Source organism: Lissotriton vulgaris, chromosome 9 (genome assembly GCF_964263255.1).
Source record: "Lissotriton vulgaris chromosome 9, aLisVul1.2, whole genome shotgun sequence".
Classification (NCBI taxonomy): domain Eukaryota; kingdom Metazoa; phylum Chordata; class Amphibia; order Caudata; family Salamandridae; genus Lissotriton; species Lissotriton vulgaris.
Window position 1 is genome coordinate 615,647,933 of NC_141697.1, and position 576,716 is coordinate 616,224,648.

Genomic DNA, 576,716 nt, shown 5'->3' on the forward strand with positions numbered 1-576,716 from the left:
TTGCGTCCCCCGATTGTTTGAGGTGTGGTAGTGAAACTGGCACGTTCCTACACACGGATTGGGCATGTGATGGTCAAAGGAGGTACTGGACGGGAGTGTGGGATTGCTTGTCAGAGGTGCTGGGCTGGGACCTCCCCCGCACACCACAAGTAGGTCTCCTGCATATCCTAGAACGAGTGGGAGGTAATGTTTATAAACGCCACTTGTTGTTGTTGGGTCTAATGGTGTCCAAAAGGGACGTGGCCCTTGCCTGGAAGGACGTGAGAGCCCCCCTATTGGGTGTATGGAAGAGGGGTCTGGATTTTTATTTGGGGCTGGAACGCCCGATCTTTGAGGCCAGAGGCTGCCCCCTGAAACACTATAACATTTGGAAGAGGTGGGCAGAATACAGAGGGTTGTGGCTGGAACCGCCGACTCATGTCGAACCTGAAGAACGATATTTGGACGTTGAGCCCGTGTGATGAGGTGTACACACTGATTATGTTTTGCTATGTTTTGATCTATGGACTGTTTAGTCGCTGTGCAGGGGGTGGGGAGGGTAGGGGGGCAAGGGGAGGGGGGACTTAGGGGTCCTTTCTAACATTTAAATGACTGTTTGAATTGTTTGCAATGCAATTACTGTCTTTATGCTCACAGCATATCCGGGTTTTCGGGATGCTATTTGTCCTATGTAACTTTTCAACAGCGCAATAAAATTTTGTTCTGAAAAAAAAAAAAGACTAAAGAAAGCATACAAACAGCCAAATGCATATATAATTACAGTACCCCAAGTAATTTTTAAAACATAGCAGTTTGGGGCAACATACATTTGCAATTTATTTACATCATATACAATTTTAAGGCTGTAAAGACTGGGGGGTAACTGCCAGGTGCAGTAAGAAGTGCAAAGGTAAATGCTCAAGTGAAAGGGAAAAGAATATGAAAAGGTTTAAAAAGAGAATCCAACCATTTTTAATTTGCTAAGCTTCAGATCTCTTAGCAAAAACGAAAGGCCTGCTCCCAAGGGTCTTTTTTTTTTTATTGTATTTTTTATGATTTACTGTAGTTATTCGTCACAGTGTCACAGCATCTGTGCAGATAGTCAATGGGAGGGCGCAACAGGGGTGCAGGCCCCAATTCGGGGGAGATCGTCGACGTTTCGACCCTGGCACTGTTGAGGGAGGATCAACACCTCAGCTACGGGTCTTCCTCAGGACGGGGTTGTAGGGAGAAAAAGGACCTGGGAGAAACCATATAAACGTCAAATTCCATCATGTTTAAACTGAATATCACCATAAAAACGCCCAACTAATGGGTAGGGTACATTACCTAGGTTGCAGTGAAGCAACACCCCCAGCAGTGAGATAGGCAACCTAAAGATAAAAGAGCATAAGGATTAGTGCCCACAACCTAATTATTGGCACACTGAAAGCAACACTCCTACATAAGTGTATCTCACAAAAGGCACTCACCAGTCAATGATGTGCCACAATATTCCATAGAAAACTGATCTCTATTCCAGGACTCAATGAAGAATTTCCCAACAGGAAATAAATTCCAAATGATATTAAAGGCAAACACACGTGGACATAATAAATATATCATCCCACATACGACACTTAACACCATCTGGAGTACAACAATATGTGTCGGAACACAGTTGAAAACGTTCACTCACCCGCTCACTAGGGCCTGAATGAGCAAAACGTGGGTGTAAAGAAAGTTTATTAATTGCACCGCCAGTCGATCAAATCAAGAGTGGTTCTAGGAAAAAAAAATGAACCAAAACGCACTAATTAGTTATGCACTAATACACAGAAAAAACGGTTGGAGCTCTAAACAGCCAAAGATCTATTCTACCGCTGCAAAAATTCCACAATTACCTGTCATTGAATGACCAAAACGTCCTCCTCAGGTTGAATCAAGCAGGCAACCCGACGGCAGGACCGGCACCCTCTAATATAGTGAACGCGCAACGTGCACGCTACAACGTGCACGCTGTAGGTGCTTGCTCCGATTGTGATGTACCATTCGCAGCTCCCGAGTGGGGAGAGAAGAGATACCATCGGCGAGTGTGCCGTGAAGGAAAAGTTGGAACAGAAAGAGGAGTAGGTTTCTGCAATAATACATACGATTCAGATCATGATTGATAGTCCAAATTAAACAAAGTGCTGATAAATTAAGAGCATTTCAGTACAATAACAATTAATCAAAAACAGCATTATTTTACATGCACAGGAAAATCACATGTATTCAAAGGTTCCGTGTTTCATCAATTTGAACAAAGTCAGGAAGCATATACATACAAGCACAGGTGAAATTGAGAAATGTATGCAATATAATCAATGTATCTGCACAGTATAGTTTAACATTGACATCAAGAAAAAGTCACTAGCTATTAACCATTATATAGAGAGGCCATTTGTCTGGTGACCTCCTCGTATTCATTAAGGCCCCTGTTCACTGTGTCGAACACATGCATCCATTTGCACTCATGTATGCTGAGGATGCTTGCAAAATTTCCACTACGTGGGTTCCTGGTGACTTTCTCGATCACCCACCATTTTAAGCTCTCTGGGGGGTGGTCAAACCTTACAAAATGATCAACCAAAGGTGCCCCCTGGACTTTACAACATATTCTGCTGCAATGCTGCAGGATACGGGTTTTTACTTTTTGGACTGTTTGGCCTATATACATGAAGCCACATGGGCAAAGGATTTGATGGATTACCCCCTCTCTATATAATGGTTAATAGCTAGTGACTTTTTCTTGATGTTAAACTATACTGTGCAGATACATTGATTATATTGCATACATTTCTCAATTTCACCTGTGCCTGTATGTATATGCTTCCTGACTTTGTCCAAATTGATCAAACACGGGACCTTTGAATACATGTGATTTTCCTGTGCATGTAAAATAATGCCCCAGTTACTTACCGGTAATCTTCATTACTCCGAGTATAGTCTTCCTCGCCACATGAGTTACATAGTGAGCTTCAGCTCCACAACAGAACCCTCCAAAGTAAAAAAAAGCCTCCTACCCCCTCCCAACATGGCCGACCAGTCACCCCTGACCTCTATAAGAGGCGGGCCGGCCCAACCAACAGCCTGAACCACCAAGCAAACAATGAAGCCGATAGCCAGACAGGGAGGGGGGGAGGGAACTCATGTGGCGAGGAAGACTATACTCTGAGTAATGAAGATTACCGGTAAGTAACCGGGGCATTACCTCCTCGTTAGTCTTCCTCGCCACATGACTTACATAGTGAGCAAATACCCAAGCCAAAAAGGCTTCATTGACCACCATAAGAACAACACCACACGGTGATGCAGATAAACCAACACAAGGTTTATTCAGTACAATGCAAAGAAAACAGGAATTACAGCAAACCTGATCCAAGTCACAAAGAAAAGGCCATCAAGGAGCCACAGCTCCCGCACTCAGAACGGCCCCAGCGAAGTCCCCAGGGACAGAACCACCCAAGACAACGCGATAGTGTTCCATGAACATGTGGGGGGGGACCACGTCGCCGCCCGACAAATCTCCTCAGTGGAGACACCCTGGAAGGAGGCCCAGGACACAGATACACTCCTAGTGGAACGGCCCTGGACCCCCGCCGGTACCACCGAACCCAGCGAAGCATATGAAAGGACGACAGCCTGTACAAGCCAGCGACCCAAGGCGGAAATAGAGGGCTTGTGGCCAGAATGAACGGGACCGAAAGACCCGAACAGGCTATCACACCGGGAAAGGGAAGGCGTGCGCTCAAGATAAACTAAAACAGCACGCCGGACATCCATCAAGGACAAGGAAGGATCCGTGTCGGAGGGAAAGAAGGCAAAGACACCTCCCGAGCCCGGTTCACCAGGGAAGGAACCATAGGAAGAAAACGGGGGACAAGACGGAGAAGCAACCTGTCCGGCAAAACCCGCAAGAAGGGAGGGGAGCGGAGGAACGAACCCAGCTCGCCCATCCGCCCGGCAGACACCACGGCCACCAGGAAAACCACCTTAAAGGTGAGAAACCACACAGCCACCGAGGCCAGGGGTTCAAAGGGAGGACCCTGAAGGGCTCGTAGAACGAGACGGAGAACCCAAGGGGGAGACAGGCAGAGCGTCCGAGGGTGACGGAGAAAACAACTCCGGAGCAAACGAGCCACCAGGGGACCCAGCCCGTCGAAAGCCGGACCGCGGAAGGCCCGCAAGGCCGCCCACCGGGCCCTCAGGGAGGAAGGGGCCAAGCCCAAGGAAAACCCCTCAGCAAAGAAATCCAAGACCCTCAAGGGATCCACGGAGGCGGGGTCAGCACCCAGCAGACCGCACCAACGCGAGAAAGAAGCCCAGTGCCGGGCATAGGAAGATAAGGTGGAAGACCTGCGGGAGCCTTGCAGCAAATCCACAACTCCAGAAGAACAACCCCGAGCAAGCAGCGACACCCGCTCAAGAGCCAGGCCTGCAGATGGAGCCGGCGCAACACCGACACCGGGAGCGGGGGACCCATCAACTGAAAGGGCAGAACCGGGAGCGGCCAGTAGGCCCGAACCGCCAGCTCGCAAAGGAGAGGGTACCAGGGGCGGCGGACCCAGCCGGGAACCACCAGAAGCACCCTGGCACTGTCCAAGCGAAACTTGCAGAGGACCCGGGGAATCAGGGGGAACGGGGGAAAAGCGTACAGCAGACCGGATGGCCAAGCGAATGACAGAGCATCCACACGCCAGACCCCCGGAACCGGGAGGAGAGAGCTGAACTCTGGTAGGAGGGCCGAGTCCCCGTCCGCAAACAGATCCACCAGAGGCAGACCGAAGTGAGACACCAGGCGTCGAAACACCACCGGGGTCAGGGAGAGACAATGCAATGAAGGAAAGATCCGACTCAGTCGATCCGCCTCCACATCGTCGGACCCCGGGAGAAAGACAGCCCGAAGAGACAGGACTGACGACTCCGCCCAAGACAACAACTCCTGAGTCAGAAATCAAAGGGAGCGAACCCTGCACCCCCCCAGATGGTTGACATAGCTCCTCACAACCTGGAAGTGTGTCCAGACCAAGACATGGTGACCCCGTAGAGAAGGAGCAAAAATGACGGCAGGCCAGGAGGACTGCCACAACTCCCGACAGATCGAGGAGCAGTGTGCTGGCAGGCGAACCCAATGACCCGGAATCGACCCAGCGCCCAAGGCCGCCCCCCCAGCCGAGGAGGCAACGGACGCGACCACCCAGGACGGGGAAACCAAGGAGGAAAGACCCCCGGGGAGGCGAGACCCCATGTAGGTATTAACCAGGCCCGACCCTGCATAACTTCCGAGAGCAGACGAGATCAGGTGCTAACAGGGAGGGACGGCCGTAGGCCTCACCAACCAGCCAACCCAACACCGAACGAAGCAGAGGGGAGGACCGGGCCCAGGCACACGACCCCCGAAGGAGGACAGGCCCGAGACGGGCACAGAAGGGACCACCGTACATAGAGCAGGGAGCCGAGGGAGGGGAGACACCGTCTGACGTGAAGCCTCATCCCTGAAAAAGAAGAGGCCGAGACGTATCACACGACCAGACAAGGAAAACCAAGACCCTCTCCCGGCGAAGAAGTCCCACCAGGCAGGCCAGGAGCACAGCCCACACCCACGGGCCAGAAGGCAAGCCCAACGGAAGCACCCGTAACTGAGAGTGGAAACCACCAAACGCAGAACCGGAAAAAACCATCCGGCCACTCAGACCAACCCATGGGACACGGAAGGAAGGAGACCAGAAAAAGCAGCAATGCCGCCGAGAGCCAAACCGAACACAAAAGCGTGGAATGGCGGGATACAATCACACAAAACCAAAAACTGGCCGAAAACATCCCAGAAAACCTTCCAGAGCAGACAAAGGAAGGAGTAGATGTCCGAACCCCCCGAGAAGGCGGGACCCCGAGGAAGGCCCGCATGACAAGCAAGACCGAACTCCGGCCAGCAAGTCCGAAAAGCCCAAGACCCGAGACAGACACGTCCCAAGCCGGGATGAAACGGCGGAGACAGCCTCCCACAGGGAGACAGCCGAAAGCCAGGATCTAGTGGCGGAAAGGGAGCGGCAGCACCAGGACGAGACCGGGAATAGCCGAAGACCGGGGAGCCCCGACCGCGACCCAACCCACGAAAGGGCGAGACGCCCTCACCCACAGGCGGACGAGGAGACACAAGGTTGGCCGAGCCCAGGGGAGCGGGCCCCAAACGAAAGGACAGGAGACAGCCAAAATTGGCCTCCCGCAGAAAACTCTGAATCCACCAGAGCAAAGCACCCCTGGCTGCCACCGTCGACTTGGACGCAGCCAGAGCAGACGCCTGAGCCAGCATCGTGGCACCACAGCGGCCGTAGCCGCATCCAGAGTGGAAAAGGCGACGCCCCGATCCAGGTGCACCCCCCGGGCCCGGAAGCCAATCATGAACGCACCTCGTGAAGACAGACACCCCACCAGAGAGTCCACCCTCGCTGCCAGAGGAAAAACACCAACCATACCCCCTCAACGCCCATCACGACGGACGCAAGCAGAGGAAGGGAGTCCGGAGACATGCGTCGAAAACGCACCAAGAGAACCCCGGGAACAACCACCGCCGCCTGAGGAGGAAAATGCAAGCCAACCTAGACAGGCGAGAAACACACTATCCACCCCCCCCCCCCCCCCCCCCCACCCCACCTCCGACGGAGCGGGGCCATCGAGAGGGAGGCGAGGCGAGGAGGGGGCAGGTCAACCCGCCATGCAAGGACATCCAGTAGGGACAGCGCAGTAAAAGGGAGACCCTGCAGACGGCGACAGAAGAGGGACCAGAACCCACGCCACCATGAGGAGACCAGAAGGCTCAGCATCACAGAAGAACAAACTCACTTGAGGCAGGCGCCATAGAACACTCGGCCATCCTGACGGCTCAGGGCATGCCTAGTTCCGACAACACAGCACACATCCCCACCGGAGGAAACACGGGCCCCCAGGACGCTGGAAAGGTAATTCAGAAGTGGGATCTGAACCCACGCCTTTCCGCTCATGAACTGATAGTGCCCCCGGAGCGCACATCAAAACTGTGACTGCAGTGATAAGGAATGAAACCAAACAGCAGCGCCAGCAGGGGAACCCAGCCGTGCATGGCCGACGAAGGCATTCACAGGCCGCACCTGGCGGAAACAAAACCCCGCCCACAAGAGGCGGGAGGCGCCCGGAGCCAACCCCAGCGCGGCAACCATCCGCGGGCCGTAGGGAAGCCAAAAAATCCCAATTGCAGGCGGCAGCGACCAGCGCCGCGTTACCGAGACCCAGGCCGGCAGGAGGGGAGCACCCGGACCCGGTCAGCAGAGCCCCCGAGGACCCGCAGACAAATGAGGTAGGACCGAGCCCACCCCCGCTGCCCCCAGACAGGGACGCGCCGCATTAATGAAGAAGCAAAGGCACCCTAGCAAGAGCCGTCTTTACTCCGAGGCTCACAACCTCGGCAAGGCTCAGTGCAAGCACCGCTGTAGAAGCGTCTCGCACTACTGAATGCGCCCCCGGAGCGCACATCAAGACCGAACCTGAAGTGAAATGGATAACGGACCCCGAGGACCCGCATCCAATCCGCAGCTCCATGCGAGGCACGAGTACGCGAGTGCATTAATACAGAGAACCGGGACACCCGGAGACGCCTGTACTTCAAGTGAAAACCGGGATAGAACCCGGGGCCACACACATGCGAAGCCTGCGCACACCGAGCTAAAGCCACAGTGCGAGTGCAAAGGAAACGCGCCAGTACCAACGCGGCAGGCAGGGGCGTGCAGTGCACAACAGCGCGAGTACCCAGGACCCACGCATAGGCGTTTGAAAGCAACCGGAGCCCCAGCATACACACAGGAGAACCCCCAGCGCCGGACCCAAAGCCCACAAACGGGCAAGGGCCCTTCAGTAACGACCGGGGGAGACACGGGAATGCACAAACACCCCACACCCCCGGCCGCCCCCCCCACCCCCCCCCCCCGTAAACCCCTGGCACGCTATAGCAGCACCTAACCGGCCCCACAGGACCGGGGGAAGGAAGAGGGGGGGGATTTAAGTTCCAGGTACCAGGGACCACTAAAGCAGGATCCTCAACCCCAAAACCCATGGGCCAGCTAACGCCGGCCCATCTTACCTGTACAGCGCCTCTGGAGAGAATCGCGCAGAACAAAAAAAACAGGCTGTTGGTTGGGCCGGCCCGCCTCTTATAGAGGTCAGGGGTGACTGGTCGGCCATTTTGGGAGGGGGTAGGAGGCTTTTTTTTACTTTGGAGGGTTCTGTTGTGGAGCTGAAGCTCACTATGTAACTCATGTGGCGAGGAAGACTAACGAGGAGGTAATGCTGTTTTTGATGAATTGTTATTGTACTGAAATGCTCTATGTTTATCAGCACTTTGTTTAATTCGGACTATCAATCAGGATCTGAATCGTATGTATTATTGCAGAAACCTACTCCTCTTTCTGTTCCAACTTTTCCTTCACGGCACACTCGCCGATAGCATCTCTTCTCTCCCCACTCGGGAGCTGCGAATGGTACGTCAGAATCGAAGCATGCATCTCCAGTGTGCACGTTGTAGCGTGCACGTTGCGCGTTCACTATATTAAAGGGTGCCGGTCCTGCCGTCAGGTTGTCTGCTCGATTCAACTCAAGGAGGACGTTTTGGTCATTCAATGACAGGTAATTGTGGAATTTTTGCAGCGGTAGAATAGATCTTTGGCTGTTTAGAGCTCCTACCGCTTTTTCTTTGTATTAGCGCATAACTAATTAGTGCGTTTTGGTTCTTTTTTTGTTTTCCTAGAACCACTCTTGATTTGATCGACTGGCGGTGCAATTAAAAAACTTTCTTTACGCCCACGTTTTGCTCATTCAGGCCCTAGTGAGCGGGTGAGTGAACGTTTTCAACTGTGTTCCGACACATATTGTTGTACTCCAGATGGTGTTAAGTGTCGTATGTGGGATGATATATTTATTATGTCCACGTGTGTTTGCCTTTAGAATCATTTGGAATTTATTTTCTGTCGGGAACTTCTTCATTGAGTCCTGGAATAGAGATCAGTTTTCTATGGAATATTGTGGCACATCATTGACTGGTGAGGACCTTTTGTGAGATACACTTATGTGGGTGTATTGCTTTCAGTGTGCCAATAATTAGGTTGTGGCCACTAATCCTTATGCTCTTTTATCTTTAGGTTGCCTACATCACTGCTGGGGGTGTTGTTTCACTGCAACCTAGGTAATGTACCCTACCCATTAGTTGGGCGTTTTATGGTGATATTCAGTTTAAACATGATGGAATTTGACGTTTATATGGTTTTTCCCAGGTCCTTTTTCCCCCTTCAACCCTGTCCTGAGGAAGACCCGTAGCTGAGGTGTTGATCCTCCCTCAACAGCGCCAGGGTTGAAATGTCAACGATCTCCCCTGAATTGGGGCCTGCACCCCTGTTGCGCCCTCCCATTGACTATCTGCACAGATGCTGTGACACTGTGACGAATAACTACAGTAAATCATAAAAAATAACATTTAAAAAAAAAGACCCTTGGGGGAGGCCTTTCGTTTTTGCTAAGAGACCTGAAGCTTAGCAAATTACAAATTGTTGGATTCTCTTTTTAAACCTTTTCATATTCTTTTCCCTTTCACTTGAGCACTTACCTTTGCATTTCTTACTGCACCTGTCGGTTACCCCCAAGTCTTTACTGTCTTAAAATTGTATATGATGTAAATAAATTGCAAGTTTATGTTGCCCCAAATTACTTTGTTTTCAAAATTACTTTGGGTATTGTAATTATATATGCATTTGGCTTTTTGTATGCTTTCTTTCGTCTTTTGTATTGCAGAATTAAGTCCCGTACCAAACCAAAAAGTGTCACATCAAGTGTTTTGACTAAATTATGTCTAGGACCATCTTGTTAACTATACCACATTCAGCAGGCAGTCGGAGGGAGTGTAACGATCTGGAGCATCCCAGGTCCGGCCAGCTTTCGACAAGTATTCAACTAGGATCTATCTACCTGTGAGTTTCAAATTCATGATCCATATCATAAAGCCCCAGTGTAAGTTTTTTCATTGCTGTCAAAGCCCACAATTTAATTGCCCATTCATGCATAGTAGGAACCCTGTGCGATTTCCATGCCTGTGCTATCAGTTCTTTTGCTATGAACAGCATATTAAAGATAATTCTTCCCTGTGACATGTGATCATAACCTTCAGGTCGAAGGCCGAGAATTATAGTTACCGGATCCAGCAGCAACGGATAGCCTACCACCCCCCTAATGTAGCTTGGACCTCTTTGCACTAGAGAGTCAGCTTGGGCTCTCCACCACACGTGGACCACATCCTCTTCATGGTAAAATTCTCTCAGCACAAGCCAACCTTCAGACTGATTGTACATGTGCTTTATCTGGCGCGGCGTGTTTTGCCACAGCATCATTTATCTTGTATTGGGATTCCCTCTGTTGTATTACTTTACACAGGGATGGGGTATCGTCCCATAGTTTATGCCATTGTTTCAATTGGATTGGGCGGTGTAAGTTTTGAGCCCAGTGCTTCATATAAGATCACACCTTGGTCTCATATCCATCCATTAGGAAATTATAGATACTGAATACAAGAACCTTCGGACCTGAATAAGTAGAGAACATTTCATTTTCTCCCACTTTGTCAGCTTCCGCTTGACCAACCTCTAGTTTATTATTGGGGACAAGGGTCCAATGTCACAGCTTGAAGTAATGCATTCGCTCGGTCTCGTGTAGATCAAAGTCTTTATTGCACATCATGAAGTCCTTGATTATGCCCCCTACGAGTAGATCCTGCAACATTCTGCAACCCCCTCCGACCACCGCACAAAATGTCTCTGCATCTCGGGGTAAAATCTATGTGCCTTGCAAAGGCGTGAATGGGGATGGAAATATAGTAAGTGTGGGGGTTCTGGTCAAGGAATCCGAAATCTCAAACGAAGTTTTGAGTATTTCAAAGACGTAGCAAACTATAGGACTCCCTTGCCTCGGGGGCCATGGCACAGCCTAAGGTGCATCAATATGGACCCAGTGACGTTATGTATCTTATAGGGTCCATTCAAAGAATATCCAAACCTGGGCTGCATGGGAATACTTTTTAATATCCAAAAGCGTTAGTCCCCCCATTTATTGGCGGCTCGCAGGACTACTCTCGACACGCAGACTCGCTCCTCCCCTTATTAAGTGATCAATGGCTTTCTGTAACAGTTTTAAAACACTCCACTGGATCTTGATGGGTAGCGACTGAAAAAGGTAAAGCAAATGCAGGAGGATATTTTGCTTGATAACTGCCAGTCTTCCCATCCAGGAAATATAAAAAGACCTACAGGGAGACAAGGGAGCTTTGATGGCAGTAAGAAGATGCTGGTAGTTTACCGTCTACAATTGGTGGTGGTCTGGGGTGATATTACACTCCCAGATATTTAAGTTTTATGCTTGCAGCCCACCGGAGTGAGAGCAAGTTGGTCAACTTTGTATACGTTTCTGGCAAAATACACATACTCCACATTTCTGATTTTTCTAGGTTTACTTTGAACCCAGATATCTTAGAATATGTATCTATGACCTCCATCAGCTGCGGAATTGAGTGTGGGGGTTTGTCAGTGTGAGGAGAATATCATTTGAAATAGATGCACAGTATGGCGCTTACTCCAAAAAGTCATCCTTTCCATCCCAGCGTTGTAGTAGCGGGGACAGAGGGCATCCCTGTCGTGTACCTTGATACAGGGGCATACCTCTACTTCTCACCATTCAACAGTACTCCAGCACAAGGGAATTTTAACTGGCAACTATCCAGGTCAGCATGTTAGGTCCAAGGACCACAGTCTTCAGAACCTGGAAGAGGTAGGTCCAATTGACTCTGTCAAATGCTTTTTATGCATCTAGCAACAGTATTGCCATGGGGATAGACCGGAAGCGGCCTTTTCCGCCAGATGTAGTACGCTCCTAATATTATCTGCCGGCCTTCAATGAGGGAAAATCCCCGACTGGTCTGGGTCGATCAGGTATGGCATGTGTGGTAGGAGCTTATTTGCTAGTATCTTGGTAAATATCTTTACATCCACATTCAGCAATGCTATAGGGCAGTAGGAGCAGCATTCGGATGCTGCTTTGCCCTGCTTCAGCACCAGAGTTACAGGTGCCTTTGCCATGATGGTGTCACAGAATGAGAGGATAGAAAGGAATTATAAAGGGCCAATAGATGTGGAATCAGGGTATCCCTGAAATTATTATAAAACCTGTTTGAGAGGCCATCAGACCCTGGGGCCCTATTAGGGTCGAGATCGTTATTAATTCCTCCAACTTGTCAACATTGGATTTGCCGAGGCGCAGAAGCTGAGCTTCTGCAATGAAAGCCTGTGCTAAGATGGGATCTATGGGTTCCTTGCGGTATAGTTCTGCACAGAAATCTTCAAACACATTCAACTTTTTCCGAGTACTATCGAATACTGTGGGCCCTTTCCCCGATGGGCAGGGATTTGCGTAGTAAGAGTCTAACTTCTAAGTCTCCGTGCCAACAATGTGCCCGTTTTCTTAGCCTGGTCATAATTGTTTTGTCAAAGTTACAACAGCATATTTTCATATTGTTCTGTGGTATGCAGATCTAGCTTTCTTTTTATGACATTGGCCTCCCACAAGTCCCTTTAGGAGCCCATTGCTCTGTGTTGATCCAAGGCAGCTTTGTGGTCTGCCACCAAGTAGGCTTTGTGGTCCCTGTAGATTTTGCGTTGCCTTGCTCTCTCCGCCAGACACTGCCCCTGACAGACTGCTTTAATCCCATCTTGTATTGGGTTGTGTCGCTCCCACTTCATTTCCCTCAAAGTATCTCTGTATCATGTGCCCAAGGGTTTGTTGATCCAGTCTGTCCCAGAGTAGGGATCTATCAAATCTCCAGGTCGATCATTTACGTACCTGATCTGATTCCCTTCCTTCCCACAGCAGCAGGGCGTGGTCAGATACTGCTATCCCATATTATGTGTGACAGTTTTAGTGCTCTCCACAGCATCTGGGGTTCACCAAATAAGGTCAGTCCAAAAGTATAATCTATGTATGTGCCAGAAAAATGTGTATTTTCGTACTGCAGGGTTATCCTGCCGCCACAGTCCTACCATACCGAAATCCGTCACATTTTGTAGTAGCATTGGTGACATGGCACCCTGGAAGTACCTATCATATGGATGTCTGAGTGGGGATCGGGCACTGTATTGACATCTCCAACCCATAGTAACGAAGTAGGGGCCCACTCTTCTAGCAGCTTAAACATGTGTGCCAAGTAAGGGTCCTGACCTTGTTTGGGGGCATAAACGTTGAGTATGTTACAAGGTTTCCCCCAGTATGAGCCTTGAAAGTAGATATAGCAGCCCTCAGTAGCGTGTTTGACTATGTGTGCTATTTCATGGGAAAAATCCTTGCATGTAGCAATCATTATTCCTTGTTCCTTCCCAGTAGTAGAGGCAAAAAGTTGTGTGGCAAGTGTTTGTGTCTCATTAGTTTGGTGTCCGAGGTCCTAAAATGTGTCCCCTGGAGGCACACTGTATGCTAGGCTGCCTCCCTAATTTCCCTCCACATTCTGGGACGCTTAATTGGGACATTTAATCCATTTACTTTCCATTATAGCACTCTCACCAATTAGTAAGTTGAGTGAACTCTGCTGTTGTTGTGGAGGCCTTCGTCTACCACTGCTGTCAAAGCACTGGTTTCGGATCATGGTGCGGTGGCTTTGGGAATCAGAATCCAGTATCGCTATACGCTGTGATATATGTATATAGGACAGAGTAACTTCCTCCCTCGCTTCCCCTTTGTCCCCCCAATACCCAACCCTCTCGGAATTCCCAAAAGTAACAAGTAATGGAACTCAAGTGTTCCCAGTGCAGCTATTGCACTCAGTGGCCACCGTCTAACTCCCAAACCTGCCCAAGTCCCCTAACCACACCTCTCACTTCACAGCTATGATCAGAGGTATACTCTGTGTCTAGCCCATCTTCGTGGCAATATCAAGAAATAGTGTGTTGAAACAGCTTAGTAGACATTCATGCAAACAAACAAAGAAGTAGCAAGCTCAGGCTACTTTCCAGAACACAATATTAACATTATTAGACCCTTAGTGTCTCAGATGTCCGCAGGCCCTGGCGGCTACAATGATCAGAAAGCATCATAAGGCTCCCAGCGGAGCGTACCTAAATATAACACTTATGGATAAGGCCTGGACTAAAATGTGGGTTATTTATGTGTAGTTCAGATCATTATTCTGCGTCAGGTTGGGTTGTTGGGACTCTTCCATGGCAGGCCCAGGACATCTTGCTCTTCCTCAGGTGTACAAACAGTGGATGTTTTAGAGTCAATTCGGAACCTCAAAGCAAAGGGGACCATCCAAAGGTAACGGAACTGCTGTTTGCACAATTCTGCTGTGACGGTGGCCAATGCGCTGCGTTTTTTTTACGTTGTTTGGGAGGGATCATAGTGCACTTTCACCAGAGGATCCAACATGGGAATCTGGTCTAGCTTTGGTCTAGCTTCCTGGACGCTGCAGTGATCCTATCTTTCAGTTGATATGAGCCAAGTTTTACAATGATGTCCCTCGGTCTCGAGTTTGCCACCGATCAGGGGTCCCCCACTTTGTGTGCCTGTATGATGGGAACATTTCCCTCTTGATCACCCTTAAGTGAGGCGCAAAACAGATCCGTACAAAAGCGTATAATATCCACTCCCCCCTTTGCTTCACTTATGTGATTAATTTGTAAGTTGTCCCTTCTCGATCTGTCTTCCAGGTCAGTGAACTTCTCCCAAAGTTGAGCAAGTCCCGTTTCAGTTTTGGACTCCACCTCTCATAGTTTTTCTATATCTTCGCTCTTAATGATGATATCATCCTCATTTTTTACAACCTGCTCACCCAGTGGGCGGGTCTCCTTTGAGAGCCCAGCCAAACCGAAGCCAGGTCAGACTTCAGGGCCTACATTTGGGTGGTTAGCATGTTGGATAGGTTGCTATGTAGCTCACTGAGTTGTTTATGCTGGTCCTCCTTTGTTAGATGAGGGGGGCCTCCCTTCGCTTTTTTAGATGACGTAATGGGTTCTGGCAGAAGAACCGAGTGGACTTCTCCAAACAGGTCAAAATCTCTTTCTGAAGCCTGTGTTGCTGTTTAATATGACAGGCTTCCCGTCGCCAGTCAGTAGTGCAGGCCTTTAGGACCGGATGCTCCCACTCCCAAGAGGTGGACAGTGGTTCTCCGGTTATCCTGTAGCCCTGCTCCCGCCAATTCGGAAAGCATCACAGTGTGCTCTGGAGAGGTACCCCAGGGGAAGTCTCTACCAGCAGGAGGCCAAAACCAGTGGGCAGGCCTATGGCAGTATAGGCTCACAGCAGAGGTCATCAAACTGTTTTCAGTTGAGCCCCCCCAGCTGAATTTATTTAGATGTCGGGCCCCCCTTCCCCCACCACCTGACTCTGGTACACTACATAATCGACCACCATTCGCATATCCGAAGCCATATCCGGCAAATAATGTTAAACACAGTTGGAGTGTTTAGTAAACTGCAGGTTTGTGAGTGGGTGTGTTTAAATGACAGGCTTATTACACAGTACAAATCAAAAAATTCCAAGATAAAATGTGTGCAAATTATTTTTACTAGGGTTTTACTGATGCAATTGTGTCATAATGTTAATCGTGTTGTCATTTGTGTCCATTGTCTTTATACTTCCGATTGTATTACTATATAACTGTATGCCACATAAGGTGCAGACATCATTCAGTCAGGCGATAAGTGGTGCTTTACAGGGGTCCTCAAGTAAGAAATAAATATAAAGGCATGAGTTGCGTACATTGCTAGTAAGCCTTCAGTTCGACACAGGCTTCTCCAAAAGAGCTAAGTGAAAATGTACCAAACCAAGAACTGAATGAAAATTGAATGGTCGAAAAGCTGCTATGCCATTAAAATATGATGGACTTTTAATTTACTGGTTTCGGAGCTATGCACTGCGAATCTTTCCTATGAAAAACCCCATGTTAATTTGAGGAAGTGTAAGGTTGTGCACCTCCACCCCATTATAATTTCTGAGCCATTTGAGATCTGCCCACTGAATGCTGTTTGCCAATGGCTTACACAATATGAATTACTGTGGAATAAGTTGCCAAACCAACCTGCCGAGGAAATGATGTATTAAACATGCATGAAAAATGGCTACATTACAGATGCACTTTTGTAATTTTTAAATAAAACGGTGAGTGTATGACATGCTCATATTTACTCAATTTAAAGAGAAACTTTGCCTCCTTTCTTTGAAAAACTTCCTCCCGGATGGTTATTTCCAAGAGCTGAAATGTTTCAGCTGCTGTGGGAGGCTGGGAGCCTCCTGTGATGTGAAACCGAAAGCAAATTCCTCCTGGTTTTCTTTCAAAATAGATAGAAAAGTATGTGCACGATTAGTACAGCTGGAAACAATCTAAAGTGAGATTTAAGGGTGGAGTGCGCCCCCCCCCCCCCCCGAGATGTTGTCGCGCCCCCCTAGGGGGGCGCCCCCACAGTTTGAAGAACTCTGGCTCACAGGAAAGTGTGCTGTGCTCTCCAGTGGGAGTAAAAGCGCCCCTCTCTGCTGTCTCCTCCAGGCCCCAGGGAACAACCTCCAGCACTCCGAGTACTTCTCATGTGCGGGGCATTGCACGTTCCTCCCAAGGGTCAGGCGTGCCACATCTCCTGACCGGCTCACTGCTCACGCCGGGACACCCAAAACTCGAGCGCTGCCTTAACTGGTTACACTCAGGGCACAAGTCCTAAAAAAAGAAGTGGGGGGACTCTCCAAAGTAGGCGTGGTCACAGGAAGTGACATCACGACAGGAAGTGACATCACGACAGGAAGTGACATCAGCATTCTAAAGAAACAAGCATTTGCAATGCAATAGGTCTTGCATTTGCGAGAGTTTAAGCTATTAGTATTGTAAATAACAATGCCTTTTATTTATGTTTTAAAACCCAAAACATAAATAAAAGGCATTGTCATTTATAATTCCAAAAGCTCAAACTTGCGTGAATGCGTGCCCTATTGCATTGCAAATGCTTGTTTCTTTAGAATGCTTTCTCCTGGACTTTTTTTTAATTCACCCCACCAAGATTGGCGTCTTCCATCTTAGAACAATAAATGAAATGTAAAAAGAAAAGAAAAAATAGCTGCCACATCTTTACACGTAAGTGCTCTTGTGTTTTTGTTGCTAGTGTTGCATATCAGCAAACAATCATATTTTTTCTTTTTGCCGATGCAGAAAAGCATTAGCAAAAAGTATTGCCAGTGCCAAAAGGCTGGGTGATGCAAAGTGTAACACTGAGAACTGAATCAGATATGTGATCTTGCAATCTTAAAAGAAATATCTGTGTTGTTCATAAAGCACGAGTTCGTGTTTCTAGGGGCTCCCAATATGTGAGATAGGGAAACTAATGCCAGAAATAAAGATTTATTTGCCAAAGGCCACAATAAGTTTGGACAAGCATGGAAGAGGGGTTTAAACCCCAGGTTTGCTGCTTCCAAAGTCAGCATTGTAACCATTGCATCACATTTCCCTTCCATAGTGGCTTGTTTGTCTGGGTGCTGCTGGTGGGCAGGATGACAAAAAGGTCTTTGTGTGGCAGAGTCCACACTGCTCGGAAACTGCTTGTAAAAGGTGCTAAGAGGCATGGTTCTTGAATGAGATCCTTTCGGATCTCTTTTTTCTTGGAAGCTCTTTGGAGATTGCCCCTTAGGGTGAGGTCACCATGTTATTGTGGGTTCTGCGAGTGAGGAGTCTTGTGTAGCACAGCACTGAAAACTACTCTGAAGCTGAACAGAATGGGACAGTTTCTAGTGATTTTACTTATATGCAGGTGGGTTCTAAGCACTCACAATGTTAGCAGTCATGGGGACTCAGACAATGGGATATAGAGTGATATGCTCAAGCTTACACAATAATTTGTTAAATTGGGAAGCTGGGTTGACATCCTAGGCCGTCGCCTTACAGTTGTCCTATTAGAGACTGGACCTCATTATGCGCAGAGGGATCCTACTGCACAAAAACATTTGTACAGCTATGTTAAACTTTGGTGAAAAAATTGGTATTTATGGTTGAAAATATAGATTTATATTCCCCAAAAAATGAACTTACATTCACAAAGCTATTTATTTGCTCATAATCTTACACTGTTACTGCAAATGAGCGTTGTGGAACATGGGGCTATAAAATACATTTCCTGCGCTTTTTCTGTGAAATCTTGAAGATGAGATTAGACTACAGACTGATGCAGACCTATAAGTGAGCACATCTGCATACAGACTGGTCACAGCGTAGCATTCTATGATAGGGAATGCTTTGGAAAGCAGGTGGAATGCCAACAAACTTTGTGAACACCCAGTTTTTTTGGATGTTCACAAACTTAGCAAGAGACATTCCCACTCTGGATATGGTTGGAGATTTACTCCTGGCAAGGACAGGAGTAAATCTTAATCCAGCATTGAGTGAATGCACACAAAACCAGCTGATGCTTAGAGGAATAAGTTTTGCAATTTCTTCCAAATGGAGAAAAAAAGTTTTGCAATGCAGTTTCACTATAGTGTTGTGGCTATGAATGGGTAAAGCTATGCCTGTTACATTTAAGCATGTTAAAACACCTTTGTAAAAAGATCCCCAAAACTACTTCTGGGAACCTGCGACTGCTGCAGCTTTCCAGGTCTACATATAAAATGCTAAGTGAATTTCGATAACAGAAAGAAATGCACTTCAAACGTAAATTTACAACTTCTGTGAGTGTGGTCAGAGATTCTGTGGGACATCTTCCCTGTGGCCTGTGTGGTGTCTTCATCACGGGGTGCTGCTGGGGCAGAGTATTTTTTGAGAGGAGGGCATTGCTCAATAAAGTTACCAGCATCCATTTACTCTGTAAATTATTAAATGCAGCAAATGGTTCGCAGTCATTGTTTTGAACCACATATTAGGCAGGATTTCAAATAGTCTTCGAGATGTAAGTGTTGAAAACATGTATTTACGACATTCCTTCTGAACGGGCATCAAGTAAGTCGTACGCAAAGTCCTTGTTTTGGACCACATAATGTGCAGAATTTCTAAAATGTTAGAGATATAATTCTGCGTAGGTTATATCTTACTGAATAGAATACTATTAAAAAAGACACCAGCGTTTTTTACTGCATTGGTTTTTGTCGCTAAATATTGCTCAGTTGGTATACACTCCATAAAAGACTTAAACTGCACGTACACCACGATAAATACACACAAAACTAAGTAAATAAATAATTGATGTGCAGTACAGATTAGAGTGCATAAGAGCAAGGAAAGCCAGATCATTAAGCTAAAATTAACTCAGCAGGCTGCTGCACTGGCCCAGGATAGGATATCAAAAGAGAAGTTTCCGAAAAGGCGCCGTTTTTCAAACTTCAGTGCACTAGCTCGGAAGTTGCTTCCCACAGCAGTAAATAAACAAAAGGGAGCCTCGGTCCTTCAGAGCAGTGCGGATTCAGTGTGGGTCATGGGGGTCACCGTGGCGTGATGGCTGTGTGAGGACAATCGCAGCAGAGTCAAGGGGGTCACTCGCTCCGAAAAAGCAAAGGAGCTAATTGCAGGAAAGCAAGAAAATGCTTCGTTTAATTTGTGCACGCCCGCTCCCATTTTGTAATGGTATGATGGACGCGGTTTTGATTTAGCAGGGTGGACGGCGTCCACCCTGAAAAACCCTGACAAATAAGTGGGGGGATGCCGTCCACCCGCGTGGTACCGACTCGTGCCCTGGTTACACTGGCATTAAGGTAGGCCCAGAATGACCACCAGAGCTCACTGTCACCCTGGGAAGTGTGGCCGCAATTTTCAGGCCCTAGGCATCCAGCTCAGCTGCCAAATGCGCATGGACGGGTTTCAACCACCTTCCCCTCATCTTCAGTGGCCTCCTCCGTGGTCTCGAGGGGCGTCGGGGAACCCAGATGGGGAGTTCGGTCCCGAAGCTGAGCAGACAAGCAATAGTTCGGCTGCACGCCACACACCCCCTTCTGATTTTTTTTTAACCATGTCAGCCGGACCACTCTAGGTGGTATTTGTGCTCTGGTATTAATGGCTTACCAGGCACCTATTATTCAGATAAACATTTAAAAGACTGTACTTGAAATCCATTTAATTGCTTATATAATATGTTTCTTCCTATTTTATAGTTTCAAAAATCGATCATACCTATGATATCAAATGTTAATATAGGAAAAAACTTTGTAATACTAATGTTACTCCATGTGCTTTTTTAATTCTCTCCCGATTCTGTCTTTTTCAACTTGTATGATAAACAAATATTATGGGGGAGACGCATCGCTGGGCAGGAGAGAGCGCCCATAGCTCCAAGGTTGCTGCGGGGGCCGCGCACGGACTGCCGCCCCTCCCACCCTCACCTGGAATCACTTGCTGCTGGGGGGTTTAAAAACTTCTTGCATCTCCCGCTCCGCGGGAGACGCATCGCTGGGCAGGAGAGAGCGCCCATAGCTCCAAGGTTGCTGCGGGGGCCGCGCACGGACTGCCGCCCCTCCCACCCTCACCTGGAATCACTTGCTGCTGGGGGGGTTTAAAAACTTCTTGCATCTCCCGCTCCGCGGGAGACGCATCGCTGGGCAGGAGAGAGCGCCCATAGCTCCAAGGTTGCTGCGGGGGCCGCGCACGGACTGCAGCCCCTCCCACCCTCACCTGGAATCACTTGCTGCTGGGGGGGTTTAAAAACTTCTCGCATCTCCCGCTCCGCGGGAGACGCATCGCTGGGCAGGAGAGAGCGCCCATAGCTCCAAGGTTGCTGCGGGGGCCGCGCACGGACTGCCGCCCCTCCCACCCTCACCTGGAATCACTTGCTGCTGGGGGGGTTTAAAAACTTCTTGCATCTCCCGCTCCGCGGGAGACGCATCGCTGGGCAGGAGAGAGCGCCCATAGCTCCAAGGTTGCTGCGGGGGCCGCGCGCGGACTGCCGCCCCTCCCACCCTCACCTGGAATCATTCACCAGGAGCAGACATAATTGACCAGCTCTTCCCGCCACGCGGGACGCGCCGGGCTAAGCCCGGGCAAGGGGCGGGCCCTCTTAGGCCCGAGGAGGACGGGACGGGGCCCTCCCCCCTGATTTCGTGACTATATGCTAGGATGAGGTAAAGAACACCTACGTGGCGTTTTATCTACTGATCTTGACTCTGACCCAGGCCTTAAAATTACTACAATGCCCTCTGAGACCTCACAATCAGTAGACGCTGACCAAGCATTCTCGTGGTTAGATGAGTTAAATTTTCTATGTAAAACCACACACGTTTTAGTGGATTCACCGCTTCCTGTTGTAAACTTCTGCGCATCACCCGACACTCCCAGCTCTCTGCAACCCCTCCCACCATCTAAACAAGATGATATCCAAAATACCCAAAGGCTCGCCAATCCTGATTCCTCAAACGTTATAAGGAAATGTAACGGGTTAACAACATAGGGAACCAACCTAAACCTCAAACACTGTGCCTAAGCCCTACACTTCCTGTCAGCAACCCCTCTACGATATCTGAGTCTGCTGACAAACAAGTTGTCCTACCATCCTCTACACAGGTGGAGCTATTATCTCTTATCGAACAACTGGTCAGCTCTATCATAACACCACTGCTAGATAAAATTACTTTACTCGGGGACAGGCTGAAGGGATTAGAAGAAACCATCAAGTCCACCAAGTCCACCTTGCCAGCTAGTTCAAACACTGTAGCACCCAAATGTTCCGATCCATCTTCTGTTTCGAAGTACCCAAAGCCAACTATTCAAGGCAAAAGGGTCTTAACCCAACCAATAGCCCCCAATGTACCAGTCCCAATACTTCGCAGAACCCCCCCTACACCTACCTTCTCGCACCCTGAAGCCCCTAGAGAACACTATAACAAAGTCACTCCCATCCAACTTCCCCCGGACGCAGCTCCTTTCGTGTGTGTCCTCGCGGGAGTACCAGCACTTCCTTTAGGGAAAACCGAGAGACAACATGACTTGTTGAACAATGTCAAATTCTGGTTGACCAACAATAGACCCCTGCCACCCAATCTTGTGGGTACAATAATGAGTGTAAGAAGGGTGAGTTGGCTGGGTTCCCTCCATAAAGATATCGCTGGCGACTTGGTGCTTGTAAGATTTAGGCAAAGATATATTGTCCCGTACCTGCGCACCTGCGCACCTCAAGTGGGAGACAGTCCAATCTCCGTTTGGGATTTGCATGACTTTTATCCTAGAATGTCTCGGTCCCCCACATCCAGTCTAAAGGCAGGGTGTAACACGTTGACGGACAGAAGTTTTTCTACTTATACCCGTCAAGATTTATTGCTCTACAGCTCTAAGTACTGGAACCCTTATTAAATTGCTGGTTGATCAAATTCTGACCTGTGCATGGTACATTATAACTAAGACACTTACTCGCATGGGCTGGCAAAAGTTTCTTCTTTTAATATGCAGATATTATGTATCATTGTATGTATGTTTAATTAACAACTGCTTTTTAAACTGTATGCTTTTATGATTTTTTGCACTAAAATCGAATAAAGCTATATAAAGTAAAGTAAATATTATGAAATTAAATTGGTGATTACTTCTTCCTTACTGTGTATTTAGGGAGTAAATAATTATCTTTTGCTGAGGGATCCCACTTTCCCTCCATAAAGATATCGCTGGCGACTTGGTGCTTGTAAGATTTAGGCAAAGATATATTGTCCCGTACCTGCGCACCTGCGCACCTCAAGTGGGAGACAGTCCAATCTCCGTTTGGGATTTGCATGACTTTTATCCTAGAATGTCTCGGTCCCCCACATCCAGTCTAAAGGCAGGGTGTAACACGTTGACGGACAGAAGTTTTTCTACTTATACCCGTCAAGATTTATTGCTCTACAGCTCTAAGTACTGGAACCCTTATTAAATTGCTGGTTGATCAAATTCTGACCTGTGCATGGTACATTATAACTAAGACACTTACTCGCATGGGCTGGCAAAAGTTTCTTCTTTTAATATGCAGATATTATGTATCATTGTATGTATGTTTAATTAACAACTGCTTTTTAAACTGTATGCTTTTATGATTTTTTGCACTAAAATCGAATAAAGCTATATAAAGTAAAGTAAATATTATGAAATTAAATTGGTGATTACTTCTTCCTTACTGTGTATTTAGGGAGTAAATAATTATCTTTTGCTGAGGGATCCCACTGTTTGAATTAGTAGGTTTCACAATCACAACAAAATACTAAAATGAACTTATCGCCTCTTTTTAGAAACACCAACTTCTACCATGAGGCAGATTACATATAACAATTACCTGTGTAATCTTGTAATAATCTCCTCATTAAATAGCTCAAAAACAAACAATTTACCTCACACTGTATTATCAGTCATTCAGTAACTGAAGTAGAGGTAAGATCCCATGATCACTGCAATATCTTATTGGCAATTAGTCCACTTTAGAAACGTGCTTTACCACTTGTTGGTCAAAATATGCCTTATAGTGTAAGATATGTCGATGTATTTGTATCAGTTCAAGCAAGGCACCACCTGAATTGTGCCTGTCAACTTGTGCTCATCTGCTAATTTTTATTCGGAAATCCTTCTGTTTCAATGTATTCTCTTCCTTTCTATGTTAATTGTATCATTGTTATTTCGGAATTCTTTGTTTGTTATTATTAACTTATTATGAGCGTTATTCCATCCATAAAATCTTTATTTCGGTAAAAGTACCATAAAAGCACAAGTTAAAACATATAAGAATTAGATGATTGTCACAGCTTATACATTGCAATTAATTATCACATATTACATTGAGTTTAACGCAATAAATAATGATACGATTAAAAAGAAAGCAAATTTCGATTAAAAAGAAAGCACATTTGTTAATTTGTTTACAACAGAAAAGGATTAAGCATTTGACTCATGTGCCCAACTTAACCCTGTATAATTACAACTCTACGGATACGCCACATAGCTGCCAAAAAATTAGAAACAGCAAAAACAATTGGTCCGGCAGTATCAGTTTTCAGTACTCTAAGCACGTGCGCACACTGCCGGAAACCAAGCTTTTTGCACAATGGGATAAGCCAGTGCTTCCTCGATTTGTGGTAAGCAGGGCAGAAAAAGAGGACATGTGGCTCCGATTCGCTATCACATTCACACAGAGGGCAATTTTTCGGGGCAGACAATGTCCAATTACATGTGAATGTTCGTAGCGGTAGAACTCCATGCCTCCATTGCACATACAATTTACCCTGTTGTAGCCAGAAAATTGTATCTAAAAAACGTTCATAGCAATATGAATCTTTAACCAAAAGAAAGGTAGCAGTTCTAGAGACAATTTTGGGATTGCACAAGGCCATATTCATGTTCTCAGCACGATATACCTTCGTGAGCATGATGGCAGAGATCTCTTTACAACCCTGCTCCGGATCCAACCATAGGCCAGGAAGTCCCAGCCTGGTGAATTCCTTCTTCTAGGGGATTTTGCATGCGTTCTTACAGTTAAGTATTTCTATGAGCTCCTGCCTGTAATTAATCAGCTCTGGCGTAACCCAAAGCCGGCGACAATACCTTAATGGTTTTAAGGCTAGCTCCTCATCAATTGGCATGATCCCCATATCAAGTTTTAATGGGAGGAGCAGGGTACTGGGAGGAAGAGCTAGCAAGTTCCTTAAGAAGTTATTCTCAACCCTGGTTATTTGGGTTTTGTTACAATGACCCCATAGCTCACCGCCATACATGCTTGCACCCCTGGCTTGTGATTTATATACCTCCAGTGGTGGGCCAAGAGGTTTAATCGTTGACACATTGGATAGTCTAAGAATCCCACCCGATAGTTGAGCAAGTTTTAATTGGGATTTGATTTGCTGGGGGTCCCACGACAAGCTCTCGTTTATCGTGACCCCAAGGTAAACAAAAGTGCTTACCCTTTCCAATCTTCTTTTGCCTAGGATGGGGTTAGGTCTTGAGGTTCTGGACGGGTTGAAGATCATGAATTTTGTTTTAAGTGAATTGATCTCCAATCCCCTAGCAGTACAAAATTCTACAAAACCATCCAATGTTCGCTGAATGCCCATTGGCGATTTGGAAAGGAAGAAGGTATCATCGGCGAACATTATCGCTGGTACCCTAGTTCCTGCTATTTTGGGTGCGTCATTGTTCTGCACTCCATTTAGATGCGCGATTACCCCGTTGACATAGAGACAAAACAGGGTCGGTGCGAGCACACAGCCCTGCCTTACCCCCGGTCAACGGGGAATCTAGATGTCAGTTCGCCACTCTTTCCACATCTAACTTGGGCAACATTGGCCTCATGTAGCCTCATCAGGACTGAAAGGAGATGGATGGGAATACCCAACTCAAGAAGAACACTCCAGAGTTTACCCCTGGGTACAAGATCAAAGGCTGAGCGAAGGTCAACGAACACCATATAAAGGCTGCCACCGTCTATACGCGCCGTTTTCCACTGTAGGAGCACTAGCCGAAAGATTTGGTCCACGGTGGAGGTGTTCTTCCTAAACCATGCCTGGTAGGGGCTGAGTATTGCAAACTCCTCTATCCAGTCCTGTAGCCGTTCCAAGATAAGTCTCGCGAAGATCTTCTGAGGGACGTCAATGAGACTTATAGGTCTATAGTTGGATGGGAGGAGATGTGAGCCCTTTTTAAAAATAGGAACTATCTCTGCTCCCAGCCAAGTACTGGGGAGAGCCATGCCTCTTAAGATTGCATTAAATACAATCCGGAGATAGGGACCCCAGACTTTCGGCTCGTGCCTAAAGGGATCGCCCGGAAGTTTATCCAGACCGGACGCTTTATTTGAGGCAAGTTTGTTAATGGCAGTACATACCTCAGTCACCGGTACTTCACACTCCTCTGACTGAGTGGTGTATGGGTCAAGGGAAAAAGAATTAACAGATTCATCTGGTGGGGGGTCCTCACTAGAATACAAAGCCCGGAAATGGCCTTCCCAGACGTCTGGCGCTAGGTTGGGTTCTACAGCTGTTTTCGAATGACCTGTGCCGGTGTTAATAATGCACCAAAACATTTTGTTATCTTTGGCATTTAAAGCAGAGGATAAACTAGTCCACTTTTCCTGGTCCCACTCTTCCTTCGTGCACTTGGTTAGCCTTTTGTAAATCGCCCTCCTTTCTTTTAATAGTGTTCTATTGTTGTCTTTAAGGGCCATCACTAGATCTGATTTAGCCCTCCTGCACGCCTTATTGTACCAGGAGGAGCAAGGGACCCTATTAACCTTCTTGGGCACCCTGGGATTCAGTACTTCTGCTAGACTAGTTACAAGATCCCCATGGAAAATCTCTAACTGTAATAGAGATTCCATGGAGGATGGTTGATCAGCTAGGACTGCAACCTCAGAGAGAAAGGGAATTGCTAGGTTGTACAATTTTGCTATCTGTTCTGGTTTTTCCTTAAAACTAGACCATCTAACTCTGCGCCTGTTACTGGTCAGGGTGAGATTATTATTATAATTATTATTATTATCACCATCACCCATCAAGGGAGCGCCGCTCCTAGCAAATTTGGGTAGGCCCATTTCTAAAATTAAGGCGTTGTGGTCGCTGTCCACTCTAGTCATGACAGTAAGATCAATTGCCATCGGCCATAGCCTAGTTTCCAGCAGGATATAATCAAGATGTGACGTTTGTCCCGGTTTGTTATATGTACATTTGACTGGGATGTCCGAGGGAGTACAGCCATTACATGCTCGTAGGGAGTGAGTGATGATTAGTGCCGTAATTTGTACGCCTGGTGAGACCATGCCCTGACAGACGGGGCCTGGGTCATGGGAATTGACCAGTGGTCATCCTCTGCCATTAGAGCACCTTCGTTGAGACCCTCTAGGGGCTCAAAATGGCAGTTCAAATCGCCCTCTACCACTATATGACAATCGCTCTGGATAGTTGAGATGAAAGTGGAGAGATCATTGATAGTGCAGGACTCTCTGCCTATGCTAACAGGACGTGAGTAGACATTCATCAATGCTAGCTTATAGGCATTTGGCCAGGCAAGAACTACACATTGGATATCTCTTGAGTGAGTAGTGAGTGCTGTAGCTTCGCACCCCAGGTGAGATCCTACCCAGATTTTGAGACCTCCAGAGGGACGGCCTCTCCCTCCCCACAATGCCAGGACATAAAAAGAGGCGAAGCCCACCCTAAATTGCTCTGTACGCGCCCAGGTCTCCTGGAACAGACAGCAAAACTAGATAGGGGTTCTGCCCAAATCACCCTCCCATACCTGGGTAAGGTACATCCAAGGAAGAAAAAGTAAAGAAAAAGGTACTGAGGGATCAATCAAGTTTTTAATTTCAAATAAGAAATAATTAATTATCCTGTTGATATTCGTGTTCAAGTACAATCCCATTCAAAAATCCATATAAGCATATATACGAGTCATCAAAAAAAGAACACACATAATTTTCATCCACAAAGGATCCCCATTCTTGACAGGAAAGTTTATTAGATAGTCCTGCCAAATTCCAGGTCAATAGTTGTATTGCCTCTACATTTGAGCCCCTATCTCTTCTCTTATTTTGCTCCACCTTTACCTCCTCAGGCAAGCCTGCTTCACCCATAGGACTAGACATATGCTGACCCTCCCGAATAGGGTCGGCTACAGGCACCCTAAGGGGTGGGCAGTTACTTTCAGCAACTAGAGTCGATATAGCCGCCTTACGGCTTCCGCCCTTCCTGACCACTATTTCTTCCTGTGTCCATCTACCCCAATCACCCCCCTCTCCCAACTCTGGGTCATAATTTGCCTCATTTGTGCCCCCAGTGCTATTGTCCGGTTGACTCGGGCTCAGTCAATCCACCATGTCTAGGCAACTAAATCGGTTGTGTAAACAAACAGCCTCGGTTGACTGGGATTCTCTAAACCTTCCCTGGCTAGTCCCTTTCCCGCTGAGGGGCCTACTAAGTTTCTTGCTGGATCTCTGCAAGAATTGGGGCGAGCTAGGGCTGGGGGGTAAAAATACGAGCGGGGGAGAGACTGAATAGGTGACGCAGGGATAGGCTGTGTCCATTGACATATATTTCCGTGCGTCCCTAAGTTAATTAGGACACAGTCTCCTGTGTAGTCCTTAGTTCTATGGCCCACCCATGCTACCCTTCGAACATGCAGAATTTCACTGGTTACGTTCGGCTGTAATGGTCTATTTTTATTAAGCCAATCAGTGACTTTATTCTTTAGTGAGGGGTATGTCTCCTCAATACCATTCGTCAACGGAGGTACCATGCTAGAACTACAAGAGGGCTGCATTCTGGGGGTAGATCAATTCCTATACTTGGTGTTTGGGTGGTACACTTGGGATTTGGGACAACATTCTGGTTATTTCTATGTTTATCCTTCATTTGGGAGTGCCTGTCTGTGGCATTCATAGCTGGCCCAGATTTAGCCAATTGTATACTCCCAGCCCTCTGATCCCACTTGGCCGGCCTATTCGTAAAAGGCCCAGGTGCAGCTGGTTGCATGCTCCCAGCCACCTAGACCCTTTGATCGTCTGGCAATGCCCTTGCTCCGCTTATGGGGTTGACACCAGGGGGGGGGGGGGGGGGGTTGGAGAGGAATGCTCAATATTGGCTTTGCTAAGGCTTGTTGGGGCACTAGCAATCTGGTCTAGGGCATTAGTGAGCGTTAGTAAGTTTGCTTCAATGGCTAACATTTTGTTCATTAAGGCCATTAAGCAATCAGCAATGATAGTCCCCACTTTCTCGCAAAAAGCACTGTTCAGGCATGGGCATCCGCAGAAATTTTTCCAGGGGGGGCAAACCTGGCAAATGAAGGTGCGTGGCTAATGTTAATCAAAAGGGGCGGGGCTAAAATGGCACACAATCAGGCCAAGCTGAGAAAAGAAAGTGGTGAATTCTGCATTTGAAACTGGACAGCAATTAGAGCACACATAAACCCTAAAATTACCCCCCTGGCCCCTTAAAACTCATACATTCCCTGATCCCTAAAATTAGCCCCATGGCTCCCCATAACAAATACCCGCCCTGACCCCTAAAATTGTCCCCCTGGCACCCCAAAACCCATACCTGCCCTGAACCGGAAAATGTTCCCCCTTGCACCCCAAACCCCATACCCACCCTGAACCCTAAAATTACCCCCCTGGTACCCCAAAACCCATACCCACCATGAGCCCTAAAATTATCCCCTGGCACCCAAAACCCGTACCCACCCTGAACCCTAAAATTACCCCTGCCCCCCAAAACCATATCCTCCCTGAACCCTAACATTATCCCCCTGGCCCCTTAAACCCCATACGTGCCCTGAACTCTAAAATTACCCCCTGGTACCCCAAAACCCATACCCTGCCTGAACCCTACAATTTCCCCCCTAGCACCAAAAACCCATACCCACACTGAACCCTAAAATTACCCCCTGGCACACTAACACCCGCCTAAAACCCTAAAATTACCCCTGGCAACCCAAAACCCATACCCACCTGGAACCCTAAAATTACCCCCTGGTACCCCAAAACCCAAACCCACCATGAACCCTATTATCATCCCCCTGGCATCCCAAAACCCATACCCACCCTGAACCCTAAAATTACCCCTGCCCCCCCCAAAAGTCATACCCACTCTAAACCCTAAAATTACACCCCTGGCCACTTAAAACCCATACCCGCACTGCACCCTAAAATTAGCCCCCTGGTACCCCAACACCCATACTGAACCCTAAAATTATCCCCCTGGCACTTCAAAACCCATACCCACACTGAACCCTAAAATTACCCCCTGGACCCCAAAACCCATACCCACACGGAACCCTAAAATTACCCCCTGGCACCCCAATCCACCCTGAACCCTAAAATTACTCCTTGGCACCCTAAAACACACACCCAACCTGAACCCTAAAGTTACCCCCTGGCACCCCAAAAGCTGAATATTAAGAGCTTACACTACATTTGCATATTCGGAATGGACTGTCCTCCTTGACGTTTCCATGCATGTAAGTCTAGAACACTGTTCACTTAGAGTAACCTAGATATGCACCCAGTAGGCAATGCTGATGCTGTAGAATGCATTAAAGTTACTTAAACACTGCTGCCTGCTCTTCTGAAACAAATCAGTGGAGTCGGGCTGATCAGGAGCACTGTCCTCCTGGCATCCAGCCCCTCCTGAAGGTCTTACTGTGTAGATAGATGTGGGTCAAATGTCTCCTGGTTTCTCCTTGCCAGGGCCTCCTGTACTTCTTCGTCGGTGTCCTTGGATGCAAAAATAGACAAATCCATGGCACTGTTCACCATTCATCTGGTGAGCAGCGCCGTGGATGTGTATTCCATACACGTGCACATACAGCAGGGGGAAAGGGATGACAGTGCAGGTGACGCTTTTCCTTTGAAAAGTAATTCCTGCTGGCATCATAGCCCAGGGTTTGATGTCTGTGCACCTGTACAGTTATACACATCTATACAAGTGCACAGACGCAAACCCTGGGCTATGACGCCAGCAGAAATTCCTATACAAAAGAAAAGCGTCACCTGCACTGGCCATCCCTTTCCCCCTGCTGTGCACATCTTCCAACTCCCACCCCATGCTCATATTCACAACACATCAAGTGCTTAGGTGTAATCCCTGCCTTCAGGCAAGGCTATCACCTCGGTGGCACCAGGCTAAAAGAAAACAAAGGGTGTGGGCAGGGAGGGTCGCTGAAACCGTTCATAGGCGGGCTGGATCGGGCTGGGTCTGGGCCTCTCAGAAGGGGTCATAAAAATCACATTCTCGGATGCTTAGCATTCAACCATGGCTCGTTCTTAGCACCTGGTGGTGGCTCAGATCAAAGTAGGCGCTTTACAAGCGTAATATGCTTCACGGAAAAAATACAGAAACACAACATCCGGGAAATCATTAACACTATAAGGGAATTAAATATTAAGTAAAACGTCAAACACAAACAGGAACTAAATTGCTGACATGGATTGCCTTTTTACATGTATTATTTAGAAATCGGTCAGTGTTTATGTCAGAATAAAGGGCATGACGTTAGAGCCCGATAAGGACCCATTGCAACGTCCTCTGCGACCCGGGGGACCCGGCCCATTTAAAGCCCTGGCTGAGGGGTCACTTCAATGTGAGATGAAGATCGGCAACAAAAGGGCCCCCACATGCAGAAGATTTCTTGAGAAATCCCTGTTCTAGAATGGGGGCTGAGCAGGACGTTTGTGGCGGGGAAGGAGGCTCATGGTTCCTGCGCGGCTTGTAGCGTATCTTTTCTCTGCTAGTGGAGGTGGGTGCTTCAGTTATGCTTCTGGGCTTAAGTCCTGTCCAGATCTGCGCATCCGAGCATTTCACATTGTAAGTACCATGGATGCGTTGGTGAATGCTTTGCAGACACGTTCGGGTGAACTCTGAAATTTTGGTGACGTCATGTGTGAACGCTGCGCCCCGAAGGGAACTCACCAGTTAATATACGGTGACCAACTGACATGGTCGCAAATTCAGGATGGTAAGAGTAAAAATTCAGGACAAAGGGTCAAAATTCAGGACGAAAATTCAGGACAAAAATTCAGGACAGAAGGTCAAAATTCAGGACAAATCTTCGGAACAAAAGGTACGTTTTACAGAGACATCAGAGGAAGTTGCGCAATAGTATAAAAGTAAGTAAATAGACAACCATTTAAGTACAAGTAAATAAGTTTACATTAGGTTGAGACAATCGTGCACTTCACGTTTTTTTGGTATGCGCACCGCTTCGAGCAACTGTGCAGCTCTTTTTGAGGTATTTCATATGATAATAATCTATTTATATGGTTACCTGCCTGGGTTAGCCAGTCTGATATTTTGTTTACAACTCATGGTCTTGAGCAGACATGTATGGTGAGAAAAGTGCTAAGGAAGGTCTGCTCGAATAGACTTTGTTACTAGCATCTCATATCTGAGTGCCATTGTGAGATGTAACGTGGCACGCAGAGGTGAACCAAAGGGAGGATTGCTGTGATGAACCCTCTACAGGGAAAGCATTATGGGTGTTTAAGCAAATGGAACTTAAAATATGGAAACTGACTTTGCTTATGGGGGCTTTGCAGAGAGTTGCACTAGCTGACGGAAGTCACAAAGGTGCTTTTCCCTGCAGCTTTCTTAAAGAACGCACTGTCAATAGACTATTACATAGTTTATTTTTGACACCTTGCCTATTGTTACAAACACAATATACATCTGAAGAACAGCTTATGGTACTCTGAGGCTCTCCCTAAAACCTTACACCTAAAACAAAGCAAACATTTACAATTACTAGTGTAACATTCAAGTAGCAGTTGGGTGTCACTCAAAATGTCGTATGCATGATGAATGGATCCCACACACAAGCACACAGCAAATACAGAATAGTAATACATAGGCAAGGGAGTAGCCAGAAAGGTGAAATACCTCCCACTTTGAACTAAAACTCTTTTGGCACCAAGAAAGCAAAGTAAGTCATCACAACCCTGCCCAGAAGAGCTCTCTTGCCTAGGGAACTAGCCATTCATCCTTCCATCAAACCCCTGACATCCACCATTTCAAATGTACTTTATGTTATCTACTAATGTTTCCATCCCCATTCAGTCTTTCACCATTCATTCTGTCCTTCCATCTGTGTTCCCATCCATATCCAAACCTTTTCAACCATTTGCAAACCTATCCAACGTCTATTCTTCCATCCATCATTTCACTTATCCATCCCTCCATCCACCCTTTCACCCAATCCATCCATCATCCATCCACCCTTCCACCGAATCCATCCATTCACTCTTCCATCCACTCCTTCATCCAACCACTTACCCTTTCACCCATCCAGCCACCCTTTCACTTAACCATCCATCAACCATCCACCCTTTCACCCAATCCATCCTTTCACTCATCCATCATCCATCCACCCTTTCACCCAATCCATCCTCTCTCATCCACCCACTCTTCCACTCATGAAATCCATTCACTCATCCATCCAACCATTTACCTTTTCACCCAAGCCACCCTTTCACTCATCCATCCACTCTTCCACCCATCCATCTATTCAGTCATCCATCCATCCATTCATTCATTCACCCTTTCACTTTTTAATTCATTAATCCATCAATCCTTTCTCTCATCCATCCACCCATTCACTCGCCCATTATCCACCCTTTCACTCATCAATCCATTCTTTTACTGATCTATCTTTCATAATTGGTGGTGTGAAGGGTGGGAACCCCCAGAACAGCACACACATGTGCACACTACTGTTCTTTCACATCCCCTACCTTTCCAATCCCAATCCAGGTGAACATGGCACAGAACAGAACATGAGGCGCTGCACAATACAGTGAAGACAGCTTGTGTTGCATCTCATAAAATCAAATGCTTCAGCTGTAATGAATGTACCACAAACACCCTCTGGGCACACACCACTCCCGGTACCTTGGAGATGAGATTGCAATGTTTCTCAGGGACTCTGGGGCTCGACTGCGGTATTGAAATGCAGCCTTACGAGGTTGCAGGACAGCAGTGGAGATCGCGCTGCTCCTCCTTTACAGTACCTTGAAAGTGAACCTAGTTGATCTCCTTCATGCCCCGAGTTTCGGCGCTCACACACCAGTATTGTGCATGCCTGCAAGAGTGCGAGCTCTTCAAAGGCTCGTCACGATCAGCTGGATTGGCCCACACACTTAGACATAAAGATCAGGTTGTTAGCAAGGTGCTTTCTCAGCTCAAACTGACCATTGTCATTCTGTACGGGATAATCAGCCACAGACAGAATGACAATGGGCGGGAGGGGTTGCGAGGAGGAGTGCAAGGCACCCCACCAGGAAGTTGAGGCCTCTGGCAGGGCACAGCTCTGCTCCCTGCCGGTCCTAGAATTGTAGACAAACGACGTCCGTAAAAGCATAAGCGTCTGCAGGGGTGGCAAGGAGGGGTGCTGGGGGGGGGGGGGGGGGGGCAGGGGGGCAAGCGCCCCTCCTTGCCCCCCCCTGCGGACGCAGGGACATTTTAAGGATTTGGGGGGCCCCGGGCCAAACATACTTTGGGGGCCCCTGTTCAGAATATTTTTTAATTTCATATCCAATTTCCGCCCCTCGCCATCAGCTTCGAACACGTTTATTATTGGTTTATTTTTCAACTTCTAAATGCCGCATCCTGGAAGTGGGCCATTGCAGGGGCAATCACAAGGGAGAGTAGCAGGCACTTCTATCAGTGCGCATTTGGGTTTGGCTGGCGATCTCCAGTCAGCCAAACCACATGCATAATGGGCCGTCTCCAGCCCGAGCTGCATTGCTGGGTTGGAGACAGCAGGCAGAGGATCCCATTATCCCTGGGAGCGCAATCGAGGGACTCAGGCCAATCCTGAATATGCCCGATTGTGCCTCTGCTTGTGCCCCAGTCTCGCCCAGTTTCGATTTCTATCAGTTGCAGCCATTTTGTTGTTTGTTGTGCTTCTTAGCCCGTAGCTCCACCCCGCTCCCGCCTCCCAGCTGACCCTGCCTCGCCCCTCCCCCCTCCACTTTCCACTTATGACAGATGCTTCTGCGTGCAGCGTTCACGCACAGTGGTCGCGCCCTATGCGCGCCGAAGGTGCGCCAAAGGTAAGCCCGTCTGCGCCCGTCCGCCCCTGGACTGTGCCCAGCGCCAGACCCCCTGGTCCACGCAAATCCCTTTCCGCCCGCATAACATACGACGCCTCAACGCTCTTAGCTCTTAACCCCAGCCCACTCCCAAACTGCTACCAAGCCGCTCCAGGACACACCCATGGACCCTTCACCTGCCACTCCTGCAAATTCGACTGCATCAGGAACCACACCAAATCCACAATCTCCAAACAGAGCTCTGACTCCAACCACCTAAAGTGCGTACTGCTCAACACCCGCTCAGTCCACAGACACTCCATCGAACTCTGGAACCTACTCGTTTCCACTTCGCCGGACGTCGCCTTCCTTACAGAAACATGGATGAACGCCTCATCAGCCCCCGACATCGCCATAGCCATCCCGGACACCTACAAGATCATCAGAAAGGACGCATCAACCAAACTGGAGGAGGCATCGCCATAAGAACATCCTTCGACTCCTCTCAATCAGGCTTCCGAGCCAAACACAGCACCGAAACCGCCCTCATCGCAGCTACAGACGACATCCAAACACTACTGGACAACGGAGAAACAGTTGCTCTCATCTTACTCGACCTCTCCGCAGCCTTCGACACAGTCTGTCATAGCACCCTCATACAACGCCTCAGCAACACCGGTGTACAAGGAAAGGCATTGGACTGGATCATATCGTTCCTCGCCGGAAGAACCCAGAGAGTCCGCCTCCCCCCATTCAAATCAGAGGCCACCAAAGTCATCTGCGGCGTACCACAAGGATCGTCTCTCAGTCCCACCCTCTTCAACGTATACATGAGTCCCCTCGCATCCATCGCACGCCAACACAACCTCAACATCATCTCCTACGCAGACGACACCCAGCTGATCCTCTCCCTCACCAAAAACCCAAACACCGCCAAAACCAACTTACACGAAGGAATGAAAGAAGTAGCCGAATGGATGAAGAACAGCCGTCTAAAACTAAACTCAGACAAAACAGAGGGCCTCATCTTAGGATCTTCCCCCTCCGCCTGGGACGACTCATGGTGGCCACCGGCCCTCGGAACCGCACCCACACCTACGGACCACGCACGCAACCTGGGCTTCATCCTGGACTCCTCCCTCTCGATGACAATACAAGTCAACTCCGTCTCATCATCCTGCTTCAACATCCTACGAATGCCCAAAAAAATCTTCTGTTGGATCCCCACCGAAACAAGAAAGACAGTCACCCACGCGCTGGTCACAAGCCGATTAGATTACGGCAACACCCTTTACGCCGGAACCACAGCCAAACTACAGAAAAAACTTCAACGCATCCAAAACGCCTCTGCCAGACTCATATTAGACATCCCTCGGCAAGCTCACATTTCCGACCACCTGAAAGACCTCCACTGGCTCCCTGTCAACAAGAGAATAACATCCCGCCTCCTCACCCATGCACACAAAGCCCTCTACGACCTGGGACCCGAATGCCTCAACACACGTCTATCCTTCTACACCCCCTCCCGCCAACTACGATCGCCCAATCAAGCCCTAACCGAAATTCCGCGCATCCACAGATCCACCATGGGGGGGAAGATCCTTCTCTTACTTAGCGGCTAAAACCTGGAACTCTCTCCCCTCCCACCTCCGCCTCACTCAGAACCACCTCTTTTCAGAAAGCAATTAAAAACCTGGATATTCGATAAGTAAATCTCCACCCACCTTCAAGCGCCTTGAGACCCTCTGGGTGAGTAGCGCGCTATACAAATATCAGAACTTGAACTTGAACTCTCATTCATGAGAGCAGCTTCAGGATTGGCCTGAGTCCCTAGGATTGGCCACAGGGCAGGCTGGGAGCCTCTGCCTGCAGTGGAGCCACGAGAGGAGCTGAAGACCAGCGATGAGTCAAGCTTCAGGCAGCAGGCAAGTTTTATGTAAACTACGTTACAGGTTGTGTGTCTGATATCTCACCCAGAAAGATTTCTTTAACATAGGGGTTACCTTTGCTCTCGGGGAGAACTGAGCCTGTACCCACAAGGTACAGGCTCAGTTCTCCCCGAGAGCAAAGGTAACCCCTATGTTAAAGAAATCTTTCTGGGTGAGATATCAGACACACAACCTGTAACGTAGTTTACATAAAACTTACCACTTAAGCCATCAAGCAGGAGTACCTCTTACCCAGTTCTCCCAGGCTCAGGCTTCTTACAGATAAAGTATACGTCAAAGTACAGATTTGTTACAGGTTAGAGTCTCAAAATGAGAGAGAAGACCTATCCTGCAGAGTGATTGCATGCTTATGTATCAGACAGGACATGTAAGCATTTATAAAGCTATATTTTAAGTATTAATGTGGGAACATATCTAGCCAAGGAGTAGATGAATGCTTTCACTTGTATACAGCACTCTGAAGACTAGATTATAGCAGACGATTATGAATGTCAAAATCGATAGCCAGTAGCAAATTTTCACATTACAATCAATCCATTTCAATATCCCAAAAATAAGCAAAAGAAATACAAAATAAGTGGCTAGCATGTTTTAAATAGCTTTAAGGGATATACACATCTGGCAGGTTTAAGCATAGGTGGAATGCTGAACACAAAACCTTTGCGCAAGGGACGCACTAACACAGCAACAGTGCAAGTCTGCCTGAGAAACAGAACAGTCACAGTAGAGACAACATCAGAGCTAACATCTTTTGGACACCCCAGACAGCAGTAGTGCAAAAGACACTCACAAAAATAACAGGCAACAACAATCTAAGCTTTCTTCAGGCACCAAACAGGCATCACCATTGAAAGACAGAACTGACCAAGCAAATAAAGGAGTACGCTTGTGGAGTCCCTCCACACGAGCAACAGACCAGGGAGAGGATGTGGCGCAGCAGCCAGGTCTGCCAACTCAGGAGCTGGGGATCCAGGTTCGAGTCTCTACATCGCCGCAATATCCTGTGATTTTGGGCAGATTACAAAATCTCCCCGTGCCCACCATGAACAGCGCCTAGATACCCTCACGGGTGACAAGATGTGCTATATAAATCTACAAACAAGCAAACAGACCAATAGGGGTAGCAGCACGAGCACATGTCCATGAAACAAAGAGTTCCCACATTCCCAACATAGAACAGGCAGAAGCAGGCCTCACTTTCACAAGTATGGTATGGGTAGCAGCACAGCAACTGTCTTCACACACACTCACACACACACTCACTCACTCACACACTCTCTCACTATCACTCTCACACTCTCACTCACACACTCTCTCACTCTCACACTCTCACTCTCACTCTCTCACTTACACTCTCACTCACACTCCTGGCTCCCCACATGGGCAGACACCAAGCAAGCTTCTCTCACACATGTCAGAGTCTCAGGAAACAGCAGAACAGGTGTACACTGCGCTTGTACGTGGAATGTGGGTGTGAACAGGACTGAATGTCTTTGTCTTTCCTTGTAGGAGTAGATTACTGAAAAGGTTTGCCTTGTAGAGAAAGGTGCTCTTGGAAATGACTCTTGTTTACACAGCTTTTGTGATAGTAGAGACCATATGCCTGCTTTTTTATTGTTAAAATGTGCTGAAAAATAAAGTAGCTGAGATGTAATATGCAATCGAATCAAATCAATATGTGCACCTCGAGTTTAAATGCAAGTTATACAAGCTTTCACATCTAAAATTCAGAATGCGTGCATCAGAAGGCAGTAGAGTGCTGTATGTTTTCAATACTGTGATGGAGCTGTAACTCACTAATGTTCTTAAAAATAATCTATGTGACCCCCTTCCATTTCTCATAAGGGAGGCACTGTTTCGATCTAAACAAAACTTTTTTATGGTTGTTCCGTGTTTTTAAAAAACCTAGGCACAACATTTCTCTATAAAACGTCTGTAAGGAACTCCCACACATCACCTTTACAAAAAATAAATGGAAAATCATGGGATTCAAACAATCAACCTTTAAGAACCATTCAAGGGCATCAGGGAAGGTTTGTCTGGAGAACACAGTTGGCTCAAGCAGACATTAAAGAAGGCTAACAGGGGCCCCCTAAAAGGCTGGGGCCCTGGGCCAGAGCCCACTTTGCCCCTGCCTTAAAACGTCTCTGTGCGGACGCCCATGTGTTCAGGGTAACCACAGGGACCACAAGAGTGTCAGGGTTAATCGGAGTCAATATAGATGTCACAGTCTCAGACTCCGCATTTTGTTCCACGGTTTTCTGGCCCTCTGCTGCCAGCCTTGTTGTCCTTGCTCCGATGGGACAGTTTTCCTTTTGTAGTCCCCCTGCCCTCTTTTTTGTTTTTAGGGCCTTGCTTATCCTTTAGTGGTTCCTTCCTGCATTTGTGGGGGGCAGTCTTAGACCTAGTCATAGCACAGGCTGATTGGTCGGGTGATTTATTTTCAAGCAGAGTCCCCCACCATAGTTGACATGGCGTTACCCAGCAGCAGTGGTTCATCAGTAATGGTGATGGTGAACTGGGAAGGTAGAGAATCTCCCACATGTCCGTCCTCCATTGGGCAATTCACTGGCCCCGGACCAAGTTATAGCCGTCGTTCTGTTACAGCAATCTCTTGGACAATCACATTAGAGGCTCTTGTGATAAAGTAGACCAATGTACCCATGCCCCCCCCTTAAACCCTTTCTTTTCCTTTACTAATTCACTTGCCATGGCTGAAAATGCAACCCTCTACACGGATTGACAGGTTTCAGAAATCTTTGTTCCAAACTTTTGGTCTTACCGTTAGATGTAAGGCGGCCCTGTGTCCCAGTGAAAATGTTAGAAGGTGAGCCCAGCCCAGCCTGCTCCGGCCTCAAACGGGCTCAAACGCGTAGCGAAAGATATAGGCTGACCATGTTAGGGGGAGGAGCGCGGTGATGTTTGGCTGCGGGGGCTCCTGAAAGGTGAAGTCCCGCTCTCCCGCTGATCCCAGGCACCAGTCAACAGCCGCTCAAAGTGAGAAAATGCAGAGAAAATATGGAATCTCCTCCTACTGTCACACTTTTCTTGAAATAGTCTTTAAACCAACAGCGCGCTTTAGACCTTGCTGCAAACAGTGTCTATCTCCCTGCTCTCGATTTTGGCTGCCCCACGCACGCACTCACCAGATGTGTTGCTTTCAATGCTTTAGAAAATATTGCAGTGCTGGCATAGTCGAGCAGAAAGCCGGGGGAGAGCAGATCAAAAAGCAGTCAAACCGCCGAGAGTGATTCCGCTCAGCGTATGTCTCCAGAGCCTGCAGCGAGCACTGCAGCGCGAGCGCCGCCCGCCGCAGATCCAGCTCAGGTGTGCCACGATTCAACACCGCTGCTCACTGCCGCTTGTTGCCGTTACATGCCGCTCGCCTCCGTACACCCCGCTCGATATTCTCAGGTGAGGTTTTTCACCAATGTCTATGGTCCTCCACAGTTTCACAGATGGCTTTATAAAGTTTAAAGAAGAAACTCGTTCTCGCTGCTGTCCCGTCGGCACAATTTCACCGGGAAAGGTGAGAGACCCAGGAGCGTTATTCACTTCGCTTACATTAAATTAATTCCTTGTTATTGACTTTCAGAAGACAGTTCCTGCTCATTATTTCACACAATAGTCAGTAGGCAGTACCAATTCTGTGACCTAATTATATCCCTATTGGCCTAGTGGACTTCATTTCATTCTCATATTGATTGTTTAATTTGACCAATATTTAAATATTTCTACATTTGTATATTGATGCTTTTATATCACCTTTATCTTTAAGCATCAAATAAAGTCTATGTGCTGATTTTTCACCTTTAGGGTTAATGATTCGAAAGCACTGATCCCCCAGGTTTATTTTTGAGTCAACATATTATGTCAATGTTCCTTCTTGCCAGATGTTTTATGTGAACGAATATTTGAAATCGTATTTGTGACACTGTTACTTTTTGCAGTGTCTTGCCACTGTTAAGATTTGTTATATTTGATCGATGATAATTCCACTTGAGTTAACCAGTCCACTAGTCTGTCTGACTTGATATATTCCATATTGGCAGCATATGGTGTTAATCACTGAATCCATCAAGCATTCTGCAAAGTGTTTAATATGCATTGCCTCCACCATGTTGAGGTGAAGATCCTTGTTTTTCTTAGATACAAAATTACAGCTAGCACTGTCCAGCCGTGGAAATATGCCTTTTTGTTGTCCTTGGTCTCTAGATCGCATATCTTCTAGTGATGTCTCGATAATGTGGTGATCCTTTATTCATCAGAAATTGCAATCTCACTATGCTATATTAGCAACCTTGGAATTATTTCTGTTTTTCAGAAACAAGCCCGAAATGTAGGTATTTGTTGTTGGTAAACAAAAAGTCTATATTTTAAATCGTAGGGCGCATTCTCCATGCTTCTCGGGGACAATTGACCATGTTTCCTGTTTGCGACAGTGCCAAACGTCATGCTTTAAATTCAGCAGGCTTGTAGACATGTAATAGCATGTGTTACAGCCGGGATGAAAAGTCCAGGGATTCCAGGTCGATATCTTTCTTCCTAGAGGATTCAGTCAGCGAGGGAACTCTGCTCAAAGCTCTGGACCATAAAAGCTTCAAAAAAGGAGTTGAGGAGGAGGAGCTACGCTAGCAAGCAAGATGGCCGCTTGAGCTCCCGGCTCCACCGACCTCCGCCAGCAGCTCGTATATCCTGCAAGGTAATCCTGATTCCACACCGGACTCCCGTATGTGTGAGGAGTAGCTGACTCTGAAGGCGCAATCCCGAACTTTTTTATCATACCGGGTGACAGAGATATGCCGTGTTTCATTCTTGGCCTACCCCGTAGCTGAAGCCGGGGCCTCGATTTCCGACCCATCCGGGCTGGAATTGAACAACATCCGCTGGAACCTTGGGCTTTGTCCGGTCTCCCGAACGGAGATATAATCTTCCTGGTTTTTGACGGCGACTTCGTATCCTGCCTGCAACACACACGCTACGGCGTGTCACATCGTTTGCTGGCCCCGTATCCGACGCCTGGAGATACAGTAAGCTTGCCGTGGGGGTGCGGACGGGAGCCCTGATCAGCGGCGAAGGAGCAACATCGTGAGGTGAGAGCGCCCGTTGTTGGTGTCCGCTCCAGATTTGCCTGCTACCCCGGAGAAGCCGGCCTCCGGGGGTCTGCATCCTGATCTGTTGCTTGCGAGAGGAGATGGAGGGGACAAAAGACACGCCACCACTGCACGCCGTAATGGCGGCCATTAGAGCGCTCCACTCACAGATCGTCAACTACCGGGCACTTTCGGTAAACGATGGACGATCTTTGCCGGAGACCGGACAGTGGGTTTTTGCCATCATCGCAGCCAGCGGTGCTACCAACGGAACATCGTATATCCGACTTCGAGGGCCCTGTGCTGGAGCCGGATTTCTTTGGCGCTGCGGATTCCTATAATACAGATCGCGCGCCCATGAACATTGTCAGCGTTCCCTGCTTGAGCCCTATCTCGCCGAACATCACTATGGACAACCTTGACTGCCTCAACAAGATCACCTGTGACTATTGGAGAGTTTTATCAGCCTGTCACGCTTTTCCTCGCTTGCTTTGTGGAGACTGTGAACTTTTATCCTTTCATTGGCTTGTTCGTACTGACTTGAATTTCCATGAAAGCTTTACCGCTCTCACTGCTGCTGTGGCCTGGGTTACAATTGCTCCAGTGAACACTCGTACTGGCCAGGGTTAACTTGTGGGGCTTTTCAGGACACGGGACAATAATGTAATCGGTTGCTGGGATTGTGACCTGTGTACTGCGGGAGTCGGGTGGTATGTTTGGTACTTCCCCGGATTGATTGTGTATTTCGCTGCCCTTTCTTTTGAATTTGATTCCGGGGGGTCGCATCTGGTGGGGGGGGGAGGGGAGTCCGGGAGTGTGTGTTTTTGTTTCTCCTCCTCCGCTGCTTCTTTCTTTTAGGGATGCTTCTGGCCGACAGGCACGCTGCTAGTGGGTTAGGCCGTAGCCATTGCAGGGGTGCAGGGTGGTGGGGGGGTTTGTTCTTTTGCCTTTGTTTTGTTCTATGGCCCCTCTTTTCTTCTCTTCTCTCTTTCGGGTATTCCTCTGGGTGACAGGCGCGCTGCTAGTGGGGTAGGCCGTAGCCATTGCGGGGCAGCAGGGTGGGGGGTGTGAGGTGGGTTTGTTATTTTGCCTTTGTTGTGTTCTATGGCCCCTTTTCTTTTTCTTTTTCTCGCAGGGTCCGGTCGCGATAACTTTCGGTTTCATCCTGATGTATATGAGTGGGCGGGGTATGGAGTGGGTGGTTGTGATGATAGATAGGTAGCTTAGTTCTTTACCCTTAGTGAACTTACTGGCGCTTGCGTTTTTACTGTTGGCCTATTTTGATCCACGACTGCTTTTACCACCTACCCGCATATTTTATACCTCCGAATGTGTAGCTCCGGCTATCCTGTGTTTTCTTCCTTATCTCGTTCTGGGGGGGTGGGGGTTAAATATAAAATGAAACCTTATTCATATCCTTGATTCGAAATGTTTCCGATACATCGTCCATCCTTTACCGCTGCCGGACCCATGGGTTGTCGGCTGAAGAGCTGTGTGATTGGCATTACTGATCCGTGTTACATGCATGTGGTACCGGCCCCTGCCGTTGCAGGGTTACTTTTGTATCTTGTGTTGAACGATATAATAAAGGTTTAAAAAAAAAAAAAGAGTTGAGGTTTAGGTGTGAGCATACATTCCTTGAAATGACTAGTGTTTTAGTATAATACGGGTAAATCCTTTATCTTTTCTATTTTAGTAGCAAATTCAGTTTTACCATATTATGTTCATTAAACTTCTTAAAGAATCCATTCTTATTGTAGATTTTCTTAACGTTATTGCACAAAGAGAGAGAACAGCCGACACGTGTTTCACCCTGTATGGCGAATAACGCCAGGGCTTTCTCGAGGCTGTAACATAAACATGGTACATGGTAAGCAAAGATGGACATTGTAACGGTGGACCCCAAAGAGTGAAGAAAAGGGTGCTCAAGAACGTGAGATAATAAAAAAATTCTTTTATTTTTATGTTTTTATAGAAAGTTCTTTAGAACAGTTAGTTCCAAAGTATTCGACTTAAAAAATTCATGAAGATAATAAAAAGTTTCTCAGATGTTATAGCTACGGGACACAGTACTCAACTGCATTACTCTAAAAAGTGAGAATAAATGGTAACAATGTCAGTGTGAAAGATGCCACTTCCCATAGTGTTCATAGATAGAAAAGTGAATAAAGTTCTCATCTTAAAAATTTTTATGCGATCGGGCACAGTAAAGCTTATCATTATTGTCTATTCGGCGTCATAGGTAAAAAGGAGACCTTTTATAAGAGGCAATGGAAGAATAGGGGTAAGATCTAAGAAGATGAAAGATTGTCCAAGAAGTAAAAGTAATCAATACCAAAACAATTATGTCACGTCATTTTCAGAATTTTCCAACATTCAAGACATCAGTATAGAAAATATACATAAAAGTCTGTAAAGAGAGTTCATGGTTGCAGTAAATGTCTAGCCATACATCACTACATCAAATTGTATCCTAACATTGCTTGCAGTTCATATTTATGCAAACATTAGCCATTGCTGTTTTAAAATGATCAAGGCAGGGCAATCGAGGTCAGTTGAGGATATTTGCACCAGTTAATTTATGTGTCAAGGTTAAGTATTTCCTCTAACATAAATGCGCATCACCTCTGATGTTTATCACCTTATTTCTAGGCTAGGACTATAGAAAGACGTCTGCCTTAACAGATCTATTTACAGTTAAAACGATAGCATGTTCACGGGTGTAGTTCTAAAGAAAGTCATTAATTTCAAGTTTAAGTTCCTTCGTTATTGCAGTGCGGCTTAGAATTACCAAACAACACTGTTTATGCCGCGCGTCTAGCTAAGGGGGAATATCTATAGTGGAGCTTGCACCGGGGACGCGGTACATAATTATTCATAGTTTTTGATAAAACAAGTCGCGGTGAGAAGAGATAGCTAATGCAAAGTCCTGATATTCCCAACCATGCTACGCGTTAGGATTGAAATAATGCGTACAGGACTTACTATTTCTAAATCAGAGATCTTATGGTGGCAAGGTCCTCCAGGTAATCCGTTATTGGGCAGTGGTCTCGTATTATGGCTATGGACCGCCGCCATATTTGAATGGTCTTACTCGATGGATATAACCCGGCAGTTAACAACAATTACTTCAGAGAAATCATAAATTGTGTATCGGAAATTCTTTAAACCTCATTTATGTATTAAACATGACTAGTTCGAGCGAGGTTTTTGTTTTTTTGGAGATAAAGCATCCCCCAACCGTATTTTTATACAGTCGTGTTGACAACAAAATACGGGCCTAAAACATAGATTATAGATATCAAAGAGAGACTAATATGATGGCCGGTAAAGCATAACGGCCATATTAGAGAGGCCATTTTTACAACAGGGTGTGTTGGTAAACGCAAATGCAAGCTACAGGGTTTTATTATTTAACAATTTTCGAAGACTATAGACATTAATCTAATTACTATTACCTTTTAGATTGTGGTTAGGTACAATAGTGAAGGCTATGATCACAATGTCTTTTAGTCAGAGGCTCGCTAGTCTCTAGATCAGTGGTTCCCAAACTTTTGACTCCTGAGGACCCCCATTGAGTCACCACTGGAAGCCGGGGACCCCCAAGCAATTTGTATGATTTAAATTTCAAATATTAAAACAGTATTTCGAAAAAAAACACACGTGTGCACACAAAACAAGTACTCAAATTACTAAGGATTTTGGGGCCAGATGTACGACCATTTCATTTAGCGCCTCGCAATTGGTGGCACATTGCGAGTCGCAAATTCCGAGTCACTAAATGAAATGTACAACAGTGTGTTTAACACTGTTTGCGATTCCCAATGGGGTCGCAAATTGCAAGGCTCATTCATATTAATGAGCCTCTCGCAATTTGCGAGCCCATTGGGAATGCCAGCCTTCCCAGGGATGGTGGCCTGCTGGGCTCAGCAGACCACCATGTCTGGGACTGCTTTTAAATAAAGCAGTGTTTTTTAATGCAGCCCGTTTTCCATGCATCTAAAAAAAAGAAAGAAAATGAAACGTTTTCACTTCATTTTGTAAGGGCTGGCAGTGGTCTCTGGATTCACTGCCTGCCCTTAAATAATAATTTTGCATGTATTTCCCTTGGGGACCCCTTCCCATTTGCGAATGCATTACCATCTACTTGAAGTAGGTGGTAATTGCGACCGCAATTGCGGTCGCAAACCATTTGTACATGGTTTTGAGACACGCTATTTGGAAGGGAATGCCCCTTCCAAATAGCGAGTCGCAAGACCTATTTAGCAAATCGTAAAAAAATTGCGACTCACGAAATAGGCTATGTACATGGCCCAATATGTATTTGCATGCACAAATGGGTTTGTGAACCCATTTGCGCATATAAAAACGGGTCGTACATCTGGCCCTTAGTATTTTATATTGAAGGAATTTTAAAAAAAGGAAAAAAAATAATGGGAAAGTTGGTGCTGCATCTCTGTGACTAACTTTTAAATTGTTGGTTTTATTTCGCAGTTCGAGGCTCCTGCTCCTGCCACGGCCAGACAGGAAACCCAAAGCAGCCCTGGCAAATATTTTCAGACCAGTCCCCACACGGTGCACCCAAGTGCGGGGAGGGTGCCTGACCAGTACAAAGGGGGCTTTGGGAGGCTCTCCCCCTCAAAATATTTAGGAAACAATGGTGCATTCTACAACACATTTTTAATTATATATTGAATTGTATTAGCTTTTAAAGAATAGTAAATGAAGACCTTACTATGCACCAGGATGCAACAATCTTTATTGGGGTTCTTCAATGATTCCCTTATTATCACACTCCAACAGTGCCTTCCATCGCTCCATAGCCCCTCCGTCACATGTATTTCATTTGTTTTATAGCATCTCTCATACCATTGTAGGATGTCAGTGCACTTTACATCACACACATATAGAGACAATTAATCATACATGAAAATCAGTGTATAGAAAATGTTACATAAGGTAAAGGGGACTACAAGGTGTAGTATTCACATGTCATTTATACTGGTAGGCATTTTTAAAGAGTGCTTGGACTGGAAAAGTACAAACTCAGGATTCAGAACATAACACAGTGGCTAGCACTGACTTTAACATAAAAAATATATTTCCATCCAACTAAATCTTTTTAGCAGCATCAGAATAATGAATGACTGGGAAAAAACATAAGTAACTAACTGGTCACCTTGCAGTTTGCAAGCAGCTCTTTGATGGCAGTTTATAGGTCCCTCTGCTAGATTAAGATTGTCACTTATGAAGTGCACAGTAACAAAAGAATCTCTATGATAAAAGCAGTAACCCACGGACCTATGCACATAAAATACTGCTTTTTAAAATGCATATTACATGTGCTTTGCAGTAGGAATATTAACCCTCTGTGGTACGTTAGTTAAGTCAAAGCTGTCACTGGACGTGGGGAAACATGGCGCCCGCTAGTTGAGCGGTAGCGCGCGTCCTAATCTAGCGCTCTCCTCCCCCCGCTGAGAATTGTCTGAGATGTGCTAAAAGACTGGAAAAGAAACCTTTTTACCTTCTTTTTCCCTAACGGGGAATCAGAGGCTCGTTGGATGTGTCCCGGAGCTGCGGAGCAATCCCTATGTCTCCCGGGTCCATCACTCCTGCCGCGCTGGGCCGGAGCAGCCCTGGAGTTGAGACGCGGTCGCAGAGCGGCGGCTCGCGGTCTCCTCCGGGGGAACTACGGCGGCGTCAGAACAAACAGCGAAGCTGGCATTGGAGCTTTCTTTCCACGGGGGGAAAGCAGGAAGACTGGTGACACCGAAGGACGAGAGGGAATTGAGGCTTGCAAATCGTTTAGAGGCAGGGGCAGAGGCAGTGAAGGCGGTAAGATCGAGTTCCCCTCTTTGCAGGAGGGACCTCATATAGCTGTTCCAGAACATTCAACAGAGGCTGAGCCCCCTCATTTAAATATCACCACGAACATCACGAGTAAGAGAGGGGGTAAGAGGAAAGGGAAACGGGCTAAGAGCACACAAGATAAACAAATAGCTGTTCTTGCAGGGTGTTTGGTGGAGGAAGAAGTAGATCAGGGTACCTCCAAAGACGTAACAGATGTAGCAATTAAGGGGCTCCAACAGCAGGAAAAGACTTGCGGGGCACGACACTGCCTTCCAGAGCTATCAAGTGAAGGGGAGAAGTATAAGGGGAGTCAGGAGTAAAGGTCCCATTAAAACTCTCTCGAAAAACAATTCTGTCAGGGTCACTCCCTCCCTACGCTCCTTTTTCAGGGTCCAACCCCAGATTTTGAATATTATATTTCAAGAGGCGTCCGTTGGGATGCATAGTACTTCCACCTCTGTTAAAAACCCTGTCTCCATGGAGTCTAAAGGTCTATCTGCTAATCCTTGTACTATGGCTAACCCCAGCAACATTCCTATCATCCCTATCACGCCTGAACCTATCACGCCTGAACCTCTTGCGCCACCCCTAGTATTATCCTCAGGGCCTATAAACAATACTATCAGTCCTGAAAAGTCTACACCACTCGTCCTTGTCACAGCACTACCCTCAGGGCTTGGCTCAGTGGAGGGTTTTGGAAGAGGTGGGGCAGACGGCTTAGTTGGAAGCTCGATAGAGGCTCTTTTTGTCTCTCTAAAAAACGATATAAAACAAGGATTCGCAGTGTCTGCAGATAATCAGTCTGAGATTAGAGCAGCATGTGATGTTTTGGAGAAAAAAGTGGATTTACTGAATACAAGGACTGAATCCTTGGAGGGTTCAGTTGAGGTCCTTAAGGCGAATCTAGGGTCTGCAGAGGTAAAAATCCAAGCTCTATGTAGAGATGGAGACGCCTTGCGCGAGAGAGTGGAGACACTGGAAAATAACTCACGTAGAAACAACCTGCGTCTCCTGAAGATCCCGGAGGGTAAGGAAGGGAGCGACATTAAGACCTTCGTAGTTGCACTGCTCAAGGATTCTCTGAATCTCGAGGAGTCGGTGGGGTTTTTGGAAAAGGATATTCAGAGGATCCACAGGGATCCTTTTTGATTAAATCGCAGTAGCACCAAACCTTGGAAGATCCTTATCAACTTCCTTACCTAAGCGGTGAAAGAGAAGATCCTGAACCTGGCCCTCAAGGCTAAATCTTTAAAGGGTCCGGATTTTTCATTTGAGGTTTGCTCGGATCTATCTAAAGTGACTTTAGAGCGTCAGTGGGAATTAGGCCAAATAATGGATAAGCTCAGGTCACTGGGTGCCACAGTGCAAATGAGATTCCCTGCTTTTCTCAAGATCATGTATAACAATAAAATGTATAACATCAGATCCCCATATGAGGCAGACGAATTACTAGAATCCATAAGCAGTGCATCCCGGGAGAAAGAATGAACCGGATCTAGAGCAGTGATATCTGTGTCCATTTCGGCCCTTGTCCCTCCCGTGACTCTTTCTGTTTATTCTCGTGCATTCAACATGTTTGCCTGTGTATGCATGGTGCTGATGCTATTGGAAGGAAGGGTTAGTGGAACGGTAAATAAGTTAAAAAAAACTTTCAATACAATGAAAAAAGGTTAAGTAAATAAGAAAACAAAAAAAAAACACAAAAAAACCACTATAATAAAAACGGGGGACTAAAAATTTAAAAAAAATGTTTTTAAAAAGAAAGGGGAAGGACTCAAGGAGAAGGAGGAGAGAGCTGGATAATCTTGGGATGGGATGGAATTCTATGTTTAGATTTATCACAGACTTAGTATTGATTTAGCACAATTTAGTACAATTTAGAGGAGGTAGGGAAGGGGGGAGTAGCAGTAGGACGTAAACCTGGCCATTCACCAGGCCAGAGCAATAAGGGATGGGTTTCCCAAAGGGTGAGGGGGGTGGCACAGGGGGTTTAAGGGCAAAAATTCCTCATTTGCTGATACCTTATCAGTACTGCATATCCCTAAAGTTTAGTGGCGACAAAAGTCAGGGAGTTCAGCTGCTCGCTAGGGATAAGAAAAGCTTAAAACTTGGCTGTGGTTGTGGGATGGCATTTACTGTAGTGAAGGAAGAGACATCATGCCCTTGCTGCAGTTTCTGTCCTGGAATGTTAATGGCCTGCGTACGAAGAGTAGAAGAGCTAGAATACTTCAATACTTAAGAGACTCTCCGGCGCAGGTCATTGCCATCCAGGAAACCCACCTTCTCAAATTAGAGACAATAGAAATGTTAAAAAATCAGAAATGGGTTGATGCCTTCGTTTGTACGGATCAATGGGCAAACATTAGAGGGGTGATGTTTCTATTTAAAAAAACAAGCCAAGGTGTAAATATTGGAATGTAGGGAGGATCATAGTGGCAGATGGCTCATTTTAAAGATTTAATTAGGGGATATGTTCTTGTCTTTGGTGGGACATTATGGTCCCAACCCAGACAACCCCTCGTGTTTAGACACCATTCACCGTCATCTCATCGGCTTCCATGATCCCGTAATTTGGGTAGGCGATTTTAACATCGTTTTAAATCCTAAGCTAGATAAATTGCCAAATTCCAGAGCTGCAACCCCTTCTAAATCCCGGCATCTGCTTCTGACTATTATGAGTCAGATCGGTCTCTCCGATATATGGAGGGAACGTGCAGGGGATCAACTGGGGGTGTCGTTTAACAATCTGAAATACCATCACAAATCTAGAATCGAATACGCCTTGTTCAGCTATAGCCTCAAAGACTCAGTCAAAGACATTGTATATCTGCCACCTCACCTTTCGGACCACTCTGCAATATCCTTCAATCTAACTTTCACACAGCAACAACAGAGTAGATCTTGGTCTTTTGATCGTACTATCTTATTAGAGGAAGATGAGATAAACTTCATCTCGCTTAAGACTAAACATTTTCTCGAGGCGAACCTAAACTCAACCAACATCTCTGTTGTCTGGGACACCTTGAAAGCTTATTGGAGAAGCTGCATTACCAACAGAGCTTCCTATAGAAAAAGGAAATTTAGGGATGGTATCATGGGTTTAGAAGAAGCTATGAATAAAATACAGCATAAACTAAGCACTCAATCAGGAATTGACCCGACGGTAGACCTGGATAAACTGGACTCGCTTAAAAAACAACTGGAGTCTACTCTCCAAGAGAGAATGGCTTGTAGATGGGAAGTAAGTAAAATTTCTCACTTTGAATTTGGTGAAAGCGCTGGTAAGTTACTTGCCTGGAAAGTGAAATCAGACCAGGTGCGAAACCATGATAAACAGATCAAGGTAGAAGGCGAGCCATTACCCCGGTCATCCAATCTAGACATAGGGAAGGCTTTCCGCGATTTTTCCCAAGCCATATATAATGAAGATATCATTGAAGATTCTGAAAAGAGGAAAAGGTGGCTGGATAAGATCTCCTTGCCCAGTATCACGATTGAGCAAAACTCGGTTTGGAACAGGAAATCACAGAAGAGGAAGTCAGAAAGGTTATTCACCACTCTAAAAGAGGGAAGGCGGCCGGTCCAGATGGTCTTCTAAGGGAGTTATATCGCTCACTTAAAGAGATTATTATCCCAGTATTGGTAAAACTTTTTAACAACATACTCTTGAAGAGAGAAGACCCCCCTGGTTCATGGGGTGAAGCCACAGTCGTACTGATATTAAAACCTGGCAAAGTTCCGACCGACTGTGGCTCCTACCGCCCAATTTCACTCCTCAACCACATTTATAAATTCCTCGCAGCCATCCTGTCAAATAGGCTGGGGGGAGTTGCTGATAACATCATTCATTCAGATCAAAAGGGCTTTATTAAAGGGCGCCCATTAGAGGACCTTACTACGATCTGGTGGGCGCTATAGATATTGCGTCTACATTTACTCTCCCATTGGCTGTTCTAACCCTGGATGCAACCAAAGCCTCTGACAGGTTTAACTGGGCATACCTGTCCGAGGTACTGCAGAAGTTTAATCTGGGAAGAGGATTCTGTTGCGCTATAGATATAGCTATAAGGCCTCGACAGCTGGACTACTCGTCAATGGGTCACTCACAGAGTCATTCAAGATCACTAGGGGCACGAGACAGGGCTGCCAGCTCTCCCCTCTCCTTTTTAACCTGTTTATAGAACCATTCGCACAGGTACTTAGAGAAGACCATAACATTGCTTCTTTTAAATTTGGAGAGTGGGAGAGGAGGGTGGCCCTGTACGAAGATGACATCCTCATATTAACAGCCGATCTTGACTCACCCTTCTCTACTGTCATCACACGTGCGGAAGAGTTTGGCAAAATATCGGGCTATTAAATAAATGCCAATAAGACCGAAGTAATGGCATGGAATATAGATAACACACAATTCCACACCGCCGCTACCATGCGTTACTTGGGGATTAGAATAACACAGTGTGACGGGGTGGCGGACACTGGGGATAATGATGATGTTGTGCCACCGACCTGGTGGTCTTCTCTGCCACTGACCCCCCTCTCTGTTGTCCCTGCACAGACTAATGCCTCCGCTGATGTGCATCACGACTGGTGGACTGCCCTGCCGCGGACTCCTCCACCCGTTGTACAGACTCTCGAGGTGAGACAGGAGGAATGGGATGCGACGGAACCCGACAGCATTTGGAACGTCACGCCGAGAAAGGACAGCGGTCCCTTTAACTCGGGACCTTGGATCAGCGAAGCCACGCCCCCTACGAGCGTGGAGGAGACAAAACCAGGAAGTGAGAGGGAGACGACGGACGGCGATTCCCTGGAGGCGGAAGGAGTTCACGAAACGAGAAGCAGAACTACGGAGGCGTGTAACCGAAGGAGAGAAGAGGACGGAGCGGGCCCAGCTGACCCCGTCAAGCCAGGAGGCCACCGATTTGGCGCATCGCCCTGCCACGGTCCCACGGGAGGAGCGTGGCTGGACAAGGTACGGGGTGCAGTGGCGGGCTGGGTGGGGAGGAGTGATCCGGCAAAACCTCGAGACCCTGTGTAAAGTTTGTACAGTCTGTTAGTCCCTCCCCTCACGAGCACTACGTACGGCTGTAGTATAACGAGCACTTGGTTTCCCTCACTCCCTGGCCCCTACGAGTCCATAACGGACGCCCCAGTGACAGTTCCTCTCTCTCTTTTCTTTTACCGGGATTTATCTGGACGAGGTCAAGAACCGGGACTTCAGAGAGACGACATCCCTTACCTCAACCCGGAGAGTGAACTGCTCGACCCGTCCAAGACCCTGCTTCATACTGGATCACTCAGTCTTCACAAGAGGTGTCAGGACGGAGACCTCTGAATTCGCAAGACTGAGAACGGCCACAAAAAGACGCAAAGCTTATTTAAAAATAAAACCTTCCCTCAGAGCACTATTCCCTGACTCTGTCTCTTTGGATCCGACCCCCATTGTAGTTGACGCCCCATCTCCTGATCTCCCCGACACTACCCCTTTACAACTGGTGTCAGAAGTGGGATCAACATCCCAGTCCATCAGCGAATCCGAGATGGACGCCCTGCTGCAGCATTTGATAAAGGGGCAGGAGAAGCTCGAGTGGGCGGTCGAGCGGCAGATGTCATCGGCTCAAGCCGACAGAGACTTGTTCAAAAACACGATTGCCGCCCAGATGGACAGTATGCAAAAGTCGATGTCTCCTGCCACGGGGGCGGTCGCCGTGGAGAACAGAGCCCATGTCCCTAGCCCATCTGGCATATCGTTGCAGAAATACGTCCCGGGAGAGGACCCGGACGGCTTTCTGATGAACTTTGAGAGGGCCGCGAGAGCGCTGGGGTGGCCGGAAGAGAAATGGCCTTTCTTCCTGGCCCCGTTGTTGACCGGAGAGGCACAGTTTGCCTACCAGGTGGCGAATCCTTCTGGGAATGCAGCATATTCACAGATTAAGAATGTGATTCTGGATCATTTGGGGCTCGACTCCGAAGCCTACCGCCTTAGGTTCCGCAAGGAGAAGGGGATTCCGGGTGAAAACCCAAAGACCCTCTTTTTTCGGTTAAAGATGATGGCGGATAAGTGGCTAAAATCCGGCACCAGTACCAAAGAGGAGATACTGGCGCAAATCTACCTGGAACAATTCATGGAAGCGCTCCCGTATGGCACACAGAGGTGGCTAAGACAGCACGCGGGTCTCACTGTGGAGCAGGCCATAGAGATGGCCTCCAACTATGCCCGAGCACAGCCACGGGGCACCGGGTGGGAACCAGAGAAGACAGCCAAAACACCAACCGTAGTACGAGGAGACAAGAAATCGAAACCCACCCCGGAACCATTTCGGCCTCGCCCCCTCAGGATGGAGCCTCCCCTACCCAGGGGACCGCAATGCTTCGAGTGCGGCGAGTGGGGGCACATTGCCCGCCTATGCCCCAGGAGAAGACCTCCCGAGGAACCTATGGAGGTGGGGTATCTACCCAAGGCTGTCCTATACTCCGCTGAACTGGGACCATCCTTCCATGTGAGTATAAAGGTAAACGGGTTTGGTATCAGGGCTCTCTTGGACTCCGGATGTAGACAGTCCGTGGTACAGGCTCGGTATGTATTACCCGATCAATACGACCAGGAAGCAATTGTACACATTCGATGTGTACATGGGGACATAAGGCCATATCCGGTGGCACAGGTATCGGTGTCCTCTGCCAACCACCCTGAATGTACTGTACGAGTAGGGGTATTGACGACCTTGCCAGAAGAGATGATCCTGGGGGTGGACAACCCGGACTTCCTGGATTTGTTCCGTAGAACGGTATACAACAAATCCCTGACCCTGCCCAAAACCCACTCGGCTCTGGTCACCTCCGACCCCTGGGTGCTGGATCGCAACTTTCGTTTCGCCCAGTCGGAAGATCGGACACTGTTTAACGCCTGGGAATCAGCCCATGCAGCACAGGACAAGGATCCCTGCTCATATCCCAGGTTTGTCATAAAAAAGGACCTCCTATACAGGGAATCGGCTGCAGGAACGGAGCCACAGCTGTTGGTCCCGACGTCGTTTCGTGAACAGGTGTTGTTTTTCTCACACGCACATCTAACGGCAGGACATGCTGGTAAGGAGAAGACGACAGAGAGTGTGATCCGTCATTTCTATTGGCCCGGGATATACAAAGACATTCAGGAGTATTGTCGCAAGTGCGAGATCTGTCAGAGGAAGAATACCCACCGACCCCCGGCTGCACCCTTGCAGCCTATGCCAATCATTGGGGTGCCCTTCGAGCGGGTGGGGATGGACCTGATAGGACCCCTCCCAAAGACTCCGCGAGGACATCTGTATGCGTTGGTGATAGTGGACTATGCCACACGTTTCATAGAGGCCTTTCCACTAAAAACCCCTACGACTGCCAACGTTGCAGAAAAGTTCGTAGAGTTGTTTTCCCGGGTGGGGTTCCCAAAGGAGGTTGTCACTGACCAGGGAACACCGTTTACCTCTCGCCTCATGAAGGAAATCTGCAAATCCCTGGACATACACCATCTGAAGACATCTGTGTACCACCCCCAGACGGACGGACTAGTGGAGAGATATAACCAGAGTCTCAAAAACATCCTGAAGAAAATGCTGACCACTGAGGGTCCGGCTTGGGACCGATTACTGCCATTAGCGCTATATGTGCTCAGGGCACAGAAACAGAGCAGCCTCGGTCATTCAGCTTTCGAGTTGTTATATGGGAGGATACCAAGAACTTTGTTGGAGATGACCAAAGATGCTTGGGAGTCGCAGGGTGAACAAGAAAAGGCTACCCCCCTGGAGTACACCGCGCAACTGAGGTCTAAGTTGGGGAAGTTACGGAGTCTGGCTTATACGAATCTGGAACAGCAGCAGACGAAACAAAAAAAAGCTTACGACCGAGGGACCCGATTGCGACGGATGGTCGTGGGAGATTGGGCTCTGGTGTTGTTGCCCTCCGTCACAAAGAAGAATGAATGGACCGGTCCGTATGAAGTGGTAGAGACCATAGGCGAGACCACATACCGCTTGCGTCTGTCTACCGCTAAAACACAGACATACCACATAAATCTTCTTAAGAAGTGGATTGGTCCTCCTCCCCGGAGTCTCCACTTAGCTGTACCGAGCAAAAAGACTGAGGGGCACACGCTACGTCATCTTGTGGTCAATCCAGAACTGTCAGACAGACAACAGCAAGACCTAATGGAAACCTTGACACCCTTTCAGTCTATCTTTTCCGACTTGCCAGGAAAAACATCTCTGGTGGAGCATTGTATTGAGACCATGCCAGGGAAGGTAGTAAGACAAAGGCCATACAGGATCCCTGCTGCCAGGAGGGAGGCCGTGCGGCAAGAAGTAAGGGACATGTTAGAACTGGGGGTGATCCAACCCTCCACCAGTAATTGGGCCTCTCCGATCGTGATGGTACCCAAGCCGGATGGCACTAAACGGTTCTGCATGGACTTTCGGGCCTTGAACATGATTTCCTCCTTCGACGCCTACCCCATTCCACGCGTCGATGAGCTGATAGAGAATCTGGGTGAGGCAGTGTACATCACCACCATCGATCTAACTAAGGGGTACTGGCAGGTACCCCTTAGGGAAGAGGACCGGAAAAAAACCGCATTCATCACCGACGAAGGCCTGTTCGAGTTCACCGTCCTACCCTTTGGGCTCCATGGCGCCCCTGCCACCTTCCAACGGCTTATGAACCACATACTGAAGCCCTTTCCGACCTTCTGCTCGGCCTACTTGGACGACATCGTTGTCCACAGCAAAACATGGGAAGAACATCTGAAACACCTCCAAATCATCCTCCGAGCGCTAAAAGAAGCAGGTCTGCACATTAACGCCAAGAAGTCCAGGGCCGCATTCACTCGCGTCAAGTACCTAGGGTACGTGCTAGGTGCAGGCACCATCGCCCCTCAGGACGAAAAAGTCAGGGCAATCAGGGAGACGCGCTTCCCCACAACGAAAAGGGAGCTTCGAGCCTTTCTTGGCCTCATCGGCTATTACCGGAGGTTCATACCCAGGTTCGCTGAAGTAGCCGCCCCCCTGACTGACCTCCTGCGCAAATACGTAAGGAGCAAGGAAATACAGAATCCCCCTCGGGAGGCTGTAGAGGCCTTCGACCTCTTGAAGAATGCCATCACCTCAGCGCCCGTATTGGTGTCCCCGGATTTCAACAAAGGCTTCATCCTGGCTACTGATGCTTCGGAGACGGGCATTGGAGCTGTTCTCTCGCAGCTGGACGACGGGGGCGTAGAACATCCAGTCCTGTTCGCCAGCAGGAAACTCTTTCCGAGGGAACAGAAATATTCCACTGTCGAGCGGGAGTGCCTCGCGATCAAGTGGGCAATCGATAAATTGCAGTACTATCTGGAGGGCCGGCCCTTCGTGCTGCAGACCGACCATGCCCCCCTCCGCTGGATGTACCGCAACAGGTCTCTCAATCCACGTGTACTCAGGTGGTTTCTGTCGCTGCAGCCCTATTCCTTCACGGTGTTGCATAAAAAGGGGTCCGACAACGGAAACGCGGACTTCCTGTCCAGGGTCCTGCCTCTCCCCGATCGGGAGAGTCCAGGGGGGGAGGTGTGTGACGGGGTGGCGGACACTGGGGATAATGATGATGTTGTGCCACCGACCTGGTGGTCTTCTCTGCCACTGACCCCCCTCTCTGTTGTCCCTGCACAGACTAATGCCTCCGCTGATGTGCATCACGACTGGTGGACTGCCCTGCCGCGGACTCCTCCACCCGTTGTACAGACTCTCGAGGTGAGACAGGAGGAATGGGATGCGACGGAACCCGACAGCATTTGGAACGTCACGCCGAGAAAGGACAGCGGTCCCTTTAACTCGGGACCTTGGATCAGCGAAGCCACGCCCCCTACGAGCGTGGAGGAGACAAAACCAGGAAGTGAGAGGGAGACGACGGACGGCGATTCCCTGGAGGCGGAAGGAGTTCACGAAACGAGAAGCAGAACTACGGAGGCGTGTAACCGAAGGAGAGAAGAGGACGGAGCGGGCCCAGCTGACCCCGTCAAGCCAGGAGGCCACCGATTTGGCGCATCGCCCTGCCACGGTCCCACGGGAGGAGCGTGGCTGGACAAGGTACGGGGTGCAGTGGCGGGCTGGGTGGGGAGGAGTGATCCGGCAAAACCTCGAGACCCTGTGTAAAGTTTGTACAGTCTGTTAGTCCCTCCCCTCACGAGCACTACGTACGGCTGTAGTATAACGAGCACTTGGTTTCCCTCACTCCCTGGCCCCTACGAGTCCATAACGGACGCCCCAGTGACAGTTCCTCTCTCTCTTTTCTTTTACCGGGATTTATCTGGACGAGGTCAAGAACCGGGACTTCAGAGAGACGACATCCCTTACCTCAACCCGGAGAGTGAACTGCTCGACCCGTCCAAGACCCTGCTTCATACTGGATCACTCAGTCTTCACAAGAGGTGTCAGGACGGAGACCTCTGAATTCGCAAGACTGAGAACGGCCACAAAAAGACGCAAAGCTTATTTAAAAATAAAACCTTCCCTCAGAGCACTATTCCCTGACTCTGTCTCTTTGGATCCGACCCCCATTGTAGTTGACGCCCCATCTCCTGATCTCCCCGACACTACCCCTTTACACACAGGAAGTCGGAAAAATCCCTGAATACAATCTTGACCGAGTCTTTAATGAATGTCAAAAGCAGTTGAAGTCATGGGCGCACCTCCCCTTATCCATCTTGGGGAGGATTAACCTAGTAAAAATGTCAATCCTGCCTAAGTTAACATTCCTTTTTAATTCCATCTCATTAGCGTTCGATATGAAGCAAATAGAGAAATTACAAAACACACAATAGAGCAGACCTGGTCTGCTCTATTGTGTGTTTTGTAACTTGATAATAGGGGAGCGAGCAGACAGGTCGTAAAATATTCCCCTGGACCCTCCACACACATTTTTGTTTTACTAGCAAATAGAGAAATGCCAATGAGAATTAAACTCTTTTATTTGGAAGTATAGAGCTACCAGGCTGGCATGGAAGAAGCTTAGGCGGAAGAGGGAAAAAGGTGGACTGGCGATGCCCGATCTGCAATACTATGCTTGGGCATTCCAGTTATCAAATTCAAGAATGTTGCTGAAAATGCCCACCAGCACACCTGCTGGAGAGATGTTTCGGGCCATGTTAAGGGGAGCAGGCCTGTCAGAAGTAGGTTTTATGTTCAAGTTTGGGGACCAAAAATTCTTTCAAAAAGTTACATTAAAAGTCCTTCAGTCGATAGCTAGAAGCTGGTCAGTAATAAGAAGAAAAGTGGGGTTTGGTTACTTTTCAAATTTGCACCATTGTGGGATTCCCCAGGCACACCTGCTTGCTTTCAGGACAGCCTGATTACACCGGTGAGAGATTCTGGGATTTTAACGTGGGGAGACCTGATGGAAGGGGCTTCTTTACTTTCCTGGGAAGATCTTCGGGAGAAAGTGGGGCCCGGTCTCTCTAAGTTTAAGTACATTCAGATGAACAGCTGGGCTTAGTCACAGGCTAGGCAGGATGTACTCTTGGGGAAGGACAGTAACCTGGAACAACAGCTGGTGGCAAGGCCGGTGGGTAGAAAGGAGGTCTCAGTGTGGTATTGGGCTATTGAGGAGGAAGCAGATGGCGAGTTTAAACTCACCGATGAATTGTGGGGAGAGCAGATGAATGTACAATGTGATCTGATTTGGATGGACTCATTTAACATTCTGCACAGAATAGTTAAACCTGCTTGGCTGAGGCGTAACCATCTCTTCACGGCCCATAGAGCGTATCTTTACCCGCTCAAGTTATCGAGATTTCAGCCTGGGAAAGCTTGCAACAAATGTGGTCTGCCAGAAGCGTCTGATGTACATATGTTTAAAGACTGTTCCTCCATACGCCCCTTCTGGGATAATGTTATAAAATCTTTTGAGTCTATCTTGAAGGTCTCATTGCCTATCAGTCTACCGTTAATCATCTTCGGCCTTAACGACAATATCTTGCGCCCTGCAAGATCTCTACTTTTCTATGCAATTCTTATGGCCAGAAGACAAATATGCAAGTACTGAGTAGACTCAGCTGCGCCAACCCATTCAGAATGGCTGACCTCGCTGTATGAAGTGTCTAAGGTGGACTTGTCTAGATCTTGTAATAAGAACAAGCGGCATTTTGGGATCTATTGATACTGTGGAAGTAGGATGCCCGGGTTTTTTTTTCCCCCGGGTCCTATGATTATGCCTTCCATGCTCCTCGGACTACCGAAAAGGGTCCCCCAGGTTTTACCAATATGGTCCGTCAGGTTTGCAACGACCTGGAGTAAATAACCTACCCTCTCCCCCTGATACTCCTTCCGCCTATTAAACATGCTCTGGTCGGAGCCATTAAAAATAATAAGATCCCTGAACCTATTCAGGCAGGATACGAAAAGGCGGTTGGAGTTTTTTCTTTTTCTAGAGGGTTTAAGGCAAATGAGGACACAAAAAAAAAAAAAAAAGCTGCCACTGGACAAAACGCTCATGTCTCTCCAGCAGGTACATTAATCACTGGCATAATCTTAACACTTGTATTTTTGCTGGAAAGCTGCTAATTATACAAGAAACTTTGCTGTGCTTTTAAAACTGCTGCCTACGGACCCCCTGGGAATGTCTTACGGAGCACTGGGGGGCCGCGGACCACCGTTTGGGAAACACTGCTCTAGATGGTTGGTAATTTAATTAGTATGTATGCAAGGAACCATTATACTGTGGTTTTCTAAGATTATGATAAATTATATTAATTCATTTAGCCGTGTACTTAGCTCTAATGATCTCAATAATAGCAAAAAAATAACCATTTACAGTACTAATTCTACATCCTAAGTGACTACTTTTGTTATTGCAGGGCAATTCATAGTTTTATACATTGGTGGTTGTATCATACATAGTGCCTCTTCTCAGATCTAAAAAGACTTAAAGCAAATGGTGCCACTCATATTCCTTGTTGAAGCCCTTGACTACAGTCTCCATGCCTATAATCAAGGCACTCTCCTCTTTTCGTAGACATAGCTCCAAATTCCCACCTCGTTTGTGCCGCTTTAGTTTTTTTAGACCAACAAAGGAAAACAGCAATTGATGGCAGTGATTTTGCAGAAAATGTTCTACCAAAGGTTGTCTTGTGTCAGTCTTGTGTATATTCCAGTAGTGTTCTTGGATGCAAATTTTTAGTGGCCGAGTCGTACTCCCAATATAGCTTTGTCCACACGGGCACGTGATCAGGTAAATCACGTTGGTACTTTTACAGTTGATGAAATCATTAATTTTGAAACTGTGGCCATTGACTGCAACTTCTTTCGTTTTTTATTTGCCCAGTTTACAGATCAAGCAGTTCGAGCAAGTATAGAAACCACTTGGTTGCTGCAAAAAAGTGGTCGGTTTTTGCGTAATGTTCAGAAAGGATGGGCACAGGATATCTCGCAAGTTTTTGCTTCTAGAGAAACTGAGTTGTGGGCTACCTTTTACAACATTAGATAAGGTGGGATTATCCTTCAAGAAATGCCAATGTTTGTTCAAAACTTTAAGGATATGGTGATGTCCGGTATTATACTGGATATTGAAACGGATTACTGCTTGCTGTTATTGGGCTTTATTGAGAGCATGTTCTTTATAACCCCGTTGTCTGAGTCTTTGAGTGATAAGATCAGAGTTGGTTTGGAACTCCTCTTTTGAGCTACAGTTCACTCTAGCACATCGATATTCGCCAGTTGGAATATTAGTTATAGTATGGCAAGGATTACTGCTGGTGGCATGAAGAATGGAATTGGCAGATGTAGGTTTTCTGTGTATTTTTGTGTGAAGTTGATTGTTCTCAATGTAAATGGACAAATCCAGGTATTCGATTTCAGTTTTTGAGGTACTGTATGTAATGTAAATTCCCCATTGGTTAGGTGTCAGAGACTTGATGAAGGATTTAAGATGTTTTTCCGATCCTTGCCATACTAACAGAATATCGTCAATATACCTGCCCCACATAATTATGTTGCTTGTGACATCCTCAGATCTGACTCTGCATAGCCATTCTCGTTCCACCTCTCCCATCAGAAAGCATGCATAGGGAGGCGCAAATTTTGCCCCAATTGTGGTGCCTTTAAGTTGCAGATAGTAGTTTCCATTAAAAAGAAAGTAATTGTTAAGAAGGCAGAATTCGAGCATGTCTAGGATCATTCTGTTACGTGCTGTAAGGTGGACAGATCTGGTCTGTAATAATTTCCTTGTGGCTTTAATCGAGGTGTACAGGCTAGTGATATCACTTGCAGTAAGAATATCGTCATCTTGCCAGATTATGTTTTCCAATTTTTGTAATACGTCCTTAGTGTCCCTAATGAACGATGGAAGGTCCTTCATTAGTGGTTGTAATTCTGCGTCAATAAAGGCCCCTACATTGGAGCAGATTGAATCTATGCCTGCAATGATTGGTCTTCCTTTTGGTATCCTTCCTGGTTTATGCACCTTCGGTAACAGGTATAGAGTTGGAATTATTGGACTGTCGATGTATAGAAGTTGCTTCTCTTCAATGGTCAGGTCTTTTTCATACCATTCATTGAGGAGTAAGAGCAGTTTATCCTGAATGTTTTTGGTGGGGTTGTGGTCCAATTTTTGATAACAGGTGGGATCTTCCAATTGTCGATAAGCTTCCATTAGGTAGTCTGATGTATCTAAGATGACAACGTTTCCACCTTTGTCTGCCTCTTTTATTATTAAAGTTGAGTCTTGTTTTAATTCTTTCAGGGCTTTTCTTTCTTTAACAGATGTATTTTTTGGAACATATTTTTGTTTCGACTGGTATTTTGAAAATTTCTTCTCTAAATCCAGAGTTACTTTTTTAACAAAAATGTCAATTGAATTACCAGATGGTAATGCCGGAGTGAACTTAGATTTTTTCTTCAAAGGGTTGGGTTTTGAATGAAAGATGTCTATTCCTAATTCTTCTGCAACAGTGGTCAGTGAGTCTAGACTCTAGATTGTCAGGTGCCGTATCTGTCGACAAATTTAACAGAAGATTGGTATTTTCCAAATCCCGTGCAGTCAAGTCACTGGTTTGTTATCCGCCATTGGCCCCAACTGGCCATCTTGGATTATCAGCAAAGAATGAATGTGACTTCAATTTCCTGGTGAATTTGAATAGGTCAACTTTAGTTTAGACAAGATCCCATTTCGCAGAAGGACAAAAGGATAAACCTTTATTTAAGATGTTGTTGTGGGCATCTGTAAGACTCTTAGAGGACAGATTAACCACCAAGTTGTTGTTTAAGTTTTTCATGATGTGTAATTCCTTCTTTCTTGCTCTGGTTTGCACCCCTATTCCACTTGGTTTTGGTGCTGTCAAATTCGGCGGTCTGGTGCGGTTGTCTTGGGCATTCCCTAGGCAATGTCGTTGGAATTCCTCCTGAAAATTTACTTTCGGACGGGAATTGCTCGTAGTTGGTATTTCTTCTACAGAATCAACTTCTGAGGAAGTAGGAGTTTCATTAGGCGTGGTAGTATTACTTATTGATGTAGTGGTATTGATGTTATCGTATTTTTGTGCAAATTGTAGACTCTACCAAGTTGGTAATCAGTCAGATCTCGTCTAAATTTGCGTTTTTTCCTTTGAATTATATCCTCTTCATATTCGTCAAGGATTTTATTTAAGATGTCCTAATCCATTGTAGTATTGTCACCCAAATTTGCTTCCTCAATCCGTTTAAAAAGAGTATCAACTTCTAATTTATTTTTTTCAAATTCTTCTTGAGCTATATCTATTAATTGTCTTAACATGTTGTTGTCCTCTGCACATTATTTCAATCCTAACGCGTAGCAAGGTTGGGAATATTAGGACTTTGCATTAGCTATCTCTTCTTTCCGCGACTTGTTTAAAAAAACGATGAATAATTATGTACCGCGTCCCCGGGTTGCAAGCTCCACTATAGATATTCCCCCTTAGCTAGACGCGCGGCATAAGCAGTGTTGTTTGGTAATTCTAAGCCGCACTGCAATAACGAAGGAACTTAAACTTGAAATTAATGACTTTCTTTAGAACGACACCCGTGAACATGCTATCGTTTTAACTGTAAATAGATCTGTTAAGCCACACATCTTTCTGAAGTCCTAGCCTAGAAATAAGGTGATAAACATCAGAGGTGATGCGCATTTATGTTAGAGGAAATACTTAACCTTGAGACATAAATTAACTGGTGCAAATATCCTCAACTGACCTCGATTGCCCTGCCTTGATAATTTTAAAACAGCAATGGCTAATGTTTGCATAAATATGAACTGCAAGCAATGTTAGGATAAAATTTGATGTAGTGATGTATGGCTAGACATTTACTGCAACCATGAACTCTCTTTTACAGACTTTTATGTATATTTTCTATACTGATGTCTTGAATGTTGGAAAATTCTGAAAATGACGTGAAATAATTGTTTAGGTATTGATTACTTTTAATTTTTGAACAATCTTTCATTTTCTTAGATCTTACCCCTATTCTTCCTTTGCCTCTTATAAAAGGTCTCCTACTTACCTATGATGCCGAATAGACAATAATGATCAGCTTTACTGTGCCCGGTTGCATAAAAATGTTTAAGATGAGAACTTTATTCACTTTTCTATCTATGAACATTATGGGAAGTGGCATCTTTCACACTGACACTGTCACCATTTATTCTCACTTTTTAGAGTAATGCAGTTGAGTACTGTGTCCCGTAGCTATAGCATCTGAGAAACTTTTTATTATCTTCATTAATTTTTTAAGTCAAATACTTTGGAACTAACTGTTTTAAAGAACGTTCTATAAAAACATAAAAGATAAAATAATTTTTTTATTATCTCACGTTCTTGAGCACCCTTTTCTTCACTCTTTGGGGTCCACCGTTACAATGTCCATCTTTGCTCACAATGTACCATGTTTATGTTACAGCCTTGAGAAAGCCCTGCCGTTATTCACCATACAGGGTGAAACACGTGTCGGCTGTTCTCTCTCTTTGTGCAATAAAGTTAAGAAAATCTACAATGAGAATGGATTCTTTAAGAAGTTGAATGAACATAATATGGAAAAAACTGAATTTGCTACTAAAATACAAAAGATAAAAAAGGTTTTACCCGTGTTATACTAAAACACTAGTCATTTCAAGGAACGTATGCTCACACCTAAACCTCAATGTAATAGCATGTGGCTCTGTAGTGGATTTGCTGCTGGCTTAGAGTTTCTGAAGGATGGGTAGGCTGAGGCTTTTCTATCCAAAACTCAGTGATTCTCCAAGTGTGAGATAGTGGAACTGTGAGAGTGACAGGACTAAAGAAGGTAAATAGGGCCCTAAATTAATAAAGGAGTGAGTGGGATTTCTGTGGGAGATAAAATTGTTAATATAATTATTTACATCTGACAAATACGTTTGTAGACCTTAACCATGACATGTGTAAAGCTTCCTTCTTCAATGAAATATGTTATACAATAAGCACTAATGTTTTCAGTATAGTTCAGTTTTTTTAATAGGCATGATGTTAAGCGTAGAAATATTATAACATGGATTGTTTTTCTTCCTTGTGGATTTAATATCCCCATGCAAAATATGATATTGCTTTGATCACCTTTTACTGTTCAACTGCACTGATGTGATTTTGCAGTCTAGGGATATTCATGGTATCCTGCTTCCCAAATAATAGTGTTGTAAATCAGGTTAATTACAGTCGACCCTTAATATAATTGATCATCAATATAGTTATTGTGAGCCATAATTTGTTATATTTTAGATTTAAATAGTGATTGCATCTGCAACTATTGAAAGATTGTGGTGCTATCAAGATGGGCTCAAAGATGAAAACATTTATTATCTTGTATTACCACATATGCAACTTCAGTAATTCTGTTTTAATATTTCCTTTCCGTTAAAATGGGGTACAGCCCTAAGGGAGAAATATCTTGCTGAGTGAGGCCAGTGTAGACCTTGCGTGTCAGATTAGGAGGTATGGAAGCATCAGCTTTGTGAGGAAATGGATTATGAATTTGCCTCTATGATTTGGCCGATAGCCAAAGAAGAGACTCTCTTGCTGGATTGTTCTGATTAGTTTCATTTAGTCCAAGGATTGAATCACATAGTGTTTGCCCTGAAGACATTTCCAATCATGCTATCTTGTAGGGCTGCATAGCTTCCACTATAATATTTAAACCTGCAGATGGGAACTGACAGGATGGGTTTAATGCAGTGATTTGTGTATCGTACAGGGAATTCTTGTTAAGGAGCTGAAAGTGAAAAAGCACATTCTTGGTCATGTAATTAATGGGCAAAGTTAATGCCAGCTTAAAGTTAAAGATGACGTCCAGGTTTCGGACATTGCTAGTAGCTTTGATGATGAGTTTAGGAGGAGGCCAATCAAGAGAAATTAAGTAACATGATCTTCCGTTCAGATCTTCTTAAGCAGAGCCATTTCATTAACATTCATTGTTGGATGTGCACTAGGAACTCCATGGCACCACATCATGTACCCAGATCCTTGGATATTCTGATGTGGATCACCAGAATAGACATCATAGCGGGCATTGCAAGTATGAAATACAGGTACTGCCCGAGTCATCATGTCCCTTTTTGGCCGATCACACAGCCAAACATGTTCCTATCAGCAAAGCTAGTACTTGCACAAGAAGCTGAATTGGCTCTGAAAATCTAAATAATCCAGAAAAAACCCACAGGATACCAAATATAGTCCTTTGGGTATCAATGCATTTATTTCACAGGTGTTAATGTACAATAAAGTGCTCTGAAGTTTCCATATGGTGACATTTTATGGGATTATAGAAAACATGACATACGAGTAAAACTGGAGAAGGGGCATGCACCCTCTTGTATTTTGATATTTAAAGTTATTGTTTGTAAAAATATTTTCAAAATAGGAAACAGGGATAAACTACATGTCTAGGGTCATAACATTAGTTAAGTACCCAACAAAACATTTCCAGTATAAGGACAATTTATTTTGTGTGCAGGTCCTGAACCAAACATCATCAACTAAAATGTGATCGCAAACTCGTAGTATATTGTATCAACAGGCACAAAATATGTTATTTTGGATTTTGGATTATGTCAATTATCTATACACATGTGCCTACCCACAATGCCAATATGATTTCCAAAATAGTAAGTATATTAGGCATAATTTAGCACGGAGGTTCCATATCAAAGATTCTTTAACTGGTTGTTCAGAGATTGAAAAACACATCCCTGCTACTATCCATGGGCAAACTCAACTGGTATTGTGAATAATCCACCAAGATGTCTGCCTTGACCGGTACTTGGTGACCCATTTTTATGACTGGGTGGCAGCTTTTTTCTGCTCATCCAGTCATTGTTTGAATGCTTCCAACATTCACTGTCTTCAGTGGAGACATGGTTGGAGATCATCCAGGAGAAGTGGAATTGTGTCTCAGAAGCCAAGCAATCTGGATGCCGGATCACATTTGTGGCACAGCGAAGAGTATTGCAGTACTGAGAAAGTTGTAAATGGCATATTCTGTGCCCATTTGTTCTCAATTCCAATTCACAAGGGTTTAAGGTTTCAGATAAAGGCCTCTCACTGTTCTACTTTTTAGGTCGAGTCTGTCAATGCGCTTGCGCATTGAGCTTGCGAGAGATATTGGGGCTTAACCATTGGGCGATTTGATGCTGTGCCCGTGAAAAGCAAGCTCAATGCGCAAGCGCATTGACCTAAAAAGCGCGTGCACATCAAAGCCACCAGCCTCCCTCCCACAGGCATCCCCCAGCGTGCGCTCTGCCGCAGGCATTTCTCCTCCCCTAATTTATTCACTGCCCACGGCCGGCCGGCCGTACTTTCACTTTGACGGCCGCCAGGCCGTCTCTCGCGTTTCTCCTCCCCCCTCCCAGTGTACTTTTATTTTTTTTACTTGTTTATTTATGGTTGCTTGCCGTTCATTTCCCGCCCTCCCACTCTTTCTTGCCTTTCATTTCCCATTTCTTGCCTTTTATCCCCTGCCCACCCTTTCTTGTTGTTAATGCGCCTCCGCCAGTCCCTCTATCCTCAGTCTACACCCCCTTGTGCTAATATTTTCTTTCCTTCGATCCTTTCTCATTCTTCCTCTCACTCCTTTTTGTACCATCGTCCATCTCTTTGTGTTCTCCTGCGCATATGCCCCTCCGAGCCTACGCGCCAAACCCCCTCTGCTTTCTCCCTTACATCTCCCAAGCTCTGTCTCTCTCGCCTCCATTTCCATTGTTGCCCAAAGTCCGAGGCTGTCTGACATCTTTACTGTGTGAAGATCAGGTGTGTGCAGCTAAATTCAAGGGTAAAATGATGAGTGGCAACAAGGTCATATCAGTAAATACGAGTTCTTGCTCTGTTGGTTCGAACAAGCAGTTGCACTGTACATCGATCTTCTATTGAATAGCCTTTCTTCTCCACGGTAGGGGAACAGTGCCTGGCTGGAACAACAACAGGAACTCACTTGTGTCTTCCAGGCGTATCTATTTGTGTCATTTAGAAATTAGATCGCAGAAAGCACCCCTCCTTTACTTGATTTATCTACAGCTGTTAGAAGCTTGCAGTTGGCAATTCCAGTGATCGCCCAGATCTCAGCTCTTGCTAGGGCTTTGTTGAAGATTCTAATTCAGACTGACATTTTTGGAGGGACTGCTTCTCTCTGGATCTTGCGGAAACGCCCCTTGTGTATTCTCGATCACCGCTGGCCTTTGACCCTTCTGTTTAAGTTGAATTGCTTGGATAAAATAATGCATAGAAGTGAGCTATAAAGAAATAAATACGTCTATTTTACTAAGAACATTTTCTCAGTCCCCAAAATGACTGCGACGATTTTTTTGTCTCTAGTAATGAAATCGGAGATCTTCCAAGACAATCTATGAGAAGATGAAAGATCAGCCCGATCTTCCACCTTCTCATAGAAAATGTAATCTTATTACAGAATTGTTTGAGGAAAGAATTTCCTCTATTAACACCACTTGTTTATATGTATTGTTTAAAGCCTAAACAGGCAATTAAACAAGCAGGGCGGGGTGGGGCGGGGTCTGTGTTGTGTATGCAGTACATGCGCTCACTGTGTGTGTGTTGCTTTCTTTGTGTGTACATCATTGTCTCTGTGTGCTTCACTGTCTCTGTGTGCGTATCACTCTTTTGTGTACGCATTTCTCTCTGTGTCTGCTTCTTTGCATCTGTGTATATGCGTCTGTGTATATGCGTCTCTATATGTGCATCTTTGTATGTGGGTCTCTGTATGTACGTCTCTGAATGTGCATGTCTCTTAGTGTGTCTCTGTCAGTGCGTCTATTTGGTGTGTGTCTGTCGGTGTGCCTCTCACTGCGTCTCTGTAGTGCGTCTGTCACCCTCACCCTCCCTCACACCCCCTCACCCTCACTTACCCTTTCACCCACCCTCACCCACCCTCCCTCTTACCCTCCCCCACACCCTCACACCCTCACACACCCTCACCCTCACCCCCCCTCACCCACCCGTTCACCCTCACACCCCCTCTCACTCACCCACCGCACCCTCACACACCCTCTCACCCTCACACACCCTCACCCTCACACACCCCTTCACCCTCACACACCCTCTCACACCCTCCCACCCTCACACTCACACCCCTCACCCTCACACACCCCTCACCCTCACACTCCCCCTCACACCCCCCTTCACCCTCACCCACCCTCTCACCCACCCTCTCACCCTCCCCCACACCCTCACACCCCCTCACCCTCACACTCACCTGCACCCGCACACACCCTCTCACCCTCACACACCCTCTCACACACCCTCACCCACCCCTTCACCCTCACACACCCTCTCACCCACCCGCACCCTCACACCCTCACACACCCTCTCACCCACCGTCACACTCACACCCCCTCACCCTCACACACCCCCTCACCCTCACACCCCCCCTCAGACCCCCCTCACCCTCACTGACTCTCTTCCACCCCCTCACCTCACACCCCCTCATCCACCTCTTCACCCTCACACAGCCTCTCACCCACCCTCACCCGCACCCTCACACACCCTCTCACCCTCACACACCCTCTCACCCTAACACACCCTCTCACCCTCACACACCCTCTCACCCACCCTCACACCCCCTCACCCTCACACACACCCTCACACACCCCCCTCACCCTCCTTCACCCTCTCACTCACCCTCTAACCCACCCGCACCCTCACACACCCTCTCACCCACCCTCACACCCCCTCATCCTCTCACCCTCACACCCTCACCCTCCCTCACACACCCTCACTCTCACACCCCCTCACCCTCACCCACTCACACCACCACACCCCCTCACCCACTCACACCACCACTCCCCCTCACCCTTACACCCCCTCACTCTCACCCTTACAACCCCTCACTCTCACACCCCCTCACTCTCACACCCCCTCCCTCTCACACCCCCTCACTCTCACACCCCCTCACTCTCACACCCTCTCACCCTCACACACCCTCACCCTCACACACCCTCACCCTCACACACCCTCACCCTCACACATCCTCACCCTCTCACACCTTCACCCTCTCACACCCTCACCCTCTCACACACCCTCACCCTCCCCACTCTACCACTCTACCGCCCTCACTCTACCACACTCACTCTACCACTCTACCGCCCTCACTCTACCGCCCTCACTCTACCACTCTACCGCCCTCACTCTATCGCCATCTCGCCCTCAGTCTACTGTCCTCAGTCTACCGCCCTCACTCTACAACTCTACCGCCCTCACGCTACTGCCCTCACTCTACCGCACTCACTCTACCACTCTACTGCCCTCATCCTACCGCCCTCACTCTACCACTCTACCGCCCTCACTCTACCACCCTCACTCTACCGCCATCTTGCCCTCACTCTACTGCCCTCACGCTACTGCCCTCACGCTACCGCCCGCACTCTACCACTATACCGCCCTCACACCACCTCCCTTACTCTACCACTCTACCGCCCTCACACCCTCACTCTACCGCCCTCACTCTACCACTCTACCGCCCTCACACCCTCACTCTACCGCCCTCACTCTACCACTCAACCACCCTCACTCTACCACTCTACCGCCCTCACTCCACCACTCAACCGCCCTCACTCTACCACTCTACAGCCCTCACTCTACCACTCTACCGCCCTCCCTCTACCACTCTACTGCCCTCACTCTACCACCCTCACTCTACCGCCCTCACTCTACCACTCAACCGCCCTCACTCTACCACTCTACCGCCCTCACTCCACCACTCAACCGCCCTCACTCTACCACTCTACAGCCCTCACTCTACCACTCTACCGCCCTAACTCTACCACCCTCACTCTACCTCCCTCACTCTACCACCCTCATTCTACTGCCCTCTCTACCACTCTACTGCCCTCACTCTACCGCCCTCACTCTACCACTCTACCGCCCTCACTCTACCACTCTACCGCCCTCACTCTACCACTCTACCGCCCTCACTCTACCACCCTCACTCTACAGCCATCTCGCCCTCACTCTACCGCCCTCACTCTACCGCCCTCACTCTACCGCCTCCACACTACCGCCCTCACGCTACCGCCCGCACTCTACCGCCCGCACTCTACCACTATACCGCCCTCACTCTACCGCCCTCAAACCCTCACTCTACCGCCCTCACTCTACCACTCAACCGCCCTCACTCTACCACTCTACAGCCTTCACTCTACCACTCTCACTCGACCGCCCTCCCTCTACCACTCTACTGCCCTCACTCTACCGCCCTTACTCTACCGCCCTCACTCTACCGCCCCTCCCTCTATCGCCCTCACTCTATCGCCCTCCCTCCCTCTATCGCCCTCCCTCTCTTCCACCCACCTCCTTCTCTAACTCCCTGTTCTCGTCTCCTGTGCTAATATGTTGTTTTCTTCCACCCGCTTCCTTCCTTAACTCCCTGTTCTCTTCCTATGTGCTGATATGCTGTTCTCTTCCACCCCACCTCCTCCTTTAACTCCATGTTTTCTTCACCTGTGCTGATCTGCTGCTTTCTTCCACCCCGCCTCCTTCTTTAACTCTGCTTTTTTCTCCTGTGCTGATCTGCTGTTCCCTTCCACCACCTCCTTCTCTAACTCCCTGTTCTCTTCTCACATGCTGATCTGCTGTTCTCTTCCTCCCGCCTCATTCTCGAACTCCCTGTTCTCTTCTCCTGTGCTGACTTGCTGCTCTCTTCCACCCGCCTCCTTCTTTAACTTCATGTACTCTTCTGCTGTGCTGTTATGCTGCTCTCTTCCACCCACCTCCTTCTATAACTCCCTGTTCACTTCTCTTCTCCAGAGCTGATCTGCTGCTCTCTTCAACCCACCTCCTTCTCTAACTCCCTGTTCACTTCTCTTCTCCTGTGCTGTTCTGCTGCTCTCTTCAACTCTGCCTCCTTCTTTAACTCTGCTTTTTTCTGCTGTGCTGATCTGCTGCTCTCTTCCACCCACCTCCTTCTCTAACTCCCTGTTATCATCTTTTCTCCCTCTGCTGATCTGCTGCTCTCTTCCACCCCACCTCCTTCTTTAACTCCCTGTTCTCTTCTGCTGATCTGCTGCTCTCTTCCACCTCGCCTCCTTCTGTAACTCCCTGTTCTCTTCTCCTGTGCTAATCTGCTGCTCTCATGCACCCCACCTCCTTCTTTAACTCCATGTTCTCTTCTCCTGTGCTGATCTGCTCCTCCCTTCCACCCACCTCCTTCTCTAACTCCCTGTTCTCTTCTCTTCTCCGGTGCTGATCTGCTGCTCTAGCCCACCCCAACTCCTTCCTTAACTCCCTGTTTGCTTCTCTTCTCCTGTGATGATCTGCTGTTCTCTCTCACCCGCCTCCTTCTCTAACTCCCTGTTCTCTTCTCCTGAGCTAATATGCTGTTCTTTTCCACCCCACCTTCTTCTTTAACTCTGTTCTTTTCTCCTGTGCCGATCTGCTGTTCTCTTCCACCGCCTCTTTCTTTAACTCCCTGTTCTCTTCTCCTGTGCTGATCTGCTTCTCTCTTCCACCCGCCTCCTTCTGTAACTCCATGTTCTGTTCTCCCGTGCTGATCTGCTGCTCTCTTCCACCCGCCTCTTTCTCTAACTCCCTGTTCTCTTCTCCTGTGTCGATCTGCTGTTCTCTTCCACCGCCTCCTTTTTAACTCCCTGTTCTCTTCTCCTGTGCTGATCTGCTGCTCTCTTCCACCCGCCTCCTTCTTTAACTCCCTGTTCTCTTCTCCTGTGCTGATCTGCTGCTCTCTTCCACCCGCCTCCTTCTATGACTCCATTTTCTCTTCTGCTGTGCTGTTATGCTGCTCTCTTCCACCCACCTCCTTCTCCAACTCCCTGTTCTCTTCTCCTGTGCTGATCTGCTCCTCCCTTCCACCCACCTCCTTCTCTAACTCCCTGTTCTCTTCTCTTCTCCCGTGCTGATCTGCTGATCTCGCCCACCCCAACTCCTTCTTTAACTCCCTGCTTGCTTCTCTTGTCCTGTGATGATCTGCTGTTCTCTTTCACCCGCCTCCTTCTCTAACTCCCTGTTCTCTTTTCCTGTGCTAATATGTTGTTCTCTTCCACCCGCTTCCTTCCTTAACTCCCTGTTCTCTTCTCCTGTGCTGATCTGCTGCTCTCTTCCACCCGCCTCCTTCTTTAACTCCCTGTTCTCTTCTCCTGTGCTGATCTGCTGCTCTCTTCCACCCGCCTCCTTCTATGACTCCATTTTCTCTTCTGCTGTGCTGTTATGCTGCTCTCTTCCACCCACCTCCTTCTCCAACTCCCTGTTCTCTTCTCCCGAGCTGATCTGCTGCGCTCTTCCAACCGCCTTCCTCTCTAGCTCCCTGTTCTCTTCTTTTCTCCTGTGCTGATCTGCTGCTCTCTTCTACCCGCCTCCTTCCTTAACTCCCTGTTCTCTTCTCCTGTGCTGATCTGCTGCTCTCTTCCACCCCACCTTCTTCTTTAACTCCCTGTTCTCTTCTCTTTTCCTGTGCTGATCTGCTGCTCTATTCTACCCGCCTCCTTCTTTAACTCCCTGGTCTCTTCTCCTGTGGTGGGTGATCTGCTGCTCTCATCCACCCCACCTCCTTCTTTAACTCCCTGGTCTTTTCTCTTCTGCTTTTCTGAACTGCTGTTCTCTTCCACCCGCCTCCTTCTTTAACTTCCTGTTCTCTTCTCATGTGCTGCTCTCTCCTACCCCACCTCCTCCTTTAACTCCATGTTCTCTTCACCTGTGCTGATCTGCTGCTCTGTTCCACCCCGCCTCCTTCTTTAACTCTGCTTTTTTTCTCCTGTGCTGATCTGCTGTTCCCTTCCACCACCTCCTTCTCTAACTCCCTGTTCTCTTCTCACATGCTGATCTGCTGCTCTCTGTCACCCCGCCTCCTTCTTTAACTGTTTTTTTTCTCCTGTGCTGATCTGCTGTTCCCTTCCACCACCTCCTTCTCTAACTCCCTGTTCTCTTCTCACATGCTGATCTGCTGTTCTCTTCCTCCCGCCTCATTCTCTAACTCCTTGTTCTCTTCTCCTGTGATGATCTTTCTGCTATCTTTCATTCGCCTCCTTCTCTAACTCCCTGTTCTCTTCTCCTGTGCTGATCTGCTGTTCTCTTTCACCCGCCTCCTTCTCTAACTCCCTTTTCTTTTCTCCTGTGCTGATCTGCTGTTCTCTTTCACCCGCCTCCTTCTCTAACTCCCTGTTCTCTTCTCACATGCTGATCTGCTGTTCTCTTCCTCCCGCCTCATTCTCTAACTCCCTGTTCTCTTCTCCTGTGCTGATCTGCTGCTCTCTTCCACCCGCCTCCTTCTTTAACTTCATATACTCTTCTGCTGTGCTGTTATGCTGCTCTCTTCCACCCACCTCCTTCTCTAACTCCCTGTTCACTTCTCTTCTCCCGTGCTGTTCTGCTGCTCTCTTCAACTCTGCCTCTTTCTTTAACTCTGCTTTTTTCTCCCTCTGCTGATCTGCTGCTCTCTTCCACCCCACCTCCTTCTTTAACTCCCTGTTCTCTTCTCCTGTGCTAATCTGCTGCTCTCATGCACCCCACCTCCTTCTTTAACTCCATGAATCTTCTCCTGTGCTGATCTGCTCCTCCCTTCCACCCACCTCCTTCTCTAACTCCCTGTTCTCTTCTCTTCTCCGGTGCTGATCTGCTGCTCTAGCCCACCCCAACTCCTTCCTTAACTCCCTGTTTGCTTCTCTTCTCCTGTGATGATCTGCGGTTCTCTCTAACCCGCCTCCTTCTCTAACTCCCTGTTCTCTTCTCCTGTGCTGATCTGCTGTTCTTTTCCACCCGCTTCCTTCCTTAACTCCCTGTACTCTTCTCCTGTGCTGATCTGCTGTTCTCTTCCACCCCACCTTCTTCTTTAACTCTGTTCTCTTCTCCTGTGCTAATCTGCTGCTCTCATGCACCCCACCTCCTTCTTTAACTCCATGTTCTCTTCTCCTGTGCTGATCTGCTCCTCCCTTCCACCCACCTCCTTCTCTAACTCCCTGTTCTCTTCTCCTGTGCTAATATGCTGTTCTTTTCCACACGCTTCCTTCCTTAACTCCCTGTACTCTTCTCCTGTGCCGATCTGCTGTTCTCTTCCACCCGCCTCTTTCTTTAACTCCTTGTTCTCTTCTCCTGTGCTGATCTGCTTCTCTCTTCCACCCGCCTCCTTCTGTAACTCCATGTTCTGTTCTCCCGTGCTGATCTGCTGCTCTCTTTCACCCGCCTCTTTCTCTAACTCCCTGTTCTCTTCTCCTGTGTCGATCTGCTGTTCTCTTCCACTGCCTCCTTTTTAACTCCCTGTTCTCTTCTCCTGTGCTGATCTGCTGCTCTCTTCCACCCACCTCCTTCTTTAACTCCCTGTTCTCTTCTCCTGTGCTGATCTGCTGCTCTCTTCCACCCGCCTCCTTCTATGACTCCATTTTCTCTTCTGCTGTGCTGTTATGCTGCTCTCTTCCACCCACCTCCTTCTCCAACTCCCTGTTCTCTTCTCTTCTCCCGTGCTGATCTGCTGATCTCGCCCACCCCAACTCCTTCTTTAACTCCCTGTTTGCTTCTCTTCTCCTGTGATGATCTGCTGTTCTCTTTCACCTGCCTCCTTCTCTAACTCCCTGTTCTCTTCTCCTGTGCTAATATGTTGTTCTCTTCCACCCGCTTCCTTCCTTAACTCCCTGTTCTCTTCTCCTGTGCTGATCTGCTGCTCTCTTCCACCCGCCTCCTTCTTTAACTCCCTGTTCTCTTCTCCTGTGCTGATCTGCTGCTCTCTTCCACCCGCCTCCTTCTATGACTCCATTTTCTCTTATGCTGTGCTGTTATGCTGCTCTCTTCCACCCACCTCCTTCTCCAACTCCCTGTTCTCTTCTCCCGAGCTGATCTGCTGCGCTCTTCCAACCGCCTTCCTCTCTAGCTCCCTGTTCTCTTCTTTTCTCCTGTGCTGATCTGCTGCTCTCTTCTACCCGCCTCCTTCCTTAACTCCCTGTTCTCTTCTCCTGTGCTGATCTGCTGCTCTCTTCTACCCGCCTCCTTCTTTAACTCCCTGGTCTCTTCTCCTGTGGTGGGTGATCTGCTGCTCTCATCCACCCCACCTCCTTCTTTAACTCCCTGGTCTTTTCTCTTCTGCTTTTCTGAACTGCTGTTCTCTTCCACCCGCCTCCTTCTTTAACTCCCTGTTCTCTTCTCATGTGCTGCTCTCTCCTACCCCACCTCCTCCTTTAACTCCATGTTCTCTTCACCTGTGCTGATCTGCTGCTCTGTTCCACCCCGCCTCCTTCTTTAACTCTGCTTTTTTTCTCCTGTGCTGATCTGCTGTTCCCTTCCACCACCTCCTTCTCTAACTCCCTGTTCTCTACTCACATGCTGATCTGCTGTTCTCTTCCTCCCACCTCATTCTCTAACTCCTTGTTCTCTTCTCCTGTGATGATCTTTCTGCTATCTTCCATTCGCCTGCTTCACTAACTCCCTGTTCTCTTCTCCTGTGCTGATCTGCTGTTCTCTTTCACCCGCCTCCTTCTCTAACTCCCTTTTCTTTTCTCCTGTGCTGATCTGCTGTTCTCTTTCACCCGCCTCCTTCTCTAACTCCCTGTTCTCTTCTCACATGCTGATCTGCTGTTCTCTTCCTCCCGCCTCATTCTCTAAGTCCCTGTTCTCTTCTCCTGTGATGATCTTTCTGCTATCTTCCATCCGCCTCCTTCTCTAACTCCCTGTTCTCTTCTCCTGTGCTGATCTGCTGTTCTCTTTCACCCGCCTCCTTCTCCAACTCCCTGTTCTCTTCTCCTGTGCTGATCTGCTGCTCTCTTCCACCCCACTTCCTTCTCTACCTCCCTGTTATCTTCTCCTGTGCTGTTCTGCTGCTCTCTTCCACCCCACCTCCTTCTTTAACTCCGTTCTCTTCTGCTGTGCTGAACTGCTGCTCTCTTCCATCCACCTCCTTCTCTAACTCCGTTCTCTTCTTTACTCCCTCTGCTGATCTGCTGCTCTCTTCCACCCCGCCTCCTTCTTTAACTCCCTGTTCTCTTCTGCTGATCTGCTGCTCTCTTCCACCTCGCCTCCTTCTCTAACTCCCTGTTCTCTTCTCCTGTGCTAATCTGCTGCTCTCTTCCACCCCACTTCCTTCTCTAACTCCCTGTTCTCTTCTGCTGTGCTGATCTGCTGCTGCTCTCTTCTACCCCACCTCCTTCTTTAACTCTCTGTTCTCTTCTGCTGTGCTGATCTGCTCCTCTCTTCCACCCACCTCCTTCTCTAACTCCCTGTTCTCTTCTCTTCCCCTGTGCTGATCTGTTGCTCTCTTCCACCCCACCTCTTTCTCTAACTCCCTGTTCTCTTCTCCTGTGCTAATCTGCTGCTGCTCTCTTCCACCCCACCTCCTTCTTTAACTCTCTGTTCTCTTCTGCTGTGCTGATCTGCTCCTCTCTTCCACCCACCCCCTTCTCTAACTCCCTGTTCTCTTCTCTTCCCCTGTGCTGATCTGTTGCTCTCTTCCACTCTGCTTCCTTCTCTAACTCCCTGTTCTCTTCTCTTCTCCTGTGCTGATCTGCTGCTCTCTTTCACCCCACCTCCTTCTTTGGCTCCGTTTTCTTCTCCTGTGTTAATGTGCTGTTCTCTTCCACCCGCCTCTTTCTCTAACTCCCTGTTCTCTTCTCCTGTGCCGATCTGCTGTTCTCTTCCACCCGCCTCCTTTTTAACTCCCTGTTCTCTTCTCCTGTGCTGATCTGCTGCTCTCTTCCACCCGCCTCCTTATTTAACTCTGCTTTTTTCTGCTGTGCTGATCTGCTGCTCTCTTCCACCCACCTCCTTCTCTAACTCCCTGTTATCATCTTTTCTCCCTCTGCTGATCTGCTGCTCTCTTCCACTCCACCTCCTTCTTTAACTCCCTGTTCTCTTCTGCTGATCTGCTGCTCTCTTCCACCTCGCCTCCTTCTGTAACTCCCTGTTCTCTTCTCCTGTGCTAATCTGCTGCTCTCATGCACCTCACCTCCTTCTTTAACTCCCTGTTCTCTTCTCCTGTGCTGATCTGCTCCTCCCTTCCACCCACCTCCTTCTCTAACTCCCTTTTCTCTTCTCTTCTCCAGTGCTGATCTCGCCCACCCCAACTCCTTCTTTAACTCCCTGTTTGCTTCTCTTCTCCTGTGATGATCTGCTGTTCTCTTTCACCCCGCCTCCTTCTCTAACTCCCTGTTCTCTTCTCCTGTGCTAATATGTTGTTCTCTTCCACCCGCTTCCTTCCTTAACGCCCTGTTCTCTTCCCATGTGCTGATATGCGGCTCTCTTCCACCCCACCTCCTCCTTTAACTCCATGTTTTCTTCACCTGTGCTGATCTGCTGCTCTTTTCCACCCCGCCTCCTTCTTTAAGTCTGCTTTTTTCTCCTGTGCTGATCTGCTGTTCCCTTCCACCACCTCCTTCTCTAACTCCCTGTTTTCTTCTCACATGCTGATCTGCTGTTCTCTTCCTCCCGCCTCATTCTCTAACACCCTGTTCTCTTCTCCTGTGCTGATCTGCTTCTCTCTTCCACCCGCCTCCTTCTTTAACTCCCTGTTCTGTTCTCCCGTGCTGATCTGCTGCTCTCTTCCACCCGCCTCTTTCTCTAACTTCCTGTTCTCTTCTCCTGTGTCGATCTGCTGTTCTCTTCCACCCGTCTCCTTTTTAACTCCCTCTTCTCTTCTCCTGTGCTGATCTGCTGCTCTCTTCCACCCGCCTCCTTCTTTAACTCCCTGTTCTCTTCTCCTGTGCTGATCTGCTGCTCTCTTCCACCGCCTCCTTCTATAACTCCATTTTCTCTTCTGCTGTGCTGTTATGCTGCTCTCTTCCACCAACCTCCTTCTCCAACTCCCTCTTCTCTTCTCCCGAGCTGATCTGCTGCTCTCTTCCACCCGCCTTCCTCTCTAGCTCCCTGTTCTCTTCTTTTCTCCTGTGCTGATGTGCTGCTCTCTTCTACCCGCCTCCTTCCTTAACTCCCTGTTCTCTTCTCCTGTGCTGATCTGCTGCTCTCTTCCACCCCACCTTCTTCTTTAACTCCCTGGTCTCGTCTCCTGTGGTGATCTGCTGCTCTCATCCACCCCACCTCCTTCTTTAACTCCCTGGTCTTTTCTCTTCTGCTTTTCGGAACTGCTGTTCTCTTCCACCCGCCTCCTTCTTTAACTCCCTGTTATCTTCTCCTGTGCTAATCTGCTGCTCTCTTCCACCCCACTTCCTTCTTTAACTCCCTGGTCTCTTCTTCTGTGCTGATCTGCTCCTCTCTTCCACCCCACCTCTTTTTCTAACTCCCTGTTCTCTTCTCCTGTGCTAATCTGCTGCTCTCTTCCACCCCACCTCCTTCTTTAACTCTCTGTTCTCTTCTGCTGTGCTGATCTGCTGCTGCTCTCTTCCACCCCACCTCCTTCTTTAACTCTCTGTTCTCTTCTGCTGTGCTGATCTGCTCCTCTCTTCCACCCACCTCCTTCTCTAACTCCCTGTTCTCTTCTCTTCCCCTGTGCTGATCTGTTGCTCTCTTCCACTCTGCTTCCTTCTCTAACTCCCTGTTCTCTTCTCTTCTCCTGTGCTGATCTGCTGCTCTCTTTCACCCCACCTCCTTCTTTGGCTCCGTTTTCTTCTCCTGTGTTAATGTGCTGTTCTCTTCCACCCGCCTCTTTCTCTAACTCCCTGTTCTCTTCTGTGCCGATCTGCTGTTCTCTTCCACCCGCCTCCTTTTTAACTCCCTGTTCTCTTCTCCTGTGCTAATCTGCTGCTCTCTTCCACCGCCTCCTTATTTAACTCTGCTTTTTTCTGCTGTGCTGATCTGCTGCTCTCTTCCACCCACCTCCTTCTCTAACTCCCTGTTATCATCTTTTCTCCCTCTGCTGATCTGCTGCCCTCTTCCACTCCACCTCCTTCTTTAACTCCCTGTTCTCTTCTGCTGATCTGCTGCTCTCTTCCACCTCGCCTCCTTCTGTAACTCCCTGTTCTCTTCTCCTGTGCTAATCTGCTGCTCTCATGCACCTCACCTCCTTCTTTAACTCCCTGTTCTCTTCTCCTGTGCTGATCTGCTCCTCCCTTCCACCCACCTCCTTCTCTAACTCCCTGTTCTCTTCTCTTCTTCAGTGCTGATCTCGCCCACCCCAACTCCTTCTTTAACTCCCTGTTTGCTTCTCTTCTCCTGTGATGATCTGCTGTTCTCTTTCACCCGGCCTCCTTCTCTAACTCCCTGTTCTCTTCTCCTGTGCTAATATGTTGTTCTCTTCCACCCGCTTCCTTCCTTAACGCCCTGTTCTCTTCCCATGTGCTGATATGCGGCTCTCTTCCACCCCACCTCCTCCTTTAACTCCATGTTTTCTTCACCTGTGCTTATCTGCTGCTCTTTTCCACCCCGCCTCCTTCTTTAAGTCTGCTTTTTTCTCCTGTGCTGATCTGCTGTTCCCTTCCACCACCTCCTTCTCTAACTCCCTGTTTTCTTCTCACATGCTGATCTGCTGTTCTCTTTGAGGAAAATTAAATTTTGGCCATGTTGTGTTCCCTAGCGCGTACCCCACCGACTCCATGTACCAGCTTAAAAGTGCATGTAACTTCCCTCCTGTACCAGTTATGAAGACGCAAATACATTTGCGTCCACCGTCAACTTGTCCTCTTTCAGACGCATCATGAATGGATTATATAGTCCGTTCCTAAGTATGCTGTGCCAACGTCTTTTTGTAGTACACTTTTCACTTTTTCCTGCTCTAGCCAGAGTAGGCCCTGAATTCCTGCCATCTGAACCTCTTTTGTGGCTTCTGGCTCTGCCCAGGCTACCTCTGTACTCATGAACTATGCCCTATATTCAGCGCGGCCCTTCGCGCTCAGCTCAAGCCTGCTTTCTGCCAAGACTGACTATAACCTTCGAGTTATCTGTTCCGCTCTCCGAGAACACATTCCTGCCTACTAGATCCTGTAAACATCCTCTCCAGCTGCAGAGCCAAGAGGCCGAATCTGTCTTAATGCAAGTAATTCATAGCCTCCGTTGCCATGCTGCCATGGAAGGCCCCGTGCCCCCACGCTTCACTTGTAGACACTCAGGCGCTTATGCACGCATCTACAGTTAGCATAGAATAGCTTCTACCCTAGAGACCTTTCCGCCCAGATAGTATAGTTCCTAAAACATCAGATATCAGATATGATAGAAGTACAAGTTGATCTGACATGCCAGACTTCTGTCTCTTTCCGTCAGTGTAAATGTCAAGACCCCTGCACCCCGTCAGTCACACGTCATGCAGCTGCGCGCGCATCCAAGCTTCCGATTTCTGCTGACATTGCAACATTCTGTTAGCACCACCCCTTGGTGCCACCCACTTGCGTCACCTATCAGTGACGTTTCTTGCACACACCTCTAGTTCACGCCTAGTTTACGCCTCTTGATGATGTATTGGTATCACGTGTACACTGTTATCTTGTCTTCTCTCAGCTGTTACGCCTCTCACATTGAAACTTATGATGTAAATCAAGTATATAAGCTATGTAATGTCAATAAACGAGAGCGCGCTCATCTATCCCTTCTGACACCCCTGTGGTGGTCAGAACATGATATCCTGATTCCTTTATGAGGAATAAAACCCTTAGAAACTCTAACACCACGGACTCTGTTTCCTTTCTTTTTATTGAGCTATCATTGATTAAGTACTTACCTGCATAGAAATTAAGAGAGTAAATTAATTATTTACGTCATTTTGGCGCCCGAATAGGGACCCCTCCCCCACCTCACGCGCCGGAAGGTGCGTTGCAATCCGTGTCCCCTGCCATCAGTTAGACGGACAACACGTGTACTGGCAGGATTTCCTGCATCCCCCTCTGACACACGGAGGTGACGAAGACTGCGATCAGTGCCCAGACGAGGCGGTGAGGAGTGCGGAGGATCCCGACCAGAGCCCAGCCGAAAGAAGCAAGGTCCGAGGTGTGAAGAGGCCCACCAGTTTTCCGAAGTTTTCCGAAGTTTTTCCGAAGTTTTCCGAAGTTTTCCGAAGTTCCGAGTCGAGTCCAGTCGAGTTTTCCGAGGCCTTCTGTTTCCGTGCTTCCCGGTGAGTACCATTGCTGGGTCGTATCTAGACGGGTTTGGGTACGCAAGTCCGGTCTGCACTGTTTTTAGGCAGTGTATCTGTACTGTTTAGCAGTATATAAAGTATTCCGAATTTCTGCACTGTTATACCAGTGTATCCGTACCGTTGAGCGGTACATTCAAGTGTAGGGGGTAGTTAGCTATGTCTTCAATGTTTTCATGTGATTAATGTTGTGGTATGAATGCGACTGTTTTACTGTGTATTATTGTATTTCTTGTATCAACTAGCAACTCGTATCAAGGAATAAAGATTTAGTGTTCAAGTAATAAGTAAACAAGATGCCGTTCCTCAGCAAGTTAAAACAGATAGGAACTAGGAAAGGGTTACTAGAGGAAGAAATTCCTATCCCCCCTAGGGACACTCCCGGTAATTTTATGTATCAAAAGCACGGCATAGATGCCATATTATATCTAGATTTATGGGCCGATTACACCAAACACCTAGACGAGAGACACAGATGGCCTGTTACCGGAACGTGGGATGCCGAGTGCATCATGAGGGTAGAAGAAGCATTATGGAAAAAGAAAGCTAGGCAATCTCAGAAGGACGCCATAGAATTCTGGCGTAAGGAATCACGTAAGCGTGCTGACAAAGCACTCCGTAGAGAAGACAGACTTAAAGAATCAGATAAAGAACGAGAAAACGAATTAGTTACTGAAGGGATTCGAGTAAAAACAGAACAAATAGACCGTGCCCGAAATAATCTTGTAAACGGTATGTACCTCGCAGCAGATGGCCCATCCGAAACTGAATCAGAAATACCGAAAAACTTACAGACACCATTAGTTCCAACTAAAGTAATGCATAAAACTACTAAAGACATATTCCTGAATTCCTATCTAGAGGATGTAGCACCAGCTTACACCAATCTGCCTGTTCGTGCCCTGCCTACTGACAGGGATGGAGATGGTACTGCGCCCCCAGATCCAGCTCCGCCGGTATCGCAACAGACCTCTCCCGCTCCCCCAGCTCCGCCACTCCCCGTTCTTAAAACGGATCTACCGAAACCAGTACTACCTGATCTTACTAAAAGACAGATTCAAGTTCAGATACAGACTCCGCGGAGAGATAATGCCCAAGCATCGGCCTCAGGAGGTGCGACGGCGGGTCTACAGACCCCTCCACCGACACACAGATTACATTTAAAGGACACACAGAATCCTTTCCAGTCTCCTTATTCAGCCCGGCTTGACGCACTCAAAGATAGGATGTCATTCTGCAGATATGATCCAGTACCCGGAACAGACGATCTGATGGTATTAGCATCACTACGCTTGAGATCTGCCACCGATAGCTTGCTATGCTGTGTAGGAATGCAGGAAGTTCTCGACAGGCTATACAAATTCATACAGACGGGGAAAGACCCCGACAGTGTCCAAGCTGCCATGTATAAACAGAAAGTTGACGTCCAAAAACAGATATTACGATTCTTCATTAATTGTGTGATAAGAGAACGAGACAGGCCCGGGACAGACCAGAGTGAATTAGACGCATTGAACAAGTGGGGCCAAAATATAGCAGAAGCAAAACATGACAAGGGGACTAGCATAGCCACCATGTCCCAGAAAATTAGAAAGGCAGTGTTAACTGCACATCAGGAAGAAACTGATAAAACTTCCTCCGGGGAGGAAGATGAAGATGAAACATCGCAAAAGTCTACAGACACTATAGCATATGTAGGTAGGGGAAACTACCTTAGGAAAGGTGTCTCTTCGGATTCAGTTTAAATGGACGAAGTTTCAAATTTTCCCGCGCACCTCAAGGATTTACAGAAAGCCCCAGCATCTATAGTCAAGCACTGAAAAGACAACTAGATTGTATTCAAATGCCAGTTAATACAGCTTTACTACAGTACGTCGATGATCTGCTGATCACCGCACGAAGTGAGCCCGAATGTGAACAAGCATCTCTGATAGTTTTGCATTTTCTGGCCGACAAGGGACACAAGGTGTCTCCTTCGAAGCTACAATTCTGTGTTCAGCAAGTTGTGTACTTGGGTCACTTGCTGTCCAAAGTGGGGAGACAGCTCACTCCCGATCGCATTCAGTTAATAGTAAACATGCCCCGACCCCAGTCACAAAAAGAAGTGCGGGCCTTCATAGGCCTCACCTCGTACTGCAGACAATGGATTCCTCAATATGCATTTCTAGCTAAACCACTCATCCAGTTAACGACACAGGAGGCAGCGACTTCGACTGTCCTTCCTTGGACTCAGGAACACACACAAGCCTTTGAGGAATTAAAGAAAGCTTTATGCCAAGCACCAGTTTTAGCGACACCATGTTACAGCAAACCGTTTACACTTTTTGTTACAGAACGTGATGGTACAGCATTGTCTGTCCTCACTCAAGATCAAGCAGGTTCACATAAGCCTTGTGCTTATTTTTCAAGTACATTGGATTCAGTAGCTCAGGCGCTCCCTGCATGCTTAAAGTCAGTAGCAGCAACAGCGTTAGCAATCAGACAAAGCGATTCAATTGTTTTAGGCCATCAGTTAACAGTACAAGTTCCACATTCTGTAGAGGTTCTGTTAAACAGAACCCAGACTCAACACTTGACTATAGCACGATTGACAGGTTATGAATTGACATTATTCCAGCCACACATAGAAATCAGACGCTGCAGTATCTTGAACCCAGCAACATTGTTACCTACAGTTATGACAGATCCAGATCCACATGATTGTATAGAGATTATCAATGCAGTAACAAAGCCTAGACGAGATTTAACAGATGTTCCATTGACAAATCCAGACCTAACACTTTATGTGGATGGTTCATGCATGAGAACAAGTACAGGAGAATTAGTGGCCGCATATGCCGTGACCACTGAAACTGAAGTTAAAGAAACACATCGTATTGATACACTGTCTGCTCAAGCGGCAGAGCTCATCGCTCTGACCCAAGCCTGTATTCTAGCAAAGAACAGAAATGTTAACATATACACAGATTCCCGTTATGCGTTCGGAGTCGTACACGACTTCGGCATGCTCTGGCAGGAACGAGGTTTCCTGACCTCTCATGGTACCAAGATTCAGCACGGTCCTCTCATTCAAGCACTATTAGAAGCAATACATCTGCCTTCAGCCATATCAGTCATGAAGTGTAAAGCACATACTAAAGCCACAGATTCTGTTTCCCAGGGTAACGACCTGGCAGATCAGACAGCAAAGCATACAGCACTGACTCACACTCAGACAACTAACACGATCAAGACAACAGATCCGACAAACTGTATGACAGTCAGAGATCCCACCCTAGATGTTATTGACATTCAGACACATGCTACTCCAGACGAAATAAAGAAATGGATCGAACTAGGAGGGATCCAGACAGATCAAGGTTGGATGACGAAGGGAAAATCTACATGGTTTCTCCCTGACTCTATGGTTCAAGTCATGATAAATACAGCACATAGTCCTGCCCACCTGGGAGAGAAAGCCATGCTAGACAGTTTGCAAAATCTCTGGAACAATAAACACTTACGAGCAGCCGCAAAACAGAAAGTGCGTACTTGCATGATCTGTTGTCAGTTCAATCCAGGTAAAAGCGTCCCTGTGGAGCAAGGTGGATTTCATCCTCCCGATCACCCTTTTGAAGTACTCCAGATGGATTATATCCAGATGGACCGTTGTCGAGGATTTAAATATGTTCTCGTAGTTGTCTGTGCTCTGTCCCGCTGGACCGAAGCATATCCTGTCCCAGATTATACTGCTCCGACCACTGCCAAACAGTTGGTTCGTGAATTTTTCCCACGGTACGGCTTGCCTCGTGTTGTGTACTCAGATAACGGTCAGCCATTCTCGTCTGCCCTAATGAAAGAAGTTTCCTTGTTATTAGGATACCAGTGGAAGTTCCATTGTGTCCGACATCCAGAAGCAGCAGGCCTTGTAGAAAGGCATAATCAGACATTAAAGATTCGCCTTGCCAAAATATGTCAGGAAAAAGGGGTCGACTGGATAGTCGCCCTGCCTGTGGCACTATTCTATATGAGAATGGTCGCCCATTCAAGATCAGGGCTATCTCCGTACGAAGTGGTCTTTGGCAGACCACCGAATATGTGGGGGACGCCCATTCCGAAAAAGATAACCGATGTTGATTCTAATATGTTGACAGATTACCTTGCCTCCTTGATGTCTGCACTCCAATCATGTCGTTCACAGGTTGCCGCTGCCTTCCCTGACAACACCGATGTGAAGGAGCATGATGTCCGCCCCGGTGACGTTGTTTTAGTCCGCAACTTCGACAGGAAAAGTCCGTTGGAGCCCCGCTGGAAGTCTCCGAAGACCGTCCTTTTAACAACAAAGACTGCAGTCAAGTTGGAAGGAAGAAAGGGGTGGGTCCACCTAAGCCATATCAAAACATTCCCAGGACTGAAACCGGATCAAGACACACCCACCCCCACCAAAGACTCTGATACCAAAGACTTTTCCGAATGCAAACGAGAAAAAACTCCTCAAGAACAATATCGTATGAAGTTACGATCTAGCAAGTCAGACAGTTTAATTGTTTAAGTCCTCCCCTAGGTGAATCGGTTAAATAGTTTCTGACATGTATCCCCTAGATCGAGTTAGAGAGAGAGAGGAAAAGAAAAGAACATATTGCAAATCACTGCGTAGTCACTGTATAGTGACATTGTTAATAATGTTTTTCCTAAGTCTTCTGATAATAGTTGCAAGTGTACTTCTCCCTATATATTATCCTATTTTCAAGCGTGAACAATCTGCTTACAATGTCTCTGCTGAACACACTTTTAGTGAGTTGCCTCCTCATGAGCTTTCCTACAGACTTGCGCTGCGCAACAATACATTCATTAGTATGTTACATCATTCTCATCAAACTAACAATGCTACAAATTGCTGGATATGTGGCCGACTCCCTCCCTACCAGAACTACAAGGGAGCCCTGCCTCTCTTCCCGTACCCGTTCACTCATAATGGCTCCTGCGGAGCATGGTTTAAGATAATTAATTCTTTAGATCCCGACATTGCTGTTTTCGATGGAGGTTGGGTTTGGGGAAACTTGAACCTGGTCCTACTAGACGTCTGTTACCCGGATAAGGAGGGACTCCCCATTAGAAAAGGAACTGATCTAGAAAATGAAGTATATGGATTAGGTAATTACACAATTAGCCTTATGATTCTTACTGTCGAATCCGAAGCCGCACCAGTTCTACCTATTATGTCAGTACTGCCAGTCACTGGTGAATTATGTATCAAGAAGAAAGGTTCAGTACACTTAGGTCATAGTAAATGCACTACTGTGGTCGAATTCAGTGATGATGGAAAGTCATCCTTCAAAGCTATTAGTCATTCTTACTTTGTGTGTGGTCATACCGCATACATTCGTTTACCTCCAGATTGGGATGGTACCTGTTACATTGCATTCCTTCTGCCACCCGTTTTTCTAGCTCCTTCTGATTACCACAGAAATAGCAATCTAGTAAAGAATAGACCCAGAAGAGATGCCCCCCTTGTCGACTACACAGAAACGGCATGGGAACAGTACACTGACTTTAATAAAGGATTCTTTTTCTTCTTAGGCCCTGTCCAGAATAGTAAATTAATACGCAGATTAACTAGAACACTTGAAGCTGTAGTAAATGAAACTACCTCCGCCTTAGGAAACTTAACAGAGGAGCAGTCCGCTATGCGGGTTGTTGTCCTTCAGAATCGTCTTGTAATTGACGTCATCTTGGCAGATAGAGGTGGAGCTTGTAAGGTCATCGGGTCAAGCTGCTGTGTTTTCATTCCACAGAATGCACCATCTGTATATCAGGCTATCACCCGTCTTCATAAAATTGCAAAACAGATACATCAGAATCCAGGCACCTGGACTTGGTCCGGTTGGTTCTGGACAACGTTAACAGCTTGGGGATGGAAGATCCTATCCTTCCTAGGCATTGGCCTAGTCCTAGTATTCAGTTGCTGCCTGTGCCTACAGTGTGGGCCAGCGATTTGTGGACTGTGTGCCACTTCTTGCATTAAACCTTCCAGTTTTCACTCAAAACGTAATAGAAAGAAAGAAGAACAAATGATGTTACAGGAACAGACTGATCGATTCATGAGGATCGATATTTCATGAAGGGTCCGTAGGGAACAAGGAGGGAATGAGGAAAATTAAATTTTGGCCATGTTGTGTTCCCTAGCGCGTACCCCACCGACTCCATGTACCAGCTTAAAAGTGCATGTAACTTCCCTCCTGTACCAGTTATGAAGACGCAAATACATTTGCGTCCACCGTCAACTTGTCCTCTTTCAGACGCATCATGAATGGATTATATAGTCCGTTCCTAAGTATGCTGTGCCAACGTCTTTTTGTAGTACACTTTTCACTTTTTCCTGCTCTAGCCAGAGTAGGCCCTGAATTCCTGCCATCTGAACCTCTTTTGTGGCTTCTGGCTCTGCCCAGGCTACCTCTGTACTCATGAACTATGCCCTATATTCAGCGCGGCCCTTCGCGCTCAGCTCAAGCCTGCTTTCTGCCAAGACTGACTATAACCTTCGAGTTATCTGTTCCGCTCTCCGAGAACACATTCCTGCCTACTAGATCCTGTAAACATCCTCTCCAGCTGCAGAGCCAAGAGGCCGAATCTGTCTTAATGCAAGTAATTCATAGCCTCCGTTGCCATGCTGCCATGGAAGGCCCCGTGCCCCCACGCTTCACTTGTAGACACTCAGGCGCTTATGCACGCATCTACAGTTAGCATAGAATAGCTTCTACCCTAGAGACCTTTCCGCCCAGATAGTATAGTTCCTAAAACATCAGATATCAGATATGATAGAAGTACAAGTTGATCTGACATGCCAGACTTCTGTCTCTTTCCGTCAGTGTAAATGTCAAGACCCCTGCACCCCGTCAGTCACACGTCATGCAGCTGCGCGCGCATCCAAGCTTCCGATTTCTGCTGACATTGCAACATTCTGTTAGCACCACCCCTTGGTGCCACCCACTTGCGTCACCTATCAGTGACGTTTCTTGCACACACCTCTAGTTCACGCCTAGTTTACGCCTCTTGATGATGTATTGGTATCACGTGTACACTGTTATCTTGTCTTCTCTCAGCTGTTACGCCTCTCACATTGAAACTTATGATGTAAATCAAGTATATAAGCTATGTAATGTCAATAAACGAGAGCGCGCTCATCTATCCCTTCTGACACCCCTGTGGTGGTCAGAACATGATATCCTGATTCCTTTATGAGGAATAAAACCCTTAGAAACTCTAACACCACGGACTCTGTTTCCTTTCTTTTTATTGAGCTATCATTGATTAAGTACTTACCTGCATAGAAATTAAGAGAGTAAATTAATTATTTACGTCATCTTCCTCCCGCCTCATTCTCTAACACCCTGTTCTCTTCTCCTGTGCTGATCTGCTTCTCTCTTCCACCCGCCTCCTTCTTTAACTCCCTGTTCTGTTCTCCCGTGCTGATCTGCTGCTCTCTTCCACCCGCCTCTTTCTCTAACTTCCTGTTCTCTTCTCCTGTGTCGATCTGCTGTTCTCTTCCACCCGTCTCCTTTTTAACTCCCTCTTCTCTTCTCCTGTGCTGATCTGCTGCTCTCTTCCACCCGCCTCCTTCTTTAACTCCCTGTTCTCTTCTCCTGTGCTGATCTGCTGCTCTCTTCCACCGCCTCCTTCTATAACTCCATTTTCTCTTCTGCTGTGCTGTTATGCTGCTCTCTTCCACCAACCTCCTTCTCCAACTCCCTCTTCTCTTCTCCCGAGCTGATCTGCTGCTCTCTTCCACCCGCCTTCCTCTCTAGCTCCCTGTTCTCTTCTTTTCTCCTGTGCTGATGTGCTGCTCTCTTCTACCCGCCTCCTTCCTTAACTCCCTGTTCTCTTCTCCTGTGCTGATCTGCTGCTCTCTTCCACCCCACCTTCTTCTTTAACTCCCTGGTCTCGTCTCCTGTGGTGATCTGCTGCTCTCATCCACCCCACCTCCTTCTTTAACTCCCTGGTCTTTTCTCTTCTGCTTTTCGGAACTGCTGTTCTCTTCCACCCGCCTCCTTCTTTAACTCCCTGTTATCTTCTCCTGTGCTGATCTGCTGCTCTCGTCCACCCCAACTCCTTCTTTAACTCCCTGGTCTCTTCTCTTCTCCTGTGCTGAACTGCTGTTCTCTTTCACCCCGCCTCCTTCTCTAACTCCCTGTTCTATTCTCACATGCTGATCTGCTGCTCTCTTCCACCCGCCTCCTTCTTTAACTCTGTTTTTTTTCTCCTGTGCTGATCTGCTGTTCCCTTCCACCACCTCCTTCTCTAACTCCCTGTTCTCTTCTCACATGCTGATCTGCTGCTCTCTCCTACCCCACCTCCTCCTTTAACTCCATGTTCTCTTCACCTGTGCTGATCTGCTGCTCTATTCCACCCGCCTACTTCTTTAACTCTGCTTTTTTCTCCTGTGCTGATCTGCTGTTCCCTTCCACCACCTCCTTCTCTAACTCCCTGTTCTCTTCTCACATGCTGATCTGCTGCTCTCTTCCACCCGCCTCCTTCTTTAACTCTGTTTTTTTTCTCCTGTGCTGATCTGCTGTTCCCTTCCACCACCTCCTTCTCTAACTCCATGCTCTTCTCACATGCTGATCTGCTGTTCTCTTCCTCCCGCCTCAGTCTCTAACTCCTTGTTCTCTTCTCCTGTGATGATCTTTCTGATATCTTCCATCCGCCTCCTTCTCTAACTCCCTGTTCTCTTCTCCTGTGCTGATCTGCTGTTCTCTTGCATCCGCCTCCTTCTCTAACTCCCTTTTCTCTTCTCCTGTGCTGATCTGCTGTTCTCTTTCACCCGCCTCCTTCTCTAACTCCCTGTTCTCTTCTCACATGCTGATCTGCTGTTCTCTTCCTCCCGCCTCATTCTCTAACTCCTTGTTCTCTTCTCCTGTGATGATCTTTCTGATATCTTCCATCCGCCTCCTTCTCTAACTCCCTGTTCTCTTCTCCTGTGCTGATCTGCCGTTCTCTTTCACCCGCCTCCTTCTCCAACTCCCTTTTCTCGTCTCCTGTGCTGATCTGCTGTTCTCTTTCACCCCGCCTCCTTCTCTAACTCCCTGTTCTCTTCTCCTGTGCTAATCTGCTGCTCTCTTCCACCCCACCTCCTTCTTTAACTCCCTGTTCTCTTCTGCTGTGCTGATCTGCTCCTCTCTTCCACCCACCTACTTCTCTAACTCCCTGTTCTCTTCTTTTCTCCCATGCTGATCTGCTACTCTCTTCCACTCTGCCTCCTTTTCTAACTCCCTGTCCTGTTCTCTTCTCTTCTCCTGTGCTAATCTGCTGCTGCTCTGTTCCACCCACCCTCCTTATTTAACTCTCTGTTCTCTTCTGCTGTGCTGATCTGCTCCTCTCTTCCACCCACCTCCTTCTCTAACTCCCTGTTCTCTTCTCTTCTGCCGTGCTGATCTGTTGCTCTCTTCCACTCTGCTTCCTTCTCTAACTCCCTGTTCTCTTCTCTTCTCTTCTCCTGTGCTGATCTGCTGCTCTCTTCCACCCCGCCTCCTTCTTTGGCTCAGTTTTCTTCTCCTGTGCTAATGTGCTGTTCTCTTCCACCCGCCTCTTTCTCTAACTCCCTGTTCTCTTCTCCTGTGCCAATCTGCTGTTCTCTTCCACCCGCCTCCTTTTTAACTCCCTGTTATCTTCTCCTGTGCTAATCTGCTGCTCTCTTCCACCCCACTTCCTTCTTTAACTCCCTGGTCTCTTCTTCTGTGCTGATCTGCTCCTCTCTTCCACCCCACCTCTTTCTCTAACTCCCTGTTCTCTTCTCCTGTGCTAATCTGCTGCTGCTCTCTTCCACCCCACCTCCTTCTTTAACTCTCTGTTCTCTTCTGCTGTGCTGATCTGCTGCTGCTCTCTTCCACCCCACCTCCTTCTTTAACTCTCTGTTCTCTTCTGCTGTGCTGATCTGCTCCTCTCTTCCACCCACCTCCTTCTCTAACTCCCTGTTCTCTTCTCTTCCCCTGTGCTGATCTGTTGCTCTCTTCCACCCCACCTCTTTCTCTAACTCCCTGTTCTCTTCTCCTGTGCTAATCTGCTGCTGCTCTGTTCCACTCACCCTCCTTATTTAACTCTCTGTTCTCTTCTGCTGTGCTGATCTGCTCCTCTCTTCCACCCACCTCCTTCTCTAACTCCCTGTTCTCTTTTCTTCCCCTGTGCTGATCTGTTGCTCTCTTCCACTCTGCTTCCTTCTCTAACTCCCTGTTCTCTTCTCTTCTCCCGTGCTGATCTGTTGCTCTCTTCCACTCTGCTTCCTTCTCTAACTCCCTGTTCTCTTCTCTTCTCCTGTGCTGATCTGCTGCTCTCTTTCACCCCACCTCCTTCTTTGGCTCCGTTTTCTTCTCCTGTGTTAATGTGCTGTTCTCTTCCACCCGCCTCTTTCTCTAACTCCCTGTTCTCTTCTCCTGTGCCGATCTGCTGTTCTCTTCCACCCGCCTCCTTTTTAACTCCCTGTTCTCTTCTCCTGTGCTGATCTGCTGCTCTCTTCCACCGCCTCCTTATTTAACTCTGCTTTTTTCTGCTGTGCTGATCTGCTGCTCTCTTCCACCCACCTCCTTCTCTAACTCCCTGTTATCATCTTTTCTCCCTCTGCTGATCTGCTGCTCTCTTCCACTCCACCTCCTTCTTTAACTCCCTGTTCTCTTCTCCTGTGCTAATCTGCTGCTCTCTTCCACCCCACCTTCTTCTTTAACTCCCTGGTCTCGTCTCCTGTGGTGATCTGCTGCTCTCTTCCACCTCGCCTCCTTCTGTAACTCCCTGTTCTCTTCTCCTGTGCTAATCTGCTGCTCTCATGCACCTCACCTCCTTCTTTAACTCCCTGTTCTCTTCTCCTGTGCTGATCTGCTCCTCCCTTCCACCCACCTCCTTCTCTAACTCCCTGTTCTCTTCTCTTCTTCAGTGCTGATCTCGCCCACCCCAACTCCTTCTTTAACTCCCTGTTTGCTTCTCTTCTCCTGTGATGATCTGCTGTTCTCTTTCACCCGGCCTCCTTCTCTAACTCCCTGTTCTCTTCTCCTGTGCTAATATGTTGTTCTCTTCCACCCGCTTCCTTCCTCAACGCCCTGTTCTCTTCCCATGTGCTGATATGCGGCTCTCTTCCACCCCACCTCCTCCTTTAACTCCATGTTTTCTTCACCTGTGCTTATCTGCTGCTCTTTTCCACCCCGCCTCCTTCTTTAAGTCTGCTTTTTTCTCCTGTGCTGATCTGCTGTTCCCTTCCACCACCTCCTTCTCTAACTCCCTGTTTTCTTCTCACATGCTGATCTGCTGTTCTCTTCCTCCCGCCTCATTCTCTAACACCCTGTTCTCTTCTCCTGTGCTGATCTGCTTCTCTCTTCCACCCGCCTCCTTCTTTAACTCCCTGTTCTGTTCTCCCGTGCTGATCTGCTGCTCTCTTCCACCCGCCTCTTTCTCTAACTCCCTGTTCTCTTCTCCTGTGCTGATCTGCTGCTCTCTTCCACCCGCCTCCTTCTTTAACTCCCTGTTCTCTTCTCCTGTGCTGATCTGCTGCTCTCTTCCACCGCCTCCTTCTATAACTCCATTTTCTCTTCTGCTGTGCTGTTATGCTGCTCTCTTCCACCAACCTCCTTCTCCAACTCCCTCTTCTCTTCTCCCGAGCTGATCTGCTGCTCTCTTCCACCCGCCTTCCTCTCTAGCTCCCTGTTCTCTTCTTTTCTCCTGTGCTGATGTGCTGCTCTCTTCTACCCGCCTCCTTCCTTAACTCCCTGTTCTCTTCTCCTGTGCTGATCTGCTGCTCTCTTCCACCCCACCTTCTTCTTTAACTCCCTGGTCTCGTCTCCTGTGGTGATCTGCTGCTCTCATCCACCCCACCTCCTTCTTTAACTCCCTGGTCTTTTCTCTTCTGCTTTTCGGAACTGCTGTTCTCTTCCACCCGCCTCCTTCTTTAACTCCCTGTTATCTTCTCCTGTGCTGATCTGCTGCTCTCGTCCACCCCAACTCCTTCTTTAACTCCCTGGTCTCTTCTCTTCTCCTGTGCTGAACTGCTGTTCTCTTTCACCCCGCCTCCTTCTCTAACTCCCTGTTCTATTCTCCTGTGCTAATATGTTGTTCTCTTCCACCCACTTCCTTCCTTAACTCCCTGTTCTCTTCTCATGTGCTGATCTGCTGCTCTCTCCTACCCCACCTCCTCCTTTAACTCCATGTTTTCTTCACCTGTGCTGATCTGCTGCTCTATTCCACCCGCCTACTTCTTTAACTCTGCTTTTTTCTCCTGTGCTGATCTGCTGTTCCCTTCCACCACCTCCTTCTCTAACTCCCTGTTCTCTTCTCACATGCTGATCTGCTGCTCTCTTCCACCCGCCTCCTTCTTTAACTCTGTTTTTTTTCTCCTGTGCTGATCTGCTGTTCCCTTCCACCACCTCCTTCTCTAACTCCATGCTCTTCTCACATGCTGATCTGCTGTTCTCTTCCTCCCGCCTCAGTCTCTAACTCCTTGTTCTCTTCTCCTGTGATGATCTTTCTGATATCTTCCATCCGCCTCCTTCTCTAACTCCCTGTTCTCTTCTCCTGTGCTGATCTGCTGTTCTCTTGCATCCGCCTCCTTCTCTAACTCCCTTTTCTCTTCTCCTGTGCTGATCTGCTGTTCTCTTTCACCCGCCTCCTTCTCTAACTCCCTGTTCTCTTCTCACATGCTGATCTGCTGTTCTCTTCCTCCCGCCTCATTCTCTAACTCCTTGTTCTCTTCTCCTGTGATGATCTTTCTGATATCTTCCATCCGCCTCCTTCTCTAACTCCCTGTTCTCTTCTCCTGTGCTGATCTGCCGTTCTCTTTCACCCGCCTCCTTCTCCAACTCCCTTTTCTCGTCTCCTGTGCTGATCTGCTGTTCTCTTTCACCCCGCCTCCTTCTCTAACTCCATGTTCTCTTCTCCTGTGCTAATCTGCTGCTCTCTTCCACCCCACCTCCTTCTCTAACTCCCTGTTCTCTTCTGCTGTGCTGATCTGCTCCTCTCTTCCACCCACCTACTTCTCTAACTCCCTGTTCTCTTCTTTTCTCCCATGCTGATCTGCTACTCTCTTCCACTCTGCCTCCTTTTCTAACTCCCTGTCCTGTTCTCTTCTCTTCTCCTGTGCTGATCTGCTGCTCTCTTCCACCCCACCTCCTTATTTAACTCTCTGTTCTCTTCTGCTGTGCTGATCTGCTCCTCTCTTCCACCCACCTCCTTCTCTAACTCCCTGTTCTCTTCTCTCCTCCCGTGCTGATCTGTTGCTCTCTTCCACTCTGCTTCCTTCTCTAACTCCCTGTTCTCTTCTCTTCTCCTGTGCTGATCTGCTGCTCTCTTCCACCCCGCCTCCTTCTTTGGCTCAGTTTTCTTCTCCTGTGCTAATGTGCTGTTCTCTTCCACCCGCCTCTTTCTCTAACTCCCTGTTCTCTTCTCCTGTGCCAATCTGCTGTTCTCTTCCACCCGCCTCCTTTTTAACTCCCTGTTCTCTTCTGTGCTGGTCTGCTGCTCTCTTCCACATACATCCTTCTCTAACCACACACACTCATACACATACATACAACCACGCACACACACACATACAACCACACACACACAACCACACACAACCACACACACAACCACACACACAACCACACACACACAACCACACACACACAAGCCACCACACAACTACCCACAACAAACACAACCACAACACACACAACCACACCCAACCACACACACAACCACAACCACACACACAGCCACACATACAACCACACACACACAACCATACACAGACAACCACACCCAACCACACACCCAACCACACTCACAACCACATACACAACCACATACACAACCGCACACACAACCACACACACACACATAACCACACACATCTATGGCCCTCACTCTATCTATGGCCCTCACTCTATCTATCGCCCTCACTCTATCTTTCTATCGACCTCACTCTATCTATCGCCCTCACTCTATCTATCTATCGCCTTCACTCTTTCTATCTATCGCCCTCACTCTATCTATCTATCGCCTTCACTCTATCTATCGCCCTCACTCTATCTATCTATCACCCTCACTCTATCTATCTTTCGCCCTCCCTCTATCTTTCTTTCGCCCTCCCTCTAGCTATCTATGGCCCTCCGTCTAGCTATCTATCGCACCACCACAGCATCACTCTGGGGCACCACAACATCACTATGCGCTACCACAGCATCATAGAACGCCACAGCATCACTCGTCGCCACCACAACATCACTCAACACCACCACAGTACCATTCAACAACAACTGGTTCAAGTATGTTCTCTAAATGTTTCAAACTTTATTACAAATGTCATAAAAAGATGTTAATATTTCACTTCTGTTCTTGGATTTTCGTTACAATAAAATACACTGAACATAATCTTCACAAAAGTTATTTACAAAGGTTTAAGCTATTGCCATTATAAATTACAATAACTTTTATTTAAGTATTAATTAATTAAAAAAATTAAAAGCCATTGTTATTTGTAATATCAATACATCTAAGTCACGTAAATACAAAACATGTTGCATTACAAATGCTATAGGTGTCACTTTTGCAAAAGATAAAAGTATTGGCATTGTAAATGACAAAGCTATTAATTTCGCTATTTTCAAAACCAACATAAATAAAACATGTGTCATCTACAAGACCAATAGCTCAAACTTTCCTAATGCGAGACCTATTGCATTGCAAATGCTTGTCTGACTTGTGTATATTTTTCCCCTCAGTAGACTCCATGGAAGTGCCTTGGGGATAGGGCTTACATTAGCACACTAAAGTGTTATCTGCTCCACAGTTTTAATCCCTTCTGCACAGGGTTGTTCAGCCACACTGAATGATGTGTGAATTGTTATATTTTAGGTCATGCACCCAAATGTCTCCGCTACCCATTGTCAAATGTGCCTACCCGGCCATACCTTTGGTGGGATTGACAATATATATATATTTTGTCCGCTGCCAAACAGTTCTGCCTAAGTACCAGTTTCACTTTCGTATTGTGCTGAGCATCGCCTTTGGTGACATCATCCAATTAACGGCAAAGTCAGTACACATTACCCTGACCACTTTACGCCATTTTACTTAACATTCTACCCTTAATAAAGCTCAGAAAGACGCAACCTGCACTGATTGGGAGGGAGTTAAAATTATGAAACAATTGTGTGCTTTTCTTGGTCTTCGTCTGCTGCCAATGCCCCAAGGGAGGAAATACTGTACATAGCAGTCAAACTCAGCCAAAATACGAAAATTGCCCATGTTCCCAAAGGAGATTGTGCACGAGCCAAGAGAGAAATCTTGCCAGTAAATTGACACTGCTGGTTGCTGTTGGGTTCAACATTATGAACAGGCCCAGGACTCGGAGAAACTCAACTGTTGTGACCTACCTTTGAGAATAAGGAAGCAGTACAGCCTGCTGGGTGGGGAGGAGCAAGCCCCTGACTAGAAAAAATGAAACCGAAGCTTAATCAACAAATTCTACCTAAGGCAGTAATACACTGACAATGTGGTAAAGATAAACAAAAGTAAAAGGCCTCGGAGAGGAAGTGGGTGGAGGGCTTCAAGGCTGAAGTTAAGCCTACATATATATGTTTGCTCCAGAGATTTAAAAAGATGATTTGCGCAACAATAGCAGACTTCTTTGGCAAATGGGGGTTGGAGTTCACAACTCCACAGAATACATTTTGGAAAAATATGTGGACATGTTATACCTTGATAGCCACATGTTAGTCCTCAAAACTTTCTCAGAAGCTTTGAGTGCCATCACTGTTCCCGTTAATCAGAAAAGTTTGTATATCTATAGGAAAATCCAGTTCAGAATGTCAGAAAGGACACATGATACTTTCATCACAACATTAATAGGTGTGAAGTAGTGTTTAGAGTCCCATGTACCGAGCATGATTCACGTTTTAAGGAGCAATTCAGGACCTTCACAACTGAGGGTTATGCTGCCAGTACCAAAGGCTGTGTTATGCCGTTAAATACATCTATTTAATTCACCTTCCTTCTGACATACCTGAAATGCACTTTATGTGGTATTTGTTTGAGTATACATTTGTGTCTGATGTTCAACTAGTTCAAATTCGCCCATATGCTCTAGATCTCAAATTATGAACAGCTAAATTTAGGCTTTCACTAAATAACTTAACTTTAAGTAAAAGTGAATTCACAGTGTACTTGTCGAGATTTAAAGGAAAGGCACGATGGCCATAGCCATGAAAAGGGAAGAAAGTGTTATAGGTAATATGTCCATGTTCAAGCTGCTAAAAGGGCATCCTACCATGGTGGCTGGAAGTGGGCTTGGTAAGCAAATTAGTGACCCTGGAAGATGGGAGAACGGTGTGCGTGACCTCAAAATGAATATCCAAGAGGGAGGGAAAGACTGAATACCTTCATCTGGCCCCAGATAGGAGCATAGCAGAAAATAGCACACTTTGCTTGGGGCCACTTGGTAGCAAGGCTGAGGCTAGATCAGCACTTTAGTAGAATACAGAGAGAAAAAAAAACCTAGCCTCATATCCATCATATCACCCGCATTTGGTGGCAGCCACCCTCTTATTCCCTTTAAAGGGCTCAGCCTCTTAAAATGTGCCTGGCGTCGTCAGCCTCTTAAAATGTGCCTGGCGTCCCCCGTGTTTTGAGTCCAGGAGTTAAAGTTATGTAGATTGAATGGCTTCCTGGGGCATGGCCCTGTGGCACTTGAGAGGCGTCAGACAGCGAGAGGTCCTGGGTTTAAAACATTTTTGCGCCGAAATAACATACGTGAAAACGTGCGTCTTCCGGCGTCGGAGTGAGTCTGACTGACGGCTGTATCGCGCTTCTAGCTGCGAGAGGGGAAGGGGTATGAGAGGCTGGCGCTGTGAGAGTGAGTAAGCCTTGAAGAGACGAGGACACTCAGGAGGAAGTGGATGTGCCTGAGGAGGAAGGAGTGGGCGCCGAGCGCTGCTGCAGGGAAGGGGTGGAGGGGGTGCGGGTCTTGAGGGGAAGGAGACAGGGCGGGAGGAGAGGCGGGTTGAGCTGCGTACGAGTAAATAATTGTTTATTAGCGCCAATTTGTGAGCGGTGTCCGGCTGGGTTAAACAAGAGAGAGGCGCGTGACTACCTTAAACGGAGGAATAGTAGAAACGAAATGGTTCCTGACAGTTTAAAACACTTGGAATTCAAACAGTCTTCCACACTGCTCGTTTCAGCCCTCGGTGACATTGATACTGTTGTTACAAAAATCGTCGAAGTGAAAACCAATGATTTTTTACTGTGCTTTTATCAAATTAAAGCCGTTTCATTAAATCCGCTACCCTTTACTTTGAAGTGGCAGTGCGCTACAAAAGCGCCGTAAATGAATAAGCCCCCTTAAACGTACAGACCTTTTTTTTTTCTTCATTTATTGGGCCTTTTATTATTTTTAACCCCTCCCCCATGCTCCCTTTGTTGCACTGCTGTCACCACCGCCCACATTTTCTCCCTCTTTTGACTTCACACCCCTTGTTCCCTTGGCCCTCCTGTTTTTTTTTAAGTTTAAAGTGTTCTTCTGATGATCTGACTGTTGGCCAACAATGTGCTTTCAGCCTTCTCTTTTTACAAAATGCACTTTTTGCACACTTCAAATAATTTTTTCTTTCTTTTTATTTACTGCATCAAGATAGCCGGCTGCCATCTTGGAAGTGTAAATAAAAATAACATACATTGACAAAGCCAATAGGTCTCACCTATAACAAGAGCTATTGGCTTTGGCAATGTGTTTCTGTATTGTATTCCAGTCTGGCTGCTGTTCAGCAAGGCTAAAAGCTACTAGCTTGGAGTGTCGTAGAGTATAGTGGAGTAGAGTGTCATAGAGTGGAGTGGGGTAATAGAGAGTCGTAGAGGATATGTGTTGGAGTAGTGTCATAGAATGGAGATGGGGAGTAGAGTGTTGTTGAGTAGAGGGGAATAGAGTTCAGTGGTTAAGTGGCATAGAGTGCAGTGATGTAGAGTGCCGTGGCTAGGGGTGGAATAGGGTGGAGTGGATTGAGAGGGGTGGATTGGACTGCTGTAAAGTGGGTGGATTGATTGAATTGGGTGGGGTAGATTGAAATAGAGTGTGGTGGATTGGAGCGAGATGGATTAGATTGGATTGGGGTGGGTCCAGTGGATTGAAGCAATAGGACTAGGGTGGATTTGGATTGTAGTGAGTGGTTTGGAGTAGGGTTATTTAGGGTGGGATGAGTGGAAAGGGTGGATTAGATTGGACTAGGGTGGGGTGGATTGGAGTGGCTTGGGCTGGATGGATTGGGGTGGGTGAGCTGAACTGGAGACGGGTGGACTGAAATGGGATGGGGTGGATTGGGGTAGAGTGGGGTGGATTGGATTGGAGTGGGGTGGATTGGAGTGAGGTTGTATAGATTGGGGTGGGATGTGGTAGGTTTAATTGTGGTGGGGTGGGTTAGATTGGGGTTAGGTGGGGTGAATTTGAGTGGTGTTTTTTGCTTTGAGGTAGGGTGCATTGAGTTGGGTGAATTGGAGTGAGTGGGGTGGATTGAGTTCGGTGTATTGGACTGAGGAGGATTGGAATGAGGTGGGGTGGATTTGAGTGGGATAGCTTTTTGGAGTGAGATGCAGTGGGGTAGATTAGATTGAAGTGGACTGGATTTTAGTGGGGTGGATTGGACTGTAGTCGGTGGATTGACTGGAGTGGGGAGGGTTGGAGGGGGGTGAATTGGATTGGTGAGGAGTGGGGTGGATTTGGTTGGAGTGGGGTGAGGTGGATTAAGTTGGTTTGCAGTGGGGTCGATAGAAGTAAGGTGGATTAAAATGGACTGATTGGGATGGATTGGCGTGGGATGTGTGGATTGGAGTGGGGTGGGCTGGATGGATTAGATTTGGATAGAGTGGGGTGGAATTGATTGGAGTAGAGTTGGGTGGGGTGGATTGGAATAGAGTGCAGTGTATTGGAGTATAGTGAGGTGGAGTGAGTTGGGGTGGAGTGGAGTCGTGTGGATTGGAGTGGGGTGGATTGGAGTGAGATAGATTGGGGTGGGGTGGACTGTATTGAGGAAGATTGGATTGGAGTGTGGTGAATTGAGTGGGTCAATTGGATTGAGTGGAGTGAGGTGGACTGAAGTGGAGTGAGATGGACTGGAGTGGAGTAAAGTGGATTGGAGTGAGATGAATTGGATTGAGTGGTGTAGATAGGATTTGGGTAGATTGGATTGGGGTGGATTAAAGTGGGGTGGATTTGAGTGACATGGGGTGGATTGGATTGCTGTGGCGTGGATTGGGGTGGCTTATGGTGGTTTGGGGTGAGGTGGGTTGGATTGGGGTGGATTTGCCTGGGGCGCATTAAAAAGGTTTAGATTGGAGTGGGATTGATTGGAGTGGCTCGGGTGGATTGGATTTGGGCAAGGTGGATTGGAGTGGGTGTAGGAGAGTAAGGTCTGCTATCCTATGGTCACCCCAAATTTTTGCTTTTTGCTTCACTGGTTTTCGACTTACTGAGGCTGTGGGCCTGCTAATCAGACCCCCAGCCTGCTGTTCTCTCTCTAAATTCATAATACATGTACTATAGGTGCATACCACAATTGGAAATGGACTCCTTGTCAGCCCCTGTACCATGCACTATAGGTGCTCAGGGCATAGGTGGCAACAAGGCCTACCAGGGGCTGCAGCATATCTTTTGCCACCCCTGGCTGGTTCTTACATTGACACAACTGGCTGATCCCTCAGCTGGGGCAAGTTGGTGTAAACACCCCTTGCTTAGATATAGTATACCTATATCTAAACCTATATCTGGACACATATAAACCTGTGAGCCACTCCTATGGCAGGCCTTAACAATCCTGGAGGCAGAGTGCTTGGTTTTATGTGAGATGGGACTCTAGCATGAGCTGAGCCTGTCTGCAGCTGTCGGGACCAATTCCCTTAGCTGTTCCGGGATAATGCCAAACCATATACTATTAAGTGCATTATAATCCTAGTGGTTATATGTGAACTTTGGCTTGGCTTTATCAAAACATGTCGTGTAAGGTGTCATACGATTTGGAATACTATCCCCTCGACAGTCCTGTCGACGGGGATAGCATTCCACCCCTCTAGAGGGTGAAGACATGTTACTTTACTAAAACGCAGTTGATTTTTAAAAGAGCCTCAGATCCACAAAATGGATGCTTCTGCCACAGACACGAGTCTGACCTCCTGCTGCTGACCGAAACTCAGCAGAGGAGGCCCGGACAAAGGCTTTCCTGTCGCAGGGAGGTGTTACACCACCCCAGACAGGAGATAGTAGATTGTAGCAGGGAGGTTTCAATGAAACCAGACAGTGCCTGGGGAGCACAAGGCTTCCCCTTGCATAATCCGGTCAAACCGGTTCTGGGGCACACCAGCCCTAGTCCCAGCGCAACCCTGGACAAAGGGAAAGGGGTGTAACCACCCCCTTCCTGGGTCCCACCCATAGGAGGGACCTAGCAGGTAATCCAGCCCACCAGATTCGAATAAGAGTGGGAGCAGTGCCAATGCAACTCAGATTATCCTGATGAAACATAAGAAACGAAACTCTGGACCCTTCGACATCCTACTCGACGTAGAAGACTGAAGAATCTCCCTTGTGGTCAAGGAGTGACCACCCTGTGCTAACAGGTACCATCCAGCACCTCGACGTCTGCTTTGTTGCAGTTCCCGCCGCAACTCGAGCAACAGAGATCGACGAGATCAAGCTTGCCTGCCTTCTTACAGCCCGATCCACAGTCCCTGCAGAGCTGAGACCCGTGGAGGCGACCGGAAGCGTGGGGCACGCCATCTTGAAAAGACCACGAGACGCTGACTGTGCAGCCCACGAGTGACCCTCGAAGCTGTACACCGGGGTATGAGAAGCCCCAGCCCTGAGCCACTTTTGCACCGAATCTCACCCCTCTACACTCGACGAGTGCTGCGTGGGGCCCTTCTGCTTTCTTTGGCTCAACGCGTTGGCCCGGTCACTTGCCAGCTGGCTTGTGGCCCCTGTGCCGGCGAAAACCTAAATACGACTTGTGATTCTGGTTGCTCCAGACTTGCACCCGCTCCTCTGAAAAGGAGCACCCGCTCTGACCCTCCTGGTCCGAGTGAGAAGCAATCTTCCAGTCCTGCGTGGATTGCTCTTGCCAAGTGTTGTTTGCTCCGATCTTGAAGCCGACAGCGCCGACGGTGAGAGCCTTCGTGGGACAGCTCGTGACCCGCTCCTGGATGTCGCAGATGCCCCAGAGCCCACGGGGCAGCGGAGAGAAGCTCCTCGACAACCACCTGATTGCGCCCGACATTGCCTGGTTCCGTCCTGGTTCCACCCTGGTCACTGCTGAGTGACCCAGACTCTGTCCCCTCTGCTTTCAGGTACTTTACAACTCCAATCCACCCTTGGATCACACCGGACACTTCTCCTTCACATCGCCTGCAGCATCTTCAGCTTCAAGCACCAACAACCTGCGTGACGAAACCCGACGCCACTTCGACCCTATGCACCCGCTTCCTGTGGGTGAGGTAACTCAGCAACGCCGGTGTTCCCACACTGGTACACACCTCTAGGGTCTGTGTCTAAAGTTTGGTCCTTCTAGGTTCAGCGGAAGTATCCTTAAACTCTATTTGTGTAACTTTTACGCACCATTGACATTGCATTGGTGCAAGCCGCGCTTTAAGCGCTGCACCCGATTCCCGCGGGCTTTTCCCGACTTCAGCATTGCTAGTCCCGACCAGTCCTAGTGATTCTCTAGGCCCTAGGCCTAACCACTGTTCGATTGGTATCTCTTATACCACTTTTTTAATATATGGTTTGAGTGGCCACCTGCCCTCATCCATAATTGTGCAACTTTCATGTGTTATACTGTGCTTTTGTTTAAACGCTTGTGCCCATTTGCTCATAAAGAGTACTGGGGATTATTCTAGTAATAAATACATATATTTTTATAATATATACTTGTGTGGTGTCCTTTCATTTGATATTACAGGATTGTGATTGGTAAAACAGCTCGCTTAACACGACCTCTTGAGTTAAGCCTTTAAGGCTGCTTAGTCCATGCTACCCCTAGGATAGCTTGTCTAATGAGGTTGACTTACAACTAGACACCATAAGGGTTGTTTGGACTGATACAAGGTGGTTCCAGAATTGGAAACATCATATATCAGGCCAACTTCTCACAGTGGGGTAGATTGGATTGGTGTGGATTGGATGGGAGTGGGCGGACTAGGATGGAGTGGGGTGGGTTGGAATGGATTGGGGTAAAGTGAGATTGAGTGGATTGAAGTAGGGCAGATTGGATTGGAGATGATTGTATTGGAGTGGTGTGGATTGGATGGGAGTGGGCGGATTGGAATGGAGTGGGGTGGTTTGGAATGGATTGGGGTGGATTGGATTGGGGTACGGTGAGATTGATTGGATTGGAGCGGGGCAGATTGGATTAGAGAGGGTGGATTATTTTTTATTGGACTGGGGCAGATTGTATTGTTTTGGATTGGATTGGGGTAGATCGTTTTGGATTGGAGTGGAAGAGTTTGTTTTGGGTTGGAGTGGTGCAGAATGTTTTGGATTGGAATGGGGCAGATTGTTTTGAATTGGGATGGGGCAGATTGTTTTGGATTGGAATGGGGCAGATTGTTTGGAATACAGTGGGACAGATTGTTTTGGATTTGAGGGGGCAGATTGGAGGGGATCAGATTGTTTTGAATTGGAGTGGGCCAGATTGTTTTGGATTCAGTGGGACAGATTATTTTGGAGTGGGACAGATTATTTTGGAGTGGGACAGATTATTTTGGAGTGGGACAGATTATTTTGGAGTGGGACAGATTATTTTGGAGTGGGACAGATTGTTTTGGAGTTGGGCATATTGGAGTGGGCAGGTTGTTTTGGAGTGGGACAGATTGTTTTGGATTGCTGGATTGGAGTGGGTCAGATTGTTTTGGATTGGAGTGAGTCAGTTTGTTTTGAATTGAAGTGGTCAGATTGTTTTGGAGTGGAGTGGGGCAGATTTATTTTGGATTGGAGTGGGGCAGATTTATTTTGGATTGGAGTGGGGCAGATTTATTTTGGATTGGAGTGGGGCAGATTTATTTTGGATTGGAGTGGGGCAGATATATTTTGGATTGGAGTGGGGCAGATATATTTTGGATTGGAGTGGGGCAGATATATTTTGGATTGGAGTGGGGCAGATTTATTTTGGATTGGAGTGGGGCAGATATATTTTGGATTGGAGTGGGGCAGATATATTTTGGATTGGAGTGGGGCAGATATATTTTGGATTGGAGTGGGGCAGATTTATTTTGGGTTGGAGTGGGGCAGTTTGTTTTGGATTGAGTGGGGCAGATTCTTTTGGATTGAGTGGGGCAGATTCTTTTGGATTGAGTGGGGCAGATTGATTTAGATTGGAGTGGGGCAGATAGTTTTAGATAGGAGTGAGACAGTTTGGAGTGGGCAGATTGTTTTGGATTGAAGTGGGACAGATTGTAGTGGGGCATATTGATGTGGGGTGGGTTGGGATGATTGGAGTGTGGTAGATTGGAGTATTTGGAATGGGGTGAGTGGTTTAAATTGAAGTGGGTGGATTTGATTGGTCTGTGATGTATTGGATTGAATGTGGTGATTGGTGTGGGGTGGGGTGGATTGGCATGGATTAGGGTGTACTGCACGATTATGAGTTAAAGCACAATTTCAGAAATTACACATAAGAAACAAATTCATTTTGCAATAAAATATTTGTAATTGAGAGGGGCCGATTCGTTTGCATTGGAATGGGGCAGATTTGAATTGGAGAGGTGCAGAACATTTTGGTCTGGAGTATAGCAGATTGTTTTGGACTGCCGTGGAGCATATTGTTTTCGATTGGAGTGGGGTCAATTGTTTTGGATTGGAGTGGGGCAAATTGGAGTGGTGCAGAATGTTTTGGATAGGAGTGCGACAGATTGTTTTGGATTGGTGTGGGCCAGATTGTTTTGGATTGGAGTGGTGCAGATTGTTTTGGACTGGAGTGGGGCAGATTAGATTTGAGCCGATGGGAATGGGGCAGATTGAAGTAAGGTGGATTGGATTGGAGGGGGTAGATTGGATTGGATTGGATTGGTGTGGGGTGGATTGGAGTGGAGGGGGTGAATTGGGATGGAGTGAGGTGGATTGGATTGGGGTGGAGTAGATTGGAGTGAGGCAGATTGATTTGGATTGGAGTGGGGCAGATTGGATTAGGGCAGTTTATTTTAGATTGGAGTGGGGCAGATTGTTTTGGATTGGCGTGGGTGGATTGGAGTAGGGGAGATTGTTTTGGGTTGGAGTAGGGCAGATTGTTTAGGATTGGAGTGGGGCAGATTGGAGTGGAGCAGATTGTTTGTATTGGAGTGGAGCAGATTGTTTGTATTGGAGTGGAGCAGATTGTTTTGTATTGGAGTGGAGCAGATTGTTTTGGATTGAGTGGGGCAGATTGTTTTGGATTGAGTGGGGCAGATTGTTTTGGATTGGAAGGGGGTGAATTGTTTTGGATTGGAGTGGGGCAGATTGTTTTGGACTGGAGTGGGGCAGATTGTTTTGGACTGGAGTGGGGCAGATTGTTTTGGACTGGAGTGGGGCAGATTGTTTTGGACTGGAGTGGGGCAGATTGTTTTGGACTGGAGTGGGGCGGATTGGAGTGGGTAGGTTGTGAGGATTGGAGTGTGTTGGATTGGAGTGGGGTGAGTTGGGGGTTACTGAACTGCATAATTTTGAAAATGACACATAAGAAAGAAAAAATGTGACGTGTCAATATGTAGGACAAGATAATTGGCACCCACAAGCACAAACAAAACATGAGTGCAAAGTGAGAAAAGAAGAATTGGCAAAAAAAGAAAGTTAACCATAGAAAATAAAACTTTGCAATTTTGTTTGCCCTGCGAGGCATGTTTTTGCCAGTCATACACCTTCTGTTTGCAGGGCACTGGAAGTTAAAAAGCACATAATAGTACCTTAATCACATCGGGAGAGGTGGATGGGCACTAATCAGGTTGAATCAATTGGTGCTTGGTCTGGTCCCTGCTCCACACAAAGGAACATAAATGATGTTAGGCCTGCAGTGACCAGTTACAAGGCAGTTAAGAAGAGTGCCATGTAGGCCAACAAATTATAACCAACAGGGTGCGATCCAAGTCCTTTTTGTTAACTAATGCGCCTTGCACGCAACACTCATGCGCTGGGGCATGCTATTGCAGGCTCGACCCGAAAAAAGGCAGCTGTATCGTACCATATCCATAGTAATGCTTGCGTGCACATGTCATTAGATTGGGCAGCCACAGCATCATGATGAGGATGCGGCGTAACAACTAGAGTTGCTGACTAGGAAACAAGGTTTGAATCTTGGTGTTGGTTCAACTTCCTATGATTCTTGGCAAATCATTTGTGCCTACAAAAAATAAGCATTGGCAAAGCCAATATGTCTCACTTATACAAGAGCTATTGTAATTGTATTTATATAGTGCTTACTAGCCCTGATGAGGCGTTGAAGCACTTTTCGGCAAATAGCTTGCTAATCCAGAACCCAAAAGGAATAGTGGTGGATTAGTACAGGGAAATATTAGTTCATTTAAGTGGTGTGTGTTAGACCTGTCGGCCCTTTGGGTGGGCCCTCCTGTCATTTATTTATTTTTGTCCCCTTTTTGCCCCTCATAACCTTTCGTTTTGATGTCCACTGGGAATTTTTGGCGTTGACCTGGGGGTTAGGTGCTCCTTGACCCCATGTTTCCTCACAGTCCCAGAAATCCTTCCTTTTCTGAGGAAAAGTTTAGTTACCTAAAATGGTGGCCAGTAACTGCCATAACGGACACTTAAGGAAAGGGACCCATAGATTAACAAAGAGAATCTAGAACCTTCTGGCCTATTCAAGACATTTAGGGCTAAGGGTATAAAAGGCCCACTGTGGGGCAGCCATTTTGTCATACTGTGAGAGAGTCAGCTGGAGTGCAGGCTGTGGCTTAAGGTGGGGGTAGGATATTCAGAGGGTTGACTTCCCACTTGAGGTTCCGTGACAATTGTAAGTGGTGTTTTCGACTCACACGAATATGGTCGAGTCTAGTATCTATGAACCGCAAATGACGAGTTTAGCAAGTGTGCGCAGTTTCGCTGTGCTAACTTAAACCGTTCGTTTGTTATGTGGGTTTGTCATCTGTACCCACGGGTTCCATCTTAGATACGGCATCCATTTTGTCTCTTGCCCTCAAGTAGCCAGCGAACGGACGCTGTCCGCTTCGCGACCCTGGGACTCCCAAGATATTTGCGGAAGACACATGTTCTTTGAAAGTGTCTTTATGACGAGGGGGATGCTACTGTAAGGCAGATGGCGCCGCTCGAGGCTCATCTTGCCGCACGGGCTTATTGTCTCAGCCGTGCATCTCATTAGGCACGTCCCTTTGATGCCTGTATCTCGTGCTTCTCGACACTCCCCTTTTACACCCTTTCCGATCTCCCCACTGTCCCCGTCTTCCTCTGCACCTGTCTTCGTTCCTGTTTCGATCTACTTTACTGCTGATTGGAATTTGCTAATGGTGGGAAGATGGGTTTTTACAGTTGGGAACCGCCAAATGTTTCCGCACTTATGTTCCGGATCTTGTGTGTTTCAAAGTGATCTAAGCGACCCCTCTGAGAGCGACTTGTGGGAACCAGGTTGTAAACTATTGTGTATCATGTTATCCTATGGGTAGAAACTGTATAAAAGGAGCGATCCACAAATACAATTTGAAGCAGTCTCCCCGAACTACACTCGATGTACTTCTTGTGACTTCTGTGTTCCCTGCAGTAAATAAACCTTGACTCTTTGACGCCGAAGGAAGTGTCCCGTGTCTCTGTGATTTGTACGCCGGAGCAGGTTACCCACGAAGGTTTCAGGTGTTGTGCCCTGGCACCGCTGGGTCCAAAGAACCCAGTCCTTCAGTTGGCGCCCAACGTGGGGCTGCATCAGTGGTACCGGTCCAAGCCTGACGATCGTGAGGAACTTCGTGTGAAATCTCCGAGGGAAGGTGCACCCCGCTTCATCGATCCTGTTGTCGAAATAAGTGGCCCGAAGACTTTTCCCGCGAAGATTCCCGCCTCCTAACGGCTGCGACGGACTGCTACCCTGACTGTAGACCTGTTTTGGCGCCTGGCGTAGACCTTGGTATAGCGAGACGATTGACGGGCCTTCCTGAGGACGCCATTGATCTTTGAGTTAAGTATTTGTGGGTCGCTCCCAGAGTTCTTTGTTGTAAACACTTTAGCGAGTGTTTTTGTTGTAGACACTTTAGCGGGTGTCTTTGTTGTACACGCTGTGTGAGTGTTTTTGTCGGTGACACTTTGCTAGCGTACTTTGTTGTTGTTGTATTTGTTTGACGACTGCAGCCGCCAAAGACCGAGGGTTTTGTTCTTGCTGGGACTTGGTAAATCCCGTAACCCTTGAAGTTTGTGAAACTCGGCTAGTGTGCAAGATGCCTGGTCGCAGTACTTTGTTCAGTTGCTTTAGACCTTGTGGTGCGGATTCCCTGCTGGAGGACTCGTGTCCGATACCTCCGGTTGGAACTCCTACTTATGACTTATATAGCAAACATGGGCTAGGCCCGATTGCTTTTAACGATTATTGGATCAAATATACAAAGAAAGACGGCGATCTTCGTTGGCCACCTCACGGTAGCTTCGAAGCGTCGATCTTAGATAATTTGGAAATAAAGTTGTTCGAACGTAAATCAAGGCCGGCCATGTTTGATGCCTTTCGGTTCTGGCGCAGAGAAGCCCGACAGAAAGAGATCAGACAAAATAAACGTAGTCAGCGAGATACTGTTGCTACTTTAGTGAAGAAAGCTGAGCAGTTTCAGCGTGATAAGGAGGATAAGGATAAGGAAGTGTTTGAGAGATTACAGCGTATGTCCATAGACAAATGCTATCCTGTTTTGTCTACGGAGTCGGATAAGAAGGAAGAGGCAGTTGAGGATTCTTTAATGTCCTATCTTATGAAGTCGCCACCTCCGTACGTACAGGGTACCGCAGTTCCTGTGGTCCCTGCCGTACCTGCTCTCCCACTTGTTATTCCTCCGCCTATTCCTCAACCTGCACCCGCTCTTCCGACTGTTCCTGCTCCTTTGCCTCTTTCTATTCCTACTGCTCCTCCGCTTCCACATACTCCTGTTCCCGCTACTGCTCACGCTACTGCTCCTGTGTTGTTAACCCCTGTTGCTGCTAACGTCTCTACTCCTTCTCTTGTTAGTCCTGTGTCTTACTCTTCTCCCTCTACTCGTAATCGTGATTCTCCCCTTGCGACAAACTTCTTTCAGTCGCTCGGACCTGTTTTTGGGTCTGCAGGTTCTGATGGTCCACAGAGACGTAGCCAGCTTCCTGGTAATAGAGAACGTGTTGCGCTATACAATATGGCGATGGGTTGGATGATAAACCCTGTTAGAAATCCACCTCGTGTTGTCCTCGAAACGTTTGATCAATTCAACATACCTACTCAGAGATATGTGTTTGATGAAATGTGCAAGTTCTTACATGATCAGATAGCGGCTGTTGCGCCTGACGAGGTGCTGACCGCCCTGTCTAATCTTCGGCTTCAGTTCGCAACTGGACTGATAGTCGATACTAATGTCCGACGTGCTATTGAACGGTTGCTATCTCTTCGTCCTGCTCCTATTCCTCATGCATTGTTCGTTGAGGACATTGAACAACGAGATGGGTCTGGCCAATATCCTATGCGAGAAGTTCCGCCAGTTTGGGTACCCGCTGATAATACTAATGCTAATGCTCCAATACCAGCACATTTCCAGAGAGTGTGGATACACCTCCCTTGGAAACGATCGGAAGTGCTTCAGGTGAAACAAACTTTGCCTGATCCTCGCAAAAATCCTGCGGGGTATTACAAAGAATTATCGCAGCTCGTAGACGCTACGATAATGAATCTGGCCGATATCGACATGTTGTTTGGCAATGTCGTACCGCAACCGGTATGGGCCAAGATTCGTCACCAAGATCACGCGAATGAATTAGGTGGTGATTGGGCTGCCATTACAGCGGCAGACGCTGGACAAGTGGCTGCTACTAAACCCGATCAGTTGATTGAACTTCTTCCCCAGCGAATCATTACGTTAATGAAAACGCTTATGCCAGCTATGAGGGTAAATTGGGACAAGTTGTCAGCCTGTAAGCAGAAGAAAGATGAGAGTGTTTCAGACTTCTTTACGAGGTTCGAGGAAACATTCGTCGATCATAGTGGGCAGGATATGGGTACTGAGGGTGGACAAAGGCTGTTTGTGGATAAATTTGTATCGAACTTATTGCCCGACTTGTGCAATAAATTGAAAAATTCAGAAAGTTCATGGGCCGTTTCTACCTCAGCTCAGATTCTGGCTACGGCACAATATTACGAAAATAGAGAAAAAGAGGAAAATGACCGTGCCGATAAAAAGACGAAAGAGCTGAAAACTAAAGTGTTGTTACAACAAGCATATCCGCCGCGTTCTAATCAGAATGCGCCTCAGCAGAATAGATCGCAGTTGCAATCAAATCGATCGCAGCCGCGTAATGATTCATCTTTTCAGAGATCTTCGTTGGGGTACAACCAATGTGCTTATTGTAGACAGGAGGGACACATTAAATTCAATTGTCCTGCTTTAAATGACCGTAGTGGTGGTAATTCGTCTAGAGGAGGTCGTGGTGGTTCACAGAACGCATCACGTGGTAGAGGTCGTGGTGCTCAGAACGACCGTTCTGATAACTCGTCAAATTCTAATAATTGTTTCGACCAACGTGGATCATCGCAAGGACGATCTGCGCAGTACAATGTAGACGATTATTACGTCGATCAGGGAACTGACGATAGTAATTACTAGGACAGCCAAAGACAAGGAGAGGGAGAGGTATCAGTTCCGGTTGATCAGAGAGGGCCTTACGTCGCAGTTGCTACATCGGGCGTCGTTGAGCCTTTTCTGTTGGACACTGGTGCAGCGAAAAGTTCTATCATGCATTCGAAACTCCCTGGCGCACCTTTGTCTGGCTTAACAAATGTATCTGTTGGATTCTCTGGCGCCCCCGTTAGCAATCCAGTTTCGCGCCCTTTGCCCCTTAAAATTGGGCCTCGTGAGCTCGAAGCTCCGTTGATTTTAACCACTGGTTGTGGTGAAAATCTTTTGGGTCTGGATTTGCTTAAACGCTTGTATGCGACTTTGTATTGTTCTCCTGCGGGTGTAAAGCTTACGTTCGGAGAGAAAGTAGTCTCTCCCATGTATTTGTCCCTCGATAAGCTTCCACCGGAATTGGATTCTCTTCCTGCATCTTTGTGGGCGACGGGTCCAAACGACGTGGGCCTACTTGATATCTCCCCTTATGTTGTTCAGTTGAAATCGAATGTGCGATTGCCACGTATTCCCCAATATCGTATCTCCCTGGATGGTGAACGAGCTTTGTTAGCGATCATCTATGATTTGATCGAGAAAGATGTCATTGAAGAAACTCGGGGAAACGTGTGCAATAGTCCTGTACTGCCCATTCTTAAACGTACTGATCCTACCAAACCGCCTGTTTATCGTTTTGTTATTGATTTACGGGAGGTGAATAAAATTGTGGTTCCTCAATTCCCTGTTGTGCCTGACATTACGGCGCTACTGACTCTGATTCCAGCTACGGCTTCATGGTTTTCGGTGATTGATTTGAAAAATGCGTTTTTCAGCATCCCGATTGCCGAAGAGAGCAGGGACCTTTTCGGTTTCTCTCTTGGTGGACGTAGCTTCCGGTTCAAACGCGCTCCTCAGGGCTACTGTGAAAGTCCATCGATTTACAGTCAAGCTTTGAAGGGTCAACTAGATGCGTTTAGGTTGCCGGTTGGTGCGGCTTTAATCCAATACGTCGACGACTTATTGGTGGCTGCTGATACTCAGGACATTTGCAAAATTGCTACAGTGTCGTTGCTGCAACATCTCTGTGAGTTAAATCACAAGGTGTCACCTTCTAAACTCCAATATTGTTGTCAAGAAGTAACCTATCTAGGTCACTTATTGTCAAAGGAGGGAAGGAGATTGACCCCAGAGAGAATTGCAGCGATTGCGCGCATGGCTGTGCCACAAACCCAAAGAGATGTGCGTGCCTTTCTAGGTATCACATCGTACTGCAGGCAGTGGATTCCTAATTTTTCATTGCTAGCGAAACCATTGGTGGCTCTTACGTGCAAGGATGTTTCGACTCCTTTACCATGGACGGAAGAATGTCAGAAACGTTTTTCTGAATTACGTGATTCATTGTGTTCGGCCCCTGTGTTAGGTACCCCTGATTACAGCAAGCCGTTCACGTTATATGTTCACGAGAGGGAAGGTTGTGCTTTAAGCGTCTTAACGCAACCTTTTGGTGGTAAGCAACGTCCATGTGCATATTTTTCCTCGACCTTAGACCCAGTAGCTAGAGCATTGCCGAGTTGTTTGAGAGCAACTGCGGCAGCTGCGGTCTCCATCCGACAATCAGCAGGATTGGTCATGGATAATATGCTTACGGTGATGGTTCCGCATGCAGTCGATACTCTTTTGAACCGTACGAAAACTCAGCACTTGACGAGTGCGAGGTTATCTGGGTACGAATTGACGCTCTTGGCAAGCCACATTCAGATAAAACGTTGTAATGTCCTAAATCCGGCAACTTTGTTACCAATTAGTGCAGAGTCAGATGCAGTAACAGAACATGACTGTTACTTGCGGACAGAGGAGGAAACAAAAGGTCGTGTGGACCTTAAAAACACCCCATTGGAAGACCCGGATGGCATCCTGTATGTGGATGGGTCATGTTTTAAATTGCCGAATGGTGATGTGACTACTGCTTATGCTGTGGTGACATTGAATACTGTTGTTGAGACTGCGAGATTGAATCAGAATTCTGCCCAAGCTGCAGAGCTGATCGCTCTTACTAGAGCATGTGTATTAGCAAAAGGTAAACGTGTGAATGTGTACACCGATAGTCAGTATGCTTTCGGTGTAGCGCATAGTTTCGGACGATTGTGGCGAGAACGTGGTTTCTTGACGTCACATGGCACGAAAATACAGCATGGCCAGCTTGTGAACGATCTTTTGGATGCATTGACTTTGCCTGCTCAAGTTGCAATTGTTAAATGTAGTGCGCATCGTAAGGTGACGGATGATGTTGGTCGTGGTAATGCGTTTGCAGATGAGATTGCTAAGGAGACTGCCCGGAACCTTAGCGCTCGAATGTATGTGACGAATTCGGTTAGGTGGCCTACAGAATCAAGTATGTGTGAGAATACTATAGAGAGTGTGAAAGCAATTCAGAATGAGGCCACCGACACTGAAAAGATGAAGTGGAAAGAAAGTACGAGAAGGTTGGATGTGAATGGTTGCTGGATTGATTTGTCAGATCAGAAAAGATGGATGTTGCCTGATGCGTATGTACTGGCCGTTGTGCAAATGGCACATGGGTTAGCACATATTAGCGCGAAAGGTATTTGCAAGTTGTTGGCTGATGTGTGGAAGAATGATGGAATTACTAAGTGTGCTGAACGTTGGTGAAGAATTGTATGGTGTGTATAATGTACAATCCTGGCAAAGGAACCCCAACTCCCCCTGGCAGTTTTGCTCCTCCTTCGTATCCCTTTGAGGTGATCCAATTGGACTTCATCCATATGGAGCGATGCAATAACCTGAAATACGTTTTGGTTGTGGTTTGCGCATTCTCCCGATGGATCGAGGCCTATCCCCTCAAAGATAATACTGCTTTGTCTACTGCGAAAATCCTACTGAAGGAATACTTTCCTCGGTATGGAATGCCTAGAGTCGTGTGGTCAGATAACGGAAGTGAGTTTGTTGGAAGTGTGATGAGGAGTGTGTGTAAGGGCCTTGGAATTAATCAGAAATTCCATAGCGCCAATCATCCCCAGTCAGCTGGATTGGTTGAAGGGTACAATGGCACCCTTAAACTAAAATTAGCGAAGATCCAGGCTACGACTGGACTTTCGTGGCCTGACGCTTTGCCTCTAGCATTACTGTCAACTAGGGCGACTGTACACTCCCGAATAGGGCTTAGTCCCTATGAAATAGTGTTCGGCCGTCCTGCGAATGTGTGGGGGGTTCCTAGGCCAGGTATATTCGTTGATCTTGAGTACCCGATGTTGATTGACTACTTACATGACTTGACTGCTAAACTGAGGTTAATTCATCAACAGGTTTACGACGCCTTGCCGACGCAGACGGAGGGTCCAGGCCACCAGCTCCAGCCTGGTGATTGGGTTGTCACCCGAAATTTTTCGCGCAAGAAGAATCTGGACCCCCGCTTTGTTGGACCTCACCAGGTGCTTTTGGCCACGAGGACTGCCGTTCGTCTTGAGGGACGGAAGAACTGGGTACATGCTACCCATTGTAAGCGAGTCCCTATTCCTTTGCCGGCAGACCCGTGGGTGAGGAAAGGCATTGCGTCAACAGAAGCAGCGACATTGCCGGCGTTTGTACCTTTCAGTGACGCACAACTTGTTGGTGAACACTCAGCGCAGCAGAAAGCCATTGTTGGAACATTGTCAGCAAGAGACTCAAGACCAGACCAACGAACTGATCAGCAGGACGCTGTCTCTTCGACAGATCCTTTGTTTGACGAGCAGACACGTCCTGGGAAACATCGATATTCTTTGCGTTCTCACACTAAGGACAAATAAATTTTTTTGCTTGCTTTGCTGAAATTGATAACTGCAATATCTTCGTTTCCCATGATCAACTTTGAACATTCGTATCATTGAAAATTGTTTTGTATATATATATATATCAAGCTTCTTCCTTGTATCTTTTTCCTTCCACAGCTGAATTATTGTGCTAAATAAATACATATTGTGTATTGAGGGCCGTAGGGCCGCGCGCGTACCTCCTTCTGGACAGTAGGTCTTGACGCTAGGTTAAAGGCCGTCGGTTCCTAGGAACTCCTGGGGATTGACTATTGCTGCACAGAACGAAGTGCGTCAAGAAACGTTGCGGACGGTCATAGGGAAATGGCATTTTCAAAGCTGAACGATTTGGAAGGAACGCAGGCGTATAGAGTCAAACTGCAGAAACTTAGTCGTACTAAATGTTTTGTATCCCAATTGTTTGTATTGTTTTTAACTGCTTCTGCATTTTTGGCGGGTGGGGTGTATTACACTATGTCTTACTTCTTACTTCCTACCCCTACTCCTACTCCTTACCCTAACATTACTTCTACTGCTTCTCCTCATTCCTTTCATATGTTACCAGAACACGAACAGGCTAGACGTGTAGAATTCCGCAACAATTCCTTTATCCAGCTCCTCCATCAGCATCAGTTAGTGGTTAACACTACTAATTGTTGGGTGTGTGGGTTGATGCCACATACTACGGGTAAGGGAATTCCATATCTGGTGTTACCGTATAGTTCCCAAGGGTCAGCTCGAGCATACCAAACAATGCTTCGAAGCGCACTAGGTTTCCACCCCTCTCCAGAACGTTCCCCCAAACCGGGTCCTACCTCATGGCAGTGGGTGGTATCGATGATAATACAGGATTTGGAAGATGAGATCTATGATGCTTATCTCATCCCTAAGGCAGAGGTACAAGCCTATAGGGCACCGAATAAAGGGGAATATAGTACGTTCACTAATGAAAAGCAGCTTAAAAGCTCGTCTCCAATATGGGTCGTACCCCACACTGGTAATCTTTGTCTTGTGGGTCGTGGCTCGCAAGCCTCACTTGGAGTAAGTGCTTGCACTGAAAGTTACGTTCTGTCAATGTCCCCGATCCCTGTGCTTCTGGCTGCCAAGGGTACGTACTTCATCTGTCATGATCGTGCATACACATGGTTGCCCGCAGACTTCATGGGCTCATGTTTTGTTGCAAATCTGTTGCCTCCGACGTTTACTGTAGATGCCGATTATCATAAGACTAGAGTTGTACGAGGCGTAATTAGTGAAGAGGATACTGCCGGTCAAGAGGCAGGAGACTTTTTCAAGGGTTTCCTCCCGTTTTGGGGACCTATGGTTAATAGTAGGAACCTGAGACATTTGACTCGAGTGGTAGAATCGACAGCTAACATTACTGCCAGTGCCCTTGGTAATATCACCACAGAACTTCAGGCGGAGAGACTTATGACATTACAAAACCGTATGGTTTTAGATGTTGTCTTAGCAGATCGCGGTGGGGTATGTAAAGTGATCCATTCGAGCTGTTGCATTTTCATTCCAGATAATGCTCCTACTGTCTATCAAGCCATCTCGAAGTTGCACAAGATCTCCGAATCCATACACGTGGATGTAGGGGATTGGACGCTACTTGGTTGGTTTTGGGGCCTGGTGTCGACTTGGGGTTGGAAGATTCTGACGATCATCGGGGTTGTGGTAGTGTTCCTGTTCACGTGTTGCCTTTGTGTGCAGTGTGGTCCTGCCTTATGTGGCCTCTGTGCTACAACGTGTATGAGACAACCATCTGTTACCAAGGGGACTCGGTTGGACAGAGCTATGCTACAACGACATCTTGATGGTCTGATGAATATCGAGTATGATTCCGACTAGTGCTTGCCTACATGAGGGCAAAAGGAGCGTCTGAGGTTCCGTGACAATTGTAAGTGGTGTTTTCGACTCACACGAATATGGTCGAGTCTAGTATCTATGAACCGCAAATGACGAGTTTAGCAAGTGTGCGCAGTTTCGCTGTGCTAACTTAAACCGTTCGTTTGTTATGTGGGTTTGTCATCTGTACCCACGGGTTCCATCTTAGATACGGCATCCATTTTGTCTCTTGCCCTCAAGTAGCCAGCGAACGGACGCTGTCCGCTTCGCGACCCTGGGACTCCCAAGATATTTGCGGAAGACACATGTTCTTTGAAAGTGTCTTTATGACGAGGGGGATGCTACTGTAAGGCAGATGGCGCCGCTCGAGGCTCATCTTGCCGCACGGGCTTATTGTCTCAGCCGTGCATCTCATTAGGCACGTCCCTTTGATGCCTGTATCTCGTGCTTCTCGACACTCCCCTTTTACACCCTTTCCGATCTCCCCACTGTCCCCGTCTTCCTCTGCACCTGTCTTCGTTCCTGTTTCGATCTACTTTACTGCTGATTGGAATTTGCTAATGGTGGGAAGATGGGTTTTTACAGTTGGGAACCGCCAAATGTTTCCGCACTTATGTTCCGGATCTTGTGTGTTTCAAAGTGATCTAAGCGACCCCTCTGAGAGCGACTTGTGGGAACCAGGTTGTAAACTATTGTGTATCATGTTATCCTATGGGTAGAAACTGTATAAAAGGAGCGATCCACAAATACAATTTGAAGCAGTCTCCCCGAACTACACTCGATGTACTTCTTGTGACTTCTGTGTTCCCTGCAGTAAATAAACCTTGACTCTTTGACGCCGAAGGAAGTGTCCCGTGTCTCTGTGATTTGTACGCCGGAGCAGGTTACCCACGAAGGTTTCAGGTGTTGTGCCCTGGCACCGCTGGGTCCAAAGAACCCAGTCCTTCACACTCTAGGGTTGCCTCCTTACTGCTTCACCACCCTCCTCCCTTGTAACTACAGACCTGACCTTGCCACGTTGTGTTCCTGATGACCCTGGACACCTGACCCTGCCAAAGCCTGGAGAAGGGAATGGGAGTGGTCGGGGAAGACTGAACTGAGCGGTAGTTCTGCCCTGTTGTCCAGTAGGAGAGCCCTATTAGAAAACTCTGAGGGCGTTTTTACCGAAAGGTGGAAGGACCGTAGCTGAGAATCCGAGCTCTTTTTCCCTTCCCCTTCTTTTATTCCCCTTTTGAATTAAGGCCCTACTTGCTCTACACGGTACCCCATTGACCCACTCTCACCTGAGGTAAAGACTGCCAAGTCGAGAACAGTTACACTCACGAGGGAGTGGGGTGCTCAGTCCAGGAGGCTGGGGCAGTGCCGGCGGGTAGCGTGGCCGTGAGATAGGAGCCGCCGCAATACTGCCTGGTGAGGGAAGCGTTAGACACTGCGAGGAGAAGGCGCCTGTGGGAGGTCACGTGCCATCTCGGAACTGCGCAGGCTCAGCGAAACGAACGCTAGTCCCGGGGAGGGGCGGAGCGGTGTCAGGAGGCCTGTTGTGACTGAGCAGGATCAGTCTAGGAGCCACTGGTCCTCGGCGCTTGGAGCCACTGATCCTCGGCGCTTGCCCAGAGGTGCCGCTTTTCCAGCAGACGGCGGAGGCAGCGAGCTGTGAGGTAACGAGTGTGGCGCGGTCGCCGATTCTCCTCAACCCGCGCAGCCTTCCCACAGCGCCAGCTCTGTGACCGAGTGGCTGGACCTGTGGGCGAGGCCTGGTTGAGAGCGGACCGAGGCCAACAAGAACTTCTGATTGCCCACTGCTGTCCGAGACATTGGCCACAGAGGCCCAACATCTAAAGTAAGGAGTGAGCTGGGGGTAGCGAGAGAACTGAGACCCACCAACCGAAGGTCCCGAAGGGTAGTTCCTTCCTTTCTTCCTGACTAGAGAATTGAGTAGCCAAACCGGGAAGCCCTTGAGACTCCTACAAGGGGGAAGAGCCCCTAAGCTTATGTGAAGGCTGTTCTTGACTGTGTGATGCTTAACCCTTCTATTACAGGGGTGGAGGAGGAAGCCTTCTGTAAGGTCATTTTGGCAAGTAACTGTTGATCTGTAGTGAAGCAGGTGAAATAACTATTAATCTTTCCTCTAGGAAGTTACCAGAGAATGCTTGTATCTTTGTAGTTGACAGACTCTGTTCTGTGATGTACCAAGATCTGATTTTCTAGGATGTCAACTGTGCTAAACCTGGAAAACTATTCTGCCTAATGAGTCCAAGATTCATTATGCATAACGTGCATCCTGGTTATTCCATTGGGAGCCCTTTTTCTTGCCCCTACCTAATATAAACTGTGAAGTGATTGATCAACTCTTTTCATTTGGGAAATAAGTATATCACCAATTAGAATGTATGATGGAGTTCTAACTGTTACAAAGAAATTGATACAGAAATATTTGATGTAAACTGTAACCAAACTGACAGATGAGATAAAGTAAAAGCAGAGCAAATTATTTTTATAAACCAGTACATATTTTCCTAGAAACTTGGTGTAGTGTCGTTTTTGAATGGAAGGATGCTGAGTTACTGTGAGGGTGTGACACAATCTTAACCTTGATGTCTTCGGATTAGTCCTTCCTACTCTGTGCCCGGCTACCCTAGGTGATCTGGAGCCTCCCAGATCCAACAGTGGGCATGTGAATCTGTTAGTTACATTAAATAGGATAACGGAGCAATGGAAGAGGGAAGAGTCTAGAAAGCGTTATTTGGGAGATCATAGTAGTAAGATGAGGTTTAAGTGGAGTAAAAAGAGAGATGGGGATGGAAGAGTCTCTAGAAAGGGTAGTAAAATGAGGTTTACGATTTTGGCTTTGCAATGTGTTTTGTCATGTTGTATACCACTGTGGCTACTGTTCAGCATGACTGAAAGTTAGTGGTGTGTACTGTCCTAGAGTGGAGTGGAGGGAGTAGATTGTCATGGACTGGATTTGTTGGAGTCCAGTGTCGTAGAGTGGAGTAGGGGGAGTAGACTGTTGTTGAGTAGCATTCAGTGTTTAATGGCAGAGAGTGTTGTAGAGTGGAGTGAGGTGGAATAGGGTGAAATGGGTTGAAGTGGATTGAGTTAGTGGGGTGGATTGGATTGAAGAAGGTTGGGGTGGATTGGATTGGGTTAGAGTGGGGTGGATTGGATTGAGGTAGGGTGGATTGGATTGAGGTAGGGTGGATTGGATTAAAGTAGGGAGGTTTGGAGTGGGGTGAAGTAGAATGGAGTGGAGGGGTGGATTGGACTGTAGGTGGTGGATTAGATTTGGAGTGGGAGAAGTGGATTGGAGTGAGTGGATTGGACTAAACTGGTATGGGGTGGATTGGAGTGTGGTGGGCTGGATTGAGTGGGGTGGACTGAACTGAGGTGGGGAGGATTGGATTGGGGTAGAGTGCGGTGGATAGGTCTGCAGTGGAGTGGATGAATTGGAGTGTGGTGGATTGGACGGGGTGGATTAGATTGGAGTGGGGTGGATTGGACTGAGGTTTGTGTGGACTGGAGTGGTGTGGATTGGGCTGGAGGGGGGTGGAATGGAGTAACATGAATTGGATTGGCATGGGGTGGATTGGAGTAGATTGGATTGCACTGGGGTGGATCGGATTGGGGTGGGTGAATTGGAGTGGGGAGGGGTGGACTTAAGTGGCGCAGATTGGATTTGGCTGGATTGGGGTGGATTCGATTGGGGTGAGGTGGATTGGATTGAATGGGGTGGACTGGAGCCAGGCGGATTGTTTTGTATTGGAGTGGGGCATATTGAAGTGGCGCAGATTGCTTTGGATTGAAGTGGGCAGATTGTTTAAGATTGGAGTGGGGCTGATTGGAGTAGAGCACATTGTTCTGGATTGGAGTGGGGCAGATTGTTTTGGATTGGAGCAGGGCAGATTGTTTTTGATTAGAGTGAGGCAGATTGTTTTGCATTGGAGTGGGGCAGATTGTTTTGGATTGGCGTGAAGCAGATTGTTTTGGATTGAGTGGGGCAGATTGTTTTGTATTGAGTGGGACAGAATGGTGTGGGGCAGTTTGATTTGGATTTGTGTGGGTTGGATTGGATTTGAGTGGGTGGATTAATTTGGAGTGGGGTGGATTGGGAAGGGAGTGGGGTGGATTGGATTCGGCTAGATTGTGGTGGATTGGAGTGGGGTGGACTTTTGTGGATAAATGAATGATTGAAACAGCATTTGTAGAGCGTACAGCTACTCCTTAGAGTGTCCCAGTGCTAGCAGGGCACCTCCACACCTAACCGCTAGGAACACTTTAGTTGCAGGATAGCCAGGTTCTTAATTGATTCCTGAAAGAGAACAATTCCACCTTGGCTCGAAGAGCCAGTGGGAGTTGATTCCAGGCTTGGGCACCCAGGTACTTGAAAGATCTACCTCCGGTCCTAACCCTGCAGACCTTGGGAATGGTAGCCAGATGGCTGGAGGATGACCGCAGAGTCCTGCAAGGGCTGTAGTGCGACATCCTCCTCCTGATGTAGATGAAGCCATTACCATGTAGGGCTTAATGTAACAGAACCAGTGCCTTGATTTAATCCTCTTTTTCACTGGTAGCCAATGCAAGGCCCTGAGATATGAGCACATGTGAGTTCGGGGAGCCAGAATAAGAATTAGTCTAGCTGCCGCATTTTGAACCACTTACAAGCGGTTCAAGAGATAGTCAGGCAGGACCAAGTATAGGACATTTCCATAATCAAGTCTGGAAATGATTAGTGCCTGGATCACTGTTTTCCTTGTATCAATTGACAGAAGGGGTAGACATTTTCTCAGGGCTCGTAGCAACCCGAAACAGTTGCCTATCAGAGCTTGAATTTGGGGTTTCATAGATAAAGCATTATCAATTTGAATATCTAGGGTTTTTTACCAAATTTTGGAGAGTTGCCGGCGGAGACGTGTCCTGAGGCCACCATGACCTCCAGACCTCAGAAGGTGGAGTTCGGAAGAACATAATCTACAATTTGTCAGAGAGAAGCTATGTCGTCCATGTAGGATATTACTTTGGCTCCGCATGATTTGGCTAAATCCTCGAACGTAGTCAGGTATACATTAAAGAGTGTAGAGCTCAATCTTCAGATTCGGAATGGGGGAAGTATTTGGAGGAATCCAGACTTCCTGACTCCTCTATTATCCAGGAAAGATGTCAGCCACTTTAGGGCCATGTCACCAATTGCGATACTCTGTAGCCTCTACATTAGTCTGTTGTGGGGAGCAGTATCGAAGGCCGCCAAGAGATCCAGCATAAACAAGATGGCCCTTGCCCCTCGATCCAACTTCTCTTTAATGTGCTCAGTGACCTGTAACAAGGCTGTTTCCATGCTGCAACTAGCTCTAAAACCAGATTTACTGGAGTACAGCAAATTGTTATTTATAAAGTGGCCTGAGATGATGGAATTAACATGTTTTTCCAGCACTTTAGAATAGGCTGGAGGTAGAGATATAGGTCGGTAGTTGGCTAGAACTTTATGATCGACTGATGGCTTCTTGAGTAGTTGATTGATTTTGGCATGCTTCCATGCAGAAGGCATTGTTCCAGTGGTTAGAGTGGCGTTTAGAACTTTATTGACCACTAAATGAAAGGCCAGAGCCACCTTGGCCAAAAGTTGAGCTGGACAAGGATCGACAGAGGAGCCAGACTTCAGAAGAAGCATTTGGGCTACGCCGTTAATCATTCTCGGGGCCAGGCAACACCATGGTGTAATTATCACCTTGGGACATAGTTGCCAGAGAGCTTTGCATAGTCGCTATTTTATCATGAAAGAACTCTGCCAACTGGGTGGCATATTCCGCCAAAGGTTGAAGATGTCTGTTGGTGGTGTCAGGGATCAGAAAAGATTTAACAATTTTAAAAATGTCCTTCGATTTATTCGCTGACTCCTCAATTTTTTTTTCTCAAAAAAGGCTTGTGGAGTAGGGATGCGGGCGGACTGGAATAACAGGCGGGGAGGCCGGATATAGTGGGCTATGATCAGCAAACTTATTAACAGTCCAGGACAAATGTCTTTCCGGATCGGAGTATGATGGTGAATCGCAGGTGGATGTGCAGGGCTGGGTAGCAGGGGTGATGGCCTGGCTCGGCGGGGTCGTCTGGTGGGGCTCTTCTGCTGGGCCGATGTCGTCTGTTCCGTAGCAGGGCACTGGTACTCCACGGAGGTATAAAGGGAGAGAAGAGTACATGGCAGTTAGTCCTGGGCAAACGGACCTCGGAGTACTTCCACCCACACCGGGAAGTGAGGGAATCGAAAACCGCCCGTGAGGAGGGGACGGTGGGGTAGGTTGGGAAAAGGCAAGCAAGCGGGAATGGGAAGAGGATGTTGCGTGAGTCGGGGCAACAGTGCTCGGGTCTTATCTACAGTGCAGGTGATAGACTATAAGATACAGTGGGGTTCGTGAGGCTATCTTTACAATATGTACAGTTACTACAGGGGAACACGGAGAAAGGATAAAGATCACGTGCCCCGCCGCTACTCTCATCCAAGTTGCGGCCGCTCTCCAGCCACCTCCTGAGGACGCAACCAGTCTTCAGCCCAGACGTCCTCCTCTTCGTCCTCGTCTTGGTTCTTCTGCTCCGCTCTGCTCGCCGTCAAAGGTTCCTCGCTTGCTGCTGCCTTCTGCCACGAGTCCGCTGCTTGGAACGCATTTCCTTCCTTGCTGACAGCTTTTCTGTGTTCCGGGCAGGTTTCCAGGAGAGCACTTCCGGGGTCGTCGGCGGTCGTTTCCGGTTCCTCAAGGGTCGCCTCACTTCCGGGGTCACGGGAGTTCGCTTCCGGTCTTCCGTGTTTGGCTGATGCTGCCGGGTCCTTTAGGGGGAGAGAGAGAGGAGGAGCCCTGGTTGTTAGGGACGCTGCATGACTGGTCCCGGAGGTCAGGGGCCCCATGCTCGGACGCCGCCCCGGGGAGGTAAGGGCCGCTTCGTCTTCACATCCCCTTTCCCTAGCAGTCTTTCTTGTAGGGGTTGAGGGAGGCGGATAACGGGAAAGGTAGTCTGCGTTACCCTGTTCCAGCCCCTTCCGGTGTAATGTTTTGAACCGAAATGGCTGCAGAGAGAGAAACCATCGGAGCACTCGGTCGTTGTGGCCCCTGTTGCGGGCCATCCATTCTAGTGGGGCGTGATCAGTGTATAGGAAAAACTCACGTCCCTCCAGGTAATACCGAAGGCTTTCTACTGCCCACTTGATAGCTAGTACCTCTTTTTCGACCACTTCATAGTTCATTTCCCGTGGGAAGAGTTTCCTACTGAGGTAGAGGATCGGCTTTTCTACCCCTTTCGGATCCTTCTGGGATAAGACAGCCCCCAATCCCTGATCGGATGCGTCGGTCTGTAAGATGAAGGGCTGGTTATAATCGGGACTGATTAGTACTGGTTCGGAAATCAGAGAATGCTTGAGCAGGTTGAAGGCGTGTAGCAGTAGGGGAGTGGGATGTTGTAACTCCTGTTCTGTTCTAGTGGTCTTTTTTAACAAGTCGGTCAAAGGGGCCGCGGTGTGGGAAAAATTGGGGATAAATCTCCTGTAATACCCCAGTAAACCAAGAAAGGCACAGGTTTGAGGGAAGGGTATGGTTTGGATGGCCTTGATTTTGTTGTCCTGCGGGCGGATGACCCCTTCACCCAACAGATATCCCAGGTATTTCACGCTCTGTGCCGCGAGCGTTGTCTTTGAGGGGTTGATGGTAAAGCTATGACTCCCAAGGGAGGTTATAACGGACTGTAGATGATGCAGGTGTTGTTCCCAACTGTCACTATATATGACGATATCGTCGAGGTATGCCCTGGCGTATTGTGAATGAGGACGTAGCACCATGTTCATAGCCCTCTGAAACGTAGCCGGTGCTCCGTGAAGCCCAAAGGGCATTACCCTGAACTGAAACAAGCCCTCTGGGGTGGAGAACGCAGTCTTTGGTTTGTCTTCTTCCTTTAGGGAGATCTGCCAATAACCCTTGCAGAGGTCAAGGGTGCTTATAAATTTTGCCTTTCCTATGTGCTCCACCATCTCATCTACGCGGGGTAGAGGGTAGGAGTCAAAGGCAGAGATCTTATTCACCTCTCTGAAATCGATACAGAACCTAGTAGAGCCATCGGGCTTAGGAACTAGGACGATGGGCGAGTTCCAGCAGCTGCTGGAGGGTTCTATGATGCCCATTCTCAGCATCTGGTTCGTCTCTTCTTTGATGATGGCTCTACAGGCTTCAGGGATTCGGTAGGGCCTTTGTCTCACCGTTTTTCCCTGGCTCCGTGTGGATGGCATGTTCCACTACGGTGGTATGTCCCGGTAGGGACGAAAACACCGTTTGCACAGAGGACAAGGACCGTCTAAGGTCCTGTTTGTTTCGTTCAGGCAGGTCTGGGTCAAGGCACCCTTCAAAAGGAAGGATTGGCATACTGGACAGGACAAGACGTGGCCCCTCCCACTTTTTCAGGAGGTTTATATGGTAAATTTGTGTGATCCCTCTGTTGGAGTCCGTTTCGACCTCGTAGGTGACAGGAGTTACTTGCCTTAGGACGGGGAACGGGCCCCGCCAGTGCCCTAGCAACTTATGGTCAGAAGATGGCAGGAGTAACAACACAAGGTCCCCAGGGATAAAAGAACGGGCCTTGGTTCCTTTATCGTACTGTTGTTTCTGTGTGAATCGGGCGGCCACCAGATTGTGCCTTACGATCTCCCTTATCTGTCCCAAGTGGGTCTTGAGGTTGTCCACATATTCGGGGAGAGGCCGGGTTCGGTCCGGTTCGGTTTCCCAGGCCTCCCGAGCCATGTCCAACAGAGTCCGGGGAACTCGCCCGTACAACAGCTCGTACGGTGAGTATCCGGTACTGCTTTGGACCTTACATCGGATGGCAAAAAGAGCACGGGGAAGCATTTCCTCCCACCTTTTGCTCTCCAGGCCTAACAGTTTTTTAAGGGTGGTCTTTAAAGTGGCGTTATAGCGTTCCACCAACCCGTCAGTTTGGGGGTGGTAGGCTGAGGTTCTTATTTGCTTGATCCCGAGATGGGAACATACTTGGCGCATGAGGGAGGAGACAAAAGGTGTCCCTTGATCAGTCAAGATCTCGTGGGGAAAACCCACTCTAGAGAATATGGAAATGAGGGCCTTGGCTATGTTTTGGGTGGTGGGTTGTCGTAAGGGTACAGCTTCCGGGAAACGGGTGGCATAGTCCACCAACACAAGCGCATACCTACACCCACTCCTAGAGGGCAGCAAGGGTCCTATAAGGTCCATCCCTACTCTAGTAAAAGGGACATCGATTAGAGGGAGGGGTTGGAGGGGAACTCTCGGGGGACGATACCGGCTGTTTCTCTGACAGACCGGGCATTCCCAGCAGTAACGTTTTATCTGCCCGTGTACACCGGCCCAATAAAATTTCTCCAGGATCGTTTGTCCCGTTTTCTCGTCACCGAAATGCCCTCCTAGTAAGTGGCTGTGGGCCAGAAACAGAACTTTGTCACAAAAGAGTCCAGGGATAACCAACTGGGGGGACTGCTGAGGCCCTCCCTTCCTGTACAGGAGTCCTTTCTTTCGGAAGAAGTAAGGACCTACTTGTAGTGGGTCCTCATTATCCAGGGCACCGCCCCAGGCTTCTTGTAGCACAGGGTCTTCCTGTTGGGCAGCGCGGAAGTCTCTATCTGTTTCCCATGGGTGGTTGTCCACCTGAGCGGGATATGCAATGGTAAAGTCCCTTTTTTCTTTCTTCTTTTGGTTTTTCGACTTGATTGGTTTGTCCGGAGAGTCCACAGAAGGAGAGACATGAGGAAAAGGGGCTTCTGCCCACCACTTCTTCAGGGAATCTGTAGTGTCCTGTAGGAGGTGGGGCAGACCACTGTAGTCGCTACCCAGGATTGCTTGTTCGGGGAGATTGGGTACCAGACCAACGGTTAGCAGGCTTCCTTTGTCTGTGGGGTGTTGCACATGCACTCTGGTTGTCGCATAACTCTTGATATCACCGTGGACACATTTGATGGCCACGGTACCTGTCACTGGACCGATAGGATGTGGCAGTTCCTGCGGTCGCAGAACGCTATGTCGACACCCCGTGTCTGCAAGGGCCATCATTCGGTGTCCATCGATCCGCACCGGGCATCGAAAAGGAGGAGGGGTGTCTTCTGCGGTGAGACAAACATAGTTCCTTGCCAGTCCTATGCCCATTGGTTCTTCCTTTTGTGGGCATATGCGAGCGATATGTCCGTATCCACCTCAATGGTAGCATTGAGGACCGGGTGGAGTAGGCCGAGGCATGACAGGGTAGGGCAGCAAGGGAACAGGATCTGGCTTCCTAGCCACGAGAGGGGGCCTTTGGGCCCGGGGATGGTTACCATGTGGTATGCGAGGAGGGGGATGTTCATCTTTGGTTCGTTGGTTCGCTGGAATTCCTGGGCTCTGCTGTAGGCGCTGGCGATTTCTACTGCGCTGTCGAGCGTCAGGCGATCGTGTTGGCGCACCCATTTCTGGGTGGCCGGATATAAGGATGCTAGGTCCTGCTCCAGGTATATTTTTGATAGGATGTCTTCCTTGGTGGCCGTGGCGGGCTTCAACCATCGGTTGGCTAAGTCCTGTATGCGGAACGACAAAGCCCGAGACGTTTCCTGGGGCCCTTCCCGTGCCTGGTGCAGACGAACCCTGTACGTCTTGTCGTCAATGCCCAGACGCTCTAGGATGCAGGTTTTGATGTCGTTATAGGGGGTTTGTCCCTGGATATTGGCTTGCTGGTAAGCTGCCTGTAGTTCGCCCGTCAGTAGAGGACCAAGGTAATGGCCCCATCGGTTGGCAGGCCAGGCAGCGGCGCTCGAAATTCGTGAAGAAGTAATCGGGGTCTTCACCCGACACGTATTTTTGTAGGACCACGGAGGGTAGGGAGGTAGCCGGTCTTTGTTGCCCCATGACGTTGGTCAGCTTCTCAAGGGCTTGGTCCTGTGCTGTGCCCTGTCCCTTCAGGACATCATGCAACTGTCCGCGATCGTCTTCGGCCGTCTTGAGGAACCGCTCCATCATTTTCCCTAGCTGCTCCTGACATTTATTTATTTATTTACTTATTTCTGACATTTATTGAGCGCGAACGAATACCCGTGGGCGTCTCGGCGCTTAGACTATTCAGCTATTTTTTTTTCCCAAGATGTTAGTGACTTCGGATGGCAACAAGTCAGTATCACTGATTAAAAAGCCAGGTCTTTAGTCTTTTGCAAAACTGCAGGAGTGAGGGGCTAGTTCTGATATGTTGTGGCAGGGTATTCCATACTTTAGGTGCCGCAAGTAGAAAGCGGCGGTCACCCCAGGAGACTGTTTTGGAACGTGGGACCACTAATTGGTTGAGGGTTGTGGATCGGAGCTGTCTGGCCGGTTTATAAGGTATCAGCTGGTCCTTGAGGGGGCGCGGTCCTTGGTCGTGGAGTGCTTTGTATACTAGGCAAAGTGATTTAAACTTGATCCGGTTTTGGATCGTCAACCAGTGATATGTCCTTATATTTCCTTATAGTATCAGAAATGGGTGCAAACTTGGGTGCTCTGGACAGCAGACGTGCTGCTGCGTTCTGTATCGTCTGAAGCTTTTTAGTTACCCTGGCCTGAGCGTTGAGAAAAAGTGCATTGCAATAGTCTAAGGATGATAAAACTAAGGAACTGACCAGTGTTTTAGCAGCTACATCTGGTAGAAACGGGATGATTTTCCTTATCATTCTTAGTTTATGATGGGCGGTGGCCGATATTTTGTTCGCATGTGCCATGAAGTTGAGACGCTCATCAAAAGTTACTCCTAGGTTCCTAACCTTAGGGACCGGGCTAGGAGGGGTACCAAAGGCTGGTGGCCACCAGGTTGCAGACCAACCCGGTGAAAGGGGTCCAAAAATGACCACCTCCGTTTTATCGGAGTTGAGCTTCAGGCAATTAGATGCCATCCACTCACCAATAGCCATCATTCCACTTTGGAAGCGCTCTGCCACCTCAAATCCGTCACCTTTAATGGCCAACACCAATTGCGTATCATCAGCATAGGAGGTTAGGCTCATCCCATATGCTTTGATCACACAAGCAAGGTCCGACACATAGATGTTAAATAGTGTCGGACTTAGGGATGAGCCTTGAGGAACCCCACACGATAGTGACAACTTGGCAGATTGGTATGGCCCCAGTATGACGGCCTGTGTTCTATCGGCCAGGAAGGAAGCAAGCAGATCTATCGCAGTGTGGAAAATGCCCATCCTTCCGACACGGTCCACCAAGATCTTATGGTTGACCGTGTCGAAAGCTGCCGAAAGATCTAGCAGTACAAGTACTGCTGTCCCTCCCTGGTCACGGATTGTTCTGATGTCGTCTGCTGCTTTGATCAGGGCGGTTTCCGTACCATGATACTTACGGAAACCATACTGTGTGTCATCCAGAAGATGGTATTTCTCTATATGCTCAGATAGCTGCTGGTTCATGGCTTTTTCAGCCACTTTGGCTAGGAAAGCAAGGCTTGCTATGGGCCTATAATTCTTTAGTTCTTCCTTATCTAAACTAGGTTTCTTTAGTAGAGGTTTCACCAGGGTATTTTTTAAAGAGTCTGGATATGTCCCCGAACTCAGTATTGAATTGCAGACTTGAGTAATGACTGGGACAATAGTGTCCACCACCGGTGAGAGGACTGAGGAAGGGCAAGGGTCCAATGTCGATCCTGTTTTAATCGACGAGACAATGATCTTTGTTTGATCGATCGTGAGAGCCTTGAAACTGGTCAGGGTGTTTCCTGAGGGCATATGAGAGGGAGGGGCTATAGTCATATTAGTTTTAAAAGTGAAAGCTTGGTATATGTCATTCACTTTAGTGAAAAAGAAGTCGGACAGTGCGTCACAGAATGATTGTGACGGGGGCGGATTAAGATCTGGAACATTACCAGATAAGGTTTTGGTGATATCATACAGTAGCCTGCTGGAATTTTTAGCTTTTTCGATTTGCTCCGAAAAAGATGTTTTTTTAGCTTCAATAATCATTACTTTATAGGCGGCCAATGATTCTTTATATTTAATCTTGCTCTCGGTGTCGTAAGTTTTACGCCAATGCCTTTCCCTATTCCTACTTAATTGTTTTTGGATTCTTAGTTCCTCTGTGTACCATGGGGCGGTCGGTGTGCTTCTATTCCTGGAATGGGATTTAGTGGGTACTAGGAGATTTGTGGCATCGCCTAGCCATTCCTGGAATTGTCGGGTTGCAGTGTTAGGTTCAGTAGATAAAGATGGGCATGCCCTGTCCAGCAGTTTTTTTAATTCAGTGTGGTTTATATTCTTCCATACTTTGAAAGAGCCTGGCTCAGGAGTTGCAACCTTCTTCCTCAATGATTCCTTAATTGTCAATCTACTGAATATGGCAAAGTGGTCTGTCCATGGCATGGGTAGGATGTTTAATATGTGCAAGCCCTCTACATTGGAGAAAATACCGTCTAGAGTATGTCCCGCCTGATGGGTGGGAGAGATGACCAGTTGTCTGAGGCCCATTATTTCTAGGTCTGAGATGAGGGCGGAGGTATCCCTATCGTTGTCTTGTTCTAGGTGAAAATTCATGTCACCCATAACTGTCATAGATTCTTCGGTGGCTATTGAGTCAGTTATCGTGCTTAAGCTAGTCAGAAAGCCTGCTCTTGTCCCTTGAGGACGGTATAAGAGTACTCCCTTAAAGTTGAAAAGGGCCGTGAGCTTTATGTTGAAATGCATGGCTTCGCATGATGTGACGGGAATAGATGATGTTCGGACCTCAAACCGTTCCCTTGCTATAATAGCCAGGCCACCTCCCTTTTTTCTAACCCTGTCCTGTCGGTAAGCTTTGTAGCCGGGAGGGACTGCAATTGCTAGGTCGGGGGCTGATGAATCATCAGTCCATGTTTCTGTGATATAAAGGACATCTAGGTTGTTATCAGTGATTAAGTCCGCTATTTCTTGACTGTGTTTGCACAGTGACCGCGCGTTGATGAGGGCCATAAGAGTGTCAACCTCCTTAACATTGGTTTGCAACTTAGAGTGGGTCTTAATGTTGTTCATGAATATCGCATTATTGTAATGAGGGCATGTTAAGTTGACGACCATAAGTTTTTGTGATAGGTCATATTTTATGCAGGGGGGAGAGGGGGCTGGTCGGAGCTCCATCAGAGCCAGCCACACGAGAGTAGGCTAGCCTGTGTTCTGAGGGAGCCCGACCAGAGGTCTTGGCCCTGGGCCCGGTCCAGGCGCGTACGGGCGCAGACGGGCTTGCCTTAGGCGCGCCCGCTGCGCCCGCCCCCTGCGCGGACGGGCCCGTCTGGTATTTTTATACATATTCGGAGGAGGGTGTGGAGGAGGGTGGGAGGCGTCCAACAACTAGACCGCAGCCCTTTCCTCCCAGCAAGATGGCGGCTGAGGAGGAGGGAGTCACGGTATGAGCAGCGCCTGAATCGGCTGCGCCGTGTCAAAAGGAGGTAATGTCCGCTTCGGTGCGACGCAAGTCTCGCACTGAAGTACCGGGAAGTGCAGGTTAAAAAAGAGCAATTATAATATTTACAGTTTTTAACTGTTTGACTGCGGCCTCCATGCTTCCGGAAGATCCCACTTCTGACACCAACTGTGGAGTAGGGGTGCGGGCGGACCGGAATAACAGGCGGGGAGGCCGGATATAGTGGGCTATGATCAGCAAATTTATTAACAGTCCAGGACAAATGTCTTTCCGGATCGGGGTATGATGGTGAATCGCAGGTGGATGTGCAGGGCTGGGTAGCAGGGGTGATGGCCTGGCTCGGCGGGGTCGTCTGGTGGGGCTCTTCTGCTGGGCCGATGTCGTCTGTTCCGTAGCAGGGCACTGGTACTCCACGGAGGTATAAAGGGAGAGAATAGTACAGGGCAGTTAGTCCTGGGCAAACGGACCTCGGAGTACTTCCACCCACACCGGGAAGTGAGGGAATCGAAAACCGCCCATGAGGAGGGGACGGTGGGGTAGGTTGGGAAAAGGCAAGCAAGCGGGAATGGGAAGAGGGTGTTGCGTGAGTCGGGGCAACAGTGCTCGGGTCTTATCTACAGTGCAGGTGATAGACTATAAGATACAGTGGGGTTCGTGCTCGTGAGGCTATCTTTACAATATGTACAGTTACTACAGGTGAACACGGAGAAAGAATAAAGAGTACTCGCGTGCCCCGCCGCAACTCTCATCCGAGTTGCGGCCGCTCTCCAGCCACCTCCTGAGGACGCCACCAGTCTTCAGTCCAGACGTCCTCCTCTTCGTCCTCGTCTCGGTTCTTCTGCTTCGCTCTGCTCGCCGTCAAAGGTTCCTCGCTTGCCGCTGCCTCCTGCCACGAGTCCGCTGCTTTGAACGCCTTTCCTTCCTTGCTGACGGCTTTTCTGTGTTCCGGGCAGGTTTCCAGGAGAGCACTTCTGGGGTCGGTTGCGGTCATTTCCGGTTCCTCAAGGGTCGCCTCACTTCCGGGGTCACGGGAGTTCGCTTCCGGTCTTCCGTGTTTGGCTGATGCTGCCGGGTCCTGTAGGGGGAGAGAGAGAGGAGGAGCCCTGGTTGTTAGGGACGCTGCATGACCGGTCCCGGAGGTCAGGGGCCCCATGCTCGGACGCCGCCCCGGGGAGGTAAGGGCCGCTTTGTCTTCACAAGGCTTTTTTTCACTATGCTGACTTTTTCGTCATGAGCCTTCAAAGCCATTTGATAATTGAGTTTGTCCCGAGCTATATTTTCTCTGCCATCTCCTTTCCTGGCGCTTACATGCTTTTTTACTTGTCTTTAGGGTCTCATTAAACCAGGGGGCGATTACTTCAATTTATGAGAGTGTCGTGCCACAGTGGGAGCTAGCTCATTGCACTCTGAGAGATTAAAGCATCTAACTGGGAGGGGCCTGCCTCTGGATTTTCCGAGAGTAAGGGAATAGAAGATTTAAAGTCTTCGCCCAAATCAGTTGGAGAAATTCTTTGGAAAGCTCTGGAGTCTATTCCAGGGTCTTTGGGATGCGTCTGTCTTGATTTTGAGGTTATGGGTGAATTAAAACTCACTAAATAGTGGTCCGACCAAGTTAGTGGTAGTGGGTCATCTACTTTAAGTGTGACATTGGAATAGATTTGGTCTAAAATATGTCCTGCCCTGTGAGTCAGTTTGAGCCTATAGGATGTTAGGCTAAGAGCAGACTAAGTGTCCTTAAGAGAAATCACTTTGGCCTCCAGAAGCTTGTCCATATGGTGGTTCAGGTCACCAAGAACTAGGATGTGAGAATATTTAAGAGACCAGGGTGCCCAAATGGGGTTTAAGGATTTCAAGAAGGCCCCCGTGGAGCCAGGCGGCCTGTAAATTTGGGCTCCTTTTAGAGACTGATGTGGCGATAAGGAGCAGCAAAAACCCAGATACTCTACTCCATCAAGCTCGCCCAGAGTGATGGGGACGCAGTCAAATACATTTTTAAAAATGACTGCCACCCCCCCCTTACCTATAGAAAGGTCTATTCTAAGTATTTTATACCCTTGAGGAATGGGCGTTGCTAAGGTGGTAATGGAGGATTCATTGAGCCATGTCTCCATTAAACACAGCTCTGGTTTGGTGTCCTGAAATAGGTCAAAGACTTGCAGGTCATGTTTCTGCAGGGAGCGAGTATTTACCAGCATCGCCGAGAATTCTCCTTACCTGGATCTGATTTTATGGGAGAGGGTATGCTTGGTGCTAATGTCATCTACGGCTTTGGGAGCCCCAATGGCAATGCGGACAGCATGGGTCATTATTCCCAGCCAAAGAGAGGGAAGACGACGGGCAGGATACCTATGGAACCAGCTTCTGTAGAGTAGCACCATCATATGCTAATCTGTATTTGCTCTCTGGAGGAAAACTACCATAGTGGCTGGCGCTGGCTGCTTCCAGGACGCTGATGGGGGCAAATGGGCTTGACTAGGTACGCCTTTTGGATTAGAGTGGGGCAGATTGGAGTGGGGCACACTGGAGTGGGAAAATTGTTTTGGATTGAAGTGAGGCAGAGTGGAGTGGGGCAGATTGTTTTTGATTGAAGTGGGGCAGATTGTTTTTGATTGAAGTGGGGCAGATTGTTTTTGATCGGAGTGGGGCAGATTGTTTTTGATTGGAGTGGGGCAGATTGTTTGGGATTGGAGTGGTACGATTAGAGTGGGACAGATTTGGGTTGGGACAGATTGTTTTGGATTGAGTGGGGCAGATTATTTTGTATTGAAGTGGGGCATTGGTCAGATTGTTTGGGATTGGAGCGTGGCAGATTGTTTTGAAGTGGGACACATTTTTTGTATTGAAATGGGGCAGATTGATGTGGGGTGGGTTGGGAGGATTGGAGTGTGGTATATTGGAGGATTTGGATTGGGGTGAGTGACTTGGATTGGAGTGGGGTGGATTGGATTGATCTGGTGTGGATTGGATTGAGTGGGGTGGATTGGTGTGGGGTGAGGTGGGGTGGATTTGCGTAAATTGGAGTGGGGTGGATTGGGATATACTGCCCTAATGTGTGTTAAAGCATCATTTAGTAAATTACACATAAGAAAGAAACAATGTTGTTTTGCAATAATATAATCCTCATCTTTTGAGAACAGCACCCATGAGGAACAAGCACTGCCGTTGCCAATAGGTCTCGCAGTAGGAAAGTTGGAGCTATTGGTTTTGTAAATGACAAAGCTCTTTAGGTTTTTAAAATGAAAAGAAAAATAAAAGGCATTGTTATTTGCAATTGTAATAGCTCCAACTTTCCTACTGCGAGACCTATTGGCAACACCAGTGCTTGATTTTTGTTGAGGAGGCTTAAACTGCTTTAATTCCGATTGGAACATTGAATATTATGTGGGATCTACACTTAGTGAGTTGAGTGAGCGGGCATCATTCTATTCTGTTCCTTTGTTTTATTGATTATTTCATCTTTGTGGTATACCAAAGAGCTGATACATTAGGTTTTCTCTCCGATCATTCCATGTTTCCTCTATGCTGCTACTGGCCAAGTCAGACACAAAAAATGACAAGTCCATAAAAGGCCAAAAGGTATATATATATGTTTTAGTTCTGCCTTAACAAACAACATTACTATATTAATACAACAGTATTCATTTTAAATCTGTTGTGCAGGAAGTTAAAGTTGGCTTCACGCTTCTGTAACTTAGCACTTCTATTATTGTTTATCACGCTGCTGTGGATTTTTGGGGTAGGCATTACATAGAGATTCTATTGAAAAATGTGAATCAACATTTCCCACCATCTGATTTGTTTTCTTTTTTCAGTCCCTCTGTCAGTTTTATTTCCCTGTGGGAGATAGGGAAATGGCGCATAGAGTTCAGTTGAGCTAACGATCAAAGTATTATAATGTTGAATTTGAAGGAATTAAAAAAAAGTATTTTTTCAAACTGTTACAGTAAAAAAGAAATTACCACAACTGGGACTAAGTAGGGTTAGCTTTCTAATCAGAAGTTAAGGTTGTATAATTTATGTCTAACCTATAGCCATTAAAATATATGGTGACTGTTAAATCGTCTGAAAAATTGTTAAAATGACTGGCCATTACAATTACGCTCCCTTGTTATAGGCCCACGTCTTGGGCCTGTAATACTGGAGCGGCCCTCAAATGCCCAGAATAGCCTGCTATAGGGGTCTGGAAAGCTGAAACATCGTCAAAACAGGATTTTTTAACTGAAGGGGACATAGCTGCAAAATAGGACTCTGGAACAGACACAGCAAAGCAGGAACTGGGAATCTTAAATCTGCAAAGCACAGTTGAAAGGAAGTATCAGCCTCTTATGATACCAAAACGAAAGGCTATGTTTGAGTGGAGTCCCATTCATATTTCAGATTAATAACCTCACTGCTTGAGAAACATTGCATTGTAGAAGGTCTTATTCCACCACAGGATTTAGAAACTGGAGATGTTTCTGTAGGAGGTTTGGTGTGCACATTACATTGTACATACTTAAAAGAATTAAAAAAACAACCTCTATAAATACTTGTAAATATCAGTTTAAAGCAGCTTCAACTTAACGTCGGCATCTGTTTGCGTATTGGTCATTACGCCTAAAAATAAGGCAGGGTGTCTATCACGGCACAGTATTACGCCCGGTGCCATATTGTACGTTGAGAGGCTTGTGGAGGTTATATTTACCTTCGACTCTTTAAAGGCCACTCGAATGCCTGGGGCTGGTTTACAAGCGTTTTACAGTAAGTGCTAGACCTACACCATACAGTGCCTTGTAAAGGCTTGCCGTAGCTTAGATTTCGGCATACACATCCCTGATAAGACAGCACCGCTCGTTTGTAAAGCAGGCAGAGCACCATTTATTTTGTTAATTTTGTTTCCTTAAACGCTTGCGTGCCATGTTACATTTTCTTGGCTCTTGCGATGTGGAGTATTGAATGCTAGAAAATGTTGTTTAGGAAGAAAGTAAATATATTTCAAAAGCCCCCCCTGAACAAAAAAATAGAATTTTGCTAAATTGACCTGTAACTATCTTTCTACGTCACTGACACATGCATGCTGCCTAATTTGACAAAGCAAAATGCTTTGTTTGTAACTAATTCAAAATTAAAAAACTCAGGGGCGTTGTTCTTGAATGTGTCGTTTGTCCATCGTGAAAAAATAAAAGTCTTTGCATGGGGTGATATACCTGCTGAGGAAATCTTGAAAAACCTGTACCTCACATGTTTAAATCTCGGGGAGGCTTTCGTGTCCTCTAATCCACAGAGACTAATATAGTAGCCGGCTTTCAGACGCGGTAGTCTGCATGGCAAATAGCATTCCAATTGTGTAGGGCTTGCACCTCCTCTCCTTTGCATTTGGCTGGAGGTGCAGCATGCTGATTGATCCCTTCCGATTTAAGTATTGTTTTCACCTTTTTGTCTGCACCTTTAGTGCTTTGTATTCTGATGCAGTGGCCATCGCCAGCAATAAGTTACGATATTATGGAATTGGTATAAAATGCTGAGCCCATTTTAAGAATGTTTGCAGGATAAGCCAGATGTAGCACTTGTTTTTAAGCGTAGTTTTATTTCATGAGCCATAATGACCACGTAAACCTTTTGGGCATATGAATTAGTTGGAGAGAATCAGCTTTTTATTTTTGACCTCTACGAAATCGTTTTAGGTCGTGTTACATATAGCTTTTGTTTTTAAACGCATTTTATTGTGCAGGTTTTAGATGTCAGCTCTTTGGAATATTTAAGAAGAGGATGTCTATACGACACTTACTTATTAATAAGTTCGTCCGAATAACTAAAACAAAAACAAGAACAGGGGGAGAAGATAAAGAATCATAAAACAAGCCATAGGGCCAGGAGTAAGGAGACAGGCAGGATACGTGGATAACAAGATAGTGTGTGTGGGGGTAGGGATGAAGCGAGAGACACTCGGAGAGAGAAAGACAGGCAAAGACAGAGACGGACCAAGAGGGGAGGGAAGAGGTAGACACAGAGAGATTGTACGGGCGAGAGACACTCGGAGAGAGAAAGACAGGCAAAGACAGAGACGGACCAAGAGGGGAGGGAAGAGGTAGACACAGAGAGATTGTACGGAGACAAAGTGAAAAACAACACAAGTGAAAAACAACACGTACCTGATAATGCAGAGCGGCCGGGAAACTGAAAGTACCTCCGGCCTGCGGCCGGCCATGAATAATTAGGGGAGGAGAAGCCCTTTGATGTGCTGTGCGGCCGGGAATGCAGAGCGGCCGGGAAACTGAAAGTACGGCCGGCCTGCGGCCGGCCATGAATAATTAGGGGAGGAGAAGCCCTTTGATGTGCTGTGCGGCCGGGAATGCGCGTGCTTGTTTGGTCACGTGATTCACGTGAACTTCAAGAAAACCGCAGGAACGAAGCCCTTGGTTTGACGAGGATTTTCGAGACATGAATTCTCGCTCCGCTCAATGCACTTGTGCGCATTGATAGGTCGCGAGACCTAAAAACAAAAGAAAACACTAGTGCAAAGTAAGAAAAGAAGACTTGGCTAAATAAAAGAAAGTTAACTATAGAAAATAAATCTTTGCAATTTTGTCTGACCTGCTGGGAACATTTTTGCCAGTCATTCACCTTCTGTTTGCAGGGCACTAAAAGTTAAACAGACCAAAATAGTACCTCGATCACTTCGGGAGCAGCGGACGGGCACTGATTAAGTTGAATCAATCTGTTCTTGGTTCCTGCTCCACAGAGAGGAACAGTAATTATGTTAGGCCTGCCTTGATGAATTACGAGGCTGTGATAAAGAGTGCCAGGCAAGCCATCAAATGATAAACAATGGTCGGGCTCCAAGCCCTTATTGTTAACAACAGTTCCTCACAAGCGACACGCATACGCTAGCGCATGCTCTCGCAGGCTCAATGCTAATGAATGTGTACTTGTGTAATTTAACTGGTGCTCATGCAAAGCACTCCAATACCTTCAGGTTGCGTTTGCGCTGTATAAAACTGGCGAAATTCTTTTTTACCCATAAGTAAACATTCAAGATTACAAATGTGCACATACACAGCATTGCACCTTTTTTCTTTCTTTCTATGTTTTGTCAATGGCGCTTACCATTGGCAAAAAAAAAAAAGATCTTTTGTTGCTGCTGAACACCATTAACAAAAAGCATTGTCAAAGCCAATAAGTCTGCATTAGCGGCTTAAAGAGGAGATCTATTCTGCTTTGACAACGTTTGGTTTATGATCCAGACTGAAGCCAAGTTCCTGCTCCAGACATTTGAAGTTCAGGGAGTGGGGTATTTTCAAGGGGCTTATTGTTGAAGGCTTCTGCTTTGGGAAGGGTCACATATGGAGACAAACTCTATTGTTAATGTGCTGTTTCAGAGCTATTCTTAAAGGAGTATAAACTCATATTTACTTATGACCTCTTGTTTATCAATGCGAGAAACAGGAAAGATTCTTATCACTTTAAAGGTGTTATTTTCCCCATGATGTACATATTGTATTAAGTTAGTGATATCGGTTATCCAAGTGATTATTTTGTTTCCATGTTAACTTCCTAATTCGGTTAATTGTTTGTTACATTGCAGTTTAACCCCTTCCATGTGTTCGTTGGCCAACGGCCGTCGCGAGTACTACCTCCGTAGTGCTGCGCACGTCCGTTGGCCGACGCAGCCGTGCCCACTCCTTTAAACCGCCGCAACACGGCGGAATTGCCGCCGCAGTTAAGCGGTTAAGGAAACAACCTTGTATATAATTTTTAACCAGAGAGCGTGTTGTCATAGAAAATGTAGTTACTTTATCAGTGAAAGAAGTGAGTTAATTTCATAACCATATGACCTTAGTTTCATAGAGATTATTTAGGTTTAGTTTTCAGGAACTACAGAGTTCCACCAGAACCTAGAGCGTCAGAAACTTAGAGTTATTATTACGTTATATCATTTTTAATAGAAAGTACCAGAGGCTGTATCACATTGATAAGATACTAAAGATCTTAATCTTGGCTTTAGATATCCAGTGTGAACCAGATGAACGTCTCTGTTTTGTCTCTTATACCATTCCCCTGTCCTTGGGTCCACTGCTTACTAACACTTTATCTTGTGTACAGTTGGCTGTGGATTCAGAGTGGTGCAGAAACATTCATCACTCCATTTGGATCCAGACTGCAAGGTTAGTGCTTTTTGACAAAAAAAAGAATGGCGAGACAGGGCCCGGCAACAGGTGGCATATGCTACAATGGACAGAATATCAGAAGTGGAGGCACCAGTAACTCAAAAAGAATCTACAGGAGGCCAGGTTGTGGAACAACCTTCCACTTGCTCTCCAAGCAGAAGAGAACAAACTTTCATTTCAGAAAAAAATGAAAGCATGGCTATTCCATTATGGCTCTCAGTCTATCCTTCTTTTATTCTGTGTGCCGAACTAGAAGCGCTGGGATGCCCATGGGTAGCTCTGCGCTTTATAAATTCTCATAGAATATAATAGAATAGAGGAGGCATCACCTCAGCCCAGTCACCAGGAACTGACAATAAGCTACCGAAAACATCGCACACATCTGCAGATGACATGCTATGATTCCTTTAAACCAGACGCATCTCAACAAACAGTTGGACAGTGGACCGTGGCTAGCTGTGGCTGAATCAGTATACTGGATGTTAGCTGGCAGGGAGCTTTATTATTATTATTTTTTTCTTTAAAAAAAAAAAAACCTTTATTGTACAGTTCAATAAAATTACAAGCACGGGCCAACAACCGCAGGGGCCGGCCCCGACACAGGAATAAGACCCACTATATTATCAAATGACACAGCTCTTCAGCCGACAACCCTGAGGTCCGGCAGCGAATCAGGATAAACATTGTATTGAACTCACAACAGGTTACCGGATATGACGAAGGTTTCATTTTATGTTTAACCCCCCCCCCCCCCCCCCCAATCTAAAAAGCGAGGAAAAAGAAACAGACATATCTGGTGCCATACATTCAAACACTATGATAAAGTGAGCGGGTACAAAAATAGAATAATCACAGATCAATTTAAAGGGAACGACTGAGACGCATGCACTAGTAAGCACAAAACAGGATTTACGACAAAGCAATCTATAACCTAACGCAGTCGCCCGCATACAGATCCCGCCCACCCATTGACGCCAGGATAGAAGAAGAAGTGCGGTTACCAGATACTGGAATACATACGACATCAGGATAATACCTCAACGTTATGAAAAGAGAGCGAAAGGAAAGCGTGAGAATAGAAACCATAAAAACTAAACTAACTAACAAAACTTTAGACCCATCCCCCCACCCTGCACTCCTGCATGTGGCTTTCGCCTAACCCCAACTAGCAGCGTGCCTGTCGCCCCGACTAACTAAAACTACAAAAAGTAAAAGAAGAAGAATGGAGGAGGAGAATGTCATACAAACTCCGGGTCCCCTTTCCCCCCCGCATGAAACGAACAACCCCTGTCCTAAGACCACAACGTACTCAAATTTTTTTTGGGCAGAGCCAGACGGGGGAGACGTTGAACACCACCCAACCTCCCGCAAGCATCACGTTAGCGAATCCCTTGTCTTCTAACGCCCCAAAATCAGATCTAGACCAACAGTCTCATCCTTGACCCCTCCGATCTTTCATGCGGACTCTGTCCGGTAGCACCACCACCGCCCCATGAGAGTCAAAGTTCGTAGGAGGTTCAATTAAAATTAATATGAGACCAGTAGAACACATTGAGTCTCTGCAAGCATCCGCCACCGGTGAAATCTCCCTCACCGACATACAGTCCCGATATCCTTTCCTCCGTAGATGTAAAAGAACCACTAGGGCGGGAAGGGACGGTAGTGACTTTTGATTTTTACTAGTCGTAGTCTCAAGGAGTGAAGAACCAGGTAGCTCCACAATAATCGGCTGCGGTGGTGAATTCAGCGATACCCCCAGAGAAACAATTCCGCAAGTATTCTGGAAACAGGTCAATGGCGTCGAAACTTTATCGCGCAAAGGGTCTCCGTCCTCCTTTACTACGGGCATCGTGAGAGACTCAGTTCTTTGAAAATCATGCAATAGAACAGAGCCCGGACTCGGTCGCCCAGTTTCGATGTCATCAGCGATCATTTTATGGACAATCGTCTCCAGATGCAATTGAAGTGCCCCGATGGCGGCCATTACGGTCTTCAAGGACGGCTCATAATTCGTCTGATCCGCCTCCACTCGCTCGAATCCAAGCATAGGCGGGTTCCTTGGAGAGCCGGGTCTCTCCGGGAGAAGAAGCAAGAGCGGAGCGGACGGCGATGGAGGGTGCATTATCTGTCAGCAGTATGCCACCGCGGGTGAGGGCCACGGCCCAGCAGACCCGGGATGTGGCGACCGGGTCACCGGGGACGGGAACTCCCCCCCCACACAGCCACAGACGAAGCCTATCACCACTCCTTCAGTATAGAACAGACCAGACGCTCGCCACCAAAAACAGGCCAGGATAACCTCCACTGCAAGAGACCGGACCCTGTCTGAGTCTCACGGCCGATGTTATTCAACTGCAGCCCGGCTGGGCAAGTACTCGAGGCCCCGGCTCAGAAGCTGGATTAGGCCGAGATCTGAAACACGACACAACTCCGTTAATCTGGGCGTAAAATTCTCGGGACCGCACCGTGAGAATCAGCAACAGATCATCCACACAGGGGTCTGGGGTAAAATACGGATATCTGGCAGGATAATCAAGCAGCAGACGGAGGTCGACGGAGCCGGGAGCCTATGCGGTCATCTTGGTTGCAGCGTAGCTCCTCCCGGCAGGGAGCTTTATTGAACTGATTTTGCTCCCCCCATTATATGCTCGTATACCAGTCGTATAGAGACTGGGTGTTTGAAAAATGTTTTGCATATAATTCTCGGGGGGCCTTTTTTCACTGACTTGGGAAGGGGTAATTGTAGAAACTTGTAGATGAGTTTGTGGATCCATCCTGCTGCAAATTCGTAGTGGAGTTCGGGGTTAGGTCCTCAGGGTTGAGGAGAGATGAAAAAGGCTATTTAGCACACTGACTGTAATACCAATATCACTTATGTATAGGCTCAAATATATCCAGATATCAGCAGTATGAATTCATAATTTAAAAAGTTTGTGGTATAAATAATGCCGCAAAACATAAAAAAACACTCACACCTAAAAAGAAGTAATGTTCAAATGGGTTTTCTGCACAAAACATAATTTACCCTTGGAGGAGAGCTTTATGTTACATAAAGAATGAGGGGGGTAACTTGTTTCTGTCTATATATGAGAAAATCTGTCTATAGAAACTGTTTAGTAAATCTCACACGCTGGGAAGTAGTATTTCAAACCTGTTTGTGTTAAGTTCCCTTCAATGAAGGAAAGACTGGCGGTCATTATGGGTTGTTGGTACTGTCTGGATGGGATTGTCTGTGTGGAGAATGAACTACATGGCAGCATGTTGGCAAATAACTCAATTTACAGCTGATTATGAACTCTCACAGATGCAGAAGAGGTGGCAGCTTGCTTCCATTTTTGGGTATAACTATACAGTGCACTGTAGCCAGGCTCACGCAACGCAGTACTCTGTTTTGACTTCCCAAGACCTGTTGCTTCCTAAAGATTTGTATTCATGGACATTGGGAATACAGAGAAGTATTCAGAAATGCTGTGTTGTTGATGAAAATGACCTCTGAGCTATTTCTTGTAGATTTATCAGAACTTTTCTACGACATGCCGTTGTCACATTATGGTAAGGGTTATCCTGTGATGGACCAGCATGATTCTGTATATATGACTGCTGTGCGCAAGGTATTAGAGTTCCAATATGCACACATATATTGCTAAGTATAGATAACAACAGAATTAACATTCTTGCTTGTTTTGCCTTTTTACCGAAGTCAAGTAGAAACTATACCTCTTCTTTTCAAACCACAAGAAGCAGTGCCAATGTCCGCAAAACAGATATTTTCGTTCTTTGTGTGATTCGTTTTCAGGAATTGCCAATTTTACATCAAAGTATAGAAAGTTGGTTACACAGATATATTGCTAAGGAATATCCATTTATGCTTTGATTGTCACGGTCTTTCGATTTTGATGTTTATTGTCCTGGATACCCTGCTCCACTCTGATGTGGGTTTGCTTCTGTCCGAGTGGGTCCTTAGTGCATTATGTTCTACATCTCCCCTGTACTCTGTGCTGTTGCTGCGTGCCCCTGGCAGTACTGAGAATAATCGCAAGCTCGGTTGTCCAGAGCTAGGGTTTTCTTCTTGGCACTTTGATTCGGCCAGTAAGGGATCAGGATACCTTAGTTTTGCAAGTGGCCGAAGTTTAATGTCCCATTTGTTGAATCTAGTTTGTTCCTTTAGGACTCTCTCTGCTAGGTCTGGTGTAGCACAGACTGTTTTCGTTAACTCTGTTCCTGGACAATCAGGTGATTCTTTAAACTCAACGGACTCCAGGTCGGTGTTTTTTTTGTTCTTTAAGGTGTTGATGGACCTTAGTAGACGCAAGATGTTGCCCCTGTTTAGTGTATCAACCCGTCCCTTTGATATATACTCTGGGTAAAACATGATTGTTGTTGTTGCGCCCGAGTGCCCTATTTGTTGGTCCAGGATGTTCTCTGTCACTGTTGAGACCTCTGTTAACGGTGATGGCCCCCGTGGTGGTATAGTCAGGCTGAGTAGCTGGCTGTTGCTTGCTGAAGCTTTCTCCGTACTTGATGCTGACGTTATAATTAGCTCCCCCTCCGTGCAAATGCTGCTCAGTGGGGCTGCTTTTTTACCTGCTGGCTCCGTCTGCCCTTTTGTTAATGATGTTGCTAGGCCTTGTATTACCTTATTGAGTGCCCAGTCCTTTATTTTTGTTATTGGTGGTACCCCTGTTGAGCTCCTACTTTTGTTCCCAGATTTATGCTCTAATCCTTCAATTGTTAATTTATTGGCAGTTGTTCGCTCAGTATTTTCTAGCACTTTTTCCTGGATTGGACTCTTTTTCTCTTCCCGACCCGGGACTGTGTCTTCATCCTCCCTACTAGAAGAGGCTTGTTGGTCATCCATTGGTGCATCCCAGGGACTATAAATTCCATCCGTGCGATGCGACAATGCCTGCGCGAGTTTTTGGTTTCGCCCCTTACTCCTTTCTTTTCTCCGCTGTTTGGAAAATAATTGTGCACCTTCAGTCGGTACCTGTTTTTCCAGGGGTTTGCTGGATTGCGAGGTGTTGCTTGTCAGGGGTGCTGTTGCTCCTTGGGTTAGTGCGCTGTTGATCTGAAAGAGACACGTTAGTGATAGATTCCTTACCTTAGAATATCCCCAGGCGTCAGACTGGATCCGGAAAATTTTGCGTAGCAGTACCCTTGCGCGTCGGTAGGCGTCGTCTGCGGCTCCGCGTCCGTCGTCGGTGTCGTGGGCGCCGTGATGACGTCGTCGGAGTACTTAGACGCCGCCTCCGCGTGCTGACGTCAGTTCTTCTTTTTTCCGCGCCAGCAAGCGCAGATCTGGAAAAAGCAGTTCCCTGGTCATTTTTTGACTAACTTTTTGGGTCTTTTTGATCTATTTCGAAGTCTTCACGACTCCGACGGTGCCATTAGGGATGCCCGGCTTCAAGCACTGCGATGAGTGCGAACGCCTCATGTCGATTACGGATCCGCACCGCCTGTGCCTGACGTGTTTGGGCGTCGACCATGACGACAAGGCCTGCACCGACTGTCGGGCTCTCTCGAGGAAGGCCAGGCGGGAGCGGTCCCGCAGGCGACTCGAGATCCCCCAGTCGGCCCCACGCCGTGTGAGGTCCCGGTCCCACGGGAGGTCGAGGGACAGGTCGCGGGGGCGGAGCCGTCACAGCTCCGGGAGTCGGCGCCACTCCTCCGGGTCCAAGTCGTCAGGTAAGAAGCATAAGAAGTCGAAGAGACATCATCGCTCTTCCGACTCCCCCCGACGCTCGCGCGATGCGGCCGGGGGTTTGGGTGACACCGCCCACGCGGCTCCTCGTGAGTCGCGGGCGCCGCGTTCGGCTCCATACCCCCCGGTCCCTGGGCTGAACGCGACGCCGGAGGAGATAGAGCGCTTCCTCATGGCCATGAGGTCCCTTTCTTCTCCGACGGGTTCCACGGCGCCTTCGGGCCCAGCGAACCCGTCTGGGGGCCCTAGTGGGTCGGGGGCTGCGACCCCGACGCCGTCGGGTGCTTCGGCCTCGACGCCGCCGGCGTCTTCGGCGCCGCAGGGCTCCACGATCTCGACGCCGCCGCTGCCCTTGGGCTCGGCGCCGCAGGGTTCTGCGGTCCCGGCGTCGTCGGTGCCTTCGGGCCCGACGCCGCAGGGTGCCGTTCGGCCCTCGTCGGGCGTTGGATCGTCCCGGGTGGACCTTACGACCCCCCCGGGGTCGGTCCGTGTGGTGTCCCCTCTGGCGTCGGCCTCGGCCGGCGCCGTCCCCATTGCCTCCTCTCTATGGGTTCCGGCGTCGGGACGGAGCCTGTCGGCGCCGATCTCGACGCCGGTCGGGGAGTTCCATCCCTATGACCCATCCTCATTCACTTACGACCCTGAGTCTCAGGAGATGGGGGAAGAGGAGGATTGGGAGGGGTCTGAGGACCCTCTGACACGAGAATGTCAGTCTAACATGGACTGGACAGGAGACCTTGGGGAGGCCAGTGGCCTGGACACCTCTCCAGACCCTGGATTCGTCTCTCCTCCTTCCGTGGCTTCGGAGGAGGGCGCGACATATAGTGTGGTGTTGATGAGGGCTGCTCAGGCGTTGGGCCTTGAGCTCCCCGTCGCGGCCGTGAGGACTAACCTCCTCACTGAGGTCCTTAAGCCGCAGTCATGCTCCATGGAGCCTAGGCTGCCGTTTAATGAGGCCTTGTCGGACGTTCTTTTGGGCACTTGGTCCAGGCCCGCTACAGGTTCGCCTGTAGATAGGAACGTGGCCAGACGCCACCGCCCGGCTCCGGGCGACCCATGTTTCCTGTCCACCCACCCCACCCCCGAGAGTCTGGTTATCCAGGCCTCTAACTCCCAGACTGCCTTCCCGACGGCTCCCCCTGACCGGGAATCCAAGAGGTACGAGGCCTTTGGCAAAAAGGTATTCTCGTCCCTTAGCTTAGGACTGCGGTCTTCCAACACCGCATGCCTCTTGGGCCGTTACACCCATTCTATATGGGAAACGGTGGCGGAGTTGCTGCCAGAGTGTCCGTTGGAGCTGCGGGCCAAACTCGGCCAAGCCCTAGTGGAGGGCCGGGACGCAGCGAAATATTCGATCAGGTGCGGACTGGATACGACTGACTCGCTGGGCAGAGCGATGGCTACGACGGTGGCGATTCGACGCCACGCCTGGCTCAGGTCCGCCAACTTCTCGGCTGATGTCCAGAATACACTCATGGACATGCCGTTCGATGGCCGTCGCCTCTTTGGCGACAAGGCAGACCACGCGCTTGAGCGCTTTAAGGACTCCAGGGCTAGGGCCAAGTCCTTGGGCCTCTCGGCCCCGCGCCAGCAACTGGGTGCCTTTCGCTCCTTTCGTGGCCACAGAAGGGGCGTCCCCACGCGTGCCGCCAGCCACTCGCCGCAAACTGTCGTCCAGCGCGGCGGCGGCCGTGGAAACCGCCGTGGAGGCGGTCGGGGAGGCAAGCGGAACCAGTCCACACCTGCCCCCGCAGCATCCGCCTCTAAACCCTCCTAGTCCGTGCTTTTCGGCCCATGTGACGCCAGTGGGGGGGCAGGGTTCGCCATCACCACTCTCACTGGCGCACAGTCACTTCGGACAGGTGGGTGCTGCAGATCGTCCGAAGGGGCTACTCTCTCCCCTTCGAGACGACCCCTCAAGCCATGCCACCGCAACACCACCGCGTATCGGGGGATCATTTGCGGCTCCTGCAGGAGGAAGTTTCGGCCCTCTTGGCCAAGGGGGCCATCGAGCGCGTTCCTGGGCCAGAAGTAGGTCGTGGTTGCTACTCCCACTACTTCCTGGTACCCAAGAAGGGCAAAGGGGGCCTACGCCCTATCTTGGATCTGAGGAACGTCAACGGCTTCCTCCGGAAGGAGAAGTTCAAAATGCTGACACTGGCTCAGGTCTTGGCTGCCCTAGACCCAGGAGACTGGATGGTAGCGTTGGACTTGCAGGATGCGTATTTCCACATCCCCGTCCTGCCGGCCCACCGGCGTTACCTGCGGTTCACGGTAGGCCTCGAGCACTTTCAGTTTACCGTGCTCCCCTTCGGCCTTACCAGCGCCCCACGGGTGTTCACGAAAGTGATGGCGGTGGTCGCAGCTCACCTGCGCAGGTTAGGGGTTTCAGTCTTCCCCTACCTAGACGACTGGTTGTTGAAGGCGGGCTCGCCCCAGGCAGTCATCAACCACCTCCAGACTACGGCGGATCTCCTGCACAGGCTGGGATTTTCCATCAATGTGCCGAAGTCACACCTGTGCCCCTCTCAGAAGCTCCTTTTCATCGGAGCGGTTCTCGACTCGGCGCAGTTTCGGGTTTACCCGCCCGAACAGCGAGTCCGGGATATTCAGGCCCTGATTCCGATCTTCAGGCCGTTATCCCGGGTTTCAGTCAGGCTGACGCTGCGGCTTCTGGGGCTGATGGCCTCCTGCATCCTTTGGTGCATCACGCGCGATGGCGGATACGGGCTCTGCAGTGGGACCTGAAGTTTCAGTGGGCCCAGCACCGGGGCAACCTTTCCGACCATGTCCTGATCTCGGAGGGCACTGCGAGACAGCTGCAGTGGTGGCTCACGGACCGCGATTGGGTCAACGGCAGATCCCTCTCCCTTCCCCAACCGGAGCACGTAGTTGTGACGGACGCGTCCCTCCAGGGCTGGGGAGGCCACTTGGGAGAGGCGGAGATCAGAGGACTCTGGTCTCCGGCGGAGTCCCGGCTCCATATCAACCTGTTGGAGCTGCGGGCGATTCGTCTAGCACTGAAAGCATTCCTCCTGTCTGTCCGAGGGAGTGCAGTGCAGGTGTTCACGGACAACACCACCGCCATGTGGTACTGCAACAAACAGGGCGGGGTGGGGTCGTGGACCCTATGCCAGGAGGCTCTGCGCCTCTGGCAATGGCTGGAACATCAGGGCGTGACTCTGGTGGTTCAACACCTGGCAGGTTCTCTGAACGCCAGGGCGGACGAACTCAGCCGTCGGTGCTCGATGGATCACGAATGGCGTCTGAACTCGGAGGTGGCGCAAGGCCTCTTTCTGCGATGGGGAGAGCCTTGGTTAGATCTATTTGCCACCGAAGAGAACGCGCAATGTCATCGGTTCTGCGCGTTGGGATTTCCAAGGCGGCACTCGCTCGGAGACGCTTTTCGTCGCGAGTGGAGCTGCGGTCTGTTGTACGCCTTTCCGCCTATACCTCTTCTGCCCAGAGTGCTGAAGAAGATCAAGCGCGACCGGGCACAAGTCATCCTTGTGGCTCCGGACTGGGCACAAAGGTACTGGTATCCCGAGCTACTCACTATGTCAGTCGATCCCCCGGTTCGTCTGCCTCTTCAGGAGGACCTTCTGTCGCAGCAGCAGGGGACGGTCCTCCACCCGAACCTGTCCAGTCTCCACCTCCATGCATGGAGATTGAGCGGCGACAGTTGAGGCCATTTGACTTGCCTCCTGAGGTTTGCAACATCATTATGGCAGCCAGGCGTCCCTCCACAAAGACAGTATACGCCTGCAGGTGGAACAGATTTGTGGCATGGTGCACAGCAAAGGCTGTGGATCCTCTCAATGCCCCTCTCTCTGAGATTCTTCTCTTCCTTCTTTCTCTTGCCCAGCAGGGCTCTGCTCTGGGCACTATCAAGGGCTACCTTTCGGCTCTTTCAGCCTTTCTGAGGCTGCCTGACCAACCTTCTTTGTTCAAGTCCCCTATAGTTAACAGATTTCTGAAAGGCATCACTCATACCTTTCCTCCTGTTCCTTTCGTGATGCCTCAATGGGACTTGAACCTGGTTCTAACATTTCTGATGTGCGCTCCCTTTGAGCCGCTTCATAACTGTCCACTTCGCCTTCTTTCTTTGAAGACTGCATTCCTGGTAGCCATCACCTCTGCCAGGAGAGTGAGTGAGCTCCAGGCCCTCTCTTGTAAGCCTCCTTTCCTTTCAGTCCATCCGGACAAGGTTGTTTTGAGGACTAGGCCCTCCTTCTTGCCTAAGGTGGTCACGGCCTTCCAGATGGGGCAGTCCATCACATTGCCCACCTTCTTTCCGCCTCCGCACCCCTCGAGAGAGGAGGAGAGGCTCCACCGTCTGGACCCAAAACGTGCGCTCTCGTTCTATCTGGATCGCACACGCCAGTTCCGGGTGGATGATCAACTCTTTGTTGGGTACGCGGGCGCTAAGAAAGGGAAAGCGGTGCACAAGAGGACCATCTCTCGATGGATTATCATGTGCATCCAGGCGTGTTACTCCTTGGCTAAGAAGGAACCACCTGTTGGGCTGCGGGCTCATTCCACTCGAGCCACGGCCACTACAACTGCCTTGGGCCGAGGTGTGCCCTTGCAGGACATTTGCCAGGCAGCTACGTGGGCCTTGTTGCACACGTTTGCTAGGCACTACTGCCTGGACAGTCAAGTCCGGAGGGACGGCTACTTTGGCCGCTCCGTTCTCCAGGACTTTCTGGTGTGAATATTGGTTCGCAGACCCACCACCACGGGGATGGTATTGCTGGGGTATCTATTCTAAGGTAAGGAATCTATCACTAACGTGTCTCTTTCAGATGCACAAGTTACTACTTGTGTAACGATATATCTGTAAGAGACATTAGTTAGTGATAGATTCCTTACCGACCCACCCATCCTCCCCGTTCTGCGAACCGATATCTAGGGTTAAGGTCATCCCCTTTCAGGGCCCTAGTTTCTTGGCACCAGTGTCGGTTTTTGTCATGGCTCTGCGCTTCTGGCGCGGAAAAGCTGTGGCTAAGAACTGACGTCAGCACGCGGAGGCGGCGTCTAAGTACTCCGACGACGTCATCACGGCGCCCACGACGCCGACGACGGACGCGGAGCCGCAGACGACGCCTACCGACGCGCAAGGGTACTGCTACGCAAAATTTTCCGGATCCAGTCTGACGCCTGGGGATATTCTAAGGTAAGGAATCTATCACTAACTAATGTCTGTTACAGATATATCGTTACACAAGTAGTAACTTGTGCTTGAGCCCTGATATGGGTAAGTCCCCACCCTTGCAAAGCTGCCTGCCATCTGATATCTGGGCCGCAATTGCAGTTTGCTTAACCTGTGCCTTGGGTCTTTGGACTTCACTTAGGTTTGTTGTTGGTTGCCCGCTGATGCTGGTGTGGGCCAAGCCCGACGCTGGTTGGGCTGGCACTGCTTTCCTTTTGTCGGCAAGGAGGTTATCCAATGCTGATGGTAATGTTGCTAGCTTGTCCATAATTGTTAAGCAGGTGCAGCTAGTCTGGGCAAATTGTGTCTCTGACTGTGCCTTCTTAATAAGATTGTTAAGGTCTGCCAGCTTATCGTCTATGCTTGCAACAAAAATGGAGAGTGAGTTGAGGACTGACAACTGAAGGTCCATCTTATCTGATTGATACTGCAATGCGTTCACAGACATTTGCATTGTGTGCAGCAGAGTGGACCAGATATGATCTTTGTCTTGTGATTTATCCTTTTCGATGTTTAGTTTCGGAGAGCTGTTATTTCTTCTTTCTGTCTCACCTCCGGTGGCAGTGGAATATGACGCAACTAATTCCTCCCATTCTTCAGGTGTCAAATATGATGACTCTGGTTCAATTTCTTGAGACATCAGTAATCATGTTGGCGCCCGTTGTGTATTACAGTTGGATTGAGCTGCGACAATGCCGAGACCAGTTGAGTTTTAGGTTTTCCCCGGGTTAGTTGAGCGTTCTCATCTTGTGCTGATTGTTATATTATAGGAGTCTTCGCTATCTACTTTGCTCATATTAGCCGTGCTCATGTTAGCAGTGCACGCCTCCTTGTGCTCACGTGTCCCAAGTCTCTCCGGTGAGTCCTGACCAAGAGTACCCGAAGAGAAAGGGTTATCATTGGGACTATCTTCCGTTTTGGCCTTTGGCGGCGTGTCTGGTCGCTGTAAGGATCCGTGAGGAGCTGTTCTGTGCTTTTGTTCTTCTGAAGCTTCCACCTCTTCTCCCAATTGATGTGGTGGAATTTTATCCAAGGATCCATCCTTGACGTGCTTGTAGGGAATGCAGTTGTTGGTGCTTCCCCTTTTTTTCCTTCATACCTTCTGTTCCACCCTCTGCGGTTATTGCTCTATGGCTCGCCGCCTGTCCAGGCGTGTTGTACCTGCGCCCATTATCTTTTGCGATGTTTATAGGGACTATCTCCATTTGATTCAGGTCGTCGTATCCTAGGTGATCGTTTGCCTCGATTTCTTGGGTCTTTGCCTCCTTAATTATGGCTGGTGCGTCTGTTCCCTCTTTAGGGCTTGCATCGCCACTACCATGGCTTTTGCTGGCGACTGATAAGCCTCTGCAGTCTGGCCCCTGCTGCTGCCATTGCTGCTGTTGTACCAACTGGTGTTCCATTTGGTGTACCTTGAAAGGTTGGAGTGGGTCGGGGAGGTTAGTTACTTTACTGCTATTTAAACACAGTACTGGCCTGGCATCCTTTGTAAATGAAAATTTTGTGTAAATTTTAGGTTGGTAACTTGACTTGGGCAAGTTAGGGTCACTGCTTGAACTACTTGCCATCCTGCTTGTTGAGGGTTCAGGGCTTGTAAAAAGCGGAGAGGTCAGATTGAACGCTTCATCTTTTGTCCTCGCATGTGCTTCAGCACTTCCCTTGTTTAGTGTCTTCTTGGGTGCCCTCCTCGTTCTTTTGGCAGGGTTTACTGGTGCCTGCTGCCTTGTCTTCCCGGACCGCATTATTGCGTGCAAGATGCTAAGGGCTGATTTGGTTGAAGTAGCTGTCTTGACTGACTGCTGTGACCGCTACTTTTCCTGATATTGCGTTTTTCCAAGGTTGATATCTAGCTCCCCGCTCCCCGCACTCTGTGAGCCTCTCTGGGCGCTCCTCCGAGGGCCAAAAGCAGTAGTTAGACAAATGCACCTCTCTGGTCGTAAAGCCTGCGGTTCAGGGCCCTGCACCTGCCCTAACACTGCCCTAACACTGCCCCAACAGTGCAAGCGCTAGCCGGATGGGAAATATGTGCTGGTAGATCGTGTGCTAGATTGTGAAAACATATTATTGGCTAGCATACAAGAGCAACAGCGGTTCTGCCGCAATGGCGGAGGAGCGTCGCCCCACTGACAATGAAAAATAAAACTATAACAATTTGTTTAATTATGTTTTATTCTTCACTGGCAGCCGTGCTGTAGCGTCTGGGGTGGGGCCATGCAATCCTCTCAACACTAGCCAGGGACTGGAAGGAGTAGTGGAGAGCACTTGTAAATGCGCATGCCAGTTTGACTGGCCATTTCAGGCCGGCCAAACTGACATGAGTACTTAAAATTTCTGCACCCAGCTGTACTGTACAGCTGGGTGTAGAAATGGCGTTGGCTCCCAGTCCCTTTGCGAGCGCCTAACCGGGCCACTCAGACCAATCCTGGAGCTACTCTCACGTCATGAGAGCAGCATCTGGATTAGGTGGGGAGTCTGTGCTGGTCCAAGGACTTCCAGAAGAAAGATGCACAGAGGCTCCCAGCAGATGGAGCGGCAGTGGGATAAGCAGGTACATTGTTTTTAAATTATTTGCCCCACTATTTTACTTTGGCAGCAGCCGCTGTTGTATAGGAGCTGAATACCAACAAGGCCCAATTGTATGCAATTTTATTTACTTTTATTGCTAGGCTTCCAGTTTCAGCAGATGATACTAATACTAATAGGTCCCTTTAATGGTGTATTTGACAACCAGAAGCAAGGTCAAACTATACTATAACTGTTCCCTCTAGGGTGTGCTGGTACGCACCATGACTTCCCCTGAGTGCGCAATTGTGGTTGTTAAGCATGCACACTTCATGCATCACTCGAGAGACTGTTTGCAGCTGCTGCTTTGTAGTGGTGGCAAGCATCGATTAGGGTGGTGGGATGCGGGGTGGGGTAAAGGAGAGTCATAATAATAAAAAAATGAATTTAAAAAAACGTACAGTACCGCTGTGTCTCTTCTCTGTCTCTCCTACTAGTCCCTCCGCACCGCCGGAACTGATCTGAAAGCACACCGAGGCTTCCCAAGCCAGTCACAACGTTGCAATGCAGCGTTATGATTGGTTAGCACCCAGGCTCCCCTAAGCCAATTGTAGTGTAGTACCTATATTCCCAATAGGCTCTGTGCATTGGAATAACATATACTATAGTTTAGACGTAGGACTGAGGTCAACTAGGTCACTATCGAATATATTAGACTTAATTGTGAGTGCCAGCTAGCTCAGCGGTCACTAGTAACTTTCTCGAATTCACAAGAAGGGATTCGTTTCTGACAACCGCATAAACATGACAACTTTGTTTCCCCAGGATAAGAAACGTATCTCTAGAGTCGCGGAAACAATAGACAACTATTTCACTCAGTCAATCGTGCATGCTTCGTTTCACCAGAGGTGCAGAGAAATAAAGAGACAGGCGTTTTCAATAAAAAGTATTTATTCTTCTTTCTCAGGCAGAGGAAATTAACTCCTACAATCGTAATACTGGTTGCAAAGTACAATGCATACAGTACGAAGAGTATTAGTAAATAATACTGTAAAAGCATGGTATGGTTTCTAAGCCATATAAAATAACATAGAATACATACAAATGACTAAAAGTACTCAACTGGTGCTTCTATAGTACGCCTACCCCGGTGTACCTAACCTAGATTTAGTACGAGGGAAGAAGTAAGTGAGGTGTAGCTTAAGTTTAGTATTCTTTTGCCAAGAATCTATTCCAAGAATTCTCTAAGGGTCTAATCAACTCCGTACCTTGGTTTAGAATAAAGGAGGTCTCGTACCTCTCTCTCAGGACTCGATTTCCCAGCAAACCGCAAGGGTAGCCTGGAAACACTGGAGCTGGATTTCTCGGCAGGAGAAAAGACAGCGTCTCTCTCAGTGCGTCAGCTAGAGGGTCGGCTTCCTTCGGCACTTGCTGCAGCAGGGCATCAGGCAAGTAGATAGTCGAACTGCTCCAAACCACCGTGTGTTTGCCTGTTCAAATGTAGGCATATTTATACCTTGAAGGTGCCGAGTTTGACGTAAGGTTGGACCTAATAACGTCATCAAAGACTCAGTTCTTTGAAAACTCCTTGAGTTCTTGGATAAATCAATATTCAAGCAAGGGGAAGTCCCTGACTGCTGAAGGCGGGGTTTTCCAAGAAATCATTGTGGATTCTCGGAACTAGTGGAAGTAGCCATGCCGTATTTGGGCTGCATAGGCTAAGTCTAAATATGGTTATGATTTCTATGCCTATATAAGGATAGGGTGATTTATACATATATATGGGCATGAATCGGGAAAATTACACTAGGGTCCTAAATTCATACACAACACAATCACAATGCTGCAATGCAGCGTTGTGATTGGTCTGAGCGCAGTGAGTCGGCGCTTAGCTAGGGAATGTGAGCCTGGTCCTGTTTTGTACCCAGGCTGTAATGCAGCCTGGGTGGAGAACATGCTAAGTGCGCATGAATGTTTGCCCGGTCCGAGACGGCCTGCCAAACATTCATGCGTACTTTCAAAGTGTGCTCACCACTCCCCCGTCTCCTATGTCAGAGCAGCCCCGCCCTGCAAAGCTGCCACAGCAGAACAAATTAGAATGATAATAACCTTGTTATAATTTTATTTTTCCTTTATTTCAGTGCCGCACACTAGTGGGGCGACGCTCCTTCGCCATAGCGGAAGAGCCACCACTTTTGAAAATGCAAACTGTGTGAAAAAATTGTAATTTCCTTGTTGTACAAGCACAGGGAGCAGTGGCAGTGATCTTATATGGAGAAGCAGACCACCGTGGAGGAGGAAAACAGCAGTTTAGCATTCCTCTTCCAAAGCACTGGGGCTGCAGAGGGCCGCAACGTGTTGCATTCGTTTTGGAGCTAGCGCCGGCAGACACACGGTTTCAGCAGCAGTGATGTTTCCTTTAAAGTCTGTTCTAGGCGATTGTTCGTATTTAGGAGCAGGTATTTGATACTGCAGGGACGCTTCTGATGTTCTTGGCTCACACATTCCGCTCCTGGGTGTGCAAATTAAAAAGATAAGGATCACCAGTCTTCCTGCGTCAGTGCACAGGCCCAGCTGTTCTGGTAGTTTTAGCCGAGCAAAGCCCTGAAATGTTAACTAGCTCAATAAATCACGCCACAAACATCAGGTAAAATATGATGAGGTTTCTTCAAAATTAAAAAAGCACCTACCATTAAATATGCGGAAGTTTTGACATGAATATGTCACATTATTTCACTGCACTGAGAGGTACTTATTCAAAGAGAGAGTTTTAAACATAAGTTTAGAACCATTCTTGTCCAGCCCTGGCAATATGTTTGTGAACTAGGTAGCAAGTAGGTTGTATGTGGCCCACATTATTATAGATAGAGCAACATTATAGTCAGGGTCACTGGAATTATGTGTTTGTGTGGCAGCTGCCTATAGATTTTTAGCATTTCCACATAATCCATCATCTTCGGCATAATTTTGCAGATTTTGACTAAAAATGTTTTTGTTTCTAGCTCAAACAGTTCATATTAAAAAGGCCCTTTGCAAAGGTTGACTGGTCACTTAGTGTAGTAATGACAAAATAAAGAATTAATACTATTATGAAACGTGCTGCATAACGCCACATAATTAACCTTTTCTTGGGGTATAATTTACTCAACACTGCTGCATAATTTGGTCCTCCCATTCTGCATAATTCTAGTGGCTATGATTATAGTTTATTAAATCAAGCACAATACATTTGGTGACTTGTATTGTGAACTCACCTATTTGAAGGAGATGGGATAATGAAAAAAATGGAGGAGTGCTGAAATAAAATATTTGTCTAAGGTCACACAGTTTGGTTGAGCGGGGAAGCCGGGATAAATTCAATTTTTTGGGGGTCTCATTTGATATAAATCAGCCACTAAATGCCTGTTTGTCTCTCCTTTTTACCCTGAATGTTAATGATGTGTTTTTAACTTGAATAGCAGGCCAGGCTTACTCTCCTTTATGAGGTATTTTGGGTCCTGCCTGGCCCTAGTTGGACCAAACCCCCCTTCCCACTAAATGATTTTAACTCTTTGCATAATTTTCACTTCGCTTATGAAGCACTTGCGTAACAAAGGGCGCTGTCTCCTTCCATCATGCTACCTCATTCGTCCCAGCCTGTATTGAAAGGTAACATTTAACTACCCCACATTTTCAGCATTATTGCTAATGTTGTTGCTACCATTATCTTAGAATACCCGAGGAATTTACTGTGATATACAGCACCAGTGGCGTAGTCAGTGAGGCATGGGCCCAGTGCAAGGAAGAAATTGGGCACCCTGGCTTCTGTTTGAACTATGAAATACAGCACTGTTCAGCCTTCAGTAGGCCCTTCTGGGCCCCAGTGCAACTGCACGTGCTCCACCAATTGAAGCTATCTAACAGCACACTAATAGCAGCATTTTCTTTTAAAGGCACAAACTGCTTTCCTGTACTGTGCATGAGCTGATGCTGTTACTAGGAGTGTTGCTACTATTGATGCAGCAGGTGCAGTGGCACCATGCCTCCTTGAACCATGTAAATAGGTGTCTTTTATTACCCCAACAGCAGTCAAATGGGTCATTTCCCCTACTTTCAAGTATTATTTGTTCATGCCTTACCTGAGAAGATTAGTTGTAGTTTTTAATGCAATATATGACTCTTGTACAGTGCATGTTGTGAGCTGAGTCCATCCAGGTGTCTTATTGAGTAGAAACTGTTGATTTGTGTTTATGATGAGATGTGATTGAGAACTCTGGAGTCAATGCAGAATGCAGTTCCTATTTATTACAGTGCCTGTCAGTGGGTCCTAAAAGTGTTCGGATTACATGAACCTCAAATTTATTTATTTTTAATTCTTTTTTTATTAGCATTTGTCTATAAACATTTTACAATGAAACAACATTGTCAGCACAACAAGGAGCATAGGAAGGCAGTGTAGAGAGGGAAAATGGGAAGACACAGGGACTAGTACAGAAGGGGATGTCACGAAAGTCTCCAGAACATACTCAGAAAATATTGTGCATAGTACATTCCACAGCATTTACTGGCGATAGCCACAAATATAAAAGCATATATAGCAGTGATAACTGATTCAAAAGCTTTTTCGAGGATTTATCTCATAAAAGCACAAATAGACATTTAAAATACGTCATTAAACACATGTTCTTCGTTAAATGCAATAGTTTTAAAAGAAAAACATACACAATTAGTTAAAAACAAAGGATATAGAATATGATACATATTTACATGGGGGCCGGTATGGATACTCAATTCGGTGTGCTTTTGGGAACAGCCCTCCTTCTAATGGACCATGCCCAACCCAAATACTTGGCTGTTGCTAAAACTATAGGCAAATGGGTGGAGGTACAGATGATTCGTAAGGCCTCTACACCCCTAGATGTTCCTAAATTTTTGCAAACAGGAACTAACCAGACTTTCCTCAGGATCTCGTAGGCCTTACAGGAGAATAAGAAGTGACCTATGCTTTCTTTTGGAGCTCCACAAGCTGGACAATGTAGAGTGGAGGAGCTCCTCCACCTACCTGTCAAAGATCTCACTGGAAGGGCACCTGATCTTAACTGAAAGAAAAGCTTTCTGTCCCCAGGATTGGTTATGCTATCCCAATAGGCTTCCAAAACTGGATACAGTTTAGCTTCCACAAAGCGCCCCGTCATGGAGTCAGCTTTGGTATTGCTCCAAACCTTTACCGCTACATGATCCCAGTACAGATCTTTAATCACCTTTTTGCTCGGAAAGAGCTCCCCGGTTGGATTATCCCATAAATTTGAGAGACCAAGATCACATAGGGAAGATCTAAGATTTTTCAGCCATTCTATCCTGTGAAAGATATCAGCATTTATTATGGCTGAAAACCCCTCTGCGTAATGTCGGATCTCCGGGGTAGTCCAGAGCCGTCTCCAATAGAGGATCGGGCGCAGCCTTGCTAGATCACTAACTGCTCTCCTCCCCATATCAAGACCAAGGGGAATCAGTGGGGTATGCTGTGGGAGTCCTGTTATTCCCCTAAGAAACCTATTCTCAGAGGACTGTAAGGGGAGTAGTTTCCCAAAGCCCCACAACTCTGCCCCATATAGAGCAGACCCAAGAGCCTTGGCCTCATACACTGCCAAGGCAGGTTTTATCGGTTTCTACCTGGATTTTTTGTGCTCCACCCGAAGTGCCCCCGAGATTTGTTGATGCCTCAAGGCCGCCATTTCTATATGCTTGGACCATCTAGAGTCGTTTGTAATCTGTATCCCAAGATAGGTGAATACAGTAACCACCTCTAACAAGCTATTATTCAAGAATATTTTCGGCCTAGATCTACATTTAGGTGCAAAGGCCATCAGCTTGGTTTTGCCTACATTGACTTCCAGGCCATGTTCCCCGCAAAAGGAATCAAAGATGTTCAAAGCTCGCTGCAGACCGCCTGGTGTTTTGGATAGAATTAGCGTATCGTCGGCGAACATCAGGATCGGGACCCTGGTGCCCGCCAGCGACGGCGCATCTATACTGGCGTCCAGCATTCGAGCCACAATCCCATTTATAAATAGTGAAAATAGCAGGGGAGCCATTGCGCACCCCTGTCGTACTCCACGTTCAACCGGGAAGTCATCAGAGGATTCACCATTTGATATTTGATATTTGTTAATTTTTATATAGCGCGACTATCGCTCCGGAAGGAGCATCTTGGCGCTGAGCGATTAGAAAAAAAACAATTTGGTGGAGATGGGAATCATATGGCTGCGAGGACCAAGGAGTCAGGTCGAAGGAAGATCCAGGTCTTCAGAAGTTTTCTGAAGAGGGTTTCTGAAGGGGCGTGCCTGAGGCTGGAGGGAAGGCCGTTCCAAGCCTTAGCCGCCAGGAGTGAAAAGGTTTTTCCACCTTTCGTTTTGAGCTTGAACCTGGGTATGGTAACTAGATTGGCTCCTGATGACCTCAGGCAGCGCGATGGAGTGTACTGAGGGAAGCGCTTGACAAGATAGGAGGGACCTATGTTCTTAGTGGCCTTGAAGACAGTAACAAGGAGTTTAAAAAGGATCCTTTTGTGGAGGGGCAGCCAATGGAGAGTGTTGAGGGCTGCCGAGGCCGAGGACCTTCTTGGAAGACCGAGAACGAGCCTGGCCGCCGCGTGCTGGACGCTCTGTAGCTTCTTAAGGGTGGACTTTTTTATCCCCGCCAGGAGACCATTGCAATAATCGAGTCTGGACAGGATCAGAGCCACAGCCACTGATTTCCTGGCGGAAATAGGGAGAAAGTCGAAAAATTTCTTTAGTTGTCTAATAAGGTTAAAACAGCATCCTGCAGTAATGCGCGCATGGTCGTCAAAGCTGAGGGATGAGTCAAATTGGACACCCAGATTGCGGGCCGATGAGACTGCACTGGGAGGTGCCTCAGAGTGCTGGGGCCACCAATCTTTTGGAGAAAAGAGGGTGTCTTTGCCTAAGGGTATAATCTCAGTTTTGGCGCTGTTGCACTTGAGGTGATTATTATTGAGCCATGCAAAGACTTGGGAAAGGCAGTTCTGGAATCTGCGGGCGGCATCGGGAAGTTTTTTGTCGAGGGTGACGACAAGTTGGGTGTCGTCAGCATAGGATGTTACAAGGATGCCATGGGATTCAATCAGGGTAAGCAGGGGGGCCATGTAAATATTGAAGAAAAGTGGGCTCAGAATGGACCCCTGGGGCACACCTGATGGAATGGTTCTTTCGCTGGAGAGAAAGGGGCCGAGTGAGACTGTTTGCGATCTGTTAGACAGAAATGAAGATATCCATTTCAGAGCAGTGTCCGACACACCAATTTCGCGCATTCTGTGGATGAGGATTGCATGAGAGATGGTATCAAATGCTGCGGTTAAGTCGAGCAGGATGAGAACTGCGTGTTTCCCCTCATCCTGCAGGAACTTGATGGTGTCGGATAACTCGATCAGAGCAGTTTCAGTTGAATGGCCGGAGCGGAAACCAGACTGCTGGGGATGGAGGATATGGTTATTTTCCACAAAGGCTTTTAGCTCAGCATGTACTATTTGTACCATGCATACCCCATTGAATTTTAGCGAAGTTGCATTCATGCAACCTCATGATCAGGGTAAGTAACTCAGCCAGGAGACCCAATTCACTCAAAACTGCCCAGAGCTTCCGCCTTGGAACTAGGTCGAAGGCAGCCCGCAGGTCGACAAAAGCGACATACAGACTGCCCTCGCCTAGCACCACCATAGCAATATGATAAACATCTTTGCAATAACAAAGCAACATATGAATGTAAGCAGTAGCCATCTATTTCCCAAACTTTTCAGGGGGTGATAGGATGTGGACCCAATCTGTGTGGACAATGATGCAGTCGGGTTGAGGTCTGGGGTATCCGAGTTTCTATGATGGAGCCAGTTAAGGAATGGTTCCCATATAACTACAGGTCTGGAGCAAATGGCGATAAGTTCCCAAAAGGTGACAATTGATCTTGACAATACGTGATATTATATAGCCATGCCTTAACTGTAGAGACCAGTTCCCTGCCCCAATAGCTGGCCGCTCTTCTTTTTGCCAATACCAGCAGCATGACAATAAGGTAACAAGGTGAGTTAGGCAAATCCTTAACATAACCCAATAAACCGAACAATGGGAACCTTGGGGCTATGTAGCCACTAATCATCTGTATGTGTATAAACACCTCCTCTCAAAGGGATGCCACCCTCGGACACAGCCAAGCTGATAGCAAAAAGAACGCTTGTGGTGCTCTGCAGTGCACTCAAGATGAATTAGCTGCCAGTCCTATTCGAAATAGTTGTTGGGGGGGTGCAATAAACCTGATGTAAAACTTTTAAATGAATAAGCCTTGATTGATAATACAGGGACAAAAATTTCAATTGTCCACAACAATAAACCAATTGAGCTTCTGTTATTGGCGGATGGATATCTGGCTCCCACATTGCCCACGTGTAGGAAGCTGGCTCTGTATACTATACCAAAGTAAGGTGTAGTGTGCATAAAGTCCAGTGGCTCCCCACAGGCTAAAGTCGATAATACTAAAAACAATATTTGTGGTAGTGTGGTTGAGCAGTTGGGCTTATCAGAGGGCTGTGTTAAGCATTTGTTGTACATACTCAGGCAAGAAATTATTGCAAACACTCAAAGACTGAATTTGTAGTGAAAGTTATTACTTTGTTATTTCATTCTTAGAACCAAGAGATACTCAGTTGCAGGTACGTAACAGTTTAAAAGTAGCAATACTTTTCAAATGCAGTAGGAATTGTTTTGTAAGGGAGTAAACACATCTTTACAGTGATAGAAATACTTCAGTGATATCAGTTTAGAACAGTAGAACTTTGCAATAGAATTACATAGACTTTTGTATGCAGTAGAGAGAAGGATGCAATGCAATCCAATGGAACGTAAACAATGTTATGCATTAGCAGGTAAGTACTCGACTTACAATTCCAGTTTTCGGGGAGTTTGGACTAACACTAGGCAAGGGTCAGTTTAAGATAGGTACTGCACCACCAGCGGCACTGGGGCAGCTGCGTTCAGAGGTCACTGGGCTCAATGTCACTCAATGGAGACTGGGGATACCTCCTAAGAAGCACGGTTTGTAGGTAGGTACTTGTGGTTTCAGGGCACAGGCCACAGGGGTTAAGATCAGCACAGGGGGGTCCACTAGGCAGCACCAAAGCTACACCACCAGTGGCACAGGGGCCACCGGGTGTAAAATCAACGTTGGGCGCTCAGTCCGTTTCAATGGGAAATATCAGTCGCACAAAGAGGCTGCAGGCTCGGACCAGCCAGAAGGCTGGATGACGATGACCATCGGCTGGACAGGTAAGTTGGAAAGTTGAGGGACGAGGGCTATGAGCGTCGAGTGCAGGGTTGGCAGGGCTCGCACATCCTCCTGGATCCGGAATACTTGAAGATAGAGTTTTTCTGGACAGGACCGCTGTCCTCTGGAGATCTGATCTTGGCTGAAGAGTGCAGTCTTTCGGGGGGTCTTGGAAGTCGCTGGCCACAGGTCAGGCGTTGTCGTCTTCGTAGGGTATTTGAGCAGGAGACAGTCCGGTTGGGCTGGGGCCAAATCAGGAGTCGCCTTCCAGGCTCGGCTGCACAGCTTATTCTTTGTCCTCTTCTTCTTGGGTTGCTGGAAACTGAGAATCAATGTACTAGGGTGCGCCTAAATACTGAATTTAGGGGTGTTACAGACGGTAGCCAATGGGCTACTTGCCTTTATGATAACTATACCCTTAGAATGTCCCCTACCTTTGGGGAGAGGACATCCCCTACCCTGATTGGGTCTAATCCTTCCATTCAAGGTGGAGGATTTCCCAAGGAGGGGGTCACCTCAGTCCAGGGCAGCTTAGCGGTGGTCCTGGCAGAGAGGTGACATACCTCTCCTGACTACTAATTATCCCGCCGACCTTGCAGCCAAAAGTGGGACTTGGTCAAGGAGGGGGTATTTCCACTAGCTGAAGAGGTCCAGCATATCAAATGTCAGAAAGCCTTTGAAGCTCATCGCCCTGAAAGCTGTCCCTGCTTGGGGGTAGGTGTGAAGCACTGCCAACCAAGCAGACTTTGTTCCTGAGCCACAAGGGCTCCCACCTCAGGGGGTCAAAACATGTCTCTGTGTGGCAGGCTGGTGCAGACCAGTCAGCTGAACACGAGGGAGTTGGTAATTTTTCAGGGGCATCTCTAAAATGCCCTCTGATTGCATTTTGGAATAAATATATCACAGGCATCAGTGCGGGTTTATTATGCTGAGAAGTTTGATACCAAACTCCTTAGCATTTAGTAAAGCTGTCATGGAGCGGTGGAGTTCATAATGACAAACTCCCAGCCCATGTACTCAGTATGGCTCCACTTCACTTCCAATGTCTGTGAATGGCAGAGACACTGTAGGGGCATATTGCTCATGTGGCTGTGCCCTCACTTGTAATATAGTGCACCCTGCCTTAGGGCTGTGAGGCCAGTTAGAGGGGTGCAGGCAGTGGTTGGTGGGCACGGCACACACAATATTGTACACAGGGATGTGTGCCATGTCAACTCTGAAGATCTCATGAAACCCTAGGTGGTTTACCTTCCCATATTAATGTCACCATGTTTGATTTCAGTCGACCAAGGAATCTGGTTGTGAGCGAGAGTGGAATATTGGCAACTAGATAAAAGAATTTAGGGAGAACTATCATTTTTGCCAACAAGATACGACGCATGACGGATAGAGGGAGTTTGGTCCAGATGGCCACCCTGTCTTTCAACCTGGACATGGCACAGCCATAATTCACCCCCCAAAGTTCTTCTGTGTCGTGACTTCACCATATTCCAAGATGGCGAACTAGGTCGGTGGCCCATTTTAAGGGATAATCTATAGCAAATTGATATGTGTTGTCAGTGAGAGGGTATATATATATTATTAGATTTTGCCCAGTTTATGTGTATCCTTGAATAACCTCCAAATCTCACCAATTCACAGGTCATGGAAGCAAGGTTCTCTGCTGGTTAATGGATATAGAGAGCGAGGTCTTCAGCGTACAATGAAATCACTAGTCCCCTGGTGATAATGCCGATTCCCCTGCTTACATTACTTTGACGCAGCTGCGCTGCCAATAGCTCCATCGCTATAGCAAATAGGGGCGGGATAATGAGCATCCCAGCCTTGTGCATTGACCAATTGGGATGGAGTACAGATATTAGTCTGTTAAAGGGCACTCCTACCGTTGGAAAGGAATAGAGAAGTTGCACCTTTTTGATCAAGTTAGCGCTTAGACCCAGACGACCCAGAATGCAACACCCTCTATTATTCTTTGTATTATAATCCTTCTTCCCTACTGCTGCAGATGACACTCCATCACCTTTACACAAAGTATTAGTTTCACTTCTATCTCCACTTAATTGATCACAGTATTTCACTTCATCATCACTTCCTTTTGTTATACCTACTCTGAAATCACAGCTCTTCGTATTTCTCAGGCTACAACTGCAAGAATCATCATAAACATCCAATTTTTTTTTCAAATCCAGTAGCTAATACATAATTTCCATTTCTATCTTCACTTTCTAAAACATTTTAATTCTCTAGAACTACATCTTTATTACATAATGTAAGTCAATTTAAAAGCCATACTTTTCCATCATTTAGGTTGACAGTTACAGAAATCTTCATTTTCTCAGGCTTATACAATCCAGACTCCCTCGTTGCCACCATAAACCTTTTATTAATTCTTATCCATTGTTTAATCTGTAATTCCTTCAGTTTTGCTCCCGTTCTCCTATCATCATACAATTTGTATTTATTCTAAGCATTATTTTCTCCTGCACTCATCTTGGTGTCCACTTGACCAACTTTGCTTGAGACATCCAACTAAGTATTACCTTTGAAATGGCTTCCCAACCCCACCGCTCATAAGCTTAAATGGGCTGAAGCTTGCTGCATCATTTGTTATCACCCAGTAAGACCATAACATGTTTACACTTTATTTTGCCAATTCACTCCTGCTGATAAGAAAAGTTGAACAGTACCTTTACTCACCCGCTTGACCTTGTCATTAAGTCCATTACTACTAGCGTGATATAATGCTGTTAATTTATGCTCAATACCTAATTTATACAAATATGTCTTTATTTTTCATAGTCTCAGTCTCCAACACTATATCAATATCTACTTTTTTATTTTTCCTGTCCCTCCCACTTTGAAACCATACCACCCATAACAAGAATAGATTTGCTAACTCCATACTTTGTTTGGATTGGACCCTCTATATTTAAGTGCTTTTATTTCCCCCTGCTGCTTGGGAACATGCATTGTTTACAATAGAGGACCTGGTTCTGTTTGTTCCATCAGCAGTGTCAGATTTAGCACACTTCTGCCCAATGATTTCTACTTCCAGATTCATACCTTGTCATCAATACCTCTTTCTCACACTGTTTTTGTATGTGTAATCCGCATGAGAGAGTCTTGACATGTATTAAAGATTTTCTTTACATTCCCTGGGACAGAAGAATTTCACCACTCCCCAAAATGAATTCTTTCATTCTTAAGCTGCCGAAATGGAATGGCCATTCTTCAGCACTTAATGTAAACTTCATTGCTCATCCTTCTCTAAAGTATTCCTAGATTTTCTCTAGGACCATTCGCTTACTGTAGCAATCCTTCCAATCCATTCTTAATTTCTTATTATAGCATCACCCTTCTTATCACATACCAAAGCTACTTTACAGCATCTCATGGATCCTCTTTAACTTCTTCATGAGGAGCAGGTCAACTCAAAAATTGCCATAGAAAAGAAGGTCAATTAATTGGATGACTTTTTTCAACTGCTTTGTTTATTCTGCCCCCACATTCCTAATATTTTAAAAGGAACATTCCTCATTTCATGATTCTTCGATAGTGCGTTTCCCTTTACTCTTATTTTAGGTAAAACCCTACCATTTTCCTATCTTCCCAATTAACACTTTAGGTACGTTCTTCAACAAAGCTTTTCCAGTGTGTTTGCAATCTTTGACTGTTCTAACCTGTGCTACACTATTTAGATAAAGTGCTATGTGAAAGTTCCTCAGGTCTTTCCACCCTAACACAGATGGACCCTTTTCTTCTACAAATAATGTTCCACCCTATCGTTTGAATCCCCTCTATAACTTCTTGGAAGTAGCTGTCTACCACCCGATGATAATATCCGATCCAACTGCAGGGTCTCCTTGATTCTCCTGGGTGTATAAGCATATTAAAAAAGCTAGTTAATGTAACATAACAAATACCCCTTTAGGAGGAGGACAAGGAGATGTCTAATCCCCCTTCAAGAATTTTGCTAATTACTGGTTCTTGCTACCACCTGACACACGTCTTTAGAAACCTTAATGGAGTGACAACAATAACCCCAGTGCAGGACATTCTGCTTAGAGCCACTCACCACTGAATTTGGTTTGCTAGTGTAGTGGAGTGAGTAGCAGAAAGACAAGGTCAGGAAGAGGCAGAGTTAAACTTGCTTCGGTTGTGCAGTGAAGGCATAATGTATTCATGGACAACATCTGACCAAATGTAGAAGAGTTGAAATTAGATAAAGAAAATAAAGTCTTGGATGTTCAGAAATCTCATTCGAGAATTAATTGCCCCTGGTGCCTTGGAGAGGTGGCACTTTTTTTTACCTCTTAGCCTCGACAGTGCAGCTGTCAAACAGAACAATTGCTTACTATATACATAGCGTGGGTTTTGGGTCCACCCCTTCCTACTATTGGCATTCTTTGATTAGCCATTTCAGCCACTGGGTTGAGTCCTTGTAAGTCACATCTTGGTTTAGTCCATTTGAGCAATCATCTCTTACCTAATCCTATTGATATTGGCTGTTTGGGAGGGGAAACATCCTTTACAACGCAACTTTTACCATGCAGTGCCTTTACATCGCAACTTTTACAACGCAAACCATTACAACGCATTGCGCTGGGGGCGCTCTAGGATAGGGAATAGATTTGATTTACTATCCAACACCTTCCCTCCTATCCACGGGGACTGAAGTTGGAATAGTAAATTAAACTATTCACTATCCAGCACCCCTCAACACTATGCGTTGTAAAGGCATGCGTTGTAAAACTTGCGATGTAAAAGCATGCGTGGTAAAAGCATGCGTTGTAATGTCATACATCCGTTTGGGAGAATCATTCACTTCACTCAAGTGCTTGCAGTGAACCTCTTGAGGGCTACTTTGTAACTATTGCCCTCTTTGTCAACTCCTGCTGGGTCCCACTCATGTATCTCACTCTAATTTTGCATGTTAACACATTTAACCCAGACATACTGGCTTGCGAAATTCTCTATTTTAATTTGTTGCTAACTTTGCAATTTCTTCGTTTTCCTTCACACAAGCAAAATGTTTCCTTTGCACTTGGCACTTCAGTTAGATTCTTTTTCATGCTAGTGGAAGCCAATCAAGTTAAATGTGACTTGCGGAGTGTCATTCATGCTACCTGTATATTAGTATCATAATTCTAGGCTGCAAAATGTGTGCAGAAAGTGTCCTACACAAGTTTATATTTCGGTGAGCTTATCTTTGTGCAGTGACTTTGAGGACGAGAAGAACATTAACTTCTGCAGAAGCGTGTTTATTGCTAAATATGGCACTGCACAATAAAAAGACCCTGCATCACTCCACTACACCTTGCTAATCATCACTGCCACTCCCTATTTTTATTTAAAAGTTATAAGAGGAGAAAAACAGAGAAATTATGTCTAGTGCCAGTGAACCAGGTTTCTGGACGTGTACTTGTTGTGTATTTATTGACATTTCTACAGTTGTTCATAACACTCTCTGGGACATATATAAAAGATAGTGGTGGAGGGTGGGTTAGCTCCAAAATTGTTAACACTTTGCTACGTCACTTTAAAAACACAGGGATGCGTTGTATTTAGAATAATACTGCACTTTCCTGCGTTTCTCCCTGCACTGGTGCTAAATTCAGCTGCCTAGTGCAAGCGCAGGCGCCCTGGTACCACACTGCAAGGGTGCCTGCGTTAAGGGGTTGATAGTTAAAGTGCAGGAAAGTGTCCCATCCTGCACATAAACAATCCAGAATGGCGATTTCCAACTCCTATGTGTGCTGCATTGTGCAGCACACTTAGAAACAGCAAAAACTAGGAGAAATAAACCATTTCTCATCGTTTCGCCATGTTAAGACCAGGTTTTCCCTTGTCTTAATTTTGGCGCTGCCTCCTATTTATGCCACACTGTAAATAGGGGGCAGCATCAAAATCATTGGATGTTCCGGAACACCCATTGCCCACCCGTTTCTTGCTAAGTGTAGTGTGAAGGGGGCCTTAATTACACTTAACATGGCTTAATGCGCCTTGTAAATAAGGGGAAGCCCCTATCGCCACAGAAATGTCATTAAAAGTGACGTACCTGTGGCGATAGAGGCTTGTAAATATGGCCCTCTGTGTCTTCGGGATCGATGCCCCACAACATTGCCAAAGTCACATTTCCACTATGTGACTATTCATTCCTTTTCTCTCTAACCATTTCTTGGGAGTCATTGATGCCACATTTTCCCCTTCAGCAGGATAAGGTGAAGATGACCAATCACTTTGGTGCCTGTTTCAATCGTCCCACGCCATAGTTCCAACCTAAACCATCTTTCAGTAGTACTGCATACTGCATGTATCATCTGTGCTTCTAGTTGTCGGTGCTGGCCTATGAGGTTCTATGGCAACTATTTGGCACTATGGAATGCTTGCTGTGTGTTCCTTGCTTGCAACCTCTTTTCTATGCAGTAGTAAACCACACACAAGGAATAGAGTGTTGGAGTATCAATGTGTGGTTTGCCTTGAGAGTATCTGAGATCCACACATTTTTAGTTTTTTGGCTTTCTCTAACACTATCCCAACCTGGAAAGGGTCAGAGAGTTGCTCCCTCAAAGTGAGGGGAACCCCTTCAGGGGTGGAACACGGAATGAAACGCCCTCAACACTTCATGAGGGTGCAGTGGAAATGAAGGTGTTTTTCCACAGGAAAAATAGTTTTAAGCATTGGGGAAAATGGGGAAAGAACTGTAAATGCATTTGCACAGCTGAGTGTGCATGCCCCTAGTGCAGAGTTGGACTGTGCAGGCAATGCTGCCTGGGGAAATACCACTGTAAGTTGACGTTTCCAGTAGTGCCCCTTGAAAACAGTGACTGGTTTAGCAGCTTTCCTAACATACCACAGATAATGTTTTTTGTGAATTCCTAAACTCTTAACTCTCAAAGTTTGTGGACCCACAAACTCGTATTTCGGATTATGTGGACGGGTTAAGATTCTTGACTGGCATCTGGGTTGCATTTTAGCTTGTGGGTGCTAGAGCTTGAGGCTGCACCATAGAGTAGCAGGAATAGAGGAGCTCGTCTGTCTCGACGGTAGAAGTTGCTGTGTCTAGAAAGTCTCGTCGTGATTTGAACAAAGAAGCTTGCAGAGCCTAGGGTGACACCTGGTGGCTAACAGGAGAAATGATCCCATACGCAGATCAAGTGCCTATACGATTCATATAATAGCACCACTGGATCTAACCGCTGTGACTTGTTTTGCGAAGCATAATAAGTTTGTTAATCGCAGAAGCAGTTGTGATGCTTCTGTGCAAGTGACTCCTGGGTCACTGTATCCCTTATGTGTGTCTTTATGGAACCAGTGCTGTAGAATAAACACATAACTTGCAGACTGTCTAAGATAACAAGAGAAAAAGACCTGGCTGTTTAGGTCTCGCCTACGCAGCACGCATGCACTGCTTCGGAGACCTTTAGCCTTCGTGCAGCTCTTTTTCAAAGCACATACTCGTGCTTGTGGCGGCATACGCCTTGCGGGAGTGCGCAGCGGTGCGCCACAAGCACGAGTATGTGCTTTGAAAAAGTGCAGACTGCTTTCCACAGCGCACACGCACCACTCGCGGGTGCATCCCTCCGCCTCTCTCTCCCGCTGCATCCTGCACGCCTGTTTTAAAAAAACAACTTTCAGCGTGAGGTGCGCGCTTGTTTATCCTTCTGATGATACTGAAATTACTACAATCAGGGTCAAGAATAGGAAGACTTCCTACTTAAAATGCCAGTGACCTGCAACAGCTCAGTATCATGGACTTTAAAAGTTCAAGTTCTTTCTTTTGAAATAGCGGATGTTCGAGATGCATGTGAGTTTTAACCATGACAGTGGATATTTCTGAGTGGTAGCTTTGCTGGATCCAGAGGAGTCATTCCCTTCTCTGCAATCTTCAAACACACAACACATTTTGTTCATTGATACCAAGTACACATAGTATTGTGGAAGTCGAGGCGCTGTCCTTTTTGAGTATTAAACTTACACCTGGCTTCCTGACCCCTGCTTCGTTTGGCTCTCAGGCACATGCCCTCGGATAACAAGCATTTGCAATGCAACAGGTTTCGCTTTTACATGAGTTTGAGCTATTGGCATTGTAAATGACAATGCCTTTTATTTATGTTTTGGTTTTTGAAACTTAAATAAAACGCATTGTCATTTACAATGTCAATAGCTAAAACTCGCGTAAATGCGAGACCTATTGCTTTGCAAATGCTTGTTTTAGCATTGTGATCATATCAGTCCATCGTTATTTTGCACACCCAATGCTGTAAAGCAACTTGATGGGGGCCCCCTGCAAAGTTTATGGAGGGGACCCCTCACAACTCACTCATAAGCTCTCAGGTCAGGGTACTGTGCTGAGGGGGCCCCTGCACCTTGGTAGCCTTTGTTACGATACTGTGCACACCATACCACCTGAGTTTGGGCCCAGCTATATGCATCTCAGTCTTGACGCTGTCTGGACAGGTCCTACTTGAACCAGAACACAAGCAACCTAAGCAGAACACAAGCAACCTAAGCCCGGTTTTACCCTCATTGGGGCTGGTCAGTTGGGTGCAGTTTGCTTCCAGAGGCTCTGTGACCACAGGATCCTCCTCTGAGAGTACCCGTTGCACTTAGGGTGTTACACTAAAGTATACAAAAAAGTAATGGATGGAATGCTTGAATGAATCTCAGTAAGTGGTGATCATACGGGCCGCATCCCAGTCTAGTCCACTCTTCTCAGCACTGATTGTCATATTTTGTGACTTCATCCTGGCCGCATAGGTTCCATTAGCTTTTACCAGGCAAAGTGTGTCCTGTGGAGGTAGGGTGAAATGGAGATGGGCGATGTTAGAGGGGAGAGAACTGGAAGGTGCAATCTCAATGCATAGTAATTTTTGTTACTTTCTGAATCGGGATTTACATTACATTTGGAATGAGCACCTAAGCAGGGACCTTCTGTTTGCCTTCACCCTCATTTTCTCATCATGAAATGAAACGCTCACTGTGGCCTTTCCTTTAAATTACTCCATGCAGAATACCAAATTCTGTCCGTCCCAAATGCTTCTAGTGCCCCTTCGGTTCTACAACAGCAAAGTCCAATAGAATAGATTGTTAGCACATTCCTTACAACCAGCTGGACAGTATAAATGTGCATCAGTGCATACATTCTAGTAGGACAGTGCACAAGGGCAGGTAGAGAACAGCTCAAGAAACATAGGGGTGTCCTTAGACAGGAGGAGGGTAACACTCTATACGTTAGTGAGATCTCTGAACTGGCTCTACATTACGCAACTGTCTTGTTAACTTTAACATGATTAAATTGTTCAAAAAGAAGTGGTACAGAATGACTGTATATTATATGGTCTAAATATCAGCCACAAAATTACTTAATCTGCAATATCAACGACCACTTTATCGGGGGGGCGTGGCTTAGCAAGCCACGATGGCGGCTGTGTCCTGCTGAGGCTCCGCGATCGGGCTAGCATCTTGCCCTGTTCCGGGATCGCAAGGAGCCTCAACATACCCGTTTCCACACTCGGGATCCCCCTGCACGCTGGGGCACCCCTCGAGCGACCGGCAACCACTGTGGAGGATCTGCGCGAGCCAGGCTGCCTTCCGACGAGACCGGGGGACGCCTGCCCTGAGAAATGGCGGGCGCTACTGAGCCCCGCGGACCCGGGAATCGCCGACATCCGGCTTGCTAGTGGACGACCCCAGAAGCCATAGCCAGCAACACCGGCGGTGAACCTGCGGGACAGCCGACGGCAGCCCGACGAGATACTCTGTGCACAGCATCTCTCTGCGCTCCGGAGCCCCGACGCACAAGATGGCGGCCGCCGCCCCGGGGCTCCGATCCACCGAGGCTACATTCCTACCAACAGCCTGATCGGCTCCCGGATTCGATCTCCCTGCCACCACGCACCACGGGGACCAGCGAGCAATCCATTGGCACGGAGTCGACCACCCTGAACACCCGGCACCATCGGTGGGAGCGGTGAGTGGAACTCTCCCCGTCCCCTCCCCCCCCCTCCCGGGGGTCTTGACTGTGGCGCCCCGACCTCGGCCTCGCAGGCCACCATTCCACAGAAACTGCGCTGCCACACGGCGCCCTCCTCCACCCCGGAGCTCCGGCCCGCGGGGGGGCAGCGACCACCCCGGCGCCTTGACATCGGCTTCCTATTAGGGGCCTGACCGAGCCATCGCGGACTACTAGCAGCGCGCCGCTTACACGGCGCTGGACACTGCAGAACCCCACCTCACGGTCAAGGACGGGGAGTGCCGTCCTGGCTCTCCCCCCCCCGAGGACCCCCTGCCGGGGCCCCGAAGTCCACCACTGTAGGGAGCCACTGGCCACACCGCCACCTGACCAGGGTCTCTGGAACGCGACCACCTCCACCAGCGGTGCCTGACCCTAACATGGCGCCCATAGAATCCTGACGCCAAGAACGGCCGTTCTGTGGATAGGAGCGCCCTACCTACACTCCAGTCGACGCCAGCCCGGGCCTCCTGACCCTGCACCGCCTGTCAACGCGGGCCCCTCCACGCAGAGAGGAGAGGACCCCCACGCGGACGGACTCGCTGACCCCGGCAACTGCGCACCGCCTCTGGCACCCCTGGCAGCGACCCCCCGAGGTAGAACGGACCTCGCCTTACGCCCGACAGGGACCGGAGGACTTGACCGGCACCCCACTACTGCTCATCCGGGGTCACTGGGTGTCCTACCGCCCTCGAGCCACACGACGACCACAGAGGGAACCCCCTCTCCCGTCGAGCAGCACCCATGGGGAAACCGAGGGCCACCCAAACAGTCCCGGAAACGGCTGCCGAGAAGATGCCACAGACGAGGGCATGGACGCAGACTAATGCGTCGCAACCCGATCCTACGCTGTCAGCAAAGCTAGATCAAGTGCTGGCGGCGATAGAAATGTCCCGCCTCTCGATGGAAGAGAGATTGGGCACCCTGACAACAGACATTAGCCTGATTCGAGATGACCACCGAAAACTAGCAGACAGGGTGAAGGAAGGCGAGCGGAGCATGACTGAAATGCAACCAGTGGTGAAATCACAGGAAGCAGATATGCAGGAGATCCTGCGCCGCGTGGCAACCCTGGAAGAACGCACGGTGGATTTGGAGGGACGCTCGAGGCGCTGTAACATTCGCGTGCTGGGCCTGCCGGAGGGGATTGAAAACTCGGACCCCCTGGCCTACATGGAATCCTGGACTAAATCGTTTACCCCTGACGGCGACCGGTCGCCGTATTTCTCCATCGAAAGGGCTCACAGGGTCCCAGCCCGAGCTCCCAAGCCTGGTCTCCCCCCACGGCCCATGCTAGCCAAGTTCCTGCACTTCCGAGACCGGGATGCGGTCCTCCGCGCGGCCCGGACGTCGGGTCCCCTACAGGTTGAGGACCAACATGTTATGGTGTTCCCAGACTATGCCCGAGAGGTCCAACAGCGACGTTCCACGTTCCTGGCAGTCAAAAGGCGCCTCCGCGCGAATGATCTTCAATATTCCCTGCTGTTCCCTGCCCGCCTTAAAGTGATCCACAAAGGGAAAGCTCTCTTCTTCGACACGGCAGCGGACGCACAGGACTGGACCGAATTTCACTGCCCGCTAATCCCTAAACCGGGACCCCAGAAGAAACGCAACAATGACTCCGGACGATCTAGAAGACGGGGTGCAAGCCGCTCGCGAGCAAGTCACTCCAAGAGTCGGGCGTCTTCCCAGGCGGGCTCGCCCGATCTCACACAAATCATGCAGGAACGACGAGACGCTATACGAGCGGTCTCTGGACTACATTCGTCACCCCCAGCATCGGACTTGGAGGGCCCACCGCACCTGTTCACCCCAGAGAAAGACCGGGACAGTGATGGAACTATGTCAGGATTTGGCCCAATCTCTTTCCCCCTTGTTGTGACACACACGTTGGACGCTGCCTTAGCCAGTCAGCCTACTACCTCGTCGTGAACGCCTGAACTGTCAACTGACATATCCTCTTCATGATTGCCTGTTTCAATGCGCGATGTCTAGAAGCCTAGACTGCTTTGCCAGATAACTGCGAGCTCCGGCGAGCGATCCACACTTCTCCTACTAGAGCCCGACCCGCGCACAGGCCCAGCAGCGACACATGCTGCCACCCCCGCGATTCTCCGTTAGTTTTCTCCCCTAGTGGGACACTAGTTTGGATATGCCACCCCCAGTGACGTATCCTCAGAATTGGGACAGTTGCCCACCCACAGTTCTAGTTGTTGTTCACTCCCCCAGTCCCCCCCCCACGTTTAAGGAAGCTTGGCGCGCAGGAACATACATGACACGCACACATGGGCGGCACACGGGAACTGTAGAGGTGCCCCTCCCCCAACCACGTCACCCTAGGAATGGCTGTCCCCCACTCTGACGTTAGCATCCTTACACTAAATGTACGGGGCCTACACACACCCAGCAAGCGCTACTCTGTGTACTCCTACGTACGGCGCATGGCGGCCAACATAGCGTTCTTGCAAGAGACGCACATTAACGCCACTGAACTCACTCGCCTACAGGCCAAATGGCGGGGGACCATTTGCGCCACACAATACTCAGCGTTTGCACGCGGCGCATTAATCTGGGTGAGACCTGGCACTCCCTTCCGAGCGCTCCGGCGAGTAGTTGATAGAGAGGGCAGATACGCGCTACTGGAGGGAATTCTTGATGGGCAAGGGGTACTTTTGGGCAGCATATACGCCCCCAATACAGATCAGGACCAGTTCTGGGAACACCTTACGGGCGTCCTGGCCCAGTTCACCACAGTCCCATGGGTGCTGGGAGGTGACTTTAACTGCACACTAGACCCCTCACTAGACCGCTCGCACCCCCCCCCGCGCACTCCCCAGCCCCCCGGCAGGCGGCCCTCTTCAGGGCATGGACCACACACTGGGCGCTCACTGATGCATGGCGACACCTACACCCACAGGAAGGCATCTACTCCTTCCACTCGATACCACACAACCTTCGGGTCCGCCTAGACCGCTTCCTCTGCTCTGCTCCGATCCTCCCTAAGGTTACATCTACAGATTACCTGGGACGGATCCTCTCAGATCATGATGCCCACATAATACGGCTTACTTGGCGCCCCCCGCATCCGCCAGTCCCCACCTGGCGCCTCCCCAGAGACTGCCTAACGGACCCGGTCTTCACAGACGCGCATAAAACCAGCATACGCGACTACTTTACGCATAACGAGAACACAGCGTCATCGGTGCTAGTGGAGTGGGACGCGTATAAAGTGGTGGCAAGAGGAGAATGCATCAAACAGATAGTGGGGGTCCGCCGCACCTTAGAACAGTCGCTCTTAACGTCGGAACAGGCTCTAGCTGCCCTCACCAAACGGCCTGACAACTCGGAGGAACACGCCGTACTCACGGCAGAGGCCAAAACGGATTATCAAATGGCCTGTGCTGACCTCCGTAAGTATAATTTCAGGGCATACGCCTCGCGGGTACACAAAGACAGAGACAAAACCGGGGCGCTCCTGGCCTGGATGGCGAAGCAGGACACCGAAATCAAGCCGATCACGGACATTCTCAACCCGGAGGGTGTACTGGTGCAATCACAAGCGGAGATTCTCCTAGCATTCCACCGCCACTATGCACGAGTGTACGAAGCCCCGGCATGTTGTACCCTGTTTACCGCAGATCAGTTTTTAGACCCTCTGACACTGCCCACGATATCGGATTCCGACAAACGCACGCTAGACGCCAAGATAATCCCCTCTGACATCACCCGAGCGATACGCGCCATGTCCCGAAATAAGGCACCGGGGCTGGACGGCTTTCCACTGGAATACTACGCTACGTTCTCTCCCCTGGTGGTTCCCCGTCTGTCTCGGATGTTTGGGGCGTCACTCCACCTGGGGAAACTACCCCAGTCGCTACGGGAATCCGTGATTGTCACCTTTCTTAAGCCCCACAGGGATCCGCTTCACATGGGGTCATACCGACCTATCACTCTCCTGTCGGCTGACTGCAAGATACTGGGGAAGATCCTAGCTGATCGTTATGCGCAGATCATACGCCCGCTGGTCCACCCCGACCAATGCGGCTTCGTCCCCGGGAGGAACACCTCCCAGAACCTTCGCCGAATCTTCCATATCCAAGATCAGGTACGCGACGGATTTCCCCGCGCTGCCTGCCTCATTATGGACCTAGAGAAGGCGTTTGACACCCTCACCTGGCCCTACCTGTTTTCGGTCCTGCGACGCCTTAATCTCGGCCCGACGCTCATGGCATATACCCGCCTCCTATACACCGACCTCACTACTCGAGTTCGTATTGGGAAGCGTATCTCGCCGGCGTTTGCAGTCCGACGCGGCACGAGACAAGGTTGCCCCTTGTCGCCCCTCTTGTTTGCGCTAGCGGTCGAGCCGCTGGCGGTTCGACTGCGTCGGGAGGGCGTGGCCTGGGGAATACCGCTTGCAGACGGGACCCATTGCGTGTCCATGTACGCGGATGATCTCCTCCTATATGTCCGAGACATTGAAATGGACCTGACCCCCATAGGGGCCGCATTGGCGGACTTTGCCACTGCCTCGGGTCTACAGGTCAACTGGGACAAGTCCGTGGTTTACCCCCTACACCCGGACCTGCCCCCCCGAAACATCGACCTCGGACCGCATAGCCTTTCATGGTCCACGGAAGCTCCCCGGTACCTTGGCGTCCGCTTATACCATTCTCCGGCGGCCATCCTTGAAGGCAATCACCGCACGGTACTCGAGAGTCTGCGCCCGACGGTCGCCTTCTGGAGCACACTACCACTGGCCCCGATTGGACGGATAGCCCTTGCTAAGATGGTGATGCTCCCCCGGCTCCTCTACCATTTCACAAACCTACCGGTGATACCACCCAGGTCCTTCTTCCGCGACGTTGATTCCCTCTTAGGAACTCTCATTTGGGGAGCGGGCCGCCACAGAGTCGCCCTGAAAACTCTTCAACTCCCTACAACACAGGGGGGACTCGGAGCACCGTCCTTCGAGGCATATTTCCTCGCAGCACAGCTCCAGTGGCTGTCCTACTGGACAGCGGACCGTTACCCTCAGGAAACGGTTACCCCTACGGGCAGAATCACAACTCCGGAGCTCACCCGTCTGCTCCTCCCGGGCACCAAGCCACGGCGCACTTACCCCCTCCAAGTGACGGTTGCGCGCCGATGTATGCTACGGATACACCGGCTGTCCCCCGCTAGACCCCCATACTCCCCGTTGCTGCCGTTAATAGGCGGCCCCAGGCAGGATTCCTACTTTACGGCCCCACTACTCGCCGACTGGTCCCGCTGTGGTATCGCAGAACTGGAGTCACTCCTCGAGGAGGGCCAACTGAAACCGTTGGACCGCCTGATCGCAGAATACGGGCTCTCCCCAGGCCAATTCCTCAGGTATAGGCAACTACTCGACGGATACCGACCCCATTTCAATCTCCAAAATGGCGAGCCGGACACGCATCCAGTAATACATACCATTCTACATATGGGGGTGGGTCGCCACCTGGTCACGTGGCTATACAAATCCATCCGGGAACTCTCATACACCCCCCTGACGACCCTTCGAGCCACCTGGGAAGAGGACATAGGCCGGGTTTTGCATGACTCGGAGTGGACTAAAGCTCTCGAGGCCCCTAAACGCGTCTCTAGGAACGCCCGCTTCAAAAATATTCAATATTATATATTACACAGGGCATATCTCACTCCAGCGCGGTTGCAGAAGTTCTACCCCTCCACGCCATTCCTGTGCCCCAGATGCTGTTCCCCAACTGCGAACTTCCGTCACATGTTCTGGGACTGTCCCAATCTTCAACCCTTCTGGCAGGACGTACATAACACACTGCGGGAACTCACGGGTCTCACCACACTAGACACCTGGGAGTCCAGTGCATTAGGCATCCTCCACATATCTAAACGTGAACCGGTGCATAGGCGCTTCGTGTCCTTAGCGCTCCTACTAGCCAATAGATGTATAACCATGCACTGGCGATCCCCAGAGGGTCCCCCCATAGCACAGTGGAAGGGGGCGGTTAGCAAATGGGCGGCAGCGGAGGAAGACGCTTTAAGGGAAGAAGAAGCCAAGGGCGCGCGCAAACTTCCCATCTCCATGGAATGGGCCATGGTCCTTCACAGCTTCCGCCAGTCCACGCAGGCTGGAGACCCACCTGACCCGTCCCCTCCCCCCACCCAAGAAAGCCGGTAGCCTTCACCTGAAGTGAGCCACCCCAGAGGCGGGCCCCGATGACCCCTTACGCCCTAGGCAATTCCTCGCATGCCCGGCCATCCATGGGCTTCTTCCCCCCCCCCCCCCCCCCCCCCCCCCCCTCGACACCCGCCGCCATCATCCCCCTACTTAGACCCTGCTCGCGCCCACATGCTTCCCTCCCACAGTTCTGTTACCCCCCTGTTCACTGGTAACACTGTTATGCGCACAGTGCTGATCTGGATCCGGCACGGCCACGGCATGAGAGTGCCCATCTGATCTTATTCATTGCCCCTGTGGCGATACCGCCCCATCACCTCTCAGCCTGCAGGAGCCTTTACATGATCATACTGCACTGATTCACCGAAATCATGTTTACGTGTACCAGTTCTATATAGCTAGAAAATGTTGCACACATAAGCTGTTCGTGGCTGAATGTTGAGGCCACGTCAGCGGACTGTTTACGCTGTACTAAAATTTTTTACTGCAACAATAAAAACAAATTTAAATAAAAAAAATCAACGACCACTTTATCAGCACAATAAGCAGATATTGACCTAAGAATAGTAAGCCTATACTTCTCTGTATATTCTTATCTTAACGAGATAGTGGCAGTCGATATTGTCGAAGTAATGTTTTTGTATATCGATAGCTCAATCCTCAAGACATTGTGACATGCAATCAGAGGCATAGTTTCAGGGGGGATGTTTGGGATGTTACCCCACCCCCCCAAATAAATGTTTTTTTTCTGATAAATAGTTGGGGGTACAGGTGCTTTCATTTGGGTATTGTGAGATGTCAGTCGTATTTCACCCAGAATGTTTACATACACTCAGATTGTTATTGGTTATTGGTTATTTTACAAAGTATTGTGTTTTCTCTCTTAGTACTCCTACCAATCAGCATTCCTCCCCCTTTCCACTTCCCCTTAGGTCCCTCACATGCACCCTGCTTGTCGTATAATGTATTTAAACATTATATGACAGTCTGAAAATCTGAATCTCAACCCCCCCCCCCCCCCCCCCCCCCCCCAATCTTGCTAACCAAGTTACGCCACTGCATAGTCTCACAAAGCACATTTTAGTCGTCCATTTCATAAACTTGTTTCTGGAACCACCAGCCAATGTCAAATCAACTTACATTTTTTGATAGCATCTCTTCTCCCTCATATTAGTAACTTTCCTTGCACTTTGGTGGCTATTATCCTTTATCAAAGCGTTTGCAGATTTTACCTTCTTTGAATTTAGCAATTTTAAGTGGTGGTGGTCATATGTAGGGCGTCATGCAGGTGTGGTCGGCACAGGTTACATCGGTGGGGCGAGAAGGGTGGGAGAGAAGTGGACAGAATGCTTGATAGGGAAAATAAAATAAAGTAAATAAAGCCACTTACCACACGGCGATGCAGCGAGTGCAAGGTAAGTGGCTTTATTATTTTTTTTATCTTACTTTCCCTATCCTGTCGTCTGTCCAACCCCCCTGCCCGGGCTGCGCCTGGCGTCATGTTTTCCTTCACGAAACAGAAAGATTAGTAACAGTGCATCTCAGATCCGAAGAAATATTCTAATCCTCTGTAATTAACAATTACTTCCAAGCACTGTAACCAAGGTATGGGAGTTTCACTAAGCTTGATTAAAGAAACTGTGGTGGAAAAATACTAAGCATTCTAGAACCCTTTTCAGACAACGTGTTAGATCCCATGCCATCCATGTCACTATATTATGAAATGACCCACCAGGCTGTACGCATGCATCACCATCACTTATTATTTTCAGGTGAAGCCCTATTTGTGTCAGTGCTAGGATTCTTGTTACTGTTTTTGTCAATAATTGCCTGCATTCTGAATTGGTCTAGTACTAAAGGACAATGTGTTACCATTTAATTCATTATAACCACCTCAATTAATAGGCAGTTCGAGGTTGAGGACCAGATAGTAAAATAACTTGAGTGGTAGAACCCCTTTCAGAGGGCCACATGGCATGCAGGGGCTACTAGGCACAGCCATGGCAGTTGAGGCTTTTTACTAATGATATCCCCGGGCCCGACCTCCTATGGATCCTGAGCAACTGGGCAAAGTAACCCTTCTGCACTTGACTCTCAGTGATATCTGTGGACTCCCCCGGGAGAGGAGGTGTAGGTACAGGTGAGTGAACATGACTCATAACACAAAGTATAAACAGTACGAACAATAAATCAATGTCCAGTCAAATACTTGCTTCTATATGAAAAATAAGTATTTTATTTCTAACTCTGCACATCAAACGGAATAACAATATGCAATAGCAATAACACAGTCCCCTTGAGGTCGGGCATCTGGTAGTTGTTAGGCAAATCCCTGTCCCATCCTCTTTCTTGTATTGTGCTTGGGGTTATTCCCCATTCACTGGTGGCTGCATCCAGGGAGAGCTACCTAACAGCCCTACTCAAGGGCTCCTCTTTGACTCTTAAGTGATTAGTCAAAAGTGTCTATGGTGTCATAGCACCCTTAGCAGCATGTTTCTGGGGGCCCAAAAGGCAAAGTTCACATCTTACCCGCCCCTGCAGCACAGCAACATTCAGCGATGCAGAGGGAGGCCTCAGTGTGGGCACCTGCAAGTTTTGGTTCAGCTAAAAAATAGTCTGGCTGCTGCTGGCCCACACTGCAGGCTTTCTCTCTTGAGCGGTGCTGTCAGCTCCTCTAATTATCAGAGTCGTTCCACGGTTGTGAAGATGCAGTAAGTCAGCCTTCCCTGATATGGAGGTGGAGGGAAATCCTTTCATCAGCTCCCAAATGGAGCCCAGTGAGGGAGAGGCATCATCCGCTGCATCCTCTGCACTCCTCAGGCGTCAGTCAACGTTGGTACGGGTATCCCTCCTGGCATGCAGAGTATTTTGAGTTACCTTGTAAATCGGGAGCAGACTCTTCCAGTGTAAACGCCTCCACCCAGGCGGTTACGTGTCTCAGCCCTCCTTCCATAGCAACTTTAGCGATGGCCCCTCTTGGTATATGGGGTCACTGAAGCGCAGTGATACGGTCTTAGAAAAACCCACACAACTCTTAACACCCAGTTCGGTCCACAGCGACCCTCTCCTGGCATATGGGAGTTGACAGAAATTACACAGGGCAACAGCTTGATTGGTACACAGCTGTTCCCTCACACCTCGCTCAGGGAGTCCTCCGCTCAACAGGGCTCCCCACTGGACTTCGCTCCCTCCTTTTCCTCACAGAGCACACTGGTCTTGGCAAGCAGGCAGGTGCTAGTCCTCCAGACTCCAGGGTAGGTGGTCTTGGTTTTCCTGGGTGATGTCCCCTCATCCAGCAGAGAGACTAGGAGGTCTTTGCCCCTAGTCCTGGTCACAGGAATCGCCTTTCTCACACAGTCCTTCTGGCTGCTCAATCGTCCCTTCTTATAGTCTTTTTCCAGACACCAAATGTGATTTAGGGTCTCAGACTTTGAAGTTTTATATTGGGGTTCTGCTTCTTTTGAAGTGTATATTTCTCTTTCTCTTCTTCTGAAATGATTCCTGTCACAGCAGGCAAACCTCTGAAGCTGATTGATTCACAACATTCATGGGAGTGACCAGAGTTCACACCTAGATGTCAGCCACTCTACAAGTACACATACATTCAGTACACACACACAGTATGCATGCACTGTTCAGCACTGAAGATTTTCTTTACTGTACCAGAGTGTGCTATTTGCAAACAGACACACTGTCAGCACATACACTGATCATGTTTGCTGTGCACATTACTTCACCCTTCATGTATTGTACTTCACACAAGCACACACACACCCAGGACATGCTTTCATTCTACTTATTGTAGTGACCGGATATTTCGTCCTATTTCTGAGTGATGGTGACTTTGGTCTACTACCATCCTAGTATAGTGGTTAGATCCCTATTTTTAGCCTATTTTTAGGGCTTACCAATTGGCTTTAACATGATTCTATGTCTCTTTTGCCTCTTTTCGGGCCTAAAGGCCTAAACTAGAGGGTAGCCATCTTTTCTTTGCCTCTGCTGACTGAGGCGCCTGCAGGCCAAAGGTAATGTTTTAGTTATGAGCTGTTTTCGCTCTCTGCAAACCGGTTAAGACTAACCCTTATCAAGGAATGTGCTTAGTGCTCAAGTCTCCAGACGAAACAGCAGGTGGCCACTGTGGGAGCGTCTGGAGTAGGGAGCCTGGTACAGGAATTTGATAGGAGGTAGCTTGCTGGCTGGAAATTTCCAAAAGCATAGAGCCTCCCATATTATCAGAGAACAGAAGAGCAGACAGGTCAGATGGTTTTTGAAATTGAAGAAGTCGGTTGGATCAGTTTGGTCAGATGGTTTTTGGAATTGAAGAAGTCGGTTGGATCAGTTTGGTCAGTTGATTTTTGGAATTGAATAAGTCGGTAGGATCAGTTTGGTCAGATGGAGTCAGTTGGTTTGCAGAGCTGGAGCTGTGAGCTGGAGCTGTGAGTTGGACAGCTGATCTGTGGAGCAGTTACCAGACAGATGGAAGAGTTGGAATTGTTAGCAGACGATGAAGTTACATTTGGAGTGCAGTTGGAGTGAAGCTAGTACGTTGGTAATGGTGGAGAGAGAGTCCTGATTCCACCAGAGAGAGGAACAGACAGTTTGACCCTTCTTAACAGGGTGAGGTATTCCTAGCTAGTTTGCACTATATGTAATCATTCGTCCCCCTTTTGTCTTCTAGGTTATATTTAGGTTCCTGTTTGCATCAATAATTCCCTACTGTATTATTGCAATGTTTTCTTTGTCTTGTCATTCTAATAAAGAGACCCCAATGTGCATTAGTATCTTTTGTATGTTTTCCTTTGGGAGGGAGTAAGTGGGCTTTTCATAGCCAGGTGCTGACGTACAGAAGGCTGGTGATCCCCTTCTTACAGGTAACTGAAGACAGTGAAGTGTACTGCTTCTGATCAGAGAATAACTGTAAATGCATTAGTCAGATATGTGTATCTTTTAGGTGTGTATGTGTGCATTCTCATGATTAATTATTTTCCCTTTCATATATATTGCTATTCCTCCTTGTCATCCTATTAGTGTGTAAAGAGGCCCCAATACGTAGTAATTGCACTTGAGAGTTGTTTACTAAGACATAATTAACCTTTCTTTTTAACCAGGTGCTGTCGTATAGAAGGATGGGCAATTCCCTTCTTACAGGTAACTGAGAAATGGAAGACAGGGTAGTTTTGATAGGAAATAACTTCCAGTGAATATTAGGTACTTAGGAACTTCCCAATGGAGAGAGAGAGAGAGCAGAAGGTATTAATAGGACAGTGAGATCGCTCAAGATAGGACGTTAATGAGAACACCAATTGTGATTGGTGTGTAATGAGATTGCTCAAGATAGGGCATTAGTGAGAACACCAATTGTGGATGGTGTGTAGTGAGATCGCTCAAGATAGGGCGTTAATGAGAACACCAATTGTGGTTGGTGTGGTAGAGTGAGCTGCTCTCCAATATGAGGAGGGTAGAATAGCCCGGGCCAGATTGTCGCGGGGCTATGAGGTGAGATCATAGGATGAGACATGGAATTCCGTAGTTATTAGTGACTATTCTTAGTAATCCCTTAGATCTAGCATTGTTTTTGATGGTATAAGCTTGTATATTGCGAATTCCCCATACCCGGGCAAGTACTCAGGTACTGTTGTAAATAGGATCCGGGAAGGGATGGTGTTACGTTTTGGCCAGGTTGGTTGCATCTAGGTGAATGGATAGTTTTTGGTCCGAGAATCCGGTCATTACACATGTGCTGCGCTGCACAGCACTATATCTCTCATGTAATGTATTCTTCAAAGGCATACATACACCCAGTACATACACTATCCATACATGCACAATACTGTTCTGTCCCTTTACTGTACTCTTCCCAGCCACACCTACATCTAGTGTAGGGTCAACTCTCCTGCGCTGCACAGCACTCCACATCTATCAAGGGTAGGCCAAGGGTGAGTTAAGCACACAGAAGCTGAACTTTTAAAAGGTGAGTGAGCCTGTACGCCTCACTCCACTGATACAGGGTAAAAAGGTCCTGTTCACTGCTACTGATCACTACACGGTATGCTTCCACCACCACGCTTGTGCTGCTTAACCCCTGGTGAAGGCGGTAGTCGTTCACCATTTTTAGTGTAGTGCTTTGGGCACCTGTCCTGGTCCAACAAGAGCAAATCCGTGAGACAAGACTAAGTCATGGTGTACAACTATTGGTTGATCCGTGTTTACCTATGATAAAAAAATCTGCATTAGCGATCCAGACAAAAGTACAGTTGGGCACTCAGGGTATGATTTTGTTTTGTTTTTACACAACATATTTTATTGACTTTTCAACCACACAGCCTGGAAGGATCTGGACAAAGTGAAACAAACATAACCATTTTGAGGTACAGCAATAATTCCTAATTGTCTATTGGCTAAGGTTACAGTGGGTACGGAGAAACATAAGCATACATGAGAACGTAAAGTAACAAAAACTATAGAAAACATTGTGCATCCATGTTCTATATTCTATATTCTGTTCCCTCCTGTCATCCCCATTAATTCGAGGCTTAGACCTGTGCTGTATTATTCTGATCTTGCCCGTAAGATATTATTTCATTTTCCAGTTGTTGGCCCATTATAGTATAGGTTTCTAATGATAGGCCTCTGAACACAGACCATCTTCGCCATATTTTGGTGTGTTTCTGAGGGCATCTGCGAGCTGTGAAAACTGGGAGTTCCAGTCCTATATTGAAATCCACGCCCTTTTTTCATGTCCGAATGCGAGGTGGGGTGTTTGCTTTCCATTGTCTAGCGATATCTCATTTGGCTAGTAAGGCAGAGAAATATAAGATGCTGTTTATATCCATTTTCCTCTATTCCCTCTGTGCAATGTAATAATGAGAGTTTGGGGGATCTGGGAAGATTCCATGCTAGTACCTCTTCTAGGCAAATCAGCACACCACGTCAAAAGTGATCTAGTGTTGTGCAAGACCAAATCCTGTGTAGGACTCTCCTTTCATCTTGTTGGACGTCATCATAGGGCTATACGATCTGATATCTCTGGCATCCACTGAAAGCCTCGCACAAGTGCATCACGTCTGACCCATGTGGCCAGGGGTTCTTTGGTGAGAGAAAATTAGAGGGGGGGGGGAGAGAGAGCAACCTTGTCTGCTACAGCAGCCAATGGGGAATTGGCCGGATACCTAGTCTGCCACCCAAACAGAAGCTGTGAGGGCTGTATATAACAATCGTGTATGTACTAAGAATTTGGGGCCTATTTTCAGATGTTCCAACACAGTGGCGTAGCTAGCCCTATGGGCGCCTGTGCCGGTCTCTGCGTTTGCCACCCAGTAGCGGCCTCAGTGAAGAGCAGGAGAGGTGTGCTGACGAGTATTTTCTTTGTTTGCCGCCCCCACGCACTGAACGCAGGTGATAGCATGGCGAAGCCGCGCCTGGGGTGGACGGCACCCCCCCCGCTACACCACTGCGCCAACAGTATGAAGATGTATGTCTAGCTGACTATATCAAATGCCTTATCTTTGTCTGGAAGGAGTAAGGCCGATGGTCGGCCTAAGCGATCTACCGCTCCTATTGCATTGGGAGCCCGATGTATGTTGTGTCGCGCCGCTCTATGTGACATCAAACCGGCCTGATCCGGATGAACTAGATCTGGCCTTTGTGGTAACAATCTATTTGCTACTACTTTTGCCAGTATTTTGGCTTCAAGATTTTGAAGCGAGATCGGTTGGTATGATGAACAGAGTTTGGGCGGATGCCCTGGCTTCGGGAAAACTATTTTCTCCGTGCCTCCAATAGAGTGGCATACATTTATCTTTCATGGCGCTGCGGACTGTGGTCAGATAAGATTCTAGTATAGACATTTATGCTTTAAAAAATTTGCATGGAATACATTGGTTATTGGTGCTTTTCCAGGCTTCCTTTCTGTTATGGCTTTGGTTAATTCCTCTAGGGTAATGGGGGTTTATAGGGAGTGTCTTTGGCGGTATATCCCAAAAGAAATCTTCGACCTGGGAATGTGTTAGGACACAGTGTTCTGTATATAGGGTTGAGAGAATTCGGCTAAGCAGTGGTCTGGGTCTGTGAGGATCGTATTGTCTTGTGATTTAATCACGGTATCTGAATTGGTTTCAGAGTGTGTTGACGCAGTCTGTGTAGGAGTTTACCTGATTTGTCCCCCCATTTGTATATCCTGCTTTGAGTGGCTTTCCATGCAAGTTTGGCCTCATGTAGCAGTACCCCCTGGTATTGTTGTTGTAGTATGACTAATTGTCTACGAGTGTTGCCCCAGATTCTCTCCCTGCCACGTCACCCTACATCCAAAATTTGTACCTCTATTTGTAACAGGGGGCCCGATTCACAGAATGAACTTAAGACTAAATCCTAAACTTACTACTGTTTTGGTATTCACAGATTGCACTTACTACTTTTGGTATTCACAGAATGAACTTACTACTTTTGGCATTCACAGAATGCACTTACTACTTTTGGTATTCACAGAATGAACTTACTCATTTCGGTATTCACAGAAGTTAGGACTCCTAACTTTAGGACTACTAAATGCCTTCTGTGAATACCGAAAGTCTTAAAATTAGGATTTTTCTCAATTTAGTAGTAGTAAAGTTAGGACTACTAACTTTAGGACTCCTAAATGCCTTCTGTGAATACTGAAAGTCTTAAAATTAGTTTTTTTCTCAATTTAGTAGTAGTAAAGTTAGGACTCCTAACTTTAGAACTCCTAAATGCCTTCTGTGAATACCGAAAGTCCTAAAATTACGATTTTTCTCAATCTAGTAGTAGTAAAGTTAGGAGTCCTAACTTGACTACTACTAAATTGAGAAAAATCCTAATTTTAAGAGTTTCGATATTTACAGAAGGCATTTAGGAGTCCTAAAGTTAGGAGTCCTAACTTTACTACTACTACTAAATTGAGAAAAAAACTAATTTTAAGACTTTCGGGATTCACAGAAGGCATTTAGGAGTCCTAAAGTTAGGAGTCCTAACTTCTGTGAATACCGAAATTAGTAAATTCATTCTGTGAATACCAAAAGTAGTAAGTGCATTCTGTGAATTCCAACAGTAGTAAGTTCATTCTGTGAATACCAAAAGTAGTAAGTGCAATCTGTGAATACCAAAACAGAAGTAAGGTTAGGATTGAGTCTTAAGTTCATTCTGTGAATCGGGCCCAGTGTCTTTTTTTCCGGCTTCCCTCTACTGTGCAATAACTAAAATCGAATCCCCATATAGTTGGCATCATTGCTTCTCATAGGGTTATAGCGGACAAAGTTGTCCCCTCATTAAAGGAGAAGTAATCTAGTATAGCTTTATGTATACTTGTTTTATATAGTGGATTATGCATGTGCCAGAGAGAAAGGCGCCAATGGAAGGGAGGTTGTTTAGGGTCAATTAACAGTTGTCATTTCACAGGAGAGTGGTCTGACAGACCTCTAGGCAAGACCTCTGCTATAGTTATTCTATGCTATGAGGGACATAGGTCCTTAGCTTATCGAAATCAAGAGAAACAATGTAATATAGGCCATAATAGGAAACTACATTTTTGTCCTCTGTCCAGCCGGACAGGGTATTTATTTGAAAAAGATGAAGAAGAAGAATAAATGGTTACGAGGCACAGTCCTGTACCATACTCAAGAAGGACAAACAAAATATAAGGGAGAAATTTACAGGCAAAAAAGGGGGGAGCAATACTGGCCACTTTTAACTCAGTGTTTGGATAGAAGTATTGCCAGAAAGTGTTAGACACCACAGAATGAGACACAATGGTACGGTTGTGAAAACACTATGTGGAGTCAACGTTTCGATCCCTCTTGCTCAATTACATGGGACCATCATCAGGACTAAAATTGACAACATTTGCCTGCCTGTAATAATACACACGTCTGTTTAGGAGGAAATGGGGAGAGAATAGGAAGAGAAATAGCCAATGGCTGAATTACTGACTAGTCCTTCAATTTAACATGCAGGAACAATTATATACATTTTTGCAGGTATTCGGATTAGGCTTAGCGTGCTCTAGGTGGTGTCTCGTATTTGTGCATAACCCGGGCATACAGGAACTTGTGCTTGCGTGACTGGTGTTTATCACATTGTTTACTGTTCCATGGTGAGCATGACAATCGAGTCTTAGAGCTTACACGGTGTGTAAAAATACAACTGCATAGCATGTTCAGGATTTCATTAGCTCGCATTGCTAATCACCTTAAAATATTAAAATTGTCTAGGAGTGTCCATACATACGTGCATACATACGTACATTCTGGTGGTTGTGCGGGTGAAAGATTTGCTTACCCTGGAGCGGCGCTTGGGTGTTTTGAGCTTGTTTAGATTAAATTAACCACCCACATGAGCGATAGGGTATCGGTTGGGAAAGGAAGGGGCGAAGAGGATTGAGACAGTGATCTAATGCCACAAAGGGTTGCGCTTATGGCATGCTCGGGTTTGAGATTTACCTGGGTGGCAGGTTACTAGGCGTCCTGGTTACTATCCTAGTTACGACACCTTGAGTTTCTGTGGAAAACCAGGTTTAGAATTGGTATTTGGGAGGTTTTCCGGAAAGACCGTGAGGTGGGTGGGTAATCGGGCCGGTGCTGATGCGCGACGGCATACCTGTTTAAATTGGTACGAGCAATCTCGTGGAGCTGCGAGGTCTGTTGCGCCTCAGCTGGTGTCTCTGTAAAGATTACACGGAAGGGTATGGTCAATTCTGCGCACTCGGTTACGAGTGGGGAACGCAAGGGTAGATCGGGTAGTAAGGGGTGCTCTTACCAGGGGAGTACTTTGCCTCCGTAGGAGTGGTGTCCTGGGATCGGGGGAACGATGTCCTGTCCGTCCGCTGCTTGTATTGCAGTACGGCCGGGATCGGGCTTAATGGGCTTAAGGCGGCATGATAGTAAAGATAAAAATAGGACTGGTTGCATGTTGCGTCGGCCATCATAGGTATTCTGTGGGCATGTTTGCATGTAATGAACATATAGTCTAGTCTAGAGAATGAGACGTGGACTGCTGAGAAGTATGTATACCCTGCAGTCGTGGGGTGTAGGGCTCTGTATATGCCCGTCCACCACAGCATCTCTGTCTTGGGGCCCAACTTAGATTCCCTTGGTTTCCCATGTGGGGCTGTGTGTCTCCACCGGTCATGTTCTGAATGAATCACATCCTTCCAGTCTCCCCCGACTATTGTGAGGCATTTTGGTATGGTCCTCCATATATCTAATATGCGTTCGATGAATGTTTGGTTTAGGGGTGGTGGGGCATAAACACTGGCAAGCACTATAAATCCTTCTCCCACTTTGCCTTGAACAAAGATATACCTGCCCTGTGTATCTGCCCATGTAGGAATGTGAACAAAGGTTTTCTGTTAACTCAAATATAGCAGTCCCACTGGATCCTCTTACGAATCCTGAGTGGAATATTTGCATAGAGCCATAGCGGGTCATCCATGGGTCCTTGGTCTCCATGAGGTGAGCCTCTTGTAGGAGCAGAATATCAGCTCCCATCAGCTCCCAGGGGTTTCACTTGTTTAAGAATAGTGCCATGCTTTATCTTATTGATTAAGCCTTGGACATTCCATGATATCATATTGAGCTTGCCGACTGGAGTTTGTCCGCTCAGTGCTGTCATTGGAATGGGCAGTGTATGCCATCGGGATCTATCCTATTAGGGAACAACTATGTTGATATGGTGGATGCTGCTTGTTAACAAATGTATTAAACAAAATCTGGATCTGAAATTTCTCACCCCACCTGCTCCCACCCCAATACCTCAGTAAACTTTGAAGCATCTGTCACAGATGGAATACCATGCCCACCCCAACAGGTGGTGAGCCCAGGACCCATCCAATGGTTTTCTCAAATGTTCCATCAGAACAGACGGCCCGAGAAGTTCTAGATTGTTCGCTCGGGTGTTATAGGCCTCGAATCATGCCAGCATATTTAGAATTGTCTCTGATAAGCTTAACATTGGTGTGTTTAGTAGTTCTAAAATTATGTTACATGTGGCACAGACTATGTTCAATATCCAAGTATCAGGAAATATCATTATACGATTGGATTCATAGTTGAGGGATTCTTGTTACTTGGCCTGTCGAAGAAAAGTATCTCTATCGTGAAAGTTGAATATCCGGGTGATGACTGGCTGTGGTCTGGCACCTGGGAGAGGGCATGAGTCTTTAACCATGCAGAGGACTTTTCCGTTCCCACACTGAGGGTCACAGAATTTCCAGCACTTATTTTTGGAGACCAGCACGTATTTTTCCGTATTAGATATTTACTGAGTGCAAAAGACAGAAAAGTACAGAGATCATTACCAGTCTTGGTATTTAGCACACCATTGTTTAATTGCTCCAGTCACAGGCTTCTGATCAGAGATTCGGGCACCAGCGCTCTTTCTTTCACAAATTAAGAACCTGTTGTGGCTAAGAAAGAGCAGATCTCCAAACTTCTGGCCTGTAGGAGGTTCTGTGTTCATCAGACTATTATTCTTATTTCTACCTTCAATTTGAGCATCACCAGCATGACAGTCAGACGATTTTTCTGGGCTAGGGTCAACAAATTGAAGAGGGACCTGTTTCTAGGATAACACTACACATTCTTTGGTGAAAGGAGAAACAATTTAATTCCTAGGGCTAGAACAGGAAGTATTGCCTTTACTGGTGGGAAAATAAGTTTTCAAGAGGATACGAAACCTATGGCACTTTAAGCACAGTTAAAATAGGCACAAGCAAAGAATTCCAGTGCTTGCCCCTAAATGGGAAAAAGAATAGCCACTATATCTAGACTTGAATATCCTAGTGATCTTTAAAGAGGGAGAGGTGTGGCGCAGCGGCCAGGGCAGCTCACCCCAGAGGGCAGAGCTCATGGCTCGATCCCAGCTGGCAGCAGCTCACTTAATCTCCCTGATGGCCCCAGCACCTTAAGAACATTAGGGGTGAGTAGTTTGCACTTTACAAATACCTTATTTAGATTTAAAAGATAGACCTTTCAGAGTCAAACAAGAGTCTAGGGGCCAGATGTAGGAGCCAAAATACCGGTCGGTAACGGCCCAAAGACCGGTATTAAGTATTTGGCATGTAGGGGCCCTATTTTACCAATTCGGTAAATTTACTGATTCGGTAAATTTACCGAATCGGTATATTTACAGAATCGGTAAAATACCGAATCGTTTTTTTTACCGAATCGGTAATTTTGAGATGTAGGTGTAACTCTTCTGAGTCCCACAGGCCTTACCAAATCGGTATTTTACCACCCAATCCAATTGGGTGGTAAAATACCGATTCCATGTGTGCATGCACATGTGTGCATGCACACCTATGCCATGTGACAGACAGACATGCCCTTAGGGCATGTCTGTGTGCCACATGTCACACGTGCCTGAATCAGGGGTGCTAGAGGGTGTCAAAGTGACACCCCCTGCACCCTTGCAACATTCGGTATTTACCGAATCGGTAAATACCGATTCGGTAATGCCCATTGATTCCTATGGGCTTCAATGCCCATAGGAATCAATGGGCATTACCGAATCAGTATTTACCGATTCGGTAAATACCGATTCTTACAGAATCGGTAATTCAATTACCGATTCTACCTACATCTCCCCCCTTCTATTTTACCGATTCATAAATACCGAATCGGTAAAATTCGGTATTTATGAATCGGTAAAATATACTTACCTACATCTGGCCCTAGGTCTCTAGAGGGACACTAAGACTCGAGTATTTGTTGAGAACTCTATTTGAATGGCAGATGAAGACATTAAACCTGTAGGCCACCTGACACCTGTGAAGAGCAGCCAAATGGGGGGAAACTGAAGAAAACAAAGAACGTTAAGAGTAAACAAGCAGATGAGGCCTAGCGCCTGCCCATTACTTATCACTTGGCTTCATTGTCACTCTCATTTACTTGCTTATTGGTCACTGCATACCAGTTTCACTTTCTTGTGTGTTTGTCTCATTGATGGAACATGGAGAAGGAACAGGTTTATTGCTTAGTTATTGTCATGTGGATAATAGCAATAGGATTCAAGTACATTTTTAGGTCGAAGACTACCAGACAGCGCACTCATCTGATTTGCTAAAGACATCATGGGGACATTCAGGAATCTGACCTAGGAATACCTTCCGCTCGTTGCTTGTCATTGGCTTTGTGGTTTGTAAATCCCATTTTCTGACTTTCTTTTTGCCAGTTTTCTTTGCTTTAGGCTGTCCAGTTTAAGTTCATGCCTTCCATTGCCCAAACCTTGCTTACTGTATTCGTCCACACACTTGCTTTCTGTAAACAGGCCTTTAAATCTTGTTTTAATCTTGTCATATTAGCTGTGCATTCAAAGACAGATGGCAAAAGTCAAGCTCTGTCTTCCGAGGGAGCTTGGTGTTTACTTTTCTTTCTGTGACTTCAATGTGAGAGAATTTATGGACAATCCTGCTGAGTACTCATGTAAGAAGGGTGAAGGATGTTTTTTCTTGCACACCAAAAAATTAACTGTGCGGATGTTATAGAATATATCAAAATGAGCACAAATTAAGCTAATTTTTTTTTTATTCTAAAGTGTGGTGGAAACCAATATTTGAATATGATCAAAACACATCAATACACTAGGTGATGACATTTCCACACATTATTTGTTTGGGTGCAGTAAAACCCTATTTTGGTGCAAATGTAATGTCCATTTCAATTGAAAATGTGTTGTCTGTAATGGCAATGCACTGTTACACCATGCCTACTCCACACTATGCCACTCCACTCCACTTTATGCCCTTCAACTCTATGCCATGCCACTTCATTCTACAACACCTCACTCCACTCTACGAAATGCCAATCCACTCTATGCCTTTCCACTTTATGACACGCTGCGCCAATTGAATCCACACCATACCAATCTACACCACTCACTCACTCACTCCACGACTCTCCACTCTACACCACATATCCCACTCCAATCTACCCCACTCCACTGCAATCTATTAAATTCCACTCCAATGTACCCCAAGCTACCTGACCCCACTCCACTCCACTACAATCAACCCCACTCCACTCCACCCAATCTAAGGCACTCCACTCCAATCTACCCCACTCCACTCTACCTCAATCCATTACACTATGATCCAATCTACAGAATTCTGGTACAATCTACTCCAGCCTGCTCCACTCTACCCCACTCCACTCCAATCTACCCCAATCCAACCCACTCCATTCCAATCTACCACACTCCACTTCAATCCATCCGTCTGATTTACCCCACTCCATTCCAAATTACACTGCAATCTAGCTTCTCCACTCTAATCTACCTCACTCCACCACAATCTACTCCACTCCAATCTACCCCAATCCACCCCACTCCAATGTACCCCAATTAAACCCACTGCACTCCAACCTATCCCACTTCACTTCAATGTACTCCAGTCCGTTTTGCTCCACTCCATTCCAATTTACCCCACTCCACTCCAAATTCCATTGCAATCTATCCAACTCATCTCCACTCTAATCTACCCCACACCAATCTACTCCACTCCACCCTTCCACCCTGCACCCAAATCTACCACACTCCTCTTCAACCTAAACAACTCCACTCAAATCTACCCCATACCACTCCTGTCTAACCCACTCCACCCCACACTACCACAATCCAATTTACCCCATCCACCCCAATCTAACCCACTCCAATCTACCCCTAGCTACTCCACTCCATTCCACTCCAATCTTCACCAACCTACCCACTCGATCCCACTCCATATGACCCTACTGCGATCTATCCCACTCCACTCCACCTCCATCCATTCCAATCTACATCCATCCATTCCAATCTACCCCACCCCAATCTACCCCAATTCACTCCACTCCATTCTACCCCACCCTAACCCAATCTACCCTACTCCACTCTACCCCACCCCAATCTTTCCTACACCACTCTATCCAACTTCACTCCAATCTACCCCGCTTCACTCGTTTTCCCTAACATAATCCACCCAATCTATCCTAATTCAATCTACCCCATACCAGCCTGATCTACCCCACTCCACTCCCATCTTCCCAACTCCACTACATCTAGTCCAATCCACTGCACTCCACTCTTCCTCAATCTAACCAGCTCCACTCCAATTTATCCCACTATATCCCACTCTACTCTATCCCAAATCTACTCCACCTCAACCCAATCTACACATATTCAGTCTACCCCACTCCAATATACCCCCATCTAATCCACCCCACTCCCACCCTCTTCAATCTACCCCACCCCTCCCCAATCTATCCCACATCACTCCAATCTTCCTCCCAATCTACCCCACTCCATTCAAGTCCATTGTACACCATTCCACTCCAATCTACCCCAAGCCACTTTTCCCCAATCTACCCCCACTCCAATTTACCGCAATCCAGTCTACCTCAATCTACCCCTCTCAAATCAACCCCAATCGATCCCATTCCACCCCACTCTATTCTTCACACTCTACCCCACTCCACTCTACGGCAATCTACCCCACGTCATTCTACCCCAGCCCACTCAATGCCTATAACGTTTAGCCATGTTGAACAGCAGCTACACTGGCATATAACATGGCTAAAACACATTTCCAAAGCCAATAGCTCTCTCATAGGCGAAACCTATTGACTTTGCCAATGCCTGTTTCTTCCTGCTGCCCCTGTAGTCTTGCTTCCTTGGTGTCATTGCTCTCCCATTGTTCCTTGCAACCCCAGCACCTCCTCATTGTGGGTTGCTCCTCTCTCACGAGCCGAGTGGTCGCTCCCAGTGTCCCTGCTGACACCTGGTATCGTAGCGCTGCATTGCCTTGAAAGCTGCATTTCATCTTGCCTGCCAGTGCCTAGTTACCGCTTAGACTCATTTACGCTGTGATTTATCTGATTGTGCTGTGTATAACGTTATTTGCGCGTTTGCCTCTAGCGCTCCGCTCATTGCCTTGAAAGCTACATTTCATCTTTCCTGCTTGTGCCTAGTTACCGCTTAGACTCATTTACGCTGTGATTTATTTGATTGTGCTGTTTAAACGTAATTTGCGCGTTTGCCTCCAGCGCTCCGCTCTGCTCCCCCCTCCGCCTCCATTTTGTTTGTTGTTGTCGTCCTCGTGTGCCCGCCCCGCCTCCCAGCTGAGACGCCCTTCCACTGACCAGAAGTAGCGCTCCTCACCCTGTACACATCGTGACTCGCTCCTCTCTCACGAGCCGAGTGGTCGCTCCCAGTGTCCCTGCTGACACCTGGTATCGTAGCGCTGCATTGCCTTGAAAGCTGCATTTCATCTTGCCTGCCTGTGCCTAGTTACCGCTTAGACTCATTTACGCTGTGATTTATCTGATTGTGCTGTGTATAACGTTATTTGCGCGTTTGCCTCCAGCGCTCCGCTCATTGCCTTGAAAGCTACATTTCATCTTGCCTGCTTGTGCCTAGTTACCGCTTAGACTCATTTACGCTGTGATTTATTAGATTGTGCTGTTTAAACGTAATTTGCGCGTTTGCCTCCAGCGCTCCGCTCTGCTCCCCCCTCCGCCTCCATTTTGTTTGTTGTTGTCGTCCTCGTGTGCCCGCCCCGCCTCCCAGCTGAGACGCCCTCCCACTGACCAGAAGTAGCGCTCCTCACCCTGTACACATCGTGACTCGCTCCTCTCTCACGAGCCGAGTGGTCGCTCCCAGTGTCCCTGCTGACACCTGGTATCGTAGCGCTGCATTGCCTTGAAAGCTGCATTTCATCTTGCCTGCCTGTGCCTAGTTACCGCTTAGACTCATTTACGCTGTGATTTATCTGATTGTGCTGTGTATAACGTTATTTGCGCGTTTGCCTCCAGCGCTCCGCTCTGCTCCCCCCTCCGCCTCCATTTTGTTTGTTGTTGTCGTCCTCGTGTGCCGGCCCCGCCTCCCAGCTGAGACGCCCTCGCCCCTCCCCCTCCACTATCCATATATGACAGTTCTTCCCGCGCGCAGCGTTCACGCGCAGCGACCGCGCCGAATCCGCGCCGAAGGTGCGCCAAAGGTAAGCCCGTCTACGCCCGTCCGCGCCTGGACCGTGCCCAGCACCAGACCCCCTGCCCCTCGAGCTGCCCAGCCCTCCCGCATTACCTACGATGCCTCCACCCTCCTAGCCCTTAACCCCGGCCGTTCCCCCAACTGCGTCCAAGCCGCTCCTGGACACACCCATGGACCTTTCTCTTGCTACTCCTGCAAATTCAGCGGCACCGACAACATCTCCGCTACGACCACACCACAGATTCCCGACCCCAACCACCTACAATGCATCCTTCTCAACACCCGATCGGTCCACAGACACGCCATTGACCTCTGGAATCTACTAGACACCATCTCTCCAGACGTCCCCTTCCTAACAGAAACATGGATGAACGCTTCCTCCGCCCCAGACATCACCATTGCCATCCCTGAAGATTATAAGATCACACGCAAGGACCGTACCGGCCACACAGGAGGAGGAATCGCTATCGTCCATAAGAAATCCATCCACATCTCAACCAGCTCAGACGTCAATCTCGCCAACTCTGAACACCTTCACTTCCAGATCCACATCGACCCCAAGACCACACTCAGAGGCACCCTCCTCTACAGACCACCTAGACCCCGCGCAAAATTCAGTGAAGACATCACGGACTTCATCACTCCACACGCGCTCCCCTCCAAAGATTACATCCTTCTGGGAGACCTCAACTTTCACCTTGAAAAGAACAACAACCGCAACACCACCACCCTCTTGGACAACCTCGCCAACCTCGGACTTAAACAACTGGTCACTTCCCCCACCCACATCGCAGGTCACACACTCGACCCCAACTTCACCTCCAGCAATCATGTCTCCTTCAGCCACACTACGGATCTCCTCTGGACTGACCACAGCTGTGTTCACTTCACCTACAACAAGCCGAAACCCATCAACCACCTCCAACCAACTCTGCAAAGAAACTGGAACAAAATCACCATCGACCAGATCTCCTCATCGCTCCTTCTAAACACCCCAGCCCACTCTTCTAACCCAGACCAAGCCGCCGCCAACTTCACCCTATGGTTATCCAACACCGCCGACATCCTAGCACCACTGAAAAAACGTCAAAGCAAACCTGGCAGCAAGAAGGCCTCATGGTTCAACGATGATCTTAAGAAGTCCAAGAAACTCTGCCGCTCCCTTGAAAAGGCCTGGAAAAAAGACCCAACCACTAGCACCAAGGACGCCTTCAAAAACGCCACCCGCACACACCACCAACTAATCCGGAAGGCCAAGAAAACAGCATTCAAGGATCGACTAGACAACAACGCCCACAACAGCAAGGAACTTTTCAACATCGTCAAGGAATTTACCAATCCCTCGGCCAACTCCAACGACATCACCCCCTCTCAAGCCCTCTGCGACTCCCTGGCTTTATTCTTCCACAACAAAATTGCAGACATCCACAACAGCTTCGACAACCAACCCGGAGACCAACCCACCCAACCATATGCTGAACATTCTCCCCCCTTAAACACCCTTAACGACTGGAACCCAATCTCCACTGAGGACACCATCCGCCTGATGAATTCCATCCACTCAGGATCCCCCACAGACCCATGTCCTCACCACATCTTCAACAAAGCAGACTCCGTCATAGCACCGCACCTCCGAGACGTCATCAACTGCTCCTTCAACTCCGCCACCTTCCCGGAAAGCTGGAAACACGCTGAACTCACCGCCCTTCTGAAAAAACCCACAGCGGACCCCACCGAACTCAAAAATTACCGCCCCATATCGCTCCTTCCTTTCCCGGCCAAAGTCATCGAGAAAGCTGTCAACAACCAGCTCGCCGCCTTCCTCGAAGCCAACAAATCCCTCGACTCCTCACAATCTGACTTCCGAGCAAAACACAGCACTGAGACCGCCCTCATCGCAGCAACAGACGACATTCGAACTCTACTGGACAATGGAGACACAGTCGCCCTCATCCTCCTCGACCTCTCTGCAGCCTTCGACACAGTCTGCCACAGCACCCTCTTACAACGCCTCAGAAACATCGGAATACAAGGAAAAGCTCTTGAATGGATCACCTCGTTCCTCACCGGAAGAACCCAGAGAGTCCGCCTTCCACCATTCAAGTCCGAGGCCACTGAAGTCATCTGCGGCGTACCACAAGGATCCTCACTCAGTCCCACCCTCTTCAACGTATACATGAGCCCCCTCGCGGCCATCGCTCGCCAACACAACCTCAACATCATCTCTTACGCGGATGACACTCAACTGATCCTTTCTCTCACCAATGACCCCAGCACCGCCAAAACTAACCTACATGAAGGAATGAAAGAAGTTGCCGAATGGATGAAACACAGCCGTCTGAAACTGAACTCAGATAAAACAGAAGTCCTCATCTTAGGTACATCCCCCTCTGCATGGGACGACTCTTGGTGGCCGGAAGCCCTTGGAAAAGCACCCATCCCGACAGACCACGCACGGAACCTAGGCGTTATCCTGGATTCTTCACTTTCAATGAACAGACAAGTCAGCGCCGTATCCTCATCCTGCTTCAACATTCTTCGCATGCTCAAAAAAACATTTCGCTGGATCCCCACCGAAACCAGAAAAACAGTCACCCATGCTCTGGTCACGAGCCGACTGGACTACGGAAACACCCTCTACACAGGTACTACCGCTAAACTCCAGAAGAAACTCCAACGAATCCAAAACGCCTCAGCCAGGAACATATTAGACATCCCGCGTAACGAACACATCTCTGGTCACCTGAAAGACCTCAACTGGCGACCCGTCAATAAGAGGATCACTTTCCGACTGCTAACCCACGCACACAAATCACTCTACGACATCGGACCAGAATGCCTCAACTCACGTCTGTCCTTCTACACCCCCTCCCGCCAACTACGTTCTTCCAGCCAAACCCTCGCCACCGTACCTCGCATCAACAAGACCACCATGGGAGGCAGATCCTTCTCATACCTGGCAGCTAAAACATGGAACTCACTCCCCACTTACCTTCGCCTTACCCAGAACCACCTAGCATGCAGAAAGCAACTTAAAACGTGGATATTTGACAAGTAATCCTCCTCCCCTCCCTTAGCGCCTTGAGACCCTCTGGGTATGTAGTGCGCTATATAAATTCTTTGACTTGACTTGACTTGACTGTTTAACCCCACCCCTAATCCCGTTGTTGTTGCTTGCCCCCATCCCTCCTGGTATCTTTTCCTCCCCGCTTTCGTTGTTGCTTGTAAATATTGTTGGCTCCCAGTTCACTAGTCCTCAATGTTTCTGCGTGACCTCCAGAAATATTGCAGTGTGGCGGCATTACTTTTATTTTTGTTTCACACCACCCGCCCGCCACCCCCCAGAAAAAAATCCCCCTATTGCTGTGCATATTAAGTGATGGAGCCTAAAATAAACAATACACCTTAAAGTTTTATGTTTTTGAGCTGAACCAAATTGGAGAGAGCATCTGGTTTGCTTATGCCCATCATTCATGGTTTTGTTGTTTCCAGCACCCCTTTTTCTCGCCCGCCTCCACCATCACTCCAGCCGTTGTTGGTGTTGCTTGCCCTTCCTTCGGTTGCCCAGTCCACCAAGCCATAACAAAAAAGTGCTATGACGAGGACACTGCAGGCTGTGTCATAGCGTCCCCCCCCCCTCCACCCTCCTTGTTGCCTTACCAAAGTTATTGACCATGTTACTTGCACCCACCTACCCATGTTTCCAGGATTATAGAGCTTGTTTTTTGCATTGAGCCACGCTGCTGTACAACATGGCTAAAATACTGACAAAGCCAATACAAAGCCAGTAGGTCTCGCACAGGTAAGACCTTTTGGCTTTGCCAGTGCTTGCTTTATATGTACTTTTTATTTTTTGGGAGTGCCTCGCAGACACACTCATTCCTGGATAATGCACTTTCACACACTCTATATTTTTTTTAGTTAACCAGTCCAAAATGGGCATCTGTCAGCCTGGAATGGTAAAATAAAGTTTTAAAAAATGGCTGCTGCAGCGTCGTGATGCATACTTACACCTGCACATTGATATATGTGCTCACTGAAGTCATCAGGCTAGGGGCAGTGATTTTGGCTTTTTTGCCACTAATGTTCAGCATCAGGCAACAAGCCGTTTTTTGGCAGAAGCCTACCAGCAGCACAGCTGTCTGGTTTGTAAAGTCGTCTTGGGAACATTCGGAAAGTTTCCCTGGGAATTAATTCCCCTCATTGCTTACCATTGACTTTGTGGTTTGTGGCTCACATTTGCTTGCTTTCCATTTGCTGGTTTTCATTTGTTTTAGGCTGTCCTGTATGTCTTTGTCCCTCCCGTGGAGCAAAGCATGTTTACTGTATTCTTCCACAGGTGCTCACTTTCTGTAAATAGGCCTTTAAATTTTGTTCTTATCTTACCACATTTGCTGTGCATTCAAATGACGGGCTCTGTCTTCCGAGGGAGCTTGGTGTTCACTTTTCTGAGGATTTATGTGACAATCATGCTTGCTACTGGGGTATGATGAAGGGAGGCTACATGATGTTATTTTTTCCTAGCACACAACAAAATGTCAATGTCTGTAAATAAACTGTACAAATATTTCAGAATATATCAGAATTAAGTAAGCACTAATGAAGCACATTTTTTGTAATTCTGAAGTGTAGTGAAACAAATATTTTAATACAAACAAAACAAATGAATGCACTAGACGATGCCATTTCCACACATTATTGTTAGTGCGCTGTATAGGTTTATCAGTAAAACTGCATATCTTTGCAAATGTAATGGTTATTTCAATTGAAAATGTGTTATCTGTAATGGCAGTGCCCTACCACACCATGCATACTGCACTCTACTCCCATCTACGCCATATCACTCCGCTCTATGCCACTCCATGCCACTCAACTCCACAGCACTCTACGTCACTCCAGGACACTCCACGCCACACCAGGACACTCCACAACACTTTATACTATTCCACTCTACTCTACGGCACTCTGCTCCACTCCATTCTATGTTATTCTAAGCCCCTTCACCCTAGTCAACCCTACTCCACAACACTCCACTTCAAGCCACTCTATGAAACGCACTCTCTGATACTCTACTCTACTCCATTTCATTCTACTCCACCATACGAAACTACTCCACTTCACTCTACAAATCTCTAGGCCACTCTACGCCACTCTATGCCACTCCATCCTACGACACTCCCCTCTATGACACTCCACGATCCTCTACACCACCTCCACCCTACGCTATGCCACTTCACTGTACAACATTCCATTCTGTGCCACTCCACCCCACCCTATGGCACACCACTCTATTCTACTCCACTCCACTCTAATCCAATCTACTCTACTCCACTCTACAACACTTTACTCCACTTCCCTCCATTCTACAAAATTCTACTCCACTGCATGCTCCTCCACTCTACCACACTCTACTCCACTCTATGTCTCTCCCCTCTATGCCTCTCCACTCTACACCAGTCTACATCATTCCACTCTACTCCATTTTACTCATCTCTACTGCACGACCCTTGGTGTCACTCTGCTACACTATAAGCCACTCCACAATACTCTACACAACTCTATGCCACTCCACACCACTCTTCCTTACGCCATTAACTTTTAGCCATGCTGAACATCAGCCACGCTGATGTACAACATGGCTAAAACACATTGGCAAAGACAATAGCTCTTGCATAGGCGAGACCTATTGGTTTTGCCAACGCTTGTTTTTCTTTTGTTGATGCTGTTCTGCATCAATAACAACTATAGGCAAAGTCAAAAGATGGGCTAATACCTTTCAAAGGCAATACCTATTGCTTTGCTAATGCTTATTTCTGCTCATTCAAGGAAGTGCCCTGATGTGATTTAGTACACAGACATGCACCATTCCAATTTATACATTCAGAGCATATAGATGAGCACAACAGGAAATAAATTATTGTGATAAAAACTGACCTTCCGAAAAACAGTGTATATAGCGCCCCTATTTCTGTAACCCATAAATACTACCTTGTAAGAAATAAAGTAACATTTTGGATCAAGTAGTGAAGAGCCATACGTACACTTAACATAAACCAAAAGAAAAAACAAACATACTGCACGTGGTGGGAAACCTTTCTATGAGGGCCACAACGAACATAGAACCTGATGAAAAAAATGTTTGTCACTACGAGTTTCCAGTTTGGGATTTTTATTGTCTGGTACAGTGTATCACCACTCCTCAGTTAGGGAGAAAACATGTTACGATTACAAAATAAACAAAGGGAACGAGTTTCCCATATAAGTGAATTTATTTATGAAATTATTGTCCTGGAACATTTTTTGCCTGTTCTTTATTAATAAAAAATATGATTTTCGGCTTTGGTTTCCTCAAAATATGGTGGCACGTTTTCATCATTTTAAAGTTGTGACACGATGATGACATCCTATTTGCATTAAGGGCTGACAACTAGAAACCGCAGATGTATTTTTTTTCTTGGCTTCACTCAAAACGGTGATATTGTTTTTTATGAAAAACAAGTATAAAAAGATGTGTTCTGCAAATGCGTGCAAGGGGTCTAACACAGTTTGGATGGTGAATTTCTCTTCACCCTTGCAACATATTTACCATCCCTGGTAAGGCATATTTGGATGTTCTACCAAGGTTTCTCAGCCAGAGCAGCCAAATCAGTAGTTGGGAGAGTTCAGTCCAACTGGAGGAGAAAATTCTGTCAAAATATTTACGAATGCCAATCACTGCTGGAGGATCGTCTGCCAGCGAAATGTGACCACTGGGATTATAATCCCTATTTAGAGATGTTTTGTCAGTATCCACACACTGATGTCTCCAACATGGTTGCTTGGGTGCGAAGGGGGTCTTAGAATTTTAAGGACACTGTGCTTCCCATCAAATAAAAGTCCACCCACCCTGCATGACAGAATTTGGCGAGGTGAGTGAGCCGGACATGGTGGTAGGTCGGGAACTTTATTTGCAAGTCGATCAGCCAACATGTTGACTGATTTCTTCATGCATATTTCAAAACAGACATCAGAGTCCCCATTTGCCAAACTCAAAATCGAAAAAATATGTTCTGTTTATTAAATCGGTTATTTTTGGGGAGCATTTCCCTTATTAACCCCCCTGAGGCAGTCCAATATGTTTTTTCAAAACCTTAGTTTACACCACTCAAGCTAAATTTAAATTAGCTTTAAATCAGCACTTTTCAGAAGGAATGTCAAAATGATGTCCTAAACATCCAGCAGAGGTGGTTTGTTGATTCCCTTTGTGGGTGGGCGAGCCGTGGAAGACTCTAGCCTGGCTCTAGGCCACAATATAATAAAAGGGGACAGAGGCGAGCCAGGCTGCTATCTTCTCTCACCCTCATTTGTGCAGTTTTGCAACACAAAATTAAACAAGGATCATCCGATAATTTGGAGGACAGCTGCTGCAACACAGTATAAAGATGGATATAATACAAAAAATGCATATTTCTCCTACCACTGAGCTTGTAGTTTTGTTTTTAAGTCTTCTATTAAGTGATTTATATGGCGTGTCTTCAATTGCTTTACTAGTGCTCTGGTTCTTCAGACCAAGCCAGAAATCTGTTTTTTTTTTTTTTCCGAACTCTCTGAGTCTGGTGGCTCGCCCCTCTATAATTATCTCCTTACGCACCTAACATGGAGGGTCAGTATTTTTAGTAAGGCATGCACATTAAAATGACCCTTTATGGACTGGATCCAAAAGGAAAAATACAATCCTTCCCAACACTCGCTGTCAAACTCAGGACTTGTCTTTAGAGTGCCTTGGTACAGATTAGAAGAAAAACACTGTGAAGTCTGCTATGTCTGCCAGGCATAAGCTTGTTCCACCCTGTCAAATGTCAACCCACTTGTAATGTATGAGGGTGACTGCAAGGGCCTAATGTGGTGGGGCAGGGAATAGAAGTGAGACTAGTATTCATTTTTCCCGCTGTGCTTAATGTTGCTGTAACTAAACCTAGTAAATCACCCCAATATTTAAGAATGAGGCAGCAGGGCACTCTGATCCTTTAACTCTAACACGCCAATAGGGAATTCATTTGTGTTCCCACAGTAATACTCCAAGCCTGTATTATCGATTTCACTGATATTGGATATACTAAGTATGTCATTCCTGCACCAGCAATTCTGGGAGCATTGAGTTGCCCCCCTTGCATTCCATTCTATTCAGCTGTAAGTCCATCTTAGTTTTCTGGGACATATTCGTGCAATAACTAAGTACAGATGTGTTCACCTTTTTCCCAATACTTCAAGATAAGGCTTTTTAAGAAGGTAGGTGACCTGTCAGCTCCCTTCCCTTTTAATTCTAGTACCCTGGCACATCATTCCACTGGTCAGATTAAAACCAACAATGATTGGAGTCTTAAGTGAACTATTTCCATATAAATACTAGGGACAGGATCGTTGTACGATGGCCCACAAGAAGAGTGAAGAGCCTATGAAGAGCTCCTTCCTCTTTGTCTGACACATTGGAAAATTAGCTCTAAGAAGAGAATTGTGTCATTCATAATCGGGGGAGGGGGGTGGGGGGGTCTGAGAAGCAGTCATCCCACCTTTATCTACTGGGAGAGAAGGAGGTCAGTGAACTCAACTTGCAAACTGTCAAATAAATTGAATACCATGAGTCTAAAATGTGGGGACATCTGTCAACCCTGATCTAGAGGGCCAGATAGCAGGTCAGTGTCTGTCTACATTCAGAACGTGGATCCTGTGTTCAGAAAGCAGGGTTATTAAATGTACACATTTTTACACAAAGATCAGTATACTGCGATGTAATCCATTGCCATCAGATCCTTTTGTGCAATTTAAAGGTTCAGCTGCTGTACAGTAATTGTGATTGTGTACAAGCCTGGAAAAGATTTGCACCCACTGCATTAAGTTGCCGTAATATTTGACCATAAGCTACACGAATTCAAGATAGCGCCTGAAGCAGACTTAAACCCCCAAACAGTGCTGTTACCACACTGAATGCCAACACAAGTAAATTATGGGGCCCTTCAGGGTAAGGATATTTAAACTAGGGGGGGCCTTCCGAAAGTTCTGCACCTGTCCATTAGCATAGTTGAGGTGCCATCGGCCCTAATGCAAGCCAGAGAAATTGCCCCACATCCCTGGCGTAGGAGTAAAAACAAATTAACTATATTGGAGGTCCAGTGGGCCCTTTGTACCTCTTGGGCCCTGATGTCAACTAGGCTTCATGGACGTTTGGCAGTAGTGACTGCTATGATTTGATTTCAATTTGTAAAGCGCAACAATTACCCAAATACATCAGGGCACTGTAAATGACAGTCCGGAGAAACCCTGCTTTGCCTATAGACGTTCAGGGGGAATAGTCCATAGTGAATACAGCCAGGTCTTGAGTGCTTTCCTGAAAGGCATTAGCCAAGGGATAGCCCTTAGGCTTTGCGGGAGGGAGTTCCAGATTCTACTTGCCGCAGTTGAGAATGGGGTAAGTAGACTTTGACCGTCCAAGGTGACCTGATCTTTGACCCTGTAGGCCTCAATCTGTGGGTTCAAACTGCCAAAGCAGGATAGCCAGTATTTATTTCAGAATATTTTTCCATGCACCACCTCAATTTGGGAAGCGACTCAAACTTAAACAGCAGCAGCATTGTAACGGACCAGCACTTTACAGTCCAAGCCACTGTGACACCATCATTCTCTTTACAACGGTTTTTGTAATTAAAAAACAAGTGACAGCAGTAAGGAGGGTAAGAAAAGGTCTGCCTGTTTGTCAGACTATGTGGATACACCTTCCTCTCTAGCCACAACTCCTGCCTGCCCACTAAGGCTTTATTTGCCAGTAAATGCGAACAGGGAGGCATTATTGCTTGGTCCACCGCTGTCTGGGAATCCTATTTTACGGCATAAAAAACGGTTTTGTATCTGAAGAATCACTTTTCTCAGTTATAATTTATTTTAGAAAATATACTTTCTGCCAAAAAAATTAACTGTTCGAGTAGCAAGTTATAACCAAAGTAAACTAGATCGCTCTGGTATTTCGCTTCTCTCGCTTTCTCGCTCCGCATAAGTTAGACTAGTAGACTTCGGTTAAAGTCGTACGCCATCTTCAGTTTCTTCTTGCCGCTGGACTGCATCCAGTGCTGGAAGAAGGTCTGCAGGTGATGGGACGGGCTGAATCCGTTCACTGGGATCGAGGTATCTGTCACCTGAAGACGAAGAACACAAGTGGCTGTTAGCTGTTGGGCATCAAAAGTTTTGATGATAACAATTATGCAGTAAAAGTTTGGCCGAGGTGGAATCCACTGGACCAGGATTAGATGATCAAGACACCTGGGAGCATATTTATCATTATATTATGCAACGCAGCAGGCCACCTTGCTGTGCTGCGTGATAGGGAAAGGGCAGGAATGCGCTGTACTTGTTGTAAGGCGCATAGCTGCCTTTTCCCATCACTGGTGCACAATGTGTTCCCTGGCGCCAATGCAGCCACTCTTGCACCATGGTGCAAGGGTGCTTGCGTTGTTAGAAGACTCGTTTTTGTGCAGGAGCGAGCACCTTCCTGCACAAAACCAATCACCTGAGGCATTTTCCTCGTTCTATGTGTGGTGCAGAACGCAGCATACATGGAAAGAGGAAAAAACAAGGAGGACAGCGTAGCTGTTTTGACACATTGCCAGGTCTACCACTTATAGTAAATCTAGGAATGCGTCAAAATCCATAGGTTTTGTGTGGAAACACCCACAGACCACCCATGGAAAGCATCCCTGGTACAAGGTAAAGAAACACAGTGATTTGTGCTGCGTTACTCTGGATTTATCAGCCACTCAGGGCCACACAAAGTAGCCTTGGGTGGCTTGATAAATCGCACCTCAAGGGTTGTGTTGCTTTTGTACCCCGCTGTGTGGTGAAAAAGCGAGACGACCCTTGATGAATATGGCTGCTGACTCATAGGAAAACTGGAAGATTCCATCACTTTTTTGAAGAATGAATTGGTGAGTTAGCAAGTTTGGTGCAGCAGCTTTCTGTGCACAAATCACTCTCTAAAGAAGCTGAAATACAACATATATTGAGAGGACGCAACCAGTAACTGTGGTACTGTGTAATAATGTAATAATCCTATTGTTATGCATGGCTCTCATAGAGAGCCTCTATCGTTTATTTCAGTTTCTGCAGTCATAACTCTATGCTATGACAACCAGTTTTGTTATCAACTGTTGTGATGTCATAGCAAGGAGTTATGATTTTCAGAAACTGAAATAAATGATAGAGACTCTCTATGAGAGCCATACATAACAAAACTAGTTACCAACTGATGTGATATCATAAAGACCTTCCATGCCAAGTGACAGGGTTCTCTGAGAGCCTGTCAGTGCAGCTCCACTTGTCTGCTTTAATTGAAAGCAGAAAGCACAACTGAAGGAGGGGGAAGGAAGGCAGCGAGGAGACAGCATGTTATGTATAGCTCTGCCGTTATCCTCTGACAGTACTTGAAGGCGTGACAGATGATTTTGGGGGCCATCCATAACATAAAATTATAGATGGGTTAAAATGTAATTACCGGGATTTTTTTTAACTCTGGATTTCTGAGTGACATCATAGACAACTCGAGCTTCACTCTCGTTATCCATTTGAGGCCACTCAGAATCCCCATAATTCACTGTTACCTATCTATAAATCGTTATGTTATGCATGGCTTCCATTGGAAACCTCTATCATGCACACCAGATTCAAACTCTGGTAATTCACTGCTATGGCGTAGCAACAGAGGAGAGGTGTGGTACAGCGGCCAGGGCATCTGACTTTGAAGCACAGCCCTCACGGTTCAAACCGTGGCTCCGACGGCAGATCAGCCCAGCACCATATGACTCTGGGCAATAGCTCACTTAATTTCCATGTTGGCCCCAGTGCCTTGAGACCCGTAAGGGTGAGTAGTTTGTGCTTTACAAATACCGGATTTACGATTTTAGGAGTTAATAACAAAACTCATTACTACATTCCAGGACAGGCTTTCAGGGCTTCTAGTCTGCTTTGACTGAAAGCATATGGACAGCTGCAGGAGTTGGAAGTAACATCACAAACTGACAGTGGAGGGAGGGCCATGCCTGGTTCGAATCCCCAGCTACACTATATGTACAACACAAAACCACACAGGGGGTCTAGATGCCAGATAGTCTGACAGGACTGTCAAAATGGACTAACACGGTCACGGGGGTACATAAGTCACCCAAGGACAGCTTCTAGGATAAGGGTGAACCACCACCTGCGGTGAAAAACAACACACACTATAAAGACACCAAAACCTTATCAGAAAGTGGTTAACAAAATCCACGCCATCAGGTAGAGGGTTAACATCAAACAGTCTCGATGATCAGTCATATCATCTGGCCCACCCAGGTTTTATTCCATTGCCGAACAACATCCCCTAATTAAAAACCAGAACAGTGCAAAGAGAGAACAGAGGCCCTGATGAAAGCCATGGGACAGGTTGCCCACTAGGCAGAAACATGTCGGCCCCTCTTTAGACAGATATTTGTTGCTGTCTCTCTTTGCACTGTTCTGGTTTTTAATCAGGGGATGTTGTTCGGCAAAGGAATAAAATTGATGTATTGAGGACACGTCATCCTATTTTAACTCACCAATTTTTGTTTGTTGCACTGTAATTTCACTACACACCATCAAAGATCAGCTATAAGACAGTTTCCCATATGGATTGGTGGACCAAATCCAAGACCAACTAATACCGGTGTGGCGTCTGTATCCCAATGATCAGGGGATGAGCCAACTCACACCTGGGTGGGCCAGATGATATGACTGATCATCGAGTCTGTTTGATGGTAACCCTCTACCTGATAGCGTGGATTTTGTTAACCACTTTCTGATAAGGTTTTGGTGTTTTTATAGTGTGTGTTGTTTTTCACCGCAGGTGGTGGTTCACCCTTATCCTAGAGGCTGTCCTTGGGTGACTTATGTACCCCCGTGACCCTGTTAGTCCATTTTGACAGTCCGGAGTTGGAAGTAAGGCAGGGATGGTGGTGGGGGGTTTGTTAAGGATGGCAGGTAAGTCGGATTTGAGGAGGGGAGAACAAATTGGTGTGACTCTGGGATTGATGATCACTAAAAGTAATACATGCCGCGATTGGGGACCTGAGGCAACGACATCTCTAAAAGACTGGGAAAGAGATATGGACTGGTGTATGGTAGCCGAAAAGACTATCTACGAAAACAGAGGCTGTCTCCAAAAGTGGGAAAGGGTATGGAATAAATGGAATGAATACAGAGGCTTCCTCTGTAGTCCCCCGGTGGCCCAAGTGAGAAACTCTATATCTGATGATGAAGAGGAGTAGAGGAGAGTACAAGAGGGAGGGTAATGAACAGACAGTGTACAAAATGGAATATGAAATGATCATGCCTTGTTGTAAGATGGCCTTGATACATAATGGTGTAATACAACTTATTGTGTAATGTACTATATTACATGTCCTTGCTCAATAAAAAGAAGTTAAAAAAAAAAAGGATGGCAAGTAAGGTGTTTTTTCACAGGGGGGAGAGGTTAATCTACGTATGGCTCTCCCATTACTCCTTCACCTCAGCCTAGCAGTTATAAGCAGGGGCAGAGTTTTTTAGGGATCATACATAACATTAAATTATAGGTGGGTAACTGTGAGTTACAGGATGTTTTTTAACCCCAGGGTTCTGAGTGAAATCACAAACAACTCAAGCTTCCCTCTCATTGTCTATTTGATGTTATTTAGAAACCCCTCGGTGAAAAACATCCCAGTAACTCACAGTTACCCACCTATAATTCTAGCTGTTAAGGGAAACAATTGGCATGAATACTAGATAAAAAATTTGGTTACTCACTACTTTGAGATCCAGCAATGAAAAATCAAAGTTTTACGCTACTGTGATGTCACTCTGGGAAGATTTATCAGAGACCCGAGTGAAGCAGTGGATTGGCAGTCGGCCCCTCTCTCTGGTTTCTGCATACACAAGAAAGGCCAGAGAATATTGGTGGTACTCTTGTTTTGTCAACCACAGTTTTCCCTGTCAACTATATGGCAAACCATAGCAAGTCAATGGGAGAATTCAATCAGTGCTTACTGTGCATTGGGACTCAATGATGAGACTCAAGAAGGCTAATAATGGCCTGGGTTGCTTGTGTACCCATCTACAGGGGACATGACCAAGCAGTTGAGGTTACACTTTTCCTATTGGATCAGGACAACTTCTGCTTTGTTTATGACTGGTGTCTCTATAGTTTGGTATAATGGGCACAAAAATTATGAACTGAATAATTAACTGTGGCTGAAATTAAAGCAAATATTCCATGAATATCTTTTTTTTGCTTTTTTACGTGAGACAATCCTAGTGCAACAGGTATGTGGATATGTTGGTTCTGTGCTCACTGCCCATAGGCCTCTTTCTGCACTTCACTGAGAAGTGGCAAAACCAAGTCCAATATGCTTATTGCTGTTTCTCTGGAGTGGCACAGTGGGCAAAAAATGATGGACTGGAATGTGGCCCAAGTAAATATCAGTGTGTGAGGTTAATTCAAGCATAACATCCTTTTTAGGTCTCGCCTAGCCCAGCGCGCATGCGCTGCTATAGGAGAGGGCCGCTTGGAATCAATTTAGAATTCCAAGAGACTTCTCCGTGTGGGTCGGCCTCCTATCATACATCCCATTGGCCTTTGTGTGTGGCTTTCAATAATGAAAGCACTGCAAATGGCCAAAGACGGGTGCATGTCCCGCCTTTTCTCGAAACTTTCCCTCCCATGGCCTAGGGGTCTCGGGAGCGAGCAGCGGCGCTCATTGTGCCATCTGCATTCCTCCCTGATCGTTATCTTGGCTTCCTCCCGCGCCCATTTGCAGAGCAGACAATTAGCGCCTCGTCACTCGAAGGCTCCTCTGGTGTTGCTATCTTTTGATCTTCGGGTATGCAACCTGATCCTTTCTGCTCCTTCCATGCTATTTTGGTATTTACTGTTGACCTAAAGATGGCTTGTTTTGGTTAGATCCTGTGTTTGTGTAGCTGTGCTTCCGAGCCCTCGAGGCGCTGTGAATAGACGGGATCCCAAGCCTATAGGAGAATGCAAAAAATGTGCTAGGTCTCAGTAATGGTGGTGTCGGCTAGGCCCGGAGCTCCTGTACCCTATTCACCCCAGCTTTAAAAGACTGATGGAATGCAGTAAAGAGAAAAACATTTTCTATTTGTGATTAGCCAGCACGGGGTGCCTGGCTTCAGAGCTGTGGGGCTGGGAAGTCTGTTGACAGAATCTAAAGTCCCTTTCCCTGCTTCATATGGGATGTCTGCCCCCACCCAGCTACCCCCCATCGTTCAGCTGTGCCTTGGCAGGTGTGAAGTAAATCCGGCTTAGCACCCCTTGCGATGACTGACAGCCTTTGAAAGCAAAGCTAGGGGTGTTATTCAGGCACCGATGCTTGCATCTCAGCTTAGCGCCTATCACACTCATAACTGATTCTAGACGCTACATAAGTCTGGGACCCTCCAATAATTGACTGTTTCTGCAGAGAAGCTGCAGACCCTGCTCAGAGCTCTGTATTACCAGAAGGGTCGGTGCTGCAGCTGACGCGCGCTCCATGTGCCGGGTGTACACGTTCACGAGTCCCGTCGGAGGCCCAGGGGTGAAGTGATGCTGTAACTGGCCCTGTTCGCACTCACTTCTCGCCGCAATAAACTGGCCGCACTTGTGAGCCGTCCCTGTGCGAGGATTTATGTCCTGGCAGCTGCACGTGGCCTCACTCGTGAGGCTCACACTGAGCATGTGTGAGCAAATACTTCACAGCGCACTAAAGGCCAACTGTTGGGTTTGCCGTACTTCAGTTTACGTTTCTGTGTTCATTTTAGCTTTACACCGCCATTAATGCTGGACTAAGCCTGTTTCTAAGCGCTCCCACGATAAGAAGATGTTCGAAGAGAAGCACAAAGAGTTAAACTGAGGTGCTCATGTTCACACAATTTGCAGATGTGGGGTTGGATAGATTACAACTCTGGTTTTTGAGCTGATAGACCTTGTCTACCCTTCACTTGTGCAGTGGTGCACCTGTGTAGCCTGATTACACCAATGAGTCAGAGTGCAGGCAGTAAACGGTAAAACTGTGTAAAAAACGAACGGATATGGTTAAGAGTGCACCAGACACCGACTCGACGAACCCATTCTACCAAGCTTCGGTCTGCGCCACAAAATTATGTTATTTGAGGCCTCAGCCTGATTTTTAGTCTGCTTGACAAGGGGCGGCCAGGGAACTTACTGGAAATGCATTTGTTTGCCCCCTATCTTGCCGTGTGATTGACTGGGATAACAGGATCCCACTTTGGGCAGTAATTCCTCCCCTCACCCCCCGGAAGCAGCAGTGTATTTCCAGTGCAGGCTCTCTCGCAGCAAACTTTCTAACAGACATGCAGCTGTCTCACACTTATCTACAAAGGAGGTGGTTTGACCATTTAACTGGCCCCTGAAGACATTGACCTGCTCATTAGGCAGTGACAGAAGAAATGACATTTTCATTGCTGGCTATCAAGCAAACAAAAGGATGTTATAATTCTTAGCTGTTATGGTTTCCAGTTCTGATAAAAAAAAATCTCATTGGGGTCTTTTGCACGTGTGGCTCGTGCGTTTTCTGCTGAACCCCTCATTTCCAGATCATCACGTAGTTGTCTCTCATTCCCCCAAAGTAAAACACCGAGGCCTAGACATCGATATCGAAGCCAGACAACAAAAGAAAAGAATATCCAGTTGGTTCCACATAGCCATCATCACTACTTACGGGAACACGTTCTAAGATGACGGTTCACCAATGATAGGTCAGTATCCATCACCTGCAGCATAGACTCGCGTCCAGGTACATCTTCGTGCCACCAAAATAGAAGGCAGACCTGGAAAGCTCGGGACAGGGGACACGTAGCTTCACATTTTCTCAAATGAACGAATGACAATAGCTACCCCAAACAAGCATTGGCATAGCCAACAGGTCTCGCCTTTGGGACCTTATAAGTGTTTAGCCATGCAACAGTTGATTTTGTTGCACTAAGGATATTGTGATGCATAACTAAGTACTTATAAGGTCCCAAAAGTGAGACCTATTGGCTATGCCAATGATTGTTTTATATGGTGCCCACAACTAAATGAACTGTTGCTCAATACAGGAATAACACATGAATAATAGTAGAATTATTTCCAGTTTAACCTTACCTATTTCAACAACTTTAGAAAATTAAAGGCTGAGTCCGCCTTGCCCAGTTCTTGCCCAAACTCAAAACTTTCATGGACTCGAAGCCATTGGCTATATGATTTGTGTACATTATGCAAGTGAGGTAAACTAAAGGCCTTCCCCTCTTCTTTTAAAACCCCACCCATCCACGATCAGTATCTTCAAGGCAAGATAATGCAGTAGTCTTAAAGTGCCACCTAAAAAGGGTCAAAATTACAACAAAATAACCGAAAACGTCCTTTATATCAGTGTAATGACACCACTTCGGGCGGTAAAATGCTGTTTTGCCTTAAGAGCTGAAAATCCTTGCACCGTTCCTTACTCCACTCATCATCTGCAACACATAAAGGTGAGATGTCCCTCGATAACGGTGGGTTGGAGGGCAGCAGCAGTCATTGTTTGTTAGATGCACCATGAACTGCATAGCCAGAGGCAGTCTGTAGCTTTGTGTGGCAAATCATATGTCCGTCTTCCATTCTGACAACGGTAAGTTAGTACCTTAGATCTGGACACAGTAACACTTGTTATTTACAGCACGTCGAAACAGCAGAACAGTGCACTATATAATAAAGAATTTGTTACTTTATTTGCTTTCGATTGGCTCCCATAAATATCCTGCTAAGAGCTGTCAATTTCCGTATTATCTGAATAAACCTCTTCTGTATGAATCTCATAAACTTGTTTCTATGAGCAGCATTCCATTTGTGTGGATGAATAGCTTCTGAGAGGACCGCATAAATATATTCCTAGGAATGGTCTAGTTCCCTATTTTCTATTAAATCCCATCTGGTCCGGGGAGTGGCCAAGATGGTGGCGGAGTAGGAGCTCCCCTCCTCTGCTCCACGCCCGGTCGCCTCAAAACACCTGTGTCTTCCTCATATCTAGGCAGCAAGCAGGAATCAGTCGTAGGCCCTCGAGGCCCTTACAAACATATCCAGAAGGTCTAATATACGCATCAGAGGGGTGTCTTGTGGGGCAGAGAAGGGGAACATCCAGGACTATTTGAAAAGACTGTTTCATCATGTACTCCCTAGCCTGGCTGTAGAGGGAAACCAACTGGGCCGGAGGCCAGACATATTGACCTGTGTGCATCACTTCTGCCAGAAGCTCCTCAGGACTTGTCGCCTGTCACGCTTCAAAGATGAAGGCAACTCAAACCAGTCACCACCTTCCTGCAGGGCAAAGAAGTGAAATACTGGCGAGCCCACTATTTCCACTAGCTCTTCAATCGAAATAGGGAGGCATTCACCACCCGCACCCTCTTGGAGGTAGCATCGATATAGGAACTACTGGACATGGCAGAAACAGCATCCCCGTGGGGTCTTGCCTGGGGAGGTAGGGGGCGACCGATCCCTGTGGCGGCCTGGTAGGTGGTCATTGTTACCTTCACAAGGCCCTCGTCAAAGCCCTCCATGGAGGAAATCTTGTGCAAGAGGAAGTGAGTTTTTGACAAACTGCAGATGAGGATCCTGAGACTATAGGCTGATAGGCCCAACTCTGTCAGTGGCTGCGGGGACGCCATCCTTACTGGCTGCCTTGGACTTCTACAGAGATTGTGAGAAACCACAGTTAGGGGGCCGGTGACACACATCCATACAGGTAGTGGGGCGGCCGGGATGGAAAGAGGGGCATGGCTAATGTTGATATTGGTAAGACTGTTAATGGACACAATGGGCTGGTACTTTGGTGCAGTTTTCCATTCGGAAACTCCAGTTGAGGGGGAGGTGTCAAAGTTGCTGTTATTTTTGTTACAGGTTTGGTGGGAGCGGAGGGAACCTTCTGGCACATAGTACAATCCTTAACAACCTCCATGTACTATAAACAGTAGGACCCGAGGGAAGACGAACAGCCCCACACATATGTCCGCAACCTTAAAGTGAGTTTGAGATTGCCGGATAGTGAAGTTCCTTAGTTTCAATGTCTAGGATTCAACGCCCCTGCCAAATGCATTTCAGTGCTCTCTATGCTTAGAGAAATGGATTGCAACATGTGTTGGTTGCATGAGGCCCATCTCGTGAAGGACTGGCAATGCATACAATACAACTGGTTTACCAAGCAGTTCTTATCATGGGGCCCCAACATCAGAGGTGGAGGAGCTGTATTATTAGCCAATAAATCCAAGGGTAAAGTCCTCTGCATCTTTGCTGAAATGCAAGGCAGAATGTTGGCTGTGTGGATTGAGCTACAGACACACATCTTCACAGTAGGCAACATATACGCCCTTAACGATAATGAGGAGAGGTTCCTCCAGGATATATCCTTACAAATCATGGAATTCCTTCACGCAGAGATTCTGATTGGAGAGAACTTTAATACGGCAATGGATTTGAACTTGTACTGCTCAGCCCTGGGGTATCTGACGGGACTTGACACTCTGCTAGTAGAAAATACACATTCTATTTGGCCTCCAACCAGACATATGCCAGATCAGACTCATTTCTGGACATGTCACATACCTTAGCGAAAATACTTCATAGAGATATCTCAGCCTCTACCCTCTCTGCCACTTGCTTGTGGTGCTCTCGCTCCTGGAACTTCACGAGTTTCCCTGACTGAGAATCTGGAGATTAAATGTCAATCTTTTGAAGCATGCGGGAAAAATCTAGTCTGTCTGCTGAAGGATTGCTACACTCCTGCAAGATAATGAGGGAACGGTCGCTCAGATAGCTACTTTGTGGGATGCCCTTAAAAAGTTTTAAGGGAGAATTTATCTCTAGAGTGACCCAGTGTAATGCAGACCGGAGGAGCAACAGGAACTGAAGGACAGAGTGCATGATTTGGAGTGACAACACAAAACTGAGGGGTTGAGAAAAATCTGGTGCCAACTCACACTGGCCTGACAGGAACTTACAGCACTGACATGGATTGAGCCAAGTATGCACTACTGCTAATTCGGCAACAATACCCTAAAGAGGGAAATAATGCGGGTAAATTACTTACTTGCAAACTCCAAGCAAAGCAACAGAGTGTATTGCGCACATTGCCAATGACCGGGGGAGATAGTACAATTGCTGATACCTTTCGCCAATTTTACTCCCACTTACAATCTTCGTACTTTCTCTCAGATTCTGCCATAACTATCTATCTCAATGCAGTAAGGTACTGAAACGCACCACAGAATAGGCTGATAGACTGGACAAAGCCATTACAGTGGAGGAGGTGATAATCTGGCATCGCCAAACTACACAACAGTTATGCCACTGGGCTTCACAGCTACACTGCAGCCTTTTATAAACTGTTTTGTCCTCAGTTGGCCCCTTCATTGGCAAAGCTGTATAACTCATTCACGGATATGGGATACTCACCCTCAGGATGCAAAAGCTAATTTCTGGGTCATCCATAAACCAGAGAATGATCCCACTAAATGTGCCTCATGCCGCCCTATATCCCTCCTTGATACAGATGCAAACATTTTCACTGGCATGTTGGCTAGAAGACTGGCCTGCCTCATGCAGGGCTTGGTAGAGTCCTATCACAACCAACACAAAATGCAATCTACATTACCCGGGCCCAGACTTTCTTACTGCCAACAGGCACCAAGAAAGCTTTTGATAGGGTGCACTGGCCCTTTCCCTGTGAGATTTTGTGCATATCAAGAATAGGCCCCAAGTTATGATGAAGGGGGCTGTGTGGTACTCCAACCCGGTATCGAGTGTAAGGGCCAATGCCATATTTATGATACATTTGGGATACGTAGGGGGATGCATCAGGGTTGTCCCTTGTTTCCACTGCCTTTTCTCTGTATATAGAGCTACTCGCCTATGCCTTAAGAACAAACCCACAGATCAAGGGGCAATGCGGCATAGGCAGGCGGAAAACAAAATAGCCCTTTATGATGATGATGTCCTCCTAATGCTCACAAAACCAGCCTACCTTAGAAACTCTAGCGCACAGAAGTGCTGATTTTGCGTGTGCTTGGCGGTGGCGAAGAGATGTAACCACGGTTCTCTTTATGGAGGCGCCATTCATGATCTGCAAGGCATCGAAGGCTGAATTCATCGGCTCTGGCATTTAGAGAACCCACCAGATGCTGAACCACCAGGAAAATGCGGATGTCCACGACCTGACCCTTTCTACTTGTTGCAATACCACCTTGCGGTACTGTTGTCTGTGAACACCTGAACTAGCCTTCACTTCATTGAAGAAAGAAAGGCTTTTAATGCCAGGCGAGTTGCTCTAAACTCCAACAAACTGACGCAAAGTTGAGACTCCACCAGAGACCAGAGTCCTCTGATCTCCACTTCTCCTAGATGGTCGCCCCAACCCAGAAGTGACGCATTGGTCACAAACTGTGAGCTCTGCGTGGGAAAGGAGCAGGGTCTGTCACTGACGCAATCCTGGTCTGTGAGCCACCACTACAGAGTTTTTACAGTCCCCCTCAATATCTGGACTAGGTTGAGATTCCCCTGTTGCTCTGCCCACTGACTCTTCAAATCCCACAGCAGAGCCGGCATATGCTAATGGGAATGTTTTACCAACAGGATGCAGGTGATAAAGTACAGCAGCCTCACAGTCAGTTTCACAAAAATCCTGGATAAAAGCTAAAATATCGGAATCATTGCCCAAATATCCTGGACTTGCTCTTCCCGGAGGATAAACAGAAACTGCATTGTAACCAGAACAGGTACGATAAAAGGTAGCATCTGAGACTGAGGCAAGTCTGACTTCAGCACATTTATAGTGAACCCCAGTGAATGCAGGAGGTTCATAATAGGCTGGAGGAGGAAAATGACTACCTGGGCCAATCCCACTGTCTGTGGACAGGCAGAACGGAGATATGTAAGTAAGCATCCTGCATTTCCAATGGTATCATCCAGTCTCCAGAGTCAAGGGAAGATAAGACCTGAACCAAGGTGAGCAGCTTGAATTTTTCCTTCTTCAGGAGATAGTTGAGAAGGCATAGTTCTAATATGGGATGGACCCTCTATCCTTCTTCAGCACCATAAAGTTGCAGGAATAACAACCATGACCTATTTCTGATGCGAGTACCCTCGATGGCTACCTCCCTGAGGTTGAGCTCAAACAAACTATTGTTCCGTAAGTCACTCAAAATGTGGTTATTCCAGAATAGCCCCCTCTGATTCCTTGTAGAGTTGCCTAACACTATCAGCGCTGGGATGCCTGAGGGTAGCTATGCACCATATACGTGCGAATAGAATAGAATAGAATAGAGTAGGATAGAGTGGCCTTTAGCCATGGCTTAATTTCCATGCCCTCCCTGATGACTACTATGATCCGCAACCCCAAATTATTCCCAGCAAACAGGGGTAACAAGTACATGACTTGGCAGCTAGCGCATTGTAAGCAAAGTGCCAATTGTTATGACCAGGATGGGGTACAGTCTTTCAACCAATTAAAAGAGAACTATGGTATAGCATAAACGGAAGGAGTGTACTATCTGCAAATATGACACTGGGTGACGCATCCATTTGTCAAACTACACGCCTACTGCCCCTTGAGACCCTTTGAAACGTAGCTTATTAAATCGAATGACACACACCTAGTCTTGAATATTTATAAAATTCTCTAGAAAGCCATTGCCTTACCATGGATTTCAGCACAAAAGAAGTGGGAGGCAGAGTTGGAACGCACAGTACACTCCTGGTCATCTAATAATTCCTCTGCATGCTGGAGGTGTGGGTTGACAGGTACTTACATACCTTCTGTGGCACTGCCCCAACCTACAACGCTACTACAAAGACTTTCCACACAACATCAATGAGATATTCATCACTAACATCCCTCTATCACTAGCCTACACCCTCATAGGCCTTTCCAACGCACTCACATACCCTCCGGACTCTCCACGGCGGAAGGCCATCACACAAGCCTTATGCGCACCCAAAAAGATAATAATAGCACTGCAGGGAAAGGACACAGGCCCATGCACCATACTCCGATCAGAGTGAGATGCATGGCTCCATAGGCTGTGGGACCTCCTAGGAATGGAGAGAATCTCTGCTAGCTTAGAGGAGAGGTAAGTGCAATTTGAGAGGACATTGGGGCCATGTATTACTTTTCAGTTACAGAAATGGAGGCAACTCACCTGCCACAATTGCTATAACTCACACAATCAGCCACTACAGTCCTACAGTCCATCCAGCCGCACACCCAATATATATAAACTTCTTATGGGGTAACCCAGTATCCCTCAGAACCTGGGCAATACAATATTGATATCAACAATGGTTCTGTCGGGTATGAAACTGATTGCTTCAAAGCCTGCACATATCTTTCAACATGTATTGAGACATAATTATATTATTTATTATTATTATTATTATTATTTTTTTTTTTGTAAGACGTTTATTAGTATTCAATAGAGCAGTACATATAGCGAAGCCTACAACCCTGTGGGCCGGCTGCAACATTACGATGTATCGTGAGGGTAAGGGAGCATAGAGAAAGGTGCACCGTTCCATTGATTGTACCCTCAGTGAGTGAGACTTTAATTACATTTTTCGTATCACGTGTGCTCATTATTCAGTTATGTCTGCAAGTGACGTCTTATTTTTTAATTTTTTTTATAAGTAAACAGTTTAACTCTGCAAACAATACAGATCAGTTCTCATCGGTGTGTCCCAATCTTTAGCTGTGCTATCGCGTATCTTTCCGGCATCCACGACACTGAAACCCACAGAACGGAGCGTCAGTCCTTGGGGGCGCGGCAATGGAGTAGGGGTTAGCAGTGCATGTGCGCACTCTGCCTTTGTCGTGGTGTACGACAGCCATTGAGAGCGGTAGGGCCCCACGGGCTGTCGACGGAGTGTGTGATGCGCCTGACGGATGAATGGTATAGCCATGCTGTGTTTTTGGGAGACGCCACCCGCGTCCGGTCCCGTGGCCGGACATGTGTCCAGGTACATCTTCCGGGTGTGGCGTGTAAGGAAGTCATGGCTATATTTGGGAAACAAGAGTCCGAAACAATAAACATGGGGATATGTGTGGGATGGGGAGCGGGAGGGGAGAGTGTACCTGCGGGGGCGATGCCACAGAGAGGAGCCGGAAGTATGTTTCAGTCCGTCGTGGATTAGTGAGTCTTCGTGTGGGTGGCCGTCCGTGCCCACAGCCAGCATGTCGGACGTATGGTGCAGCCGCTGCTCAGGGCTTCCGGGGGGGGAGGCGGGCTTCCTACAGGCCGCAGGCGCCACATCTCCATCGCTCCCGGCGGGCGGGTGTCGTGAGGGGGGGATACAACCTGCGTCCTTGTCTTCGCCACTGTTACCCCAGCAGTGCTATCTCATTTGTAGCGGTCTCTATGTGAGCCCTCTGGCCGCGCCCTCCCCCTGGAAGGACCTCAGGATGTCGTCCCAGAGTTGTGCTATCGGGAACTGCCTTAAGCCCGCCATCTTCTCCCGGTGTAGTGCCGTGCTTTCTGCTCTAGCCCAGTTGGTGAAGGATGCATACCAGTATTTGGGGATTGGCGGTTCTCTCCGTTTCCAGTGTTTGGTGAGCAGCCATTTGGCTGTGATGAGGCCTAGATCCCAGAACCTAGCTTGTGTCTTATTGAGTTTGGTTCTTTTGTACAGCCCAAGTATACAAGCCTCCCACATGTGCGGCAACACATCTGGGACAGGCGGCAGTGTTGGTCATGAAGTATCTTTTGATTCTGTCTGGTGATAAATATGCCTGGTGCAGTATGTATAGCTGAATGGTCCGGAAGCGGGAGTTACGTGGGATATTCACGGGGCTGGCCAGAACCAAGTTCCATTCCTTATCCGTCTAATCCCTCCCTCGGTGGGCCGCCCATTTGTCTCTAATCGATTGTGTGGGTCTTTGTGTGTGCATGAGGAGGGCCTGCACCAGCCAGCGAATGATGTGGGAGCCATTGCCCATGACATGCAGGTACTGCATTAGGTGGTGAATCGGTGGCTCATCCTGGATATCTCCCCAGGACTCCGTGTATGCCCACAGTATAGACGCGTGGAGCAGGAATTGCCCCGCCGGCAGACCCGTGCTCTCCGACAGTTCCGCAAATGGGAGCATGGCCCCATCCGCATAGAGGTCGCCCATGGTCTCCACCGCAGCCGCAGTCCAGCTCTCCAGAATAGGTGGTGTCACCGTTCCACCCCTCCGGGGGGTGCCCATCAGGGGGAGTGCAGGGGCATATGGCTGACCGCCTGGGTCAGTTTTAGGCTACGGATGAAGCATTTACGGGCCATAGCCACGTGCAGGGGTAGAGGGCGGGGTCCCTTGGTCAGGGGATGAAACAAGGCGCAGACCTGCGTGTGGGTCCATTGGTAGTCAGCAGTAGCCGTGTCGTCAAGATGCGAGCCACTAAGCCAGTGTGTCACTCATTGCAGCTGCGCGGCCAGGTAGTACAGCTCCATATTAGGGACTGCCAGCCCTCCCTCAGCAGTCGGGGAGTACAGTTTCGCCAGGGCCACGCGGGGGCGCCCGGCGTTCCAGATCAGGCTGCGGAGCATTGATTCCAGGTCCCGGAATATCTTAGTGGGGACATACAGTGGGATGTTTGCAAAGTGATATAGAAGCCTGGGCAGAGCTATCATTTTAGATAGTGCGATCCTGCTGGGCACATTCAGTGGCAGAGTCTTCCAGAAGGCCATCTGGGCCCGCAACGAGGAGATAGCGCGCACCAGGTTGCCCTCCAGTATGTTTTGCGTGTCCCTGTATATATACATTCCGAGGTACTTAAAAGTGGTGGGATACCATGTGAGTCGAGCGCCTCCGAAGTGCACATCACATTCCCCAGGTCCGGATTGAACGAATACACTCCGGACTTAGTCCAATTGACCTTAAGACCCGATACTTCTTCGAATGTCTGGGAAAATGTCTGACAGTGCGCCCGGTACTGCGGTAAGGTCCCGCACATACAGCAGCAGGTCGTCCGCGTAAAGTGAAACTGTGTGTATCCCGTCAGCCAGCGGGATCCCCCATCCTGCTCCCCTGTCCCGCAACAGTGCCGCCAGGGGCTCAATGGCCAGGGAGAAGAGAAGGGGTGACAGGGGGCAGCCCTGACGGGTGCCTCTGCGTACCCGCACCGCCTCTGAGAGCAGCCTGCCCGTCCTCACTCGGACACTGGGCCGCTGGTAAAGTAGTCCGACCATGTCCCCGAAAGCATCGCCCACGCCAAATCTGTCCAGCACCGCCCCCAGATAGGGCCACTCCACGGAGTCAAAAGCCTTCTCAAGGTCTAAAACTAGACACCCCGATCTTGGCCAATGCAACGTGGCGGCTTCCTGAACTTGGAAGAGGCGGCGTATGTTACGGGAAGTGCTCCTTGCTGGCATAAAACCATTCTGGTCATCATGTACTAATTTTGGGACCTCTAAGCCTAAGCGTTGGGCCAGCAAGGAGGTGAAAATGTTATAGTCAGTGTTCAACATGGCTAATAGGACCCCATGCATGTTTCATCCCTGCCGGGCTTCAAAAGCGAGACCAGACTGGCTTCATGAAGCGTGTCCGGGAGCGCCGAGTCCTCGATCGCGGCGTTATAAACCTTGAGCAACTCCGGGATCAGTGTGTCTGAACATGCTTTAAAAAATTCGGCAGGTAAGCCATCCGGGCCAGGGGATTTGCCATTGGATAGGGCAAAAATAGCCTCTTGCATTTCCTCCTGGGTGAATGGTGTTCCCAGGTCCCCCTGTTGCGCGCTCGTAAGGGAAGGCAGTTGTATATCTGCAAGGTAATCTGCAATGGACGCCGAGGAGACCCTCAACTGGGACTTATACAGGGCCTGGTAGTGTCTCACAAAGGCTTGGTGTATCTTACTCTGTGTGTACACTATCTCTCCTTTGACTGTTCGGATGGCGGACACCGGCTCCGTGCGGTTCTCTTGCCTGACTAGCCAGGCCAGCAACCTCCCGGGCTTGTCGCTGTGTTGGTGTACGCGCGCAGAGTGGGCCGCATAATTGATGTGTCTCAGTCGTTCCAGTAATGCCGCATGTTCCGCTCGGGCCTCGTTTAATTGGTCACCCGTCCCAGCCACCACTTCCTGCTCCCGGCGGAGCAGGTCCGCCTCCACCCTGCGTAGATCAGCTTCTAGTGTTTTCTGCATACACCCCTGCGTGCCCAGACAGTGTCCCCCTATCACCACCTTGAAGGCGTCCCATTCGACCCGTGGGGAGGACGCTGTGCCCGAATTGTCTGTGAAGTATTGTGCTACGCAAGCCTGCAGGGAGTCTAGAAGGGGGGCATCCAGCAGTAGGGCAGGTTGTAAACGCCATGTGGGGATGGGCAGATGTGGGCGTTCCCAAGCCATTCGCAGCGTGTGTGGATTATGATTCGAGTGCGTTCGGCCAAGGTATTGAGAGTCTGTGATGTGTGGCAGTAGTTCTGATGACACCATGTACCTGTCGAGGCGGACGTGTAGCGCGTGCGCCGCTGAGTAATAAGAGTATATTTTGGTGTTATGGTTGTGTGCGCGCCATGCATCTTTTAAATCCCACTGTGCCGCCCACTGTGTGAGTGCTCTCATGGCTCCTAGAGATGTTGCATCCGGCCTGGGTGGGGCCGAGCGGTCCAACATGGGATCCAGCACCGTGTTGTAATCCCCGCCCAGTATCCAGGGGACACCGTGCCAGGGCGCCAGCTTCTCCGAAATGCGCGCCAAAAAGCCCCCCGGTCCGTGTTCGGAGAGTAAACGGACGCCAGAACTACTGGTTGCCCATCCATGCGGCCCTTCACCAACACGTACCTCCCCTCTGGGTCTGTGAGGACTTCTAACATTGTGAAGCGGGTGCCCGGTTTCACCCACAGTAGCGCTCCACGGGAAAACGAGGAGCACTCTGTGGCATACAGTTGTCCCCTCCATCTACGACGCAGCGCAGCCACCTCCGCCCCACACAAATGTGTTTCCTGCAGGAGTGCAATGTGCACCTGCTGCCTTTTCAAGTAGGAATATATTTGATAACGGCGTGCTGGTGTGTGCATACCTCTGATATTCCAGGTGCATATCGTTATCGCAGACATTCTAACAGTGTGAACTCCCCCCCACCATATTCACGAACAGCAGCCCCACGAAGGTCCATTGCATCCCTTTTTCCAGCTCTCCCACAACCACCCCCCTCAGTACACTCAGGAATGTTCAGGAAGACATTAGGGAGGGGAAAAACAAAGAACAACAATAACCAGCTGTGGGTGAACCCCACTAAAATACCAAAAAGGCAGTGGCGAAACGGGCCACCGTCCATACTCTCGATCGAGAGGGACAACCTTTCAAGTCTAGGGGGTAACGTGTGCTAAGCACAGTCTCGGCAGTGCAGATGTTCAGTCGAGAAAGGGGATCAAGATCCTTCCCTGAGCAATATGAGATAGGCAACTGGCAGCCAATATCAGTGTTCCGGAACGTGGCGCCATTCGGCCCATGGGGGGCCCCGCTCAAGCCGGCCCCGACAGAGGAAGGGTAGAATGAGGTATGGTGGGTTTTCCGGGCCCCCGGCAGGGATGGCTCCCCATTGACCGTGGCCTGCGGTCAGAGGTGGTATAGGATGAGTACGGGCCAAAAGACAACCCCACCGCCACCACACCTTGTGTCCATCAGTACCATTGGGGCAGTACTCACTGTTCCAGCTGTCCACTGTCCAATCGGCAGGCAGGGGGGGGAGAAGATGTCCCCAGCAGCATCGGGCACCAGCCGCGCCTCAGCGTCCAGTCAGCTCCTGCCGCCATCCCCCCCGCAATGGCAGATACTTCACAGATGACTCTTACGGAGTCAATGAAACAGGTCAGCAGTTTGCGGTGTGACGTCCGGCAGGTCCACCGAGATCTGAGAGTTCGGAATCCCATATACAGCTTCATCGTCATCGCTAGGGACTGTCTGTTGGCCTTCATCTAGGGCCGCTTCCTGGGATGGCGAAGTACTCAACTGGGAGAGTCTCCGGAGCGCATCCTGTTGTTCCTGGAGCATTTGGTCCATCAGAGGAGAGTGTCGTGACCCCTCCTCCGGGCGTTGAGACTGCTGTGCTTTGTTCCTGCGGCGGCGCCGTGGCCCGCGTGACCTTGGCCTCGCCTTACCGCCACGTGTCTGTCTGGGTGCCGTGTCCATGCCCTCGTCCAGCCACTCACTGACCTCCTCAGGGTGTTGAAGAAGTAGGTCTTGTCCCCTGCTACCACTCTCAGTTTTGCTGGGAAGAGCAGGGAATATTTAAGGCCTGCGGTGCGGAGTCGCCGCTTCACCTCCATGAAGTTGTGCCTTTGACGTTGCACTTGGACAGTGTAGTCGGGGAAGAACATTATCGTGGCATTGTCTATTCGGATTTCGCCGAGGCGTCTGGTTTCCCGCAGCACCGTGTCCCGGTCCCTATAGTTCAGTATCCTGAAGAGCAGCGGCCTCGGGTTAGCGCCGGTGGTGTGGGGCCTCGTCGGCACTCGGTGTGCCCGCTCCACTACAAAATAGGGTGATAGCGTGCCTTCGGGTAACAGGGTCCTGAGCCAATCTTCAACATGCTGGGCAGGGTGGTTCCCTTCCCATTTTTCCGGGACCCCCACAAGCCTGATGTTGTTGCGTCTCGCCCTCCCTTCTGCGTCCTTGGCCCGGTCCTCCAGGAACTCCACTCTGTTCAGGAGGTCTTGCACTTGCCTGTCCGTCTGGGCGACCTTGGGTTCAATCTCCTTCACCGTGCCCTCCAGAGTCTTGGTCCGGTCGGACAGTTTCCTGTGGTCATCCCTTAGGTGGGTCAGGTCCACGGCGACACCGTCTATTTTGGACTCTAAGGAAGTTCTGGTCAGTTGGAGCGACTGTTCCATACGCTCCATAGCTGCTAGCACGCTGTCCAGCCTCGCAGTCAGTTGGTCGGCGGCCATTTTATTTAGCAACTTGTCTGTTTTACCCTTCGGCGGGGCACCTCCAGTCCCGGTGCGGGTCCTCACCCCTCCGGACATGGGCAGGATCGCCCAGCCAGCAGCTCGCTCCTCCACCTGGGTCACTCCAGCAGCACCTCCGGGGTCACGCCACCGCCAGGTGGGGGGTCCGTCGGCCAGCAGTCGCCTCTCCGGCCGGGGCCGTCGTCGTTATGGCTGGGGAAGGGTCCGTCAGGCAGGTCTTCGCCTTCTCCCAATGTGGTTTCACCGCACCGCCCCAGGTGTAGCGGGGGGCCAGGGCGGAGCGTGGGTCCACAGGGTCCAGGTGCTGTGGGCAGATCCGGCCGTCAGGTCTAGGCCCAGGTCATGGCCCCTCGTGTGCCTCCCGTCCCCCAGGCAGCCGCTATCCCCGCGGGGGGCCCGCAGGCTAATCCGGCACGGAGCGCGCTGTTGTGGGCCTCCGTCACAGGGGGCCGGCCAGGCTGTCGCTGATTGTGGTGTGGCGGTCAAGTGGGGGGGCCGGGCAGCTTCTCTACAGGCAGCGGGCACGCAACGCAAGTCCTAGGTGGCTGCTCCGCGCGGGTTCCGCCACGCCGGCAGGCGCGAGAGGCACTCACCGGGTGGCTCCGGTCTCAGCTCAGCATCCCGGAGAGGAGCCCCCGTCAGCCGGGTCCGCCATCTCACCAGCGCTTCGCCAGTAGTGTCCTCCGTGTTTTGCCTGCCCCGGGCGCGTCGTCAGGAAACCAAGCGAGTCCGCGCCACTCACGGGGCATCGGGTGTGTGGCGGCCGCGATGCGAGGGCCGGGCGTCCACTCCTCCCTCAGTCCGGGCCCCCCGCAGGCGTCCAGCAACGAGGTGAGGTGGTTCCGGAGTTGCCGGAGGGTGTTTGCAGCTTGGCGGCAGTCGGCCAGGGGGCTGCAGTCAGCGTGGTGGGGATCTCCGGCCGGGGCCTGTGTGCTGGGCCCGAGCCGCCTCCTCTCTTGAGTGCCCTGCCGGCCGGGAGGCAGCAGGTCCCGCAGGAGGGCCGTAGGATAGGCCGGAGTCGGCCTCGTCGGAGCTCCAAGTTGAAAGTCGGCCAGAATGCTGAGAAGTGTCCCAGGGGGAGGGGGGGGTCTGCCTGCAGTTTCAGGCGGCTGCGGTGTAGTTTGGCAGAGAATCGGCTCAGGGAAGGGGAGCTTAGCACGGAGCTCTACCCTAGTGCGACCTCCGCCATTGCGTGCTTAGCCACGCCCCCTAATTATATTATTTATTATGACATCTAGATTAAATCATTAAGTGCAAATCCAAACAAAAAGAAGGGTCAGTAAATGTTTTTAATCATTGAATTATTTTTTCATTCATGATTTGTTTTTTTCGCTGAGACCCTGTGGTAATGCATAGAAATTAATTACAATAAACAGCGCATCAATTCAAGTAGGTGAAGTGTGACATATTGTGAAATATTGTGACTGGGTGACATAACAATTGGTGATTTATATACACGTGAGTGAAGGATGTTGGGGGGGAAAGGGAAATCAGGGAATTTTGAGGCCAGTCTCTGGTTTAGTTGTTATTGAATCCAACGTGCCATATTAGTTGGCTGTGATATGATGGATTCGGTTAGCTGGTCCTTGTGGTATTTTTTGTCGACGTTTCGACCCTATTGACGCCTTAGTTGTGGGTCTCTGGCGGGTCTTCTTCAGGACGGGGGAGGGGGTAGTGCTATTGCACCTCTGGTCCCTTCAAAAGTCGGACACCATGGAGCTAGGTTGGTTGTAGTCTCATCTTCTGGGATGATTAATCAAGAACAATGAATGTGGGCAGAATCGTGTCTCCGATAGTTTGCTCGATTCAATAATTCCCATTCAATGCGTTTCCATCGTTGTACCTAGACCGTCTATCAATTACTTTCGGCGATCATTGGGTAAGGTCTCTATATCTCCTCCGGGGGGGGGGGGTCAAATACGCTCACAGTCCGTCGTGCTCTCTCAATTCTGTGCCGGTTCTAATATCGAGTCGCTGTGATGACGCAGAGACAGAGTTGCACAATACACTCTTTTACAGAATACTCACTCGACTATCTGGGAGGAACGTTATTGTTTCTTATGGTGGAGTGGGGCAGCGGGGTTTTGTTGTTTGGATTTTTCTCTGGTTTGTGCCTTTGATTTACGTCTTTTATAAGAGTACTGAAGAATTGTCCACCGGTCATTGGATGTAGGTTGAGTAAACTGTATGTAATATCAATAAACAGTTTTAAATTGCTTCTGGTAGGAGCTCACAATATTCCTACAGGGACTGAGGATCCCAGGCTCTTCTCAACTTCTCAACTTCATGTGAAAGAGCTGGTGATGAAATATCAGTACGGGCTAACACAACTAAATATTAAGCTCTCTTGTGAATGCAATGTAAACCGCAGTGTTGTCACAAAGCTTAACGGCATACGTTATACAGTTCCAGCTGAATCATGATTAAAAATTGTATGGTAACACTGCACAATCAGCTGTTTTCCCCCGACACATATCACCGAGAAAACTACGCTGGTAGACATGCCTGAAATGAGGGGAAAATATGGTGTGCGCATGAGCGCATCACAACCATCTTGTATTGCCTGCAAAAGTACAGAGTGAAGGTCTTCCAGTACACCAGGAAGGACTTTTGCCACTGAGTCCCGGAGAGCATGAGTGAAACATCCGAACACACAGGAGGCATTGATCGATCACAGAGCCAAAATTGCTGGTAAGAAGAAGCGCTTCCCAAATGTCTCCACTCGATTTGATTCCCTATCAGGGAGAGTGGTAGGGAAATTGGCGGATTGAGGCCTGCATCACAAGGCTCTCTGGAGAAAAGTGCTGCAAAAAAAGGCCAGTTCGTCTTGAACAGGGAGTTGGCGCTTGGTAATTTAGCTGTTAACTCGGGGCCTAGTGCAAGGTTTGGCCCAAGCCCCTCAGAGGGTATCAGTCAGAGCCTTACTGAAAGGGAGGAGGGGCTCAAAAGCAGTCTGGCCCTTTTGCAGGACCTCAGGCAATACGTTTGTTTTTACCTCAATGGTGGGGAGCTGGAGGTCAAGAACTTCAGCCGCACTACACATAGTCATAGCATAGGAAGCAGATTTTTCCATGGCTGGCCGGGAGTGGAGAAATTGCCTGTGTCTGGGAGGTATCCAGCCCACTAGCCTCCTGTAAGTTCTCGTACAAATTCTCCTCGGTATAGGGATGAGCAAACTCCTAACCCTGGTCATAGTCATTGTGGGAGTCGGTCCCAAAAAGATAATACAAAGAATAATAATCACATTTATAAAGCGCCTGGTTACACTAGGCTAGTGTGTCCCCGCCCTACGGTCCAATCTGCACTTGGCAGCTAAAACCCTATCCTAAATGGGGAGACTATGCAGAGGGGACAAGATAAGTTTTCATTTTTTTCCGGAAAGTAATCTCCGAGCCTTCCTGCCGGAGGCTCTGGGGGAGTTTGTTCCACTGCTGTGCTGCCCACATAACGAAAGGAGCGGCCACCCATCCTTGCTCTCTTGATGGTCCGAACACACACCTGACCCGCCCCGCTCGATCTAAGTTGCCGGGTCGGTGAGTAGAGAGTAAGTAAATCAAACAAGTAGGAGGGGCCAGTCCTTTGTATAATCCGGAGGCAAACGCACAGGGCTTTGAACAGAACTCTCTCCCTAATTGGCAACAAGTGGAGGAACGCAGCGCCTTCTCGGAAGAGGCTCTCCTCGGAAGCATAAGAAACAAACAAACTGCTGCGTTCCGGATACCTTGAAATCTCTGCAAGCATTTAGCGGTAGCACCCAGGTACAGTATGTTCCCATAATCCAGGCGCGATGTCACCAGGGAATGCACAATGGTTTTCCTGGCTGCAGAAGGTTTCCGTAGGCCCTGCAGGACTCCAAAACAGGCGCCTACCACCCGCCTGGTATGGTGCTCAAAAGAGAGCTTGGTATCCAGCCATACCACAAGGTTCTTAGCCTGTTCACAGGGCGTGGGTCCTGGAGTCTGGGGCCACCCTGCCGATGACCACACTGATGGAGCTTTCACTATCACAAGAACCTCGGTCTTGTTACCATTCAATTCCAGACAGTTATTTGCCATCCAAGATGCCAGTTATTGCAGGCACAACATAAAATTGAAGGCTGCCGTATCCTGTGCCTGTGTAAGGGAAACCACCAGTTGAGTGTCATCGGCATAGGACACAACCGTGATTCCACATTTTTCTGCAATCTCAGCTAAAGCATGACGTAAAGATTGAACAGGGTCGGGCTCAGGGTAGACCCCTGAGGCACCCCCGTTTCAGTTTGATGACTTTGGAATAGTGGGATCCCTGTGTCACCTGAAAGCTGCGCTCAGACAAGCAGGATTCCATCCAACTCAGGGCACTACCTGACACACCTCCTTTCCTCAAACACGCTAGCAGGGCTTTGATGGGCAACCGTATTGAAAGCTGCACTTAAATCTAATAGAATTAAGGCCGCTGTCTGTACCACATCCACATATTTTCTACTGGTCTTTATTGAAAATAGCAGAGCTGCTTCGGTAGAATAGAGTGCCCGAAAACCGGACTGGGTGGGGTGAAGGAGATTGTGTTTACAGATATGCGCTGTAAGTTTAATATTTACTACCTTCTCCGCAACTTTTGCGAAGTAAAGAAGCAAGGAAATAGGAAGCAGATTATCTAGTTGGTCTAGACTAATGTGAGGTTTCTTAGGTAATGGAAGAACAACTGCTTTCTTCCATCTTTTTGGTACCGTTCCCGACATAAAGAACAGGTCCAAGAGATGTCTGATGCAAGGCTCAAGAGTCTCAATACTCCCTCTAAGCACCTTAGGGGAGGCGGGATCTCTGAAGGAGCCTGACTTAACACTGATAATTATTTTGGTTAGAGTCTCTGGGGGGGCAGTGAATTTATCAATACATTCTGTCTCTAGAATGTAAACTGCTTCCACTGAGGTCGCGTGGCCTAATCGAGCAGAGACAGGGAAGGTGGAGTAGATTTTCTCTGCGAAAAAATCAGCCACACGATTGCATGACTCTGAGCCAACCACTGGTGCTACAGTTTTCACTAGGGAGGATATTTCTTTATAGACCCTGAGCAACCCTTTGTACCTATATTTACTACACATGCAAAGTATAAACACCAACAAGACGTCATATAAGAGCTTGGTATGAAACAAATAACTCTTACATGAATGTCAGGCAAAAGAAAACCAAATAACAAAATTTGAGATAGCAGACTGATGATACTCGCTGGCGAGCAAGCACCACGTGCAGAAATATATTGGAACACAAATTGAAAGATTTTGCACAACAATCATCTGAAACCCGTGAACTAACTGCTACAGATTGCTGTACCCGAGCCAGATTGGGACAACAAATTGGCTGGCCACCAAAATAAAGGTGGGCCCCAATAGCGAAGCAAATCGCTAAGAATGTGGCAATAGCAGGGAATCAACAGTAAAAACCGACCCACCTGTCTATAAAACAGGCCCACAACTCCTAAAAACAGCCCACACCCTGATCTATCAGACTTGCCTAATTGGCACTGCCTGATTGCCCTAAAGACCAGTATGACCCTGCAGGCTGTCCCAAAAGAAACCAACACACCAAGATGACCAAGTAACGCCATTATTTTGCTCAAACCCTGCAAATGCCACAACAAGACGCCAAGCCTTATGTCTACAGACATCAATAAACCACACTCACCAGTACTATTAGAGACTAAGGCCTCTGTTATCCCAGATGAGGATGTCCTTGCACCCTGACACTGTAGGGTGAGATATTTAGCAGGTGTAGTAATCACCTTCTATTCCAAGTTTCCTCACACAAAATGGAGCACAGATTAACTAATGCACCGAATTGTACTTGTGTCTGCCTTAATTGGCATTTTCTGCCTTTAAATTTTGGCAGGGTTCACCTGCGGAAACGTACCTTTGGAAAATTGCGTAGGACATGGTAATGACCGCAGAAATCAGAATTCCGATATGCGCAGTAACAAGAGCTATCACACATATTGGATTTTAACAGCACACTTTTAATAGGGGAATACATGAGGCTTCGTATTCAAAACTCGAAAAGTAACCAAGCTACATTTCATATCGCTACTGAACTCAGAAGGGCTACCCTCAGTTAGATTGTCAACTTCGGCCACGGGTAGGGAATTGAAAAATTCTTCTGTTTGCACACATCGTAGATTTTTCAGCTATATTAATGCAGCCAAGGTTTCATCTTCTGCATAACTACCTCATGGTACCGCGTAAATCTTTCAAAATTATTCTACAGGAGTATACCTTTGTTGGATTTTGGCAGTCACATCCAAAATGTATACTTGGAAGGACTAAAACTAACTTTCGTATTAGAAATGGTGGTCTCCTACTTGTCAAGTTCCGAGATGTGATGAATTGACCAGTAAATTGGTGTATAGGTGACAGCATAGTTGTGATCTTAACGTTTTTCTTCTGTCTGCCTAATTGGCTTCAATTGCTATCTCTACCTAACAGGGTAGTCAATTTTAACTATCTGTACTGTTTCTTTCCTCTTTTGGCTCTATTTCGTGTAAATAATTTGTCAATTTTTAATAGTAAGGAGCCTAACAATCTATCTGTCTATTAATATACAAACTGAAAACTTTCTTGCCATTATGGAAAGAAATAGCTGTTGTTAAATCAGAAATCTTTATGATACAATTTCTCACATATAATGATGAATTAATCTTACTGGCGGATAAATGATATATGTTTTATGACGACACCAATGATATGTTATTGTTACAGGCACATGGATTGTCTTTTTGGCATCTTCATGCCTCGAAGGTTCACTCTGCTATTGTATTTATAAAAACCCCATAGTGAAAATACCCAATAGATTTAATGGGATATGTGACTGAAGACTCTAACCAACATGTGTTTTCCAATTCTGCTTCTGTAGCAATCTTAAAATATTATTTTGTTCAGGGAATTGAAATTGAAAATTAAAGAGTGACCTGCATTTCATTGAGCAATCACCCTCATCCGAACTATGAAAAATTGCCATCGATAACCAGCTAATAAACTCACTACTTAACAGTGTCAATGTTCTTTTTCTACTTTGATTTACAGATTTTAATCTACTACGATAACGAGATGCAGTTCCTCGTTCACCGGTTACCGCCATATGAAAGACTAGCAGCCCGTCCCGACGTTGTCCGGGGATGGCCGATGTTCAGTGTTGCCTTTACTTTTTGTTTGCGTAGTAATGTCTGTTTAATTCATCCGCAGGTTTTCATTGAGCCACACCTAATTTTGTTTTGCTGTCCTTGTTGAGAGTGTTCCCATTGTGTGCAAATGTTGTTGTTTCCCAAATGTTGTAATTTGGGCCGCAAGTGCAGCAAGTGTCACAGTGGTCGCTCAGATGTTTTGGCCTGAAATTGCTTGTTTGTGAAAGGGGCTTTCTTTGTTTACGTTTTCGATCCCTTTACTAATGTTTTTTTTTTTGTTTTTATCGGCGCAAGTACTGGCAGTGTTCCACTGATAACGCAGAGTGTTTGAAATTCGAAAGTGTTTGTGTGAGTTTTAAATTTTGTCCGCAGCATACGTAATTATTCGAAGCCTTGTGAGTAAAGTCTTGTTCATGTTCCGTCGATTGGCTTTCTTGTCTAAGAAATGGGCGCCTATTTGTTTACGTCCCCCCCCCTGTGACAACGTTGTCGTTTGTCAAAAGGTTAAACATTTGTTATATTTTTGTATCGCAACTCGTGTGGGTGTTAATCATTGTGTGTCGTGATTGGTGGGCTGTGCAAAGCTACGAGAATGATAGGCAGCCCTTTTTGTAAGCCTGCCCCCTGTGGCACTGTATTATTATAGAAGGCGTGCCCCTTTTTGGATGTCATCCCACGAAGGCGTTAATGTTTGAAGGGTAACGCCGACGAATGCGCGAATGTCGAGGCGAGTGATAGGCGGCCCTTTGCAAATGCGCAGGAGGCACAGTTAAGTGTGTGCCTTGCACAGTGTAATCATTGAAATCGCATTTGCACTATGCACATTGAAGTGTGTGGTGAAGTGTGTGCCTTGCACAGTGAAATCAGTGAAATCGTTTGGCATATGTTTATTGTTTGTACTTTGGGCCAAACCTTTTGTTTGACACACCCCTCTAAACGCCCACATCTTTTCTTTGACACGCTAACGCCCACAAGGGACTACTTTCCCACTTTTGGCGTTTTTGCTTTTTTAATGTATATGGTGTCCACATCTATAGCCTATGTCCTTCTGCTACATCTCCCCTTTCAAATGGTGTATTGGGTGTAGTGATTGGTGCAGTACTTTTTGAGTTTACCTGGCTCAAAGGTTTGTGTTCTCTCTTTATAATAGTAGTATAGATGAGGGTCATGGGGTGGGCGGTGGATTTTCTATCCCTATAAGCAGGGCTGGAGGTGGTACACCCGGAGATATATATGAATTATACGGGTGTGGCATGTTTTTTCGTAATTGCCAAGGTCTTTGCGCAGGTGATTATCATCATGTTTATTTTAATGCTGAATGGAACATATTTTGGGGTAGCAAACAATACCTACTACAATTGATACCAGGATCCAACCTATCCATTGTGATGATTTGGGCAGCCATTTGTTCCAAGCAGCTAGTGTCTTAAATCTACAGGAAAATGGCAGCTACAGCACAAGATCTCATATTTCATGTGCATCCGATCATATTCTCTGTTTCTTTTCCTTTACTGAAGAGTGAGATGTAGGTTCATCACATCTTACCTTTGTTAGTTTTAATTCTTTATCATATCCAGTGCTAGCCACCAACAGCTTGCGGCCCTCGATTTTTTTTGCATTTTTCGGCGAGTCCACAAATGGTTTAGGTTTTGCTGGATGTATCTGTCGAGAAGAAAGAAGCTTTGTATAATAACTACGTTATATATCAAGGTACCTTGTACGTCTGCAAATCAATGCTAATGTCCAAATAAACAGAGATACAAGTTCCAGACATCAACTGCCATATAAAGTGTCTGTGCAGGTAAGAGCGGTGGCGCCGGGTGGGGGGGGCGACAATATGTCAGACGACAATGAGGGAAAATGAAATAAATAATTAATTTCCCCTCGTGGTCGTATGTGGAAATCTTCCCACACACTCGGCCCCTCTGCTCTTACCTGCACGGGCGGCGGCTGTTCCAAACACTATGAACCTAACGTACGTTTACTTTGGCAATAAAGCCCTCTAATAGACTGCCCTTATCTCAGGGACCTGTGGCAGTTATTGGGTGCTGGGCAGTTTATAAGTGTGTAACTAGCATTTACCGAGGTCCCCTACTCCCACTGCAATGCTCAAAAGTGCAAAAGGCTCCTATTTGGATCTTACTTACCTCTCTTGCAATGTGAGGTCAAGACGTCAAGGCCTAATCTAAAAGTTGGTTATGGGCTGGGAATTTGGATACAGTAAAACACGATCAAATAATCAAGTAAGGTTAATGTTGAACCAAACGTAACGTAGGTCATTATTAAGAGTGTTACCGACGAACCTCATAGCTCGCAAGCTCTAGGGAAATACTGATGTAAGCAATATTCTTTCTGCAATGCCGTAAGCGGACGGGCAGAGCTTGGGTTTATGAAACAGGGAACACCTGCCAGCATCTAAATAGCTCCCATATTCTCTAATTGTCAGCCAGGCACCAGATCCGTACAGTTCACTTATAACAAAGAGATACGCTTTCATAGCAACCTTGTCTTCTCCGGAGAATCGCTACAACAATGTTTTGTGAGCTCCTAGTCAGGTTGTATACAAGCAGTACAACAGTCAGGGTCAATGCTGCGAATCTTGATGTTAGCACACCCCGAATCTTATGAAAGCAACCCGAACACTGAACCAATGGTTCCACCTTTATGTTCGATAATGAGCGTTAAGAATTTTGACAAAAGGAATGATTCCTACTCAAAGGTCATGGAAACATTTGTGAGTTCCTTTTTTTAAACAAAAACATGAAAAATATTTCTATTAAAGGGTGAACTTACTCGTTCAAACTCCAAATCACCTGAACCTTTCTTAAGTTAGTGGCCTGAGTTTATCTGGTATTTAAAAAAAAATCTCCAAGCGTTCTTTGAAAGAGAACAAGAACCAGCAGCTCGTCAAGCTCAAGCCCATTTTCCCTGCCATCAGCAAGCTTCAGCTTCTCGCTGGACTGGAAACATAATGAGAATCTATCAACTGTGCTGCAGAACACGTTCCTTCTATCATGCTGACAGTACTAGTGACATAACTGAAGGGCTATGGTCAGTCAGTCAGTCATTAAAACTTTATTTGAGTTATTACAACCATAAAAGTATACAATATACATTTATAAAACTTTATAAAAACACAAATTAACATTTATAAAATTGCCATTCAGTCTTTTCCCGGAGGATAACCCAGACACATTATTTCTAACAGTATCCTCCTGAGATGTTAAAAACACAAGAGAAAACATACCTGACTAGGCCTTCCAAACACAATACATACATTAGAGTACAGTCTCGATAACATACGCCTATAACTCTGTATTCTGGAGGAACTCCCTAACTCGAATCATGTATTTCCCCAAGGCGCAGGCTATATCCAGGTTTCCCATCCCCACCAGGATCTCTGCAGATTGCTTCCTATTCGTAATCCTGTAATTTTTTAATAACGGGCCTAAAATCTCCATACGTATATCAAGGGTCCTCCTACAGTCTAATAAAACATGAGTAATGTCACAGGTGGAGCCTAACGTACATGTGCAATTGCCATTACTATTAATCATTAGGTTTTAAACCCTGGTATTTACATAACTGAAGGGCTATGGGCTTGATTTAAGTTTTGGCAGGAGTATTCTTCATCCGCCTGGCGGAGGACTTAAGGTCCGCCAGGCTGAGGGTATTCTGTGCTCCATATTTAAAAAAGACCAACATGCTGGCGGTCATTTCGAAAGCATTAGCAGAACCACGTTGACGTTGGTTCCGGTCAATGCTTATTTACGTTTGATGGATGTCTCCATGAACAAGAAGGAGCCGCCTGTCAACCTTATATTTTGTTTACTTTCAAATAGAAAATCACAAAGCAGGATTTTCTTCTTGAAAATAAAAAATATGCCCACCTCACTATGGGATCCCTCATGGCGAGGGGGGCATTAGATAGTTTTCGCTGTTCCTTACCTCCAAGGTTTTCCTGGCAGTGATGGACAGTAAAAATTGACTTGTATGTCCGCCCATCTAAATTAGGTGGGCGAAAATAGAGATCAGAGATAGAGATTGTAATGAACAGAAAATGAGCTTTCAGAAGTACTTTGGAGATATGGACATTATCTCCGCACATGCGGATCCCCCGAGTACAGCATTTGATTAACCATAAGTTGTGTGCCTCGACAGAAAAAGAATGATTGCATTACACTTTTTGCATTATGAGAATGGTTATGCTCAGTGCAGCAGGAATCTGTTGTTTAATTGCAGCAAGCCAATGATAAAGACTATGTTTGATATGTTTAGTATGAAACGTTACAGTAAAGGTAGCCATGCGATACGGCACTCAAGGCGGGGGAGCTAACCTCCTCCATGGTTAGTCCCTCTGGGTTTTAATCTGCTGGAAATTACCTCCTATAGAGACCACTGGCTATTCTTGGTAGCGACCATAAAACACTGAGCAAGGTCCTACAACTACGATTAATGGATGTTAATGCCTGAGTTCGTCCACCCGGACCAAAACGGTTTATAACGGGCAGGCCCACAACCCTCTTCGGCAGACTCATAGAAGAGGCCCCGCCTCGATGGCCCCACTCAGCTTGCCTAGTGCTGGACCTAGAGAAAGCTTTTGATATGCCTTACCAGGACTGCATGTTTGCTGCCCTTTGCAAGCTGAGGTTGGGCCGCAGGAGGTTGTGATTAATCAAATGTCTGTACACAAAGCCAACAGCGAGGGTTAGATTCGGCAAGCTAATCTCCGAACCCCTTCTCATTGGAAGGGGCACCCAGCACTCTAACCTGCCCCTTTTCGCTGTGAAAATCGAGCTCCTGGCTGCCATCCTGCACCAAAGGGGATGGGAATAAGGCATATACCACTTGGCGGCGGTGAACATGTTGTGTCCCGTTACACTGATATGTATTAATTTACTTTAAGAACATCTTTGCAGGAGTGGACATGGACGAGCAAGTCCTGCACATGTTCAAACTGGTGTGGGTATTGGGAGTGAACTGGATGAAATTGAGCCTGTTCTCCCTACACCCCGGGAGCCCCATACAAAACATAATTGTGGAAGACCGTTTGGTGACATGGAGTGCTGCCACCTTCCGTTATCTTGGTATCAACTTCTACCATACCATCAGGGACTTACTCGATGAAAAACTAATGAGGACTGTACGTGCTCTTCAGGCGCAGTTTACATTCTGGCGCTGTCTACTACTGACAGTGCAGGGCTGCGTCGCATTAGCTAAAATGGTCATTTTGCAAAGATTTACTTTATCACTTCCAAACTTTCTTATCTCTGTGCCAAAGAGGCCCTTTGCACCATAGACGCCATGCTAAGAGATCTAATCTGGAAAAATAGACAGCTCAGTCACATTATTCACTTTGCAACTCCCCACAGAGAAAGAAGGCAGAGGGCTCCAAACTTCGAACATCCTTATTTAGTGACACACCTCCAGTGGCCTGCACACTGGCTGTCCAGACGCAGTCTCCTAGAAGTTGGACATGCTGGTCGGCGGATCACTTGAGACGCTGTTGAAAAACTCGACATCCCCAATCCGTCCTTCTAATAAATTGGTGCACACTGCCTATAGCATCTTCCTGAAGGTTGCTCCTAACTTGATACCGCTCCAGAAATCCATCTGACAAGTATAGGCAGTTTCTGACTGGCCTTAGAGGTGATGCAGTACTTAACATCAGGGGCGGCTCCTCCGCTAGGATGCGAGAAGCAGAAACATAAAATGGTAATAACTTCCCATAATTACCATTTTATGCTTAGTTGCAGGGTGGGTGGGGCTGCTATGCGAGCAGGGGAGGAGTGGTGTGCCCACACCTGAGGGCGCAATGACTGTTTGGTGCCGCCCAAACCAGTCATGTGCAGTCTGCACTTTCTTAATGCAGCCTGCATGGACAACATGGCCTCCCCGTAAGCCCCTGGCTGGGCGGCGGCCCCACCAATCACAATGCTGCCATTGCAGCATTGTGATTGGCTTAGGGGAGTGGAGGGAGGCTGCCTGCTTCCTGTAGCGGCAGGAGAGCAGGAGCCGAGAAAACACGGGACCCGGCTGGCGGATAGGTATGTTTTCTATTTATTATTAACCACTTGGCTGCTAGGCGTTTTCCCGTCCTGCGCTAAAAAAACATAAATCCTATACACCATGACGAGCTGGCCTTGTCATCCGCGCACGGCAGGTAAGCGCCATGACGAGCCCAGCTCGTCATTAGCCTCGAAGGGGTTAAATGAAACAACCCCTCCCCGAGTGACACCCACGATTAATGCTGTCCCCCAACTTATTAACACAGGATAATGCTGGGATCACTTGCACAGGGAACCTGTTCCACGAAGGAGCTTTGATACCCTGAGATTCATGGATGAAAAAAATTGACCTCCCAGAGTGACAATTTGTGACCCACAGACACCTCACTGCGAAAGCTATAACTCATTTGGGGCATTAAAAACCTCCGCCCTGTCTGACCCGAACAATGTGCACAGTTTGAGCAGGCAGAAGACTGATCACCTGGCTTGTCAAGGCCATCCCATATCAAACGAAGCCACCCCTGTCTACATTCCGTGTTACCTGAAAGGAGGATATTGGATGCCTCCTCACACTGGAGTGGGAGCACTCTGCCTACCTCATACACAAAAGTTTCTGGAATGCCCAGCTCCAATACATCCAACATAACATACTCCATCTGGCTCACCTAACATTAGAGCGAATACAAAGAATCAAGCCTTGGCCTCCACAACATGTTTCCACTTGCCCTCTTTAACCCGTTCCATGCGTCCTCACAGTGGGTGTGTGCGCCCACTGATTAATTTGCCTGCACCGCGGCGGAATTTGCGCCGCGGTCAACGGGTTAAACAATAGGACCCGGCCTGACATATTTCTCTCTTTCTGGTATATCACACCTTGTAGACTAAACGCATCACTACATACTTTCATCCATCACTAGGCTAATGTGCATCACTAGCTAATGTTATACAGTACCCACCATGTACTGCCATAAATATTCTAATTATTGTGCACAGAGATAACTCCCAATATTGTTTATGATGACTAATTTACTGCATATTTATATGAGCTTGTAAAACTCAATAAAACGTGTTTAAAAAAAATACACTGTGAAAAGCAAATGTTTAAGTCAATAGGCATTTAAAGGTGGATTATTATTTATTAAAGACTGCTGAGCGGTATTTTGTCACATGAAATATGTCAGATTACCATAGTAGACATGGGTTTTGTTGCTGGTTACTCCCTCTGGCAAACCGTGGAATAGAGGATTTTCAAGGTGATAATCCTTCTCGTAGGAGATATACCCCCAGATTCATCAAAGTCCTGTTTTGCGAGTCCTTAATAGCGATTTTTAAGGAATCGCTATTAAAGACTCGCAAAACGGGATGCTTGTAGAAATCGCAATATTTTTTGCGATTTCTACAGCTTCCTTATTTGCGATTCACTATTTGCTAATCGCAAATAAGGAATGGCTTTCCGATTCATTCCTATGGGCCAAAAGGCCCATAGGAATGAATGGGGAGTCATTCCTTATTTGCGATTAGCAAATAGCGATTCACAAATAAGGAAGCGATTTCAAGGGTGCCAGGGTGTCCAATGGACACCCTGTAGCACCCCTGAAATGGTAATGTACAGTGGTGTTGCGCACACACATGTCCAAAGGACATGTGTGTGTGTGTAACATACAAATTTTCGCTATTTACCACGTCGTTAGACTTCGCGGTAAATAGCGGCCCCAGATTGCGAATTCGCAATTTTAAAATTGTTCATGAATTGCATTTAAGGAATCTCAAATAGAGATTCCTTAAATGCAATTATTCACAATTTAGCGATTTTTAGAATTGCGATTTTTGCATTTGGGATGATGAATCCCAAATGCAAAAATAGTGCTTGCAAAGGGCCAGATTCTCAGAATCTGGCCCTTTGCGAACCAATTTCAGCTTCATGAATCTGGCTGATAGTATGTTGATTTGCCATTTGTAATTTTGCATATATTTTAAATTTTATGACTCTGCCTGATGGTTGTCTTTTGCAAAATCGTGTGCTAAATGTCTTTACAAGAAATTTTCTATGTAAACCACTGGTATCCCGCAAGACTTTTTGAGGCAAGATGCTCACTGGTGTAAAACAAAAATATTGCAAAATTGCATGATGCGTAACTCTGATGGATTTCATACATTTCGCATTACATGAAATTTGGAAATTGTATGAGTTTCTTCGGTGTAATTAAAATTTCACTCAGGTCTACAAGTGAGTGATGGCATTTGTCTGAGCACATGTACACATCTGCCTATAAATGTGAGTGATTCATTGTCAGGACCGCGGGAACAGTCCTTTAGTTTTCCATTTTCTCCTTTTATATGTCCCCTTTTATTTCTTTCCTTCTCCTCTTTCTATTTTCATTTTTTTAGAGCACACTGCAGCTTCTCCGACACCGCAAACAGGCTGCCTACTACTTTCCGCTTATTTCATCTTCAATGTGGTGCATTCCAGACAGCCACTGCCTCCAAAGCAGATGGGCGTCACAGAAATTAAGGGAATTATCCATATTGTACTGTTTCACTATTTCAAGACAGCACACGTGTTGGTTCTAAATGTGGCAGACATATTTTAAAACAACAATCCACTACAAGATGGCCAACCTTTGCTATGCTAAATTTTATGTGTTAGTGGAAGCATATGGGTGCCACATTTAGGCAGCAACATGTTTCTCTTTTCTATTTTTATCCTGCATGTGTAGTTGAATGTTTTGTTGTTGTGGATGAGTAAGAAGATAAAAGCAAGAATAAGCCAGTGGGTGAATGAATGGATGAACTGATACATGCATGAGTGAGAGTCCAAGTAGGATGACTTATTGAGTCCCTAAACCCATCAATAACTAACAAGGCCCTTTCATTTATTGCCTGTATTTCTTTGTAGTATATATTTCTTTGTAGTATGGTACTTTTAGTTTTGTTTCTCCTGTTCTCAAGCTATAGCTCAGTAGACCAGAATGCAAATAAAAGAACAAGACTGGCTGTGCAGTTCACACTGGACATGGACACGAATTTCTCTATCCAGTCACCAACAAGCTACTCACCTTACTGGTTTGGTCTATATGAAGGACTTCCATGTAAGCCTTCTGGGAATAGGACTCTGCCCATTTTGTCCTCACGTTGAAAGTGTGTTTTCGATCCATCAAGGATTTAAAAAGGCATGCAGCTTGTCTGAGATATAAATAAAACAGATACACACACAAATTAATAGTATGATATGTTTCCATCAGACGCAGGTGCAGGTTACGCCCTTCATTTCACCCAGAGATTGAGTTTAATGTAAAAAGAACAGCATTCACCTGCAGTGTAATTGGCCAGTATATAGCCTGCACATTCAATTTTTTTCTGACCTTACCTCCTATGGTAATATTGATAATACAAATAACAATACCACTGATAATAGTAATAAAAATGCTACTGCAACAACAACTACTACAGCTAATAATAATAATGCATGCGATCACAGTTTGCCATTTTGTAGCAATGTACATCACATGGGTTACTACTAACCAATTCAATGATACTCAGATTATCAGCCTTGGAAACATAAAATGCTGAGTAAGTCTGATGATAGTTTAACATGTGATTTGCAGGTTGTACAAACATTTTAGCACCAGTCAACTAATTGACTGAAATATCTTGCCAGCTAGAATAACCACTATTTCCCAAGGCGAAAAACATAACGCCAAAAGACAAGAAATAACAAGTGACTTACCTGTATACTGTGGTTCTCCAGTATTGATATCTTTCATAGATTCAATCACATGCTTCTATTTTCCCTGTTGTTGGGGTGAGAGTCCCATGGTAGTACTAACAAGCAGTGCAAGGAAAGCAGTATACAGCAGAGTTCAAATAAGTGACACTGTTAACCAATTCACATCGTTTTAATGAGAACCAAACTTCAACAAATCACAAAGCATTCCTTGAAGCACTCTTCCCCTCAAGGGCCACGATCCCTCAGATTTCTCAGCACTGGTGCAAAGGTAATATAGATGAGGTAGTGATGTAGTGAGCTCCTATCGGGAAGGAAGGAGGGTCACGTGTAAATCTATGAAAGATATGAAAAATGGAGAACCACGATGTACAGGTAAGTAACTTGTTTTTTCACCACTATTGAATCTTTCATAAATTCACATGCTTGAATCTGAAAAGCAAGTAGTTTTAACATATTATAATGTGGAGGTGGAAAGTGCAAATCGCAGGTAATAAAACTTACCATCATTATTTTTTTTATTATTCTTATATAAAGGAAAGCTCACCTCACTTTAACAGATGGTGAAGGACTGCTTGGCCCACTGCTGCATCACCTCTTGTTGTTGAGTTTAGGCTGTTGTGCCTGGTAAACGTATGCCTGTTAGTCCATATAGCTCTCTGCATATATCTGGTAGGAACACTCCAGCAGACAGAGTCGTAGATGTAGCTACACTTCTTGTGGCATAGACTCTAACCTTTCCTCTCAATGGACGTCCAGCCTTTTCCTGACAGAAGACAGTAGCCGTGAATACCCAATGGGGTATACTGCTACTTGATTGAGCTTAACCTTTCTTGGGAGGTGCAAAGGCTATGAGGAGTTGTCTGATTCCTAAATGTTTAAATCCTCTCTATATAGTACTTCAGGTGTGTTCTGACGTCCAAGATATGAAGGGCTCCTTCCGCTGCATTGGCTGGATTTCTGAAGAAAGTCTTTAGGATTACCGGCTCATTGAGATGAAAGGTAGATGGAATTTTAGGGATGAAATGAGAAGTACTCCTCCAAATAACCCTGTCATCTTTGAATTGTAGTCAGGGCTCATTTATTGTAAAAGCACAATATTCACTGACCCTTCTGGCAGAAGTGAGGGATAGCAGCAAAGTCTACTTCCAGGATATATGTTTCATGTCTGCCTTGCGAATAGGTTCAAATGGACATCTGATTAATTTGTGGTAGCACCGTATTCAACGGCCGAGCATTGGAGGCTTCGTATTCGGAGGGGAAGATCTAAAGAGCCCCCTAAGAAAGAATTTAATTATCCTCTTAGATCACAACCACTTTCGATGTAATGATTTACAAAATGGTAAAATTGCCGTTAGGTGTACCTGGGAAAGGCCTGAATGTGCCACGTGTAGCAAGTATGGCAGAACCTATTCGGGTGTAAATTTGAAATGGGAGCATCATATGCAGAAAAAGTCCACTTCGCTCTGTAAGTCTTATTTTTCGTTTCACCTCTGGCTTTGGCAAGAATTTCTCTACAATTCTGAAAGATGTCGAAGAGACGGTATTCGTTGTAGTGTGGAGCCAGGCCCATAAATTGAGATTCCGGTATTGGATGAACAACTTGGCCCTTGTCATCGTTAAGCATCCTGGCGCTGGCCTGAGGGGAATATGATGGTGCTTTGATAGGAGAAGCAGGTCTGTGTACCTGAATTGCCATGGCCAGGTTGAAGCGATGAAAATTAAATGAGATTGCTCGCTCTTCATTTTGTGCAAACACAAAGTGATGATGGACGGATGAATGAATGAATGAATGAATGAATGAATGAAAAATGAATGAAAAAATATTTGTAGAGCGCACGATGGCCAAACGGCTTCCTGGCGCTGGGAGCTCTGAAGAACCGAACAGACAGGGCCAGGAGGTTTAGCAGGGGTAGGCCAGGGCAAACAGAAAAGTTTTCAGCGCTTTACGGAAATGAGAAAAAATAGGGATCGAACGCATAGAAAGAGGAAGGGAGTTCCAGAACCGGGGAGCAAGAACAGAGAAACGGGTTCCACCAGTGCGAGATTTGTGAAAGCGGGGAACAGTGAGAAGGGCAGAAGATGATGAACGGAGAGTGCGGGCAGGGGAGTGACGGAGCATTGAAACTTTTCAGACACTCACCCGCAGTCACAGATATGGGTTAAATCCATCATCGTTCTTTAGGTCACTTCGCCACCCCAGTTCAGACCCAGCCATATGCAAATCAAGTCTTGGCCCTGTTGCTAATGGGAACAGTCCTGCCTGAACTGCCATGCCAGGTCTTCCCTGGACCGGAAACAAGCATCCTGATACCGGTTTTGGGGTAATATCCCTCATCTGCCAGGATCGCTTTAATCCAGTGGTAAAGTGATCAAGAAACCCACGTCTGGGCATACCTTGCCAACTAAGGGTGAACAGCGCAAACACAAAAGGATGATGGACGGAGCACTGAAACGTTTCCAGTTCAGACCCAGCTATATGCAAATGAGTATTGACCCTGTTGATGGGAATGCCCAGACTTGGGTCCCGTGCTCTCCATGCCACTGGAGTCAGGGTAGCCTGGCTGATGAGGGGTGATGCCTTGAAACTGGTCCCAGGATGCTTGTTTACTGTCCGGGGAGAACCTGGCCTGGCAGTTCTTGCTAGACTGTTCCCATGGGGTACAGGGTCAAGACTGATTTGCATATGGCTGGCTTTAAACTGGAATGGTATTGGGAACAAAAAAATGAATTTAGGCTCAGATCGCTGTACTGGGGTGAATGTTTGACATTGTGCAGCATTCTGTCCATTAACTGTACTTTTTGCATCTCTCTTCATTTTGTTCAAGTGTCTGGGTTTCAGCATATGCAAATATCCCGGTCAATGTTATGTGAAATGTTTCCCTGCAATCCTTTTTGTGGGTATCTGCTGCCGTAGAATCAACATTTGGGGGCTGTTATAAATAAGTCCAGGCTTGGACTCCCCATTTGTGGAAAATCTTCAATATTTGTTGTTGGTCCATTTCCCACTCATGACACTCTCTTGATGTTCTACGTAGAGAGACCTCCCTCTGGTTGTTTATTCTGGAAACATGTTTCAACTTTAGTGAAATTTGATGGAGAAGTATCCTTCTCCAGACATTCAGAGCTCCTCTGGATAGCAGACGTGATTTTGTTCTACCCTGTTTATTCAGATAAAACGCTGTAGTAGTATTGTCGGTCGGTACAGGCCTGCACTACTGAATTTTGGGCAGGGCCGCACTGGCCGTAGCAGGCACCGGCCGTTTTCCCTGTGGGCCGCCAGGGTGGGTGTCAGCTTTGGACCTCTGGGGCCGTTTTTGTTACCGGGGCCGGCAATATCAGCCTCCAGTAACAAAATCGGCCGAAACCAGCCCTGGAAAACAGCGCAGCCGCACTCCACCTTTCCCCCATGGGGGGCCGGCCGATCAGTTTTCCAGGGCCGGTTTTGGTTCCCAATCGGGCCCTGATTTTGGGAAAAAGGACTGAAGACCTAAAGCTTTAGCTCTCAGTTCTAAAAGGTTCAAGTTTATCTTTGCTTTCTGAAGTGACAATTTGCCGCAGGCTTCAAGGTTTTGCAAGTGTGCTCCCAATCCTTCCAGGGATTCCTCCGTGGTCATTATGAACTGAGGTTGTGAGAAATGAATCTCATGCCTTGTGAGACATTGTCTGTGTGCCTTCACCATGCCATAGCCGATGTCATTTGGGCGGTGATCGATGTTAATTCTTTGAAAGTTCTTTGAATCTGCCCCGCTGTTTGTCCAACTCTTTCTGTAACGGTCTCATTTGATGTCAACAGTTTGCTATTAAAGGGATGCAAAAGGACATCACCTCCAAAAGCGATTTATATAGCTGTACTGAAGGGGACTTTTTTATAGAGAAAATGCCAAATATTTAGCCACTGGAATCTTTCATTTGTGGGAAAGGCCTTGCATGAGACAGTAGCCAGGATTGTTCATAGAAATGTTATCATCTTGCGAGGTTGAAGACAAGATTTGTCTTTGTTCAATTTTAGGCCCACATCTTTAATGATTTGAAGGCATTCTCTCATGGATCTTTATGCTGATTGCAGGCAAGGACTTTTTATGAGACAATAGTTCAGATATTGAAAGATCTGATGACCTCTTCTTTGCAACACAGCTGCTAGTGGGGCATTTGGTGAATATTCTTGGGGCCTACTTGAGCCCAAAATGAAGGATGTTAAACTGATAATGTCATCCGGCCACCTCAAGCCTTTCAATACTTTTGACATTCTATATGCATAGGTATGTAGAAATAAGCATCCAAGTGGTCTAAGGGTGTCATGAAATCCCCCAGGTTTAACAAGTGGAGTATCTTGTATGAAAGAATGTTCTGAAGGAATTTGTTTAAATGATTAATTTTCCTGATTTTTTCTTGAAAAGGAAAAAAGTTGGATAGAAACCTGTATTGGTGAGCATAGGGTACCTCCTCTATAGCTCCTTTCTGTAGTAGTGATAGAATTTCCTTTTTAACAGGCAAAGATGTTGATGTGACCTCCTGCAAAGTGGATTTCAAGGAGGTTTATGAACAAATTCCGGGGTGTGACCATTTTGAATTATGTCCACACCCAACCATCTGAAGAAAAAGAATTCCAGCTGTTGCATTAACTGGAAAGACCCATGCTCCGAAGGTAAAGTGTTATAGGGACCGCAACCAGTGCTTGAGAGATGTCACTGGTACCTAAATGTTTCCTCCCATTTCCAACAGCTTATGGCCTCTTTCGGAGAGCTTGTCTAGAGTAAGCTGGTGCAGGTGGCTTTCAGTATTGTTGTAGGAATGGCTTGCAGTTACCCTGCTGCCATTGAGAATAGGCCTGAAATCGAAAAAAATGGTCATTTCTTCTATATAACAACAGCCCCCTTGCTTGAATGCCATAAAAAAGGTTGGAATTTATGCTTTTGTAGTGCTCCCATAGACCTTGCACAGTCTGTTTCAGTTTTTGTAGCCTGGAGATCATAGTCAACATACGTGTCAAAGATATTCTCGCTGTAGTATTGCGTTTCGAATATCTTCGCCTGAACTTCAGGCTGAAAGGAAGTTGCCTTAAGTTTACCTTGTTGTCTTAAGACAGATGACCCAAACAATTTGATGAACTTAAGCAGAGGCAATGCGCATGGTTGTATGAATAATTTTGCCTAATGTACTTTTTCCATCCTGCACCATTACCCTAGCTTCCTTTTGTTTATCTTCAGGTAAACAATCTAGGTTGGCTTCCAAGTCTGATCACATTTGTCTGTTGTGCCTTTCAAGAATCGCAGATGCAAACGATGACCTGAAGGTCGTAGCAGCCATAGAGAGAATCTTTTCCTCATACTATCTAAATGTCTTTCCTCCTTATCATGTGGTACACAGAAAGGAGTAGAAGGATTTCTTGATCGCGTTTGATCCGCCTGAATGACTACAGAGTCAGGGTGCTGATGTTCAATTAGAAATGCTACAATAGACTCTGGGAATTTATATATTTTTATCTAGACAATACATCACTGCCACTGTAGTAGCCTGGTTTATCGTCATTTTAAGCCTCCTACCCATATATCATCAATCTACTAAGGTAATAGACTTGACTGATTTTCTTGCTAAGTCTTTAAAATCATATAAAAACATTTAATCTGTTTTGCAGGCACTGGGAGATCAAACCTTTGTGACGCTCTCTCCAGAAAAGCATGGACGCCCCTGATATTGTCGACAGAGAACTAGCTGGTGGGAGTGTAGCAGGGACTGAAAGTGGTGTGAAATAGTCATCCCATTCTTCCCCTGTGCTAGGTGAATTATCATAGATAATTTCAGCTTCCTCAGGTTCATCACCATCATCACAATCCACATATTTGTTGTTAATTGGAATGGTTGCCAAAGTTCTAGGAGGCATCATTTGTTTCTTTTAAGCAGATGGGCTCCTCCATAGATATTGCAAATGAGGAGTGTGGGGGAGACACAGTATGCTGAGGAGCAGGAATCGTTTGTGGGTGTGGTATAGGGCTACCTGATTCCAAAAACCTTTTCTAATAATCTGCCATCACCTGGCGAATGTTGTTTACTAACAGGGTCATTACCAGAAAGTTATGATGGAGGCTCCCTCCATCATAACTTTCTGGTAATGACCCTGGTCGTCATAAGTATCATAAGTATCATCATATGAGTATTGCTCTTCCAAAGACTCTCTCTCCTTTGCCTGAGGCTTTTGTTGGATTTAGAAGTTACCCTCCAGGTACTTACTGTTGTCATCTTCTAGGCACTTCACTGGGTTGGGCTGTATGCATGGCCAAAAGGGCCTTCCTCATCCAATTACTCCACTTCTAGTAGATGTGCTGGTGGTAGAGGAAAGACTTTGCTTGATGAAGTCTGAGCGGTACGAACAGTAATTGTGATTCCTGCTTCTGTGATATTGGTAATGTTTGTGTGTGCTGTCACTGGGCCCGTCGAATTAATATTCTTGACAATGAGCCCTGTACTTTAAGTAGGTGGTTGAGTCTGATGAAACTTCCGTCACGGATATTGCCATCGATGGCCATATTCTACTGATTGACGGGATAGTCATCAACGGTCTCATAGGCACTGACGTTGTCATCCTTGTGGATCTCGGCGAAGATGAAGATGTTGTAGTCGTTGAAGTTGTGGTTGTCATAGACGTGTACTTTGTTGACAGCTTCATCAATGCTTTTTTTATCAACGTGTGCTTGGTTGACGATGGATCCATTGAGGTCTTTTTTTGCTCTGAAGAAGAGAATTTCTTCAATGAAGGTGCAGGCCAGATCTTGCTTGATTTTGCATCAAAAGGTGATGAAAGATCCTTCTTTTTCTGAGATTCAATTTCCGGGGTCTTTTCTCTTTGGTTAGTCTTATAGATTTTCTTAAGAGGCTCTTAAGACAAGTTATTTTCCTCATGTCTTGCCCTTTTCTTTACAGGAGATGATGTTTACTCTCCTTCATCCTTAGATGGAGGGTTGTCCTTGGCCTTCTTTTTCTGAGACTATAGGAAAAAGTCTGGCTTCTCTATCCTTCATTGTTTTATCCATAAAGTGCAACAGTGTTTGCAGCCTTTAGGCCTATTTAGATTATGATGGCAATTTAATCATTCTTTGTGAGGATCCTCAGTATATAATCTGAGTTTTCCTCAAGATCTACATGGTTTAAATGGCATTTCTTAGACCCCCCTCCCCCCCTCCCTCTGACTTAATACACTTCTTATCAGAATCAAGCAGCCAAGATGTTATCTCAGGCTTGCTGACAAATGAAATTCAATTAGAGGTCAAAAGTTGAAGGATATCAACTGGAACACTGAAGAACTCTGCAGAGCTGAGGTAGGCTCCCCTTCACATGACATGTGGTACGAAATCTGAGGTATGGTGGAACTGGTTAAAAATGTCTCTTGTTTAAACTTTGCTGAGTAATGCTTTATTTGCACCACTTGTTATAACTACAGTGGGACTCCCATCGTGATGATGGGGAAGATTCAAGAATGTGAATCTATGAAAGCTTCAACACTAGAGAAATACACAATTATTTCTAGAAAAAAGGCAGCAGGCGGTCTTCTATAGATGAGCTTATGGAAATTTAGTCAATTAAAATACTGCTTTCACTGTTGGTACCTAAACTACAGGAAAGGAGGGCCGGTGCAGCTGGGATTCCCAGATGGCGAGGTTTTTCGGATGGAGAAGTGCTCTGATTCAGAGTTGAAACAGTGACTGTAATGGTAAACAGGGCTACATCTTGTAAGACATCAGTGGCCTGTGCTGAGATGGGGACACTGGGAGGCATGCTACGTACGACGCCAAGGCATAATCGGAGTTGCTGCACGAAGTAACAGCTACAGGGGAGGAGCCTATGGGTGCAGAATTAAGCAGGGAAGGCAAGACATTACCCCTTCAGCTGCTGGTTAGAGCCCACACATCATTTGTGATGGGTATTCAGCCCACCAGAGTGCATTGAGTAGATCCACACTGCTAGTAGCCCACTGGTGTGATATACTTCTGGGCTTTTTGTTACCTGCTTTACCTATACTATAGATCGAGGAGGAGGCTGTTCTGCTCAAAGACAACTGAGCTCCTTGATCACTGTGCCTTGATCACTGATACTGACAACCTACACTAAACATGTTGGAAAGACAAAATGGCAACATGAATAGTTTCACATCATAGGGAGCTAGGGAGTAGATGTTGTCAAATGCCAGGAAAGAGGACAAGCCCTCCCATCTCCTTTCGGAGGTCGCAATGACAAAGCGAGAAAGGACCCTGTTACCATTCCATCCATATCCTACATACAGACTCAAGACAAGAAACAGCTTCACATTAAAACTGTACTGAGAGATGTATGAATTTTGTTTTAGGGATTGCAGAGAGCTAGCAGTGGAACAGACAATGGACAGACTGAGAAAAGGGTCTATGCTCTGGAGGGGCATGTGACAAAGGTAGATGTGGGGCTGTAAGCTGCAAAGTCTTTTGAGTCCAGATCTGTGGAGGCTTTGACTAATAGAGGAAAAACTGAAACCTTGGCTAACCTGTGCAGGGGTTCTCATGTTTGAATACTGTGATTTGCTACATAATGTGCGGCTCTACCTGAGTGGGATCACTGAGTTACTGGCAAAGTTACTGGGTTTGACACCGGATGTAAACTGGGAAGTGATAGTAAATGTTTTCAGACTCTGCCAGAATTAGAGCCAACCTAAAGGTGGTGGTCGTGCCACAGTGATGGCGATATTTAAGAAAGCTTAAATGAGTGATCATACTGCGAGGCAGCAGTAAAGAAGAAAGTTGTAAAATTAGGTGAGGCTATGCTGTTGATGTAGGGTTAGAGATGTCTTTATATTTACAGACTATAAATTATTTGGGCACTTTTCATAAAAGTATGGTAAATGTAGCTGTACCAACGACACCTTCAGATGATCATACCTCCTACATATTTCTCTTCAATACTGCTGCTACTTTGGATTGAATCCACAAACTACCCAGGAAGTGGCTATTCACAGTATGCACTTTCAATAACCACATTGCAGACATGTGGATGAAGCCTACTTCTAGGCCTGCTATCTCAAAAACCGTTTTATGTTTTGAAATCCTGAATGCATTGTTTATAGAAATCTGTATAGTGGATGAGACAACAAGGTTTCAAGAGGAGGCAGAAGCCATGGTCTCGTCCAAGCATGCTATTTACATTAGCCTGGTGTTAGTTGATTTTACAATGAGGGAATGTTTATCTCTTCTGTCATGAGGTATCCCACCAGGCTTGGGCTAGCTGATGTCCAGTCCATACTTTCAGACATGCTCTGAGTTGATGAAAGTTATTTGCTAACAAATTGAGTTAAACAGTGGAGAAGAATAAACAGCCTAGGCAGTCAGACTGCCAGATATTTGGGCTATTAGCAACAACACAGTCATTTCAAAGTGCCAATCAATATATGATTTGCATGTGCCCAGTTCTGGTAGTGGTAAATCTATATTTGGGCTGCCCTAATACTGGAAACTATATCTGGGATAGAGAACATGCCAAGCGAGCAACATGAACTCAGGTTTTGTCATGAGAAGCCCCTCAGAGCAGGTTCTGCCAGAGGAAAGCAGGCAGAATGATTTTTGTATGCAATGAGAGCAGCTAACATCAAATTGACTGACCTTGCAGATAGTGTCAAAACAGTACAGTTTCACATTCAAGAGATTTCCATCAACGTGTCCTCCACAGACAGAAAAAAGAACAGCCATGCACACGGAGTTACATTTTTAAAGGCAGTTTTGCAGATGTTCCTGAAGCAAGCTACGGAACAGGTGCACGGAGAAGATGGAATGTAGAAACTTCATATATTTTCTCTTCCCCCCTAAAAAACCTCGATGGATAAGCATGAAGAACAAGTTACTTACCTTCGGTAACACTTTTTCTGGCAGATACAGTATCTGCCTGTGGATTCCTCACCTTGTGAATATCCCCTGTGCAGCAGCCAATCGGAAACTTTTGTAGCTCTCCACGCCGGCGAGGTCATGGACGACGTCACAGAGGGTACGACTCCGCTCGAGACCCCGCTGACGTCACTGGATCCATTATAGGGCCTCGTTGGTGTGATGACGTCAGTTCCGCCCTTTTGTCCGTGCCCCGTTAGGCACACAGACGGACCGACATAACAGTAATAGTATACATAGTACACAGTATTTAAAATAGCACACACAGTGTGAAACCGATGCAATATGCATGAACATATAAATACATCTATTAAAATTTTTAAAACAAATATACACTTAGCAGGTGTCCAAGACTGGACAACGGGGAGGCGGGTGGGTCAGTGAGGAATCCACAGGCAGATACTGTATCTTCCAGAAAAAGCGTTACAGAAGGTAAGTAACTTGTTCTTCTGATAGATAAATCTGCCAGTGGATTCCTCACCTTGTGAATAGAGTCCCACAGCAGTCCCCACTCCCGGAGGAGGGTGTCCACTCTGCTATACAACCCTGTTCCCCAAACCTCAGTGCTCCAAATAGGTCCTCTCTTAACAATCAGAATCAAATGCTAATGGAAACAACAGCAGCAACTAGCGCGGGACATACCTGCTGGTGTAACCAAGCGCTTTATAAAATATATAATAAATAAATAATAAATATTCCAAGAAATCTTGGAGGACAGAGCGCGCAAAATGGCCATCCCTCCTCACCTCCGCATCCAAGCAGTAATGCTTCGCGAAAGTGTGGAGGGAGGCCCAAGTTGCGCCTCTGCAAATATCCTCAACAGGTACACCCCAAGATAAATCAGACGTTGATGACTTTGCTCTAGTAGAGTGAGCCTCTATACCCTCAGGAGGTTCCTTAACAGCAAGGGCGTAGCAGATCTTTATACACCGGATTATCCATCTCGACAGAGTGCGCTCTGCACCGCTTTTCCTCTCCTACAGCCAGCAAATCCAACAAAAAGCTGGTCGTCAACACGATAGTCTTTAGTCCTATCGAGGTAGAAACTCACCGCCCTCTTAGGGTCTAGACGGTGAAGCTGCTCCTCCTCCTTGGAAGGGTGAGGGGGAGGATAAAAGGTAGGGAGGGTAATGGACTGCCCCAGATGGAAGGAAGTTACCACCTTAGGCAGAAAAGCAGCCCTGGTCCTAAGTACCACTCTCTCAGCATGAATGGTCAGGAATGGGGGTTTCGAACTTAGAGCTTGAAGCTCACTTAGCCTCCTTGCCGAGGTAATTGCTACAAGAAAAACAGTCTTGAAAGACAAAAGTCTCATGGGACACTTGTGTAAAGGTTCAAAGGGTGAACCCATGAAGTAAGTCAAGACAAGATTCAAGTCCCATTGAGGCACAATAAATGGAGTTGGAGGGAATTTGTTGGTAAGACCTTTGATAAAACGTAAAACAATAGGTGACTTAAATAAAGATGGCTGGTCTGGCAACCAGAGGAATGCCGACAAATAGCCTTTTAGAGTCGTCACAGCAAAACCCTGTTGGGCTAAAGAAAGAGCAAATTGAAAAATGTTGGATAAACGAGCCCTCAAGGGGTCAATAGACTTCTCTCCACACCAGGAAACAAATTTGGACCATCTATAGGAATAGATCGACTTGGTGGAGTCACGCCTGGCTGATAATATGACATCCTCCACATCATGTGGGAGATAAAAAGAATTCAGGTTGCCCCGTTCAATCTTCAGGCATGAAGGTGTAAGGTCTGGAGGTGGGGGTGTAGAACCTGCCCCTCCATCTGAGAGAGGAGATCTGCCCTGAGAGGTAGACAGAGCGGAGGGCACGAGGAGAGGTGGAGAAGATCTGTGTAGCACACCCTTCTTGGCCAATCCGGGGCGATCAATATGACTTAGGCCCGGTCTTGGCGAATCTTCCTCAGAACCCGAGGAATCAAGGGTATGGGAGGAAACGCGTAAAGGAGTTGTGAGTCCCAACTCAACTGAAACGCGTCCCCCAAGGCTCCCTGCATCGGATACTGGAGGCTGCAGAACAATAGGCAGTGGGCGTTCTCGTGAGTGGCGAACAGGTCCACCCGAGGAGTTCCCCACATCCGAAAGACATGACGAACCACCTCCGGATGGAGCCTCCACTCGTGGTCGGCTGAGAACTGCCGACTGAGACTGTCTATACGCACGTTCAGAACTCCGGCCAGATGATTTGCCGTCAGACAAATCTGGTGGTCCTGAACCCAGGACCAGAGACGCAGAGTGTCTCTGCAGAGAAGATGCGACCCCACTCCTCCCTGCTTGTTGATATACCACATCGCGGTCGTGTTGTCCATCAGGGCTTGAACTGACAGACCGCGAAGGGAAGGGAGGAAGGCCTCGAGTGCCAGACGAATCGCTCTTAGCTCCAGAAGGTTGATGTGAAGCAACCTTTCCTCCGGAGACCAAAGACCCTTGATCTCCAGATCCCCCAGATGAGCACCCCACCCTAGAGTGGATGCATCAGTTATCACTGTGGCAACCGATGGAGACAGATGAAAGGGCTTTCCTTGAGACAGATTGCACTCCACGCTCCACCAAGACAGATCCGCTGCAGTTTCTCTGGAGATCCTCACAGACTCCCTGAGATCCCCGTTGTGTTAATACCACTGCCTGCGGCGGCACCACTGGAGTGCCCGCATGTGCCAGCGTGCATGGTTGACCAGGAGAATACAGGAAGCAAACAGACCAAGCAAGCGAAGGACATTCAGGGCTGGAACAACCGCTCCATTGTAAAATAAGGGAATAATTTCCTGTATGTCGTGAATCCTTTCAGGAGGAGGGAATGCACGACATACAGTTGTGTCCAGTACTGCACCTATCAACAGGTTGCGCTGGGAGGGCACCAGGTGAGACTTGGGTACATTTATCGAAAAACCCAATCTGTACAACAACTGAGTTGTCTCCTGCAGATGATGTAGCACCTTCTCTGGAGACTCTGCTTTGATCAGCCAGTCGTCCAGGTAGGGGAAAACCGGAATCCCCGACCTTCTGAGATGTACTGCCACCACTGGCATCACCTTGGTAAAGACTCGAGGTGCAGTAGTAATTCCAAACGGAAGGACCGCAAACTGGTAGTGCTGCGAACCCACCGTGAAGCGGAGATACTTCTTGTGCGACTCCAGGATCGGAATATGAAAATACGCGTCCTGCAAGTCGAGCAACACCATCCAGTCTTCTTCCAACAGCGCTTGAAGAACCTGCGCAAGGGTGAGCATCTTGAACTTTTCTTGTTTCAGATAAAGGTTCAAGATCCTGAGATCCAGGATTAGACGCAACCTGTCATCCTTCTTGGGAATCAGGAAATACCGGGTGTAGCATCCATGACCCCTCTCTTGCTCTGGAACCACCTCTATCGCACCTTTCTTTAACAAGATCTGAACTTCCTCCTGTAGGAGACGGAGATGTTCTTCTGAGTAAGTCCCTTGGCAAGGAGGGTAATTTGGATGAAATTCCCAAAAGGGAAGAGCATACCCATTTGCCACAAGATTGAGAACCCATTGGTCTGTAGTCACTGATTCCGAATCCTGCAGAAAATGGGTAAGCCGACCCCCCACAGGACCAATATGATTGAGAATGGGGAATCTAGGGCTGCTTTGCTGTGGTGGAAGAAGAGGAGGAGGAGGGTTGACGACCTCGTGGACGACCTCTGCCTTTTCTCCTATAGGACTTGTACAGCGTGTTCTGTTGTTGCTGTTGCTGCTGTCGAGGCTGTCCTTGCGGACGAAAGGACGACTTTCCAAATCCTCTATACCTGCTGAAAGATCCTCTAGATTGAGTTTGTAAGCCAAGTGATCTTGTTGTGGCCTTACAATCTTTGAATCTCTCAAGAGTGGCATCCGCCTTCTTACCAAAGAGTCCTGTGCCATCGAATGATAAGTCTAACAGAGTAGCTTGCACATCAGAAGAAAAGTCTGAAGACTTTAACCAAGCCCCCCTTCTCGTAGCTACTGCAGAGCCCATAATCCTTGCCACTGAGTCAGCCGTATATAGGCCGCTCTGGATAACTTGACGAGCAGCAGCCTGGGTGTCATCCAAAACTTCATGAAGATTTTTTCTATCTTCATCAGACAGTTTTGGCAGCAACTGCTTAGAAGAATCCATCAAGGCATGGATATATCTTCCCATCAAGCAGGTAGCATTTGTGGATTTTAGCGCCATGCTTGCAGATGAGAATACCTTTTTGGCAGCCCGGTCAATGCGCTTTGAATCCCTGTCAGTCGGAACCTGAGGAAAAGCCCCTGAAGATTTCTTTGAACAAGCCGCCTGCACTACTAGGCTCTCAGGCGAAGGATGAGCCGACAAAAACTCTGGATCTTCAGGTGCCACCCTATACCTCCGTGCCACAGTCCTGGAGACCGCAGGAGCAGACAAAGGCTTCTTCCAAACCTCCAACACTGGTTCCAAAATTGCCTCATTAAATGGTAATAGAGGTTCAGACACAGATGAGGGAGAATGCAACACTTCAGTCAGAAGATTGGATTTAAATTCCGTAGAAGGCAGAGTAATGTCAAATAACTCCGCAGCTTTTCTCACCACCATATGATAGGGAGCTGCATCCTTAGAGGGAGCATCCGGGCCAGGAGAAAAATCCCACTCAGGTGAGACATTAAGGCCACTTGCGTCCTTTAACTCTGCAAAATAGTCCTCTGATTCAGGAAGTTCACCTTCCTCCATCTCTTGCCGATAGCGTTCCTCCTCTACATCCCTCTGGGCTTCCCTCCTGGAGCGGATCCTGGGGGCTGGAGTCAATGGTTCCACTACCGACCCCGTCGGCCTCAGGATCGTCGTCGAACGCGGATCCGACGGAGCCACAGACTCCAAACGAGGACGACCAGACAGCGCCGGAAAATCTCGATACAGCGCCGGAGATTCTTGATACAGCGTCGGGGCTCTCGGCGCTGGAAAGTTCCAGGACGGCGTCGCTGGTATAAAGGGCATAAATGGAGCCTGGGCATAGGTTTGGGGAACACCCAAATTAAATGCAAAAGGACCCATGGGACTCGCAGGTGCACCAGATGGGTACATTGCCCTCGCAAAGACGCCATACATTGCGTTAAGGTAATGTGATGGGTCCTGACCTGGAGCCGGGAATGGAGGATAATTACACGACGTCGTCCCTGAAGCCGGTGCTCCTGGAGGCGGGCCAGCCGGCGCCGATGATGGAACCTCCTCAGGCTGCTCCTGATCCTCTTGCTCTGGCTCAACCTCACCAAGATCCGGAGAGTGAACCGAATCCGAGGGAGCCGGCGCGGAGATCGAGAGACCTCGACTTCGGGAGTCACAATCTTCACTGGTGAAGCTGGATTCGAAGGCAATGGATCGACGACATCTCTGCGACGCAGAGGAGAAGATGACTTTGGCGCAGAATCTTTATCAGAGTGGCACCTTGAAGAATGCTTCTTCTTCTTATGCCTCTTCGACTTCGAATGCCCCGAAGCAGACTTCGAACACGACCTGGATTCGGATTGAGACCTCGACCTCGATCTTGATCTTGATTTTCTTTTACTCGCCTTCTTCTCTTATTTCTTCATTTTGGCCATAAACAATTTTGCCTCCCTTTCCTTCAATGCCTTCGGGTTCATCTTCCTACAGCACGCACATTCTTCGACGTCGTGATCGGAAGATAAGCACCAAACACAGTCCTGATGCGGGCCAGTAATAGACATTTGTTTCCCGCACTCTCTACAGGGCTTAAAACCAGACTTTCTTCCCGACATTTAGAAAGGAAACAAGAAGAACAGACAAGAACACTAGAAATTACAATGTAGCTACGGAGAATCCTAAAAAAACGTTGGCACCGACGGCGCGGAAAAAAGGGAACTGACGTCATCACGCCAACGAGGCCCTATTATGGATCCAGTGACGTCAGCAGGGGTCGCGAGCGGAGTCGTACCCTCTGTGACGTCGTCCATGACCCCGCCGGCGTGGAGAGCTACAAAAGTTTCCGATTGGCTGCTGCGCAGGGGATATTCACAAGGTGAGGAATCCACTAGCAGATGTATCTATCAGAATTAAGTGTTATCTGCTGTCCAGATTCTCACTCCATTAATACGTTCAAAATCTGTTTGGAAATGCCCTACCAGAGCCTTAAACATGGGAGGAGGTCAACCTCAAGGCTCACAGGCGTTCTGAACACTAGGCCTCCTCATCTATTAACTTTGACAGGGCAAACAAGTTACCACTCCTCCTCTGTCCTGTGCATGACTGGGTTAGCCATCCACACTTGTCAGGCTTCCAGACAATTCTTTGGTCACTGACGCTCCCTCACCCGGTCCATGTCGAGGTGCTCAACATTCAAGCACTCCAGATCTCGGAACTCAAGATCGCTACATTTGATGTTGAGGATTTTCAAGAACTTTAAGTGGTGCAGAGGAACTAAAATGTACAAAGCAGGGATCATTAACCAATCAATTTCTGGAACATAAACCAACCAGGAAGTTAGAGTCATTCTTGGATTACATCCAAATTCCTAGAGACAGATCACTCTTTTTAAAAATGAGATATGGTACACTACAGTTGAAAAACTTTATAGCGGGGTGGAAAGGAGTGAGAGACTATGATGCTACCTGTCCAGGATGTCCATGCAAGAAGAAGTCTCTACCTCACTTTTTGTTTGCTTTATAGGGCTTATAAGCTACCTCGAGCTAGGTGGTTAAAACCTGTGTGCAGAGAGATGGGTGTTAGAGATTTTAGGATTGCATTACGTATTCTTCTAACTGATACATCCTCTATGTTCATTGTCTGTGGGATTGCAAAGTATCTCTCTAGCCCTTGGTTCATACGGACTAGGCTGCTAGACGCCATAAAATAGAAATGCTAATCTCATCTTGATTGATGTTTCTTACGGAAAATGCATTTTAGGCTCTTATAATTATCTTTTATTGTAAAAAGTGTTTTTAAATCTTCTTTTAAGATGAAATTGTATTATGTATGTGATACTGTTTGTAAATTTGGTTTTATGATTAATGAATGTCTGCACTTTTATGATATGGAAATATCGAATAAAGTATTACTAGGCCTTCTCCTCTATTAACTTTGACATGGCAAACAAGTTGCCACTCCTCTTCTGTCCTGTGCATGACTGGGTTAGCCATCCAAACTTGTCAGGCTTCCAGACAATTCTTTGGTCACTGACGCTCCCTCACCCGGTCTATGTCGAGGTGCTCAACATTCAAGCACTCCAGATCTCGGAACTAAAGATTGCTACATTTGATGTTGAGGATTTTCAAGAATTTAAGTGGTGCTGCGGATGTATCATCAATGTTCCTTCATCCCCTGGTCCCCATTTCAGTACAGATTTATACTAGTGGCAAATAACTCTGCATCTTTTTTCTATTACACATACCCAAGCTAAGACAAAGGCATGGTAGGTTTGGACTACCTTAACTGGAATAACTTGAATGTTGTTCCTTTGGACTTTGCTTAAATGTATACTATTCGCATATGAGTTACCAGTTTGTTCAAGGCTTAATAGTTAAGGATTTAGGAATAAGCCTAATGGATAAGTTAAAAGTGAAGGTTAGGTGTTTAGTTATTATAATATGATTTTAAGATTCCCCTTACAGGTTTAGGCATATGCAGAGAGGTTTAGGTATAGGCCAACGCACAAAAGGTTCAGGATCAGGATTAGGGAATGGATAGTTAGGCTTTGGTTCTGGAGTTAGGCTAAATTCAAAGGGTTTGCTTGAGGAGTGTCTCTATGGGCACGCCAACTTAAATTAATTGTGTCCTAACTGATGCCCCAAATGAGGGTGGTCCACCTTAAATTAGACCGAAACACCTTGTTGAGAAACCAAAAAAACAAAAGACTGCACATAACGTATTCTGTTGCTGAATGGACATTTTGTATTTACTATGTACATTTCTTTTAGTCACATATGATTCAAGAACAAAAGAAACCACACCAAAATGCTAGATGTATAAGAAAATGCAAACCTCATTGCCAACATATTTTTGGTCTATGGAAAAAAGATATTACTACTTCTAATCCCATTACTACTACTATTACTACTAGTACTACTACTGCTACTAAAAATAATAATCATCTTTACTGGCCCATGCAAGTCGCACCGCAATGTTCTCTTCATGGGCCCTACATTTCTCTATTTTCTGGGTAAACCAAGATTCTGATACATGAGGCTTTTTCCAACATCATACACCAGAATATGTTTTTACACCGATTATTATATGACGGGACCAATCTATTGCCCGACAGTCGTACAATATCTCTCTTGGCAACCATCAATGCCATGCTACTAAAGATCTTGCTGTATTTTGAAACAGTGTCATATTCCTACATGCCCAGCAAGATTAAATTAGTGGAGCAGTCAAAGGAAGCGCCCAGGACATCTGACATGCCTGTCTTCATCCATTCCCAAAACACTTGCATGCGGGGGCATTCCCACATGGCGTGGGCATACTCTGTCTTTGTGTCAGGGGGTCCCTACCTGCCACGAGTCCGAAGCTGACCACTGTCCCTCTTCCTTTCCGCCTCGGCGAGTGCAGGACAACCACGCCCCCTCAGCGGCCGCTTGGAGTTACCGGGAAGCGAGAGCACCGTCTACGACGTCATCCCCGGCTGGCCTATCCGTGACCTCGACGGCGCTGATAGCGCGAGAGTTGGAGCGGAACAGCGCGAACGCCGGAGCAGAGGAGGAAGCACCTGCAGAGTTCGCCGTTGCACGGGTGGACGCCAGAGCTGGATTGCCGTTACCCGAGCCTGAAGCAGGACCAGCCAACAGACCATCGCAGGACAAGCCAGGAGGCCAACAGAACCACGCTCCGCCCAGCCCACTTCACCTGGAGAAGTGTGGCTTCGCAAGGTACGAGCACGCATACGGGGAGTGTTTGTCACAGAGGGAGGGAGCGGGTAGAGGGCGGCTGGGTTCTCACAAGACGGGAGTGTCTCCGAAAGCACTGTCACTTTCACGGATATAAACGAGCACCGAACGGTGGTGGTCCCTGGTGGTCCCCTTCACGCCCTTTTCCCCCCTCCTGTATCTGAATGGTATTAGTCACGCCAGTAACCAGGTGTTTCTTTCTTTCTTTCTGTTTTGGGGAAAACGGCTCCGGAAGGAAGAAGACATTCCACCAGACCAAACCCGGGTAGTCCTATACAGGAAGAAGAAAGGAGCCACTGATATTGTTAACCCTTTGAGACTTTCGGTTCTTGTCAGCCCTGTGAGACTGTACCAATAAACCCCCAACTATTGCACTGGATATTTGTTTTGACCTTGCCTCATTCCTACAACATATCCACCCATCCCCCCCCCCCCGACAATCGTCACAAGTGGTGCTGTGACTCGGATTCCCCCCCCCGAACCATCCTCTGATACAAGATGGAAGCCCTAATACAGCAAATGAAAGAGGGCCAGGACAAACTCGAGTGGGCCATTGGCCAAACTTCTACCCAGGCCGAAGCGGACCGCACAGCATTTACTAGTGCCATACAGACTCAGGCAGATAGCCTATTGAAACTAGCTGAGGGTCAGAACCAACTTATGACTGTATTGGGACAAGGCAGGACAAGCGCCCCACCCCCAGGAACTGTAGTCCCTCTACAAAAGTTCACGCCAGGAGATGACCCTTTGGCTTTCTTTTTGAATTTTGAGAGGGCTGCTAGGGCCAGTGCTTGGCCTGGAGATCGATGGCCTTTTTACCTTGCCCCTCTGTTAACGGGAGAAGCCCAATCCGCATATCAGATGATCAATAAAGACGGCACCTCTGTTTATGCCGTAGTGAAACAATACATCTTGGACCGTTTGGGTGTGGACGAAGAGACACACAAGCTCAAATTTTGACAGGAACGTGGAACACCTGGGGACCTTCCTAAGACTCTGTTCTATAAACTGAAAGCAGCCGCTGACCTTTGGCTAAAGCCCCAGGAAGGTAACATAGACGATGTGATGAACAAAATATACCTCAAACAATTTCTCGAGGCACTGCCCTATGGTACACAGCGTTGGTTGAAGCAACACGCAGGGCTGACTCTCGAACACGCCATTGAAATGGCCACTTCTTACGCCCGCGCCCAAGGGCGTCCCCCTATGAGAGAGCCAGAGAAACCTCTGAAACCTACGCCAGGAAAAACTGAAAAGAAGTACCCAAAACCCCCGTTTGAACCCCCACGGCCACGTTTTCCCAAACCTGACCTGCAACCCAATCCTGGTCCCCAATGCTATGACTGTGGTGAGTGGGGTCATATAGCGAGATTAGGCAGAAAAAAACCAAAGGAGAGAGACGAAGAACCCATGGACGTCAGTTACGCTCCGTATTCCCTTCTCTTCTCTTCGCGCAGGAGACAGGACCAGTCTTCTATGTGAGTGTGACCATACACGGGAAAGTGGTTAGGGCCTTACTAGATTCTGACTGTAGACATTCGGTAGTCCGACAGGAACTCGTCCCTCCCTCATGTCTACTGCCAGGGAGGACTGTGCACATACGCTGCGTTCATGGGGACGTTAAGGAATACCCGTTAGCTATCATTAGCCTCTGTACTGCTGCAGGTACCAGAACAGAAGTAGTGGTTGGTGTCATGGCCTCCCTCCCTGAACCTGTGATCATAGGAACAGACAATCCTAGTTTTAACACCCTTCTGTCCGACACCTTACAAACCGTCCCACGCAACGCTCTGCTTATTCCTGAACCCTGGGCTAGGGATACCCACTTTAGAACAGCACAGTTGAACGACGCCACGCTAACCAACGCTTGGCAGATCGCTCGTGCAGGTCAGGATCCTCTACAGAGGACGTATCCCACCTTCATTGAGAAAAATGGGTTATTGTATAGAGTGGCTAAACCGGATGACGTTCCACAGCTCTTTTTTGCACACGCTCATTTACTGGCGGGGCATTCAGGGGCAGAAAAGACAGGGCAGGCCATTCTAAAGCATTTCTTTTGGCCCGGAGTATTGCACAGATACAACGCTATTGTCAGGAGTGTCAGATATGTCAGCGACGGAACCCCTATGTTCCCCCGCCGGTTCCTCTGAATCCATTACCCATCATAGGGAAACCGTTTGATAGGATTGGGATGGACCTCATAGGCCCATTACCTAAATCTGCAAGGGGACATCTGTATGCCTTGGTCTTAGTGGACTATGCCACTTGTTATCCGGAGGCATTCCCACTCAGGGCAGCTACTTCTACAGCCATCGCTCAAAAACTGGTGGAGGTCTTTTCTAGAATGGGCTTTCCTTGTGAAATCATCACAGACCAAGGTACACCGTTCGTTTCACGCTTGATGGCCCAAGTGTGTAAACAACTACGAATCAAACACATTAAAACCTCTGTTTACCATCCCCAGACGGATGGTCTCGTTGAGAGGTATAACGGTAGTCTAAAGCTCACCCTGAAGAAGCTTTTGTCTGGGGATGGCAAGCATTGGGATCAGTTATTACCCCTGGCCCTTTTTGTCCTCCGGAGCCAAAAACAAGCCAGTCTAGGCACCTCTCCTTTTGAGTTACTTTTTGGCCGTGCTCCAAGAACACTTCTGGAGATCACAAAAGACAGCTGGGAAAAGGAGGGAGCCCACGAGGCGGAGGCCTTGTTGGACTATACACGACAACTCCAGACTAGGCTACATAAACTGAGGACATTGGCCCATGACCATCTCGCCATAGCGCAGAAAAAACAAAAGACGTTCTATGACAAGGGAAAAACGTGGAGGGAGTTGGACGTGGGTGACTGGGCCTTGGTATTGTTGCCTTCCTCTTTTCACAAACTAAGAAAAGAATGGCAAGGTCCTTTTGAGGTTATCCGTAAAATCGGAAAAACCACCTACATCCTACGTCAAAAGGGGAATAAGACACAAATGTATCACATTAACCTGTTAAAGAAGTGGTTGGGGAAACCCCCACAAGTCGTACAAACCATCACGACTGTCCCTCATACAGTGCTTGACACTCCTATCAACCCAGACATAACAGATGCCCAACGAGAGGAGGTCTTATCCCTTTTTCTCCGTTATATCGATGTTTTCTCTGACCAACCCGGAAGAACAAACATAGCGGTACATTCCATTCCCACTCCTCCCGGGACTGAGGTGAAACAAAAACCCTATAGGGTCCCTGAAGCCAGAAGACGCGCATTTCAAGAGGAGATCAACCAGATGTTGCGTTCAGGAGTGATTGTACCATCACACAGTAACTGGTGTTCTCCGGTAGTACTTGTTCCCAAACCAGACGGGAGTACCGGGTTTTGCATTGATTTCAGAGCCGTCAATAAGGTCTCGAAACAGGATGCGTATCCACTGCCTCGTGTGGATGAACTGCTGGAACGTCTTGGTGAAGCCCAATACATCACGACTATTGACCTCACCAAGGGGTATTGGCAGATTCCGCTAAACCCAGCAGACCAAGAAAAAACAGCCTTCTCTACCCCCTCAGGGCACTATCAGTTTACCGTTCTTCCCTTTGGTCTGCATGAGGCCCCGGCCACCTTCCAAAGGGCAATGGACACAGACTTGTCTTCCCATCAACAATACTCTTCCGCTTACTTGGACGACATTGTCGTCTATAGTAAAAACTGGGAAGACCACAAAACACACCTTGAGAGAATCCTCCTTAGCCTACGAACCACAGGCTTTCACATCAATGCTAAGAAAACCAGTCGCCTTCAGAAAGGTGAAATACCTAGGTTACGTTTTAGGAAACGGACTGATAGAACCACAAACAGAGAAAGTGAAGGCTATCCTAGACCTCCCATATCCCAAAACCAAAAGAGAGATGAGAGCGTTTTTGGGCCTGGTCGGATACTATAAGAGGTTTATCCCACAGTTTGCGGACCTGGCCGGTCCTCTCACAGACTTGTTAAAAAAAATCCCTGTCCTCTCCTAGGCTACCAGCCCCTACTCCCAAGGAAACCAAGGCTTTTCGGGCACTACAGACAGTCCTTACCACCTCGCCCATCTTGGTTTCACCGGACTACAAGAAACCCTTCATTCTTCAGACAGATGCCTCCGGGGTGGGTATCGGGGCGGTTCTTTCCCAGGCAGACTCAGAAGGGTTGGAAAGACCAGTGCTCTATATCAGCCGCAAATTGTTCCCCAGAGAACAGGCGTACTCCACCATAGAAAAGGAATGTTTGGCTGTCCGCTGGAGTGTGGAGAAACTCCGGTATTATCTGGAGGGACGACCTTTTGTCCTGTATACGGACCATGCTCCTCTGACATGGCTGCAAAGGAATCGTGGGCACAATGACCGTATCCTTAGGTGGTTTCTGGCTCTACAACCCTTTCAAATCGAGGTCCGTCATCGCAAGGGTCTCGAGCAGGGGAACGCTGACTTTCTATCCCGGTTTCCTCTTTCCCCCAATCGGGGAAATCCTGGGGGAGGGATGTGTCAGGGAGTCCCTACCTGCCACGAGTCCGAAGCTGACCACTGTCCCTCTTCCTTTCCGCCTCGGAGGGCAAAAGGACAATCACGCCCCCTCAGCGGCCGCTTGGAGTTACCCGGAAGCGAGAGCACCATCTACGACGTCATCCACGGCTGGCCTATCCGTGACCTCCACGGCGCTGATAGCGCGAGAGTTGGAGCGGAACAGCGCGAACGCCAGAGCAGAGGAGAAAGCGCCTGCAGAGTTCGCCGTTGCAAGGGAGGACGCCGGAGCTGGATTGCCGTTACCCGAGCCTGAAGCAGGACCAGCCACCAGATCTTCGTAGGACAAGCCAGGAGGCCAACAGAACCACGCTCCGCCCAGCCACACTTCACCTGGAGAAGTGTGGCTTCGCAAGGTACGAGCACGCATACGGGGAGTGTTTGTCACAGAGGGAGGGAGCGGGTAGAGGGCGGCTGGGTGCTCACAAGACGGGAGTGTCTCCGAAAGCACTGTCACTTTCACGGATACAAACGAGCACCGAACTGTGGTGGTCCCTGGTGGTCCCCTTCACGCCCTTTTCCCCCCCTCCTGTATCTGAATGGCATTAGTCACGCCAGTAACCCGGCGTTTCTTTCTTTCTTTCTTTCTCTTTTGGGGAAAACGGCTCCGGAGGAAGAAGACATTCCACCAGACCAAACCAAACCCGGGGAGTCCTATACAGGAAGAAGAAAGGAGCCACTGATATTGTTAACCCTTTGAGACTTTCGGTTCTTGTCAGCCCTGTGAGACTGTACCAATAAACCCCCAACTATTGTACTGGATATTTGTTTTGACCTTGCCTCATTCCTACAACATATCCACCCATTCCCCCCCGACAATCGTCACACCTACGTAACCACATCCTTTCAAACAACTCTTGTCAGTGAGTAAGCCAAGCCTTGCGTAATGTCTCAATGTATTAGCTTTGCCAGAGTGAGTCTAAACCTGGACCTGATAAGCACTTTTCCTGGAACATATGGGCCTCTGTCGATTCATCATCTTCCATTGGACCCACATCTCTCATCCACCTTTACCTGAGTGAATGTAAATTATTTTGGGTTTTGTTGACCAACATTGTATATATCAGAGATGACCGAGCTTTTAAAGGAAGGTGAGAGAGCTCTAAATGCTAATAGGAATTACTCCTGAACATTCTACCCCTAGTGTTTATATTTGTGGAAGGCATGTTTGATCTGCACGTATCTAAACAAAATTGTATACAGGCAGGATCAAATTCTTCACTCATATCCACATATGACCCCCATATATTTTCGATATGCCTATCATATCCTATTGCATGAACCACTGAAGCATGTGCAAGTCACGTGCAAACACAGAGTCACATAATGCCATTTCTACAGTTGGGACATCATACAACCCTATAAACTTAGGGGCCAAGGTACCAGGTCTTCACTACCACCCTGCTAATCTCTGGCATAGCTTTCAGGACGTTTCCATTATAAATAACACTAAAGATCCCTTTCGAGCTTATGGCATGTCGGATTGCCATCAAGTAAGTTTTATGTTGGGATTTTTAGACCTACTCATTGATAATCACCAGTTGTGAGTCCCAGTTGTCACTTTGCTTATGGGGCAGCACAATACCCCTCCTATACCCCAAGCTGAGGGTGGCTACTGAAATCCTTGCAGCCTCCTCCTTCCTTGGCAAAGTCGAACCAAGCTAGCTTGACAAGGTATTTCCTGGATATCCAGAAATACATGTTTTGGACTATGTATACAATTCTAGGAAGACTGATCATTTTGTACAGGGTCACCCTACCCATGAGAGTGGGAGTGGGAGCTTCCTGCTGTAAGATCCATCCTCTCCAAATCGTGTGGGGTCTTCAGAGTATTTTCCAGAAACATTTCCATATCTTTAGTTATAAAAAATGCCCAGGTATGGAAAGTCTTTGTTGGGGGGCGGGGGAGGGGGTGGGAGACATCTTTCCAGTGGGACCATTCACTGAGAGGAAAAAGTGTTGATTTGGTCCAATTTATATGTAGGCTTTGAGAAGTGGCCATATATAGTAGTAACAGTGTCAAGGATTTTGTTGATGGACGCTACTGGGCTCGCCAGGTATAGGGGCACATCATCAACATACAGAGAGATGACGTCCTCCCAGTTATGATTTCATTACAGTCCTCTCAGCAAGGTATTGTGACTGACACCACACACCAAGAGTGCGATTGCAAGAGCGAAGAGGGATGGGGCCATAAGGCATCCCTTTCTCCTGCCACAGCCCTGCAGAAATGACTCTGACATCACCTCATTGACCCTCTCTTGTGTTCTGAGGTGTGTGTATAACCCAGTGAGACCCAGGATAGAATTGAAGGCCCGTAGCCCATTTACACAATTTTGAAAAAAGGGGACCCCTACTACTAATGCATTCACTACTTGTAGGGAAAATATGAACTCTCTTTTGTAAAGCAACTAGTAGTGAACTTAATTAATAAGCCAGAAACCTCAAGGAAACCTTACAAATAATCAATTAAATATTGTGACATGTACAAAAATAAACAAATTGTTTGTGAATAAATTGATTTTTTGGATTTTATTTCAGTTATTTTCTTCATTTTTGTTAAACATTTCTTATATCGGGGGTGACCTAGTTTAGGACACCCCCGCGCCGCACGGCCACCAGCTGCTGCGTGTGCCTCCCCGCCTGACTGCCTCGCTGCACCGGCTGCCGCCGCGTGACCACGCCCCCTGCCTCCGAGCGGCGTGGTCCGTGCTCGCCTGACCTGCAGGCTCCTGGGCGCCGCTTCTTGCCCTGTGCCCCTGTTTTTACTGTCTTGTATTATTTTGCATTGTGTTTATTTTACATTTTTGTAGTGCCTGTTTGCCTGTGTTGTTGCCCATCGTCTCTTCCCTCCCCGCTTCCCGCCACCGCCGCTAACCCCGCCCCTTTTTTCCTTCTGTACCCTCCCCGCTCCCGCCTCCCAGCTGCTCCGCCCCCCCTCGCACTTGGCCATATATGGCGACCGTGCGAACGCGCAGCGGTCACGCGCAGTGGGCGCGGCGATTGTGCGCCGAAGGCGCGCCAAATGTAAGCCCGTCTGCGACTGGACCGCGCCCAGCGCCAGGTCCCCTGGCCCTCGAGGACCCCTGCCCACCCGCCTGACGTACACCGCCGCCACCCTCAACGCACTCAACACCGGCCGAATCCCGGGATGCTACCGAGCCACCCCGAGACGTACCCACGGACCCTTCAGCTGCCACGCCTGCAAGTTCACCTGCATCCGGACCTGCCCCGCACCAGCACCCGCCAAGCCGAACACCAGCAGCAACCACCTCAAGTGCATCCTGCTCAACACCCGCTCCGTCCACAGACACGCCATCGAACTCTGGAACCTCCTCGACACCACAGCCCCTGACGTTGCCTTCCTCACGGAAACCTGGATGAATGACTCTTCAGCGCCCGACATCGCCATCGCCATCCCAGAGGGCTACAAGATCACCTGGAGGGACCGCACTGCCAACCAGATGGGAGGAGGCATTGCCATCATCCACAGGGACACCATCCGCATCACGACCAACACCGACGACACCCTGACCACCGCCGAACACCTGCACTTCCAGATCCACACCGACCCGAAGACCACCCTCAGAGGCACCCTGATCTACCGACCCCCGGGACCACGCACACAATTCAGCGAGGACATCGCCGACTTCGTCAGCCCGCATGCCCTCCCCTCCGCTGACTACATCCTCCTGGGGAACCTCAACTTCCACCTGGAGAACAACAGCGACCGCAACACCATCACCCTGCTCGACAACCTCGCCAACCTCGGACTCAAGCAGCTGGTGTCCACCCCCACCCACCTCGCCGGACACACACGCGACACCGTCTTCTCATCCAGCAAAGACATCGCCTTCAGCCACGCCACAGGACTCCACTGGACGGACCACAGCTGCGTGCACTTCACCTTCAGAAGAACGACGATCCACCACCACCAGCAACAGGTTGCCAGAAGAAGCTGGAACAAGATCACAGCCGACCAGCTCGCCGCTTCCCTGAGCCAGCACCCTCCTGCCAGCTCAGCGAACCCCAGCCAGGCCGCCGACAACCTCACGAAGTGGATCAGCAACTGCGCGGACGAACTCGCCCCTCTGAGGACCCCGCCCAGCAGACCCGACAGCAAGAAAGCCCCATGGTTCACCAACGAACTCAAGAGCTCCAAGAAGAACTGCCGAGCCCTCGAGAAAGTCTGGAGAAGGGAACCAACACCGGACAACATGACCACCCTCAAGCTTGCCACCCGGAAGCACCACCAACTGATCCGCGCCACCAAGAAAACTGCATTCAAGGACCGGCTGGACAACAACGCACACAACTGCAAGGAACTCTTCAACATCGTGAAAGAGCTCTCCAACCCCAACGCCGGAAACAACGACATCACCCCATCGCAAGACCTCTGCAACTCCCTCGCCTCCTACTTCCACAACAAGATCGCGGACATACACAACAGCTTCAGCATTCAACCGACGCACGCCACGACCGCAGCAACGCCGCCCACCACCACCCTCCGCGCCTGGACTCCGATCAGCACCGAAGACACCGTCCGCATGATGAACTCCATCCACTCCGGATCTCCGACCGAGCCCTGCCCTCACCACGTCTTCAACAAGGCCGACGCTGTCATCGCACCCCACCTGCGGGACATTATCAACACCTCCTTCGACACCGCCACCTTCCCGGAGAGCTGGAAACACGCCGAACTCAGCGCTCTACTCAAGAAACCTACTGCGGACCCCACCGAACTCAAGAATTACCGCCCCATCTCGCTCCTCCCGTTTCCAGCCAAAGTCATCGAGAAGACCGTCAACAAACAGCTGGCCGCCTTCCTCGAGACGAATGGATCCCTCGACCCCTCACAGTCTGGCTTCCGAGCCAACCACAGCACCGAGACCGCCCTCATCGCTGCCACCGACGACATCCGAGCCCTGATGGACAACGGAGAAACAGCGGCCCTCATCCTCCTATACCTCTCCGCGGCATTCGACACTGTCTGCCACCGCACCCTTGTGCAGGGCCTCAGCAACGTCGGAATCCAGGAGAAGGCACTGGAATGGATCATCTCCTTCCTCGACGGAAGAACACAGAGAGTCCGCCTACCACGTACAAGTCAGAGGCCACCGAAGTCATCTGCGGCGTCCCTCAAGGATCCTCGCTGAGCCCCACCCTCTTCAATGTCTACATGAGCCCCCTCGCGGCCATCGCACGCCAACACAACCTCAACATAATCTCCTACGCCGACGACACCCAGCTGATCCTCTCCCTGACCAACGACCCCGCCGCCGCCAGAGCCAACCTGCAGGAAGGGATGAAAGATGTAGCCGAGTGGATGACGACCAGCCGCCTGAAACTGAACTCAGACAAGACGGAGGTCCTCATCCTGGGCTCCTCGCCCTCCGCCTGGGACGACTCCTGGTGGCCCCCCGTCCTGGGCACCGCACCCAAGACGATGGACCACGCACGCAACCTGGGCTTCATCCTGGACTCCTCCCTCTCCATGACCAGACAAGTCAACGCCGTCTCCTCGTCGTGCTTCAACATCCAGCGCATGCTACGGAAGATCTTCTGGTGGATCCCCACCGAGACCAGGAAGACTGTCACCCAGGCCCTCGTCACCAGCCGACTGGACTACGGCAACGCCCTCTACGCCGGAACCACCGCCAAGCTCCAGAAGAGACTCCAGCGGATCCAGAACGCCTCAGCCAGACTCATCCTCGACATCCCACGAAACAGCCACATCTCCGGACATCTGAGAGACATGCATTGGCTCCCCGTCAACAAAAGAATCACCTTCCGTCTCCTCACCCACGCACACAAAGCCCTACACGATCAAGGCCCGAGCTACCTCAACAACCGAATCAACTTCTACGCTCCCAAGCGCCACCTCCGTTCAGCCAGCCACGCCCTCGCCGCCGTCCCCCGCATCCGAAGAGCGACAACAGGAGGAAGGTCCTTCTCCTACCTGGCCGCCAAGACCTGGAACTCCCTCCAGACCGACCTGCGCCTGACCCAAGACCACCTCTCCTTCAGGAAGAAGCTCAAGACCTGGCTGTTCGAGCAGTAACGGCACCCCCCCAAGCGCCTTGAGACCCTACGGGTAAGTAGTGCGCTCTATAAATGTCTTTGATTGATTGATTGATTGATATAAAAGTACATATTTTGCATTAAAAAGTCAATCACGTGCATACTATATTTAAAGAGATATATGAAAACATACTAAACCACAACACAAAAGAAAAAAGGGGGTTAAACAAATGACAATGAGCTTAACTAGGGCTAGTGGAGTAAGCAAAGCGGTGGATGGAAACTCTACGCGCGTTTCGGCATTTGCCTTCTTCAGGAGTCCGTCATTTGCAATTGGACATTACAGACAACACTGCCGTAGCCCATTTACTCCAGAACAGCCATCAATAATGGCCATTCTATTGAATCAAAGACCTTTCCAGCATTTAACAGCAGGAGTACTGCCATTCGAGTAAAGCTTTGGCACCATCAGGAAGCCATTGCAACATTGCAGGCAGTGTCTTGTTTCCCTGCTCGTCCTAAACCCCTTCTGAACCTTTGGATCAAGAAAATTACCGCTGGCTACAGATGGTCGGGACAGAACCTTTGTAAGTCTTTTGTATCCCGCTGAGTAAGGATATGAGCTATAAGATGTACACTCTTCAATCAACTTACCCAGTTTATGTAGCAGAAATATACCAGCGGTGCACAGATCAAGTGAGAGAGATCACCCTCCTTCCTAGCCTCCAGTAGCATATCATGGATATGAATACGCCTTTAGCATATTGCTGCTGGTGTCCACGTGACGCCCCCCGCAAGCTTTTATTTAGTTTATTCAGAACTCCATATCACAGTGTTTGGTTTTTCAATGTGCTGCTGTAAATCACAGCAAGCACTATTGCCTAATTTAGTAGTGATCATTTTTTTTACTTTTTTTATTTATTTACTTGACTTTTATATAGCGCTGGCTAGACCCGGAGGTATCAGAGCGCTTTACATGAGGAGAGTTACATAGATTACATGTTACACATTGTTACAGAAGAGACGTCATTTACAAGTTACATCCGTTGGTTCAAGGCGTGTAGAGGCTAAGGGGGTAATGTAAAAGGGCGACGGGATGTATCAATCCTGAAAAGATGGAAAGCTTTGTTACCCGTGCCGAGGTTAAAACTCCAATGATAAATCCACACACTGATTCAAACGAAATTTTGAATGTTCTCATTACCAGCATGTGGCTTGCTTCTGCGGTTAAGTCTTGCTAGAGGTATACATTGGCATTTTTGATCTCTCAGAAGCATTAAACACTTTTTACCACGGCCACTGATCCATACTATCTCAGTGAAAGGAGGATTGTGAAGTACTTGAGATCCAATATTTGCTCTTGTGTGCCTGGATTGCCTCAGAGGTTGGTATAGCTATTAGTACTATTTAACTTCGGTCTGGAGATACTAGGAGATTATGACATCACCGCACACCAGGATGTAATTTATATGCACCTATCTAATATGGTATCATTGACCAAGAAGTCTCACCATGAAACTCTGCCTTTTTAAAATGGAAGCCTTGACAGAGAACCAGCATACCAAAGTCCTGGTAAAAACATGTACAATTGGTATTACTAAAACAGGGGCCAGATTAAGATCAATATTTTCTATACGCTGATGTCCCATACAGTGCCGCTGAATGTTCAATAGTAAAACCTGAGCAAAATGAGTTAAAGCCATGCAGTTAGATTAAAAAACGTCCAGCGAAAATGTCCCTGACAGCATGTTCGAAGAAGCCGTTACTAAAATTATGTGACCCAGCACTAACGTTGTCCATTAAATTGACTGAAAACAGAGTGTGAAACTGTGGGTCTTTAAGCACTCTCTGGCTTTTGCTTTTTTTCTCTTACAAAGGGATTCAGGAGCATCTCAAGATAGCCATATCACCATTACTGAAAAAGCCAGGATTGGATGAGTCCTTGTTTGACAATTTTCATCCAATTATGAGCTTTCTGCTTCCTGTCAAGGTTATTGTAACAGCTGTTGCTGTACAGATTCAGGTGCAAATTGATCGCTGAGATCTTTTGCTTACACATAAAAATAGTTTTCAGACTCAAATGAGTACCAAGATGATCACTATGAAGTCAGTGGGTGACATACTTCAGGTTGTGAATGGTGTGGAATGAATGGAAACCTGTCTGATTGTGCTCTTGAATCTCTGGCCTGTTTGTGACACTGGATGGTGGGTCACTCCACTCTAATCTGTCTTTGTGCCTATACCTGAGGGGGTATTTTTTATTTATTTATAAAGTTTTATATAGCGCAAACTTGATCCCGAAGGATATCAGAGCGCTTTACAATTTGAGGCAAAGGTAACAAAGAAGTGCAAAAACAACAGTTGATGGACAGAATGCAGAACAATGTCATACATTCACCCCAGTACAGAGATCTGGGCCCAAATCCATCATTCTTTTACTCGCCATGCCATTCCATTTTGAACCCTGCCATATGCAAATCAGTCTCGACCATGTACCGCATGGGAACAGTCTAGCCCGAACCGCCAACCCAGGTCCCCCCCGGACCGGAAACTGATTTTGGATATTCTTGGGCACAGTGGGAGCTGATGGGTGTCAGAAGTGAAGGGGAGAGAATGTTTCATTGTGCGCGTACTATGACTAGGCGCCCCCCTCGCCTAGAGGAGGGGCGCCGTTAGTCGCGCCATGAATCCGAGCTCCAGATGGAGGGGCTGGTTGCAATGTCTTATTTCATGAGGACGTCTGGGTACACGTATGGAAACCGAAACTTATGGCATTTAGGTTCATAAGGCGGCGTCCCTCACGTCTCCTCCTCTTTGTCTCCTTGGACGACCCAGGAAAGCCGCAAGAGCATCGGAAACCACCCGGCAGAAGAGCAAGGCAAAGGGCAGAGTGCTGAAAGTTAACACAAAAGGGGGCATGCGCAGCAATGGATTTTCAGCAACTGGATGCACCCCAAGAGGGGGTACGATGGAGCTGTGCAGTGGATAGTCGGGGAGGGGACTGACCTGCTGGTGGTCCTGGACTCTACTGCCGAGGAAAGGCGCAGTGAGGGGACTGACCTGCCAGTGGTCCTATCTTCACTGCCCTATCCCGCAAAGTATAGTTTGTGTGGACTCTTTGGGAGGCGGCCTGTGTTCAGGTTGATGGGTGGCCTGATGCGCTATGCAGTGGCCAGTATTTTAAGCAATGCAATGTTTGCTGTAGTGCGTTGGGGCCTGCAGGCACAATGTGCGCAGCTGGATCGGCCGAGTCGGACAACAAATTTAAATACATGTTTACGGCGAAGCCGAGATCAAATGATATTGTTATGCCTAATTTCCTTACTGCCTTTTGTCATGGGGATGTGGCCGAGTCGACCTACAAATGTAAATACATGTGGAGGGCGAAGCTGAAATCAATTATAAGGTTATGCCCAATTTCCTTAATGCCTTTGTCATGTGTATGTCGCTAAAGGTCTGTTCAGGAGAATAATGATATATATATCCAAGTAGTACTTGGCTCTTGTTGTGGTTGTGTAGATTTACATGAGTTAACGTGAATAAAAGTCTACGCCTTGGACGTTCTTGAAGTCTCTTCTGATAGCTATTCTGTAGGATATATTTAGCCTTTTCAGGTGGGATTTTGTCCCCGATTTGAGGGGTGCCCCAGGGTTTGATACTGTTCGCAAAACGCTACATTATTAGAGAGTGGCTTCTGAGGCAGACCACTGTCAGTCTTGCTTCTGAATTATGAAGCCTTGGATGGCCACTACCTCCTTAAGACTGAATTCTAGCAAGACAAGATATTCCTCTCTTTTTGAATCTGGAAGTAGGTATTGACATGCACTATATTGGTTACCCGGTATAGCAATGGATGGGATGGTTTCCTGCTCTTGTTCCCAGTGCACAATGTATCAGAAAAAAGCTATGTTTAACAAGTCTATCTGTAAAGTGTACATTCACCCTGAGAGTATCTTAGTGCTGAAATAGCAGATGTGTATCGTTACCAAACTCAATGGTACTCATTTTATAGACTTCGGAAGGATGAAAGGCTGAGTTGACCTGCTGAGATTCGAATCTGTGACCTGGCGGCCAAACAAAGATTCCTGCAGTGGATGCATTAGTCCACATTGAGCCACCAGACCTGGCCTACTGAGCCATCAGACCTATATCATTACAGGCTCATGTGCTAAAAAGCATTTCAAGGCTCAAGTTCAACTTCCCTATCTCCATCAAAGCAAATTCAACCTGTTTTGTCTGCGGATATACTGTTAAGCTATGTGCAGACATCACACTAATGAGGGTCGTGCCTCGTTCGTTGGTGTCTCAAAAATCATATGTAGGTCTTTAGAGTCAACATTCCACTGAGCCACACAAAGGTGTTAGGAAATTAGATTGTTTCACCAATTCTTGACTTTTTCCATTGACTTCTGTTTGAAGAACAGCTGCTCAGTAAATTGTGTTTCTTGGATTCTAAGGCATCAGTCTATTAGTCATACAGTTGCGTTACATCTGCCTTGAAGCTCCTCTTGCCCTGCTGCGCCAGGAGAAGGAGAACTTCTTTAGAACTGAGCTGAAGACTTGGCTTCTTGACATGGATTAATATGCCTGGCGGACTGTTGATTCCTATCTTGTGTATGAGCGCTGAGACGGAGACCTTTTGTCAGCTGTGCCCTTTACAAATCTGCAGATTGATTGATTTATTTTGTCACCATATGCTAAATCTTTACAATTTATCTCAGATTTGCCCCTCGCCCTGGACGACCAAATGCAGGTCTCTGCTAAAAGGCATTGGTGCAGATTTTCATGCTTCAGAGGCCAGTCCTAGGGCTGCTGATCAATGGTTCAGCCACACTACTGACCAGGGTGGATCAGAGAAAGACAGCTATTGCACAATGTTTCTCATAATTTTTTATGTTGATTTTATAGGCACATTAGCCCCCCAAAACAGACCTACAAGCTGAGCTGTCTGACCAGCCCTTCTGGCATTTATAGATTGCCTTATAGGCCAGTCCGACTCTGCGTACAAAGCGGTATTCCACAGGGATACTGCTGGGCCCGACTTGCAACAAGGGCCTAAGTAGGTTATGATGAACCCTCCTGGGGTAACGTGGACCATAGAGGGTCCATCATTGATTTACAGTAGGATATCGACCCATACATTTGAGAAACCACTTTAAAGCATCCTGCAGCACACATAGAAAGAGGAAAAAAACGTAAGGGATTGTTTTTGTGCAGGAAGGTGCCTCTTCATGCACAAATATATCCTCCTTACAACGCAGGCATCCTTCCACCATGGTGCAAGGGTGCTTGCGTTGGGGCTACGCAGCCAAAAGGGCACCAGCACATAGGAAAAGGCAGAAATGCACTGTATTGACTTAAATACAGCACATTCCTGTCTTTTCCCTATTACACAGTGCAGCCCAACAAGGTGACGTGCTGTGCTGCACTGGGTGACTTGGCCATAAATATGGCCATTAGTGACTAGGCGTGCGTCCTATGGAGGAAGTAGGGAGGAGCAAGGGGAAGCAATTAAGGGGAAGAGTTTGAGAACCACTGTTATTGGATTATAGGTGACCTTCTGAAAAATACTACCCTGAATCGTGCCTTTGTTGTCCAAACCCCTAAACTCTGGAATATCAGTTATTGTTCAAACGTGCACTGAAAACAAAGATTTCACCAATATAGTTGACTTTATGGTGCTTTAGGACCTTTATTTAAATCGCTGTGTTATTGTTAAGTTACTTTTGATTGTATGAATATTGATTTAAGCTAGACATATATATATTCTTTCAAATTTGTAGTGTCCTAATGATATGTGAGCTTTCCACCTGTTCATCAATTAAACTGTAGACATAGATAAAATGGTCATTTAGGAATGTTTCTTCTCTTACCTGAGTTATTTCACTGTTTTTATACCGTGACATGAAATGTTCGCATAAATGCATATCTGGGTTGGGGCAGTAAATAAACTGCCACAAAAAATGTTTTACAACTACCTGACCTACATATCCACTAGAGGGCGCACGATCCCACCACATAATGTACCTTATCGGAAGAAAAACTTTACATATGTTTGTCACAGAGAAAAGCGCCAGTTAACAGAATACATTGTTAAATTTTTTGGACTGGCGTTAGCCAAGACCTTTTGATTTTTACTCAATGTATTTACAAAATATAGTTATAGTGTTTTCTTTATCCATTGTCTGCCATTGTGCCATTCAGATTTTCATTCCGCCCTACAAAACATGGGGCAATGGGTCATTCCACTTCAACGACTTGCTAAATTAATTGGAGTGACGGCTTTTATCTTTCACAAGGAGCACATCCATGTAGAAAGTAGTTACCTTCAGTGCCACATGGACTACTATGGCAATGCATGGTTTTTTTTGTAGACCAAAAACATTTTTGCTTTGCACTAATGATTTTCTTTTAATTGGCAAGGGCTGAACAGCTTCCTAAACAATAAAGTTTTATAATAACGATAACAAAAATAAACAAATGTTAACTTAGCCAACAAGCTGGCAATCAACACCAGACCCACTGGCTGTGCAAGTGCTGTTTTATAAGTATGGACAAGCCACAAACATAATTAGGAGAACAAATAAAAGATTATGCCACCTATAGCTGATGACCACATACTGGCAATCACATTTTAAATTGAAAATAATAATAACCAACACATCTAAATTAAATAGAACATTACGATGGTTCCAGGAAGGCATGTGGAATGGGGAAAAAATGTAGAACCATTTTTAGGTCTCTACCTCTGCCAATGCGCTTGCGCATTGCAGATGTCGAGACTTATAGAGTTGGATCCACGAAAGCTAAACCAGGCGGATTGCACAGCTTGCATGTGCCCATGCACGCGCTTCCCTTTTTCTCCCGCATCATCGTATCAGACCCGCCACAGCATCTGAAGCTTCCCCAGCGCGCGCTCGGCCTCTGGCATTTAAGCGTGAAGCTTCCCCAGCGCGCGTGGGCCTCACTTCTCCTCACACACCATATGCTCATTCCCTCCCACGACTTCAAAGGAACGCCGCTCCCCTGCTCCCCGCCCCCCCTAATTCCCCCTGCCGTTGCTGCCCACGGCTGTGCTTTCCCTTTCACGTCCGCGAAGCCATGTCTCTTTCATGGCCAATGCTTTTTTTTTTGTAATGTCCTGTTTCACCTGTGATTGTAGTGGACGTTTTGTTTCAGTCTGGCATCTCCAAATAATCCTGTAACGTGTTCCGGTAGAGATTCTAACACCAAGCTTGCACTTTAGCACACAAATCTCATTGCAGGCGAAAATGCCACCCCCAAGTGTGAAACACTGTTTTTAACAGACAAATTATTTTTGATCTTTGCCATACATCCACCGTTTAGATGCTTGCACTACTTTACATTTAGTACTTATCTGCTGTGGTTCTTGTTAAACTCCTTAAAGTGGTGCTGGAAAGCATTCACAGGCATGCATTGTGAATCTGATGACATATGACATGGCAACATAATGACAAGACAGGTACGCCCTGCCTCGCTCAGCCAGCGCTTCCTTGGCAGTTGCTCATCGTGTTTCCTCAGACCGGTGGCCTTGTGTGTTTAAATGAGTTTTGAGCTGGTACCATTAAATCACACGAATCGTCGCAGAGCAACTTGACAAGGGCGCAGAATTAGCCTTGAGCGCTGTCCGCTCGTGTACTATCTTGCTTGGAATATGAGGAAGAAGACCAGAGCCATCAACAAGCATGCAGTCGGCACACAGGTTCAGATCTAGCTTCTATCAGGCTCTCAAATAACAGTTCAGATTAGTAGCATACCGTTAAAGAGCGATTCCTTAGCGGTGGTTATTTGTTTAAAGCTAGTAGGTTTAACATCTCGGCAGCCTCGCAAACTGCATTTGTTTATTGAAAAATAGTTCATTACTCCAAGCCTTGTGCTGTCACTTCGTTAACTATTTTCTGTTGCAGAATCATCCCAGGTTTAGATTTTCATACCATACGACAATACGAGTGACAAATACAAACATGTCATAACAAATTGTTTTTCGCATAGCATCCTCCTACCCCTCTCTGGTCATTTTCCACACCCTACTACATGTTTGTGGTACATATCCTTCAAATAAAGGTATTTTCAGGGGTGTAGCCAGAGATCGTAGTTAATCTTAATTTGAATGTCTGCTGAAGGGATATATAACATCCTGGTGACACTTTCGAATGCTAATAAGATAGATTCAGCTCAGCAGGCTGCCAGTCTCTTCTTTTGTGCTTAACCCCATGGTTATTTTTTGTTGTTTGAGGCCAGCGATCTTAAATCAAAGGTTCAGAAAATCGCTGATGGCTGACATTTGCCAGGTGGTGCATCGCAACTTTAAAGTTCGGCTTCTGCATCTATATTGTGTGTTTGGAGTCTGTTTTAAAACTAGATTACAAGAAACAGAATAATTAATCTGTGGAGAGTAGCATATTTATGTTGTGGCCAAGCAGTACAATTTTTAGGGGTTTTTTCCATTCCACATTTCATTAATCATTTATGGCATGTGAAAAATCCAAAATGTTTCTGTAGGCAAACAGTTTCTAGTCCTTTGTCGGAAGTGGGATTAGAAAACCTTCCAGGAAGTTTACTAGATCAAAGCTATTACGTTTGTGAATGGCAATAATATACTCTGTTTCTGAAGTTAGAAGGAAGGACGGCAGTGGCTTCCCCAGAGCGAGCTCGGCCTCAGGCATTCAAGCGTGAAGCTTCCCCAGCGCGCGCTGGGGCTCACTTCTCCTCACACCGAGCTGGCTGTTACTTATTTGTGATTACAAATAAATAATTTGTTGAGTCCCTTCATGCTTCTGTGCGCTTCGGGCGATCTTCCTGTTGTGCACTGTTTGATCACTCGACGCTCTGTATCATAACTAAACGTTAAATGCAAACGCAGATTGGTGCACAAATTAAGCCAATGAAAAATTTGTCTGAACAGACTCGGAAGTTATTTCATTCCCAAGGACTGACGGTTCTGTAGAATTGAGCAGTTTGTGCCTTCTTCGAGTTTCATTTTTTTGTTGTTAAAATAGCTTGTTTTTATTATCATTCCCTGTCCCCAATGCCCAGCCGGATTTCTTATTTCTCCATCTACCCCTATTCCGCAGTCAATAGAGAGACTCCACAACAAACCTATTGACTTTTCTTTTGTGGGTACAATACATATTCCCTCCTTTAACTATCCCCTTGCGAGTCTTTTCCTGGAGTTTCTTTTGGGAGTTCCAGTTGGGTGTCAAATTTACAAAGCGAGTGGCCTCAACCCCTGGCGATATCACCCCCCCACATTGGCTGTGTTCCTGTTCCCTTTGTTCCCACCCCCCTCCTGCTGTCTCGCAGCTTGTGGCAGTCATGGAGGCGCGCGCTTGCTTTCTTTACTGGCACAAAGACGTGCTTCGCTTACAATCAGCACGCCATGCCCACTTCCACTTTCGAAGTGCAGGCGGGACAATGGCGGCCGTTTGTACAAGTGGTCAGTAAGCGCCTTCAACATTTGCTCCAAAACCTGACGCAAGGAAGTCTTAACGATCATGCTAAGAAAGCCCTTGCATTTATTTTGTGGACTATTGAAGCCAGTTGAAGCCCTTGCATTTATTTTGTGGACGATTGCAGCCAGTTGTACAGCACAACTGATACACTCTCTCTCCCTCTTCATGAGAGATGACGGGCCCTGGCTTCCTCTTATTTGTCAAGTGTGTTTTGGTTTGGACTTGTTACGCAGTTAGCGGGCTTCACCTACTCGTTTTGTGGCAGGATAGTAGGAACACCAGAAGTGCGAGCTTCCTTTATTACAACCGAAAGCTGTCAATTGTATTGGATGGTCCAGCAATTAATGTAAGGCAACATGTTTTCCTAAAAGCTGCACTATGTCACCCATATTGTTTGCTGCAGTGCAAATATATATGAATTAAAAGCACGCTATTCCCCCACTGAGTTCTAATTGCTATATTTCCCAGCGTTTCTACTCTTTAAATATGAGAAAGGATGTGGTGTGATGAGTTAAAACCTGGCAAGCTAAGTTCTAGTCTCGGCGTCTGCTTGACATCATATGATTCTCCTCGTACCCAAAAAATTAATTTGCCTTTGTGTAATGTAACTGCTACTCATGTAAAAAGGCCCAATACCGTCAGGTCGAGTTCGCTCTGTAAAACACTGTGGTGTTTATTATTTTTAATCAGATCATTGATAAAAAAGTATAATATAAAATGCTTTTTGCAGACAAACAGATCAGGAACTATGCACTGCAGTGTCACTTTCAGCCCCACACACTTCCTGCAGCAGCTGAGCCAAGAAGTAAGGGGAGGCAGAGCCTCGCAGCACCCCTCCCTGCTCCAGGCACCAGGGCCCCCTCCTGGAAATGGAGCCTCCCATATCCTCTGCTGCGTCAGCCCCCAGGGACGCTAAACCCCCATTGCTGCACCCCCCACATCCATACTCCTTCTTTCACCTCTGCTGAGATTTCATACAGGGGTTATAACTCCTGCTATAGGATCCTGCTATTGCTTTGCCCACAAGTATGTATTTACTCTACACCTCCCCTGTGAAGTCATGACTCTCTTGCCCCTTCCATTGCAAAATGCTGATTTTAGCCCCAATTACAATTTGTCCCATATGCTTTCCTTTAAACTGTTGTATTTCCAGATCGTGCTGCTACATTTAACTACACTTAACCGCACAACAGTTCATGTAACTTTAATATTTTTATAACTTTATAAACTTGTGTTTTGAGTGACATCGCACTGGAAATGTCCAATGTCAACCTTGCGCTTGTCTTTCTTTTTTGCGATGTCACTCAAAGTTCATATTAAGATAGAAAAGTTTGAGTGACATTGCACTGAAAATGTCAAATTTCAACGGGACATCGCAATGAAAATGTCAAATTTCAACCTCACGCTTGTTGAGAAAGCACTTTTCAAAAGTCAGTCATGAACTTCCTTCCACTTTCATTCACCCATCATTCATCCACCCATCCACCCACTCTCCATACTTCCACACTTTCATCCATCCATTCATCCATCCACCCTTTCAACCGTCCATCCATACAGCCTTCTACACTTTCATCCACCCATCATTCATCCATCCATCCACCCACTCTCCATTCATACACCCATTAATCCATCCATTCACATACTCACCATTTCACCCGTCCATCCATTCAGCCTTCCTCACTTTCATCCACCCATCCTTCATCCAGCCACCCATTCTTCATTCATCCACCCTTTCATCCATCCATTCACCCACCCACCGTTTCACCCGCCCATCCATTCAGCCTTCCACCCTTTCGAATATAAACGTTTGAGTGACATCGCACTCAAATGTAACATCACACTCAAATGTAACATCACACTCAAATGTAACAGCGGCCTTGTTCATTTTGATAGAACCCTTTGAGTGACATCGCACTGAAAATGTACAATGTCAACCTTGCGCTTGTCTTTCTTTTTTTGAGTGACATTGCACTGAAAATGTCCAATGTCAACGTTGCACTTGTCTTTCTTTTTTTGAGTGACATCGCACTGAAAATGTCCAATGTCAACCTTGCGCTTGTCTTTCTTTTTTTGAGTGACATTGCACTGAAAATGTCCAATGTCAACCTTGCGCTTGTCTTTCTTTTTTGCGATGTCACTCAAAGTTCATGTTAAGATAGAAAAGTTTGAGTGACATTGCACTGAAAATGTGAAATTTCAACTGACATCGAACTGAAAATGTCAATTTTCAACCTCGCGCTTGTTGAGAAAGCACTTTTCAAAAGTCAGTCATGCGCTTCCTTCCACTTTCATTCACCCATCATTCATCCACCCACTCTCCATACTTCCACACTTTCATCCATCTATTCATCCACCCACCATTTCAACCGTCCATTCATACAGCCTTCCACACTTTCATCCACCCATCATTCATTCATCCATCCACTCTCCATTCATCCACCCTTTAATCCATCCATTCACATACTCACCATTTCACCCGTCCATCCATTCAGCCTTCCACACTTTCATCCACCCATCCTTCATCCAGCCACCCATTCTTCATTCATCCACCCTTTCATCCATTCATTCACCCACCCACCGTTTCACCCGCCCATCCATTTAGCCTTCCACCCTTTCGAATATAAACGTTTGAGTGACATCCCACTCAAATGTAACATCACACTCAAATGTAACATCCCACTCAAATGTAACAGCGGGCTTGTTCATTTTGATAGAACCCTTTGAGTGACATCGCACTGAAAATGTACAATGTCAACCTTGCGCTTGTCTTTCTTTTTTTGAGTGACATTGCACTGAAAATGTCCAATGTCAACCTTGCGCTTGTCTTTCTTTTTTTGAGTGACATCACACTGAAAATGTCCAATGTCAACCATGCGCTTGTCTTTCTTTTTTTGAGTGATATCGCACTGAAAATGTCCAATGTCAACCTTGTGCTTGTCTTTCTTTTTTGTGATGTCACTCAAGTTCATGTTAAGATAGAAAAGTTTGAGTGACATTGCACTGAAAATGTCAATTTTTAATCTCGCACTTGTTGAGAAAGCACTTTTCAAAAGTCAGTCATGCGCTTCCTTCCACTTTCATTCACCCATCATCCATCCATTCATCCACCCACCATTTCAACCGTCCATACATACAGCCTTCCACACTTTCATCCACCCATCATTCATCCATCCACTCTCCATTCTTCCATCCATTCACCCACTCACCATTTCACCCGTCCACCCTCCGACTACACCCTCTAACTCCACCATCCAACTACACCCTTGAACTCCACCATCCAACTCCACCATTCAACTACACCATCAAACTAAACCATCCAAATCAAAATCCTACATCCAAATCCACCCTCCACCCTCCAACTACACCCTCCAACTCCACCCTCCAACTCAAACTCCACCCTCCAAATCATCCCTCCAACTCCACCCTCCAACACAACCCCTCAACGCCACAGCGCCACTCAATGCCACAGCACCACTCAATGCCACAACACCACTCAGCGCACAGCATCCCTCAAAGCCACAGCATCCCGCAATGCCACAGCATTACTCAATGCCACATCATCACTCAATGCCACAGCATCACTCAACGCAACAGCATCACTCAGTGCCACTGAATGCCACAGCACCATTGAATGCCACAGCACCACTCATCGCCACAGCATTACTCAATGCCACAGCATCACTCAATGCCACAGCATCACTCAATTCCACAGCATCACTCAACACCACAGCACCACTCAACACCACAGCACCACTCAACGCCACAGCAACACTCAGCACCACTGAATCACTCAGCACCACTGAATGCCAAAGCACCCCACAATGCCACAGCACAACTCAATGCCACAGCACCACTCAACGCCACAGCACCACTCAGCGCACAGCATCCCTCAATGCCACAGCATCACTCAACGCCACAGCACCACTAAATGCCACAGCATCACTCAGCACCACTGAAGGCCACAGCATCACTCAGCACCACTGAACGCCACAGCATCACTCTGTGCAACCATTCAACAACTGGTTCTAATATGTTCTCTCAATGTTTCAAGCTTTATTACAAATGTCACAAAAAGATGTTAATATTTCACTTCTGTTCTTGGATTTTCATCAAAATAAAATACACTGAACATAATCTTCCCAAAAGTTATTTACAAAAGTTTAAGCTATTGCCATTATACATTACAATAACTTTTATTTAAGTATTCATTATTAAAAAAAAATAAGAGCCATTGTTATTTGTAATATTAATACATCTAAGTCATGTAAATACAACACATATTGCATTACAAATGCTATAGGTGTCACGTTTGAGAAAGTTAAAACTATTGGCATTGTAAATGACAAAGCTATTATTTTCGCTATTTTCAAAACCAACACATAAATAAAAAATGTGTAATTTACAATACCAATACCTCAAACGTTCCTAATGCTAGACCTATAGTATTGCAAATGCTTGTTTTTTGTTTTCATGCATACACAGGACAGGATTAGAACAAAGTAAATTGAATTACTGTAACCTGGAGACAGTTTAAGGATTGCGAGGAAAATAAAAAATGATGAAAAAAATAGTATAAAAAGATTGGCATAGAGTATTGGGATTGAGTTAAATAGTGATAGTGTAGTTAAAGTTTCAAACAACCTTTGTTTTTTCCGAATTTCCAACGTCATAAACACCGTCCCTGTCATAGCAAGCACACTGGTTTACGTGACTTTATTTTCAACATGGTTCTATAATATTCCACGTAGCAGTCACGTGATCTAATAACATTTTCCTAAGAGTTCCCAAGATTTGTGTTCCGTTTTACGATTTAAGGTCCCTGCTTGCAGTGTGAGCTGGTTTAGTTGTGTGAACATGTGGTCATGCACTTGGGTGAATGCTAAGCTTTGGTGACGTTGGGTACCAACTGTTCAGTTGGTGTCTTAGTTTTGAAGAGACCGCTGCAGTATACGCCTTCACTATTCATACAGTGTGGGACATATGGCTGAAAACACACGTAGTTGCATGATACCTGTCCATCAAAAGTGTCCCAGTGCCTAATTAGGGATATGAAGCACTATACAAATACAACTGCAAAATACACAATGCAAACACTATTTGGAAAGCTGCTGGAGGCGTGGACAACTACAATCTTCATGTGACTCTTCTTCAAAATGTGTGTCCCACTGTGGGAATTTTTTCAGGAGCTCCTGGGCAGTCATGACTAATGGGCTCAGACTGAATCACTTAGAGCCTTTTACCATTGCCTCCTCAAGCCCGAACACAGACCCAGCCTGTGCACATCGCCATCAGTAGGGATGTTTGTCCCTGCATCAGTGGTGTGGGCCTGCCACAACCTAACAAGCAAGGACGCTTTGTTCATGACCTTGCCCGGCCGATGGAGGTCCTGCTTCACTTTGGTGTTATGCTTTTAACCTAAGGTAAGACACAACAGAGCCAGCACAAGCTAGTCAGAGATACATGGATGGTTGCAGAGATCAGTGTCACATTGATCTTGTTGCATGTGTCATCCATCACAACCACTTCCCCCACCAAAGCAAGCAAGTGCCCACCCCAGGTCACAGCGGTGACACTCTTCAGATGTCCTTGTGCTTCTCTTTGGCATTTGTGGTTTTCTTTACAGTCCGACTGCTTTGAGGCACTACAGTGGTACTTCTTCGCATTGGACCACAGTTGTGAGTTCACTTTGGACTGATTTCCAGGACATTCTCAGCAACAAGTGTCAATCCTGCCTCTACTAGAGGAACAAATCTGGGCCTCTAGACCACGCTCGCAGAATCCTGTTGATGTCGATGTTGTAGCGTCTCACCTGAACTCCTCACAGTCACTGCTCCTTCTTAGCTTATCCTTCTCTGTGCAAGGACATCTCCTCCAGAGCAGTCAGCTCTCTCACTTGACTCAGCATACAGGTAGCCACTCTTGGAAAATTCAGCAAGTTTTCCCAAGGTTACTGGACCCAAACGTGGCGTGGTGAGATGGTGGTCAATACCCCAGCTCAAGAGCTTAAAGAAATTTGCTGGTCACTGATAGTTACCAGGCTTCTGGTCAGGAAATGTTGACACAATGAATGGAAGCTCCTGGCTCATCTTTATAGCCAACTGGCAGACCGTCCTTGTGTATTCCAGCAGAACTGGTTTATGACTGGTTCTGGGCAGTTCTGCATTTTAAGCACCCTGGTCAATCTATAGTCTTTGTGACAAGTGTTAGATGTAAAGCAGGGGAAGTTGAAACTCTCATCTCAGGAGCAACCCAAAACAAGAGTGTGAAGTCAAGGGGGGCTTAATTATCTGTTATTCAATCCTTCATCTTGATAACCTTACAGAGTTTACAAAAAACAAAAAAGGTGATGGAGCAATGCTTTCAAATAATTTAAACCACAGGCAATTGCGCTGGGTAGCTTTCCAACCTATTATTTTTGCGTTTCCTGCTAAGCCGGTTTTTCATAATTAAATGTTTGCACCTATATCAACATTAACATGTTCACATGAAAATATATTTACCATTTGTTATTAACATTTAGATTGACTCTAGCTAATGTAGGTCTGTATTTAATAATGGGTAATGTCTAATAACCTTCTTGCTTAATGGCACGTCTTTTTAGGTCTCGCCTATGCGGCGAGCATGCGCTGGATAGGAGGGCCTTTAGCCGTCACTCAGGTCATTTTCAAGCACACACTTGTGCTTGTGGCGCCATCCACCTTGCGGGAGCGAGCAGGGGCGCACCACAAGCACAAGTGCAGTGCTTGAAAATAAGCAGACTGCACATGCACGCACGCACCACTCCTGGGCTCACCTCCTGCTCCCCCTTTCTCTCGCGCACGCACCACTTCCTGGCATGTTTTTGTTGTGTTCACACAGCCGCCGAAGCAGAAAAGGAAACATATCTCTCCCTGCACGCACTTGAAGCATGCTTGTAGTCCGTTCCTGCCAGCACGCATTTAAAGCGAGCTGGTCATCTACATGTTTTTTGTTTGTCCAGTCTTTGATTTATTCTTTTTACGCCAGCACTCATTTCAAGTGCGTGAGGTGCATTATTTTTGTACTCGCCTTTTCGGTTCCCTATTTCTCACAGTTCTATTTTACTCTCACACCTCCTTCCGCCGACCCCTCCCTTTGTTACTCTGTGAAACTCTGATCCGGTGGATGGCGGCATCTTCCCATGTTCAGACTGTCTCAGAAACATCTGTCGGAGCTTCCTGGTGCGCCGTTACTTCCCTAATATTTGCAGCAGACTCCAATAGAGTTATATATCTAAAATGAAATCATGAGCTAATGCGATAATAAATATAACATCACTAACCACAATTCTAAGATGGCACTGCAACAGGCTCAAACCATGGTTGGTACATGATGAATCTTGGGCTAGTGGTTGTCTGTGCGACCCAATTCATCTTATCTGCCACAGACATAAAACCTTCCCCATCCGAGATTTATTATGGAAATAAATACAAGAGGCTCATGAGCCAGTGTTGTAAACAGTCTTGTGCCAAAATATAATTTCTCCTAAAGGCATTAACACCCCCCTCTTGCAGAAAGCTGGAGTCCGGCTGCAGATCAGACGGACATACCTGCCTTGTTCACACACCACATGTAGGAGTGAACATTTAACCAACACTACTCAGTGAGTTAACAGCATGCTGTTCATGTTTTCATGCGGCCTGTAGATGACGCAGTCGACTGTTGGCGCTGCTCCCTCACATCCATCTATGACCTCGATAAAAAAAGAGAACCTTTAGGATTTGCACGCTATTCACGTATTCAAATCTATTAATGTTGACCGTGAACTCTCATTTCTTGAGTGCTAATCTAATGTTGACCTTGAAATCTCATTTCTTGAGTGCTAATCTAATGTTTAGCTCTTCGTCAGAAATCTCGTTATTGTGGCAAATCCCTTCACCTCCCTGTGCCGCAAATTGTTAGTAATTTAATCAGCAGCAAATCGGTAAACTAAAAACTAAGTGTCCAGTGTACTCCTACCAACCACCACCAGGTAATCACATTCTTTTTTTTGCAATCTTATTTCAGCTGGAACAATGTACTACGGGCAGCAACTTATCTCGCCTTTTCAAGTCTGGGAGCAGCAGCGAGTGTGGAGACCGGGAAATGTCAGCTTCCCCCTTTCCCACATCTCACAAAGATAAGACCTCCTCCTTCTCCCTTCTACCCCCGTCTCCTGCTGCCCGGCTGGCAGCAGGCCCTGCTTCCTATCAGCTCAGCGGCCTTCTCCCGATTACGGATCATTCTCAATTCCTTTCTATGGGCAGAAAAACAAGCATTGGCGTAGCGAATAGGTCTGGCCTTTGAGGCCTTATAAGTATTTAGTTATGCAGCACAATATCCTTCCTGCAACAACATCAACTGTTGCATATATAAACACTTATAATGTCCCAAAGGCGAGACCTATTGGCTATGCCAATACTTGTTTAATCGAGGAGAAGCTGAATCACATTTACAACATGAATGTGACCTTCCTGTGAAAAGTTTTTCTTGTACATGATAACTTCAGAATGTCCTTATGAGTTGCGAGCGTGTATCTGTAGAGTACAGCTTGGTACAATGTATTTTGTTATGTTGCCGATAACTATATATTTGGAGGATGTTTCGAGTAGCCTCATTCTATACAAGCTTGAGAAAATAATGAGCTTAGTTATCTACCTGTGCTTTAATCTGGTTGGTTCGTTAATTGGGAACCATGTGTAGATGTATCACATTTTAGAATTGTGTGATTTAAACTAGGGCAATGTAGATGAGAATCACAATCTTTTTCCTAACTGACTAGCAGATGCCTTCCAGAACTTTTCAGAACTTGTTAATCCTTTAATAAACCTTTATAGCTTGAACTTAAGCACTCTGTCTTCCTTGTGAAGCCTAATGTGCTTCACGTAATGGAAAAGTATTGATGTTGATGCCTGGCCTCAGTTTGAAATTAAGATTCAGCACAGAGTACTTCATGGGCCACGAATTTGCCCGAAGCAAAGCACTCCAGCACCTGGGAGAGACTGTTTTTTATGAAGTGCAGGGCCAGTATTAATTTGCATAAGGATGGCCTCTGGAGTCCCTTTGAATGCTACCCAGAGCAATTGCAAGTGGTTTAGACTATTTTCAAGCATTCCTCCGATCACCTTTGTGTATTTGATTATACAGAGTATGCCTGATACAAAATGGACCCCACTGTGCCTGTAGCTACATGCATTATCTCGCTCTGCACATGCATTCTACTGACAGAAGCAATGCACACACTCATCTACACATCTGTAATACATGCACACACAACAGCCATTTATCTTATCGCTGGGCAAAGGACATGGCTATGAAACCTGGCAGAACGATGTCAAATGTGGAAAAGGCAGAGATGCTTCTCTGTAATGCAGGCAAGCGGGTAAAATGCCTGCCCTGCACTAGAGTCATTTCGCTGCCACCACTGTCACTCCTCTACAGCCTGAGGAGAGGACAGGAGTCATTCAACTAATAATCGAGGTGCACTTAGTGTGCCTCCCAACCACAGAGCCTCGCTCTGGGTCTCATTCCACTTCACAGAAAGGCCTCAGTGCACAGGCACAATTTTCATATGTGCTGAGTTAGGGTGTCAAAAAATACTATAGTTTGCCGTAGGCACTGCTTAATTTGAGCCGGTAGGGGCCATGGCACTCATTTCTGGGGACCAGCACTTATTTTTCCTCATAACATTTCCCAAGAGCAAAAGTAGGAAACTACAATAAAGGGGAAGAAAGTGGAAGAAAAAGACGGAAACCCCTTCGCAAAAACAGAAAGCCGGAACCTGCAAGAGTGAGATAAAGTGTCTGGAAGTGGATTACAGAAATATTAAGTTGAATGAAGATTGCGCAGCCTTGGTAATGAGCGCACTGACATTTAATGCGCCGGCCGCGGACTACTGAGCAAAGCGTGGGGCAGTGACACTCATTCTTTTACAAACTAAGCACTAGCTATGGGGAATTCAAGGCAGGGGCATGCACTCTCCAGAGCCAAGCAGAGGACCTTTCTCCAGCCCAACACCCATATATTCTCCACAAAGAGCCTTCTTTATTACTGTGTCATATAGTATTTGTGTTTTTGCAACTCTACCTGCAGCCACGATGGCTTAATTGTCACAGAACATTAGCAGCTTGAGAGATACAGAAAACACTGACCTTAAGTGTGGGTCACTCCCACGGGTCTTTGCTTGGGAAGACAGGAGAACTTCTAGTGGCTGAACATCCTCTTGCAACATTGTCAAAGGCTCAGGTGGAAAACAGTTTTCAAGAATAGTCCTCAATGAGCTCTGCGAGTCCTGAAATCAAAAATGGAAGCTGTTGGTGGCTTTAAAAATAAATACAGTAAAGCATATGAAAAACAACGGGAATACTTCCTAATCCCTGACGAATATGGCGACATGGGTTTTAAAATATGCACCAGGAAAACCAAAATGTTGAGGCAAACATTTGACCCAAGTGCATACGAAACCCACTTTGCTCTCACAACAAGTTCTTAAATTCTTACATCGTGATAAAACAAACACATAAGCATAAGCGTTAGGCATCCTGGATTTGTGGTGATAAGATACCCAAAATTGTCCGTGGCTTGCCCTCCAGAGAAACCAACCTGATATAAAAATGGTCAAATTGTCTATAATCTGATTTTTTCATATTTTAAGTATCACTCTGAAACTGTAGAACAACTGACAATGTAATCGATGTCAGTTTTGGCTGAAAAGGAAAGCTCAATGCAGGAAATATGCAGGGGGAACCGTGGCTGTCACTTAATATATTATTTTATGTAGCACTTTATACCGCATTTCTGCAGTTTCTAAACAATGGAATTAAGAGATGTTACTATGCCGTCTTTGAAGGTACTTAATTTACTGAACTCGATGGAAGGCTGTGTCTTCTTTGACAATATTGAATCTTGAGCCCTTCAATCACTGATCCTTTACAGTGGACACTAATCACATTCCTCAAATAAAGGAATATCATATCTCAGTTATGCCAGTTCACACCTATCACAGAGGTGGACGTGCATTCCATTCTGACTAAAATCAAATCAAGATCTCCAACTGACCCCTGTCCCCCCCACCGTACTGAAATTGGTATCAGAAACAGTTATATCTACCCAGACAAAGATCATTAATAGGATTCTCTCTGAGGGCTACTTTCCTAAAGCCTGGAAAACTGCACCCCACAGATATCAATAATTTTAGGTCAATCTCCAGACTACCACTTCCCCCAAAATTATTGAAAAATTTATTAATACCCAACGTAGTCAATTTCTGGAGGAGGGTCATAAACTGGACCCCGCGCAGTACGGCTTTAGAGGGAGTCACAGTACTGAATCGGCTCTCATTAAATCTACGGAGGAAATAAGAGCCACTCCCGATCAGGGAGGCAATGAAGCCCTGATCATGTTGGACCTCTCTGTGGTGTTTGACACGGTCCATCATAATTTATTGATGGACCGGCTCTAGCAGATTGGTGTTACAAGCACGGCTTGGAAGCTGATCAAATCTTTCTTAACAGAGAGAGAGCAGACAGTTTCGCTTGGCAACTTTATTGCTAAGCCATTCTCCCTTCCCTGTGGAGTTCCGCAGGGGTCATCGATGAGCCCCACTTTTTTTAACGTTTATGTTTCCCAGCTCGCTCCCCTTATTGACTCCTTTGGACTCAAGCTGACCTCATATGCTGACGATACTCAGATAGTGGTCTCCATGCTTCCGAAGGATACTCGGGAGCCAGGAAGGCGCTTTCATGACTGTATGACAACTGTTGGTGGCTGGATGGCCCAAAACTGCTTAAAACTTAACTCAGCCAAAACGGAGGTGATCCTTTTCGGAAATAATCCTCAATTTTGGACACCAGCCTGGTGGCCAGACTCTCTTGGCCTTCTCCCAACACCAGTTAGGAAAGTGAGAAACTTAGGGTTCACTATTGACAACAAATTAACCTACAAAGACCAAGTCAACTCAGTTGTCACAACAACCTATTACATCTTAAAATCATGCAAAAAAATACTGGACTATCTCCCCGTAGCAAGTCAAAAAACGGTTGTCACTGCTTTAGCAATGTCCAGGTTGGACTATTGCAATGGCCTATATGTCAACGGACAGGAAGATCTCCTAAGGGAACTGCAACTCCAACAAAACGCAGCGGCCAGACTGCTGTCAGGCATTCCAAAACATAAATCCATCTTGGCTGAAATGAAAAAATTGCAAAGGCTGCCTGTTAAGAAACGAGTCTTGTTTAAGGCTTTGCGTATAACTCACAAAGCACTACATTCCACGGGTCCAGAACACCCAATCCAAAATATCAAGTGGTATGCGCCGTCCAGGTCTTTGCGATCCTCAGAGGCTAAACTGATCCGCATTCCATTGGCAAAAAAAGCCAATTGGGGTGGCAGAAGCTTCTTTCTAGGTGCGGCCAAGGCATGGAATGACCTTCCACTCTCTCTTAGAGGCACAACGGAGCTGCTCGTCTCAGGAAAATCCCTAAAAACCTGGCTGTTTAAAGCATAAAGTTCTAGGCATTTCTATCTTCATCTTTAGGGGACCATCACTTATAGCGCCAGGACGCACTTGGGCAACAGTGCGCTTTATAAATATCACTAACATTAACATTAACATTCATGACATATATTTGTTATTTGTAGACGTTAACAGACATTGGGGAATACAAACATGTTTGTGTACCAGTAATTAAAAGTTGACTGTTTATTCATTAATTAAAAAAATTACTGATTTGCCCGCCTTGCACTTTAGTCCAGAAGTTCTGGAGTTAAGTGTTAATCAACCTTGGTGTTGCCCCAACCTAAGGTGGACGTGGAAACCCATCATATAAGAAGCAAGCAGATGAGAGTGACAATACAAGCAACCAGTAAGCAACGGGAGGGCTGTAAGCCCACTGTAAGCTCGAGGTAAGACCACAAAAAGTATTTTCCAACAAGGTGGTGTGACCTAAATATGACACTCCTACCTGAGGTTGCTAGATCTGTGGACTGGCAAGGAAAAAAAAGTCAAGGTGAAATAAGTAGAACAAACCACAAAAAAATGACAAGCTGCGATTTTGAGAATGAAAGCAAAGGACCATCCGAGTCACACAAGAAAACACTAGAGAATATTGAAAACATTCATATTTTAAAAGAACAAAAAAATCACAACGATCTTCTAAGGAGAACATTATTAGGTCTGTGAGCATCTCCGCTTTTAACCGGCATTCCCACAGACTCCCACTTTGCATCTTTAGTATGTACTTGCAAAAACCTTTGTTAATTTCACTTGCGTGCAAGGAACTTAAGTCAATGACTAATCTGCACCGTTGGAAAACTTTGTGATTACAGTAAAAATGACTTGTGTAAATCTGTTATCTGCACTGGAAATATTTATGAGTGCATTTTTTGTCTGATATGTGCATATTTTGTGGGTACCAGTGATATCCCTACAATTACGGGAACTGAGAGTAGAAAAAATGACCTTCATGGTGATTCTGATACTCTTACTTCTTGCTGGTCTTGTCTTGCATAGGAATGATTGGAAAAAGCTTCACTGGTTAGATCAGTGGTTCTTAACCTGGGGTCCGCAGACCACTGGGAGCCGCAACACTTACCAAAGGGGTACCATACTGTGCCGAAAATTAAATATTAGCAGATCATTAAAGCATATATACATACCCTCATGATCTGCATGTCCCCACTACTCTGTCCTTTTGCTCTTTATCTCTCTCTTTCTTTTTTTCCTCCTTTCCACTTGTTTCTTTTTAATTTTCTTAGCAATATCAGTCTGAATAACCAGTGACACTATCGAGTCTAGCTCTCGAGCTATGCTACGTGTCTTCACATTGACTAATTAGGATTGTTAAGACTATGTTAATATTCCATGTAAACCTTGGACATAGTATAGTTTTAAACCTTTCATATACTGTTCGTGTACTGTTTATTGATGTTACTCCTTTCTCTCTTAAAATAATAAATAACTTTTTAAAACAAAAACATTTGGCCTAGGTTTACAGGTAGGGACTATAAAACCTGGTAGTGGTCTGGGTCTCTCTGGTCATCTAAGCTTGACAATTACTGCAGGCCCTAACCCCTTTGCTCCTCTCTTCGGTCAAACGAACTGCAGAGGGTACCATCATGGGGAATCTGCGCGAGTAGGAGACCCTTCTGTAAAATCAGCATAACATAATATATTTGACCAGTGATAAACTAGGGAATTGTACATCGAAGAAAGATGGTTCAAATGGTCCTCATTTGTGTTAAACAAGGACTACGCACAGGAGGTTGAGGAGGAAGAGGGACTACTACAGTTCTTGGGCTTGGAAACAATACATGAAAGTCCTTCAGAAATTAAAGAGATATTCTTTTAAGGCCGAGGGTAGTGGCTTGATGCAGTTGAGGGGAGTATCATGTCTTTCATGATATGTGCTCTTAGCACACCGGTGGTGTTAGAAATGGGGTTACCAATTCTACACAGGGTAGCATGGAGCAGAGCGTGCAGCCCAAACTTAAGAGGACATGTGTGAAGCATTCACGCAGTACCCACAGACAACACACCAGGCACACCACAAAGAGACACGACACCGCTTCTGGTTGGAAAAAGAATACGTTTTGTATTATCTCCAACCTGCAAAGGTAAAACACAACAATAGCAGTAATCACAAGGGGGTGCCAACTGGCGTAAGAGCAAAATATAACAGGGGGATTATTTACAAGGAAAAATGGGAGAAGTAAGAAAAAGGGTTAAGGAAGTCCATTAGTGTCCAGCTGAAATAAAAAGAATGTTATCATTGGCATGAAACCTTAGCAGAATAATTGACGGAAAGAAATACTAATGTTGAAACCCAAGGTCAATATCGCAGGGCCAACACAGGTATTAATCCCTAGCATCACCTGGGTAGAAGGCTGTGGCGTAAAATAATTCATTAGGCGTGAAGACCCCTCATGCATGGCATCAGCATACAAACAATCAATAGGCGCAAAATATTAACCTCATTGGTAACATCAGTCTACAGATAACAGCCCTCTGCATAAAGATAAAAATTAGTCATGGAAGCCCCTTGTGGATAAACTCTTTAGGCCAGCAACACTGTGCAAATATGAATGGCATCAACAGTGTTAACAACAGGAGGTAAATCTGAAACCTGTCAGGCCTAAAACACCTTTAACAAGGGACCTCAGCATCAGCACCTGGGGCGTATATCTCCCTATACCTCAGGGGTGTACTGAAGATGAACCTGGGGGCATACAAACACTAGGCTTAACTCAGGGCATAGGGCATCCTCCTCGATGCGAGTACACCATTGAGTACATCAACCCTATGCATCTGTTCTATTGATGCCCAGCTCAGGAGCCTCAGTTCCTTTCGGGGCTGCTTCAGTTTACCAGGGGCCAACGGGGCCCAACTACAGTCTCCAGGGGGCAGGACGGCCTCTGTGGCAGCCAAACACTAGTCTCGGGGGCAATGAGGGGTAGGCTCCCTCCTTGAACAACTCTGCATACAGGCGCCACAGCTCCTTTAGGGCACAATCCTCCCAACACGGCGCTCAGCAGCAGGCAGTACAGTTCAGGCTGTTTAAGACCACCCAGGGCTTCTGCAGCACAGCGCTTCCATGATTATAGCGCTTAGCAGGCACTCAAGCAATTCAGTTCTTTAACAGGCCAGCGCTTCCCAGATTATAGCGCTTCCCAGATTATAGCGCTTGGCAGGCAATCAGCAGGGCAGTCTTGGTCACAGCGCTCTTGGGACACAAGCAGTCTTCTGCAGGCCAGCACTTCCAAAGGCACAGCAGGCTGAAACAGTCCAGGGCAAGGTTAGCGCTTTGCAGGCACACATCGCTTCTTCTAGGCACAGCGCTTTAGGATTGTGGTGCTTAGGCAGGTACACATCAGGCAGCACTCATCCAGGGCCAGGCAATCAGTTCCTTAACAGCACAGCGCTTCCCAGATCATAGCGCTTTAGCACACAGCGCTTCCTCTAGGCCCAACACTTCCAGGCGCACAGCGAAAGGGGGGCGGACAGTCCCAGCAGCCAGCCCTACTAGGCGTTTCTTTGCGCAGCGCTTGCGTGGCACAAGGTCCCGGGAGCTTCAGGGACCTAGGGGGGGGCCCTCCTTCTTCAGGGGCCCGGGGGACAGAGCAGTAGGCACTACTGGGCAAGGTCAGCAGGTAGTGGGGGCATCATCAAAACAGGGTGGTAGGCTTTCAACATCCCCACTGCAGCGTGGCCCTCCTCCTACACAGCAGCCTGAACTCCTGAAGTGGGGCTTCCACTAGCCCTGGGGACATTAGAGGGGTTCTAGATGGGTGCAGGGTCCAGCACACAGGCCCAAGTGGCGGTATCCCCTGGCAGCAGGTCCCCTCACATTCCTGTCCCAGCTCTGTCACAGCACATGACAACTCTACTGCTCTACCTATACCAGAAAGGCTGGAAGCCTCTAGAATTCTATTACTGGACCGGAGGCTTCAGATTATGCTTCTCTTATCTTTACTGCAAAACACAGCAGCCAATGAAAATGCATATTTTCTTGTATAAACAGTATAAACAACTACATTGCCCATGATGCACACATATTAGCCACGCCTCCATAGTCCATAAGAACCCTCTGCGTGGTCATATCATCCTCTTTCTTTGCTGCTCACAGCAAGAGTTAAGTGCACATTCTATGTTCCTCACTCTGCTTTGCATGGGGATTTTTCTATGTTATTGCTGATATTTCATACTGTATAAAGTTACTTTCATACAACATTGGTATCATTGTACCTTTCGAGGGATGTTCTGTTTCAGGCTTTGATTTGGTTCGGAGCGTCGCTACGATTCTTGCGCATTATATATTCCTTTTTTCCCAGTGTATCACCCATTGTGTTACTAGAGCGGAGCTTCACTCCGCCTCTCGCTGAATGCAACGTCTATGTCGCGTCTCTACTCACGGTCCTTGACCGGCAGCCGTTGTTTTCACCGGAGCCTTTGTTCCCGGCATTGCGCACTAGGCCGGCGTTAGGCCCTCTAATAGCCCTCCTCCGCCACACCCGCGGGTGGCTCGCACCCGCCGTGCGCGCGCCTAAACGCTACCAATTTGGGCTATATTAAACGCTACCAATTTGGGCTGGTTTTTGGTAGCGTTTGGGCGGCGCGCATCGGCGCGAATCCCTGACAGTTGTTTAAACGCATTGCGAAGCGTTTCTTTGATCGGTTGCCACTCTGTTTGGATCGCATTGCGCAATGGTTGTAAAATACAGGCCACAGAGTGGGCACACGCTCTGGGTATAAATATTTGGCCTAGGTCACTGACCTTTTGGACTACAGCTTTGCTGAGGGGGTTATAGGAGTCATTTGGTTATACTGTGTGCTTGTGGGCTGACCCCCCCCCCTCATTACCCCTCCTGGTGGCTGCATTAAGAATGCATTTGTCTTATACCTATATCACTCCACCTTTAATATGGAAGATTGGGTTAGATACCCTAATGAAGATGAAGATGAGGAGGACGTGTATGAAGGACAGCAGGAGGCTATCCTCGAGGATAACCTCGTAGAAGCTTTGGACGCCTTAGTTCAGTCCTCTGTTAACAGAGCAATGGAACACACGGTTCCTCAGACCGTTCAGCAAGCCCTAGCGGTGACCCTGCGACCTATCAGGAAGCAGTTAGAGGGTTTCGGCAGAAGACATGGCTATGACAAGCGGCCACAGAAAAGGAAGTCGGAAGCTTCTACTTCTGGTGTAGGCTCGGTTGCCCCTATGCAATTGCCACATGCCCAGGCTCTATCAACGCTGCCCACCAGTGGGGCAGGAGACCATTCCTATGCGGGGGCTAAGGCCAAGGCTAAGCTAAAGGCCCATACTGACACGGATACCTCCACGACCAACACCGACACCAACACTGACACCTCGGAGGAGCCTCCTCCCCCCAAAGAAGGTGAGGACCACGCTACCCTCAGCGGCGGAACCTCCTAACACCCCGTTCACATTCAACCCTTCCGAGATCATGCACCCCCGATAATCTGACTGGATACCGCCTCCCGCGGTTTCTGACTACCTACACGAGAATCTGAGGAAAGGGTTTTCCAGAGATGTGCGCAATCGTCTGAAGTCAGAATGCCCACACCTGGACCTGCCGGACAAAGTGGCGGAGACGCCCGAAATTGATGCTAGTCTCCTAACATTCTTAAAGTTCTCCAAAGATCCCAAACGTGGCATTGACCGCGCCTGGCGCGGCTGACAGGATAAAATGCTGGACGTTGTGGGCCCTTTGGCCAAAATATTGGAGATGGCCTTGGCGGCCAAGGAGAGCGTGACTACGATAGACCCGGATATCCTTGCAGGCTGGACCCAACGGGCCATATGTCTCAATGGCAACGCGAACTGTGCGATCTCGTCGGAGAGACGTAAGTCTCTGCTAATTAGGATGGACAGCAACCTCACGAAGCTGGCAGAGGCTGAGCCGGGACCCTTAGCAGGTGGACAGCTCTTCGGAGAGCGCTTTGTCAAAGACGTTTCGAAGTACGTCGGTACTTTTGCATCTCTTTTGCATCTCTTTTGCACCTCTTCCAGCAGGGTGTTTTTAATCGGCCCGGAGGAGGCGGGAGCCGCTTGTCAGGTCGATGATTTCAGCAAGGTTCCCAGAGAGGCGACTTTGGTCGCGGGAGAGGCGACTGGGATTCCACACGTGGGGGTACCTTTTACCCTTCCCGTAGAAGATTTAATAGAGGGCGTTTCCAGACTGGCAACAACAGGGTGAACTTCAAGGCCCAACAATCCGCAGGTGAGTGTGGTAGACCATTCCCTTCTTCCGTTGGGGGGTCGTACTCGGCACTGTCTACGGTAGTGGCAGGATCTAACTCAGGACACTTGGGTGTTGCAAACCATTCAGGGTTTTCAGTTAGAGATTTACTCTCCTCCCTTTCAGTCAAATCTCCCCGCAGATCTCCATTTTTCCCTACAAGATCGAAATTTTATAAACGAGGAGATTGCAGGATTGCTGCAGAAGCACGCGATAGCGTCGTGCAACGAGGGGCCTCGTGGCTTCTGCAGCAACATTTTTATTGTACAGAAGAAAGGGGGTGGGAACAGGCTTGTTCTGAACCTCAAGGAATTCAATCAGTTTCTCACATACAATCATTTCAAGATGGAGGGGATCCATCTTCTAGTGGACTTGTTGCAGGAAGGAGATGGGTTAGTCAGGCTGGACCTCAAGGACGCCTACCTCTCCATCCCAATCTTCCCGCCACATCGCAGATTCCTCCAGTTCAGGTGGAACGGCCAGTGGTATGAATATTTGGCTCTTCCTTTCAGGCTCTCCTCAGCACCTTGGTGTTTCACCAAGGTGATGTAACCAGTGGTCGCCCATCTCAGGGAGCGAGGGATACGACTCAATATATTTAGACAACATCCTGATCATGGCACAAAGTCAGGTTTCACTCCTGCAGCATCTTGGTCTCACGACAACGCTGCTTCAGAGCTTAGGGTTCGTAAACAACCTGCAGAAGTCGGTGGTTACTTCGACTCAGTTGATAGATTTCCTCGGGTTCACGATCGATTCACGGTCGGCTCAGCTTTCCCTTCCCAAGACGAAGTTGAGAGATCTCAAGAAAGAGATCCTGGCGCTGTTGAACAGGCAGACGGTCACGCTCAGGCCCATTGCAAGAGTAGTAGGAATTCTTCCCGGGTCTTCTCTTTACTAGAGGGCTCTTCAGCGCCTCAAGATCAGACACATTCAGAAAGTCAGGACCGAATTACAGTGGTGGCTAGGTCATGTAGACGCCTGGAACGGCAGAGCAATCTTCGGTTCCCAACCCGAAATGGTTATCGAGTCCGACGCCAGCCGTTGGGGCTGGGGCGCAGGCTGCGGAGACATCTCCACAGGCGGCAGATGGTCTCCGCAAGAGTTGCTTGGAACTGCTCGCAGGGTCCTTCGCAATTTGGACACTGTCCCCGAAGCAGATCTCTTGTTGCATCTTCCTCCGCATGGACAATGTGTCCGCAGTGAGGTATATCAACATGTTGGGCGGCACAAGATCGTCTCTACTTGTGGAGATAGCCAAAGACTTTTGGCATTATTGCCTCACTCATCAGATTTCAGTGATGGCGGAGTACATCCGAGCCAGTCCAATCAGGTGGCGGATTGGAATTCCAGACACCTCAGGGACTACAGGGACTGGAAGTTGCTTCCCAAGGTCTTTCAGTGGCTTCAGACACTTTGGGGTCCCTCCCAGACGGACCTCTTTGCTTCCACACTCACGTGCCAGATTCCGCAGTTTTTCAGCTGGAGGCCGGATCCAATGGCACAGGTGACCAATGCTTTTCTACAGGATTGGTCAGCCGCGACCTAGTATGCATTTCCCCATTCTTGCTGAACCCCAGGTTGATGACTCAGGTGATTAGGCAACGAGCAGAGATAGTCCTGGGGACGCCATGGTGGACGTCTCAGCGTGGTTTCCAAAGTTGTTACAGTGGAGTTGCGACCTCCCCAGGTTGCTCCCGGAGTCGAATTCTTTGTTGCTGGGCCCTCTTCAGGAGCGGCATCCCATCATTCTGGACGGGCGGCTCAAGCTGATGGCTTGGAGGCTTTCAGGGAACAGTGGCATTTGCCAGGAGTTTCGGACAAGGCTTCTGAGTTTATCAAACAGGCCTGGGCACCTTCCACCAGGAAGCGATATTCCTCAGCCTGGAAGAGCTGAGTGGATTGGTGCTTGGAACGACATTTGGAACCCGTGGGGGCAGAATTACCCCACGTGTTAAATTTCTTGTCAGACAAAGCAGCGGAAGGTCTGGCTTACCGATTGGTCAATAACTTTCGATCAGCCATTTCAGCGGGGCATACACTGGTGGAGGCATCGCCATCGCCCACAGAAACACTATCCGCATCACGACCAACACCAACGTCACCCTCGCCACCGCAGAGCACCTGCACTTCCAGATTCACACCAACCCCAAGACCACCCTCAGAGGAACCCTCATCTACAGACCCCCGGGACCACGCTCACACTTCAGCGAGGCCATCGCAGACTTCATCAGCCCACTCGCCCTCGCCTCCCCCGACCACATCCTCCTAGGAGACCTCAATTTCCACCTGGAGAACGACCAGGACAACAACACCACCACCCTACTAGACAACCTCGCCAACCTTGGATTCAAGCAACTGGTCAACACCACCACCCATTACGCCGGCCACACGCTTGACCCTGTCTACTCCTCCAGCAACCACATCACCTTTAGCCACACCACCGACCACAGCTGCGTACACTTCAACTTCAGGAAAACAACGACCCACCACCGACCTCAACAAACCCCCCGAAGATGCTGGAGCAAGATCACCACCGACCAACTCACCACCTCCTTGCGCCTAAACCCTCCCACCAACACCACGGATCCCAAGGAAGGAGCCCGCAACCTCACACAGTGGATCACCGACTGCGCCGACACCCTTGCTCCACTGAAAAACCCTCCCAGCAACCTCAACAGCAAGAAAGCCGCGTGGTTCACCAACGATCTCAAAGACTCCAAGAAATCCTGCGTGACCTCGAGAAAGCCTGGCGCCACAACCAGTCAACGGACAACATGACAGCCCTCAAGAACGCCACCCGCAAACACCACCAGCTGATCCGCACCACCAAAAGGTCATCCTTCAGAGAACGACTGGACAACAACACCCACAACAGCAAGGAACTCTTCAACGTCGTGAAAGAGCTCTCCAACCCCAACGCCAGCAACAACAACATCACGCCTTCTCAAGACCTCTGCAACTCTCTGGCCACCTTTATTCACCGTAGATCGTCGACATACACGACAGCTTCAGCGCTCAGAACACGTACCCCACCACCGAATCTACACCCCCCCGCCACCACCATGTGCGCCTGGACTCAGGTTAGCACGGAAGATACCACCCACACGATGAACACCATCCACTCGGGCTCCCCAGCTGATCCCTGCCCACACCACATCTTCAACAAAGCCGACTTCATCATCGCACCCAAACTTCGGGACATCATCAACAACTCCTTCATATCCGCCACCTTCCCGGAGAGCTTAAAGCACGCAGAGATCAGCGCCCTCCTGAAGAAACCCACCGCAGACCCCTCAGACCTCAAGAACTTCCGCCCCATCTCGTTCCTCCCCTTCCCTGCAAAAGTCATCAAGAAAACCGTCAACAAACAGCTGACAGCCTTCCTGGAGACGAACGGCTCCCTCGACCCATCGCAGTCCGGATTCCGAGCGAACCACAGCACCAAGACCTCCCTCATCGCGGCCACCGACGACATCCGGTCCCTGCTGGACAACGGAGAAACCGCCGTCCTCATCCTGCTCGACCTTTCGGCTGCGTTCGACACAGTCTGCCACTGGACCCTGACAACCCTCCTCCGCCACGCCGGGATCCAAGGAAAGGCCCCGGAATGGATCACCTCCTTCCTCTCCGACAAAACCCAAAGAGTCCGTCTCCCGCCCTTCCTCGCAGAAGCCACCAAGATCATCTGCGGCGTACCTCAAGGCTCCTCGCTCAGCCCCACCCTCTTCAACGTCTACATGAGCCCCCTCGCAGCCATCACACGCAAGCACAACCTCAACATCATCTCCTACGCCGACGATACCCAACTGATCCTCTCCCTCACCAACGACCCCCACCTCCGCCAGAGCCAGCTTCCAGGACGGAATGAAAGACATTGCAGACTGGATGAAGCTCAGCCGCCTGAAACTGAACTCAGACAAGACGGAAGTCCTCATCCTCAGCCCATCCATCTCCGCCTGGGACGACTCCCGGTGGCCCCCTGCTCTGGGCCCATCACCCAAGCCCACGGACCACGCACGCAACCTGGGCTTCATCCTTGACTTCTCCCTCACGATGGCCAAGCAAGTTAACGCCGTTACCTCCTCCTGCTTCAACACTCTCCGCATGCTCCGTAAGAACTTCCGCTGGATCCCCACTGGAACCAGGAAAACGGTCACCAAGGCCCTCGTCACCAGCCGTCTACGCCCTCTACGCTGGGACCATCGCTAAACTACAGAAAAGACTCCAGTGCATCCAGAACGCCTCAGCACGACTCGTCTTGGACATCCCCCGACACAGCCACATCTCCGCCCACCTGAGGGACCTGCACTGGCTCCTGGTCAGCAAATGGATCACGTTCAGACTCCTCACCCACGCACACAAGGCTCTCCACGACTTGGGCCCCGAATACCTCAACAACCGCCTCACATTCTACACACCAACCCGCCAGCCCCGCCAGCTCCTATCCGCCAGCCTCGCCCTCGCCACCGTCCCACGGATCCGCAGAACCACCACCAGAGGAAGATCCTTCACCTACCTGGCGGCCAAGACCTGGAATACCTTCCCCACCCACCTACGACTCACCCAGGACCATCTCTCCTTCAGGAAGCAACTCAAGACCTGGCTTTTCGAGCAGTAGCAGCCCCCCCCTTTAGCGCCTTGAGACCCTAGCGGGTGAGTAGCGCGCTTTACAAATACTCTTGATTGATTGATTGATGGCAAACGGGTGGGCATGCACCTGGTTGTATGCAAACTCCTGAAAGGAATTAGGGTTACAAACCCACCTAAACCCAAATATTCGGGTCTGTGGGGCGTTTCCTTAGTTATATCCTTGTTTAACCGTTGGCCTGTTAATGCCCTCCTTTCTAGGAAACAGCTTTCGGCCAAGTTCGCCATGTTGCTAGGCCTGTCGTCGTGCAGACGTTCATCGGATGTGAGAGCACTCAACGTTACAGGTAGAGTATTTACCCCTGAAGGGGTTTCTTTCACTATTACTGGATGTACCAAAACATTCTCTCGTCATATTGATTACAATGCTTTCCCAGAGAATGAAAAATTATGTGTGGTACAATGTTTAAAAACGTATGAAGACTGTACAAAGGTCTTGAGACCTCAAGGCTGTTCTCAGCTGTTGATTGCACTGCAGAAACCATTTAAACCAGTAACAGCTGCCACCATTGCCAGATGGGTTCGATTTGTAATGCAAGAAGCTGGTATTGACATCCAGATGTTTGGTGCTCATTCTGTAAGAGGGGCTATGGTGTCAAAATCATATATGTTGGGTTCTAACATTCAGGATATCTTGCGTTGTGCAGATTGGTCTTCTGAGTAAACTTTTAAAACGTTTTATTATAAGCTGGTGGGTAATATTACTTCTGTGGTTTTTAATGAGCGTTAAACTAGCATAATCTGAAGCCTCCGGTCCTGTAATAGAATAAGAAATTTGCTAGCATTCGCGACCAAGATTTATTATTTTTTTTTTTTTGGAAGAACTTTATTGATAGAAATTCGCATATACAGTCCAGCAAGGAGCCCGAGGGCTCGCAGATACAGTACATTGCAACATAGAAAGGCGCAAAGGATATGGTACAGAGATACTGAGGTCTAATTTTAAAAGTTTTTTCTGAAGGATAGACAGGAACAGGATATCGCAGAACAACGAGTTGGTTCCGGCCTCATAGGAACAGGATAGACAAATACACAACGTAATAAAATGCCAGAATCGCTGCTTACCACACATGCAGAAACGTCTAAACCCAGAAAAGAAAGAAAAAGAAAAAGAATAGAAGGCCCATAGAACCAAAAAGAACAAAACCAAAAACCCCCCCGTCCGCCCCCCACCCTGCACCCCTGCAGTGGGCTACGGCCTACCCCCCCCTAGCAGTGTGCCTGTCGTCCAGTAAAAGGAGTCCCGAAATATAGAGAGTAAGAAAAGAGCCCTAATCTATAACTCTCAGTAAATAAAGGAAGGCGGGAAGGAGCCCACCACCCGTCCCCCGGCTACACCATCCCGCAAGTTCAATAACGGCACAAAGTAGAAAGTCCGGTGATGTTAAGTATTACAATCAGAGTAAATTGGAGGCACAGAATCGACACACAGCGCAGTCAAAGGCAGCAACACACCACCCACATTCCCAGGTCAGCAACGGGAAACCACCAAACCACAAGCATAAGTGTTCACCCCTGGCCCGTTCTCTCTTTTCTACCACCGCGAACCATGGAAACCCAGATAGCCCAGGAAGACTTGCACGATAGTCCAAACGAGGAAAATTGACGTAGGTACTCAACCATGTCTTGTATACACAGGACCAATGGTATCATGCTGGGCCAAAAGTACACCACCCTCGAGGCACAGAGTGAAACCGATCCAGGGAAGAAAGGCTCGATGTCCAGCCCCTTCTGGAGCGATCTTCGGGTAGAGGGAGCCACGGTGCGGGGAGAGAACTCCCGTCGTGATTGCAGTCCATGGACTACACTCCGGCCCGGGCAATAATCATCAGCAGCAAGAGTTACCTCGGGGCCTGGGGTCTCTGAGCCATCACCGCTGCGCAAAGCCGCCATCTTGTCATAGTCAGACGTGGAACAAAGAGTGCAGCTACAGTCCGGCGAGGAAGCCATTTTAAAGCATCCCTGAGCACTTAGTATAACGTCCACCTTGCTGATCAGGGTCTGTGCAGAGTGCAACACATCGTGATGAAGGGAGTCAATAGCCGCCATTAGGTCGCCATAGCCCCGAATAGCTTCACGCTCCCTTCCGATCGAGCCCCCTTGCACCGAACGTCCACGAACACTCCATGGCACAGGCTCCCCAAGGCTGCCCTCCATTATGCGCTTCGCGATCACCAATGGAAACACCTCGAGTAATGTAGGGCTGCTGCCAATGGGCCTCAGGTTTACACATCAAGAAAAAGCGTTAAACAGGTCTGAAGAGTGGCCGTAGGCATTGTTCCCTGAATAGGCCGCCCCGCTCGATATTAAAAGGGTAGAAAATTCGGGAGCCTCCCGTCGCTAGCGGGGCTGTGTTCAGGCATTCCTCAGCAGTCGCAGTGTGGGTTTCTGCACTCGTGCAATCCCCCCGGATAGCTCTCCAGGCACATCCAACTCAGTACCTGCAGTCCAGTGGGGCGCGCGTTCCAAATTCGGCCGCGTCTAGTGGGAGTGGTCCGACTGGTTCCAAACAGCCGCCGACGCCCGGTGTTGTTCACCCGGCAGCCGGCCCCAGCGTCCACTCGAGGCCCCGGTCTCGGGTCCGCTGCGGGCCGCAAACTTCAGTCGGACATCAGAGCCGCTTGCAAGGAACCGCAAGCCTCAGAATTTCCCCACGGGCCGCCGCAGCACATCGGCTTCCGCAACGTGCCTTCTAAAAACAGGATCGCCGGCAGGATAGACACAAAGAAGGAGACGGTCCCCGGAGCCGAGGGACTACACGTCCGACCAGGTCGCCATCTTGGCTCCTCCCCGCGACCAAGAATTTTCAATTCTATTAAGGACACGGAGGCGAGGATTATCCCACCCGGTTTTGTTAACTGTAAAAAGCTTACATGTTCACTGTTATGACGAATTGGTTTATACAGTGGTTGCGTTTGTTTCATTTCCTTTATTTCAGGATCAGACAAGAAGTCTGAATGAAAGACGATGGATGGCACGAGTTTCTGCTTGAAGACTGGTTTATTCTTCCACGTTGGAGGAGATTGGGGATTTATTCATGTTAATGTTTGGACTTGTGTTCTCTGCAAATAAAGAGGATAATGGGACCACGCAGAGGGTTCTTATGGACTATGGAGGCGTGGCTAATATGTGTGCATCATGGGCAATGTAGTTGTTCATACAAGAAAATATGCATTTTCATTGGCTGCTGTGTTTTGCAGTAAAGATAAGAGAAGCATAATCCTCGCCTCCGTGTCCTTAATAGAATTGAAAATTCTTGGCACGAATGCTAGCAACTTTTTGATTCTCAGGCGTACTAGTTCTAACTGGCTCAGGGGAAGGAGTAGAGCACCCTGGGTGCCAGACTTTCCCTCCAAATGCTGGGGTGGCTGGGTACCTAACAACTAGACTGCTAACCTCCTGCAGCCAGGTGGCACAATGCACAGCCATGGCAGCCATTTCAAATGCAAAACACAAATGCAGCATTTCACCAGGGTACATGTTTACAATGGGGGGAAATAAATGTACACACCATTGCATTGCATTTAACATTACACAGGGCTTCTCATACCTCACATGGCCTATTCAGTAACCTTTACCATGGGGGATACATCCTACATTAGGGGTGCGAAAAGCGAAACTTTTTGGGAAAAGGTGCCAAGTCTAACAGGTGGTCACTGGGCAAACGCTCTCTACAATGTTAGGTATGCAATGTGGTGAGGATCTATGTGATGGAAACAGATGGATAACCCACAAGGCAGCCAATGTTCAAGCTCTCCATATGATCTATGGTCCTTGTCTGCATCCCTTTCAGCAGAGTTGAATGTCCTAGGGGCTTCTGGTCTGGCTCTTCCTTGAGTTGGTTCACCACAAAAGTAGCAGTTTCTACTTGGCCTTGACTGTGTTCCCTCGTCCCAGTAGTCCATGTCCAAGGCCGCAGCAGCTTCCGGATGTTTCTGAGGTCCCCCAAGGCTTAGACTTTAACTCGGGTCAAATGGTGCCCAGCCAAAGCAGTAATTCGACCATCTGGCGATCACTGTATTTATTCTTGGTGATTTTGAAACAAGTGTATTATGGAAGCTGGAGGAACAATTAAATCTGGTGACATGTGTGTTGGGTATCCTAATGCAAAGTATTCAAAACAACTCGGGGGCTTCCTTTTGATGCTCCCACTGATTGGTCCCGGGCAAATTTCCAGCTTAATGTAGGCTTCAACCAAACCTCAGTCTGGCAGATGACAATAAGGGGAGAACAGGGTGTACTTGTGGTCATCTCCACAGTTAGGGCAGTGGGGAACCCTCAATTTGTGTTTCAGACTTATACGCATGTCAATCAAAATTCAATCACTTAATATGAGCCACTGCCACTAGTTACTCTTTTCAGTATTCTCCAATTCAAATCCTAGTGTTCATCTTCTGCTTAGTTTTTTTTATCTCAACTAGAACCAAACTTAAAACGTGGACTTTAACTGGAGTTCAGTCACTTTCATCATGTTTCACACTATTTACCTTCTTCTAGAATATGTATCGTCTCACTGTACTTTTGTTCGAAAGCAGTAATCTCATCTCAGAAGAGGATAGGTCAAAGGTCTGTCTACTCCTCAGGTACCAGTCTAATAAATTCCATATGTTTGAGGCAGATGAATCCCTTTCCTATGCTAGAAACTATAATATGGAGGCCTGTGTCCTTTTAAACGCTTTTATTTCCTTTGTTGACTATGGCAAATAAATGCAAGATATGGCACAGCTAATGTCCTCTTTCCATTTTGGTATTAAAACTGTGACGGAAGTTCCATCTGCCAGATTCCTGATAGTTCTTTTTCGCTTCATCACCTACTCATTAGGTTGCTTGTATATGTCTGGTAAGAAGTGTTAACCAGTTTAGGGAACTAGTAAAAAGGATTTTGCTGTAGAGGGTGTACTCTGTCTAAACAAGCCCAGGCCGTAGACCATACATGAGTGGAAATAAATTGAAGTCAGGGAGAGGAAGTGTGAGTGTATGAATGTGGAAAATATAGATATATGTGTATGTGTGTGCACTTGTATGTGTTTGTAGCAAGTAGTGTGACTCTGCAAGACAGTGCTGGCAAAGAAGATGGAAAGGGTGGACACAAAATATAAGGTGGGAAGTTTGAGATTGAGCTTGACAAATAACGCTGGTGGTGAAATAGGTTGTTTTGCTCCTGGCAGTAAAAAGAGGAATGACAGAACAACATGAAGTTGAGTTTCACCTGAACAAATGTCTGACGCACATTTTGATTTCAGAATGAAATCGTGACAAAATAATGTTCTTAGTAGTCTACACCCCACAAGACTAAAGCTTCTTGGGGGGGCTGACAGTGCTTGATTTGTAAAAGAATAAGTACCAGGCCAAAAGATTTTCTCAGAAGCCCACCAGTGGTGCTGACCAATCAGGGCTCTGAATACCAAGGCAATCTATTATTTATTCCACCCCATGCCTCTTTCATTCACCACAATGCGCATCCCGTTATCTAACTCTTGGATGTTCTTTTTCATCCCTGCTTTCTCTCTTTTTTTCTGCCTTTCTTTTCCTCCTTCTTTCACGCTGCCTTTCCCTCGCTTGTTCTAGGTCAAAGTCTGTTAATGAAAAATACAGAAGCAGCTGCTACCAGACGGTGGTGGTGAGGCGGGGGAAGGCGGGTAGGAGGTGGGAGAAATTAAAAGGATAATAAAAAAAACAGTTATCTGGCTACGGCCGGCCAGCCGCTGCCTCTCCTCTGTCCTCCTTATCTTCTTGTTTTCTTCCTGTGTCGACTCTGGAGTCCTGGCAGCAGGAAGCACCTGGGATCCCAGGTTCCCCATAGCCAATCACAACGCTTCAATGCAGTGTTATGATTGGTCTGAGCGCTGTGGTTCTGCGCTCAGGCAGGGACTGGGAGCGTGGGCATTTTCTCCAAGCCTGGGTGGAAAACATGGCAAGTGCGCAGGACTATTTGGCCGGCCCAAGACGGACGACCAAACTGTCATGTGCACTTGGAGAGTGCCACCACTCCACCCCCTGCAGTGCGCTGGCGTCATGGAGCCCAGCCCTTCCCGCAGGAAACAAATGAGCCACTGCAGTAGGAAAAATAAAATGATAACGTTGCGTTATCATTTTTCTTTTCTTTTTACTGCTCAGAGAGCAGTGCAGTGATGCTCCTCCGCGAAGGCGCCCCTGGAAAAATAAATTACAGTCCCCAAACATGAGTGCTGTGTGCCTCACCTGAAACCATTGGCTCAAATTACGCACTGGATGTGCACATTCTGATGGCAGATATTAAGAGGCAGATCTTCAATCAGGAAGTACTGCTCCAAAGGTGTGAGCTTTTGTTCTGCCAATGAGGACATTCTTCATTGAAAATGGTTCGCTCAGCGGGAATCAGGTGACATCACAGAGTACAGCAAAGACTGTTAGCTAAGAAATGTGCAAAAGTGATATGCGAGCATGACAATGTCTGTTTGATGTACCCCACAAGCAGGGATGGCTACAGCAAGATATTGGTGATGATGATGCGGGTACCTTTCTGTGGTCTGAAGAGCTGCAGATTTTCCTTGTGTGTTGCTGGATGTAAATGGGAGATAGATCAACAACTCAAGTTTGTAAAGAACATTCGAGATCAAATTGTAATTTCTACTTTAGAGTAGGCATTTTCAAGGAGAGGGGAGGCTGGATGCCTACTGTCAACTTTTGGTTCCACACAATTATTTTTGTTTATGAGGAATTTTCCGAGAAGTGCTATAGAGTACAAAAGCAGTGAAAGGTATGTGCAGTGTTTTTTGCTGCCCTACATGAACGCGTGGCTTTGGCTAATTTCTTTCAGTCAGAAATAACCACTTCAAGTCTGGATTCCCACCTCTGTACCTGGTAAATTCAAGTTTTCAGGCTCAAATGGTAAATTACATGGAAGGGTTAGATGGAATATACAAGTGGGATCTGAAGGGTTTTTTCCAGTGTTAAATATTGCTTGTACATTTCTGAGGAGGTGAGTGTTTCTTGGAAATCTAAAAAAAACAAGATTGACTCATTCAACTTGCTTACTAGATAGAAGGCCCAAAGAATGATTAACGCCTAGCATCCTTATCCATGTCAAATGATGAAACACACACAGAGTGAAGCAAACTAAGCAAGAAAGATTAAATAAGGGAAAACTGCAGCAAGCAAAAATTAAGAATATGCTGTGTTTACGCCACAAAGTGCTTTTCTTCAAGTGAATGCACATGGGCAGAGAATGTAGCCTAACAGCTAGGGGTTGTCGATTTAAAATCTGGGGAACCGGGTTCCAGTCTCGGCAATGGCGCTCAATATCCTGTGATTCTGGGTAAATCACTTAATCTCCCCGTGCCCAACAAAAATGAATGTGTCCTTGTGTAACGCAACTGGTGCTCGTGTAAAGCGCTCTGATACCTGAAACCTTCAAGTCAAGTTCGCGCCATATAAAACTACGAAAAAAATACCCCTCACAAGACCTTCTTGCCTCAGTCATACCCTTAGTGAGGATAGCCTCGTCCCAAGACAGGCACATGACTCAGAGTGTTTCTTTAGTGTCAATGATGATACTTTGTAAAGATCTTCCCTCCTAAGCTCTTGTTTTTTCCTGTCACAGACAGGCTAGATGCACATATTAATTTGTAAAAATATTATCGATTAATCACATTGCTTATGCTTAAAACGTACTGCGATGCTTTTAGAGATGGTAGGCGGTGTGCTACGAGAACCGCACTTCCCACTCATGTACGAGGATGGGGCAGGGCACTGCACACATCGGCTCAGGTGCGTCAATACGGGAACCGTGGTTTCTAGCGGTTATCTGGCCGTGGCAGAAAGCACAGTAGCACACATGTCGCTAAAGAGGCAGCAGTAGCGGCTACTCCGCTATGGCGGAGGACCGTCGCCTCACTGAACAAAAGGAAAACTAAAGTGATAATAACTTTTGTTATTTTCATTTTAGTTTTCTTTTGCAGTCAGTGGCTCTCGGCTGGGGCTGGGCACAGCAGGGGAGTGGAGTGCTTGCATTCATCGTGTACGAGAAAGGAGTATGAGTGGGCCCCACGTTTAGCGCTTTCATGTTGTCCGTCCGGATCAACACGACCTTGTTGCACAGATGTACTTTGAACGCCTTCAAGGCTATGAAGATTGCCATCAGTTCCAACACATTGATGTGCATCTTCCTTTGCTGTAGTGTCCATAGTCCCTGCACTGTGTAGTGGAGTACATGAGCTCCCCATTCCTGGAGAGAAGCGTCCGTTGTCAGGATAATCTGTGGCACAGGCTCCTGGAACGGTCGGCCCTTGCAAAGGTTTTGTGGATTCCACCAATGCAGAGTTGTACGCCCGACCGCTCACCAACACTAGGTCTGTTAGCTGCCCATGAGCCTGAGTCCACTGACGTGCCAGGCACTCCTGAAGCGGACGCATATGTAGTCTCGCGTGCGGGACAATGGAGATGCAGGAGGCCATCATGCCTATCAACTGCATGAACACTTTCGCTGGAAGCGAGTGCTGGGGCCTGAATCGTTGGATCAGCGTTTGGATACTGGCGATTCTCACTGAATTTGGCTGCGCAGTGGCCGCCAGAGTGTTTATCGTCGCGCCCAGATACTGCCGTACATGGGCGGGCTGGAGATGGGATTTTGGGTAGTTCAGAGAGAATCCCAGATCGTGCAGGAGATGAATGGTGCGGGACACGTGTTCGGCGCACTGCTGTTCTGTTTTTGCCTGAATGAGCCAGTCGTCCAGATAAGGATAGACGTGGACGTTTTGGTGTCGTAGATGCGCCGCCACAGTCGCCAGGCACTTCGTAAAGACCCTTGGCGCTGTGGTGACCCCGAACGGCAGAACCCTGAACTGGTAATGCTGGTCTTGAATCGTAAATCTGAGATACTTTCTGTGGGAAGGATGCAGGGGGATATGAAAGTATGCATCTTTTAGATCCAGCGTAGCCAGGAAGTCCCCCTGCTGAAGCAGAGGGAGTACCTGCTGTAACGTGAGCATATGGAAGTGCTCCGAGAGAATGTACCAGTTGAGGGGCCTGAGGTCCAGGATGGGCCTGAGGGATCCGTCCTTTTTGGGGATTAGAAAATACAGGGAGTAAACCCCTGTTCCCCTTTCCTGCAGAGGGACGAGCTCTATTGCCCCTTTTTGCAGCATGACTTGAACTTCCTGCTGCAACAAGTGCAAGTGCTCGCCGGACATAGGACGGCTTCTTGGAGGTATGTTTGGTGGAGTGGAAGTAAGTTCCAGACAGTAACCGTACTGGATAAGAGACTTGACCCACCTGTCCGTGGTGATGGATTTCCACGCGGGCAGGAACTGCTGGAGTCTCCCCCCGACCGGTGTTGTGTGGTCGGGGGGCAGTGACAAGACGTCACTGCTTGTTGGCGGTGGTGGACCTGGAGCTGTTGTTTCCACGTCCCCTGCCCTTGATGTTGTTGCCTCTGTAGCCACCTCTACCCTTGTTGGTGTATGAGGTTTGGGTATTACTTTTATAATACTGCGTGGACTGCGATGCCTGACCCCTTGAGGTGCCTCTGGTATTGGAGCGGCGAAAGGAACCACCCCGAAACTGCTGATACTGGAGGGCCCCCATAGACTTGGCAGTGTCTGTATCTCTTTTCATCTTTTCCAGGGTGGCATCCACCTCTGGGCCGAACAGGTGGTCAGGATTAACTGTTTGGTTCAGGATGGTTGTTTGTATATCTGGTTTGAAACCCGATATCGTAAGCCATGCGTGTCTTCTTAGCAACACGCTAGTGTTGATGGCCCTGGAGGCTGTATCAGCCACGTCCAGCGCACACTTGATGGAAGCGTTTGTGATGAGCTTTCCCTCCTGAATTAACATTTCTCCTGCCTCCTTGTACTGGTCAGGCAAGTGTTGCAGTAGTGATTCTAAGGTGTCATAATGAGCCCTATCGTAGCGTGCAAGTAGGGCCTGTGTGTTTGAGATTCGCCAAATATTAGCTGCCTGTGCAGCAATCCGTTTCCCTGAGGCCTCAAATATTTTCGACCCTTTGTCTGGGGGAGGAGCGTCACCAGTGGTCTGCGAGTTCGCCCTCTTTCGTGCGTTGGATACAACCAACGCGTCCAGTGGCAAGTGTCCCTTGATGTATGTTGGATCCGAGGGCGCTGCCTTATATTTCTTATCAATGCGAGGATTGATGACACGCGCCCGAGTGGGCTCCTTGAAGACCTCCGTCGCGTGCTTCAGCACTCCCTTGAGCATTGGCAGTGTCTTGACTGACTTTTCAGCCACTGAGAAAGTGTCAAACAAAAAGTCCACATCCACAGGGTCTGAGTGCAGCTCGACATCATGGTTAGCTGCAGCCCTTTCAATTAAAGCGTTGAAGGCTGCCGAGTCCTCCGTCGGTGAATTCTTTGCCGCAAAAAGCTGCGGTTCCTGACCTGACTGCGGGTCCTCTGGGTCGCCTCCGGCAGACCAAGGTTCATGTTCCTCCTCCGGATCCGAGTACGCCGGATAGTTGTACTCGACCTCCTCATCGTCAGCATCCCCTGCATTGGAACGCGTTGGCGAGTGTTCTAAGGCTTGTGGAGACATAGGCTCTATCGGGGCCGAAGTACCCGCAGAATCCTTCTTATTTTTGAGAGGAATCCGAAAATGTTCCAACACCGGCTCCGTGGTGATCTTTCGTTTGAGGAGAGACAGTTTCCCAGTATTGGCGTCGATGATGACCTCTCGACGCTCTTCCTCTGCAAGTGGCTGGAGCCGAGGCCTCGACACCACTAATGCCGCTTTGGGCGTTGATACCTCCTTCGAGGGCACGCCTGCCCCAAGCTTCGGAGCGAAAGCCTTCGGCGTCGACTTCGGCGGCAGGGTAAAGCGGATAGGCGTCTGCGCCTTCGCGGGCTTAGGTGTGTGCTTCGGCGCCACATCTCCTGGTTCGGGAACCACAGTGTCCTTCCGAAGCCGTTGCAGGGATTCCGCGACCTTTTTGGTTAAGGCTGGAAAGGGCTTGACCGGTTCGAGCGATCTCCCCGAGTCGGGAGTCGGTTCGGTGAAAGGCACCTTCTTCGGAGCCGACACATCATGTTTCTTGTCCCCGAGGGCAGGCGCCGGCGAAGCCTGGGCCGCGGCATCGCCTTGACGCTTCTTCTGAGCCTTCTTCGGGTCATCGACCACGACCATCTTCGGCGCCGACGCAGCCGCGTCGGTCGACTTCGCCTTCGGCGTCGACCCTGAGGGCTTCGGGTCGGCCATTTTGGCGTGGCTCTTCAAGTCGGCCATCTTGAATTGTTTGGAAGTTGACGCCTCCAGAGCCGTCTTCACCAGTGCAGCTTTCACTTTCGGTTTCGAAACCGGGGGAGTGGATCCCGATGGCTTCACTTTCGTTTTTGTTAACGGGAGTGGCGCCTCAGAAATGTCCGTGACCGGGCCCGGAGGCGGGGCTGTTGGACTAGTAACGAGGTCTTGGGTAAGGCCCGAAGGCGATCCCTCGACCTGGGCTGCATGAAGGGGGTTGACCCCTGAGTCAGTTCGGGGATGCTCTTCCTCCGAGCTATCCCCCACGGTGGCAATGGCCCTATCGTCGTCCCCTACCTCGTCGACGGCTTCGTCAAAGTCCTCATCACCCGCGTCGTAGGCATCCCCCTCGGACGCGGGACTAGAGTCCGAAACCTGTATGGCGTCGTCGTCTTCAACAAATTCCTCGAAGATGTTGTCTGGCGGGGGCGCCGGGGTAGCCGATAACTGGGCCTGGAGTCTAGCGGCCCGACGAATCTTGAGAGTCTTCTTACACCGGAACTTCGAGCAGGCCATACATCTGGCCTCGTCATGGTCCGGTGACAAACATTTGTTGCACACAGGGTGCACATCGAGGTGTGAATACTTGGAGGTGCACACCGGGCACCTCCTGAACGGAGTTCGTTCCATGGCTGGAGCGTAGAGTAGGCCCGTCCGCGCCGAGAGCACGCGGATGGGTAGCAAGAGTTCGGAGCTGAGAAACAGACAAGAAACCCGAACGAAACGATACCGACGCTCAGCCTAAAGACCTTTTGGTCTCGAGTTAGAAAGTTTAACAACTATCGATTCCGACAGAGGGAACCGAAACACATCCGAACCCAATGGCGGAAAAAAACAATCTGGGGATGGAGGCGATGCCCATGCGCACTGTAGTCCAGGGGAGGAGCCACCTATCTCGTGATACTTTGAAGACTCTTCCAGGACAACAATGTGCAATCATCCGGACCCAACACTAGGCGGCGATCTATGCACAGATATGAATTCAGCAGCCCACATGCCTCGAACATAATGATATTGGTGTGCTCAGGTGTTTTGTGTGTATGGGCATGACTGCTTGACCGTCCCTCTCGGGCCGGCCAAACATTCCCTGCGCAATTTGCATCTTCCCCACCAGGCTGCATTCGGATGCCCAGTGAGGAACATGCAAAGCCTCTCATTTCCCCTCTGAACGTCGATCCACGGCGCTCAGACCAATCACAACGTGGTTCCGGGGAACCTGGGAGCCGGGTGCTTCCTGTTGCTGACCGGGACTGCAGGAAGGAAGAAGACAGAGAAAGGAGGAGAGGCGGCAGCCGGCCAGCCACTTCAGGTAAGTGTTTACTTTATTTTGTCTTTGTCAAAGTCCTTCGTCCCCCATCTCGTCTATCCCCCGCACACCACCCGAATCCGGTCACAGCCACTACTGAGAGGCAGCACCTTCTAATTTCATTTGAATGCCTGAACTCTTGTGATCTATGAGATTTTGTTGCTATGCAACTGTATAAATAAAGAGGGGTGCCTTTAGCACTGTTACTTCATATTTTGTCCTGTTCATTGTGTTATGCATAGTGCTCAGATCAGCATTGACACCGATAGTTCGGGAGGGAAGCCTTCACAAAAGACTAAGAATGGGGGACTCTTTAAGAGGAGGATATGCTACAGATTTCCAGACTAGACCCCCAACTCACAATTAATCAAGCTGTGAATACAGCTCTTACGAATTCGCAAATAAACGACAAAGGTTGGATGATGATGATGACTAGGGCACTTGCCCCATTGGGAAATATGTTCATGTTAAGGTTTTTCATTACATGATTGCCCACATATTTTGGGATTTGAATCTAAATCTCAGGATGACGAAGTGTTTTATGCACAATACAGTGGCCCTGTGGCAGGTAGCTTGGCGTTCCACAGTGTGATCAGAGAAATTAACCTTAGAGAGTGGATGAATATAGATAAACAGATTGTGCCACGGTTTCTGAATAAAAGAAACTTGATTGAACAATTTGAAGACAAATTTCCCCAGATCCCAAAAGGTGACTACATTCTAGACTCAATGGCCTTTTCATTGTCGTCGTTCTCTGAGAATTCAACTTTATTGGATGCTGTTGAGAAGAAGATTTAATTTGCCATAACAAAAATACTATGCGTCTTCCAAATTTGGAATGAGAGATAGCACATGTGCGGGTTATGTCACTCATATGCTATTGAAAGAATTTTAAAAATGCTATGACTGTATGCAAGAGGATGGCAATCCAAAAGCGATCTAGCACACATGGAGATTAACACTTCTTATCAAATGCAACAGTTGATAATTTATGGGCGTTGGCTGTCGCTGGACCTGCAGGTAAGTGCGATGGGGTGCGTCGGGAGCAGGGCAGGGTGCGGGGCAGTTGACGGAATAGAATTTATTTTATATTCCCATTCCGTAGTCTGTCGTCTTCCTACCGCCCTGCCCCACCGCACTAACCTGCTGGAGCCGCAACTGGGCGTTGGCAGGTTCAGCAGTTGCTGGAGAAACCCCAGGACAATGGAGGCTAATCAGATATCCCTTGTACAGAAGACGTACAGAAGCTTCCGTTCTTAGGTCCAAAACTTGTTGGGGAGGCTTTAATTAGGTGACCAAAAGATCGGCTGATAAAGAAAAATTCTGTAACTCTCAAGTTATTCCATGGAAATACATCTTTTTTTCAGAAAATAGTTTCCTGCCATTCACTTCAGGACAACAAACGTTGTTACCAAATCCCGATCACAATGACAATCCTGCCAGACAATCACTATTTCGAGATAGGGGCAAGACTTTGGTTCTTTGTTTCGCAATCGACTTGAAGTGTCGGACCAGTGGGTACTTTCAATCATATAGGATGGTTATTGGGTCCCATTAACACATATCCCACTGAGGACCTTGCTTTGACTTACACCATTATTAAAAGAAGGGCCAAAAAGAATAGTGATGCTAGCAGGGATTGGGAAGCTAATAATAAAAAAGGGGTGTTTTCAGTTCCTCTCCATAGAGAAAGAGAGGGTTTCAATTTAACCCTCTCCTCTGTTATGAAAGCAGACAGATCCTTCCAACCAGTATTGAACTTGAAAGTCCTGAACAAATATATCAAATTGCAATCTTTTGGGATGATTACACTCTAATAGATAATTACATTAATCAAGGATGGCAACTTATCTTCGTTGTACCCAAAAGATGTCTACTTTCATAAGCCGCTTCATCTCGAAAGCCAGCAATTTATAAGATTCTCAGTAGATGGGCAGCCTTATCAGTTTCAAGCACTGCCATTCAACCTATCCACATGACCAAGAACTTTCACCAAATTATTGGTGTCACTTGTAGCTTTTTTGCAGCTTAAAGTTTTTTTTCCATTTTTCCATATTTGAATGATAGAAATGGCGTAAATTAACAAGAGCACGATCCAAATGTCCATGAGAACATGGGTGTCAAGTATATAACTTGAAACAAGCGTTCAAATGGAACTCATTTTCTAAAAACAAAATATGATAGTGTAGGAAATCCTGGATAGATTTAATCTTATGAAAAACAATAATATTTTTACAGAAAAGAAATTCTGTACTGGTTTGATCTGAAAGAAACACCAACCAGTATTCAAAATAAATTCGATTCAGCTGAATCGAAGTTTATTCTTTCATAAATAACAAATCCTGAGTCACAAAGTCAACAGTTAGATGAGTGGTGAAGAGATATTAAGCACAAACCCCAAGGGTTAATAACCAAAACCATAAAAAAAAGAGAAAAGGCAACAATGTGAATAAATATACATGGTATATTAGTTATTACTTTGAAAGACAGACAAATTACATTTACATATATTTCAAACACAGCGGGTAAAATCCCTGTGTTAGTTCACACAGGAATAAGGGCCGTCTTTTTTGGGTTTCGACTGCGTTTCGACCCTTTCTCAGATATCAGGGTCTCATCAGGACAAGAATGAACCTGGGGAATGGTAGTGAAGTTGAGGTGGTGTGGTCTTAAGCTTCCTTTAAGATCACTGGATGACCGATGCTGAATTAAGGCAGGGGCATGGATGTCAAACTGTCGCACTAAACCCCATTCATGTGAGGTTGATAGTGGTCATGTTGGGCAGACTTCCAGTGAGAGAGCATGTGCAGGAAGGTAGTATTAGGCGTGCATGCTGATCCCTGTAATGAGGGATATATATAGGCCTGTAAAGGCAAACTCCGGATCAGAGAACCCCTGCAGACGCTCCCTCAAACCAGAATAGATACCCTTCAGTCAAACATACACAATCTCTTAATTCTTAAATCAGCGACAGACAGATTTTGGTTAAAAAATTAAAGGACTAATGAGTGGTATGCCTTCAGGATGCTGAACAATGTGTGGAGGTCATCTCAGTACAACACCAGGACCAAGGTGAGGCATTACCATAGCTACATTCTGTCCACAATATTGGTTTGATAAGAATGCCGATGGAGGACTGAAGCGACATCACAGCACTGTTAGTCTTCCACACCAGTAACCTGAGATGAATGTTGTGGTTTTTTGGCCATGACCTATCTCCAAACAGGGACTGCTTACCAAATGCAAGCAAGAGAGCGAGTACACCATCATTATGAGAATAAGATGGAGAAGGATAGGACACATCATCAGAAGAGAAGGAAACTCCATCACAAGAACAGCTCTCCTCTAATCCCCAAAAGGCACAAAGAAGAGAGGCAGGTCAAAGACTCTGAATCACAGCTGCGACACCGTACAGAAATGTGCCCAAGACAGACAGAAGTGGAGGTCCTTTGTTGCTGTCCCACATGCCAGTTGGAATAATGAGCAGTAAGTAAATAAGAAATGTGTGCAACGACAGAGGTGTTCCCTTGGGCAAATTTTTCACCTGAAATCAGTAGTGAACCATACATTACATCAATGCAGCCCGTCTTCGAGCGAGTACGAGTTCCAGATACCATTGTCACCTTTGATAATTCAAAGTCTGAATTTGAGGCTGTCAGGAGACACAGTATTGCCGTGACCTTTTGTTCCGCAAGGCACAACAGAGCGCGAGTGACAGTGAAACCCAGTATTGTAAACATTTGGCATTACTGTAAACAGTAATACCTCCTTCCCAAGATGGCCGCCGTTTGGGACAGTGTTCAGGATTAAGAAACGCACCAGCACTGTCTAGTGTTCGTGTGAAGTGCGCGAGATTCTATCTGCGCACTTCAACAAACCTTTTGAAGAGAAAGCAGCTTTGCGCCGTATCTCCGCGCTTATATCCATAGCGGGAGATTACGGCAGTCAAGGAGACTCACAAACTCGTCAGTGGCTATATTCAGGCCGGGAAGAGACTTTAAGCAGCTTCGCGCCGTATCTACGCGCTTATATCCATAGCGGGAGATTACGGCAGTCAAGGAGACTCTCAAACTCGTCCGCGGCTACATTCAGGCCGGGAAGAGACTTTGTTGATTGGAAGAAGTTCTGGAATAGGACCGTATAGTGTGAGGGCCAGAGTTGGCAGTTCCCTCAGTGTAAGTACTTTGGTTTCTGGCAGTGTGGAGATACGGAGACAGAAGTACAGAGGCAAGAGCCTTAACTCGTCTCTTCAAGCATTGGACATTTGCGCTTGGGAATAGAATCAGAGCTTCAGACTGGAAAACGGAGAGCAGCGGACAACTGTGTACAGTAAGACATATGCCTGCTGCGCTTGGAGACAAACTAATCCAGAGCTAGCAAGGGCATTCAGTGAAAACATTGTAAAGATCCATGGAATTCCTAAGGTGGTGGTTTCAGATAGGGGTTCACAGTTTGTTTCGCATTTCTGGAAGGCTTTTTTGAAGGGGTTAGGTGTGGAGAGTAGATTAACTACTAGTTATCATCCTGAATCAGATGGTCAGACTGAGAGGATCAATCAGGAATTGGAGCAATACTTGCGCTTGTTCCTTACTGATCGTGGAGGAGATTGGTCAGACATGTTATGGATGGCTGAATTTGCATGTAACAATGCCAAGAGTGTGTCCACTGGCTACTCCCCGTTTTATTTGAACTATGGTCGCCATCCTAACTCTTTTCAGATTAATGAAGACCTTGAAGTTTCAGCAGTGGGAACTTTAATGGCAGATATCGTCGCCCTTCATAAGTCTGCAGAGACCAATCTGATTAAAGCAAAGAGTTCTTACAAAAGATGTGCAGATAGACACAGAAAACCAGCTCCACAGTATAGGGTGGGAGATCAGGTTTGGTTATCCTCAAAGAATTTGCATCTGAAAGGGAATAGGAAGTTCCAACCAAGGTTTGTAGGACCCTATTTCATTGAAAAGATTCTGGGACCAGTTACAGTGAGGTTGAAATTACCAGCTAAGGTAGGAATTCACCCAGTCTTTCACGTCTCACTGTTAAAAAAGACAGCTCCTCAGATGAGACTAGTCAAACTGCCTGACCCCCTTGATGTCTTAGGTCACCCAGAGTATGAAGTAAAGGAGATACTGGATTCTAAAATTCGAAAAGGTAAACTTCACTATTTAGTGGACTGGAAGGGTTATGGTCCGGAAGATAGATCCTGGGAACCTGTAGGTAATATTCATGCCCCACGTTTGTTAAAGAGATTTCATGCACAAAAACCATTCAAGCCAGGACCGATAAATCGGTCGTTGAGAGGGGGTACTGTCAGGAGACACAGTATTGCCACGACCTTTTGTTCCGCAAGGCACAACAGAGCACGAGTGACAGTGAAACCCAGTATTGTAAACATTTGGCATTACTGTAAACAGTAATGCCTCCTTCCCAAGATGGCCGCCGTTTGGGACAGTGTTCAGGATTAAGAAATGCACCAGCACTGTCTAGTGTTCGTGTGAAGTGCGCGAGATTCTATCTGCGCACTTCAACGAACCTTTTGAAGAGAAAGCAGCTTTGCGCCGTATCTCCGCGCTTATATCCATAGCGGGAGATTACGGCAGTCAAGGAGACTCACAAACTCGTCAGTGGCTATATTCAGGCCGGGAAGAGACTTTAAGCAGCTTCGCGCCGTATCTACGCGCTTATATCCATAGCGGGAGATTACGGCAGTCAAGGAGACTCTCAAACTCGTCCGCGGCTACATTCAGGCCGGGAAGAGACTTTGTTGATTGGAAGAAGTTCTGGAATAGGGCCGTATAGTGTGAGGGCCAGAGTTGGCAGTTCCCTCAGTGTAAGTACTTTGGTTTCTGGCAGTGTGGAGATACGGAGACAGAAGTACGGAGGCAAGAGCCTTAACTCGTCTCTTCAAGCATTGGACATTTGCGCTTGGGAATAGAATCAGAGCTTCAGACTGGAAAACGGAGAGCAGCGGACAACTGTGTACAGTAAGACATATGCCTGCTGCGCTTGGAGACAAACTAATCCAGAGCTAGCAAGGGCATTCAGTGAAAACATTGTAAAGATCCATGGAATTCCTAAGGTGGTGGTTTCAGATAGGGGTTCACAGTTTGTTTCGCATTTCTGGAAGGCTTTTTTGAAGGGGTTAGGTGTGGAGAGTAGATTAACTACTAGTTATCATCCTGAATAAGATGGTCAGACTGAGAGGATCAATCAGGAATTGGAGCAATACTTGCGCTTGTTCCTTACTGATCGTGGAGGAGATTGGTCAGACATGTTATGGATGGCTGAATTTGCATGTAACAATGCCAAGAGTGTGTCCACTGGCTACTCCCCGTTTTATTTGAACTATGGTCGCCATCCTAACTCTTTTCAGATTAATGAAGACCTTGAAGTTTCAGCAGTGGGAACTTTAATGGCAGATATCGCCGCCCTTCATAAGTCTGCAGAGACCAATCTGATTAAAGCAAAGAGTTCTTACAAAAGATGTGCAGATAGACACAGAAAACCAGCTCCACAGTATAGGGTGGGAGATCAGGTTTGGTTATCCTCAAAGAATTTGCATCTGAAAGGGAATAGGAAGTTCCAACCAAGGTTTGTAGGACCCTATTTCATTGAAAAGATTCTGGGACCAGTTACAGTGAGGTTGAAATTACCAGCTAAGGTAGGAATTCACCCAGTCTTTCACGTCTCACTGTTAAAAAAGACAGCTCCTCAGATGAGACTAGTCAAACTGCCTGACCCCCTTGATGTCTTAGGTCACCCAGAGTATGAAGTAAAGGAGATACTGGATTCTAAAATTCGAAAAGGTAAACTTCACTATTTAGTGGACTGGAAGGGTTATGGTCCGGAAGATAGATCCTGGGAACCTGTAGGTAATATTCATGCCCCACGTTTGTTAAAGAGATTTCATGCACAAAAACCATTCAAGCCAGGACCGATAAATCGGTCGTTGAGAGGGGGTACTGTCAGGAGACACAGTATTGCCACGACCTTTTGTTCCGCAAGGCACAACAGAGCACGAGTGACAGTGAAACCCAGTATTGTAAACATTTGGCATTACTGTAAACAGTAATGCCTCCTTCCCAAGATGGCCGCCGTTTGGGACAGTGTTCAGGATTAAGAAATGCACCAGCACTGTCTAGTGTTCGTGTGAAGTGCGCGAGATTCTATCTGCGCACTTCAACGAACCTTTTGAAGAGAAAGCAGCTTTGCGCCGTATCTCCGCGCTTATATCCATAGCGGGAGATTACGGCAGTCAAGGAGACTCACAAACTCGTCAGTGGCTATATTCAGGCCGGGAAGAGACTTTAAGCAGCTTCGCGCCGTATCTACGCGCTTATATCCATTGCGGGAGATTACGGCAGTCAAGGAGACTCTCAAACTCGTCCGCGGCTACATTCAGGCCGGGAAGAGACTTTGTTGATTGGAAGAAGTTCTGGAATAGGACCGTATAGTGTGAGGGCCAGAGTTGGCAGTTCCCTCAGTGTAAGTACTTTGGTTTCTGGCAGTGTGGAGATACGGAGACAGAAGTACGGAGGCAAGAGCCTTAACTCGTCTCTTCAAGCATTGGACATTTGCGCTTGGGAATAGAATCAGAGCTTCAGACTGGAAAACGGAGAGCAGCGGACAACTGTGTACAGTAAGACATATGCCTGCTGCGCTGGGAGACAAACTAATCCAGAGCTAGCAAGGGCATTCAGTGAAAACATTGTAAAGATCCATGGAATTCCTAAGGTGGTGGTTTCAGATAGGGGTTCACAGTTTGTTTCGCATTTCTGGAAGGCTTTTTTGAAGGGGTTAGGTGTGGAGAGTAGATTAACTACTAGTTATCATCCTGAATCAGATGGTCAGACTGAGAGGATCAATCAGGAATTGGAGCAATACTTGCGCTTGTTCCTTACTGATCGTGGAGGAGATTGGTCAGACATGTTATGGATGGCTGAATTTGCATGTAACAATGCCAAGAGTGTGTCCACTGGCTACTCCCCGTTTTATTTGAACTATGGTCGCCATCCTAACTCTTTTCAGATTAATGAAGACCTTGAAGTTTCAGCAGTGGGAACTTTAATGGCAGATATCGCCGCCCTTCATAAGTCTGCAGAGACCAATCTGATTAAAGCAAAGAGTTCTTACAAAAGATGTGCAGATAGACACAGAAAACCAGCTCCACAGTATAGGGTGGGAGATCAGGTTTGGTTATCCTCAAAGAATTTGCATCTGAAAGGGAATAGGAAGTTCCAACCAAGGTTTGTAGGACCCTATTTCATTGAAAAGATTCTGGGACCAGTTACAGTGAGGTTGAAATTACCAGCTAAGGTAGGAATTCACCCAGTCTTTCACGTCTCACTGTTAAAAAAGACAGCTCCTCAGATGAGACTAGTCAAACTGCCTGACCCCCTTGATGTCTTAGGTCACCCAGAGTATGAAGTAAAGGAGATACTGGATTCTAAAATTCGAAAAGGTAAACTTCACTATTTAGTGGACTGGAAGGGTTATGGTCCGGAAGATAGATCATGGGAACCTGTAGGTAATATTCATGCCCCACGTTTGTTAAAGAGATTTCATGCACAAAAACCATTCAAGCCAGGACCGATAAATCGGTCGTTGAGAGGGGGTACTGTCAGGAGACACAGTATTGCCACGACCTTTTGTTCCGCAAGGCACAACAGAGCACGAGTGACAGTGAAACCCAGTATTGTAAACATTTGGCATTACTGTAAACAGTAATGCCTCCTTCCCAAGATGGCCGCCGTTTGGGACAGTGTTCAGGATTAAGAAATGCACCAGCACTGTCTAGTGTTCGTGTGAAGTGCGCGAGATTCTATCTGCGCACTTCAACTAACCTTTTGAAGAGAAAGCAGCTTTGCGCCGTATCTCCGCGCTTATATCCATAGCGGGCGATTACGGCAGTCAAGGAGACTCACAAACTCGTCCGTGGCTATATTCAGGCCGGGAAGAGACTTTAAGCAGCTTCACGCCATATCTCCTCGCTTATATCCATAGCAGGAGATTACGGCAGTCAAGGAGACTCTCAAACTCGTCCGCAGCTACATTCAGGCCGGGAAGAGACTTTGCTGATTGGAAGAAGTTCTGGAATAGGACCGTGTAGTGTGAGGGCCAGAGTTGGCAGTTCCCTCAGTGTAAGTACTTTGGTTTCTGGCAGTGTGGAGCTACGGAGACAGAAGTGCGGAGGCAGGAGCCTTCACTCGTCTCTTCAAGCATTGGACATTTGCGCTTGGGAATAGAATCAGAGCTTCAGACTGGAAAACGGAGAACAGCGGACAACTGTGTACAGTAAGACATATGCCTGCTGCGCTTGGAGACAAACTAATTGTGGCTTTAATAATCCTCCCTTCACTTGCGCTTTACCTGTTCCTTCCTTCCCGCTTTTCCTACCTTTTCCCCTTTTGCGCGCAACTGAGGAATCAGCAAGGGCCGGTATTACCAGCTGTAAATAGTTCGAGAAAACTACTGACTGACCTGGTATAAGAGTATTATTTGAGTCATCACCAGGAGGTACTCCAGGTACTGTGTCACAGTCTGTAGTATCAGTATAGAGTCATAGTTAAGAAGTATAGAGAAATTACATAGTTATTTTTTCTTCCTAGATAGCGTACTTCCTCAATCATCACATTAAATATAGAAGAGAGGCGAAAGCTCAGAAGAAAGCTTTTAGGATAGATACTTTAGTGTATAGAGTATAAGAAGAGGAGAATTCTGGTTGTGGTATGTTCTTATTCCCCTCCCCATCTTCTGTGTATTAGGCACCTTGAACTACGCAGTCAGAAGAATCCTTTAGAAGATTCCAGAACCTGACGTGGGTGTCCAGCAGTCGGAGTGTCTCTTCTCTTAATCCACTTCCCCTTTTCCCCCCTTTTGGTTACGTGGCTTTCAGTAGCAGCGGCACCGATCGGTGGGTGATTGGGATCAGCATCAGATCTGCCTCTGCAAAGAATCTGGGAGCCTTGACAGAGGCTACACAGGCCAAATCAGGGAAACTGGGTCTTATTTCAACTTCCCTGCCTTCTACTCTACTTCTAACGACAGATGCCAGTCTTTGGGGATGAGGAGCAACACTGGAAGATTTAAAAGGCAAGAGGCAGTGGTTTCAGGTAGAAAGTGGTCATTCCTCTAGTGGTGAAATGGTATGCTCTCCAGTGTTTCCAACCTCACCCACAGGGCAGGAACATGATAATTTGGAAGGACAATCAGGTGGTGAGGAGTTACCTGAATCGCGATGGGGGAACAAAGAGTTCTCCGTTTAATCTGTTAGTGGTGCAGATACGTGTGTGGGTGGAAACTAACCTATTATACTTGCAGGCAGTGCACATACAGGGGGACCACAACTACTGAGTGGACAGCTTAATCCGCAACCCCCCCCCCCAGCCAGTACTTTACCATTTAGCCCATCCCATATGCAATCAGATCTGTTAAGAGATTTGAACCTCATGGATCAACATATTTGCTTCTCAACAGAATGCAATGGTTCAAATCTTTTTCTCACAACTGAACTTTCAGGAAACTTGGGTAGTCAATGCCCTATCAATTCTGTGGCCTCACTGTCTACTGTAAGCACTTCCCCCGATTACATTCCTCCTGAGGGTGCTTCAGAAGATTGCAGAAGAGTGTGTCAGTAATCCTGATAGACCCTTTCTGGTCACAACGTCCTTGGTTTTGCCTGTTGATGAATCTATCCAGGGGAAACTTCTTCAATCTACCTCTAATTCCTCCCCCCTCCAGCCTCCAATGTTACTGTTCGACCAACTCCAGACTATACTCCTAACGATGTGAAACGTGCGAGGTCAGCCTTACAACACCTAGGCTGCTCAAGTTAAGTTGCTACAAATATTCAGTTATCGTGGAAAAAGTTGACTTTGTCCTCTTGTAAAGAGAAATCTGTTTCTAATTGGTGTTCACTCAAGGGTTTAAATCCAGTGACATGGGATCCATTTTAAAATCTGGAGTTTCTTAGAGAAGGTTTCTTAAAAACTCTAGGCCCTTTCGATTGGCCAGTCGTGATTTAACTAACCTATCAGCTTTAGTAAGCACATTGTTAAGCAATTTTCATTTGAGAAAGCTGGTAGCCCAAGTAAACTTACCAATTTGAGACTTGCCTACGGCATTAAGGGGCCTATAAGAACACCATTTTGAACCTCTATAAAAGGCGAAGAAGAGTAGGTTATCAGACAAAACAGCCTTTTTAATAGCAAACACACCTGCTTGACGGTTGGGTGCATTAACGTCACTAGTTATTTCATATCCTTATTTAAAGGTTCTACCTAATGAACAAGTTGCTTACCTTCGGTAACGCTTTTTCTGGTGGATACAGTATCTGCCTGTGGATTCCTCACCTTGTGGCTATCCCCTGCGGCAGCAACATTCAGAAATTCTTTCGTAGCTCCTCACACAGACGTGGACGACGTCACAGAAGCACGGCATCACGCGGGCTCCGCTGACATCACTGAATCCATAATAGGACCCTGTCGGCATGATGACATCAGTTCCGCCCTTTTTTCCGTGCCCTCGAGGCACACGGACGGACCGACAACAGTATATATACACAGTGTACAAAGTACAAAGTAATCAAGGTAACACACACAGTGTGAAGACAATGTATTAGAGCAAAAAGAAACTAAATATTGCCTTAAAAACAACATGCACAAAAGCAATAACAACTATTATAGGTATACAAGTGTGGACAACGGGGAGGCGGGTGGGTCAGTGAGGAATCCACAGGCAGATACTGTATCCACCAGAAAAAGCGTTACCGAAGGTAAGTGACTTGTTCTTCTGATGGATACATCTGCCAGTGGATTCCTCACCTTGTGAATATATTCCCACAGCAGTCCAACTCCAGCAGGAGGGTGTCCACCCTTCTATACCAAGAAGTCCTGAAGGACGGAACGTGCAAAGTGACCGTCCCTCCTCACCTCTGCATCTAAACAATAATGCATTGCGAAAGTGTGAAGGGAGGCCCAAGTTGCTGCCCTACAAATGTCCTCCACAGGAACACCCCTAGACAAGGCAGACGTAGATGACTTTGCCCTAGTAGAATGAGCTCTCAAACCTTCTGGAGGTTCCTTACCGGCCAGGGAGCAGCATATCTTGATACACAAGACAATCCATCTAGACAGCGTGCGCTTGTGCACCGCTCTGCCTTTCCTGCAGCCAACGAAACCCACGAATTGTTGGTCATCAATTCAGAACTCCCTGGTTCTGCCAAGGTAGAAGCTCACCGCCCTCTTAGGGTCCAGACGGTGAAGTCTCTACTCCTCCTTGGAAGGGTGGGGGGAGGATAGAAGGTAGGAAGGGTAATGGACTGCCCCAGGTGGAAGGGAGTTACCACCTTAGGCAGAAAAGTAGCCCTGGTCCTGAGTACCATTCTTTCAGCATGAATAGTCAAGAACGGGGGCTTTGAACTTAGAGATTGAAGCTCACTTACCCTCCTTAACGAGGTAATCACAATCAGAAAGACCGTTTTAAATTATAAAAACCTCAAGGGACACCTGTGCAAGGGCTCGAAGGGTGAACCCATTAAGAAAGTAAGGACACGATTCAAGTCCCATTGAGGCACAATAAAAGGAGTGGGAGGAAATTTAAAACAATAGGTGACTTGAATAAGGACGGCTGGTCCGGCAGGCAAAGGAATGCCGACAAAGTCGAAAGATAACCTTTCACTGTCGCTACAGCAAACCCTTGCTGAGCCAATGAGAGTGCAAACTGAATAATGTCGGGCAAGCGAGCCTTCAATGGGTCAATGGGCTTCTCTCCACACCATGAGACAAACGTGGACCACCTATAAGAATAGATAGACTTGGTGGAGTGCCGCCTGGCTTATAAAATAACAACCACCACGTCAGATGGGAGAGAAAAAGAATTCAGGCTGCCCCGTTCAATCTCCAGGCATGAAGGTGTAAGTTCTGGAGGTGGGGGTGCAGAACCTGCCCCTACGACTGCGAGAGGAGGTCTGCCCTGAGAGGGAGATGGAGCAGAGGGTATGAGGAGAGGTGGGGAAGATCTGTATACCACACCCTTCTCGGACAATCCGGGGCGAACAATATGTCTTGGGCCCGGTCTTGGCGAATCTTCCTCAGAACCCGAGGAATCAAGGGTATGGGAGGAAACTTGTAAAGGAGTTGAGAGTCCCAACTCAACTGAAACGCGTCCCCCAAAGCTCCCTGAATCGGAAACTGGAGACAGCAGAATTACGAGCAGTGAGCGTTCTCGTGAGTGGCAAACCGGAAGACGTGACGAACTACCTCCAGATGAAGCCTCCACTCGTGATCGGCTGAGAACTGCAGACTGAGACTGTCCGCACTATGTTCAGAACTCCAGCTAGATGATTTGCCATCAGACAAATCTGATGGTCCTGAACCCACGACCAGAGACGCAGAGCCTCTCTGCAAAGGCAATGCGACCCCACTCCTCCCTGCTTGTTGACATACCACATCGCGGTAGTGTTGTCTGTCAGGACTGACTGCGAAGAGAAGGGAGGAAGGCCTTGAGTGCCAAACATATCGCCCGCAATTCTAGAAGATTGATGTGAAGCAACCTTTCCTCTGGAGACCAAAGACCCTTGATCTCCAGGTCCCCCAGATGAGCACCCCACCCTAGAGTGGATGCATCCGTTATCACTGTGGCCACCGATGGAGGAAGAGAGAAGGGCTTTCCTTGAGACAGATTGCCCTCCACGCTCCACCAAGACAGATCCGCTGCAGCTTCTCTGGAGATCCTGATTGATTTCCCTGAGATCTCCGTTGTGCTGATACCACTGCCTGCGGAGACACCACTGGAGTGCCCTCATGTGCCAGCGTGCATGGTTGACTAACAGAATACAGGAAGCCATCAGTCCGAGCAGACGAAGGACCTTCAGGACTGGAACAACCGCTCTATTGTAAAATAAAGGAATCATTTCTTGTATGTCGAGAATCCTTTGTGGAGGAGGGAATGCCCGACACACAGTGGTATCTAGTACCGCACCAATGAACAGGTTGCGCTGGGCACCAGGTGAGATTTGGGCACGTTTATCAAGAAACCCAACCTGTACAACAACTGAGTTGTAATTCACAGATAATGGAGCACCTTCTCTGACGATTCTGCTTTGATCAGCCGGTCGTCCAGATAAGGGAATACTTGTATCCCGACCTTCTGAGATGGGCTGCCACCACCGCCTTCACCTTGGTGAAGGCTCGAGGTGCAGTAGTAAGACCAAACGGAAGAACCGCAAACTGGTAATGTTGCGATCCTACCATAAAACGGAGATACTTCCTGTGCGACTTCAGGATTGGAATGTGGAAATACGCATCCTGTAAGTCGATCAACACCATCCAGTCCTCTTGCAGCCGCTCTTGAAGAACCTGCGCAAGGGTGAGCATCTTGAATTTCTCTTGCTTCCAAAAGAGGTTCAAGATCCTGAGGTCCAGGATTGGAAGAAGCCTGCCATCCTTCTTGGGTATCAAGAAATACAGGGAGTAGCATCCCTGACCTCTTTCTTGCTCCGGAACCACCTCTATCGCACCTTTTCCCAGTAACGCCAGAAGTTCTTCCTGCAGGAAAAGTAGGTGGTCCTCCATGCAAAATCCTTGACAAGGAGGGTAATTTGGGGGAAATTCCGAAAAGGGAAGAGCATACCCATTCTCTACAAGATGGAGAACCCAAAGGTCTGATGTGACTGGTTCCCAATCTTGTAGAAAATGAGTAAGCCGACCCCCCCACAGGACCAACATGATCCAGAATGGTGGATCTAGGGCTACTTTGCTGTGGCAGGAGGGTGGTGGTAAGAGGAAGAGGAGGAGGAGGAGGAGGAGGAGGAAGAGGAGACTTGACAACCTCGAGCACAGGCCCTGATTCTGCCCCTGTAGGCTTTGTACAGGGAATTCTGCTGCTGCTGCTGTGGCTGTTTGGATGAGCGAAAGGAAGACCTTCCAAATCCTCTGAACCTCTTATTCGAAGAACCTCTGGTTTGCAGACCTAGCCGTCGCCTTACTGTCCTCGAACCTTTTCAAGGCTGCGTCTGCCTTCTTGCCAAACAGACCTGAACAATCAAAAGGAAGATCTATCAAAGTCGCCTGCACATCAAGAGAAAACTTAGAAGTCTTCAGCCAAGCAGCCCTCCTGGTGGCAACAGATGATCCCATGACCCTTGCCACGGAGTCAGCTGTATCCAAACCTCTCTGAATTACCTGGCGAGCGGCAGCCTAGATATCCGCTAGAACCTCACTGAAGTTCTGCCTGTCCTCTTCAGGTATCTTTGGTACCAACAGCTTCGCGGAGTCCATAAGTGGGTGAATATAACGCCCCAGAAGGCAGGTCGCATTCATAGATTTTAGGGCCATGCTGGCCGATGAGAAAACCTTTTTTGCCGATTGGTCCAATCTCTTTGACTCCCTATCACTTGGTACTTGAGGGAAGGCTCTGGTAGACTTCTTGGAGCAGGCTGCCTGAACTACCAGACTCTCAGGAAATGGATGAGATGACAAAAAGTCCGGATCTCCAGGAGCAACCCTATACCTTCTTGCTACAGCCTTTGATACTGCAGGAGACGAAAAGGGCTTACGCCACACCTCCATTACCGGCTCTGTAATAGCTTCATTAAATGGCAGCATTGGTTCCACAACTGAAGAGGGAGAATGAAGCACCTCCGTTAATATATTAGATTTAAACTCTGCAGTAGGCAAACTCAAATCCAAGAGCTCAGCCGCCTTTTTAATGACTATGTGATACAGTGCGACATCCTTTGATGGGACATCAGGAGTCGAAGAAAGCTCCCACTCCCGAAATAACTCCAGGCCACTTGCCTCTTTAAGCTTTTCAAACAAGTCCTCAGACTCCAGCAGTTCTCCCTCCTCCATCTCCTCTGCTCGATACCTTTGCTCCTCCAGTAGCCTTTGAGTCTCCTGCCTAGACCTCATCCTCGGGATCGGCGTCGATGGAGCCACAACCGACTCCAACAGAGCCGGCATCGTGCTCGGATCTGGAGGTACAGCCTGGAAAGTACAAGGTTGAGTCGGAATCGGAGCCGGTGAAGATGGTATCGGCGTCGAAGACCTCGGAGCCGGGAAATGCCAGGACAGCGTCACCAGTAAAAAAGGCATGAACGGTGCCTGTGCATAAGTCTGCGGAACACCCAGATTATAGGCCATTGGACCCATGGGACCAGTTGGTGCTCCAGAGGGGAACATGGGTCTCGAAAAGACCCCGTACATTGCATTTAAATAATTCGTCTGGTCTTGACCCGGGCCTGGAAAGGGTGGGTATGGTCCCAGACACTGCTCCTGTTGTGGCACAATCGGAGTCGGGCCAACCGGACCCGAGGGAGGATCCATCGGAGTCGAAGACCCTTCAGGCAGTGGAGCCTCCTCCTCCTTCCGAGATGGAGAGTGTGTTGGCGCCGGGGAAGGATTCGAAGCCGGAGCCGGGGAATGCTCCGGAGAAGCCACAGGAGAAGGCTCACCTTGCGACTCCGGATTTGATGCAACAGGCGAAGGAGAGACATAGTCCTTCTGATGTCGATGTTTTGGAGACTTCGACTTCGGATCCGACTATCTTCCAGAGTGACGCCGCGACCCATGCTTATTCTTCTTGTGCCTCTTCTTAGATCGAGAAGCATGACCCGAAGACGACCTCGAAACCGACCTCGACTTCGAGCGGGACCTCGAACGCCTCCTTCCGCTCTTCTCCTTCAATTTCGCAACGAGCAGCTTCGCCTCTCTCTCTCGCAGCGTCTTCGGGTTCATCTTATTACAGCTGGAGCAACCTTGGACATCGTGGTCAGATGACAGGCACCAAACGCAGTCCTCGTGCTGATCCGTTATCGATAGGGCTTGAACACATATTTCCTCGATGACATATCGACAGGAAACAAGATTTTACACGAAACAAGTATCAGTAACAAAGTAACCAACGAGCTACTGAGGATCTCAAGAAAAAACGTTAGCGACGACGATGCGGAAAAAAGGGAATTGATGTCATCACGCCGACGGGGTTCTATTATGGATTCAGTGACATCAGTGAAGCCACGCGCGATGCCATGCTTCTGTGATGTCGTCCAGGTCGGCGTAAGGAGCTACAAAAGAATTTCCGAATGTTGCTGACGCATGGGGATATTCACAAGGTGAGGAATCTACTGGCAGATGTATCCATCAGAAATACTAAATGGTGGGTTGCAAAGCACACTGGGCTTATTTACAACAAAGTGACTTATCGCAGTGTCACAAGCCATTTTGCTGTGCCGCACTGAGCCACTTACAAAGCAACAATATATGCTCCCCCATGCGCTAGCGCACTATTGGCTGCCATGCACCGATGCAGGCACCTTGCACCAGGTTGCAAGAGTGCCTGCGTTCCAGGGAGATTGTTTTTTGTTTTTATGTAGGAAGGGATACCTTTCTGCACAAAAACAATCACAAGAGTGGAGTTCCTCTTTCTATGCATGCTGCATTCTGCAGCACACATAGAAAGAGGAAAAACAAGAAGAAATTAAAAAATTTCTCCTTGTTGTACCTCCCAACGCCTACGCTGGGGAGGCGTAGCATTCTGACGCAATTCCAGGTTTACAATTTCTTGTAAATCTGGAAATGCTGTAGAAGCCATGGGTATTGCGTGGAAACAGCCACAGCAACACCCATGGCACGCCCCTTTCACGCAAAGTGCTGCATATAAGGGCCGTATTTACAAGGACACGAAAAGTCTTTGTAAATATGGGGCAGCAAGAAAGGCTGCCGGTGACGCACCAGCAGTTCAAGGGGCTTGTAAATAAGCCTCTCTTTGTTTTAGGGGTTGCAACCTGCAAGGTATAAGATCTGAATCCCAGAATTCACAAATGCAAAAAAAAATATGGTTTGCTTCAGGGGCCCACTCTCTGCTCCCATTGATGCCCACAGCTGTCATTCTCAAAACGACTGACTGCGCCCACTTTGGGATTCCATACCTCTTTCTTTGACAGGTCGCTAATCTAATCAATTCTTTACTAATGCTCTTGCGATGGCAGACAATTGATACATTTCTTTGCAATTCACAAGGAGTCGTTTATAACTCACAAAATATCTTTTGTACATCCTGACTTTGGATTTTGCATTCGCAGTACGTGTGGTGTTGGAATGGCAGGCTTTGCAACTGAAAAATTCTTCAGTACATTTGTTCTCTTAGTATTGAGAATGTGAGGTTAGGCGTCACATCGAGGGCAGAGTCCTAACTTCCGGTTTAGGTTTTCAAGGAAGAACCAGACAAAAGCCATCCCTCGACTCTCAGGTTGGGATTTGGATTTTACCTCAGTACAACTTCCCTCTGCGCCCAAATCGCACGGTCACACGTTAGCAAATGCACTGTGAAAAACACCCGTGCTTAGTTAAGCAAACAGCGTTGCCACACTCCTGCCAGAAATACAACTGCCTAGCAAACTCTTAGACAACACTCACAGTTTATCCGAGGTGGTGAAACATACACTTGGTGCCCCAGATATTGCAAGCATGACAGAAAAGATATCACCTTTTGATTGTTCCTTATTATGCATTGCTCTACCGCTTACAATTCTTTGTCATCAATACTAATGTTGAAGGCAATTTATGGAAAGTACCTGAGAATCAGGAACTGTTTTCCAGCACGCCTGCAACGTACAAAAATTGAGAAAAGCCGCAGATATTAAAAATGAAAACGACATTGTTTTACATATTATTCTGGTGGGAAGTCGTAAAATGGCAGCTTCTCCTCGTTTTCACATTATTAATTATTAAATATGTCTGTCTGTAATGCAACTGGTGCTCATGTAAAGCGCTCTGAAACCTTCGAGTCAAGTTCGCGCTATATAAAACTCCGGATTTTTTTATTTATTTGATCTATAACGTGCATACGAAGAGTAAGGTGCAACAGCCAATTTCCCTTAGTCGCCAAAGGTAAACTAAATGATCAGAATTCAAAGGGGTTCTCACCCTCCAGATAATATCAACTTGTAATTTCGATAGTGCTTCGTGCACCATATGTGTAGTTTCTAAACTTTGTTAAATAGCATGTGTTACCGTATGACACACAACACACCAACATCAGAAGAATGGTACACTACGTTGCAGGCCCGGCTCCAGGAATTTTTATTTGGGTGGGCTCAGGATGCATTTGAGTGGACCACTGCGGTCCCGATTTGTCACTTATATGTTTAGCCAGGCCTGCTTCAGGGCCCTCCTTTATCTCTCCTTAGTCTTACAAGGCAGGGCCCAGTAAAACACATTCTTTTCTTTCCAAATCTAAATGTTTTCACTCTCATAAAAGTGTATTTTTCTCAATGCAATGTCCCTTTGATGTGAAGAGGAGGTTTCTGTGGTGGGAGTATCAGGCAAGTGACACTTCTCATGACCCATGTTTGGGTGGGCCATGCTCATGCTTGGGTGGGCCTGGCCCACCCTCTAGAACCGGGCCTGCTACGTTGCTTTTGTCGGGATACAGGCTTGTGGACTGCAGATCACAGCTGATAATAGCAGGGAGCGTTTAATTCACTGAGCCCACTTGCCTCATCTCAACACTGATGTTAACTGGCATAAGACTGGAGCAGCCAGTCAGTAACGGTTCTCTAGTCCTTGTGATCTAGGTGGGCAACAAAATCACCTCCACCAAAACCTGGGCTCAAGGGCCCCACACAGGCATCTGCAAGAGTTAGAGGCAAGGCACTTTAATGCAGGGGCCAGCTAGAATCTGACAAAGGACAACCCGATGCGGAAGGTAGGTCCCTCGAACAGTTACACAGATGGTATGTCCTGTGGCAAGCTAACTCTCAGAGGGCATATTTTATGGCACAGTACCTCTAAATGAATAATTCAATGAGCCTGTACCATATTAGCCGCACCTTATATTTAGAGTGAATTTTATTAGAGGAAAAGAGCCAGGAGTACATGTTTTGAGTAGGCAGAAGTTGTGTGTCCATTCACATAAAAGTGTGTGCCCTCCACACCGCAGTGATCGTTTTGTTTATTCATACAGCTGCCTGAGCTTTACCTTTCAGGGCCACACACATGATATTGTAAAACTATTTCACTATCTTAACACCTTGGCTGCTAGGGAGATTTTTCTCCTGTGCTGCAGATCATTGATCCCCATTGTTCATGACGAGCTCAGCTCGTCATAAGCACACAACACCCGTGGGTGATGACGAGCTGAGCTCGTCATCAGCATCGAAGGGGTTAAGTAACGATATAATTTATGTTGTTGTTCTCTTGCAACAGTACAGAAGGGAGGAGGGCAGTCCTTGAACTACCTGGATTTTTAGGCCTGACTTGACTGTGCAACTGTCACCTGACCTTTTAACCTACACCAAAATTATTCGACAGTTTTATCACACAAATACATATTCAGCCCCATGCTATCTACTTGTAAGGCTTCACATTACCATACAGCATTCCTTTAAAGCCAGCCCTGTTAGCATTGCCAGTGCTTGTTAAGAAGTGTGTACAAGAATTAGGTTCTGGTACAATTTGTCTCTGTTATCCAATTCAACTAAATAAAAAAATTAGCAAACATTTAGTTGTGGCTGCCTGATAAAATCTCACTGCAGCTTTCATCGTTTTCTCATTACACATCTAATTGAGTCTCAAACCACCTTACAGATTGCATCTTGTTACAACTCATATCTTATCTATCTATATCTATACTAATATAATAAAGAGAGAGCCCAAACCTTTGAGGCAGGTAATCTCAGGAACCACAGCACCAATCACAACACCCAGTACAGCGTTGGAAAGGGCAGTTGCAGCAGAAGGACATAGGTTATGCAGACGCCCACCATATGCATTTAAAAGGTAAAAGAACCGTGCCAGCAAAGTAGTCCCTTGCGGGTGTGTCTGCGTTGTTGTGTGGGCGTGTGCTGGGGGGCGTGGCAAACACTGGGGGCGTGTGGTACGTTCCGCCTTTCATGCCGTCTCATATCGTGTGCTAATCCCACCCTGCTCCCTTCAAATACCCCTGCACCCCATAATCATAACCCACCCTGACTCCTTAAAATACCCCAACACCCTTACACACTAACCCATCTTAACCCTATAAATATACCCTGTACCCCAAAACCCAAACCTATCCCTAAACCCTAAAAATACCCCTGTACCCCAAAACCCAAACCTAGCCCTGAACCCTAAAAATACCCCTGTACCTCAAAACCCAAACCTACCCCTGAACCCTAAAAATACCCCTGTACCCCAAAACCCAAACCTAGCCCTGAACCCTAAAAATACCACTGTACCCCAAAACCCAAACCTACCCCTGAACCCCAAAATACCCCTGTACCCCAAAACCCAAACCTAGCCCTGAACCCTTAAAATACCCCTGTACCCCAAAACCCACACCTACCCTGAACCCTAAAAATACCCCTGTACCCCAAAACCTACCCCTGAACCCTAAAATACCCCTGTACCCCAAAACCCAAACCTAGCCCTGAACCCTTAAAATACCCCTGTACCCCAAAAGAAAACAAGTTACTTACCTGTAACTACGGTTATCCAGTATTGGTATATTTCATAGATTCACGTGCCTGAATCATTCCCCGTCGTCGATGCGGGAGTCCCACGGTAAAAATATACAATAGCAGTGCCTAAAAATTTCTTGTAGTAGGCTGGAAAGCCTAAAGGCCTAGCTAGGCCCAAAACTTAGCAGCCTATCTACCTCATTATGTAAAAAGACCTGAAATAGTAGCCTCAGCCAATCAGCTGTCCTCACCCTCTAGAACCTTCCTAGCTCAGGCAGTTCTCCTCAGATTTTCCCAGCACAAGTGAGAATAAGTATCCATAAAACAGAACTGCCCTGCCGGGGAGGAAGGTGGGTGCATGTGAATCTATGAAAGATACCAATACTGGATAACCGTAGTTACAGGTAAGTAACTTGTTTTCTTATCCAGTATTGGGGTATCTTTCATAGATTCACATGCCTGAATCAGAGTAGCAAGCAGTGACATCATGTCTGTCGTTAGAGGAAGGTGGGAGACAAAATAAATTGTATACACCCCCACACAACCTGGAAGGTTATAGAGCACAAACTTGTTTACATAACATATGCATCAAAAACCTTCATAAAGTACATTACAGATTAGGACAGCGTTTGAAAAGATTAAAACATCATAATGAAATACATATGCTTAAAACAGTCAAATGAAGAATAAAAGACTATAAGGAATCTAACCTTAGTGAAGAAGATGCTGCAGTACCGCTTCCCCAACAGCTGTATCATCATGAGTTGCCGACTGCAGACAGTAGTGCTTCGTAAAAGTGTGCACACTTTTCCACGTAGCAGCTCGGCAAATGTTCTCCAGCGTCACTCCAGAAAAAAGGGCCGTCGACGCTGACATTGTTCTGGTGGAATGCGCTTTAACCTTTCTTGTTAAAGGTTTGTTAGCTTTGTCATGACAGAAGAGAATCGTAGATGACAACCATCTAGCTATAGTTGCCTTTGTTACAGCCTGACCCAAGGTGGCTTGACCATAAGCAACAAAAATCTGATTAGATTTGCGTATGTCCTTTGTTTTTTGAAGATAAATCTTAAGGCACCGTTTCACATCTAGGGAATGTAAAACCTTCTCTGCCGGAGTTTTAGGATCCGGGAAAAAAGTCTTGAGCTTGACAGGTTGATTGATGTGGAATTGGGTCGGCACCTTTGGGATGAATCTTGGGTTGGTTCTAAGCGTCACAAAGTCTCTAGAGAATTGTAAGAAAGGCTGTGAAATCGTGAAGGCCTGTATCTCACTGACTCTGCGGGCTGAAGTGAGAGCCAGTAAGATAGCCACTTTCCAAGTTAGAAACTTTAGGTCCGCCTTGTGAATAGGTTCAAAAGGCCTTTTTAGAAGTTGGGACAGAACAATATTGAGATCCCACTCAGGAGGAGGAGGCCGAACTGGAGGAAGAGCTCGGAATAGCCCTTTAAGGAATTGTTTGATCAACATGATGAACATAATGATGGCTTGTTGGAACTCTTTCTGAATCTGGATATTGCCGCCAGATGTACGTTAATGTTCGAGAAAACCAGTCCTGACCTAGCTAAGGACAGTAGATAAGGAAGGATGTCTTCAGGTGGAGCTTGAATTGGATGAACATTATTTTCTCCACACCAGGAATAGAATCGCTACCACTTAAAACGATATGTTTTGATGGTACTTTGTGTACGGGCCTGTGATAAAATCGCCCTGCAGTCTGAGGAGATGTTAAGATCCTTGAACTCTAAGAAGTCAGGAGCCAGGCGTGCAAGTGCAGTGATTGAGGATCCGGGTGTCGGATCTGGCCCCCCTCTCTTGTTAACATTGACACTGTCGGCTTGAGACGAAGTGGAGGCTGCTGAGAGAGTAGAAGGAGTTCCTGAAACCAATACTGTCTTGGCCAACGGGGAGCAATGAGGATGAGAGTGCAATGTTCCCTCTTCATCTTTTGCAATACTTTCGGAATGAGCGGGATCGGAGGATAAGCGTATGCAAATATTCCGGACCATCTCATCAAAAGGGCATTTCCCCTTGACCCCTGTTGAGGAAACCTGCTGACATAAAATAGGCATTTGCCGTTCTGCTGCGCGGCAAACAGATCCAGTGTTGGTGTTCCCCATGTTTGAAAGATCCTCTCCACTTGATGTTGCTCGAGTTCCCATTCGTGACAGCCTGTGAAAGCCCTGCTGAGGTTGTCGGCTAGAGAGTTCTGGACACCTTGCACATGTTCTGCTCTGAGGGATATGCCATGGTGTATGACCCATTCCCACATTTCTTGAGCTTCCAGCGACAGAGTGAGAGATTTCCTTCCTCCTTGTTTGTTTATATAATACATGCTGGTGGGATTGTCCGTGCGTACCAGCACTGACGAATTCGCAATCCTTGGAAGGAAGGCTTGCAGGGACAGAAAAATGGCTCTCAGCTCAAGGCTGTTGATGTGCTTCTGCCGGTACTGATGAGACCACCGCCCTTGAATCTGAAGGTCCTGGAGGTGACCTCCCCAACCTTCCATGGAAGCGTTCGTTGTCAGGGTGAACTCTGGTATGTTGTGGAGAAATGTGAGGCCCGGTGACAAATTGTGCGCCTTCGACCACCAAAGAAGGGCTTGCTTCATCTTGGATGTTACTCTGATGCGGTCGTCGAACGATCCGGCGACTTTCCTCCACTTTCGGAGTAATTCCTCCTGCAGCGGCCTCATTCTGAGTCTCGCCATAGGGATGAGGCTGATTGCAGACGAGCACATCCCTAGAAGGGAAGCAAATGTTCGAACCAAAAGTGACCTTCTTGCATATATTTGTTTTGCCAGCTTTAGCAGTTTGTTTGCCGCTCTTGAGTCAACAACGCTTTGCACTGGCATGTGTCCAACACCGCTTCCAGAAAGGTCAACTCCTGGCGAGGTTGAAGCTAAGATTTGTTCGAATTGAGGGTCAGTCCCAGATTTGAGAATAGGGAGAGGGAACTCTTGACCGCTTCCATCGTAGAGTTTCTTGATGGTCCTTTTAATAGCCAGTCGTCGGGGTATTGGAAAGCTTGTATTCCCTGTGACCTCAGCATGGCAGCCACCAGGGCTAAACATTTGGTAAATATTCTTGGCGCAGATTTCAGGCCGAATGGAAGCACTTTGAATTGAAAGTGGATGCCAGCCACTGCAAATCTTAGGTATTTGCAGTGTTTTGGGTGAATAGGGATGTGGAAGTAGGCGTCTTCCAGATCCAGAGAAGGAATAAATGCCCTTTGTTGAGACATTTCAGAATGTTATATGTTATGTAACGTCTCTTTTATAGCGCACGGCTACCCCAAGGGGTGTCCCGGCGCTTTGGCAAAGAGACCTGAGACAGAAGAACACAGCACAGCTACTCGCAGGGGTCAAGAAGAATCAAACAGAATAGAGCCAAGTCTTCAGCTCCTTTCTGAAAGAAAGGAGACTGTTGGCTTTCCTAAGGGCAACAGGGAGCTCATTCCAACAGCGTGCAGCATATAACGGAAGGATCCACCTCCGATTCGGGCAAATCTAATAGGAGGAACCTCAGCTTTGGCCAGCAAGGCCGATCGCAGGGTCCTCCTTGGCGCATAAAAAGCCATGCGCTTCCTGATGTAAATCGGGCCAATAGAGTGAAGGGCCTTAAATGCCAGGGTCAAGATCTTAAATGTGATTCTTTTAGAGATAGGCAACCAGTGCAATCTCTTGAGCAATTCAGAAGCTTTTGCTCTGCGTGGAAGGCCAAAGATGGCTCTTGCCGCTGAGTTCTGCACAATTTGCAGGCGAGCCAGCAAATATTTAGGTAGCCCTAAGTAAAGGGCATTGGCGTAATCCAGTCGCGATCCTATTAGCGCCTGAACGACAATTTTTGTGTGTTGCATGGACAGCAGCGGAAGAAACTTTCGGAGCATCTTCAAAATGCCGAAACATTTCCCAGCCAGCCCGATGATCTGGGGTCTGAAAGAGAGGCCGTCATCACACAGCACCCCAAGGTTTTTAGCTTGGGTGGAGACCGTATCAGGAGGAAACATGTCCTGAGGCCACCAAGTTTTCCAGCTAGGATCAGGTGGACATCCGAAAAAAAGCAGCTCCGACTTATCGGAGTTGCATTTCAGGCTATGCCGCTGAAACCAGACGAAGACCGCACTCAGGCAGTCTTTGATCCTGTCACCATCAAAAGCCTCTCCCTTCCTGCATGTAAACAGGAGCTGGGTGTCATCAGCGTATGATATGATCTGGGCACCAAAAGCCTCCGCCACCGCCGCCAGAGGGGCCATGTAGATATTAAAGAGGGTGGGGCTCAATATAGACCCTTGAGGCACCCCCACCTCTAGCGACGGCATTTCAGCGGAGAAAGGAGGTGCCCAGATCACCTGTCGACGGCCGGACAAAAAAGATTTAAACCAGTCCAACACCGTCCCACGAATCCCGATCTCCCAGAGTCTTAAAAGGAGACCGTCATGGGGGACGGTGTCGAAGGCCGCCGTCAAGTCAAGCATCACTAAGATGGCGTTTTCCCCGCGATCAAGAGTTTCTCTGATGGCATCGGTGATCTCAAGAAGGGCTGTCTCCGTGCTATAATTAGCCCGGAAGCCCGATTGAGAATCATGGAGAATGTTATTGGTCTCTATAAAGTTGGTAATCGAGTGCTGCACATGTTTCTCAATCACCTTCGCCAGAGCAGGAAGAAGGGAGATCGGCCTGTAGTTAGCGTGCACAAGGGGATCTAAAGTGGGCTTTTTGAGTAGTGGCAAGATCAAAGCATGTTTCCACGCCAAAGGAACCACTCCCGTACTCCTGGAGAGATTGAGCATAGGATTAAGCAAGATGTTAACTGCCGTTGCTACTTTACCCAGGCATTTCGCTGGACAAGGATCCAGTGGTGATCCAGAATGAAGTCGGGACAAAAGATCGAGAGAGGTGGCACAAGACAAAGGCGGAAAAAACGATAATACGGAGCACTTCTCTTCCGATAGTGTGGGGAAAGAAATCGGTTTACCGACCGATGGAATGTGGTCCACATCCGGGAAAGAGTCCTGGATAGCCTTGATTTTATGTACAAAGAAATCCCCAAGTTGGCTAATCCAAACTTCGGAATGAGAGTGAGATGGCGAACAAGAGGCAGGGGAAGCAAACTCCTTTACTATTCTAAAGAGTTCCTTACTGATGTTTTCTGCTTCATCAATTCTGCGTTTTAGATACACTTTTTTCCCCTCACAAATGTGCTTGTGGTAAAGCCTGATTGCATCCCGATATTTTAGTAGATCATCTGGCTCATATTTGCGCCGCCAAACTCTTTCGGCCTTTTTGCAGTCTTGATGCATTTTCCTTAAAAAAGGAGTAAACCAGGGGGCAGAGACATGACTAGTCACAGATTTAGCTGGCTTAGCTGGGGCTAGCTCATCAAATCTGGCTGTCAGCCACTTTTGAACCAAGTCTAGATTTTCTTCCAAGTCATCCGTAAGCAGACAAGGGTGTTGGTGGAGGGCATCAGCTAGCATTTGCGAATGTCTCTTAGCGTTACCATGCGAAAACTCTGTTTCTTCAAATATTTGTTGAGCTTGCGCAGATCTAATATTGGACGCCACTCTCCTGAATTTTTCTCTACCAGGAAGAAGCGAGAATAAAATCCTTTCCCTTTCTGAGAGGCAGGAACTCGTTCTATTGCATTCTTGTGTAGCATCTTTAAGGCCTCTTTGAATAGTAAGTGAAGACGATGGGGAGGGGGACCCCTGGGCGGCGCTGTTGCTAGTTTCTGCAGAAACGCGTTAAAAACCAAATTCATGATTCTCAACCCCCCCGTTCAACACGCCCCAATCCCACTATAGGTTCAACAAGATTAGAGAGGGTTTTTACCTTTGAATACCTGGGTGTAACCATTAACCAGGACATGACGTGGGAAAGGCTCACATAAAATTGGTCCAATTAACGGGAGGTATTTCCAGGATGACAAACAGGTCGACCTACAAACCTTTTAGCGCTGCCCTTGAAATTTACAAAATGCAGGCTAGAGGGGCAGTTTTATATGGAGGGGAATTGTGGGGTCACTGTCCCACTCAAAACCTACAGACCATTGAAAAACAATTTTATTAGGCAGTTGGCAGCACTACCCGCAAGTACCCCGCTCCTGAGACTAGACCTAGGTCTGAGACCTATTGTGGAGGAACTGGGATTAAGACCAATCACCTTCTGGCACCGCATCTGGAGCACGCCAAAACTTTTGAGCTATAGGAGTGAGCTCCAGGAGATTCTCTGTCTACCCAAATCAAGACAAATCCCATGGCTAAGTTACATCAAACATACATGCGAGAAATTAGGTAGACCAGAATTATGGCTAGACCCAGCTAACACATGCACTAGGATTCCACGTAAACTCCTAGTGAGAGACTTCCGCGAGATGAAGCTCAAAGCCACAATGGGGAATTTTTGGGAGGGGTCTTTGACAGAATTGTTTTTCAAGTTTAAAGAAGTGTACTCACTTGAACGTGTGCTAGACATTTCCCCGGTCCTCACAAGAATTTTTTTTTTTGCAGTGGCGATATGGCACACTTCCCATAAGGGCTTTTACCAAACATTGGGCCCAGTCCTCATTAAGAGAGCATTGCCCGTCATGCCTACACCATCTGGAAGATGATCTACATATCATATTTTTCTGCAAGGCCTACCAAAGACCGAGGAAATATTGGCTTGTCCCCTCCTTAAAACACTGGGCTTTCCCCGATACCTCCCAGCTTACAGGATTCTAAGAACGGACCTTTCACCTATCATTGTATTTGGGGTAGCAACATTTTTAACTGCGATGTGGCACATCCGTAACCTTTTTTTAAAACTTGAGCAAGACTCGGTATAAATGAAATGCTTTGATGATATGTAACTGTAATATACTGAAAATGCTTGTTATACTATCTTAAATGTTTTTTAACGATGTTGGGTGGATACCTTTGCTATTTTAAATCGAACATGTTTTTGTACATCTTTTATGATCTAAAATTGATCGAAATAAAGATTGGAAATGAAATGAAAATGGTTTCTGCAGAAACTCCAGAGTGTGTCCATTCCTGACAAGATCCAGGACCCACTGATCCAAAGTTATTTTCCGCCACTGTTGGTAAAAGGCGGAAATTTTGGCGCCCACGGGAAGGGGTGGATGAATGACTGACGTCCGGCAAAGCTCATTGGCGCTTGTTGGAATCACGCCCTTGATTGTTTGAGCGCCGTTTCCCTCCCTGACGAGAGAAACTACCAGAGGCAGGCTGTCTGTAGGATGATTGATAGTACGGTTGTTTGTACGGAGACTGGTACTGTCGATTTTGCTGGTTGGAATAATTTCCTCTGGAGGAGTAACCACGGCCTCTTGCTCCTCTAAAGGACCCTCTCTTGTATTTTAGTGTACCTAGTGATTTTGCAGTGTCCCTATCCATTTTTATTGCCAGCAAAGCGTCATCGATGTGTTTTCCAAAAAGGGAATCCCCATCGTACGCCATGTCCAAGATCTTCGTTTGGACCTCAGGTCTGAAGGTGGTAGCCCTGAGCCAACCTTGACGCCTGAGGACTGCTGCTCCCGCCAATTCCCTAAAGTTGTTGTTTGAATTATCAAGGGTGCAATCAATGATTTCCGATGCAGCCCTTTCTCCCACAAGCACGATCCTGCGTATCTCCTGTTGACAATCCTCATGGATCAGATCAAGGAACTCAGACAGATCTGACCACATCTGTCTATCATAACGGGCCAAAGTTGCTAACGAATTAGCTGCCTTAATGGAGGCTGCTGCATTTGCAGAGAACTTCTTCCCTATTGCATCTAGTCTCCTGCCTTCCTTGTCAGGTGGCGTTGAAATAGGAGCTGAAGGGTTCTTGGACCTCTGTTGTGCTGCCTGAGATATGACCGAGTCCGGTCGAGAGTGTCCAATTAAGCAAGATGGAGTATCATGTGGCGCTCGATACTTCTTCTCAATTCTTGGAAGGACTGTCGGAATGGGCGTTTTCATGATGTTGAGGCCTTCTTTCCATATGTAATCAGTAATAGGAATAGCTCTGGTAATTCTGCGATACCCCTCCTTAAAGTGATGCAAAAAGCAATCAGACTGCTCAACTGTGACATACAATTCAAATCTATTAGCCGCACGTTGCATAATATTATGAAATCCGCCAATATCCTCAGGCGGAGAATCTGACGGGCGTGGCGCAGGCGGTGAAGGCATGGGAATGACATAATCATCCCACGGATCTGTAGGTGTATGATCTGGCAACTCGCCCTCTTCCCTGCCATCATCCTCATCATGAGAAGAGGTATCCATGTCACCTTGGGGTGTAGGGCCAGTATCCTGCCTTGGTGACAATGAAGCTCGCGGCGAAGGCGGCCTTGGCATGTCAACTGAGACAGGTGGCACAAAAGGTGCAACTGGAGTTGGAGGAAATCTCTGGCGATAATCTGCCAACATAGCTTGTAAGTCTTGAATTAAAGTAGATGGTAGATGACTTGTGTCCTCTGGACGAGGAGGTCTGGTATGGGGCGAATGATATGGCGTTGACAAGTCTTCATTCGCATAATGCTCTTGGTCATTGTCCTCATCTTCCTCCTGATACTTGATGTTCAATTGTGAAGGGTGACGGGCAACCCCAAAAGGTCCCTCATTCTCTTCGTCGTCATCTGAATCATCCTCTACATATGTCTCCAAAAGGTGTGATGGTAAGAGTGGAGAAATGTGAGAGCAGTCTTGCCTCTGATAAGTTTTCATTTGGAAACGGGTATATTGCACCCTCCTCGGAGGTGTGCTGTGCAGCAGATGAGCTGATGCCATTTCTTTAGTCGAAGTCGATGACGACGAACCTGTTGCCATTGGAATTGTTGTCGACGGGACTGTCAATGGCATTTCCGTCGACGGAGTGGTCGTCGACGGTATTGATGTTGCCGTCGACGAGACAGTCGATGGTGTCTTTGTCGAAGAGTCCTTTGTCGACGAGGCTGTTGATGATGTCTTCGTCGACGGAACTGTCATCGACGGGCCTGTTGTTTTCGTCGACATGGCTGAAGGGATCTTCGCAGACGAAGCCGTCGTCGACGGGACAGTCGACGGTGATTTCGACGGCAACTGGCCCTTCGCCGAGCAAGGCTTCACAGGCGCCGACAAAATTTTAGCAGACACCAGAGGAGAAGTAATAGCCGAAGTGGTGACCGTAGCAGAAGAAGTTGAAGAGGTAGAAGTCAAAGTAGCAGTATGAATAGACACCAGAGAAACAGTCTTAGTCTGGGCTGTACTCACAGTGGACGGTCTTGAAGGAGACGATGCACTCTTTGAGGGTTCTGAGATTCTTTGAGAGGGTTTAAGTTTTTTCTTTCTCTCAGGAGAAGAGCTCTCTCTGGATATGGCTCTCTTGCTGTAGGTAGAGGCCTTGTCCTCATTATATGTGGAAGATGATTTTAACCACAAAAGAACCCTTGCCTTTCGATCCCTGATAGTTTTTGAAGGGACGGTACGGAAAATTCTGCAATCCTTCACTACATGTGAGGGGTGCAGACAATAGATACAGTCAGAGTGCTGGTCGTCCACATGGACCCTCTTCTTATGGCAGGTTCCACAAGCCTTGAAAAGAGCCTTCTTTTCAGACATTTTGTAGAAAAAGAGACAAAAACTGAGTAGGCACTCAGGGAGACTCCCTTACACAGTGCGGTGAAAATCTAAGGAGAACTACTTGAGCTAGGAAGGTTCTAGAGGGTGAGGACAGCTGATTGGCTGAGGCTACTATTTCAGGTCTTTTTACATAATGAGGTAGATAGGCTGCTAATTTTTGGGCCTAGCTAGGCCTTTAGGCTTTTCCAGCCTACTACAAGAAATTTTTAGGCACTGCTATTGTATATATTTTTACCGTGGGACTCCCGCCTCGACGATGGGGAATGATTCAGGCATGTGAATCTATGAAAGATACCCCAATACTGGATAACCCAAACCTACCCCTGAACCCTAAAAATACCCCTGTACCCCAAAACCCAAACCTAGCCCTGAACCCTTAAAATACCCCTGTACCCCAAAACCCAAACCTACCCCTGAACCCTAAAAATACCCCTGTACCCCAAAACCCAAACCTACCCCTGAACCCTAAAATACCCCTGTACCCCAAAACCCAAACCTAACCCTGAAACCTAAAAATACCCCTATACCCCAAAACCCAAACCTACCCCTGAACCCTAAATTACCCCTATACCCCAAAACCCAAACCTAGCCCTGAACCCTAAAAATACCCCTCTACCCCAAAACCCATACCTATCCCTAAACCCTAAAACTACCCCTGTACCCCATAACCAAAAACTATATCTGAAGCCTTAAAATACCCAAACACCCCAAAACATATACCTCAGTACCCCAAAACATATACCCCTATACCCATACTTACCTTATCCAAACATTACAAAAAAACATGCTTTTAACATTCAAGCATTTACAACGAATTTCGTTGTAAATGTATGCATGGTAAAAGAATATAAAATGTAATGCCAAGTATGTGGAGTGATGGTATGCGGAAAGAAAGTTGCGGAATAATGGGGGTTTACCCTCCCCCGGTAAGTACACTGGTGGCACGGCAGCCCACATCTCCAGCAACATACTCATATTTTTTCACCACCCATTTGAAAAATGCACAGGTTCTCATTGATGGCCAGCACCAGCATACATTTTTAGACACACCTCCCGCCACAAGTTCTAGAATCGTGAACTTTAGAGCTAGGGAGCTACGTTCGAATCTCGGCATCAGCTCAACATCCTGTGATTCCAGGCAAATCGCTTTGTCTCCCCGTGCCTACCACAAATGAATGTGTTCTTCTGTAATGTAAATTGTGCTCATGCCATGTTGTCGAGTTCGCACTATATAATATTGCAAGGAAAAATAAAGTAGGGAAACTCGAGTTCACACACTACTGAACGAGCACTCTTAAGTGTATCAGCAGTGCACTGCGAATCAGAGCGTTTCACAGGCATGTCACAGATAAGAAATGCTATCAAAACGAAATCCTACAAAACAATATACTACTCGCCGGCAGCAATTCATAACCGGACATCGTCGGGACGGGCTGCTAGTTACAAATTGCTTTCTAACATCCCTATAATGCTCACAAAAGTGGGTCTTGTATATTATTTTTTTATCTTCAATTACTTAATTATGATTTGAAATAAAATAAATATTTCCAGACAGTCTATTTATACAGTGTTCGACATCAACACTACACAAAATATAGATTACATAATCATTTTTGTTCTACCTAAATTGGAGTCTGCCCATTGAGTCGCCACTTATCAGACATGAAAGGGACCACCCCCATGGTACATTGTCACCTCTCAAAAACGGGAGGCGCTTGAATAAGACTTTTGCTGGGTACTCAAAAGCAGTCTCACTCGATTTGCAGGGAATAACCTAGATCTGCAGGAGGAAACGGTGGCTGGGCGGATAAGTGAAGTAGAGAGGATACACCTAGGAAGATAGGAAAGTGAGTGGGCAAAAGGAGTGGGAAGTGACTTATCAGCATAATAAGTGGGCAGTCCTTCAGAGCTCTTGTCGGACTTGTCCCGCATGTTAGTTTTGCTTTCACATCAAGGAGCCTGCCCCCGCCCTTAATATCGAGAATGAGAGTAGAATTCGAGCAGCACTCATTAATTCACGCTCCATGGTTAAACACGCCCCTGATATACGCGAGCTTCTTTTAGACAATCACTTAGACGTGCTTTTTATAACAGAAACGTGGCTCCACGAATCCTGCGCCCCAATGGTCGAGCTTGCTATCCCTATGGGATTTAAAATTGTAAGATTGGATCGTAAGACAGGGAAAGGGGGTGGGATAGCAGTGGTGCTCAGGAAGACGCGGGTCATATCTTGCAAGGCATCAGTAGGGCTTGTGGGGGGAGGCACTTGATTTTTCCATCACTATATCACCACATTACACGCTGGGCGGTACATTGATCTATCGGCCTCCGGGAGCTTTCCTGAGTGCCTTGGATGATGTTATCATTTTTTGAGCCTTACGCTTTTCAAATTTCCTCCTTTTGGGCGACTTTAATATCCATTTAGACTGTCCTGAGTCAGTGGGCTCTAGTGAGCTAAGGGATATGTTGGATCTGGCACACAACTTACTCAGTGGATAAAAGTGCCCTCACATCAAGGGGGACATATAATAGACCTCGTATGTTCTAATTTCGACCTGTTTGTATCTGACCCTCTACAGATCACCTGGTCAGATCATTATCTGGTACATTTTTCTTGGACTATAGGGAAATATCCTTCCCCTTCAGTTCCGGCACATAAGAATCCAGCTCGGAAGATTGACATTCCGGCTCTCTCTCTGGCTCTTTCGGCAACCTGCCCAGTGCCCACTGTTGATCTTGAGGGAATGGTTGATAGCTTTTCCTCCTGGATCTGCCAATGAGTTGGCAAAGTATTAAAACCCCCTCCTCTAGGCAACCGAGACCAACTCCATCTAAACCTTAGTATTCAGCCACTCTTAGAGATCTTAAAGTGGGCTGTAAAACATTGGAACGGTGCTGGCGTCGGAACTACTGTCTATTGGCCAAAAATGCTCTCCGCAAAGCTCAGAGAGACTACTATGCAGCTATTAGGGAGGCAAGAAGTGGCTTCTTTGCAGAACGGATAGCAAAAGCTAACAACAATAGCAAGGAGATTTTCTTTCTTGTCACCTGCTGCCGAAAAAACGGTCCTTCCTGCATCATCTCAATGGTGCTAGGATCTGTCTTCTTGATTTGCTGAGAAAGTATTGAATATCCAAGATAGCCTTGGGCCGGGTGCTCTGGCACCGGCGGGACCTTTACATCTACCCTTGCCAGTGTCTATTTCATTAGTTCCATCGTTTATGAACTTTTTATCCATTGCCGGCCCAGATGTCTTGGCCATTCTCAAATCCCTTAAATCTGGGTCTCCGACTGATCCCTGTCCTGCTAGAGTGCTGGCTGGAGTCGTGGAGGTGGTATATCCAGAGGTCAGTAGGATTATTAATCTATCCCTCACGACGGCTGTTGTACCTTTGAGCTGGAAACAGGCTAAGTTACTCCCTTTGTTGAAAAAGCCCTTAATAGACCCGTCTACACTGGTCAGCTATCGCCCTATATCCCTTTCACCAGCACTGGCTTAGGTCTGTGAGAAGGTGGTTTTTCGGCAACTGGAAGCCTATGTGGAAACCTCAGGCCTCTCTTTTCGGTGCAGTCCGGTTTTAGGGCTACTTATAGTACTGAGACGGCGTTAGTGGAGATGGCTAAGGCCATCCGGGAGTGCCTGAACGCGTGCGGCAGAGCGGCCTTGATTTTACTTGACCTCTCTGCCGCCTTCGATACAGTGCCTCATCAACTTCTCCTTGCACGCCTGTCTAATATAGGTATTGCCAGTGCTGTGTGGGACTGGATCCAATCCTTTTTAGAAGATCATTCCCAGAAGGTCTGGATGCCTCCATTTTCAGTGACCCCAAGAAATTGCTCACTGGCGTCCCTCAGGGCTCCACCTTAAGCACTTTGCTTTTCAATATTTATTTGACTCCTCTGATTTTTTTGGCTGAGGAACTGGGTGCAAAAATAATTGTATATGACGACGACACCCAGCTCTTTTTTACGTGGAAGGACTCCAACTTGTCAACCGTAATGGCCTGGAACTTTCTCTCTGCTGTGTTTAGGTGGGTGGCTCATGCCCAACTGAAATGCAACAAAGACAAGTCTGAGGTTCTTTTATACGGCAAGTTCCCGCCCACCTTTAGAGAGTCTCTATGCCTTCAGACTCTCCACATCCTAACTCTGAGGGAGCACCAGCTAAAAACCTCGGGTCTGGTTTGAATAGGACCTGCGGTTTGCGGTGCAAATTAAGAGACTTACTGGTGTCTGTTTTAGCACTCTTAAGTCACTTAGAACGTTCTTCCCTCTGCTCCAAAGGTCGGCCAAGGAAATGGTCGTGCGGGCTCTTATTCTCTCCCACATTGATTATGCCAATGCTTTGTATGTGGGTATTCCTGGATATCTACAAAATAAATTGCAGATCATACAGAATGCCGGGGTTCGACTTCTGTTTAACATCTCAGGAGAGAGCTTCATTGGCTGCCGGTGGCCCAGAGTGTGCAATTTAAGGTTCTTACTTTGGCACACAGAGCTCTGCACAATCACGGACCATTGTACATTAGGAAGCGTTTTGCCTTCTATGTCCCTAAAAGATCACTGCACTCAGCCACCCTTCGACGGATGGCGATTCCTCGTTTCCGCAGAATGCGGCTGGGGGGTCAGTCTCCATCCGTCAAAGCAGCCATCACATGGAACGCCTTGCCCATCGAACTACTGTACATTCAGGATTTCAGACTTTTTTAAAAACAATTGAAAACCCTTCTTTTTAAGCAGGCATACTAATGTTTTCTATTCCATATGGTCACTGTTATTTTATGCGCCAGGACACTTGTGAGTATTTGTGCGCGATATACATTTATTATAACATAACATAACCTCGATGCATTTATGGGTGTGTGAGAGGAGGAGATTGGACATAGCAATAATATTGCACCAGTCGTTTAAGATAAATATATCAGCTCATTCCACATAACTTGCTATGCAACTCATGTTAAGGGGATTGTGAGCTGGTGCAGATACAACTCTATAGTTTCTCAGACAGGGATTTTGGGACGGTCCTAATGATTTAGAGTCCTGGTCCACAGGTAGTCTTCAGTTGTCTGTGGGTGAATCTAGTGTTACTGCAGGGATGTTTGGATTCTTCATGACTGTTTCCTTTTTAGTGTCCCTATCGTTTTGAGCCCTTATGGCCCAAGGACTGATGTACAGCTCTTCTACAAGGAGCCTGTATGTGATAGGATGCTGGTGTGGCACCCTGTATGGTTGCGAATAACCGTGGCAGTATATCTGCAGAAACGGCAGGCAAGGTTGACAACTATATGGTTTGAAATCTCTCTGTAAGAGTATTGGACTCTTCCAGTGGCTCCACAAAAGGGCTGAGCTTGCTTTATTGTAAGGATTCCTAGAGAACTTCTATGTCCATGTCTGATTTGATAGATTGGAGAGCTTCATCAACATTTCGTTCGAACAAGGACTCTCTGTCGTGAGGCAATTTCTAGGATACTGCTCTGCACCTGTTGTCAAAATAAGATGGAACATACACAATCCTGAATGCACAATACTGCTGAACCCAGCCTGGGACCTCGGGTCAGGAAAGGGCAAGAACAAGAAGAGTAGGAAGAAGCGGTTCAGTCTGCAGAAAACCAGGATCCTGATAACAGAGGTGGTAGAACACCATTAACTACTGTTTGTCACCTCCTCTGTGTCATTGGCAACAAAAAATTGAACATGGCAGTCCATAGCGGACAAGGTGAATGCAGTCGGAGTGCTGAAGAGAACAATGGAAGAGGTCAAGAGGCGCTGGAATGATGTGAAGCACAAACCCAAGCTGAAACTCGTCAACAACCGGAAGGCAGGAATTTAGACTGGAGGTGGGAGTCCAGCGCCACAGGAGGAGCTGGATGTGATGGAGGAAATGGTGTCCACAGTCATCAGTGGGGAGACAGTGGCAGGAGTTGGGGGACCGGACACTGCTCAACATGACCGGACACAACAGCACCAGGGTGAGTAAGGACCAGGGAATGGGGGGAGGGGGGAAATGGGCACAATGGCATACATACACAATTGAGTAGAGCACATCTGCAGATAAACCATACCCTAGACCCCCAACTCCCACCAAGAGATCAATGTACCCAAGTATGCAACATTTCAGCACTGCATAAGCACAGAAGTCAAAGGCACACCGCATGAAAGGGAGAAGGACCAGCAAAATCAGAGCTACAATTAGTAGAGAACAAGTTTCTAAGAAGCGTGCTCTCAGTTCCCCAATCAACCCCTACTTTTTCAACCCATACAGAACTGGGACTTGGGTATATTTCAGATCGGATCAAAATTGCACCCTTGATTTATTGGCTAAAAATATGGGTGAATGATGAGATTCCCCTAAATCATTCAATAATCAAGGATTGTCAGACATTGGACAATGCACATAAAATTCCCTGGTTGGCATATATAAGAACTGGATTCCAGAGAATAGGGCGTATTGGTTTATTTACATCCCAGAAACCATAACTAAAAAAGATATTAGCTTAACGAAGCAAGCCCTCTTGGATCTTTTTTCTTTAGAGCGGGAGGGGATAGAGATGGGAAAACCCAGGGTAAGAGAAAGTTATGTACTGGTCACCTGTATAGGGCCGGAACCGTATCTGGTCACAGTAAACAAACCCGATCATCGGTTTCTTTTCACCAGATTTCGGCTCAACCTAATTCATTATACGTTGGGTGTATATCATAAATGGTGCTCCCCTGAACAAGCAGCCCCTTGCTCTTGTGACAATTTCTCATCTCAAAATACCCTACATTTCCTGATGTTTTGTGAAAATTTTAATGAGTGCAGGAGGAAATACCTGTTGCCAATCCTCCGAGAGGCAGGATTTTTACAAGTTAGACCGGCATTAGTGTACCTAAAACAACTTGGTTCACCAAAAATAATGTTTCATGTTGCCAGTTTTTTAATTGCGGCAAATCGAATAAGGAGGAGAAATGTCACACTTCCACCGCTCTTGAATATTTGTGATAAATAGACCTCATGATTATGTATACTTCCTTTTTTTATATATATGATATGAAATGAGTTTTAAGAAAAACATTGCTCTATTTTTATGAAATTTTTAATTCTATCGAAATTTATTGTAATTGACTGTACATTTTTTTAATCTAATTTCGTTGTAGTTGTTTGTATGTTCATATGACTGTGCTTTTTGTCTTTATATGATATTAATTTATCGAGAAAAAAGAAATTGACTGACTGACTGAAAATCAGAGCTGCAGGTGCGACTCCCCCCAAATGCCGCCCACACACATTACATGCAGAGCACATCAACATTGACAACAATGTGGTAGAAACCACAACACGTCCACAACAGAACAGAGGACACAACTGGTACCACTTGTGTGTGGAACTGGCAAATCACATTTGGCATTGTAGGGAAATGTGAGTTGCCTTGTCAAAATGTCCACTGTCCCGCATCAAATAGGCAGCTCCTGCCAAACAGTCACAATGTACACTGTCATGCAGTCTGCATGTAAACATATACAATGCGTCAACAAACATGTGAACACAATGTTAAAATGCATCTCGCCTTCACATTGCAGAGGGAAATCCAACACCTCCTCCAGAGCAGCCCGAACCTCTTTTCTCTGATGACGAAAAGGACCACCACACCTTGGACCCCTACGCCCTCCAACAGCTCGTGGACAGCATCCGCACCCCACCTCCAGGAGCAGGGCAGCCCAGCTGCTACGAGGAGACCACACCCCCTGCACAGACCACAAATCAGGCAGCACCCACCACCACGGCTGCCTCCCAGGACCCCCACGAAGAACACATGGCCTATAAACGCCGTGTGTTGGGGTGCCAGGAGCAGCTAGCTGAACAGGTGCGAGTGGAGTTCAACCGCATGGCAGGCAAACTAGATGCCATACATGGTGGTCTAAGTCCCATCCGGGACCACTCACAGTCCCTAACAGACAACCAAAGTCCGCTTCATGCTCTTCAATGAACCATGGCTGACATCGCTGGAGTCCTGTCTCAGAGACAAGAACAACTGTCTTGTCAGAGTGGCTCTAGCGATGTCACCTGGGAGTTGGGACACATGCAGAGGATCATGGAGAACATGGAGCGGACGCAGGCGGAAAGAGGGGCTGCCATGGCTGCACACCAGCGAGAGGTAGCTGGTTTCCTCAACACCCTAAAGACCCTCCTCATGGCATTGCTGCCACAAGGCCTGGCGCTCATACATGCTGCTGCTACCACTACATCCACATCTCCGCCCCCTGTAGTGTCAGTGCCACACAGTGCAGTAGACATTCTACCTCCGGCCCCTGAGGTATCACTGCTACACAGTGCTGAAGACAGAACACCACCATCCACACATGAGGCACATGAAACAGCAGAAGACGAAGATGCGGATGAATCTGCCTTCATGGTGAAAAGGAAGCAGTAGCATTCATCTCAGCTATATGGTCAGTTTCTGCTTGGTTCTGCCCTCTGCACCATAACCTTCCACTGTCCCCCGAGAGACTCTCTGGTACACTCACCTTGGACCTCGACATGGACTGCCATATTGGTCAACAATGACACTGCAATCAAACTGCGAACTGAGCTCATCCCCTTCCGTTGAACTTGTCCTTCCCTCCACAGGCCAACAATGTAAAGTGGGGTTTGAATGGCCTTGTACTGCTCCAGCTACAACACTCCACTGAATGTGCATTAAACATTCATATTCACAAAGATGTGTCATGTCTATGATCTTTAAAGTGCGGAAGTATGGATCAGTGATTCCCCCTTACGACCATGTTGCTCATGTTGTGGGACTTGGGTCACAGGGTGAGACATTGCCCATTGCGGTCTGGGTGGAGCCAGCACTACAACAGGGACACGCACATTAGTTACTTCCTTGTCCAGCCCAGGACGGAACCAAGCCCAGAGCCCAGGGGTCATTGTTCACACCTTTATGCTAGACTGGTATACGCCAGGCCAGCCCGGTATACAGACATAATATAGAAACAAAAATATAGAATAGACATACTATCGAAGTCAAAATATAAAATGGACAAAATATCGAATGGGCACAATATAGTGGTGAAAAATATCGAATTGAAGGTAAGTAATGTAATATCGATTTTTAAAATAGAGAAAGTCAAAATATCGAAGTATATAATATAGGTATTAAAATATATAGAATTTTTAATAATATCGATTTTTTAAAATGTTTTTCTATGTTATTTAATTTTGCGTAATTCAATTCTGTAGCTGGTTGTGGGTTTATAGGGGAACAGGGTGGGAAGTAATTTAATTGTAATTAATTAAATATGTTAATTTATTTATTGGTATTCATTTTGAATTAATTGGTAATTAATTTTTAATTGGTAATTCATTTTTAATTGGTAATTATTTTTTATTAATTGATTATTATGTTTATTTTATTATTTTATTTTCCATAGCAGGTTGTGGGTTTATAGGGGAATAGGGTGGGAAGTAATTTAATTGTAATGAATTAAATATGTTAATTTTTTATTGCTATTTATTTTAAATGAATTGTTAATTAATTTGTAATTGGTAATTAATTAATTTTTAATTGGTAATTAATTTTTATTAATTGATAATTATGTTAATTGTATTAATTTATTTTCCATAGCTGGTTGTGGGTTTATAGGGGAATAGGGTGGGAAGTAATTTAATTGTAATTAATTAAATATGTTAATGTATTTATTGGTATTTATTTTGAATTAATTGTAATTAATTATTAATTGGTAATTAATTAATTTTTAATTGGTAATTAATTTGTATTAATTGATTAATTGATAATTATGTTAATTGTATCAATTTATTTTCTGTAGTGGGTTGTGGGTTTATAGGGGAATAGGGTGGGAAGTAATTTAATTGTAATTAAGTAAATCATTTTTATTTATTTATTGGTATTGATTTTTAATTTATTGTTTGTTAATTGGTAATTAATTTGTATTAATAGGTAATTAATTTCAGTAACTAATATTTTTCTTGGTATTGATATTTAATTAATTTTTATTAATATATTAAATCTTTACTTTCCCTACTGTTGCACTCTCTGGAGTGGGAACAGTAATTTTTACCCCTACGCTATCCAACGCTTTCCCTACTGTTGCAATCTCTGGAGTGGGAATAGTAATTTTTACCCCTACGCTACCCAACGCTTTCCCTACTGTTGCACTCTCTGAAGTGGGAATAATAATTTTTAACCCAACGCTATTGAAAGCTTTCCCTACTGTTGCACTCTTCAGAGTGGGAATAGTAATTTTGACTCCTACGATATCCAACGCTTTCCCTACTGTTGCACTCTCTGGAGTGGGAATAGTAATTTTTACCCCTACGCTATCCAATGCTTTCCCTACTGTTGCACTCTCTGGAGTGGGAATAGTAATTTTTACCCTCCCGCTATCCAACGCTTTCCCTACTGTTGCACTCTCTGGAGTGGGAATAGTAATTTTTACCTTCCCACTATCCAATGCTTTCCCTATTGTTGCACTCACTGGAGTGGGAATAGTAATCTTTACCCTCCCGCTATCCAACGCTTTCTCTACTGCTGCACTCACTGGAGTGGAAATAGTCATTTTTACCCCTACACTATTCAACTCTATCCCTACTGTCACACTTACTGGAGTAGTAATAATAATTTTTACCCCTACGCTATCAAACGCTTTCCCTACTGTTGCACTCACTGCAGTGAGAATAGTAATTTTTACCCCTACGCTATCCAACGTTTACCCTATAGTTGTACTCACTGGAGTGGTAATAGTAAATGTTACCCTCCCGCTATCCTGCGGTAAAAATATTGTATATTTTTTATTAATATTATGTTAATATATATTTATATATATATATATATATATATATACATATATATATATGAAAGAGCAATGCGCCACGCGCTTCAGGAGGGCTGCCCACAGCGCATCCAACCATCCAGTCTTTCTTTGCCCCATCAGCTGCACAGCTCTCCTCCAGAAGTTTAGCAAGGAAGTCCGGCGCGTTTCGGGGCAGACACGCCCCTTCCTCATGGACTGCTGCAATAAGCACACTCCACTCACCATGTTGATTTAAATGCGGTTTATTTAAATCAGGCCGCCCTAAGTGGGCGTTGCTCTTCACTTTATGCTACACAGCATGCTGGTAGCTGTAGTCTGTATGGCGAGTGTTGTAGTTTAACCTTAAGTAGGCTGTGCATTATTGTCCTCATAAGTCATCTTGATTCACTACCCTGTGGTTTCTGGGTCGGAGGTGGGTTGTGAAGCTGACGATCATTAAAATCGATGTGCTGTGCTGAATGAGCAAGGAAGTGTTTCCTCGTTCCAGTCCCCGACTTCAGAGGCTTGAGCATCTGACGAGGTGGAGCCCCTCCCACGGTCATGGCAGACCGGAGAAAAATGAAAGAGCAATGCGCCACGCGCTTCAGGAGGGCTGCCCACAGCGCATCCAACCATCCAGTCTTTCTTTGCCCCATCAGCTGCACAGCTCTCCTCCAGAAGTTTAGCAAGGAAGTACGACGCGTTTCGGGGCAGACACGCCCCTTCCTCATGGACTGCTGCAATAAGCACACTCCACCCACCATGTTGATTTAAATGCGGTTTATTTAAATCAGGCCGCCCTAAGTGGGCGTTGCTCTTCACTTTATGCTACACAGCATGCTGGTAGCTGTAGTCTGTATGGCGAGTGTTGTAGTTTAACCTTAAGTAGGCTGTGCATTATTGTCCTCATAAGTCATCTTGATTCACTACCCTGTGGTTTCTGGGTCGGAGGTGGGTTGTGAAGCTGACGATCATTAAAATCGATGTGCTGTGCTGAATGAGCAAGGAAGTGTTTCCTCGTTCCAGTCCCCAACTTCAGAGGCTTGAGCATCTGACGAGGTGGAGCCCCTCCCACGGTCATGGCAGACCGGAGAAAAATGAAAGAGCAATGCGCCACGCGCTTCAGAAGGGCTGCCCACAGCGCATCCAACCATCCAGTCTTTCTTTGCCCCATCAGCTGCACAGCTCTCCTCCAGAAGTTTAACAAGGAAGTACGACGCGTTTCGGGGCAGACACGCCCCTTCCTCATGGACTGCTGCAATAAGCACACTCCACCCACCATGTTGATTTAAATGCGGTTTATTTAAATCAGGCCGCCCTAAGTGGGAGTTGCTCTTCACTTTATGCTACACAGCATGCTGGTAGCTGTAGTCTGTATGGCGAGTGTTGTAGTTTAACCTTAAGTAGGCTGTGCATTATTGTCCTCATAAGTCATCTTGATTCACTACCCTGTGGTTTCTGGGTCGGAGGTGGGTTGTGAAGCTGACGATCATTAAAATCGATGTGCTGTGCTGAATGAGCAAGGAAGTGTTTCCTCGTTCCAGTCCCCGACTTCAGAGGCTTGAGCATCTGATGAGGTGGAGCCCCTCCCACGGTCATGGCAGACCGGAGAAAAATGAAAGAGCAATGCGCCACGCGCTTCAGGAGGGCTGCCCACAGCGCATCCAACCATCCAGTCTTTCTTTGCCCCATCAGCTGCACAGCTCTCCTCCAGAAGTTTAGCAAGGAAGTCCGATTTAAATAAACCGCATTTAAATCAACATGGTGGGTGGAGTGTGCTTATTGCAGCAGTCCATGAGGAAGGGGCGTGTCTGCTGGTCTGGATGGTTGGATGCGCTGGATGGTTGGATGCGCTGTGGGCAGCCCTCCTGAAGCGCGTGGCGCATTGCTCTTACATATATATATATGTGTGTGTGTTAAAAAATAAAATTGAATGTTTATTTTTTTAACTTAAATAATTATTTAATCATTTTAAGGTTATTTAAGTATTTTAAGTATGTTTTAGTTAATTATATTTATTATTTTAATAATTTCAAATTACTTTTAAGATATTTAAAACAATTCGATATTTTGACTAACTATATTTTTTTAACGATATTTTTGATTCGATATTTTTGTACTTACCTGTTTGTAGATAGGACTTCGATATTTTTGCATTCGATATTTTGTCATCGATATTTTAGGTATTCTATATTTTTGAATTCGATATTTTGTCAGTGATCCGCCAGCCCACTCCGCTTATGCTCAAGTGGGGGGGGGGGGCAACGCTACATGTCCCGGGTCTTCCCTGTGGTGATCTGCTGATCACAGGTCTAGTTGTCAGCATGCCACAGCCAATCCCTCACGGCTGGTTTACATCCACACCACACCCATCCAGCACACGCGTCACAGGACATGTGACCCTGCCAATAAAAAGGGCCGGGCGCACGTGCTGGACGCCATTTCCAATCTATCTGGGTGTATCCGTGTGGTTATTATTTATGCATGAGGCCTAGGGCCTTGCCACGTCATATTCCCCAGAGCCGGAGGTGACATGATGGTATCCGCACCAAGAGATTCAATCATAAAGGGTCCATGATTTGCGGGGCACAGACTTGGTGGCACAGGATACACTGCGGCCGGCACAGGCACACCGCTACGTGACGGTGACTTTCGGTGCACTAAGGTAGGGGCACCTTAAGTGCTGACCAGGTGTGCATTTCTGGGGGTCCGGACTGGTGAGGATTTGTGTGAGCCCTGCTGGACCGCAATGTAGGCCTGAGGCAGCGGGCAGTGCTGGCGTCCCGCCACGTGACGTTGTCTCACACGTCACAGAGTTAGTTCCACCTAAAGGCCTGAGAGGGTGTGCAGCCTGCAATAATGCTGTGTGCACTGATATGATCTCTGCAACAGCGAAATCAAGACCCAGAATCAAGTGTGTGACCTGGTGGCCCGCGGAGTGGGACTGCATGATGCGGAGGGTGCCATGTTTGAGGGCCCCGGGCTTGGGGCTTGCACTGGTATGTGGTGGGCCCTCTTGGAGACACACCAGTGGCGGAAGGTGAGCAGTGAGGCCTGGGTGCGCTGGGGCGGGTAATCACTGCTGGGTGGCGGGTAGGGCTGGGGTGCAGCAGCCTGTGTGTGCTGGTTTGGGCAAGGGATGATTGCATGTGCAATTGTAGGGACTCTTCCATTCATAAATCTGGACTCTGTTTCAGATAAGGGACCTGGTGAACTGCAGTACATACCGGCACGTGGTTAGAGACACACCGGTGGCAGCAGGAGAGCAGTGAGGCCTGGGTCCGCAGTGTCGGCAGTCTCTCTCCCACTCCCTCTCTTCTTTTCAATATCTCTCTCTCTCCCTCTCTTTCTCTCTCTATCTATCTCTCTCTTTCGCTCACTCTGTCTGTTCTTTGATGAGCGCAGGACACATACTCTTATCTAGAATTTTATCTTGCAGGCTGTGACCTACAGATTGTCCTGAGAAGAAGACCTGCCATGACTCTTCAAAATAGTTGTTTTGAGTTTTATTGAATAAAATGTTTTGTTTGGTAATTCAAAGATGAATGAGTGATTCTCCTTTTTCTGAACACACATGCATTTTTATTGTTGTAATTATGCGACGTCAGGCAAATTGTTTTGTGTATGATTTCATAAAGTTGATGTAACCTATCTTTGTTGGTGGGGGGGGCTGGGGGTGGTGGCGGTGGGTGTTGTGGGCCTCTTGGGGCTCCGGGCAACATGTTCAGTAGCCCCATGGCATCTGTTGTTCTTCAGGTGTGGCTCTGGGCTGGTATCCCTTTTCTGGTGCAGGTTGTCATCCAACTTTACACCAGGTCAGAGCAGGTGTTAAATTCCTGCTGCTAATGCACCTTATTGACTGTTTTGGGATATTATCGCCAAACTGGCTGGTCGTTGAGAATGTTGAGGAGAGGTGTTGTCGCGGCTTTTTGCACGAGAATGCCTACTCAGCGATAGTTGCCGGGGTCATCCGTGGCAATGTTTTTTGCGGCTGCTATTGCAGGTAAACTGGTGATATCGGCTGTTAGCACCAGCTTGTGAATGGGGCGGTACATTTATCGCAACTTTGGCTGCGATAAAGTGCTGATTACTCAGTGATAAATCCTTGAGAATATGCCGCTGAATTGCTAAGGAAGCACAGGGGTCTTGGGACCTTGAATTAAAAGAACACACACAGGAATGCAGAGGTTTGTTGGAAATGTATGAGGCCCTGATTGAGATGGAGTCCCTGATAGTTTTTTGTTGGTTCATTTTTCACCGATTCAGGGAAGAGCTTATAATATTCTTCAAGCAGAAGTTGAGCCCTTACCAGAGTTATAGGAACCTGGATCATAGACTCTTGTGTTGTTTGGGTAGCCTGATAAGGATTGTATGCATACTGCCAAGCATTGATGTCATCATCACAATGCTCTTTGAAGGGTTGACATGCTACATTGGAATTAGGGTGTTTTACCTGATCAGAATCAGGCTGGAAACCACCTTTCATTTCCTTGCACCTGGTCTCCTATTGGTCATATTATTTTACTTTTAATTGGTTTTCCCTATATGCATGTCTGAACAGTCCATCATCATTATCATCATCATCATCTTCGTCATCATATGATTCCTGTGTATCCAGCAGTGGCTGTGGTAGGAATGGTGATACTTTGCTTGGAGAGGTATGCTCAGGCATAGGTGACATTGGAATGCCCTATTCTGCTATCAAGGTGATTCTTGATTATTCTGGTGTTTTCTCTAAGATTGGTTTCATCAACAGTGTTCTTGTGGTCGGTGTTGGTGTTATTGTTGACTGTGTTGATGGGGTTGCCCATGACGTAGTCATTAAAGCTGTCACTGACGGTGTTGCCATCAATGGTCTAATCATTGATGGGGCCAAATTCAATATGGTCATCAGGGTTGTTGTTGACGATGTTTCACCTGAAGTCGCAGTTGATGACTGGACTTCAGTCAGGTTTGACAATGATGCAGTCTTCGCTGACTGAGTCGCTGACAGCCGTCCGGTCAATGGCAATGATGTCCACATTCTTTCTTTTGAGCCTGATTCCTGAGATATTCCCTTCTTTGGGGTAAGTGCTCAGAGGACCACTTGTGGGCTGTTTCGAAAAGGCGTTTTATTTCAGTCAGTTTGATTATTTGATGAGTTACTTCAGATTCTCTCATAGATCCTTCTGACGTAGATTTTACAGAGCACTCATTGTTAATGGACCCTTTATTACTCTTTACCTGAGGTCTCTGTAGTGTCGTCATATTACTCCTCAGAAACGTAAGGTTCTCCTGATTTTGATTTTTGGAACCATAATAACAGTTGACCCTCTCAGTCTTTCTAAGTTTTTGTAGAAAAGGTGCAACACATTTTGCAATCCTTTGCTTTGAGGTCAGGATATGACCTCAAGGGTCTTCAGATGATGAGGGTCTTAACAATGAAGCCTTTTCCTGGCATAGGTTTTACATGGTCTACAAACATATTTTTTCGCGGATTCAGCCATGATCAAGTCTTGTCAGGTTAAGAAAGTCAAAGTATTGGTGGGTTTTCTCTCAGAAAAAAAAAATAAGCAAAAAGAGTCAACTTATCTCTCACTTAAAGAGCAGAGTTCAGGGGACTCCCTTCACAGACAATGTGTAGAAGAAATCTGAGGTATGATCACCTGGGTGAGAAGTGTGAAGACTTTGCTGTCTGCGGTTTGTATATTTTTTTAAATTAGAGGAGTAGGTTACTGTGGGAGGGATGGGCAAAAAAAGAAGCAAGGAGGCAATTAAATCAGATCTTCCTGAAGAACAATATAATTAAATACCACAGATCTCCTGATACAGCTGACACATTTGTGATAAGCAGTGTCTTACTGGTTAACCAATAGTTAACCAAAATCTACAAAACAACTACCGGCCTCGTGAACATATATGTGTACAATGTCAGCCAATAACAAGGCTACACCTTAGATTTAATTCCCCAAATGTTTACTTATTCACAACAGAAGGAAACAGTGAAACCCTTGAAAAGTAAAGATCAAAATAACCTTATGTTGGGACGAGCTCCTCTGTACAGTGCACGATGCCTTCAATCGTAGTTGTTCTGCACCGTCTCCAAACCACCACTGACCTTTGTCAAGTGATGCAGGTAGTCCTGGGTCATGTGAATGTGTTTCACTGCATCTTTTCCGCATTGAGTGGCACTGGAGTGTATCCTCATCTTCATCTGTGAAGGCTCTCCAACCAGCTTTTAAAAAAATAAAGAGTTAGATATATGGTAATTTTATGAAGAAAGTATAAACAAGCAGAGTATTCATGACTAACAGTTGTGTTTTTGGTCTACGTGTTATTCATTTTTCTAGTTCCCTCCCTCCATTTTAAACATGCAGTAAGATTGAAGAATGTACTAATACCCTCAGGATCTCTTAGCACCTGTGTCTTGAACGGTCAGCCAAAGATCTAACTCACAATATAAGTGTTATGGCTTTGAGATACTACCACACCAGCCTCAGTAACATTTTCCTATAAATTAGTACATTTGAAGGGACAGCAACCTGGAACTATCACCATTTAAATGGTTCACTTATTACCACTATAAGGTGTAGGTCAAGATATTGATAACATAAAATATCAATCTGAAATAAATATCATGACCTAAACAGTGTTAGCAAAAATGCCGCTCCACTCGTGTAGATTTTCTGATAGTAAATCCAATATGGAGAAATTCTTGTAAACGATTTTTAGGACCCAATATTTTTGTCACACGACATTTAAACCTGGCATTCTCATACTACCTCTACAAATAACAAATGTACTTGGCTTGAGATACTTTACTAAATAAAGTTCTTACTCCTTTATATGTTAGGGCCTCGAAACAAGGGCCACAGTATTACCATTCCTGATATATATTCCACACCAGCACAGACATTTATAGAGTATTGGTCTCTCCAGAGAAAAGGACAACAAACATGTACCTCCAGCCCTCTCCTTTTAGCTTTACCGATAGGAATATGGAAGATGTTAAGAATATAACAGACCTGCCAGACAGTCTTTATGATGAAGAACAACAGACTTTAAACCTAAAACATTATTTATCAAATGTCCCTAACGCATTAGTCGAATCGCTCTACTTGCCATTTGGCATTATATCAGTATCCTGCTTGGTTGCTGGACTATGCAATTCCTTCTGCATAGCTGCTGCAGGCCCCATGGTCTTCAATGTGGTGTCCTTTAAAGCAGCAAGTTTCCTAGCATCTTATTTCTCTCTCCCTGTTTACTAACTGTATGCGCCCCATAATCCCAATTGAGCTGGTAGGAGCACGTTCCACTCAGAACCATGTACTGGACAAATTATGAATAGCAACATTTTCTGGGCACCATGCTTTTTCATCTAAAGCATCTGAAGCTGTAGTCACCATTGCAAACAAGGCCGGTAGAACAGAAACTAGAGACCTAACAAGAACGTTGCAAGAATAATGTTTTTTTCTCCAAGCTGTGGTTAATAACAAGCAATAAACTAGTGGACATGTGCATCGTCAAGCTGCAGGTAATAAGTAGTAAGGTAGAGCTGAAAGCATGGAGCAAGGTGCACATAAAATAAAACTGTAATACTGTGCAGAAACACAGCACAACTTGTGTTCAGTGAATGTGCATATTACTATAAACTTAATATATGTTGTAAAGGCTACACATCACACCAGTGCCAGTATCATTAAGCCCACCCCTGAGTCACCCATACGGGGAGCATTGGTAAGGGACATTGCAAGTAGGACCCTGAGGGCCCCCTTAATAACGAGGATTTTTTTAGTGCAATCGTAATTCACATCCAGATACCCAGGGGTGGCTCCTCCACTATGGCGGAGGAGCACCGCCCCACTGCTTTTAAGCAGTGGGAAGCAGAAACATAAAATGATAATAACTTTGCATTATTATCCTTTAGAGTCCTGGCAGCTGGATTATGGAACTCCCTCCCTGTCCATATTTGTGCCCTAAACAGCCTGACTCTCTTCAGACGCGCTATAAAAACCCATCTGTTCGCTTCTGCTGACTGAGCCCCTCTCTTTTCAGCACCTATTTGTTGTGTTGTGGTACTTGATCAGGCGCCAGGACGCCCCTTCGCTGGGGCAGCTGTGCGCCGAATAAATGTTATTAACATAACATAACATAACATAACATAACATTTTAGGATGCTTCCTGCTACTTTGCGGGCGGATGAGTGGGCAATGCTGCCCTGCTCTTGGAGCAAGGCAGGGTAGAAGTGATTTGCCCACTCCTGAGTGTGCAATGTCTGTTTAGTCTGCCCTCTCTGGCACCTAAACCAATCATGCGCACTTTCCCCTTCTACATGCAGGCTGCATTACATTCTGCATGGATAACAGGCCCACCCCTACACCCCCTGGCTGAGAGCCGTGTTACAACGCTCAGAACAATCACAATGCTGCATTGCAGCATTGGCTTAGGGGAGGAAGCCTGGTTGCCTGCTTCCTGTTCCGGTCAGAGACGGAGGCAGGAGAGCAGGAGCAGAGAAGATGCTGGACCAGGCATCAAGGTACGTTCTATTTTATATTTTCAATTCCGATCGCTAAACAAGACACTCACCGTGTGACAACACGCCCCCCCCCCCCCCCCCCCTCCCAAACCACTGCCGCACCACCCACAAACAATGCCGCCCGCCACTGCATATACCTCTGGTCATTCCTCATTACATCCTCGTATTTCACTCATAGATTTCGCCTTCTTCTGTGTTATTAGCCATTTCAGGATTGTGGCACTTGCAATAGAAATCCTACTAAGAAAGACCAGCAATGCCACTGCTACTGCATATTTGAGTTGGCTCAAAATGTGGAAGAACTGTAAATCTCCCCGCTAGCGTTAAAACATACCGTTCACAAATACAATGTTACCTCAACTAATCTGCATTGTTTCTCAAACTCCCTTGCAATCAAATAGTTTCTGGAAAATCGGCCAAAGACTTTAGGCCAAGACACCGTCTGATAAAGAGCGTACAAATTGAAACTTGTAGTTTAAAAAAAAATCAACATTAGTGTATAAAGTGGAAGTAGTATCACCAAGAAAGAAGGTGTGAACAATGAGAAATGAGTTGATTTGCCCCCTGTAACCGACGCATTGCACAAGTACTGATGCAACGCTGTGCACCACGCAAGGCAATACATGTGTGCGCCGGCATAGGGAATGACAGAAATAGCGGGCCAATCTAAGTAGAAATCGCTCTGCACTGTGTTTTCACGCAGCGCAGCAAATTCTGATGCAGCACTACGTTACATGAAATGTTAGTAAGCCTGGGCCCCCATCTCTGGATACGTTCTATAAAGGTGTTCTACAGGGAAGACATTTGATACATTCCATTTCTGTAGGTTTTTCAGAAATAGTCCCAGAGTCATCATTTTCTATGTAAAAGAAGGAAGTACTGTTTCACATGAAGAGGTAGGATGGTTCTGAAGAGCACTCATTTTCAGTGAAACAGTGCAAGAGCTTCCATTAAAGAAACTCCCTGATCAATAGAAATGGGGTGAATAGCAATATCTGGGGAGTCTGTGTAGATAGGTAAGGGATGAAAGCATACATTATATTTAATGTTGTACTTTTTAGACTATGGGAAATCATTAATTGCAAACTTTCTAAGTCGTGCGAGGACTGTGGATGGACAGGATAGATTTTTCATCAAGCTCCAAACACTCTGAGTTTCTGCAATTACTCCTTGAAGGCATTAACGTGCCAATAAGAGAATGACAAGATGGTATGTTTCACTAATGGTGAAGCTGATAATTAAGTTGTCTAAATACGGAACAAAACTGCCGACTATATAATTTCCCAAGGGGAGCGAGCCACATGGACACATTCACACTCACTCACACCCATGCATTCACATGCGTGCACATATTCGCTACCCTTGCACAAGCACATACACACACACTCTCACAAATATACATACATTCATTAAGGTACAGCACGTGGAGATGAAAACAGACTCCGAGATTTCATATGTTCGGATGGATGCAGTATAAAGAACGGGGTCATTTACTCGGCCAAAGAAAGGAATACCCTCAATTCCCGTCCGAAGAACGGCGTTATAACCCTGACTAAAGAAAGGAATGCTTTCCTTTTCTGTGCCAGTAATAAGATACCGCAGTTGTTGAGACCGCCTTTTATCGATCCGTATTGCACCGCTGAGGGCATCATCAGTCATTAAAAGTTTTATTTGACTCCCTGGAGAACAGATAACTATCTCTGAACAGGTTGGAGTAATTGCACCCTGTCTTGCAACGAAAACTGGTGCCTCTTAACAAGTATCCGGTCCTAAAATCTAGCAACTGAATACCAAAGGAACATAAATCTGCCTGTCTTTTACCGTCCCCTGATATCTTTGATCCACAAGAGAAACAAGCATTTACAATGCAATGGTTTCGCCTTTGGAAAAGTTAGAGTTATTGGCATTGCTCATGACATTTCTTTTTTTTTTACTTATAAATAAATGGCATTGTTATTTATATTGCCAACAGCTCTCACAGCCCACACAGCTCTCTCAGCCCACACAGCCCACAGCCGACACAGCCCACACAGCTCTCAGCCCAACACAGCCCACACAGCTCTCAGCCCAACACAGCCCACACAGCTCTCAGCCCAACACAGCTCTCAGCTCTCTCAGCCCTCACAGCCCACACAGCCCACACAGCCCTCACAGCTCTCAGCCCAACACAGCTCTCAGCCCAACACAGCTCTCAGCGCTCTCAGCCCACACAGCCCTCACAGCTCTCAGCCCAACACAGCTCTCAGCCCAACACAGCTCTCAGCGCTCTCAGCCCACACAGCCCTCACAGCTCTCACAGCCCACACAGCCCTCACAGCCCTCACAGCCCTCACAGCCCACACAGCTCTCACAGCCCACACAGCTCTCACAGCCCACACAGCCCTCACAGCCCTCACAGCCCACACAGCCCACACAGCTCTCACAGCCCACACAGCTCTCACAGCCCACACAGCTCTCACAGCCCACACAGCTCTCACAGTCCACACAGCTCTCACAGTCCACACAGCTCTCACAGCCCACACAGCTCTCACAGCCCTCACAGCCCACACAGCTCTCACAGCCCACACAGCTCTCACAGCCCACACAGCTCTCACAGCCATCCGCCCACACAGCTGTCACAGCACAGCAGTTGCTCTCAGTGCAAGTGTGCACTGAAGCAGGTACTGTAGTAGAATTGGCCTATACCATGTACTGCACTGTGACATTTACACAGCACTTCATCCCCGGGCTGTGGAGCGCTCTGGTTTGCACGGAGATCCTAGGTGCAAAGGTTTAAGATGGCGCGGGTTCGAGCGTGACCAGTGCCTGTGATGCTGGGTGACGCGTGTGAGGTCTGGAGATGGGGACTCTGCGCAAGCGCAGATCGGCCCTCTTACGTGGCTGGTTATAATATACTACTTTGCACAAGCGCAGACATGCCCTGCCTCTTACATGGCTGCGCAGCCAAGTTTTAATGTGCTCCATTTTTTTTTTGCTGTTTGCAAAGTCCTCTTATTCCTGCTGGCACGGAGTGGTGCATCTTCGGCGTTTCACCCTGTGCGAGATTTGTTGAAGGAAGGAACAGATAGGAGAGGGGCTGCTCCATGACACTGTGGTTTCCTTGACAGTGGTTGCTCACTTTTTTTTGCTGGGGGAACGAACAGACAGGCTGACATTGCAGCACGCACACAGAAAGACGGACCTTAGACACTGCAGGCACACAGACAGACAGAGACTGCAGGCACACAGATAGACGGACACTGGAGGCACACAGACAGACAGACGGACCTCGGACACTGCAGACACACAGACAGGCTGACATTGCACGCACACAGACAGACGGACACTGCAGGCACACACACAGACAGACGGACCACAGACACTGCAGGCAGGCAGACAGCCGATCACCGCAGGCACACAGATAGACGGACATTGCAATCAGACAGATGGACACTGCAGGCGCACAGACAGCGGGACACTACAGGCACACAGACAGACGGACACTACAGGCACACAGACAGACGGACACTACAGGCACACAGACAGGCGGACACGACAGGCACACAGACAGACGGACACTTCAGGCACACAGACAGACGGACACTACAGGCACACAGACAGATGGACACTACAGGCACACAGACAGGCACCGTATCCTGGCCGGTTGACATTGTAAACCTAGACACAAGGGTTGTTTCTTATTCCTGCTGGCACGGAGTGGCGCATCTTCGGCGTTTCACCCGGTGCGAGATTTGTTGAAGGAAGGAACAGATAGGAGAGGGGCTGCTCCATGACACTGTGGTTGCCTTGACAGTAGGTGCTCACTTTTTTTTTGCTGGGGGAACGAACAGACAGGCTGACATTGCAGCACACACATAGAAAGACGGACGTTAGACACTGCAGGCACACAGACAGACAGAGACTGCAGGCACACAGACAGACGGACCTCGGACACTGCACGCACACAGACAGACGGACAGTGCAGGCACACACACAGACAGACAGACGGACACTGCAGGCACTATCAATTTAATATTTTCACCAGAGGTAAAATATAAATACACTAGAGCCAGGATACAGGACATGAATGGCAATCACGATCCAGGGTCTTATGAAAAACGAAACCCCCAAAGTCTACATCCTTGAAGGTTTTTGTCACGAGCCCTTGTGGGCAAGTTAGAGCTCACTTATTTAACTGGAATGAAGGATTGCTGTTAGGAAACTGCCACAATGAAAACAGGACTGCCAAGCTTTTACAGACTGACAGTGTAGGGAGATCTGTAGTTGTAGCAGACGAACTCCAGAAATAGAATGGATAATTCACGTTTGCCAATCTAGAAAAGTTCAAGAAATAACCGTCAATGCTAGACCCTGCAACTGGTAGTTGGCATCCCACAACAGAAAGCGACAACTGGAGATAGTTGTTGGTTGCAGCCAGACAGTAGCACAGGTTTGTGACCAGCCAGAATGCAGGACTCAGAATTGACAGATTGAGAAATAGTGATGTGTTACATGCTACTGATCCATAAAGAGCCCTCTCTGTTACATGTCACCAACCTACAAATAGCATTGTCTGTTACATGCTACTGATCCATAAAGAGCCCTCTCTGTTACACGTCACCAGCCTACAAATAGCATTGTCTGTTACATGCTACCAATTTAGAAATAGTGATGTCTGTTACATGCTACTGATCCATAAAGAGCCCTCTCTGTTACATGTCACCAACCTACAAATAGCATTGTCTGTTACATGCTACTGATCCACAAATAGGACTATCTGTTACATGCTACTCGTCCACAAATAGCCATCTCTGTTACGTCACCAACCTACAAATAGCACTATTACATGCTACTGATCCACAAATAGCCATTTCTGTTACACGGTAACAATTTACAAATAGCAAGGTCTGTTACATGCTACTGATCCACAACTCTCAGTTACACGCTACCAATTTACAAATAGCACTGTATTTTATATGCTAATAATCCACAAATAGCCCTCTCCGTTACACGCTACCAATTTACAAACAACCCTCTCTGTGACACGCTACCAAACTACAAATAGCACTGTCTGTTACATGCTACTGATCCAAAAATAGCCCTCTCTGTTACACGCTGCCAATGTACTAATACACTGTCTGTTACAAGCTACCAATTTACAAATAGCCCTCTCTGTTACACGCTACCAGTTTACAAATAGCACGGTCTGTTACATGCTACTGATCCACAACTCTCAGTTACACGCTACCAATTTACAAATAGCACTGTATTTTATATGCTAATAATCCACAAATAGCCCTCTCCGTTACACGCTACCACACACAGACAGACACACACTGCAGGGGGGTGCTCTCATTCCAGCTGACAACCATGCATTCACTGAGCCGCATTTGCTGCTCATGCACGGTTGTATGAATCTTTTACAACAATCTTTGTATTATTTATTCACGGTTCGGCATCTCTGCTTCTTACCGGCCAGCCCGCCGCCGCCGCCCTCGCCGTGGCCCTTCCTCCGCTGCAGGATGAAGTACGGGTTGGCCCTCTCCGTGAACCACAGGGCGTTCGCCAGCAGCACCTCCTCGGGATTCACCCACATTTTTCCGGGGTGCAGTAACGACCAACAAATGGAGCGGCTGCTGGTGTCAGAGGGACACCCGCATCAGTACCGCGATCCACCTGGAACAGACAGAATCAGCACCGCGGGCGCCGCGCATCCTCCGGGTGACCCCAAACACCACAGCACGGATCTCGCTGGCGGAGCAGGGACGCTGTGTGCACCAAGGAAGCGGCCGGGAGCGCAGGCAGCAGAGGGGGCGGGCCCGGCCGCAAACACAGTGACATCAGCTCGGCACAGGGAGGAGGAGGAGGCGGGCAGGGCTAGGTGCTCCGGTGTTGTGCTCCTCGTCCTCGCAAGGAGCCCCGCCTCCGTGGCCCCCTTGCTTGGGTTGGGTTTCACCTGCCACAGGGAATTCTTCAACCAGGGAAGCGGATAACGCTGCAGGGCTCTCCCGCTTCTGATGCCGCCGGGCACCCTCAGCTCACGGGAGCCCGGCAGAGCGCCCGCCATAGTTGTTCTCCTGTCTCCCGGGCTGTGGGGGCGGGACTTCCGGCCGGCCGCGCAGGGATTGGCCGGCCGTAAGAAACAGACAGCACGGCCGGACCAGCCTACCCCGCCATCAGCGCGTGAACCAGGGAAGCGGATAACGCTGCATGGCTCTCCCGCTTCTGATGCCGCCGGGCTCCCTCAGCTCACGGGAGCCCGGCAGAGCGCCCGCCATAGTTGTTCTCCTGTCTCCCGGGCTGTGGGGGCGGGACTTCCGGCTGGCTGCACGCTGCAGGACTCTCCCGCTTCTGATGCCGCCGGGCTCCCTCAGCTCACGGGAGCCCGGCAGAGCGCCCGCCATAGTTGTTCTCCTGTCTCCCGGGCTGTGGGGGCGGGACTTCCGGCCGGCTGCACAGGGATTGGCCGGCTGTAAGAAACAGACAGCACGGCCGGACCAGACTCGGGGGCAAAAGCCAAAGAATCTCGGGAACGCCCCCGTGTCTGGTCCGGCATTGACGGACGCCTCTCTGTTCCAATGGCTAGCCTCCATTTATGGAGCTAGCCAATGAAGCAGAGGGGCGTGTTCAAGTCACCCATACTAGAAACTACAGATTTCTCTGGAGGAGGAGCCTAACGGCTCCGCCCCCCAGCGAAACCTAAAAAGGTCCTGAGGAAGGTGGTTCACCCACCGAAACGCGCGTCGACCGATCATGTGCGGGGGTCTCGAATTCTTCTGAGACCCTAGAATTTGACAACTTGTGAATCAATACTTAGTTTCTCCCTTTTTCCCCTTTTGGTAGTGTGGTTGTGGTATGCATGTGTGTATGTTAGTGAATTGAGTTGAGTATCCAATATCAGGTGGCTTTCTTAAAAATTAATTGTGTACTATAATCTTGTAATAATTTTTCTATCACTGGTGCGTTAATAATTATGTGTGTTCTTAAAAGCAAAAAATATGAGTCTGAAAAATGTATTTATGATGAATCATGTCTTTTTTATATAAAAAAGTGAAATGAAAAACTGCATTAAATGAAAATAAAAACTATGATAAAGTAAACACTGTTATATAATTCTGTCACCTTTCTTAATTATTTGATGTATATTGTTTATTGATATTTATGACCATTGAAGGAACAATTTTCTAGAACAAATTTCTTTTTTCCCCTCTGTTCCTTGGTCGCAACTTATTTCTTTGAGGGGGTCCCATCTTTCATGCTGCAGTACCTTGGTCTGTACCTCAGTCCGGAACGATGTGGCTTTAACCCCTTCCATGCTCATGACGGAACGGTTCCGTCATGAGCGTAAGTTGGCCTGTGCTTATGACGGAACCGTTCCGTCATGGTTCCATAGACCCAATGGAACGTTCAGCACTGCAGCAAAATTTGTGCAGCACAGAAGGGGTTAAGCCATCCCTGGCGCCTTAGGACTGCTGCCCCTGCCATCTGTCTAAATCCTGTAGAGGCGATATTCATTGCCACATCTATAATTTCCGAGGCGGATCATTCGCCCTCAAGGAGTATCTTCTTTGCCTCTTCTTTTTGTTCTTCTGGTATTGCTCCTAAATATGGGGCAATATCCGCCCAAATCTGGCGATTGTATAGTCCTAAGAGGGCCAGTGAGTTTGCCACCCGGATAGAAAGGGCCGACATGGACAAAAATATTTGACCAATATTATCAAGTTTACGGCCTTCCTTATCTGGTGGTGCAGTCAGCGCGGCCGACTGATTACTAGATTTACGCTGTGCACCCTGCGTAATAACAGAGTCCGGTTTCGTTTGGCCTATAAGGCATGCCGGAGCCGTGTGTGGGGCCTTATATTTCTTGTCGAGTCTGGGCGGAACTGGAAGCAGAGATGAGGGGTTATTCATTATCTTTACTCCCTGATTCCAGATGTAATCAATAATAAGGATGGATCGCACAGCCTTCTTAAATGGCTCTTTAAAGTCATACAGGAAGCAATCCTGGGTTTGAGTGGTCATTTGGATTTTAAATCCCTTTCCACAATATTATGAAACCCCCCAATATCCTCTGGGGGTGAATCCGCCTGTGCCTGGTCAGGGGATGCCGGATCCTGAATGACATAGTTATTCCATTCATCGTCCTGTATTTCTCCTTCCTCTTGCTGTCCCTCCTCTTCTTCTACTACTTCCTCTTCTTCATCAGAAGAAGGTAGTGGTGGTAAAGTGATAGGATCTTGACGAATGGCCAGTGGAGGTGGTCTAGGGCGAGGAAGATGGTGAGGTATCACAGGTGTAGGTTGCTTTACTGGAGGAGGCGGAGTGGGCGGAAACCGTTGCTTGTAGTCCGCTATGAGAAATTGCAGGTCCGTCACTATTGATGCTGGGAGGCACACCATAGGTTGTGAAGAAGGAGGCGGAGTAATTTGACATTCCTCCTGATATCGCCCTTCATCCTGACCCAGGTCTTCACAGTCTGAGCTTTCATGGACCTTAACGTGGAGTTCTGATGGACTTGTCGCAGTTTGGAACATTGAACCGTCATCAGAATCCTCCGCGTCCAGCAGATGGGCCGGTGGCAGTGGCTGGACTCTGCTAGGCGACGTCAATTCCGGCGTTTAAGTACTCGTTGTCAGTCTGTAGTGTGTGTAAGAGTACTTCAACGGGGTAGTCGTCGACGGTGGAGCGTCTACGGCCATAGCAGATGTCTCTGTTGTCTTCATCGACGACGATGCTGTTGACGGCAGCGTCGACGGTTGTTTCTTCGTCAACGGCAGTGTCGGCGCTGGACCTGTCGTCGATGGCTTTGTCGATGATCGCGTCGACGTCGGCTTCGTCGACGTCGATGGCTTCGTCGACGCTGGTGTCGACGTCGATGACTTCGTTGATGCTGGTGTCGACGTCGATGGCTTCGTCGACGATGGAGCCGTCGACGGTGCCTTAGATGCCGTCGAAGAGGATGTCGTCGACGCTGATGTAACTCTCGTCGACGACGATGACTTTGCTTTCGTCAACGTGTTAGAGGTCGTCGACGGCGGCTTCGTCGACAATTTTTTTATAGCAATGACAGATATAATAGACCTACCCGTCGACGATGATGCCATGGTAGTAGTCATTGCAAACACAACAAGTGATGGACAGAATGTGGATCAATGTCACACACTCACCCCAGTCCAAGGATCTGGGCCTAAATCCATCGTTATTTTGCACTCCACACCACTCTGGGTTAGACAATGGCGATATGCAAATCAGCTCTGACCCTGAGCCTCATGGGAACAGTCCAGTCCGAACTACAAAAGCCATGTCCTTCCCAGAACGGAATCAAGCATCCGAGGACCGGACCGGTTTCGAGGTAACACCTCTCATCAGCCCGGCTAGCTTGACTCGAGTGATGTGGAGTGCCTGGAACCTACGTCTGGGCATCCCCAGCGCACTTATGGCGGAAATTGCAAACACAACAAGTGATGGACAGAATGTGGATCAATGTCACACACTCACCCCAGTCCAAGGATCTGGGCCTAAATCCATTGTTATTTTGCACTCCACACCACCCTGGGTTAGACAATGGCGATATGCAAATCAGCTCTGACCCTGAGCCTCATGGGAACAGTCCAGTCCAAACTACAAAAGCCATGTCCTTCCCAGAACGGAATCAAGCATCCGAGGACCGGACCGGTTTCGAGGTAACACCTCTCATCAGCCCGGCTAGCTTGACTCCAGTGGTGTGGAGTGCCTGGGACCCATGTCTGGGCATCCCCAGCGCACTTATGGCGGAAATTGCAAACACAACAAGTGATGGACAGAATGTGGATCAATGTCACACACTCACCCCAGTCCAAGGATCTGGGCCTAAATCCATCGTTATTTTGCACTCCACACCACCCTGGGTTAGACAATGGCGATATGCAAATCAGCTCTGACCCTGAGCCTCATGGGAACAGTCCAGTCCGAACTACAAAAGCCATGTCCTTCCCAGAACGGAATCAAGCATCCGAGGATCGGACCGGTTTCGAGGTAACACCTCTCATCAGCCCGGCTAGCTTGACTCCAGTGGTGTGGAGGCTCTGGGACCCACGGCTGAGCTACCCCAGTACACTCAGGGAGTCAAGCCCCGCAGCCGTAAATTCACCGGCTGCGGGGCTGTGACACGCTTTTAGGCGCCAATGGTCAGGAAAATCATGGGACTCATAGTCTTCAGCGGTTCAACAGTTAAAGCTCTCTTCCCCCTGGCAGCAGGCAAACAGACTTCCTAGCGATAATCCACAAAATTCGTACGACCCAGCATTCCCACACTTTTCCTCAATAAAAATAGTGCCACACTTGTTTGGCTAGGCCAATTACCTGTGGCAAGAACGGACTAACCCCGGAACCATGCAAAGACCACTGTAATTTTATCTGGTCACAGGTTTCATCCATTCCTGTGGCAGTTGATTGGCTCAACCACAGAAATGGGTAGAGTTTTATCAGAAGAAGTGTGGGCAGGCTAGGTGGTAGGAATTTTTGGGATCCTTGCAGATGCCCCTGCATGTTTAATTTTCAGAAATGTTTGGGTTTAGCAGGTTTCCCAGGGCGGCAGTCGAGCCTCTGCCCAAATACTGCACATATCAATATTACCAAAATTGGTCAATTTTCATAGTAAAAATGTGTCATCTGCATGTATTTTGGGATCTATCATATTGTGGTTGATAAGCCCAGCCACACAAGTGGGTACTGTTTTTTACTGGAAAAAGTATGTGCATACAGTATAACAGGACATTTGTTATAGGCAATTGATTTTCTCTCAATTTGTTGGCTTCCAAATGTAAACAACTGTGCAGGAAAGAACACATTTTGCAAAATGCCTTCGAATCACATAATAGTATGGATAACCCCAAATTCAGAGTTGTAGAAATGACCACTATGGGCACAATTGAAAAATGCACAGGTTTCTTTCCTACACATTTTTCATTGATTAGCGGTTACTATATGAATTGATACAAGATTGGTACACAATGAAAAACTATTATGAGCTGCAGTTCAATTGTTGGCTCTGGATATCTTGTTTTTTGACAACAAACACAAAGCTTTATATTCACTGACACCAGGAAGGCCTGCAGGGTGTAAAGGCAAAGTACGTTTGTAAATTGGCTAATGGCATAAAAAAATTACAGATTAACATGTTGTCACCTATCTCTATTTTTTCATATTATTTACATTATTTAGCATTTCAAAGATCCGTTTCTTTGGGAAAACGATGAGCGAGCTACACAAATGAGCACTTGCTGAATTACAAATGTTGTCTACTTTTCAGAAATGTATAGCTTTCTGTGTTCACCCATGTGTTTCAAACCAAGCAGGAAGCCAGAAAACAAGGGATTGCAACTTGGAAAAAATGCAAAAATGGTGGTAAACAAATTGAGATTGTTTTTTTACTACTCTGCTTGTTCTGGCAAGCTGGGAAGATTGTACTTTTAGCACAGCAAACATTTTGTTGTTGTCAATTTAAGGGCAAAAAACCTACACTTTCTTGTGCAGAACTTCTTTCCTATTTTTCAGAAGATAGAAAAAAACAAAATGTTGCTATGTTGTTGACTATTCTTAAATTCCCTCCTCAGAAAATCACAATCCCTGGGTACTTTTAGAAGAGCCAACATGTGGAGAAAAAAGGACATAAATGTATCCTGTACACCTTTATAAAAAAGTTATGAAGGGGGGAGTGGCTTAGGCGCGAATGTAAACGGACGCGCCTTCAGAGAGCTCCGGTGCCCCGCTGCTTTCATAAGCATTTATAGCGGAGTTTCGGGGGCTGTGACGGGACCCCCTGCCTGCCGAGGGGTCACAGACACTGGTGTGACCACTGGTGGGCCAGCGACGGACCTGGGTGCCGGATTGAGGACCCTGCGGGGCATCGGGCGCGACCTTCCGCGGCCCGCCATCTTGTCCCCTCCTGCTCGGGCAAAAGCGCAGCCCTTGGCGAAATCTACACGGAGGTGCCCTGTGGATCGGTAGTGTCATCGGGCTGCAGTGCGGGGGCCCGGAGGACAGCGCCTGCAGGCTGGTGAGCCCTGCGTCGCCCGAGCGGCTGGGAGGCACCCCGCAGTCCCCAGGCGGGAAGAGCAGCCGAACCGGAAGTTGCTGCGGATCGGCCAGGCGCACGGGGCCAGACCGTGGCTCCCCATGAGGCGCTAGGCCGCACTGGACGCGGCAAGCAGACGGAGGAGCCGGCAGCCACACGGGGGGCGGACCCGACGCGGGGGACCGGGAGGCGGACTAAAGGATTGCACTGCTGCGCTCCGGGCGCTTCCCGGCTCGGAGCCCGCGGCTATCTGCCTGCGGTGTGCCGGTCCCCCAGCCTTGCCCGGGACCTGAAATGGCGCCTCCGCCTTGACGTGCCCTGGCCTGAGGCTGCGTACAGCGCCCGGGCTCTTCCATCGGCGGACTCCCCCTCCACAACAGCGAGAAAGAGGTAGCCGCTCACCCGATGCCCCAACTGCCCTGGAGGGCGAGATTCCCTGCGGGGGTTCCCTACTGCGGCCTGGGATCGGCCCGACTTGCCTGACCTCAAGATGGCGGCGGCTCCTGGGGGACGCGGCGATCCCCGATGTCCATGCTGACAGCCTCAACGCCTCACTCCTGTCATCCCCCACTTCACCCAGCGCCTTGAAGGGATCTCCTTGATCGGCTGCAGTGGGTGAGCCCACCCCCCTCTCTGGGGTCACGTAGGAGGGAGCGAGTGGCGAGCGTGACGAGCAGTGACTGCGGCCTGCGGCCGGGGCGAGACTGGACACCTGGGAAACCTGCTGGGAGTGTTGACGGAGAGTGCCTGCCTCCACTCCACGAATTGGGGGCCCGGATCTTGGCGCGCCCGCCCGGGTGCATGCAAGTGAGGCACCGCCTTGCAGCCTCGGACCTGTAGACTGACCGCGCTGCCCTGGTGAGTGTAGGGGGGTGCGAGAAGGGCTGAGACCTCCACATTGGCTGCTGGCGGACCCCGGGAGGAGACAAATTGGGGTGGCTCGGGACGGCCCCGTGCCTGGCTTGGCGACACTGGTGGCTGGGAACTAGACACCCCGTCCTGGACCGGAGATGACTCGAGGAAGAGGGGGTAAGACGGACCAGGCGGTGGCGCCGAAGGGTACCTCGGTGGTCGCAATGTGGGGCAAGGCGGGAGCGACTGCTCTGGTCGAGGAGCAGCCACACCCTGAGAACGACTCCCCGCCGGTGACACAGGCCTTTATGTCCTCCTTCATGGCAGACCTCAAGTCCGAAATTGGATCCCTACGCACGGAAGTGCACTCGTGCGTGAAAGAGATGCGCAAAGAGGTAACAGAGCTGGGGGACAGAGTCGACAGTCTCGAAAAAGTTATGGACACCCGCACAGAGGACCTCGAGCAATTGTGGCAGAAAGTGGCAGCCTTGGAGGAACAAAACATAGAGCTCCAGGTTAAGCAGGAGGACCTCGAAAATAGGGGTCGGCGCAATAATCTCCGCATCCGGGGCGTGCCACTCGATGAGGAAGGGACGGACATCATGGCTTACGTCTCGCAGCTCCTGCACGAGGTGCGGGGCGATGAGGAGGCCTCCCCACCGCTGCTGGACCGCGCCCACCGAGTCTACGGAGCCGGAGCTAGACCGGGGCTCCTCCCGGACATCCTGACCCGTGTCCACTACTTCACGGAGAAAGAAGCCATCTTAAAGGCATCGAGGGAGAAGCCGGATCTCCGTTACGGGGGACACAGAATCCAGATCTTTCAAGACCTTGCCCCCAACACCCTTCATAGGAGGAAGGTCTTCCGCCCAGTGACAGAGAGGCTGCGTTCGCTCAACATCCCCTACCAGTGGGGGCACCCATTCGCCCTCATATTCCGATGGGAAGACAAGCGGCGAGTTAACCGATCCTACCATGAAGGGGCACAGCTCCTTAAGCTTTCGAAGTCCCCGGCACATAGCCCCTCCCGCCCCAAGCAGCAAGAAAGGACCCCGGCTCGCCCGGAGTGGACCAAGGTGCCCGGGCGGCGCCGAGCGTCACCAATGGATGAGCACTCCGCTTCACAGGCCAAGCAGGACATCATCGAGCACATCCGCTCTCTGGAAGATGATCGCGACAGCCAGGCGTCGCGGCCTCGCACCCCGTGAGTTGAGCCGACAAGTCTCTTGAACACCACTGTCAAACTCATCCGGATTGACCCTACGGAGTGCCTCCATGAGAAGCAGTGGAACGATGCTGGTCCCCTTGGGGCGAACGTGAGGACACGTCCGGGCGGCCCTTGCCGCAGAGCTCTGACCCCCGTCAGTGGACCCAGGTAGCCATATGGTTTTTATTTTGCTCTCCCCCTCTTTGTACTGCACCAGATTCGCTTCCCCCGAAACTGTCCTGGGCAGCGGAGCAGGCGGGCTCCGAGGCTACAGGGACCTCTACCCTCAACACAACCCCCCCCCACTTTGTCCCATAGGAAGTGACATTCCTGCGACCATCCAAACCCTCGGGCAGAGGATGTCCGGAACGTGGGACACTACGCTAGGGCCCTGTTGGCCCGCTATGGTTCTTTACTCTCGTGGTTCTTTCTGTTCTTCCTTCCTGACTACTCTTCCTACTTTTCTCCTGAGCTGTCCCTACGCTGTCCCCTCTTCTGCCTTTGGATGGGGTGGTGGCCCAGAGGCTTCTGTGGGTGCGCAAGCGGTTTGTCAGCAGTGGTTATGGGGGAAGGAGACAGTCTCCAACCATGCGGGGTGGAGGACATCGGGTGGTAAGGCGACAACACCCCCCCTAGTGCAAGGATGACGAATGTCCCCAGGCCCCTCAAGATCATGTCGCTTAATGTCAAGGGGCTGAATTCTCCCAACAAACGGAATCTGGTATGGCGCTACCTTCTCCACCACTCCCCTGACATCATATTCCTACAGGAGACGCATCTCCTGTGGGGAGACACTAGGCGCATGACACATCCTAGATACCCCACACAATTTTGGGCATCGGCTGACACTAAAACGGCAGGGGTGGAATCCTGTGTAGAACGGGCTGCAGGCAGGGACCCACCAAACCATATAGGAGCAGTGATGGGCGCTTCATCCGGGCTACGGTGCAAATGGGGGGGGGGTACAGTTCACCCTGGGTAACGTATATGCACCCAACCAGTCGCAGGACAAATATCTCCAGTCGCTCCTGAGAGACCACTTCAAATCCGACGAGCCGCGTACAATCTTGGGAGGAGATTTTAATCTAGTATGGGACCCGGATGTAGATCGTGGGGCAAACGCGCACAGCGGTGCGGGCGCAATGTCCTCTACGCTCAAGACACAAATCACGGACCTGGGACTGGTCGACGTGTGGCGTTATCACAACCCGGGGGTCCGAGACTATACCTTTTATTCCCACTCCCATCGAACTTATTTGCGCATCGATCACATCTTCACCTCCCTAGATCTTGTCCGGGACACATTGCAAGCTGCCATCTCAGATATCTCGCTGTCGGATCACGCGCACGTGGAACTCACGCTGCAAGACCCCCGGGCGTGCGGCCCTCGGGAGCGACGCTGGACCCTTCTGCCGGGTATCCTTCGAGACCCCGAGGACGTGAACAGCATCCGTGAAGCCATAGACTCGTATTTCGCCGTTAACGATCGGCCGGAGACGCCCCTCTCAGTAGTGTGGGACGCCTTCAAGGCCACTATATGGGGTCACATCATGTCCCTAGCGATTGCAAGGCGACGAGAGGCCCACAAGCTGAAAACTAAGCTTACGGGCGAAATTAAACAGGCGGAGACGCGCAATAAGACTCTACCCTCCCTAGCGTCTAGAAGGGAGTTAGCCAACCTCAGGGGGCAATTGCACCTGTTACGCACTAACAAGGCGGAACACTCCCTGCTAACGCTGAAACAGAAATACTATGAGGGTGGAGATAAAGTGGGGTGCATACTGGCAAGACGGCTAAAAGCGAGAACGGCTAGAGCTCATATCCACTGTCAGGATGGCTCCACGGCTATCTCGGAGAGAGCAAATCAGGACGCCTTTGTGACTTATTACACCTCCTTGTACGCGGGGGCACCCACGTCGCGGGAGACACGAGCGGCTGTCCTCGACACCTACGAGGGGCCTCTGTTGCCACCGGCATGTGCAGTGGAACTAGAGGAGCCCATACTGGACGAGGAGATCTCGGCGGCCATCAAAGAACTCCCCACCGGGAAAACCCCAGGGCCAGATGGCCTCCGCTGATCTTCTACCAAATGTTTCAAACCCAGCTCCGCCCCTACCTGCTTCGGCTTTATCATTCTTTCTCTGCCGAGTCGGGTCCATCCGCTGACATGGGAATGGCCTATTGCCCTCTTAAACACCGACTTGAAGATATACACCAAGATACTGGCCAGGCGACTGGACCTCTACATGCCGGAGCTCATAGACCCGGACCAGGTGGGCTTCATCAGGGACCGACAGGGAGCTGACAACGTCCGCCGACTGGCACACCTGGTAGGCAAGGTGCGACATTGGAATATCCCGGCCTGCCTTCTCTCGCTTGATGCGGAAAAGGCCTTTGACCGGGTGGACTGGACCTTCTTGAGGGACGTGCTCCAGAAGCTTGGTCTAGGTCCTAGAATGATAACTAGCATTATGGCTCCGTACCTTGGGCCACAGGCCAGGGTCAGAGTAAACGGCCAATTGACACCGCCGTTGCGGATACATAGAGGCACGAGGCAGGGATGTCCGCTTTCACCACTCTTGTTCGCCCTTGCGGTGGAACCACTGGCAGCAATGATACGACGCGACCAGAGAATACACGGCATAACCCACGGGGGGCGAGTGAACAAGGTGGCGCTATTTGCGGATGATTTGATCCTCACTCTCACACGCCCCTGCGAATCCCTGCCGGCGCTTCACGAGGTTCTGTGTCTGTATGAGCAGGCGTCAGGCCTCAAAATAAACCACACCAAGTCCTGGGCGCTCAACCTCACTATTCCTGGGGATGAGGTCCCATCCCTGAAGGAGGCGGTACCATATCAGTGGGCGGAGGACCGAATCAAATACCTGGGCCTCACGCTAACCCCCCACCTGGAATCCTGGTCCTCGGTCAACTGGACGGAGTGTCGAAAAGCGGTGCTGGAGGATCTCCGGAGGTGGAGACCTCTGATGATCTCCTGGCTGGGGCGCCTCAACGCGGTCAAAATGTCGATATTGCCAAAAATACTATACCTCTTTCAGTGCCTGCCCACTCCGATACCGCTCCATTCCATCCGGGGCCTCCAGCGGGAGATCACCTCCTTCATTTGGGGCGGGAAGCGCCCCCGGTTCTCGCATAAAATCCTCATGGACCCGAGGGACAGGGGCGGTCTAGCATGCCCCAACTTGGTTCATTATTACTGGGCGGCGCACCTACGCTTCGTAGTGGAATGGGACCTGCCATGGCTCCCGCGGGCAGCGCGCTCCAGGAGTGCATATATAGCGATCCCCACAAAAACGGTCCTGGACATCTGGGATACTATTGCTGTGTCTAGGGGCCTCACAACGTTCCCGTCCCCGCACACGCCGATAGCGGGACACTCACACTTCCCACCAGCACACCGAACTCGGGCGTTTGATAAGTGGACACAGGGAGACTGCAGAGTCATTGGGGACCTCTTCCTCGGGGGCTCACACAAGACCTGGGAGGAATGCAAAGAGGAATTCCGGCTCCCACCGTCGGCTGATTTTCAGCACTCCCAACTACGTCACTGGACCGCGAGCGACGAGGTACACCAGGCGGCCACCAGGGCCTTCACGCCCTTTGAGAAACTGGCACGCTCCCTCGGGGGGCTGAAGAGACTCATCTCGCAAATATATCGCATCCTACAACACCCTACGTCACCCCCCGCACACCCATACCAGGAACAATGGCAACGGGCGACGGGTGTAGACATCGAGCCCCCGCAGTGGAGCAGGCTATAGCGCGATATACCTAACCTCTACCACAGTGTCCCGCAACAGGAAAATGCCTATAAATTACTCACCCAATGGTACTACACCCCGTTGCGACTTAGTAAAATGTTCCCTAGGGCCTCGCCGCTGTGCTGGAGATGTGGCTCTGCGACTGGTGATTTTGTGCATATATGGTGGGCGTGCCCAACTTTGACGACCTTTTGGAAGGAGGTACTTAGTCACATTAAAGGGGTGCTAGGTTTCCCCATACCTGAAGAAGTGCCCACAATCCTACTAGGCATACACCCTAGCACACTCAAGGCGCTTACTCGCAGCGATTGGATACTCACATTACACATGCTAGGCGCGGCTGAGCAACTTATAGCCCTGTACTGGAAACGACCCGTAGCACCGCCCATAGCCTCTTGGTTTGTACGCCTATGGCAGGTGCTAGCGCTAGAGCTGCTCACGGCAAGACTGCAGGCAAGAGACACACGCTTTACCGCAGTTTGGAAACCCCTAGTGCGATACATTTGCTCTATACAGTACGCGCGATACATGCCCCCTAGATATCGTACGCTACGCCTTATAGAGGACGCCATTGTCCCTGCGGATCCTGCTAGAATGCGTCCTTGAACGTCATACACACTACAGTCTCCAGCACTGCCGCGCATGCCCCTCCGCCCTACCCCTTGGCGCGCCATCCACAACCACCGTTCACTCTCCTTTCTCTCCTCCCTGTCCTCAGATTTCCGTATTCCAACTATTTCTTCTCTTCCTCCTTGCCGCTCTGACCTTCGTCTCGTTCTGAGACGGTTGTGCCCCCTTGGGCTGTTTCTTGCAGTTGGGCTAGTTGCCTGCTACCTACTTCCCATGCATAGCGGGCGCGTGCTTGCGTGCGAGGCGCTTCTGGATTGCTTCCCCATAAGCCACGTGGCCGGCTCTATCAAGAGAGTTGTAGGCATGGCGCTGTGTTAACCTCTTCGATGCTAATGAAAAGGGTAACTCGTCATGAACTTTCCATTCATTTCAATGGAAAATGAATGTAAAATATTAATGGTGCCTTAGCAGCGAAGCGGTTAAGGCTCCGAGCCGGCTCCAGTTGATACGCAAACACAGGACTCATTATACACGCAGCCGGCCTCACTGAGAGGTTGTAGGCTTAACGCTGTGTTCCTGAAAATAAATAAATATGGCCTGCTTGGGCCTGAAACAAAAAGTTATGAAGAGCCTCAATCATAAAACAAGCATTAGTCTAGCTTTAAACAGATGTTGTATGGTAATGTGAGGGATCACAAATAAATGACATGGGAATGAATATGTATTTGTGTGGAAACAATGAACTGTAGAATAATATTGGTGTAGGTTAAAAGGTCAGGCGACTACTCCACTGTCAAGCCAGCCTTAAACATCCATGTGGGTTAATGACAGCCCACTTCCCACCTGTGCTGCTGTCAGAGAAAGGCAAACACCATAAATGTTGTCCTTATTTTTAGGCACTTTCATAACTTTGCAATACCAAGTGTGTGTCCCTGAAAGTTCAACCTCAAGCAGCTGGATAAATAAACAAAATGATCACATTTGTGAAGAGGGCAAGCACTTTTTTTGTTCAAGAACACAGCTTCTGCCCAATGAAAATATGTAGTCCTGACTCCCAACATGTGGGCAGAGCCAAAGCCTCTCTATAGTGATGCTCACATAATTGTTTGGAGACAGCTGTGCAGTCAGGCTAGACCATAAAAAGGGCTAAACACTGGTGCGGTAATAGCTTCTGCAGCTAAGGGGTTAAGGCCCAGTTTTTGGTATTACACCAGAGACAGGCATGGCCTATCAACAATGTGGATACTTGAGAAGCTTTTTCTTTAAAAAAAAAAAATCACTATGAGCCGTTTTGATGGCACTAAAGCAGGCACTTATTGACCCATATGCTATATTTTTAGGGCGAGCCTAGAGCAGCGCACATGCACTGCTTTAGGAAGGCCTCTTGGAATCACTACAGACTTCTCAGTAAACTCATGCGTGTGGCTTTACATTTTCCTCACATTTTATTAGCCTTTGCGTGTGGCTTTCACAAATGAAAGCACACAATTGGCCAAAGGCGGGTGCGTGGCCCGCCTTTTCTCTAAACGTTCACTCAGGTTAATGCGGCCGCTTGTGTTATTCCAGCTGTCTTCGTTGTGCAGGTCCCGGCCCCCTCAACCGTGTTTCGTGCCTTTAAAGCGCGGTCGCTTTTGCGGCCACGCTTGTTTGTCTTGTTCATTTAATTAATGCACTCGGGAGCTGCTCTTCCTACCACAGCGCCCAGTTTCATTGTATTTTCTAAATTAACGCATTCTGCGCCGTTCTCCCTAACACGGCCCCCGTTTCAGACACGTCGTGATCTGGGCCAAAATTAATATTTTAATACTGTTAAAGCCACTTGTGTAGTCGCTAGGGCTTTGGTTTATTACAAAGGCTAATGTACAGTGAGGCATTTAGTCAATCAGGGGATTATAAGCGTGCTACTCACCCGTTAGGGTCTCAAGGCACTGGGGGGCGGTGGTCCGCAGGTCCGTTTAGCCGAAGCGCCAGGTCTTGAGGGTCTTCCTGAAGGTTTTCAGGGAGGGAGGGTGTCTGATGTCTGCCGGTAGCTCGTTCCAGGTCTTGGCTTCCATGTGAGAGAAGGAAAACCCACCTGCTCTGTCTCTGTGGATGCGAGGGGTTTCGACCAATGCAGTTAGTGGGTAAAAGTACACAGTTCTAGCTGCACTTCCGTGGTTGTTCCTGAACTATTGCTGTTATTGGGTCTGGCGGAAGTTCACTTTAATGTCTCAATCTCTTTCTTTTGATTTCTGAAAGTTGGATTTACCTGATTATAAGATGACAGCCGAACAGGACGTGCCGACCCACATTCGCTGGAGTAGGTGCGCACTGTAGCACAGCCATCAGTCCACGCTACTTCCACTTTCACAGCCGATTCTCTCAGTCCGGCTGCGTAGTTCTCAGCTGTAGAGTGGTTTTTAGACTGTACTCTTTTTGTCATGTGCCTCCTGCGGTTGGGTGCCTCCCGGGCGCTACAGCCCTTCTGTTCCTGGAGAATCTGTGGAAGCCTCTGGTTTGCTGTAGCCACCTCCCGATGCTTGCCCGTCCGACCCCCAGTGTCTTCCGGCAGGGGTCGCTGGACTGCGGACGGGGCCCAGAAGCGGCGGTGCTGGACACGGTAGAGGTTGCTGGGTCCTGACAGGGGCAGCCTTTTTGCACACGGCGGGCCAAATTCACCGTGCACCGCTGGCAACGGGAAGAAGGTAAGCAGGCAATTTAGTTATCTACTGCATGCACTTTTCGTTAGCTCGTCCCTCTGTCCCCCAGGTATCTCAGAAACATCCCCACACTCTAATTCTAACACGCATGATTCTACAGAGAACTACTGTGTAAAGCATTATCACCGGGTGAATATTCACGATCCCTACACACCTACATTCCTCCCCTTGGCCAGTTTTATTCTAAATGCAACAGTGTGCAAAGCTCCTATCCTAGACTATTACCTAACAGAGCTTGGAATGTAAAATACCATGCACAAGCAGGTATCTGCAGTATCCCAGTGTGTAAAGCATAATGATGCATTTCAGCCTCCGTTTCTCGGCCTCATCAGGACGAAGTCTACATAGGATCATGTGAAAAATATCCAAAGCCATAATTAATTAAGCGGGTAAATGCTGCATTCTTTAATATCTAGTCCTGGCACTTCCTGTGTGGAAGGGTACTGATGATCTCTCGTGTGTGTAACTGGAGGAAAAGTAACTTTGCATCGCAGGCTGAAACACTTCAACACTTTCTAAGCATGATTCCACAGCCTGTAGTATTTCTTGGTCTGGCGTAGGACATTCACAATTCCAAACTGTACATTTTCCAGAAAAGTTCATAGGGTGTTACACCCCCTAGTTCCAGCACGTGAAGTTAATGGATTTCATTTCACATGCCTTACTGGTTTACATTCATAGCATGTGCCCTGTTATAAAATTCATTGACTTGTATATATATGTTTTTACTAAGGCTACTGCTCCCGCTCTGGTGCTTACGAGGAACACTGCTGCTCCTCATGGCCAGTCCACCGACAAACATCATGCAATAACATTTACAAAAATGAAAAATTGTCAGTTATTCCAGTACAAACCATTGCCAATATCTCTGGCTAAAAAAGTATAAGGTCCCAAAGGCGAGACCTATTGGCGATGCCAATCCTTGTTTCACTCATGACTGATATGATGACGAAAAGTGGATTAATACCTACCAAAAGATGCGCTAAATAGGTTCGAGCTTGGGCACAAAAAATTAAAACAATATTTCCAACTGTGACTGAATTATGATTTCAAACTAAATTGTGACTTATTTGCAGACCGACAAGAACATCAGAAGGCGGATGTGTACACGTCCAGTCTGTTATAGTAACAGTGGTCCAGGGATAATAACTGATTTGCCTAGAATCAAACAATGTGGTCAGTCGGGAAAGCTAAGTCTAGAACCCAGGTCTGTTGGCACCAGGGCGGATTATTGTTTCTTTCTAAATTTAAAGGAAGAGAAAATGATGTTACTGCAAGAGCTGCTGACTTCAGAAAGAAGAAACCAGGTTTGAATCCTGGTGTCGGCTCAACATTCTGATAGTCCAGGTAAAAAATGTAGGGCCCGATTACAGCTTTGGCGTTCTTGCACATTTGCTCCGCCAGCAGGACAGCTCCAAAGCTGCGCAAAGAACGCCCGCTTGTTTATGAGTTAAACTCAGCCATTTTCACAGCAGTGCCTGAAAAAGGGCATCGCAATGGGAATGGCAAACATTTTCCAGCACGGTATGGACTGTGAAGTCCAGGCCATGCTGGAACTAGGGGTGCAAGCAGACTGGGGGCACATGTGCACCCCTGAATACATCCCCATGGCGGGGGTTTGGGGGCCCGGTCGGGTCCCTTTTGTTTCCCCCACTGCCAGCTTTTTCGTGGCGGGCTCACTGCCATGAAAAGGCTGGAGGTGGGGGAACTTGAAATATTCTCGGCAGGACTGTGCCAGTCCGGCTCAGCATATTGTATTGCCCTTCTGCCACGCCACCTTCAAGGAACGGCCGTCCCCTTGCGCAGCCGGTGGTCAGCCATCGAAATGATGGAGAAACTCATAATCTGGGAGTCGGGCCCCGCAAATCTGGAAGTCCGTGGACAGCCAGACTCGTAATCAGCCCCTTAATTTCCCCTTGTATAAAAAGCATGACTCTGACCTTGTGAAATGTGTCTGATTCTTACCTAAAGTGCTCCAAAACCCCATTAGCAGAGTTTTCTCTCTATAAAACTGCAAAAAAAAAAAAATGCTCTTCCAGACAAATAGGCAATGCAACATCGTCTCATGGGAATGAGACCTTAACACAGGATATTGGGCCCGATGTAGGTGGCCATTTACCGGCCGGTAACGGCCGATTTCGGCCGTTACCGACCGGTAAATGGGTTTTTGGGATGTAGGTGGCCAATTTTACCGAATCGGTAAATTTACCGAATCGGTAAAATACAGAATCGGTATTTTTACCGATTCGGTAACTTCCAGATGTAGGTGGGACTCCCAAAGGCCTTTCAGATTCGGTATTTTACCACCCAATCCAATTGGGTGGTAAAATACCGAATCCAGGTGTGCATGCACATGTGTGCATGCACACCTATGCCATGTGACAGACAGACATGCCCTTAGGGCATGTCTGTGTGCCACATGGCACACATGCCTGTATTTGGGGTGCTAGAGGGTGTCAAAGTGACACCCCCTGCACCCTTGCTGGAATCGGTATTTACCGAATCGGTAAATACCGATTCCGTAATGCCCATTGATTCCTATGGGCTTCAATGCCCATAGGAATCAATGGGCATTACCGAATCGGTATTTACAGAATCTGTAAATACCGAATCTTAACGATTCGGTATTTACCGATTCTGTAATACCTACATCCCCCCCCTCTATTTTACCACTTCTTAAATACCGAATCGGTAAAATTCGGTATTTAAAAAGTGGTAAAATAAAATTACCTACATCTAGCCCCTAGTTGTTACTTTCGCTCTCTGGTACTCAAGGGCCAGATGTAGGTAAAATAGATTTTCCGAATCTCAATTACCGAAAATTACTGAATTTTACCGATTCGGTAATTGAGAATCGGTGAATCTGAGGGGTGGATATGTAGGTATTCCAGATGTGCTGGAATACCGAATTGGAAAAATCCGGTATTTACCGATTCGGAAAATACCGAATCGGTAATGCCCATTCATTCCTATGGGCTTTGAAGCCCATAGGAATGAATGGGCATTACCGATTCGGTATTTACCGAATCGGTAAATACCGATTTTCACAAGGGTGCAGGGGGTGTGACTTTGACACCCTCGAACACCCCCAAAACAGGCTCGGCTGCCATGTGGCAGGCATACATGCCCTAAGGGCAGGTCTGCCTGTAACATGGCATAGGTGTGCATGCACACATGTGCATGCACACCGGAATCGGTATTTTACCATCAAATTGGATTTGATGGTAAAATACCGATTCGGTAAGGCCTCTGGGATTCAGAAGAGTCCCACCTACATCTGGGTGCCTCAGATTCGGTAAATTTACCGAATTTTTATTTTACCGATTCAGTAAAATTACCGATTTGGTAATTTTACCGAATCAGTATGCCCCCTACATACCTGTCACCCATTTACCGATCGGTAACGGCCAAAATCGGCCGTTACCGATCGGTAAATGGCCTGAAACGGCCACCTACATCTGGCCCCAAGTCTCTTATCTACCAATGTTGAGAATGCCGGGAAGCAGACTAACCACTAATATAAACATTTATATATATAAACACGTATTTACGTTTAGATTCAAGGTTGTAAACGCCATCAAAATGCACGTTTATGGCTAAAGCAAAGGCATGGATCAGGCATGGATCCAGTGCACAAAGGGGAACAAATTACACCGGGATTCCGAAAATTGGGGGGCGTCAAAAAGGTGTAGCAAAAAGGGGGTAGGGTTGACAGTCAACTTCTACACACAAAATAAAACTCTGATCCAAAGAAATTGGCCAAAAAAGGCAGGTTGACAGTAGTTTTGTTCTGGCTTACTGCCCCAAAGAAAGTGTCAGCACGGACAAATGCAACAGTAAATCTGTCTTGACTTTGCTTAACTGGTCACAATCAGGCTGCGTTTTAAACAAGCATTTACAATGCAATGGTTTCGCCTTTGGAAAAGTTAGAGCTATTGGCATTGTAAATGACAAAATTTGTATTTGTGTTGGTTTTGAAAACAGATAAATAAATGGCATTGTCATTTACATTGCCATTAGCTTAATCTCTGCAGTAACTCTGCAGTCCCTAGCACTCCATAGCACTCCCTAGTCACTAAATAAAGAAATACGGCTGCTTTCTTCCTCTATCAGTGGCTTTCGGCTGATGAATCATTTTGCTATTTCCTAGTTTTCCATCTTTCGTTTAGGGGATGCACGGCCGGACCCAGTAACATGTCTGCAATAGTTATAAGAACCCGCCCGGAGTGGTAGGCGGAGCTATTGTATAAGTTGTTTACTGAGATTTTGGAAACGGGGAATATCCTGGAAAACTGGAGAGGCGCAATTATCAGGCCTATCCACAAAAAGGGAGATATAAAAACTCCCAAAAAATTATAGGCTGATTAACCTTTTAGAAGTGGCAGAAAAAAATATTTGCAAAAATAATCTTGGGAATGTTAAAGGAGTGGGCTGACTCAAATCATATAGTGCCCCCAGAACATGGGGGTTTCAATGAACTCCATTCTACAATTGACCGTTGCTTTGCGCTCTGGTCCATTGCGCGTACGTCTGTCGGGCAGAGGGGGAAGTTATTCTGCTGTTACGTAGACTTCCGCGCAGCTTTTGATCTGGTAAAAACATGACATTTCAAAAGACCTTCTAAGGCTAATTCAGGAGCGACACAGGAGTACCTGGGCCCAGGTCATTATAGACACAAAGGGGACCTTAACACAAAAATTACAACTTAACAATGAACTTAGGTAGGGGTGCGTACTAGCTTCCTTACTCTTCTGTCTATTTGTTATTGATCTGCCTGCGGTCCTCGCGTCTGCCAAAGGATTTAGCCCCAGAATAAATGGTAAACATGTGGCATTCTTCCTGTTTGCAGAAGACCTGGTGATATTAGATCAAACAGAAATAGGTCTACAAAGGAAACTAGACATGTTTAGAGAATACTGTAGGTGTACAAAATGAGTGGTACATATGGATAAATCCAGGAAGCTTTGTTTTGGGAAGAAAAAGGGTAAATTTAGATGCCATCGAGGCCGTGAGAAGCTTGGCTTCGTTAGCGAATATTAGTATCTTGGGGTCTGGTTTGAGAGGTCCCAGAAATGAAAAAAAAACATTTTGAGGTGCAGAAGATCAGGGCAGTGGCCTTGTGAGCGGCCTGATAAAATTCAATAGGGACTTTAGAAAAATGTCATATAGACCTGTTTTGAAAGACTGTGTAGCAGTGCTCCCCCAGCAATTGCAATAAGGAGCCGAGCTGTTATATATTAGTGGCAAAAGTAGGTGGGATGCTGAGGAGGGGAAATGCTGAAAGAGATTATCGTCCCTCCCCGGCTCTGCCATGACCCAAGCAATAAGAATAGAAACTGGCATGACATTGTGGAATATATTGGCTACGGTGGTGCTAATAAGATTCTGGAAAAGATTGCTTGGGGGGGGAGAACAGAAAGTTTATCAGTGGTGCAAAAAATTAAATCCTGCAACGTGAACTACAATGGGCAAAAATTGTTGGGAAAAATTAAATTTAGGGGCTCTCTGTAGGGATATGAAAGTAAAACTGAGCCAGCAGAACCTAAAAACTGAAATCTGAAAGAGTGCATTAATGTTGCTAGGTAAAGAACTGTCCTATAAACTTGACTATCATTATTTAAGTGGGAAAAAATTGGTACAATTTATGTTAAAATCTTGGTGGAATAAAGAGAGATCTATGTATGTTTACATCACAAAATCAGTTGTTAAGAAGTGAATTATTGAGAAGAGTTTGACTCAACCCCCGTCAGATAAATTATGTGTCAAAATGTTAAATGGTCCAATCAGGAGGCAACTGCACTGGTGGTCTAAATACTAAGGGGCAGATTTACAAGCCCCTTGCGCCACTTTTGCGTCACTATACCCATGTTAAAAGTGACGCAAAAGTGGCGCAAGGGGCTTGTAAATCTGCCCCTAAATGCGGTGTGTTGCACATTTTTCTGGACTGTTTAAAGGTTATACAGCAGCAGAGAGTTTTTACATCCAATATTTTAGCTGGTCGAATAGGAGGAATCCTAAATTCTAATCCCGGCTTCCCTATTTCCGATGTGTGATTGTGGGCGAATCACATTCTCTTCTTTGCCTCAGCTTGCTTGTCCTTAAGAAAATGTGTAAATTCCGGCCAAAGCTTTACATAAAAACTGAACTGGGAATAAAGTAAGCTCCGCCGAAGAATCCGAAAGAGCCCTGAGGATGTTAACCCCTGTGGGGTAAGAGTGAGAAGCAATGTCCTGGTCCGAACACATGAGGGGGGGGAGTGGGGGGGGGGGGGCTGACCACTGAGGACTCTCAGTGGGTAAATGCACACGCAGCCGAGAGCTGTGTGCATCATGCACGCCACTGGTCTCCAACCCCTCTGACGACACTCCATTTAGGTCCATTGGTAAGTCCTGGTCTGTGGGCATGATTGAACCGCTCGTGGGGTTAATGCACCTGCCGCGGTCGTTTCTCGGCATACCGCAGTCCAAGGGTTTCGAACACGGCTAGAGTAATCGGTATTATAACTCATCGGGCTAATGCACTGCCTGCTGCAGGGTCTTGTGTGCAACTTGACAATGGCTGGTCTAACCGCAAGGACATAGTCCTGCAGGTAATTGCGCCTGCTGCAGAGAGCGTACATGCTACAGGTTGTGTGCTCCAGACACAGCAAGAGAGCTGGACGCGTTAACATACCACTCCCTGCACAACTCTAAGCATGTCCTGCAAGTTACGGGGTGCTGTCACATCAAGGTGGCTCAGCGGGTGAATGCACAACCTGCTCAGGTGCTCTGTACCCTGATGAACACTGTGAACATGTCATTCACCAGCTGCGATATCAGCGAGCACTCCATGTCACATACCCTAATGCCAGTGAAATAGATCGCGGGGTTCAAGCTCCTGCTGCGCACATCTGTGCATACCCCGTAGAACACAGCATGAGTTACCAGGGGAGGCGACTCAGCCTTTCATCCATTCGAGGTTGATAATAGGAGTACCGATCAGCTGAATAGTGCTACCTAAAATCCTACATACATTACTTACAGCGCCCAGACGCAGGTCCGCATGGGTTTGTGCTGTACTGATGACGGACGTAAGCGTGCTCTTTTGATTTGAAAATGTGATGTTTCCAGCATGGAAGAAAGATTTTGTCATAAAAAAACAGTACGTTTTCTCGAATTTCTTTTCTACTCCGCAGTCCCTGACTCTAGCATGTCTTCTTAATACAGAAAACAGACCCTCCCGGAATATGACAGGTTTTCACATCACGCTTTTTGGGAGAATTTGAGATTTAAATCCCATGCCCGGAGGAGGTGGAAGGGGGAGCAGGTGTCTTTTAGAGGCAAGGGGGAGGGGTTCACGAAATGGCCGACACAATTGTGTTAAAAAATAATGATCTCACATTTTTTCACAGAAATTGCACCTTCTTAGAAACTTTTTCATTGATAAAGTAACTTACCCTGAAGCTCCGTGATGCGCCGAGGACCCCTGCCCGCCCCATGAGCCGCCCCCATCCACAGATAGAACAGCGGCCGGCAGTTGCTCGGGTTTTGAGAGGGTCACAATTAATGTGTATTTTTTTATTCTGGTGTGAAAGAACAAAAACTTCTAGACCTTGCACGCTCCACCTGTGTTCTTATCTGTCAATTTCCAGGAGGAGGGGCTAACAAAAAAAGTGAATTATTTCAGCTGAAGGAGGAAGAAAGAGGGGGGCTGGGAGGGAATTAATTGTTTACGGTGACATCACCAAGGCTGGCTTATCAAATGAATGGCTGGGGCGCTCTCTCCGGCAGAAGTCTTGAACCAGCAGGGAGAGAGGAAAAGGCGTGGAGGCCAGGAAGAAGGGAAGGCTCGTGCAAGAGCAGGGTTTCGGCTTCAAGTTTCGTGTCTCTCCCGCTGTGGTCCGGCGGATCCGCTTTATTTATTTATTTTTGCACACTTTATTCTGGTGCCTCTTTTTTTTTTTATCCGTGTTCTATTTTTTTGGTGTCGCTGCCCGCCTGCTGCTTCCCAGCACTGCCTAGCAGCTGCAGACCCAGGATGCACGCTTCACACTTTGCGGCTTGGGGACTCTTGCTGACGGCGCTGCTGTGCTTGGAGTCCGAGGGGAAGCCACTGTCCCAGTCCCAGCAGAGGGTAAGCCCGTGTGCTGCTGTGTGTCATCGTGTGCACATGCTTGCCTCATGCAACGCGGGGGTCATGATGATTCAGGCTGGTAGCGGGAGACCTCACCTGAGTTCAAATCTCGGCGTCCCCGCTCAGCCAGAACAGTGTGATCTTGGGCGAGGCAGGACATTTGAAAAGTTTGAATTGATTTAGGGAGGGTTTATATTGTGAACCCTGCACGTTTCTAGATTGCACCGGGGACTGAACTCTTTATTACGCTCCAGCCCGGCCGGTCTCAGGACGCTCCTCCGCCCGCTCTCTGTTCTCCAGGGAGCAGCGGGGGGGCAGAGACGGCAGGCCGGGGGCTGGAGCACTCTTTCAGGTCCCTCGGCGAGGTCAGGTCAGTCTTCCCCGGGCCCGGCGGTGATCGCGGTGAATTCTCGGCTCCTCCAGTCGAGCGGGCCAATCCAGACACGGCAGAACGGGCGAGCCTCCAAAGCACCCGGGAGTCAGCCTATGGCAGTGCGGCTCCCGGGTCAAGCCTGCGATGACGCTCCTCGCCCTAGCCAATCACCACACGGCAACAGTGGTGACGCTGCGCCGCACGGGCCAATCCCGTCGCGGCGTTTGGTGAGGGGGCTCGGCTCTCCCGTCCAATCCGAGAGCAGCGGGCTCGTTTTCGGTCGCGCTGGTACCAGCAAGGTACGGGGCCCTTCGTCGGGGGTTTACTGATCCCGGGTCGCGGTGGTGAAGCTGCACACAGGTTATTTTAGTGCGCTCTGCTCGGGGAAGGCTCACAAACCTTCAGTCTGCACCAAACACGTGTGTCGATGGATTCGGGGGCGTTCCCGGCGTCGCGTGACGTCGGCAAAAGCCAAAGAATCTCGGGAACGCCCCCGTGTCTCCTCCGGCCATGACGGACGCCTCTCTGTTCCAATGGCTAGCCTCCATTTATGGAGCTAGCCAATGAAGCAGAGGGGCGTGTTCAAGTCACCCATACTAGAAACTACAGATTTCTCTGGAGGCGGAGCCTAACGGCTCCGTCCCCCAGCGAAACCTAAAAATCTTACAGATATTACAGCACCTGCTGCAGAGATGTGTGTTCAACAATTTCCAGGGTCTATTAATGGTAAAATGACCCTGGTGATTATTGTACTTTCTGGAGAGATCTGTGATCAGCCTAGTCATAACTTTAACTCCTCATAAAATAGTTTAGCATTTAGAGAGCCTGCTGTGAAGCACAACATGCAATATGCATATCACTGATTTGAAATATGTGAAGTTAAATCAGTGGGTTTCTGATTTTGACGCTTACATCCTTATGTTGCCTTCAGGTCTTTGGTTACAATCTTGTGCTACAGCAAAGGGAATTATGTGCTGCAACAAGGACCTGCGTGCAAACTGCAAGAACCTTATAGGTCCTTTCTCAATTTTCAGTTATTCTTCTTTTGATAAAATGGGTTCCTATAGATGGTGATAACGACTTATTAGTTCAGACATTCACCCCTGCTTTCTGTAGATCCCATATCCCTTTTAATACCTGACTTTGTATTTCTCCAGAGCAAACGCTCTTAACAGGTAATGCCTACCAGTATGAACGATATGTGACACCTACACCTTGTAACCCTTATTGTTTGCTGTAGCATTCCTATATATTGACCTGCACACTAGTATGATACATTGGCTTGGCATAATATCTGTGTGATGTGAAGGGTTTTGACACTCTATACACTGAGGGAGTAGTACTATTAACTAAATTAAAGAAAGAAAAATAAATTATTACGGTCTATTTGATTATTAATGTACTTCCTCAGACAGATACATTTGCGATTCTTACAGTGAATGTATATCTCTTTTATAAAGGGGTTAGGAAAGTGAAAAATGCGTCTACAAATTATAGTTTGCTTCTTAACCACTTGGGAAGTGGCAAGCTGAGTGGCTTGACTCTCCTCCGTGGCAGTGTCATCAAGGCTTTCGTCTCTAGCTAGCTCTTAGCCAGGATGATATTCAAACAAAAGGAGTACTTACAGCCTTTTAAGTGAGGCATGCGGATATGTGACGTTACAACACATGCCATTACATCGCATGCTGTTGCAACACCAAACTTTACCCTGACTTTCTGTTATGATAGAGCTGGAAGTTGGACTAGATTAATTTTCTATTCCAACTCCAGTGTGTGCAACAGTAGGGAAGGTGTTGGAGTGAAATCCAACACCTTCTACCCCCTGCTGCACACCTTTTTAATTGCAACGGCATGCGGTGTAACTGCATGCGTTGTAACAGTTGCGTTGTAAAGGCTGTTTCCCGAGGCATGCATGCGGGACCCAGCTGGAAGTTAACCCTTTCGATGCTGATGACGAGCTCAGCTCGTCATCAGCCACGGGTGGCGTGTGCTGATGACGAGCTGAGCTCGTCATGTATCGCGGTAATTACGAAAATGCAGCACAGCGCAAAAATCGCAGCAGCAGCGATGCGGTTAAAATAAGAAACCTCTTTCGCCCCCTGTTGGTTGCTGCTATGAAAGCAAGCCATTCGTTCTTCTGCTGGCAAATTGAAATAGGATAAATTCAGCATATTTCACTGGAGTTTTGTCAGATCCCAGATCCGGCTCAATAACTGCCCCAGAACCGGAATTTGCCTGGATCCCCCTTTGCTCAGTTGAGGTCAGAGGGCCCATTTTATTTGCATCCATAGGGACCCTAACAATCTTGCTGACACTGAAACGTATCAGGGCATAAAGGGAATACAGAGAAAACTTATCTTCGCCTAAGTGCACAAGGCTGTTCACAATTGCGTAACAAAACTTGAGGCCCCCTTTCAAAGTACTGGAGGGGGGCCCCCCACTCTCTGGACCCAGTCAGGACCTTTCAAGCAATGGACAGCTCCTCCGCTATGGCAGAGGATCTTCGCCCCACTGCTTTCTCACAGTGCGACAAGCAGAAACATAAAATGATAATAACTAACAGTTATTACCATTTAATGTTTGCGTTGCAGGCGGGTCGGAAGGGCCGATCTGCTCTCCGAGCAGGGCACTCAGGAGTGGTGTGTCCACTCCTGAGTGCGCAAAGACTGTTTGGTCGGCACTCTCGGGCTGCCCAAACCAGTCATGCGCACTCTGCCTTTCTCCACATGCCCACCCCATAAACCCCTGGCTGGGTGCCGCCCCGACCAATCATAACGCTGCTTGCATCGTTGTGATTGGCTTAGGGGAGGGAGCATGGCTGCCTACTTCCTGTCCCTGTCGGAGGCAGGAGAACAGAAGAGCAGGAGCTGAGAAGATGCGGGACCCGGCCTCAAGGTAAGTTTAAATTATTATTATTTTATTTAACCCCTCCATCCCCCGCGCGACCTCCCCCGTGACCCCCTCCCCGCGCTCCCTCCCCCTCGAGCCATGCCAGCAGCTACTGTCTCAGGCCAGGGGCCCGCTGCCAGTACACAATGTCGTATGGGGCCCCCTGGAGCTCGGGGTACACATGCACCATAGCGCTGTGGGGTCTATCGTTATCCCCACTGGCTGTTCAGTAGAATACGGGCTGGCTTTAGTGAGGGTGGCGCCTGGTGTGACAATCTATTTTAGTTCTCCCCAATGACCTCCATCTCCACGGATTCCCTCACTACCACCCTCCAACAGTGCCCCTCATCTCACCATAGCCCCTGCCTCACATATATTTGTTTTATAGCGCTACTCATACCAGTGTAGGGTGTTCGAGCACAATAAATCACACACATACAAAGACAATGAATAATACTTTGTGGAATGTGAATAATAAATGTGAAAGGTGCTAAAAACACTGCTGTTCAGAAGAATCATGAGTGCTATATAGGCCAGTGGATGCCTTTTATTCTGTGACTGCCAAGTTATTGTTCTTACCACCGATTTCCGAGCGCCTAGAGACCTGCAGGTGATTGGGCGCGATACAAATCAAAAATAATAATAACAATAACAATAACAATACATATGTAAATAAGTCTATAAGAACTGCTACATAAGACAATGAGAATTACAAGGTGTAGGAATCACATTATAATATAAGCCATGCAGTTTACATGCAGCTCTTTGTTGACAGTTCATATGTCAATGCACAAAATTAGCACTGTACCTTTTGAGCTGCAAGTAACTCAAGGATCTTTGTGACAAAAGCAGTAACCAACTGAGCCAACCGCATAATATACAGTTTTTTGTTTTTTTTAAGAGGTTTTATATAGGGCTGGCCAGAACCGAAGGTATCGGAGCGCTTTACAGCAGAAAGGATAGAATCATATAAAGGAGATAAAAATAAACAAATGTTCATAATAGTTCAAAAGTTCCATTGTGCTGTGCGTCTGAGGTGCGCTATTGATGTAGAGAGGTCCAGAGGTAGTCTCGATGCAAGGACAAAGTCTTAAGCTAAGTCTTCCTCCGAGCGGCGGTGAACAAGGAGGGGGTTAGGGAGAGGGGATGAGATAGGGAGTGGAGGAGCATTGCCAGGTGACTGCAGAGTGGAGGCTAGTGAGTTACGGATTTCAGTTCGAGAAGGCACGGTTGAGATAGATGTCTTTTAGGAGTCTTTTGAATTTTGCAAAGGAGGGGGTAGTTTTGATAACAACAGAGATGGAGTTCCAGTTTTGGGTGCGTTTCCTGCGAAGGAACGTGCCGCAGTTTTTTGTTTGTGTGTTTTCAGGGGGATGAGTAAGAGGGAATTGGAGTTCCAGAGGTTTCTAGACTGGCCGGCTTTTTAAAGTTTTGAGGCCATGTATTCTGGTTTCCCTGTGTGCAGGGCTTTGTGCGTGAGGCAGGCAGTTCTGAAGCTAGCACATATTTCCACTGGGAGCCATTTTAATTCTCTGAGTGCCGGAGATATGTGATCATATTTTCTGACTTCGGAGACCATTCTGGCAGCAGCATTGAGAGTTGTTTTGAGTGGCGCAAAGTGGGAGAGAGCTATACTGGAGAGGACTGCGTTCCCATAGTCCAGTCTAGACAACACCAGTGATTGGGTGGCTTGTTTGAGGTCCATGGGAGGTATGTAGGGTTTGATTTTATTGAGAAGCTTCAGATTGAGGAAGGCACTCTTTGCGGAGTTCTTAATGTGGTTGGTCATGGTTAGTTTTTGGTCAAGGGTGATTCCAAGTGATTTTATCGAGTTTGCCAGGGTGAGATTACCATTGAGAGCATCAATTGCTTTCAGCCACTCTACGATTTGCGGGTTTTCTTCTTTATTGGAGATTAGGAGGATTTCCTTTTTTTCCTGATTGAGTTTAAGGTGGTTAGTTGATAACCATTGTTGAACTTCTCTGAGAGTATTGTTGAGTCTTAGAATGTCATTAATGGAGGAGGTTTCCAAATAGATCTGAGTGTCATCTGCATATAGGTGGAAGGGGATGTTGGCTTTTTTCAGAATGGTGGTGAGGGGTTCCATGTATATATTGAACAGTTGAGGGGAGAGCACTAATCCTTGGGGAACACCTCTGTTGACGGGGAGTAGGTCGGATGTAAAGGATTTGAGTTTTATCCTTTGGGAGCGATTGCAGCAGGTGCTTTAACCCTCTGGGCTAATTTATGATGAGTCAAAACTGTCACTAGACAAAACTCCAATCTTTCTCCAGCAGGAACATTAATCAACATAGTTATCTTTACATTTTTACTAGCAGCCCGCCCGACGTTGTCCGGGGGCAACGAGGCTTCAGTTCCAACCGCCCACCCAGGCCCCCGCCCGCCCCGACATTGTCCGTGCATACCCATGCACGGACATGGACCAGATGGACTTGTACGCACATATGCGCATCTACGTCATTGCATTATTTCTTATTGCTTTTTTTCTGCTGCTGCACAGCATCGGGAAAAAGCATTTCTCTTTGCCCACGCTGCACAGAATACAAATTCATATGGCATCTCACACTAACGTAGCACGCAATACAGTTGGTTAGTCTCCTATTAACTGTACACCATTTATAATCACATATATATTTCATTTGTGTGTCTCAATAATTGTGCTCACATGCTGGTTTGTTGTTGTATTCAGGGACGGACACGGACCAGATGGAAGCAGGACCAACCGCCCGCCCCCCCCGCCCCGACTACCTCCCGCCTCGACTCCCTCCCGTCCCGACATTTTCCGTGTCCCTTTTCCTTACCTGAGCCGCCGCTCCTTCCCGCGCTCCTCACTTCACCGCTGCTCCATGTCCGCCGCTCCTCCTCGTCATCACGCACCTGAGCCGCCGCTCCTCCCCGCGCACCTCACATGTCCGCCACTCCTCCTCGTCATCACACACGTTGGGGCCAGCGCTACGTCGCGGCCAGCGCAACGTCGCTGCCGGCGCTACTTTCAGGGGACTACTTTTTAAATTTACGTTTAATTTTTATTTTTTATAGCCTATGTCCATCTGCATACCCTGACAATTTCTACGATGTATCGGGTGTGTGGATTGGCGCTGTGGTTCCTGAGTTTACCTGGCTCAAAGGTTTATTTTCTCTCTTTATAATAGTAGTATAGATATAGATTGTTGCCTGAAAACTGATGGACACACACAAAACTATACTACAAGTGCTTTTAAAGCCAAGTTATTTCTAAACAAAGCGCACCCCCTGACTCCCCCAGCTCCGCACCAGGTGTGGCTGCACCAGTCGCACCGCCCTAAAGCTGGCCCTGATTAGGATGCAGCAAGGTATGGCAAAGTAAGCCTGTACTAGAGGGACAGCAGAGAAGGAAGACACAGCCATGTAGAAAAGGGGTGGCCGACCATTGAGACATAAATCCATGCTTAAGGGAAATAGTGAGACTGCATGGAGTGAACTTACATAGAAAACAAGTACTGGCAAAGCCAACAGGTTTCGTTTTTTGACTGTCAATGCAGATCTATTGGCTTTGCCAATGCTGATTGCTGATGCGCTGGCAAAAAAAGAAAGAAATGCTTTTTGCAGATGTTATGCATCATTGGGAAAAAAAGAAAAAGGTGTAGTGTTTTGCATATGTGCATGTTTCATTACACATGTACCATTTTTTAAAATTTACCATTCTAAGATGGTGGCTGCCAACCGTGGCGAGGTAATTTAAATAAATGTTAAATATGTGCAATTTCACATTTTCAAAAAGGAGTGTCCCATCTGAAAATTGCAGCTGCTGCCCCCCACCCAAAAAATAAATAATATTTTTTTTTTTAAATGGAGAGTGGTGGAATAGAAACAGTGGAATGTGTTGAGTGTGGGAAGTAAATACTGTATATATTCTTTCACATGGTCACCTTCAACACACAGGAGATCCATATCACCTTCAGAGTCCCTCAGGGTTCAGTCATGTCCCTCCTGATTTTTATCCTCCACATGTAGTCCTTTGGCACTATACACACAGTTAACATAATCAACACTCAACAATGTGCCAACAACACACAACCATATTAGAAAGTCTCATCCAGACATCCAATGGCTCAAACACTTCATCCAGATCTGTATGTCCAGTACCTACCCAAAGCTAAACCGTCCCAAGACAAAATTCCTACTATTTTAAAGAAACACCAAGCAACAACTAGTCCATATCTTTCTCAACAATATGAACAAGAATGGATTTGAACCCCAACTTTCAGCCTGTGTTATGTCACTCAGATTCATCCTGGACACCAACATCACCCTCAATGAACACATTGTAAAGAAAACCAAGATGGCCTGGTTCCAGGTCTCTCTATAGTAAAAAGAGTGAAGCAACTTGACAACTGCTGTTCAAGCACATATTCTCTTGCCCGTCATGGCCTCCTAGATTCCACACTGGCCCCTCTTAAGGGCATCCTACATGCCACAGCATGCCTCATGAAGGGTTTGACTGAGAACATTTGACTAGCTGCATCAACTAAAAATCTACCAGCACCCTGAATATCTGGCTGACAAGCTCACCATCTCCAGTGAGTCTCGGCACACCCTCAACCAGGAAACTCACAGAGTGGAGAGAAACAAGTGCCAAAAAGAAAAAACAAAGCAACAGACCTTCTCCATTTATATGCTCGGGATCTGGAACCTCATCCATGTATCCATCAAAAAACAGTGCTACCCTGCTCTAATTCAGTGCTTAATTTGCAAACTTTAAGTGCAAGGGTCCTTCTCGGATGGCCACTGCAGCCTGCACCACCAATACCCTGCCAACATAACACCAAACAATTGCACTCCTACAGTGTGACAATTCAGACTATTTCGGGCGATACAAATCTATAATAATGGAATGAGAGGCTGGTATTGATTTCCAATGTAGATTGACTTAGTAAACACAGTTGTTGTGTCCATCTCAGAATTAAAAAGGCAGCACCACCATGTGCTGGACTACCACTAGAGCCGGTGTTGACAATTAAGTGCAGGTGCCAAGCACTGGAAACCACCGGCCCATATTAAGCACTGCTATAATTTAGCAAAGAGCTGAAGACACCTCTCTTTAAAGAGCACTATACAATGAATGGATGGTTGGAATGAAGGTTAAGTGGAAAGGTGAGTGGATGGAGAATGGCTGAATGGATATGTGCATGGTTGATTGAAAGAATGGATGGATGGAAGAGTGAAAGGCAGGATGGATGGATGAGTGAAAGGGAGGATGGATGGATGGAGTGAAAGGGAAGATGGATGGATAGATTAGAGAAAGGATGGATGTGTGAAAGGACGGCTGGAGGGGTGGGTGAGTAAAAGCATAGATGGATGAATGAAAGGGTAGATGGATGGATGAATGGCTGAATGATGGATGAGTGGATGGATGAATGGATGGTTGGGGGTAGTGGATGGCTTAGTAAAAGTATGGATGGATGAGTGAAAGGGAGGATGGATGGATGAGTGAAAAGGTGGGTAGATGGATGAGCAAATGGATGGATGGATGGGAGAAAGGGTGGATGAGGGATGAATGGCAAAAGGTGGATAGAGGAATGGATGACTGAAAGGATGGATAGATGGATGGATAGTTGGATGGATGGATGGATAGAAAGAATTGATGGATAGGTTTGATGAATAGGTTTGGAGATGGTTGGATAGGTTTGGATATGGGTAGGTGGATGGACGACTGGACGGATAGAATGGCGAAAGACTGAGTGATGAATGAAAGAATGAATTGTATGACAGAATGTAAAGGTTAGATGGAGGTTATCAGTGGGGGATGGAAGGATGAAATGATGAATGGATAATATAGGAAGATTAGTTGTTAGTAGGGGAGTCTTTTTGCAAAACGTGATAATTGCGGGAAACCTTAAACTACCGGAATACCTGGCTTCAGAGACAGACTTGCTGGGCGCTGGGCGCTCGATTTTGCAGACAACTATCTGGGAATTCGGTCCCCCCCGCCGCCGCCTAAAAATCGCGGCCGCCGAGCGGGGGGACTACAGCCCCCACAATCCCCTGGAGACACGCCCACCTACGCCATAGGACGCGCCCGGAGGCGCACAAAAGCAGCAGCGTTCCGCCGAGGAAGCGGGAGCCTTTTTGCAAAACGTGATAATTGCGGGAAACCTTAAACTACCAGAATACCTGGCTTCGGAGACAGACTTGCTGGGCGCTGGATTTTGCAGACAACTACCTGGGCATTTGGTCCCCCACGCCGCCGCCTAACATTCGCGGCCGCCGAGCGGGGGGACTACAGCCCCCACAATCCCCTGGAGACACGCCCACTTACGCCATAGGACGCGCCCGGAGGCACACAAAAGCAACAGCGCTCCTCCCGGGACGCGCGCGGGTGAAGCCTGGGTCAAGGGCGGGGCCGTTTTGTGGCTGTTCGGAGGCCGAAGGAGGCTGGGCTGGGACACCCCCCTTTTGGCCCATCCACAAGAACATTCCTGGATGAACAAGTATTTCCAAGTAAGATCGATTGCTTTACATCTTTAGTCTGTTTGTGACTTTGTTCTGGGGATAAGGACACTGCGGTTTCTATATAGGGATTTGCTTTATTTGTTAAAATGCCTGCTCTACCTAACAAAAGGCTGAAAGAAACTAAGACTTCTTTACCCAGTTTAACTGCGATAGACCGTATGCTCCAGAAGACCATAGTGGTGGTGGCAAACGCCATTGAGCACACTGAGCGACGACTTTCACTGCCTGTTGGATCTTTACCCCTTTTGTCAACAGTTGACACTTCGATAATTTCGAACAATACGATGAATAATACTACTATGGATTCTCTTTGTGTTCCATCTTTTGTATCTCTCCCAGTTGCACATCATGTTATTAGTACTAGTGCATCAGCTGCGACCTCCCCTGTGCACTCTAAACGCTCTTCCATGGGAAAGATCAAACATGCCAGTAGTCCACAAGAAGTAGATAAAGGGGGTGATATTAGCATTCCGCATCAGCTGAGGGATCAAGACAAGTCATCTGACTGCAACACTAATGTGTTAAACGCAGACTCATTATTAGAAATCTCATCTGCTGAGGAGAGATCCTCCTTTGACTCCATAGTTGATAATTCTACAAACACAAATTTGGTATCTATTAATCAGCCAAAAAAGAGGAAACGTGGAGGTGGCACTCTACAAGGTCGAATTACAAAATCACTAGGAGTAGCCCATAATCCACTAAGGGCTAAGGAAGCGGCTCGTCCCGCATCAGATAGTAATAAGAGTGATCTCCAGCCGACTGTTCGTGAAGTTGCAAAAGATTTACTGGGAAACATAGAGCACCTAGTTAGGTCCCAAATTCTCCCGTTAATCCATAGGGTAAAAATGATATCAGAAAAAATGGGGGAGATAGAAACATCGATACAGAGGAATGCTGATCAGACCAGGGAACTTTTTACAAGTGCCCCCAAAGTGTGACAAAAAATAGTAAGGAAGCACAACTACCGTCAGCAAAGGGGTCCAAGGCTGCAAATAATACAACTAAAGTACAAACAAATGTTGTAAGTGAAAAAGGGGGAGGACAGGCACAGGTACAAAAAACAAACAGTAATCAAATCAATACAATTAGACCAAAAGAAAATAAGAGTAATTTAAACTATAATCCACCCAGACTATCCTTGAGGAATGTAGATTTACCACCTCAGGCAGCGCCTTTTGTAGTAATCATGACAGGGGTACCTGAACTAGAAGATGGTAAATGAGAAAACTTCCATACATTGAAGAATAAGGTGATACATTGGTTGTCAAATAATAGACCATTGCCACCTAATCTAAATGGGGAAATATTGAATGTGAGAAGAGTTGGATGGTTGGGTCGCAGACCCAAGGACCAAAAAGGGGACGTGATCATCATAAATTTTAGAGACCATAGAGTCTCTAAAAACATTGGGGAATTGTATGATGGGAGAGATGGGGAGGGAATCACAACTCGAGACCTGACCAACTTTTACCCACAATCATTGCTGAAAAGACCAATACATCCCCCACCAACCTGAGGCTGCGACTTTCCCCCCTATGGCTTTAATGTCCCCACATTTAACCGCTATTCCATGTTCGAAGGGATGGAACGAATTGACTGACTGTGTGGTAGGGCTTTAAATGATTCCCCAACCAAAACAGCTGGCTATAAAATCAAATGTCCGGGAAAAGACGACAGGGAGGATAATGATGAGGTAACTCCCTTACCTAGGGAGGATAGCCCTGGGATCGTGCCGACAATTATAAAACACCAGTCTAAGGATAAAGGAGAAAAAGTCTCAGAAGTAAACATAAACAAGGTAAACCCCAATTCAGGCATAATTAAGCTAATTTCCTGGAACATAGCAGGCCTATTGAAAAACATGTCCAAACCGGAATGGAACAAATTCATAGATGGATTCGACATTTGTATGTTCCAAGAAACATGGAGTATATCCCCCAGCATATATGTGGGTATACAACTCATTTTATACCAGCTATTAGTGCTGGGCGGGGCCAGCCATCTGGGGGCTTACATATTTTGACTAAAATATCGCTTAATTTGGCTATTACCCCCCACTCGTGGCCATCAAATGATATACTGCATATTTCTATTAAGGGTCATAAAACCTTTGAGCTGTTCAATGTGTATGCACGTGGGACTCCAGGAGGCCAAACGTCACCCATTATAGCACTCCTTGAGGGGGCATTGGCAGGTATCCACCCACTCTCTAGTATTGTCATTGGAGGAGATTTTAATTGTACTTATGAACCTTTGGACACAGATGACATCTTGTGTATGAATGAGGATGACTGTACAAGGTCTATCCCGTTGTTAACCATAGCACCGATAAAAAAGTGGACCCCGAGAGTGATACAACTGAATGCCCTAACAGTAGAATATAATCTAGGTGCATTGAATGGGAGAACACTATCTGATCCAAATGGGGCAATGACCTATAACAAACTCAGTTATCCCTCCCGTATTGATTATATCTTGCTGGATACCAACTCCTGGAGCAGTTTAGTGGATATGGAAGTTGTACAGTCACAAGACAGCGACCATAACCCATTATGTATGGGAATAAAATGGGAGAGGGAGGGGGATTCAGTAGAAATACCAATACTGATCACAAAAGAATTAATCCCGTCTGATGGTAACCGCAAACTTAAGTGGAACAGATTATTAGGCCAAGAAGACAGTCTGCTCTCTATTAGAGGAATGGTTGAATTACAAACTAGGGAACTGGTTCTTGTGAACATGGCTGCCAATAAGGATAGTATTAATTTTAGCCTTGAGGATTCATATAACACTCTAGTAAGGAATATTGGATCCCTCTTTTCTGTAAAGGGTGGTGGAGGTTCTATAAAGAAATGCACCCAAGAAGCTAGCACCCCCTGGTACACGGCACAATGTAGGGAAAAAAGAAGGGAAACAGGAACTGCGATTAAGGGGAAGGACAATGTAGCTGTGCGGCTGGCCAGAAAAGAATATAAAAGCTGCATACAAAAGGCCAAGAGGGATTGGGAGGAGGAGTACTGGCAGGAACTAAAGGTGGCAGCAATTTCCAAAAATACAATATTATTTTAGAAAATGATAAACAAGTTAGATAGAAAAGGTGTTGACCCCCTTGCTAACCACATAACGGAACAACAATGGTATACACACTTTTCTAATTGTGAGAAAGAAGTGACTCCACTACGTTGGGACCAAGAATATCCTAGTAATAATAGGTCTACATCCATTGACCCCTTTACAGCGCAGGAAGTAGCAGCAGCCATAAGGAAAATAACTCCCGCGAAAGCGGCTGGTCAGGATGGGATACCAGGTGATCTGTTTTTATATGATCCCAAGCTGTGGTCCAATTTTATTGCACCCCTGATAAATCTAATGCTTGCCAGTCACCCAGTCCACGACTCCTGGAAGGGAGCAGAAGTGGTCACAATCCACAAGAAAGGTGATAAGGAGGACCCTGCCAACTACAGGCCGATTAGTCTAATCGATGCTATGCAAAAAGTAGTTGGATGGGTGATTGTGAATAGAATAGACAGATGGATTGAGGAGGAGAGTATACTCTCCGACTTCCAGACAGGCGTTCGTAAAAATATGGGGACTATGGATCAGGTCTTCAGGTTTTGGGCAATCTATTGGAAAACAGTCACCGTTAGGAGGGGAAAACTCTACTTGGCCTTCGTAGATTTAAAAAGCGCCTTTGACCTGGTACCTTGTGACAAACTCTGGAGGGTTTTATTGGACATGGGATTTCCACGCTATCTTCTGGAACTGATAGTTAAGCTCCATGAGGATAGCTATGCCAGGATCAGATGGGGAGCCAGGGGCAGTTAACGGGGAGGGTGTCCGTGAATAGGGGGTACGCCAGGGCTGTGTGATGGCCCCGACACTGTTCTCTCTCTTTGTTAACGGGGTTGTGGAGCAATTGAGGGAGGACAGTGCCGATGCCCCAGTCTTGGCAGGAGAGAAAACACCTACCCTCCTGTTCGCGGACGATACCCTTTTGTTGGACAAAACCCCTGCAGGCCTGCAAAAACTTTTGGACAAATTTAGCCTATTTTGTGATGAACGTGGACTTACCATTAACACGACCAAAACAAAGTTGATGGTATTACCCCCCCCCCCCCCCCCCCCCCCAAAAAAAAGAGTAGGAATCCTCAGATCACCCTAATGGAACTCGACTTGAGGTGGGGGAGGAATTCGACTACCTGGGAATAAGGATAAATAGTAAAATGGAGGTGGGATTCCCATATAGCCAAGATGCACCTAAACCTCAGGAGAGTTTCGGGTGCTATTTTAAGGAGCCAGAGGTTATCAGTCAGCAGACCTATTGCCCCTGCTCTTGCTGTGTATGAAGGAAGGGCGTTGCCTTCAGCGACATACGGGGCAGAACTATGGGGGGGAGAAAATGTTGAGGTATTGGTTAAGGCATTTATGAGTTAGTTGCCTTACCGGTATCAACCCCACTGAAACCATTGTACCTGGATATGGGCAAACGCACCATCTCAGATGTAGTTCACTTGCGTCCATTGCTGTTCTGGGTACGTTTAAGAAGGACCCCAGAGCTAGCACATTATGCCCTACTGTTGGATGAATTGATTGCACTAAATACCGGTGGTAAAATACACTGGGTAAACAAACTTAAAGAGATGGTTTTGAAGTTGGGTTTGACTGAAACCTGGACGACCCAGGCACCACCCCCAAAGCAAGTAATAAAGAACATTTATTGGGAGTGGGTGGAGGCTCAAGAACAGAGGAATCCAAGTTGGGGTATTTTAACTACACAGTTCATAGAACATAAACCAATTAGAAAGCTGGAACCCTTTTTAGATCTGATCACAACACCTAGAGACAGAGTAATCTTTTTAAAGATGAGATATGGTACTTTACCTCTTAATCACTTCACTAAAGAATGGAAAGCCTCAAGGGCACTAAACGGTGCATGCCCTTGCTGTCCCTGCAAATCAGAATCCCTTGCACATTTTTTGTTCGGCTGCAAAACCTATAAGAGGGCAAGACAGAGATGGCTTAGACCAGTCTGCAGGGAGCTTGGGACTAGAGACTTTCGGGTTGCCCTCCGCATTATTACAACCAATACGTTCCCACTTTTCATTGTTTGTGGTTTACAACCAATACGTTCCCACTTTTCATTGTTTGTGGTGTGGCTAAGTACTTATCAAGCACCTGGCTTATTCGCACAAGGATATGTAATGTTATCAGTACTTAGGCCGTATGGATACGATCACCAACTTCCTTTTTAAAAATTGTGATACTTAGTATTGTTATGTAACCTTGGTTTGCATTATGTTTTAAATGTAAATAGTAATTTTTAAACAATTTTATATGAAATGTACTTTTTAATCCAAATGTTTTTATGATCAATGTACTTTTATGATATGACAATATCGAATAAAGTATTAATCAGTTGTTAGTAGGTGCAGGTAGGTACCTATAGCTAGTAATTATCTCACAATCAATAAGAAGATCCAGTCAAGTCTCAATAAATTAATCCTTGATTAACCCTTGTAACTTAGCAGACGAGCAGTCAGGCTTAACTTAGGAGACAGGTGTGTAAAGCATTTACTATCACCAAAACAGTAAATAAGTAAAAGACACAACACAACAAAAATCCAACACCAATTTATAAAAATAGAGAATATTTTGTATTTGTAAAATGACACCAACATTTTTGAAGTTTAAATAAAAAATGTGCTTCCTACCACCAACAAGTGTAAAGCGCCAACCACGGCTATCTGGTCACGCTGGACCAGGACAAAGTCAAAGTTTCGGGCCGACAACAATGGAGCACAGGTCGGATACAACCAGTGGTTGGGCCAGGTCAAGTTTTTACCTTCTGACTTAGTCACTTTTCTGGTGCTTCTTCTCTGGACGTTAAGTGATTGTGTCTTTGGATCCGGATTTCGAGTTGAGGACGGCGGCCTGCTGCTGTGTGATGCCTCAGTGAGTCCTGGAGATTTTTGTCCTCGTCATTGACAGCGAGGCGCTCCGGAGCTTTCAGCGTGGCAAAACTTCACAGTGAGGCCGAGTCGCAGTTCGACGTCATAGGCTTGACTCTCGTCTTCGATGCCAATCTTCCTCTGGAACTTTTGCACCAAACTTGGTCAAAAATTCTCAAACTTTCAGGAGCTTTTCTCTGAAGATTCCTTGATGCAGGAAAGGGTTCCACAGCATCAGCCAAGAGTTCAGAAACTCTGGTTTGCCTCTTAGTGTCTGGGACTCCAACTACCACAATGCACCTGGTCAGTCCAGGAAAATCCAGGTGAAGCTGGTCAGTTGGAGTTTTCCTTGTAGTGGATGTTGCAGATGGCTTCTTCCAGGACTTTTCTACCTGTGGCTGCTCAAGGATTCCACTTCTTATCCTTAAACATAGGCAAAGTCCCTCTTGTGTAGAGCCTTTATAGCTCAGCAGGTGCAGTCCTTCGGAGTGAAGTCCTCTGTTGTGTAGTCCAAGGGTCCAGCAGGGCAGTCCGTCTCCGGATGTTTCAGGTAGGGATCTGAGGTGCTCCTGCAAATCTCCCATATGTATTCCCCCTTCTGGGCTGGCAAGAGGGGGTTCACCTTAACCAATGGGGTTCAAGTTGCCACCCTCTGCCATGACAACTTCCTGGGAATTGAGTCATATTTTTGTCCCAGAATGCACATTTCTCCAAAAATCAAATGGAGAAAATCTCTCCTTGTAGTGCGGGTCTGGCTAACCCTACCCACAGGAATGGCTCAATTACCCTACACTTCCCTTCCAGCCCCTGTCGTAATCTAATTAGAAGGGCTCCCATCTGGCTTGTGATCAAGGAAGTGGGGGCTGGCTGGGTCCTGTGACATCTGTGCTTCTACCTTTGAAGTCCAGTCTATCTCCCCAGCCCCATCCCTATCCCTAGCTTCTCCAGGAAGCAAATCTCCTCCCACCAAATGGCTGTATTGGTTCAGCCACAGGCCTCTTCATATTTAATCAGGGAGTAGCTTGCCTAAGTCTGACAAAGGCCAAGCAGAAGAGGCTGCTACAGAGCTGCTTTAGGTAACCGCAGGACAATAAGTTCAAAAATGACTTTCCTGCAACAGTTATAATAAATCAGACCTTGACAAGTTGTTGGATGTATTGTAACTATTATTTTGATACTTTGAATTGTGTTGCTAGCTAACTCTGTCAAACGTTAGATGTTATTAAGTTTTAATAACACCTTCCCATGTTAGCCTATGGAGCTAGCAGCAGCACTACAATGGAGAAAATGACTTTAACTGGTTTTCCGTCACCAGGCATGTAAACATATTTTGTAATGTCCCTGTTTTTTATAACAAGGCACCCTACTCGTGCAGCACCTAGGACAGACCTTAGGGTGACTTATATGTAATAACAAAGTAGTTTTGGACTTTGGAAATACTTTTAATTCAAAAGTCGAATTTGGATACAGTTTTATTTTTAAACTAGCCTGCAGGGCTGGCTTTAAAATTACACCAGACACCACAGCAGAGCACACCTAAGAGAATTAAGTCCAACGGGGTCTCTAAACATGCATGACATACCATGTACTAGGGACTTACAGCTAGGTTGTCTTAGCCAATTGTAATTACACCAATTACCATATACCTTTAAGGACAGAGCATTGGCCCGGATTCTGGTTAGCAATGCACAGGGCACGTTCAGAGTCAGTAACCACCAGTATCAGTCAAAAAATTAGGGTGATAAGGGCAAAAAGGATGACTTTCCTCCGGATAGATGCTTGGTTGGAAGAGACAAAAGAGCACTTCTGGGAAGGGTTGCGATGACATCCTTCACTTGCTCGCTGTCATAACAGCTTTGGTTCAAAGCCGGGGGTATTTTAAGGCTTCCCCCTTGACTGACATCATGAATATCACGCACACTAACACTTACCTGTCTGTTCCATGCCTGAAATGTGTTGAGCTTCACTCTAGATTATTATACATTATTTTTGCGATTTCTGTCACATGCTTCCGGTTTCGGATCAATTTACGCTTTTTGTCTCTGCGGGTCTAGTAGGACTAGAGTATATCCTGTGCAATCACTACCACTGACCTTTCCTATAGTGACCTTCAGATCTTAGTTATGTCTATGTCCTACCATGCCGGTCATTATTCATGTTACAGGTGCCTCCATGATAGCAGCCTGTCATGGAGTCGTTGCCTAGCAGTAGCTTGGGCTAAGAACAGTTTAAGCAACGGATGCTGATTCAATTGTTCGATTTCCAATCTGAAGAGAAAAACACACCAGGCTAATCTTTTACGCATGGAAAATGACTCCTACAGCTATTTTCTGCACTAGGATGCTATGTTCTGGTGCATGAGGCAGAATTGTTTGTTCAAAAGGACTCTTGTGCCTACAGGGAATGAATGCCTACTAGCTCCAGAAGGCATTTCAAATCTGAATATATTTTGTTTACTTAGATGGGCGGTGGGGGCGGAGGGGCTTGTGGGGTAGGTGCCTTTATCTTGTCACCGGGTGTCACCGGGGACGCCATGTATTTAAACGAAGGCTTTCATTCAACAGTTTAACGCATTCAGGGAGTTGTATTTTTGCACTTTCATTTTACTGGTTAAATAAAAAATAGCGTACCACTGTTTGCAGTAAGAGTCAATGTCTGATAATGTCAAAGGTGGTGCATGTGCTAAAAAAATCTATTTTAAAACAATGGTAAACTTTGCCCTACTGTGGTTGAGATACAAGGCACAAGTCCTAAAAAAAGAAGTGGAGAGACTAACCAAGTTAGGCAGTGTGCAAGTGACATCACAGTGAGTGATATCATGGCCGTGTCATCACGGCACGAGATATCACACATGGCATCACAGGAAGTGAAATCAAAGGAAGTGACATCACAAGCCATGCCTTTACAGGAAGTGGCATCACAAGAAGTGAAATCAGACCTTAAGACCTCACACATATGTTTAGTGGGTCTATCATGAGTACATTTGTGCGCAAAGCGAGTATACAGACAAACATTCCTGATTTAGGCAGAAGACGCTTTTTAAGCTGAACTTGAAATAATGTTGACTTTCATCAGTGTATAGCTTCCTTTATCAAAGGATTGAATAATCTAACTGCTGCCAGTTATACCCCACCAGACGTAATATTCCATATGCAGCACATTTCCATGTAGATGTGATTGCTTTAGCTGCCTGCGCATTCTCCAGAGGAGAGATCGCTCTCCTGTGCAAAGTTCTCTTACTCAGCCTTACCTACCACTAAGTGTGTCTGTGGTGGGCACCTGCACTCATTTAGGAGATTGGGGCTCATTTTTCGCCAACAGATAATGACCTAAAGGAAGTTAGAAAGACAGAAAGGGAGAAAGGAGAAAGAGAGACAGGAAAACAAAGATGAAGGCAGAAAATAGGATGAAAAAAAGAATCGGCAAGAATAAGCAGGTGTGTAGTAGTGAAAGAAAAAGGTCATGACACCTTGGCATTCAGCAATAGGACTCTAAGAAAACGTTTAGGTCTCTGCATTTATGTATTTACAAACTACACACTGCCCCCCATCCTTCCAAATGTCGTCTCCCCATTTAGCAGGAGACATAGCACATGTTCTTATTGTTGAGATAACTATATCTAAACTACCCTCACATTCACCTGCGCAACATGACAGTTCACCCAGGAATCAGTACAACCAGAATACTCTCACACAGAATGGACCATAAATTTCACAGTTAGAGGTATCAGCTACACATCAAAATAAGTGTAAGCCACCCAGAATCCAAAGATGAGAAGGGAATGGGGACAAAGGTACATGACAAGAAAAAGGCACATGTATTTCTAATTCCAATTAGCACTTGCAAGATAATATTGGCCTTCACAAGGAAATAGTGCTAGTTTCTATATAGTGGGGAGATGTAGGAACAGCGGGAGACACAATTATGGCCAGCAATCAGAATCTACACTAGACTACGAGCGCTAATAAGAACTCTGCAGATCATTGCCAAAGTGTTTCACCAGAGTCGGCCTAATTGATCTACTTAGAACAAACCATTTTTGTTGTGGTATGACTGATTTAGATACTACTGAGGAGCAAGCAGAGTTATGTAAAGCAGTCCTTATTTGAAGTGAAAAACGCAGTTGCGGCATCTGCCTGTCACCCACCTCCAACCTCATATGCCAAGAATTAAAGATAAAGCATTAACCTTTACAGTAAAACAGGAGAAATAAAGAGAAGTCCATCTAATGGCTTAAATGAACAATGTGAAAGCAGAACACCTGTGATCGATCCCGGCTTCCCAGCTTGAGAAAACTTTATGATCCTAGGCAAATCTCTCTTTTGTGTTTGATTTAAAGGCTGTAATGTTGCACCATGTATAATAAGAATCTAGGCCACATATAGGATGCACTTGACACATGACTTTCATGTGGCTTCTGCCGGCCGTGCAGCAAGAATTTAAGACACAAAATTAGACTTTGATGTGAAATAGGAGGAAAAAACGAAATGTCCATTTAGTAGCTGAATTGAAACAAGGTGAATGCAGAAAACCTGTGTGGAGCCTATGACCTCCGTATGCCAGGTGGGGGCCACAGAGGAAGAACAACGATTCAACTACTCAACAATCAAGGAGGAAATCCAGGATGGGAGGCTTACTGAATAGGTGGAGGAGCACCTCTACCACAGCATCAATGCTACTGCTCACTGCCGGGCCGCAGATGTGTGACAGGGGACTCCACAGGTTCACTCCAGCGAGAGCGGGCGAGACTGAATACTGGTCCGCCAGGCCTTGGAAGCAACTTGCTCTTACTGACACGCAACCCAGCCAAGTGCCACACATCTGGCGTTAGACTAACGCATTACAGTGTGGTGGTCCGCATCACCGCACTGAAATGCATTGTCACGCATAATAGGCATAGCGTCTCGGCTCTCAAGCCGTTAGCGCTCTGCTGACTAAACAAAGCTGGAGTGACTGGCAGTGCACCATGACGTGCGCGCAGCTTGGGGAAGACTGGCTGAACTCACTGGCTGCTACAATATATCTTTAGCCCGGGATGGGGCATTACATTCTGACTGGGGTCAGGCAGTGCCCACTGGCTACTGCCGAGACAGGTATCGATCGGCTCAAGTTGAGTTATGCAGTGAAACATAGGTGCCGCAGGACGTCACGTCACGTTCTGCTGCCGGCGGCAACAAATATTGTGGGAGCCGAGGTTTGCTGGCTAGGCTGCTGCAAATCATGGGTAGTGTTGTTCGCACAGAAGCGTGGCGGTAAATTCAAATCAAAGGAGACCCAGCGACTGCCAGACCCAACCTCACGGACCGCCCATGGTGGCCGCTGGTGCCCACTGTGCAGCAGCTGCTGTGCCTGAAGAGCCTGAGTCTGATCTTGCCTGGACGGGGGCAGCGCACAGTCCGTGCAGGTTTACCGATGGAGTGCAGTGAGATGTTGGAGAGGCAAGGAGTCTGAGGAGGCGGCAGCAGGCCCATAAACAGACTGGCTCGCCTCACAAGTAAGTGTCACATTTGAGACCGTGTCAATCAAGTGTTAATCATCTGAAAATGTAAATTTTTAGCGGCAGCGCGCTTTCAGCTGCCGGTCACTTACTGCTAGCTTAATCCTGCCCTGGCTCGAGGCTGCAGCCTGCGGGCAGTGACCTTAAGAGTGTACCTCAGTCTGAGGCTGTCTTGCCCACATTCAATGCCTTGAGGTTGCGTGTTAGTGGTTTGCACATTCGTAAATAAACTCAGATGTGTAGAGGTCGATGCACAGATAGCTGTCTGTGACTGCATATAAATTGCAGAATGTAAATTCAGTGTGTTTCAGGTGAATGAGTGCAGACCGTGAGCCTGCCGCCACGAGTACTATGTACATAGTGTTGACTGGCAATTGACTCCTTCGCGAGTCCACCTTAGTTTTCAGCATTTAATACTTCGCCCCCTAGGCCAGACAGCTGTGAAATGCCACTCCTTGTGTTTGACCAGTTTGATGGCTGACCTCATGGCGACCATTGGGAGAGCAGATGAGCTTTTATAGTAATCTCTGCTGAGGCAAGATCTCAAAAGATCTGACTGCCTCTGGTGCTGTGCTGAAATAAGAGGCCACTTGTTATCCGCTCAAGTCTGATAATTCATGACTTCTGACATGATGTTAATTTACAACATTAATAGTAATGTGCACAAAGGGACAATACCACCTTTTGGTTAACCGCGTTAGTGGGGGTCTTTCAAAGGCTAAACCCCTCATAATAGTTGCAGAGGAAATAAAAGCAAGCTTTAGCAACAGAAATATTTTTCAATCACTAACTCCAGCTCTGACAATACTAAAAAAAACTTGCTCGCAGCAGTGCAATTCAAATATATTAACCGTTGATAAGATTCCAAATGAAATGTTTAATGACAGCAAACTTTTCGGTGTTTTAAATAGTCCCTCATGAATTCCAAAGAAGGAGGGAGGGGTGGAATTTCTGCTATTTGTTTTTCCCTCCTCTTCATTACTTGATTTTGCTGGTGAGAAAGTGTCACTCATAGTTGTTGAAATGTCATTCATAATTACTCTGATTCTATGAAAATGTCACACATAGCAATCTGAAACCTTGGCAGCTATGTACACGCTACGGGCGAGGCCCTTTGACCTTCTAAGACTTCTTGTTTCCAAAACTTCGAGTAACTAGTGGGCCTAGCTGGAATGTCACCTAACATAAATGTGGAATAACCAAGATCCTTTGACAGGGAAGTGGGTTTTTGTTTAGAGTACTGGCACTTATTTATTTTACAAATTAACCACTGCTACTACCCCATTTCCACACACACTCCTCCTTTAATTACGTTGAACATTTTCTTGAAGGCCGAACCCACTCCAAGCACCTGCAGTCATGTTTTTGGGATATCCCTGCTGTAGGAGAGTAGGGTCTGCTTCCTATGGTCACCCCCACTTTTTGCTCTGATATACTGGTTTCTAGACTTTAGTGTGGCTGTGTGCCTGCTAATCAGACCCACAGTCCAGCTGTTCTCTCTCTAAATTCAAACCATGTACTTTAGGTACATATCCAATTGGGTATTGGGTCACCTTTGAGGGCCTCTGTATAGTGTACCATAGGTACCCAGGGCATAGGTGCATCCAAGGCCTTCCAAGGGTTGCAGCATGTATTATGCCACCCCTGGCTGGCCATCCAAACTGACACAACTGGCTGATCACTCAGCTTGGGCAAGGTCGTGGAATCACCCCTTGCTTAGATATAGTATTCCTATAACTAACCTTATATATAGACACATATGCACCTATAAGTCACTCCTATGGCAGGCCTAAACAATCCTGAAGGCAGAGTGCTTGGTTTTATGTGAGATGGTGCTCTAGCATGAGCTGAGCATGTCTGCAGCTTTCAGAACCATGTCCTTATAGCTGTTCTATGATATAGCCATACCATATACTCTTAAGTGCATTATATTCCTTGCTGTTAATGCTAACTTTGGTTAGGCTTTATCGAAACATGTCGTGTAAGGTGTCATACGCTTTGGAATACTACCCCCTCGCCAGTTCTGGCGACGGGGGTAGCATTCCACCCTTCTAGAGGGAGAAGACATGTGGTTGTAGCTTTACCCGGTTAAAGTTAAACAGAGCCTCAGCATCACAAAATGGATGCTGCTGCCACAGACACAAGTCTGACCTCCTGCAGCTGGAAGCCCTTCCAGCGAGGGAGGCCTGGACTATAGATTTCCTGCCTTGGGAGGTGCTAGCACCTCCCCAAACAGGCTATAGTGTATTGGGGCAGGGTGGGTTGAATGAAATGAGACACTGCCTGGGGCACACAAGGTGCTCCATGCATAGCCCGGTTCAAACCAGTTGCTGGGGCACTCCAGCCCCAGCTCTGGCGCAAAACTGGACAAAGGGAAAGGGGTGCAACAATCCCCTTCCCTGGTCCCACCCATAGGAGGGACCTAGCAGGTAATCCAGTCCCTTTAATCAGTATAAAGCTAGGAGCTGAGTCTAGAGACTTTAGATTATCCTGACTCTGAAACGAAACTCTGGACCTTCGACGTTCTACTGCAACTAGAAGACTGAAGAATCTCCCTTGTGGTCAAGGAGTGACCACCCTGTGCAAACAGGCACCACCTAGCGAATTGCCGGTTTGCTTTGTCGACGCTTCCGAAGGATCCCGACGACTCTGCTTCACAGGACTGGACTTCCAGACTTCTCCGACCCCGACCCACACCTCCAGCAAAAGTGAGACCCGTGGCAGACAGGAGAGACGTGGGACCAGACACCTTGCCATTTTGCTCTTTGCTAAATTGTGCAGCTTCTGAGGCGTCCTCGAAGTTGTGCATTGGGACTTGAGAAGCCCCAACCCCGAGTCGTAAGTGCACCGAAGCTCAGCCCTCCACACTCTACGAGTGTCGCGTGGGGCCTGCTCTTGCATTTCCTCTCGACGCGTCTTCGTGGTTGCTAGCCCGCTGCCTAGTGGCCATCTTGAAGACTCCATTTTGAAACAACGCTGCTTGCCTGGTTGCTCTGGGCTTGCTCTTGCTTTCCTGTTAAGGGGAAGCTCCACAGACCTTGCAGGTCTGTACAAGAAGCCGATCTTCACTTCCTGCGTGGGTTGCCTTTGCCAAGGCTTGTTGACTCCAATCCGGAAGCCGACACCGCCAACAGCGAGAGCCTTCGTGGGACAGTCCATATCCATCTCCTGGTCGTCGTCGAAGCCTCCTGGTCCACGTGGCTGCAGAGACAAGCTTCACTTCTTCACCTGCTTGCAGCTCGACATCGCCTGGTTCCTTCCTGGTCACTGGCTAGTGACCCAGACTCTGTCCCCTCTGCTTTCAGGTTCTTCATTTCTTCGATACACCCTGGATCCATCCGGACATCTTCCTCCTGGTCGCCTCCAGCATCTTCTTGCAGCTCTCCATTGGAATCGACGACGAAACCCGACACGACTTCACACCTATGCACCCGGCTTCCCTGGGTGAGGTAACTCGAGTACTCCGGTGCTCCCGTGGGTAATAACTATCCAAGTGTCCTGTTTTAACTGTTTTTCCCCGCAAGTCCACCCGGACTGCCCAAAATCAACTAGTTTCTAACTTTTACGTTCCTATTGAAAGTCAATGAGAACTTGCGTGTGTGTTTAGACACTGCACACGCATCCTGTGAGACTCCTACTTCTTACCCTGTGGTTGTTCAGTGTAGTCCCAGCGATTCCCTAGGCCCCAGGCCTATTCACCTGTTCTGAAGTGGTTCTTACACCACTTACTTAGTGTATGGTTCGTGAGGCCCCTAGGGCAGAATTGTATTTGTGCAACTCATAGTATCCTTATTGAGTCACTTGTGCTGTATCTCGAACTCTGGCCTCATAAAGAGTGCAGAGGGGTTGTGTTAGTAATAAATACATATATATTTTATATATACCTTGTGTGGTGTCCTTTCATTTGGTATTCAAGGGGTTATTATTGTTAAAACAATTGGCTTCACATGCTCTCTGAAGTATTAGCCTAAGACTGCTTTGTCCATGCTACCACTAGGATAGCTGGTCTATAAGGTTGACTTTACAACCATCACCATAAGGGTTGTTTGGACTGATACAGGGTGCCCACTAGAATAGTGGACATCACATATCAGACTAACTTCTCACACCTGCAATTTTCGGATATCCTAGCAAACACAATAGGTTCGGAAACTCACCCCCAGTCACAGATCTAGGTTAAATCCATCATCGTTCTTCTGCTCACTAAGCACCCCAGTTTGGATGCAGGTATATACAAATCAGTCTTGACCCTGTTCCTCAAGAGAACAGTCCAGCCTGAACTGCCAGGCCAGTTCCTCCCTGGCCTGGAAACAAGCATCCTGATATCGGTTTCGGGGTTTCACCCCTCAACAGCCAGGCTAGCTTGAAACCAGTGGCAAAATGAACAAAGGGCCCACGTCTGGGCATGACCTGCCAACTTAGGGTGAACATAGCAAACATAATAAGATGATGGACGGAGTAATTAAAATTTTCAGACACACACCCGTAGTCACAGATCTGGGTTTAGTTTATTGTCGTTCTTCTGCTCACTAAGCCACTCCAGTTTGGACCCGGCCATATGCTAATCAGTCTTGAACCTGTTCCTCATGGGAACAGGGTCCAAACTGGAACGGCGCGGTGAGCAAAATCACGATGGATTAAACCCAGATCTGTGACTGGGGGTGAATGTTTGACAATGTTCAACATTCCGTCCATCATCTTTTTGTGTTGCATTTTCGGATATCTTGTCACATATAGTGTTATTATTGCACAATGCTCACGAGTCACTTACTGAATTTTAGCGTGTTTATTACTATTATTTTGAGAATAAACTTGCAATGCACAATTTTTTTAAATGTTGGGGCTGCCTGAGACCCTGCACTATTCTCTGCAGTTTTGTAGGACTCAGACATCACAGGGGCAGTGGTGCCAGAGAGGAGTTCATATCTGAGTAGTGGCAGGCATGTGAACTCATACTTCATCTGCCCTCGCCTGTCGTAGGTGTGGTATGCTGATGAGTAAATTCTCCCAATGCTTGCCACAACTGTGCGCCGATTTAAATCCTGTTAGGAGTTGGAACTACATATGTAACCATTTCTAATTACTCCCACACGGTTTGTAGTTCCAAATGGCCTCTTGGGTACTGCGTCAAACCATGTAATTGAAATTGCATTTATATAGCACTTACTACCCCGACAATGCGTCAAAGGGCTTTTCCACGAGTAGCATGCTACTCAGGAAACCAAAAAGGATTAGTGAGGAATTCGTATAGGGAAATATGAAATTAATTTGAGCAGTGGAATTGTGAGTTTGTTATTTGGATTTAAAAAGGATAGTGGAGGAATAGAAGAGGGAGGGGTTTGCATTTATATAGCGCTTGCTACCCCTGATAAGGCGTCAAAGTACTTTTTGGCGAGTAACACGCTACTCCGTATCCCAAACAGGATTAGTGTGCAAAGTACTGCAAGTTCCACTGTTACAGAACATTTATTAAGGCTTTTCAGTGGTGTGAAGTCACAGCATGGGCTGTAACTGAGGTTACCAGAGTAGGCCATGTCATCAAGGACACAGTAATCTAGTCCTGGATTTTTATTCAACATCACAATGCATTCTGGTGTAGTGCAGGTGATCCAATGGAAATCAAACTTGATATCTTGATTGGAGTAATTAGAACCGTAATTAGAACTGTATAAAAATAGGAATAAGAAGCAAAAACTATTTTGTGTGTGTCCACTTCAAGATAGTGTACTTTGCACTTTTGTTTGTGATGTTAAAACCAATGTTTCGGAGGAATATTTTTTTAAATAACTGATACTATTAGGTTATTATGTGCACCTCGGGAAAGTGCGTGTGTTTTTCATGTTCTCTATCTCAGGTGCTTCTCTCTCTCTCTCTCTCTCTGTCGGTCCTGTTTCATATGTGTTCCCTGTGTTGAGTTCTCTCTCCTACACCCCGTTGCTTTGATCACCCACCTGTTCCTCCATTGCAAGAACCCCAAGAAGTCATATTTCTTTTTGTTTAAATGTTTACCTTTTCTATACTAATCAAAAAGGCGCATTCGTAGTACATAGTTTTTAATGTACAGATCAAATTTTAGGGGATTAGTAAATTAAAAAAGAGAAGGCACCCGTGTAATTTTTGAGACACATCTCCACCCACTCTCTGCCCATATTTTTAATTGGCTTGTGTCATTGTCATTTATTTGTAAATGCTGACTGCCTTGTCTCCATTGGTAACCTCCCATGAAGACTGGCCCTTTTACGTCTGTTGTTAAACAGTATGTCTTATTTAGTCTGTAAGCACTATTTTCTTTAATGAGTTTCTCCTACTGCAGGCACGACATCTCGCAACATTCAGCGTGCCATGCGCGCCTTCACTTTCCAAGCAGCTGGGGACATTACCAGCCACTTCTTTGAAATGGAATAGGTCTCTTATTTACAAGAGTTTCAGCTATTGGCATTGTACATGACAATGCCTTTTTTTTATGTGTTATCAAAACAGACAAATAAAAGGCATTCAGCCTGATTCATGAAATCCGAATTCTGCGATTTTTAAATTGCGATTTACAGCGAATCGCAATTTAGAAATCGCAGACCGGCATTCATCAAAATTAGCGAGAAAATAAAGCGATTCGCACGCGGCCGCAAAAAGCGTTAGCGATTTTCAAAAATCGCAGATAAATCGCTATTTTCGTCAAAATCCGTGTTGGAATTGCGATATCGCAAATTGCGAGATCGCTAAATGCGATCTCGCAATCAGCGAGATCGCAAAAACGGGAAGTCGCATTTCGAGCACAGTGATGACATCACAACCAGGAAGCAGGCAGTTCCCACCCCCATTCAGAACAGTGAGGCTGATCTCGAGGCTGCATCTTACAGAGCTCATTCCAGGACACCTCCAAACTTCGAATTCCTTAACTTTTGTGACTGCAGCAATGGCAGAGGAAGCAGCACCAGGGCCCAGTGACACCGGGCGCAAGCGGAAGCTCAAATTCTCTGAGCAGGAGTTGGAGTACCTGATTGACGGAGTGGTTGAAAACCACCCAAAACTCTTTGGAAAGGACTCTAGGAGGGTGCCTGAGGCGGAGAAACGCCGACTCTGGCTTGGCATAGCCGCAAAAGTCAACGCTGTGGGCGTGGCAGACAGGTCGCTGGAGGAGCTCAAAAAGAGGTGGTACGACCTCCGAGGTCGTGCCAAGGAGAGAGTGGCAGAGAGGCTGGGCGAGACCCTGGCTACTGGAGGTGGAGATCCTACAGTCCCTCCCAACACCCCCTTGGAGGACCGCATGGAGGACACACTTGAGGGAGAGGCATGCATAGGGGTCATCAATCTGGACTCATCCCGACCCACCCAAGACAGCCAAGGTAAGTGGCATGCGACTGCGACCCTGTCCCCTAACAATGGCCATGACCCTATAGCCTCCCATAATCATCCCAAGTCATGCAATCCATGCACATTAGGTCATGCCCAAAAGCATTGTGGGACATGTAGTCTGCCCACAATGTACAAGAACCCCAATGCAGCCAGACATGTCCCAAAGCACGCAATGCCACAGCCAGTCAGGGAATGTCAGCCAGCATGCATGTAGCAACTGCACGTGTGACAGATACATGCAATTAATATACGTCCACTTCCCCTCACAGGTGGCGCTGACAACAGCAGTGACAGCGACAGGCTGCTCATTGACGAGGCACCAGAGGATGCAGAGGAGGTGCCAACAGCCACACATCCTGCACCATCAGGTGCTGCACCTATCCCTGCAGCCAGGGCACGACCATCTGCGCCAGTACCATCAGGCGCTGCACCTATCCCCGCAGCCAGGCCACCACCATCTGCGCCAGTACCATCAGGCGCTGCACCTATCCTCGCAGCCAGGCCACCACCAGCTGCGCCAGTACCATCAGGCGCTGCACCTATCCCCGCAGCCAGGCCACCACCATCTGCGCCAGCACCATCAGGCGCAGCACCGTTGACAACCACAACTCCACCACCAGCGGGACCCTCTACATCTGGTGCTGCTAGTGCGGTGACAGTGCGCACACCCACTGTGGCCAGCCAGCACAGCAGGCATGGCAGGGCTCGCCAGCAGAACACAGCACGCAGCGGCAGGAGGGGGATGGCTGTGCACGTGCCAGGCCTCAGCATAGAGCGCCGGATGCTGCGCATCCATCAGTTGTAGGCACGACGGCAAGGGGCAATAGAACTTCAGCTCCACAACATTGGCCGCAATGTCGCAAATGTCTCCGACAGGATGGAGCGCATGACAACAGCCATGGAGGCTAACACTGCAGCCCTCATATCACAGCGCAACACCGCCCGCCGCCGCCGCCGCCACCGCCAACTACTTACGTGGCTATCAGCCTACACCCGCTCAAACTATGTAATTGGGAATGCCACCTCCCAGCTCTCACGACGGTCCCTGGCTATGTAGCAGCAGATGGTGCAATGCTGCGAGGATGTGGCACGAGTCTTGGAGCAGGTCACCAGTGCCATACTGGCACTCCATCCTACTGGGCCAGGCAATGTCGGTGGGGACGACACCAGTGAGGGCACCTCCAGTGTCAGCAGCCTGTCTGCCTCACAGGTTGGCGTGTTACGCCGCAGCACCAGTCCCACTGCAGGGTCACGTGCCATCCCAGAGGAAGAGCCAGAGAGGCGATTGGGTGCTGCGCGCCGGAGGCGCACTTGACTTTCATGTACATTGGCTGGGACATGCTGATGATACAAGCATGTCCTGTGTATTGTTTGGAGCAGTATGGCGCAATACTGCTTGCATGTAAAGAATTGAAACATTACATTATTATTGTGCCTTCAACAATAATATTTATTCTAGCATCGTACATCGGCCTCCTGTCATTATTTCCATTGGCATGCAATTGTGATTTGTTGGGTGAGGGGAGTGGGTGCACTAGAAACTGTTCTTTGTGATGTGGTTGCGGCGTCTGTGTCCTTCAGCTGGGTTCTCCCCGCGTGCATGACGCACATGTGCAGGTGGCCGGTCGTCCCCTTCCGACTCACTGCCAGAGATCTCTACAGGTATCCGGCGCTTGGTAGCAATGTTGTGTAGTATTGCACACACAGCCACAATGCGGCAGCACACATCAGGACTGTAGTACATGGCCCCACCAGTCTTGTGCAGTATGCGGAATCTGCTCTTCAGAAGCCCAAATGTCCTCTCAATGCAATTCCTTGTGCATATGTGTGCTACATTGTAACGCCGTTGCTGTGGTGTCGCAGGGTTGAGGTATGGGGTGAGGAGGTATTCACGGAGGGCGTAGCCACTGTCACCTGAATGAGAGGAGCAGAGGGTCAGTGCCTGTGCAGCGCAGCTACTTCATCGCAGTGTAACATTGTGGGCCAAGTGTACTTACCAAGTAGGTGTCCTTCACCAAAGTCTCCCCTGGCCAGTCGTGTGTGGAGGCTGCAGTGCCGGAATATGAAGGAGTCATGTGTACTCCTCGGGTACTGTGCCACTATGTCCGTGATGTATGTCTTAGCATTGCAGACCATCTGGATGTTGAGGGAGTGGTAGGACTTGCGATTGCGGTACATGTACTCCGTTGCAGCTGGTGGGCAGATGTGGATGTGGGTACAGTCAATGCATCCTATCACATGTGGGAAATGCGCAACATTGTAGAATTGATGCTTGGTCTCATCCAAATCCTGTTGGCTGGTGGGAAATTTGATGTGGTGGTGTAGCTGGGTCAGCATTGCGTCAAGGAAACTCCCTAGGCAGCGGGACATGGCGGGCTGGGATATCCCCCCAGCAGCGGCAACTATCCCCTGGAAGCTCCCGGAGGCCAGGAGGTGCAGGCTACACAATACCTGGACATGTGTGGGCACGGCATTGGTCCGCCTTGTTGGGTGCTGCATCAGGGGGTCAAGGTCCTGAATTAGCTGGATGATCATTGGCCCATTCAGGCGGTACTTTGCGTATATTTGCTCTCTGGTTTGGCCCAGCAGGGTGACCCGCTGGCGGAATATCCTGTCCTGGATTCTGCGTCCCCTCCGTGTTGCTCGCTGTAGCCTTCGCCGCCTGACCACCATGTAGAGTCCTGGCATTCTGAGACTCCTTATGCTGATGCTGCATCCCCTTAAGTGTGTTTGGTCAGGCCTGCACCTGTTACTGATTGGGCAACGGATTTTCAATTTTTTTTTTTACAATGGCTTTGATGGTTACCACCTACTTTGGGTTGTCCTTAAATTGCGCCTCGCAAACAGCGATTTAGGGTTTTTTCGCTATTTGCGATTTTTCATGATTACCGATAGCGATTTAATTGCGAAATCGCTATTTTTTTCGCAGAATCTGTGGTTTCTCGCAAATTCCAATTCGCTAATGGTCTACTGCCGGGATTCTGCGAATCTTTTAGCGATTTCGCAATTCTGTGTTTGCGATTTCGCACTTTTCTTGGAGAATACCGATTTTGAAAATTGCGCTTGCAATAGCATTTTCGCAGCTATTGCGCTCGCAATTTTGCTTCATGAATCAGGCTGATTGTCATTTACAATGCCAAAAGCTTAAACACTCGCAAATGCATGAACTTTTGCATTGCAAATGTTTGTTTTTAAAAGCACCAGGAGAAATGCTGTTATCTGCAAGGGTTGTGCTGCAGACACCTTTAGACAGAAATAATTTTTTTGCACGAAACAAATGCACTCACTTTTTTTGGTTGCTCAAAATTTGTTTCCAGCTGTGTCTCTTTTATGTAGCATTTGCAGCATAGTCCTATCATTTCCTCAACTAAACAGCATTGGCAAAGTCAATAGCTCTTGCATATGCAAGAGCTATTGACGTTGCCAATGTTTTTAGCCATGTTCTACACCAATGTGGCTGCTGTTCAGCATAGTTAAAAGCTAGAGGAGTGGAGTGGCTTGGAGGATCATGTCGGGGAGGGGCGCAGAGCAGGGTAGGAGCTTAGAGCAGAGTGGGGGCGTAGAGCGAAGTAGGGGCACAGAGCAGAAGGTCATAGAGCAGAGGGACATAGAGCAGAGATGCATAGAACGGAGGGGCATAGAGTGGAGTAGAGTGCTGTGGAGTGGCATAGAGTAGAGTCAGGGTGAAGTGGTGTACAGTGGAGAAGAGTTGAAGAGTAGAGTGGAGTGGAGTACAGCAGAGTGGCGACGAACGGAGTGCCATATAAAGGAGTAGAGTGGCGTAGAATGGAATTGAGTAAATTGAAATGTCATAAGGTTGGGTAGAGAGGAGTAAAGTAGAGTGTCAGTGGAGGGGCGTATTGTGGATGGGAGTAGAGTGAAGTAAAGTGTCAGAGTGGAGTAGAATGGAGTGCAGTGCCTTATAGTGGAGTGGAGTAGAGTGGCATGGCATGACGTGGAGTAAAGTGTCACAGACTGGAATAAAGTGTAAGAGTAGCATAGAGGGGAGTAAAGTCGCATGGGGTCTTGCAGAGTGGACTTGCGTAGAGTGGAGTAGAGTGGCCTAGTGTGAAGGGGCACAGAGTGGCGTAGAAAGGAGTGGAGTGTGGTGGAGTGGAGTAGAGTGTCGTAGAGTGGAGTGGTGTAGGGGCGAAATGTGGAGTGTCCATGGTGTGATAGTCCACTGCCATTACAGACAATACATTTTCATTTGAAAAGACAATTACATTTGCACATACAGTTTTACTGCTAAAACTACACACACACACCAACGTGTGAAAATGGCCTCACCTAGAGTGCTGATTTGTTTTCATCAAATTAAAATATTTGTTTCAGTTACAATTCATAACTACAAAAAAAGTGCTTCATTTGTGCTTTTATAATTCTGATATATTCTGAAATATTTCCACAGTTACTTAAAGATATTGTGTTGTGTGCTAGAAAAAAGCCTTTTCTTTCACAGTACCTGACAATATTGTCAAATAAATCCTCTCACTTTGAATACAGAGAAAGAAAGTAAACTGCAAGCTCCCTCGATACCGAGCCTGAATTTTGAACTCTGTCTTTCAAAGCACAGCAAATATGACAAGAGAAGAACAAAATTTAAAGGGCTGTTTATAGGAAGCGAGAAATTGTGGAAGAATATAGGGAGCGAGGGTGAACAAAGTTGGCTTCTTGGGAGCGCCAAAGACATGCTGATCAGCCTAAAACAAATAAAGCCAGCAAATAGAAAGTTAGAAAATGTGAGTTACAACCCACAAAGCCAATAGTAAGCAATGGGCGGAATGGATTGCTAGGGAAGCTTTCAGAATGTCCACAAGTTGTCTTTTCACAACCAGAAAGCTGTGCTGGCTGGTGGGCATCGACCTAAAAACCACATCCAAGAATAGGTATTGTTTTCATAGACAAATGTTGACTTTCTGGTGTGAGACACCATTACACATCGGGTGGGGGTGGCTGAATTAATTTAGGAGTGAGACTGTGCTCCAATGTAAGGCTCACTCCCAGCAAACGTTGTTTTGTGTCAGGTTTGAGTACCTCAGCATTCCTATTTATTCTCTTTTGATTCTGGTAGATGTGGACATGACGTTCTAACAGGAAACACAAAACTACATACACAAAATGCAAAAGAAAACAAGTATTGGCAATGACAGTAGGTCTGCCTTATAAATCAGTGCTTCTTCAGTGATTGATAGTTTTAGGCACTCATTAAGCTTCGTACATGGACTCTGTCATGGTAATGTAGCTGTTACCACCCAACTTTTAGCACGAAATACTTTTACAACGAGACTATTACCACGCAGGACCCTTTACCACGAATACCTTTACAACGCATTACACTACAACGCAGATACTATTACAACGCATACCGTTACAACGTAAGTATAGGTAAGTTTATCTTTTTTTAAAAACATTTATTAGGGGTATTGGGTTTGGGTTTTGGGGTATAGGGGTATTTTTAGGTTTCAGGGTTGGGATTTGGGTTTTGGGGTACAGGGGTATTTTTAGGTTTCAGGGTTGGGTTTGGGTTTAGGGGTACATGGGTATTTTTAGGTTTCAGGGTTGGGTTTGGGTTTTGGGGTACAGGGGTTTGTTAGGTTTCAGGGTTGGATTTGGGTTTTGGGGTACAGGGGTATTTTTAGGTTTCAGGGCTGGGTTTGGGTTTTGGGGTACAGGGGTATTTGTAGGTTTCAGGGCTGGGTTTGGGTTTTGGGGTACAGGGGTATTTTTAGGTTTTAGGGTTGGGTTTGGGTTTTGGGGTACAGGGATATTTTTAGGTTTCAGGGCTGGGTTTGGGTTTTGGGGTACAGGGGTATTTTTAACATATTTGTTTACAAATTAATAAATAAAAATTAATATAATTAATTAAAATATTTAATAATAAAATAATTATTAATAAATTAAAATATTTTAATTATTATTAATTACATTATTTTAAAATATTATATACTTACCTATACTTACGTTGCAATGGTATGCGTTGTAATAGTACCTGCGTTGTAGTGTAATGCGTTGTAAAGGTATTCGTGGTAAAGGGTCCTGCGTTGTAAAAAATGCGTGGTAATGGTATGTGTGCTAAAAGTATGCGTGGTATCAACATATATCCCTCTGTCACACATTATTGCACTCACTCATGCATTCACCCACTTACATAACTATAATAAATAACACAAACCCAACAACATATGCAAGGTATATTAAATGAATAACAGTAGAAAAATGAGAACATGCTGACAACTACACATGGTCAGTATATGCTTGCAATAGTAAATATACTTAAACTTAGCAGCGGGGGAGGGGCCACATGCAATGGTGTTGTACACAGTGTATCATTATTTTAAAATTCCAGCATGGTCACCACATTTAGAAGTAGCACGTTGGCCATTTTGAAATGTTAAGTCAATGATGCACTATGTACAATAGCAATCCATGATGATCACTTGGTTTAAAGAGGCAATGGCTGCTTGGGATGCTGTGCACTGCAGATGAAGAGTGGCCAGCATGAGGCCATTGGCACTGTCTGGGGAGCTGTTGTATGCTCTAAATGAAAATAAAACGAGAATATAAGAGATTAAAGGAACCATAAAATGAAAAAATGGAAAACTAAACCACTGACCGAGCAGCTCTGGCACTGAAGCACACTCATTTTTAGTTGGACATGCCCATCTGATTGGCGCAGGGATCCTTCTGGTAAACCAGAACTGTGCCTTGGCATGACGGGATGTCAGAATGTAGGGACTAGGTCTCTCTACATTGTTAGTATCTGTCGGTCCAAATCCTGTCTAGCTCACAGTGCTTCACCTGAGCTCCTAACCTCAGAGTTGCAGGTGATTTTGGCAACCTAGAACTTGACCCTCTAGTCCCCAAGGGAACCATGGAAACAGATCCTCACCTTTCGTCACTCACTAATGCCTGTAGTAAACCTAAGAAGGCCCCGAAAAAAGTTTACAATGCATTTTTTTTAAACTATTGTAAGCTATTAAGAAGCAAATGTGCTGTGAATATTAGATAGATACAACTAAACAACATACTTAGCATTACTATCAGGCTGTATAAAATAAACATCCACACCATGGCAAATTATCTACCTGTCCAGGTTTACCCCTACTGCGTGATCAAAGGGGGTATATTAGTAATCTATCGGATTGGCAACAGACCCCATGCCTGGTGTATGTAGTCCGCATCATAGGTATAAACTCAGTTTATGCAAGGCTGCATGTGAAGCTGTGCGTTCATTCCAGGACAGGTCTGTCTGCCGAAATTCTCCTCTCTGTCCCCAAGGGGACAAGACACCGTTTATGTGATAAAAACAACTGTGTTGGAAAGCTAAAGCTGTACTACGGTGTTATGTCAGGAACTGTTGCTGCCCAGGGAAAAGAAACCGTACACCCACTGAACAAAAAACAAAGAAGTTGGTAATAATACAGACTTGTGCTGTGAATGTCTGAAACTTTAAAACTACTGTTTATCTACGTGTGACTGTTTAAATAGAACTCTTACAGCCTGATTCATCAACCTGAATTGCGCTCGCAAAGGGCCAGAGTCTGAGAATCTGGCCCTTTGCGAGTGCGATTTTTGCATCTTGGATTCATCATCCCAAATTACAAAAATCGGTAATAGCGATTTCGCTATTTTGCGAGGAAATACATTTAAGGAATCTCTATTTGAGATTCCTTAAATGCAATTCATCATCCATTTTTAAATAGCGAATTCGCAATTTCGGCCCGCTATTTACCGCAAGGTCAAACCTCGTGGTAAATAGCGAAAACTTAGAAAAATGCTTTTAAAAGCATTTTTCTAAGTTGCATGTTGCACACACACATGTCCTTTGGGCATGTGTGTGTGCAACACCTGTTTAAATCTGCATTTAAGGGGTGCTACAGGGTGTCCTTTGGACACCCCTGGCAACCTTTAAATCGCTATCTTATTTGCGATTAGCAAATTGCTAATCGCAAATAAGGAATACTCCCCATTCATTCCTATGGGCCTTTTGGCCCATAGGAATGAATGGGGAGTTATTCCTTATTTGCGATTAGCAATTTGCTAATCGCAAATAAGGAATATGTAGGAATCGCATTTTTTTTTGCGATTCCTACATGAATCCCGTTTTGCGAGCCTGTAATAGCGATTCCTTATGAATCGCTATTATAAACTCGCAAAACGGGTCGTTGATGTATCAGGCTGTTGGTTTCTGTGCAATTTGTCCAGTGAAAGCTGATTTTTTTTCACTTGTGACTGTTTTAATTTGTCAAATAAACAAAAAGATTCTATCAAAAAAGTGCAAGTGTTAAATTTATGATTTTTTAATGTTTTTTTAAAAGGTGTAGAATAAGGCTTTTCCTCAGATTGGTGAGATGAAGGCACTATGTGCTTTTAAAATACCCCTCACACACTAAGAATCCCTTAGTGTCATGCTTCATCATGGGGGTCTTCCCGTCCCTCTACGGGGCGGGGCGTGCTACGACCTACGAGCTACGCGGGAGCACTATTTTGGTGATGAAAGACTATGTGTTGGTGCACTGTGAGTGGAATTAGTGAAGTGTAGGGACCTTGTGATGTGAATAAAAATGTTAAAAATTCCCTGGATAGTGGAAAAAATAATTTTATTCGCTTCCCTGGCTGTTAATGTTAAAAAAGGGGTTGTGAGGTAGGGCTGTTGGCACCTACCAGGTCGACATGTTTCACAGACAGTCCCCTACTGTCTGCTCATCAGGACCTCTGATGGTCCCTACTACAAGGTACTCAGTTCTAAGGTTTGCCTAGAGTCCTACAAACTAATAGCAAAAATAAGCTGTCAGTTTGTGCTTTGGGGCATGAGTTGGCCCAGGTTGAAGCTAGAAAATATTTTCAAAAAAAGACGCAATGGTCTTTTTCAGGTTCTGATTACGTGCCTCATGAGCCGGCAAAACCGAGGGTTTTCAAACGCGGTCAAGTAACCGCTAGTATTCAATGCTTCATTCCTTTACTTGACCGCGTTTGAAAACCCTCGGTTTTGCCGGCTCATGAGGCACGTAATCAGAACTTGAAAAAGACCATTGCGTCTTTTTTTGAAAATATTTTCTAGCTTCAACCTGGGCCAACTCATGCCCCGAAGCACAAACTGACAGCTTATTTTTGCTATTAGTTTGTAGGACTCTAGGCAAACCTTAGAACTGAGTACCTTGTAGTAGGGACCATCAGAGTCCTGATGAGCAGACAGTAGGGGACTGTCTGTGAAACATGTCGACCTGGTAGGTGCCAACAGCCCTACCTCACAACCCCTTTTTTAACATTCCCAGCCAGGGAAGCGAATAAAATTATTTTTTCCACTAGCCAGGGAATTTTTAACATTTTTATTCACATCACAAGGTCCCTACACTTCATTAATTCCACTCACAGTGCACCAACACATAGTCTTTCATCACCAAAATAGTGCTCCCGCGTAGCTCGTAGGTCGTAGCACGCCCCGCCCCGTAGAGGGATGGGAAGACCCCCATGATGAAGCATGACACTAAGGGATTCTTAGTGTGTGAGGGGTATTTTAAAAAGACATAGTGCCTTCATCTCACCAATCTGAGGAAGAGCCTTATTCTACACCTTTTAAAAAAACATTAAAAACCATAAATTTAACACTTGCACTTTTTTGATAGAATCTTTTTGTTTATGTGGATCTATAAGGAGGGTGATTCTATCAATTCCTCTATACTTCCTCTACTGTTTTGTTGTTTTAATTTGTCTCCTAGTTTCCCCTGTGCTGTGCTCTGGCCTGCAGGGGCAAGCCCCCAACAAAAATACCCAATTGTTTCTATTTTTAAAGTTAAAAAGGCAAATTACACCCTCAGAGGCTAAACAGAATGTGTTTAAAAGACTGCTTCATCTGATTTATGGTTTAAACTGTGCTGTGAAAACAGCAGTTTTTTCCACCCGTGATTGTTTGAATGTATGTCCTAGTTTCCCCTGTACCCTGCTTAGGTCTGCCGGGGCCGGCACCCAGCCTACACCTCCCCCGCCCCGTTTTTTTATTTTTAAATATGAAAAGGCAAAGTACACCCTCAGGGGGTAAGCCGAGTCTGTTTAAAATACTTCTTCATCTGCTGTATGGTTTAAACTGTGTTGTCAAAACGTTTTCCACCTGTGACTGTTTACATTTGTGTCCTAATTTCCCCGGCATTGTGCTTAGGCCTGCAGGGACAAGCCCCCAGCAAAAACAACCCATATTTTTTAATTTTAAAGTTAAAAGGCAAAGTACACCCTCAGAGGCAAAGCAGAATTTGTTTGAAATACTGCTTCATTTGCTTTATGGTTTAAACTGTGTTTGGAAAATGTATGTAGCACTCGTTTTTTGGCTAGAAAAAGGTGATATGTTTAAATGCGTGAAAAGCAGCATATTAAGTGGCTTAGATTTGGTACTTACCTGCAGGGTTAAAACCTGGACCTGCAAAGTGTGGCTTGAGCCTGTCTGTCTCCAATGAGATTCTGGTCATCAGGAGCAGCTTCCTTGCCCCTAGGCCATCAGCCTGTCCTTATGGTTACATGCCCCTTATATACGTTTCCTATTGGTCAATATTTCTGTGCACTGATTTGTACCTGTACCTGGGGTTCCTATTGGACTTAGGGCTTAGGGTTAGGGTACTGATTGGCTGATAGGTTTGGGATTCTGATTGGTTTCTAAGGCTAGGTTTTCTATTAGACTTAGGGCTTAGGGTTAGAGTTCTGATTGGTTGCTAGGGTTAGGGCTGTGATTGGTTGTAAGGACCTGGTCTCCTATTGGTCCTAGGGCTTAGGGCTAGTGTTCTGATTGGTTAGGGCTAGGCTTCCCATTGGCCAAAGATGTCACATGATCACTAGGGCTATTTAAGCTCAGGGTGTCTCAGCCTAGGCGGAGAGGCTAAGGGCACAGAGGACAAGGGCAGATGCCTGTTTGGGTCTGTTCCGGACAGGTCGGGCCTAGGGCCAGAAATGCTGCCATTTTTTCCATTCACCAGCACCAACCGTAACTCATCCACAAACATTAACACACTCACAGCAAATGCACTCGACTCATGTACTACAAACAAACCCTAACGACATTTCATTGTGTCGAAAATCACTACAAAAACCATCAACCCACCACATATATACACCCCTCCACCACACAATAGCACCTTCACTCTTCCTCAAAACACCACTCTGTCCTATTCCACTAAAAAACCCACGTAACACCAACACAACACCAGGGCCGGCTCTAGGCTCATGGTGGCCCTGTGCAGGGAGCGTAGGTGGGGGCCCCGGAAGAGGGAGTCCGGACGGGGCGGAGCCAAGTCTAAATATGGTTATGATTTCTATGCCTATATACAGTGGCGTCACTAGGGTTGGTGTCACCCGGTGCGGGTAACTCATGGTGTCACCCCCTCACGACTTACCGCATGGACCAAGGATACCAGTAAAAACCCTGGGGCTTATTTTACTTACAAGCCCCTTGCGCCGCCGGTGCGCCACTTTTTCCCATATTAAAAGTGACGCACTGGCCGCGCAAGGGGCTTATAAATACAAAATGTCAAGAACCTTAAAGAAAACCAAGACAACATCCGAATAAAATGCATTGACAAGACTAGGCGCGCCAAGCTTTCCACATGCATGTATCTACGTGTGTACTATAGATCATATACAATACAATCAGACATGATTACTGTTGTTTCGTTGTCATTTAACCCATGGCATGACCACTGTCCACCTACCATGGATGCAATGCCTAGCTTACTGTCCTGTAATGCCGTTTACTTCTCTGTAATGACGAACATTGGTAACAGGGGAATTATCACTACATCCTACACATTTGGTATTAGTGAGAATAATCATTACTCCCATAAAACCTCTCTGAACGTGGCTATGGAAATAAAAAGCGGAGCCTGAATTCATCGCCCTCTTTCATGTCACTACGTGAGCCTGTCTAAGAGATGCGCGTGCAACCTGTAAATCATATTTTACTAAAATAGGTCAACTGGTAAACATGGATGGTTCAGAGACACCAGGCCAACCTGAAAGCTCATTGCCCTAGGCCTTTTTCTTTAAAAAATAATAAGAAGGAATTTATATCATTTTTCCTATCGATTATTTCAACTCTGTTCCGGAGAGATGATGTGGCGTAACAACCAGAGCTGCCGACTTTGGAACAGGTTTTAATTATTTTTGGAGTGCTCTACTGCCAAATTTATTTACTTCAGCAACTCATCACTAATGCTGCATCAGTCAGCACCGGCTCAGCACCAGAGCAGCCTCACCACTTCAAAATTGCTCAGCAACACTCAAAATGTTGCATAAGACAAAGGGGACTACAATGTGTAGGGAACACATGTCATCCATACTGTTAGGCATTTTTTAAGAGTGCTTGGTATGGGAAAGCACAATTTCAGGATAAAGAACGTTACCCAGTGGTTAGGGTTGACTTTGCTTACAAGAATGTATTTCTCCCCAAACAAACCATTTTTAGCTAAATCAGGATATGAAAGACTTGGAAAAATATGCCTTTCTAACCTAGATTATGATTGTAATTTATAAACTGCACAGTAACAAAAGTATCTCAGTGACAAAAGCAGTAACCCACTGTGCAATGCACATAAAATACTGTTCTGTGATCTACATAGTACACACTCTTTGCATCAGGCATATTAACCCTCTGTGCTACCTTAGATGAGTCAAAACTGCCACTAGACAAAACTTCGATTAGCCCGTACATTAATCACTCGAGTTATCTTGGCACTTTAATTGTTGTCTGAAAACAGTTGGCTATGCAAGGAATTCTACAGTGCTTTTAAACTGCTGCACAGCTATAAACCACCCCTTAGTAGCAAAAGCGCCCCCACCCCCACCTTTCCAGCTTCCCGGCGAAACCCCTGGTGCCTGGTACGGCTTGTCCAACCTTGAGGACACTGGACAGGGATGTCTCTTTTGTACTTTTCGTATGATGGTTCTCCGTGCTCTCAATTGCTCAATTTTCTATGTATCTTCAAGCTTAACGTTGTGCTACTACATCCGTTGCACTGTGTCTGGCAGTGCCTCTCATTAATACGAATAAACCAGGTCAGGCGTACCAGTCCCGGAGGATGTGCGCACTTTTTCTATGAAACCGGAGGTTTATTCTCCAAATTCAAAACAAGTTTATATTCAATTAACAAAGCTTTTTCCACTCTTATTCTTGATTAAATTATTGTTTTATTTAAGGAAATACTTTCTTCTTTTCTTTAAACAGCGAAAATCCATATATAATTCATTCCTTATTTCTCAATCTCTTTCACAACCCAATGCATTTCGGGTCTGCATGGACCCTTCGTCTGGAGTCTAAAAATACAATAAAACAAAACAAGAGCCATGGGCGCCAAATCCTGCCAGGGGGCCGCCAGTGCCACGAACGGATCCTCGTCCTGGCGGCCCCTGGGGTTTGGCGGCCCTGTGCAGGTGCACACTTTGCACATGCCTAAGGCCGGCCCTGACAACACACAGCCACATTATACATAACTTTAATGCATCCAGACACACACTCCCTATTCATACAAAGCTCCAGCTCTACCCTCTACTTGCTCCTAACATACCCATTTTTGTCACCACCAAACCTATACTCAGCCCTACATCATTTCATCCACCAACACCATACTCCTCTTATTCCAAAAGCACACAATAAACAATCCTCATGCTCCACTCCACCACACATATTACCTATTCCACCTCTCAAATCTAACACAAACACTCATAACATACACTCTTACTCAAAACACTTAACCATCCCCTTTACCATTCAACTTCCACTCACCAAGAATACTTCACATACAAATCCTTCTCAGAAAATCACTACATCATCCTCTCCTCTCTCTCTGCTCCACAAAAACAAAACATAACACACACCATCACAAAACAACATACACACACTATTGCATAATAGTTTCAATCAAAAACTAGAAACATATACCCACTCCCACCCTCCTGACTACACAAATAATACACATCCTAGACAATATTTACTGCCAAACTTTCTCTCTTCCCCACACCAAACACAAATACACCAGCACAACAATTCTCATTCAAATGCCTCGCCTCCATTGCACAATTCACAGCCTTACAACATGGCCCACATGCTTCACCATCACTTCTTACTCATACACCTTCCACCCTAAACAGACGCAAAGAAAATAAACAACACGCCACTCTTCACAACTTCACATCTCCATGTCTATTAAACAACAAGTTTACTCTACAAAAACAACACAGCTCATTAACTCACTCTTAAAACTATCTCCATCACCTACACACGCAGACCCATCAAAATGTCTTCTAAGTCTGCTGGACAAGGAATACGGCATAGAAAAACAACACAATTGCTTTCCTGATTCAGCTACTACCAGCACTAATGACACACCTGCTACAAGTTCAAAAGAATATATCTGCTCACTGTTCGACAAAACAAAGATACACCATCACCAAAACACAAGCTCTAAACTGCCTACTAATAAATGCTCGATCACTCTCCAAAAACAAGCATCACATCTAGTGGCACACAACCTAAGTTACCCCTCATAACTGAATCATGATTGGGAGATGACATGGCTCCAGTGTTGCATGAAGCCATTCCTCGAGGTTATCAAACTATCACATGAAGTTGTATGGGAAAAGAGGAGGTGGACTAGCTGTTATAAATTCAAGCAAACAATACATTTCACTAAAGCCAGCGACGTTTCCATACCAGAATGTGAGGCCCTCTTCACCAGCTGCAACCCAACACTAACATCCTTCTCTAACTTTCTTCTCCTTTAGAGACATCCACCAAGCAATGCAACATTCTCAGAAACCTTATAGAGGCAGTTTCAAGCCTGATAACACCACGCTCCAACCTATTCATTCTTGGTGATGTCTACATGTGGTTTAACACTCCCAATAAGCCTATCAAAAAAACATTGTCACTGGCCTTGACACATTGAACCTACATCAGATCGTCCACAAACCCAAACACATCGCTGCACACATCCTAAATGTCATTTTTGCAAATTCAAAAATAGTTACCTTTCAAAAGAGTACTCCAGTCACAAGATCAGACCCTCATTTGCTAGATTTCCAACATAAAACACAACATAGCAACCCATCTAAAACCACCATACATGCATCCACCTATTGACCGTGAAACAAACTCAGATTTGAATACTTAGAAACAAAACAAACATCTAACACAGATCTTGACACAATACATTTTGTTAAAAAACTATACAAGTGGCTACAGGAAGCTTTTTAATACCACTCAGAACAACAAAACAGGAAAAAAGAAAACAGGCATCTTGGAGAAATACAGAACTAAAAAGAGATAAAACAGCAAATTAGAAAGCTGCAACGCACCTGGCTCAAAACAAAGAGCAATCAAGTCAAACTTCACCTACAGAAACGTAACAGATTATACAAGTTAGTTATCAAAAATACAAACTGTATTATTCAGACAGAATTCAAAATACTAAATGTGCAAATAAAGAATTTTACAAATTTCTCACAGAATTTCATAAAACTAAATGCAGAGAAAGAACTAATCCCATTACTCAAGAATTTACAGACAAATGGGAAAATGATTACACAACCAAAGCAGACACTTTGGACTCCTATTTAAAACAAAGGACACCATCAGCACCAGCCATTTCCACAGCAAGCAGACCTGCTGGCAGCCCTTCAGAACCCTGTCCACCACAAATATTCAAAAACATTCTTCTAACTACCTTTGCTGTCACACCAGTAGGAAGAATCACCAATAATTCCTTAACTACAGGAATCTTTCCAGAAGACCTAAAAAAGTAACATTTACGCCCATTATTAACCCCTTCCGTGCGGCCGCGATTTTCCCCGTGTGCGGCCGCCGGCTGAACATGGGCGGGCCATGACAAACCCCAGCCGTCATCAGCACACGAGCACCGTAGTGCATGACGGCTGGGGTTCGTCACCAGCATCGAAGGGGTTAACCCCTTCCATGCTCCCGTCAGCCAACGGCCGTTGAGAGTACTACCTTGGTAGTGCTGCTCAAGTCCGTTGGCCGACGTGGCCACGCACACTCATTAAAACCGCCGCACCGCGGCGGAATTCACTCCGTGGTAAATCGGTTAAAGAAAACTAACATGGGTCCACTTGATCCCGACAACCACAGATCAATTACAAATGGAGCTTTCCTGGGCAAACTGATAGAAATAGCAGCATTCCCCCAGATGTCACAATTCATGGGAGATAACTCCATACTTTCCGACTTCCAAGCAGGATTTTGTCCAAGAAGAGGCACAGATCTGCCCTTATTGCCATATGGGATGACCACTAAAACACAGTAGACCACAACAGGATTGCTGCATTATTTCTCTTGGACATCTCAGCTGCCTTTGACACAGTTGACCATGACACTCTAATCCAGAGCAGGCATTGAGGGGACTGCCCTCAACATTTACCTTATGGTACTTTAAACCATAACATCAATGAAACTTAAGTTGTAGGCGACTGTTTCATATGGTTCTGAAATGAGAGCGACCCGCCTCTGCAAATGGAACCCCCTCAAATTTCCAGGATGAAATGGAATAACTTCTTTTTCGCTTGAAGGCTGAGTAAAGATGATACAGGCTTCCAGGAAGTCGGGTGGGGCAGGGGTACTGCTGGCTCATCAGAAAGTTAAGGCCTCCTTTGATGAACCCACAGTCCCAGTTGCTGTCAAGCGATTATTGGGTTCATACGAGGTTAGCTGGTCTACGGAATCTCTTGGATTACAGTGGGATATTTATTTTGAGCGGCTGTCCCCCAAAATTCCAGTTTAACTCTTTAACCAGGCAACTCATTTTCTCTTCAGAGCAATACAAATCCTCTTGTTCCCGAGTTGCAGTTATAATAGTGGTCCTCCATTTATTAGCCGAGTTCCCCAGCTTGGGTTGGAGACAGTAATATGGGGTGTCCCAGTAAGAAACATTCCTCAGCTTGGCTGCAGCAATCCATCTGAGTCAAAATGAAATTCAAGGTACTATCTCTCAAAGGATGCAGGTTAGTAAATTGGGCCATATGCTATCCAGATATCTGAATCTGGGATATGCTATCTTTGGGCAGTTCTGGGAGCAGAAATGCCCAAGCGATTAAACCGGTTCTGATCAATTAAACCCAAAATAATGGTAACTGTAGTTGCTTTCCAGGAAAACAGTACCAGGGCTTGGGTGGTTGGTATCTTGGTTTTAATAGCCTTTTTGTCTTTCCACTGTTTATTTGCATGGTATTCCTTGTAGTAGTATATTTCACAGTTCATCTGTTACATCACAGTTTCAGATTCCGATAGCTCAGATTTACCTGTCCCAGTAAACTATAGTTATTGTGGTTATTGGAGTAGGAACACAATTTACATCAGAATGGTACAGCGAAACCAACTGTAAGCAGTTAAAAATGAATGCAGTATTATTAATGCAACATACTGCCTCTGTGTCTGTTAAAATAATAGTCTGTGCTGCAATGGAATATCTCCCCTGTTAAGTCACCACCAGACCATAGGAACCCCAAAACTTAAATTCTATAACCTGTATTATGGGTGGAACCCGGACATGATATCATAGTTTGTAGCGTAGTTCCTATTTTCCCAATAGACCCTGCGCATTGGAATAACATAAACAGTAGTATCGACGTAGAAGTGCGGATCTTCCAGGCCTCTACTGACTATGCTAAACTTAATTGGGTTTGTTACCAACTAGCTCAGAGGTCACTGGAAACTTTCTTGACTGAAATAGGAAGTTATCAGCTTCCCTGGCACAGACAAGAAGGGATTCAGTTTTCCAACAACCGTGCAACATGACAACTTTGCTCCTCAGATCAAGAGTCAATCTCTAGGGTCGTGTGAAACAATAGACAGTTATTTTACTCAGTCAGGTTGGTGCAGTTTACTTTCACAATATGTAGAGAACAGAGGGACGGGCGTTTGTCAATAAAGGGTTAACATTTATTGAACAGTCTTTCTTCTCGTACAAGAGAAATGAATTGCCACAATTGCAAGACTTGTTATTATAAAAAGTACGTACAGTAAGATAAGTATTGCGAAATAATACTGTAAAAGCATTGATATGGTTTCTTAGCCATACAATGGTTTAAAAGTAATAAAACATATATACATTCATATATACATTAGGCTAAAATACTCAACTGGTGCTTCTAACTACGCCTACCCCAGTGTACCTGACCTAAGCCTAATACTTGGGAGGGGAGTAAGTAAGTAGCTTTAAGTTAAGTTGGTTTTGCCAAGGTTTGCTTCAAGAATTCTCTCTCAAGGGTTTAGTCAACACCATACCTCTGGAATAGAATGATGGAGGTCTGGTATCTCCCTCAGGGCTCGATATCCCAGTCACCCGCAAGGGTAGACCAGAAACGCTGGAGCTGGATTTCTCGGCAGGAGAAAGGCAGCGTCTCTTCTTCAGCGCGTCGAGGAGGAGAAGGAGGGGGGACAGCGTCCGCGGGCAGCTTGCATCTGCTGGGCTCTTGCAGGGGGACGGCTGTTCAGCTCCTAAGTTCACCACACCATCGTTCGCTAGTTAGCAGCGATAGCAGTAGCGATAGCAGCTATGATATCTTCAGCATAACAGCAGCTTCAGGCGAGGGGCAACAGGGGACTTGCTTAAGGCCATGTTGGTAGTATTTATACCTGAAAGGTGCCTTGTTTGACGTAAGTTTGCTGGACATAAGACGTCAATAAGATGTCACTAGGAAGTGATCGTCTATCAGTGCTCATTAGAGTTCTATTACTAATCAAAACACAGCAAGCGGGGATTTCCAGGTTTGCTGAGTTTTTATCTTGTTGAAGAACTCAGAGTGTTAATCTAGGAATCTCAGATAGTGACTTCTGCTCTGTCATTGCACTAATTGGTTGCAAAGGAAGTGGCAGAGAAAGCTATTCTGGAATGTGGCTCTGTTCGTGTGAGGCCAGAGATGAGTTACAGAATATTGCACTCGAACGGTTATGCCAATATAGGGAATAAATGGATTTATAGCCGAATAGGGGCATAAGGTCACAGTATCGATCAGGGTCCTAGATAAGCACGCAACACCCACTCCATGAATTCATGTCCATCAAATTACTAAAACTAGAGCAATAAGATGCATGTGTAACATTGCCCACCCCAAAATACATAAATGCATTTGAAATAGGCGTATACTGTAATACGTGAAAATTTAGGTACTGTACGTTTTTGAAGCATAGAAATCATTCAAAAATTATAGCATATGAAATCAATGAACGATTATGCAAAAGAATTACACATGAAATATCTCTGAAACAGAAGAAGGGCGAGATAAATCATCACATATAAATGCATTGCAATAAAATGTGCTAGAGGCTGGTGTAAAGTTATTATGTCTCAGATGTGTTTTAGGAATAGAAGTTGAAGCTTCTGTTCTCTATGAATAGTTTTTACTTTAAGCAAAGAATTTTTCGTGCCAAAAAGGGTGAATATTAAAAAGTGTTCAATTCAAAAGAATTATTGCCTGAACGGGGAAATTAGAGTTCCAACGCTTTTAGCAGTTTTTGTTGTTCAAAACTGAAGGCCAAATTCAGAATTCATGGGAACGCTGTGTGTCGGAAAGCTTCTCCAAAGTTATTATTTCTGTTCGGGTGAGAACATCATATCAGACAGGCTCTCAAAGAATTGGTCTACAAAATCAGGTGACAGTTCGACCAAATTCGATAGTGCTGTAACTTGGCACGTGTGAGAATGATTGCTGTCATCATAGTCGGGATCAGCAATGCTCACAGAAGGTCGTACCTGGGTGATGCTGCTTTTGTCACTTGCTCCACTGTTACCACCTAGTCGTAGCACAGGAGTCTCAACGAATGGCGTCATCAAGATTGGTAGCCGCTGGGGATAACACAATGCGTGAGCCGTTATCGGACTGAGCAAAGTATCGACGTCCATTGGTACTGCTGATGGAAGTGAAAGACAGATGTCCAACACGCACTCATCTCCGCATAGCATACATCGAAGTACCGGTAAGATACAGGTCTGCCATATAGGTCTGAATGAAAGGAACCAGGTCATGTTTAGATCTCTCAGCCTGGCCAATCCAAGGACTCTAGTTATTCTGTCCCGGTAGCGGATTGCTAGGATTGTCTCTTCCATTCCCATAGGAGCTATGTCTGAGCTTTGGCTTGCCATAACGAAGCAGGAGGGTCAAAAATAAAATCCCTGCTACAAGTCCCAAAAATAGGGGTATGCCGCCAAAAACAGAGTGGACAAAATTTGGAACGTTTCCCAGAATTGCTTGAAATGGTGTTAGCAGTCCCGTAAAAATCGTCTTAAATATGCCTGGGATGCCTGTGGCACTAGACATGTTAAGGAGTTGGCTAAGCATTTCTACGAAATGCACGGGGCAATTTGTTGATAAAAGGTCATGAACCTCCGTAGCTGTCCTTGCAACTAGAAGATCATACTTCTCTTTTGATGACGTTATGGGCACTGTTGTCTGCAGAAGCACAGACTTCATGTTGCTTAAAGTATCAATTCGTATAGAATAGAGATTCAGACGAGGCCAGATGGGAGTCTCTGTGTCTACAGGCCCGCTCGGGAACAATGCTTGCATACAGCATTTGACCATGGATGTTACGCTTACTAGATAACTTTTCCCTGGCACAAGGCCACAACATCTGTGATCCGTTCTAAGAATGTAACTCCCGTTAGCAAGTTGCATAAAGAAGGGCTCTATCTGAGTTGCAGGTGTGACTAGCTGGTGGCATGAAAGGTTGTTAGAATTAACTTCACAGGCTCCGTGTAAATTAATACCCTGGCACAAAAGTATACCGCTTAGTGAATGTTTACAGTTTTCACCACTAAGAAATACATTTTTGTCGCTGTCACTGTAGCATGAATGTGTGTATGGTAATTTCCATTCTGATTTTACATATCCTTTACCCAATCGTTCATACTGGTCAGTAGGTATGTATTCAAGGCACTTTTTAAATCGGAAAGTTGTTATCGGAATTGTGATAATTCCGTGTATTATCCATTCAATGACAGGACTCTCTGACATTGTCAATGGTAATCTCTCAAGTTTTTCGATGCTCAGTATTGTATAGTCTGCTCCTTTCTGTGCCAAACTGATTTGTTTATCAGTAAGGTTAAAAATGGAAAATAATGACGTTGTGTTGATTAAACGCCAAGGCACATAGCCTGAAAGAAGATTTTGCAGCGTCCAGCCTAATTGTACAATAGAACGTAATTGAGATTGGCCATGCTGTAACATTAGCAAGTCTCTGTCTATTATGTCAAAGGCAGAAGATACAGTATTGTTCAACGAATATATTCTGGAGGACAGAGTCATTAACCCATTGTCCACTACAGAAAGTGATTTTTCCAAATTAATACGATCAATTTCTCGTATTTTTTCTGCTGTTTCAATTTGTGTGACTTTCCAAGCCTCGTTGTACGCAGCATAGATGCTGGCCGCTATGAAACGTTTTTGACGCTGTTTGCGTGGTCCAAGAATGAAATTGCGCAAATCAGCACCATCTTTTAGTAAAGACAAGTGTTGCTTAATTTCAGCCAGTGTGGATGTTCCTAGCCATTCGAGGCAGAGTTTCCCTACACTGTATGTTGTTACTATCCCTGGATGTTGTCTCTGGGAGTATCTAGGGTCTTGTCTGGTCATTTTTAACCCCTGTGTTTTGTTCAGGAATCTATCTTGACAGCTGTTTGTGTCAGTAGGCCAGATTATATTTAACAAAGAGGGGAGGTAGAGTATCAAGTAGGATTCCTACTCCACGGGCACTGTTATATAAACAAGAAGAATCCTACCATTTATTGGGAAGAAAAGTGAAGAAAGAAAGGGAGGGGGGACACTCAGTGTTGTGTAAAATACCCCTCACACACCAACAGGCCCCTTGGTGTCATGCTTCATCATCGGGGTCTTCGCACCCCGCTAAGGGGATGCGGCACGCTGCGACCTACGACTACGCGGGAGCGTTGACAATTCAGTCTATGTGTGGTGTGTGTTGAGTGCAAGTGAAAGAAATAGGATGTGAGTGGGAAGTGTAGTGAGAAAAATTAAAAAGGACCTGGCCAGTGGGTAAAAAGAAAAAACTTTATTCTGTACCTCTGGCTGGTGCTATTAAAAAAAAGTGCTAGATGGCGAGGTTTTGTGTCTTAGTAAGGGACAGAACCTCTGGTGTGCGTCGACATGTTTTGGTACATGCGTACCTTCTTCAGGACGGGGCACAACTCCCAACCCTACTCACGTTTCTCTACAGAACAGGATTTTTGTTCTAAATTTCCTAAAAAAGTGATTACGTTCACTAAAGACAAATACAATGTGCCTACAGCGGATTTTCTGGAACATGTAGTTACATGTCTTATTGTATAAGCTGCTTAAAGCATCATGAGCAATTCCGACGGAGCAACACAGGGTGGAGGAAAGAGGCCGACTGAGGCGGATTTCATTGTGGATCCACCTACCTACCTACCCGGATGTTCAGGAATTGCTCATGATGCTTTAAGCAGCTTATACAATAAGACATGTAACTACATGTTCCAGAAAATCCGCTGTAGGCACATTGTATTTGTCTTTAGTGAACGTAATCACTTTTTTAGGAAATTTAGAACAAAAATCCTGTTCTGTAGAGAAACGTGAGTAGGGTTGGGAGTTGTGCCCCGTCCTGAAGAAGGTACGCATGTACCGAAACATGTCGACGCACACCAGAGGTTCTGTCCCTTACTAAGACACAAAACCTCGCCATCTAGCACTTTTTTTTAATAGCACCAGCCAGAGGTACAGAATAAAGTTTTTTCTTTTTACCCACTGGCCAGGTCCTTTTTAATTTTTCTCACTACACTTCCCACTCACATCCTATTTCTTTCACTTGCACTCAACACACACCACACATAGACTGAATTGTCAACGCTCCCGCGTAGTCGTAGGTCGCAGCGTGCCGCATCCCCTTAGCGGGGTGCGAAGACCCCGATGATGAAGCATAACACCAAGGGGCCTGTTGGTGTGTGAGGGGTATTTTACACAACACTGAGTGTCCCCCCTCCCTTTCTTTCTTCACTTTTCTTCCCAATAAATGGTAGGATTCTTCTTGTTTATATAAGTAGGCCAGATTAACCACTTTTTCCAATCAGGATGTGTTCTGTTAAAATGTAAAATTTGTGATACGTCTATCTCAATATCTGTTGTTGAATTCTCAGGTATTGGTTTTGGAATAGACGGTTTGTTAAGGTCTTTGATCTTAGCTAGGCCAAGACAGGATGTTTGGTGTATTGTGTCATTTAAAAACATCATTTGTTCTGGTATCATGCAGGTTCTGAATAGTGCTTCAAGGCCTTGTACCTGCCAATCTTTTGTACCCCAAATGGTTTTTGTTTCAATGTTATTTTTCCAATAATCAAAACCAAATGTCATAATTTTTTCATAAAATGCTTCTGAATATATCAATTTAGAATTTGTCAGCATTGTTTTCATTCCTGTTTTATCTAACAGTTTGTAATAAAACGTTTCTGCATCACTGGTGTTAAACCCTGAGAAGTATTTGAATTTCTCAAAAAATGCTTTAGAACTGCTTTTAGGTGGTGTAGAACAATGTTCCCGTTGATTATACTTAAAAACATTTCTAGGCTGTGCAGATTTATGCAAATAATGATCGCCATAATGTGTGTAGCAGAATGTTTGCTCATAACTAGAAGAACCTTGTAAATAATCATGTTCTGTGACTCTAGCTGGCATTACTAAATCAGACATCATGTCATTAATACTGTTAAAGTCCCAATCATCAGAGAATGTACTAGGTTTTACAAAGTCACTTAAGGAAACCTTCAGTTGATGAGGATACTTCAGGATCTCGACCAGACCATAGATCTCATAGTCAGTTTTCTCCCATACTACCCCACCAGGTATTGGAATTGATGTGACATTTACTGTTGACATTTCTCTTTTCTTCACGTGGGAGGATCTGTGTGGTTTCAGGACTAGGTTGATGTTCTGACTTGCTGTGTCCATTCAATTGTAATAAACTTTCCTAAAATTAAAACTAAAATTAGGCATAGTAGGAGTATGAATACCCTGAAATAATCCAATGCTCAATCAACGGTGAATCCAGATATAATTCTTTGATTTGTTGAAGGAGTCCTGTTGTATTTTCTTTAGAGTACTTTTTTGTTTCTGGCATCACTTCGGGGTCGTTTTGATCTTCAGAGAAGTTGTCGAAGTTGATGAAATAACCAGAGGCAGTTCTGTCAATTGTTGGGATTGTTCTTTCAATCTATCTCTCGGTAGCACTTTCTGATGCCACATTATTGTAGACTGGTGTTTCTTGACAAACTGTTTCAATCTGTGTCTCAAGAGGCACGAGTTCCATGGCATTATTGCATAGTCCTTCTCTGTGCACTGCAGGCTGATCGAATGTGATTAGTCTTTCAGTTTGAACCTCTTGGATTGTTGCAAGTTTGGGTATTCTGTTGTTTCTTGGGAGTCCACTGGGCCTACTGTTGATTATAGGCCACATGGTTGTGGTTTTACCAGGTCGATAGACACGACTCTGTTCTCCTTTTTACCAGCAAGGGGCGGTAGTACTACTGATCTTGTTCCGGTGACTGCCAAGACAGGTACTGCTTTTCTGTAAGAAGGCCCAAATTCCTTCTTCACCGCGATTTTTTCTCTGACTAGATCCCCAATCTTTGGAATCCAGACAGGCCTTGCTGGGGCTGTTGCTTGTGGTGCCTCGTCAGTGGTATCTGGCTGTTGCTTTAACTTTATGTTGCTTAAGGATTTTCTTGTTTCATTCAGTTCCTGTAAAACAGCCAAACGATCTTTGATGTCAAAGTCTGTTTTCTTATCTTGTACCACTGATACCTGACTATCTAAGTCCTGAATTGTCATTCTAATTCCGAACAATAGTTCGTATGGGCTGAAACCTTTTAGAGATTTTCTTGGCAAATTGTTAAGGCTGGACTGGACACTTATTAAATGTTTGACCCACCCAGCGCCTGAACCTAATACCTTCGCTGTTATAGATCGCTTTATGTCTCGGTTTTTTCTTTCTACCACACTATTCCCTTCGGGGTGCGACGGACAAGAATACCGCAACCCAATTCCCATGCTGGCCATGGCCTCCTTATAAGCTCGAGAGCTAAAAGCAGGACCCTGGTCAGAATGGAACGTGGTAATTGCGTATGTGCCGATAAAGACTCGCAGATCTTGTATAACCGTTCTAGCGTCAGCCGAGCGCTGGAGGCCTCATTTTTTAAGTGTGTTTTAGTCTTAACTGATTAATAGGACGCTGAATGGCTTGCGGACATCATTACCCTTTCTATAAATGGTAACTGTGCAACAGGCAGGACCGGTTCATTACTGCGATCCCTATCACAGTCCGGACAGTTCTTTACATATATCTGATGTTGCACGCTCATCCCCGGCCACCAGTATACTGATTGCAATTCAGTCAGGGATTCCCTCATCTGAATGTGCCTTGGACCTTCACCCATATGTGCGTCTGCTATTAATAATATTCTCCTGTTCATGTTTGGAATTACCCTATCCCCGACTCCAGGGATTCGAGCAAAAGGAACGGAGTTTGCATCGATTACGTATGCATAATTGAGTGGATAGTTCACGGGTAGTGCTGCACAGTCGCCTTTTACGGTCGTTTTTACTGCCAGCATAGTTTCCCCGTCTATGTATTTTTCTGTACGCTTTTTTGTGGCTACGGAAGCCGGTTTAGTTGCTTCCGCTATGGCTGTATTAGCCAATGAATTCCCTGCAACGTGAACGCCATCACGTTGAAGACTCTGTGCGTGAATCACGTGAGTCTTTTGTAGTTCTTTATGTAAAAGAGCTACCTGTTTCCAGAGCAATTTATGCTTTATTGTGGCACCTGTGTCATCTTTGTAGTCGTTTTCAATCCACCTCTGCAGTTTATTATTGTAAGAGTTGACGCAAAAATGAGAATCGCACACGATAAGTGTCGGGAATTCACGTTCTGCATTTTCGAGCGCCATCTTCAAACATCTGATTTCAGCTCTCCGAGCCGAACAGTTTCTCAATGATTCAGTTTTTGTTACTTTCGGTCTGAATTTACCGCACAGCCAACGACCTTTAACAATCGCACATGCTGCATCGTAGGATTTGCTCTCTACGTTGAAATGCTGTACAAATCTATCTGTATAGATTATACAGGCGTATTGTGGGAGAGGCAGAAGTTTGATTGGCAGAGGATATTCTTCTTCATATTCTAAATCATTCAGTTCTTCAAATTGCGGAGCGAAATAGTATCTCACATCTTCCGCTCCTAGAGAATCTACACACTGTATCCATTTTGGATCCAATGACACTGTAGGCAGGTTTACTGGGCTGAATAGCGCCTCGAAGGCGGAATCCGCTGTGAGGATATTAATCCTTTTACCATGTGCTAAATCTCTTTCATTTGCTAATGCAATTTTCACTGCTTTCACAGTTCTTTCTGTGTGACTGAATGTTTTTTCTACTTGTGTGTACAAGTGAGATTTAATTGAAATTGGTACAGTTTCTCAGGTACGTGAATCCGCATCTTCCTGGGATGACTCGGATTACAAGACCGCGTGTATTGTCACGTGTATCTATTTTTGTTTTAGCTAACATGTCTGTTTGCAGTGATCTCAAAATTTCTGGGTGTTTTTGAGTCCAATTGATTTGTTTAAAATCAGGTTTAATTAGTTCGTAAAGAGGTTTAACCCTCTCTGCGTAATTTGGAATGTATGTTCTTCCGAAATTCAGAAAACCTAGAATGGATTGTAAATTCTTCAGCGTTTTTGGAGATTGGAGTACAGCGCACTTCTCTAAGAAATTGTCCGCTAGGCTTTTTCCTTCACTTGAAAATTCGTACCCTAAGAATAGTACTGTCAGATGGGCAATTCAAGACTTTTTAAAGTTGAATTTGTAACCCTCTGCTGCGAACCCAAGTATAATGGTGTTCACTCTTTTCAAGTGAGTATCCAAGTCGTCGTCTGTGAGATAAATATCTATCTATTTGTAGTAACTCTGTTACCCTAGCTGAGAATAGTCCTGGGCTGTTCTTGAACCCCTTTGGGAGTCGACAGAATTTTTTCTGCGACCCAAATGCTGAGAAAGCGGTCAAATATCTGCTTTCTGGTACAATGTTTTGACAAAAGAAACCATTAGATATGTCTAATGTCGTTTTATATTTTTTCCTAACTATGTTATTCATTAGGGCTGCACTATGCGAGTTTTATACTGCAAATGTTTTACAACATGCATTAAGGTGTCTGTAGTCCAAAACTAGACAATATGAATTGTCTGGTTTGGAGACAGGAAACAAAGGATTGTTCATTTGAGAGGTGCATGTTTCTATCACCCCCTGGTATTCAAGTTGATCTAAGATCTCCCTGACTTGTTTTTTAGCTTCTTGCTTAATGGGATACTGCCGTTGGGCAGTTGGTTCCCTTTTTAATTTGATTTTGTGAGGAGGAGAGTCCTCATCCCATCCTACATGATTTTTATATAATGCCGGTGCCTGGGCTACTGCCCATTTCCTTGCATATGTATATTTTTTGTGAATCGGAATGTGATTCGAGAAGGCAGGCATAATCACTTCTTCGCCACGAGGGCACTCCCTGACAAACTCTGGGGGCCAATCTTTTTCAGCTAACAGAATATCATAGCCTTTTAAGAGTTTATCCCAAAATAGACCCCTTATTTTCCTAGTCTTATCACCCTCTATACGCAATGTTATTTCGTATATTTTATGGGGCTCGCTAAGTCTGGTGTCGGCAGTTTCAACCTGAATGTATTCACTCGTGTCCACTGTCTCCAGATGTCTCATCAAGATCTTGCGGGCTATACTGATTTCTGCTGCACTGTCCAACATTGTCAATGCCCACTCCCCGTTTTTCAACTGTGTCCTCAGTATTCTCGGCATGGTTGATTACTCTAATACTGGCTACCTTCTTTTTTGGAAATTGAGATTTTTTACTCTGAGCAGGTTCCTTGTCTTTGGACTTGGTGTGCTCTCCTGGGTCTGACCGTCCTCTTCTTTCCGATTTCTGCGAAAAAGATCGAGAGGGACGTGTATCAATACTTTGATATCTATCAGTTTTTTTCAAATTATCCCTATTTCTAAGGTTATATCTTTTCTCAGAGGGCTCCCTCTGGGGAGACTGGTGTTCTCGAGTCGGAGTTCTTTCCCTCCGTCGAGGAGACCTTCCTCTGGACTGGAAAACTTTTTCCTTGGGAGTGGATTGTTTATTTCCATCCCAGCTCTTTTTAGGAGTGTTTGAATTATTTTTAATAAATAATTTTTCAGGATTTTCGAGCAGTTGGGGCTTTACTGGTTTTCCACCCAAGCTGTCTCTACCTAATTCTTCATAGCATTTCTCTAAGATTCTGGCAAGCTCAACTGGCTGATCTGTTATATCTGTTTCCTTCAACTTCTGGTGGATCGCCACAGATGCTGCTTCTCCCTTTATGTTGGCTAATAATATAGCCGAGACCTGCTTGAAGTCTTTCAGTAATTTCATACCAAGATTTAAAGCGGGCTCTGGACCGTATTCATTTTGAATCTGTTTTAGCACTTCTGGTATTACCGCCATAGACGGAACACCGTTTGTTTTTGTGTAAATGGAAGCAAAGACTGTACCCCAAGTGTCACAGTCCTCTATGTGTGGTGCGATTCCCATAGGAAGGCAGATTGTCAAGATTCTGTGTTTCTCTATAGGGGTAGTATCAGGAAATACTGCCTCTATTTGAGTGATTTTCTGTGCTAACCGGAAAGGAATTTGTTCCCGTTTTACGGGTGTTTTACCAAGACATGACTGTATATTCTGTGGTGTGATTTTATTAGTGTTCCCGTGATGAGGGGTCCGCTGTGGTACATTAACAGCTGGTTGGACTGTTGCAGTCCGCATTACATATTGCACTAATTGCCTATGTATTTTTATAAGTGTTTTTAGCTGTACTAACAGCTCTTCTCTAGACATTTTTCCAATGTCCGGATGTGGTGTGTAGCTGGCTAGAACCGTCCACGTTGCTCCTGGTCTACCTAGTGGACCGAGCCTGGTAATATGATCATTATGTTTTAGGGCGCCATTAAACCAGAGCAGGTGCTCTTGGAATTTTAGTGGGATTTCAGTCTCCTCGAAAGGAGCGTACTCTTCCGGAGGTTTCTCTATTTTGTAATAGTGAAACTCTTTTGTTCTAGCGTTTGCCGCAGGAAAGTTTATCCATGAATAGAATACCTCTGTCTGCCGATATTCGTGAGTCTCTATCACGAAAATTACTGTACCACCTTGTGGTGTCAGTCCGTTTTCTATAAGTTTTAACGTTATAGATTTTCTTAAGTGGACTGGGATGATAATTGCATCCGGGTCTGTGTCTTCGGGACCCTGCTGAGTCGCATCTGCTGCGCCCCCAGTGGTTCCGTTTTCTAAGTCTGACATTTTATTAATGCAGGTTTTGCAGAGTAGGTTTGCAGAGTAGGTCTCCAAGGAGACAAAGATTAGGTGCACAATATTTTGGAACACTGTATACTTCAACGTTGAATAAACCAGAGCTTTACATAGGAATCTCTTCCTACTGAGTTCGGGCGGATTTTAACCTTTCACCCACTCCAGACGTCTATTGGAGTATTTACGGGAGAAAGGGGTCTGTGTGAAATATGCACGACTGAGTTACTCTAACGTCTTGCGTTAGTTTATCGCCTTACCAAACGTTGGGCGCCATGTAGCGTAGTTCCTATTTTCCCAATAGGCCCTGCGCATTGGAATAACATAAACAGTAGTATCGACTTAGAAGTGCGGATCTTCCAGGCCTCTACTGACTATGCTAAACTTAATTGGGTTTGTTACCAACTAGCTCAGAGGTCACTGGAAACTTTCTTGACTGAAATAGGAAGTGATCAGCTTCCCTGGCACAGACAAGAAGGGATTCAGTTTTCCAACAACCGTGCAACATGACAACTTTGCTCCTCAGATCAAGAGTCAATCTCTAGGGTCGTGTGAAACAATAGACAGTTATTTTACTCAGTCAGGTTGGTGCAGTTTACTTTCACAATATGTAGAGAACAGAGAGACGGGCGTTTGTCAATAAAGGGTTAACATTTATTGAACAGTCTTTCTTCTCGTACAAGAGAAATGAATTGCCACAATTGCAAGACTTGTTATTATAAAAAGTACGTACAGTAAGATAAGTATTGTGAAATAATACTGTAAAAGCATTGATATGGTTTCTTAGCCATACAATGGTTTAAAAGTAATAAAACATATATACATTCATATATACATTAGGCTAAAATACTCAACTGGTGCTTCTAACTACGCCTACCCCAGTGTACCTGACCTAAGCCTAATACTTGGGAGGGGAGTAAGTAAGTAGCTTTAAGTTAAGTTGGTTTTGCCAAGGTTTGCTTCAAGAATTCTCTCTCAAAGGTTTAGTCAACACCATACCTCTGAAATAGAATGATGGAGGTCTGGTATCTCCCTCAGGGCTTGATATCCCAGTCACCCGCAAGGGTAGACCAGAAACGCTGGAGCTGGATTTCTCGGCAGGAGAAAGGCAGCGTCTCTTCTTCAGCGCGTCGAGGAGGAGAAGGAGGGGGGACAGCGTCCGCGGGCAGCTTGCATCTGCTGGGCTCTTGCAGGGGGACGGCTGTTCAGCTCCTAAGTTCACCACACCATTGTTCGCTAGTTAGCAGCGATAGCAGTAGCGATAGCATCTATGATATCTTCAGCATAACAGCAGCTTCAGGCGACGGGCAACAGGGGACTTGCTTAAGGCCACGTTGGTAGTATTTATACCTGAAAGGTGCCTTGTTTAACGTAAGTTTGCTGGACATAAGACGTCAATAAGATGTCACTAGGAAGTGATCGTCTATCAGTGCTCATTAGAGTTCTATTACTAATCAAAACACAGCAAGCGGAGATTTCCAGGTTTGCTGAGTTTTTATCTTGTTGAAGAACTTAGAGTGTTAATCTAGGAATCTCAGATAGTGACTTCTGCTCTGTCATTGCACTAATTGGTTGCAAAGGAAGTGGCAGAGAAAGCTATTCTGGAATGTGGCTCTGTTCGTGTGAGGCCAGAGATGAGTTACAGAATATTGCACTCGAACGGTTATGCCAATATAGGGAATAAATGGATTTATAGCCGAATAGGGGCATAAGGTCACAGTATCGATCAGGGTCCTAGATAAGCACGCATGTAGGAGGGACTTTAGTCCAAACAACTGCCCAGTGCCCGGGTCCCTTGAGGATTGCCTGGCCCTTCTATAAGCCATATGCAGTATATATGTTGAAGAGAGACATGTTGCCATCTTTATGGCCTTTGGTGCGTTTGTATGTGGGGAAACATTGTGGTGCAGTTGCACCTAAGATGAAGTGTTCTGTCTGATGCATTGTATATGTGATTTGTTGTGATCTGTGTTATACCATTCAACATATTTGGAGGAGAGGGATTGCTCACTTGCTTGAATGTAGTTACTTAGCGCCAAACCTAGTCAAAGCAGCAAAGAGCGCTGTGATTTTATACCAAAGGGTGCAGAACACTATTACACTAGGTCATGAACAGACCCATTCAACCTTATAAGGTAATGATCCCAATTGCTGCTGTATATTAACAATCATCGGATTGTATTTTGCCCCTTGCCTAAGAAAGGCCAATTCTGATCAGTGGTTGCTGCTTGAAGCCCCTCTCTGGTTCCTAATTATGATCCAGCCTAGCTGAGTCACACCTCAGACCAAAACAGTTGCTAAGCTACTGCCCTAAAAGACATAGCAGTTCAGTCCACCTCATGACACCTACTGTCCTCACTTCTTACCTCAACTCTCCCTAGAATTTGTAAACTTTATATTACATCCCAGAAACATTTGCTGTGTCATATACAAACGATTATATATTATAACAATGAGTCTTAGAGTAACACATATAACAGGAAACAATTAGATATAGACCAAGATGGGCGCTATATTCAACAGTGTCCAGCCGGATAAAGTATTTAATCAGATAAATAAATTTTCATTATTAGCAAAAGCGACAAACAATGGAGTGGGATGCAGTCCTGCAACCACTACATAAAACAAAGCATGAGTACATACAAAACAGTAAGGATTTCAGGCAACAAGTAGTGGAAGTTTTGATTTGATAAAAAGATTGAACAAGCTATCCATGATAGTATCCACACTAATAATACACAATGGTTACATGTGTGCAAAAATTTCAGTGGTCGACGACGTTTTGATCCCTTTCAAAACATTAGTGGGATCATCATCTGGACAAATAGGTTAATTGCCTGAGTATCAAAACACTGCTGTGGTTCAGAATAGAGCCAATACAGGAAAAAGGTTTTAGCAGCGTGCGGAGTCTGCTCATGGGTGAAGCGAGTATAAGGATAAGTATGCTCACAGCGGTAAATAGTGCCAAATTAGTAGCCGGTATCAGGTATCCGGGCGGCAGTGACCGCTAAGGAGGTTGCAAACGCGCGATGGCAGGAATCTCCATATAAATACAAACGAGGCATATCTTTTTAACAGTGTGCCCCCTGAATATCGAAAGCACAGTATCGATGGGGCACAATATCAAAAATAAAATATTCCGGGTAAATAAGTTTTGATTTTCTGTACCTATTTCTCCACCTATATGTACATATGGCATTGCCATGCATACCTTCAAGGTACACTACCGCCCGATTTCTCTCATTAACACCGAAATGAAGATCTATGCCACTGACCTGGCTCAGCGCCTCCTTCCCTTGTTACACCAATTGATCCACCTGGATCAATGTGGCTTCATGCAAGCCCGCGGCACTTGGCACTGCATACGGCGCCTCCACCTTGCCTTAGCCCATCGCCACCTACTCACCCCGTACCTGGCCCAGTTGCTCGTCGATTTTGAGAAGGCCTTCGATACGGTTGACTAGAGTTACTTGGAGGACGTTCTCCTCATGATGGGCTTCGGCCCCCATTTCTGACCCCTCATCCATGTCCTGTACTCCAACCCCACGGCAAGAGTCCTGACTAACGGCGCTTTTTCTGAGGCGTTCCCCATCCGAGGAGGCACCCCTCAAGGATGCCCTCTCTTGCCGCTCTTATTCGCGCTGGCGATGGAGCCCCTGGCCTGCCTCATAAGTACTGACCCCCAAACTCGAGGGTGGTCCTGGGATCCACATTAGGTCAACAAAATTGCCCAATACGCGGATGACTTCCTCCTTTTCTTGGCCGACCAGGAGAACTTCGGCCCATGCTGCCTGGAGGTCCTTCAGGACTTTGAGAGTATCTCGGGCCTGCGGCTCAATCCGGCGAAGTCCACTCTAATCCTCCTCCATCCGTCTAGAGCCTGCTTCCACTGGCAATCCAACATACCCCTACAGAGGCAATCGTTTAAATATCTTGGGATCTTCTTCCAGAGCTGGAATGGGCTCTTAACCTGACGCCCCTGGTCACGAAAGCCAAAGCCGATCTTAAGCGCTGGCAATCCCTCCTACTCAATCCCCTTGGAAGAGGGGCACTTTTTAAAATGATGATCCTTCTCCGTTTTTTATATATCCTTCAAAATATCACCTTTTACCTCCTGGGTGGTTGGTTCCGTGAGTTTGATGGGGTACTTACCAGATTTTTTTGTGGGGGGGGGGGGGGAGAGGGGGGAAGGCCACGTATGAGGCTGGCCCGCTGCCAGATACCTTCCTTCGACGGTGGCATGGGTGTGACCAACCTTAACCTCAACTACTTGGCCACTAGACTCATTGTCGTCCACGACTGGTTCGCTGGAGGCTGGTCCGACCTGGCTTATCGCACCAAGCTTATAACTATGGAATTCCCACAGATTCAAGCCTTCTTGTATGGCGCACCCATTCCTGCCAGTGCCAACTATTACACACATTACTAGGCCGGTCCTAACCGCTTGGCGCTCTGCTCTGTACGAGATGGGATAAGAAGCTCACCCAACATACGTCTTTGTGGTACGGCACATGGCTGCGTTAGGCATCAGCCCTTCAGGGTTTTCGGCAATGGACCGGGTCGGGATTTAACTCCTTGAGGACATTTGGGTGGAAAATCACGTCAGGGCCTTCTTCGACCTACAGCGATGCCACTCCCTTCACGCCACTCAATTCTACAAATAGCTGCAGCTCCGTCACGCCCTCACTACACATCTTTCACCAGGCACCTCACTCCCTGAGTTTAGTCCGCTACAAACCCAAGTAATGATGGGGGACCTGGGTAGAGGGGGGGAGTCGCGGATTTACTGCTCCCTTGTGAACAATGGCCCTACTACCTTAGACTCACTGCAAATCCGCTGGGATGGCTGGTTGAATCCCCTGGAGGAAGCCGACTGACAAGACACCCTTATGGCTTCCAAGATGCTAACGACCTCCTCTAAGCTAAGTCTCATCCAACTTTATTACCTTCACATGACATATCTCACCGAGCGTGCTTTCATAGAGCAGGATTATGCCACTTCCCTGATTGTTCACGATGTGGCCATGTCCTGGCCGATTTAAACCACATGGTCTAGCTGTGACCTGGACTCGCTCCATTCGGGTCAGGTATGGAATTAGAGCTCACGCAGCCTCTGGGATGGCAGGTCCCTCATGACCCTTTACGCCTTCTCCTGGGAGTATTTGATGGCCCGGGTGGCTCTAGAGCTGATAAATGCTTCTTGGGCACTGCAGTGGCAGTGGCCAAGCGAGATATTGCCGCAGCTTGGACACGAGCCTCACCCCGTACCATATGTGGGTAGCGGCGGGGAGTGGACTGGTGCGCGCCCCAGGAGGAACCCCTCTTCGAGGCCAGAGGATGTCCTGAAGATTTTGAAAAGGTTTCGGGCAAATGGCTCCATCTATTGGCTTAAGTTTGGTGCTTATTTTTCTCCCATATCGCTATATTGTGTTTGCACATGCTGGTTTGTCCGAGGGCCTTATAATTAGGCCAGGTCTCCTGTTGTTTGCCGTAGATGGGCTTGCTACAATGTTCTTTTTTATGCTGTCTATGTTTGTTTTGTTATCTCAAATGAGAATAAACTTGATTATCAAAAAAAACCTTCAAGGTATGTAGATGTGCAGCTAGGAAAAGTAAATCTACTTCCCTTTATCCACTTAGCCTTCAATATTTTGTCCCTTGAAATTCTGTCCTTGATATTCTTGTACCATGAAAACGTTGATGTTGATGGTCAGTACTGCAACCATTTTACCATATGACAAAGAATACTGCGGTGAAGGCGATGGCCACCAAAAGGAATAGATTTGGAAGGAGGTTCACTTTTCGATCTTTCTTACATTTTATCATGGCATTTCATCAATCAGAAGTGAAGAACGCAAACCATGACCCGTTAGATAATGTAATATCACGGTCATTCTCCCAAGCATTGGGAGACTTTCTCCCTCTATCAAAAAAGGCTCGGCTGGCATTTCTTGGAAGTTTTTTTGCCAGCCACTATGTTTTTTTTCAACAGATTTTATTGAGTTTTCAGAGATAAATAGGGTGCACATTTCAACTTACGTGTATCTTGGGACACAATAAGTGCCTACATAATGAGCAGTACATTCTGTCATCAGTGAAATTAAATAACATAACATACCTGCCCCTTGCCAGCCACTATGTTAAAGGGAACAATAGAGAATCATCCACAATTATCTCGTGCATTCCCTGCCAACACCGCCATAAAAAGCTTAAACCCTGCTGCACATGAACCTCGGTCAAGAGACAATAGAGTCGGACACGGGGTGAAAATGTTGTAGATGTTGTGTCATTTTTTTTGCATACTTGGGAAGTCTGCCCCTGCCGTTGCACGCCACTACAAGCCCCTAAGGCTGAATAACTTTTAGGCCAATCAGTTCACAGTGTGCCCTACTTGATAAGTACACTCTGCACCGTATTACATTTGTAACCTTTCATGGTGTGCACCGCGACCCTCTTACGCTGTACAGCGGGTGAACGTCGACAGCTGGCACAAGTAACAAACAAGCAATACAGAAATACATACATTTGCCATCAGACCATTCTTCTTAATCCCCTCCCCTGATCCATCTAAGAACTGGTTTGAATCTCACTAACGCATTGTTTCGAAAGCTACTGGCCAGCCTAACTACATGAATGGAATATTTTCTGCGCTCTGCCTGGTTTAACGATGGCGCCGTTTTTAAAAAGACACCACAAAAAGGAGCAAACATGCGCAAATACAACAGGTCTGGCTTTGGCAAGCTTGTACATTGATTATATATTTTTACTTTTCATGGCAAGTATATGACACAGAAATTAAAAAGAAAAAAGACATATCGCCTAAAGGTGATGGCCGTAAGCTTGCAAATAAATATTGAATTTAAAAAAATAACATAGCATATAGTGTTAACAGAACAATGCAGCAAGACGCATTTAGAAAAGGCACAGAAACAGTTTATAGTTTCAATGCACGCCACAGCAAAACACGATTTTACTGAGAAAAGTTATGTGATTTTAAAGTACTAAAACCCAAAGACACATTTTAAACACGCACGTTTGACAAAAGAAATTATGATAACCAATGGGGAAAAAAGCATCGGCAAAGTAAAACTATTGGTCCACCAGCCCTGGTACTGAAGTGCACTTCTTTTTAGATCAGACAAAGTCCCAAAACACACACAGTAGTGCACTTCTTTTTAGATCAGACAAAGTCCCAAAACACACACAGTAGAAGCGACGACCTCCTTGCACAATAAATATTGTATTTAACAAAATAGCATAGCATATAGTGTTAACAGAACAATGCAGCAAGACGCATTTAGAAAAGGCACAGAAACAGTTTATAGTTTCAATGCACGCCACAGCAAAACATGATTTTACTAAGAAAAGTTATGTGATTTTAAAGTACTAAAACCCAAAGACACAGTTTAAACACGCACGTATGACAAAATAAATTATTACCAATGGGGAAAAAAGCATGGGCAAAGTAAAACTATTGGTCCACCAGCCCTGGTACTGAAGCGCACTTCTTTTTAGATCAGACAAAGTCCCAAAACACACACAGTAGAAGCGAGTCATTGATTGACATGGACTTTACCCACTGCTCAACCCTGGATGCTATGATGGGCAGATACAAAATGTGAATGACACTTTACCAGAGCACTGGATAAAAATGACTAACCCAAAGTCCCTGAATCTATGTGTATAAGTATGTATATTTTTACTCATGAAGTTTTGGATACCATGTTGCCTCTCCAACACTTAAAGCTGTCACTAGGTCTGACCTAAAAACACGAGTCTAGCATTGGAGACACTGACAGTTAGTACCGAATGAAAACCGATCTACAACACCATTGCTACTACTACTATTACAAATAATAATAATACCAATATACGTAAAATATGCCTCATTGCCAAAGTTGTGCAGCTTTGAAGCACTGTAAATAACCGGAGCAATAACGCTAGTGGCGGCTAAGATTCCATGTCAAAGACCTGCAGATGACCTGCTCCAAATACGAGAGGGCTCTCCCAAATAACCTTTTCAGCGGTCCTTAAAATGAGGGCAACTATATTGGCAAAAAAGACATGTTATTTCCGGCATACAGGGTAGGCAAGCTACTGTTGTGCGTTTCATCAACATTCAATATGCCTACTCATTTATGGTAATTTAGTTAGCATTCACGTCAGTCGAGCCTTAAATGGAGTTGGGGGGGGCGGGGGCTTAAAGAAGGGAAAAAACAAGCTGTCCTGGCAGACTGGCCAAGAAGCAGTTTGATCGGCAGAATTCGATGTATAGATGACTCACTCACTGACCTCACAGTCGGTGTCCCCAGCTCCATTAGGAATGGATTGCCGCAAAACGTAAATAAAATGGAAAATGCATGCAAACATGCCAACACTCCTGATTTGGGGAGGGCATTCTCAAACTCGTGTATATGTTATTTTAGCTTGCTCCCTTTAAAATGTGCTCAACCCAAGGGCATAACGGCGTAGTTGGAAAGTGAGTGGGCCTGTCGCACATCTGGGCTCCGGTGACACTACACCTACTGTACTTATAACATGCGCACCCCACACGTGCCTCCCTGACCTGTGCTTTCTTCAGTCGAAGGATGGTTTCACTCCAGATTCTAGGCAAAGAGAGAGAAAGGCAGGATACATACTCGGGAAAGGACCGTGTAATACACACAAAGGCCTGCATGCTGTGTGCTGACCTACAAAGCAGGATCTACAACCAGGGTCATTCGCGAGCAGAGTACCTAACAGGGGTAGTGGCATGCACCACAGACCCCTGCCAACCAAGCAGGGGGAAGATTTCGAGCAAAAAATTGACAGGGTGGTTAATTCATAATGGGTGTTTCTTTGTTAATACCCAACCAAGTAAAGGTGGGAGGAGGGCATTTTCCTTCCCTGTATTAAGGCCCATGGTAACCCTGCTACGCCACGTTACCATGCGGACCGTGTAGTCGCTCAATTTTGCTCCCTATAATACACAGTATTATTCACCTGCTGGAGAGAAGGTGCTGTTCAAGGGCCCCTTCTTCGGCCTCAGGCTGCCAATCTCCCCGGTCTGCTCCAGTCTTTGACAGACCCCGAATTCCTCCCACTCGACGCGGTCCCCCGCCGCCACGAAGGTACCGAATTCGTCGTCTTCTCCGCCGCCGCCGCAGCCCCCCGCCTCGCTCTTCATGCTGCCGGGCTCTGCTGCATAGTTGCTGCTGCCATGTAAACACGTCTGCTGCCCCGCGCGCCCGGCGCAAGGCCGGTCCGCAGCGACGGCAGTTGCCATGGTTACTGGGCTTTGCGGCTCTCGCGCCAGGCGCGGGGTCGGGCGGGCGCCCAGCTCTGGGGAGGCTGCAGGACCAACCGCCGGTCCATGGAGACGGGGAGCCCTTCTAGTCAGAGCCCGGCTCCACCGCGGCGCAGACTCTCCGCCGCTCTGTTTGGAAGCGTCGAAGGACGGGCTCCGATAATCCCCGACTCCTCGCCCCCCTCCTGCACGCTCCTCCTGGTGCGTGAGCGCTGTCATTCCTCCCTCTCGTTATTCTGCCAGGCGGCTGGGACGGCTTCTGTTATGTGGCATGATGAGGGTGCTTCACTGCACGCTTGGTAATGATTTCAAAACCTGCAGTGCACGGGGATTAACCCCAGCCTTTCCGTGAAATACGTCCGTGGTTCATTAAGGGGCGTTAGCGGACCGACCGTAATACATCGTCACACGTAACAGCGCGCACCTTGTGTTTGTTATTGTCTATGTCTTCACCAGGTTCTAAGCTGGCCGCTGTTTAATTGTCATTTGAAATAGAATTAATACGTTTGCAATTTTTTTTCTGTTCGTACCGCTTCCTTGTGTGACTTTACAACTTGTACATTTGCAATTTTTTCTGTTTGTATCTTTTATGTAACGCATGTAATCAGTGCTTTAAATGGGAAAAAATAAGTGCAGGTACTCATTAAAATAAGCTAGAGTTGTAGTGAGTGGGCGGGGCTAGGGGAGGAGCTAAGGGCAAGGCATAATGATACTTAACAACTTCCATAATAGTCGCGGCACACACCAAAACACATGATAAATGTGTTTATATAAACAAAGCAGGTTAACTCATTTACAAAACGAAAGAGAAATGTGATAATATGTTAATACTTTTTTTGCAATAGTTGCACATTCTTAATGCCATACTGTTAATTGATGTTGTTTGGCACAATACTATATATTTTTGATCACGTGACTAGGAAGAAACTGAAGCACCCCCACATCAAAATGAAGCTCTTATGGCAACAAGCAAATTAGGCAAATCATCATGACCCTCCCCAGAAGATCTCTCTTGTCTCTTTCATCGATCTATCCATTCCAGCGACGGCTCGTGGAGGGAGTTACGGTGGGGCAGGAGGGCGGGGAGGGGGAGGGGCAGGGCGGAGGTTGCTAAAAACCGGCATATGGATAATTGCAGGTAAGTAAACAATTTAATTAATAAAACGAATTTAGTAGCTCGCACTGCATTGCATTTTGCGATGCAAGGCGCACTACGAAATTCGTTTTATTAATTAAATTGTTTACTTACCTGCAATTATCCATATGCCGGTTTTTAGCAACCTCCACCCTGCCCCTCCCCCTCCCCGCCCTCCTGCCCCACCGTAACTCCCTCCACGAGCCGTCGCTGATCCATTCATCCTTTCATCCTACTATTAACCTGCTGATGTCCACCATTTACCCTTTACATTCTGTTGTCTATTCAATTTTCATCCATCATTCAGTTTTTCACCATTCCGTCTGTCCACCCTTTATATCCAAACCTATCCATCCATCCAGCTTTAAACCTATCCCTTCATCCTTTCACTCATCCATCTCTTTATCCACCCTTTCACTCATCCGTCAATCCTTTCGCTCATCTATCCATCAACCCTTTCACTCCTTTATACCATCCACACTTTCACTCCATCCACACTTTCACTCAATCCCTCCTTTCACTCATCCATCATCCACCCTTTCATCCATCCTCCCTCTCTTTCATTCAGCCATCCAATCTTTCACTTATCCACACATCATCTGCCCTTTTATGCAATTATCCACCCTCTTACACCCAATTTCAATTTCAATTTCATAAGCTTTTATTCGATTTGAAAGTACAAATCATACAAGCATAAATTTATAAACAATTCATTAAATTTAAAAAACAAAGTTATTCAAGTGAACTCCGGAATGTTTCCTGAGGGAGGTGACATATATAGACAGGCACTGGGCATCAATACATAGTTGAGGATATGATAAAAGGCTAAAAGGTGAGAGAATCATACTTGTACAGACAGGAATAAAAATAGTAATCACATATAGTGCATATCCTGGCAGCTGTACATTTTAAAACAAACACCAAGCCAAATAATGGAACATTGTGAGTTTGCAAAGTAAAATCAAAGAACTGTAAGTACAGACAGGAAAGTGTAGAATTACACCCATATATCGAGTCACTCATCCATCCATCCACTCACTCACTCACCCACCAACCCTCCCTACTACGTTATTCATAAACCTTTGTCGCGGCAGACATGTAAACACAAAGTGCCACCCATTTTCTTTAAAATACCTCCTGAGAGTGTCTTGATTTTCTCTCTCTCTCGCTTTTTTCTTTAAAAAAACAGGCCTACAAATGCAGGGAAACACACAAACATAAGCAGACACAAAAAAAACTCCGGTAAGTTAAAAGCCATGATATAGTCTTCACCATGGCTTTTTTAATTGCCACTACCAGGGGACAGCCATGATTCCTGTGTTTGCGCAAATGCAGAGGATAGTGTGAATGTGGGTGACAGCACAGGGCCTGAATGGACCCCAGAGCTGCCAAGGTTTCAGATTGCTTATGTGTGACATTTTCATATTTTCATTGTAATTATGAGTGACATTTCAACGACTATGAGTGTCACTTTCCTGCGAGCAAAATTAAGCAATGAGGACGAGGGAATCATATAAATATCAGAAATGACACTCATTTGAGTTTAGCTGCTAATGTTTCAGATTGCTTATGTGTGACATTTTCATAGATTCTGTGGATTTACGAGAGTCGGGCAACAACTAGATGTGTAACACTTAGAGTGGCACATTGTTGCTTCCAAAATCATGGAATGAAATCAATGGAAATAGACAAATATCAGAAATCACAATCATTTGAGCAACAAGGAAGTCAAACTCCACAGCAGGTGCTTTTGAAGCTATTCAAATTCTAAAAAAAATCAGCTCCCTCCACCCCAACCTCAGCTTCAGGTGCGGCCGAACCACATGTAACAAAGGGATCTCTGTGACTAAACAGCAACTCACTGAGCTATCCACATACAATACAGTAGAATACAATATGCTTTTTTGAAGGAGGCATATTAACCCTCTACGCTACTTTTTTGTGAGAGTGAAAACTGCCAGTAGAGAAAATTCTGACCCCTCTCCAGCTGGAACAATAATCAAATGACTTGTCTCTGACTTGGCAAGTCTAACTGTGATGAGAAAATAAAGGATGCTGCTTAGTAGTGTCACTGTCAAGCAGGGATGGTAAACACTTTGCACTACTAATAAATCAGCAAAACTGCTTGTTAAGACAAAACGTAGCTCAGCACAGGCGGACAACTCTAGTGTGCCCATTTGCAATGCCCTCTGCCATGCTGAAGCCCCCTAATAATTTCTGTAACATTTTAAATGTCGATCAGCAGCAGGAATTTATTAAATTATTATCTGATTTAGCCTAATCTCTTTACAGCTTTCAAAACGATCAACCGAGAGGAGCTGCTGGCTGGCACCGCTGGGATCGCTAGCCTGTCTCTTCTTCAGTCACACAGCGGCCCTGCTGCGGGGTCTCATCAGAGAAATCCTTCAATGCACAGACCGGGTAATTGAGGCATTTGACGAGAAAGTAGTTACATTAGCGCCCAAGGAGACTCTTCCGTCGCATTGTATGTACATTAACCCTCCGATCTAGACAAATAAGGGAAGTGTGAGAATCCGCCGCTCTTGCCCCTGATAACATTTATGTTTAAAGTATTACCCTTCACTGTCTTTTCACTACCTGAAGTGCGGCGCTTTAAAAATCACACGCGCACACTAGCAGGTAAAATTAATCTCCACCCTGCTCTTTCAAGCACAGCTTGACGGTGAGCACCGCACATTATTTAAATAAGCCCTGCTGAATAGCTCAGCAGGGGCTCAGATCGAGGACACAGAAGTAGCGCCTTGGCTGCCAGACAGTTCCACTTCTGCTCATTAGCACTCTGTCAGGGAGCCGACCCTTTAATGAGTACCGGTACTCTCTTCAGACAGTAGAGAAGTGCCAGTACTCAGAGTGACAAATCCAAGAAGTGCCGGTACTCCGTACCGGTGAGTACCGGCCCATTTAAAGCACTGCATGTAATCCTAAATCCTTATGTAGAGAAGCTGGTTCATATGTAAAGCGTTCTGACACCTTCGGGCAAAGTTCGCCCTATATAAAATCGCATTAAATAAAATTAAAATAAATATCTTGTGATGCATTGGTGGCAACGCTTCTTTTAGGGGGGGGGGGGCAGAAAAGCTTGTGCACATCGTATAGTTTGACACAGTGTCAATTTTTTGGGCTCTTGCGATTCATTTTGGATGTATACTGTTTAAGTGTGAACGTAATAAAGCAATTTCGTAGGAACTGTTAAACAGATAATCAGAGTAGACCCCCAAAATATTCTTTCTCTCATTTATATATACAACTGACCAAATTGTTCATGTTTGATAAAAATGTTTACTTCATAATATACGGAAATATTAAAATTCAATGTGAGAAACAATGTGTTTATAATTCAGTGTAACATGGGGAGGCTTCTGGTGTGCAAACAGTACAGCTTTGCATGTACATACAGACTGGAATGCTCGGCTACTGGTATTGTTTTAGGTCTTATGGCGCCAATCAGAATATCACACTTAGTCAGTTAGCGGTGCTATAGGGTAAAGAAAACCACAACCCTCTTTAAGTTTGGCAAAGGCCTACACATAAGCAAAAAAGCTCCCTAGCACACGTTGTATATTAATGTCTCTTCTGTATGCCAGTGTTTCCACCATTCATCATTCTTGCATTCATAACGCCCCCCCCATAGGGATCTTCCAATTACTGCTCACCGATCATGACCTTACCGCCACAGGCCGGATAGTTGACCGGCTATCCGGACCCCCCACAAAACTCCTACCTAAAGGTCATGCTGTAAACTCTTTAGCCATGCTACGAGGTCTCCTATGAGTAAAGAATTCCCCACCCGGGACAAATGGACCCCATCCTCTAGATACATACTGTCCCCCCTAATACAACCATGAGGAATCGAATGCAATGTACTTGAACGGAACAGTCTACCCAATTTGTTATTTACCTTCTTCACTGAATGATTTATAGCAGACACAGAATTCGCCCCCCGCCACGCCTTTCGTGGAATCATATGGGACCATGCAATCGTGCACCCTGGAACCCTTCTCGCCAACCAACTTACTGTGGATAGTATCGCCTCGAGAAGTAGTCGTCTACCAGTGGTCACCAAATCATTGCCCCCAAGATGCACTATGATTATAGATGGCGGTGACCTTGTCCGCCCTAGCAAACCCTCGAAAAAAGGTTGAAACTGGTCAATACAGAGCCCGCCCCTTCCGTAGAAGGTCACCCTGTACCCGTATTCCCCAGCCATGTGAATCATGTCACCTGCTTTGAATACGTCCGCGGCACGCCTCACGTATGAGTGGCCCACGACCCACACCACTTTTTCCTCAGCCGGTGATCTTTGACCGCTGGTTCCCAGGTGTCGGGTCGACTGCACAGTCCGCCCCGCCTCGTAAGCTTGCGAAACTGTAAACCAAACAAAAACAAGAAGCGTGTGTACATGATTACAGCTTCACAACATGTGCAACCGCATATACCTTTTGTAACAATTCGAGGACCAACGCCCCAATTGTTTCACTTTTTCCACACTCAGACCCCTGGCTGTAGCCTCTGTAGCAGCCCCTATCCGGAAGGAATGGGTCCCAAACTCGCCCGGGTTCAAGCCCGCGGCCGAAATTGCCATTGCAAGCACCCGCTGGAACTGAAACCTCGTCAGTGGGGTGGCATCAGTGTGTCTCAACAAGGTCCCCCCCCCATGATGCCGCCCTCTGCGCCAAATATTCCTCCACGCATACGACGGGGCACATGGGAGATCCGGGAATCCGATGGACTACTACGCTGTCCCCGATCGCACCCTGATCGGTCTTGGACCTGGCAAACGAGACAATCATCGTGTCCCCCTTAACTTGAACGTGCTCTCGGCACAGTCCCCCCCCCGTATCCTGCTTGTTCCTTGCCACCAGTTCGCTTACCCGCATAGCCCCATGGAATGCTAATGCAAAAGCGGCCCGGAATAACACTGTTTCAGACTGGGATGAACATGTCGCAGGGAGTACGGACAATAACAGGGCCAACCTTTCCAGACCTATCGGGTGCCTTTCATCTATTCTGCGACCCTCAAGGCGTTGCCACCCACGCAGCGCTTTCTGTACTACGAAAGATGCTGTAGGGTCCTGGATACCATGAGCCCGCGCCATGAAGGAAATGGCGGCCCGATGCCTCTGGGCCGTGGCTACCGATTTGCCTGCCTGATGTAAAGACAGCAAAAACTTTACGACAGACTCTTCCTGGCCCCAAAGCTCCCCCCTAGCAGAACCCAAAAAGGACCAATAGGAACGGAAAGCCCCTTCATATGCCTTCCTTGTCCTGGGTGCTAAACTCTCTCCCACGAGGTTTTGTAGTTCGGGGCACCGAGAGACCAGAGAGCTTCGGGAAATGGTGCCGCCACCGGGTCCGCTGTGGGCAGAAAACCCCAGAAGGCCTGCATACGGAAACGAGAAAGCGCATCAGCAGCCTGATTCAGTACTCCTGGCACATGTCTCGCCCTAAAGAGCACGTTCAATTGCATACATAGTAAAACAATTTCCTTGAGCAATCTCAGAATCCATTTGCATCGTGCTGCCTGACTATTGATACACTCAACCACGGTCATGTTATCAGACCAGAACACCACAGAGTGATCCCGAAACCCCTCAGGCCATGTTTTTAAGGCCACCAGAATAGGGAACAGTTAGAGAAAAGCAATGTTACTCGTCAGCCCACACTCGTGCCACCATGACGGCCACTTTTGAGCCGACCAGTGATTACCGAATATGGCGCCAAAGCCTATACTCCCCGCCGAATCTGTCCACAGCCCCAACTCCTCGGAGGACACCGCCGGCTTGCTCCAGACAACCCGACCATTGAAATCCGCCAGGAATGCCAACCAAATGCGCATGTCCTGGCGAATCTCGGCCGAGAGCCTCGTGCGGTGGTGCCCCTCTTTAAGACCGACCATGGCTTGTGCAATCGAGCGGGAAAAAGGGCGGGCCATTGGCATTACTCTAAGGGCGAAATTCAACTGACCCACAGTTTGCTGCAATTGATGCAAGTTCACCTTGGTCTCCCGAATATATGTTTCAAGGGAGGCCCTGAATTTCCCCACCTTTTCTTTGGGCAACCGGAAGCAACCTTCTTGTGAATCGAGCTCTATACCAAGAAACTCTAGCGAAGTTGATGGCCCCACAGTCTTACCTGGTGCCAATGGCACACCAAACTGATTCATCAGACCACAAAATTCTTTTAAAGCCCGTGCACATTCTGGATCCCCGGCTGCCCCCAGGAACAGAAAATCGTCAAGATAATGCATAACATGCTGAAACCCCGTCATTCTTGTGAATACCCATTGCAGAAAACAACTGAATTTCTCAAAATAAGCACAAGATATGGAGCATCCCATTGGCATACATTTATCCATGTAATAGCGACCCTGAAACATAAAACCAAGGAGACGCTGATCGTCTGGGTGTACCGGGAGCAACCGGAACGCTGACTCGATGTCTGATTTGGCCATCAGCGCTCCGGGCCCCAGGCGATTCAACATGGCGACGGTCTCATCGAAAGATGCGTACCGCACCGAACACACCTCCGGGTCTATCGCATCATTCACCGAAAGACCTCTCGGGGTTGACAAGTTATGTATTAATCTAAACTCGCCCGGGTCCTTCTTGGGGACCACTCCCAAGGGGGAACAAACAAAATTAGCAACTGGTGGCATGTCGAATGGTCCGGCAACCCGACCCCGGGTCACCTCTTTCCCAATCTTCGCCTGTACCACCGCCGTATTCTGCAGGACCGACAGTTGGTTCCTACAATGTGCCTTACCCTGAAAATTCCCCACTGGGATGCGGAAACCATACGAAAACCCGTCTCGCAACACCCCAGCGGAGACATGATCCGGGTATTCATTGAGCCAAGGAATCATTGCCATGGTATCAACCGGGGTAGGTAAAGGCGCCCCTCGGACTATTTCAGACCTGTTTGGCGCTACCCCTACTTCCGTTATCACCCGTTTTGGCTCTGCACATGGTCTCAGGATGCGAGGACTGCCCACACCCCCCACAGTCGTGCCTAAACTTGCATGACCCCTGGGGCCTTGTACACTTTCCCCTGTTAAAATTCCAGCAGATCCCTTTTTTGCCTGTATTGCCACTCGACCTTGAGTGATGCTCGATACTTGAACCCGCCCGAAAGGGCGCCCCAGATGAATGGCGGGAAAACTCGCCCCCGTTTCCCCCCAACAATGGTGCCTTTAACATGCCTGATTTCTCCATCTTTTGCCAGGAAATGGAGTCGTAACAATCCCAAGTCAGAGATGTGTCGAACTCCTTGGCCTTCCGAAAAACATTATCATAACAAAACCACTGATTGCCCTCATATGACTGAGAAAACTCCGTAATACGTGTCTGGTACACGGGTAACTCGGCCAACAGTTCAGGCCTTCGTTCCCCCATAATTGAAATGAATATGCCAAATGCTTTGCCCCAATTACCTATGGTCTCATCGACCTTAAAAGCGGCCATCTTGGCGCGCCAAACACTCGGGTGCAGAAACTCTTTTTGACCCTTCACATGCTCGATCTCGTAATGATCAGTTAGCAAAGAAAAAATGTTTACATACTTCTCAGCCCATATCCTCTCCTTGATTTCAATCGGAATATGCTGAGCCACTTTCTCCCTTCTCGAGGGTACGGACCCCTCCCCCGCAATCGGCAGTAGCTGCTTACCTGAACTAGAAGCTGTAACCGTAGTCGCTGCCGAACTCGTGCCCGCTGCGGTTTGACCCACTGGAGCCTGCGGGGGAACAAAAGGACATGGTGCCTTTGCAGCCTCTCTTGATTGCCGCAACTGCCTCATTACTGCCCTGGCGTCATCTGCCGTGGTGCCCTCACTATCTTTCCCCAACCATCTGTGCAGCCAACTCGGGAGGCATATCCTCCCCGTTCACAGGGGTGACTACGACGGGAATTGGTTGCCCCTCCTTCGGAACTGGGATCGGCGCCTCAGTCGGTGTATCGGGGAGCGCCGGTGGCGCCTCGGGAACCGGGGCCTCTCCCCCAGTTGCCCCTCTCTTGGACCTTCTACCTCTCCCGCTAGGGACTACTCCCGGCAATGCTGGTCCGACGATTCGCTTTGGGCCCCCTACACCGTTCATTGCCGCCATCTGTTTCTTCATCTCGGCCATGTCTTTTACAAGCATGCGGAGCATCTGATCGGTACCGACCCGCTTTCCGACCTTCTTGCCCGGCATTCTCCAACGATGATTCTATGAAAGAACAAAGACAAAATTACAACGCTCAAAAATGGCTCTTCGTTCCGTCTCGAGCTCACGTGCAGCGGGGAGGTGCAGCTTCAGAGCACAGGAACAAGAGGATGCTACCTTGGCTTGTCGCTCCTTTTATCCTTCTTCGGGCGGGCGTAAACCCGCCTCCGCCCGCCTCCGGGGGCGTGGCTGGCGGCTTCGGTGTCTAGGACAACCTACTCTAGGGCGGGAAAAAGCGCGCCCCGGCTACGCCGCTTCGGGCATACCAGCCGAGACTCGCCTCCCGCCCAAGATGGCTTCCCGGGGGAATCGGGGTACTCCACCATACTTTCGGGGGGACCGATTGGTCGCCCCTTTCCATTCTTGCATTCATAAATGATTCTTGTAAATCGGTCGTATATATTATGCAGTGATAATTCCAACCCGCAATGGGTTTCTGTTGGGGACGTCCTTTCGCCAGCTTTAGTAGTTATTCTCCTTCGTAAGACAGAGTCAACTACTAAAGCTGGCGAAAGCCATTTTCTAAAGAACTCGGGAGCCACATTTTGGCTTTATCTACCAATAGAATCACTACTTAAAGGACGTCCCCAACAGAAACCCATTGCGGGTTGGAATTATCACCGCATAATATATACGACCGATTTACTCAGGAATGAGCCTTGAGAAAGTCGTGGGTTACATTCCCAATACGACGAAACACGTGTTGGCTGTGAAATTCTAGGAATAAAACTTCAAAAGAATCTACCGGACCCTATGAACAAGAATCATTTATGAATGCAAGAGTGACGAATGGTGGAAACACTGGCATACTGAAAAGAGACATTAATATACAACATGTGCTAGGGAGCTTTTTTGCTTATGTACATACAGACTGTGTAGTGAGCCTCAAGAGTACAAACAGTACAGAATAATCAAGTTCTTCGGGGTACATACAGACAAACAGTGCTTTAAGGCGTCAAGTATTGTATGGTAATGAAACATTTATATAGCGATCACTACCCCTATGGGTGGCATTAAAGTGCTTGAATAGTGTACAGAACTGAGTAATGCAATGTATACCGCAATTACCCTCAGGCATCAAACTCACCAAGAGAGCAGCAAGTTTTAATGACGTAGAAATTACATGGAGCATTAAAATGCCCATGTGGATTGTAGTGTCATCCGTCCGGGTAGCGGTGCAGTCTACCTGCGCTCGGAGGACGTGGTCTAGCGCCGGCATGTGTCGTCACACGCCGGTTATAAAATAAAGGGGCGTGGCCCGGCTCCGGCAGTCGGGACCACGCGAGTAAACCGGAAAGCTGTGTCCCTTGCCTGATTGCAGCTGCGGCGCTAACCGTAGCCGCGTGCTAGCAGCCATTACACTGGCGACGAGGAGGTAAAGAGCCCACGTGCCCTGCTGTGTGCACTCAGTCCCCAGCAGTGGTTTGGAGCCCTTGATGTGGGCCATATAACCATAGGGGTACTGTTTGATCAGTGGAGGCCTGCGGTGGTGCTCCTGTGAGGCCTGCCCCGGGCTGTTGATGACCCCCCAGCTCCGAGGGGTGCCTGGAGAAGAGTGGAAGTGTCCCTGATTGCCCTGCCTGAGCCCTACCTCGAGAATTCCACACTCCTCTGGTGGAAGGAGGTCACGGTAAAGCCTACTACCCGTAGTGCAGAGGGAGGTTCTGGCTGCGTGTTTTGTCACCCTCCGCGAGGCAACGGCTACTGAGTCCAGGAGGTAGGCCGAACACTGCCCGCAGAGAGCGTCTGCGACTGCGCGAGAATGGCGTAAATCCCAGCAATTGAGCCGTTTGCAGTTGATAGCGCCCCATCTTCCCTCGCCCCGCGGTGGAGAGATTGGACTGACCGGCTCCAGATATACTTCAAAGGGGCAGGTATAGCAAGAGACAGGCACAGGGCCCTGATGCTCCATTTGGGAGGCAAAGACATCCACCGCATATACAAAACTTTAGTGGAGACCACACCCAAAACCTACATGACGCTGCTGAATGCCCTAAACGCAGATTTTGAACCGATGGAGAACAGAGACTACGAGAGATTTATTTTTCGCCAGGCCAAACAGGAAGCGGAGGAGTCGCCAGACGCATTCCACAGGCGGTTGAAGGAACTGGCAAGTACATACAGATTTAGGGATGAACAGGAAGAAATCCGGGGGCAGATAATCCAATGATGCTACTCGTCCAAACTCAGAGTGAACATCCTTCAGGAAGATGGGAAACCTCTGGCTGATATCCTCACCCTGGGCAGATCAAAGGAGCTATCACAAGCCAGAGCGTCCCACATGGAGGCAGCCCTCCACCGACCCATCAAGACCAAGCAGGCAAATGCAGTGGAAGCGGTAAATGTAGTGAGGCCCAAGGCGCTCCAGGCCTCAGGGAAGAGACCACAAGAGATGAAAAAGGAGTGCGGCTACTACGGAGGCACGCCTCATCGCATGCAAGATTGCCCAGTGAGAGGGAAGAGGTGCAGTTCCTGCGGATGGATGAACCACTTCGTGGCGGTATGCCGGTCCACAAAACCGCGGAAGGAAGCAGCACAGGCGGTAGCGGAAGCACACGACAGCGAGGACATGGACGACGACGCAGGAGACTACCCAGTCCACTATGTATTTGCAATAGACCAGCCACGACGGAAGAGACGATGACTTCCAAAGTGCAGGATCAAGATTCACCAGCAGGATGTGAGAGCCACCATAGACACTGGGGCCTCGATTGAACTAATGGCTGCAAATGTATACAATCAGTTAAGCCCACGCCCGCCATTGCAGGAAGCCAGAATCAGGGTGTTCGCATACAGACAAAAGAAACCCATCCCGCTCCGGGGATGTTTCAAGACTGAGCTAAAGCACCGGGACCTCAAGATCCCCACCACGGTGTATGTGACCCAGGAAGGAAGCGGAATGCTGCTGAGCGGGCAGTCAGCAGAGGAGCTGAAGCTAATTTCCTTCGCCATGGCAGTACAGGAAGAAGAACTTGAGGTCATCATGGAGGAGTTCGAAGACATCTTCAAGGGCATTGGATGCCTAAAAGGGAAGGAAGTCTCTCTCCACATTGACCCATCAGTTCAACCAGTGGCGCTGAGACACCAGCGGATTGAGTTCCATCTGCGGAAGAAGGTCGAAGAAGAACTGGAGGCACTAGAGAGACAAGGGATTATCGAGAAGGTCAGTGGGCCCACCCCCTGGGTATCCCCAATCGTAGAAGCACGAAAGCCAAAACAATCAGGACAGGTCCGCATCTGCGTCGATATGCGCCTTCCGAACACCACAGTGAAGAGAGAACGTCACCTAACCCTCACCATCGATGACATCTTGGGGGAGCTGAACGTAGCGAAATGGTTTTCGAAGATTGACCTACGGTCTGGTTACCACCAACTGCCACTACACCCAGACTCTCGATACATTACCACTTTCTCCACGCACGTCGGTCTCCGAAGATACCGACGTTGGAACTTCGGAATCTCGAGTGCTGCGGACGTGTTCCAAAACACCATCCGCGAAGTTCTCAGTGGAATCACGGGAGTCCTGAATGTGAGTGACGACCTGCTAATATATGCTTCGTCGATGGAAGAACACCACCGCCTGTGGTATTGGGTTCTCCAGGCCTACATATTCCGCAAACCCCGCTACACCATAAACAGACGTTGGCACGGAAACTGGAAAATGCAAAAGACAAGTTTATTAAGACCCCATGGGGTGGTGGTACATTCCTACAGCACCCTTCGGCAATGCAAGAAGTATCACACCGAACATCGGTGCGAGACATCTTTTATACAGTTTTACAGTAATAAAAAGAGTAGGCGGAACACATTTGCTCAGTTTAGGTACATATAAGGTCATTTTTGGAACACAGCCAACTCCTGGGAGGAGTTACAACACCACTGGTCAGTTTGAAAGAACATTCCTAAATGATGACTGTCCACTAGTACAGAGGGTTTGACTACGCATGTGCAGGCTTGACCAGTACTAAAAATAGCCTGTTGCTGGGCAAGTTAGGTGGTCAGCGGTACAGAAAAAGGACAAAAGGGCATGCTGACCAAGAGGCAGCGCGTTCATATAAAATGGACGCCAGTGTTCTTGAAATGGCCTCCAATCACTTTAGTCAAGATACGGGAAATTCGTGTAGCAAAGCTTAACGCTAACCCGATCACAGTCAAATTACGACAGACGACCCTTTTAGCGTTTAGCTGAAGCTACCTCATAGTGGACATAATCAGGATATTCATCATTAATATTGATTGACATAATATTGGTTACTTCTCTGTTGATCATTTGCTCATTCTTGACAATAGCTCGTTTAGATGGGATACAAGCAGAAAGGCACATGGAACATAACATAGGGCCGCACTGAATATACAAACATAGGAAGAATAGTAACCCAACTATTATACATAAGATCGCTAACAGTTTCCAGCCCCAAGTACTAAGCAATGTCCAAAACCAACCCGAAAGTGTCCAAGTGCCATTATCAGGATGTATCTCAGCAGCTATCTTGTGTAATTTAGAAATAGCATCATATACAGAGGGTGAGTTATCTGGCACATACACGCAGCAACTACTTCCGATAATGCGGCATGCACCCCCACAATCAGCTAACACTACGTCTAGAACCATTTGGTTCTGGAGCTTTACAATTCTGGTAATTTGAAGTTCCTCAGTTAAGTTCCCTAGAGCAAAAACTGTCTCATTAGCAACAGCTTCTACAACACGTGTCAGTCGTCTAATTTTTCTGCTATTTAGGGCAGCACCAACAAATGAAAAGAGACCTAAATTGAAATCGACATACTGCTGCAGAGAAGTATCGGTCTGGTCAATATCATCGAGGGCTAACGTTCTCTTCACTCTATTCAATATAAAATCATGGTAGAGTACGAAGTCATTATGGTACATAGGCGGGGCAATAAACACAGGAGGTAATACAAAGGATATATAACATGTTCCTAACCATCCTATAGGGAGACGGTGATAAACTTTATTTCCACAGATAAAATAAGTACTTTGTGAAGCCACAAAGGTGATGCCATTTGGGGTGTCAAAGGTGAGAGTAGTGTTACATTCACTTCTTCCTACTGGGATTGTACCTTTATTACGGACACATAGATCTGCTTTTGTGTCAATGACTGTAATCACATGCAGGCTAGATATATTTATTTTTCTTTGATTAGTATAAATTCGAGGCGAAGATACATTATCTGGTCGATATTCTTCCCATTCAAATTTAGTTCCTTCAGCTTGTGGATAACCATCTCGATCATTAAAACAGACTTTATTAAGTCGGAAAAGTAGTCCACCCTTTGTTGGCCATCTCAAAGTGAATAGAAGAGTGTGCCAAGCATTACAGGAACCATTATGAGAAAATGGGAGAGGAATAAGTGGAGTGCCTCCTTTCTTTTGATGTCCAGGCAACATTCCACACACCCAACAGTTCGAAGTGTTCGTCATATTATGGGTGTGATGCAAAATCTGGATGAAACTATTATTCAGATAAGTCTGTCTATGTCGTCCTTCATGATAGGGCAAAGTAAAATGAAAATGTTCAGATGGAATTGGGGTAGTAGGCAATAAATGTTCTCTTGCCGGCACCAGTAGTTCTACCACCCAAGCTATTACTGCTATCACCACAATTGTCATAACAAAAAATACTGCACCAAGAATTCTCTTATTCCGCATCGTAGAAGATGCCATAGTTCAAAGTACAAATGTCTCAAAAAGAAAGCAACTAAAAATAAAAATATGAGTGCTGAGCTCCGAGGCAGCCGTAGGTTTCTTCTCCGAGATTCAAGACGGGTGTCGCTACACTTGGCAGAACTGATCCCCCCCCCTTGATATTCCCGGCTTCCGTTTCACAAACCTGGAGCGGTAACTCAACCAGTCTCGCACAAAACAACTGCTTCTCTTGGCCGTAGATTATATCTCTCTCTACCAGAGACGGTGTGGTCCGGGAAGGCTTCCTCTGATTCAGTAGACGTAACAGCTGGGCTCTTCTCCTCATCCAAGATATCTCGATAATCAGACAGCACAGTTGGGCTCACCAGATCCGGAGAGACGCGACGACAATGAGTCGAATGCACCCATCATTTCCTGTTACCTGTTAGTAACTCGCACAGCCGTTCGAGTCGCCAATAGCACTTGCTCGGGGCCACGCCACCTCGGCTCCAAGCTGCTTGTTCTCTCAAAGGACCGGACCATTACATGGTCGCCAGGACAAAGATTGTGAGCCTCTCCAATCGAATTGTCGCGGAGCGCTTCTCGAACCTGTTGATGAATAGAAAGCAAATCATTTGTTAATCGTGCCAAATAATCGTTCATCATTATACAAGGCACATCATGTAACAATCGAGGCTTAGGAACTCCCCATATATTCATAGGCCTTCCAAACACCACTTCGTAAGGTGTGAGGCCAGTTCGGGAATGGGGCACTGATCTAATAGATGGCAATGCCAGAGGCAGAGCATCCGGCCATTTCAAAGACGTGGATGCCACGATCTTTGCTAGCTTCAATTTCAAAGTAGCGTTGTACCTTTCCATCAGACCTGCTGACTGCGGATGGAATACAGCATGGAATTTTTGCTGAATTCCTAATCCCTTCATGACATATTCCACAATTTTCCCAACAAAATGAGGACCATTATTGCTCCACAAAAATTTACAAACACCATTGCGCGGGAAGTACTCTTTGAGCAACACCTTGGCTGTTGTCAGCGCTGTATTATCCTTCGTGGGGAAGGCCTCAATCAATTTACTGAAAGCACACACCACCACTAAGACATACTTAAGGTTATTGCAACGCTCAAGCTGGTTGTAATCCATTTGTAGCACTTCGAATGGTGCAGTAGGTGGAACAAACCCTCCTTTCGGAGTATACGTCCCTTTAGCAGGATTGTGCTGCAAGCATATCAGACAGGTCTGCACTACTCTTTTGGCCGTATTGGCAATCTCAGGATGCTCCCAGACTCGCGTAAGCAATTTAGTAATTGCGAGAGCTCCAACTTGTGCCAATCCATGTGTCATTTGAACCATTGCTTGCAAGTAAGCTGCAGGCAATTTCCATCTCTCCATATCTTTGCTTCTCCAACAACCCTCATCGTCCAACACTCCCTCCGTTGCCCAGGTTGCGAGTTCTGCTTCAGACGCTGATTTCTGAATGTCTAGTATCTCTTCTCTAGCATCATGCCATCGCTCAGCCTGCGATTTCACTACATACATTGGCGAGGCATTTCGTAACATAGCAGTTTCCCTCGCTATGCAATCTGCAAAGGCATTTCCTTGTCCTACTTTGTCTGTCACTTTCTTATGTGCACTGCATTTAATTATCGCCACTTTCTTAGGACATAGTAACGCATTCAGGAGATCACGCACTAGTTCTCCGTGCATGCTGTGCACTCCATGTGAAGTCAAAAACCCTTGATCTCTCCAGAGTAGGCCAAAATCATGCGCTACTCCAAAAGGCGTACCGGCTATCAGTGTAGATGTTCACACATAAACCAGCGCTTAATTCACATGCTCTTGTTAGGGCTATCAATTCCGCTGCTTGGGCCGATTTCTGTGGTATTCGTGCTGCTTCTATCACTGTCTTAAGTGTCGTGATCGCATATGCTGCAGAAGTTGTACCATCTGGCAGCCTCAAACACGATCCATCAACCCACAGTTCCCCATCCACATCTGGAAGTGGCGTATCCTGTAAATCAACACGACCCTTTGTTTGTTCTTCAGTCAGGAAAACACAATCATGGTGTTCTTCCTCCTGGCCCTCAGCAACTGGATACGGCAATAAAGTAGCAGGGTTCAGAGTAGCACATCTCTTTAGTGTGATATGCGGCACCAACAGTGTCAGCTTATATCCTGTTAAACGTGCACTCGTTAAGTACTGGGTCTTCGTTTGGTTTAGCAGAGCGTCTACTGCATGGGGAACTAACACCAACAATTTATGTGACAAAACTATTCCCTCACTCTGTCGTATAGCCACTGCTGTTGCTGCAACTGCTCGAAAACACCCAGATAATCCTTGTGCTAAGGGGTCACGTACTGCTGAGAAGTACGCGCAAGGTCTCTGTTTATCCCTGTGTGTCTGCACTAGGACTGACAATGCACACCCATCCTTCTCGTGTACATATAGTGTAAACATTTTCTTATAATCTGGTGTACCTAACACTGGTGCGGAACAAAGGGCTTGTCTCAATTGTTCAAAAGCGTTCTGACATTCATCTGTCCATTCAAGGGGGATCGGTGTAGTTTTGGACAACAATGCTAACAGGGGTTTTATAATGTGTGAAAACCCCATTATCCACTGCCTACAAAAAGACGTTAAACCTATGAAAGCACGAACATCTCTCTGAGTGCGGGGGACTGGTGTATCTAAAATCACTTGGATTCGATCAGATGTCAATGCACGTCCCTCCTTAGACAAAAGATGACCGAGGTAGGTCACCTTTGGTCTACAATATTGAAGCTTTTTCCTCGAAACCTTGTGATTATTCTGGGCAAGAAAAGAAAGCAAAGCAAGACTACTCTCCTCACATTGCTCCTGCGTGTCTGCTGCAAGTAAAATGTCATCGACATATTGAATGAGAGCAACTCCAGACTGTAGATCAAAAGAATCAAGCTGTCTTTTTAGTGCCTGGCTATAAATCCTAGGACTTTTTGTATAGCCTTGAGGAACTCGACAAAATCTATACGATTTATTATTTAATGTGAAGCCAAATAGATATCGGCTATCAGGATGGATGGGAATGGAAAATAAGGCATTTTTCAGGTCAATCACGGTGAACGTGGTGGCTGTGGGCGGAATCAAAGTAAGTAAAGTAGTAATATCAGACACCACCGGGTATTGGGGCACTAATATCTTGTTAATTTCTCTCAAATCAATAATAAATCGATAGATTTTGTCGTCAGTATCTTTTTTTTAAATCTGAAGAATAGGGCTGTTACAGACATTATAGGGAACTTCCTCCACAACGCCTGCAATAATCAAATCGTGTACAATATGCGTTAAGGCAACTTCACCTTCCCTGGAGATTTTATACTGTGGCACACGAGGCAGAGACGCTCCCTCCTTTACAGTGATGCGAATAGGAGGGATAATCATCTGTCCCACATCCGTGTCTGAAGTAGCCCATAACGTTTTTGGGAGAGAGGCTAACGCCTCGATTTCTTGCATGGAGCACAATCTCTCTACATCTGGGTAATTGTCATTCAAAATAACCCGCACTCCTTCAGGAGCACAGCGTATGGTCGCTCGAAAATATTTAAGCATATCTATTCCCATAATATTGTCTGGAGTGTTTGGTGACAATAAAAACGGGCACGGGCCAAAGAATCTGTCATTGTAAAATGTAAGGGGTTGTGACAATGGTCTAAGAGAGGGTGTTCCATCGAACCCTACCGATGTAATCATTTCGCCAGACAGGGGAGCCCTTGGAACCAAGTTTTTAGACAGAGCACTACGAGTACCTCCTGTATCAACCAGGAACTGATCAGTAGAACCCAAAACGCCCGCTGATACATATGGACCTCTTTGATCTACTGGTACTTCAGCCGATTCCACACCCCATCCTACGCAATCCTATGCATGTATATAGTCCTTAGACTCTGCATGTTCGCCCTCCGCTATCTGATACTGATTCCGTCGATCGAAAGTGTTATCGTCAACCTGACCACGACCCCTCGCTTCAAACCTACCACGATCACTTGCTCCGCCCCACGCTCCTGAATAACTATTCCCTGTCCTTCCACCTCCTCGACCACGCTGATTACGTTGTTCTCGAAGCACCGGACAGTCTGAGGCCCAATGTCCAAACTTTTTACAGTATGCACACTGATCCTCAGAAATGTCGGTAAGACCGGAAGATGTACCGTACGATCCACGCCTACCTCTATCATTCCCTCTTGGCTGTGTAGCATAAACCTGAGCCAACATCAATTTCGTCTTTAATTCCTTCGCTTTTTTATCAGTAGAAGTGAGAAGAAGTCAGAAACCGACTCATCCGCCTTCTGTTTACAAGAGGCTAGCATGGTCCAATCAATCTTTTTAGGGGGAACGAGCGTTTTTAATTTATTCAAAATAGCCGTCGGGAGATCTAAGATTAATTGACATGGCTTACATGCAGGCTCTCTATCTAAATCAGCTTGGGCTAAAGTTTTCCAATCCGCCCCCAGGATCGCTTGATCATCGAACTTACGAATCGCCCTCCACATATCAGGGGGCAATATTAACCCGAAGAAAAGGTCAATATCAACTAATGTCATAACACACGAAGAAATAGCCCCTTCCACTCCTTCATAAAAAGCTGCCGGATTCTTACGGGGGTCAGGCAAAGCATTTTTAAGTGCCATAACATCTGCTCTATTCCACGGTGTGTAGACCCAATTGTATATAAAATAACCCTTTGCATCCACAGACGTTTTATCATCGCTTGTACCTTGCCCTTTAGGAGGGACATATAAAGGTGCAGCTTCACGCATAGGCATAACATGAACTGTAGAACTCTTATCTGCTCCAAAGATAGAACACTCTTTGGATTGCTCCGTCGATCCCGGCGCAGGCGCATCTGATGCTTTTCTCGCCTCCCGTAGTCTTGACGCCTCATCCCGTAGCCTTACCAACCGCTGAAAGAACCGATCCGCATCTGCAATAACAAAAAGACCTTTACGCATATCCTCACGACCAACTGATACATCCTTAGGCTCCAAATCATCTGAATACTTTCTAAATCGGTCTACAACTTCATCTCCGAACTGGCTCAAGAAATACAACTGTTCTCGCTCGGACCACTTACGCATTTGGTCATCAATCTCTGCAATAGTTATTGCGTTAAGATTTAGGTTACAAGCAAAACTACGCAATTCCGCAGCTTCACCAGCACTTAGCCTAATACGGCTACCCTCTCGATCATCTCCGTCCGAATCCTCAGCTGGGGCCGTAGGTGGAACATACGGAGGCGGGCAACGATCTAATAATGAAAAATCAGTTTCATTAGTAAGGACATGATAAAGAGGACGTCGAATAGGAAATTGACCATTCGTTTGCAAATTACGTTCCCGTGCCTCCCTCATTCTTTTCCTGCAACTCTTTCTCCTCCAGCTGTAAAGCCTTATCCCGAGCAGCCTTCCGCTGCTCTTTGTCCGCCAAGGCTAATTCACGCTTCATTCGTTCACGCACCGCTTTCTCCCACATACGTACACAATCAAACATATCTTGTCTAGACCTGCGCTGAAACAAACATTGCTCCACATACTGAACCTTTCGTAAATCAAACGACCCATGTAGTGTCCATTGCAACTGTCCACTAGTACAGAGGGTTTGACTTCGCATGTGCAAGCTTGACCAGTACTAAAAATAGCCTGTTGCTGGGCAAGTTAGGTGGTCAGCGGTACAGGAAAAGGACAAAAGGGCATGCTGACCACGAGGCAGCGCGTTCATATAAAATGGACGCCAGTGTTCTTGAAATGGCCTCCAAACACTTTAGTCAAGATAAGGGAAATTCGTGTAGCAAAGCTTAACGCTAACCCGATCACTGTCAAATTACGACACGCCGACTTCGCAAGGTCCTACAAAGGATCAAGGAATTCGGGATCAGACTTAGTATATTTGTGCCACAATGTACTGTACAGAATAGGGGGAATACCAAATTTAACGTACATTTCGCGATTAGGTGTCCCCTCTGGGGGAGCCGGCTGAGAATCATTTAATCGATAATTGGTACCTTTTCCAAGACAGCACATTCCTCGGAGTGTGCTAGCAGCCCATTACATGGATAAGTAATGGGCTGCTAGCACGTTTGGACGCCATTCCCGGCGAGGAATTGAGGCCACGCCCACTCTCAGGCCACGCCCACCCGCCACAGTACAAAAGCGCGGTCAACAGCGCTAAGTAATCAGAACCTGCTAAATCTCCTGAGGCGGAAGCCGGGAGACGACCGAATTTTTTTAAAAATTGTAACTTTCTGTGTCACTCACCAAATAACCTGTATTTTAACAGCGCACTCACCCGGCTGGCACCTCTGCAGCGGGCTTGAGACACGCCAAAACAGCGACCCCTTCGCTGCACCGAATTTTTTTAAAAATTGTAACTTTCTGTGTCACTCACCAAATAACCTGTATTTTAACAGCGCACTCACCCGGCTGGCACCTCTGCAGCGGGCTTGAGACACGCCAAAACAGCGACCCCTTCGCTGCACCGAATCAGAAAACAAAACAAACATTTGGACGCCATTCACGGCGAGGAATTGAGGCCACGCCCACTCTCAGGCCACGCCCACCCGCCACAGTACAAAAGCGCGGTCAACAGCGCTAAGTAATCAGAACCTGCTAAATCTCCTGAGGCGGAAGCTGGGAGACTGTGGTAAATATTTAATTACCGTCTTAATTTCTATGCAGGTAAGTACTAAAAATAGAATAACTCAATCGGAAAGAAAGACGCAGAGTCCGTGGTGTTAGAGTTCTTAGGGGTTTTATTCCTTAAAAAGGAATGGTTCTTGAACCGGATATCGTGTTCCTGACACCACTGGGGTTCAGGAAGGGATAGAGCATACTTTATTGACAAGACATAACTTTTATACTTAAATCATATAATGGTAACCAATACAGTAGGCGTAACAGCTGAGAGAGACAAGATAAAAGCATACACGTGTTAGCAATACGTAATCAAAAAGGCGTGAACTAGGCGTGAACATAGGGGTGTGTGCTAGAAACGTCACATGAAAGTGTCACAAGTAGGTGGGTACATAGCAGAATCTTGCAATGTCAGCAGAAATCTGAGGTCTGGATGCGCGCGCAGCTGCATGACGTGTGATTGACGTGGAGCTAGAGGGTGCAGGGGACTTGACATTTACACTAGAGGAAAGAGACAGAAGTCTGGCATGTCAGATCAACTCGTTCCTATATCATATCTGATATCTGATGTTTGGGAACCATATTATCTAGAAGGAAAGGTCTCTTGGGCAGAGGCTATTCTATACTGACTGTGAGTGCGTGTATAAGCGTCTACGTGTCTGCATGAGATGCGAGGGGGCATGGGCCTACCATGGTAACGGGAGCTATGAATTACTTGCACGGAGACAGTGAGGCCGGGCCCTTTGCTCTGCAGCTGGAAGGATGTTTACTTGAACTAGTAGGCAGGAATGTATTTTTTGAGGAGCGGAGCAGATAATTCGAAGGTTGAATACAGTCTTGGCAGGCAACAGGCTGAGCTAAGCGCCGTTAGCCGCGCAGGGAGTAAGGTAGAGGTCACAGATACAGAGGCAGGCCCAGGCTGAGGCATTCAGAGTCAGAAAGCAGGAAAAGGCTCGATGGCAGAATTCAGGGCCTACTTCGCCTGGGCTGGGAAACGTGTAAAGTACACTACATAAAGACGTTGGCACGGCATACTTAGAAACGGAGTATTCAACCCGTTCGGGGTGGATCTGAAAGAGGACATGTTAACGTTGGACGCAAATGTATTTGCGTCTTCATAGCTGGCGCAGGAGGGAAGTTACATGCACTTTAAGCTTGTACATGGAGACGGTGGGGTACACGTTAGGGAACATTTCTTGACCATAAAATTTATATTTCCTCATTCCCTCCTTGTTCCCTACGGACCCTTCATGATATATCAATCCTCATGAACCGATCAGTCTGTTCATGTAACATCATTTGCTCTTCTTTCTTCTTTTCGCGTTTTGAGTGGAAACTTGAATGCGGAATACATGATGTGGCGCACAGACCACAAATCGCTGGCCCACATTGTAGGCACAGGCAGCAACTGAATACTATGAGAAGGGCAATGCCTAGGAAGGATAGGATCTTCCATCCCCAAGCGGTCAACGTTGTCCAGAACCAACCGGACCAAGTCCAGGTGCCTGGATTCTGATGTATCAAACTTGCAATTTTATGAAGACGTGTGATAGCTTTATATACTGTTGGCGCGTTTTCTGGAATGAAAACACAGCAACTTGACCCGATGACCTTACAGGCTCCGCCCCTATCTGCTAGGATGACGTCAATAACAAGACGATTTTGAAGAACAACAACCCGCATGGCAGATTGCTCCTCTGTTAAGTTGCCTAGAGCGGAAGTAGTTTCATTCACTACTGCTTCGAGCGTTCTAGTTAATTTTCGTATCAGTTTACTATTAAAGACGGTACCTAAGTAGGGGAAGAAACCTTTATTGAAATCTGTGTATTGCTCCCATGCCGTTTCAGTATAGTCGACAATCGGGAGATCTCTTCGGAGTCTAGTGGTTACTAGATTTGTATTTCTGTGATAATCAGGAGGGGCTAGGAAAACAGGTGGCAGAAGGAATGCAATGTAACAGGTACCATCCCAATCTGGAGGTAAGCGTATGTATGCGGTATGGCCACAAACAAAGTAGGAATGGCGAGTAGCTCTAAATGTAGACCTGCCTTGATCACTGAATTCGACCACAGTAGTACATTTACTATGACCTAAGTGTACTGAACCCTTCTTTCTGACACATAAGTCACCCGTGACTGGTAATACTGACATAGCAGGGAGAACTGGTGCAGCTTCGGACTCAACAGTAAGAATCATGAGGGTAATTGTGTAATTACCTAATCCATATACTTCATTTTCTAGATCAGTTCCTGTCCTAGTGGGAAGTCCCTTCTTGTCAGGGTAACAGGCGTTAAGCAAAACTAAGTTCAGGTTTCCCCAAACCCAATTTCCTTCGAAAACAGCAATATCAGAATCTAAAGAATTAATTAATCTAAACCATGCTCCACATGAGCCATTGTGAGTGAACGGGTATGGAAAAAAGGGGCAGAACTCCCTTGTATTTCTGATAGGGAGGGAGTCGGCCACATATCCAACAGTTTGTAGCATTATTAGTCTGATGGGAGTGATGTAACATACTAATGAATGTGTTGTTGCGCAGCGCAAGTCTGTAAGATAACTCGTGAGGGGGTAATTCGCTAAAAGAATGTTCGGCAGTGACATTGTAAGCAGATTGGGTATGCTTAAAGATAGGGTAATATATATGCAGCAATATACTGGCAACAATCGTCAGAAGGCTTAGAAAAAACATAACCAATAATGTCACTATACAGTGACTACGAAGTGATTTACAATATGCATGTTTCTTGAGTTGTCTCTCTCTCTCTCTATCTCGGTCTAGGGGATACATGTCAGAAACTAATTTAACCGATTCACCTAGGGGAGGACTTAAACAATTAAACTGTCTGACTTGCTAGACCGCAATTTTAATTTATACTCCTCTTGCGGAGTTTTCTCTCTCTTAGGAACTTTAAAGTCACTAGAATCGGGGCAGTCCTTTGAGGGGGTGGAGGAGTCGGTTTCTGGCAACAGTTCATTACACTTTTTAATATGATTCGTATGGATCCACCCCTTTCGGCCCTCCACCTTGATTGCAGTCCTCGTGGTCAGAAGGACGAGCTTCGGCTCCTGCCAACGGGGCTCCAGCGGACTCCTCCTATCGAAATTTCGTATCAGGACAGTATCACCAGGACGGACATCGTGTGGCTTCACATCAGTGTTGTCAGGAAAGGCTGCGGCAACCTGTGAACGACATGATTGGAGTGCAGACATCAAGGAGGCAAGGTAATCTGTCAGCATATTACAATCAACATTGGTTATTTTCTTAGGCATGGGCGTCCCCCACATATTTGGTGGTCGGCCAAAGACCACCTCATACGGGGATAGTCCTGATCTCGAATGGGGGACCATTCTCATGTAGAATAGTGCAACTGGCAGGGCGACTATCCAGTCGACCCCTTTCTCTTTACATATTTTGGCGAGACGTGTCTTCAATGTCTGATTGTGTCTTTCTACAAGGCCAGCTGCCTCGGGATGTCGGACGCAATGGAATTTCCACTGGTATCCTAACAGGAGTGAAACCTGCTTCATGAGCTCGGATGAGAATGGCTGTCCGTTATCTGAGTACACGATACGAGGCAAGCCGTACCGTGGGAAGAATTCACGAACCAGCTGCTTAGCAGTGGTCGGGGCAGTGTAATCTGGGACTGGATATGCTTCGGTCCAACGGGAAAGTGCACAAACAACTACGAGGACGTACTTGAATCCTCGACAACGGTCCATCTGGATATAATCCATCTGGAGGACTTCAAAAGGGTGATCGGGAGGATGAAATCCACCTTGCTCTACAGGGACGCTTTTACCTGGATTGAACTGACAACAGATCATGCAAGTACGCACTTTCTGTTTTGCGGCTGCTCGTAAATGTTTGTTGTACCAGAGATTCTGTAAACTGTCTAACATAGCTTTTTCTCCTAGGTGTGCTGGACTATGTGCTGTATTTATTATGACTTGAACCATAGAATCGGGGAGAAACCATGTAGATGTTCCCTTCGTCATCCATCCCTGATTTGTCTGGATCCCTCCTAGTTCAGTCCATTTCTTGATTTCATCTGGAGTAGCATGTGTCTGAATATCGATTACATCTAGTGTGGGATCCCTAACTGTCATACAATGTGTCGGCACTATTGTCTTTGTCACATCAGTTGTCTGGGTGTGAGTCAATGCTGTATGTTTTGCTGTTTGGTCTGCCAGGTCGTTACCCTGGGAAACAGAGTCTGTAACTTTAGTATGTGCTTTACACTTCATGATAGAAATGCCTGAAGGCAGATGTATTGCTTCTAACAGTGCTTGAATAAGGGGACCGTGTTGGATCTTGGCACCGTGAGAGGTCAAGAAACCTCGTTCTTGCCATAACACTCCGAAGTCGTGTACGACTCCGAAAGCATAACGTGAATCTGTGTATATGTTAACATTTCTGTTCTTGGCTAGTATACAGGCTCGGGTCAGAGCGAGAAGCTCTGCTGCTTGAGCGGACAGTGTATCAATACGATGTGTTTCTTTAACTTCAGTTTCAGTGGTCACTGCATACGTGGCCACTAATTCTCCTGTGCTTGTTCTCATACATGAACCATCCACGTAAAGTGTCAGGTCTGGATTTGTCAGTGGAACATCTGTTAAGTCTCGTCGGGGCTTTGTTACTGCACTAATGATTTCTATACAATCATGCGGGGCTGAATCTGTCGTAATTGAAGGTAACAATGTTGCAGGATTTAGAATGTTACAGCGTCTGATTTCTATGTGTGGCTGGAATAGCGTCAATTCATAACCTGTCAGTCGTGCTATAGTCAAGTGTTGAGTCTGGGTTCGGTTTAAAAGAACCTCTACAGAATGTGGAACTTGTACTGTCAATGGATGTCCTAATACAATTGAGTCACTCTGTCTTATTGCTAGGGCTGTCGCTGCAACTGATTTTAAGCACGCAGGGAGTGCCTGGGCTACTGAATCCAATGTACTTGAAAAATAAGCACAAGGCTTATGTGAACCTGCTTGATCTTGAGTGAGGACAGACAACGCTGTACCATCACGTTCTGTAACAAAAAGTGTAAAAGGTTTGCTGTAACATGGTGTCGCTAAAACTGGTGCTTGACATAAAGCTTTCTTTAATTCCTCAAAGGCCTGTGTATGTTCCTGAGTCCAAGGGAGGGCAGTCGAAGTCGCTGCCTCCTGTGTTGTCAACTGAATGAGTGGCTTAGCTAGAAATGCATATTGAGGAATCCATTGTCTGCAGTACGAGGTGAGGCCTATAAAGGCCCGCACTTCCTTTTGTGTCTGGGGTTGTGGCATGTTTACAATTAACTGGATGCGATCAGGAGTGAGCTGTCTCCCCACTTTGGACAGCAAGTGACCCAGGTACACAACTTGCTGAACACAGAATTGTAGCTTCGAAGGAGACACCTTGTGTCCCTTGTTGGCCAGAAAATGTAAAACTGTCAGTGATGCTAGTTCACATTCGGGTTCACTTCGTGCGGTGATCAGCAGATCATCGACGTACTGTAGTAAGGCAGTGTTAACTGGCATTTGGATACAATCAAGTTGTCTTTTCAGTGCTTGGCTATAGATGCTGGGGCTTTCTGTGAATCCTTGAGGTGCGCGTGAAAATTTGAAACTTCGTCCATTTAAACTGAATCCGAAGAGATATTGGCTCTCTGGATCAATGGGCACACTGAAGAAGGCGTTCTTGAGGTCAATTACGGTAAAGAACGTCGCTTCTGAATCAATAACAGTCAATAAGGATGAGATGTCGGGAACCACAGGGTACTGTGGAACAATGCATTTATTCAGTTCTCGTAAATCAATCACCAGCCGATATACTGGCGGTGCATTGGGATCAGTGCGTTTGAGAATCGGAATGATAGGAGAATTACAGATATTGGAGTCGGTCTCTACGACCACTCCTTGGGCAATGAGCTCTTCAACGATTTCCAGTAAAGCCACTACAGCATCGGGTGGTAACTTGTATTGTCTGATTCGTGGTAAAACAACTCCTGGTTTGAGTGTAACACGGTATGGTGTAATGTGCATGCAACCTACATCGGTTGGGCCTTGTGCCCACAGGTGTTTCGGTACATTTTTCAATCTGACATCAAACTCTCGTAATACATAGTGACCCTTAAAGTCACGCAGGAAAAGTCTAACTCCTTCCGGAGAACAACATATCACAGCTCCTAGAGCCTTCAATGTTTTGATACCTAACAAGTTTTCTGGACATGATTTCGTGAGTAACAAGTCTGTAACGCGTGATAATGGACCTACTGCTAGGGGGACTGGTTTCGATACTTCATTTACAATAGGCTGTCCTGAAAAACCAAGGGAAACATTCTGTGAGCCTGAGAGGGGTGCCCCTGGGACTTCATCATGGCTGATCGTTGTGCGGCTTGCCCCTGTGTCAATTAAAAACTTTCTGTCTTTTCCCAATACTTGACTGTGTACATAAGGACCCTCTTGATCTACAGGAATCTCAATAAGAGGCAAGCCAACCTCCCTCTCTAGGCTGTTTCATGTGTATCGCTGATAATCGGGATAATCAGATTGGGCATACTGGTTCATCTGTGGTGAAACTTGCTGCATCGCGGCAATGGGCTGTGGCTGTGGCTGTGATACCGCTGCGGTCTGTGCTGTATGTGGTGGAGCATGCATAGGCTGTGAATTCTGTGAAGTCTGTGGCTGAACCTGGTCTTGTCTAGGCTGACGCGGTCTTTCTTTAGTTTTACCTGTTGATATATTGTGTTTCAGGACTGGACATTCATGGACGTAGTGACCTGGCTGTTTGCAGTAGTTACATGTCCCTTTAACGGGAGCTGCCGAATTACCTGTCTGGGTCGCACCCTTTCTCTGACCGTCGGCTGGAACCGACTGGGCCACTAACATTTTCATTTTCGTGTCTTTCATACGTCTCTGTTCGTGATCCTGTTCTTCTCTAATTCTGTTCTGGTGGTATTGTAACATTTGTAACATCTGGGATGGCGTATTTGCTTGCCATGTACTTTCAACTTTATATACACGGTTCTTAACTTGTGTCAGGGAATTCTCGACTAATTTCGTTACAAAAAGATGTGGGTATGACTCGCTACCTGGTTTCAGGCCACTATTAATAATGAAACATTTCTCGAATCTTGAATAGAAGTCACTAGTATCTTCATCGTGTTTCTGTTTACAGGCTGAGATTGCGTCCCAGTCTTCCTTTTTAGTTGTCAATAATCTTGGCAAAACCTGTACTATTAAACCTGGTAATGCTTTAGCTTTGTCCCCAAGGCCTAGCCCTGGGGTACGGCCTTTTTCCTCGTCTTCTATTTCAGTCCAGATAATCTTTTTATCTCCCACCTCCCATTCTTTTTCCTTGAGTTTCTCGTAAATGCCGGTGGGCAGCAGTACTTTTAACAATTTCATGATATCCGTATACGTGTAATCTCCCATGAGTAACATGTCTTTAAGTTCTCGGTGAAAACCTGCAGGGTCTTTATCATGACAGGGTACTAGTTTCTTCATTTCTAACAATTCCAACTTTGTTAAAGGTGTGTACACAAACACACGTTCCAGGCATGATTGGCATTCATAACTGGGTGTACTTCTCGTAAAGGATTCTGCCTGTCAAAATGACACATTTTTCTTTCTGGGGGCGGAGCTGAAACATATTGTGGGCCTAAGAAAGCGTTATATTTGCGTCGTTGTTCTAGAATTATTTGAATTAATCTGGTACTTAGGCCTCTCCATCTATTCATAAGTAGCGCTTCTAATGTATCCGGTAAGGGACCTGGATCAGAATGTTGTTGTCTGTATAACGTGATGAGATGCTGAATCATGTATACACCAGCTAATTTCTGCTCGTCTGGGGAAAGGTTCAGAAATGTCTGTGCTACTGTATCATCATTGTATGTGCTAGGATTGTCAGCCCATAGCACTGCTGACCGGGCTAGTTCTTGTTCATCCATAGAATTGAGTACATGGTACCCCATTTGTTCTTGAAGAATTTTATCGGTAACCTGAAACAGATATTCAGGAGAACTCGGTTTAGATATGCCAGAGAGAAAAACTCTCTTGCTTTCTGGGCGAATGCCTTTACTAAGATAATTTCCCTTACCTACATACGCTATCATTTCTTTAGCCGTGTCTGGTTCTTCAGGTCCTTCCTCCTCTGAGGAGTCATTCCTGTCACTTTCTTTTTCTTTTTCTTTTTTGTGTATTTCTATTACTGCTTTTCTAATTTTCTTGTACATACTTGCTATACAATTCAGTTTATCATGGTTTCCGTCGGCTATATTTTGACCCCACCTGTTTAGTGCTTCCATCTCTTCCTGGTCTACTCCAGGCCTGTCTCGTTCTCTTATTAAGCAATTTATGAAGAAACGTAATATACAACCTTGAGTGTCAACTTTCTGGTGAGCCAGGGCCTCTTTAATACTTTCAGGATTTTCCCCAGTCTGGATAAAGTGATATATTCTATCTAGGTGTTCAGTCATTCCTGGAAATAACACTAGGTAATCTGCAACTTTTCGTAAGCGTAGTGATGCTAACAACATTCTGTCGTCTTTACCGGGTACTGGATCGTATCTGCAAATTGGAAGGGGTTCTTTAAGCATGTCTAAACGTGGTGTTTGCGGTGTACGTTGCTTCATTATGTCCCTAAAGTTCAATCTGTGTGTTGATGGCGGAGTCTGGAGACCTCCTGTCGCACCTCCTGTAGCGGAGGCTTGAAAATTGTATGTCTGTGGAGTCGGTATCTGTACCTGAACTTGTTTCTTACTAGGATCAGGCGCAAACGGATTTAGTGTATCTATCTTAGATGTGGGAAGTGGTGGAGGTGGAGGAGCAGGCGGAGCAGGCTGTCGAACGGGTGAACCTTGTTGCGGTAATGGCTGGATATTGTCTTGGAGCGGATTGCCACCTCCGTCACCGTCAGTAGGCGGTACGTGGGCACGTGGATTGGTGTAAGCGGGTGCTACATCGTCTAGATAGGAAGCAAGGAATATGTCTTTGGTGGTCCTGTGACTTACTTTGGTCGGAACCAATGGCGGCGGCAGATCTTTCGGTATTTCTGAAGTGGCTTCAGGCAAACCCTCGGCCACAAAGTACATGCCATTTACAAGATTGTTTTGCATGCGGTCTACTTGTTCTGCTTTTACTCGAATTCCTTCATTAACTAATTCGTTTTCTCGGACTCTATCCGACTCTTCTCTATGTCTGTCTTCTTTTCGGAGTGCTTTTTCGGCACGTTTATGTGATTCTTTACGCCAAAATTCTATGGCGTCTTTCTGAGATTGTCTGGCTTTCTTTTTCCATAGCGCTTCTTCTACCTTCATGATGCATTCGGCATCCCATGTTCCTGTAACGGGCCATCTGTGTCTCTCCTCTAGGTGCTTGGTATAATCGGCCCATAAATCTAGATACAGTATGGCATCTAAGCCATGATTATGATACATAAAATTTCCAGGAGTGTCCCTAGGGGGGATAGGAATTTCTTCCTCTAGTATCCATTTCCTAGTTCCTATCTGTCTTAATTTATTAAAAAACGGCATCTTGTTACTTAGTACTGGATACTCGATACTTGTTACTTACTCTGAACACAGCTAGTTACACAAAAATACAATAATGTACATCAAACAATCACTCATACCACGACATTAATTACATGAAAACATTTTGAACACATATGACTACCCACGATACTAGATGTACTGCTAAACAGCACAGATACACTGTTGAGAACAGTGCAAAAACTTGAATAACTGATGTACTGCTAAACAGTACAGATACACTGTCTAAAACAGTGCAGACCGGACCGTGTTTGTGTACCCAAACCCGTCTTTACCGGATACATAATAATGCACCCGTCTAGATGCGTCCCCAGCAATGGTACTCACCGGGAAGCACGGAACAGAAGGCCTCGGAAAACTCGACTGGACTGGACCGGACTCGACTCGACTCGGCTCGATACGTGAATACTTCGGAACTGGTGGGCCTCTTGACACCACGGACCTTGCTTCTTTCGGCTAGGCTCTGGTCGGGATCCTCCGCACTCCTCACCGCCTCGTCTGGGTGCTGATCGCAGTCTCCGTCGCCTCCGTAGGCCTGAGGGAGATACAGGAAATCCTGCGGGTACGCGTAATTGTCCGTCTTGACTTATGGCAGGGGGCAAAGGTTGCAACGCACCAACCGGCGCGTAAGGTGGGGAGGGGTCCCTGTTCGGGCGTCAAAATAATGTGGTAAATATTTAATTACCGTCTTAATTTCTATGCAGGTAAGTACTAAAAATAGAATAACTCAATCGGAAAGAAAGACGCAGAGTCTGTGGTGTTAGAGTTCTTAGGGGTTTTATTCCTTAAAAAGGAATGGTTCTTGAACCGGATATCGTGTTCCTGACACCACTGGGGTTCAGGAAGGGATAGAGCATACTTTATTGACAAGACATAACTTTTATACTTAAATCATATAATGGTAACCAATACAGTAGGCGTAACAGCTGAGAGAGACAAGATAAAAGCATACACGTGTTAGCAATACGTAATCAAAAAGGCGTGAACTAGGCGTGAACATAGGGGTGTGTGCTAGAAACGTCACATGAAAGTGTCACAAGTAGGTGGGTACATAGCAGAATCTTGCAATGTCAGCAGAAATCTGAGGTCTGGATGCGCGCGCAGCTGCATGACGTGTGATTGACGTGGAGCTAGAGGGTGCAGGGGACTTGACATTTACACTAGAGGAAAGAGACAGAAGTCTGGCATGTCAGATCAACTCGTTCCTATATCATATCTGATATCTGATGTTTGGGAACCATATTATCTAGAAGGAAAGGTCTCTTGGGCAGAGGCTATTCTATACTGACTGTGAGTGCGTGTATAAGCGTCTACGTGTCTGCATGAGATGCGAGGGGGCATGGGCCTACCATGGTAACGGGAGCTATGAATTACTTGCACGGAGACAGTGAGGCCGGGCCCTTTGCTCTGCAGCTGGAAGGATGTTTACTTGAACTAGTAGGCAGGAATGTATTTTTTGAGGAGCGGAGCAGATAATTCGAAGGTTGAATACAGTCTTGGCAGGCAACAGGCTGAGCTAAGCGCCGTTAGCCGCGCAGGGAGTAAGGTAGAGGTCACAGATACAGAGGCAGGCCCAGGCTGAGGCATTCAGAGTCAGAAAGCAGGAAAAGGCTCGATGGCAGAATTCAGGGCCTACTTCGCCTGGGCTGGGAAACGTGTAAAGTACACTACATAAAGACGTTGGCACGGCATACTTAGAAACGGAGTATTCAACCCGTTCGGGGTGGATCTGAAAGAGGACATGTTAACGTTGGACGCAAATGTATTTGCGTCTTCATAGCTGGCACAGAAGGGAAGTTACATGCACTTTAAGCTTGTACATGGAGACGGTGGGGTACACGTTAGGGAACATTTCTTGACCATAAAATTTATATTTCCTCAAGACGACCGAATTTTTTTAAAAATTGTAACTTTCTGTGTCACTCACCAAATAACCTGTATTTTAACAGCGCACTCACCCGGCTGGCACCTCTGCAGCGGGCTTCAGACACGCCAAAACAGCGACCCCTTCGCTGCACCGAATCAGAAAACAAAACAAACATTTGGACGCCATTCACAGCGAGGAATTGAGGCCACACCCACTCTCAGGCCACGCCCACCCGCCACAGTACAAAAGCGCGGTCAACAGCGCTAAGTAATCAGAACCTGCTAAATCTCCTGAGGCGGAAGCCGGGAGACGACCGAATTTTTTTAAAAATTGTAACTTTCTGTGTCACTCACCAAATAACCTGTATTTTAACAGCGCACTCACCCGGCTGGCACCTCTGCAGCGGGCTTGAGACACGCCAAAACAGCGACCCCTTTGCTGCACCGAATCAGAAAACAAAACAAACATTTGGACGCCATTCACGGCGAGGAATTGAGGCCACGCCCACTCTCAGGCCACGCCCACCCGCCACAGTACAAAAGCGCGGTCAACAGCGCTAAGTAATCAGAACCTGCTAAATCTCCTGAGGCGGAAGCCGGGAGACGACCGAATTTTTTTAAAAATTGTAACTTTCTGTGTCACTCACCAAATAACCTGTATTTTAACAGCGCACTCACCCGGCTGGCACCTCTGCAGCGGGCTTGAGACACGCCAAAACAGCGACCCCTTCGCTGCACCGAATCAGAAAACAAAACAAACATTTGGACGCCATTCACGGCGAGGAATTGAGGCCACGCCCACTCTCAGGCCACGCCCACCCGCCACAGTACAAAAGCGCGGTCAACAGCGCTAAGTAATCAGAACCTGCTAAATCTCCTGAGGCGGAAGCCGGGAGACGACCGAATTTTTTTAAAAATTGTAACTTTCTGTGTCACTCACCAAATAACCTGTATTTTAACAGCGCACTCACCCGGCTGGCACCTCTGCAGCGGGCTTGAGACACGCCAAAACAGCGACCCCTTCGCTGCACCGAATCAGAAAACAAAACAAACATTTGGACGCCATTCACGGCGAGGAATTGAGGCCACGCCCACTCTCAGGCCACGCCCACCCGCCACAGTACAAAAGCGCGGTCAACAGTGCTAAGTAATCAGAACCTGCTAAATCTCCTGAGGCGGAAGCCGGGAGACGACCGAATTTTTTTAAAAATTGTAACTTTCTATGTCACTCACCAAATAACCTGTATTTTAACAGCGCACTCACCCGGCTGGCACCTCTGCAGCGGGCTTGAGACACGCCAAAACAGCGACCCCTTCGCTGCACCGAATCAGAAAACAAAACAAACATTTGGACTCCATTCACGGCGAGGAATTGAGGCCACGCCCACTCTCAGGCCACGCCCACCCGCCACAGTACAAAAGCGCGGTCAACAGTGCTAAGTAATCAGAACCTGCTAAATCTCTGAGGCGGAAGCCGGGAGACGACCGAATTTTTTTTAAAATTGTAACTTTCTATGTCACTCACCAAATAACCTGTATTTTAACAGCGCACTCACCCGGCTGGCACCTCTGCAGCGGGCTTGAGACACGCCAAAACAGCGACCCCTTCGCTGCACCGAATCAGAAAACAAAACAAACATTTGGACGCCATTCACGGCGAGGAATTGAGGCCACGCCCACTCTCAGGCCACGCCCACCCGCCCCCTTTCCACCTATAAAGATGTGCAATCACCGGACGCGCAGCGGACGGGCGCAGCGGGCGCACCGTCAGCGCGCCGAAGGCGCGCCAAAGGCAAGCGCGTCTGGGCCCGTCCGGGCCCAGCCGGCCTTAGGCCCAGTCACTCTGCCCGCTGCAGCCCCTAACAACCTGACCTACACTCGGGCTGACTTGCTCGCCCTGAACCCCAACAAACATCCCTCCTGCTCGCGCATCTTGACTGGAGACACTCAATTCTCCGGCTGTGACCGCTGCAACCCCGTCAATCAGACCATGGCATCAAAGGGTTTGCACCTAGGCCTACTTAACTGCAGGTCGCTTGTAAAACACGCACAAGAAGTGAACCTCCTAATCACCAATAATGCCTTAGATATTCTGTTTTTAACAGAAACCTGGCTTACCTCCAGTAGTGGCCCAGACATCGTTCTAGCACTCCCCCCCGGGTACGTTATGTGCCCACAGAACAGACCAGAGGGCAGGGGAGGTGGACTCGCAATAATCCTCAAAGACACCTTCACCTGTAGAACGTCTGATGGCAACATCAAGGGTTATGAAAGCTGCCACTATACCATCATAATCTCCCCTGTCACCTCGATATCAGGAACGCTGATATATCGTCCACCAGGCAATTTAGTAGACTTTCCGACCAAAATTACTGACCAGACCTCCACCAAATGCACGTCCACTACTAACTACCTATTATTAGGAGACCTGAATGTACATTTCCTGGATCCAGACGACAAACTGGCCAATGAACTACTCCAGGATCTCACCTCAATGGGCCTTGACCTTAAAAACCCACAGGCCACCCACGAAAAAGGGCAACTGCTTGACCCCATTCTTTCCAACATCCCCAACCTGAGATCCCTTGACCATATCCCCCTTCCCTGGACGGACCACTTCTTGGTTCCCCTAGTATGGGACATTATTACTGTGCTCCCTCCACCCCCAAAAATCAGAACGTATTCCAGACGATGGCAGAAATTGGAACCAGACGTCTGGGCAGCCAAACTCCGAGAAAACGTTCCCCATCCCCCCAATAACACCTTAGTAGGGGACAAAAAATTCAGTACCTGGATTACCCAATCGCTTGACGCCATCCTGCCCAAAACCCACTCTTTCAGACACATCAAGAGAGTTAATCCTTCACCCTGGTATACCCCGGAACTCAATCTGCTACGTAAGGCCTGCAAAAGAAATGAACGTATCTGGAGGAAGGAAAAAACCGAGGAACGGAAAGAAGCATTCCGCACCGCGGTAAAATCCTACAAAAAAGAGCTCCGTTGCATCAAAACTAGTTTCTACGAGGACAGAATTAAAAACGCTGCCTGCTCGGCCCATGAAACCTACTCAGTTCTAAAAGAACTACTCCACGCCCCTGACCCCCCACTCAAACCCCTCGATCCCAAAGCAGCTGAAACTAAATGTAAAAAATTAGCCACCTTCTTCGACGAGAAGATTCAAAACATTCTTCTAACCATACCCCCTCCCGAACAGGACCCCACACAGCCGGATCCTACCATCACCACCACCAATCCTCCTTTGCCGCCAGCCCCCCAACCCTCCCTGGACACTTTTGGTCCCGTAACAACGGAAGAAGTAGGAGCTACGGCTGGCCGCAATCAAAAGTGGTTCCCCCCTTGATCCTGCCCCCCTCCTTTTCCTAAAAAAAGTGTCAAGTACCATCATCCCCCCCCTCACGGCCCTGATCAATTCCTCTCTCTCAGAGGGTATTGTCACCCCCAGCTGGAAAGCGGCAGCAGTCAAAGGTCTACTGAAAAAACCCTCTTTAGACCCGCAGGATTTCGCCAACTACAGGCCCATATCCCTTCTCCCTGGAAACAGCAAGATCGCAGAGAAGCTGGTAAATAAGCAACTATCGCTTTACCTAGAAAGCAACAACCTCTTAGCGGCCTCCCAGACAGGATTTCGTCCAGGTCAGGGCACGGACATCGCCCTCCTGACAGCAGTGGAGAAGGCCAGAAGCATTCTGGACATGGGAGGATCAGTGGCAGTGATCCTCCTAGATCTCAGTGCGGCCTTCGACACTGTAGACCATCCCACCCTAATCCACCGACTGGGAGAGATCGGATTAAAGGGTATGGCCTTGAAATGGCTAGAATCCTTTTTGACTGGACGCTCCTTCCAGGTGCGGGAAAACGACAGCTGCTCATCCACCATCCCCCTCCGGTGTGGAGTGCCACAGGGCTCATCTCTGAGCCCTACACTTTTCAACGTGTACATGGCCCCACTGGAGAAGAGGGTCAGCTCGTACGGCGTGTCAGTTATCAACTACGCCGACGACACTCAGCTGGTCGTTACCCTTTCTCACCCTCACCACGCCCCATCCGACCTCCACAGCTGCCTTTCCGAAGTCCACCGATGGATGAATCTCTCCTCATTAAAATTGAACGGGTCCAAGACTGAGATCCTCCTGATGGGCCACAATGGGCCCTCTCTACCATCTCACCTTTGGCCTAAGTGCCTAGGGGACCCTCCCGCACCCAAGGAAGAGGTCAAGAGCCTTGGTGTGTGGATTGAGAAGGACATGAGTTTTAAAACCCAGGCAAAAAGAACCGCAGGGACATGCTTTGGGCTACTTAGAGCCTGCAGGAAGATCTTTCCCCTGCTCCCAGATACCGCAAGGAGGCTCCTCATTCAGGGTCTAATCCTGGCAAGATTAGACTACTGTAACGCTATATACTTGGGAGCCCCTGAAGCCACCCTGAACTCACTGCAAAAAGTCCAAAACGCCGCAGCCCGCCTACTTACGGGCACACCTGGAAGATCCTCCGCCAGGCCGGCCCTCAACTCTCTCCACTGGCTCCCAGTCAGAGAAAGGGTCGTTTTCAAAGCCCTCTGTCTGGCCCATAAAACCCTTAACAACAACGGTCCCCCACTTCTGAAAGAACTTCTAATCCCATACAAAGCAGAAAGAAATCTCCGGTCCAATACAGAAAATCTCATTGCAGTCCCTAGAGTGAGAAAAGCCAAGACCGGTGGCCGTCGCTTTTCGGTTCACACGGCTAAACGATGGAACCATTTACCCCGAGAACTCAGGACAGAACCAAACTATCTCCAGTTCAGGAAAACCTTAAAGACCCTACTTTTCCCGCAAATATAATTTCACTAGTTGGCTAAAACCCCTGGAGAAGCAGATCAGCGCTGGGATGCTCTTCGGAGTTACTACGCGCTTTACAAAAACCATTAAATAAATTAATTAAATAAATAAGTAGTACACCGAGGTGTCTAGGGCACAAACACTACTCGGGGGATAAAAGTTCACAATAGTAAAGAGAAGCTTAATATACTCACCAACAATTAAATAGATCTGTTTTTTACTACAAGTGAAAGAGCTTTATTGACTGAGACGTGTGTGTGGTTCTGTGGATGAGAGAATGGGTGAATGTGAGAATCAGTCAATCAATGCTAGGATGGATAAATGGGTGAGAGAGTGCATACATTTGTATATGATTAACTGCAAGAATGGATGAACTGAACTTGTTTAAAATGTTTGCGTAGCCTGGGTCGCATGCAAGCAGCATCTGTTCCTCACTTGTCAAACACTGTAACAGCCCGTAAGGACGAAAGTCACCAACACACTCTGCAGATGTGCCATCAATGAAGGAGTGAATAGCACAGTGCTCAAACTCAAATACTAAGCTACAAAAAACCATATGTCTATAAAAAAACTGATGTGTCGAGACAAAAACACACATCTCACAGGAGTGGCAAACACCTACCCCAGCTGGGTTGTGACTACAACTGGGTACCTGTATCCCACTTTGTAAAACAGGACAGGGATCTCCCTGTTGTAGAAGGACCCTCACTCACCACTAGCTGGTGACATGCTTCATCATGGGGTCCCCGCTGGGGTGGTCTAGTACCTCCCCAGCGTGCTACAACGCCTGTTTACAGCGGAGCAGGATGTGGTGAATGGAACAGTGCCCAAATCAAAGTGTGGTGATAATAGGTGCGGTATAAAAAAATACTAGGTTGTAGTCTTTATACCTATTTTAATAATGACCAACCTGTATTTATTAAAAACAAGTGAACGGACTGATAGGTTCTGTGTTAGGAAACCAGTGTCCTTGAAGGTTATACAAAAATTATGGTCAACATGTTTCTGCTGTTAGACTGCGATTTGCTCAGCATTCGTCAGTACCTAAAATTAGACCCCCAGTGGTATGCGCGCGCTAAGGCGCACCCTACTGTGAGGCTCAAAGTGTGAAAAATTAAATAACATTTAACCATCACGGGCAGTCTCCGTGATAAAGGTCAGTACAAAATGTGCGACCTGGCCAAAAAACCTGTGAAGAGAAAAAGGAATTGTTGACATATGATGCACTTGCTTACACTATACTCAGTGTAAAGACAATGGATACTGACGGAGCATCAGAGATAGCCTAATGCACCCAATCTGTAGATAGCAATAATCAGGTATCACAGCGTCCCGAAATGCACGCGTGCACCCTATTAGTCTATTGCCTTCAGCCCTTGTGGGCAAATATAAATCAGACGAACTAAATTCTAGTTCGCAAACAAGGCAGATAAGTCTTCACTATATGCCTATATTGCAAATATCGTGCCTTAGGCTCGATCATAATTAAAAAGTAGTACTATCACAAATTACTAAATTAGTAATTGCGTGGTTGGTTCAATCGTTAGGTCAGGGAAGTGGAGGTATGTCCAGGGTGGTGCCGCATCAATGAGCATTTAGTATCAGCCAGGAATAAGACACCTGTACTTAATGCGCAGTGCTAAGTTGAATAGGTGCCAGGCAAACATTTATAAACAAGCACAGTAAGTCATAACACTCACGTTATTAAGAATAAGTCGAAAAATGATAAGTAAATAGACACAAGGCATCGCGGCTTAAGTAATGGTGTGAGTAAAGCCAGGTGAACTAATGAGGTATTTCAAAAAGCACGTGAAAATAAAGCACAACAAGACAACAAACACTCGAGGTGCCCGAATGCTGAAGTCCACTCACGCCATTTGCAAAATATTATATCCCCCTTAGGTGAGACAGCACGGGGACTCTTCACGCGGTAACTGTCTGCAAAGAGAAGTACGCGTGGTTGTATAAGATATGAAAGAATATAAGATGGAGAAAACCCGCTCACTATTGAGGAATCAAAACAACTTACTGCCTTACTCGCGGCTCCCCGCTCGAAACCTAAACTCTGGGCTGCCGTCTCCCCCGGAAGGAACCGAAGGACTTCCTGCTCACCGTTATATGTTTATGTTGAACGGTGGAAATGAATGACGTGCAGGATCAACTTCAGGGCACGCCCAGAAAACTCTTAAAGCGGTACGTGCTAAGTATCAACAAAAGGAAGCTATCACTCGGAGTTCGAAACCCTTGGTCCGGAGTGGAGAAACGTAAAAAAAACGTAAATAGCGCATAATGGCGCCGCAATTAGCGGGGAGCCGCGAGTAAGGCAGTAAGTTGTTTGGATTCCTCAATAGTGAGCGGGTTTTCTCCATCTTATATTCTTTCATATCTTATACAACCACGCGTACTTCTCTTTGCAGACAGTTACCGCATGAAGAGTCCCCGTGCTGTCTTCACCTAAGGGGGATATAATACTTCGCCAATGGCGTGAGTAGACTTCAGCATTCGGGCACCTCGAGTGTTAGTTGTCTTGTTGTGCTTTATTTTCACGTGCTTTTTGAAATACCTCATTAGTTCACCTGGCTTTACTCACACCATTACTTAAGCCGCGATGCCTTGTGTCTATTTACTTATCATTTTTCGACTTATTCTTAATAACGTGAGTGTTATGACTTACTGTGCTTGTTTATAAATGTTTGCCTGGCACCTATTCAACGTAGCACTGTGCATTAAGTACAGGTGTCTTATTCCTGGCTGATACTAAATGCTCATTGATGCGGCACCACCCTGGACATACCTCCACTTCCCTGACCTAACGATTGAACCAACCACGCAATTACTAACTTAGTAATTTGTGATAGTACTACTTTTTAATTATGATCGAGCCTAAGGCACGATATTTGCAATATAGGCATATAGTGAAGACTTATCTGCCTTGTTTGCGAACTAGAATTTAGTTCGTCTGATTTATATTTGCCCACAAGGGCTGAAGGCAATAGACTAATAGGGTGCACGAGTGCATTTCGGGACGCTGTGATACCTGATTATTGCTATCTACAGATTGGGTGCATTAGGCTATCTCTGATGCTCCGTCAGTATCCATTGTCTTTACACTGAGTATAGTGTAAGCAAGTCCATCATATGTCAACAATTCCTTTTTCTCTTCACAGGTTTTTTGGCCAGGTCGCACATTTTGTACTGACCTTTATCACGGAGACTGCCCGTGATGGTTAAATCTTATTTAATTTTCCACACTTTAAGCCTCACAGTAGGGTGCGCCTTAGCACGCGCATACCACTGGGGGTCTAATTTTAGGTCCTGACGAATGCTGAGCAAATCGCAGTCTAACAGCAGAAACATGTTGACCATAATCTTTGTATAACCTTCAAGGACACTGGTTTCCTAACACAGAACCTATCAGTCCGTTCACTTGTTTTTAATAAGTACAGGTTGGTCATTATTAAAATAGGTATAAAGACTACAACCTAGTATTTTTTTAAACTGCACCTATTATCACCACACTTTGATTTGGGCACTGTTGTATTCACCACATCCTGCTCCGCTGTAAACAGGCGTTGTAGCACGCTGGGGAGGTACTACACCACCCCAGCGGGGACCCCATGATGAAGCATGTCACCAGCTAGTGGTGAGTGAGGGTCCTTCTGTGAGAAGTTGGCCCGATATGCAACGTTCGCTATTCTAGCGACCGCTATGTATCGTTCCAACGACCCTTATGGTGTTTGGTTGTAAGTCAACCTATAGACCAGCTATCCTAGTAGCGTGGATACGAGCAGTCTAAGGCTAAAGACTCGAGAGGGCGTGTTAAGCCAGCTGTTTACCACACATGTACCCCTTGAACACCCAGTGAAAGGACACCACACAAGTGTTATGAAAATAAACAGTATATTTATTAAGAATCACAACAGCCCTGTACTCTTTATGAGGACAGGGTACTAAGCACAAACCAAATCTCTTTAGCAAATACTTCAAGTGCACAATTAGGAACAAGTGTCCGAGGACACGGAAAGATTAAGGTCTCGGGCGGACCCGATAAGGCAAGTCGGAAGCGAGGGACTCGGGACCCTAGAGTAAGGAGGCTATGCAGGCACCGAAATGCCGAGTTACCTAGCCACGAGGGCTGCGGCTGCACAAGTCTTACAGGCGTCGGGGTCTTCGCTGACGAGCCAGGAGCCGGAAGAAAAGGAGTTGCTGGCCGGCGACCAGTGCTGAATAGTTCGTAGAGATCCAAGCCTGGATCGGAGATTGAAGAAACCTGAAAGCAGAGGGGACCAAGTTCGTACTACTAGCCAGTAGTCAGAGGGTACCAGGAAGGCACCGGTTGGCCGTCACCTCGACCAGGTGAGTGGGCGACGCTAGGCTCTGCAGTCTCACGGACCAGGAGGCGTTGTCGGCGACCACGGCGGAGGTGCGAGCTGTCCCACGAAGGATGATGCTGTCGGCGTCGCTGGGCCCAGGATGGGGCAACAAGCCTTGGCAGTTCTCAGGGCCACGTGGTGGGCCTAAGAGGGCGTCTTGAGTGGACCAGGAGGGTCCGGGGTGCTTCTCGCAAAGATGGAAGCAAGGGCCAGTCTGGAGCAACCAGACCAGCAGTGATGATTCTCGGATGTCGTCACAGAAGGACACAAGCCAGCGGCTAGTGACCAGACAACGTGCTGAGCAGCGAGCAGAAGGGCCCCACGCAGATCGTGGAGATGCTGGGAGACTGCACTTCGGTGCTGGAGCGGCTCAGGGTCGGGGCTTCTCGAACCCCAGAGCACTCACCAGAGAGTTACCTCGATGGTCGTGCTGGTTTTTAAGAGCGTGCAGGTTCTGATGATGGCCGGTCCCTCGAGGTCTCGTCGCACCCACAGATCACAGCTGAGCTGATGATGTGGGTAGAGGTCAGAGGTGCCAGGGAAGCCGGTTCTCGTCGAGCTGGGCCGTCGGATTCCTTGAGGAAGGACTTACAGCAAACCGCAGAGTTCTTAGTTAGTGCCCGCTGATGCAGGGTGACTACTCCTTAGTCACAAGGGAGAAATCTTGAGAAGAGTCTTGAATGTCCTTTCGTAGAAAGTAGTTCTTGAATCAAAGATGATCTTATTTGGAAGGGTCCCCGCTCCGGTCTTTATTCTAAAGAAAGGGGTGGGTACATGACTAGGTCCTGCCCTAAGGGTGGGACCAGGAAGGGGGCAGTTACACCCCTCTCCCCTGCCGGACTTTCCCCAGGCCAGGGCTGTCGCCCCTGGAACTGGTTCTAACCGGCAGATGCGTAGTGAGCACCGGGGTGCCACTCCGCAGTCACCTTCACGCAAAAGCCCTACCTACCCAGAATACACAAACCCTGTCTGGGACGGTGCGAACACCGCCCTCGACGGGAAACCCTTTGTCCAAGCGCTCCTCGCTGGAAGGACTCCCAGCAGCAGGAGGTCAGACTCGTGTCTGTGGTGGCAGCATCCATTTTGTGGAGCTGAGGCTTCAGTTAACTTTAACCGGGGTTCACGGTTACGTGCATGTCGTGTCCCTCTAGAGGGGTGGGATGCTAACCTCATCGCCAGAATTGGTGAGAGGGCAGCACCCCGATTCGTATGACACCTTACTCGACATGCCTGGATAACGCGACACCGGAGTTACCGTTATGGTACGCGTTATCATGGAACAGCCATTGGGTCTTGATTCCGCAAACTGCAACCGGGCTCGGCTCGGGCCTGAACCTAGCTCACACGAGCCCACGCACTCTGCCTTCAGGATTGTTAAGGCCTGCCATAGGAGTGACTGATAGGAACTCGGGTGTCCATTGTATGGTTAGATATAGAGCTACTATACCTAAAGCGAAGGGTGGTTACACGGCTTCGCCCCAGCTGTCGTGCAGCCAGTTGTGTCAAATTTAGGAGGCCAGCCAGGGGTGGCATAATACATGCTGCAGCCCCTGGCGGCCCTGGGTACACCCATGCCCTGAGTTACAGGGTCTGATAGGGTGGCCCAGTACCAATTGGAAATGTACCTAGGGTACATGGAATCCATTTTAAAGAGAGAGCAGTAGGCCTGGGGTCCTGATTGGCAGGATCCCAGGTCGACTATGTCAAAAACCAGCTAAAACACAGGGCAAAAAGTTGGGGGCAACCATAGTCAGGATGTACCTTCCTACACAACCCCCCCCCAAACGAAAGGAGATAAGGCTATCCTTGTCCAGGTAAGCCTCTATTACCTAAGTGGCCATATAAGGAAGGACCAGCTCTGGCTTGGTTTCCCCCTGTGTCATGGTCCACTAGGCAACCCCTCACCCTAAGGGTATCTGAGGGTCTCCACCATAGGGAATCTCTGTCTCTGGTGTGTCTTGGGAAAGAAGAAGGCTGATGCTGGGATGGAGTACTGAAGTGAGGCTCCTCTACCTTTGGGCTCATCTTCCTCCAATCACCATTCATCATGCGTGCCTTTCTCTCTTTAGCTGAGATGCACTGAGCTCTCAGGGTCAGCCTCTGGCTACCTAAAGCTGGAGGCTGAGTCCCTCTGTTTGGCTTACTGGAGGGACAGGTCAGGTCTGGGGTTTTTAGGCCCCATGTTTGGCTGTGCCCAACAGTGTCCAGCTGTGGGAGTTCCCTAACTACTTTTAAGGGGGATCCCTCAGGAGTCGGTTCTATTTTCACTTGGCTAGGTTTACCAGCTTCCGTGATCCTAATCTGCTGATTAAGGGGTTCTTTTGGACAGGGGGCCCTTTTGGGTCCACCACTGGCCTCCCTGATCTCTTCAGCCCTGGGCTGACTGAGGCAGGGTAGAGAGGTGCAGGTTACCTGCTCCAGACTGGGTCCCACCTGGGAAGGGTCCACTGCCACATGGGGCTCTGCCAGGCTAGGCCTGACTACCTCTGGGGCAGTTCCTTCAACAGGGGTAGAGTCAGTTCCCTGAGGAGGCTGGCTCTCACCTAGTGTCTGGGAGGGGGAAGACTCTTCTTCCTCCTCAATGCTCTCTGTTTGAGTGGAGTGATCCATTGTTTCAGGCTTCACAACCTCACTATCTGTTTGAGTAGAGGCTGAGACCATTTCAACCTTGCCAACCTTTTCAGGAGGGCACTCAGTCTGTGTTTGGGCTGTGACTGTCACAGCCCTCCTATCCTGTTCTGGAAAGTCTGTCTGAGCCTGGGCAGTGGCTACCACTGCCCTTCCAACCTTTTCAGGGAGGAATGGTGCTTGGACTGGGGCTGTAGCTATTACTGCCCCACTAACCTGTCTGGATAGGCCTATCATTCGGGAGTGAGTTTCTTGCTCCACCTCAGCCCATGCTGAGAGTTCCAGGTCATTCCCCAGTAAGCAATCTACAGGTAGGTTATCTGTCACTGCCACTCTCATGGGCCCTGTGACATTACCCCAGCTGAGCTTGACTACTGCCATGGGATGCCTTCTCTTCACTCCATGAATGTCTGTCACCTGATAAGTAAAACCAGGGGTCAGTTGAGCAGAGGGGACCAGATGGTCACTCACCATGGTGAGGCTGGCCCCTGTGTCTCTGAATGCCTCAACTTTCTGACCATTCACTAAAACTTCTTGTCTATACTTGCCCAAAATGTGGGGTCCAGTAGTGAAGTTGGCAAACCCCATGCCAGTCTCACAGACAAGAGTGTGGTCAGGGAACCTGGCTAGGCCATAGTCCTCCTGATTGCCCAAAGTAATGCCCACCACATTCTTGGGGGCACTCCCACCACCTGGGGGATTACCACTAGTGGTAACAGGAGGTCTGGGAGTGTTACTTGGGGGTATGTTTTCCTTATTGCTATTTTTAGGGCACTTGGCATCACTTTTGTAATGGCCCACCTGTTTACAGGTATGGCAATAAGGTTTCTTCTTTTCTGAAGGAGTGTTCTGGGACCCACCACCCTTGTTGGAGTTTTGGGGCCCTTGGGGAGTCTTCTCTGGGGATTTATCCCCACCCTTCTCTTGAGGCTTGGTCGATTCCTTTTTCTGGTCACCACCCTGGTTTTTAGGCCTAACCCTGGTTCTGACCCATTTGTCTGCCCTCTTACCCAATTCCTGTGGAGAGGTCAGATCAGAGTCTACCAGGTGCTGGTGTAATAACTGGTTCTGACAATTATTTAAGATTTGCTCCCTTATAATCAAATTATACAATCCTTGATAATCAGTAACCTTACTGCCCAGCAACCAGCCCTCAAAAGCCTTAGTGGCACAATCGACGAAATCAGACCAATCTTGAGACTGCGTTTTCTGGGTATCCCTGAACAGCACCCTGTACTGCTCAGTGGTTAGGCCGAACCCTTCAACGAGTGTATTTTTCAAGATTTGGTAATTGTTAGCATCCTCCACCCTTGTGGTGAGGAGCTTGTCTCTTCCTTTTCCTTCAAAGGAGAGCCACAAGATAGCTGCCCACTGACTCTGGGGAACACCCTGCACAGTGCAGGCCCTCTCCAAAGCAGTAATCCATTTGTGGATGTCGTCCCCTTGTTTAAAGGGGGGCACTATCTTACCAAGGTGTTTCGTATCGAAACTCTTTTCCCTATTACTAGGTACATTGCTGCCACCAGTGGGGACTACCCCACTTAACTGTTGCTCTCTAGCAAAGGCAAGCCTTTCTTTGGCCAGGGCAAGTTCTTCCCTTTCGATCCTCAGATTAGCTGCCCTTTCCTTAGCTTCGTACACTCTCCTCTGAGGGGACGTCATCCCTCTCTGAGAAGAGTTGTGAGAGCCATTGGTTCGAAGGGATCCGCCAGAGTCTCTTGACAGAGATCGGGCTCGTCCATTCCCAATGTTAAGCTGACCTGATAGTGGCCCCAGGGGTCCCCCAGTACCGCTATCATGTTTGCTTAAGTTGGACCTGCTTAGTCTGACGACTTCTACCTGTCCCTTATCTGCCTCATCCCCAGAGAGATCCTCATCCTCATCCTCCTCCACATCCTCGTTCTCAGTTGCGAGGTGAATGAGGTCAGGATCATCTCGGGTTCCCTCGAGGGGAGGCATGTCTCCTTCTGGATTAGAAGAGCTACGAAGTTTCTCAGCTCTCCTGGCATCATAAGTCTCCAAGAGACCAATCAGAAAGGACGTTGTGGGGTTAGACCCCTGCTGAATCTTCCTGGAGTGACACAGTCGTCTTAACTCCTTGAAGCTCAGCACAGTATATCCTGAAGGGATGACCTGTGGAGGGTCAACTGACACAAGGGGAGACCCAGAGTTTCCTCCTTTGTCCGACATACTGGTTCTAGTGTGGTGTAAGTGATGCACCTACCTACACTACGTGTTTACCTACTGTACCCTTGCTAAGAGTTGTAGCCAAGGTGTGCTAAGCCTTGAGGAGCTACAACAGCTGGTTCAGTAGAACTCAGAGTATTCTAAGCTTTTAGTTATATGTACTAACAGTACTTTGTGCGATCTTTCAACAAGATATTCTTAGGATACGTGTGGTAAAACAACAGCAAGCTCAAATCCCAACCGCTGCTCACCAATGTGAGAAGTTGGCCCGATATGCAACGTTCGCTATTCTAGCGACCGCTATGTATCGTTCCAACGACCCTTATGGTGTTTGGTTGTAAGTCAACCTATAGACCAGCTATCCTAGTAGCGTGGATACGAGCAGTCTAAGGCTAAAGACTCGAGAGGGCGTGTTAAGCCAGCTGTTTACCACACATGTACCCCTTGAACACCCAGTGAAAGGACACCACACAAGTGTTATGAAAATAAACAGTATATTTATTAAGAATCACAACAGCCCTGTACTCTTTATGAGGACAGGGTACTAAGCACAAACCAAATCTCTTTCGCAAATACTTCAAGTGCACAATTAGGAACAAGTGTCCGAGGACACGGAAAGATTAAGGTCTCGGGCGGACCCGATAAGGCAAGTCGGAAGCGAGGGACTCGGGACCCTAGAGTAAGGAGGCTATGCAGGCACCGAAATGCCGAGTTACCTAGCCACGAGGGCTGCGGCTGCACAAGTCTTACAGGCGTCGGGGTCTTCGCTGACGAGCCAGGAGCCGGAAGAAAAGGAGTTGCTGGCCGGCGACCAGTGCTGAATAGTTCGTAGAGATCCAAGCCTGGATCGGAGATTGAAGAAACCTGAAAGCAGAGGGGACCAAGTTCGTACTACTAGCCAGTAGTCAGAGGGTACCAGGAAGGCACCGGTTGGCCGTCACCTCGACCAGGTGAGTGGGCGACGCTAGGCTCTGCAGTCTCACGGACCAGGAGGCGTTGTCGGCGACCACGGCGGAGGTGCGAGCTGTCCCACGAAGGATGATGCTGTCGGCGTCGCTGGGCCCAGGATGGGGCAACAAGCCTTGGCAGTTCTCAGGGCCACGTGGTGGGCCTAAGAGGGCGTCTTGAGTGGACCAGGAGGGTCCGGGGTGCTTCTCGCAAAGATGGAAGCAAGGGCCAGTCTGGAGCAACCAGACCAGCAGTGATGATTCTCGGATGTCGTCACAGAAGGACACAAGCCAGCGGCTAGTGACCAGACAACGTGCTGAGCAGCGAGCAGAAGGGCCCCACGCAGATCGTGGAGATGCTGGGAGACTGCACTTCGGTGCTGGAGCGGCTCAGGGTCGGGGCTTCTCGGACCCCAGAGCACTCACCAGAGAGTTACCTCGATGGTCGTGCTGGTTTTTAAGAGCGTGCAGGTTCTGATGATGGCCGGTCCCTCGAGGTCTCGTCGCACCCACAGATCACAGCTGAGCTGATGATGTGGGTAGAGGTCAGAGGTGCCAGGGAAGCCGGTTCTCGTCGAGCTGGGCCGTCGGATTCCTTGAGGAAGGACTTACAGCAAACCGCAGAGTTCTTAGTTGGTGCCCGCTGATGCAGGGTGACTACTCCTTAGTCACAAGGGAGAAATCTTGAGAAGAGTCTTGAATGTCCTTTCGTAGAAAGTAGTTCTTGAATCAAAGATGATCTAATTTGGAAGGGTCCCCGCTCCGGTCTTTATTCTAAAGAAAGGGGTGGGTACATGACTAGGTCCTGCCCTAAGGGTGGGACCAGGAAGGGGGCAGTTACACCCCTCTCCCCTGCCGGACTTTCCCCAGGCCAGGGCTGTCGCCCCTGGAACTGGTTCTAACCGGCAGATGCGTAGTGAGCACCGGGGTGCCACTCCGCAGTCACCTTCACGCAAAAGCCCTACCTACCCAGAATACACAAACCCTGTCTGGGACGGTGCGAACACCGCCCTCGACGGGAAACCCTTTGTCCAAGCGCTCCTCGCTGGAAGGACTCCCAGCAGCAGGAGGTCAGACTCGTGTCTGTGGTGGCAGCATCCATTTTGTGGAGCTGAGGCTTCAGTTAACTTTAACCGGGGTTCACGGTTACGTGCATGTCGTGTCCCTCTAGAGGGGTGGGATGCTAACCTCATCGCCAGAATTGGTGAGAGGGCAGCACCCCGATTCGTATGACACCTTACTCGACATGCCTGGATAACGCGACACCGGAGTTACCGTTATGGTACGCGTTATCATGGAACAGCCATTGGGTCTTGATTCCGCAAACTGCAACCGGGCTCGGCTCGGGCCTGAACCTAGCTCACACGAGCCCACGCACTCTGCCTTCAGGATTGTTAAGGCCTGCCATAGGAGTGACTGATAGGAACTCGGGTGTCCATTGTATGGTTAGATATAGAGATACTATACTATACCTAAAGCGAAGGGTGGTTACACGGCTTCGCCCCAGCTGTCGTGCAGCCAGTTGTGTCAAATTTAGGAGGCCAGCCAGGGGTGGCATAATACATGCTGCAGCCCCTGGCGGCCCTGGGTACACCCATGCCCTGAGTTACAGGGTCTGATAGGGTGGCCCAGTACCAATTGGAAATGTACCTAGGGTACATGGAATCCATTTTAAAGAGAGAGCAGTAGGCCTGGGGTCCTGATTGGCAGGATCCCAGGTCGACTATGTCAAAAACCAGCTAAAACACAGGGCAAAAAGTTGGGGGCAACCATAGTCAGGATGTACCTTCCTACACCTTCTACAACAGGGAGATCCCTGTCCTGTTTTACAAAGTGGGATACAGGTACCCAGTTGTAGTCACAACCCAGCTGGGGTAGGTGTTTGCCATTCCTGTGAGATGTGTGTTTTTGTCTCAACACATCAGTTTTTTATACACATATGGTTTTTTGTAGCTTAGTATTTGAGTTTGAGCACTGTGCTATTCACTCCTTCGTTGTTATTACAGATTTGATTGGGGGCATAGGAGTGTTGCCTTAAGCCCTTCCTCTCCTGTTGGTACAGTATGATGTGCCATCAATGCCATTTTTATTCCCTTTGGCCCTCAAATTCGCCTAATTATTTTCTTTTAGAAACAGTTTGTGGGGCCCCTGGTCCCGAGGGATCCATGTTTACTGCATGTTGCTGCTCAGTGTTGCCCTTTTGGTGATTCCCTGAGACAGGAGATCCTCCACGGGTATCCTCTACACTGTCCTCTCAATAGGGTAGCTCCTCTTCAGCTCCTCTGCTGGAGCCCTTGCTGGTGGAAATTGATTATTTATTTTTTTAGGTTGTCAAGGTGTACACTAGGGTGATGCCTTTGGGCACCATCCTGTTAAATAAAACCAACAGGCAGAGGTAGACAGGGGCTTTTCATGATTATTTTTTAAATAAACCTAATGTTCACAAACAGTATGCGTAGTCGTAGGTGGCGTATTAGAATGAGCGAGGCACAATAAAAGACTTAAAAAATATCTATGCATCCGTAGGGTTGCCCAAAGCTATTTGCCAACATTTACTTTTGTGTGAGAATGTCATTTAGGAGATGGCATGTAAGTGTCACCCAAAGAGGACAAACTGCAGTATTAAAGTAAATGAAGTAAACAGCATGGATTTATTAGGTTAAGTAATGCAGCACCTCAAGTACCACCGACTTCTCAGCAGCTGGCACTAACTAAATTAGGGTCTGTCCAGCACACATACTTTTATAGGGACATACTAAGGAGGAGAAGAGGATTGGGGTGGTGAAAGAGGGAGAAAGCAAGAGGACACAGGATAACAACCACAGAATAGGATACATATAATTAGAACGCCCAGATTTATGGTATTTAATTTTTTTTACTTTTCCTTCTGTATTTATCCATTTTTATTTTTTGCTAACTTTATCTGTATTTATCCATATTTATTTTGGGTTTTGTGAAAATATGGAGCATAAACTAGTATATATCCACATGTATTTAACCTATACATTTGCACTCATGCTTAAATGACTGAGAAAATCCAATGACATGAAAACCCACACATGATAAATCAGTGCACTTATTTGAAAACATGCATATCAGTATCAACTTTGTGCAGATCTACTGCTGTTTAAGCATCTTTAATACAATTCCTTTCTGTTTTTTTAACACCCTTGCTTGTCAATCTGCACAGCTATTCGCTTGGCTGCCATGACTGACAGCACTTGGAACAAATAAAAAACTACCCAAATTCTGTTTTTATCCACATTAAAAAATAAATTCAGACAGAAAAATAAATGGGTTTCCGTTGTATTTATATGTAAAAATCAGTAAAAACAGAAAGCAGAGAGCCTTGTATATAAGGAATATAGCACAACCCCATCCCTTACTTAACGTACCCCACTTTTTTTTGGAAGCCTTTCTAGGGGGAATCTACATAGTTTTCAACCCAACAGAGGGATTGCCTCACCTCATCCATAAATGGAGGGGCCTTTGTACTGCATTCTGATGAGATGTCCTTCCTAGACCTTCCTGGACCATATGGGCTTGGCGTATCCATAATATGGAGTTGCAATCCACCCACTTCACTCTGGCTAGGGCTGAAAGTCTGCTAAAGCATTGTGCTGCTTTCTTGCCTGTAGAAAAGGCCTTCACAACTCAAGGAGACCAGTAAACTGATCCATCACCTTGAATCCCACTCTACCCCTCTCAGTAAAATAATGGAGGAGAACTGGCGAATAATGAACCTTGAGGAGAACAGATATTTGTGAACATCCTATGAGCTAAATAAACTCCCACCAAAGACTGAGGTGGGCTCTATGAGATACTGACTGTTGTAAATTGCATGTAAGATAGATGGAGACTCATGCCAGGACTTCTGTTATTTTATTCATACATTTCTCCCTTGTCTTAGTTAGTCTATTGCAACTGTACATCACTCAGTAGACTATACAGATAGAGAGTGGAGCTTTATGGTCTATTTTGAGCCCTGCAAAGCTTTTTGTGCTCCTGTTGTTGGAGCCTTTTTTTGCGCACAACTGAAATGGTTAATTGTCACACCAACTTCCAGAACTGTTCACCCTCAAGGTTCCATAGTGACCCGTTAAAAACACAACTGTTGTCATTGTCTAGAGTGGTGGTAGATATAAAATGGGTTACATGTTTAAAAGACTGGGGTGACCCTTGACTCTGACGATTAAACACCACACCATCCCAGCAACTTTCACCTCCCTCAGAATTACAAATGTAGCATTGAAATGGTTCACGTTCTATCTATAATTCGTTTTGCATATGATTTTCCTCGCTGTCTCCGCCCACCACACCTCCCACTTTCAGGAGGTGTCCCTAAGGATAAATTATGAGATAATTTGCTTTAATGCATCCTTTGTCTATGCCACTTTATCAATCCCTTTACCCTCGGGATCCCCAGCCTGGAACCTGGGGGTTAAATAAAGTCAACTATGAGACAGGAGTAGTTTATTTCCTGAACTGCTACTGTACCTTCATATGAGGAAAATCTAAGGATACCTTCGCAATGTCACCTCTCCTTTGGATAAAGTATTACAATGTGTCAGGAGAACCGTGTTCAACCAGCCTAGAATTACACCTCCAGCCCGAAAGAGATACTAATTTATACAGAATACCCAACAAATGTCTAATCCCAGTTTCCAGACCATCTGTGGCAAATCCCTTTCCTACGTCTTACCCCTCCACCATCTTGCAGATCTCATCAGGCACCACTGTCCACCATGTTCCTTGAGATCGGCAAACACAACCCTGTTGTTGGTTCCTAAGCCACAACGAGTCCTTCAAGATTCAGATTATTAGAAATATTTTAACCCTCCCCCTGGTAAACTCTCCCACAGCAACTTCTTACCATCCACATAACAGAACAATTCAAACAAGAAATCAAGATCCAAACATGGAAGCACACAAATCTTTTTCATACGCGCAATTCCGTTCGCCAAATAGGGAAAGAGGACAAACCAGACATGTCTCCTACCCCACGAAATGTAAAATTACAAAAGAAAATACGAGTCAAGCCCATTATGATGTAACATAACTTTCGAACTCAAACTGGTGATGTACATGTAAACAATTACAGTCGTGTGGTGTCTGGTGAGCTGGTTTAATAAAAGATTAAAAAAAAAAAATCTTATGCAACAATAAAAAAACTCACTTCACATCTGCCTTAATATATCATATTCATGACCACTGGAATCATGCAGGAGGGAAGAACCCAATTATGCAGCAAGGTTGAGTAAATTATGCTCAATTTGTTTTTAGACAGGACTGGACAAAGGTTTCAGCTCGTTAGCACTAGTTTCACACCCAACTACAGCAATAAGCAACCAAAGGGATACCAATCCATCTTTATGAAGGGCCTTCCAATGCACAGCAACACATTGCCATGTTTTTAATATCTTTTGACCTGTTTGAGCCAGAAACAATTTTATTGTAAAAAACCACAAATTAGGCAGCTACTGATGAATTGTGCGGCAAATACGGAAAAAACATAATTATGCAGAAAACATCATGGCTGCAGAATCACTAGTTAATACCATTTGACATGAACTCACCTCTTCTCACCAGTTCACTAGATACAACCTTACAACGTCAAAAGCACACACAGACAGACACAAAAACTATGACTGCACTTTAACTAAATTTTTCAGTGAATTTATGTTTTTATGCTATATTGCATTCAACTTTCAACCCACACAATCGGTATTGTGGTGACTTATAAGCAAAGGTGGGCCAGATATGCAATCACTTCCATAAAATCAACAACGTAACCAAAACAAGCATGTGTCATTAACTCCAAAAAGCGAGGTCAGAAATCATAAACCCAATCCCCAAGATGCTCACACCACTACCGCCATAGACATTAACGACCGAATTGGATCAAGTCGTAATAGGCATTATTTTGTAAACAAATATGACTTGCTTGGTCAGCATAATATTGTATATCCAAGTAACATTTTAAAGTTGCTACATAGTGTCAAGGAGCTGACTCGTTAAAATCCTCAGATTTAGTTTGCGTGGTTTTACCCAATACATAATAATTCAAAAAGGGAGCAAAGTCCAGTCACTTGATCATCAGAGCAAATTGCAGATGTTTTTTTATTAAAAAAAGAGCATCTTCCATGACTGGGGAATACACATAAGAAGTGCAGAGGCTGATACCCAGATTTTTTTTAAACCTCTCAACGTATATGGCCCTGGTAACAGACAGACCAGACCTTCTATACTCATGGGCGCCCTTGGCGTAGAGAAGGCATTTCCTGCAATCATAAAGATCTTGTGACATCTCACGGTTAAAATCCGAGCATGCATTGCCTGCATCGCCAGTGTGTGGATCATTTGAGTGCCTATGCCTGGAGCTGGTTGGTCCATGTCCTAGTGAAAGAAAACAAAACATCGTCCTGACATTGGTTTAAATAAGTTCAACGATCCACCAGCAGTATGATGAGTAAATTCTTCTTTTACTTTGATTTCATGCAGTGTGACAGGCCCAGAAGGTATACTAAAATCTCTTTTTTTCTTCAAAAGACCTGTCCTTCTTATCCACAGCAGACCATCAGGATTTTAAAGTTGAAGCTACTGAAGCAAAGAAACACATGAAACTACCTGGAGGCTTAGGCAACATGTCTTGACATAAAGGTTAAACAGCTCCCTCAGTGGAATTCTCTTTTCCAAAGCATGGTAGTTGATAACTATGCCTTTGGTACCCAGATTGGGTCCACTCTGTTGATTATTGTATATCTAAATGGCAACTCAAGTGGTAAATGGGAAATTGTGAGTTCTCTTTGTAGATATATTGAAAGCAATTCATTTGCTGGATAAGGGACATGCATATTGTGGAACAAAAAAAGAGAATCATGAGGTGTAGATTTGTGGGTATGTCTGCACACTTTAAATAGGAAAATTGTCAATATATTGAAAGGATTCTGACATCCCATTTTTCAAAGGGCAGATCTGCAGTTTTGTATTACATTATATTGTCATTGTCTCTCTTTAATCGTTGTAGGGATTTCATAGTTAGACAAGAAAAAAGTAATTTCCCCTTACTCATCTATATTGAGAGCTCCTGTAAACACCAGGGACTGGGGGAGGGATATAGGAAATGAATGCTCAAAACATATTGTGTGGTTGTTTTAGGGTGGGGGGAGGTTGAAGGAATGCCAGTATATATCCTGGAGAGAATAACCCCCACAACTTTTGCATGGGATAAAACTATGGACACCTTCAGAACAATTCTATTGAAAGTACACGGAACAGTAAATTCTGCAGATCTGCATCAGAAAGGACATTGTCAAAGATTTAGACTCTCAAAATACATGATTTAAATGAGACAGGAAATGATAAAATACCATATTAGCTTGTCAAAATTGTGGTACAACTTAAAGACCAGCAACAAATTAACTGCCTTACAAGAAGCAGCTTGGAGGGCACAAATGGAATGTACTGAGGCTTAGTGAGGGTACTTTTCATGAAGTCTGCCTCTCACAATGCCAAATTAATTTTTTGGAACTACTAAAAAACTATGTTCAAGTGGTGAGTACCTTAGAGTCTGACCAAGCAGTCGAATGTGCCACCTGGGAAATATATATAAAAGAGTTAAATACTCAACAACAATGTAATATCGGTCCTTATGTGAACACATGGGAATTTACAAACGTGTCTCAGAAACCCAGTCTCCGGATTATTGTTCACTCATGAGAGGTGGTGACCCAGGGATAAATGTATCCCAGTGTCCAACCGCAAAAACAATATCTCTTTTTAAAAGCTCAGCTCACCCAACTGTTTCAAACCTCTTTTGACGCACCTCAATCCCACAGTCTTGGAAAGGATCAATATGGCCCTCCTAAAAGAAAGGAGATCGTTTTGACTCACTCAACCATCATTGGATTCCTCTTCTGGACATTGCTGCTCAACTTAATTTCAGAGTTTTTTAATCAAGGAACTTGAAATACGGGTCATAAACAATGCAACAGTGCCTTTTGATAAAACAGGGCTTATACCACAATGTAGCACTCTTGAAAATATGCCTCCTTTTTCCTTTCTAATCTATCAGGCAATACATACTCGGAAATCCACCATCTTTGCTTACTTCATTAATTATACAGCTGCTTTCGACAGACGCCATGTGGCCATCTTTGGGGCAAACCTAGCGCAAGGGACATTCAAATTAAGGTCCTTCAGACAATCAGATCATTATATACCAACACATGGGTAAAGGTGAAACTGGGAAAGGTCTAATGTGTGTCTGAATGGATTGAAACAACAAAGTGGCTGAAATCGGGATGCGGGTGTGTATTGGCAGCTCTGTTTTTCGGCTTACAAACAGCTGATTTATGTAGAAGTTTTGAAACTGTAAGAGCTTTTCCCCCTGAGAATTGGGAGGAAGCCCACGCAAATTCTACATTACGCAGAGGTCATACAGATATTGGATTCGACAAGAGGAATGCTTTTACGCTTATCAAAAGGTATTCATTCATATAATACTGACAAGGCTTTAAAAACTAACATGAAGAAGTCAAACATAATGATTATTGGCAACGGACCATAATTGGCAAATGGGATAATTACTATTTTCTTACATTTCCTTCTACAATCATTTGGTGCTTTGATTAACAGACAGAGGGGCATCTCCTTAACAACTGTCCATGATGAAAAAGGAGGGAGCTTTGATAACCTTTGCTTTGGGCACACTTTGTGCTAAACTGGACAGCCCTTCGTCTGCACCTGTGTCTCAGGTAATAATCAGTAAAAAACGAATACCGTCGCTACCATAGGGGAGGTGGTGCTACTTTTGAATGTAGCTTTTTAGGACTTTAACCAAAAAAATACACATCTGTACATGATGTTGTTCGGGAATAAGGGTAAAATATGTCATTCAGTATTAAGAGGCAATAGCTTTTTGGCTGTAATTAACATACTATTTTAAAGTCTGTATTACAGGCAGTGGGACATTTAAAATGTAGAGTTTCTTAATTCCAGTTAATTGATGATAGAGCTATGTAAGTAATCCTTTTTCTGTACACTGGTTGGTATGCCTTTCTTTTAAAATGTCTATAGAAAATGTTTTATCATTAATGGAGCTTGTTGTAAAATTGAATTGTAATTTTCATTGATCGAAAAGGGACTTAATGATTCTGTCCCTTGGACTATGCTAGCCAGATAAACCACACCCGTGTGACCACACTGATAGTATAAGAAATACTATTAGAGAATCAGCACATGTTTTGATCCAATCCCCTTGACCATCTCAATGTTCCCACATGGTGTCCGGTTCATCCCGCTTGGCATGGTGATTTTGGCACCTTGTTTCTTTTATCAGGCTGCCAAACAAACCTTCTCAGGACGGTACCCCCCACCCCAGGATAGGTCGAGAAACACAATGTTTACTCATAAATTACTAGTGGGCCACTCAACCCCCCATCATTAGATATGGTTAGCCCCCCCTTTTTTTGGTTTAATTCATTTTTATTTTCCACCAGCCCATGAGATCCTCTCATCGGATCAACTGTACAATATCTGAAAATACTGACTTCCAGACACCAATGATATAAACCCTGATCTCAACTCGAGCAACATCTCAGTCCCACCCGTTTCTGAAGGAGCAATACTGCTCTAAGATGGCGCTTAATCAGGACGCCTTGGTCAGCTTTTCCCCTTTCCCCGCCCCTCTCCCCGCTCGACCTATCGGCAAACACGCTTGGCCGCGTTGCCTAGCAACGAGGCCCCGGACACGCCTACCCACGGCAACCGCGTATTTACGCATAAATGCGACTGGGACTCTTGGTGAGGTACCGGCTGTCCTGCGATCTCACTCCATCGCCGTGGGAGGGGTAGGTGCTGACAAGCTGTTGCCTCGAGCGTAGAAGGTAAGGAGGGGAGACGGGTTGACTGGAGCTGGACTGCGATCTCCGCACTCCGGCTCTTTCGGGTTAGCTGTCTGTTGTTCTGCTCCCGCTGCCCCGGGCTGCCCTTAGATAGACTACTTTGATTTTGGCTCTGCCGGGGGTGTCCCACCGCGAGGCGCCGCCGGGCTTCGAGCATACTCCTTGCCCCCCCTAAGAGCCATGCCGATACTTGGTAACGACGGAAACATCCGTCGAGCACGCTTGACTGTGATTGGCTCTGGGCAGCGATGTTGTTTGGGGCCCGTTCGGTGCCCGCTGTGTCACTACTCTTGCGGGTCCCGTGCCCGGCTGTTGTTCTCCTGGGTTCTCGGGGTCCGTGACTGGGCGACAGACTGCCCTGCGGTTGGCATGGTCCACCTGTACCACCACCACTTTGTACCCAGATCATGGGGACAATGTACCTTTATCGACCTATCTCTCTTCTACTCCCAGGTTATTACCGAACAGCTCAGGCCCCACAAGGACAATCTGTGGGGACCTTCCTCCAGGGATTGTAGGTAGGAACTAATATTTTATCAACACATACTGAGGCTCTCTTTACCCCCATCCCTCTTCAGGCACATATGGCTACCCTCATAGCTACTAGAGAACCCTTTACATTTTTTGGCACATAAATTGGCAAATTAGCAATGGGTGTAGTAAACTGTATATAAAGAGAATTATTTTAATATGTTAAAATGTTTCACTGACGCATGGCTTCCAATGAAACGCACGATTTACTCTCCCTTTCTCTCACTGCTCGTAGTTGTGACCCCATTAAGCCACAACATACACTGGGAAAATGGCTCTTCCCTTTCTTGATGTTAAGACCTGACCTACATATTAGATATGAGGCTACAAAGAATGATTAGTCTTTCATTCTGATTTCTATGATTACATTTTTTTCTTCTCTTAGAGCGGGCATCCACGCAGGACTCCATCCTGCCTTGGTACTTTCGACCACGCAGGTTGTATATGGTACATCTGACAGCCCGGATAAGTTTTTTAAGTTTATGAGCACGCTAAGGTCCTGAAGAATTGCCTATACGGCATGAAACATGTTGACCACACCATAGGTGAGGGTTGAACGAAGCCCAACTACTTCACTTTGAGCTTCGGTACCCCTCCCTTCACTCTTTTAATAAGGCAGTTAGCCACACGAATAAAGTTGTCTGAGTGGACTATACTTACCTTTTTTAAATCACTCCTTCACGCTCATTACTTCACCCCCCAGGCCCCTCACACGCACTCATCCACTGGCCAGGAACAAAAGAACTCCACCAAAGTGTAGCACTCTGTGCTACCCGTCAGGCATTGCACCGCCAGCCGGACGTTGGAGCAGGAGGCCAATGATGAGACGAAACAACCATCAGGTAGGATGACAACAGTCGTCCAGCTTTTTAGTTGTGTGAGGCATCCTAAGTTCCGATAAGGAATTCCTTGTATTCCCCGGTACACCTATACACATCCTTCAGTGAGAGAGACACTCTGTTAATCCTTATTCCTTTGGGGAACTTTGTACATTCTATTGCATTGAGCCCGTCTTTCCTGGTTACCATGAGCCCTTGCCTCAAGGGAAGAGAAAAAGTCCAATAGGCATCAGGAAGAAATGGGAGCCACTTTTTTGTAAATGCAGACTATGCACAGGGGTGCAACGCCATGTCCCAGACAAGTAGGAGGTATATGAGAAACGCACTACTGGAGTTTTCACTTTCAATGGTGCCTGTCTCAACCCCTGGGACAGCATGGATTTTATGTTGATGGGGTAGGCGTACCCCTGTGCATAGGTGCCAAACCCACCTGGGGACACATAATTTGAAAACCCGTTACTTTCCCTGGAGGGCCCTGACCTTTGACCCCACCCCTCAAAATACCACTAGATGCCAGGGATACACAGGTGCCACCATTTGTTTTTATGTGGCGTCTGGGTCCTAGTCTCTGCTTTCCCTTGGCGGTCCTCCGAAATAGATTCCTGCTCACTTCGTGTGGAATAACCCTAGAGTTTTTTAGGAACATGTAATAAAGAAAACACCAACTAATGCAAACAAAAGAAAAAACATGAGCAGTGAAGAACAAATTCAATGACAGTAAAAAACAAGCATTTGCAATGCAAGAGGTCTCGCATTAGGAAAGTTTGAGCTATTGGTATTGTAAATGACACATTTTTTATTTATGTGTTGGTTTTGAAAATAGCGAAATTAATAGCTTTGTCATTTACAATGCCAATAGTTTTAACTTTCGCAAACGTGACACCTATAGCATTTGTAATGCAATATGTGTTGTATTTACATGACTTAGATGTATTGATATTATAAATAACAATGGTTTTTTTTAAAAATAATTAATACTTAAATAAAAGTTATTGTAATTCATAATGGCAATAGCTTACACTTTTGTAAATAACTTGGGAAGATTATGTTCAGTGTATTTATTGTGATGAAAATCCAAGAGCAGAGGTGGAATATTAACATATTTTTGTGACATTTGTAATAAAGCTTGAAACATTGAGAGAACATATTAGAACCAGTTGTTGTTGAATGGTTGCACAGAGTGATGCCATGGCGTTCAGTGGTGTTGAGTGATGCCGTGGCGTTCAGTTGTGCTGAGTGATGCTGTGGCCTTCAGGGGTGCTGAGTGATGCTGTGGCCTTCAGTGGTGCAGAGTTATGCTGTGGCCTTCAGTGGTGCCGAGTGATGCTGTGGCCTTCAGTGGTGCTGAGTGATGCTGTGGCCTTCAGGGGTGCTGAGCGATGCTGTGGCCTTCAGGGGTGCTGAGTGATGCTGTGGCCTTCAGTGGTGCTGTGTGATGCTGTGGCATTCATTGGTGCTGAGTGATGCTGTGGCATTCAGTGGTGCTGAGTGATGTTGTGGCATTCAGTGGTGCTGAGTAATGCTGTGGCGTTGAGTGATGCTGTTGCGTTGAGTGATGCTGTGGCGTTGAGTGATGCTGTGGCATTGAGTGTTGCTGTGGTGTGGAGTGGTGCTGCGGCGTTGAGTGATGCTGTGGCGTTGAGTGATGCTGTGGCGTTGAGTGATGCTGTGGCATTGAGTGATGCTGTGGCATTGAGTGATGCTGTGGCATTGAGTGATGCTGTGGCATCTGCTTGCATTTGTAAAGTGTAGTGAGAGGGCAAGCTTGAGATCCATGGGACTATCATAATATTTTAGAATATACACAACCCCCTTCACTGTACTTACCATAGTATTAAACTTTTGTAGCCGCAAACTCACATCCACTCTTCCACAATGTGATCTCAGGAGCGTCCAGTTGTGACACAGCGGGACGCCTAAGTAAGGGCAAGTTAATAGTTGTAGAATACTGTATTTAACCAAATGTGTGAATGGAACGTATCCGACTTAGCTACAATCAGCGGTTTAAAACCGAAACACTTTTGACTGGCATGTTGTTAATTTATGTCAAAAGCTGTTTTTAATGGAAATGTGGCAAAATACATGCAAAGAGATTAAATTAAACACGTACTAAATCAACCAACTTTATAAAGTCTTCCAAAATGCTATTCTATTCTCTCTGTGATGTGCTAAAGCAGAGATCTCCATACAGTTAATAAATATAAACACAGATCAGTGCATTGCGAACAAGAGTGCATGCGGCAGAACATATCAACTAACATGGTGCATTGGGCGAAAGCAGAAGAGTGTTCACGTGCCCTTGAGAGCCTGTGTCATGGTGAATTCCTTTAGCTGAGCTACAAAGCATTTCCCATGGTTTTGGAAGGGGCCGCTGCCCTTTTAGTTTACATTCGATAACTCGCCCCACACAAGAGCCCTTATGATTAGCAGTCTGGGAGTAGGGCGTGATTCACCCGCTCCCACCCACATAATAACTTGGCAGTGGAAGCTCTGGGCGGGGGGTTTCCTATCTTCAGTGGTGTCAGGATGAAGAGGGCACTCATGTGCACAGAACAATCTGATCACCTCAGCCAGCACCCTAACAAATGAAGGAGGGCATGAGTGGCAGTGTGAGCTAACATTACCTTCAAAGGCCATGGCAATAAAATAACACAGCTTAGCTGAAGCATCCTCGTTCTGTTTTTTTACTGATGCGTTACGGGATTTGCAGGCCAGCTTTGAAAATGGAAGCAGCCGGGTACAATTATAATCAAGAAAATCATGCACACAGCAGCCATAGCAATTAAATAGAAGTAGGATCATTACCCAAAGATCAGATAAGAGTTTGGCTGGGTCAGAGGACTTCAAGCATCACAATCAGTGATGAAATGGAAAATCTACATGTAAATGTGGTCAACAGACTGACAACACGAAGAAAAAAGCAGCGGCATTTAAAAACATATGTTTTATTAAAAGCAGGAGGACGGCTGTAGCAGAAAATACTCAGGACAGAACAAACGGGGGCGCATGCGACATAGCGGACAGATGCTCCATAGGGGGTGGCCTCACCTCTCCTGGGCGTCACATGTTCAGCCTCCTTCTCACTGCCTTCTCCCTCCACGGCCACATTTGCTTGCTGGCATTGCCTAGCGGTAGATACCAATGGCCCGGACTACTCCTTCATCTTCCGTTTCTGTTTGCTTCCCTTACTTGCATTTTGGTGCAGCAGGATTGGTGTCGGCGAGACCGGAAAAATAGGTGGCTTTGGAGAATGCTATTCATGTCCTTTTGTGGGCAGGGACTGCTTTGGTTCTGTTCTCTCGGCGGCCCCTTCGGTCATAGGCCGGGCGCACAGTGGATCGAGTTGAAGCCCGCTGTGGACTTTGCGGTATTGTGCGTGTCCGCCCAGGATTCTGCGTCTTCTTCGGGTAAGACGAGGATTAAACGCGCAATGGGGGTTAGATGGGTTCTGAATCCACAGCCTTAGTAACTACTTTTAGCTAAAGTCGTCCACTGTGCACCGTGAAAGCCGATGCGTGCACAGTGGACGACTTTAGGTGAGCCTCGTTCTGAGAGCAGCAGCCGTAGTGAGCGCCTTGTTCAGCTGAAACTCGCGTGTGATTTCCAGCCGTCTGTGAACCTGGAAGCTTCTAGATTTCAGAGGAACGCTCAAAAAGGCGGTTTACAATCTTCACCCGAGGTGAGCCTCATTCTGAGAGCAGCAGCTGCTGACGCGTCCCTTTTTTAGGCAGTTTCTATATAGCGCTAACTTGACCCGAAGGCTTCCGACTTTACGGTGCCCGAGCGCTTTACAGGAGCACCAGTTGCTGTACTCATGATTGCAAAATAAGGTGATTTGCTTAGAAAACAAGAGGAGTCCGACAGGGGGGGGCGCGGGTGTGTGTGTGCACGTGTGTGTATATGCGTGTGTATGCGTGTGTGTGTTAAAAGAGCCCGATGACTGGTGGAGTGGAGGGGAGGGGAGATACGGGGAGTCACGACAAAAGAGCCAGGTGAGTGGGGGGTGGCTGCGTGCATGTGTGTGTGCGCGTGTGTGTGTATATATATATATATATATGCAGTGTGTGTCTGTGTGCGCATGCGTGAGTGAGGCTGTGAATCTGAGGCCGTGCGCGCCCTCGTGTCTGAGGCTCGTGCATTGACGCAATCTCACATTCCCCTGAACACGCCGACAAAAGATCCTTCGCTACGCTCGACCTAAAAAGGACCACGGTCACCTTCTAAGGGCCTGGTTTCTGTCACTCCTCAAAAAATAGGTGCAAGTTGCGAGCACACGGCCTGTAGGCTGCGAAAATTATCAGGTGAACCAATTGCCACATATTTTCATTTGTGCATCCAGGAATTGGGAATTGCACGCAATTCTCATGATTCGACCCATTACTGAATGTGTAAACTCCATTATGCTTCTGTGTTTCTGTTATTTCCAGTGAGTATTTCCTGCTGCAAATCGTGGATGTAAAAAACTCCTGCGTCATTCAAGTGCGTGCCTAAATCATAATCCCGTTTTGAGCGCAAGCGGAAGTCTGCCCCCAAAGCAGGTCTGAGGGCAAAATATACCAACTACTTGCACCCCCCTACTTGCACCCTACGTGCAACCCCTGTAGTTCAGTCAATGGGGCCATCATGTCTTTAGCAGTACCTCTAAAAGCCGTTCTGATTTCGAGGTCACATCTTGCCTGGGGTACATGGAAACCCCATGTGGTCACACATGAGCCGCTATGCAGTACCTCCTGTGGGAATGCAACCATATACAATCTCTGATCAGCCTTCCTTTTGGGAGAAGGCTATCAGTTGCCCCTCTGTAAAAAGATATGTGCTTTGGAATCACATTCAAACAGCAATACATTTTTGGAGGGATACAGATGCTCCCTTTTCAGGGCTGCCTACCCTAAAATGACTTTTATTTGAGATGCTGGTATCTTTGCCTCTTTCTCTGACAACGAATAATCTGGCACATGCATCAACAATGTCATTTGTGATTCCTTATTAGCGAAAAATAAGGATTCGCTAATAAGGAATAGCAAAAGGCTTTGCATGTAGAAATCTCCTAAAAAAATAGCGATTTCTAAAGATTCCTTAATTGCAAATTATGAGTTGCAATTAAGGAATACCACCCCATTCATTCCTATGGGCCTAGAGGCCCATATTAATGAATGGGAAGACATTCTCAATTTGCGATTCTAATCGCAAATTGAGAATGCAATTTCAAGGGAGCCAGGGTGTCAAAAGGACACCCTGTTGCACCCCTGAAATCTGCATATGAGTACATCTTAAAATTGAACTTTGAAAAATGCACTTTAGTGCATTTTTCAAAGTTTTTGCAAATTTCCATGAACTTCAACTTCATGGCCCCCTTTTAGCGAAATCGCTAGTTTTTTTAACTTTAATGCATTGCATTTAAGGAATCTCAATTTGCGATTTCTTTAATGCAATGGCAATTTAAGTAATCGCAATTTAGAGATGACTTAAATTGCGATTTTTGCATTTGGGATGATGCATCCCAAATGCAAAAATACCGGTCGCAAAGGGGCAGATTCTGAGAATCTGCACGTTTGCAACCGGTTTTTGCTTTGATGCATGTGGGCCAATGTCAATAATCCCCTCGTAACTAGTTACCATTTACTGGCACATGCATCAAGGTATGATTTTGCAAGTCCTTAATTACGATAATTAAGGAATCGTAATTAAGTACTCGGAAAAGCCTATGCATGTAGGAATCGCTATAAAAATAGCGATTCCTACACATTCCTTATTTGCGACTCGCAAACTGTGAGTCGCAAATAAGGAATGGCTTCCCGTTCATTCCTATGGGTCTAGTGGCAGGCGCAATAGGTCCTCTTAAATTGCGCATGCAATTTCAGGGTGCAAGGGTTTCAAAAGGACACCCTGTTGCACCCCTGAAATTGATCTGTGCACATATGTTGCACACACACATGCCCTAAGGGCATGTGTGTGCGCAACATGAAACTTTGAAAAATGCACAAAAGTGTATTTTTCAAAGTTTTTGCAAATTACCATGAAGTTCAACTTCATGGTAATTCGCACCCCCTATTAGCGAAATTACTATTCTTTTTACTTTATTGCATCGCATTTAAGGAATCGCAAATTGCGATTCCTTAAATGCAATCGCAATTTAAGAAATTGTAAAAAATTGTATTTCTTAAATTGCGAGGGGCAAGTTGTTTCATGCATTGCAAAAGCTAATTTTACGATCGCAAACGCTGATTTTTGCGAATCGCACCGTTTGCGATTGCAAAAAGCTTTGACGCATGTGCCTGTATGTGCTTAATTTGAGCCGGTGGTTTCCGGTGCTGGGCAGCCTTACTTAATTGTCAACACCGGCACGTATGACTACATGGTGGCTGTGTTTGGCTCATTTGGAGACGAGCATAACAGTTGCTTATTAATTCGGTATAAATTATAAATAACTAATACCTGAGCCACTCTTATAGCTTTAGAGGCCTGGACATGTCAGAATTGTTTCAAGTGTAGGAGTGTGATGGGTAGTAGTTGTGTTGTTCCTGCAGCTGGCAGTGCTGGCAAGGGCAATGTAAGCAGAAAGTGGCCTCCTGGACAGGGCCATGGGCTCTTACATTTGTACAAATTAATAGGCCTGGGCGTCAAATTCCGTTCCGCTCCCAGAAATTGCGATTATTTGACATTTTCGTGTTCCGCGGAAAGCGCGAAAATGTTATGTTATGTTATGTTATTATGAGCTTGTAGAGCGCTGTATCACCCAGGGTATACAGCGTACCGGAATTTTTTTTCATGCTTGCGCTGTAAAAATACGTTCTCGCGCGAGCGATCGCCTTACCTGGATCCCCGCGTTCGCCGGCAAGTTTTCCCAATCCGGTTGCGTGCTCCACGAGATGTTGGATTGTTGTAAACCATTTTGCGCTATCTCGCGATCACGTCATTCATCTTGCGATCATGCACCGCAAGAGTATGAGATCTCGAACACGTCATTCTTCACCGTGAGCGAAAGCGTGAGGACGCCATCACATCATATCGAACGCGACAAGGAGCGAGTGAACCCGAACACGTCATTCTCCACCGCGAGCAAGAGAGTGAGGACGCGAACACGTCATATTAAACGTGACAAGGAGCGAGAGAACCCGAACACGTCATATCCAACGCGACAGGAAGCGAGAGAACGCGAACACATCATTTTGGACGCGCCATCCACTTCCGGCGGAAGTAATGTGAAGCTCGAGAACTCGAACATGTAAAATTTTCAATTTGGAGAAGAATATCAACTCTAGCAGCATAAAACCTTCTGCAAATGATGATTTGGATGAAAAAAACTCCTCAGATTGACATTTGGCTGTCCTTGTTTGTGCAAGGAGTCCTTTTTTAACCACTTGGACGCTAAGGGAATCAGACCCTTATAATGATATTTCCATTGAAATAAATGGGCAGTGCATGACAAGTTACCCTTGTCATTAGCATCCAAGTGGTTAAAATGGGGGAGAGGGAGGAAGTGCCACAGAATCTCCATCTTCCTGTTCCTGTCCAGCAGGCTCCTCCCAGTGCTTTGTCCATCTCCTGCTCATTCTGCCTTTGGATTGTGAGCTGGAAAGATCACTCTTTTTGTCTGCTGCATCATTGCAATTGGATTTGAGGATTTTTTAATTGGATATTTTACAAGTAAGTGGTTGTTGTGTCTGATTGTGGGCATTGCAGTTGTTGCAACTAAAATTTAATTTTGGTAACTATCATTCTTTAAAAATGTTGTGGGTAGTAGTAGTCAGTAGTAGGCCCGAGCTAGTCATGGCCTCATGGGTGTGTGCATGATGAAGCAACTGTTCCTTAGGTGTTTTAGGAATGTATTTCATTTTCACGCATCATTTAGGGCCTGGATGGCATTGGATTGAGTTGGGTAGTGTGTTTTTTTGGGGTGGGCTTTCTGATGTTGGGCCTGGCCATGTGGCTGGTGGCCATTTTGAAGCCTAGGCCTGCAAGCTTGTCTGGCCTTGTCTGCCAACAGGCCTGCTTTCATCCAGTAGGCTCAGAGCAGGTGGCCACAGCTTTATTAATCAAGTGTTTCTGTGTGGTCTGTTGAATTTTTTTTTATTTTTTTATAAATATATCCTTTATTCAATTCACAGGGTATAGCAAGCATGAGTCATACAGAGTATTGGTTCATTAGGGCTTAATAAACGAAGAAGTGTATACATAGATCGCGGAGCGAAACACAAGGTACATTGTAAATTTGCACAAAGAAATTCAAGGCTAAAGCATTGTTCAACATGCCATTCCTGTTTCCGCTTTGTGTCGGGTAAGTAAGGATAATAAGAACGTAGGGTAACAGGGGTATCTTACTTGGGGTCGTATGGCCTGTGGCCAGATGAATACTGGATCCTACAGTGGGGGGGGGAGCTCTGCGGCAGTGTCCCGTTCAGCTCGTGCCTATACCTGCAGGCCTAGAAATGACAATGACAACGTGGTAGTTGGCGGCAATGGTAGCGTGCAGGTGGAGCAGGGGGGGGGGGTGGGGGGGGTGGGGAGGAGGAGGGGAAGGGGGAGGGAAGGGCGCGCAGTGGGGCAGTTCTCGTTTCCGCTATGTGTCTGGTGCATGGGCAGCCTGTTCAGTGTCCGCAGCGCCTGGGGTAGGGCATCTATCTCTGTGTTCCCTGCCTGGGGAGGCCTGTCCCTCGGATGGCTCTGGCGTCTGGGGTCCGTTGTGGAAGGATCGGAGCATTTCGTCCCAGAGCGCCGCTATGGGGAATTTGCGCAGCCCCGCCGTTTCCTCATTATGCAGGGATATGCTTTCCGCCGTTGCCCAGTTGTCCAGTGAGGCGCGCCAGTGCTCCACTGCGGGTGGCGCCGCCCGCTTCCAGGGCTCAGTGATAAGTCGTTTTGCTGTGATGAGGCCTAAGTCCCAGAAGCCGGAGGGCACCTTATTATGTTTGGTCCTGTGGAAGAGTCCCAGCAGGCACGCTTCCCATGAGAGTGGGATCGGCATCGCTGTGCTATGCTCCAGCCGTGGTAGCACCGACTGCCAATACGTTTGGATCTGGGGACATTGCCACAGCATGTGTAGGAGGTCTGCTCCCTCTGCGTTGCTTCTTGGGCATTCAGCTGTCGCGCCCGGAAAGTATGAGTTTATCTTGTCTGGGGATAGGTATGCTCGGTGCAAGATATAAAACTGTATCTGTTTGAAGCGTGCGTTACGGGGAATGTTGCGGGGTCCCCCTAGTATCACCGCCCACTCCTTGTCTGTCCATGGCCTTCCTCTGTCTGTCGCCCATTTATCTCGTAGTGGCTGTAGGGTGCATTGCGTGTGTGAGAGCAGTGCCTGGGTCAGCCAGTGTACCACATGTGTCCCATTGCCCATGACGTGCATGCACTGAATCAGCTGGTATGCAGGTGGCTCGTGAGTGATGTTTCCCCATTTCCGTGTGAATGCCCCTACTATGGATGCATGTTGTATGAACTGTCCTGCAGGCAGTCCTGTGTCGGCAGCTAGGGTCCCGAAGGGAAGCAGGACGCCATCTGCGTACAGGTCTGCCATCGTCTCTATTCCTGAGCGCGTCCACTGCTCCAGTGCCGCCTCCGTTACAACCGATGCGGCCTTGGGGGTGCCCAGAAGCGGCAGTGCCGGGGCATACGGGGTAGTGGCTCTGGTGAGTCGCAGACATCTAGCATAGCATTTCACGGCTACTGCTACGTGCAGTTGCGAGTGCCTCCTAGGGCTCGTCAGTGGGTGAAATAGGGAGTGTATCTGCAGTAGGGAGAGGGAGGTCGTGGTCGTGGCTGTGTCCTCGTGGTTCCTGTCCGAGATCCAGGCCACCACCCACTGCATCTGCGCTGCCAAATAGTAGAGCTCCAGGTTTGGGACCGCCATACCGCCCTCGTTTACCGGAGTATATAGTTTTGTTAATGCTACTCTCGGTCTGCCCGTATTCCAGATCAGGCCTCTAAGCATGGACTCCAGCTCCCTGAAGATGCGGACAGGGACGTATAGTGGAATATTAGCAAAGTAGTACAGGAGTCTGGGAAGTACGATCATTTTCGTTAAGGTCACCCTACTCGGCACATTAATTGGAAGGGTTTTCCAGAAGGCGATCTGTGCTCTGATGGATGTTATGGCTCGCGTCAGGTTGCCATCTAAAATGTCTAGGGGGGCCCTGTAGATGTGGATACCCAGGTACTTGAACGTGGTTTGATACCATGGTAGCCTCTCGCCATTGATGTAGAGCTCAGGGTCTGGGGCGTCAGGAGCAAACGAGTATGCCCCCGATTTGGCCCAGTTGACCTTTAGGCCCGACATTAGGTCGAACGTGCGGAAGATGTCCGACAGTCCCGGTGGAATATTGTCGATGTCTCTGACGTACAGGAGCAGATCGTCCGCGTACAATGACACAATGTGTGTGCCATCTGCCAGTGGAATACCCCAGTGCGTACCACAGCTACGTAGCCGCTCAGCCAAAGGCTCTATTGCTAGCGAGAACAGTAGTGGGGAGAGCGGGCAGCCTTGCCTGGTACCCCGTCTAACTCCGATGGCCTCAGACATCAGTCTTCCAGTGCGTACCCTTACCTCGGGTTTCCCGTACAGTAAGCCCACCAGCTCAATGAAGTCGTCACCCAAATCAAACTTTCGCAGTACTGCCAGTAGATAAGGCCATTCGACGGAGTCGAACGCCTTTTCCAGGTCTAGCACCAGGCAACCCGATCTCGGCCATGCCCGGACTGCATATTCCTGCACTCGAAATAGCCTCCGTATGTTCTGGGAGGTGCATCTCGTCGGGACAAACCTGTTTTGATCCTTGTGCACTAGGGCGGGTACCAGGGCCGCCAGCCTGCGGGCTAGTGTCGATGCCAGGATCTTGTAGTCTGTGTTTAGCAGAGCCAGTGGTCTGTAAGAGCTGAGGAGCGTCCCATCCCTGCCCGGTTTGAGGAGCGATACCAGCACTGCTTCGTTCATGGACGCGGGTAAGGATGAGTCATCTAGCGCTGCCGAGTAAGTTCTGAGCAGTTCAGGTATGAGAATATCTGAGTAGGCTTTGTAATATTCGGCAGGTAGCCCGTCTGGGCCAGGGGCTTTGCCATTGGAGAGGGCGAAGATGGCATCGCGCAGCTCATCCGCCACCAACGGCGATCCGAGATCGTCCCGTTGGTTGTCAGTCGGAGTGGGGAGCGTGATCTCCTCAAGGTATGCTCGGATGTCCAGCTGCGGGTTGCTCAGTTGTGACCGGTACAGCGCCTTGTAATGTGTCATGAAGGCAGCGTGTATATCCGCCTGGGTATATACCATCGTGCCGGCAGAGGGGCTGATAGCCGTCACCGGGGCAGAACGGTCTTCCCGCCGTATCAGCCAGGCTAATAGCTTTCCTGGTTTATCGCTGTAGCGGTGTGTGCGTGCTGAGTGTGAGGTGAAGTTGACATGTTTTAGCCTGCCCATTAATCTGTCATGTTCTGCTTTGGCCTCTAGCAGCCCTGCATCATCACCCTCAGATGCTTCCCTTTCCATTCGTAGCAGATCCGTTTCTAGCCGTTTTAGGTCTGCCTCTAGCTGACGCCTAGTGTGTGCCTGGGTGCCGAGGCACAACCCCCTTAGGACCACCTTGAACGCGTCCCACTCCAGCTGGGGCGTGGAGGCAGTGCCATTGTTGTCCTCAAAGTATTGTGCCGATTGGGCTCCTATCGAGGTTCTGAATGCGTCATCCAGCAAGAGGTCAGGTTGTAACCTCCAGGTGGGAATCGGCGGTCTCGGCTGGTCCCAGGCCAGAGTCATGAGGTGAGGGTTGTGGTCTGAGTGCGTGTGGCCCATGTATTGTGTGTCCCTGATCGCTGGCAGCAGGTCCCTGGAAACCATATATCTATCAAGGCGTACATATAGGTCATGTGCCCCGAGTGAAATGAGTAGGTCCTAGTGGCTGGATTGTGACTGCGCCACGCGTCCTGTAGGTCCCATTGTGTAGACCAATCCAGGAGGGCTCGCGCCGCGTGATTCGCCGGGGAATTGGGTAGGGGGGGGCGGGAGCGATCCAGGGTGGGGTGGTCTGTTGAATTTAGACATCATTTAGGGCATTGATGGCATTGGATTGAGTTGGGAAATGTGTTTTGTGGGGTGGGCTTTCTGATGTTGGGCCTGGCCATGTGGCTGGTGGCCATTTTGAAGCCTAGGCCTGCAAGCTTGACTTACCTTGTCTGCCAACAAGCCTGCTTTTATCCAGTAGGCTCAGATCAGGCAGCCACAGCTTTATAAATCAAGTGTTTCTGTGAGGTCTGTTGAATTTAGACATCATCTAGGGCATGGATTTTTTTTTTAAACACTTTATTAGAGCAACCTGGTGCAAACCATAGTAATATAACAGACAGAGCTCGATCATAGCGTCCAGTCATGCATAGTCAATATAGTTCCAGAAACAGAAACGTGACGCTAGGTAAGAAACAGTTAGGTCGCACCGTGTAGCATAACCAATGTCACAATAGGAACATTTTCTGATAAGCAACTGAAATGCAAAGCAAACAGAAACAATAATCCAAAAGTTAAAAAAAAATAAAAGGAAAAAAAAAAGGGGAGATATCATGCAGAAGTAACAGATTGCGAGACCAGCACAATAGTCCGTTCCGTATCACATTAGGAGGCATCGCAGACAATGACCATATTACCATAACAGCAAACAGTTAATCATCCTACCCAGAAGGAACAGGAGTAAAACCCAAAGGCCACAGAGCGCCAACATGCCAGGGGGACCAAGAGTAGGGTGCATCAACAAGAAAAAGGGATGTTCCAGCCCCACGTCGCAAGGGAGCAGCGTGTCGTGGCAGAGGCCTCAACTGATGGAGTGCAGAGGGGGGTTTCTGAGGCCTAGCCCACCCCAGTAGGTAACTTGGGGTGTAAGGACTGTGATGAAGCTTCCTTCGTCTTCCCCGCAATGTATTGGCGATATGGGACCCATATGTCCGTGGGGCGGGAGGTTGCTGGGAGTTGGTCAGAATATTCCACACTATTGACATTGCAATAAGCCACACTTCGCAGCCAAGCGGCAACTGTGGGAGCCCGTCTCGCGCACCAGTGCAGTGCTACCTCCCTCTTGGCCAGAAAGAAGCAGATCGATGCCAGTTTACGTATCTTTCGGGGAAAGTCGGACATATAGCCCATCAGGGCGATCTCTGGTAAGACAGCCAATGGTAGGCCCAAAATCGCACCCAGTGTGTCATGTATAGCAACCCAAAAGGTGTGGAGTTTGGGGCATGTCCAGGACAGATGGGCAAAGTCCGCCTGTGGGGCGTTGCATTTAGGGCAGGTGTGGGGGCGCGCAGGGTTGATTCTGTGGGCCATCGCTGGGGTGTGGTATAGTCGACGAAGGAATTTGAAATGAATTAGCTTGTGTCTGTTATTCATCGATACCTCCCTGGTCGTGGCACAACATGCGTCCCATTGATCGTCAGAGATTTGGGTACCCAGATCCGCTTCCCAAGCGGCACGAACCGCCTCATCCGATGATGGGAGTGAGGATAAGCATAATTTGTAAAGTTTGGACACCACATGGGCCCCCGAAGTATTCTGGATAATGGAAGTGAGTGCTAAAGTTTTGTCCGGTGGCAACGGGAAGGTGTGGAACGTGGAACGCATCAAGGCCTTGATTCTAGCAAACACAAAGGTGTCCATGAAGGTGCGTTCCGAGAAGCGAGGGTCCTCGGAAACGGAAAGCGCGTGGCCGTCGGGGAACAAGTCACCGATCGTAGTCAGTTGGTATTTAGCTAGCGTACGACAGATCAACGTTTCACCAGTTATGGGGAGCCAATGAGGGTTGGGTAGTGGGAGGGCATGTGAGTACAAAGTGTCAACCCGCAGTAAGCGCCTAAGTTTGTCCCAGGCCCAAGCCGTGGTGGTAAGAGGAAGTATGTCATGTGGATCGCGAGGAAGGCCCTTAGGGAGTACATTGTTCAGAGACACAGGGAGTGCGGCGTCAGCTTCAGGTTTCAAGTGTTGGATCCTGGCGTCCGGGTGGAACCAGGAGTGGGCATACGAGCACTGGGCAACCAGGTAATAGAGGTAGAAGTCCAGGACCCCGAAGCCTCCCCTCTCATATGGCAGTGTCAACGCGCTCCAAGCTAGGCGAGGACGCTTCCCACCCCAAACCAGCCTCAGCAGGGCGGTGCGCAGCTGCGCGAAAAAGACCCGAGTGAGAGGGATGGGGATGTTGTTGAATAAATATAGGAACCGGGGCAGTACCACCATTTTCACTATAGCGATGCGCCCAGCCATCGACAGGGGAAGGCGGAGCCATCTATCAGTGTTATCTTCCAGGAAATCGAGGGCTCGTCCATAATTCATGCGAATGATAGCCACGGTATCCAAGTGGATGTGAATCCCTAGGTATTTAACGGAGTCCTCGCACCATTCCAATGGGAGGGAGCAAGGCCACTTTGTAGTGGCAAGGGTTAGGGGGAACAGTTGTGACTTGTGCCAATTAACCCTGAGGCCAGAGTAGCCATCTAGGGCATGGATGGCATTGAATTGAGTTGGGAAATGTGGTTTTTTGGGGTGGGCTTTCTGATGTTGAGCCTGGCAGTGTGGCTTGTGGCCATTTTGAAGCCTAGGCCTGTAAGCTTGTCTGGCCTTGTCTGCCAACAGGCCTGCATTCATCCAGTAGGCTAAGAGCAGGTAGCCACAGCTTTATTAATCAAGTGTTTCTGTGTGGTCTGTTGAATTTGGACATCATTTAGGCCAAGGATGGCATTGGATTGAGTTGGGAAGTGTGTTTTTTTGGGGTGGGCTTTCTGATGTTGGGCCTGGCAATGTGGCTGGTGGCCATTTTGAAGCCTAGGCCTGCAAGCATGTCTGGCCTTGTCTGCCAACAGGCCTGCTTCCATCCAGTAGGCTCAGAGCAGGTAGACACAGCTTTATTAATCAAGTATTTCTGTGTGGCCTGTTGAATTTAGACATCATTTAGGGCATGGATGGCATTGGATTGAGTTGGGAAGTGTGTAATTTTGGGGGTGGGCTTTCTGATGTTGGGCCTGGCCATGTGGCTAGTGGGAGTTATTACTAGTGTCCTGCTTTTGCCAAATAGGCCTGCATGGTTTTCCTATTGGCTTACTGCTTCCATCCATCCACCCCCTTTGCCAGCAGCAGCTCCATGAATGATGTGATGCTCAAATAATTTAATGGCAAATAGGGTCCACCCCACTTCTATTACATTTTTATTTCGGTGGTTCTTATTCTCTTTCCTATCCTTCCTGAAAGTGTAGTGTGTGTACCCAGTAGCATAACATAGCCCTTGTTGACAAAGTGTTAGAAATGGCTAGACTACATCTTTTGTTTGCACTAGTACAGTAGTAACTGAACCACAACAACAAATGCAACATTTCACTGATGTTCTTCTCCTGGCTTATTTGCTTTTAGGTGCACAAAAAGCCAGAGGAGGAGGTGTCATCATCATCACCCGTTGTACTGCCAGCCAGACAGAAGTCCTGCTGCGCATCACGTCCACGTGTGACCGCAACTTGTTGTGCATCTGCGTCCTGCCTGACATCTGAAGAAGATGGCCCCAAAGAAAGGTACCAGGTCCTGTACCAAGAAAGTTGCCGGTGAGGAGAAGGAACAGAAAAAGGAAGTGCCATTAACCACGACTGGTGTGCCGGCCAATGTTTTTTTTGGGACCAAAAAAGTTACACCTGCAGCAGCATTGTCCGAGAACCAAGCTTGGAGCAGCACCTCCGCACCAGCAGTACAACCCCACCAACCTAGGCCCAAGCCCTTGAGTGTCGCAGAGGTAGCCAGTCTACTAACGAGCAGCGATGTTGAAATGTCATTATCGCAAAGTAGTACACAATCAACGCAGGCGGAAACTCAGCAGATAAGTGTGCAGCCGCAACAAAAGCAGCAGCCGCAACAACAACAGCAACATCCGCAAGAACAGCAGCAGCCGCAAGAACAGCAGCAGCCGCAAGAACAGCAGCTGCCGTAAGAACAGCCCACAATAGTAGTTGTTGCTCCTGAAGTAGGGGAATTTCAGGAAATCGAGCTTCCTGCAGACAAAGGGGAGCAAACCACTGTTTCGGAAGATCTATTGTCTTCCAGACCACCAGCAAGGAAAAGGAGGCTTAGTCCATCATCTTCTTCTTCAAGCCTTGCTTCTGATGATCGTGATGCCACTTGGCAGCCACCAGCTCAGTCTGAGAGTGATGCACGCCACAAGACAATGCTTCTGAAAAGGAAGGTTCCAGAAAAACTTTGAGTTATGGAGGTAGATGTACAAGAGGGGGATGATGTTGATGAAGAGTCAGACGAGCCAGTCATCACGCACATCACTCCCACCCCAAAGGGGATGGAGACCAACATTATCACCCTATCCAGAAAGGCTGCTGCTGAGCGGGATATAGCACGGATACCACCAACACAGGTTACACCACCACGACCTCCAGCTGCCATATTTGCAAAGGCCCAGCAGGGGCCTACATCCAGCTCAACCATCTCAGTAGGTAGTGGTAGTAAAAGTCACAGTGTAGCTGCACAGAGTCACATTCCAAGCACACCCTCCAGTTCATCTGGTATTGAAAGTGGCACATCCAGCAGTGCCAGAAAGTTCTCATCCCCAGTTTGGGACTTTTCTGTTAGTACCAAGGAGGAGAACGTTGCTATATGCTCAATTTGTCGACAAGGTGTTCGGCGGGGTAAGCTTGGTACAAACTATGGTACCGGAGGCCAAGCAAGTCATCTCAGAATACACCACACTATCGTGTGGGAGAATCACCTACTTCACTTAAAACAAAGTAAAAAAACTCAACCCATTGAAGTTGGGCATGAAGAATCAGGGGATGATATTATTGCGGTGGAAGGTGAAGAAGAGGGAGGCATTTCTAGCCCTGTCCCAGTGGTACCACCCACATCCTCCTCAGTAACATCTGAGTGGCACCGTAGTAAGAGCCATACTCAGAGTCAGCCTGAGACACCAAGGTGACCGAGTACTGCAATGAGACAAACTGCGTTGTTGAGCCTAAGTGGGTTAATGAAAACAACAGCACCTCAAAGGAAAGTAATCCAGCCTACCATTGAGAGCATGCTTAGGTTGGAGGGGCAGTTCCAATGCAACCACCCAACGGCACGGTTGTACACTGCGAAGCTGGCTAAAATGTTAGACCTTCTCCCTTTTTCATTTGTGGAAGGGGTGGGTTTCCTTGAATTTGTGTCAGCCATCTGCCCTAAATGGAAGGTTCCCAGACGGTCCTATTACGCAAGAATTGCTGTTCCGGGACTACATCATGATGTGCTGGAATTGGTTGGACAAGCTTTGCAGCAGAGTGCTGTTCACAATATCCACCTGACAACAGACATGTGGACCAGTTGCCAAGCCACAGATTACATGTGCATCACTGCACACTGGGTCTCTTTTGTGGGGGTTAGAGATAAGCTATCTGAACGAGGTGTTGTTGACAGAGCTGAGATTTTCAAAGCTACTCAGAAACATGCAACTATAGCCATCTTTGCCATGGAGAAATCTCATACTGCTGTAAACATTTTGGAAGAGTTTCGCAGCAAGGTTTTTGAATGGCTGCTGTCAGGTCCCTCTGAAACATCCACCGGAGCCGATGATGTACCCAATGCCCCTCCGACTCAGTCGCCACCCGAACTATGAATTCAAGGTAACGTCTAAACCAGGGGGGAAAGGGGAAGTGGAGAGAAAAAGAGAGACAGCCTTGGTCGAGTGATTTGAATACCTTCTCTGTAGTTGACAGTGGTGTCTTCTATAACTGCACCTGGATAAAGACACAATGAATACTAAACACAAGAGCTAAATTACACTCTAAACCTTTCTCTTTTATCTAGAAACTACATTTACCCATATCAATCTTGGCCTTTGCTTCTCTCTTGTTGATAGTTGCGATTTCCTCTAACAATCTTGAGGCTAGGGTACAGATTACTAGTGTTATTTATCACCCTGATGAATTTCAGATTTCAGTGCATTAACATGAAATTTTAGACCTACTCTTAGCTGGTTGTTAACTGAGGAAGCCTTTATGTTGTTCAACTGAATTTCAATGTTCAAGGACTATGTCAGAGATCAAATAATATCGTTAACTAACCAACCACATGAGTTCTAGACAAGCTGCTTGAAAAGACTGGCACACCTATGATTTGTTTGCACCAGAATAATGAATTGACATTACTGTTTTTTCACTGCAGTTCATAACTCCAAGAAAAATAAAAGAACAAGCCTGACTGGATTTCTTCTCCTCGTGTCAGTTGAAGTTTCATCCCACGTTGCGCATGCGATAACTCAAGTTGCTGAAAAAACACCTTTTCGGAAAACTGTATTCGCGTTTCAAGTTCTTCGGAAGATTATAATTCAGAGTCTGTGTGAAGGCGTGCTTCGTCCTGTAGAAACACTGTTGAAGTGCGCAGTTCTAATTACGAACGCGCACCTTGCCTTCATCTGCAGTCGCGTGTCGAGCAAACACTAGACCGCTAACCTTTGTAGGCATCGTCTGTACAGGACCACCATGTTTGGTGGTAAATGAATTCTGTATATTGTTTAGGCAGTGTCTTAATGTGAGTATGGAAATCGGACACCTTTTCTTCCTATGAGGACACCTGGAATATCTACGCTGGGGTTGATTCTGACTTCCTATAGTTCTGGCTACTGATATCCTGACAGCTGCGCCCAAGAGGGCTTATTATTGGTTTTGTTGCCACAGATAATGGCAGTAATGTACTTAAGGCCATGGACCTTGGTTCCTATTTCAGGGTTCCGTGATTGGCGCACTACATAAACATTATAGTTCAAGACTTTCTGAAAAAAGAACCCATAGTCAGCAAGTTACTGACCACCTGCCGAAGAATATGCACTCATTTCAGCCATTCTTTTAAAGCTCGGAAGCAGCTGAGGATCATTCAACGTGAATATAAGATGCCAGTCAAAGCACTCATCCATGAGGTAGCAACACATTGGAACTCAACGTATTACATGCTTGATTGTCTGTTTGAGCAGTACAGGCCACTCAATGAATATGTCATGCGAAGACTAGATGCTACTGTGAAAGGCATAACCCTTCAGATGGACCAATGGTGCCTAGTTAAATGTCTGACTGAGATGCTTCGTCCTTTTGAGGTCTTCACACGTGAAGTCAGCAAGGAGGACTGTACAATGGGCCAAGCTATCCCATTATTGCAAATACTTGAGCATCAGCTGAAGGAGGTGTCTGAATCATACAAAGGTGTAGAGGAAAAAAAGGAAACCTATGACTTGGTGGAGAGCTTAGCTCGTCGCTTGGCTGAAAATACAAGGATGCACAATAAGATTTTGTCACAAGAACATTACATTTCTGCCACAATTCTGGATCCACAGGCAAAATTGGGACTGAAGACATTCATTCCTTTTTGGGGGGGGGCGGAGCTTGCCGGCAACGATGGCGGACGTGCAAACCCCGAGCTCCGCGCTGCCGCCAGCAAAATCCGCAATTTATTCTGATTTTCGCCGAGTCTTCGGCAACATTATTGATACCACTGGTGCTGACTGTCCCCCGGGAGGCGTTGGGGGCTGGGCTGCGCTCCTGGGCGCTGCTCCGTGCCGCTTTCACCATGGAGGATCCGGGCTATCAACCAGGCCCCAGGCAGCGGACTCCAGTGAATCAGGCGCCGCGCGGCGTGCTCCGACGTGCGGCCTGCAGCGACTGCCAAGGTCCGACAGACTTCGGACGCCGGACTCCTGAGCGAAAGACTGTGGCGATATAAACAATCACGAGGCCCTCGACACCTGGGGCGGACCTGGAGCTCAACAGATTCGGCTATGGAGTGCAGCCGAAAGGGAGTAACAATCGAGCCCCTACATCGGGCTCCTGGCACATCACCCGCCATTTTGGTACCTACGCGGCCTGGAAGCCTTGAGGTGCTGTACCACTCCAGCAGGATTGCCGCCATGGGGAAAGATGACAAGACCCAAAGCAAACTCCAGTTTGAGACCCGCCGTACAAAGACGAGCGACCTGCAGGAGGGAGCCCAGATCTCCCCCACGAATGGCGTCGAAGGTGCAGACTACTCAGATATAAAAACTATGCTGCGGTCTATGGAGAAGGGCATACAAGACAGTATAACATCTATTGGCACTAAATTAGACGCCCTCACATACCGCATGGACGGCATGGCGGAGCGCGTGGACAAGCACGCGGAGCTCCTGGACTTGTCTGAGCATCGAATCACGGAGGTGGAGGAGGCCCAAACGGAGCTGGATAAAGACCGGCAGGCCATTAATCAGTTACTACAAGTCATCCAAGACAAGACTGAGGACTTGGAGGCCCGCTCTCGGCGATCCAACATACGAATCACGGGCCTGCCGGAAACGACGCAGACAGGGAACATCAAAAAATTTGTGGAGAAACTCTTGGTCACTCTGCTGGGAGATGACGTTTTTTCACCGGTGTTCATCGTAGAGAAAGCCCACTGTTCGCTGGGTCCACGCCCTCGCCCGGGGGCCCTGCTGCGGCCCATCATAGCCAAGCTCTTGAATTATAGGGACAGAGACACCGCCCTAAGAATTGCCCGTGATAAGAAAACCCTGCAGTATGAAGGGTCCACCATTTCCCTGTATCTGGACTTCACTGCTAGGGTGCAGGAGGAGGGCAGACACATTGCGCCATACAAAAAGCAGCTCCGGGAACTTGGACTGGATTATGCCATGCTCTACCCTGCAAAGCTTAGGATAAACCGGCAGGGCCACTCCCATTTTTTCACGGACCCAAAAGCACTACAGCAGGCCCTGAAAGGGTGGGCCAAGGACCATCGAAGAGACAAAGGTGACCGCCCGGAGGCGGAGGCCGGCGGGAGTCAACTCGACGAACAGGAGTGAGGCAGGATACCAGCGTATTGAGTGGGTCGTCTTGGCCCCCCCACTTAGTGAAGGTGCTGTGACTTGTGCTTGAGCCTGACAATCGGGCTGGACATACCTGCGCATCAGCCCAGGAGACCAGTTATCTGAAGCGGTCATGAGACGTGGCGCCTCCACAACAGACTTACGATGAGACGGTTCTGAAACACATGTCTACATGTGCCAGGTTTTGGGGGCTGGTGGCTAAACTTTGAAACCCGTCGAGGAATGTACGGACGCCGAGGTTGGGGGCGGCTGTGCCCCCGTGCTCCGGCCCGGGGTGACTATTCAGTGCTGTAAAGACACTTTTTGAACTTTCTAGATCCTTATGGCGGCGGTGCGCGAGGCGGCTCTCAGGCTCGTTTGGAAACCACTTGGTTACTGTTTGCCTGGCGACCTCGGCCCCTGCTCTGTATGCAATTTCTGCCCCACAGTGGGGCTTCACTTGTTGTATAACGGGGTAGGGTGGGGGGGCCTGAGGGTCTAATCATGCAAGGCCGAATTGGGGTTGGTCTGCTGTGGGTGGGGGGTTGGACTTGTTTGAGAGGGGATTGTTTCGTTATTTTTGGGGATCTGATCTACCTGGCTCTATACTGTGTGAATGTGATAGGCATTGACGTAAGCATGCTCCATTTATGCGCAACGGTATTGTGTTATGGCTGACTCCACCTCAGACAGCGGGACATCACACACACCTAGACTTAAGGCACTTACTTGGAATGTCCGAGGCTTAAATGACCACCGCAAAGTCAGGAAAGTCCTCAGTTACCTACAGCGCCAACATATAGACAGTGCCCTGCTCCAGGAGACGCATCTCCCTACACACAGTCACATGCTCAGTTGCAGGGGGCTTGAGGGTAATGTCTCTGTAGCGGGGTTCACCTCCAACTCCAGAGGGGTTCTGACATGGGTAAACCCTTAGTCCAAATTGCAGATACAAACCCTGGAGACAGTTGCCGAAGGCAGATTCGTAATATCTAGATGCCATGGCCCTGCCATAGACTTCACTGTTGTCAACACCTATGGCCCCAACTTTGATTCACCGGAATTCTATAAAACTCCTGCTGCCAAGGCCAAACACTATGGCCAGAGACACATGCTGCTGTGGGGGGGAGACTTCAATCTCAACATGAACCCGAATCTTGATAGATCATCCGGACCCGCTCGCAGACCGACGGCTGCTACTCTAGAGCTGCAGAGTGCAATGATCTGCCTGGGATTGGGGGACGTATGGCGCTCTCCCAATCCTCAGCAGGGTGGGTACACGCATTACTCAGCATATCACGATGTCCATACCAGGATAGAGTATTGGCTCGCTCCCTCTTCCCACTTTGACCGAATTAGAGACTTCAGAGTGGTGCCCAGAACACTGTCCGATCACTCGCCAGTGCTGCTGGAACTACGCATCCCAGGTAAATCCATACCGCCATTCCCATGGAGGTTTCCGCCTAATTCTCTCTTGGACCCGGTGTTTAGGGGAGAGCTGGCTGAGGCCATAGATGTATTCTTCGAAACTAACATTGGCTTGGTGGATAGATTCCAGGTGGTCTGGGAAGCTTTCAAGGTCTATATCCGAGGGGTTGCGATGTCGAAACACTCTGGCATACTTAAGACCATTCGGCGGAGACTGGCAGACCTTGAGAAACAACTAGGCGAGCTGGAGCGTAGACAGCGCAACCTGGTAGACAAAACAGTGAGAGAAGAGATTAAGACCTTGCTCGCAGAATATCATGAAGAAGCAGATAGGGAGGTTAGACACATGGGCAAATATGCCACCGCCAGGGTGTACGGCGAAGGTGAGCGGCCAAGTACGGTTCTGGCCAATCTCATGAAGGGTGGAAGACGGTGAGAGCACATTACGGTGGTGAAATCTGGCGCTGGAGAGCCGATTACAGACGAGAGCGACATAGCTGATGTCTTCAAAGAATACTACTCAGATCTGTACTCCTCCAAATGCGGTCATCTGGAAGAAGAAATTAATGACTATCTTGGCCACATTGACATCCCCAAATTGACCAACTCAGACAGGGAATTTCTCATGCTTCCTATTGAAAATGATGAAATCCTTGAAGCGCTGGCCAGCATGAGGTCGAGCAGTGCTCCGGGAGCGGATGGACTTACGGCGGGCTTCTACAAAGCTTTTAAGAATCAACTACTCCCGCACTTGTCGACTCTCTTTGATGACATATGCGTGGAGGGCAGTATGGCCCACTCTATGAGGGAGGCACTACTTGTCACCATACTGAAACCGGGGAAGCCTCATGATGAGTGCAGCTCATATAGACCTCTGTCGCTGCTGAATGTTGATACCAAACTGCTCACCAAGGTTTCGGCCACCCGTCTAGCGCTCCTCGCTGATCGTCTGGTAGCCCCGGAGCAAGCTGGATTTATTACTGGTAGGAACCTAGTCTACAACATACGTACGGTCCTGGGCACGATTCAGCATGTGAGGCAGGATAGGAAAGCTCTGGCTGTATTTCTAGATATGGAAAATGCCTTTGACTTGGTGGAGTGCCCTTTCATGCGTATGGTACTGCAGCGCATGGGTCTGGGGCAGCGGTTTCTACAGATGATGGGGGCACTATATCACGATCCGCGGGCTCGGCTCCGCATGGGGGACCTGGTCACGGACTCTTTTCCCATCTGTAGAGGTATCAGGCAAGGGTGCCCTCTCCCGCCCCTCCTATATGTTCTGGTGGCTGAACCACTGGCGTGCGCTCTGCGAGAATACCACTATAAGATCATAGTGTCAATGTATGCAGATGACACCCCGCTGTACGTACGAGACCCTGATAATAACCTATCATCGGTGCTCAGGGAGGTGGTTCGCTTTGGTGCACTCTCTGGCTTGAGGGTCAATTGGACAAAATCTCTGGCTTTTCCACTGACTTCGATCACTCAGCCCACACCAATGGAATATCTGCTCCAGTGGACCACAGATTTGGTCCGTTATCTGGGGATCCAGTTACACACGGATGCAGAAATCCTCTTTAGAGCTAACTATGGCACTGCTGTCAGTAAGCAAGAAGACGACGTAATTACCTGGAGTAAGCTTCCTTTGTCCTTAATGGGACGCATATCAATAATGAAAATGGTAGTGCTCCCCAGATTTTTTTTTCTGTTCATGATTATCCCAATGGTTCTCCCCAAATCATTCTTTGCACGGCTGCAGCAGCAGATGACCAAGCTGGCCTGGGCGGGCGGGCAGCCGCATGTCAGGTGGATGATACTCACTATGCCATATTCTATGGGGGGGCTTGGAGCCCCGGATCTAGAGACATACTACCGTGTGGCTCAGGCGGCACATCTGCACACTTGGCTACATGGGGACCGGAACATACCGCATGTCCGCATGGAGACTCTCTTTGCAAGCCCTAACTCACTCCCACATACGATCTTCCACTCGTTGGATCGCAGAACGGGCCTATTGGACTCTTTTACAGCCACGAATCATGCATGGCATAGCCTCTTACAGATGCAAAACGGCGTGCTGCTATATTAGCCGGAGATGCCAGTGGACTGGGCCAGATGGTTGCCCCCGCTTAAGGAGAAGGGGGTAGTCATTGCCTTACAGAAACTGAACATAAAAATGGCGGGTGATCTATTCATTGACGGGGTTGCAAAGACATGGGAACAGGCCCTGGGAGCCTGTGACGCGCCCCCACTCCTGACACGATTCCAGTTCCACAGTGTGCGCCGCGCTCTCAGTGACCTGCTAGGCGGAGACATGGCAGAACCCCCTGAGGTTCCTGAGCTCACATATGTCCTTAAAACTGCTTCTCCCCGGAAACTGCTGTCCAATCTATATAAACTAACGCAAGCGAGCACACAACACACATACACTAAGGCGCAATTAGCATGGCAGACTTATTTAGACACTGTTTTGGATGAGGACACGTGGCGATATTGCTGTACGAACACTAAGAAAGTATCACTCAATGGTCGACATAGACTGGTTCACTTCAAATTCCTAAATCGGGTGTACTACACCCCAGCTAGACTCTGCAGATATGGCTTGAGGGATTCTGCGTGCTGTGAGAGGTGCAGTGCCCCAGGTGCAGACTTTCTACACCTCGCTTGGCAGTGCCCCGGCGTCTGGGACTTTTGGGAAAAAAATGTCACTGATATTAGTGAGCTGACGGAGGTTGTCATCACACCTGACCCCTGGTGGCCCTATTAAGATACACCAAGAAGCTGCAGAGGGCGATCAGGCGTCTGGTTGACATGGGCCTGCTCGTGGCCCGCCGAGTGCTGGCTTGTTGCTGGATGAGAGGTCCACTGCATACTCCTAAGCGCTGGGCGCATGGCATGCTCTATTGCTGCACACAATCTGAAAATTATAGTGAGGTACAGCCCCCCACTAGCGGACCCAAGAACTTCTGGGGCCTGTACCAAACTTACTTGACTAACAGAGAAGGGACCGACGGGGCAGCAGAGTGATAGTGCACTGTGTGCTACAAAGAAGGATGGGACTGGGCTGGGACTCTGAGTGATGCCTTTGTATTGCTGTTACGCACTGCGTAGATTGTCTCTTACTACAAGTATAATTTGCAAATACCGTTGAGCGCCGCCTGCCCTGCTTGGGTTGTTGGCTAAATGGCTGTGTATATACTTGTTAGAAGGATGCAGTGATACCTTGCACGCAGAGGAAGCCAGCAATGTCAGATGGGGGGGAGGGGGGATTTTGAGCAGGACTGTTGTTTTATATTGAAGATCTCAATGTAAACTCAATAAAGAAATAAAAAAAATAAAAAAAGACATTCATTCCTTTTTCAGAGATGGATGTTGCCCGCTACAAAACTTTGATAGCTGAGGCAGCGAATAAGTTGGAAAATGAACGGCTACTAATTAAAAGCCCGCTAGATCAACCCACAAGAAGTACTGCAGCAGGGCATGCAGCATCAAGTGCAACTTCGGAGGCTGAGGGCAGTGCGTTTGACTCACAATACTCACCATCACTATCAACAACAGCAACAACAACTGGATCATTAGGCCCAGTAGAATCGTTACACAATTGGTATTTACAGTTAGGCATTAATAAGCACAGTGCTGATGCACAGAGAAAAGATCCCGAAAGGTTAGCAGCAGCACCCCTAAACATTGAGCGGATGGTCCAGGCCTATCTGGACGACCCAACAGAGGTGTACATTGATCAAAACCCATTACAGTATTGGTATAGGAAAAGGGCCGAATGGCTACTGCTCAGCAGGCTGGTGATAAGCTATCTGGGTTGCCCTGTCGCAAGTGTCTCTTCCGAACGTGTTTTCAGTGCTGCTGGTTCCATTGTAACAGTGAGAAGGACCAGTCTCTCGCCTAAAAACGTGGAGAGGTTAACAATGATCAAAATGAATTAGCACTTCATACCACCGAATCACACAATACATGAAGCAAGGGAGGAAGATGAGGACAGCGGCTCAGGTGACGGAAGTAGTGTGTCACATGATTACCTACTACTGGCTGAAAACCCAGAGTTTGAAGACGAGCTATACTTCCCTGACAATTAGGCTTGCACTTACTGTCTTCCTCCCTTATTTTCCTTTATTTGTGTGTCTGTCGTTCTGGTTACAAACTTTGAATCACAAGTAAATTTGACTGACTGACTGAATCACAACAAATCCATTACCACCGACTCTACTCTTCTTATTTCAATATACAAGTTTCAGGTGTCTGCTTATCACAGTACAGTCCTCAGAATCCAGCTCCTCCGCTCCATCATACTGAATCTCCCTAAATCCATTGCCCCCATGATGATTGGATTATGGAAAATAGAAGAAAAAATAAAAAAAAGAAGTGGAACATGATGACTTCTATAGCTATCCTCCTTTCAGAGCCGAGAGAGACTGCCCATTAACTGAAAATGAGATGGAACAGGTAATGATTGATGCCATGCATTGTACGCAGAGTCGCAGACTGAGTGATTTTGTTGTGGTTTGTTGTGCATGAAGTTATGTCATTGTGCACTAATCATGTTTCTACCATACACACTAAACGTAACTCAAGGCAATGAATTTTACCCCTTCTTGCAAATATTTTTTATAATAAATTTGTACTTCTACTTAAGCTTGATACATTGCTTTTGATTGAATACAGGAAGGGGACTCAATCTGCACTGTTTTTGTTGTTTGTTTGTTGTGCATGAAGTGAAGTCAAAGTGTACTAGTAGTCTTACTGTACACACTAAAGAGTGACTCAAGTCAATAATATTTCTACTCGTTGTGTAATAGCAATATTTTACTTCTACTGCTGGCCAATCTTCACAGTCAGTCAGTACAAGTATCTGAGATGATTGATTGAATAATAACAAGTCAAGAGGACGTGTCATGAGTGGCATAAAAAGGTAAACACGTCAACAACAACCACAGCAGACCCAAATGTCTGTGTAGAAGTGGAGTCGAGTGTAGAGGTGGGATGACTGCGGTGCATTGATTTACTAACTTAAATTGTAAAATGCTATGTTTGGATATGTGCTTTGTCCAACTCTTTAAAAAAAAGTACTCTAAACAGAGGATGTGCTAAGCGACGTGCCGTCACTATGGGCCTGCTCTGTACTGTTGTTGTTGAAGGTCAATGCTGGAAACAGACTAGAGTAGAGATAATGCAAACATGCCGCCTCGGAAAGTGTTCTTTTTGTACTACACCATAACTTGTGCATTTCTTTCAACTTTGTTTCTCAATATCCCTTTTGTTTTTCCATCTACAATTACAGGCCGGGCTTTGCCCTATACTTGGGAAAACATTACAATGCACACTTACCTTACCAATAAATCTACATTTTCCAGGCGGGCAGTGGCGACTGGCGACACCCAAAATTGATGGATGAGAGGAGGACTAAGAGGAATGCCGAGAATCAAATCCAGTCCACATTTTTGACCAGGATAACACAGTAACAGTATCAACTTTCATCAGCAATGCCGCCACGGAAAGGCATTCCAAAATGCACATTATATGGCTGGCGGTGTGTTTCAGACACTGCCACCATATTGAACCCTTTTCCGCCCGGTCGACATGTCGACTGTTCGCAAAATCGGCAGACTGTTTCTATCCGCCACGGACCCCCCAGTCATTGTAATATGGCGGGGGGTCTTTTCTACAGGGATGGCGGGAGGTTTGCCCCTGACGGGCCAGCGGTGACTACCGCCGGCCCGGCGGGGGCAATCCACCCACCATCCTAATGGGGCCGTAAGTCTCAACAGTACAGTATACACACAGTACACCCTTGCAGTGAGTGTAATGTCAACAGTTAAGGATTATGAATCTAACTTACCACCGCCCGCCACTGGTGCTGGCTCGCCCCCTACGCCTCCATCTGCAACTGCCGCATCCTCTCTATCCGCGTCGCCTTCACCGCTGGCCCCGGCAATGGTGGTCGGTAGTGCGCCCTCCCCCTATTGGTTAATAGCAAGATTGAAAAATTAGTTAATAGTATACAACATACATCACTAGTACAAATCAGGTAGTAGTAGATTAGACACTAGTAGTTATAAATGGTCCCTAGGGCTATTCTAGCCTTTGCTTAGTTAGCCCGAGCCATGCAACCATTTTACCTTTGTGTCTTTTATTTTTGCACATGTGGCGTTACCTTGCAGCTTGTTGTATAAGACACCTTTGAGCCCACATAACCTCATACTGCTACTGTCTAAGCGCTGCGTACAAGGTCAACCAAAACATTAACAAGCCACTTTTTTATGAAGTTCTGGTGTACTGTTAGTCCATATTGCTTATCCATAAATGCTACACTTTTTGGCACGGCTGAGAAATGCTTACAATATACTAACGCGCACCATTTAATTTTTCGCATTACAGCCGGAAGATTCCCTTCTACGAACCAGAGCTTTGCAGAGCTTATGATGCAACAACTACCAGTACTAGGTTCTTCTAAGGTGAGGGGTCCTTCATTTATAAATTTATATAAACTATATTCCTACCTAGGGGATGGTGGTGCTTCCACCACTGTTCAGTTATCATGATTTACTTCCCAACTGTAAGTAAATGTAACAATGTTTATTGTTTTAATGGCATCATGCATACCACTAAAAAATTACAAACTCATACAAAGTAACTAAACCTAAGTATCAATCCCCCCATCTCTTAGTGACAGGACAAAGTAAGGACTAGAGTCACTATAGCATTACGTAACTTAATTTCTCTAATATAAACTCTTACATAATCACATTAAGCGAGCACAAAAGCAAAGTTGCAAACAAGTAAGATTAGTAGTAGCGCAGAAGAGCACCTGTGTTATAACAATCACAGAAGACTTTCAAACGTAATTAACCTGTAATGTAAGCAGCAGCATTCTAGCTGGTTGGAAAAAAAAGATATTCGCAATATAATTATATAACACAGAGCAGAAGAACAGACACAAAGTAGTAATAATTAAATCGTTTCTCATCAAGACCCGGGACCTCCACTCCTAGCAGGTCCAGCAGGTCCTGCTCCCGGTCCAGGATGTCGGACCACCGATGCATCAACTGTCCATGGGTGCGCCGGACCCCAGAGCAGCGTAACACTGCCCGGCGTACCTTACCCCACCGCTGCCGACGCTCCCGGAGCCAGTACCCAGGCCTGCCACCTGCTGCCAGGGTTAAGTGGAGGTGGCGCTGAACAAAGAAAATGAGTGCAGCCAACTCCACCTCCCCAAATAAAGCCCGTGCCTGCACCCCTTGTGGGCGCCGCCTTCCGCAAGGAAGGCAGTCCCGGCTCTGGCTCCTGCGGCGAGCCCTACCCTTGGACATTGTTCTGGGGTAGAGAGAGAGTGAGACGGGTGGGAAAGAAAATGTAATAAAATCAAAAAAGTAAGTAAAAGAAATGAAAATAGCAGGCAATAGTAAAAGAGTGAAAAAGTAGCTACAAAACACACAAAAAGTAGACAAAACCCAAAAATATAGAAGCAAAAAAATAGTCAGAGAGATAATAAATAAAAAAGATTTTAAAAAAGTGTCTTGAAACAAAGTAGTGGAAAGATAGAGGGAGGATTGAAAATCAGGCCCCAGAACCATATCAATAGAGTGAAAAACAAGATGGCCGCGCCCATTGCGACCACATGCGCAAGTTTGCGCGATATTTTTTCCCCGAGCACGCAAAAAGCATCGCAAACACGTAAAAGCGTTCCCGAACAGGAAATACGTACCGTGAACGGGCGCGAGCATGCATTGCGCGACCTGGAACAGAAAGTAAACATTGTGAGCGGGCGGGACAAGTGAAAACAAGATGGGCGCGCCCATGAGCGACCGCATGGGTAAGTTGGCGAGACGTGCTCACACAGAAAATATCGCGAACGGGCGGGAAAAAAACTTCTGCGTCTTCGAGATATTTCCGTGTGTTCGCAGAGTTTTTCAACATTTTCGCGTTCATTTGCGAAAGTGAATTTCGCAAATTCCGCCCACCCCTACAAATTAAGCACTGGCACAGACATTCAGTACGAAAAGCAGGTAGCATTAGAAAGGGGAGTTGTTTCTCGTTTCGGTGGTGTACATCCCAAAAGATTTTGATAGCAACACTCCCAGTGGACATCAGGCTTTATTCTCTGGACTTATTGTAGCGTTGCTTGAAAATAGTCAGTTTTCTGTTATTTGAATAACTTGCAGTAGGATGCATTACTCAATTCCTTGGCGTCCCATGCACACATCTAGATAGGGTTACTGCTTCGGTTACTAGGTTAGTACTTTGCATTCTGGTGTTTATATCTGCACATCTGCGAAGGAAACAGAAGCATAAGAATTGATACTGTATACCAGAATTGGTAGAAAATTAGATAGGGGGCACCTTGGGAACTTTGCCTGATCTATAAGGTTTTGCTATTTGCTGCAACTTCAGTTTAAAAAAAATGTAATGCACTTCAGTTTGTGTGTGAAAGCACAGAACACGTTGGGTTTATCTTTGTCAGTCATTTGTGAGCAATTTGCTATGCTATAATTTTCCTGATGGTGCCAGTACTGTTGTTCAGTATTGATTGCTTTTTCTCTTTGTTACCAGCATACAAATTAGAACTGGAAGTTGAAGTAGAAATTGCTTTTTTGATGTGTGTATAGCAAGTTGAAGTACCCTTTATTCTTTTTTCTCCATGTAGGTTGTTTCCTGGCGGACATTGCAGTATTTCTTCCAGGCAAATTATGTAATCTTTTTTAATCACTTGGGTCTTACCCGACACTTTGTGATTGCTTTGATTTAAGATTGTTATCTTTTTTGTTCTCACATTTATCACACTTGTACATGTATTGTGGTGAATTCTATTTTTTGTTTGCATCACTTGCACACTTCGCAGACATACACGTTCTTGAGCACTATACCTAGAATACAACATTTTGGGGGACACTATGTAGATAAAAACAGACATAGCCTCTCACAGGTCGACTGCTACCAACGTTTTAAGTCGAATAATAGAGAATTGCTGTGTGGCTGGTTCAAATACTGAGTAGGCATCTGAGGGTAAGGAAAATGCTTGCCATTTTGGAACAGAGTTTTCCTTAGGTGACTTCTACCAGATGATGACTTCTCTTCAGGCCAATCTGAAGAACAAGGGTGTTATAATTAGACAGGGCACAGGTTCCTGAAGTACAGCCTTTATTGAAGGTCTCCACTGCTCCACAACACAGCAGAAGTCTTGCCTCAGCTGAGCCTCGCCAACCTTCCAAGGCAAGCTCTCAGGCAACTGTCAGAATGTTCCAAAGTTCTCAAGGGAAAAGGGGGGCAGGAACATACCACTATAATAAAACATTATTTCAACAATGGGCATGCAGCACAGCAAGGCAGTCCTGGTGTCCCTTTATAAGTGAAAACTATACCATTGAGAAACGGCTGGTTCAAATCACAACCCAGAGGGCAAACAGGTGCTAAGCAGAGCACAACAAGGTTGTTTAACTGACAACCCTTTAATCAAGTCCAGCTTGTAATTCCTCCTTTTACGAGACCTGCTGGAAGTGAAGTCAATATGGCGCATTATCTGTCCACTGATCCATATATATCTTGCTGGTTTCCCTTCCTCAAACGAAACTTGTGGGAAGATTCTGTGGTATCCAACTCCTTGTTTCATAGAGGCTGTGACCTTTATGAAGACAACTTCTATACCAGAATAGAGCTGTTTAACGTTCTATACAATGTTGGTTGTTGGTACACTGGTACAGCAAAGTGTGGGGTAGTTTAAACCAACAAATGCTTCCCCCAGGAGCTTCTTTGTCCAAAGCTCCAAAATGTTTAATACAGTGCCTTGCGTTGCAACAAACAGCAAGTTATGAAATTCTGAGACGGATGGGAAGTACATGTGCTCACTACAACTCGAAAAGAGAGCACTTCTTGTGCCACAGTTTGGAGTCAGTTGGCTCAAGGGCACATACCCAATGGTATACTTGATTTTAAGAAGAACATGGGTGGAGTTGATAAAACTTGCCAGTTGGTTCAACCAAATGATGCTGCACACAAAACCTGCACTTGGCACAAAAAGTTGACTGTCCACCTGATCCATTTGCCAATGGACGATGCAAAGGGTGTCTATTTTTAGACTACCATTGGAAGACTAATGTCCTTCCTTACCTTTGAGGAAGCCGTTATCGTCAGTGTCACTGTGGCAGAAGGAGTAGCAAACACTTGATTCATTGGGAAGTATGTGGCTAAGTTTGAGGATTAACGCTTTGCTAACTGCATACTTGGAACACAAAAGAAGAGCCCACCATATTGGAAATACAGACCTTGTGCTTATAAAGGAAGGAGGTGGTAGAGTCATACTACTATCCCCTGTGACAACCTGTTTTCCAATTTGCTTCACTTCGTATTACACAAAGTTGAAGTTATGGCTGAGTGACTGGATTTGAACAGCCAGTTCTACAGTTAGTGTCCGAATTCAAATGATTGGGACATTTTTTGACTGTGATTATCTTTGAACTAGTTCCAGTTGATTTGGAAAGTCATAGAAAATGTTTTCACAAAAATAATTAGCATAACCCATAACTGTTTTTCTTTACTAATTATATTTGAGCTAGTTTGTTTCTATTGACTTGAGTAAATGGGTACACATATGTGACACTTGTGTTCTACTTGCTAGCGTTGTTTTTCATTTGGATAAGCATCTTTGGAAATGCTTTTAAGGGAAATTATGAAAGTCTACCTCAGGGTTTTTACCTCAGTATTCAAACGTAATTATGCTGGCAGTGTCCAAGCAGTGGGCCAAAGAGACATCCTAGGTGAACCCCAAACTTTGTTCCACACCATGGTAGAAGCTGGATTTTGGCAAATATCAAACAGGCTTATATCAATTACATGGTCAGTCAGTAGCATAATTCTATTTTGATTAGTGCTTTAGCAAGCAAAACAATTGTGTTAAAGGTGCAAGAAAGACTAGCACTCCTAAACCAGTCCAGGCAATCATGAGGCGGCCTTTAGTAAAGATACACTCGCCCGGCGACATACGAAAACATGCTGGAATCCACACAAGCCACACCACTAAGGGGTACCTTGTGTCCTTAATTTGCAGAAATGCCCCTGGTTGGTAGGGGTCTCTAGGTGCCAGTTGGCCAGGGATGCAAATACGCACCTATCCCCAGTAAAAAATGAAAGGAAATTGGGTATAATTAAGCATTTTGCAGGGTATTTGGGGGAATAAAAACTAGCAGGATTCACAAAAAAGCACACCATTCTGGACTCCCAAGGTGACTACTTTTCAGAATTGTTGGGTTTGGTAGGTTTCCTCTGGTGCTGGTCAACTTTAGTCCAAATACCACAACAACCAACATTCCCAGAAGGGCTGTGATTCAAACCAATTTCTTGTGTTTATTTACAGGGCTCCTTTTATGGCTGTTCCTGTCCTGGTTGATAAGCCCAGCCACACAAGCAAAGTGCCATTTTTTTTTCGGTAGAAGTATAGAAATGCTAGAAGGTAGGACTTTTGTAGATTTCTCCAGATTCCAGAACTCTCCATCACAAAATTGAGTGGAAATTCTGGGATGTTATAATCATCCAAGTTCCCCACGCCCCCATCAATATCTTATATCTGGCTCTTTTATAGTATCTTCTTTCAATCTCACACATCAATAGTCCCCCTGCCTTTCTACCTACTAGAAGCTCAAAGATAGTGGGGAGAGCTTGGGCATCCATCAGAGATTCTGCTGGTTCTGCATCATATTGGAACAATAAGTTCATCTGTACTAGCAGACATGACCAATGATATAGTCTAATATTGGGCATTGCCAGACCACCTCTCTCTAATGGTAGAGACATTTGTGGTATCGACCTTCTAACTTTCACATACTGCCAAATAAATCAAATGAATGTCCTTTCGATCTTCCTGACTGTCCCCCCTTCCAAAAGCAGCGGTATGGCACGGAACAGGTAGAGCAGCTTCGGGAACATAGTCATTTTCAGGACATTTACCCTACCAATCAGTGAGAGATGTAGCACGTCTATCCTCTTGAGCTCTTTTTCGATCGACTCTATCAGTGGAAGATAATTATCTGGAATGATCTTATTAACATTTGCATTCACCCTTATCCCCAGATAAACTGCTGAGTCTAAATATCTTCGGTCTGATTTAATTATATTGCTCGTGCAGATGATCTGAGTTTTTTCCTCATTGAGGCGGTACCCTGATCGTACCCCAAAATCCTTAGCCAGCCGACATATCTCAACCATTGCTTGTTGCGGGGCGGTTGTTGTAATTGCCAAATCGTCAGCATATGCCAGGATTTTGGTGGTATGGCCATTAAGTATCACCGGGACAATCTGATCCAACTTCATAATTTTCTGGATCAAAGGATCTATGTATAACGAGAATAAAATCGGGGAGCAAGAGAGTCCTTGCCGGGTTCCTCTTCTGATTATTATTTTATCCGATTTTTTACCCATAACCATAACCCTCGCGGTCGGATTGCTATACATAGCCTTAATTGCCCTCAGACTCTTACTTCCAAACCCTCTTTCGGCCAGGATTCCCCATAAGCATTCCCAGGTCACCCGGTCGAATGCTTTCTCAGCATCTAGAAGGATCATGGCCATGTCCTCCCCCCTGACAGCATGGGCATCGAACAGGGCTATAGCACGTCTAATATGGTCTATGGTACCATGACCTGGGACAAACCCATGCTGCCAAGGGGAGACCAGCCGACCAATGATCCCTCCCAACTTCTTAGCCCAGATCTTAGAGTACAGTTTTGTGTCTGAGTTGATAAGGGAAATCGGGCGATATGAACCTGGGATTATTCTTAGGTTTGCCCTTTTTGTGAAAAATGACGATATTAGTCTCCTTCCAAGTTTCCGGGATTGACCCAGAGCATAATATACCATTAAATAGGTCCAGCAGAATTGGAGCAATTTCCTCCTCGAGACATTTATAAACTTCGAGGGGAATCCCATCGGGTCCCGCAGCTTTGCCCGGAGCTAGTTCCTGCAATGCTATCTTTACCTCCATCAGAGTCAGATCTTGTTCCAATATTTCCCTACTCCTTTCATCCACTTTGGGGCCGTCGTCTTCTAGAATTGGGCTCTGTATTGCCCCCCTATCTTCTTCATCATATAATTTTTGATAAAATGTCTGGAATACTTTCAGGATCTCTTTCGGTTTGGTATGTTCTATCCCATTCTCCTGTATGCAAGATATCAGATTTTTAGACCTCTCCTGCCTGATCCAGAGTGCTAACACCCTTCCTGCCTGCTCCCCTGTCTCATATCGATTAGTCCTTGAGGCTTGGTATTCCCTAGTCTCCTTCTGTGTCACCATCCCCTGGAGATCCGCTTTGATGGTATTGATTCTGTTTAAACTTGCCTTACCATCATTCCCCTGAACAATCTCTGAAGTATGTTGCGTTTCCACTATGCCCAATTCCCCGATCAGAGTTTCAATTTTTTGCCTATCTTCTTTCCTTAATCTGGCTGAACAATTTATTGTCTCCCCCCTCAAAGATGCCTTGAACGTGTCCCAGACTATATTACAGGATGCACTATATCTATTCATGTCATAGAATTCCTTTGTCCATTGCTTTATATGTCTCACGAATCTGTCATCCGCAAGTAGCTTTCTTTCAAATGACCAGTTCGTTTGCTGCCGTTTCACATTATCAACCACACAGGTTAAAATTAGTGGGTTATGGTCAGAGACATATTTAGGCATTTTCGTTATTTTGACATTACATAACTTATCTGAGGATAGGAATAAATAATCCAATTTAGAATATTTCCTATGTGGGAAGAATAATAGGTAAAGCCGGAATCATTAGGATATTTCGCATTCCATACATCCTCTATCCGATGCGATCTCATAAGTGAGGTGAGCGCTCTGAACACTTTTGGCTTAGATCCTGCATAACTCCCTATCCTGTTCCAATCAACCGATACATTTATATCCCCACACATTATGATCGGAGTTGGCCAATCCACCAGCTCTTCCTCTAGCATATCGAAAACTTCCGGGTCATCAAAATTTGAGCCATATACTGTACAGAATGTATAACCAAGAGTCAGTTCCACTATTGGACATCTCCCTGAGCTATCTGCCTTCACTCTCTTTGCCCCACCTAGATTTTGTTTGGCTAGGATGGCCACCCCCCTGACCATTGAAGTTTGTGATGAACAGGCCGATATCTCGTAGCCCCTTATATTTAATAGATTTTTGTTAGCCCAGGACAAATGCGTCTCTTGTACACACAAACAGTCAAAATTGTTAAATCTTACAAATTGACCAACTCTCTGACGCTTTCTTCCATAGTTCAACCCAGCGACATTAATAGAACAGATTTTAATGTGTGACATAGTATGATGCGTTCTTTTCCAGATAGTATATAAGACAAGATCTTAATTTGTCATCTGACAATGTTGTTAACCTTTGACTGAGGCCAATAACCTTTACATACCGAAACATCTCAAATTTAGTTTTTTCCACCACCCTGCCCTCCCCCGCCCTTCCCACCATTCTATCCCCAAACCCCCCTCTCCTACCCCCCCCACCCCCAGCCCCACCCACCACTCACACACCCACTCAAATGAGGCGCTCAGACCTAGTCTGTGCACATGATGGAGAGTCGATTGAAAGTGGTGGAGATGACAATTTCTCACAATCATTCAAAATACTCTATGCCCTGGACGATAACATACCAATACTTTATACCTTCAAATGCCGGATACCTTAAGATACCGCATATCATACTTCTGATGATGCTAATACAAAAGCCAATGCAGCCAAATAGAAAACCCTAAAGGACGTCTTTTTTTTTTTTAAGACTTATCTATCCATCAGACCTTAAAGCTTAACACTGTTTGTTCCTGCTTAGGGCCCTTGAGAATCCAGATACTCTTTAGCTTTCACCTCTGACGTGAAATACAAAGTTCTTCCAGCATTAATTATTTTCAATTGCGTCGGGTTAATCAAAAATGCCTGCATCTTTTTAGCTTGGAAAGGCAAAATCAGCTGTCTCAGTCTCCAGCGCCTCTTGACTGTTATATGGCAGAAGTCCGGCCTCAAGAAAAACGATATCTCTCCAACAGTTTTTCTTTCATCGGGTCTCGCTTTTTCTGAAATTGCCTGTCTCAATAGGAAGTTGCCGAAAAATATCAATATCGCTCTTGGCTTATCCGCTTCTTTTGGATTTTTTTTGGTTTAAACGGAGTGCGATGCGCCCGCTGTATCTCCTCCGCCCAGTTCCAGCCTGGTAAATCAACAAAAGCTTGCTCGAAAAGCCTTATGAGGAATGCTCTCATATCAGACCCTTCGGCCCCCTCCTGTATTCCAAGGACTCGAAGGTTATTCCTCCTTTGCCGATTCTCCAAATCCTCTAGCTTCCATTGTATGTCTGTAATCAGAGCACTTTGAGCATCCACCTTAGTAATGGCAACAGCTGACTCTGCCTCCGTTGAGACCACTCTTTCTTCTATGTTTGAGATTCTATCACCTAGGTTGACGCATACTTTTGACAATTTCCTTACAGCGCCGTACATCTTTCTTACAGCTGCCTGTGCTTTGCGACTGTCCTGTCGGGTCTCTTCCCTCTGAGCGAGGATCTCTTTGTGTGTCACTTCTAAGAGGGACATCTGGGCGGCTTCCCCATGAGGGCTCCCAAGTAGAGGAGAATCTGACGAATGATCCCAACTGAGCTCCTGAGTCCTGATCCCCACAGGTGGTCTGGCTGTGGATACATATGGGTCAATATCGTGTTCAGACTCACTTCCTGAATCCAGATTACTTCCCTCCAGTATTGAGCTATCATCCTCTGACCACTCGCCACCCTCTGAGACCGAAAAGAAACATTCACTAGGAGGCTTTTCCTTGTCCTTGTCCTTATCCTTATCCTTATCCTTATCGGTTGGTTTTTCATTCACCAGATTATCTGTATTGTCCTCCTGGCTTGCTGTAGATTTTGCACCCACTGCTTCTTTTGAACACAGAGTTACAGTCTCTATATGCTCATCAGCCTTTCCCTGGACCGCTAGTGAGTTCTTTTTTAAACCTGCTTGATCTGACCCACTGGTCTCCGCAGCGCTATTAAGAAGTTCCAAGCTTCCTTCATGCAGAGAGGGGAGTATGACCCTTCCCCCCCTCCCTCTGTAGTTACATCTGTTATAATTTCAACAACTGCCTTATCCTGCCCCTTTTCCACATCCGGAGAGCCAGTCTTAAGATCTTTCTCTTTACCCATTTTGGCTAGTAAATCAATTATGGGGGTAGTAGCCTGCTTTACTTTGCCCCCCTGATGATGCCTCCTTACCGGGGTCGCCTGCTTTGTTGGCTGTACATCTTCCTCCTGCGTCTAGGCAGCAGCTTCACCGGCTGCCCTTCTTTTAGCTGCAGCTTTTGAGACAGTATTCAATTTCGGTGCCATGGCTCCTCCTCCCTGGCTTCGGCACTTTCTCTCCCTCCGGTCTCGATAACCACTGGGCGACGGAGACCTCTGTCTCCCTTGGAGGCTTCTCGGGTTTCGTGCTGCTGCGCTGTATCCTTTCAGACAGGTCTCCCTTTTCGCTGGTACCAGGGTCGCTTGCCTGTTTTGCCGGTTCCTTAAGCTTCGCAGCTCCGAGCACCTCCGCTCAACATATATCCCTCCTCTCACCGTTCGCACAGCCAGCGTTAGTTCCCGGATCAGACGCCCGATGGTCCTGTGGCAGGTAGTCGGCAGGAACATTAGCCGATTGCTGATCTCGCCGCTCACCGCTGCCGCCGCTCGCTGATTTCAACAGATCTATAGCGAGTTAATTCTTAAGCTTTTGTATGCAGGCTCCCAAAAAACACGCTTTTCGAGGCTGCCGATGTCAGGGTTTAGGACAGCGTGCGCCTACCTAAAATACAGTTCCCAGCAGCCTTAGGGGAAAAACTACATTTCCCATGATTCCCGGTGGTGCAACAGGATATCAGAGGGCGGAGCCAGGTATTCGGTGCTCGTGATTCCTGTTTGTTTAGCGAGAGCGGCTGCTCTCCGGTGCCTCTGAGTTCCTGCATCGGAATCTGTGCTTTCCCCCGCCGAGGATCTGACTTTCTGCACGGTATTTAGATCGCGCTGGCTAGCGCGTATGTTCTATGTTACATTTTGCTCATTTCTTTCATGTTACATTGCGATAGCTTCTCGCGGCTGCGAGTAGCAGTAACGGAACTGGGCACTTGTTCCCTGGAGTACTTGGTTTTGGGGAAAGGCTTTTCTACTGTGTTTGTGAGAAAGGATTTCTCAGACTTGGAATTCAAGTGCCGGAGTGCAGGGGGGGATGAGGACCTCCGCACTACCGGCATGAACTCGTGATGATTTGAATCATCTAATTGGTTGTTGGATTTCTTTACCAAAGCGGATGGCAGTAGTGAAGGAACTACGCCATGCCGTGTTTGGTGTACTTTCTTGTCTTGCCATTATAAGGGATACTTTCGCGCTATGATGGCAAAGAGGATTCAGTTCATCTGTTTTTTGGTTGGGAACTAATTTTGTTATGCAACAAACACTGGCTTGCTACATTTAGTTACTTGCACTTTTTATACTCATTTCGGATTGCCTATTTCTTCAGAGCTTCCCAGTGACTGGTCATAGGGTATGTTACCATTGAGTACTAATACTTTAGGCAGGTAGTGTATATGTCCCCGGTGTTCTTACACGTGTTCTTATGTTCATGCAGGATAACAAAGAAGGCAGAGGAACAGCAGTGTGGTGTATACACCGGTGGTTGTACAGGTGAATTAAGGAGATGTTTGTCTAGTGAGAAATTACTGAGTGTAGGGTTAAGAATTGTATTAACCATTGCTTATTTTTCTTACAGCTTCTTTTTCCCTGCTGCCCCTTTCCTTCTTCCCTTTCGTCTGAACACCCTGTGTGTAAACTTCAGGGTGTTCGGAGGGTCCGGAGGTGGAGTATTGTTGCTGCATACGGATCCTGCGGAGTGCAATCCTGACAGAATCACGAGCCCACGAATTGCGCTCCGCCTGGTCCGTGTGTAGCAGCAATGGCGTCCATGGAGGATGTGATGCAGGCTTTGCTCTTGGTGCAGCAGGAGTTGGCCTCTTCTAAGGCCGAAACCGCTGCTTTGCGGGAAAAAGTAGAGCGCCTGAGTGGGAACCCTTTTAACGCTTCTGCACCGTCCTCTAATGTACAGGTTACTGTGCCCCCACCCATACCATTGGCTACTCCAGAAAGGTTCTCCGGAGATCCCCGGAAAGTGCATGTGTTTATGACACAGGTTCTCATGCATTTCTCCTGTAAGCCATCAGCATTTCCCACAAACCATTCGAGGGTGGCTTTTTTGATCTCATATCTGGTGGGGGATGCAGCTGATTGGGCTGTGCCTTTGGTTAAACGTGACGACGCTCTCCTGTCGAATTGGGCAGCGTTTAAAGCTGAATTCGAGAGGGTTTTTGATAGGAGAGCCACGACTTTCAGTGCTGATCGCGAGCTGTTAGCATTACGACAAGGTAGGGGAGAATTAATCTCTTATCTTACTGCATTTAATAGACTGGTGGCCGAGGCTGAATGGCCTGAGGAGAAAAGAATGTCTCTTTTCTATCAGGGGTTGCATGACGACCTAAAAGATATGGTGGCACATGTTGATCCTCAGCCTACTTCTTTTGTTGATATGGTAAACCTGGTGTTACGAATGGATAGTAGGTTAACGGACCGAGGGAGTAATAGGAGAAAATGGGAAAAAGGGTTTTACAGTGGTGACAGAAACCCTCGCAAGATGACTGGGGGAATAGAAAACCCTCCTGAACCCATGGAAATAGGAGCAATCAGAGCACCTTTGTCGAGAGAAGAGAGAGAGACAAGAAGATTACAAGGGTTATGCATGTATTGCGGGAAGAAGGGACATTACGTTAGGGAATGCCCTTCCAAACCCAAGTCTTCAGGGAATGTCAATAAGTTTAAAAAGGTCGCTGTCTCAAATATAGCGCAGGAGAATGAACAGAAGGGAGACGACGTAGGTAGTGTAGACGGAGGACATGCGTGGAAACTCACCTCATTGTCTTCTCTTGGTACTGAAGAAACTGAATCACATTTAGTTGTAGTCATGACGCTGGAATGCGACTTGGAACGTTATCAGGTAATGGTAATGTTGGATTCCGGAGCAACCGGCAATTTTGTGGATGAAGGGTTGGTGAAGCGGTTAGATTTACCTCGTGTCCCGAGGGAGAACCCTGAAGACGTCTTGGCTGTTGATGGGCAACCATTAACATCAGGACAGATAACAGAAAAAACCTGCGAGTTGGGTTTGTCTATGGTGTTACATGACTATGTGCATTCTGAGGTTTTGGCTTTGAATATAATTGCTGCACCACAGTATGAGATTATTTTGGGTATGCCCTGGTTGCGTAAGCACAACCCGGTGGTGGATTGGCAGGCAAAAAAGTTCCATTTTAGGCTTGAGACTTGTCAGGACCATTTAGCGCCATGTGTTTCAGCTAACGTTACGGTATTAGCCACCCCTTTTATGGCAGCTACTGCTGTGGAAAAGGATGTACGACTGCCTGTTGAGTATTTGCCTTATATGGATGTGTTCAGCGAGGTACAGGCAGAAACTCTACCCCCTCATAGGGAATACGACTGCCGCATAGATCTGGTGAAGGGGGCAACCATACCATCTTGCAGAGTATACGCTTTATCTGTACCTGAAACCACCTATCTGAAGGAATACATTGAGCATTACACCAGGTTGGGGTTCATCAGGCCTTCCTGCTCTCCTGCTGCCTCCCCTCTGTTTTTTATAGCTAAGGCCAACGGGGACTTGAGAGCATGTGTGGACTACCGCGTCTTGAACAAGAACACCATCCGCAACCGTTACCCTCTTCCCCTCATTTCAGTCTTGCTTGACCAGGTGAGAGAGGCCAAGATCTATACCCGTTTGGACTTACGTGGGGCGTATCACCTGGTCAGGGTAAGAGAAGGGGACGAGTGGAAAACGGCGTTCAAGACGCGGTATGGGCTGTATGAGTATTTGGTGATGCCTTTTGTGCTTTGCAATGCTCCTGCAGCGTTTCAATATTTTATCAATGACGTGCTGAAAGACTATGTTGACCAATTCGTGGTGATGTACATAGACGACATCTTGATATATTCGCAGAATGTCTCATGTCATACTAGCCATGTATGCAAGGTTCTGGATAAATTAAGGGAACATAGGTTGTACGTGAAACTGAGCAAATGTGAGTTTGGGGTGCAGGAGGTGGAGTTTTTGGGTGTGAATCTCAGCCCAAGTGGTTTGCAGATGTCGGAGAGGAAGGTGAGTGCGGTGAGGGATTGGCCAGCCCCAAAGAACGTGAGAGAGGTGCAGAGTTTTTTGGGGTTCGCCAATTATTACAGACGATTCATCTTGCATTTCTCTCAAACGGCAGTCCCCATTACCAGATTGTTGAGAAAAGGAATGAGTTTTGTGTGGACGAGGGAGGCTGAAAATGCGTTCCAAGCTCTGAAAAAAGCATTTACCACGGCCCCGGTGTTGGCACATCCCATCTTGGAACATCCCTTTATTGTCGAGGCAGATGCCTCGGATGAGGCAATAGGGGCAGTTCTATCCCAAAGAGATTCCCACACAGGTCAGCTCCATCCTGTGGCTTATTTATCAAAGAAGTTGAGTTCGGCTGAGGTCAACTATTCTATAGCGGAGAAGGAGCTATTGGCGATAAAGAGGGCTTTTCAGGAGTGGAGGCCTTACCTTTGGGGGGCTTGTCAGGCAGTGACAGTTTATACTGATCACCGGAACCTCCAATACATGTCCTCCGCAAGACATCTGACACAACGGCAAATGCGGTGGATGCTCTTTTTTGTGGAATATAATTTTGTGGTAACTTTTCGTCCAGGTACTGAGAACAGGAAGGCAGATGCGCTGTCCAGACAAGAGCTCCCCGCAAAACAGCAGGAGGAGGTGCATTCCATCATCCCTTCTGCTAAGGTGGTGTGTGTGGTTAGGGCTGAAAAGTTTTTGGACGATATCAAGGGCTCTAGGTCTTCGGGGTCTTGGGATCGTTGGGCAGCAGCCAAAGCAGACCGGAAGGTGAGACAGGGTTTGCCTTTTCAGGGGGAGCGTTTGTTTTTACCCACAGAGGAAATACGAAAGAAAGCTTTTTGTTGGTGTCACGAAGCTCCAGCTGCTGGACATCCGGGGGTTACCAAGACAGTGAGTTTGCTTAGGAGGCACTTTTGGTGGGAGTCTTTGGTCAGCGACACTACTAGATGGGTGGAAAGGTGTGATACCTGTGCCCGAGCAAAAGGGGAAAACACCAAAAAGAAGGGTTTGTTAATACCAATGCCCACCCCTGATAGGCCATGGCAGAATATAAGTTTAGACTTCATCACGGGATTACCTACTGATCAGGGGAAATCTGCTGTATTGGTGGTAGTAGACAATCTCACAAAAATGGGGCATTTTATACCTTGTGTAAATCTCCCCACTGCTAGTCAAACAGCACAGTTATTGGCTTCCCAAGTCATAAGACTGCATGGTATCCCAAGAGTAATAGTGTCGGACAGAGGGCCGCAGTTCATTGCTCGTTTTTGGCGAATGTGGTGCAAGGCATTGGGTATTGAGTCAGCGCTCTCTACCAGCTTCCATCCTCAAACCGACGGACAAACGGAACGTTTGAATCAGACTTTAAAAAAGTACTTGCGCTGCTACTCCAAGGAAGCACATGAGTCTTGGGTGGAGCTGCTGTGGATGGCAGAGTTGGCTTACAACAATGCATGGCACTGTTCGTTAGGTATGTCACCATTCAAGGCTAATTTTGGTTACGATGCCAACACCTTGCCTATTAACATCCCAGAGGATTTAATGAACCAACCCTCCGTGAAAGAAAGAGTCCAGACATTAAGAAAGGTACACAAGGTGGTACAGAAACATCTGCTAAAAGCTAAAGAGGTGTACAAACGATGGGAGGACAAACACCGTGCTCCTGGTCCTCAGTTCAAGGTAGGGGACAAGGTGTGGCTCTCAACCAAATACATCCGGTTCAAATTGAGAAGTGTTTTCCATCCACGTTACATAGGGCCTTATCCAATAGTAAGACAAGTCAACCCTGTAGCGTACAAATTAAAGCTGCCTATTACCCTGAGAATTCATCCGGTGTTTCATGTGCACCTGTTGAAGAGAGCACTCACGTCACGCAGAACGACGCCCCCTGCTATTGCTGGTGATGGGAATCTGGAGTACGAGGTGAGAGCTATACGAGACTCCAAGTTCCGCAGGGGGGTTCTTTGGTATCTGGTTTCGTGGAAGGGTTACGGAGCGGAGGAGGACTCATGGGAGCCGGTGCACAACGTCAGCGCTCCTAGGGCAGTCCGTTCTTTCCATGCAAGGTTTCCTGATAAGCCGGGGCCTAGGAGGCGCTTGGGAGGAGGGCGTACTGTCAGGGTTTAGGACAGCGTGCGCCTACCTAAAATACAGTTCCCAGCAGCCTTAGGGGAAAAACTACATTTCCCATGATTCCCGGTGGTGCAACAGGATATCAGAGGGCGGAGCCAGGTATTCGGTGCTCGTGATTCCTGTTGCGGCTGCTCTCCGGTGCCTCTGAGTTCCTGCATCGGAATCTGTGCTTTCCCCCGCCGAGGATCTGACTTTCTGCACGGTATTTAGATCGCGCTGGCTAGCGCGTATGTTCTATGTTACATTTTGCTCATTTCTTTCATGTTACATTGCGATAGCTTCTCGCGGCTGCGAGTAGCAGTAACGGAACTGGGCACTTGTTCCCTGGAGTACTTGGTTTTGGGGAAAGGCTTTTCTACTGTGTTTGTGAGAAAGGATTTCTCAGACTTGGAATTCAAGTGCCGGAGTGCAGGGGGGGATGAGGACCTCCGCACTACCGGCATGAACTCGTGATGATTTGAATCATCTAATTGGTTGTTGGATTTCTTTACCAAAGCGGATGGCAGTAGTGAAGGAACTACGCCATGCTGTGTTTGGTGTACTTTCTTGTCTTGCCATTATAAGGGATACTTTCACGCTATGATGGCAAAGAGGATTCAGTTCATCTGTTTTTTGGTTGAGAACTAATTTTGTTATGCAACAAACACTGGCTTGCTACATTTAGTTACTTGCACTTTTTATACTCATTTCGGATTGCCTATTTCTTCAGAGCTTCCCAGTGACTGGTCATAGGGTATGTTACCATTGAGTACTAATACTTTAGGCAGGTAGTGTATATGTCCCCGGTGTTCTTACACGTGTTCTTATGTTCATGCAGGATAACAAAGAAGGCAGAGGAACAGCAGTGTGGTGTATACACCGGTGGTTGTACAGGTGAATTAAGGAGATGTTTGTCTAGTGAGAAATTACTGAGTGTAGGGTTAAGAATTGTATTAACCATTGCTTATTTTTCTTACAGCTTCTTTTTCCCTGCTGCCCCTTTCCTTCTTCCCTTTATTCTTTTGGGTTTTTTCCCCTTTTGGGGTTTTTCCCTCGCCGTATCGTCTGAACACCCTGTGTGTAAACTTCAGGGTGTTCGGAGGGTCCGGAGGTGGAGTATTGTTGCTGCATACGGATCCTGCGGAGTGCAATCCTGACAGCCGATTACCAAGTCCATTACATGGCTCCCAACGTGTTCGGCATTTGCATTACGGCCAGGATAGATTTTTCGTCTCCACCACCTCCATCGCACACAGCCATTCTACACGGCCGCCATCTTTGCCTCACTGGATGATTATAAGGAAGATTTTAAAAATCTCAAAAATTCACGCTAATATCGACATATGGAAGTCGAACATCTGTGCCAATCTAGGCCAAAATATAAATAGCCGTTTATGGAGGGAGATGGGAGTTAAGTGTCCGGGCGATGTTATATTAGGAGATGAGATTGTTGACTTTAATATACTTCAACAAAAATTCGGACTCCCCCCTAACCAATGGCTGTTATATACACAAATGGCCCAAACAATTAGATCATTTAGGCCTAGGCTATCTCCCATGTCGAGTTACTCATTAATGGAATACTTGAAAAAAGGAGGTAGCAAAATTAAAATTTGTTACAACAATCTTCTGCAGGAGCTAGATGATGATATGGGAAAGACAGAATCAACATTGGCTCAAAAACTAGACGACCTCGATGTGGATTTAGATCGAGCGTTAGAATTAAATAAAAAGATTTTTCGCTCCTCAAATCTAAGGGCTCAACATTACAAAACACTATTTAATTTGTATTTCACGCCATCAAAACTGTTTGCCTGGGGAGTAAGGTATAGTGACAGATGCCCTAGGTGTAATTTGGGCCCAGCAGATTTACTCCATATGTTTTATAATTGCCCGAATTTAATACCAATCATTAAGGAGTCATGTCTCTGTTTATTCTGATTATTTATGGATTATGTAATGAATTGATATATGAAATGAAATTTTTGTACCGTAAATACCTGAAACATCTCAATAAAAAAAAAAGGAAATTCTGGGATGTTATCCAAAGTTTGACAATCCGGGTAAGAAAAAAACAGTGTGATCCTGGCAAGCCACAACACCCTCGAATCATCTGGGTGTTTAGTCTTCAGAAATGTATGGAGTTAGTAGGTTTCCACTGGTGATGGTCAGCCCCTTGGCCTAAACACAACAACTACCAATGTGCCTGGAAATTTTACAATGACAAGCAAACATTTTGATGTTTTAAATTTTTAGGCAATTCTTGTTCCAGGTGATAGGTCCTCCAAACAAATGGGGAGTACCATTTATATTGAATGCGCAGTGGAAGGATTTTGTTGATTCCCACAGATTCTGGAACTTTCCCTCACAAAAATGTAAGGAAATTATTATTACAATTTTGTACATCAACTTCACAAAAGAGCTATAAAATCGTGAGACAAATAATAAATGTGCCTATTGCTGCAAATAGTATGTGCAATAAGAAGACTCAGTACCCAGGACACTGATGATCACTTCGGAGGCGTCTATATGGGAAAGAATCAGCCATTCAGCACACAGCCTGTTGCATCTACAAGCATTTCAAAGCCATCCGCGGTTTAAGCCACAGCCACCATTTTAGTTTAGCAATTACTTCAAAATTTTGGAAGAATACATAAACTACATTCTTTGATATGGGCTTCCTCAGTTCCTCGAGGGGCTCGTCCTGATGATGACAACTTAAGTACCTTATGGTGTCAAAACGTTGACCTATAATACTAATTCAGCCTACTACTACAACAATTAAGTAGTCACTGGAGATAGGTCTAGTTCCTGCTTAGTACTGATAAACGAAGTTATAGCAGCCAGTGGATTGTTGTTTTTGTTGTGTGCCCTTGTTGTTTCACTAGTTTTGTATGACAATCACCTGAGCACTACACTAGCACCTATTTACATGTTTCTAGCAATTTAAAGCCAAAATAATACTTCGATACTTTATATGAATTTTCTAATATACTTCTGAATTATCATCACTGTTTATGTGTGGTACCTCTGCTTTGACAACCTTTAGTCTTAATTCATGTGATCCCATAGTTGAAAGTTATTCCAAAATAACTCCAAGCAATCCATTGTTCTTAGTCTGCAAATAGTAGCAGAGTCTGTTTCTCACATGGTGATTGACATATTAATTGTTTAACATTAACCATATGTTCCTTCATCACTCTGTCAGCATGTATAATCCTTTATGTTCCACACAACAGACGTAAACTCCAAAAATACAATATGTGGATGTTGCTTCGGTTTAGTCTATCTCCTCCATATTTTCAGCGCTCTCATGTAAATTCCAGATACTATTTCATTCACTCAACTTCACAGCCCAGGCCTCATTCCCTGTTATATGTACATAATAGAATATATATGGGAAAAGGACCCACTGTCGTACATTATTCGGAAGAGGTTTGGCTCTGCGGCTAGGGCAACTGACTCCGGAATCTGAGGTTCAGGGTTCAATCACCGGCGGCAGATTATCCCAGCACCATGTGACTCTGGGCAATAGCTTGCTTAATCTTCCCAACGGCCCCCATCGCCTAGAGACCCTTACGGGTGATTGTGCGCTTACAAATGTGGATTATTATAAGAATAATGCAAGGGAGTCCCGTGCCTATATAGAGGAACAAAGCAGAAGGCCAAGTTCCTTTATAAAATCATGTGACTATTTTTAACCTATGGCAGAGGGTAGCTTACTGCTTATAATTAAGGCCCCCTGTCTTCTGTTTTTACAGATTTTTACAGATAAATACAGACCAAAAACATTCATTTTCTTGTCTATATTTATTTTAAAATGTGGATAAAAACGGAAATTGGATTGCTTTTTGAGTAATTCTAAATACTGCCTGCCATGACTGCCAGGCCACTGGATGTGTGGATTGATAGATAAGGGGGTTCAAAAAGAAAGGAACTTTAGTAAAGAGGCTTAAACAGCAGTAGATATGCACATTGATACTGACATTTGCATATCTTCATAAAAGTGCTCTGATTTATCTTCTGTGGGTGTTCACAACACTGAAACCTGGCAGATATTCAAGCATAAGTGCATATTTTTAATAGTTTAATAAATGTGGAAATATACTAATTTCAGCCTAATTTTTCCACTGAACTCAAAATAAATATGGATAAATACAGATGAAATTAGCAAAAAATAAATATGGATAAATACAGACGGAAACGGCAAAAAAATAAATACCATAAAACCGGGACCCCTACTTATAATATATTGTCACACCATCACTCTGTTTAAATCATTGGTGTCTTGCTCTTTATGTGAAACAGATGGTACAGTTGAGGTCATGAAGACTAAAAACAGAATCTGTGGTGTGAAAATAAACACCCCAAAAAAGATGTTAGTAATTTATTGGGAAAAGTTCTAAAAATCACTTCAATGTGAGCCAGAGTTTGAAAAACATGTTGTAGATTAAAACTGTAGCAGCATTCAGGGAAATTCTACCTTTCCTGTAAAAACCTATAATGCAAAAAAAAAAAAATATGTTGTCCTAAATAGCTCCACTCTGCACACTGTTCATTTTAAAAAAACAGATCAGAAGAATTAAAAGCCAGTTATAATTTTTGTCGCTTACACATGTGTAATTATGCTCTGTGAACTGCATTTTGTCATGGCTAATGGCTCTTCACCAGGCTTTGTAACATCACAGTTCAACTGTGATATCTTAATGCAGTTGAGAAGAAACGTTAGACACCTATTTACACCTAATTACAGGTGACTAGAGACATCACGACTTGACTCTTTGAATGTCATAAGGAAATTTGAGACAGGGTTTTATAGAGGGATTGCAGGCGGCTCCCATGTATATATATGTATATATGTATATATATATGTATATACATATATATATATATACACACACACACAAATTCCCAAAACTCCTCACCATCAAAAAAAGAAGTACAGGAGCTCCGGAGCGTGTGATAATTCAATTTCTTTAATGCTAACGCATCGGTAAATATAACAAGTCTCGGCAGGAAGTCTGACTTTGGCTCAATACTGTAATGTTGTTGCGGTGGGCCGCTCCGCATTGCCCAGTGAGTAAAGGGTGTTCGCCCAGTTAGACCCTGTTACGTAGTACAATGGGCTGGCCCGGCGTACATTCGGCCAGCACATGTGAGTGCCAATAAATAGCCCAGACATCCTGGGCGTGGTTAAGTGAGTTACTGGCAACTACCATAAGCACATTGTACGGCTCTCTGTGTCCTCTTCGCTAGGCTCAGAACCGCAGTACCACACTGGCGGCAAGGTGGTCTCCCCACCCTGCCGTGACTCACCGCACCTGCTGTGCCTGCCGCCTGCACCGTTACCGCGAGAACGCCCCAGCCGCATCTCCAGCGTCCTCCACCTGGCACACTGTTGTATCTGTATCTTTAAATGACTAGTTCTGTGACACTTGCTGTATTCTTTTAATGACATATCCTTTGTTCCATGTTCTATGTCTGAGTGCTGCTGTCGTGTCATTCTTATCCGTTACCTGGACACGACAGCATCGCTCATCCTTAGCTTGTCTTGTGGGTTATTTTACTTTACTGATTTATTCTTAATAAATCACTCAACTGAACTCCTGCTTTGAATTGTTGTTATTCCTAAATACAACATAAATATGGCGACGATGGATTGGGATCGATTGAAGACATCTCTAATTGAAAAATAATTTTTGGCAGTTTGAGTTTTTTGTTTACTTAATCCACCGAGAAAATTCGCAAGGCTTAAAGGAAAGAAACGAGGACTTTCTTCGCAGCGACTACATACATGGTGAGAAATATATTTGACAATTCTGTATGTATCGCTAGATCAGAAAGACTGTGAACGTTTACGTTTAAATACCTCGTTTTCCATAATTTCCGTTGATGGCATTGCGCGAGTGAAGGAGAGCGAGAGAGCTGAACTTGGATCACGTCATCGGAGCCGAGCGCGAGTGAGGCAGAGCGAATGAGCTGATAGAAGAGCGCGTAGAAGAGCACGTCATCGGCAGCCCAGCGCGAGAGCCCAGCGCGAGTCAAGGAGCGCGAGAGTTCTCAGAAGACAGTGTTTACTTGGGAGATCGTCATCGCGCATCGCGCTAGGTCAAACAACGTGACCCCACGCAGCGGCCATTTTAAAATAAGTAAACAGAGGAATAGTTTGTCGATTTCACACACCGGATTACGAGCACTTTCCGTGTGAGACTACAAAAGAAGTTCGATATCGGTAAAATCACCTGATTTAAAAATCGGAACTGTTTCTTTGTTATTCTTATATCAAATTTGAAGTGAAAATTTATTTATTTATTTATTTATTTATTTTTTAAAAAGAGTAAATAATAACTTGCTAACTTCATATTTTAAATTTTAAATAACAACTAAAAGGTGAATTTTGAGAATGGCTTATCAGATTCAACCTTATCAAATTAATCCTTTCCTTCAAAGTTCTGGAAAACCGCCTGTCGGGTGGGAACAGTGGCATAAATCTTTTGAAAGCTATCTTGTTGCAATAGATGGAAAAGATTACTCAAAGGAAAGAAAAAAGGCTGTTTTATATGGACTCTTGGGTGATGCAGGAAGAGAAATTTTTGACTACATGCCTGAGAGTGAACCACCACCTGGACAGTTCATTCCTTGGGATGAATACCATGAGGCTGTAAAAAGATTGGAAAAAAGATTTCATGAACAGCCTAATATAATGGTAGAAAGGCATGGTTTTAATAAGAGAAAACAGTTGCAAGATGAAAGTATAGAAGACTATCTTTCTAGTTTGCGCATTTTAGCTTCTAAATGTGATTTTGGTGATATGCTTGATACTTATTTGAGGGATCAATTGGTCTTTCATTGTTTTTCTAACAAAGTTCAAGAACGTCTTCTAGCTTGCAGAAATCCAACCTTAAATGAAGTCATCGACATCGCAGTTGGAATTGAAAGGTCATCAGTTTCAACTAAAGTTATTTCTGGAACAAATAATGCGGAACCAGTTTGTTCTATAACAAATAAGAGTAAAGACTTTAAAAAAGATAAAGGTTCCTTTTCGGCTAAAAAGAATTTAGTTTGTTATCGATGTGGTTCTAAAAATCACATTGGTAATAATCCGATTTGTCCTGCACATGGAAAGAAATGTGCAAAATGTAAAAAAATTGGGCATCTTGAGAGTGCATGTAAAACTATTTTTAAAAATAAGAATGTTTCACTTACCAGTGTTAATGCTTTAGATGACATGGAAGAAGAAATTAGTAACTTGGTAATTAATGTAAATTAAGTAGAATCTGAGATTACTTTCAAAGCACCTTTAGGCGAAGCTTTCATTCATGGCGTAAAATTGGAAGTAATGGCAGATTCAGGTTCGCCAATAACCATTTTAGATGACATTACTTATGCAAATCATCCTTTTCCTACTAAACTGACGGTTGCAGATATCAATCCAAAAGCAATTGGTGGTCAATTTCTCAAAATGCTAGGATACTTTACTGGCTTAGTTGAACTGCTAGGTAGAGAAATTACTACAAAAGTTTATGTAGTTAAAAAAGGG

General features: G+C 46.9%; 1 protein-coding gene across 1 annotated transcript; it reads right to left on the bottom strand.

Moving 5' to 3' along the window:
• Positions 1-202,925: 202,925 nt before the first annotated feature.
• LOC147691962 (uncharacterized) lies at positions 202,926-465,549 on the bottom strand. The gene is made up of 6 exons (XM_086938248.1): positions 464,952-465,549; positions 366,235-366,434; positions 292,589-292,728; positions 242,971-243,097; positions 235,452-235,568; positions 202,926-206,942 (listed from the first exon to the last, which is right to left on the bottom strand). The coding sequence occupies exons 1-6, from the start codon at positions 465,472-465,474 to the stop codon at positions 206,805-206,807; spliced, it is 1,245 nt and encodes a 414-aa protein (XP_086794374.1). The 5' UTR covers positions 465,475-465,549; the 3' UTR covers positions 202,926-206,804.
• Positions 465,550-576,716: the final 111,167 nt, after the last annotated feature.

Coding starts and splice junctions, on each gene's coding strand:
- LOC147691962 (XM_086938248.1), bottom strand. CDS start 465,474: ATGACAGCGCTCACGCACCAGGAGGAGCGTGCAGGAGGGGGGCGAGGA. Junction 366,435..464,951: donor CAGCACCTTCTCTCCAGCAG/GTGAATAATACT, acceptor TTTTTTTAAAAG/CTGGTTGGAGAGCCTTCACA. Junction 292,729..366,234: donor GGAGCTCGTCCCAACATAAG/GTTATTTTGATC, acceptor TTTTGATTTCAG/GACTCGCAGAGCTCATTGAG.